The following is a 549,280-nucleotide window of genomic DNA, read 5'->3' as shown; positions in this document are numbered from 1 at the left end:
ACTTGCTCCTGAGTAAGCATACACAGAATAACTATGTAGCCAAGACTATGCATGTCTCCTTGAGAGTAAGCCTCACTTGGTTCAGTTGGATTTACTCCTAAATAATTCGGCATAGGATTATACTCTCCATTCTTGCTTATGCCTTAACAGCCTTTTCTATTATTATGTTAAAATGCTATTTCTTTTAAATCTATCATATTTTTAACCCCCATTTTTCTCTTCATCTTCATCTCTCATCACATTTCTCTAAACCTATTACATAGCATACTGTTCATAATTTGTCTTCCATATGCTGGCCTTCAGTCCTTATCACACTTACCTAATCACATTAACCTAACCCTCATGGATTTTTTCCCACTGTCTCTCCTTACCAATCATCCAATGCTTACCTAATCCAATGCATTAAATTAACTGGGTGGGATTTGCACCTGAGTAGAATGCTTAAAATTGTGCTGCATATTTGGATTGCATTGGACTGAAGAAACTGAACTGTGTGTGTGAGCCAAGAAGAAACTGGTTTGAATCTCACCGCGGTCATGAACTCAATATGTAGCAAACCGCTCTTCCAACAGTTCTCCATGCTGCAGTCCATACATTCTTCTCTCAGTTTTGAAGAAATAATAACACTTGTGTGGCTGTCATAATGATGACAGGAATAATGTATGTGCAGTGCTGGTGCTTTTGAACCGATTCATAAAATATCTGGAATTAGGAGTGAGCAGTGAGGTGGCCCGGTGTGCAGATGACACTATAGTATTCATGAGGGGGGAAACCCAAGTAGATTCTAAAGAATTCCAAAAAGATCTCTCCAGATTGGAAGAACAGGCCACAAAATGTCAAATGTGGTTCATTGAAAGGAAATGTAAATCTGGGAGGGGTAACTGGTGATCCTCCAGGTATCCTTGGACTCTCCAACTCCCGTCAGTCCCAGCTAGCATGGCCAATGGTTAGGGATGATGAGAACTGTAGTCCAAAATGTTTGGAGCGCCACCAATTCCCCATACTCCATACAGTTATGTACATAAGGACATTAAAAAAAAAAAACAATCCTAAACTTAATATACACTGATGGGTCTGAACTTGCAGTGACTAATCAGGAAAGGGATCTTGAAGATGCAGTGGGTAACTCATTTAAGACATTGACACAGTGTGCAGCTTTTGCCCACTGCTTGAGCTCTGCCAGTAAGTGAAATAAAGACCGAGCATGCATAGAATAAAGAAAGCAAATTCAGAGTATGATGTCTCTCCATCTTCAGCTGTGCCGTTCTTGGCTTCCAGGCTACTTCTGCCTCCTGGTACAATGGTCCATGTTCCTGTGTCAAATCAAGCACTGTCCCATCCAAACCCCAACATTTTTAAAGCCCTGTTCAAATTCTGTGGGTTGCAGGCATGTGAGGAGACAGCACCCTTCCATCATTTCTTGTCAATGCACAAAAACACAAACTGGCTTTTTCCTTCAGCAGTTCTTCTAAAACAGAGAAATGCCGCACACTCACAGAGAGATTTGTTTGCAAACGTGAGCTGTAGCCATGTGGAGCTTGTGGAGTTTATGGGTTCATTTACTAAATACCTCCCTCAGGCTGCAGATGGAGACATCTGTGGTGATAAACCAGGCTGGCAAAACACAGGGCACAATCCAGAGGAAATTATTAGCTGGATCAGGCCAGGCCTCCAAGCGCTGCTGTTTGCAGGGCTGGCCTCCATAACTGGCCACCTGATGCCTCTGAGCCAGAAAGTGTATTCCATTTCCCAGGGGAACAGTCATGTGACTAGACCTTATGGCTGTAACTGGATGCTTGCCAGGGTCATCATCAACTAGAAACAAAACAAACATCTCTCATGAATTATTAGTAAGCAACACCTGCAGTTTGTAAGGTTCACAGGCAGCAAAGGGGGAGGGGCGCAACAAGATCCAGGCAGCCTTATTTTCCTCACTTCCAGATTAATTCTGCAGCTAGTGCAAGTCCAGTTTAAGCGTTTTCCAGACAGGATCAAGTGGGGTGGTTTGCATAGGCAAAAAAACTCACATACCAAAAACTCACAAAGGACTTGGTAGCATAGAGTCTCTAAACGTAAACGGTGCTCTTTGCCTGCTCATATCAAAGGAAGAGACAGACAGGGAAGAGTAGATATCATCCTTCACTGCAGATGGAGCAGCAGTGGTGTCTCTGTTACAGTACTTTTGAGTCACAGGGCATGATTCTGGTTATATTACACATGAGGATACCTTGGGCAAGAAATTGTGCACAGAGTCCTTCAAAGCTTCATAGGCAGCTTCATGCATTTTTTGGCTTTTTCAGTAGGTGTTAATGGTTAATGATGGAGGGTGAAAGCTCTTATCTCTGCACTCCTGTGTGCTGGCCTGGCCTGGCCCTCCTCCCATCCCTGACACAACCTTTCTCTCATGTCAGAGGGAGGAATGTATTGGCTGAACTTTTATCACTGGAGATGGTATACTGTATAGCCACAGTGAGTAATGGGAAGTGCTAGCCAGGAGAAATAACAAGCATTTTCCTTTTTGCCATTCCCTCACCCCATTTTTATTTTCTTTTTTCCCTCTTCCTTTTTACAAGACCATTTGAATGACAGCTGAGCAGCTGGGACACAAAAATATGTGAGGCTGTGTGCTCATTGCAACAGCCTGGTGAGATGTCTAGGCTTGCAGCCATTTAGTGGCTGTGCTCTTGTGCCTTTAACAGCCTCGTGTGCAAAAAATAAAAACTCAGGGACTAAAGCTTTTCCAGTTGTTTTCTCTTCACTTCAGGAAAAGTTCCACCAGCTATTCTGCATGTCAGACTGTTGTTAAAGGCACACATGTAGGGCCAGTGCAAAGCAACAACCTTACCACCAAATTCCACCTTTGTGAAATATTACTGTTCTTATCTTGTGTAGCTTTCTCTAGAAACATCATAGGCCTGCTGATCTTCATAATTATCATGGCCTTTGGCTATGGGCTGGCTCCAGAGGGAGGCAATTGAGCATATGCCAGGGTCCCAAGACCAGTAGAGGGCCCATTACCCTAACAGTGTTACTATTTGCACAGAGTATTCAAGATCAAATGCAGCCTAAGAGAATTCTTAGTTTACATGTCCTGCATCTCCCAGATTAGGAGGGGACACACTGAGGGTTCTATGTCTGAGGGCCCCCAAATTCTTAGAGCCAGCACTCCTTTGGCTCCACTGTTTGTAATATATTTTCCATTGTACCTGCCCCAATAACACTTCATGCCTCTGACAAGCAGACTCTGGGCCACAAAAGTTTATGCTCAGAAGAAATACTAGATTAATTTGGGTGCCGCAGACTGTTGTTTTTGCTGGACCAAATTAAGGCAACAACTACCCCTTTACAGTTTAGATAAAAGTCCTAATTGTAGGGGGCAAAGTTGGTGCCAAGAGATTATTGTCAACTTGGCAACAAGCCCACTGGGCAGGAAATGCCTGATTTTAAGTCATTCTTCCTCTGAACACACAGTGAAATCTGAGCCCCTGAACGGATGGCTTCCTTCTGATCAGTTTCAGCTTCACTGGCAATTCAAGTAAATGTTGCAACTGCTGAGTTTGCTAGGTCATAGGAAAGTACTTTGCCAGACAATCTCTGCAAGCTGATTCTGCACATCTTGCAAAACCTACACTGTACAGGTCCTTTTTTTTTTTTTTTGCATACTTAAGGGAACCTGTCTTTATCTAAAAAATGTTCTTGCTTCATTACACACCAAAAGTAGGTTGCCATGTTAACCCATAAGAAAAAGTCCAAAATCCATATCAGGGTAATACCTTTATTAGGTATAATAGTGACAAAATAGTGTAAAAGCTTTCAGATTCTCCAGAACACTTAAAGAGGGGAAACTTTTTCAGCCTGAGGCCAGCATTCCCATATGGACAATCCAGACGTAGGGGAGGCCAGAGGCAAAAGTGGGTGGAGCCATGAATGCAGCTTTTACCTTCATACAGGAGGCTCCATGCCAGCTATGCAAAATGTCAGAGGTTTCTACATTCAACCCCCAGTTGGCCCCACATCTCTCCACCCAGACAAGCTCAGTTGAAGGAGACATTCCAGCCCGACAAAAGCACTCCGAAGGTGCAGAGCAGGAATGGGGAGGATCATAGCATGGGGAAGGGCTTAGCTTGGGAAGAATCCCAAAGTCTGGATAGAGAGGCCCAGAAGTTTACCATGAAGCCTGATAAAAGAGACCTCAAAAAGATTGCACGCTGTTTGTGACAGTTTTGTTGCCCTCGTGTAGATTTTGGGATTTGACTTCATTTCATGGCTAACAGATGGTTTTACAGGATCATTCGTGTGCTGTGGGAAGAGATCAAGAATGCACATAGGCTGCTTAGGGTCCAGGTACTTCAGTGGGATTCAAGAAGCCTCACTCTGCAGGGTTGCAGCCCAAGAACACTCACTGTTCTGCTGGATCCAGTGCATCTCCACCTCTCTCTTCTGGAAATGGGGGCACACAAAACTAATCAAACCCTACCCCTTTTTACCTGGTGGGAGCACCTTGAGTGCATTTTTTAAAAAATTCAGCTTCAAAGAGATTTTGCAGCTGATCGGCAGATCAACCCTTTCCCCCTCCAGGTGTGGCTAATGGAAACACTTTGATCAGGCGACTAGTGTGTTTACAGCCCAAGACTGTGCATCTATGCAGGGGCATGCATATGCGCACCCAGTGAAAGAATGCATTGCTCCGGGTGGGATGGATCCTATCTGACTATAGAACTAGCCCTGTGACCATTTTGATATGTGGTTTACATAATAAAAAACATTTAAAATATTCAATTTTTCCATGGAAAAATGACAGTATTGCCTTTTCATTTCTCCTGTGCTGGGTGAATTCCAGCTCTTATCTGGAGGAGAGATTCAAGCAAAGTGTCTTGCTGGAACTAAAAGGCTGCTGGAACAAATTCCATGATCTTGGATGCCTGCCAGTTGAGGGCCTCTGAACCTTTGGCTGGAGATAGGCTGCCTGCAGAGGGGCGTTTCCTTGTGTATTCGATGAGAGGACTGGTGATCTATAGGATTATGGAAGGGGAACAGACGTCCAAAGGGATTGCCAAAGGGTGGAGTCACTCTAGAAAAGAATTGTGCTGACCCATCCGGCTTAGCATAAAACGGAAAGCAAGAATTTGCAATCACAAGGAATTTTGAGTCAGGAAGGGAGTGGTAGCATAGGGCTGCAATCCTAACCCCACTTACTTGGGAGTAATCCCTATTGAATTCAAAAGGACTTACTTCTGAGTAGACATGGTTAGACTTGCACTGTAAGTAAGCCACAAAATAGGCAGTGCATAACTTCAACAACAAATAAGAGGTGCTGGGGCTCAAGACTACTTAAAAACACTACCATCTAACCTGAAAGCCCTTCCTTCTAACCCCAGTCCTGTGATGAAGCTGTAGTTATTCTGTGGCAACACAAGTGAACTCTGCATGTGGCCATAGGAACTCTCAGTAGTATAGTGTTCTACACACCAGGATAAACCTCTAGCACGGCAAACAAATTCCAGGGCTGAGCTGTTGTTTAAACTTTCAATCAGTAATTCTCGGACTGTTCCAGTAAACTCTTCTTTGATCTTTCTCAATTAAAGATCAAACATGTGATCTTCAGAACTTTCCTTAAAGACAGCCTGCCCACCTTTATTGATCTTCTCTTGCAGCCTGCAGGAGAGTTTGAAGTGTCTTTGAGGGCACACTCTCCAATCACAGCACCCCATGTGAACTGAGAAGGTGAAGAGAGAACAGGGAGAATAGCTCAAGAGCAGAGCACATGTCTGCCATGCAGAAGGGCCCAGATTCAGTCCCTAGCACTTTCGATTAAAAGAGTCAGATAGCAAATTTTGCAAAGATCTCTGCCTGAGACCTGGAGAGACAATACTAGGCTAGAGGAACAAATAATCTGATATAAAGCAGCTCCTATGCTATCAATTGGTGCTGGAAAGGTTCCTTGAAGATAGAAAGTGAGAAATCATTCTAGTTAAGCCCTAAAAGTGGGTACCTGAGGGTACATTAGCTGAGACACAATCATTACATATGTGCCAGCTCCATTGTTAACAATCAACCTGAACCACACATGATGGAGGCTGGGGGGTGAGAGTGGGTGGGGAGAAAGTTTGCAATCTGACCTACTGGAGGGAAATATTCCTGTCTAAGCTAATTCCAAATATGGCAAAGCCAAGGGAAACACCTTAACGTGGTGAGGGGGTTTGAGTGTGTTGAAGAAGCTGAGAGCAATGCCGTCAGGAGTCTAGACCTAGAGGCTAGACTCCTAGCAGGGGCACCCAAGGCGGAATGGTCAAAGCTGAAACACCAGACTAAGATGCATCCAAACTCAGAGGAAGGCAATGGCAAACCACCTCTGAATATCTCTTACCATGAAAACCCTATGAACAGAGTATCCAAAATGCAACAAGAGACAGTGCTGGAAAATGAGACCCCCAGGTCAGAAGGCACTCAGCGAGCTACTGGGGAAGAACAAAGGACAAGTACGAGTAGCGCTGTGACTAATGACGCAGCTGGGTCAAAGCTGAAAGGAAGCCCAGAGACTGATGCACACAGATGTGAAAGGAGAGTCCGGAGTTGTATGACACACACAATAGGAACATGGAATGTGAGAAGCATGAACCAGGGAAAGTTAGAAATTGTCAAGCAAGAAATGGAACGCATCAACATTACAGTACTTTGTGTGAGCAAACTAAAATGGACGGGAATGGGACATTTCCAATCAGGCAACTACAAAATATTTTATGCAGGAAATGAGAAAATAAGAAATTGGGTTGTTTTAATAGTGAGAAGTGATGTAGCAAGAGCAATTAGGAGCTACAACGCAAGGTCTGAGCGAGTGATATCAATGAGATTAAATGGGAAACCTATCAACATAACCACCATCCAAGTCTATGCTCCGACGGCAAATGCAGAAGAAGAGGAATTGGAGAGATTTTATGCAGAAGTACAGGAAGAAATTGTTCACACACCAAAACAAGATGTGCTGATAATCATGGGGGATTCGAATGCAAAAGCAGGGAACAGAGAAGAATTAGGAATTGTGGGGAAATGGGGCCTAGGAGACAGAAACGAAGCAGAAGAAAGACTTCTTGAATTCTGTGAAGCCAATAATTTGTTTCTTGTGAACACATTTTTTGAACAACCGAAAAGACGACTATACACGTGGACATCACCAAATGGTCAATATAGGAATCAAATTGATTATATAAGCAGAAGGTGGAGAAGTTCCATACTTTCTGCAAAAACAAGACCAGCAGCAGACTGCGGTATAGATCATGAACTGGTCGTATCAAAAATCAGAGTAAAGCTGAAGAAGACCAACAAAGCAATCATAACACCAAAATACAATTTAAATAACATCCCAGAAGCATATAAAGATCAAATAAGGAACAGGTTTGAGGCTTTAAACTTAGTTGACAGAGAACCAGAAGAACTATGGAATGAAGTCAGAGACGTTATCAGAGAAGAATGCAAAAAGACAATACCTCTAGTTAAAAAGAGAGAAAGACCCCAATAGATGACTGAAGAAACTCTTCAAATGGTTAAAGAGAGAAGGAAAGCAAAAGCAAGAGATAGAAACACAGTCAGAACCCTAAATGCAACAATACAGCGACTAGTACGTAGGGACAAAGAGGACTATTACAATAGTTACTGTATAGAAATAGAAGAGGACAACAAAAAGGGTAGAACAAGAGCCCTATTCCAAAAGATTAGAGAAATGAAAGGGAAATTTAAACCAAGAGTAGGGAAGTTGAATAATCAACAGGGGAACAGACTGAATGACCGAGATGAAATAAAAGGAAGATGGAAGCAATACACTAAAGAACTCTATAAAAGAGATGACAGGATGACAGATTCATTCACGGAGGAACCATATGATGAAGAACCAGAAATTTTAGAATGTGAGGTGAAAGCTGCTCTTAAAATACTTGGAAGAAACAAATCACCAGGAATAGATGGCATACCAATAGAGTTGCTACAAGCTACTGAGACTGAATCAGTCCAAATTTTGACTAAAATCTGTCAAGAAATATGGAAAACTAAACAATGGCCCACAGACTGGAAGCGTTCCATATACATCCCAATTCCAAAGAAAGGGGATCCCAGGGAATGCAGTAATTATAGAACTATTGCCTTAATAACCCAGGCAAGTAAAGTAATGCTCAAGATTCTACAACAAAGGCTCTTGCCATATATGGAGCGAGAAATGCCAGACGTCCAAGCTGGATTTAGAAAGGGAAGAGGTACCAGAGATCATATCGCAAATATACGTTGGATAATGGAACAGACCAAGGAATTTCAGAAGAAAATCACTATGTGATTTATAGATTACAGCAAAGCCTTTGACTGTGTAGATCATGAAAAACTATGGAATGCTTTAAAAGAAATGGGGGTGTCACAGCATCTGATTGTCCTGATGCGCAGCCTATACTCTGCACAAGAGGCTACTGTAAGGACAGAATATGGAGAAACTGATTGGTTCCCCATTGGAAAGGGTGCGAGACAGGGGTGTATTTTATCACTCTGTTTATTTAATCTATACGCAGAACATATCATACGGAAAGCAGGATTGGACCAAGAAGAAGGAGGTGTGAAAATTGGAGGGAGAAATATAAATAATTTAAGATATGCAGACGATACCATACTACTAGCAGAAACCAGTAATGATTTGAAACAAATGCTGATGAAAGTTAAAGAGGAAAGCACAAAAGCAGGACTACCGCTGAACGTCAAGAAGACTAAAGTAATGACAACAGAAGATTTATGCAACTTTACAGTTGACAATGAGGACACTGAACTTCTCAAGGATTATCAATATCTTGGGACAATCATTAACCAAAATGGAGACAATAGTCAAGAAATCGGAAGGCTAGGACTGGGGAGGGCAGCTGTGAGAGAACTCAAATGTAAAGATATATCCCTGAACACTAAAGTCAGGATCATTCAGACCATGGTATTTCCGATCTCTATGTATGGATGTGAAAGTTGGACAGTGAAAAAAGCGGATAAGAGAAAAATCAACTCATTTGAAATGTGGTGTTGGAGAAGAGCTTTGTGGATACCATGGACTGCGAAAAAGACAAATAATTGGGTGTTAGAACAAATTAAACCAGAACTATCACTAGACGCTAAAATGATGAAACTGAGGTTATCATACTTTGGACACATAATGAGAAGACAGGATTCATTAGAAAAGATAATTATGCTTGGAAAAACAGAAGGAAGTAGAAAAAGAGGAAGGCCAAGCAAGAGATGGATTGATTCCATAAAGAAAGCCATAGACCTGAACTTACGAGATCTGAACAGGGTGGTTCATGACAGATGCTCTTGGAGGTCACTGATTCATAGGGTCGCCATAAGTCATAGTCGACTTGGAGGCACATAACAACAACAAAGGGAATGCTGGAAGCTCCCATTCCCTGCAGGGTATGTGGCTTGGCTCACTTGTTTGAGTCACCCGGAGCCATTTGCTCTGCAGGCAACTTTTTGCAGTGTACCTGCTCTCTGCCGTGGTCAAAACTACATAGGCTGATATTGGGGGAAAGAGCAGCCTGCTCTCTAGACGAGGGGTGGGAAACCTCTGGACCATGGGCCAAATTTAGATCACCAGGATGTTATACCCCAAACCAACTGCCCCACACTAGACCTCACATGTGACATCAGGTATGGAACAGACAGAGATGCGCCAAAAGCAGGAATGAACTCCTTGCCCATCAGTTGATTGGTGGGGAGTTCAATTCTGCTCACTTCAGGCACACAAGTGAGTTCCCAACAGGGAATTTGCTGGTGCACCCACCCACCCCCTACAGAAAGCAGGATTGAACTCTTCACACATCAGCTGATCCACAGGGAGTTCAATCCTGCTAAATATGAGTGCCTAGAATATCCTGTGTTTGGGCAAGTATTTTAAATGTCACTAAGTGGCCTTTTGGTTCCTTATAGATCTGTCATGCTACATGAATACACGAGTGCTCAGACTTGCCTGCCAATCAGAGCCGTCTTCCTCATTGCTACTGTGATTGTACAGACAACAGAGACAAATGTGCTGGCATATGTTAATTCAATCTTTCTCAGATTAAAACTTTCCCCCACTTTTGCACACATGCTTCATTAAGGCAGAACTGATAATTGCACCAGTTTCTTTCCACTACTAGACAGGATGCTGTAATATTTTCTACACAAAATACTGAGTTGGTTTAATCCTAAAAATAAAATAAATTGGTTGCAAGATTGGCATAAAGAGATTTGGACTACAGCCTCGGCAAGCAACTGACTAAACAAATGGGTACATGCAGAAACTCAGTGCTCACAAATGATTTTTATACATCATGGGATTATTTGATAACATATGTAAACAGCAGCTCAGACACCGACTCTGCCAGCAACTCATAGTTTTCTATAGGTGGGCCTAATTAAAATAATCTGTATCATCACGTATAAACCTGACAAACTGTGGTGATGACATGGTGATCAGAGCTTGGAAGATTACTTTTAAAAAGTAATAAATTACAGTTACAATTACTTGGCCCAAAAAAGTAGTAATTACCGTTACGATTACAATTGCTCTGAAAGTAACTGATTACTTTACTTTTTCTCAAAAGTAATCACTACAATTACATTTCAGTTACTTTTTTAAAAAAACTCCTACAAGGTGCTGGCCTTGGCTGCTGCACATCTAAGAAGCCTAAAACAATATTAAAAATAAACACACACACAGAGGGGGTAGTAGAATAAAAAAATTTATCCATAAGATTAACATAATGGCATAACAGAATCTCACATCCCCCCAAGCAATGAAGATACCCCAACTCTTGAAATCAAATTTTACACTTGAAATGCTTTTAGATCCTATTAGAACCTTTTTGTTTGGCTATTTGAAGGCTCCTCCCGATAACCTGTTTATTAAGCATTCATTCTGATTTGCTTGAGTGGTGGTTATATATCTTTCCTGCATTTGATACTATTGTATTTTATCCCATTTTAATGTACGTCGCCTAGAGTGGCTATCTGCCAGATAGGCGACACACAAATTAAATATTATTATTATTATTATTATTATTATTATTATTATTATTATTTTATAATATGTTTCTGTTATGTCTCAAAAGAACAAGATGCTCAAAGAGCATGTCAGACAAGGAATGTCTTTTTACAGTCATTACATTGCCACCAGTACTGAACAGGCGTTCTACTGCGGCGCTTGAAGGCATGCCTGTGTTGTGCTGCAAAAAACACCGCAGCACACGTGGAAAGCCATGGAGTGATGACACTTCCCTGCTGGGAGACCTCAGGTACCTCACCAGTTTCTCCTCAGCAGTGTCCACTGCTGACTTCTTGCCCTGGGGCAGAAAGTTAAAGAAGTCATCTTCTAAGTCATCTCCTTCCTGGTCTTTATCTGAAGACTGATCACTGTCCTCATTAAGTACACCCATCTTTATTTCAGCTTTCAACAAGGCTTCCATTGTGTATCTAAGAAAGAGAGAGGATATGTTAACACATATATGTTAGGAAACCATCATCTGCTCTTCATTTCCTGATGCTTGTCATGTCCCCTGGTTCAGGGTCCAGCCTGAGCCTGTGGATGATGACATGGAAGGTAGGAAGGTGACCAAGTCACCACACTCATGGGGCAGCACAGCAGACCCTTAAGGATTACCTGCAGCAACCCAAGGTTGTGATGAGGAGCCCCAGGAAGAAAAGGCCCAGCCCCTGCCTACCACCTTAAGCCCTCTGATGCCTCCCTTGAGACAACATTTCCCTTGGAGTAATCCACCCAAAGGGCTTCCCTAATGTTCTTACTTGTTGGTATGGGTGGTGGCCTGACACGATTCCAACCAATCTAGTTTGAAGCGAGGGTGTAGGCAGGCTGCCAGAAGAAGCCTCTTGTCCTCCCAGATAGCTGCAAACCGCTTTCTTAGGGCTTTGCGCACACCTCTCAGCAGCTGAAAACAGTATGTGTACCTCTCAGGTTTGTTTTCCAGTCCTTCTAACTTGCGGTCCAGATTGCAGAGCGTTGGTAGCAAATACCCCATGAACATGCCGTTCTCCTGTTGCAGGATATCTAGGGACTGGGCTAGTGGCTCCATAATCTCTGTGTATTCCTGTACCACTTCAATCTCAGCAGCTGTGATCCTGGACAAGGAGCAGCGGTCCATTATGGCATGCATTTTTAGTGGCACAGTTGACAGGAGCTCATGTAGTTGCTTCAACGTATCAAAGGTGGAATTCCACCTGGTCTTATTCGGTACCTTCAGATACACACCACATTGCGCATGGATATACTCAGCAATCTGGGCTGACTGGTTCTGCTTGGACCACAACTTGCTGCACTTTCCCATCAAGGAACAAAACTGTTTCTTGAAAGGACCAAGAAGACTACTTTTGGAGGAGTCAGAAAGCATGGCCTCTATGTCTTGTGTTGCCACAAGGTTGAGGGTGTGGCTAGCACATCTCTGGTGTGGTGGTAAAACAAAATCCTCTCCTGAGTCTGCAGCTTATTCCTCTGCCTCAGGTCCTGTGTCCAGGATCTCACAGATAGGCACAAACTCCACCTCAGCCTCCTCCTCCTCCTGGTTATCACCATCATCGTCACTGGTGCCTGCAGCTTCCACTGGTTCTTTGGCCATGAAAACTCTGAACGCTTTCACAAAGTTGGAGCCATTGTCTGTAGTAGTGCACATAACTTTGTTGTGGATCCTGTACTGCACATGTACATCATGCAGTGCTTTTGAAAGGACATCGTATGTATGGCGCCCCTTCAGACGCTTACAAGCCAAGGCCCCGACCTCACGTTTCAGGGTAGTTGGGTTGATCCAGTGGGCTGTTACCCCAAAGTAACTCTTCTTGCCATTGGTCCAACAATCTGCAGTGGTTGCTATATATGCCACAGCACCCATTCGGTTTGCAAGAGTTTCTCTCATGTGGCATGCTCTCTTCTCAATTCTGTCTCTCAGAGTCTTGGCACATATGATGGTGAGATCTTTGGGGAGTCCAATGCGAACCAGATTAATGAATGATGGTTTGTCCACAGTCTGAAGTGGTAATGTCTTCTCTACAATGAAATCAATGATTCTCTTGTCGAGATTGCTCTGGGTGACAGGCTCCCTGCCAGATCCCCACCTCTCAAGGGTTGTCTGCTGCTGCTTCAGCATTTTGGGAGGAGGGGTATCATGCCTTGGTTCAGGAAGGCCACGTCTCCTTGCCTTTATTGCTTCTTCAATTGCTCTCAGCTTTTCAGGGTGTGCCCTCTGAGGAAGAAGAACAAAGCATGAATCCAAGAAAAAATGGAAGAGGAACTTCACAATTTAAACATAAATAGACAATGGACACTCTTTGAGGACCAGCATGACAAAGGCTTACCTCAAAATGTTTCTTCACATTGGATGAGGAGGAAACAGCTGATCTCAGATTTTTGATCCTTGGAAGGCAGTAATTGCATCGTACAACAACATTTTTCCCACTCTGGCTCACAAATGTACAAGCTTTCTCAAAGCCAAACCATGGTACTTGCTGTTCTGCAGATGTGGCTGTGGGCAACTGGCACTGCTTCATGCCCTCCTCCTCCTCGTGCACAGGGCCTCTTTTCTGAACCTCACTTTCTAGTTTTGCCTCCTCAGGATCAACAAGCTGTGACTCAAGTGGCCGCACTAACTGACTGCTGCTCTCAGCAGCAAAACCTGCAACAGGCGTCTCTGTAATAAACAAGAGATAATGCTCCTATATGGGTGAACTTCAGCTGTGATGTGCCCCCATCTCTTCCCCATGCTGCAAGATCCCCCAGTCAGAGTGGAAGTAAGCAGGTCGATAGCACAATTAAAAGAGATCCTATTTGCATCATTTTTGCTCACTGAATAACCCTGCCTGGGCCAGTCTAACCTACTATCTCACAGGGTTGTTGTGAGAACAAAATGAGACTAGGGTTCAAATCCCCACATAGCCATGAAGCTCACTGGGTGACCTTGGGCCAGTCACTGCCTCTCAGCCTCATGAAAACCCTATTCATAGGGTCACCATAAGTTGGAATCAACTTGAAGGCGGTACACATATTTTTTATTTTGAATATGATGATTATGATAATAAATATGCAGCATTTCAAATTAATTCTGTATGAGAAGCATTCCATGCCAAGCTTGGAAAACCAAGGATGAGGTATAAAATGTAGACAAAAATACTTTTGACAAAATGCCGTTTATCTTTTATATCTATATCTATAATTAGCAATACAGCTGAATGATGTATGTAAAGTATTTTTTCTTTCCCTTTTCTTTTTTATTAATATTTTAGTACTACTGCTAAAGTTCTGATGAAAGAATAAAGCATTCATTAGCCAAATTCAAATGATTAGAACACATCACATAAATTCCACTGAAGCTGGAGTTTTTGCCATAGAAAATAAAAAAACATATAACCTATGATAGCCCAATAGACAATCAGAACTAATATAAAACCCTATTGCTTCTCATTTGCAAATCTTGCAAGATCTAAGGTAACTCTAGATCATGTGAGTTCAGGTGATGTATGTTATGTACATTTGTATAGATATTAGCAGAGATTGTCAACAGTCTATGATGCTTGTGTGTGCCAATGTGTGTGTTTGTGGCAGGCTTTTACCCTGCACTGAGATCACTGAGACGTAAGACTTAGTAAAATAAGAAAAGCTATTTCATTTATAGAAATACATCGTAGATAGGAAAGGCATACCTAGTTCTAAGTAACTAACTTGGAGGCGTAACACCCAGGTTTGGGAGTTGCCCTCACTGCCCCTTCTTCATGTGTACTGGAGAGTGACAGAATAGGGCTAGAAGCAAATAGAAAGCAAAAATGGAAAGTAGGGTAACATCTAAAGAAATACTCCCCTTTACATCTCTCCTTTCTTTCTTTCTGTATATATATATATTTATATATATTTATATATATATAAAGTATTTTTTAAAATTGTTCTTTTCAATTCACTCTTGAATGAACATCATACCTAGGGCAGATCCACACCATTCCTTTAAAGCACATTCAACACCCATTTGAAGCACATGAATCCCACCACAGAATCATGGGAACTGCAGTTTGTTAAGAGTGGTGAGAACTATAACTGTGAGGGGGAAATGACACTTCCCAGAATTCTTTAGGGGAAGTCATGCGCTTTAAATGCGAGTTGGATGTGCTTTACACATATTGTGTGAATCCGCTTAATAAATTTTGCCTGCATGTAAATTGTTTTAATTAATTTTTCAAAATGGAAATAAGCTATAAAGTGTAGTGGGTGACCATTGGCTACTCACCATTTCTCAGCCTATCTTCCCCTCAGGATGAAAACAATGGAGAACCATGACTACCCCAAGGCATGCTTAAAATGTAAAGGAAGTATTGTACAACCATAGTATGCAATTGGATACTTATAGGGACACAGCATGACAAAACTGGGTGGAAGTAATGAGTGGGGTACCACAGGGCTCGGTCCTGGGCCCAGTGCTCTTCAACATTTTTATTAACTACTTGGATGAGGAGGTACAGAGCATGCTTATCAAATTTGCAGATGATACAAAATTGGGGGGCATAGCTAATACCGTGGAAGACAGAAAGAAAATTCGAAGGGACCTTGATAGGCTGGAGCATTGGGCTGAAAACAACAGAATGAAATTCAACAGGGATAAATGCAAAGTTCTACACTTAGGAAAAAGAAACCAAATGCACAGTTATAAGATGGGAGATACTTGGCTCAGCAGTACGACATGCAAGAAGGATCTTGGAATTGTTGTTGATCACAAGCTGAATATGAGCCAACAGTGTGATGTGACTGCAAAAAAGGCAAATGCTATATCAGCTGCATTAACAGAAGTATAGTTTCCAAATCATGTGAAGTATTAGTTCCCCTCTATTCAGCACTGGTTAGGCCTCATCTTGAGTGCTGTGTCCAGTTCTGGTCTCTGCACTTCAAGAAGGATGCAGACAAACTGGAACAGGTTCAAAAGAGGGCAACAAGGATGATCAGGGGACTGGAAACAACGCCCTATGAGGAGAGACTGAAGGAACTGGGCATATTTAACCTGGAGAAGAGAAGACTGAGGGGAGATATGATAGCACTCTTCAAGTACTTGAAAGGTTGCCACACAGAGGAGGGCCGGGATCTCTTCTCGATGATCCCAGAGTGCAGGACACAGAATAATGGGCTCAAGTTGCAAGAAGCCAGATTTCAACTGGACATCAGGAAAAGCGTCCTAACTGTTAGAGCCATACAACAATGGAACTAATTACTAGAGAGGTAGTGGGATCTCTGACACTGGAGGCATTCAAGAGGCAGCTGGACAGCCATCTGTCGGGAATGCTTTGATTTGGATTCCTGCATTGAGCAGGGGGTTGGACTTGATGGCCTTATAGGCCCCTTCCAACTCTACTATTCTATGATTCTATGAAAATATTTATATAAGCATGACTATCAAATATGTTTATTTATATAACCTGTAAAGATATTTATAGTGCAATCCTATGCTTGTTTACTCAGAGGCAAGTCCCAATGTATTCAATGGGGCTTACTCAACCAGGGAAAACTGCAGCCTCAAGTGATAAGGAACTTGTTCTTTTAACAAGTCCTTTAAGTTGAGACCTTATCCCAGTCTGCGTCTGTGTTGAAATTGCTTTTTAATATGTTTTTAAACTTTTTCTTAAAAAAATGTTTTTAAAGCTTTTAAAAATGTTTTTAAAGATGTTTTGTTTTAATATATTTTAAAGTCTGTTTTTATGATTTTTAAAGTGTTTTTAGTGCTTTTGTCTGCCGCCCTGGACTCCTACTGGGAGGAAGGGCAGGATATAAATCAAATAATAAATAAATAAAAATAAATAAATAAACTTCATTCATTTTTTTAAAAAAACACAAGTCTGCGCTATGTTTACTCACAAGTCCCATTAATTTACAGCACAATCCTAACCATGTCTACTCAAAAGCAAGTCCTAATGGAGTTCAATGGGGTTTACTCCAGGTACATGCTTTACTCCCAGAAATGGCTTTACTCCCAGAAAAGCAGATATTGGATTAAATACTTTCATATTTCATAGCCCAGGGTCTGACTCCTGGACAGAAGAGGAAAAAAAACATTAAGCCATATTACTTACGCAAACTGCAAAAAACTCAAAGCCACCATATTCTGACATTCAGCCTAGGCATGCCTGGATCAACAAGTCACAACTCTGGCGTCATTGGCTACAATCATGAAAGGGCGGGGTTACAGCCAGAGCTTTGAAAAGTTACTTTTTTAAACTACAACTCCCATCAGCCCCAGCCAGCATGGCCACTGGATTGGGCTGATGGGAGTTGTAGCTAGAGCATGGATCTGTTTAAAAAAAAGTTGTGTGGGGGGCAGTTGACGTTTTGGTGTATATCTCGGGAATTAGACCACCTAGAAACTTACTTTTTTAAAAAAATTGAAGCTGAGAGTCCGGAGAGTAAGGGGTGGTAGCCAGAGAGCCAGAGCCCCCCCCAAAACCAGAGACTCCAGCTGAAAACACACACACCGGGGCACGCACACACACACACACACACACAAATCATCGTCACTCACCTCCACAGCTCTTCGCCATTCTGCTGCTGTCTTCTTCTGCTTGTCCTTGCCCTGGCTTTGTCCTCCGGCGTCCATTTTTTCCTCTCAGAGTCAGACGCTAGCAGGCCCCCCCTGCCTATTCACCTCTTCCCTCGTGCCTCCTAATACAGATCACGAGGGAAGAGAGAGTCTGCGCAGAGGTCCAATCAGTGTGAGGCACATGTCTTGTGTTAACCAATCACAGCCACGAGCTGACTTCCCCTTGTTCCCGCCCCCAAGTAATGTCCAACCTAATGTGGAAACGTTAAAGTTGCAGCTGAAAAGTAGGGAAATTACTAGTCGTTCCATTACTTGCCAAATGTAATGGAATTACCCACTCGTTATCTAAAATTGTAACTAATTACAAGTAACTCGTTGAAAATAACGAGTTACTTCCAAGCTCTGATGGTGATGTTGCAATCACAGTGTGGCATCACCCCTCTGGCAACGAGACAGGAAGGAGCCAATTAACTTCTGGTGACAGGGACAGACTGCAAAGCCAGCACCACACCACACCCTGCACCATACCCCACCCCACTGCAACTGCACTTTTCCCTGAATGAGCTACCATGGCATAGGCAGCAAAGATCTGGCAGCTGAGCATCCCCAGGAATCCCTGCAGGGAGCCCTTTTTACCACGCTTTCACACACGCTCCTTACAATAATTATTTGACTGCATGGCACAACGAGGGAAGGAAGCAGGCAGCGTAAACACCCTTAGCTCCCTATGGTGGAAGCCTCCAGAAAGAGTGTAGAGGCCTCCTTGGGGTGACACTCAAGAAAGACCCACTGCAGGAGGACATTTATTTTTTTATTAGATTTATTAGTTGCCCATCTGGCAGTTGTTCAGCCACTCTGGGTGACGTACAGAATAAAAACATATAATTATATTAGAACACTAAAAATCTCAACAATAATAAAACCTAACTCACCCCAAAAGCCTGTCCGAAGAGCCAGGTCTTGTCAAGCAGAGAAAGGGAGAAGCAGGAGTGATCACACACACAACAACTGCACACTTAGAGGAGCAGCCTCCAATAACTTGCAGCACAGAGCAAGGGGTTGGGAAGCAGGAGATGTGAATTCAAGCCCAACCATGAGGAATGTCACCTTTTGCATGCCTGGCCAGCAACATTAATGTCAGGGGGGAAAGAGGCTGTGTGCATACCCACGTATTAATGCATAAGTGGGTCACAGAGATCCAGTGTTTCTGTGTGCAATTTTGTGCACATTCATCCACACTGGAGTGCTTTCAGTTGAACTCTATCTCAGCATTTCCCATTCATACACACACTTGTGGGTGGTGCTTGATGGGATGTATTTGGACTGTGGGTTGTTGACCCCTCCTTCAGTTAGTACTCTCCCTGAGTTCCGGAAACCAGAGGTCCATTGTGGGCATGCAAGCTGGTACAGGTATTTGTTTGCCTGTATACAGCCAACTTTTTTTAGGTGGTCTGATATACCAGATTTGCCTAAAAGAGCAGGTTTTTTAAAAGTGGGTGTCATGCCCAGCACCAACAACAACCCGCCAAGGAGCACTGTGCCAAGAGAAGCAGGGAATGTGGTGAGTGATAGATGGCACCCAGCAAAACATCACCATGCATATTAAAAAAAAACAACCCTATACTTCAGTATATCTACACAATAGGGCAAGGGTGGGGACCCTTTGATCCTCCAGATGTTGCTTAACTACAAATCCCACCTTCCCTGGTCATTGTTCATGGTTGCTGGGGCTGATGGGAGCTGTAGTTCAGTGACATCTGGAGGACCAAAGGTCCCCCACCCCTGCAGTAGGGTAATATGGGCTTTTTTGTTGGATTTTGTCCCCTTACCATATTATCTGCAAATCAGGAAAATCCAAATTAAGGGGGTGGGGAGAATGCAGGCTGCTACTGAGATGTGAGGACAACATAAAAAACATGCACAAATCATGGGATGCAGCAAATCCACTTTAAACTGCTATGTGGACACAGCCAGAGCAATTATGTCAATGTCAGCCACAGCAGCAGAGAGAAAACAGAGTGGTCATTACATGGGGCATTTGTCACCCTCCTGCCACAAGCCTCAGGGCCACACTGGTTGCAGAAGAAGCCCTTGCCCTGTGGAATAGCATTCCAGTTTCACATGAAGAAGGTCTGAGTTCAGGATATTATGGGCTCTTAAGAGAGGCTCACACACCCAGACACACACACCTGAAAGACTGTGATGCACAGGCCAGTCAAGGAGACTTTCATGGGCTTATCGCCTGGGTCCTGCTAACCCTTTTTGGATCACTCCTCCCACTGTTAACCCATGTGACAAATTCCCTCTCTCACACATACCCAATTTTTCCTGAGAGGCCAGGCCTCCCAATCTGATTGCCTCATTTACCATAGCAAGGATTCCCATCCTACTCCTGCTCCCTGAGAGACATGCCCTCTTTAAGCCTGATTGTTCAAAGAGTAGACTCATTGGACTTGAGCTCTGGCAGCAACTAACTATTCCTCTCAATAAAAGAGTTTCATCCTGAGGCCAGAATGAATGAGGGAGGGTGGGAAAGGGGATCCCTACCTAGCAACGACGAGACACGTGTGGCAAAGTAAGAGCTTTTATTGAATGGCATCAGAATTCTGAAAGTAAAAAAAAGGCATTGTGCCAGCTAGTCACCCCAGCAAGGCTCCTGGACCCTTGACAGTTGCTTCACAGACAGCAGAATAAACACATGGGCACCTTGCCATCACCTATTGCATAACAGTAGAAGAAACCCAAAATGACTTTTCAGAAGAATTTAATGAATTTGAACTTAATCAGAAATTTGAAACAGCAAGAGAGGAAATGGCCTTTTTTTAATTAAAAAAATCACTAAAACAGAGAAAAGATTACAAGGCTCAGGGGAGAAATATTAATTCTATAAGGTATAAATTAATGTAAGGATTTGAAAAATCATCAGAAATAGAAGAAAATATGAACCTATGTTGAAATATGGTCTCCTTTTACCATAAGTTTTCTTTTTCTTAATTGTATTAATTTTGTATTATAATATTTATATATATAGCATTATCTTATGGATTGCAGTCATTTACCAGCTGATCGTTAAAAACACACACAATACAGTTTGCACGAAAGAGCCTTGGCTTGAAGCTCAGATCTGGCCAAAACCACAGCTGGCGCTCTTGTGGCTGTAGTTGGTAACTGTTTTATTCCAGGCTCTGGAATTGCCTGCCCTCCTCTGGTTAAGCAGGGGAGTACAAGAAGCCTTTTGAAACGGCTACAGTTAGACAGTATTTAATACAGCCCCATAAATAAGCCCACAGAAGTTACTTGCCTGCAAATATATAGCAGTTGGGAGCTGACAGAAAGCTCCAGCTCTCCTGCAGCTGCTTACTGAATTTCTCTGTGTTGCTGGACATGGAGGAGGGCTTTTACCTCTTACTCCGGTAGCCTACTTGGTTTCAACAGCTCACTCACTCCTGTGTGCAATTCCTTTCCACCAGTGGCTCAAAGACAAGTGCTCAAATACAAGGCAGGATTGAAGAGCCTTCAGCCTGCCTGGAAGCCACACTATCTCATCAGAAAATCTTGGTCCCAGGCCCAGTTGAGGGGAACAATCAGGGACCACTTCATGTTGAGCGATATACAATTTGTCTCTGAACGGAGGTGCTTCAGCCAAAGTTACAAAAATATTGTTATGAGCATGGGGGTTGGGATGGATGATTCCTGTGGGTCCCCTTTCCAGCCTCTGATTTGGAATCCCATGCCTTGGGGCTCACTCTGCTGGTCAGATGAGTCTCTCCTTTGTTAAGCAAGTAGAGTGGCCAGGTAAGATAATGGGCCTATCAGTTGCCCAGCAACGGTGAATGGGCCAGGAAGACCCTTTTGTCATTGAAACTCTCCAGGAGAGCATCCCCCCCCTTCCTGGAGCCCAGCAGAGGCTTGTAGTTTTTAGTTGTGTCTAGAGAAAGGCTGGTAACTGCAGGCAGGCAGAGAGGCTGGCTCTCTGCACCATGGCATTTGGGGTGCCTCCTGCAACCCAGATGGAAAAGCTGGATATTGGACTGCTAATGCCTTGAACCCCCTCCATCTTAAGCTCAGGTTGGAATGTGTGTAAATAAACAAACCATATTTCATAGAGACACAGCAGTCTCTGCTGACCTTCTTCCCAAAGGAAACCAAACCCTGGAGGAGCACAGGGACCCCTGAAATCTCACCGCTTGGAGATTGGGGAGGCACGCAACAATATAAAAACATTGATATGGTTTCACTAAGCTTCCCAAGTTTGTCAAACAGCAGTCCCGTGCACCCACCCACACTGCCTCAAGGTTCTGCATCTCAAAGGAGGGTCACTGAAAAGCACCAACCCTGGCATAAAGCCTCTTCCTTATGTGTCCTAAGTTAACGCATGGAGTGCTTTGCTGGTGTAGAGAAGTGAAGGCATCTTTCAGTCACTGCACAGGCAGGAGGCTTTCACAGCACAATCCTACTCAGAAGTAAGTCCCACTGGGGTGGAGACCAAGCAACCTTGCAGAGCTTGGAAAAGTTACTTTTTTGAACTACAACTCCCATCAGCCCCAGTCAGCATGGCCACTGGATTGGGCTGATGGGAGTTGTAGTTCAAAAAAAGTAACTTTTCCAAGCTCTGCAACCTTGAGAGAAATGGGGGGGGGGATTGCTTGGAGGTTGGCCTTAAAGCCACACCCCTTTAAAATATGAAGCGGCTCATAATAAACCCGAGTGTGTGTCTTTCCCTCACTACAGAACAACTGCAGCTTGCCCTTATATAATTAAGAACTAGACCTTCCTTTTTGAGGTTCCTGGAAAGCTCTTGCCATTTTAAACACTGAGCACCACCGACTTTCCCCTTGATTTTAGTCTTGAGTACAAATCCTCCAATTTGTTCTGAAAGTTTATTTATTTCATTTATGGATCATGTCCTATGAAACATCTTGAAGTGATTTCACAATACCATTAAAACATATATATATAAAATGCATATACAGTAAATAAATATGCCGATTATGTACATTTTTTTGGAACTGCAGTAAAATCAAACCCTTTGGGAATCATGTCTTAAGAGTGGACAATAGCAAACAAATAGCCAGGTATGAAATCCCAAAGGACCAATTAAATGTACTTTTAAATTATTTAGAGGGGTGTGTTAAATATGTGGGCACTGAAATAGTTACTACTCTGCTAAAAAGCAGCAAAAATGTCAATTTCATCTTACTGGGGGGTAAAAAGAATTCCTTCTCCCTTGTCAGGATGGTTGGGATTTTTTTTTAGGATTTGGGACTTACCAACAATGTGGAAAACTATTGCGTTAGATCAGAGAAAATGGATATGAATATACTAATATAGGTTTATTGAAATATGGGTGCTGTTACATTTTGGAATGAGAAAGTTGGTGAGAATGTAAGACCATACTCCTGATTTAAAGGGGAAAAATAGGTGTGTGTGTGTTTTCTATACTAGCCACACAGCCCACACTTACTAACTTTATTGCATTTTTCCCTTTTCTCTCTTCATTTCTCATTCAACTAAATAAAAATTAAAAATAAAAACAATTACATATATGAAAAATGGAAATGGACTGCTTTCAAGTCAATTCTGACTTATGGCGACCCTATGAATAGGGTTTTCATGGTAAGCGGTATTCAGAGGGGATTTACCATTGCCTCCCTCTGAGGCTGAGAGGCAGTGACTGGCCCAAGGTCACCCAGTGAGCTTCATGGCTGTGTGGGGATTTGAGCCCTGGTCTCCCAGGTCGTAATCCAACACTCTAACCACTATGCCACACTGGGTCTCTAATTACATATATAAATCCAGTTAAAACAATTTTATATATATATAAACAATTTCAAATCCAGTACAGATTATCAACTGGGATAAAAACTCCACTTAGAAGGCTGGTTGAAAGAGGAAAGTCTCCTGCAAGTGATATGTAATGGGAGTTCCAAATAATAGGTGCCACCACACTACCGGCCCAGTTCCAACATTGTGCTAAATGCAACTCTTGATGAGAGGGTATCTGTTAGGTATGTAAGGGACAAAATGATATTTTAGGTATCCTGCTCCCAAGCTGTATAGGGTTTTGTACACCAGTTCCAGTACCTTGAACTTAGTCTCGTACCTAGTTGGCAGCCAGTGCATTTCTTTCAGCAGTGATGTAACATGATGGTGATATTCTGCCCAAGGGAGCAGTTGAACTGCCACATTTTGCACTAGCTGCAGCTTCTGGGTCAACCTCAAGGCAGCCTCATATATAGTGCACTGCACTAATCCAATCTGGAGGTTGTCAGAGCACCGGTCATTCTGTCCCGGTACAGCAACAGCCATAGCTGTCTTACCATCCAAAGCTGGTAAAAGGCACTCTTAGCCACTGAGGTCACCTGGGCCTCTAGCAGCAAAGATGGGTCCAAGAGCACCCCAGACTACAAACCTGCTCCTTCAGGGGGAGAATGTTGTTTGGTATTTTAAAAATATAAAATGAATTAGGAACTAAGTTTCGTGGTCCTATTTCTTAGCAGAGATATAAATGCAAGCAGCAGAGTGAGATAATCCAGTCTACACCTTTCCCTAGGCACAAATAACAACAGACACAACCTTCTTAGGTAAAAGATAAAGAATATTTACTCATGACCTTCCATATGTTCAGAAACATAGGCTCTAGTTTAGATGAAAGAAAAAGTAGAAGTCTTAGTCCATCTTAGTCTTTGGAAGTGATGCTCTGAGGAGAGCATCTGCCATGTGGGCTCCCTCAGAGGTAAAAAGATCAGAGATTATTCAAGAATCTCCAGGACAAAGGAGGAGGAAGCCAGGTAACTAATCCACCCATTAGGAAGTTACATCATGGTAAACAGGTACATGGGATATTTCCCCAAATATCCCTTAAAAGGAACATCTCCCTTTTTACAAGGGAACATGCAAGTTGGTCTAGTCTAACAAATGTTCTCATCCAAAGCAGGTGATTGACCAATTATAAAGACTCAGGAACCACCCACTCACATCACCTCCATCTTGCCTGGATTCAGTCAGTTTGCTGGCCCGCATCCAGCCCGCTGCTGAGTCTAGGCACCAGTCCAGGACTTGCACAGTCTCTCCTGATTCAGATGGCAGAGAGAAATAGAGCTGGATATCATCAGCGTACTAATGACACATTGCCCCAAATTCCTAATGACCTCTCCCAATGGCTTCAAGTAGTGTTAAATAGCATTGGGGACAGGATAGTACCCTACGGCACCCTACAGCACAACTACTAGGGGGCTGATATAATCACCCAATTATTTTCCCTGAAACTGATTCCAGGGATAGGACCAGAACCACTATAAAACAGCACTCCCATGCCCATCTCACAGAGCCATTTCAGGAGGATACTATGGTCAATAGTATCAAAAGTCACTGAGAGATCAATAACAGGGTCATGCTCCCCATCCTCATAAAGGTCATCCATCAGGGTGATTACATCATTAACATCAGTTCAGTCTTATAACTAGACCTGAACCCAGACTGGATTTAAGGGCTATACTTATGGTAGTACTCCAAACCAGGAGTGAGGAGTCTGTGGCCCTCTTGATGTTGTTGGACTTCAACTTCCATAATCTATGCTGGATATGCTGGCTGGGGCTGATCGAAGTTGGAGGGCCACAGTTTCCCCACACTTATCCTGAACTATCGCTAAATCCTATGCTGGTACACTGTGTTTGGATGCTACAATAAACAATAGTTTATTGGGACAGAAATAAGCCTACCCTTCTCCCAGGTCTTCCACACTCCTAATTCCACTCTCCTCATCCAGCTCAGTCCTGAGAAGGAGATTGGGAGTTTTTGCTTTCAGTTTTGATTAACCAGAGTTTAGCATTATGCCCAAACCTGTCCTGCCCAGAGCATGAGACACGAGACAGAGGAGAGGCTGGAATTAATTCTTGCTTTATTAGAGTAACGGTTACATCAGAAGCAGTGCGCTTCATAGACCTGTCTATTCTAACTCCCTACTGACTCTACCTGAGCTACCTAGGCATGCTCTGCAGTGTGTGGAGTAAGTTGACTCAGCACCCCAATCGGGGGCGTCGCCTTAAATAGGAAAGGTCTTTGCTCGTAATCTCTGACTCCTCCAAAGTACCACCTTCTGGCCATCCCGCTTCTCACGTCATCTCAAGCAGGGCGAGGGGGGATGATCCTCCAGCTGTACATCTGACAGCACATGCTAGCTAGGTGCCGACTCGACCTCAGGTGGTGGGGAGCAGGTTGGCGAGGAAGTGTTTGAAGTGCCAGGTGGGGAATCCCGGGGGGTGGAGATGGAGCACGCGAGGTCGCTTCCCAATGGCTCTGTTGGAGTGCTTGCAGATGGAGCGGGATCCGCATCGATGGGCAGGCTGTCCGTGGGAACTTGCGGACTGTTGGCATCTCCCCCTCCCTCAACGCCCTTGAAAGCCTTGTCCTCTTCCGACACCTCTCCCTGGTCTACCTGGGGGAGCTGGGACTCAATATCATCCCCCCCTCCATGCACTATTCCCCCCCACCCCCTGGGCTTGGGCTTGTTTGGGTAGGCATCGTGGAATTTTCTCACCAAGTATGGCGCATGGATGTCTTCGGCTGTTTCCCAGGAACGCTCCGACGGATCATACCCCTTCCAGTTAATTAAATATTGAAGCTATTCCCTGTGCTTCTGCGAGTCCAATACCTGCTCCTCGTCATATTCTTCCTGCGTATCCACCATGAGGGGAGGCAGCAGCTCTACTGGCTCTATGTGGGGATCAAGGGGGTGTTCTAATGTCAGCAGGGAGTGATGAAACACAGGATGTATCTTGAAGGTGGGAGGTAGTCTCAGGCAGAAGGCCACTGGGTTGATTTCAGCCTCCACTTCAAAGGGTCCCACCCTTCGATCCTCTAACTTATGACAGCGTCCCTGCATCACCAAGTAATGTGTAGACAGCCACACTCTTTCCCCCACTCGGATCGGAGGGCCTTCCTGCAGATGCTGATCCGCAGCCCTCTTATAATCCTCCTTGGCCCGCTCTAACTGTTCTCTCAATAGATAATGCAAAGCCCAAGGGTGATATCCCAGGTTAGCAAAAAATGGGGTCTGTTGTGTAGTCACATGTACAGCACTGTTTTAAGCAAACTCAGCTAGGGGCAAGAAGGATACCCAGTTATCCTGCTGATAGTTGACATAGCAACACAGGTACTGTTCTAGTGTGGCATTAACCCTTTCCATTTGCCCGTCCGTCTGTGGGTGATGGGATGATGAAAGTCTCAGCTCACTCTGCAGGATTTGCCACATTGCTCGCCAGAAACATGCCGTGAACTGTGTCCCTTGATCAGAGACCAAAACATCCAGGAGACCGTACAACCGGTACACATGTTGCACATACAAATGGGCTGTATCCTGAGCACTGGGGAGTCCCGCGCACAGAATTAAGTGTGCCATTTTCATGAATGTATCCACTACTACCAGCACTATAATTTTCCCTTGCGAGGAAGGGAGGTCAGTGACAAAGTCCATGGTGACCATCTGCCAGGGTCCTTGGGGGGTCAGGAATGGTTCTAAAAGCCCTGCAGGCCACCCAGTGGTGTGTTTGGCCTGAGCACAGGTGGGACCAGATGGGACGTAATGTTCCACTTCTCGCTTCATCCGAGGCCACCAGAACTCCCTGACAACAGCTTGTAGTTTTGTAGACTGCAAAATGTCCCACAGTGGGGGAGTCGTGACACTGACGCGGCACCTTGGCTCTCATCTCTCCAGGAGGCACATACATGGTGTTGTGGTGATACAGCGCCCCTTCCTTCAGTGCAAAATCCTCATTATCTCCGAATGGGGGTGTTGCCAACTCAGAGCACTTCTCTTTGGCGAAGGGGTCCCGATCTTGCATCGCCTGCAGATCCGTCACCCAGGATTCTTGGCAGGCTCCTGGTATTATCTTCTCAGGGGGTATAATCAGTTGTGGCAGTCTCGGAATTGGATCTTCTAGGTATTCCAGCTTGTGGGACAATACGTCTGCTCGCTTGTTCTGCACTTGAGGGATGTAGTGAATTGTGAAATGAAAATGAGCAAAGAACTGGGCCCAGCACCCCTGTCTTTGATTCAGTTTGTGGGCGGTGTGAAGGCTCTCCAGATTCCAGTGATCGGTGTGCACCTCAATCTCATGCTGCGCTCCTTCCAGGTGATGTCACCAAGTCTCAAAGGTATCCCGGATGGCCAGCAACTCCTTTTCCCACACAGTGTAGTTTTGCTCTGAACTTGTCAACTTTCACGAGAAGTAGGTGCAGGGTCTTAGACACTCCCCCTTCAGCGCTGGTTGTAAAAGCACCATTCCAATGGCTAAGTCCGACACATCTGTCTCAACCACAAAGGGGTGTGTGGGATCTGCGTGTTGTAGTATGGGTTCCGAGGTGAACCACCCCTTCAACTCTTCAAAGGCTTTTTGTGTGGCTTCCGTCCAACGAAAGGGCCCCGGCTCCTTCAAACAATCCATGAGGGGTGCCATTTTGTTGGAGTAGTTTGCGATGAACCGGTGGTAGTAGTTGGCGAACCCCAGGAAACATCGTAGATCCTTCTTGGTTCTGGGAGGTTGCCACATGAGAATGCAGTGGACCTTGCCTGGATCCATTTCTACTCCAGCTGGCGAAATGCGATATCCCCAAAACCCCAGTGTGGTTAAGTTGAACCCGCACTTTTCCAACTTGGCATAGAGGCAATGTTCCTGGAGGTGCCACAATACTGCCTGCGCATGTTCTTCGTGATCTTCTGGGGAGTCCGAATATTTCAGAATATTGTCCAAATACACAATCATGAATCAGTCCAAATAGTCCCTAAAGATATTGTTCATGAAGTTTTGGAAGACCCCCGAGAATTGGATAACCCAAAAGGCATCACCAAGTATTTGAACTGTCCATAGCATGTCTTGAATGCGGTCTTCCACTTGTCCCCCTCCTTCATTTGCACCAAGTTGTAAGCCCCCCTCAAATCCAGCTTGGTATAGATCTTGGCTGACTGCAATCGCTCCAGCATTTCCGTGATGAGCGGCAGGGGGTAACTGTTGGGGATGGTGATTTGATTCAGCACCCGGTAGTTGTTACACAGATGTAATTCCCCATTTTTCTTCTTAACAAACAGCAAGGGTGCCCCTGCCAGGGACTGAGATGGTCAAATGAACCATCTCTTCAGGTTCACATCTAGAAACTCCCTCAGGGCCACCAGCTCTGGCTCCAACAGGGAACAGATCCTCTCGGATGGGATGCATGCCCCTGGCATCAGGTTGATGGTGCAATCGTATGGGCGGTGGGAGGGGAACATCTGGTCAGCCTCCTTTTTGTCAAACACATCCCATTACTCCTCATATTTCTCGGGCAAAGGAGCCTCCACCTTCAGAACTGCTCCCATAACTACATCAGGGTCGGGCTTCTTCCTAGGCTGGCAGTGCTGATGACAATATTTTGAGGTGAACACCACCATCACTTTGTTCCAGAAAATTGTTGGGTTGTGCTGGACCAGCCATGGCATCCCCAACACCATGGGGAAACGGGGCAAAGACGCCACATAGAATGACAATTCCTCCACATGCCACGGAATCTTCATCATAGCGCCTCCATCACCCTGGCCACAGTTCCTGTCTTTAGGGGCTGCCCATCGATGGACAAGGTTTGTACAAGCGTCTCAAGGGGTATGCCACGATTGCGGGCAAAGTCACAGTCCATGAAACTTGAGAAAGCTCTGCTGTCAATAATGGCATTGGCTTGGAAACTATGTCCCGGTGGCAGAGTCAGTCGAATTGGCATGAGTAGGGCTGCTTGCAATGGAAGGGGCTGCTGATGAGGCCGCTTTGTTGACTTGGCTCCCAACTCTTTGGCCTCTACAAGAGCTGGGATCTGGAGTTTTCTGGCACCGGGGCGTTTTCGGTTTTGGAAGGGCATCCTTGGGTCAGATGCCCCCCTTTTCCACAGTATAGACATAGCCCCTGCTGCCTGCGCTTCTCCTCCTCCTCCTCCGACAAACGTGGTTGGGCTCTGCCAATTTGCATGGGCTCCACCCCTGATGAGGCTGAGGTTCCCACACTAGGAGGGTAGCAGACACGGGGGAGAGGTAGAGGTGCCGTGCCTCCCTGGGCGATTAGTGCTCAAAGGGTTTTGGTTCTTGAGTTGTAAGTTCTGGGTCATGGCTTGGAGGTTCTGGAGCTTGGCGTGCAAGGCTTTGATGGTCACTGGGAGTCCCCCTTCAGCGGCGGCGCTACTCTCCATGTTGTCAGTCATGGGAGCGTCGGGGAAGAGAGATGGTGGCTGAATCAAGCTATCCTGCCCAGAGCACGAGACATGAGATGGAGGCGAGGCTGGAATTAATTCTTGCTTTATTAGAGTAACGGTTACATCAAAAGCAGTGTGCTTCATAGACCTGTCTATGCTAACTCCCTACTAACTCTGCCTGAGCTACCTAGGCATGCTCTGCAGTGTGTGGAGTAAGTTGACTCAGCACCCCGATCAGGGGCGTGCTGCCTTAAATAGGAAAGGTCTTCGCTCGTAATCTCTGACTCCTCCAAAGTACCACCTTCTGGCTGTCCTGCTTCTCGCATCATCTCACGCGGGGCGAGGGGGGACGATCATCCGGCTGTACATCTGGCAGCATGTGCTAGCTAGATGCCGACTCGAACTCAGGTAGTGGGGAGCAGGTTGGTGGGGAAGCGTTTGAAGTGCCAGGTGGGGAATCCCGGGGGGTGGAGATGGAGCACGCGAGGTCGCTTCCCAACGGCTCTGTTGGAGCACTTGCAGATGGAGTTGGATTCGCATTGATGGGCGGGCTGTCTGTGGGAACTTGCAGGCTGTTGGCATCTCACCCTCCCTCAACGCCCTTGAAAGCCTCCTCCTCCTCCAACATCTCTCCCTGGTCTACCTGGGGGAGCTGGGGCTCAGCAAAACCCTAACCAGTAGTTAATCTTAATTATGGTTTGTTGAAAGAAGCCAGCTTGATGAACCATGGTTTGAACATGGCTTGTTCCAAACAAAGATTTGGACAACATGACAAGCTACAGTTTGTTAAAAACACAAGTGGAAGCTTCCAAACTCCTCCTTGCTGGAGGAGGAGGGCACAAACCCGGGAGAGGCAAGGCTCATCATGATGTCCAAATGTTTGATCATACCATCTCCTTTTAGTCACTGTTCCCAGGCACTTCTCTTCAATCAAATGCAGTCTTATAAGGCAAGATGTGGTAGCTATCGCAGGTTTCCCACTTCAGACCCTGCTCCTGTGCCTTTAATAACAGCTTAGTATGCCAATATTATTTTTATCCATTTATTTGTATGCTGCCCCATAACATAGCATTCTCTGGAGGGCATACAACTATTTAAATACAAAAAAAAAAAAAATCAAAAGCAACATAAACACAAACAAGAAAACAAAGCTCACTGCAACCCCCAAGTTAAACCACTGATTAACACTGATTATGGGTTGTATCTGACTTACTCAGAGTAGACACATTTAAATAAATATACTTAGTCATAACTAAGTCCATTGATTTCAGTGGGGCTACTTTGAGTGTAACCTAGGCTGCAGTCTAACACATGTCTACTCAGACTTAAGCTCCATTAGGTTCAATGGGATTTACTCCCAGGTAAGTGTGTTTTGGATTGCAGCCTTAGTCAGATATAACCCAGTGCTTATACAAAAACATTTGAAAAGCATAGGAGCAAGTTCAGCAGTTCCTTTCCTTATGAACTGGCAACCCTTCTTAAGTGGTGGACTGTAGCCACCATTGAAGGTGGTAGATACGGGGTTCTAACACATAATAGAGCACAATCCCCTGGAAAGTTCTATTGCACAAGCAAATGCATGGGAAATGTGCAAGGTCACAATTGTATGTCCTCACGTATTTATGTGTGATGACCTACTATTTGGATTTTCTACCTGGGGGCACCAAAATGTCTAGGCACATCCCTGATTTCAGTGTACTAATCTCCTGAACATTCTTATCTCATTTACCACTGGTGATAAATTTTGCAAGGGCTGTGTTTGCAAGGGGACTGATCCCTGCTAGCTATGTCTCCTTCCCGCTGGAAAAGCACTAACATTTATTCATGAAAGATGAACCTGCTTTGAGAAATAAGGAACTAGATCTGACTGTTAATCCATTAATAAACGTCCCAATGATGCTGCCAAAAACATTTTAATCTCCACTCCATCACTTTCTCTCTCTCTCTCTGTCTCCCTCTTTATATTTTGTTCCAACCTTGACAAATTAAAATTTCCCATTACAGTAAATCTTTGGAGTTCTCTGTCTTGAGCTCCGTGACTCAGCCTGCCAGATATTAATTCAGAGTTAACCTTCCTATCTCTCTTTCAATAAATAAATAAACTCTATTAATTGAAATGGCGAGATGTCATTGATAGACATTTTGGGTACATTTGAGCTGCAAGGCTGGCATTTCCGTGAAGTGACATGAAGCATACCACTTGGGGTGGAGTGGCAAATTCTAGAGATGGTACTATGCCAGAGAGAGAGAGAGACAGAGAGACAGAGAGACAGAGAGAGACCAAGATTGGGTTTTGGCTGTCAAAGTGTCTAAGGCTGATGTGGCATGCTGGGAGTTCTATGCAAGTTATGAGAAGCCTCTGAGCTTAAGCAGAGCAGTGATGTCTGACCCTACCCTCATAAACTAAGATTACAAGGCATGCCACTGCCTTCTGGGCAATGTTTACAACACAGCCATGAACTCAGCACTTCCCATTTGGAAAACTGGTGGTGCCTTCTTCAGAGCAGATGGCCTTTCTTTCTAGTCCCAGAGCTTAAGGGTGGCTGGTGGTGATTACTTAGTGTAGTGTGGAAGACATTCTGGAAATACTCGAAGTCATATTTGAGTGTAATTGTCATCTTCCAGGGGCAAAGCCTCAGAATATAAAGCAGGTCCTGTGGCTGAAATCTGGCTTGAAAGAACAGCGGTCCAAAGTAGATGAGACACCATATATGTAATTAGCAATTCTGTAAATTGCTTTTTAGTAGAAGGTAGGTGAAGGCAGGCCCAGTCTGGTTTGGAAGGGGAAGTGAAGAAGGGCTTTAACTCTTTGCCCCATATCTGCTATTTGCCTGGGAATAAAAACTCCCACTCACAGCAATGGAACCTTTCTTCCAATACAATAAGCAGGTGTGGGACCTTGATATTCCTGCATGGCTATGAATTGGGGGCCCCCACATACTCATTATTAAGTTTTCAAAAGCATTGCATGTGGTTGCTAATGGTGCGAATGATAGATGTCTCCTGTAGTTTGCCCCTTAGCCGAGCAGTGTGTGGTGAGAAATGGCTCTCCTTTTGAGTGGAGGAAGGAACAGAGATGTCCTGGTGGTCTCTGGCTGGTATTAAAAAGATAAAGGTGTCCCTGCACTTATAGTGCGAGTTGTTTCCGACTCTTAGGGTGACATCTTGCGACGTTTACTAGGCAGACCGTATATATGGGGTGGGATTGCCAGTTCCTTCCCTGGCCTTTCTTTACCCCCCAGCATATGCTGGGTACTCATTTTACCGACCACGGATTGATGGAAGGCTGAGTGGATCTCGACCCCTTTTACCGGAGATTCGACTTCCTCCTTCTGTTGGAATGGAACTCCGGCCGTGAGCAGAGCTTCGGCTGCGTTACCGCCGCTTACCACTCTGCGCCACAAACCATTTACTCCATGCAGAAAAAGGGGTTGGGACTAATAGGGAACTTTGCATGTTGAAAGAAATAAGGAACAGCTAAGTCCCAAAGCTGCTCTCTAAACCTCATTCTAAGGATTTTAATCATTATTAATAAGTTTTCTGCACATGTTCAGAGGTGCTTTTTATTCTCTTTCTTTATTGGCAGCCAAAACAGGGTGGTGGTGTTTGTATGTATATAGCTGAATTCTGAGGATCTCTTCCAGTGAAGCCCTGGCCTGTTTTCCATTCTGTTACATGGGAATAAGAGCATCGTCCCAGCACAAGGCTGTTGGAAGGGTGGAAACAACAGAGCATGCAGTGCACTGCAAATCAAAAGTGTTGTATAAATAAAACTATATGAATGGTGACAGAGACACCCCCACCTCCTCCTCCACATATTCCAATGGGATTTGTTCTTTGGCACAGGATAAAAAAGCAATACTTTGCAACCATAATGGATCCAGGCTGCACTTAGAGTGCTTTTAAAGAGCGTGATTAGCAGTAAATACTGCACTTCCTTAGTAAACATCATTACAAGGCACTGAAATAAGACCAATTCTGGCCGACATCTGGGCTTGATTGTGCTGGTGTATAGCCCCTTTTGACCTCTGTGAGGTGGGTTAAGTTGGGAATGAGGGGCTTGAACATCTGTGAATGATGGAGAGTTGCTGAGGCATTCAGAGAACCGCCTTTAGGGTCTTGAGGCTGAGGGAGGCACCTTGGCAGAAGAGTATGGGGCAAGACTCTGCTTGCCATCTGCAGCTTGGAGATAAGTGCCCACCTGTTGACAATTTGAAATCTGGGAAGATTTCACTGGAAGTGCTTTAGGTAGGTGGTAGAGTATCTGCTTTGAAGGCAAAGCCCATGATTCAAATCCTGGCATCTCCAAGTAGGCCTGTGAGAGACCCCTGCTTGAAATGCTGGAGACCCACTGCCATTTATAGGGAGAGGGGGTTAGCATGAGTACAGAAGCAAAGCTCAGCCTATGAACTTATTTTTTTAAGCCAAAGCTGAGTAACGTGAACAAAAATGAGAGTGCTTCTGATCATGTGCAAGACAGATGGGGGGTATTCAATGCTAGTCCTACTCAGAGTAGACCCACTAAAGTTAATAAACATGGCTAATTTAGGGTCATTAATTGTAATGGGTCTACTTTGAGTAGGGAGAGCCAGTGTGGTCTAGTGGTTAACATATTGGACTACGACCTAGGAGACCAGGGTTCAAATCCCCACACAGCCATGAGGCTCACTGTGCGACCTTGGGCCAGTCACTGCCTCTCAGCCTCAGAGGGAGGCAATGGTAAACCCCCTCTGAATACCGCTTACCATGAAAACCCTATTCATAGGGTCGCCATAGGTCGGGATTGACTTGAAGGCAGTCCATTTCCATTTTCCATTTTGAGTAGGACTTAGTTGACTACAACCCAGGGTGTGTGTGTGTTTATACAGTGCATCTTATACATTTATATTCAGAAATTCAAGGGGTTTTACTCCCAGGTAAGTAGGTATACAAATGTAGCCTTACTGAAGCAAAGCCTTTCCTCTAGAACTGTTTGAATATTCCAAGGGTTAGTCCTGGAATATGCCTAATTTCTGAGACCCAACTGGTCTCTTGCCTTTTGTGAATATTCCTGGAATGCAAAGGAACATGGCTGAGAGCTGACTATCAAGCAGACAGATACTGTAGACACTACTGAGGTAAGCTCTCTTTTGGCCTGAGGATCAAGTGAATAGCTTTGGAGGCAGAGGTACTGGCACTGTAAATCTGAGGATATTAAATATTCTAGCTGGAAAAAGACCCCTAATAATTCATCACAATAACGGCTAAAAACTTATTTGCATGAAAAGAATTTCAGGGCAGTCACTTGGGCTGGTTCAAAAATTGGCAGTCCTAATCTTATCATATCGCAGTTCAGCCAGTAACTAGAGCGGGCACAAATGCAACATTTTGTATCAAGCATTTGGCAACTAGAATGTAACTCTGCTGTTTCAGGAACCTGAGCATTGCCAGGATATCAGCAGACATCTTTGAAGAGCTCTGCTCCTGTAATCTTTAGCTGTGCTCCCCACCTACTTGATAGCTAAGGCATACTCCCCCCAACCCTAGAACAGTTACTCCTGTAGAGAAGCAGTGGGCAGCCTCTTCTGAGAGCAGATAATTCTGTTGCATTGGGAGTGATTGTATGCTTTGATCAAGTCCAGTGTAGTGAGTGATGCAGCAAAATTACCCACATCCACCAGCAGCTGACCGGAACGAGGGGGCGGCAAAACCAGAGCAGTGAATCATGCTGACACACAGCGAGCAGCCTCCTTTCTGATCTGACGCACTCAGCAGCCTATAATTATTTAATGTTTTTCAAGCAGCACAATTTAGGAATTTCTGTATCATAATGCTTCCAATATGATATATTATTTGTCTTGCCATCAGCCGCTTTGAGTGCTAGGACTGAAAAGTGGGTTGTAAATTTTCAAGTAACGTGCTAAATTAATCATCATCACATACTCTTGCAGAAAAAGGAAAGCTTTTTGTGGGGGGGGGACTTTGGAACTCCCATAATATATGGCATAATTAATTATTTTTAGGCTTGCCTACCTGCCATGATTAGTTATATTAATTACGACTATTTTCTTCCCATCTTCCTTTGCCAAAAACTTGACAGAACAGCTGTGCTCCCCCAGGTGGTGAAAGGAGAAAACAGCCTAAGAGTCACACAAACACAGAAGTGATGATAACGAGGAACAAATACTGTGCTCTTTTCTTTCTGCAAATGTTTTGAAAATTTGCCTTTCAGATCACTACGGCATCTATGTCTTGGGAGTGCATTTCTCCCCCTCCCTTAAAAAAAATCCACACCAGATTTGGTGCCAGAGAAAAGAAAAAAGCTGTCTATCAAGCTACGTGTGAATTTCTCATTTCAGGGAAGTATTTTGAGAGAACTTATTCCAGGGGTAAAAATACGGGATTTTAAACAGTGGAATGTGAAGAAAAGCGAGGTTTTTAGCAAGAAATCTCGCAATGTTGATGGAGGGAAAACTAATTTTGTGCTTACCTGTCAAAACAGGCGAACTTGTCATATGTAATAAAACATGGTGCCATCAATTGGGAAATTTTTTGGGGGGGGGGGACAGAGAATTAGGGAGGCGTAAAGAAAGTCGCAGGAAAAGGATGTCGCAAGTTTGAGTCCCGTTCTCTCCCTATAGTTTAAACGGGACAATGGCGAGTTTAGGTATGGGGAGACTCTTTCATACATGGGACGGAAGTCTCCGCGGGTTATTCTCTATTCAGAGGTGCTGGTGCCGTCGAAGCCTGCCCAGAACCCCAAATGCGAAATGTACCGCGGGGGGAACCAATTCTGCTTCGCCTGTTGCAGGGCCGAAGCCCCCTGAAGGGCCCACGGGGATAGGCGGAGGACGTCCACTCAGCACTGCCCCCCCTGGCGACGGAGGACCACAGGCGCAGGGGCTCCGAAGGGCGGAGCGGGGGGGTGCGGCATGAGGAGCCGGGAAGCAGCGGCAGGAGCCGGTGTCTGAGTGTGGGAAGGCCGGCCGGCAGGCAAAGGGTTGCGATGCTGCTGATGCTGCTCCTCTCCTCGCGTCGGGACCAGTAGGCGGCGGCGGCAGCGACAGCACCAGCAGCAGCGCGTCGTCTGTCGGCCGCTCAGTCAGTCGTGAGGGCGTCATGGAGAACCAGCTGGCGCGCTGCAAGATCGTGGTGGTGGGCGACAGCCAGTGCGGCAAGACGGCGCTGCTGCACGTCTTCGCCAAGGACGCTTACCCCGAGGTAGGGGAGACTGGGGCAGGCGGAGGAAACGGCGCAGGATAGCGCGGGGTTGGCGGCGGGGGAGTCCGGGGTGGGGGCAGCTAGCCTCGAAGGAGCAACGAGATAACCTGAAGGAGGATCGTGGGGCAGCCGCAGGCGGGAGAGAAGCGGGAGCGCAGCCGGCTAGGGCTAGATCCGGCGAGGGAGCCAGAACCGACGGGGCTGGCGAAGGTCATCCTGCAGACCGGGGAGGGACCTTCGGGGGAAGCTGGAGGAGAGGCCTTTTCGGTGGGGAGTATATTTAGTAGGAGACCCAGGTCTAGGCAAGCTGTGGGGAGAGAGCAGAGAAGGGCGATGTGTGAAGCAGGCAAGTCTGGGTCCGGATTCCGAGGGTTGTTCTATTTTAAGGATACAGCCCGAGACTGCGGAGGAGTTGGCTGTTTAGGAAGGGGTCCTACTCGCTTGACCTGTTGGAGACCCAGAGACAAGGTGGGGATGGGGGGGGCAGGCTGTGCTGAAATACTTTGGAACTGGAGAGTCAAAAGGGAAAGAGGGAAGAGACAGCGCGGGGGGGCGAGAAATAGGGGGGCTGAAGGAACTTGGAGGGGGCCCTATTACTGATATGAGGTTCAAAGGCGCTTTTCTAGTTCTGCCATAATACATTTTGTAGTCTTTAAGGTGCCAACAAGGCTCTTCTTATTTTGTTCTGTTTATGGTAGCTAACATGGGGGGGGGGGAGAGAATGACAGGAAGCCTTAGGAGTCAATTTGAGAGAGCTGAGGAAGGATGAGGAGGGTCAGAAGAGGGGAAAGCTGGAATTTTAAGTGCACTGGTCAACCATGGAACTGCTGGAATATAAGGAAGATGCCAGAAACAGGAACAGTCTGTTTGGTCCTGTGGGGTAGCTGGTGCTGAACTGAAAACCACAATAAAAAAAAAATCCAATGGGCTCTTCAGGGAGCCTGCGAGCCTGTTGTCAGTGCCTTGGATCAGCCCTTGGACAGAAGTTCCTCTAAGCACACACAGAGTGCCTGAGCCCTTTATTGGGTAAGGGCTGGAATTCAGTAGTAGCACATCTGCTTTGTATGCAGAAGGTCCCAGGCTCAATCCCTGGCATATCCAGGTAGGACTGGGAGAGTCCCTAGTCTGAAATCATGGAGAGCTGCTGCCAGTCAGTGTAGACAATACTGAGCTAGAGAGACCAACGGTCTGACTTGATATAAGGCATATGGACATATAAGGACATGTTCCTAAATAAGCACAGCCAGGGCCCACACATTACAAATTAGAATGAAAGGGCTTCCAGACAGATATGAGCATCAGAAATGTTTGTTTTCAGAAACTGAGAATTGATGGGGAAGGGAGTTTCCAGCTGCAAGAGTGGCAGGAGGCAGGGCATATGATGTGGGGTAGTGGTAGTATGTGTGTGTGTGTGTGTGTGTGTGTGTAATAAGGGAGACCGTTTTCTTCCCAATCACTGCCTCTGATTCTGGTTTTGTGCATTCTGTTGTCTCTCCCGATGGCTCCCTTCCCTTGCAGAGCTATGTTCCCACTGTGTTCGAGAACTACACTGCCAGTTTTGAGATTGACAAGCAGCGCATTGAACTTAACATGTGGGACACATCAGGTAAGTAAGGAGGAAGAAAGGATTTGCATTTGGGAAGGTCTGGAGCGGGGGCTGGAACTTGTAATTTGTGTGAATTCTGGGGAACAGCTGAGTGACTCTAGGAGCCTTGGCATCACTGCCACCCCATGCAATAGTTGATCTCTTTTTCTTTTAACAACCATACTTAACCCTGTTTGGAAGCCATATACTCTGTCCTAAAAGGTTTTCTCTGTGGCTGGGGTTTCCTGGTTTGGAAGAGATGTATTTGGCATGTGTTCAGAATGATAGTTGCCTTCCTCATAGTTATACCTTGGAGCGTTAGTTAAACAATTGTCAGACTTCTAATTTCTCCCACTTGCTTCCATAAAGGATCAGATTCATTCCCCCCCTGTGTTTGCCCCAGAAATTGCAATCAACATTTACGCTATGTTGTCCAGCATTCCCCTTGCATCAGTTCTTGAATTTTTATTTTTATCTTTACCCCAAGGCACAAGCCTGTCTAGAAATCATGCGCTGTACTCTGGAAAATCTTTCTCAGTCTCAAATGCAGTAAGGGAAAGGCACTTTATGATTTCATGCGTTTCATTTAAGTCCTGGGACTTTGATTCTGGGGTTGAGATACTGTAAAGCCTAGTACAAATCAAACCCTGTTTTAGGGGCCAGTTGTAATTGGTGGTGAGAGGGAGAGAGAGTCTTTCTGCAAATTCTCAGAGTTCACTTCTTCCAGAGCTGGGCATCGGCATTACAAAGAGGTTCTGGTGCAGAGCCCTGCTTCAGATCCCTTCTTGGAATACCCTTATATAATAAAATTGTCTTATAGCACTGCTCACAAATCTCTGTGATACAGTGTTTGAATGACTGGGGAGGGGAGTGGCCCTCTTTAGCTATTGTTTTTCTGAGGTTAGCAAGGGAGCATGATTTGGTTGAAATGGGTGGGGACACGGTGCTGAAGCTTGCAAATTTAATTTGGCCCCCTCATGTTTTCTCTCCCCTGCCCCCAATAATTAAAGCGCTGCCCTAATATCCAGCTGGTGCCTTTGTGTTTGGGTGCCTGAGAGCGCCTGCTTAGGAGTACCTTTTAAGAAGGTACAGGATGAATTCTGAGATTCAAGGTGAGGCCAGGAGAGAATGAAGCACGAAAAGCCACAGATCCATGTGCAGGCCTCGCCCCTGGAAAGAATGTAAGGGAAGAAGGCCCATTTTCTTACTTTCTTTGCCTGTAAAAAGGGAATGTTTCGGTTTTGCCAGTGTTTTGGAGGCAGCTCTCTGAAGGCAACTGTTGGATTCTGTGGCTCAGCCTGGTTGCCTGTTCACATTTTGCCTTTTATTTATAAACCTCCCCTCCAAAAAAACCCACATTTCTTTGTGATTTTCCATATATCCGGTGGGGGGACATGCTGTACTTCAGCCTTGATGCTACAGAGGAGGAGCAGCAACAGATGCAATGCTTCAACCATGATGATGCGTGGGGGAAATGTTCCTGATTTTTTTTGGGGGGGGAGAGGGAGAGAAGGATCATCTGAACTACCGGTGCTTCTTTGCTCTGTCTCAGCTTCAGCTTTGCATATATTAACTTTACAGCATTGTAATTGGCACGGTCAGACCCTTCTCTTGGCACAACATCTCTCATCTGCTTTGTTGGGTTGTGTAAAGGGCTCTGTTGTGTGCAGTGCAGCTGTGGCAAAATTGCTGGTGGCTTCTTGGGAGGCTGCAGAAAGACTCTTCTGTCTGGGTAGAGAAAAGAGTGTCTTTTCCTTTGGCTGTGGGAGGAGGAAGCAAGCAAACAATTCTCCTGCTGTGGGAGGCCAGAGCATGGCGCATAAAATGATAACAAAGCTTCAGCGTCTTCTAGCGCTGAACAGATACACAAGCATTGTCTAAAGCTGGGAAACAGTCAGTGGCTAGCAGTTAGCTGCAGCCAAAGACTTGGCACTCTGGCCAAGTAAAAAGAGCTATAGAAATGCTTAGTAATGATAGTGGATTCAGCTAGACTTGCGACAGATTCATGGAGGATGGATCTTTCAGTGTCTATTAGCCATATCTGCTAATGACTGAAAACTACACTTGAAGATGAGAGGCTGTCTCTGATTACCAGCTGTTAGGAATGATGAGTTTCTGTGGAGGCATCTGTCCGACCACCATTACATAGAACAGAGGTGGGGAATCTTTCGCCCTCCAGACATTGTTCTAGCCAACATGGCCAGTAGTCTGGGATGATGGGAGTCGTAGTTCAACAACATGTGGAGGGCCACAGGTACCCCATCCCTGAGATACAGGCTGGGATCAAAAGAGCAGCTTAAGGTCTTGAAAGGGCCTTGTGCTGGTCTAGTGGGATTTTTGACTTTTGGACACTGGCACACATGTGCCACACCACAAAGTGCTTTTGAAATGAGCCTGTGTTTCAAATGCAGTTTGCCATGCAGCATGGAGGGGGCTGCTAGTGGGAAAAACTATGCTAAAGCCTCCCATTCCACCCAGCCCTGTGCATTCATTTCACAGTCCCTGCAGCCCTGATCAGAGCGTTGGTCTGGATGGATTTTCAGTCTGATCCAGCAAGGCAGTCTGAATGCTCTTGGAATGATGTATGCCCCTGGCTCACTTGAGTAGAAGAAACCTGCTGCTATTTGAACACTTTTGGGGGCAGGTAATGTGCCCAAAGTAATTGATTAGGAGCATTTCTGACCACAGAAACTATGAGGAAGAATAGGAGTTACTACTGCGTGATTGATTGCCTTGTAGGTGCTGGCAGCCTGGAGGGAGGGGGGAATGTTCAGAAACGTTAAGTCTTCCTGCTTGTGAACATGCAGTAGCTGTTCTAATCCTCTGCTTCTGACTTTCTTTTTCTTGTTAGTTTTTTTAAAAGGATTCTCAGTTACGTCACTGCTTTTATCTTGCAAGTTTTTCAAAGCTCATAGCAAGGATGAAACAAGTGTAACCATGTAAATCCAGTGCATCTTGCAGCTAGCTTTTCTACCCTTCAACACAAGCGTTGTTTTTTCCCAGGAATGTTCTGTGTTTTCGTTTCTAAGTGAAAAGGTCTGAGTTTCTGATCTGTCTCGAAGTTGCAGTGAATCTGTAATCCCAGATAATGCAGGGATCAGTTGCTGTTGCTAGTGAGGGGAAAGGCCTCTGCCCACACTCACACTATTGTTAATGCTTCACATATTTCTGGATTGAGTCTTGACAGTTGCAGTCAAGTGGCTCACCTCAAGCACTGTACTCTTTACATGCTTAACACATTTGCTTCCTAATGTCTTGTTCCAGAGACAGAACTAAGCACTGAGAAATGATTCCAGAGCTCAGCCCATGGATGAGCCTCAAATGAAGCCCCCCCCCCATTATTATTTTTTTTAGCACAACTCTTCCACTATTTCCATAAGGAAACTCTGATTACCTCCTCCCTTCCCCGGCAATGTGCAACCTGATGTCATATAAACAATGTGTATTCTTTTATATCACCATATTACAGACAGGGATGAAGAAGAATTTTGTTTGGTCTGTATTTTTAAGCAAACCAACCTAATTTGCATCTCCCATACGAATGCACTGATTGGAACATAATTGTTTTTCAAATTTTGCACTTTTTTGCGGTACACTTCTCGGCTCAGAAAGATGAATAAAAAGAGGATATTTTAAGATAAAATACTTTTAGAAATGTGTACATTCAAATAAAATATGTATTTAAATTTGATTTTTGGCATAAATTTCAAAATATTAACATTAATTTCTCTCCATAACATCTGAATGAGGAGAGGCTGTGAATGCTCTGTAGTGGTGTCTGAATGCTGTAGTGGACTGGATGAGGGCCAGTAAACTGTGCTTGAATCCTGGGAAGACATAGGCTCTTTGGGTTGGTGGTTCCCATGTCCAGGAGATAGGCAGGTTACCTGTTCTGGATGGGGTCGTGCTCCCTCTGAAGGACCAGGTCCATAGCCTTGGGGTACTCCTGGATTCATCTTTGTCACTAGAGGCCGAAGCTGGTTCATCAGCTACGGCTGTTCTTGGACAGGGATAGCCTGATCTCTGTAGTCCATGTGTTGGTAACCTCGAGGCTGGATTACTGCAGTGGACTCTATGTGGGTCTGCCCTCGGCCCTGATTCAGAAGCTCCAGCTGGTGCAAAATGTGGCAGCCAGATTGCTGATAGGAGCATATGGCGGAAAACATGTGACACCACTTTTAAAACATCTGTACTGGCTGCCCATCTGATGCTGAGCCAGGTTCAAGGTCCATGTATTAATTTACAAAGCCCTAAACAACTTAGTTCCAGGGTATCTTTGGGATTGCCTGAACCCTTATGTCCCAGCTCAGTCTCTGAGATCTTCTGCAGGAGTGGCTTTGGCTGTCTCCCGAGTTGGTGAGGTTCATTTAACATCGACACAAAATTGAGCCTTCAGTGTCATTGGCCCAGTTCTCTGGAGTGCTCTGCCAACAGAGGTTCAGCAGGCACCTTCTGTTTTTAACTTTAAAGTGCCTGCTGAAAACATTTCTGTTTCGCCAGGCTTATGCAGGCAATTAAGAACATGGTTGTTTTTTTTTGCAACGATTGACCCTTGTTTTTATTGTGTTTTTAATGTTTTTTTAAATTCTGTGGTTGTTGTTGTTTTAAACGTGTTGTAAACCGTTTTGATGTTTTTAATGAAATAATGGTATACAAATGCTTTTTAAAAATAAATAAATAAATAATAAATTAATGTGAAAACAGGATGGAAAAGAATTATAAATGAACACATGCAAAGCAGACTGATCTGTCCATCCATAGTTCAGGTTGAGGAAGCAATCAGTCACTCTCTGACTAAACTTCTCCTACCTTCTTGTGGTGTGTTAACTCGTAAAGCTGGCTCTTCTGTGAAGAGGCATACAGAGGTTCTCCCCCACCCTCGTATAAAGTACTGATGAGTACCTCTGAGTATGTATCAGCTTTCTTTCTTTACAAATGAGGAATGCCATCTGTAAGATAGTGCTGTTCGTTTGCTTTTCTCTCTCTCTTCCTGATAGTGCCTTTACAGCGTCCTTCTCTAGAGACACTTATAAACAGAAGTTCTTTGGGAATCAGGGGTTTCACAATAGCAGCTGACTGCACTGGTGGAGCTACAAAGGGTTTCAGTGTCTTAAGTGGTCTTCTTGTGCCAGTGCAGTCTCTCTTACATTTCCAGCTGCCTCTTTCTGACTCCAAGCTGTTCAGCTTGGGTTGCATGTGCTGCGTGTGAGGCTGAGGTTGGTTCCTAGTTCCTTATTCAGCACGGCAACTGAATAAGGAACTAAGCTCACATGTTCCTGTACCTTCCCAAATGAGCCCTGGACTACCCCATATCATACACCTTCATGGCTGGGAGACAGTCCCCTTTATACACAAGCATATCAAACCTAAAAGGCTGTGTTAAACCATGTTGCTCAGAAATGTGATTTCCTGGGCCTCACTTGGGACTAAGGGAATATTTGACCTTGAAATAAAGTCTTCGGCCATTCAAAGTTGTACACCCCTCCTACCAGAGGACTGCTTCCTACAAGACTCCCTAGCATCATATCCAGCCCAGTGCTTTGGCTTTGCACAAATCACTGTCCAGCATGTGGTGGTAATATCCAGTATATGTAGAAATGAATAAAAAATGGGTGTGTACCCCTAAATAGACTCTGGGCCATCTTGAATTATGGCATCTTCTAGGAGATGCCTTGGCATCATGTTTGGCCCACAGCTTCATTTTGTGCAAGTCAGTTAAAATGTCCCCAGCCAATTATTTCTTTTCCTTGCAAGCAAACTTGCAAATGCATCCTTCCTGGACTGATGCTCTGTTCCAGCTGCTGCTGCCACCGGCCACAGTCTCAGTGTAAGCAGTGGAAGGGAGAGTTGCTGCTATCACAGCAGGCAGCAGTTTTAAAGTCTAAAAGAAAAGGAGAGAAAAGAGAAAGCCATCAAGGCAAGCACCCCGTCCCCAAGACTAGCCAAATCATTTTTTGTACTCCATGCTAAAAAAGCAGTGAGATACCCACCTAATTCGCCACCTGCAAATGGGGTAGAGATTTGAGGTGTAGGCCTAGAACATGAAACCTATTTTATTGGCTGCTTTTTTAAAAAAAAACCTAACCCAACCCAGGTATTCTTAAACAACGCACATAAAAACAGTTGAGTCGTTACAGCTGCGTGTGCAGGTTTTCAATTTCTTAAACATTTCCATTCCATAGGGGGATTTCATAGCAACAATTGGAAAGTTTTTCTTCAGTACATAAAGGCCATTATGGCAATTTGTGCCCATTTTTCCTATATTAAAGTTGCCGTGTTCTCTTTGACTGCCACGTGAGGCTGTCCACAGAGTTTTCCTGCCATCAGAGCTCAGGCAGATGGTTACAAGATCCTGTGTATTTTCAGTGATGGTGCCAATTTTGTGAAATCCTCCCCCCAAAGAGATCTGCCTCCCTCCCTCATCCAGCTTCCAGGCGTTATAACCCATTTTATTTTAAAAGTGTTAGATGGGTCCAGTTGAGAAAGTTGTTATGCCTGGTTTCAACTGCTGCTTTCTCACCTGCTTTCATTGACCGTTCCAAAGATTTGTAAGGTTTGGAATGGCTGTAGTTTTATTATATCATATGCAAGCTGCTTGGAATCCTTGGACCAAAAATTGAAGAAAACATTTAAATAATAGAAAACACATACCTGATGTTACTAATAAAGTGTGCTGGAAAGTGTCAAGATTAAATTGTTCCTTGTTAGCTGGTTGATTCTTGAGTGCAGGTTTGATAGGCAGGACCCATGGTCAAGCATGGAGGAAAAAACATCTGCTCAACTTAATGTGTCCCATTGCACTATTTCACATTCACTCTGTAGGTGAAAAAATGAAGATGGCTGGGAGCTTCGCATAAAACAAATCTCCCCCCATCTTGAGACTGTATTCTGTAGTTTACTTCTCTGTTGCTTTTAAAGCTTCATCACAATACATGATGCTTTACTGCAGGGGTGGGGAACCTGTGTAGTCCTCCAGATGTTGTTGGATTCCGACTCATCATCCCAGCCAGCAGGGCCAATGGTTGGGGATGTTGGCAGTTCTAGTCCATTAACATCTGCAGGGCGCCAAGCTCTCCATCCCTGCTTTATGGAGTAAAGTCAGCAACAACAATAAAAAGGAACTTGCAGTCTAAAACCAGGGCTGTGGAGTTGGTATGCCAGACCTTCGACTCCGACTCCTCTATTTTTCTGCTGTCCGACTCCGACTCCTTCATAAATGGCAAATGTATATTAACTAGTAATAACAAATTTATTGTAGTAAAATGGTAGTACAAGGCATTTCATCACCACCACGTGAATCCAGAGCTTGGAAAAGTTACTTTTTTGAACTACAACTCCCATCAGCCCCAGGGATTGGGCTCATGGGAGTTGTAGTTTAAAAAAGTAACTTTTCCAAGCTCTGGATTCACGTGGTGATGAAATGCCTTGTACTACCATTTTACTACAATAAATTTGTTATTACTAGTTAATATACATTTGCCATTTATGAAGGAGTCAAAGTCGGAGTTGGCACATTTCTACCAACTCCGACTCCCCCCAAAATTGCTCCCGACTCCGACTCCACAGCCCTGTCTAAAACCCGACAGTGGGGAAGAGAGCGGAGGAGGAGAGAGAAAGGCGAAGTTGAGAAGTAACAGAAGTGAGCAAATGCAATTAGAGGTACTTAGAATTTGTTGTGACTGGAGATCTGTTAGGGACCAAGGGGTTAAGCTGAAGGCATAAAGAGGGCCAAACTAGATGAGATGTTGAAGGCATTGTTGTCTTCCTGTCTCTAGTTCTTTTCTTCTAAATAACTGTCATGGGGGGGTGCAATTGGAAATTTGGTGTGAGAGGAGGTTTTTAATTCTGCCTTGCTAGCTGCTGTTAGCCTAGGGAAGAGAGCTTCAGAGGGATGGTTAACGCCCCCCCCCCATGCACTATGATATCAGTCATTATTCCCTTATCTTCTCTCTCTTCTCCTCCCCATTCATATTTAGAAGATATAAACTGGACACATTAAATGTCCATACCTTTAGCGTGCCTAGTTTGGGCCAGAGAGGTGGCACCATTGAGGTGTGTGTGTTATTGTCATTTGTCCCAGAGGACTGAATGTACGAAGAAGGTAAAATATGTCTTTTATTGGCCAACATAGTTTGGCAATGGAGACTGGTGGCTCCGATGTCAGTGGGGCAATCCATTCCGGGTTCTAGTCCAGACTTTCAAGGAGCTGTCCAAGGTGCAACAGCTCCTTGAAAGTTCAGACTGAAACCTGAAGTGGATTCACTGCCCTGCTGCCGTTGGAGCCACCAGTCTTCCCAGTCACTTGGTACATGATTATGCAAGCTTTTCAAGTATCGCAAAACACTTCCTCGGGCATGAATTGATAATGCTGCTTCCACTCTTCTGATTTCTCTGCTAGTTTGAGGAGGGCTCAAGGGAAAAGTGGAGTCCACCTTTGCCTCTTTTACCAGGCTAGTCTCTTTGTGTTCTGTTTTGTAGAGCATTTTGCAACAGTAAAAAAGCGCCCATATTCCTGCACCAGCTCGTTGGCCTCAGAATTATTGTACCCAGTTTTATTTTGTTTCATTTTTTAAAAGCACAAGCTGCTGGCTTGGTAAAAGATAAACATTTGCTGGGCTCTGTTTTTTCTTGGTGCCCTTCAGAGATTGGTGAAGAAACTTAGGCAGGGGAAGCAGTTTATTGATTCTTCTCTTCCTCTCCCCCCAGATAATGTATACGGCTGCTGAAATTGCTTGGATAAGGTCTGTGCTGATGGATGGGTGGAAATCATGGAGTGCTGAGTGCAGAGGGGAGGGAGGCCATTTCTCTTGGATAGAGCAGTGATCCTGAAAAGGACTTTATTGGGATAGGGCTACTCAAGTGGCACAAAAAGATAGCAGACATTTAGTGTAATTTCTCAGCCAAAAGGCTCAGTGCAGGGCTTAATTTTGACCCTTGCACACCTTGCTTTGAATCTGAAGTTGTGAATATATGAAGTGATAACAGAGGAGAATGGGTCTGAGGATATGTAGTTGCCATCTTCTTGCTACCAGAAACCCAGAACTAGCCCCCCAAGGTGCCTGGTGTTAGAAAAGCAGCCTTTCAGGTTGGAAATGTTACTTTCAGGTATTGCTGAGCTTCAACGCTTCATATTTTAGAAATCAACTCCTTGCCCAATGGGATGATAAAATTGCCTATGGGGGGAAAATTGCCTAGTGCCCTTTGGAGGATTTTGAGTTGAATGAAATGAGAACGTGCAGGAGCTAAGTGATGGATAAAGGTGTCAGGGCTACTTAGTGGTGAGGGGAAAACACTTGGCAAATGGTCAGAAGTGCTTGATTGTTACTTCATTATTTTATTTGTTACATTTTTAAAATCCCATTCTTCCTCCCTTAATGCTCATGTCAGGTAGGTTAGGATCAGAGAGTCTGAAGGCCACCAGGCGAGCTACAGGGCACAGCAATGCCTTGAACCTGAGATTCCCTGGCCATAGTGCAATGCATTAGCCAGCACACCACACTGGCTCTCTGGGGCTGAGTGATGGCACTGAGGACATGATCGGGGTTGAGTTCAGACTGAGGATGCTAAAGAGCTGGCTTTGTCTTAGAACTGGTACAAACTGGGAGGTGTGATGGGTCTACCTACTAGACAGACAGAGGACAATGGGTGACTTTCAGTTTTGGGGAACTTCTTTGGAGCATAATAGTGCTTGTTTCAGTTGGACTCTCTGCCCCAGACTCCATTGTGTGTGTGATATGTGACACTTTGAACCTGGAGCATGTGAAGTAGCAAATGAAGACTTCTGCAGGGAACATGCAGAGTGTTTTTCTCACTTACACAATATCTACAGTCAACTCATACATGTAGGATTAGGTGAAGGCCGATCAGAAGCATGATTTCCAGGCAGGCTTGAACTCCAGGACTCTCCCCCCCCCCAATCAGTGTATATCAAGAAATTAAGCACTAGCTAAAGCATCTTTATTTAGAAAGGCATCTTGTATCCTTTTTAAAAATTCCAAACATGGAAAAAGGCTTTGACTCTAGAATTCTCCCATGCACTCCAGCCTTCCCACCATCCAGCAAGCATTTAGCTTGGAGAGGAGTGTGGGAACCTGCAGCTTCTGATAAAAATCCCCGGCTTTTGGGAAGGGGGGCATAAAGAATGTTGAGGAATGTTGATGAGATTAAGGAGACAAATAGGCAGCTGGGGGGGGGAGGGTGTATTCGGTGTTGTTGCTCACTCCCCCCAGTCTTCAGAGGTAGGGCGTAGGTGGTGGTAGTACCACCTTGCCAGCGTTGTGGAAGAAGAATAGAAAGAGAGGTGTGTTGTGTTGCATGCCTGGTGTTGTAGAGGAAACAAATGTGATAGGATCCTGCTCGGAGAGTGTTCAGTCTCCTTGCCCTGCCTGAGGTTTTGGGTCTCCAGTAACTACCATTTGCATAAATAACAGGGTGATGGAGGGAACCAAACGCACACATGCCCTGTCCATTCCTTGATTGTTATTTTTTTGTCCTACCTTTTTTTCTTTTCTTCAGAGTGGAAACTGGGATTCCAAATTGACTCTTGGTTTGCATTGCCTATAACATGCCTTGGTGGTTGATGTGAAATAAGGAGATGCTCTTAGCCAACAATATCGAGGCGTACACTAAAAACAAAACAAGTGTGTGAAGACATACAAAATGTTGCAGCAAGGTGTGATTCTGGGCAGGAGGCCATCTAATCTAGAGGACCCATTTTTGCAGTGTTTGGTAGCCCTGTCCTCCATGAATTTGTCTATGGTGTGTAGTTGACATTGCAGAGTTTATCCATATCTCGGCAGGGGCTCTTCTTGGCTGCCTGGTCAGAAGATAAATGGAAGTCCCCAGCTATTCGAAATTTGCATGTGGCGTTGCCATGACATCACTAGGGGAATCCTGGGATGGCTGCTGGAGCACAACCAACTGAATTGTAGCCTGTGGGAAAGTGATAGACTCTGTCACAATGCATCCTCTGTGGAGCCTAAGCAGCCCTAAGTATATCCCCAGTTTCTATTCTGTTGGTTTGCAGGGTGGGGGAGTCTGGTAGGGTTGCCAACTGTTTTGCCAGACTGGAACTTTGTGCCTTTAACAGCTGTATTACTGGCAAAACCAACAGGTGAAGGCCTGCCCCCACCCCCAATACACTTCCATGCTAGGGAAATCATGCTTGTTGGTTTCTGCTGTGTTATGCAGCTGTCAAAGGCTCCAAATCTGTTTTTGTATGTGTTTTTTAATACTAGCCATTTTTAGGAAGACTCAGCTTAAGGCTCTCTATTCTTCTTCACTCCCCTTTTGAGGGCAGCTGGCAGAGTAGTGTCTAAGTAGCTGCTCAATAACAGCCTGATTCTATTAAAGTCTTTCTCTCCCCCCCCCAACCCTGCCTCTTGCTGACTGCCAGTTCTCCAGGAGCTGCCAACTAAGGCTGTGTGTATACTTTGCTTCCAGAGCTGCACTTTATAAAGCATCCTAGGAATCTTTTATTTTGCGGTTTTGAAATGTTAAGTTTCTAGCCCATATGGCTGCAGCGTTCAAAACATATGGCCACAGAGAGAGTTCAGAGTGTATAGACAATGCCCACACAGTGCGGCAGTGTGGGCTAATTGTTCCATGGTGTGTGTGTGTTACTGCATAGTTCCTAGCCATGGCAAGCAGAAGAAGAATAAATGGTGGAAGGTAAATGCTTGATCTGATTAACTTACCCAGGTTGTACAACTTAGTGTTTCATAGTGCAGAATTTAGATATATTTATCCTTTTAAGTTCAACAGCAAGCATGGTACTAATTACTAGGGTGCTTGTTGCCTGATAAAGTAAAACTTCCAGTTGATGGTGAGGTGAGAAATTATTCTAAACACAATATCTTAAGAGCCCAAGATAATATCCCTGCAAGAGTGTCTTATAGAAGGCAGCCTACCATTAATGTGGTTGTGTGATTTGGGGTAGCCAACATTTTGTTTTGGGGGGCACATCCCCAGTTGCTTATGGGGACAGTGCACCTGACAATGACTTTTGCAAAAATTGCGTATTGGACCAGGCATGAAAAGGCATATTGTAGGGAGCAGTCTAATGTTGCAAGTGTGTCATTTAGGATGGTCCAAAAATTTCATTTGGAATGCACAGAACCCTTATTCAATTGTTATGTATACTGGCAAAGATAGCGTGTGGGCCATACACTTGAGAGTGATTTGCACCAAAGGAAAGAGTTGGAAACCAATTGCAGCCTCGTGAAAGGAATTAGGAATTAATTGTTGGAGTTGATGAGCTGTTCATTTCATACCTATATTCTCTCTGGAGGATGTGTCTGGCTAGCTGGCTTTGTACTTCCTGTGTACAAAAGATACTCTGCCAGGGGACTTGGTGAGAATGGAGGAGATCAAGTGGTACAGTGGGGGAAAGCTGTCTGAATGGTAGCTCTGATACATTTTCAGAGTACTTTGCTTCTCTTGAAATGATGCACAAAACTGGATCCTTAAAAGTTTTGTGAACAGTTTGAGGATGGAGCAGTCCAGAATTTTCTCTGAGTTTTGTGCCTGGCTTGTGATGGAGCAGCTCCAAAAGCTTGTGTGGAAACTAGATCTGTCAAGAGGGAGGACTGAGAATGATTGATTTTGGAGGGGTGGGGGGAAGGCCAAAGCACAGTGGCAGAGCACATGCTTTGCATGCAACAGTAGTCAGGCTCAATCCCTGGCATCACAAGGCAGGGCTGGGAGAGACCTCTGTCTGAAACACGGGAGAGCTGCTGCCAGTCAGTGTATGTAATACTAAGCTAGGTGGACCAGTGGACCTATGTTCTCCTTGGGTGGTGAGTGAATGGGGCTGTGCGTGTAGAAAACCAAAATTAGAAAATTCTGGTATTCGCTTTATTTTTAAAAAAATGGAATTGGTGTGAAATTCCATTTTAATGTCCACTCTCTTCCTCTGCTTCCAGAGCCTTTGCATGTACAGTCTGATATAATTTCTGCACATTCCTCACTTCTTACTGTTCCAATTTGTGATGAAGGGCCTTGAAAGTGTTTTGTAGCTTGTGAACTAGGAAGAGACATCTGGCACTGACATCGTTGTAAACTCCCAAGCAGACTCCAGTGGAGTGATCATAGAATAGTAGAGTTGGAAGGGGCCTATGAGGCCATCAAGTCCAACCCCCTGTTCAGTGCAGGAATCCAATTTAAAGTATACCCGACAGGTGGCTGCCCACTGTCTCTTGAATACCTCCAATGATGGAGAGCCCACCACCTCCTCAGGTAATTGGTTCCATTGTCCTACTGCTCTAACAGTTAGAAAGTTTTTCCTGATGTTCAGGTGAAATTTGGCTTCCTGCAACTTGAGCCCATTATTCCATGTCCTGAACTCTGGGATGAGGAAACTTCACAAAAGAGGAAACTTCACAAAAATGAGGGGACTGGTAAAAAGAAAGCTGAAAAGCAAAGTCCAGAGGGTCACATCACTCGAAAATGCTTGGAAGTTGTTTAAAAACACTATATTAGAAGCTCAACTGGAGTGCATACCGCAGATCAGAAAAGGTACCACCAGGGCCAAGTAGATGCCAGCATGGTTAACAAACAAAGTCAAGGAAGCTCTTAGAGGCAAAAAGTCTTCCTTCAGAAAATGGAAGTCTTGTCCAAATGAAGAAAATAAAAAGGAACACAAACTCTGGCAAAAGAAATGCAAGAAGACAATAAGGGATGCTAAAAAAGAATTTGAGGAGCACATTGCTAAGAACATAAGAACCAACAACAAAAAAATCTATAAATACATTCAAAGCAGGAGACCATCTAGGGAGGCAAGTGGACCCTTGGATGATAAGGGAGTCAAAGGTGTACTAAAGAACGATAAGGAGATTGCAGAGAAGCTAAATGAATTTTTTGCATCTGTCTTCACAGTGAAAGATATAGGGCAAATCCCTGAACCTGAACTAACATTTGCAGGAAGGGATTCTGAGGAACTGAGACAAATAGTGGTATCGAGAGAGGAAGTTCTAGGCTTAATAGACAATATAAAAACGGACAAATCACCGGGCCCGGATGGCATCCACCTGAGAGTTCTCAAAGAACTCAAATGTGAAATTGCTGATCTGCTAAGTAAAATATGTAACTTGTCCCTCAGGTCCTCTTCCATGCCTGAGGACTGGAAAGTGGCAAATGTAACGCCAATCTTCAAAAATGGATCCAGGGGGGGATCCCGGAAATTACAGGCCAGTTAGCTTAACTTCTGTCCCTGGAAAACTGATAGAAAGTATTATTAAAGCTAGATTAACTAAGCACATAGAAGAACAAGCCTTGCTGAAGCAGAGCCAGCATGGCTTCTGCAAGGGAAAGTCCTGTCTCAGTAACCTATTAGAATTCTTTGAGAGTGTCAACAAGCATATAGATAGAGGTGATCCAGTGGACATAGTGTACTTAGACTTTCAAAAAGCTTTTGATAAGGTACCTCACCAAAGACTTCTGAGGAAGCTTAGCAATCATGGAATAAGAGGAGAGGTCCTCTTGTGGATAAGGAATTGGTTAAGAAGCAGAAAGCAGAGAGTAGGAATAAATGGACAGTTCTCCCAATGGAGGGCTTTAGAAAGTGGAGTCCCTCAAGGATCAGTATTGGGACCTGCACTTTTCAACTTGTTCATTAATGACCTAGAATTAGGAGTGAGCAGTGAAGTGACCAAGTTTGCTGATGATACGAAATTGTTCAGGGTTGTTAAAACAAAAAGGGATTGTGAAGAGCTCCAAAAAGACCTCTCCAAACTGAGTGAATGGGCGGAAAAATGGCAAATGCAATTCAATATAAACAAGTGTAAAATTATGCATATTGGAGCAAAAAATCTGAATTTCACATATACGCTCATGGGGTCTGAACTGGCGGTGACCGACCAGGAGAGAGACCTCGGGGTTGTAGTGGACAGCACGATGAAAATGTCGACCCAGTGTGCGGCAGCTGTGAAAAAGGCAAATTCCATGCTAGGGATAATTAGGAAAGGTATTGAAAATAAAACAGCCGATATCATAATGCCGTTGTATAAATCTATGGTGCGGCCGCATTTGGAATACTGTGTACAGTTCTGGTCGCCTCATCTCAAAAAGGATATTATAGAGTTGGAAAAGGTTCAGAAGAGGGCAACCAGAATGATGAAGGGGATGGAGCGACTCCCTTACGAGGAAAGGTTGCAGCATTTGGGGCTTTTTAGTTTAGAGAAAAGGCGGGTCAGAGGAGACATGATAGAAGTGTATAAAATTATGCATGGCATTGAGAAAGTGGATAGAGAAAAGTTCTTCTCCCTCTCTCATAATACTAGAACTCGTGGACATTCAAAGAAGCTGAATGTTGGAAGATTCAGGACAGACACAAGGAAGTACTTCTTTACTCAGCGCATAGTTAAACTATGGAATTTGCTCCCACAAGATGTAGTAATGGCCACCAGCTTGGATGGCTTTAAAAGAAGATTAGACAAATTCATGGAGGACAGGGCTATCAATGGCTACTAGCCGTGATGGCTGTGCTCTGCCACCCTAGTCAGGGGCAGCATGCTTCTGAAAACCAGTTGCCGGAAGCCTCAGGAGGGGAGAGTGTTCTTGCACTCAGGTCCTGCTTGTGGGCTTCCCCCAGGCACCTGGTTGGCCACTGTGAGAACAGGATGCTGGACTAGATGGACCACTGGCCTGATCCAGCAGGCTCTTCTTATGTTCTTACATTCTTATGATTGTGAAGAGATCCTGGCTCTGAGTAAAAACCGTTCAAGTGCTTGAAGAGTACTATCATATCTCTCCTCAGTCTTCTCTTCTCAAGGCTAAACATGCCCAGTTCTTTCAGTCTCTCCTCATAGGGCTTTGTTTCCTGTCCCCTGATGATCGTTGTTGCCCTCCTCTGAACCTGTTCCAGTTTATCTGCATCCTTCCTAAAGTGTGGTGTCCAGAACTGGATGCAGTACTCAAGATGAGGCCTAACCAGTAATGAATAGAGGGGAACTGGTAGTTCATGTGATTTGGAAACTATATTTCTGTTAATGCAGCCTAAGATAGTATTTGCCTTTTTTACAGCCACATCACACTGTTGGCTCATATTCAGCTTGTGATCAACAACAATCCCAAGATCCTTCTCACTTGTAGTATTGCTGAGTCAAGTTTTCCCCATCTTACAACTGTGCATTTGGTTTCTTTTCCTAGGTGTAGAACTTTGCACTTATCCCTGTTATATTCAGCTCAATGCTTCAGCCTATCAAGATCACTTTGAATTTTGTTTCTGTCCTCCAGGATATTAGCTATCCCTCCCAATTTTGTATCATCTGCAAATTTGATAAGCATTCCCTGCACCTCCTCATCCAAGTCATCAATAAAAATGTTGAAGAGCACTGGGCTCAGTACCTTGCTTGTTACCTCCCCCCAATTTGAGAAGAAACCATTGATAAGCACTCTTTGAGTACGATTCTGGAGCCAACTGTGGATCCACCTGATAGTTGTTCCATCCAGCCCACATTTAGCTAGCTTGCTAATCAGGATATCATGGGTACTTTGTTAAAGCTTTGCTTAAGTTGAAATATATTATGTCCACAGCATTCTCACAGTTTACCAGGGAGGTTACTCAATAAAAAAATGAGATAAGTCTGGCAGGATTTGTTCTTGACAAATCCATGTTGGTTTCTAGTAATCACTGCATTGTTTTCAAGGTGCTTACAGACGGACTGTTTTATACTCTGCTCCAGAATTTTCCCAGGGATTGATGTCAGGCTGACTGGTCTGTAGTTCTCAGGTTCCTCTTTTTTGCCCTTTTTGAAGACAGGGACATTAGGCCTCCTCCAGTCATCCGGCACTTCACCCATCCTCCACAAGTTCGCAAAGATAATAGACAGTAGTTCCTAGAGTTCTTCAGCCAGTTCCTTCAATACTCTAGAATGTAGTTCATTAGACCTTGCAGATTTGAACTCGTTCAAAGTGATTAGGTATTCCTTGGCCATTTGTCTGTTGATCTTACTTACATTTACTTATTTGTTCTCCTGTTTGGATGTTTTTGGCTTGGTTGTACACTGATTCATAGCCCACTGGCAGATGTGCAGCTTTTGCAGACAAGTCCTAATCCAGAACTTCTTGCATTTGACTACAGGGTAATGGTCTGGCCTATTTACTTCTATGGGATGTACTACAGCCTCACCTTCAGCCACCACAAGCTAAAGACAAATTTGAATAGTGCTGCTCTAGTGACTAAGTTCAGATCTCAGTGACTGCAAACAATGTGTGAAAATCTCACTCTGTATGCTTGATAACTCACTCCTAGCTTGCTCCTTCCCTGTGAGCTATAGGCAGACGATGGTGATGGGACACGTGACATGTGTATGTCTCTGTACCAGTTAGAAGTAGCGATTGCTATCTGGTAGCTGCTCGTTTTGTGTTTCCATGGTCTTCTTTTTTATTTTTGAAACACTCCTCTTTTTTCTCCCCAAAAAGCAATTGTGCATTTTTCCTATTTTAAGGTAGATCACAAGGGTATGGGGGGGGGCTGAAATTAGTGCCTAACCTCATGTTGCTTATTAGTATACAGAGTGAGTAATCCAGGCTAAGAGGGAATGATTTGAGAGAGATACCTTTGTACCCTATCTGTGACATAAGCTGTCTCTGGCGAGGTCTTAGCCGCTGCTCCTTGGTGAACTGGCCATACCTTTGCAGCAATTTTAATTGGATTTGGGAGGGCCTCTCTCTTGGCATCACTGACCCCAGACCACTTCTGGTAAATCCAGACTGATTCTATTTCTTAGATAATGGGGGGGGTCATTTCTCAGGTTTATGCTGGGGGGCCATTCTAGAGTCTGTTGACCAAAAGTCTTTGGGAAACCTTCCATATCCATCATTTTCATTTGTGGGCAGCTTTTCATGCATCGTTGGGGTGATGCCACCCCAATTTCAGTGACCATGGATAGGAGGTATAGCCATGGGGAGGTGGTGAACTACCATAGAAGATGAGGGCAAGGCTATCTATGCCTTGTTCCTCGCTTCCACTCCTCTCATGGATGGGTTCCTCGTTGCTCATTTGCTGTGCCCACTGGCCTGTGTGTGCTGTTGTTTAATGCCAGATCGGTACACAATAAGACCACACTCATCCATGATTTAATCATGGATGAAAGTGCTGATTTGGTGTGCATTACCGAGATCTGGGTGGGTGAGCTGGGAAGAGTTGATCTGACCCAGCTTTGCCCATCTGGATACTCAGTGCAACACCAAGCACAGGCTGTAGGGAAAGAGGGAAGGGGTTGCTATGGTCTACAGAACTTCCATCTCTGTCACCAGGAAACCACTCTGTCTTGGAGCTGGCTGTGAGGGCCTGCACCTGGTGTGGGGCCAAGGAGACAGTAAACTAGGGTTGCTGCTGGTGTATCGTCCACCCTGCTGCCCGGCAGCTTCTCTGACCGAGCTGGCGGAGGCCATCTCAGCTGTGGTACTGGAGGAGCCCAGAACGATAGTCCTGGGTGATTTCAGTGTCCATGCTGAGGCTGCGCCTAGTGTTCCAGCTCAGGACTCATGGCCTCCATGATGACCCTGAGGCTGTCTCAAGTTGTCACCGGCCTGATGCATAGGGCAGGGCATTCCCTCGACTTGATTTTTGCTCCAGATAGAGGAAGGGATGATCTGGAGATAGTGGGGTGGATGCCACTTCCTGGTGAAGTTTAGACTTAAGGCTCCGATCCTCCCCTGCAGGGGGGATGGACAGATTAAGATGATCTACCCCCAGAGACTAATGGAACCCACAGGATTCCTGAATGCCCTGGGGGAGTTCCCAGTAGATAGACCAAGTGACCCTCTTGAAGCCCTTGTCGCTCTGTGGAACGAGTCGTGTCGGGCTCTTGATACGGTTGCCCCCGAGTGCCCTCTCCGGTATTGTGGAGCCCAGTTTGCAACTTGGGACACTGGTGAGCTAAGGGAAATGAAACAGGCTGGATGACGGCTAGGGCTCGTGCAAGTGGTGAAAGATGTCTCACTCATCACCTGCTCCCTGATTTAATTAACCGGAGATGCTAGGAATCAGTCTAGTAACTTCTGCATGCAACTCAGGTTCTGGCCCCTCCCCAAGTTAGGACCAGACAACACAAGGCAGAGGAAGCTGTTCACAAAACCGAACAACAGAAAGGTGCTACAAACAACAAAAAGGGGCACAAGGCAAATAAAAGCCATGTGCAGCATTTAAAAAGTTACAGCACCTGAGACTCCACAGAGACGTATATAAGAATTTCTACCATTTTGCATCCTACTGGAGATGGGACCAAAAAGCCATGTGATAGACAGTTTAATTTTTCTAGCACGGCCTCCACTTGGATAACCCAGAGGCAAATAAGAGCAATCCTAGTAGCTTATGCACTGAGATAGAAAAAGGTGGCCTTAAGGCTGGGGAAAGCTACCAACTCCTGGAACAAACATCCACAAGAGAATACAGGTCAGAGTCTACCTTCACAATCTTTGCAGGGTGAACATGAATAATGCATTGGGGCACATGTTCCAAAATGCACACACGGAGTATTGATTGATCAGCTTCAAATTTCTTCTGGGAGCAGACATGCTCCCAATAAAAGCTGATTTGCCAATCTGCAGAGCTAAAAATACTTTTATATCTCTATAAGCAACAAACATTTAAAAACCAGCATTAAGATGTTAGTCTACATCTCTCCACAGAACTAATCTTTTAAAAAACAATTCTTAGGAACCACCATAACATTTGTATGTGATCTGTGCCACCTGGCATCTGGGATTCCTCCAATACTAAACCAGTGTAAAAAGAGAAAGAATGGGAATTGTGTCACAAATTTCTGATTTCAAAGTAGCAGGTCAATCTAAGACAGTGGGTCACTACTCTGTTTGAAGCTCACAAGGTTCCATTCACAACACACGAGGTGCCATCTCACGTTGCTCAAAAGGATATATGAATGAAACAACCAAATATGCAGGCCAGTTTGGTGGATCTTTCTGACATGGCTGTCAGGCCATGAAGGAAGGCTACTTCATCATCCACACACACTCTCAAGCAGCATGGGACTGCATCGTACAGAAATGGTTCTCCTAATGCTACATGGGTGTGAGTGAACGAGGACATTGCTTGCCTTGGAACATGACCAGAAGCAACAAAGGACAGCAGCCGACTCCTTATGGACAGAAGGGAGAACATGCACTTGGGTTAGCTACTTATCTTCATCAGGAGAATTTCTGTTTCAGCTAAGATGCACAAATATGCAAGAGATGTATTTGGGTCTGATTCCAGCTAAATATATACCCATCTTCCTCCAACAAAAACCTATTATTATTATTAAGCTCCAACATAAAACTCTGCTCTAAAGAGATATGCACATTTTCTCCTTGGAGGTTTGTATTTCCCAAAATGCCCCTACATAAATTTTGTAGAAGATCGCACGCACGCATGCACGCACACATACATACATACATACATACACCCAAGGAGTAAGGTAACAAAACAACATCCTCGTGGGCATCTCTCTCTCTCTCTCTCTCTTGTGACTCTTAACCAAATCCAGCACCATCTGAGAGACTCAGAGGGAGGAAAGAAACAGAGATGGGGCTTCCCAGCTGACGCTTGTCCCCAGCAGAAGGGAAGCAGCCAAGGGCCGCAGCAACGGCCTAGCGTTCCTCTTCCTCAGAGTCACCCACTGCTCTGAGTGTCGCCCATCAAAGAAGACGAAGTCCCAGCCACGGACACATTTGGTGCAGGTCAGGCAGCACGTGTGGTGTTGCAGAGCGGGCATCGCTCCATGGCCCTGTCCGGCCCTCAGCCCCGGACTCTGCCTCAGGGGGCTCCGCTCTTTCAGCAGCAGCAGCAGCCATAACACCAGGCCCTCCTTGCTGCTGCTGGTGCTGCCACCATGCCGGACCAACTGCCACCCCTGGGAGATGCCATGTTGCCATTGGGCTCGCAGCGCCCAGCAGGCATGTGGGATTTTGTTTTCAGTCCAGAGTATGATGGGTAATGAAAAGGAAGGAGGGTGGGGCAGAAAGAATGGTGATGATGCACTAGGGGATGTGGCTGAGAGGAATTTAGTCTTACCCATGTGTGTTCGGCTGTTTTCTCTATTGACTTGGGAGCAAGGGTTCCCTCTCAGACGTGCCAGAAAACTGGAGATCAAGGCAGAGAGGGGCGCTGTGCCCGGAGGTCCAGAGAGGACCCCCAAAAGCCAGAGACTCTGGCTGAAAGCTGGAGATCTGGTAACCCTAGTGGGGAGGGGAGGACCAGATCAAGGTGAGTATATTTATTTCCCTTAGCCTAATAACAAGCAGCCGCCACTTCGAAAGCAGAGAGCACAATTCTGAAGCAGGCGTGAGCCATGAAACTCCTCTTTTCCCCCAGGAAGTAAAGTGCTGCATGGGCTCAAATCCCAAGTCAATTGCGTCGTTCATATTGAGTGGCTGTGGGCGAGTCATTCTCCATAAGCCTGACTATCTCACAGTGGAGGTAAAAAATATGAGTTGTTCAGTACCCTGTAAGCTAAAAAGTGCAGTCCAAATGAGGATTGTTGGTGGTAGTAGGGATGGACTGGGAATGATTAGCGCTAGTAGACGTAAAGACTGGAAGAAAAGAATCCAGTTCTTTGGAGCCAGCAATATATTATAGAAGCTGAGGTGCCTGAGGTTTGATCAGCACAATGTAGCCTTCATTTTGACAGATTAATGCTCTCATTTGAGGGAATCAAATCCTCACATTGTAGCAGATTTTTCCTACCTTCCAAATACTTTTTGTTTTGTTTTGCAAATATTTCCATACCATCAAATATTTTAAAAATACCAAGGTGTTAGTTAATCAAATTATAAACTTAACTGGATCACCCCTCAGGGAAAATCTGGGTGAACAAATCTGTTCTAAGCAGGTGCCTAAATGCCAGTACTGGTAGCGTCTGCCTGATATTTACTGGGAGCACATTTCAAAGGGCAGGTGCTGCAGTACTAACAGCCCTGTGTTTGTATACATAAGGTGAGCCTCAGGATCATGTGGCACTACTAAAAGCATCTCTTCAGAGGAACACAGAAACTGGGTAGAGGTATATAAGGTATGGTGGTCTCAAAGAAAATCTGGTCCCAAATTGTTCAGGGCTTTATATGCTAAAAGCAAGACCTTAAACTTATTCAGTAGCATATCAGCAGCCACTGCTATTTTTTAAGTAATGGTGTTACAAGTTGTCAAAAAGACCGCCCACCCCTCTTCAGCAACCTTGCTAAAGCATGCTGCACCAGCTGCAACTTCCAGACCAGCCTTAAGGGAAGCCCTACACAGTGCATTTTGTTTGCACTAGGAAACTCAGGAAAGCCAATATATAGGGAGAAAATATGATCTTGGCTATTCCATTCTGAAGGGACTAATACTTTAGAAATCCTGTTGGAGCCAGAGAGCAACAGCACTTTCACTGCTCTGGTAATTGGGCTTCTATGCCAACATTCTCTGCAGCTTGCCGTGGGTGTCTTTTTGAGTTCATCCCTTCACCAGGAGACGTTGCAAGGCTATCCTGTTGGCAGTGAGTGGCCTTTTGGGTCTGGTACCACAGGCAGATTTCCTTAAGAGGAGGAAGACATATGGTGCCATATAAATAATATTGCTTGTTGTTAATACTTCTGTTGTGTGCTATGCTTCAGAGGTGACTCATTCCAAAAGCAATTAGGGTTCTCTTTTTGTGTATGTCAGACTTGCACTGTGCATCTGTAAGTGGGTGTTGGATCTGTTCTCACCAGAGTTGCACTGTTTGCTTTGAAACTACTATTCCCAGACCATTCCCAGACCTCGAAGCCTCTGCCAGGACTCAGATTTGAACACTAAACATGGGGGGAAAGCAGCAACAGTGAACATCTGTGGAGTACCCATCCCTCTTGCTAGTGGCATAGTGAGATCTGGATTGATATGTGTGGGACTAGTTCTGTCATGCAGCAGGGGAGTCGGAATAGATGGCTTCTTGCGTCCCACCCACTCTGTAATTCTTGGATTTTGGAACTTGGCTGAGCATGCAGAGTGGCTCGCAGTTTCAGTCAGTAGTCAGTCAGTCTCTCTCTCTCTGTCTGTCTCAGATTTTCTGGTACTTTGGCTGCTGTGATCAGGTCTTGGCATTGTGAATAGCTACAAGATGCCAAGAGGGTATGTGGGCATCCAGGTTTCCTCTTTCTGAATTGGAGAGAGCCGTTGTCCCAGTGTAAGGAACTGCACTATCTTCCAGAACAGATGACAAATTAGCTCCATTCTGGGTGCAAAGTACAGCTGTTGTTGCAGTCCTTGGCCTTGGAGGAGGGTGATAACTTGGCTGAATTGGAACAAGTGTAACTGCCAGCTTTAGGGGAGCACTGCCTAATATTTGTAACTAGTACTCTGACTGAGGGCAAAACTAGACATCATGATAGACACATAGCTGCTCCGGAAAACAGCAACTGCATTTTGACTTCTCCGTCTGTAAGATCAAGTACAATTGTCCGATTTCCTAGAGCAGCCTTTCCCAACTAGTGGGCCACCAGGTGTTGCTGGACCACAACTCCCATCAGCCTCAGCCAGCATTGCCAAATGTCAGGAAAGATGGGAATTGTAGTCCAACAACATCTGGTGGCCCACTAGTTGGGAAAGGCTTTTCTAGAGTCACAACGTTCCATGTGAACCTCACTCCTTGTCAGTGGCAGCCAGTGAGGAGGAGTTGGGGTGGCAAAATGCAAAAACAGTGATGTCAGGACATGGGCCAGCTGTACTAGATGTTACAGAAGGGGAGACAGGAACCAAATATATGGCTGCTGTTTTTTTGGTGGCAGCCATGCATTTATCATAACACCTAGTTTACATCCCCCTGCACACTAGTTCTGGCTCAGCCCTTTCACACAGGAAATAGTAATAGAGTCGCTCTGAACATTGGTTGTGTGTCTTTTCCTCACCAGCATATCTCTTTAGAAATGAAGGACTGATCATTGCTTCTAGTAGTAACTAGAACTAGTAACAGCTTCTAGTAGTTGGCGAGAAGGTGTTTTGCCACCAGCAACGGGGAGCAGTAAGGATTTATCCAGAAAAGGGTATGTCCTGCTAATGTAAGGGAAGGTTTACTATGGTTCTAGTCTGCACAATAAGATATTTACTGTTTGCTTTTCCCTCCTTCCATCCATCATAAACAAGCATCTGCTCCTTCATCCCTCCAAGAAGCTGAACTCTGTTCATGCAGCTGAACCTTTTCGCCCAGGCTTTTTAAATTTTGTAAATTTTTAAATATTTTAATTTAACATTCTAAACTTAATATGATCTTAATTTATAAATCTCAATGGCAATTTTATTAATGTTTTATAATTGTACTATATATATATATATTTTTCCACACTTGCTCATATTTTAATTGTGATTTTATTTGTTGTACACCGCCCTGAGAGCTTTCTGCTATAGGGCGGTCTAGAAATGTAATAAAATAAAATAAAATAAAATAAAAACTAAAACCCGCATCAATATTGTGTCATAGCTCCATTGCTGTTTAGTGAGGCATTTCCAATTTGTCCACAGAATGTGCCTCAAATCAAAACGTTTACAGGTCAAAATGCTTAATACTCCGATTTGCGTTTTAGAGGGCTGTGTACTGTTGTGGATTTTGCCTCAGCAGAATATGCAATTGCAGCCTTTTAATTTATAGCCTCTGCTGTGCGCATACTGGCACCTATGTACTGAAAAGAAGGTGGGTGAATCTGCTTTAGGCTGCCTGCCATCCATCCATTCTGAACGCAAGGGCTGTTATTCTATGGCCTCTATGAATTCCTTGCACAGCACTTTGAACATGCAAAGCATTTTTACAATCTTTGTTTAGAATTGCCCTCACAATCTTGCAAGACCAATTGTTTCTTTTTTACAGATGGGAATTGGGAGGTGATAACTTGCCTATGGTCACCCAATATAACCATGATAGAAGATTAGACAGAGGTGCAAACTACTTGGCAAAATTTATGAATTGAGACCTCCATGTCCTCATTCCCAGTTGTGGGCTGCTGGCTGTGGTTGCTCAGTGCCCTCACACACAAAAACGCAATCTGCACGTGCTCACAATTCTAGTTGATCTTTCTTCATATCTGTCAGGGCTTTGAAGAATCTAGACAGGAAAGGAAATAATGGCACTGTGTGGTGATTCTTGCCTTATTATTCTTGGACTGTTCTGATGGTCAGAAGTCAGTTGCTATACCCAAACTTGTGTTGGGATAGCTGTGCTTCTGTATTCCTGAACAAGGGGTCTCCAGATCCTCAGCCAACTATCTGTCAACTGGATCACATTTCCTTCAGTCCTTGCTGCTTAGGAGCAAACTCTCTCTCTCTCCCTTGGTGCCATAATCACTTTGTAAGAGTAGGAAATACAGCCATGTTCTCTAAGCCAACCACTCTCCCAATTTGCAGCTGTGTTGCATGTCAGTGAATTGATACCTTATCCTATTATCTGAGAATGAAGTGGCCACGTGATAGAGGAGCTGGAGAGTTGGGTCTGGATGAGAAAAAACATATATTGACATTCCATACTCTACTGTGAATATCAGTGGGCATCCTTCAGCAAATTTTTCCCTAGCCTGACTCTTCCTTTTATGTATCAGGGCTGCCACGTAGAGATACTTTCTTATTGCCTTACATGGCAAGCTATTGATGTGCCATTGGTGGCTGACCATGAGACCTGGACAACTTTTTCCATAGCATGACAAACCTTTTGGGGTAGGTCACTGTTGCAGCGCTGTGGTGAACACATCTGTTCACTTACCATGGGGAGCGAAGTAAAGCTATGTCCATTTATTTATTTATTTATTACATTTATACTCCTCCTTTCTTTTCATGATAGCAACCCAAGGCAGTTTACATATGGTTCCCCAGCGGTCTCCCATCCAGGCACTGACCAGACCTGACCCTGCTGAGCTGGCCTCATGTGCCTTTAGACCATAGCCATTTGACAACATTGTATAAACTGGCCTTTAGGGGTGGTTGTGAGGACATGCCCTGAAAGGCACTGTAAAGTGCTGTAGCTTAATTTGAAAATAATAAAGGCTTCCCTACTCCCATCCCAACACAATATTCAGATGAGCTTGGGTAGCCTGGCATGCTAGCCAGGATAGAGCAGAACTAGTTTTAACTTATTCAGTCCCTCCTCATCTCCTCACAACGTCTTCATGCATACTTTAAGCGTCCTGTGACCTGACTCTGGGACTGACCCAACCAAAATGAAGGGCAGTCTGGTTTAGAATTGGCCAGAGCCCCATGTTCCCATTTGGGGATGCTGGCACTGTTGGGGCCTTGGATAGCATGAAAGTACATTTCGCCCTGGTGCAGCTACTATTCTCCAGATTGGGAGCAGAAGTGAAAATGGCATGGCTGCCTTCAGAAGCTGGTAAAAGTGCAGGAGACTCACAACACGAAGAAAACCCTGTGTTTTCCTCAGAAAACAAATGTGGAGGATGGGGGGTGCTTTTAGGGGAGAGAAGGTGGGGTGCAGAGTGCTGCTTTCCTCTTCTTTTGCCAAGCAAATAGGTACACACAAACCATGGGCCATTTTAGCCCATTTTCCATCTCAGCTGGGCCTGAAACTAGAAGTAAACCTGGATGGGGGGAAACACCACCTTTGGAAACTACTTTGGTAGAAAGGGGTTAAGCCTCCTGCATTTTCAGTACCTCAGTAAATGTGGGTTTGGGAACCCATCTGCGTGTAGTTCTGTCCTCAGGATACATTTTTTTAAAATGCATTCCGTCATGTTATAGGCTGAAAAGAGATGACAGAGCAGTTGCTGATAACTACACAAAGCAGTGAAAGTAACGATGGTGTAAACCATCTGGGATTCCTAACTGGAGAGAATTAGGACTGCTTTCAGTAGTCCCACCTAGAAGAGTTGAAATGAATTGGAAGGGGAAATGTTCAAGGAACCTTGCATGCAAAAGAACTAAATGTACATGTGTTTTCCAAGTTTGATATTTATTTATTATTTGATTTATATCCCGCCCTTCCTCGCAGCAGGAGCCCTGGGTGGCAAACAAAAGTGCTAAAAACGCTTTAAAACATCATAAAAACAGATATACACTTAAATGGTTTTCTCAGTTATGGATTAAGAAGCATTAAGACAACCTAACCAGAAACAGGGTTAGGAATTCTAAATGTGTCACATTCATACAGATCATTTACTGGTAAACATTTATCAACAAGATTTTAAACATTTAGTCTTGGAAATTCAAAATGTCCAAATTTAATTTAAAAAATGTGTCAACTTTCTGTGAAATTCTATTTGAGCTGTTAAGGTGCAAGTCTGTTTGGAACAACATCTTTATTATTTAGATGCTATTCAGGTAATTCTGAGTTAAAAGTTAAATACCATGTTTAGTCACAATGCTATTGAGCTAATGTGTATATACTTCTTATGTAGGCTCAACATACTATGACAACGTACGTCCCCTAGCCTATCCTGATTCGGATGCGGTTCTCATCTGTTTTGACATTAGCCGTCCTGAAACCTTGGACAGTGTCCTTAAAAAGGTGAGCTAGCTAAAATGTGTTGGTGAGGTTGGGATGGGACAGGAGGAGAACGTGCAGTTTTGGGGGGCTGACAGCGAAACATTTTTGTAGTTCACATCTTGAAGACGGAGCAGGACTCTAGCTTATTCAAGAATCACAATTGTGCTGCAGACTGTAGTAGTTGGTTTCTGATATAAAAACCACTGCAGAACTTGTGTTCTGGGAATTTTGGCTTGTGAGTGTTAAAAGGGGTAAGACTCCAGTCCTCATGCTTGTGAATATGTTTGACAACTTTTAGGCAAGTGCTATTTTCCATAGAATGCAGTTCATGTACAACAACAGGCAACTCAAATGGAGCAGTGATACCATGTGCAAGTCTGCTGCATGGCACAATGATAAGATACACAGTTCTAGCTTACTGTTCCTTACACATCTATTTGTGGAATATTCTGTGCCAACGATGGATCATGGCCAGCATAGTCAAAGCCCCAATGTGTCATGCAAGACCACATATTTACCTTCATATTTCTTAGAGCAGAAAATCTTTCTCTTATGTGACTGTGAGTGGTGCTTCAACTTTTTTTATTAATTAAAGTGATGGTGGGGCTCAAACTTGCCTAGACATTTATGCCTTTGGGCCTGGAACCCACCTAGTCTCAACTGTATGTTCAGTGACCTTGGGCAGACTGCTGGAATCCTAGAAAAACCTATGAGTATTCTAAAATCTGCCATCCCTATGTGTTCCAGCAAATGGTTAGTGTAATCATTTTTACTCTGTACTGTTCACCTCCAGTTTGTCTCTGCAACATCCCTCCCAGAGGCTTTTAGAGAAATGTTTTTTTTAATGCTTAAAACAAATGAGTGTCCCCTGGGACTTCTTTTCTGAACAGCTTTCAGCTTCCCTCCCGTGCATATTTCACAGGCTTGCATGGCAGGGAGAGTTCCTCAGGTGCTATGAAGCAGAAATCGGGGTTTTGCTTTTTGATACTGATATAAATACAGGAGGTTTTGAAAGCTGTGTGTTGTGCCCCCAGGCTGAGATGTGAATACATCAAGGTGGGGTGGGGAAACCTCATAATTGCTGGCTGTTGGATGCAAAATAGGAACCAGCTTTTGATTTCCACAGAGCTTTGGCTTCACACAGCTTGTCAGGCTAAAGGGAAGGGAAGCCATTTGAGATTCTTTGAATAAACAACTTTGTACAGACTTGATTTCTATTGAGCTAGGGCTTGCTGGAGCCACCAAGGTGACCCAAATTCTGGGCCGAGAAAGTAGAATTCTGAAATCTGTATAAACAATGTAAATAAGCATGCTTTCCTGAATGTTCCCATTTTTCACGATTTATTCTACTTCTATTAATCATTAGTAGGAGAAGCAAATATTTATTCAAAGCTCCGGAGCTGTCCCCTGACTAGTGGGATCCTGCTCAGCCCCACACACACCCCAACACCGGAGAATTTCTCACACACTTCCAAGTCTTTGCAGCCTTAAGGGCTAGAAACTTGCTTTTTATATCTGACAACAATTGAATCAGAGATTCTTGGAATACAGAACTGTGTTGGCCAGTACCAATTTTTGTTCTTGGGTGGTGTGGTGATGAAGTCATGGAATATGCACAGTGTTAATAAGAAAAGAAAGCTTTGGAGAATACATAGAGAGCTGAGCCACCATCACTGAGCAAAGTAAACCAACATCCACCAATGTATTATTCAGATGCGTGAGCAGCTAGGTGCTATACAAAATTTTTAAAGAGAACATGCTGGTACCTCAAAGCTTTACCATAGAAATTTTCACTTGTAGTCTAAATTTTGTAAAGTGTAATACCTCATTTTTATGTGCCACATACTGCCTTACCCTATCTGGAATGCTGCTTTTCTGTATTGTGCCTGATTTATAGAATCTGGCATCCCATAAAAAAATTACCAGTGGTATTTTGTTGCTTTTGTAAAAGCAACTACTGTTGCAGGAGAAAGCAGCTTTTAAAATAGGGAAGGCAAGAGTTGGGATGGGAAATGTATGGTGGTGAGAGGTTGAGCTAAGCAACTCTTTTTAACCTCATCTTTCTCTCTTTCCCAATTCCTTTTCCTTACAGTGGCAGGGAGAGACACAGGAGTTCTGCCCCGGTGCCAAGGTGGTTCTAGTGGGCTGTAAACTGGACATGCGCACTGACCTGAACACTTTACGGGAACTGTCCAAACAGCGCCTTATCCCCGTCACACATGAGCAGGTGTGTGTTGTTGTTTTTTAGTCAGAGCCTGGGCTTGCCAGGGACAAGGCCCAGCTGTCAGTGGCAGGAGTTGGTTCCAATATATGTAAATAATAACGAAGAGTGGCTCTGAGCAGGTGCAGGGTGCATTTTCCTTTTCCAGTAAGTAAACATAGCTAGCCCAAATAGATTTTGGGTTAGGGAGAAGGCCCTTGGGGTTGGACGACATAAATAAGAGGCAGGTTTGAGCCCCAGCACTTCTGTTTTTTAAAACTGACCATTGGCCTTGGAAGTAAAAAGGATTAGGGTTCAAAGGTTTGAAGGGTATATAGATCGTTGCACAGATACCTGTGCATATACGTGCCACAATTGACTACAAGCGCCCAGTGCACGTAAATCTGTTTTACATGTTGTGGAAAGATTATCTACACTGGTGTCTGCGATTGTGTGTGTTAACTCCCTACCCCTAGAAGTGCTTTCTGGCAGAAAATTAAGTGGAAGGCAGCAGAAAGGACTGGAAGGCAGGTAATTACAGGTGATGCAAGCAAGTAAGCCAACCCATGTGCTCAAGGCTTATTAATCTGAAAATGGGAAAATTCCTTCCCAACCCATATACGGTCACGTTTTTAGAATTCCTGTTTATGTCTTTTGTGCTGCAGTCCACCCTGTGGCCAATGAAATGAGCAGGACAGAAACCAAGGTGAAGACAGACAGCCATTCAAAAGCAAATACTCCCTAAGTACCAGAGAGGAAGGCACAAAGGACAAGAGATGACACGCTGTCGTGCTCCTCTTGTGCTTTTTTTTTTGAGTCAGGGTGGGGGGGCAGGACAGCTGAGCGTGTTAGGCTTGATGCACGTTGGGTGCCAATCCAGCAAGGCAGTTCTGAAGTTGCTTTGCATTTTGGCATCCACATAGACACCAGCCCCCTCCGACTCATTTTTTTTAAAGAGGCACTTCTACTTCCACCTTCTAGTAAAAACTAAAATTAACTGCTAGCTGTGATGTGAAAGAGACACATGGAGTAGCAGTGTCTGAGGAAGGTGGTAAGCGGGGAGCATCTCACAGGGAATGATGGCTCATCAGTAGTGATATGAGAGCAGCACAGTGGTTTCAGAGGGTGGAGGGAGAGGGGCTTGATAGAGGTTTGGCAGAATTGAGGGGGAGGCAGGAGACAAATGGTTACAAAAACAAGGGACGAAAGCAAAAAAATGGAATGGGTGAGTTCTGACATAACCTTTTGGTGCATTTCTCCCCGCCGACACAGGGCAGCATGCTGGCCAGGCAATTGGGTGCCGTGGCATATGTGGAGTGTTCTTCCAAGGTGTCGGAGAACAGTGTGCGGGATGTTTTCCATGTGACCACATTGGCGTCTGTCAACCGTGTTCACAAACACCTCAAGCGCAGCAACTCAAAGCGAGGGCTGAAACGGGTTGCACAGGTGCCTGGGCGGACGGACTTGTTGACCGACTCTGAGATCCGCAAAGACCGGGCCAAGAGCTGCTCCGTGATGTGAGAGGAGGAGGAGACCCCAGAGGGGCTGAAGTCTAGCACTACCTGTCTTGTTCATATCTCTTTGTACAGTAATTGGTCATGGGGAGGTCTCTGCACTGAGGGCCACATTCCCCAGGATGTAGGCCAGAGGAAAACAAAGCCTTCTCTGGAAATTAGTGGGGGGGGCAGTGATGGATCTGCCTGAAGTCGCAAATGCTATGCACATAGTGAAAATGTCTGGATGGGCTAGGGTTGCACAGGACACAGAAATGCTCAGGTAGCAGATGACCTTCGAAGAAAGGAGCACATCCCTGTGTGTGGCACAGATGGAAAAAAATCTTCTAATTCTCTTAAGAGTAATTATTTTGGAGCTAGCATCAAATATGTAGGCGCCCAGGCGACTGGCGTTTGTACAGCCATGACGCGTGGCAGTCAAGCCATGCCTGTAGCATGTGTATACACGTGTGTGTGTGTGTTTGTGAATTGTACACACAGGTTAAGTGTGGGGCTGGTGCTTATGCATGGGTCTGGTCATGGAATAAAGAGCTGTGGAAGGGTTAGAAGAAAAGGGTGATCATTTGAGAAGACCAAATGGGGGTCAGTCGGGGGGGGGGGACGATGATGGAAGTGGACAGCTAGGAAGAAGTGCTTTGTACAGTTATGGTAAGCAAAAATGCACTTAAGACCCTGAAGTGACTGGACAGGACGTTTTTGCTACATTGTAGACACTATCAACACATCCAGGTAGATAGGTGCCATGAGAGCTGGAGGACTCAGAAGCTGGGTCATCTGGAGCCATTATTCCTTCCCACCTCACAGCAGTCCTCCCAGTCCCACACTCTAGTGCCTTACACTGCATTGCACCTCCCTCTCCTTTGCTTCCTGTGAAGCAAAGGAGGGGTACAAATAACCTGTAAGAGCCATTGCAACATCATGGGAAGAGGCCAGTTTTCCCTGTTCCCCATTGCTGTGCCTTCATTCCTCTCATTGCCTTAAATGCTTTTTACAACTGCAGCGGGGATGATGCCAAAGTACGGGCCGGTGTTTGGTTTTTGTTCCCTGGAAAGAGAGAGAGAAAAGGTTAACTCCAGTGCTGCGCTACCTCTAGTGTCACAGGTAGTAAATTAGCCATGACATTGCAAACTAAGAAGGTTTTGGCAATTTATTGCTGTTTTGTCTTTCAGTTCCACAGTGCTGCTTTGGGCTGTGTGTAGTTATTTGGATTTGTACCAAAGAGAAATATTTTGAGAGGTAGAGAGGGGATCATGTTTTGCATCTGAAGTCTCCACTAATAATCTGGGCATGCATCTCTGGGACATCAGGAACTGGAGCACAGTGATTTGAAGGTATGGAAATGCAGCAATGCAAATTTCTGTTGAGATGATTTGGAGAAATGGGTTTAATAGACAGTTGCGCAGTATGCATGTGTGCCAGAGGCCAGGGAGTGATGTTGCATTAGCATTCATGAAGGACCCTGGCAAACAGTGAGGTCAAGCTGCTGACAAATCTGCAATGGGTGGAGGAAGAGGGGAAAGAGAAATCTGTTGGCTATTGGCACAGTACCAGAGAAGTGGCACATGGAGCCTGTTTGCAGCTGGAAAAAATTATTCCAGGGGACTCATTCAACGCTACATAATGCATCTGGGAAGGCAGCATTGGGGATAGGCTACCTTTTAGGCTTTTGATGGGTATAATTCTTCCTAGAACAGAACAAAGTTTAACTTTCACCACTACTGTTAACTTTCTTTGGTGCTATCTAAGGACTTTTCTGTGGAGCAAACGTATGTAAAATTCTAAGAGGAGGTAGTTCTGGGGCCCAAGCCTGCCTGGAAAGTGTGGTTTCTGGCCTGGAATCCTCCATCTCTGAGTCTTCTTTGGCTCTGTGGTAGCGTGGGAAATGAACTCTGCCTAAGCTCACAACTTCTTTGGCTGTTCCAGGACTGAGGGTTACATTAAAAAGAAATTCTGGAGCAGTAAGGTGTTACCAACTTGGAGGAGCAAGGAAGTTTTGGTGACAGTGGCCCTCAACTAATAGAGAATATGCTTTGTATGCTGATCTACAGCAACAGCACCCAGTAAAATCAGGGTGACTAACCTATAGCTCTCCATATGTTGTTGAACATCAACTCCCATCAGCTCTAGCCAGCACTGCCAATGATCAGGGATGATGAGAGTTGTAGTCAGACAACGTCTGGAGGGCCATTGACTAGGCACCCCTATTGTAGATATTTATTTGAGCCAGGACTTGGGTGCAGCCCAGAATGTTGATGAATAAGAAAGTCAGTATTCTGCCTCACCTCTGAGCAACCAAAGTTTGCCCACACACACCATGATTGTAGGACTTAGAGACTGGGGCTCCTGGCTTCACTCCTTAGAAATCAAGCATTGTAGATGACCTCTTTCTTTCAGGCTGGCAAGCTTAGTGCCCCAGTTCCTCTGGTACTAGGGGAGCTATTCACATGCAGGATCAGCAGAGGCTGCCTGTTTGTCCTGTCTGCAAAAAAAAAAAAGGGCACAGTTGTTCATGGGCTGGGTTTGAGCACAGCAGCTCCATTGTCCTTGCTGGTAACCCAGAGCTGAGCAGCCGCTTGAGTTCCAGCATCCCCCTTTCAGCTTCAGCTTGAGCTGGGATTTTGATGCAGGTTGTCTCAGGCCATGGTTGACCATGATCTAGCTTGGCAATGTTCAAGTCCCATACCTAGGCCTCCATTTCTAAAAATTGTGTGTGCGAGAGAGGGGAAGGGAACATATCTGAAAGCCATGCTTTCTGCTATGGAACCCTTTATTCTCCACCCTTCTGAAAGAACAAAGAAGTTACTGAGGGAAGGAAACGTCAAGGATCACCTACAGATTTTTGAGCTTGATTGTAAAAAAAATTAAAATCTTAGAGTGAGATATTTAATTCTCCTTCCTCCCCCCCTCCCCATCCCCAAATGCAAAACGTTAATGCTAACTTGGCTGTGTGTTGGCAGTTACAAAGTTTTGTTTTGTTTGAGGGAGAAAAGCAGGTCAATCACTTGGCATGACTTTCCTGCTAAGCCAAATAATTCCTTTTGAGCTTAGGTATTTTATCATCAGCCTTGTATTATTATTATTATTAGGCTTAATACATAAATTGCCTACCCTGGTGAGATGAAAAACCTTATTAAGAGAACAATTCTTCCTCACAGAGTTGTTTTTCCTCTTCTCTCTCCTCAATAGCTCCTTACTCTGTTCTGTATTCACTCTGCAATGTGAAGTTGGATGATGTTGATACTGAAGGAGCTGTAAGTTTGCCACAACTGTTTTTGTTTTTGGTCACCAGATTACTGGATGCATTCCTTTGTCCGATCTGTTCAGCTGTGTTTTGTAATGCCAGGCTCCAGTACTGGCAAATGTATCTGTGATCATGTGCCAAGAGTTCTGAAGTCAGAAGGTGCCTCTCCTGGAGAAAATAATAATTCCTGCCTCTTTTCTCTTGCCCTGGGCTGATAGGGTCGTTCCTTCCCCCTCCCCTCAAAATTATGAATGAACTATTAAGTGATGGGCACCTTGCGAGTTACAGTAACACATTGCTGCAGTGATTTTTCCCTGTCAGGAAGGGAGCCTTCATAATTTATTAATCCTATTTTTAGCATAATAGTTCTGACCATAAATGAACCTCACTAAAGCAAATTTTGAGGTCTTTATTAATCATTAAAAAGCATCCTCTCAATGTGCTGCTTTAATAAAAGCTTCATAAACTCCAAAAATTAATTAGCAGTGGGGCCCTGGGCACGGGATACAAATAAAGTTTCCTTTTTGCCAAACAATGTCATTCAAGTTTATGAAGGCTAGAAGGACAGGAAAGGCATTTATAGCTGGCAAAACTAGATTCATCTATCTTTAATGGTTACCTGAAGGTGATGGGACACAGCAATTTACCTCAGGAATTATCCTGAACTGCTTGTGAATATCCCTTTGGTCTAGGGCCCTCTTGCTCAAAAGTTCTACCCTGGGCTCTGCTTCTATGCTTACCACATTTCTACTGGGTTTGAAAATCTAGCAAGAGTCATTGGAAGATTCTGGGTGGGAAGAGCTTGTTTTCACCTTTGAAGTAAATGCATTTTAATTCCTGAAGATGAAGTGATGGACTTGAAGCCTGCCTGCCATGAAGCTATGTCTGTCGCCTTGGTGGCAGCCCTGAAGGGATCTTCATCCTCAGATATGTGAGGGTTGGGAGTTGCAATTACTGATGGGGTAGGGAAGGAACTCTGCGCAGGTTCAGTGGTATTCTGTTCAAGCAACATCGCAAGGTCAAGGCAGGAGCCCTGCCTCAAATAAAGTGCCAGAGCTGAAGAGTGAATAGATCTTGTTTATGAGCCTTTGCTTTCTCAAGGTTTGTTGCTACTTGAATGATACATAATGCCCTGATCATAGGTTTATCTGCCTGTTGTTGCTAGGCATTGCCCCAGGGTGTAAAAGAAGTTGGCTGTGGATCAGATGGCACACTTCAGTCCTGTTCTATAATCCGTAAGTGCTTTGGGATGGGCTCAGGTTTATAGAATTGAAGCTGGAAAGGAGACTACTGTCCACGTAGGCTAGTCCATGGAAGCCGGGCAGAGTACTACAAGTGGAGAGTAGGGATCACTTTAAAAAATGCTGGTAGCTCAAGAGCTTTTGTTAATCATATGGCTTATCTGCTTATCTAGACAAAAACAAGTTGTTGACATAATTCCCAGGTGGAATTTCTACCTTTGCAGCTGCAGTGAAATCTGAGCAGGATTTTTGCAGAATGGGCCAAAGCATATAAAGGATGGGTACATTCCTTGCTTGCATATTGGTGCAGATAGGGCCACACCAACCAAAAGTTGCTTCTCCCTTTGCAATAGTTTCTTACATAGATGTTTTACGTCAACATAGTCATCACAACACCACAAGCTCACCAAACACAGTAACTTGTAGTTTACAGCTATGGCTGCCGTCTTCTTCTAAGAACCAAAGAAACCAAAATGAAAAACCTGCCCCCCAAGGTCGGATAGCTTAGTTCAAATCAGTCTGGGAAATTCAGCATGCCATTAGCAAAGGGAAGTTTTGGCAATATTCTGTTCTCTTAGCCAGACCAGACACAGCAAAAGCAATACCTCTCCCCCAGCCACCAATTTCTAATGAACATGACTTAAGGTGGAACAGATGCCATACTTTTTTTTAAAAAAAGTTCTGAACAAATTGAGCTAACCAGAAGCTGGACAGCAATCCCTATCTACCCCACATGTAAAGAAGGGCAGAAGACAGAAGAAATTGATCATGGTTTGCTGGAGTGCTGAGAAAAATCCTCCCCCACCCTGGGAGTTACAGCGAATGGGAATTCATGGCAAGACACGTCCTTTTCTCCTGTGGCTCCTGCAGAGCATTCCAGAACCTTGATGTAGAAGAGACGTACCATTCCCAACCAGGCCTCTTAAACAGACCACAATTCATTGATATGATGATCTCTTTGCAGACCCTTCAAAGCCTGTGTCTGTAGACAAGACTTCAGTGTTATACTGTAATTATTTGTAATAATACAAATGATAATTATTTGTATTCTTTGCAGAGGGTACCTAAGATGGTGTCCTCCAGATGCTTCTGGACTCCACCTCCCATCATCCCTCACCATTGGCCATGCTGGATGTGACTGACGGAAGTTGGCAACATATGGAGGGCATCACTTTAGCTACTTTCTGTTTATCATATTTATGTAGAGAGGCTTATGGGGCTGCTCCACTAATTTTGTCTACTACAGGCAGCCGTATCCCAGGGACAGGATGCAGCGATGTCCAAAGAGAAGCATCATTCTTAAGGGCCTGGTGTGCCAGAACTATGCATTGTCACAGCCAGTGTGAAATAGTGAATGCAGAAACTTCTTTCCCCTACCACTACGGCAATGATATGGCATGAAAGAAAACAAATAGGATTTGGGTGTTCCTGGCTAAAGTGTTCTGTCTAAATAAAAACAGAAAGTCCTGCATGCATGTCAGGCTTGTGCTACTCTCTGGCAGATGCACTGGGCTCAAGTGGAACAATGGAGGAGTGATCTCCTATGCCCCTTGAAAGACTTGAGTTCATTTTAGGGATAGAGGTTGGGTTGGCCCAAAGGTACCACATGGTGACAAAAACATCACTGTGTGAATTAGGTGGTAGCACCTTTAGCCTGGAGCCGCCTGGTCAATATAACGGCAACCAAAAATATCATTTTAAGAATAAAAAGTTTAAGGGAACATTTGGTCAACAGCTCAAATGGGGCACCTTCTTTAAGTCTCTTGTGGGAAGCCTTAGGGGAGTAGCTTAAAGAGAGCTGTCCCCTTCTTAAGGAGCCCATGCATTTTCCTGCTTCATGAACTTCAACACTTACAAAATATGGTATTAGGATAAAAGGACTTCTAGGTCAAGGGCCAGGCAATCTCTTTTTAAGAAAGGGGAGTCATATAAACAGGAGACCTTGAAAGTTGGGAGGGGGAAGGGAGGGGTAGCAACCAAAACTGACAGCTGTGGAAGCCATCTGTATGTTTTATAAACTGCCTTTGGAACTTTCCCAGGCAGTTATTCTTTGGTAGCATTTACTGTTGGCTCACTTGGTGGAGAACAGCCTTGCTTTTGCTTGTGAAAAGGCACCTCACTGCACAAGCCTGGTGCAGCTTTGCACAGTTCTTCTTCTGTCTCTGATTGTGATCTCTGCAGCACTTAACATTTGCACCCTATCCCATCCCCTGGATTATTTTAGACAAAACAACTGAATCCTCATTTCTGTGCTTACTGTTTCTAATACAGAATTAAAAAACAGAAGTAGTGAGAAGAGACCTTTGTGGGTCCAATTAGTGCTCAAAATGCAGGTTGCCAATTTTTGAGTTGCATGTGGACACTTTCACATCAAAAGGGAGAAAGGTTTCCTCATGGGTTGTGCTGTTTTTTATGTTTGAAGACTTCTTCAATCTTAGGCTGGAGGAGAAAAGTTTGGAGCTGATGTTTCAAAGATTTGTCACTCCACAGACAAATATTCATTTAAAGAATAATGGACTGAAATGCATGCCACACTTCCCAGGTCTCTGCAGCCAATGTGGGGTTCATTTCAGCTGCTACTTTTTAAAAGGAAGCAAAGTGTAAAATGTCAGGTGGGGCAACTGAGGTTGGTCTTCTCTGGCCAAGAACCAAGTGAAAGATGGAAGCAATGTCATGGGTAGTGCAAAATATTTGCAGCAGCTCACACGTGTTTAAACAAATGAAAATGTTGCAGATTCTAAAAAACCAGATTTACCAATACGTAAGGACACTGTCTCTGTATACTCTGTCATTCTTTTATTACTTGACTAGTCCCTGGTGAGCCCTGGTTCCAGTTAAGTGGCTGCTGCACCTCTGATAGGTTCTTTGATCACTCACACTGCATAGGAATGCAGCTGCTTTTTCCTGACTTCTCCATCCCTTCTCCATCCCACATGCCTCATATTCACAAGATCCCTCATTATCAATAGTATCAATAATAACTTCTGTCCCACCTTTCCTCTCAGAGCTGACCCTTCAGATGATGTTGGACTCCAACTCCCATCAGCTCCAGTTAACATTGCCAATTGTCAGGGCTGATTTTGATTTGACTTAATATTTGTATGCCATTTTTCTAATAGTCGGGTTGGGCTCTTGCTCATAACAATGAACTATACAATTAATGAATCAAAACACAAAATGACAAAATCAGAATCAATCATACTCTATATGTTAGAGGAATGACAACCCTGTGGCAAGAAAGAGAAGAACAATCAATCAAGCCATCCCTGTCTCTCACATTCTCCTTGTGCCTCTCACCTGGGGTGGGGAGAGATAAAGGTTCCACCAACAGGCTGTCACCCTGGGGTAGAATCCAGTTTTCTCTCCCACTGAAGTCAGCCAGCCAGTAGTTAAAATATTGATTAACCATAGCCTGGAGGGGAAAAAATCTTACAAACCTGGCATTCAGCACCCACTCCCCACCTGGGGGAGGGGGAATGATCCATTACAGCAGCCTCACCCCCTGGAGTGTGAAACAACTTCACATGGTTACATAAGAGCTTTCCTTCAAAAAACAAAACACAGGTCAACAAAATAAAACTCAGCAAGGAGGTGCCATTGCCCTTCAGGCGACTTGGGACCCACTGAGGCTGACCTACCAGTGATGGTCTGCCATGCTGTGTCCGCTGGATCTTTTGTTTTCTTTTTTAGTCAGTGGGCCCAGTCCTGAAGAGAATCACAACTGCCAAGAGCTTCCTTGTCACTTTCCAATGAGCTGGTCTTTGCAGGTGTTTCTTAGGTAAGCGAGCAAGGTTACTGTGGGAACTGGGAGGGCAAGTGTTCTTAAAACGACCACCACCACCAGATAATAGTGGGAGCTGTATTTCAGCAACATCTGGAGAACCACAGGTTCCCTGCTACTGCTTTAAAGAGATGCTCTACTGCAGAGGTGGAAAAGACTATGGAGTTTGGCTTCCAGCTGCAGGTGACAAAACTGGAAAAGAGGGCCCAACAGTCCGACTGAGTACAAGACAGCTTAATGGGTTCACCTTACTGAATGACCTGAATTTAGCTTCCTCCCACAACCCTTAGCGGACATCTAGTCCAATCACAAGAGCTAAAATGAAGACTTTTAAAGGTTCTGTCTCTGGTTTGTGAAGCAATTTTAGTGTGCTGTCTGGCTGATGGTGAGGAGCACCCTTGTACTGAAAGTGCTGGCTATTTAATGTAGCTGACCACCACGTCCTCCTTTCCCCTGCCCCCCTCCCTGGGCAGGGTTCCTGTGCTTTCAACAACTGCAAGACAGAACAAAATTCAGTCGGCCCAGCTATCCCCCATCACAGCACTTCCATGGCTATGTCGTGAGTAAAAGTCATTGATTGAAGGTGAAGTCACACACAAAAGAGCAGGAACACAAGAAAAGTGCATTATGGATTTGTTTGTCGTGGGTGAACACAATTTGGTGAAGTCCACCTCATCTCTTCAGTTGTTAGGGCCCCCAACCCCCCCCACAGCCCTGCCACCCAAACATTCAACTGACTCCAGCTGCTGTGTAAGCGGTGATGTAGAAGAAGTGCAGCTAACCAGGCCCTGAGTATGACGGCTGCCTGCATTGCGCCGTTTTCCTAACCTTCAGTGCTGCAAGTCTAACATTTCCCAGGGAGGGAGGGCACAAGAGCATTTATTTAGTGCACGGAGTTCATTAGCAGCTGTGGCTGAGAGGGCAGGAACAGCACGGCGGTGGCAGCTGCTTAGACACACTGAGATGTTTTCCTGCTATCTGCTGCTGGTGTTTCCATGGCTTACTGCAGAACACCCTGCTGAGCCATTTCTGAGTGCAGTGTGCTTGCAAGGAGCCTGTTCCAAGATGTTCATCTAACCTATTTACTATAATGACAATTGCCTCAATGTTTATTTAACAGAACAAGACATCCTGGGGCTCAAGCTTTCTTGAATTCCCTGCCTGGTCCAGTGGTTGAACAGGTGGCATTACACATTCACAGGTTAGGCACGCAAAGGGCAAGACCTAAACACAAAATCTGCATGCATCCCCGTCATGGGTGAAGATGGCACTCTTTCCAATTGTCAGACACCAGGCTGGGAAAGGGATTGGGGGGGGGGGCAAACTGCCATGCTGAGCATTGGCACAAAACCGTGGGGAAGCGATAACTGTGATAAATCATATAGTAACTGCCAAACAATTCGAATTCAGCAAGCCTATGGCTTTATTCACCTGCTTGCTTGCTGTATTTTTATCCTGCTTTTCAGGTAATTATGGTCTCCCAAAGCAGTTCACATCAATTAAGAGAGAGAGAGAGAGATCCTGCCATGTAGCTTACAAATTAAATGAGAAGTCGCACAAGAAAAGGGAAGTGGAGGGGAAAGGTAGACGTTATTCAGGGCCAGAATGATGTTGGGAACCAGAAGGATGTATATCCAGTTCAGGCCAGGTTGATTTTCTTCCCTTGCTGATGTTTTTGATCGATTAGCAATCAGTGGCTCTTGTTCAACTGATGGATGGGGCAAGAGTGTCCTTTCCCCCTTGCTCCTTCAATCCCAGAAGGACAGGCAGGTGGAAGAGAGTGTTCTTTCTGGCAGGGAAGTTGTTTTGCTGGCAGATGGACAAGGCCAGGTTTGTCGTCTCCTGGTGGTGATGATCTTCCTGGCAGGCAAAGGGTGCAGCCTCCCAGTGGCCCTTGGTTCTCGGGCTTGATGTTAGCTTTTGTGTCATCCTCCACATAGAGCAATTGTAAGGAACTTTTTTCAATCCAAGGGCCACATTCCCTTCTGGGCGATCTTCCAGGGGCCAGATGCCAGTTTTTGGTGGGGCTAGAGGCAAAAGTGGGCAGAGCAATGGATGCAAAATTTACCCTTGTACAGTAGGCTAGCTACTCACACACTCCTTTCTCTCCTCTTCCATCTGTGCAAGCAAGCAAGGACTGACAGCCAAAGTTGCTGCAAAGTTATCAGTCTGGTCACCGTATTTTAAATGCAACTTTTGCAGCAGTCTTCAAAGGCAGCCCCATGTAAAACACATTGTAGTCCAAGTGAGATGTTATCAGACTATCTGTCCAGGAGGGGCTGCACTTAATACACCAGCCTCACCAGCCGGTGAAAGGTACGTGCTATAGAGGCCATGCGCTCCCAAAGACAAGACCACATGTAAGAATAACCCACTTCCCAGAGTGCAAACGTGATCTTCAGATGGAGTTGGACACTACCTCTCATGCCAGATGAACCACCCATCAACTGTCGTGTCTGCATTGAGCTTCAAACTTGTGGCCCTCACCTCCTGATCACAGACAAGGGTTCAACACTTCCACAGCTTCATGTCATCAGCATTACTGATTACACATCATCTCATCTCCTTGGATGACCTCGCCCAGTGGTTTCATGCAGATGTTGAATAGCACGGGGAACAAAATAGAGTCTGCAGCTCACCAAGCTGAAGCCCACCATGAACCCCAGCACCATATTCTGAAAACAGTCACCTAGCCAATCCAGATACCTGGGTTGATGGTATCAAAAACTGTTGAGAAGTTCATGAGAATTAACAGGGTCACACACTTCCAGCTCTCCTCTGTCACATAGATAATCTATCTGGCCGGCCAAACCTGTTTCATTACCAGACTCTCACCTAAAACTGGATTAAAGTGTGTCCAGATTATTGGTCTCATTCAAGAGTGGCTGGAGTTGACAGGGCACAGCTTGCTCAAGCACACTACCTAAGAAAGGTAAAGTTATGGCATATAGTACATGACTTACACGCAGAATGTGCCAGGCTCAATCCTTCACATCTCTGGTTAGAAGGGTAAGCAGTCACAGACTTTGGAAATCTGAGGCCCTGGACAGCCACTGTTCGTTGGGCTAGAGCAGGGATGGAGAAGCTGCAGCTCTCCAGGGGCTGCATTGATGAACGACACCTTCTGTTATCCCTGACTACACTGACCATGCAGGCTGGTGCTGCTGGAATCCAGCAACATCTGGAGGGCCATGGGTCTCCCATCCCTCGCCTAGATGGACCCATGCAAAACACCTTTATGTGTCCGGCCAGTCATAGCCTAGGGTTACTTGCCTCTTTTTATTTGCTGCAGCTCTGTGCTTTGAACAGTGATCCAACAGGCAAGAATCATCAGGCAACTCTCACTCCTCCTTGCCACCAGACATGGAGATGCAGTAATGGGAAAGGCTTCAGCTATTGTTTTCTTCCTGTTATGCAAAGGAGCTCTTCCATGAAAAAGTGAGCAACTGAGTTGCTAGGAAGCATATTCTTTGAACATGCCCAAAAGAGCTGACAGCATGCCACTGAGGCTCTTTCACCTTTGCTAATACACAGATTGCTCACTACCCCACCCAGGGCCACCTGCTCAATACAACACTGTGATGTGTTCCTTTGCCAAATGCCAGAGGCTCAAAGTGGAGACGGTTTTAATGGGCAGGATCATGCCAGGAGGTAAAATATGCTGATTCTGTGGCACAACCACCACCCATCAGAAATTATATGTTTCTGACATATGCTGGTTCTCTGGAGTGAAAAACCAAAGGCTGTGAAAACATTGGCCAACTTGGCTACATGGTAGGGTGTGGCCCTGGGCCCTAGGGCAGGGCTGTGATCTCTGCTCTAAAGAGGAAAAAAATAGTGTTACCTTTGAATTCTGCTCCAAAGTATACATAATTTCACAGAGTTTGCATGGATAGGTCACTGATAACTCCTTGTGTATGTAGCAAAGCCCAGCAGCAGTCCCAGGTCCATTTTGGTGTTCAGAACAGCCATTCTGGAATCTTGCGACAGCATCTGCCCAGACATCTGGATCTGAGCTTGATAGTTCCGCTGCCTATACAATTTGCTATATATTTTGGAAAGTTGTTTGTTTGCTAAGCTTTTGGACACCTCTTAAGATATTGTAACCAAAGTCTGTGTGATGGCTCCTGAAATCAAGAAGCTGGATTTTGTCTATGTTTGAACACAGTTGGACGCCATTTGGAATCAAGATGGTGAATTGAACCTTTTCAAAACTGCACTGATTTTAGACACTGATTTCAAAACCACATTGATTTTTTTGGTCTCATCATCAACAACATCATCATCATCTTGTGGCACCTTAAAGAATAACTAACCTTATGGCTTAAGCTTTTGTGAACTACATTCTACCATCGGTTGCATCCTGAGTATATATACAAATAGTTGCGGGATGGGGAAGAAGATTGTAAACAGTGAGGTCAAAGGGCAATGAAATGCCAGAAGTGCAGAAAGTGATAACTACATTACTTGTGGTGACTGCTTATAAAACAGTTGTTGGTGATAATTAGCTTACCAGTGCTAGGATGTCTGTGTGAAACACACACAGTGTGATAAAAATCTCTCTCCTGGTTCAAGTTGCAGGTGACAGAACTGAACCTCTAGATAAGTTGCAATTCAGTGGGTTTATGTTGCAGACTCCTGTTTAAATGCCTTTTTAAAAGAATGTCCACTTTAAGATCAGTTACCGAGTATCAAACTTGAAATGTTCCCCTTCTGGTTTTTGAACACTGCCATTTCTGGTGTCAGATTTATTGCTATTTGTTTTGCCCAGAGTCTCCATTTCTCAGCTGTGACTGGATGCTCCTTGCACAAATGATGCTCCAGAAGACTTCATCATTATATATACCTTTTAAAAATCCTTTCTTGGCTGGGATGACTAGGGACTGGACAACCAAACCCTGCAAGTAGTCAGCAGCTATGGCTGTATGGGGAAGAGTTTTTTTATGGGACAGGTAGGAGGAATGTGGAAACAAATATCAGGGAAGATAGCTGCTTGATCCAAACAAGGCAGACCAGCCAAGAGAAGAAACCAGTTGGCAATGGGAATCAAAAAGCTGGCACCAATATAGATAAACGTAGGCAGCTAGTTGGTGGTGGCAGCATTTGCAAGGCAATCTTATAGTGGGGCTTGCCTCTTCTACCATAGCAAAGGGCCACATTCAACCCTACCAAATTTCTGGCAAGGATTCCACAGTTAGAATGTGACTTCTAGGGATCTGTGGTAGCCACATTGGATGGCATTGGGCATGCCAGTTTTGATGCACAATGGAGAATGATCTACCTGCCAGGGTTCATGTGTGGGACAATAGAAGAGATCACAAAGTCCAAATGTATAGGTGCTAAGGAGCAGGAGCACTCTTACTTACTAATCTCCAAACGTTAAATTATAGCACCCATTTTGCAAATGGGAGAACTAAGGCTCAGATGATGAGTGGCCAAGACCAGGCCTCAAACCAATACCAAAATGACATTTGAACTCAAATCCATAAATAAATTCTATGTCCCCTGTGCTTAGCAGACTCCCAGCCAGAGTCCTTAACCAACCTCTGCTGCACTGTTTAAATAAAGCTCTATTTTTTTAACTGAACCGCTTGCCCCTGCATTGTTTCTGTGTTAGATGTGTAACATGGTCACCTTGGAATTTTATCTTATGAGCTGAATCCTTGACTCACCTTATCATCAGGGCAGGGTTCTGAAGGGCAGCTGCTTATCATGACAGCCTCCATAGTCACACCTCCAAGGAGAGGCCAAAAATGGAGGCTATTGTGTTGATCCATTCTCTCTATATTATATGACACCCTGCCCAAGAAAGAGCAGCGCTACGGAGCATAATCCCCAATTTATTAGGATCAGCTGACAGTCATAAGTGAGTTGGCAAAGGGTGGCATAGCATAGTGGTTGCATGCTGGAATTTGACTGGGGAGACCTGAGCTCTTATCTATGATCAGTTATGTTGCATGGCTGCAATCTTATGTATAGTAAGAAGTAAGCTCCTTATTTCTGGAAGAAAGCTCCATGGACTCCATTAGACTCAACTTGTAAAACACACTGGGTTTAACAAAGAAATCTTCAGCCAACTGAAATGCAACCTTTAAACTTTTAATTAGAATTGCAAACACCTAAGCTGCCAGAATGAAGTAGGAATCCCATTGGGAGGGGGGTTGAGAGTGTCCAGACTCGGCTTATTTTCCTCAATTCTGATTTTCTCTATGCTAATCAGTCACAGCCAACCATAAAACCTGGAAGCCTCACTGTCACTTCATTCACTTGCCAGAGTAGGGAGGGTCTATTCTATCAGTTACCCTAACACTCTGCCAGATGATGTCATCACACCTGCTCTGAAAAATGTCCCAGAGCTATGCTCCCCACACTCAAATCCCGCTGCCCTACTACATCACTGCTTGTCACCCTGCACCACTGCTGTGTTTTGTATAGCGCCTATCACATCATGTGAAATTAACTTTTATTACTAGCAGTAATCAATCCTGATGCCACGGTTATCTACCAGTCCACTACCTGATCTTTAACGCCTTAGAAATGTACCCTCACAGACTGCTGTGAACACAAAGCCAAGAAAACTTTTGATATTGCTAACACGTTAATAGGTGGTTCAAGTAGCTGTGGTTGCCATCTTGGACCCAAGGGACAGGAAATACACAGTAGGTGGAATATTTAGTAACAAACCAACTTAAGGAGAATAATGTCAAGTTTCATCACAGAACTCTGCATGGTAGGTCTTCTAAATGCAAAAGCTTTCACACTTACATAAACTTAAGTGTGTCCAACAACACATGCATGTCCACAAAAGTTATTTCAGTTATTTCTCTGGGATGACAGGTTAGCAAAAAGGAGCTATCAATTAATTTAAAGGAAGCTGCCAGTGTAGGCAAATTTCAAAGTTGTTCAAGGGCAGATACATACCGCCCCAATTCCTTGAGACTTTCTGCCCCACCTCTGCTGGCTAGAAGCCTGGGACATCTACAGCCCCCTGAGCACTTATTCCCCCCCCCTCCATTCATGGCACATGCTGCCGAGGCAGGATTGCTCATGTAGCTGTCACTCATAAGAGAGATGGGACTGTCGGTCTGGTGCATGTACATGAGTCACATGCTGGCTGGGACTGAGAGCCCAGAGGCTAGGTGGGTTACAATCCAGCCCCAAAGTGACATAATGCAACTTACATATCCAAGTGATGGAGATGGTGGCGGCAGTAATGGGGCAGATAGGAAATCTAGAAGCCCTGTTGTCTACAGCTATTTCATACTATCCCGCCATTCATGGCAAATTACTTTTGAGGATAAGGCTGGATCTGGTTACTAGTTCCTTATCTTAAATTGTTTGCTGTATGAGCCACCTGAATTAGGCACTGCATATGCCCTGCCCCAGACCCCCATAAGCTAGTTTGGGATAACCTGTAGCCACTGGCAGCTGGTGCAGATTTTACTGCCCCATTGACATGGAGCCACTGGCTACTGCTGCTGCCTGAAGCCTCCATCTCCCTGACCAGGAGATTCTCACGTTCAAAGAGGACAACAATTCTCTTTGGTCAAAAGTATTCTTTTGTGCAATGCCATTAAAGGCATGAAGGCCCATCACTGGGCTGGAGCAGATTCAGCGAGGGATTATCTCGCTGGTGGTGTGAATGTTTCATTTGGGGTGTTTCAATTTTTTTTTTAGGTTGAAGAAACCCCAGCTCCTTCTTTGTAAATGTACCCTGGGGTCACTGCACATTCAAACGCTTTGTGCGAAAACAACACTTTTGACCAGAGAGGACTTGTGTGCTCCCTGAAGGGGAATGTCTGCTGGTCCTGGAGATGTAGGACAAAGGGCCCTGGTGTGGAACTCCAAGGACCACTTTTGACAGGTGGGTGGGGCCATCCACCTGTCCATCATCTGGCACCATAGGATATCAGATGTTTCAACTTGAAAGGCAAAAATGGAGCTCTGGATTCTTTCCTTGTTCCTTTGCAGCCATGGCTTGAATTCAGACTGTGGCCACTGTCAAGATCCCTGCTGAAAGTGGGGCTTGTGGGGCAGATGATCATGATTGGGGGTGGGGGAGAGGAATGGCCTTCCAGGCCAAATGAGGGCCCCTGGTGGGCCTAATTTGACCTGTGAGCCAGAGGCTCCCCATCCCTGATGGAGGGTATCCTATGTCTTGGGGGGGAGAGGCAGGAGCATATCTCCTCCAACACCTTGCCATTGCTCTGCATCCCTCAGCATCTGCTGCCTGAGGAGAATGTCTCACTCTGCCTAATGGTAGGGCTGGCCCTGGCTAAGAATACAGAACTGGGAACTAATAACCAGCTTGATCCTTTAAAAGAACTTAGAAATACATCACACACACACACACATTTTTCTGGCAGAATAAACCCTGCCTAAGATCACAAGATTTGCCCCACTGAAACAGAGCATAGTCTGTCTAGTTCAATATTCTGTTTCCAAAAATGATCAAGCAAGATGCTTCTGGAACTTTGCAAGCAGACAGGGCTGCCAACAGATGGGAAGAAAGAGTTCATTTCTAACAGGGCCAGACCAACATGGCCCCCAGACTCTAAGTTTTCACTGAAAAAACACACACTAGATTTCTAAGTGCTTTGGATCAAAACATATACACCAAAATGTGAGCTCCCCACCCCATTGAATTCAATAGGATTTACATTGAGTAGATATGGTTAGCATTGTGCTGTAAGTCAGTGGGACTTTTCAGTAGACAAAACATAGGATTGTAGTATTAATCTTTCTGTCTCTATCTCTCCCACCCCCATCCTATTTTTTAAGCAATGAGGCAGGGCTTACTTAGGTGTCATTGCTGTTATTTGGCAAGAAACTAACACTGATTTTTTTTTTAAGTTCTGCATGGCAAACTAGTTTTGACAATAAACTATTATATGAGGTATATGGATTTTTACATCTCCAGTGTGTGTGTATAGGGTCTTTCCAACAACCCTGACAGATAGGTTAGGCTGAATGTTGGTTCAGTCAAGTTGCACATGCTTGGAGTATTTTTTGTTTGTGTGTGTGTAAGCTTTTGTTCTTGGTGGTATTTTGCTGTAAAATATCAGAACTGAATACTGAATGTTGCTGTTATAGCAAGGGGCGCTGGTTTGTGCATGTTTTCCCCCTCAGATAGGGTACATCTATTACCAACATGAACAGTTATTTTGAATCCCTGACAACAACAACAGCAACAACAAACAGTCAAAAAATACTCAAAGTACTATATGTGCAATTTGACAACATTGGTGACAGAACCCACTCTCAGCCTAACCTACTTCACAGGGTTGTTGCAAAGATAAAAGGGGGAGGGAGGGCCCAGGAAGAAAAGTGGGGTAAAAATATATCATCTCATATTCAGAGACTGTGCTTACTGATTTAACTTCATGATCACTTTCCCTTCTACTTTACTGTCACATTTATGGGTCCTCTTTAATGCAGGCTTTCAAGCATTCCAGTGTAAACAAATACCATTTTATGTTTTTAGCTTTTAATTAGCAGACTGTTTTAAATTATATTTTAATTGATGTGTTTGTTCTGTGAGCCGCCCAAAGAACTTATGTTATGGGGTGGCTATATAAATCCAGTTAAATGAATGCATGAATGCTTTCTTCCTGGGAGAATGAATGGCTCCATTTGGGAATTCTATTTTCCTTAGAACATGCTCCTGGTTAGTGAGATAATTCAGACATTCAGTAGTGACAATCCCTGCCTCCAAGGGCTTCATGTCTAAGAAGAAATGTGCTGGGGTTCAAGTGTGCCTGTCAGGCATACTGCCTGGGGCTGAAATCTTTGCCCTTCAGCTCAAACATGTTGGCTAGGGTTCCCAAGCAGAAAGTGGGGCTGGGGGGCAGGCACAGTGCATAGTTCGAAGCCCGTGTTATTGCTTCAAATATGTCAGAAATGGTGCTAGCACTAAAAATACATTTGGGAGCCTGAGTCATGGCCCAGATTACTCTTCCCCCCAGTATTTACCTTTGGCAAGAGAGATCTACAAACCATTTGTTCTTTTTCAGACCACAGCTACATTTCTTTTCTGGGTACAGAAAGGACCTTACCAAACAGCTAGCCTAGTCTGTGCTCTGCACCAAGATACTCCATCCCTAAAGACATCCTTGCTTTTCTGTTCCTTCCAAGGCAGGTGATTCTACAACTTGCCCAGCCCAGAACACTGTAAGGCTGAGTGTTCTCCAAAGCAAAGTAACCGAGACTGTGCTGTTTAGCACCTCTTCCATTCTGTCAGTAAGCCTCTCTTACTTACATTGTGTAACATCGTACATTACTCAAAGTACCATAACAATTACTATCCTGCTGTTATCCCAACTCTAATATTCTAAAACCGGGCTGAGGAACCTTTTTCATTCTAATTCCCTTCTGGGCAACTTTCCAAGGGCCATGTGTCAGTGGTGGGTGGAGCCAAAGGAAAAAGTGGGTGGAGCAACGAATGTAAATTTTACCTTTGTATAGAGGGCTACTTTCTACAGACACTCACGCACAGGCAAAAATACTCGGGGTTTGAACAACCAGGGCTAGTGAGGGATGTGTGGAGGGGACAAGGGATGTAGCCGAGGGTGAGTTTCAAGGGCCAGACAGAGAGGCCTTCTAAAGCAGGGATGGGGAACCTGTTGAATTCCAACTTCCATCAGCCCCCACCAGCATGGCTAATGGCCATGGATGATAGGAACTGAAGTCCAGCTGCCTCTGGAGCGCCAGAGGCTTCTCACCCTTGTTCTAGGCTTTACAGCTGTGGTGTCCAACAGTTTTTTTCATTCTTGCCCAAACTGTGGCAAATGTGTTAACATTTTTCCCACATGACAAAAAAAAATAGCTGTGTTTTTGAGGGTAGAAGAATACACAATAATGTTTTGAATTATTTGTTGATAGAATTAGTGAGAAGTATTACATATTTTTTCGTTAAGTAGTGCAGGGAAATCAGGCATAACAGCAGTTAAACTCCACTTCCAAATTTTCACCCAGTATCTGCAACCTGTATTTTGATTTCACCATTTTTTTACCACAGAAAACTTTGATTGGCAGAGCCATATTGAACCAAAAATTGAAAGCCCTTTCGGAATGGCTGTATTTAGAACCGTGAACTCTGTGATTGTTAAAGGTGAAGGGTGGAGACTTGTTTGAACTGGTGCATGTATAACATTATTTTATTTTAAAAATTGTTTTAAAAAATATGTGGCAGAAGTAAAGCACTAATTGATCACAGGTCAATAGTCACTTTGCCGTATGTGGTGACTGATGACCGTGTTGGACACCAAGGCTTTAGAGAGAAGACTTCAGCTTGAAGAGCCTCTCTCCATCGGACAGCTTATCCTTTTTCTGCTTCTGAGGGAGGAAGAGTCTCTTACTGTTATGAAGTACTGTTGTCACTTGTTCTTGAATGGGTGGCAGGTAGGGTTTGAGGGGAGTTGCCCACAACTTCACAAGATGTGTGGGAACACTGTTGGGGTTCACAGAGGCACAGCGCACTCCACAAAAGGATCTGTGCCTTCTGCCCCTCTGTGGCATTTATGCATTCACATACACAAAACTGAATGGCTCCTTAAGCCTCAGGGCAGGATGAAAAGGAGGAAAGACAAGTATTCATTCACACCTGTGGTGGAGCGTAGTGTTAAGACTCACTCCTGGGCTAATAAAGTCTGCTTCCAATCCTAACTGGCACCCATTTTATCTAGATGTCAAACTCTTGACAGAAGGGACTCACTACCAATTAAAAGGGGTAGAAAGGGAAAGCAGGCTTGGTTTGTGTGGGAGAGGATTCCCCACTTAACATGGGCTTGGTTCTGCCTGCCATTTTGAGCCTTAGTCCCGTGGTCAAGTAAAACTGCTTCTCAATAGCCACTTTGTTGGCTAAACTGAGCTTTGGCACCCTGAGGAGATTCTTCCTAAGCGTCAGAGCCCACTGCCAGCAGAAATGAGGATGCTGTGTGCCTGGAATGCTTGCCCTCTTTGCCAAGAGAGCTCTGCCCATCTTTGCAGCCAGTTCTTGCTTTTTCTGCCATGGGGCATATGGCTAAATGATAAATGATCAGGAAGAAAACACTGCTGAACATGGCTGTTAGCATAACAAAAAAGTTCACAAAGCTGGAATAGAGCTCTTGTTGAAGGCCTGCAGCTTTGAAACAGGTGAGACTGGCATTGAAACTGGATGAGGCTCCTACCATTGAAGTAGACCATACCCCTGCCTCTGAAGGGACAAGTAATCCGTTCCTAGAGAGCCTCAGACACTGAAGGAGAAATTGGCTGCTTTGGGCTCCTTTCCTAAACCTGCATTTCCAATCTCCTCTGGGCATCCCTTATTCCACTGAAAAAATCCGGGATGCTGCAAAACTGAAGAACAGGGTGGGAAATCTGTGGCCATCTAGATGTTGTTGGGCTAACGTTTCCATCATCCCTGGCCACTGGTCAGGCTGGCTGGGGATAATAGGAGCTGGAGTCCAACATCTAGAGAGCCACAGTTTTCCCATCCCTACTAAAGAAGTGACAGAACTGCACTCAGCAGCAGTCATAGGCTACTCTGGAGACTGTGAAGTGCTGCAGTGACCATTTGGACAAGCATGTCAGAGGGCTTAATTGTGAGCCTTGTCTGAAATATGGAAAGTGGTCACTGTGGGTGTGCAAAGATTATTTTCATCTTCATCTTACCAGCAAGTATCCCCCAACACCATTCCCATTGCTTTGCAATTAGGAGGAAGGACTTTGTGATGAGAGGAAGAAACTTCCAAGAGACTTGAGTAAGCACCTCTAAGGAGGGTAGTGGGCAGAATAAAGGTTCTGGCCCAAAATTAAGGAATGCAGGCACACAATTGCCATCCAGGAAGCACTTGACACTTGGTGCCTAAAGGTGTGTGTGTGTGTGCCCCCCTCCCCAGTTATTCTTAGGCTTCCAATTCCCATCAGCAGGACCAATGGTCAGGAATGATGACAGCTGGAGTCCAACATCTGGAAAGTACCAATCTCTCCACCCCTGGTCTAAAGTGAGGGATGAGTACATAAAGGCTATCCTAGGCTGCTAGCCATGATGGCTATGCTCTGCCTCCATAGGTGGAGGCAGTATGCTTCTGAATACCAGTTGCTGGAAACTGCAGGAGGGGAGAGAGCTCTTGTGCTCAGGTCCTGCTTGTGGGTTTCCCATGTGCAACTGGTTGGCCACCGTGAGAAAGGGATGCTGGATTAGATGGCCCATTGGCCTGATCCAGCAAGTTCTTCTTATGTTCTTAAACCCTTGGCAAGGGACTCACAGCAGTGTTGTGTTTAAACTTCAGGATCATTTGCGTCTTCACCTGTTTTCTCTATGAAATTAACAGATCTGGCACCCAAATTGCCCTCTCCTCATATCAGTCAGGGGCAGTGGAGGCTGTTCTGCGAAGACAAATGGGACACTGCCCTACCAATCTCAGTCTGCTGTCAACCAGCCCTCACCTCTCCACCTTCGTGCTTACAACCTGTCCAGAAGGTGCCTGTCAGCTTCCTCCTCCTTAGTCTCAGTGTTGCTCTTGTAGAACTCAACAAGGAAGAGGAAGGGAACAGAACTAAAATTAGTTGGGCCAGCCTGACATTGGGTCAGCTCTGGCTCTGCCTGTTATTGGTGTCCCTGCCTTCCGCTCCACCAGTTCCAATGGGCACCAGCCACCACTAGTCAGGAAGGCTCCAATGGGCCTTAATCTGATCATAGCGTTGCCAAGACTCTACACCTGAACATTTTAATAGCCCTGATGGTGGGCAGGAGTTTATGCAGGGTGCACTTCTTTCCTTACTGCATTACTACTAGCAGTCCTCCTTCACCTTGATCTACAGGAGGGGGTTGCCTAAGAGAAGAGGCAATTTCAAAGCATGCTCAAATCATAACAAAACCTGAAACAACAAATGTCGTAGCTTATTCCCAGCGTATGCGTGTGATCGTAGCCTGTGTGTGCTCATACGAGCGCTATTGGAGCCTCCAACCATTCTCATTACTCTTTGTTGGCAGCAGCTTCCGGTCCACTTGTTCCTTCTAAAGCCCAGTGCAGGCAATGGTGTTACCGAATGGAGGGATGGTAGTTGCTGCTGCCCTCTGCACTATCTGCTGCTGGCCCCTCTGAAGCAGACTGAATTGAGGGGCTGCTACAGGAGAGGAAAGGGATGATAGCACCCATGCTAGAAAAATGAAAGGGGGGCATCCTTCTCTCACAGTGTAGATGAGCTTACCCAACCTGCTCTCTTACAAAACCTAACCAAGAGGTGCACAGCTTGTACCAACCCCCACCTCAGACCCCTTAGTGGCAGGATCAGAGCACCTGTCACAGGTGGAAGAGAGAAGGGGGAAGCAGTTGTTCTTGTAGCAGCAGCAGTATTGGTTTGATTCCCCATCTCCTAGTTATGCAGGGCTGGGAATCTGGAAGACAGAGCCGATTGGTCAAATGCACTGTGTTGTAGGAATGGGTGGCTAAATGATCATAGGAAAAAGAGGAGATCGGGTGTCATATGTGCAGGCATGCAAAGAGCAAGGGTGAAATGTGGAGGAAGGTCTGGGTGGAAAGGGAGGAGAAACTTATAAAGGTATGCACTCCTGTTTAACTCACCCTCCTTTATTCAAGTTCATATTGGCACAGCTGGCAATTGATATTGGGCTCTGTCCCTGAGTTTAGGGAGTGCTGCATGTGTATGTGTAAAAGTATGCAAGCGCATTGGTTGGTTCCTCCATTGTAAGAAGCTGCTAAAAGCCAACCTAATCTGCCACACAAGGTCATTTCTTTTTGTGGGTTTTGCCCCCTACTTTTTGTGGGGGAAGTAAGTTTTATATGCAATGTACTTTTACATACCTTGAGGTTTCCCTAAGTAGGCTAAACACTTCTTGGTTGTGGATGGCCCCATTTTGTTTCCAAAGCAATCAGCACAGAGCCAAATGAGTTAAGTGTTAGATATCAACCACTGTATACCCAAACAATGCAAACTCAGAAATAGAATCGTGTTGCAGAACTCCTGGATATTTCAAGTCTGATCCCCTGCTGGCAGCAAGAATCCTGCCACAAGCCACCTTTGTCAGAGAACTGTCACTCATTTTCAGTGAGAGACAGCCTTGCGCAGGCTAGAGGTGACAGTCAGCTACTCTTCCTCCCTCCTGGAGGAACTTATCTAAACTCTGATCTTACCAACAGTTAGTTAAAGAGACCCCAGTGAAAAGATTATGCTTCTTCCGACCTAACTCTATCTGACTGCAGGGTAACCACCATTTGTTCTTGTACTGCAGACATGAAGACCAGACACCCTTCCATTTTAAAGCCAGCCTCTGATATTTTTGATGGCTCTTATCTCTTCTCCAAACACACCCCACAGTCTTTTTGATATGTCAGATTTCCAGACCTTCATATTTGTTGCTCTTCAGGTTCCTTTGCTTCGACTGAAGTGACTAGATTAATTCTAGAACTTAGCTTAGGATTCACTGGTAGAATTGGGGGGGGGCAGAGGCAGGAAGAGAACTGCTGATCAAGTTCTCACTTCAGAACCTATTTTTAAAAACGCAGCCTTCTGCTCAAGGATCGGTGACCAACAAAAGCAACAAGACCTCTTCAAACTGAAAGCAAGGCTTTTGCCAAGGTTTGCCTCACATTTATCCACAGTAGTAAGCAACAATTTCAGAACTGTGGAGTAAGTACATAAAACAATCAAAGCCCCATTCTGCTACTGGATGACAGACCAGTTGAGCTGGAGTTCAATGAATACTCTGAAGCCAGCATCTATATTACAAATAAACTGGTTTAGCCCTTGTCAATGAACCCTGGGCATTTGAGAAGTCTTTGTGCTCATGTCCTGTTTGTGGATTTTCCATAGGCATCTGGTTGGGAAACAGGATCATGGACTAGGTAGGCCTTTGGGTTCTTTTTATGTTCTAAGTATTGAAATGCCATGAAGATTTTGTACTGAGGACAAATACTATTTAAGTCTTCTAGAGAAGGTTCTCCAGAATGCAGCTTAACTCTTTCTTCATCAGGAGCCAATATTCAATCAAGTAAATTAAGGCCAATTTCACCCTCTCACACCACTTTCCTGAAGTAGCTGAAGACGCAGCCTTAGAGTTTAGGGTTCCAGGCACAACTCCATCTCTCTCCCTCATACATAAACATACACTTCACTCCCCCCCCCTTTCTAGGTTGCTGATACTATCTTTTAAAAATGCTGGTGGATCTACCAAGCAAAGGAGGAAAGCTGGCTTGGCTATTTAAAGGAGTGACATCTCAACAGAGGAGAAAATTAGAAAAATAATAGTTATAAGATTCATGGGACAATGTGACTGGCAGAGAGAGAGAGGAGGAGATGCTCACAATGGGAAAAGCTAGAGTGAACCATTTGTTTTTAGCAGAGAAGGAAACTGAGATGGAGGGAGAGATGAAAGCTGTTGTGAACAGTGAAGTGATATTAGAGGAGAATCATCAGGGAAGTGTGGGAGAAAAGAGACCAAATGCACCCCAGGGGCCTTCGGTAAAGCCAACAGAAATGAAAATGAAAATGAAAAGTGCTTCCCCCACCCTTTTACAATACAGCCATTTCTAGGGGAGCTCTGGGTTGGGAAGCAGCCTATTCAATAACTTGCACTATGAGCAGGGAACATAGGACTGGAGTATCAATAGTTACCAAAAAGCTTTATAGAACAATGATTTGGAGGCACCCTGAATGAAGGAACAGAGATCTAGAGCAGGGGTAGGGAACCTGTGGACCTCTAGATATTGCTGGATTACAACTCCTATTAGCCCTGATTGCTGGCTGGTCTGATGGCAACAACAGCTGAAGGGCAACAGGTTCCCCACCCCTTAACACAGGAGCATAGAAAGTTGCCTTATACTGAGACACACCACTGGTCCCTTTAGCTCAGTATAGTCTCCCCTGACAGGCAGTGGCTCTCCAAGGTTTCAGGCAAGAGTCTGGCCCAGCTTTACTTGGAGATGCCAGGGATTGAACTTGAGACTTTCTGCATTGTTTTCATTCACTCGTCTAAGCAGTAGGAGGGAAAAGGTGTATGTTTCTCTTAAAGCTTGTGGAAACGGATATTAATATGACTATACTACAGAAAAACCAAAGCCTAAATTCCAAGTTCCATACAATGATCTTATATGGCTTTGTTCCCCTCACAGCCTTGGCTGCAGCTATCTTTCCAAAGGCACAGCCTCTCTGCTCACTTCTCAAACTGAGAAATAATTTCATAGTAGCTCCTACGAGGGCATGTTGGCAATTTCCTCATGTTACCTGGGTAACATCTTCCAGATAGCTATAATCTTCCGGAAGACAGATAACAGAAGCCAAGGTGGACTTGGAAGATAAGGACGCTGTCAGTCACAGGTGAGGTTGATTTGACAGTTAAAAATGTTGTTGCTGCTCTTGGCAGTGGATGGGGACAATCTTGATGCAATCAGGCCACAGATTCTGCAGCCTGCTAATGAGTTCATGTTAGGTAGTATCTGCTTTCACTATGCAGGCACAGAACATGCAGTGATGCATCTGCTTGATTCCAAGCAGCCAAATTCATCATCGCAAGTGACCCATTCCAATCTGGGTTCAAGCCTGGTTATGGGACTGAATCGGCTTTGGTTGCCCTGATGGATGACCTATATTGGGAGGATAGTTGGAATGTGACTCTTATTCTTACTTGATATCTCAGCAGCTTTTGATACAATTGATAGTATCCTTCTGAACCAGCTTGAAGAGATGGGTATCGGAGGCACTATTTTACAGGGTTGTTTTCAGAGAATAGAATTGGGTGATTGTCTTTTGCCCCCCTGGCAGTTGTGCTGTGGGGTGCCGCAGGGTACCATCTTGCCCTCCAAGCTGTTTAACATCTATATGAAGCCCTTGGAAGTGGTCAACAGATTTGGGGCAGGATGTATGCTGATGATACCCAGCTCTATTTCTCTGTAACATCTGGATTGGGAGAGGCTGTAAAAGCCCTGAACCATTACCTGGACTTGGTGGTGGACTGGATGAGGGCCAACAAAACTGAGTTTGAATCCTAGCAAGACGGAGGGGATGTGGGTTAGTGGTTCCTAAGATTGGGTAATTGGTCAATTGCCTGCTTTGGATGGGGTCATCCTCTGAAAGAGCAGGTTCATAGTCTGGGGGTGCTCCTGGATCCATCTTTGTCACTAGGGGCACAGGTGACCTCTGTGGCTAGGAGTGTCTTTTACTAGCTTGCTAAGACAGCTGTAGCAGATTCTGGACTGTGATAGCCTGACCACTGTTGTCCATGCATTGGTAACCTCCAAGATTGGATTACTGTAATGCGCTGTACGTGGAGCTGCCCTTGAGATTGGTCCTGAAGCTGCAGTTGGTACAAAATGTGGTGGCACAATTGCTTACTGGGGCAGGGTATTGCCAATACGTTACCCTACTGCTGAAAGAATTGCACTGGCTACCCATTAGCTACTGGGCCAAGTTCAAGGTTCTAGTTTTGGTGTACAAGCTCCTACGCAACTTGGGACCAGGACACCTGAAAGATCGCCTTATCCCTTATATACACGGGTCATCACTGCACTCTGCAGGCAAGGGCCTCCTGCAGATACCATCTTATCAGGAGGTCCATTCTGCACAACATAGGAAGCAAACCTTTAGTGTTGCACCACTGGCACTTTGGAATTCCCTACCCTTTTAAAGTCTCATTTTTGATATGTTGTAGTGTTTTTGTTTGCTGCCCTGGGTTTCTTCTGGGAGGAAGTTGTTGTTGCTATGTGCCTTCAAGTCGACCATGACCCATGGCGATCCTATGAATCAGCAACCTCCAAAAGCATCTGTCATTAACCACCCTGTTTAGATCTTGTAAGTTCAGGTCTATGGCTTTCTTTATGGAATCAATCCATCTCTTGGTTGGCCTTCCTCTTTTTCTACTTCCTTCTGTTTTTCCAAGCATAATTATCTTTTCTAATGAATCCTGTCTTCTCATTATGTGTCCAAAGTATGATAACCTCAGTTTCATCATTTTAGCGTCTAGTGATAGTTCTGGTTTAATTTGTTCTAACACCCAATTATTTGTCTTTTTCGCAGTCCATGGTATCCACAAAGCTCTTCTCCAACACCACATTTCAAATGAGTTGATTTTTCTCTTATCCGCTTTTTTCACTGTCCAACTTTCACATCCATACATAGAGATCGGAAATACCATGGTCTGAATGATCCTGACTTTAGTGTTCAGGGATATATCTTTACATTTGAGTTCTCTCACAGCTGCCCTCCCCAGTCCTAGCCTTCTGATTTCTTGACTATTGTCTCCATTTTGGTTAATGATTGTCCCAAGATATTGATAATCCTTGAGAAGTTCAGTGTCCTCATTGTCAACTGTAAAGTTGCATAAATCTTCTGTTGTCATTACTTTAGTCTTCTTGACGTTCAGCGGTAGTCCTGCTTTTGTGCTTTCCTCTTTAACTTTCATCAGCATTTGTTTCAAATCATTACTGGTTTCTGCTAGTAGTATGGTATCGTCTGCATATCTTAAATTATATTTCTCCCTCCAATTTTCACACCTCCTTCTTCTTGGTCCAATCCTGCTTTCCGTATGATATGTTCTGCGTATAGATTAAATAAACAGGGTGATAAAATACACCCCTGTCTCACACCCTTTCCGATGGGGAACCAATCGGTTTCTCCATATTCTGTCCTTACAGTAGCCTCTTGTCCAGACTATAGGTTGTGCATCAGGACAATCAGATGCTGTGGCACCCCCATTTCTTTTAAAGCATTCCATAGCCTTTCATGATCTACACAGTCAAAGGCTTTGCTGTAATCTATAAAACACAGGGTGATTTTCTTTTGATATTCCTTACTCCGTTCCATTATCCAACGTATGTTTGCAATATGATCTCTGGTGCCTCTTCCCTTTCTAAATCCAGCTTGGACGTCTGGCATTTCTCGCTCCATATATGGTAAGAGCCTTTGTTGTAGAATCTTGAGCATTTACTTGCATGGGATATTAAGGCAATAGTTCGATAATTACTGCATTCCCTGGGGTCCCCTTTCTTTGGAATTGGGATGTATATTGAAAGCTTCCAGTCTGTGGGCCATTGTTTAGTTTTCCATATTTCTTGACAGATTTTTGTCAAACTTTGGACAGATTCAGTCTCAGTAGCTTGTAGCAGCTGTATTGGCATGCCATCTGTTCCTGGTGATTTGTTTCTTCCAAGTATTTTAAGAGCAGCTTTCACCTCACATTCCAAAATTTCTGGTTCTTCATCATACGGTTCCTCCATGAATGAATCTGTCATCCTGGCATCTCTTTTATAGAGATCTTCAGTGTATTGCTTCCATCTTCCTTTTATTTCATCTGAGTCAGTCAGTGCGTTCCCCTGTTCTTTTTAACTAGAGGTATTGTCTTTTTGCATTCTTCCCTGATAATGCCTCTAACTTCACTCCATAGTTCCTCTGGTTCTCTGTCAACTGAGTTTAAAGCCTCAAACCTGTTTCTTATTTGATCTTTATATTCTTCTGGGATGTTATTTAAATTGTATTTTGGCATTATGATTGCTTTGTTGTTCTTTAGCTTTATTCTGATTTTCTATACGACCAGTTCATGATCTGTACCCACAGTCTGCTCCTGGTCTTGTTTTTGCAGAAAGTATGGAACTTCTCCATTTTCTGTTACCAATTATATAATCAATTTGACTCCTATATTGACCATTTGGTGATGTCCACATGTACAGTCATCTTTTTGGTTGCTCAAAATATGTGTTTGCAAGAAACAAATCATTGGCTTCACAGAATTCAATAAGTCTTTCTCCTGCTTCATTTCTATCTCCTAAGCCCCATTTCCCCACAATTTCTAGTTCTTCTCTGTTCCCTACTTTTGCATTCCAGTCCGCCATGATGATCAGCACACCTTGTTTTGGTGTGTGATCAATTTCTTCCTGTACTTCTGTGTAAAATCTCTCCAATTCCTCTCCTTCTGCATTTGCCATTGCAGCATAAACTTGGATGATGATTATGTTAATAGGTTTCCCGTTTAATCTCATTGATATCACTCGCTCAGCCTTGCGTGTGGCTCCTAATTGCTTTTGCTACATCACGTCTATTAAAGCAACCCATTTCTTAATTTTTCATTTCCTGCATAAAATATTTTGTAGTTGCTTGATTGAAAATGTCCGATTCCTGTCCATTTTAATTCACTCACACAAAGTACTATAATGTTGATGCGTTCCATTTCTTGCTTGACAATTTCTAACTTTCCCTGGTTCGTGCTTCTCACATTCCATGTTCCTATTGTGTGCGTCGTACAACTCCGGACTCTCCTTTCGCATCTGTGTGCGTCAGCCTCTGGGTTTCCTTTCAGCTTTGACCCAGCTGCATCATTAGTCACAGCACTACTCGTACTTGCTCTTTGTTCTTCCCCAGTAGCTCGCTGAGGGCCTTCTGACCTGGGGGTCTCATCTTCTAGCACTATCTCGTGTTGCATTTTGGATACTGTATTCATACGGTTTTCGTGGTAAGAGATATTCAGAGGTGGTTTACCACTGCCTTCCCCTGAGTTTGGATGCATCTTAGTCTGGTGTCTCAGCCTTGACCATTCCGCCATGGGTGCCCCTGCTAGGAGTCTAGCCTCTTGGTCTAGACTCCTGATGGCATTGCTCTCAGCTTCTTCAACACTCTCAAACCCCCTCACCACGTTAAGGTGTGCATCCTAGAGGGGGCTGGGAGGAAGAGCGGGATATTTTTAATAAACAAATAAATTCCACATTTATAGAGTGGCTACTTCACAACCTCTGCTTCCATAGGAAACTTTTGAGAACAATTCTGCTTGCACGCTGAAGCCTAACACAGAATAGTCTCTAGGGGACAGGCTACATAGTCACATCTTTGAGGAGGAGGTGACTTTCACTTCCTTTAAAGGAACTGGGGCTCTCTAGTGTTGTTGTACAACAATTCTTATCATCCCTGACTGCTGGTCATGCTGGCTGGAGTTTATGGGAGATGGGAATCCAACAACACCTGGAGGACCGCAGGCTCCTCACCCTTGCTTTAATTTTTGTGGTTTAAACCGAAGGAGTTTCTATGGTACAATGGTTAAACGAAGGAAAATGAGAAACAAATTCTATGTATATAAAAGAGGTTTTGCACAGTAATTGCTTAGTTTTCCAATCATTTTTCATGCACTCTAAGCCCTACTTACTGAATATTAAGGTTGTCAACCAATTAAAGAAATCTGTTGTGCTGAATGGCATCTAACTCCCAGGAAAGTGTGTATAGGGTTGCAGCCTTGGTCAGTCAATTAATTCTGCATAAATTTGCATATGGATAAACAATACTTCTGAAGCAAACAGTATACTTTCTTCATTTTTAGATGATGCTTACATATGCAGTAGAAAGCATCACCTTGAACCATGAACCTGGGGCTCTCCAGATATTGTTGGACTCCAACTCTCATCAGCCCCAATGAGCATGGCCAATGATCAAGGATGGGAGGTGCAGTCCAACAGTATCTAAAGTGCCACAGGTTCCCCTTCCCTCTTTAGTAGACATTCCTCCAGCTCCCAAATGACTGCCTACCAGTACAGAGAAAGCACCACGCAGGATGCGGGAGAAAAGGCAACAAAGTGCTAGGCTCCAGGTTCACCCCTTTTAAGGACTGCCACTTCTCATCCATTGGGAGGGGGAGCCTGGGAAGGATAGTCAGGGCCAATGTAGATGGATATATGGAGTCACTTGGAACCAAGACTCCGCCTGAGGAAGTTTATTTACAGTACAGTGATCCGTTCATGGTCCTGCAAACCTTGTGTTTGACCACCTTGTTTCTCCTGAATTCAGGGCCTGTATCAGTTGCTAGTCTCTGCTTTCAGATACTACACTGGGCTGTTCTCCTCACTGATTTCAGACTACTGGTTGGACCTTCTACCTCCCAGGCTGTTGGTGGGCTCTGCTGCCTCAGAAGACAGTGCCCACCCTGTGATTTTTTTATAAATGAAAAAGGAATGGACTGCCTTCAAGTCAATCCCAACTTATGGGAGACCCTATGAATAGGGTTTTCATGGTAAGCGGTATTCAGAGGTTTACCATTCCCTTCCTCCGAGGCTGAGAGGCAGTGACTGGCCCAAGGTCACCCAGTGAGCTTCATGGCTGTGTGGAGATTGGAACCCTGGTCTCCCAGGTCATAGTCCAGCACCTTAACCACTACACCACACTGGCTGAAAATATCTGCTGCCTAATTAATCATGGACACTTTTTTAGACAATTTTAATCAATTAATCGAATGCATTTATCTCTGCCTCTCACACACACGGATCTAAAAAAATGCTTGGGCCTCACTGACTGGTATCAAAATTGTAAGGTTGTTACCTGCCCCAATGCTCTTTAGCTATAGCAGGTTTAAAAGTTGCATTGGTTTTTCAAGCTTGGATATGGAGTATTCCCAAGTATGCATCCATGCTTGCAGAATGCAAGCTTCATCTGCTCACATTATTTGAAAACTTATAAAAACTGCTGGGTCTATAGAGCCTCAGGGTACATAGAACGCTTATAAAAACAGAATACCAATAAAAAGCTACCATAAAATATTAAAAATATTAAACACACAGACAGTAAACTATGCTTCTAAGAGAGCCCATTCTTATCCTTGGGAGCAAAGAAACAAGAGCTAGCTAGCAAGCCCTTCCTGAGGACTTTAATGCCATCCTTCTTCCACTGTTGCTTCTCGGAAGGGGGAGGGTGGGCAGAGTTCTCATTCTACTTGGGACCTGGCAGGTGGGACATCTTTCTCTTTGGGCCATTTTCCCCTACTGCACAGGGTGGGGAACTGGAGCTATTACTGCAGAACATTCGTCTTATGGGCGTACCTTTCTCTGTAAGAATCCCATCCTCCCAACCCATTAAGATGGATGGGGAACCTCCAGCCTGCAGGCCAAGTTTGGCCTACCAAGCCGTTTGGGGGAAGCCATGCCCACCTACCCTATGTCATACATAACATCAGAAGTGGGACAGGGAAGGGGAGTGCTTCAAAGGAACAATCAGAAGCTCAACATGGGCCTGGATTGTTCCTTTGCTGGAGCAAGGCATGCTCCCACCCACCTGCTAATAGACAGTAGGAGCCCACCTTGCTCAAGGAAGGGAAGTGGTTTTCATTTAATGGAAATAGCTTTTCTGTCCCAGCCCTGCTCTTTGAAGCCTCCTCGCACTTCTCCTTTCCACCATTGGACATGGAAAGAAGCAGCACAAGGATGCTTGCAAAGATTACGGCTGGCAATGCCCCTTCTGCTGTGTTTCCCAAGCTTGGGGAACCCGTGCAAGGGATTTTGACAGGTGGGTGCCAGTCATTTGATGTCATAATTATGTCATGTGGTGAGCATGGCAACCCTCATGTCAACCTGTCAAAGTCGTCTTGCAGGTAGGACCCAATAAAGACCGGCTGTTGCAGCTAAAGAGGATCTCAGGAAGGGGGAACCTCGCTCTAAATTAATTTTACCTACCCATGCTACTTCCTTCCATTGGATAGTGGAACTTTTTTTTCCTGCAGTCTGTTTTCTGTTTTGGATAGTCTTGGGTTTATGGCACTCTGTACAATGCATTGTTTAACATCTTAGTAGGTAAGGGTGGAATGTAAATTCCAGAATCAAAAAGGGAAATTCCAGCTGTGTCAGAACTGATTCTCATAGACAGACATATTGCTGTGCAAGTAAGAAAACCTGTTCCTGTCTTATTTGCTTTTAGAATTACAGCACAATGAATAATAAGTTGGGAGCGATCTTTCAATGTATGCAATGTAATACTCTTTGAAAGCTACAGTATGACAAGTTTTGGGAGGTTGGATGTGTGTGTTCTAGAAAAAGAAAAGAATCTAGGAACCTGATTTTCCCCCTTTTGGCTCTAAGCATGGAAAATTTATTTATGAAGCTCAATTGGTTGACCGAAACGAATGGTAAATATTCTGCTGTTTCAAAGGCACTTTCCCATACTTGCAGTATCTGAGCCAGCAAGTTTTTTAAAGGGATGCTTTATCCTATGATACATGGAAGAGATAGGCTGATCATATATTCTTCCTAATCCAAAAATGGCTGGGTCCTTAGCGCAAGTGCGTAATGATCAAAACCAGTTTGCCAACTTGCTAGAGAGATGCTAAATTTATTTATAGTGCCCACATTTGGACAAAACACAAATATCTGACTTGGCACATACTTCCTTATGATGCAAGGGTTTGTTGCAGGGGCTTCTTGTGCAATCACCAGTCTGGCAATGCTTCTTATTAGAAAATGTTGCTTTGCCAGTTATCCAGCATAAGTGAATCTTTGTATGTGAACACCCTGCCCCATTAAACAAGCAGATAAAATACTGCTATCCTCCGGAGTTAATTGAAGCTCTCAGATCCATATAACTCTTGCAATCGATTACATCTCCAAGACGTGAAAAGTCTCCCAAACAATGCAGAAATTGAATAGGAAATAATGCATCTGCATCAGCCCAGAACACCACATTATTGCTTGGCTCGCTATGGTGAAAATAGAAGTTTCACAGTTTTAAGTTCTGCCTTTGGCGAGCGACAGGGCATTTATGCCCTCTGAAATATTTATCTTGCAAGTGAAACCATATTCTCTCTGAGGAAGTCTTTCACAAAAGCTCCACAGAAATCCTTTCCTGAAGATTCCGCACTCATAAGTAATTTCAAAAGGCCATCCTGTCACAGCTGTTGCATGATGTATTCATCAAATGCCTGGCGTTGGTAGCATGCAACACTGTCCAGCACCCACTCACGTGAAACTACAGTAGCACTGTACTGCAGTGGGATATCTGTAACATAAGATCAACTATGAGAATTTTAATGTCCATGCTCTTATATTCCCATTCTCCCCACCCAGAGGGCTCAAGAATGTACTCTCTTTAAAAACATTATTTGATGAATGACCTTTCAAAATGCCAGACACACAAAAACTGCAGATGACAAGGGGCAGATCCTATAAGCATATAAGTTTGAACTGTTGCTGTAACAACAGAAAAGGAAACTTTGCTATCGCCCCAGCAAGTACTTACAGATCTACTTGTCAGTCCACCAGCACCAAATGACCTTGGTTCTCTAGGGAACAGGATACCAGCAATAATATCTTCACCTCTCCCCCAAGCCTTCGGTACATGCCAGAGGGCTCAGGGAAGGTGAGGGTTTGGTGGTGAAGACACACAACACCTGATTAGTAAACCCAAGCTAAAATCTATGGGCTCCTGGCTCACAGCATTGCCCAGAAAATTCTGTTTCCTCTAGACAGTTATTCTGCCATGGCTGGTATTTATCATTCCAAGCCAGCAGACAATTGGACACTGTGTAACATATATTATCTTGGGAGACATGGCAGCACTATAATCTCACCTTGGCAGGCAGTGTCTTCCCCCCAAGCTTCGGGCTGAATGACCACCACAGCAGTAGAGTTCTAAGGGGTTGCAAGATAAAAGAGAAGAACGAAAAGGAGGTGGCGTTAGCTGAGCTGTACTGGATCAATTTTTCCCCACCTGTCTGCAGCCAGAGATACTGTCAGGACAGGCTGTTCTTCACTTTGCTGCAGCGCTCTAACCAGACGGAGTTGAGAACTCTCCCTCCCCATAAGGGTACAAAATTTAATCTAGGTGACAAAGCAAAAAGTAGGGAGCAGTAAACAGTGCAGGAATAGCCAGGCCTGAAGCTAAAGGTAGTGCAGGGGTAGTCTAAGGGCACACTGAAAATTGGGCGCTCTCCAGTACATGGCCATGAATACACATTTTCTCAGCCTCATACTGTTCATGGGTCTTTTCTCAGACAGCAAGTGAGATGTCGTAAGTCCATATAGTGTCAGGTATCCGTGTGTTACTTGTGGAAAAGCAAACATCAGGGGAAGGGCATATTCTGCCACTGAACTACATGTGCTCTGTATACACAACATCTCAGATGAAAGCATCTCTGGCAGCAGTGCTAGGAAAGGCCTTGAAAAGCTGCCACTAGTCAGGGTAGACCAAGGATGGGGAGCCTTGTTCATGCAGAGCTGCATTCCCTTGTAACCAGCTCTTCAGAGACTCATGAATGTTGCCAAAATGAGCATGACCAAAGCTGGCAGCAGACATGGCCACCCAACTGTTTCACACACACATATGTTCCACATACACCACACACAGTACCAAGAGCCAGATGAACCACTGGTCTGATTCTGTATGCAGCAGTTAGAACCACACACACCCTTGCTCAGCACAGCCAATGGAAATGAGGCTGCATCAAAGACAAGGAAGCCAAATTCATCAGTGTTTTAGAGGAATTAAAGGGGAACAAATGGAAATGCTCTTGCTCTCTTGCACACACACGCACATACTCACAGAGGAGCACAGGAAGCTGCCTTATAGTGAGCCAGACCATTGGTCCATCTATCTCAGTATTTTCTGTATCCACTGGCAGTGGCTCTCCAGGATTTCAGCCAAGAAGTCTCTCCTAGCCTGACCTAGAGATGCCATGGATTGAACCTGGGACCTTCTACATGCAAGGCAGTTACTCTACCACTGAGCTACACCCCTTCCCCATGCCCCCCTCTCTGTTTGGCCCACTTGTCTGTAACCACAGTATTAAATGCACACTTACTGTTGCATGTGTGAATAAGTGAGGTTCTTTCACAAGGGAGGCGCCGCACAGCTCTACCATCCACTCCAGTTGTTCTGAGCAATTTCCACACAGAGGAAGACAGAGACACAACATTAAACTAGCATGGTAAAAGAGTTTCCCTCTCCCCCAACTCCACACATACAATCCAAGCCCAAAATAGCTCTTCACATCTGTAAGGAGACATACAGACATTTCCTTTATCACAGAACCCTGAGTTTCAGCAATTTTTTCCTGAAGACAGGGCTGTCTAGCCCACATGGCTGCAAAGATAAACCTGGAAAGGTATAGACTGTGATACTTTATGACAGTGGTGAGGAACATCCAGCCAGTGGGCCACATTAGGCCATCAGGTGACCTAATTTGGCCTGGGTGGCCATTTTCCACAAACAGCCATGGCCACCTGCCACAGATGGCTGCAAAGTAACTATTAGGAGCCTTAAAGTGCACTTCCAATTGTTCTTTAGCAAGCACAGTTTATTGTAAATGCCAGATAGCTGATTGGTGCTGACAGCAAACCCCACTGGGATTGGCCATACCAGAGAGTTCCCAGTCAGAAACTATGTAGTGCAGTCGATTCCTGCCCAAAGTGAGGCCAACTGTAATGGTGTTTTCAGCAAGCCCCACAAGGAAGTGTTTCCTTTGGCCATACAGTTTAATTTCAAACCATGTGGACAAAGGAACATTTTTCATTTGGATCCTGGCTTGAATTCAAGTTGGTCGGCAAAGAAAAACACTTTGGTGATGTCAGGATGATTGACAGGTGGATGGCCATGCCCACCTATCAAAGTGGCCTGCTGGGGTTGGGAGATATCGGGATCAGTCGCCATGATCGAATCCAGTTCCCCACTCCCAGCTTAAAGCAATCAGAAGCAGAATAAATTAAAACAGAGAAGATTAATCTGCAAAACCTAACCAGGTCACATAATAGTTTTCCTGGGCAGGATATGAACAGAGCATACATCTCATCCTTGTCTAGAGTTCAATACCACTGATTATGTAAAGAATTTCAGAGTGTTATGGTCAATCCTCCCTTTTGAGAATACTGGATTATTACATTGTTGACTGAACATGATCAAATTTAATAATATTGCTGCAGTTTACAAGATTCCTAGTCTCTGGATAAAGAAAGGGGAATCAAGAATATGGATTGACAGATCAATCTATTTCTCACCCATGTCAGTTTTGCATGTGTTTATTCATGTTTGCTCCATTCCATTTCTGGATTAATCTGCAGATTTTTTAAAAAAATCCATACCAAAATTAGCATTTAAATATGTACTAAAATATGTATTTATCTCAATTTATATATTTCTAAGTGTATTTATCTTAAAATACACTTTTTAAATGCCTTTGGTTCTTTTCTTGAGTTGAGAACTATATCACAAAATGTGAAGGGTGAAATTGGAAGGATAATTACTTTCCAATCTATATTCGTCCAGGATGTGTGAATTAGGTCTGTTTGCTTAAATGCAGACCAAACTAAATGCTCTTCCTTCCCTAGTCAAGAGTCCCTGAGGCCTCATCTGGATTGCTTTCAGCTCATGCCAAGTTCTCTCAATGGTCCCAATCTTCTCACCTGGGAGCATGTCAGTGAATGGCCCATGGCAGCATATTTCCAAGCCTTGGAAAAGCTGGAAAGTAAAGTAAAATGTTAGTAGGGCTGTGCAATGAACTCCTGAATTCAGGAGTTCAAACATTTCTATGGATGTGAACTAAGTTATAGAGGTCTGACGAGACCTGAATTTGTGCAGCTAATTTGATTTGAGCAAAATGAAAACACATATTTAGACACAAAGCTGAAATTAATATTTTGAGCACTTTATTAAACCCTGACTCCATCCAAAAGTGCAGTGTCCCTCTCCCCACCCCAACCGGCATCAATCTTTATGGTGCCAACAACATAATGCAAAAGAGCAAATAATGCAGACCCAATCAGCAGGCTGCTACATCTTCACACTGCTTGGGGCAGGGAGACAAAATACATCAATCAGATCAATACAGCCAAATCAAAGCTTTGCAGCATCCTCCTGAACACCATTTGCATTGACTCCCAATTATAACCCCCCTTTCCTCTTTGAACAACTAGAGGTTAACGTTCTCTCTCTCTTGATAGCAACAGGGCAACATGACATCTTGCATTCTGCCAGCACTTTTCTTATTAGTTTTTAATAGTTAAAAGGTCCGAGTGCTCAGAAATTTACTATTTTTAAAAAGGAAAAAGAGCCAGCATATACCTGTACATGCTTCCTTGGCAATGGCCTTTCACTTTCAGAAATTATGAAGTTTCAGTTACACAAGCAGGCCAGCAGCGTTATTTCTGTAGGGGTCATTCAGGAGGGTGTGTGGCACCCCCCAAAGGAGCAGATTGAGGCATAGTCTGGGGACCTTCCCATGAACAAATAATGTAGAAGCAATACATATTTCCTCCTAATTTAAACTAGTTTTACAACGATAATGGTTAACGCATCCACACCTTTCCAGAAGGAGATTCCCTTGCTCTTCTGGGTCCTTGATGGCTTCTCCCATTGATTACATCTCCTCTAACTTCAAAGTCGTCCTGGGAAGTAACACACATGAAATCAAATAGCAATCAAACTCTGATTGGTTGGGCCAGCTATATGTGGCTGCAGCAGGAAAGGACAGCTTGCATTTTAGAAGGTGGGACCCTCTCAGTCAAAACTGAGGCAGAAGGAGAGGTGGGGTGGGGGCTCTTTTAAAAAAGGAAACACTTATTACCTTGAAGAAACTATTATTTAACTATGCAATCACAGTTAGAATATTCATGAAACTTCAGTAATGACACAGCGGCTCAGCCAATGGCAGGGTAGGATGGAGCTTCCACACAAACAAAAAGCAATGTTATGCTCATGAACAACTTACAAGCCATAGCACAAAAACATCAATTTACAGAGATTAAATCCATCAACTGTCTAATTTGCAGATCTTCTTTTAACATTATTTCCTTGGAGGGGGCATGTAACATTGGGAAATGCTCTGCTTTATCCTCAATCTCCAGACAGTTCTTTGCTTTAATTGCAGAGACACTCTTGCAGAGTCTGCCAAAAGCCTCTCATTGAACCTATGCAGAGACAGGAGCGTCAGAGGAGTAGTGAGAGCCAAGGAGGACAGAGGAATCATCCATGGTCACTCCAGCTGAAATTCAGAGACAGAAACAGGTAGAGGAGTTACTGCGAACACCTCTCCTTCTGCACTTGAGATGGGCACCAGTGCAAGGGCCCCAAATAGCTGGATATACAAAGGGATCCCTGGCATCCACAGTGTTTCAGGAACAGGAAACCTATGGTGCACATAAATGATACAACCCACCCTCAGAAGTGGAATCCCAAGAGCCCTTGCAAAATATTTTCTGAGGTTGGTACCTTGGATGCCAGTCCTAGGAGAATTAGAATTCCCAGAAGGGGCACTTCTGAAGGAGGAGCTGCAGACGGAGAGGTACTGCTGCAGGGGTGCAATTGTGCTGGGACCATCAAGGGGCAAGTTTTTCCACCTGCCTTGTCCCCTTACCCCTGCTCTTAGTGACATTTTTCTGGGGACTGTCCTTTACCAGGAAGATGAATGCTTTTGGTTTTTAACTGTTGTTGCTTTTTAGAAATGCTAGGATTTTGTTGGCTTGAATTTTTGTAAATTGTATTGTTTTTATTTGTATTTTGTATTTGTGTTTTTCTATTTGTGTGTAAGCCGCCTTGGGGGCTTTTTGGCCAAAAGGCAGCCTAGAAATAAACCATAACATAACATAACATCTTATTTAGCTTCCATTCCTAAGGACTGCTCCAGATGTCTGTCCTGTTGCAGGTCAAAGGCCTCCTCAGACAGGAATGGAAAGTTGGACTTACTGTAAACTGGTATTTAGGTGAGCATGCAGTAAAGGGCTCACTCCTCTTGTAGTAGAAGGCAGGGCTACAAAGTTAAAATGTGCCCTTCCAGTTGCAACACTCAACTTCACTTTGGAACATCACACTAGAAAAAAATTTGTTCTAACAACATCCCAATGGGAATAGAACAAGAACAATTAATTAAAGAGGAAAACATGCCTGATGAGGGATAGGAAAGGGGGATTCTGTTAATTTCCCCAGGTGAGGAAGGCTGGAGCTTGGATGAGAGCTGTTGCTTCAGCAAAGCAGCAGCTCAGACTGGGAACTTATATAGGATCTGGTGGCTCCACATCTTCTTGGCTCTCTGTCAGGCCTTGATTCATTTCCATGTGCTTCCCCAGTCTCCTGAATAGTCTCAAGGACAGCTAGCCTGGCATTTGGTAGTGGTTCTAAAGTTCCTGCCTGGCTCATAATCTCTTCTCCTTCTGAGGCCTTGACGAAGATGGAAGGTGTGCCAGGCAGCTGGTCTGTGGACCAGCTTCAATCACCAGGCAGGGATGTCCAGATCCAATTGCTCCTCAGTATCACTTGCAGTATGGAGATCTGCTAGAATGTTCTCCTCCTCATCTGAGGAGACCTCAGGTTCAAAGCTTGGGCAGGACTGAACCTCAACAGATTTCAACAGATTCCCTAATGGACACTAGCATGGAGAACTGCACAAAATGAATTCAATGCAACCGGCCCTCACTGAGTTATTTAATGCAAATCCAAGGCCGAATCCAAGGATTGCTAGTTAAGGAGAATTTGCCCCCAAAGGGGCACTACTTTTTTACATCACAGTGCTAGCTTCCCTCCTCCCCCTTCAAGGGAAGAAACAGAAATGCTGGATTTCTGTGAATGTATCTTCTTAGGGCAGCTAAGGCTGCCCAGCGTTAACGTTCTGTCGTCTTTTTTAATATCTGCTCCACAGGGAGGTGCCTTCAGCACCTTAAGTTAGTGGATGGTTGCCCCTTTGTGCTTGTCTTTGCCCTCTCTGTTTTGTGTTTCTTTGTTCCTGCATTTTTGTTTCCATTGCTTGCTGCTGCCCCTGCATATTTCTGTTGCCGTTTTAGTAAGCCATAAGCAGAAATATTCTTCTCAGCTTTAATGTCCAGAGAGTGAAGGAAGAAGCCCCTTTGCATCCAGCTGAAGTTCAGAGACTGCCTTCCCAAGAGTGACCTTTCCCAGTATTAGCCGCCCTCCTTCCCTCAAGATAGAAATTCACAGTAAGTCCAGAACTTCCCCCTTTTTAGCATCTATTTGTCATTCACAAGTATTCACTTAGCATTTAACTCAACAGCAAATAAGAGGCCACAGCAGGTAAGCAGTAGCTCTGCCTCAGTCTCTTCCTCCCCCACTTCCATTCTGACTCCATAAAATGCCCACATATAAATAAAAAAGCAGACAGCAGATATACCTCATTAAGAACTCTTCTTTCCTTAAGTGATTGTACAATCCCTAGGACAAACCAGACAGGAAATGATTATTATTAAAAAGAAGCAGTCCCTGTTAGCACTTGCAACATGATTTTACCTCTGGATACAAAAGGAAACTGCATTAATGTGGTGCAAAAGAGCAAGCCCATATTTAAATAATACTGCCTGCTGGCACTATTACCGCACACTGCTGGAAACATCACCCTCCCTGTTCCTTTCAGATTTCAAATGTTTCCTTCAAGAATACAAATGCTGAACTAGCTGAAACAGTTTATGGCTTATTTCCAGAGAGAAAGAGCTGGTTCTTCCAAGGGAAACTCTAGGTAGGATGTTGCTTTTAAAAAAAATCTAATGGGGGAGGGAATTCAATTATCTGTATAAATAAGGCAAAATTAAATCAAATTCACATCTATTTGCTTGTTTTCCACATTTCATCCTGAAAGAGTTATGCAGAGCACCAAATCCCTAACCTCACAATAGCAAGCCTTGCTTTGTTTCTCCTTCTGGTACCCATGATTTCATCAGACACTGTCCATATTTTCCAGCCACATGTGCTGAAGTGGAATTTCTCAGGATGCTGAATTATTTGCCCAGTATCAAACTCCACACTTGGATGGTGTGATTGTAGGGTGGGAATCACTGAGCATACGCTGCATGTTACATGGAGTGAAAGACTAAAAATACTTAAGGGTATGCCTGTGTTGGGCCCGAGCTAGATGAAATGTTGGGAAATTCAAGATCAGATTCCCTGCAGTTTATTTTTATTAGTTCAGTGGTAGGAAACATGTGCTTCTCAAGATGTTGCTGCAATCTCAGTTCCCATCAGTCTCAGCCAGTATGGCCAATGGTTGGGGAGACTGGGAGTTGGAAGTCCAACAATTTCTGGAGGGCTACAAGTTCCCTCTCCCTGGTGTTTAGTTCAAAGCAGCCATGGTGTGTGTGTATGGGACTGGATTGGGCCTCTCCATCTACAATTGTTCCACTGAAATTGCTTTTTGCTCCACATAAAAAAGCATACTCTGACCTGTTTGGCACTTGTATATTTTCCCCGCCCCAACATGCAAACAACAGCTTTGGCAGCGGGGGTGGTGGTGGTGGAAAATGCAATTTAGATTAGGAAAACAGCATGTCAGGAGAGAAGGGTTCCCTCTCTCTCCTGCTGCTTCCCCAATTGTTCGGCTTCCCCATAACTGCTGTGAACTTTGGGGAAAAAAGAGAGAGATTGCCAAATGCCTCATCTCGTTTGCCTCTTTGTCTACACAGCAGCATCCTAAACATTAACTTTTCTGTGGCAGTGCCCAGCCTGCGGAACACCCTGCCCTGGGAGCTTTCATAGCCAAGAGCCTATATTTTGTGCCTGATTGTTCAGCTAAACTTTGTCAAGCACAGGATGAGAGTGCAAGGGGAAAGATTTTAATGAATGTTCACACTTACACTGGTAGCTCACCACCCATTTCTGTCCAGCAATACCTAAGAAGTATTTCAGGGTCCGCTCGCAGACCAGATCCTCATCTGAAGTTGAAGCAGAGATATCTCAATTAATACTTGGTGCTAATACTAAAATGAAGGAATAGGATCCAAAGAGCTATTTAGGCATACCCAAGGGTTTGGGCATGTTCAATGAGAGTTTAAAAAATTGATTTTCTTTTAACACCAGACCCTCATACTGTATCATGAACTGCTTTTAGAAGTATATTCACAAGCAGTTTGCTAGGTGATGGGGAAGGAGCTTTAGGGGGACAAGAGATGACACATACCACTTGGGCACACGGAATCAGGCACACAGTTCTTTGGGTCATGCCCAACAGATCTGCCAGGTAAGCAACTCCTAGGAAGATCTGCCAGGTACTTTTCAGAATATTGTGTAGATTCACAGGATGCCTCAAGCAGGCCAGAGACCCTTACAAGATCTAAACTGAGTTTTGGAAAGGGGGGGAGGGACAACAGTCTATTTTTTTAAAAAATAATAATTTTTATTCATTTTCATTAACTAATACAGTCGCTCTCATTTTTGTCTTCCAGGAGTTACCTGGTTGATCCATTACTATCACCTTCTCAGTGGTGATACAACACAGTTCTGGGCAAAGGAAAGCTAGCATTGACAATCTGAAAAAATTATCAAATAAAACAGCATGCATATGTTTCTTTATGAGACATAGTTTATTTTGCTAGCTGTGGGATGGGACAAGAATCTATACTACTGAAAAGCCTGCTCAGCTTGTCTTCCCTCCATAAATTTCCTATATCTTTGCAGTTTTTCCACTTTGCAGCCATATGGGCTAGAAACTTGGATTTAATAAAAAGAAAAAACTCAAAAGCTTGATTACAAAAAACAAAGAGCACACTCAGTTATCTGTATCAACAGGGAGCAGGAAATGGAATCACAGCAGGATAGGGCAAGTTTGGATTTCAACTTAGAACTCTCAAAGCCCCATTCAAAACTTCCTAAGAATTGTCATGCTAGTTCAGATCCTGTGTTGATAATATTTAGCATTTGGTAATCAGGAAAAACCAACCTCTGAACATAGAGGTTTCAATTAACAATTGCTGATCAACTTCCATGAGATTATTAAATTGAAATCCCACAGTCTTGCAAGCCACACCTACCTATCTTCCTACACATCCGCCCTGTGGCAATGCAGGTGACAAGTTCTCCGCTGTGCTCTCAACTCACCTGTTTTCATTACTACATGGGATGTTCCTTTAGAAATGTTATTAGACCAAGTGCTCTCACTTTTCCTGGCAAACTTCTGTACCAGTCTCTAGAAACAAAGTAAATATTGAGTTTAAAATGATTGATTTTATCAGCACATTAGGTATTGCTGGCTTCTCAGTGGAGCATTTAAACAATTTTATTTGTTAGAGGAATGTATATCTTCTTTTTCCATATAAATGCCCAAGGCGGTTTACAATATTAAAATGATCAGCTACAATAAAACAACTGACCCCCCCCAAATAGAGACAGCAGATTAAAAACTCTAAGATTAACAATCTATGAAGAAAAATTAAGACATGAACAATTTATAACACCAGATGTCTGTCAAAAAAGGAAATGTCTTCACACACTGAGATGGGGCAGCCCTCCCTAGGTGGGAAGTTCCACCGAGAAGCCTCTCTTCAGTATTCCAGCCAAATACATCTCAGATGTTGGCAGGACATGTAGGAGAACCTCCAAATATCTTTTTTTTTTTTTTTTTTCAATAATTTTTATTCAAATTTTCATAAAACATACAAGACGAAATCATAAAACATTCAAAGACAAAAAACAAAATCAAAAATAGTTAAACAAAAACAAACAAAAATAAAAATAAAAATAAAAATAAAAATAAAAAATAAAGAGTAAAATATTGACTTCCCATTTGTCAAAGATCAGATCAGTTATAAGTCTATAATATATAACAATCCTGTCTCTTAAGTCATATTATAAAATCACTTTCCTCCAATAGTTATCTTACTTAATCATCAAATCTCATAAACATTACTTTATTCTTTCCACAAAAAGTCAAAGAGAGGTTTCAATTCTTTAAGAAATATATCTATCAATTTTTTTTTTCCAGATAAGCATATCGATTAATCCATCTCATTACTAATTATGATAATCTTATTGTCATAACCATAGTCAAAATAAACATTTCAATTAATCCATCACATCAGAATCTGTTAGGTTCAGTAATTTCAGTAGCCATTGTTCTATTATCCCTATTAGTTCCATTTTCCATCTTCCATCTTCAGTAGTCTTGTTAAGTCCAGTAATTTCAATATCCAATCTTCCATTATCAGTATTCCATAATAATCTTGCTGTCAAAGCCATAGTCATATAGTAAGAGTCTGATGGGAATTACCTCTATCCCAAATATTTTCTTGCCATCCATTCTGAATAGGTTGCTGAAATACTGCTGTAAAATCATATCTCTGTTCTTTTTTTTAAAATACACTGGGTCATCTCTTGAAAGTTTTTCCATTGTCACATGGCTGCAGTTAATTCCATAGATTTTCTCTATATTGGGCTCCATCACGTCATTCCAGTCCAGAAGATTATCCATGCCATTGATAACTTTATCTCTAGAATCTTCATAAATTTCTTCAGAGATAACATTGAGTTCCAAACAATAGATTTTATTTCTAAAGTCCATAGACTCCAAATCTTTTTCCTGTTCCACGTTTGTTCCAATCTCCGGGGTCTCCTCTCTCACAGGGACCCCTGTTCCAGTCTCCAGGGTCTCCTCTCTCACAGGGACCCCTGTTCCAGTCTCCAGGGTCTCCTCTCTCACAAGGACCCCTATGTCTTTAATCTCCTGTGTCTCCAAACAATAGATTTTATTTCTAAAGTCCATAGACTCCAAATCTTTTTCCTGTTCCACGTTTGTTCCAATCTCCGGGGTCTCCTCTCTCACAGGGACCCCTTCCAGGGTCACCTCTCTCACAGGGACCCCTATATCTTTAATCTCCTGCGTCATTTTACTCAATTCAATTTTCAACTCCTTACAACCCTGTCGCAGGTTTTGTTTCGTTATCTCAATCTCATCCATTATTTTCTGAAACATAGTTATTTCCAGATTCTCAGCCACTTTCTTAATTGCCATTTTAAAAGAAAAATATAGGAAAACCACTTCTTATTTCAGCAACAATTGGGTTAATACTCCAAACTTGGTGACATCACAGTATAAGCAGAGCAGACAGCCTTATCTCTCCATAGTTAAGTAAACAAAATGCAGTTCCCAGGATCGAAACAATTAATGGCAGTCGTCAGAAAACAGATTCGTCAAAATAAAATAGACCAAAAAGAGAGTAGTCTCAGACAATATAATATTCTTCAAAATAAAAATCTGGAATAGAAATCCCTCTTCTGTGTATATCTTTAGAATGCAAATCCAGGACAGCTTTTTGCAACAAAAACAGAGATAAGCTATTAATTAGTGCGTAGCAGAGAGAAGTTATGGCTCCCCAGTGAGATGTCAAAAACCGATCAATCTGGCAAATCTCTTTTAAACAGCAACAATTTAAGTCAAGTAAAAGAAAAATATAGAAAGAAGGGTGCTTGCCTGTTAGTGCGTTCTCTCTTAAAAGATAGGATGAACGTTCGCTTTATCAGATAGAGCTTGCTGTTGAAAATCCGTCCCACCTTCGTCGGCTGGACCTCGTCCCATAAATTAATGAGATCTGGTCGTCCCAACAAAAATAGGCTTTGAGGTTAATCTCTTCGTTTCTCCCTACCCGGGAGAAGTTTAATCAGTCAAAAAAAAAGAAAAAACTGACTGATATATCTGAATAAGCTTCTTTTGAGGCAGGAGCCCGTCTCAAAAGCAGGCACAGGCTAAGTCACCCTTCCCGGAAGTGAGAACCTCCAAATATCTTAATGAATGGGCAGGTTCATCCAGGGAAGTCTGTCCTTTCAGTATCCCAGTCCCAAGCTGTATAGCAAACATGGGGAACCTGTGGCCAGATGCTGATAGACAACATCTCCCACTATCTCTGACCTCTGGCCATTCTAGCAAAGGCTGATGGAAGTTGGAGTCTAACAACATCTGGAGGGTCACAGGACCCCTGCCCTGGTATACGGCTTTAAAGTTTATAACCAACACTTTGAACTGGGCCTAGAAACGAAGTCTTTGTAACAAAAGTGTCACCTGCGCTGATAAATGGCCCTGGTCAACACTTTAGCTGCAACATTCTGGACTAGCTGTAGCGTTATGCAGATACTTTTCAAAGGTAGTCACTTGTAGAGCACATAACAGTGATACAAATGTGATGTAACTAAGGGATGTGTTAACATGGCCATAGCTCCATTTTCTGGGAATAGGCACAGCTAGAACTTGAGCCTAAATTGGCCAAAAACACTCCAAGTCATGGTTGCTACCTGGGCATCAAGGTTCAAGGCCAAGGTCAGAAGCACCCCTGCATTGCAAACCTGAGTGCTATCCAGTCCAAGTCAGAAGGTGCTGCTACCCAGTTTAACTCCTGTTCTCAGATCAGCAGTCCTCGGATTAAAGTTCTGTTTGGTCCGCCCCCCATCCACTCCATTACTGACTTCAGGCAATGGCTTAGAATAAAGTTGAAGTACCTGTGGCCCACCAGAAGATGTTGGACTACAGCTCCTATCATCCCTGACCACTGATCATGTTGATGGGAGTTGAAGTCCAACAACATCTGAAGGGCCACAGTTTCCCACCCATGTTTTAGAACCTCGACAGTCCCCCTGGAATATAATGGAAAGGAGGGGGAAAGAGAGAATTCATATTGGTAACATCGCAAGCAAAACCCTGGAGAAGCTCCCTTAACAGTTTTATGGGGAACAAGATGGAACCCTAAAGTCAGAATAAAATGGATCTAGATAATCCATATCATCCAGGAAACCTGGAGTTGAGATGCTGCCATGTGCTTGAGAATCCTGCCAAAGAATATTAGAGCCTGGCCAGAAATAATCTAACAAAGTGAGATTAATGGAGTGCTTTCTACAGTAAAGGTCTCACTACTGACGCTTTCAGGCTTCACGGAACCACACTCTCCCATTTGAAGGTATTGACCACTCCTATTACCCAGACAGTCCACTTCTGGCACCTTTATCAACCAGGAAGAGCAAGAACTGAGCACACAAGCACCAGGTCTCACCTCATCTGCTCCAAGAATCACGTCCACATCCTGGGGCTGTGCACATTAAAAAGTATCCCATACAAAAGGACAAGCAGGTGCTGAAGATACATCACTCAACTTTGAATTCACTATAGCGTCCAAGTAGGAACAGATCCAAGTAACAGATCTGCAAAGCATATTGCAAACCAGCCACAGTGGGCTATTGAGTGGTCCTATTAAAATCATGGACCAAGAGGTCCATTTGGCCATTTGGAAAAGCTTTGCTAGGTGACTCTGAACAGGCAAAACAGTAGAAAAGTTAAGATTTCTTTCATGCCATCACTGGGCACAAAAGATAAACCAGAACCACAAACACAGGCCACTAGAGTAGCTAGATGTCCAACAGAACATAATGAAACACAGCAAGGTTGCTTTGAGGCTTATGTTTTTCACCCCACCATTTCTCCCTGGCAAAGCAGCGACAAATGCCTAGAAAGCTACATGGCTCACACACTGTGTGTACTCTGAATTCATGTAGGCCTCTAAAGATAAGTCCCTGACCCCTGGAAGTAGGCTGGATCTACAACTGTAGGTCCAAAGATGTGCAGTTTATACAGGTGACAGAGTTCTGCTTTGTCCAGCGCAGGATTCAGGTTACTGACAGTGTAAAATACTCTTTTTTCTAAGCATGCTTCCCCAATAATCTACCCCGCTGATATTGACTAATTGTGTGGCCTTGGGTACCTCATGCTCAACTAGCCCTACTTTATCTTCAGTAAGCATTATTAGCGCTCTTCTTCAACAAGGCTGCTGTGAGTAGCTGCAGTTAAGCTACTAAAGCACTCTACAAAATAAAAGAGCAATTATTAAGCTTGCAAAATGCCTCTTTTATTCCATCTTAAAATTGTTACAAACTGCAGCGAGGGCTTTTCTATCACACCTACCAACATACTCTTCTTGCTCCTTCCTCCCACCCCTTCCCTTTTTTTTGGTTTTGTACTTAATGGTACTTTTTGGCAAATGGAATAAGGGTTCTGGTGACCCCAGAAGTTCACTCACTACTTTGTGATGTTTCAGTTTGGTCCTAAGAAAAGGTATTATGCTACTGCTGCATAAGAGAAGTACCGTATATTCCGGTGTATAAGACGACTTTTTAACCCAGGAAAATCTTCTCAAAAGTCGGGGGTCGTCTTATACGCCGGGTGCTGAAAAAGAGCGGGAAAATTAAGTCAAAAAATGACGGAGAAGAAGGGACAATGGCGGCCGTATGCTGTTGAACTGGGGAGAAACTGCCCAGCACAGGCTCGCAGGAGCAGCCGCGGGGCCGATAGCCGCACTAGCGGCTCTGAAAAAGAAAAACCCCAGGAAGGGACGGCCAGGAGAATACTGTGAAGTGTAAGGCAGCAGGGACAAGCAGCCGACGGCGCCGACTGCAGAGCTCTCCACGGCGGAATTTAAAGCAGTGGAGTGCGGCTAAGGAAAAAGAATCTCTCTAATGAGAGAGCTGCAGCCGCAGGCTCCCGTGGAGCGCAGCAATACCCGGGCAAGCTAAAAAGAGGTGGCGGGGAAAGGCAGGGAGCCGCAGCCACAAGCTCCCGCCTGAGAGAGAACCGCAGCCACGGTCTCTCCAACGACGCCACAGAACGCGGCTCGAGGCAGCCCAGCCCAGAAAAGCCGCTACGGGAAAGTCACAGCTGCAAGCTCGCAAGGGCTGTGACAGAACTCAGGGGAAAAAGCTCAGAAATGGCCAAAGCCGTAGAGACCCGCAGCCGCGGTCGCTCTAGGGGCCGTCAGACAATCAACAGGGAAAATAAACTGCCCGGGTAAATGAAATAAGCTGAAATAAGCAGTGAAAAGCAAGACAGGGGAAGGGAAGGACTAGGGAGACACACAAGAAACACTACCTCCGCACCCTGTCAAACAAACACACAAACAAATACTTAGTTAAATGCTACGCTATAGGATCTCAATCTTGTTCGTAGGAAGGCAAGAATGAACTGGAGAGTGGGAGGGGCCTGACGCCCCTAGTCTTGACTTCAAAGACATTCTTGCCTTCGCACGATAGGCTTTGTATACAACAACCAGCCAATCACCGGTAAGGTACATCGCTTGCATGTCATAAGCAGGGGTAGTCTTATACGGTGAGTATATCCCAAACTCTATATTTTAACTGGAAAAGTTGGGGGTCGTCTTATATGCCGAGTCGTCTTATACGCCGGAATATACGGTAGTGGCAATTCACTCCCGCAAAACAAGGAAAGAAAACCCTGAAGCTGTGGTGACTAGAAGTTTCATATCAGCATCTAAAATTTTTATATAAAACTTTGAAGTCCTGGCAAGGCTGGCTAAAATTTTTTTATTCTGTCTCCTACAATTTTCAAATATTTTTCCAGACCTGGTTAAAAAAAAGGAAGGGATTGAGAGTTGACCAACAATATTTCTCAAAGCAAGTTGCATGCTTCCTCAGCACCAGTTCCTTAGAATTCAAATATGAGGCCAAATTAATAAGTACCATGTTTTGACAGTTACTTAGAAACTGACAAAAGGGCCTGATCTGAATTGCAGTCTCTGAGTTTTGCCCTATAATATGGACTATACTGGTTTTACCACTGATTATGTGCTTACCAATTCGCCTTGGTTCAGACCCGATGCCACCAGAGACATATTCCTCTTGCTGGTCAGAAGTGGACTCTCTGAATTCCTTTTCCTGGCGCTACAGTGTGTGGTGGGTAACAAGGGGCAGACTGGACTTCTTTGTCCTTTGTGTCTTGGTGTGCTGAGTCTTCCTGTATCACATGTGTCAGCAAGAGGCCCTCTTGCTGTCTCTGTTGCCAAACAGCGGGAAATCTGCTCTTTAGACCTTGAGGAAGAGATGGCGTGACTGACTGAAGTTGCATGCATGCTCACATGGGGGGAGAAGGCATCTTGGAAGCTTTGATTAGATCTCAAATTTGCTTTACTTCCTAGAAGGAAAAAAATCTCCATCACTAAAGCATTTAGTATGCCTTCCATATTTAAAACAAATAAAAGATCCATCACTTAGTCACTATTAGCCTAACCTATCTCAAAGGGTTGTTGTGAGGTCCTGTGGGTGCCAGACTATACTTCCTTTCTCATGAAATCCAAACTTATATTTCATATTCTGAAAGCAATACAGTATCATGCAGTAGAGAATCATAGAATCGTAGTGTTGGAAGGGGCCTATAAGGCCATCATGTCCAACCCCCTGCTCAATGCAGGAATCCATATGAAAGCATACCCAACAGGTGCCTGTCCAGCTGCCTCTTGAACGCCTCCAAGCATTGGAGTGCCCAATACCTCCCTAGGTCATTGGTTCCATTGTTGTACTGCTCTAACAGTTAGGAAGTTTTTCCTGATGTTCAGTCAAAATCTGGCTTCCTGCAGAATAAGTTAACAGTCTGTACTACCTAGGTATTTATGAAACATTAAACTATAAATGCATACATTTTATTCCAGCACAAACATACCTAGTGTTATAAGCTGAGCTACATGATGCTGCCCTTCAAGGAAAAGCAATAAAACAAAAGGTGAGGACTACACTCACATTACAAAGCTTTATTATACAGTTATCAGAAAAAAGTAATGTAGACTTCAACAATATCCTGCAGAAGCACAAGACACTTCAGAGAGAAAGCTCAGAAAATAAATGTTCTTATAACGTAATTTAAGGAGGAGCAATATATGCTCTACATTCTATTTCTGATAGCTTTATCCATGAGCAGTTAAAATGTCTGAGAGGGTGGAGCCTGAAAGTGTCATCCATTGATGAATGTTAGACACATTTTTAAACCTGTTATATACTTTGGTGCTTATTTTGGGTGAGGAGTCTAGATTCTAGCTCAGGAGTCACCAAAGTCTTTAGCGGCACCACCACAGGTAACCCAGAATCCAAGCTTTCCTTTTTAAAAAGTGAGACTCTAGCCCTCCTGGAAATAGTTATGGAGTAAAATGTGCAGGCACCCTTCTAGGCGATTTCTGTGAAATGAGCCAGCCTGGCTGCTCCTGCCTGTCAGTGTTATTAGTAAATGAGTGAAGTCAAAGCTGTGACTGATGAGTGAGTTGTTTGGACAGCAGGCAGTAGGAATCCACAGGGTCCTAAAGAGCTACTGTTTTGCCCTCCCTTTTAGTGCACTTTTCCTGCTTTTTTCTAGTCCTTGGAATCTTCCTAGTTTATCTTTCCTTTTCCCCTGGGAACCAGGATGCATCTCTTCTGTGATGGATTAGCCTGAGATCAGGTCCAGAGCAGCCTTTCCCAACCAGTGTGCCTCCAGATGTTGTTGGACCACAACTCCCATCAGCCTCAGCCAGCATTGCCAATGGTTAGGAAAGATGGGAATTGTGGCCCAACAACATCTGAAGGCACACTGGTTGGGAAAGGCTGGTCTAGAGGTTATTTTCTGAATATACTACTTCACAATAAATGTGGATGAATGTTAAAGAATCCCCCTCCCCCCAAAAGCCAGATATGAAAAATTTGCAAAGAAGCTTAGGCATGTCTCCTGCTTTGCAGAGCTAAAGACCAGGAACTTATGTCTCTTTGTGTTTAATGGAACTTATTTCCAGATAAGTGGATACAGGATGGCAGCCTAGGCTTTGGTTTAGGGTTGGCATTGGAGAAAAACAGGGCTCTTGTACCTTTAATAGTTGTATAGCAGGCAGAAATTCAACAGGTCAAGCCCTTTCTAGTATGAAAATATAATTATGAGAAAAGCTTCACCATGACTACGATCTAATTTTGTGTCACGCCACTCCCTGTGGCAGCCATTTCGTGACTGGTATCCCCAGGACTCAAAATTTGAAATGTGCTCTCTGGTCCAAAAAGATTGGCAACCCCTGTTCTAGACCAATGCCTAACCTAAAACACAGTATGCTAGTTTACCCTGAACCCTACACAGCCCTCCAGCTTTGAAAGGCTATTTAGTCTTGCATGAATGCTGTTTACATAATTCTTTGCCAGTAACTTGGAGTGACATCAGTCTTTAAAGCAGTTTTAGTATTTTGCTATTTTATTATAAAACATTAATCATAAAATGTAGAACTATATTAGTTCCCCTGAAGAGTAGCTGCATCTTTAACGGTCTATGAAACAGCCACAGTCCTACACCAGTGTATAATATACTACCCACTCAATACTCAAATTGTACTTTAAATATTCAATCACATTTAAAAAAGGTGTCAACTGATGCATTTGGTGGAACTTACGATAAAGCAGCCGAAGAAACATAGAAAGAGCAGAACAGGCCTGAGGCAACAATCTCTTTGCTACTTTTTAATGCTTATTTGCAGCACCTCAAAAGAACTTTAATATATCTCTTCTCCCCAGAAAGTGATTAGAAAGAAGCAAAATGCTTTTTAAAATAGCCAAGAGAGATGCTGTAATTTGTAATCAAGCCATCAATAAATGTAATCAGGTTGAAGCTTTTATGAGGAGCCCCAAAATACTTCATTCTGGCCTGAAAGCCCAAACAAGGGCCATGTTAATTAAGTTGTCTTCAGTCTGTTTCCGGGCCCGGAGGAAGCTAATTAATCGATTTCACCAACTTAATACTCAAACATGCTATTTATAGTTATCTAAGGAATTGGCTTTGATTGGATTTGGAAATGCTGCAAAAACAATAGTCTGCAAGCCAGTTCCATCAGGAACAGCGTATTTTTCTACTACCAAATAAGGTTCTGCTTATGTCTGAATACAATGGGCTTCAAAACCCAGAAGGACTGGCTCCAGAAACACACTACTGGGGGGGGGGTAGATTGGGATTAGAAGCAATTATATATACACGATGGACCAAAACACAGCAGACTCGTAACAGCCATTCTAGAAGTTGCTAATCACGTTTGCAATTTGTGTGAAAGATACCGTATCAAAGATTGAAAGGCAAATCCAATGAATTGCTCCTTCAAACAGCTGTGGGAACAAAGACCTTGAATTGTTCAAGACAGAGCTAGATAGCCTTGCAAATGAATCTACAAAATCTACTAGCCCACAAAAAACTTTTAATAGCATGCCTGGTCACCCATAACAAAGGCAGTCATCTCTTGCACGTCAGCAGCATGAATGGGACGAAGCAACAGCTCTTCCAGTTTATAGAAACACGGGTGCGTGGTCACCCAGAAGATATTCTTTTGTGAGAAGACAAATGTATGTTTATAAGCCTGAGCTAATTATACGTCTTTTAAAAAATCTTTGCAGATTAGGGAAAGCACTCCCCCATCCCACCTTCCCGAAATAAAATCACAGGATTCTCTGCTCTTCCTCCAGAGCATTAGGAACGACCTTAACTAGAGATAAGACAAGTGAGACTTGCAACAGAATGTTCTAGCGCAGACTCCAGCCAGTATGAAACAGGAGTCTTGCGGTGTGCAGTATCTCTACATACCTGGGGCAAGGTTGAGACCGAGTTTCAGGAGGTGGTGGGGAGGACACACAAACCCTGGGGCTTTCCTCTGCTATCCTTAAAACACTGAAGGTCTCAGATCTGGGAATGACTGGCAGTCCCAAACCTCATTATTTTGTAGCTATTCCCTATAGTCAGAAAGGGAAAATGCACCCCATTTTCTTGCCTTATTTCTGAAAAATCCAAGTATAGTGTGGAGTGAAAAGTTTTTAACCCTCCCAGCATTCAAGCACTCATCCTCCCAACTGTAATTTCCCCCAGGATACAGCTATTAGGAGCTTCAGCAGTCAGGTTAAGTTCTCTTCTCTTTCTCTGTCAACGCCCCCCTTTCTTCTCTTTCCCCTCAACTGCCACCTCAACATTCCAAACAACCTAGAAGCTCACAGGTCCTCGTTAGACTGTAAGTTTCTAAAACAATATTATTCTTTTAATACGGAATCTTACATACTTCTGCATATCCTCAGGGAATGTAGAAAGTGCTAGCCTATTTTTGGGTGGCCCGATTTCACTTCCAAACTGTTAGCCACATAACCACTCATGCTATTAAGAGGGATGAGATAAGGGGACACTGAGTTGCACCCAATAAAATCTTCTTGGGAGGAGTGGGAGAAGAGTTAGGAAACGGGCCTTTAGTGTGGCGGCACCTACCCTGTGGAACTCCCTCCCCTTGAATATTAGGCAGGCGCCATCTCTGCTATCTTTTCGGCGCCTGTTGAAGACTTTCCTCTTTCAACAAGCCTTTTAAGTTGAGACCTATCCCAGTCTGTGTCTGTGTTAGAAAAGCTGTTAATATGTGTTTTTCTAAATAATATGTTTTTAACCCTTTAAAAAAAGATGTTTTTAAAGCTTTTTAAAAAAATGTTTTTAACGTTGTTTTAATGTATTTTAAGGTCTGTTTTTATGATGTTTTAAAGTGTTTTTAGCGTTTCTGTTCGCTGCCCTAGGCTCCTGCTGGGAGGAAGGGCGGGATATAAATCAAATAATAAGTAAGTAAGTAAGAGTTTGGCTTGGCCACCCAACACCCTGTCCTGCTTGTGGCAGCTCCTTTCTCCAAATGACTACTTTCATGGATCATACTTAAGACAGGGATCTTTATCAAATACAGCTATATGGAGGTGGTCTTTGGAAGAACTGGGAGTTTAAAATTTGACCAACTATTACATGCTGATTGTGGGACAGGCTTCCATAACGTCTGACCCACCAAACTGAACACAGCTGGCCTAGCCACATATATTAGCCCTCCAGAGCTCAATAAGCCTTTTGTTTTTGCCGTTTACCTATCACTGGGAAAACAGGGGATGCTGTCAATCATATGCCAGGCCACACTATACAATGGTGGGCTGCCTTCAGTTTGGGGAATTACAACAGAGGCTGGGATAAAGGCAATTCAAAAGAACAAGGGCACTTGGTAAGGAAATTAAGAAGCAGTTTAAAATGAAAGATGCAATTGCTCTCTGAAGGTATACAATTCATTGTTCATAAACTATCTGGAAAAAAGTGAGGATCTCCCAAGGCACACTTTCTTGCCATCTACTGCTGCTCTGCATTTCTCTGCATTGCTGCTGCTTTCTCTGTAAGGAAAAGAGTGCAGTCAGGGACTTTGAGAACAAGACTCTTGGGTAAGGGAGGATAAATTTCCAGGCTGCGTCTTCAACTTCCAGCAGCGACAGGAGAGGTGCAGCAGCCAAAACAACTAAAGATGAAAGCGATTGCTTTGTAGTCACTGCTGCCCTCTCTACAAGAAGAGAGCCACCAGATCAGATTTGCTGCAGCTGGGTTTGAGACCAAGACTTCTTGGTAGAGAGGGCAGAAAATTCCCTGGACTGGGGGGAGTTGTTTCTGTTTTATTTATTTTTATCTGCTGGAGGGTGGGCGAGGAATTGTTTTGCTGAGGAAGCCAGGAGTTGCTAATACAGCCTATCACATGCCAGCGAGAGAAAACTTTGGACCGCTGTGGGGTAGGAGGGGGGAGGCCAGTTCCAGTGGTCTTGGGTAAGGAGAAATATGGCATTGGATCAAGGGTGAGCCAGTTGAGGGGAACTCAATCTAGATGGCTGAAATCTGGACCGTAGCACAGACAGTTGCAGTCTATATTGTGTTCCAGGCCTTTTTCCAGGCAAAGGTTTGGCGAGGACTGCGCCAGCGTGTCCTCAGGTCTCTGGATACTGCTTGTCAGTGCTATGTCAGTCCATCCATAATAAAATCTCATCCACGATTTAATTGAGAATGAGAATGCTGATTAGCCTCTCCCAGTTGTGCCCACCCAGGTACTTGGTTCAACACCAGGGTAGGCTTGAGGGCCAGGGAGATGGGTTGTTGTGGTCTATAGGAATACCATCTTGTTCTCCAAGCTCACTGTATGTCTGAGTACTAATCTGGAGTGTTAGCACCTTGTGTTAAGCCAGTGGGACAGACTGGGGAATCTGTTCATGTACCATTCACTCCGCTGCCCAACTGTTTTCCTCCCTGAGCTGATGGAAATAGTGTTAAGGTCCCAATATTGTTAGTCTCTGGAGATATTGACATCCATGTCGACTCCACTCTGTCTGGAGCAGCTCAAGTCTTCATGATCTCCATGAGAACCATAGGGCTGTCCCACAATGTCATCGAGCCAATGTGTGTAGCAGGGCACACACTGCATTTGGCTCACTCAGGCAGAGAGAGGGTGATCTGAAGGTGGGGGACATAAAAACAGTCCCTGCGTCACAACCAGATCATCTCCTGGTGAGTTTTAGATTTACAGTAGCCTTTTTCCTCTGCAGGGTTGGGGCACCTATAAAGTTTGTCTGCCCCCAGAGACCAATGAATTCTATTGGTTTTCAGAGGTTGGGTTTTGTCGAAGCCCTGGTTGATCTGTGGAATACAGAGGTGACCTTAGCAGTTGACACAATTGCACCTGAGCATCCTCTCCCAACTGGTAGAGATCAGAGAGCTCCATGGTATAGCCAGGAGCTAGGAGCGATTAAGTGAGAAGGGAGACGGCTTGAGAGCAGGTGAAGAAAACTGATGAGTTTCAGTTGCTGTGGCTTAAAGATGTAGACAAGCTACTTAGTCAGCTTCATGCAACCATTTGTGTCTTGGGCCCTGGTCCTTCATGGCTGATAAAATCTGGCAGGGAAGGGACAGCTGGATGGGCCATAGAGGTAATTAATGCTTCTGTACAAGAAGGAGTGGTCCCAGGCTGTCTGAAGGAGACAGTAATAAGGCCAATCCTGAAAAAGTCTTCCTTGGACCTGGAAAATCCTAATAATTTTAGACTATTTGTAAATGTTTCAGTTCTGGACAAGGTTCTTGAAAGGTGGTTGCCAACCACATCTAGGTGTGGCGAGTCCTGCTGGAAGGGGGTAGATAGACAAGAACAAATTGGAGGAGGAGGACTTAGAGTGGGATGTTTGAGCCGGGGAGGGGCCAAGCAGGAAGTGGGACTCAGAAGGCTCTGGACTTTGACAGTTCAGCACCAGCAGCTCCAGATACTCCTGTGGAGAGAGAACCTGACTAGCTGTGTTTCCCAGCTTGACACTTCCCCTCTCACTGCATCCGCGTCACCAGCAGACAGCCCTCCTCCCTCGGAGGAGGAAGACGGTGACTGAGTCTCTTCCTTTGCCTTGCGCCAGGAGGTGAATGCGGCAGGAGATTCAACAGATATAGTTGAAGTCTTTGCTTGTGTGTGCTCCCAACAGTGAGTTGGCACACGCAAGCAGGGTACCCACCCATCTTTACTTAAGCCAAGTGGGGGGTGAGTAGTTGCTGAGTCAACGTCTTAGTGCCGCGAAGTTGTGCCTAGTTAGTCCTAGAGAGATGCTGAGTTCTGAGTAAGCTGTAGGTAGATTCACGAAGCACACTGAATTGAAACTGTCTCTTACTACAATAAAAAAGCCACAGCCTTCTGAGTCTGAGTTCTTCAAATTCAGGCAGGACAGTTTGACTCAGCCATCACCTCCTCCACCCAACAAGCCCATGAGTGAGATGGAAGCAAGCAGTGGGACAAGGGAGGACTATCAGAGAGCCTTCAAGACTGTGCTAGCCAAACTCCAAAAACAATGAGCTGAGACCCAGGCCCTCCGAACAGAGAATCAGACCCTGTACCTGCAAGTGATTCAGCTTGGGAATCAAGTGTCAGTCTTGCAGCAGAGGGCTGCCCCAGCCACACCAGTGCCTGCGCCTCATATTAAGATGGCCGTGGAGCTGCCCCTCCATTACAGTGGGAAGAAAGAGCAGTTCGCCACTTTTATAGCTCAGTGTGAGCTTTATATCCACATGCGGCAGTCGGATTTTCCCAATGACTCCCTGAAAGTGGCCTCTGTCATCAGCCTCCTGGAAGGGGAGGTTGCCCAGTGGGCAACACTTCTGTTGCTTCGAAACAACCCTGTGATAGCTCAGTATGACAACTTTGTTGAGGTCATGGCAGAAATCTTTCAGGACCCCCAGCAGAAGGCCACAGTGGCCCGCCAGTTGGACCGAAGCTGCCCAACAGGCTTTTGAGCAACTAAAGTTGTTGTTCTCCTCAGAACCAATACTATAACATGCTGACCCTCACCGACCGTTTGTGGTGGAAATGGATGCCTCAAATGTGGCCATCGGAGCGGCACTGTTACAACCGGCCAGAAAAGGGGGAGGGGCTGCTTCCATGCTCCTATTTCTCCCGAAAGCTGTCTAGTTCGGAGCAGAACTATACTGTCTGAGAGAAGGAGCTACTAGCCATCTGTTTGAGACCAGGCAACACCTCTTGGAAGGAGCCCAGCATGAGGTGGAGGTCCACACCAACCATCAGAACCTCGAGAGCCTACAAACAGACCATAAACTGAAACAACAGCAAGTGCGCTGGGGCCCAGTTCTTCACAAGATTTCATTTCCACATCAACTATGTTCCCCAGGCTCAAAACCACAGGGCCAATGCACTTTCACACAAGTACCATGAAACCTGGCCTGAGTCCCCATTACACCACAGTGTATGGATTAAGGCGTATGGATTAAGTCCATGGATTAAGGAGCTGTGCACTGCTCAGGAACATGATCTTTCACTCAGGAGCAGGTGCGACAACTAAAGCAGCCCCCTCAAGACCACACTCTGGGCTTCTCCAGGGGTGGGTGTGTTGCTCTACCATTATGAGGCCCTGTACATGCCTCCTGGGAAGATCCGAGCCAAAGTCCTATGGCAATGCCATGATGCTACAACTGCAGGGCATTTTGGGGTGTTCAAAACGCTGCAGGCCATCACACACAATTTCTGGTGGCCAAGAATAAAGCGTGATGTCAAGAGATATGTTCAATCCTGCTCCACGTGCATGAGAGTCAAACATGGCCCTGGACGACTGGCCGGTCTACTGGAGCCATCCCCCACGCCTGTTGGATCGTGGGGGATGGTAACCCTGGACTTTGTCACAGACTTTCCTGCCTCTCAGGGAAAAACTACCGTTCTGGTGGTCATGGACGCCTTCAGCATGATGGCCTATTTCATTCCATGTGCCGGCATACCAACAGCCCAAGAGACTCTACAGTTGTTTATTTAGCACATTTTCTTGTTGCACGGTCTCCCAACCAGCCTGGCCTCAGATCGGTGCCCCCGGTTCTGGCGCACCCTGTTACAGCTGCTACAGATCGAACTATGACTGTCTTGGTCACACCACCCCCAGACAGATGGGCAAACAGAACGCCATCCTGGAGCAGTATCTCTGCTGTTACATTAATTATCGGCAGAACAATTGGGTGTCTTTATTGCCCCTGGCTGAGTTTGCCTACAATAATTCTGTGCATGCCTCTACCCAGCAGACTCCCTTTTTCGCCAGTTTTGGTGACCACCTCACACTTTCCCCACTCCTAACTCCACCCTGGCAGTACCTGCGGTGGTAGAGTTTGTGCAAGAGTTGCAGGTGATGCAGCAGCTTTTACAAGACCAATTGGCAAGAGCTAAGTCCGCCTATAAGAGAGTTGCCAACCAGCACTGTCAACTCAGCCCTGAGATACAGGTGGGAGATAGAGTATGGCTATCTGGATGTTATTTGCCAATGAATGCACATTGTCACAAACTAGAGGCTAGGAGGGTGGGGCCCTTTGAAGTAGAGGCAGATTAACCAGTAGCATTCCACCTATGCTTGCCTGCCTCTATGAAGGTTCACCCAGTGTTCCACCGTTTGTTGCTAACCCCAGAAGAGCCACTGAATCCGTACTGGGCACCTGATGCCCTACTGCTACCAGTAATTGTCAACAGGCAAGAGGAATATGAGGTGGAGTAGATCCTTGACTTCTGCTGGCACCGAGGAAAGTTGTAGTATTTGATCCACTGGAGGAGTTTTGGACAGGAAGAAAGATCTTTGCTTGTGTGTGTGCTCCCAACACTGACAGCTGGCACACGCAAGCAGGGTGCCTGTCCAGTCTTACTTAAGCTGAGTGATGGGGGGAGTAGCTGCTCAGTCAACATCTTAGCGCAGAGACGTTGTGCCTAGTTAGTCCTAGAGATGCTGAGTTCTGAGTAAACTGTAGGTAGATTCATGAAGCACAGTGAATTAAAACTGTCTCTTACTACAATAAAAGAAAAAATATATCTGTGTCTGAGTTCTTAGAGTTCAGGCAGGACACTATGTACTCTGGAGGAGATAGATTTTCATTTCAAACAGGATTTAAGCCTGGTTTTGGTACAGAAACTGCTTTGGTCGGACAGGAGGAGAGTGTGACTCTGTAGATTCTCCTTGATCTTTCAGTGGCTTTCGATACCATTGACCATGGTATCCTTCTGGGGTGAATGTCTGAGTTGGATACTGGGGGCACCACATTGCAGTGGTTCCATTTTTACTTGGATGGTTGGCTCCAGAAGGTGGTTCTTGGGAAGCATTGCTTGGCTCCGTGGACTCTTTAGTATGGGGTCCCACAGGGTCGGTTCTGTCCCCCATGTTGTTTACCATCTATATAAAACTACGTATAGGGGTCTCACAGAGTTTTGGAGTGTGTTGACATCAGTATCCTTGGTTGCGATAATGGACTGGATGACGGCCAATAAACTGAAGCTAAATCCAGACAAGACTGAGAAGCTGTTGGTGGGTGGGTCTTCTGACTGGCCGAGTGGTGTGCAGCCTGCTGTAGATGAGGTCACACTCCCTCTGAAAGAGCAGAATTGCAGTTTGGCGCTCTCCTGGATCCATTGCTGTCGCTTAAGGCACAGGTGGCCTTAGTGGTGTGGAGTGCCTTCATCAGCTTAGGCTGGTGGCCCAATTGTAACTTTATCTGGACAAGGATAACCTGGCTACAATAATCTATGCTCTAGTAACATCAAGGTTGGATTATTGTAATGTACTTTATCTGGGGCTGCCTTTGAAAACTGTTTGAAACCTTCAATTAGTGCAGAATATAGCTGCCCGACTGTTGACAGGTTCAAAGTGAACAGATCATATACCACCAATTCTGTTCTAATTACACTGGCTGCCTGAACACTTCTGAGCCCAATTCAAAGTGATGGTCTTGACGTATAAAGTTTTTTATGGCTCAGCACCCCAGTACCTTCTGGAATGCCTCTCCTGATATGAAGCTACCCGTAGCCTTAGATCATCTTCGAGACACTTCTCCAGGTCCCCCCTCTGAAGAAGGCTCAGAGGGTGGTGACAAAGGAGAGGACCTTTTCAGTTGTCGCTCCCCATCTGTGGAATGTGCTTTCTAGTAAGGTCTACTTGGCACCTTCATTGACATATTTTTGGTACCAGGTAAACTTATCTTTTGTTCCAGGCATTTGATAGACAGAGATGTTGTTCTCTGTATTAGTGTGCTGCCAAAGCTTTCTGTAGCTGTATGGGGGTGGTTATCGTTTTATTATTTTGTTTTTATGGTATGGTATATGTACCTTTGTTTTCAACAATGTCCTAAGTCAATTGGAGACTAAATAATAGATTACAAATGATTATTTTAGTTGGAGGTATTGATCTTCAGCTCAAGATATTGCATTGAATCTTGAATTACTGGGAATTCAGGTATTATTTTTGTGCTATGACATCTCAGATGATGAGCTTTGTGATATCACACTTTTTCTACAAAGGTATGAAAATTATCATCATCATAAGAAGCACCAGCAGAATTCCACTCAGAGACTTTTGAGAAGCCAGGTGAAAACTCAACAATCACTGTTCCCTGCCCTCCTCCCCACCCCCCTACAGTTATAGCCAAATAACCAGATTTATTTACAAAATAACCATGGGCTCCTTTTTTGAGGAAGGGCAGGATATAATTTAATAAGTAAAATAATGAATAATCATAAATTTGAAAGACGCTATATTTGCAAGCAGTGGCTTGCAACTTTGTCCTTTGTGCTAATAGGTCAGAGACCCAAAGATGAGCATATTCTTCACAATCACTGGTGCTGAATTTCTATGGGGATCCCAATACCCTTTGGCAGACAGCTCATAAGGTGACAGCAACTTGAAATTTTAAAAAGGTTTCAGCTGCCTAAAAATTCTGGGCTATCTTCCTAATTTGGCACAGTTCCTATTCTTCCTTTCAGAGGTAGCTGTACTGTTTTCTATTGCTCGTGTTTTACAATTGGCTCCTCCATAGGCATCTCAGGAGAACTTTTGACCTGAAGCCTGGAGAAGATTAACACTGCTCTGTTCCCCTTGCCCACTATTCTGTAGAAGGTTCCAATGATGCCTACTAGCCACAGTCTTTGTCTGCCTTATAGGATGTCAAAAGATTTAAGCACCTTGGATGCTGCAACAGCTAAAGTAAAAGGTTACGATGTTATTCCAAGAGAGGGACTTGGCTTTGTTGTTGATATGGCAATTAAAACTGGCCTTCCTTGCCCAGAGGCACAATTTGAGTGAGTTGCAAACAGTCCTGAATGAATGAGACAGGCTTTCTTGGGGAAGCATTTACATCACAAATGTTATCAGCACACCTGGCCACAATTCCAAAAGAAGGGCATCCCCTGCAAAGCCAAAGTAGCTTCTAGGCATTATCTAGCTTAAGAAAACAAGCTAATATGATACACTGTCACAACACTACGGTGATGGGAATGCATTTTAAAACCACTGCCATAGCAACAGATCTCTGCTCATGCATAAACTCCTCTGTAACGATGCAAAATTAACTCTAATTCAGCAGCAGCAGAAACTATAGCATGGTGCTGTAGCATACAGAAGAAATGTTTGTTTTTAAAATGAAATAGTGAGGATACACAGATCAGAAGAGGACAAAAGAACTTCAGACTTACGGGGAGGTTTCTTCTGGTCAGTGAATGGAGGGTACCCAGAAAGGGCTACTCCTCCCACTTACTCCAAAGGCAGAACTAAAAAAGTCTTTCAAGTGCTGTCCTTTCTGGAGTGAAGGAACCCACCACCACCATTCCCCTAGTTTCAGGACAAAGCACAGCCAAGACAGTAAAAGAAAAACCCTACTAACACTGTAAAAACACTGCTATAATTAAAGAAGGGAAGGAAGAAGAGGAGTGGATAAAACAGAGGGGTACCCCAGGACTCAAACCAAGCCTAAGTAAATTCCTTGGGAGCCAAACCAGCCATTCCTAATCTAGCAGCAAGGAAACTTGAAGGTGAGCCTAGGAGGATCTGGATATCCTTCTGTGCGATGTGAAGAAATGTCCATGGTAAGTGCAATGTTCCTTTCTCTATTAGTACAGGAGGATATCTAAACTGGAACACTCAACAGCCTTACCAACATCCTGGGCAGTCCTTTCACTACTCAGGTCTAAGGGCAAAGAACCTGCCAGGACACCATTCTTCCAAAGACCACACCAGCAGAAGCAAAGATGTCCAGTCGGTAATACTTAATTCACAGACTGAGGCCTTAGTGGCTCTGCTATAGATCTCTTCCAGTGGAGGACTTTGGCTGAAGTTGAAGCACCCTTGTGGAATGAATTCTGACCATTGAGGGGACAAATAAGTGCTGTAGATCATAGGCTAGAAATACAGGATTTGTACCTACAGATGTGGAAACTTTCACACCTGTTGTGACTGCATGGAAAGCTAACAGGTTGTTAGGTTGTTAAGCTGTTAGCTTAACATAAATTCTTAATGCTGTCTGTACACCAGGCTTGTGCCATTCCTTTTCTTTTGGATGTCTGAGCTTAGGGTAGGAGACAAGAAGCACTGACTCTTTAAATACGTGAAAAATTGAGTTAATTTTGTTAAAATGGAATAACTCTAGGCCTTACTGCAAATTCAAACTGTGAAGTACCAATGACCAGGTGGCTGCCCAGGATATCTCCTCCAGCAGTGTACACACACTCACACTCCCTCTCTCACACTCCCTCTCACACTCCCTCTCTCTCTAAGCAGTAGGGGTGATAGCGTTCCTGACAAGAGTGAGCTAGGATACTCTCTGGGACTGGGGTAAACTAGGACTGCACATTCCTAGAGCAATTTGACTAAGGAAGTGATGGACCTCTTCCTCCCCAGGCCCAATTTCTTGATGGCTGACAAAGAGGGATCTGTGATGATGTAGGAACTTGGTTATGTCAATACAAATCCTTAAAGCCCAGCAGTGTCCGGTACATGCCAGCCCAGTTTAAGAGGCGAGGCTGGATGAGGAAGGGAAGGAAGGAAGGCAGTATGAGTTCCTGAACCTTGTGAAAACAGAAGTGATTTTTGAACTGAATGTTGGGTCTGTATGAAAGACCAATTTGCCTCAGTGGAAGACGCACAATTCACTTTCCCACTAAAAGAACGTCCCATACCATTACTCTTTTTAGAGGTAACCACCATGAGGAATAATGTCTTTAAAGGTAGAACTTAAAGTGAGGAAGCTCCTATGGGCTCAAAGAGAGGGCATTTTCGGTTGTGGCCCCCACCCTCTGGAACTCTCTGCCATATGAACTTCGCCATGCCCCCTCCCTGGTAAGCTTCCGCCAAGGACTAAAAACTTGGTTGTTTCAGCGGGCATACAAGATTTCTCAATAGTCTTAGTTTACATTGTACAGTTGGGGGTTGGGTGACTAATTGAAAATTGTTATTAATATTGTATTTATATGTGTTTTAATTTAATTATGTACGCCGCCTAGAGTGGCCGTTCATACGGCCAGATAGGCGGCCTAAAAATAAAATTTTATTATTATATTATTATGGTCTGGTCAGAACTGTCAGAACCTTCAAAACCTTGTTAAGTTTTCATGTGGGTACATGGTGCATTTAAGGACTGACAAAAGAGGCAGCCCTCAGGAATCTGCAATGTTGCAATGAGTGCCTAGCGAGCAGTAACCTGGACCACCAAGGTCCTCCTCTTGTGCATCTCTCAGCAGCACTTAATAACATAGTGTGTGTGTGCGTGTGGCAATGATGGAGACTGATAGTTCAGTGTGCCAAGAGGTCTTCTCCCATTTAAAGTAGCTTGCTAGCAAAGCTAGCAGCTGACAAGGATAATAAATGGAGATTTCAGCATCTCTCTGTGCTTCAGCAGCTCACAAACGTAATACAAAATAAGACACAGGTCTACTTCAAGTTGTTTGATAACAAGTACGAAAGGATACTAGATTCGCAGCCAACCTTCTTGGAAAAGACTGAAGGCACTGCGCTGCTCACCATTTGCTGATCTTGTCTCTCCAGTGAAATCATCGTCCTCATCAGAGAGTGGTGACCCTTCATGGACAGCATTCTGGCTTCCCTGCTTGAGAACTGCTTCAAGAATAGCCATCTTCTGCTGAAGTTTCTTTAAGCTGTTTTGCATGGCACCTCTTTGCTGCAAGTGAGAAAGAATGGAACAGAGGATTTGCCCATGAAAAGTTCTCTCTTTTCAGTGAACGGAGAGTATCTTCGCATACCATCTCAGGCAAAACCTTTTCAGCTGTGCTGCCTCGTTTGTGGAGCTCTCCTCCTAAGGATTCTGTTACTGTGTGTTTTATTAGTTATTATAACCCACCCTGGTATTTTTAAATTAAAGGGGAAATTATTTAAATAAGCATGAGTTAAACCTCCCACTCAGTCCAGTAGGAAGGCTCATTCTGCTTAAGCTTGCTTGGTCCTCTCAAGTGGAAGGTGCTTCAGATAGAGGAGAAAGGTCAGAATACAATAAAGCTTTGTAACTTTAATTCATAACGTTAACTGTGACTGACAATACAAGACTGCTCTAAAGAAGAACTTAAGAGAAATAAGGATAGAAAGGTCATCCTCAGCAGTGAAACAGCTATGCTTGAGTGGGCAGAATACCTCTGTTCACTACAGAGAATTAACGTATCATGGTAAGTTCAACATTCCTTTCTCCTTTAGTGAAGGAGATCCTAGAATGGGATGCTCTAAATCGGGGGCAGCCAATATAGTGCCCTCCAGGAGTTGCTGGACTCCAACTCCTATAATCCCCAACCACTGCCCGTTCTGGCTGGGGCTGATGGGAGTTGGGAGTCCAACAACATAGGCAGGGCATCATGTTGGCGACCTAAACGTTCTTGCACTCCTCCCTTCCATGCCCTTAGCCAAAGCTAGTATGATGCCAGCCAAAACAGTTGTCCTGTATGTCAGGACTATTATACCAAATACTTCCTCTCCACAGTGGACTTTCTTTTTGGGGTTGTGGTGCCTAACAGAGGCACTCTTCTTTGTGGTGACTCAAACCATTATTCCAGGTCAATCAAAAGATCCATGAAGGGCAGAATGGAGCGCACTAGGGATAAAATCATGGCCAGTTTTGTGAAGTTTTGCAGTGCTCTGACTCCCTTTCCTACCATGACAATTCAAGAAGTGGAGGTGTGGAGAAGAGAAGAACCTTTCAGAAGCTTGAGGTAAAAAACAGATTAGGAACTGAGCTCTAAGAAAGTCCTGTTGTCTCAGAGGAGGTAGGTCCAGGAGGAGGAGGAGATCCTTCTACCTGAAAAGACCAAGCATCTTAATAAGAATGATGGCCTTGTCTACTAGCCCAATGCGAGGAGTAAGCCACATAAGGATATCCTACTCCACTGAAGGATGGTCAGCTTGCAACAGTAGGAGACAGACAAAAAACAGCTTGTTAATACATGCCAAGAGTTATGTTGGGAGAGTTGCAAGAGAGCCAATGGCAGAAATCTTGCCTATATCTTGATGTAAAAACTTCCTACTCTCAAGGGACAAATGGCATAACACAGGGCCCAACAGACTGAATTACAAATAAAAAAGGTCCAGCTCATCACTTACCTCTGTGATGAACTCATTAGCACTGGCAAGTCATTCTAAACCACATCCCCCACATCTGCAATATGGGGATAATAATACTGACCTACCTTACAGGGTTGGTAAGTATTTACTCATGGACATCTTTGGATAGAGCACTAAAAATGACTTTACCTAGCTGCTCCTCATGGATTCAATATAGCTTATTAAATCCAGTCTGGACCAATCAGCTCTCAAAGGCCTCCAGTGACAAAGGTTCAACTATTGTCCCAGTAAGACATCTGGTTTCGGTATGCTACAAGCTTTCAAAAAACTCTCCTCTCACCAGATCCTCTTCCCTTGCTGCAGTTTGTCTGTGTCAAGTCCTTCACAACCATGTCTGAAAGTGCATTATTTCATACCTGTGTGGTGAGAATCTCATTCTGGGAGGACAGGCCCAATGAATCCCCCAAGCAGCTAGCTTCACTGTCATACTCCATGGTTTCACCTTCAAAAGACATACAAAAAGTAGAACACAGAGAGAGTTCCTAAGCAGGGTTCAACATACTACCCCAGAAAGAAAGAGGGAAACTATGGCAGAAAGAGCAACGAGAAGCGATGAGAAAGTTTTCCTGCAGAATAAAAACTTGGGCTGACAGCACACAGATAAGATGCAGCAGTGGGGTAAAGATATATTTTGAATCCCTAGGTGCCAGGGACAAATGCTTACACATCTAGAGTTATTCAGTGTTAGGAATGACAGCACTGTCAAGCTAAGTATAAAAATTTGTTATGTGCCTTCAAGTCGACTTCAACTTATGGCGACCCTATGAATCAGAGACCTCCAAAAGCATCTGTCGTGAACCACCCTGTTCAGATCTTGTAAGTTCAGGTCTGTGACTTCCTTTATAGAATCAATCCATCTCTTGTTTGGCCTTCCTCTTTTTCTACTCACTTCTGTTTTTCCCAGCATTATTGTCTTTTCTAGTGAATCATGTCTTCTCATTTTGTGTCCAAACTATGATAACCTCAGTTTCATCATTTTAGCTTCTAATGATAGTTCTGGTTTAATTTGTTCTAACATCCAGTTATTTGGTTTCTTTTGCGGTCCATGGTATCCGCAAAGCTCTCCTCCAACATCACATTTCAAATGAGTTGATTTTTCTCTTACCTACTTTTTTCACTGTCCAACTTTCACATCCATACATAGAGATCGGGAATACCATGCTCTGAATGATTCTGACTTTTGTGTTCAGTGATACATCTTTGCATTTGAGGGCCTTTTCTAGTTCTCTCACAGCTGCCCTCCCCAGTCCTAGCCTTCTTCTGATTTCTTGACTATTGTCTCTATTTTGATTAATGACTATGCCAAGGTACTGATAATCCTTGACAAGTTCAATGTCCTCATTGTCAACTTTAAAGTTACACAAATCTTCTGTTGTTGTTACTTTAGTCTTCTTGACGTTCAGCTATATTTCCTGCTTTTGTGCTTTCCTCTAACTTTTATCAGCATTCGACTCAAATCATTACTGGTTTCTGCTAAGAGTATGGAATCATCTGCATATCTTAAATTATTGATATTTCTCCCTCCAATTTTCACACCTCCTTCATCTTGGTCCAGTCCCACTTTCGGATTAAACAAATAGGGTGATAAAATACACCTATCTCACACCCTTTCCGATTGGGAACCAGTCGGTTTCTCCATATTCTGTCCTTACAGTAGCCTCTTGTCCAAAGTATAGGTTGTGCATCAGGACAATCAGATGCTGTGGCACTCCCATTTCTTTTAAAGCATTCCATAGTTTTTCATAATCTACACAATCAAAGGCTTTGCTGTAACCTATAAAGCACAGGGTGATTTTCTTCTGAAATTCCTTGGTCAGTTCCATTTTCCAACATATCTTTGAGATATGATCTCTGGTGCCTCTTCCCTTTCTAAATCCAGCTTGGACATCTGGCATTTCTCGCTCCATATATAGTAAGAGCCTTTGCTATAGAATCTTGAGCATTACTTGCATGGGATATTAAGGCAATAGTTCAATAATTATTGGATTCCCTAGGGTCCCCCTTTCTTTGGAATTGGGATGTATTATTGAACACTTCCAGTCTGTGGACCATTGTTTTAATTTCCGTATTTGTTGACAAATTTGTCAAAATTTCGACAGAATCAGTCTCAGTAGCTTGTAGAAACTCTATTGGTATGGCATTTGTTCCTGGTGATTTGTTTCTTCCAAGTATTTTAACAGCAGCTTTCACCTCACATTCTAAAATTTCTAGTTCTTCATCATACGGTTCCTCCGTGAATGCATCTGTTATCCTTGCATCTCTTTTATAGAGTTCTTCAGTGTATTGTGTCCATCTTCCTTTTATCTCAGTCAGTCAGCGTGTTCCCCTGTTGATTATTCAACATCCCTACTCTTGGTTTAAATTTCCCTTTAATTTCTCTAATCTTTTGGAATAGGGTTCTTGTTCTACCCTTTTTGTTGTCCTCTATTTCTTTACAATAACTATTGTAGTCATTCTTTTTGTCCCTACGTACTAGTTGCTGTATTATTGCATTTAGGGTTCTAACAGTGTTTGTCTTCTTTTGCTTTCCTTCTATCTTTAACCATTTTAAAAGTTTCATCAGTCATCCACTGAGGTCTTTCTCTCTTTTTAACTAGAGGTATTTTTTGCATTCTTCCCTGATAATGTCTCTAACTTCAATCCATAGTTCTTCTGGTTCAATATCAACTAAGTTTAAAGCCTCAAATCTGTTCCTTATTTGATTTTTATATGCTTCTGGAATGTTATATAAATTGCATTTTGGCATTATGATTGCTTTGTTGTTCTTCTTTAGCTTTACTCTGATTTTCGATATTACCAGTTCATGATCTGTACTGCAATGTGCTCCTGGTCTTGTTTTTGCAGAAAGTATGGAACTTCTCCATCTTCTGCTATCGATTATATAATCAATTTGATTCCTATATTGACCATTTGGTGATGGCCATGTGTACAGTCATCTTTTTGGTTGCTCAAAAATGTGTTTTCAAGAAACAAATTATTGGCTTCACAGAATTCAGTAAGTCTTTCTCCTGCTTCATTTCTATCTCCTAAGCCCCATTTCCCCACAATTTCTAGTTCTTCTTTGTTCCCTATTCTTTTGCATTCCAGTCCCCCATGATTATCAGAACATCTTGTTTTGGTGTGTGATGAATTTCTTCCTATAGTTCTGTGTAAAATCTCTCCAACTCCTCTTCTTCTGTGTTGGCCGTTGGAGCATAGACTTGGATGATGGTTATGTTAATAGGTTTCCTGTTAAATCTCATTGATATCACTCGCTCAGACCTTGCATTATAGCTCCTAATTGCCTTTGCTACATCACTGCTCACTATTAAAGCAACCCCGTTTCTTCTTAATTTCTCATTTCCTGTATAAAATATTTTGTGGTTCCCTGACTTGAAGTGTCCTATTCCCGTCCATTTTAATTCACTCACGCAAAGTATTGTAATGTTGATGCGTTCCATTTCTTGCTTGACAATTTCTAACTTTCCTTGGTTCATGCTTCTCACATTCCATGTTCCTATTGTGTGCATTGTACAACTCTGGACTCTCCTTTCACATCTGTGCTTTATTAGTCACAGTGGTGTCATTAGTCACAGTGCTACTCACACTTGTCCATTGTTCTTCCCCAGTAGCTTGTTGAGTGCCATCTGACCTGAGGATCTCATCTTCCAGCACTATCTCGTGTTGTATCTTGGATACTCTGTTCATAGGGTTTTCATGGTAAGAGGTATTCAGAGGTGGTTTACCATTGCCTTCCTCTGATGCATCTAGCCTGGTGTCTCAGCTTTGACCATTCCGCCTTGAGTGTGACTCCTGACGGCACATGTATCTATAACTGCCACTTGGTAACAGCATTTGTATATATATACATATGAGCAGTAAAGTCTCAGAAGGAATGGTTCTTCAGAGCACTTTGAGAGTAAAAGAATTAAACTTGTTTATTTACTCCTCTGAATTTGCTTTCAGAAGAAAATAATGCTTCTTTATGTGGTTTGACCATCTGAAGGATTTTAATAAACAGCTCTTGAGAAACTAAAGTCTGTCTTAGAAAGACTGTCTGAGAATCGTTCCAGACAACCAGTATTTCTGACACTTTAGATTGAGGGATTAAAAACAACAACACCTCAATCTGTAAACAATGCAGCAATAGGTCTAAATCCTTTTTAAAGCCATTGATCAAAATTGTATCTGAAGGCCATGAATTCCACAGGTTCAATTATGCGTGATGAAACCAGTTATCGAAATCCATCTATATTCCTCTTGAAATTACAGGGATATATTTGCACATTTCAGTAATGTTTTATTTTTAAAAGGAGATGGTGCACTCTTGCTATAGGTTATTGGAAAAAGAGGGGTAGGGAACTTTTTTTTTCAGACCAAGGATGATATTCCCTCATGGCTAAACTTTTGGGGGCTACATGCCATTGATGGATGGGGCCATCTCACATGCTCTCTCTTAGACGCACACACACGCTGCAGCACAGGAACAGCTTATTTTCAGCTGAGCTGGTAATAAGAGGCAAAAGGGAGAGGATTCAAGGTGAAGTTAGGCATTTTAAAATTAAATTAAATAATAATCACAGATTTGTACCTAAATTGGATTCTGAATTCACATATTCTTGCTGTCCATCCTTCAGTTGCTCAGCATATCTGGAGACTTTATCCCTGGGTTGAATGGCTTTTTTATTCCCGCTGACAGTTGCCAGATTTTCGTTAGAAGTGGGAGCTGGAGTCAAATGTCTTGAATCATGAGGCCTGCTGCTGAAGTCCTCAGATACATGTGACTGGAAAGAAAACAAATTAACAGAGCATTCCGACTCCTGACTTGGAGAGACATCATCGTCTTTGGTTTTCAGGTTACTTTTGCTGCTACTCTGCAATGCTAGCATCCCTTCTGATGTCTCCTTTTTCACTGGTTCCAATGTTCTTGCCGATTTACCAAATATCAGAGCCTGAAAGCATGGCAATTCTTCATCTTCACTGGAATGTTCCTCTTCTGAGGATGGTAGCTTCTGCACTCGTCTCTGGCGTGCCCAAGCAAGGCTTTTACAGTTCAACTTGGAACTGCTTTTGTTGCTGTTGTCCAGGTCGCTCTCAAGGGTGGGTTGCTTGTTGGTTTTAAGAGACACAGCCAAATTATCTTTCCTGTCTATTTCCCTAAGGTTAGGTGAGCCTTTAGGCGAGCCTTCGTTTCTGATGACAAGGCCTAATAAGCCCTCTGGTGTCTCTGACAACAGCTCAAAGCCATGGGACTCCTCCTCAGTACATTGTTCCAAATTCTTTCTGGGAACCAAACACTTAGGAACACCTGTGCTGGAATTATCGGTTGCTTCTTCTGTGTCACTGTTCAGTTGCTTTTGTTCCACATTGTTTTCACCATGAATGCAGCTGAATTCAGGATGTGGTAGCTGACATGGCTGTATGGATTCTGGCTGGGAGCTTAATGCCAGGCCTTTGTTTTCAGTGCTTTCAGATCCTGCTCCTTGAGAGTGGCCTATACTAGTGCTTGTCTCATTAATGGCACCTAAACTGGTGCTTTGGAAGATATCATTTCTCCAGACACTTTGGCTGCCACTGCTGCTGCTGCCATTTGAGTTTGCAATTTCTCCCCCCATTTTGGGGAAGGCTCTCTTTTTAGTTGCTAGTTTTTGACTTTGCAGATGCCTTTCACCCTTGGCATTCCTGGTGGCTAATAGCTCTGGTGTAGATGGATGATCTGGGAATGGATCTTGTGAGGCAAGCTGGGGGTGCTCAGTTCTATCTGGGAAACTGGAGGTGCAAGATGCCAATCTTTGGACAGAGCTGTTCACCTCACAGGCAAAAGCTTCTCTTCTCTCCTCACAACACCTATTGATGAGAGTTGATTTCTTCAAACAGTCAACGTTTCCATCTTCCACCCATCCATTGCTTGGTTCTTTTTGAATTTCTGTAACAGATTCCTTTACTGGTCTTGGATGCAGCAAGAATGACCGGCGTTTGCAGCCACTGAACATCTTCCGCATGAAGTTTGTATCCAGTTCACTGTCATCAGTTTCTGGGTTCAGCTCCAAAGTTCCTGTAGCTTTATCATATGTTTCAGGGGGCTTAAAGCTTCCCATCACATTCCCTGTGCATAACCCACCCCCCTCTGGTGTCTGGGGACACAACACACTTTTCCCAGTTTGGTGTCCTACCATGAACTGTTTGTCCTCAGAAGTAGTCTGCTCCACCTCTGGAGAAGCAAACTGAAGAAGTGAGCAGCTATCTTGGGAATTTGCACTGGGAACATTGCAACAAGGACCATGGCTGTCTGTGGTTTGCTCAACATTCATCTGAGGAGAGGTTGCAGGGTTAGCACAAGCTCCATTTGCATTATCTTCCATGTTTATCAAGCTGGCATCTGACCAAGATATGTCCTTCTGTGGCCTGCCATGGAACACACTGGGGTCGCTTTCTGCTGTGGAAGGAGTTGGCATGTTTCCTGCGTGAGACCACCTACATTTCTTCTCTTTCTCATTCATCTGTTTTATTCCTCTCTTTACTGGCTCACTTCTCCTCCAGGCTCCTTCTGGCTGCAACTGAAGTCTCCTGCTTCTCCTGACTTGTACCTGGCCTACGCCTACTACCTTTAACTCATCATCAGTCTGTACGTTTGCCTTCTTGGATGACCTGGCACTTCTGTCCACAATCAATTGCAATGCACTAATTGGCTTGATTATTTGTCTACTTCTCTTGCTCAAAGTGTTACTTTTTTCCTTTAGATTTTTAAGGTTTGATTCTGGCAATTTGTGGCATACACTCAGAGATGTTTCACTACCATCAGCTTCCAAAACTGACACCCCTTCCTTGACAGGAAGTTCAACTGGCAACTTAATTTCCTTTTGATCTCCCACAAGGCTCTCATCTCCAAGAGCTTTGCCATCCTCTTCCAAAACATTGTCTTCATCTCCACCAGGCTTATTTCTATTGACTTGCATATCTTGCCTCCTGGTGAAGTCAACTGGGGTCAGTTCTGATGAAGCCTTCCTTTTTTGCATTAAGATTCGTTTTATGGGTATATCACAGGATTTTGAATTCACAGCAATGCCTTCCTTTGCTTGGATCTGATTTGTTTCCCTCTCATTCCAAAGGAGGTTTGACTTGCGTTCCCTCTTGTATGTTCTCCCAAATATTTTATCTTCTATTTTAGAGGCAGCTGGTTTGGACAGAGACCTGTCACCTTCACATTCTACTGTGAACACCCCCTGGTCTTCCATCAGCAGTTCAGTCTTCTGGGAGACAAGAGAGTCTGCATCTGACAAGTTTGGGTCCTGATCTACTTCCTCTGTGTGGATATCCTGCAGAGAGCTAGGAGAAAGGACCTCCTTGCTTTTAGAAAGCCACTCGTTGACTTTCTGGATGCTCCGTATCAGTTTCTTCCCAGATACTTGACTCAAAGAACTATCAGGTGAAGTATGTGACTGTGGCAGCTGTTCCTCATTTTCATGTAGGATGTAACTTATTTGTGCACTTCTAGAAGGCAGCTCCATGCTAGCCTTTTCTGCATCATTATCAACCTGTTTATCTGCAGTGGGCTTTGCAGCTTCACCAACCAATTGTGCCATACTGAGTAAACAGCAAGAACCATCCTCCTGTATAGAACTGGCGTTCCTCTCAGGTTGCCCCAAGCAAGGATCAGGAAAAGACAAATCCTGACTCTTTCCCACAGCAGCATTCTTCTCAAGAATTTCTAAGTTTTCAGTGTTGGCTAGAGTTCCTTTCGTGCTTCCAAGCCCTTCTTCCAAGAAACCATGCACTCCTGAAAATGGAAGAGCTTAGAAATGAGATTGGTTTACCTCTGACACTATCTACCTTTCTTCACTGCTACCCTTTCCCAGCACCAATTATGTTAGCCCAGGCCCTGTTGCCCCTGTCCTAGAAACTCCATTCTTGGTTGAGCTATCCTGCCCCTACTTTTAGCTTCCCAGAATAGAAGCTGTTTCTTTCATGAATAAGCTGGAATCAGGTGCTGGTGCTGGGACTCCCTGTGACCATGCACAGAGGTGTCTACAATACTTTTCCTGGCTAAGAATATATGTACTGATAGCTCCAATGTAGCCAGTATACCAATACTAGCCCTTCGTTGTTCTTTTCTTTTCCTGCTAAACAAGTTTACCTTTCCTTGCTTTACTCAAGTCATTTACTATAGCTGTAGGTATCCCAACAGCTTGTTAATATCCTTATTACTAAACAGGTATTGACATTTACAGACCACTTTTCCATATGCATGCTTTAGAACTGATAAAACCAGTATCTGCCATCATGAGCAAACTATGGAAAAATAGACCCAGCACAGAGCTTTCTTTCTTTCTAAAAAAACAGTTTTCATGGATATAGGAAAAGACACATGGGATCCTTTCTGCTAAAAGCATAAAAAGCAGCTTCTATAAAGGCAGAATACATATTTTCAGGTGTCCCCCCCTCCCTTCCCACAAATGCTGAGTTATGGAAAGGACAGAAGAGAAATTATAATATTACATGTATTTTCATTTGAACTACTGGAACTAAGTGCCAAACTACTGTCACATGCAATACATCTTTTTTAAAAAGTGGGCTTAAGCTGGTCACTTCTTTTCTTTTGCAGGAAAAGAAGCCACATGGGGTCCCAATGTAGGCCTCATGCTAAAAATCCCCGCTTCCCAGCTGCTAACACCATCTTCAGACACACACAGCAACCAAAGGGGGGTATTTAGTGAGAAACTCATGAAAGGCCCCCATCTGTATCAAAATTGTGGCTTGGATCAGGACTTCACACAGCTGTTTTTCCTTCAAAATAAAGAGAGTCAGCTTAAGCACATTTAAAAAAACCTGAACGTGTAGTTTGGCCCTAGAATCTGAACATCACAAAACAAAAACAAAACAGCTTTTGAAGCTCATTTTATGATAGAGATTAGAGCTACAAGCTTTAATAAGTGTGATAAATCAACTAAAGCATTAATAATTTTTTTTTAAGCAGACTAGTTTATTCTAAAGAAGTGGTAGCATTTTTTGGTTTGTCTTCAAAATACTCTTATCTCAAAGGGCAAACTGCCACCTTTATTCAAGATACTAAAAAAAAAAGGCACCTCTGCATAGGCTTGCAATATAGCTGATCGGCTAAAGGATTATTTATCTAGAATATAAAGAACCACACAACTAATTCCTTTAGTCCAAATAAGCTTTGGGTTAGTATTCTTGTTAGCAGCCACTTCCCCCAGTCACTCCACACTGCATGGCAACCACTTTGGAAACACAAGGTATTCTGGTTACAACTTGATTCATCTGGGGGAAGAGTTTGATGTTCAAAACAGAAAATTCCCCTGGATATTGTCAAAGTCCTTAGGAATTTCTAAAGAGCTTTTTGGATCTCACTGCTCTTCAGCTAGCAACAGTATAAGTCAGTAAATGTACAGCTAAGAAGAGAACTGGCTAGTCAAGTTTGCTCTGCAACATCAGGAGGAAACTTGCCCACCTGTCCAAGACTGTAACACTCACTGCTTCAGCAGGTCATAAAAATCAGACCCAGAAAAAGTGTATTAGCCAAACTTCACAAGACACAAGTAAACCACCCAGAGTGGTGAACAGAGCCTGACTGATGGCAGGGCATTTGGATTCTTGTTCTAAATGTTCCATCTGTATATGAGTGCAATCTGGAGAGAAATCTTCATACCTAGGATATTGAACGCTTCATCTTCAACACTTGGTTCGGGAAGCTCCACATCACAAGGGCTTTGACTTTGATTCTTGGCACACCCTTTACCAACTTGAGAAAGAGAACTACTTCTGAAACCCACACTGTGAAGAACAGTAAAACAAGAATATCCAGGTGACCAAATGATTAACTGTTGACAGCCTCTTAAAATCAGGCTCAAGCCATTAGGACTTTACAACACTGGTATCAAGAATCCTAACTCAGAAGGTTGAAGGAACCCAGAGCAGTTACTGCAGCATTGGTATAGCACTTCCATCTATTGCCTTGGGGGGGGGGGCAGGAAGAGAGCTAAGGAAAAAATCTCTCTAGGGTCTTGGTTGGCAATCTGTTTTGCCAGACAACCACTGAGAATGCCCTCTTGTTTCCAGGTCTGTCAGTTCAGAGAGATAAGGAGAGGAAAGGGGGGGATCTTTCAAGATGCTCACATTACTGTTTTAAACCCTAAACAATGTAGGCCTCAAATATCTGAAAGACTGCCTCCTTCCCTACAGTCCCTCTCAGGTGTTAACATCAACAGATGGGGCCCTCTTGATAGTTTCATTACCCTCAGAGGTTCGGTGGGATGGTGGCCCAGGAGAGGGCTTTCTCTGTGGCAGACCCCAAGTTATTGAATTCCCTCTCCACAGAGGTATGTCTGGCACCTTCATGACAGTTTCCATCATATGCTGAAGATGCACCTGTTTACCTGGCTTTTGACACTCAAGATATATATTTTTAGGATTCACCCTATTCTTTTTATTGTATTCACTTTAAGCTGATTTTAATGTTGTAGTTTAAATTTCTGTAACCCACCCTGGGGCTTGTGGTGAAGGGCAGGTAAGCAAATGAATAAATAATTAATTAATTAATACAGTTTCTCCTTCTCCCATTCTTCCAATCCGTTTCAAAAAAAATTCAGAAGTGAGAAAAGACCAACAATAGAAGGGGGAAATAGCAGATGGCATTTCCCAAGTGACTAGAGCTGTTTCAGTGGCTTTTGTTGTTATGTGCCTTCAAGTTGATTTCGACTTATGACAACCCTATGAATCAGCGACCTCCAATAGCATCTGTTATAAACCACACTGTTCAGAACTTGTAAGTTCAGGTCTATGGCTGCCTTTATGGAATCAATCCATCTCTTGTCTGGCCTTCCTCTTATCAGTTGGCAAATTCCATCCTAAGGACTTCTGTGGCCAATTAGGATATAACAAGGGACAGCCTCCTTGGCCCATCCTTTTTAAACTTCCATTAACAGAGACTTTAGCAGCTATGGGCTGAAGCAGCGTTCATGCCTCAATTCAACATGTGTCATAAGCGCTCCAGGCTAGGCTCTAGAATCATAGCCACCACTGGAGTCAGTTGCTTCTGGAAGGTTACCCCTTTGAGTTGCCACAGAGAAGTAGTGAGGGATGCCCCTCCTTTTGTCTAACTCTGTTTCTAAACTGTAGTCAGAGGGCAGGGCTTTTTTTGGTGGTGGTGGGGTATCATGGCTCTCCTGTACTGTAAACTATAATGGGTGTGTGCCTGGTTAAGAATCCTATAGCCTGCTGGTCCTTCTCTTTTAGCTTAGTTGGTTTTAGGGTGGATAAGGTATATTGGCTTCTAGAGTAGGGAGCATTTATTTGTGAGAAAAGCTGGGGTGGCCAACTTATGGCCCTCCTGAAGTTGTTAGACTACGCCTCCCACCAGCTCCAGCCAGCATGACCAATAGCAACATCTGTAGGGCCACAAGCTAGCCACTCCTGGACTAAAGTATGTGATACGCTTTGTCATCCCAAACTATTACTGAAATGTTTATAGCGTAGGAATTTATTGTTTTAATGTTTATGAATTTTATACAGCTTTAAAACTACCCCCACACAGCATCACAGAGATGTTAAAGATTCATGCACAGCACCAAAGACGGCGGCAAAGAAAGAAAAAAAACCTACTAAAAATTCTCCAGCAGGGAGAGAGAGTAGCAAAGGTCTCAGTGACTCATCATAGAGCTGCAACTGCCTTTTCTGACCTTGCTACAATGGAATAAGCTATTGCAGTATACATGCGCTTTGCAAAACTGGATTTGTGTGGCTCTGTTCTCTGTTGCCTTGTCATGGGAGCAAGAGAGTCAAATTTTAATTCGCAAGAGGAGCAAGGGGCAGACAGCCATAAGAGAATATAGTTCTATTATGTTTCACCTAAAGAATACCAAATGACCCAGTGAAAGCAAATCAACGTGGCACATTCAGTCCTCACAATGACTCTCTAACCTTCCCTCCCGTTTTCAGTGATCAACCCTTGGCCCTGGCATGAGGCTCTGTCATCTCCACTTCCTGCTTCATTCCCTCCTTTCTTCAGTTCTCAGTCTTTTCCGCATCTTTCCCTTGCCTCTGCCTCCTCTACCCAATCTTCCTTCATGAGCCGGTTTCTGAACCCACACCCCCTTTTTCAAGCTGTTTTGCCACTGCATCCTTTCCCTATGCATCTTCCTAGCCAGAATCCCTGCAGAACCGGAGGCAATGGTGGGGAGATAGTATTCTGAAAGGCAAAAGCTCCACATTTCTTTCTTCGTACAAGGAATTATGGCAAGGATAGCCAATGTGGCACCCTCCAGATGTTTTGTACTACAACTCCCATGACACCAGGCCATTGACTATGCTGACTCATGCTGATGGGAGTTATAGTCTAAAACATCTGGATGGCACCATGTTGAGTAACATTAGATTAAGAGATTGCTACTACATTTCTACTTAGCATGTGAGGGGAAAAACGTCAAAGAGAAATTTCTGGAAGAGTCTATCTGTTTAGATGAACAGTCCAGGAAGAGGGATTTAATGAAGTTAGTTGCAACTTTAAACGCCTCAGGTCAATCTAGTTCAATTGCCTCCTTAGAACCACTTCTAAACCAAATCCGGTGTTAGGCTGCATGCAGAAGCCTCATGCTTCATTGACTTGCATGCAGATATGTTGCATTTTAAAATATCAAACAACTCAATTAAAATGCATTTTTACATTAAATCATAACATTTATATAACTAGCAAAAAACCATAATTTGCAAATTAGGGTTTTCAGATTTGTGGAACTGGACATAGCAACCCTATTCTGCCTCAATTTAAAGCAAGGCAGGCATACAAAATTTAAACTGCACTAAATGGAAGAAGCAGTAACAAAACCATTTTACATTCAGGGAAGAACAGTCAGATGTATAAAGCTGTTTTTTAATGTAGCCTTTAAAAGGTTACTCCCCCCATCCCCGCAATATTGTGGGTAGAACTTATGGCTCAAAGAAGGTGGTCATGTATTTCCTTCACGTTCTGCCCTCCCCTTCTCACAATGCCTGCAAAGAGCTCAGTGAGGAACAAGCAGCTAATGGGCAGCAAAGCAAGCAACTCTGCACGTTCGGCCTTACTTTTTTACTGGATTAGCAGCCCTAGATGTATGCCCAGTGGTGGCCTTTGTTTTGTTCCATGGAACTGAGCATAATACAGCCACCAAACATGTTCAGGACTGCCTGTATATCAAGGGATTACAGTACTCTGACTTTTTGCTGCATCAGCACAGGAATAAAATGGAGAGTACTGTAATCTCTTGTCTTACACCACTCTTAGTTTACAGAAAATCCAAGCAAAACCACTGATTATGTCATGAGCTTTCATATGCAATAGATTTATTCACCAGAAGCTTGGACAAATAACACATTTTCATCCCCAAAGGGCTCTAACCTGGATTGAAAACTAAACAAATATATTGATGCATAATTCATATAAGTCACAGATGTCTGCTTTGCATAGCACAGAATACTGAAGGGTTTTTCCCCATTCACAGAGTACACACAGTCCTAATTATGTTCTATTATGACTGTCACAATTGACCAAGAGAGCCCTGCTGAGGACACTATGTATGTACTAACTTAATTTTTAAAAAAATTCTCAAGGACATATGGACCAAATTCAAATGTAACAAACCATGGCTTGTTACATGCACAAGTCACAAGATGCTACATGCCCACTCCCTTTTGTGTGCTAAAGGAGACTTAAAGCTTCTACTCCTGGTTAAGTACAAACCATGGTTGTTGCTGGCTCTGAACGGCAAATGGTGGTTTGTTCAAAATTTGTTAACAAGGCAAGTTGTCAAACAAAGATAACATCCTGCCTTGTTAACAAATTGTGGTTTGGACAGTCAACACTTACTGAGTTCAACCGTAGCAATAACCATGATTTGTTCTTAACCAAGAATGGAGGTTTTAAACCTCCTCTCCTTGTGTGTGAGCCCAAACTTCATGGATATAACAAACCATGTTTTCTTATGTCTAAATTGGGCCATACAGAGACACTTCCAGTAGCTGCTCCACTGCACTGTGAATTCAGCAGAGGCAGTTTAAAATCTGTCGCAAGTAGTTGGGATGGAACAGTTTGTTCTTTCCGTAAATGGTATTTCTTCATGGATGACAGAGGTCTCCACATGGGTACTGTAGCTTCCCCTACAGCTCAGAGACAGAAAACGCTTCAGCAAATGTTTTTTGCTCCTCCCTTATTGCTGAGGCTCAGTTTCATTCTTGTGAAGCTCCTATAACAGCCTCAGTTGAACGGAAAGAATATAATGGGGGGGGGAAACGCAACAGTTGTTAAGAAACAGAACAACAGTTAACGACTAGAGAACATGCCCAGGCAAATGAGGAGTCGTGGCACTCAGTGACACCGTCCCATACTGCCAGCCAGATATTAGGGAGGGCCGTGGAGACCTCGTCATCCATGAAGAAATACCATTTACGGTAAGAACAAACTGTTCCTTCTCTCATGGATGACAGAGGTCTCCACATGGGACGTACCAAAGCTACGACCTAGGGCGGGTCAGATGGAGGCAGGACCTGTTGCAGGACTCTGCGACCAAAGGAAGCCTCGGCCGAGAGGTCAATTTTATAATGTCGTGTAAATGTAGAAGGGGACGACCAGGTAGCTGCCTTGCATATTTCCTCTATGGAGGCATTAGTGGAGAAAGCCGCAGAAGTAGCAGCTGATCTAGTGGAATGAGCGGTAAGATTTAACCGAGAAGGTAGGTGTAGGGCTTCGTATGCCAGAGATATGCAAGCTCGAATCCACCTTGCCAAAGTATTACGTGACACCTTCTTTCCCAAGGTAGGGGGATGGAAGGATACAAACAGGGCATCACATGTACGAAAAGACTCAGTTCTATTAATATAGACTTTAGAGCACGCCTAACGTCTAATGAGTGCCACGCCTTCTCTCTGGGATGAGAGGGGTTAGGACAGAAGGAAGGTAGGATGATTTCCTGCTGCCTATGGAAGGCAGAGTTAACTTTGGGGACAAAGGCTGGGTCAGTCCTCAGCACTACTTTGTCTTTGTGGAACATACACAGATGTTTTTGGATTGAGAGGGCTTGCAACTCGGACACCCTGCGTGCCGTTGTGACAGCCACCAGGAATATCAATTTGAAAGATAGGACTCTTAGAGGAACAGATCCCAGCAGCTCGAACAGAGGTTTTTGGAGAGCGCTAAGGATGGTATGCAGGTTTCATGACGGAAAGCGATGTAGTACTGGAGGAGCTAAGGCAGTGGCTCCCCAGAGGAATCTTTTGACAAGAGGATGTGCCGCCAGGGACGTAGCGCTGTTGGGAAGTAATATAGATGACAGACCAGACGCTTGCCATTTTAAAGTGTTGGGCCGCATGCGCATTTGTAAACCTTCCTGCACCTGTGTAACCACTGCCGACTCTGGAGGGATGTTGTGCTTGGCGCACCAGGAGGAAAAAGCCTTCCATGTCGACTGGTAGCTTCGAATGGTGGAAGGGCGCCTTGCTGACAAGATGGTATTCACTACTGCAGGGGAAATACCTAGTGTTAACAGTGACTTGTGCTCAATTTCCATGAGGCTAGCCTGAGCCATTGTGGGTCTGGATGTAGCAGAGGAACTTGGTGGAGTAAGTCTTGACGCTCCGGAAGGTGAAACGGTGGGCTCTGTGCCAGTTGAACGATGCCTGAGAACCAGGGACATCTCTGCCAATAGGGGGCTACAAGGACCACCTGAGCTGCTTCTGCTCTGATTTTCTTTAGGACTCTGGACAACAGAGGAGTTGGTGGAAAGGCGTAGAGTAGGCCTTGTGGCCAGCTTACCACCAATGCGTCCTGTTTCTCTGCTCCGCAACTTTGGAACCGGGAGAAGAATCTCTTTGTCTGATGGTTGTCATCCGACGCAAACAGGTCTATTTTGAATGTGCCAAAATGTGCTTGGAGGGACTGAAATACTTCCATATTGAGGGACCACTCACCCGGAAAGAGCTGCTGTCGGCTCAGCCAATCTGCTGTTATGTTTAAGCGACCCTGAATATACTCCAATGAGACTGATGACAGGTGTTGCTCTGCCCATAGGAGCATTGAGGTCAACTCGAGGTTCAGGGACTTCGAGCGAGTACCTCCTTGTTTGATCAGGTGAGCGCAGGTTGACGTGTTGTCTGTGCGTATGAGGATGTCTGGGAATACAAATATGGCTGCAAAGTGACGAAGGGCCAGGTGTGCTGCCCGTAACTCTAGCCAGTTGATGTTCTTGGTCGCTTCTACTGACGACCAGCAGCCTTGAACTTATTGGCCTTGGCAATGCGCTCCCCAGCCCTGGAGGCTTGCATCGGTGGTGATGACTGATCGAGGAGGATCCTTCTTTAGGTTCTTTGTCTCCATCCACCAGGTAAGCGAATGCTTGACTGGGCTTGGAAGGAGAACTTGACGGTGGGTGCGAAGTGCAATGTCGGATTGAAAACGTAGGAGGAAGGTCTGGAGTGGGCGGGAGTGCAAGCGTGCCCATGGAATAATCCCTATAGCTGAGGCCATCATACCTAGTAGTTTGGCAAGCAACATCTCGTCTCCTGACTGACGTTGCAACAGAATGGATGCTAGGGTGGCAATCTTCTGGATCCTCTCTGGTGACAGGGAGATGAACTGTCGTGCCGTGTCTAGTGTCGCCCCCAGGTGGAGCAGCTGTTGAGAGGGGTTTAGATGACTTTTTTGGGAATTTACTAAGAAGCCGTGATTCCTCAGGAACATTAGTGCCACCTGCACATCATGTTGAGCCTGAAGGAAGGAACTGGAGCAGATGAGGAGGTCGTCCAAATACGGGTAGATGTGCAGCCCTTGTATCCTTAAACCCACCACCAATGTCACCATGACTTTGGTGAATACTCGTGGAGCCAACGCTAGTCCGAATGGTAAAGCCTTGTATTGAAAATGGCTTCCGTTGTAGCAGAAGCAGAGTAATCGTCGGTGTGGCAGGGAGATAGGGATGTACAGGTAGACTTCTTTTAAGTCCACTGACGCAAGGAAGTCTTGTGGAAGCAGAGCCTCTCGTATGGACGTGAGGGTCTCCATCCTGAACTTTCTCTGGATTACAAACTGATTTAAGAATTTGAGGTCGAGTACCGCATGCCAGGATCCGTCCCTCTTCCCGACCAGGAAGAAGATGGAGTAAAGCCCTGAGAAGAGCTCTCCTGAGGGCACTGCCTCTATGGCAGAAATAGCCAACAGGTGGTGAATTTCGTTTAAGATTGCTTGGTGCTTTTCCCTGGATTTGGCTATGGGGGAAGGAAGGAACCTGGTGGGCGGGTACTCCATCAGTTCTATCCGGTACCCTTCCATGACAATGCTTAACACCCACTTGTCCTGGGTAGTGACTTGCCATTGGGAGGCATATTGGCTTAGACGACCTCCTGCCGGCAGTATCAGCACTGAGTCAGAAGTACTGTTGGTTCTGATGACCTTGCCTTGTTTGATTGGAGGATCTGGAGGCGGAGCCCTGAGGCTTCTGTGGAAATCTCTGCCTATTCCAGTAGGAACGGCCACTCTTAAAGTCACGACTTCTGGTTGTGAACCTGAAGCCCCGAAAGGACTGGAAGGGCTGAAAAGAAGAGCCAGGGCGCTTGTACATACGTTTATCATCTCGCTTCTGTGTCGGCATCACTTTCTTTTTATCCCTGGTTTCCACCAGAACCTCATTTAATGTGTCATTGCCAAAGAGCTTGGTGCCTGAAAAAGGAACTGAAGCGAGATTGGCCCATGAAGCTGCGTCCACATCCCAGTGGTTAAGCCATAGATGTCTTCTAGCTACCACTGCAGCTGCCATTGCTCTGCAAGAAAATTGGGAAGAGTCCATTGTAGCATCGGCTATAAATGCGAGTGACCTAGATACCTTTAGTAGAGTCTTCTTGAGTCTAGCAGGGTCTCTGTTGGGATCATCCATGAGGTCCTCTACCCATAGCAATGCTGCTCTGGCAAAAACAGAGGCCGAAGTGGAAGCACGTATTGATAGAGCATTAGCCTCATGAGAGCACTTGAGAGCCACATCTGACTTACGCTCAGAAGGATCTTTGAGCTGCGCATCTCCATCCCGTGGCAAGAGCGCATGGGAAAGTAGAGCAGATATAGGCCCATCCACAGCTGGAATGCAAAGCTGGTCCATGACCTCAGCATCTAGGAGATAAAACTTATTGGCGTAGTTAATACCTTTCCTGCATTGAAGAGGTCAGTCCCACTCTAACCTCATAATGTTTTTAAATGAGACTGGCAATGGCATACACCTAGTGGAGGGTTTTGGTACAGGGAGCACCAGCGCACTCTTAGACAAGGGTCCCTGCTGTTTTTGCGCGACATATAAATCCAGAGCTGCCACTACCTTATGAAATAGAGGGGCAAAATGAACATCTACAAACAGCCTAAGTGACTCAGTGTCATCCGTATCTAACCCTTCACTCCATTCCCCCTCTTCAAGGTCTGGTTGTCTGTCCTCATCAGACTGAATGCCCTCTAGAGTGAGCCCCTGCTGTGTGATATGGCCTCTAGCAAAAGAATGCAGGGAGGGGGAAGATGCCCTATCGTTGCGCACTTGAAAGCCTTTTAGGGGCTGGAGGGAATACATCCACATTTTCCCGTAGTGAGGGGGAAGGCCTTTTGGATGCCCCGCTGCTTGCTAATTCCGCAGCCAGATCCCCAATCATAGCTTCCTTAAGCTGTTGTAAAACAGCAGGGGAGAGCAGGTCAAAAAGCAAAATCTGCTGCTGATGGTGCATTGTGTTTAGACCAGATGGCAGGGTGGGGTTAATACACATGCTTTGAACTGGGGAATCATACCGCCTTAGTTCGTCTTCTTCTGATGACAGTCAATCCAGCTTCCTAGACGTGTAAGCAACAAGGCTCTGGAGAGCGCGGGAGCCATGTTCGAGACAGGGCATTAGCACTAACAATAGGCGGGGGAAAAGGGGGAACATCCCCGGTTCTTCCTGTAGGAACCGCCTGTGCCACTCCAGCTTCCAAAATGGCAGGCGCTCCGCAATCCAAAATGGCGGCCGCCACATGGTCATCCGTGAAAATGGTGGGCGCCGCACCGCAACAGGCTGACATCGGCTCCACTATAGGCCCCGCTAACAGGGGAGAAGGATCAGTCGACTCACTATCACAAGTAGGCCTGTGGGGTTCTCGGGAGTCCATCCACGAAGAGGTCCCTTCTAGAGGATCATCTCCGCCAATAAGCAGCCCTTGCTGAGCATTGGCAGGAATCTGGACCGGGCGGGAACTGACCACAGCCTTAGCCGAGTACTGCCTGGTCTTTTTAGAGTATTTCTTCTTCTTTAAAATGCCACTCCCCGTTTTATCCATGTCTTGCATGGAGTAGAATGGCAGAGGGAGAGACAAGTCGAATGGACCCACAAAAGAGTAGGAATGACTAAGAGGTAAGTAGGATTTTTTTTAAAAAAACACTGAACAGGTAAAGAGAGAAGTGATCAAATACAAATAGATAGGGAAAAGGTGGGATTAGACACCACAGGGAGGAAAGAAGCTAGTCTAGAGAGGAAGACAGCCAAGTAGGATGTGCTCCGAGCTGAGACAGGAAACGAAACTGAGCCTCAGCAATAAGGGAGGAGCAAAAAACATTTGCTGAAGCATTTCCTGTCTCTGAGCTGTAGGGGGAGCTACAGTACCCACGTGGAGACCTCTGTCATCCATGAGAGAATAAGCAGGTGCATACTATTTATTTTTTGCCATTTATAATTAACATAGTGACATCTTCTGAGACTTATATATGAGGGCAGATTAGGATAATGAATGAATTAATAATCCACTTCACAGGGTCTTGGTCTTCAAAGTAAACTAGAAGTCAACAACTGGTGATCCCAGGGCTGAATCAAGCTTTCTCAGCAATACCACCCCACACCCTGTCACTTCTCCTTCCCATCCACATTTTCATAAATAGCCCAGGGAAAAGAAGGTGGAGAAACAATAAACTTTCCACACAGAAAACATAGGCAGCAAGGAGAAGACCTACAAGCAGCCATTGCTTCTTCAGACAACTTCTCTTCATAAGATCCTGTGCCCATCCTTCTTCTCACCCACATTTATTGATTTATGTATTGCCTATTGTAAATTGTATTGTTTTTATTGATGTATTTTTATATTTGTGTTTTTTTGTAAGCCGCCTTAAGGGCCTTTTGGCCAAAAGGCGGGGTAGAAATAAACAACAGTAATAATATGCTACAGGTAAACTAGGTATGATCATTTTTTCCTCTTACCTGTACAGCACAGCTGCAATTCACTGATCCAGAGGGCCAGTAACACTACGTATTAAAGTATCTGATATCCCCCAAGATGCAGCAGGGGAAATGATAAATGCTGCAAACACAGAGGATACTAACAAATTGAAATGGCTGTACTCACCACCTGATTGCATCTGCCTTCTTAAACACATCTTCAGGTGAGTCTGATCCTTAAATGAACAAGGTTTGCTGTTAGGACCCCTGACAGACAGGGGATTCAAAAGCCACAATCAGCATTGCTAGCTAGAGTACAGCAAGGTCACTGTTCAGAGACTAGGGCTTTTCCTCAAATATTTATTTATTTATTTATTTATTTATTAAGCTTATATCCCGCCCAACTAGCAATAGCTCTCTGGGCGGTAAACAGCAGAAAAATACAATAAATACAATAAGAAAAACAATACAATGCAAAAATCCAATTAAGTTATATTAAGTTAAAAAATACAGTTAAAATGCTTTGGGAAAGAGGAAGGTTTTAACTTGGCGCTGAAAAGATGACAATGTTGGCGCCAAGCAGACCTCCTCGGGGAGACTATTCCACAATTCGGGGGCCACCACTGAGAAGGCCCTAGATCTTGTCACAACCCTCCGGGCTTCAGTATGAGTTGGAACCTGGAGGAGGGCCTTCGTAGCAGAACGTAGTGTACGGGCCGGTTCATAGCGGGAGAGGCGTTCCGACAAGTATTGTGGTCCCGCGCCGTACAGGGCTTTATAAGTCAATACCAGCACTTTGAATCTGGCCCGGAAGCATATTGGTAGCCAGTGCAAGCGGGCCAGAACAGGTGTTATATGCTCGGACCGTTTGGTCCTTGTCAACAGTCTGGCTGCCGCATTTTGCACTAGCTGTAGCTTCCGGACTGTCTTCAGAGGCAGCCCAACGTAGAGCGCATTGCAGTAATCCAAACGTGAGGTTACCAGAGCATGTACAACTGATGTAATATTTTGTAATATTTTACAAATATTTGTAAAATCCAGGTTGACTGAATAAGCAAGAGTGCTCAGAAAAATATTTCAATCGAAGATATCTGCTGGCAAGGAGCCCATTGCAATGTGAACAGTGTACTACTTGGATCAGGGCACCTGGATCAGGGCCCAGAAAAGGAAAGTATGGACAGGATCTGGTCTAGGATACCAAGGCAGAGAGCTGGTATCTGTAAGCCACTGTAAGCAATAAACCATGGCTTACCATGAACAAACATTACTCCTGCTTTGGTCTATCCTGCTTGGAACTGGGAGAAACACCAGAGCTTGTGGTCTGATTTCTCTAAAACAAAACCACAAGTAGAAGCCAAGGGTCGTTCTTGGCTTTCCACTCCAGATGTTTGGGAGAAAAATCATGAATGCTGGTTCACACATATTATGCTAAGCCTTGTGGTTTGCTTTTCCCAGCTCCAGACAGGGTGGAGCAAAGTGCAAGTAATTAAGCAGCATGCACTAACACACCCCTCATTCACAGTAAGCCATAGTTTATTGCTTACTGTGATGCACAAACCAGGCCATTGAAACCTGAGGTGAGGGGCAAGGTAAGAGGTGCGACTGGATGGTAATTAAGAATAGATAACAGGCTCAGGAAACAGCTCGTTGAAGTGTTGGAGAAGGCAAGCAGAGCCAATGCGGTCTAAGTGTACACTGACCCTAAGATTTGTCTCTTGTCTGTGTTTTTAAAATTCCAATCTGTTTCTGAGTAGCTTTGGGATCCAACCCTTAGTGTGTAAAATGAAGTTCAGTGTTCTTCATTTACTCTTATAGCGAATCTGAAAACATCTGTAACTTTTTTCTCTTTTGGCAGAAGCCAATGAAATATGCAGGCACAGAAGCCTCTCCATAATTAATTATGCCTGTCAAATTACAGGCAGGAACCTCCAGGAGTTTTTGTGCAAGCAACTTTAAAGTTTTGCTTTTTTAAAACGAAGGTAAAGTCCATAACTTTTTCATTTGCTGCCACAATTGGCCTAACACACCAAAATCCGTATTAGTTTCATATTTTCAAGGGAGGGTCTTTTGCTCTTTTTCATTTAAAAAAATTAAGAGGTGACTGAGCGGTGTGTATTTTTGTTTGAACATTTTTAAAAAAACTTTAGTAACTTCACACTGGCCAGCTTAGCTTTCTGGTGCTCATTTGTGTTCTCCAGTAGGTATTACAAGGTAAGACTTTCCAAAATGTTGTCTGTGGAGTGCCAAAGAGCTCTGGAGTGTTTCCCTCCCTCCCCCAAGCACAGCACTGGATGATTTTTTAAAATAAGTTAAATGAAGCTTTTGATTTTTGAAAACATTTCCTGCTGCGATGCTTAAACAAAAAAATTATCCAGAGCTCTTCAGTGCTTCACCAGCTCTCCCCATTTGGCTTGCAAGGCTGTTTTGTCCAAGCCATGCCTGCCTGTCCATCCTCTGACATCAGGCACAGGATAGGTAAAGTCATGGCTGAAAACAGCACCAAATTCAAGCCACTGGATTTGTTCAACTGCTGAATTTGGCAGTTTGGATTTGGAACTGACTGAATTTGGTGTCTTTCCCTGTCACACTGGTTTCAGCAGGGATTGGATACACTCAGGAGCTCCTGAATGCTCCCAAGTGCATATAATCCCTCCTGCAATCAGTGCAACAGGACAAGGCACCAAATTCAAACAGTGCCAGTGGCAGAAGATCTGCTTTGCATGCAGAAGGTTCCAGATTAAATCACTGGGGGGATGAGGTTTCAGACCCTTGACCTCTTAATTGTGGAGTGCCACAGGGTTCTATCCTCTCCCCATGCTATTCAACAACTATATAAAGCCACTGGGAGCTATCATCAGGAGTTTTGGGCTGCAGTGTCACCAATATGTGGATGACACTCAGCTCTATCTCTCATTTAAGTCCTCACCAGAGTTGGCTGTGGATACCATGTCCAAGTGCCTGGAATCCATAAGTGGATGGATGGGAAGGAACAGGCTGAAACTAAACCCCGACAAGACCGAAGTGTTGCTAGTGGGAGACAGGAGAAGGTTGGGCAATATAGAACTGGTGCTTAATGGGGTTAGATTACCACTGAAAGACCAGGTCCGCAGCCTTGGGGTCAATCTTGACTCCCAGCTGTCCATGGAGGCTCAGGTTTCGGCACTGAGCCGGGCAGCGTGGTATCAATTATATCTGATACGGAGGCTACAGCCCTACCTTCCTGTCCATCTGCTCCCAGGGGTGATACATGCCCTGGTCTCCTCCCGCTTAGACTACTGTAATGCGCTCTATGTGGGGTTGCCCTTGAAAACAGTCCGGAAATTACAGCTGATACAGAATGCGGCGGCACGTTTGATTAAGAACAGCCGTCGCCGTGATCATATCACCCCTGTGTTAGTAGATCTACACTGGTTACCAGTTGTTTACCGGGCCCAATTCAAGGTGCTGGTGTTGACCTTTAAAGCCCTATACGGTTTTGGCCCAGTTTATCTGAAGGAGCGCCTCCAGCATCACCAATTATGCCGCCTGACAAGATCAGCCACACAAGACCTTCTCTCAGTCCCACCAGTTAAAACAGCTAGACTGGTTCGGACTAGAGAGAGGGCATTTTCGATTGTGGCCCCCACCCTCTGGAATTCCCTTCCTTTCGACCTTCGTCATGCCCCCTCCCTGATAAGTTTCCGCTGAGCCCTGAAGACCTGGCTGTTTAGACAGGCCTACGGGATCTCTGGGGTGGGTTAGTTTTAATGCTGTTGATTGACTGATTGATTAACTGGTAGAGTGGTGTTTGGTTAATTATTGATTGTGGTTTTACTGGTTTTATATTGTATTTTATTGTATCAATGTACGTCGCCTAGAGTGGCCGTTAATTCGGCCAGATAGGCGACTCATAAATAAAATTTTATTATTATTATTATTATGGTTAGAACATTAGATTTGAACGTGGCAAGGGTTCAGACCCCTGTTCAATTATATCCAGTAAGTAGTCTTGTACAAGTTGGAGCAGTAAGGAACGGAACCTGCCGTATAAACGGGGCCCGCCTGTACAGAGATGCAACTGCCAGGATTGATCTTTTTCAACAGAAGACACAGGATAAGTATTACTGTATTACTATTGCTGCTGTTCTCAGTGACCCAATTCATTGAAATACTTACCTATTTCAAAGATGACAGCTTTGCTGGAATTGCTTTTCTTTCTCAGGGAGTGCCTTGTGACAGTTCTGCTAACTAATGGCAAGTCGGAGGTCTCACCCTGCTAAGGGAAGCACAGATGATGTGATTTATTTATTATTTCTACCCGCCTTTCTCTTCATGATAGAAACCCAAGGCGGCTTACATATGGATCCCAGGCAGTCTCCCATCCAGGCACTGACCAGACCTGACCCTGCTTAGCTTCAGCAGGGTGCTGGCCTCATGTGCCTTCAGACCATGGGGGCCTACAGATGTTAGCATGCAATTGTGAAGCAGTCCTCCCTTTAGGACCCTGTAGTAACAAAGCTCTTCCTTTAGCCAAGGAGCTCATGATCTTTGATTATGCAGAAACTCTAGCCCTCTTCAGGCATTCACTGCTCTATATCCAAAGTGGCTAGGGACATTCCCGTGTTGGAAATCCTTCACGCAATGAAAGAGGTCCCCTTTAGACTGAGCTAATCATGCACTGACTCAGGAGCACTGCCAGCACACGGGGCATCACCGAGGGGCAGAGTCAGCTCCACATCTACCCACACACCCCTTTTCATGTTTGATAATGAACACCTAAAGAGGGTTTCTCTCTTGCATACAATCTATACCTGACACAAGATCAACAGGTAGATCTTGCCTGAGAGATTTTCATTTGGAACATCAATGTTGGTGTCCTTGGGGTTGGGAGAAAGTTCTTCACTTATCAAAAAGAAAAAAAGGAAAAACATTCCAAACCATACTAAGGCCATTAACTACATGTGAATTACCAAACCCGATTGGATGAGACCTCTGGAATAGTGCTTGCCTAGGGGATTCCAGCTAGCAAATCAAATACAATGTTGGTCTAAGGCTGGGGATGGCAAGGCAAGGCAGTTGTAGGAATCCAAAGAGGCATTTTAGTCTATATCGAAGGTACCTTAGCATGGGAAACAGTCTAACCTGAATAATGTGGGTGGGAGAATATCTGAGTATAGCAGATTGTGCTAAATTTCTTTCCTTCCTATCAAATGTTGCTGGCCCACAAAGGGCCAAAACAGAATTAGTACTAAGCCAACCTTTACTAGCAAAGCTGGAAAGTGGAAGAACCCACCACACCCTTCACAACTCCTCTTTTCATTCCTCAGCAGCCCTCCAAAGTTCACATACAAGCTTCCACTGGATATTCACATGGTGACCAGCTGCTCACCTAAGGGCTCTTCCTTTGATCTGCCAGACTTTGCTTCCCTTACTGTCAACATCAGTGGTCCTTTGCCCTGTGTTATGGACTATTCAGCCTATTCCATCATTGCTATTTTCTTCTCTCTCGGAAGTCAGCTGCCTCTGACCATGCTGATTCAGTTCTCCCCCTTTAACATACATGCCTAGCCTTGAAGCAATGGCAGACAAGTGGCCCATGATTATCCACCAGCAAGATCTACCATTTCACAGAAAAAGTCTTGCAAGTCAGGAGCCAGAGGAAGGCAGAGGGGAAAAACAGAAAGGAAAATGTAACTGTGTGACCAGAGAATTTTTATTTCCCAGTTTCTTGAAGGTTACTGCAGTGCCAAAGCCATTCGGTTTTAACAGACCAGTGCTTTATCCTGCAGTGTCCCTTTTTAACAGTTACTCACTGAAGCTTCGTGGCTACACATTACTAGGGGAAAATATCCCTCACAGCAGTAATTTCAATGACAATTAAAATGCATTATAGCTTCAATACTCCAAACCAATAAAAACAGCTTTCATTCAGATGCTTTTAAAAAATAAATAATTACTCTAAGGGGAATAATTATGAACTAGTGCTTTTCCACAGCCTAGGGGTCCAACTCAAGTGCTGTTTATAAAATTATAATCCAGTGAATCTATTTGAAGCCATCTTGCTTCAGCTAAGCAAGTCTGGATCTGATCAATGTCTACATGCTGGAGGGGGCACCTCTCTCACCAAATCTTCTTCAACACAATGGTTTTGGGGTGTGTGTGGGGATTTCTCTGTAAATATACTTAGGATAGGAAACAAAAGGGTAGAAAATGCTGTTACCAAGTTAGTATTTCTATTTTTTGCTTCTTTCACTCTTCTCAGTCTGTCTCTATAGCCTTTACAATCAATGACTTCCTTTTCTTTCCATGGAACTGACGCACAAGCAGCTTCTATAGCTTTCTTAGGGAAGCACTGATCATCTGAAACTGAGAAAAAAAATATAAGCAAACCTTCATCTCATTCAGGACATATGTAAAAAAATCTGGGGCATGAAGTTTACCTTAAAGTAAGAGGTGAGCTTTCCAGCACAAAGCAAACTAAGCTGCACATGAGAAAACCTTGGGGTGGTTGGTTGCCTTTGGACTTAGATGTGGGGAAGGGGGGCACTTCCATTGGCAGCAAGCAATATGTACAAACATTTGCAGAATTTATCATAATTTTATATGGACTCTTATTTCTAAAATACTGCAAAACCAAAATGCTAACTCATTCCTAGTTATCAACCTCTTGTCCAAATAGGAGGGTCTTACATTGTCTCTGGAATGTACCCTGGTTTGGGCTTTGTTAACATGAGCAAGATCAATATGCTATCAATAGCTAACAATAGCAAAGGCTTTCAAGCAAGAGTTATTATTATTATTATCCTCTTTATTTTTACCCCGCCCTTTTTCCAAAGCTGGAACTCAGGGCAGCTTACAAATAAAAACGAATACATATAATAAAAACATACAAAAACCTGCATTTAAAATTGAGTTAAACTATATACGACATTAAAACATTTAAATATACACTTAAAATGGTTTAAAAAACAGTTTAAAAATAGTGCAATTAAGGCAGTAAAACAATGCCGCACACCTCTTAAATGCTATCCTTAAACATCTTCTATTCCAAAAGCCTGTCGGAATAAAAAGAGTTCTAGGGTTGTAGAGTAGTATCCATCTTTGAACCCAACATATGCATTTCAAAAGGCACTGTTGGACATCTTAAAGCATGGAGTGGCCCTCCATATATTGCTAGGACTACAACTTCCATTAACTCTGACTATCTCCCACCTGGAGCTGATGGGAATTCAGGTTTTCCCCTCCCTGTCTTACAGGCTGAGATAGGATGCAGGATATAGCAGAATGGTATAGACCAAGTTATCTAGAACTTTATAAGACAAAAGCATCATCCTGGAATCAAGTTTAGAAGGTATCACAAGAAGAGGACCAGAAACGAAATTCTAACTCATCCAGCTTTCAAATCATCTACACAAACAAGTCTTGGTGAAAGAAGTTCATGGAGGAACATAATACCTACACTTGAACCCTGTATCACATTCAAAAGCATGGATGGTTTCCAGCACAACTTTGATTACTTCCTTAAATCGAGTATCTTTCCATAGACTTCTGAAACAATCAAGGCAACAAAGATGTGTGGTCAAGAAGATGAAATGCATAATTTTCTCAACAATTCCCTGAGACACCAAGCTTAGGGGACAGACCTGGGGAAATATGGCTATGAATAAGAATGGCTTCCCAGTAGAGGCTTGAATTTCTGAGATGATGCAGTCTTCTGCTCATTAAAGAATTACTCACTTTAGAATAACCAAGAGACAGTAGATATTACTCTTGCTGTTTCATGGCCATTTACTCCAATGGTTCTTTAGTGTCAAAACCACAAGCATTAAAAGCAATGGTGCTCTGATGATAAGTTTAGCTACAAACGTGGAACTGTTTCCAGCCTTACACACTTCCTCATGGCTAACTTTCCAGGGACTGCATGTCAGTGGTGGACAGGGCCATCCTTCCATCCCCAGCTACAATCTTGAAGATCCTCCTCCTGCAGCATTTATGCTTGGAAACAGCCTTCCACTGCACTTTTTTCAAACTTAATTGCTGGGGAAGAGGGGGAAAGTTAACCTTTCCCTCACCAGCTGTGACCCCTACTGAATCCTCCCTTCCATAGTAATTAGACTTTAAAAAAGCTTTATTAAATTTACATTGGTACCAGTTAAAAGAATAACTGCTGTGCGGGAGAGCACACAGGAGGAGAGGCCATGGGCTGGGAGGGGAGGTCGTGTGGACTGCATCTGCTACCACCACCCCGCTTTATGGGATACCAGTTTCACAAAGGACCAGCACAATGGATTAGCTGATGGACATAACATTGATCTTGCCACTTCACTGCCCCCTCCCTGTTACTCTTACAGGACACTGACTGGAATATGGGGAGAAGATTCTTCATATGCCTCTTTGCTGTCTATAAGCTGCTGTAGCTCCTTCTACAACCCATTCTCTTAGGATGCCTCACTTAAGGCATTAGAGTCATTTAGCCAGAGCTTGGAAAAGTTACTTTTTTGAACTACAACTCCCATCAGCCCCAGCCAGCATGCTGGCTGGGGCTGATGGGAGTTGTAGTTCAAAAAAGTAACTTTTCCAAGCTCTGCATTTAGCATGTAAGTCCCCGTTGCAGAAGATTCTAACTTCCCATCCACCAGTGCCATTGTCATCCTGGATCTGCAGTATTGCACTGTGCAAAGCTGCATCATCCTGTTGGAATTAAATTTTGCTATAGTTATTTACCTTTTGGTGACTTTGGCTTTGCAAAGTGGACACTGTGCTACACCTTTCTTCTGTCCGAGGAGCTTAAACATGCAGAAACTAGGGAAGAAAAACAACAATTAGTTTAACTGTGAAGTACCCTGACTGGAAATACTGGTTCTTATCTGAAGAGAGTGGGGAGATACTACCAAACCCCTTATTGACTTAATATCACATATGTGCACATGAACCTCTGTTAGGCTCAAATTGCCACGTTTTGCCAAAATAAACTGCTTATTCCACAACTAGTTTCAAAGTCATGAGGCGTGTGTTCCTCCAGCCTTTGTCTCAACCGGACCTCAAGGAAGTAAAAGTATCCATACACCCCCTCCCCATTTTTACCAGTGCAGTAAAATGTTGCTTTCTCCACAGAATTTCTTACCTTTTGCTTCTTTCAAGTCCCTCCCTCAGAAAGCAGAAACAAGACTATAACCTTTTAAGTCCCTTCTTCATCCTATTTTTTAAATTATTATTCTTCAAAGTTTTTATAGTAATTACAGGCATAGCATAAACGTGACAAGAACTCAAAAAGTCACTATGGCAAATATATGGTAATGAATCAGAAATAACAGAATTTTTCCAATGCAGTATTTGAACTTCAGGCAAAATAAGCTTATGAATAAAGAAGGCTGTTCCACAATTATTTTTGGAGTGGAGGCAATACTGAAGGAGAAGAATCTCTGTTGACCTAAGAGATGGCAGTGTCCCACAGAGTAAAAGGAATCTGGCCTGACCAAACTCTTAGATAGGCATGCTTGATGAGTTAAACTTTTCTAGCAGGAAAACAAGTTGCCAGCTCTATTCGTATTAATATGGCTCTGGTGATTTCTCACCAATAGGCGATTTCCTGACACTGAGACCTTCTACATGCCAAGGGGATTCTTGATGGTCATGCATCCAATGCCACAGAAAAAGAAGAGGAGGCTTACCTGCAGAAGATGTGGGCACAATTTGTTGAGATTGGATTTTTCATCACCTCCAGGCTAGGAAAAAATATATAAAGCATCAAAGCTGGAAAATAAATGTACAAAAACAAAGGGCTAATAGGCAAATTTGATGGAATAGCAGCAGGTTTGGAATATAAACCTGGGGCATTTATAAGGAAACGAAGAAGGGATATAGGCCAAGATCTAGATATAAGTGAATGGTGATTGCTATGGACTAAAATTCCATCTAAACTAATATTAGCAGTACCAAAATAAAACATTTTTAAGATCCAATATCAATGGTACCCAAAATGATTTCTGAAGATGCATAACCTCAAAAGCAAATTTAATACATATGTTTTGGGAATGTCCAAAATATGTTCATTCTTAAATATAATCTGCGACACAATGAATAAAATTACTAATTATCCTTAGACCCCAAAACTCTGCTTTTATAGGGCCAAGAAATAGCACTGAATTTGTTGACAGCTACTAGAATTTGCGTAGCAAAAAAATGGAAGAAAAGCAATCTGGTCAACTATAATTATGATTAAAATGAAACATTTTAAACGAGCTTGTAATCAACAGCCAAACAAGGTTTTTGGTCATTATATATAATGTTTTGGAATGATAAGCATAAAGATAATATACAAACCGTATAATACTATTTCTTTATTGTAATTGTATTATTTTGCATAAGACAAATGTAAAATTACCATATTCATATTTTAATAAAAAATAAAGTAAAACTCTATTTTTAATTTGCATTTGATTAGCTTAACACAAGTTGTGAAGCACAGTAAAAAAATAAAGCATCAAAGCTATTAATTCCAAATATGGCATCCTCAATATAATGCCTGTGCAGGAGCTGATTCCAGAGATGTAGCCATTTTATTAGGTAACAGCTAACACAAAAGAAGAATCTTGCGCACGTTCAAGTCTGACAAGTTTCATCGTGGCATAAATCTTCATGGACTGAAGTGCACTTCATTGGATGCATGAATTGTATCCTTAGTTGGCATAACATACCTAAATTGGTCGCATTCATTAACTTCAATGGTTCTACTCTAAGTAGGATTAGCACTGGCTACAACCCCAAGATTAGTACCTGCTACAAATCTAGATGCCAACTCTGTCCCCATACCAACTCAAGCAACAGACATACCAACATAAGGAACTCATAAATTCTATAAACAAATAACACTGTACAAATAAACTCAACACATGCCATTGCCTGCCAACAATACTTTTCTGCTGTCTGCATAGGACAGTCTCCATACCATAAAATAAATAGATACAAATCGAAAATGGCAACATTCAGAAACCAGTGGGAGAACATTTTGATCTCGCAGGACAATTTGCTATTGTCTTGAAAGCCACAATTCTTACACAAAAACCAGCATGAAACTAGGATTTATCAGCAAGTTTGATTCTATTCATTTATAACTCAACTGAGGCTAAGGTTCTCTCTCTCATTATATGTGGAAATGATGATAGCAATCTATGTATGCGAAATATTGCTGTTGCAGTCATTGTGCTTATCTTGTATACGTTTGAGCTTGACATAGAAATGTTACAGACTATACCTTTTGCATTTTATGGGCTTTTAGGCCCACTGTTTCCCTTCCCCCACCATGTAGGCATATATTTCTGCTACCCAAGCACTGGATGAAATAGACTAAAGTCCAAAAAAGTTTAAATCTGTTAGTATCTAAAGTGCCACAAGATTATTATTTTTAAGGGAGCTGATAACTGTAATGCATTTGGGGGCAAGAACCACCATCACCTACCCACCCCAGTTGGTTCTGAATTAACTACTGCCTCTGCTCTTATGCAAAATATTGGAAACGCTGCCCATGATGAATTTTTCTTCCCAAAACAATCTCGCTTTGAGAGTAAATATCCACTTCAGGAGCCATCTGCTCCTTTCACAATATGCTTATGACACACATCCCACACACTTCCAGGTCATACTTGCAAATTTCCAATCTGGTACCACTACTGTATTTTAAATGTTTGGATTGAAATATCTCGTTTAGTTGTCTGATAAATGATAATGGGATGTCTTCATAGTCTGACATAAAAATCAAGGGCACAGAATGGCTCAATTCTAACATATATAGGATCCTTCCAACTCTACTGTTCTAAGATTCTCTAACAGCCAAATCATAGTTTGGCCATTAAGAATGTGCTATTATGTGCTTTCTCCTCCCCTTGCACATACCAATTTCCTCTTCCATTTCATGGTTTGTGGTAACCGTCATTTGCTATGATATAACTGCAGTAAGCAGAGTTTGACATATTCACTTCAAGCCAGTTTTTTATTCTGATTTGGAGTCAACTATGGCTATCAATAACCAGTTTGCCTGATTTGAACATCATGGCAAAATATGGTTATTGTAAGCAAGGAAGTGGAGGACATTTTTTGCACATCAGAGGAAAAAGGGATGTACCAGCGCATTTCCTGATGATCAGTCTATGGTATGTCCACAACATCTGAATTGAACATCTTTGGCAAGATGCAGCAAGTTCCAAAATCAGTTGACACAGTATTTGTTTGGCGCTATAAAACATTCTGGACCAAAATGACAGAGGAGGCTGTCTGTTACAGTTTAAAGATTCATTCAGTTGAATACAATTAGACATAAGTAAGACCACCTCACCTGGAATAGACTTGACTGATCTTTAAGGTCTCTAAGGAGATCCTGCTGTTCATTCCACAACAAACTGATTGCCACTTGGCAACAATGTGAAAGTGAACTTCTTAGTGATAGCACCCACACTTTGGAATGCCCTCCTTTAGGTAATCAAGCAGATGGGGCCAATGATGACCTTTAACTCCTTATGTTTACCCAACCTTTGCTGAGCTGACTCTTAATTTTTATTTTGTGCACAGCTGTTTTATTTGTGAGAGTCAGTTGTGTTTTGTTTTTGTCTTGTTTTTAAGATGTTTTAAAAATATTGCTGGATTTTTAGTTTTTATGTAAACTACTTTGATTTTTATTATATTAAGTAGTATAATTTTATTATAAACATTTACATTGTTTAAAAAGGCTAAGAAGTGGCTAGTGGCTGTTGACTATTCTCTTAGACACACACCATGCATCCTGCCCCTCTACTGCCTGAACTCCTGTGCAGTCACAGATTTTCCACTATTATTTTAACTGCTCATGAGTAAAGATGGCTTCAGCAGCATGCTGACAATCTACTGCTTTTGTGAGAAAGTGGCTACAGGAAGGGGAAGTAGATGATAGATTGAAAAGCTGCAATTTGAAGGAAGATGAATTTATGAGGCAGACCTCATGAATTTAAATTGTTGTGGAATGAACAGCAGGATCTCCTTAGAGACCTCAGAAAGAGACGGAGCACCAAGTAAACAAGAGGCCAAAATAAAGGGGCTGGGAAAAACCTCATATGGGGCCTAAGGGTGTGTATTTGTGGAAATAGGGTGATGCAGTTCAGACTGGTAAGGAAACATTGAAGCTTGCTGCACTTTTAGACTACAGAGCCAAGGGAGGAACAAATCAGAGTTAATGTATGTGTTCTGGGGTTGGAAGAAACCTAACATACTGATCTGAATACACCAACCATCGACCATATATACAAGATGTTCACGGCATCACCGTGAAATCACAGCTGATCTAATTGAACCAGAATATTTCATTTGGAACATGCTGCCTGTAATGTACAGTAGAAAAAGGAGTAAATTTTAGTGACAGTTACCTTCCAATCCATGTTCAGTCAAAAGGACAAAGGTTGGCCTTGAATCAATCATGTTCTAGTATTGTTGGAAGGATAGAAGATACAACTTGTAGGGCATTTTCTGCACTGAAATTTGCTCAAGTTAAGAGTCCAACCTCCTAGCAAATTGGCTCTTGCTATTACAATAGTTCTAGTTCAAAATCAGCTGGACCTGATTAAAAAAACATTTCTGCAGCAGAAACTATTTTGAGTATAGTTGCTTGAATCATTTTCTGTAGACCGTTTTTCTTCTTTGTTTCAGTAAGAATCTAGCTTTCCCACCTCTTCAATCATTCTTTTCTCCTGCTTTTAACTAGCTTCTCTGCTTGGCTAACTTAATAGGAATAGAAAAGGAGAATTAATGTTCCATAGTTTTGCTTTGGGAGAAGATATAAACTTAGTGGAACCCAAATGTCACCCTGGGGTTGATCTGTGATACCACTCCCACTATGATCATTCAAAACCAAAAAAATTTTTAAGATTAAAAAAGTTACCACCGACTGATTCTCTGCCTTGACAAAGTTTTGATTGCAGCTTCATCACATGATTAGGGAGCTTTAAAAGTTGCTTTAGAGAGGTAGGCTGTCCTCGGAGACTGGCCTTCCCTTCTGGGAGGTCTTTGCACATGAAGGAAACAAGGTTGCAGCTTTAAGCACCATAGTAGTGGTCTGATGCTGGGACTGCATTTTCTATCTAGTCTGAACCCTGACATATGTTCTGGATTTTGGTGCCACCAAGTGTTTGCTGCCATGACAACACATATTTAGCAGCAGCATCAGAATGGGGAGAAGGGGGCAGCACCCAGGGAGTATTCCACAATCCAAACACGGTAAACCCAAGACTCTCAGCCACAAACATCACCAAGAAGCTATATAATTTTTATTACGTTTTACCATGGTTTTATATTCTACCAGCCCTAAGGTAGGGCACACCTATACTAGAACTTTAAATAATTTTCACGTCTATTTAACTGCTGCAGTTCTCCAGCAAGGAATCCTAGTAATTCTTTGAAGGAGCTAAAGATCTCTAATAAAGAATTCCTAGCATCTTCATTTATATTCACAGCAATCTTTAGAGGAATTCAACTGGTTCAAAGCACAGATGTGCCATAAGGAGACACAGTAGGTCAGAGACTGAAATAAACCAAGGGAGGGAAGACATTGTGTATTAATATAGGGGCAATTTTGAACAATATAGCAGAAATAGAGCACAATGGCAGGAATATTATGTGAAAATGCATTTCACACATATTATAAACATTCAGATCAAGAGCTAGATTGGGCACTGGTGAAGTTCCTTCCCTGCTTCTTACTCAAGTGCGACTAGCAGCAGGCTTACAATTGGCTGAAGCTGAAAGACAAAGGCTCAGTTCAGACATAACAGAAAATCATGGTCACCCACAGAAAATCCCTGTTCTCTTTCACATCAAAAGCTTATGCTTTTCCTGTGACATCCACACTCAGGGAACTGTAGCTTGTTTAAACTATGGTTAGCGAAAAGTCTACATCAAATTGTGGTTTCAGATCCATAGTTCTAACAAACCACAATTCCTCAAGTCTGGATGTCACAGAGCACTGTAGCAAGTTTAAAACAAGAAAGCTTCTCCTCCTCATGGATAAGATAATGATTTTCCATTATGTTTGAACAGAACCCCAAATTTACGTATTACCTTTCTTTGGCAGAACAGGAAAGTGGCAAGAAATGTGGGTAAGAAACAGCCTGTGATATTATTAAAATTTCCTTGCCATTCCAATATGAATTATAGGGAGGACGACTGGCTTCTACCTGCCACTCATCACTTAAGAGATGAGTAACAAGACCAGGTCCAGTCCTAGACAAAATGATGCCTAAAACAGGGAGTGTTCCTTGGAAATCCCCTCCAACTTTGGAATAACTTGCATTTTTATTGCATTTACAGCCCATTTCACGACTCTGCACAATTTGCATGCATGGTTGATGCCATCATGTAAAAGAAATTTGCACATGTGAATCCATAAATTTGTTTTTATTCAAGTTTTATGGACTGTTTGTAGTATTTTGTAGTTTTAGCTATTGAGTAGTTGACAGACACACCCTGAATTCAGCAGTGCACTCTGACCCATCACTTGCCCCTAACACCAGCTCTGAGGCAAACACTGTAGGTGCCATGGCCATTGTCAGGCCATATTTGGATCTCAGGCCTCAAATGAACCATCACTATTGTGAGGTTGCCTATAATTCAGAGGAAAGATTCTGGTTCTTGAAAGTTGCTGTGATGAGTTAATAATTTCATTGGAAAAAAGCAATAAAACCTCCCAAAAAGTAATGGGAAACAACAGGAGCCAATAGAACAAGTTAGATCCTCAGCATTGCGGATTTAGTAGGTTCTTTGTAAGTTCTTCAGTAGTCAGGACCTGTTGGAGGTGGTAGAAATGTATCTGCAAGTCTCTCTCCTTCAGGAAAACTCTGGGCATTACCAGGAACCTCCTGAAGAAAATGCTTAACTAATTTGTACGTATTAGGGAGGGCTGTAGCTCAGCGGTAGAGCATATGCTTTGCATGCAAAAAGTCCCACATTCAATCCCCAGCATTTCCAAGTAGGGCTGGGAAAGACTCCTATCTAAAATTCCACAGAACCACTGCTAGGCAGTGTTGACGATACTGAGCTAGATAATAGCAATAGTCTGAACAATATAAGGCAGCTTCTAATGTTTCTTTCTTTTCACACTTCTAGTGTAATATATGAAGTCAATAGCAAGTGGCTTTGACTGACTAGGAAAGGGATCGGGAACCTTTTTAGACTTGGAGTGCCACATTTAACCCACCCACCAAGGCTTGAGGTTCCTCATCCCTGTAGTAGGCATCTCAGATGCCATCTAGCTTGTGCATCTTTCCATAAGAGAGATGCACAAGTTGCTGCTTTGGGCATTATAAAAAGAAGCATGATGAGAAGATGTTAAGGATTACTTTTGAGGAACTGCCTTGCCACATCCAATACTGCACGGATTAAACTAACCTGGCAAGGAGAAAGGAAAGAAAGCTCTGGGATCTGTAAGTAAGGCTGGAAAGACCACAGCAATATGAATGTAAAATTATATAAAGTAAGTTGCCCAATCAAGGGGTTTTTTGGGGGGAGAGGGGATCCCATACTCATACCACAAAGAATTCTACCTTGCAAATAATGCAGAAAGTGCCTGTATTTAGATTTTCATGTGCACACCCAATTTTAGAGTCAAATTCTTTTCAAAGGGGGATTGGCACTGTAGGTCATAGTGTGGCACTTTAACCACTACACCCCACTTTTCCATACCATATTGGGCATTCTAAATTCTTCTGCATAGCCAGCAGCGTGCCATGAACCTCAGCAATGCTTGGAATGGAGGAATCCATAGTGTCTTCTACACCTTCAAAAATAAAAAGGCTTCATGTCAGACTAGTCTAACACTCTGAACGTAAACCACACTCAAAAACACAGGATTCTACTAAATGTGTAGCCCAGGCTGACTTGGATATAAGCCCCATTCCGTTCACTGAAATTTTACACCCAAGTAAACATGCACACAGATCAGCTGAACTTCAGAAAACTTATTTGTGACGCAGTAAAATGACATTTACTTAAAAATCAGCAAACTCATAGAAACATTACAAAATAAAGCAACAACAAACAACAAAATATGAAATGAACAAAAGTAATAATAGGTAATTAAGTTTAACTTCTTACCCCTTCATATTTAAGTGTAATAATATAATACAACAGTATACAATTGCAGCCATACATCCCAATCATATGCACGTTTACCCACAGCATAATTATTTGCTATGAAAATACAGAATGGGCTAACAAGGAACAGCAGCATCAGCCAATTTTTTCCTTATGAAAACATGTACTGATGCATACCAAGAAACCCTGAATATTTCCAATAAAGTTGAACATCATTTTAAAATGTATCCTTATATCAGAAATCATGTACTAGCAATACATTCCTCTTCTATAAGAATTCGTCAGACCACACTTTCTTTTGAATCCCTCTTCTCTCCTATAAACAGGCAAAGGGGAGGGGCAATGACATCTTCAGGGAGGGACCAAAGGAGGGACCAGGAAAGCCTGGCGCAGCCCACAGCATCGCTGAAGGTCACAGCCTGGGTGACCGCCGAGGCACGAAAGCTACCCAGAAACTTAAGGGCACATTTCACCTACTGGGCAAAGAAGAGAATCGAAACTAGGATACCCCACAAATACAAATAAAACAAATGCCCATTGTTTCGGCAATATAATTTTGTTACCGATTGATTGATATTGCCGGATGATGGTCCCCAGTTTTACTGTTTGGAAACAACAATATGCCTAAAGTTTTTTTTAAAAACCAGATGAAAAACTAAGCTGTAAACCGCCAACTCCCCACCAGCACCTCAGGCTTTCCCTCTCCTTTTTTATCAAGCCCGGCTCACTATGCCCTTTATGTAATTTCCTCGCCAGCACCCAGACATCGCTTACCCTTCACTCCGGTCCAAGCCCTTTCCAATATCTCACTACTTTTACTCTCTTTCCTCAAGCTTATATCGCGCCCTCTACATCAACCCACCCATAACCGTTTCTCGCAGCTGTTTCGCGCCCTCTTCAGAACCGTCCCCAGGGTAACCGTTTGCCAACCAATCATCTCACCGCTTTCGCATCTATCATGATCACGTGACCGAAAACGAGGGTTTCCAACTGGCAAGAGGAATGACGTTAGAGTGGGAGGGGAAATTATACCGTGCTCTGCAATTAGCCCGCACGTGACCCTTGAGAAGTTTTTGGGGGGGATTATTTTTTTCATAGTCCACCTAAGACTACAGCCTACTGGCTCTGCACACAAAACAATAAAAGGGCCGAGCGGGCAAAGAATAACAAGAAGTGATGGTGTAGGAAGCAACCAGATCCCTTCAATAGTAAAAGAAATGCATCCTGGGAGTTGTGGTCTCGCCCATGAAACCGGAAGTGTCTCCCCGAGCTGCGTATGGATAGTTGTTTCTCTGAAAGTTTGGAAAACAACCTACAGAGACAAAGAATTTCGCAAAAAACAACAAACACTCCACTCCATTTACGCTCGAAATAAGACCAGAGTAAGAAATAGCAAGAATTCCTGTCTCTCCTGCTAGCTTTTTTTGGGGGGGAGGGGGAAGGAGTTTACATTAACATCATAGATTTATTTGGGCCACTCCCGGGAAAACACTTCAAAATGGCTTCTCTTATAAGAACCCGGAAATTCCTTCCAGGACAATGAGTTGAATCCTTCCCACTTTTATTACTGTTGTGGTTCCTAGGACCTTCCCTTTATAATCCGCCCCGTGGCGCTTAGTGTCCAATGGAATGAAACAGTGTCTTGAATGGCACTCGGAAAGGTCCAATCATCTTTCAGCAGCCGCTGTTGCCAGAATAGTCCGGGTGGACTCGCCATGTTTACACGTCACAGCGCAGGGGGAGACGGACGGAACCTTCTTTCCCGAGACACCTGCGGCGGCGACGGCGGCGGGCGCAATCCGCCCTCCTCAGGTCCAGGATCGACTGCGTGACGGTAAGCACCGCCCCGTTTATCCGCTGTCGTTACACTGTATTATTCAAAGCAGCTCCTCTTGAACGGGCTCGACACCCAGGGAGGAGGGGGGGTGAATTTCTCTCCCTACCGCCACCCCTGACCCGTCCGTGTCTGTTTCGCTCCGGCATATTGTTCAATATTGTTGTTGTTGTTATTGTTATTGAATTGGTTTCTCTCCCATACCGTGACGAGTGGAATTATCCCTTTCGAGGAAAAGCAAATTGTTTCCTTGGCTTTATTTTGCAGTTGGGCAAAAGTTCCTGATATTTCACTGCCTACTTTTTGCCAGGTTCTTTCAAATGCAGCGATTCAGCTCGAACACACAGAAATTAAAGGGATTGTAGAAGCAGAAAATATTTGGTTGTATGCGTCATACTGCCCGATCCTATGCAGGTTTACTCCCAAGTAGTCTAGAGTGTTTTCGAGGAGACTTGCTCCCTTACAAGTATGTATCTTATTACAGCCTCGGAATGACCTGGGAGTCCCTGTAGATGTTTTAATATTGTTTTTGGCCTTGAGGGCCAGTTAATATTGTAAGTTTTTGCTCCCACAGCAGATAGGTCAGATGCGTGATGAGTGTTTGGTATGCATCCTGTAAAATTTCCTGTGCTCAGGGATTTGCAATATGGTGTTTCTCTGAAATGTTTGTAGGGTTCTACTCAAAATATAGTTGTATCTAGATACTATCAATATTATTGTACCAATATGCAAGGTTACACATGTTATAGAATCCTCCCCCCAGTCGCTTTGTTGCTTAACATGTTTGGCTTAAGTCCATGGGTCATGACCTACAATTGGCCTGCATGTGACTAAATGACACAATTGGTACACAGTGGTGTGGAGAACAAGAGTTCCAGACAGATACCAAGCAACAAAATTAGTAGAGTGGAGAGAAAAATAACAGCAAGCATCTTAACATAGGTAGATGTGCTTAAAACCTGTTAAAATCAGATGCTAGAAAAAGTTTAAGTGGCTTGTAGAGTAAAACATGATTCTGGTCTTGGAAACAAGACTGGATGAGCAAGATTACAGGCATAAGAAATGTTAGTGAGTGGGGTTTGGGTAAATATAAGTCCTAGTTTATAAAGTTAGGAAAATTAGAGTCAGGTGACTTGAAGCACTAAATCTCCATGCAAACAGCTGTCCAAGTAGAGATTATCCAAAATAAATCTGGAAACAGTCTGTTTAAAAAAAAGTGTGGCAGTTGCTAAATCCTGGGCTGTTTAAAAAAAAAGCTAGGTGTTAAAGTAGCTTTTTTTCTTGATATCTGTGCTTGCGACACAACGTGTGTTCCTTTATTATTTACGCTATTTATATACAGGTTTTCAAGGTTTATTTACAAGTAAACTGGCCATAGAACAGTCAAAGTTCACTGATGTAATATTAGAAGAGAACATGTGAGCAGGTAACAGGTTTTACTTCCTAAGTACCAGGGAATTGCAGTTCTCGGCTTGGAGGGAAAGGGACTTTTGGAGCAGCAAGGAAAATACTTAGGTAGTCCTGAGCCCCAGCACCCTTTTTTTTTCTAGAGGTGGTTCCAAAATACTGCCAGCGTTCAATCTCCAGCTGCAGTTCTGTGCTGTCAAATGAGAATTCACTTGAAAGTATCCAAACAGTTTAGTTTTTAATCCAGCACTTTCATTTTCTTTCCATAGTCTGGCAGCATGGATCCACAGGTAAATCTCAGTGTGACCTTCCAAGGTGACACACAGAGCTTCCTTGTGTCAGATTCATCTAATACCACTTGGGCTGATGTGGAAGCTATGGTGAGTTGGATCTTTGATCGTTGAGATTCTCTAGGCAACACAGAGAAAAGTAGATGAAGAAGAATTTTCAAAATTGGTATGTGGTACAAAAGTTAACTATGATGATCAGGCTTCCACATTTTTGTTCGCCATGGTAAGTGCATCACTGCCTTCTGGCAAGAGTGATGAGCTCCAGCCTTCCTCCTAATCTTGAATCTGTGGAGGTAGTTTATTTATTTATTTATTATTTGATTTCTGTCCTGTCCTTTCTCCAAGCAGGAGCCCAGGGCAGCAAGCAAAAGCACTAAAAACACTTTAAAACAGCATAAAATACATTAAAACAAAACAGCTTTTTAAAAAAAAATTTTTTTAAAGCTTTGAAGACTTTTTCCTTTAAAAAAGTTTAAAAACATACTGTTTAAAAAAAAGGTTTAACAGCATATTAAAAACCAGTTCCAACACAGAAGCAGACTTGGATAAGATCTCAACTTAAAAGACTTGTTGAAAGAGGAAGGTCTTCAATAAGTGCTGAAAAGATAACACATGGCGCCTGTCTAATATTGAAGGGTAGGGAGTTCCACAGGGTTGGTGCCGCCACACTAAAGGTCCGTTTCCTATGTTGTGCAGAACGGACCTCCTGATAAGATGGTATCTGCAGGAGCCCCTCACCTGTAGACCACAGTGATCAGCTGGGTATATAAGGGATAAGATGGTCTTTCAGGTGTCCTGGTCCCAAGCTGTATAGGGCTTTGTACACCAAAACTAGAACCTTGAACTTGGCCCAGTAGCAAATGGGCAGCCAATGCAGTTCTTTCAGCAGCAGGATGACATGTTGGCGATACCCTGCCCCAGTGAGCAGTCTCACCGATGCATTTTGCACCAGCTGCAGCTTCCGGACCAACCTCAAGGGCAGCCCCATATAGAGCACATTACAGTAATCCAACCTGGAGGTTATCAGTGCATGGACAACAGTGGTCAGGCCATTCTGGTCCAGAAACGGCTGAAGCTGGTAAAAGGCACTCCTAGCCACTGAGGTCTCCTGGGCCTCTAGCAACAAAGATGGATCCAGGAGCACCCCCAGACTACGGACTTGCTCTTTCAGAGGGAGTACAACCCCATCCAAAGCAGGCAACTGACCAATTATCTGAACTTGGGAACCACCAACCCACAGCGCCTCCGTCTTGCTAGGATTCAGACTCAGTTTGTTGGCCCTCATCCAGCCTACCACCGAGTCCAGGCAGCGGTCCAGGACTTGCACGGCCTCTCCCGATTCAGATGTTACAGAGAAATAGAGCTGGGTAGTTGAGGTAGGTGGTTGAGAATTGTCCTGCTATTGCAGTTATCTCCACCCCCTCACCAGCTCCAAGGTAGGGAGGAAATCTAAAGGCTGTTTAACTGCTGCATTGCCAGCATGGCTGTAGAGCCTCAGCCACACATTGGCAAAACCAGCAAACTCTCATCAAATTTTCCAGTTCCAAACCTGAAGTAGGGGATTGTCCCCAGCCTTGTGTGGAGACACTGTGCAAGCGAGGGGCAACCACCATTTTTTGGCGTGTTTACCAATGCCAGCCAAAAGCGGTGAGCCCTTGGAGATAAGCACCACAAGTATAAGTTGAGTTCACATTTAACTTCCTGGATTTTTTTTTGTGGGCTGCAAGCCCCCATGGGACTGATACCAAATGGATGATTTCTGGTCAGATGATCTTGGTAGGAACTACATCACCACCCTGCTTCCTTTGCTCGTATCAGGAGATAGACGGGGACTGAGCTACTATCCTTTGAGGACCCAACAGGATGGGCTTTTCCACCCTTCAGTTTCCTATTATGGGAGACTGTCAGGCGGTGGTGGTGGAGTTGTTCAGATTTGCTTCAGATACCTCAGCACCTAGTATTAGAAGTGCCAGGAAGTCAACAAACCTCTATGATTCCAATAATGGTGCTGAAAGCAAAGCTTGCTTGAACATAAATCCAGTGTGGATGTCTGCCACAAAGTAAAAGAAGTGGCACTGACTGTATCTCTGCCGAATGATAGTTTGGCTAAACTTTATTGTGAACTTGCTTTGCCCTTTGTACACAAGTGTTTACCTTGCTTGTACACACACAATTTGTGATTGTAATGGGTGGTACATTACATCATTGGTGCAGTTCTCATTTTCTCTAGATGGTCTGGTAAATATTTTTGGACTCTTACCTACAGTCCCCCAGATTCCCTGGCATTTGGTAGTGGGTACAGAATTTAGCACACTTGAAAATCTGTGTTTGCTTTTCTTTCTTTTGGTTTGCTTCTAGCCCTAATTGCTACAAAGATAGCCTTAAAGCTGTGCAAGTGCCATCAGATGAAATTTTGGGCACTGGGGGTGGGAATGAAAGGCTGCTAAGCAAGCTGTCTAGTGATCAGACTCAGTGTTTTGCTTAGCTCTTTGCTCCTCTTAATAACAACAGTTGAAAGTATATTAATATACTTAGTAAAAAATATTCACGTGCACTTAATTTACATGATGTAAACAGGTTGTAGAATTCCATATTCTTGGTAAGAGTCTTTAAGCACTGAGTATACATAGCCCAGGTTGTGTGAGGGAGGGGGAGTCCTTCCTGGCCCCGTTGGGCACATTTGAAGCATCAAAAAAAGAGAGCTGTGGGTCTGACCCAAGATATGAGCCCTGCCTGTTTCTTTTGCTGTGATGGAGATCATGGCAGTACAGTTCAGTGCACATCTATTCTCTTATAGGTGAAAGTCTCATTTGAACTGAATGATATCCAGATCAAGTACCTAGATGAGGATCACGATGAGGTACTACCAAAATTCCTGAAAAGAGTCTGTTTTAAGAGTGAAAGTTTAGGGGAAACATTTGGAATCTATATCCCTATAAAGAAACTTGCATCTCCTACAAAATACCCTCCCTTCTTAGTCAGCAAACGCTTGTCCTGTATTGGGTAATATTTTTGGTTTTGGGTTATTTCAGTCTAGAATCCTGTTTACACAATCAGAATTCAAAGGATGTTATCTCAGGATAATTATCCTGAATGTCTGTCTGCAACAGGGATGGGAGGAACACGTGGCTCTCCAGATGTTGTTAGACTACAACTCCCATCAGCCCTAGCTAGAATAGCCAATAGTTGGGGGTGACGGAAAGTGTAATCCAAAAAAACATTTGGAGGGATGCAGGTTCCCTATCCCTGGTGTACAAGGAATACTGGCTTGTTTCAGCCATATGACGTTTACTGGTTACATTGTATCAGATATTTGTCACACTCTGTGAACATCATGCTCTGATGGCAACAGGCCTGGTCTTGCACATCCCAGAATAAGGGAGATAAACTCTTAATGTTTACCAGGAGTTGCTTTTTCTCTTTTCTGCCTCTTCAAATACCAAATTCCCCCTGGAATGACAGGTTGAGTGTTCAGGAGTTATTACCTAAGGATTACTGATTGTTTAAACCAGGCTTTAATTTAGAGGATTAAATAAGAAGATGCAGACATTCTCTTCTTGCATCGCTTTCTTGCTGCAGGTGTGAAATCCTAGCATTGTCAGAACATTGAACAAGTGAGGCAATACTTTTATTTGGATACATATTGTGTAGGATGCAGACTTTTGAGTCACACTACTTTTCTTTGAGTTACATCTATGCTAGGGCATGATGTGCTATTCTGTGTCTACACAGAGTGTTGTCACACTCCAATTGGTGCTCTTAGGGGTTAGGGTACCACTCCCATGAGGCTTAAGACCATTACTAAAATAGCAACAAGGACAGTATTGTAGGTGCAGCACAATCCAAACAAACCAAAATCATGGACAGAGAATCATTCTAGGTCCAAAATATGATCTAGAAGTACAGTTAGGCAACAGTCCAAGGTCAGTATCACAGAGAATTCTGCAAGGTACAACACATCCAGGAAGGAAACTAGAATAAGGAACCAGAGAACTGTGTTGCTTCCAGCAGCTATAAGGCTCAAGAGGGAGGCCTTATGTAATCTTGCCTCCTAGACCACACCTTAACCACAGCTGCTGGCAGTGTAGAAATTTCAGGAATTATTCATGAAGAGGACCCTTACTAATGAGCCAAGTGACAACTTTGGGTTCATAGATGCATGTTGTGCCTTTGCTTTTTAGCCTGTACCCAGACCTTTTGGCATCTGGGCTTTTGAGTACAATGGACTGGCTCTTTCTCTGACAGCTCCAAGGATTCTTGAGCAGTCACTGGAGAACCTGGAGGAGAATCTGCTCCATAGATTCCTTGACCTATGGGGTGTGTGGTTTATCCTCTGAGGATTCAGTGTCTGGTCCCAGGTCAGGCTAAGCAAGACAGGTGTACACCTGATTGGTTCACTGATTCAGTACAGAGCAGTGCTTTTAAAGTTCTGTTTTCCCCTTGAAACCATTAAAAAAAATAGTAAAATGTGGCTATGTCCATTCAGGCCCCACAGATAGAGGGCATGCTCCGTACAGAGTTGGTTGAAAACAAATTGGAAGAAGGGTATTTATTGTCTGACATTTTCACTGACAGTGTGCAAACAATTACTTTCTTCATGCCTCTCTCTCTGCATTTGCTCGTTATTGGGAGTTGGCACACTAGAATAGAAAATGACAGTCTTGCTGACTGAGGAGGGGCTGCTGTCCTATTGTAACTTCTCAGGCCAATCCATTTCATTGCCATTGGTGCTGCTTCAGAACTGAAGCCTGCACCAATGTCACCCTAGAAGAGAGTCCCTCTTGATGAGAAGTCCATATATGTAGTGAATAGGAATCTGAAGGCTACCCAGAGGATCAGACTTTGATAACGTTTGTCCACATAGATTTCTTTAAGGGGCCCTTGGTGCAATCTTCTGAAAACACTAGGTGTCTAGATGGAACTACTGGGCTGGGCAGTTCTTTGCTGCATAGATCTGCAGGGTTATGGGAAGAATCAAAGCAAGCTAATGATGTGATGGAGAGAGGCTAGAAACAACAAGAATGGTGGCAAGAATCAGGCAGCAGCAGCTCTGAAATCCTGGATGAGAAATCCCCTTTTAGTTTTAGAGGAGTGACTGTGACTAGCAGCAGGAAAAAGGCCATAATTTATTCCTGGTTTCTTTTCACAGGTGTCCGTCAATACTGCAGGTGAGTTTCCTTTGCTTGCTTTAACATCTGATGAGGAACCTCAGGTGCATTTCTCTGCAGAGAGGACACAGCTTTAAGTACTCCTGTAGGGGGGAAATTCAAGAACAAATAGTCTTGCCATTGTTATACACAGGAGAGCATGCCTCACTTTCTTGTAAAGGAGACTGCGTTTAGTGAAGATGTGTGGTTGTCTCAGTGTTTCTCATTTACAGATAGGAAGTAGGTTTTCTGCCTGTAGAGTTTCTGGGTTCCATTTATGTAACTACACTTAAAACTTGCAGCCAAATATTTAACAGGTTCACTCAAATCAATATCCACCTCCTGGCCTCTGTGCTCTGTATATAGCCTTTTTTCCCTTCCTGTCTTTCCTGCACCCTTCCTGGTCTGCTTTGCACCTCTGTCTCCTTCATCCTTCTAACCATGAACAATAGCGCCTCCTGTCCCTGAACCCTATATGTGGTCTTTCCAAGCCAAAGTAACATTTCACACCACTCACAGAAAATTATTAGTTCCTTTTAAAACATTATTTATTTGTTCCATGACATCACAGAAGCACAGCCAATAGCAAATGAAAGTAGGGCTTACAGACGATAGGCAAGTACCAGCTTCTGTTGTCTTTTTTTAGCCTCTCAACATCCTATTGATTTTTTTTTTGCCATTGTGAGTAAGTAAAACTCAAGTGTTTATACATACTTGGGCCTCATTAACTCATTCATGAGTATAAAATCTGAATGCTTTCAAAATGGAAGGAAAGCTGAAATGTGATGCACTTGCACTGCAATTATTATTATTAAAGTCTTCAAGATGAAGTTTTTTACATTTGAAGCTCAGGACATGGATTGCGCTTCATAATAGTAGCTAGTCTGAAATAAGTCAGCCCATGCAGAGCAGAATGAAAGTAGGGGTTTTCCACTCACATGCTTGAACGGTCCTTGAGTTGGGGAAGGGGCTTTTCACACAGCAGCCAGAAAGAAAGCAATTGTTAGTAGTATACAGTATATTTACCAAGCATAGGATGAATTTAGCTAGCTGTGAATGCAGATTTATAAAATGTGCTTATGTGTGTTTCACTGTAATCTGGATGTGACGATGCTCACTGTGTTCCCCCCCCTCTCTTTTCAGAAGAATATGAAGAAGCTCTTAAGGTAACATGTGGCCAGCATTTCTGGCTATTTTTGCAACAGTACAGCTACAAAATATTGGACATTATTTGGTGTGGGAAGAATCTGTGGAAATCTCTTCCATTTTTCTCAGGATTGTCAGGTTTTACCGATGTTGCTCCTTAGACTTGTGCCTTAAGCTCATTGGGGAGTGATGTATCTCTTGGCTGTAGAGGCACTGATTTCATGTAAATTTCACATCTGAAACACAATGGGAGTGGGGGCAAATTTGAAATGTCCCCTTCACTGGTATATCTGCTTGTGACACACTGTTGCTGTTGGTCTGCCCTGTCAAAATAATTTTTAGATTTTTCTACCCAGCATTCAGTAAAATGTTAACAGGCTACCTTACATGAAATCTGTAATGTGGGTGGCAACAAAAGGCTTTCACCATATGTTCTAAAGACCCAGGGCAGTATCCAGTGCACTCATTCTGTTAGCACAAGGATTTCCACTTGCACAATGGTACTTCCCCCCCCTCCCTCCTCGCACTTTCCTCAAGTCCGGTCTGGAGGGCTGGGGGAAAACCCAGAACAGGTTTAAGGGGTATACAAGGAGAGGGAGTAGAACTTCCATTGCACATCCAAAAATCCTACGAAAACTACTCCATTGAATACTGCCTCCACATTTTCTAAATCAAGTATTTGCTTCATGTCTGTCACGTTAAGCCTGACAGGGCTGTTCTTGTAACATAAAGCATACTTGAGGAGATGGTTCTTGAGTCACTGTGTTAATTGTACTTCAGCGTAGTTGAAAACAGCCACACTAACACACACTGATGCATTCCAGAGTGGTGTATAGTTCTTGTGAATCAGCACAACACTTTTGTGAACATTTGCCTGTGCACTAATCTCATCTTAGGTGGACTGCCATAGCTCTACTCCTGCCTTAACTTCTCCCCAGTTGGTTCCGGACACATCTGCTAAGCTGTTTTTCCTCTTATAACTCTGATCACATTACTTTTCTCCACATTCTTATGTTGGCTCCCTGTCATGCTTCAAGGTTCTAGTCCTCTGTCTTACATATACTTTGCAAATCAAAGTCCATTTAAATCATTTTTGTGGGTGGGTGTTTGTCCTGCAAACCACCCTGTGTGAGAGCTCCTTATTATTAATTCCCATTTTGTAAGTTGATGGAATTAAATCAGAGAAAAGTTACTTGACCAAGGCCACACATCAAGGGAGAATCATTAACTTGTCAAATCGCCCTGTAGCTGTCTTGTGGATGATGTCTGATTCTTGCCTTCTAGAAGTTTTTCTTTTGATTTGTTATTTCCTAACTCTGCTTCTGGGGTTCATTTATTCCTGGTTGTGTTGCCAGGTACTTACAGAAATGAAACAGACACCGTTCCATAGCCTCGGATTCAGGACCTCTACTTTGCTCTATTCCTGTGTTGTGTGTGTGTGTGTTCTAACTCCCAATGGCTGTGTTTGCTTTGAAGAATAAAATCAGCTGATTCGAGGTTGGCATGTGACTTGCATTTTTGGCTTTGTCTCCATAAAAAAGCCATGCATGTGATTCATTAGAGAGTGTGCATGCTTGTAAAAGTATATTTATTGCAAGATTTTTCATTAGATTGCAGTGAAGCAAGGCAATCGGCTACAGATGAATGTTTATGAAACAAGTGCTCCTTCAGGTATGCCTTCCCAGCAAGCCCCTGAGAAGACTGAGAAAATCCATAATCCCAAGGATGGGAGGAAGCCCCTTGCCCACTATTCCATGCTCCCTCAGACCTTGGCACAGGATAAAGACACTGAAAGAGAGAATGGGAAGAAACAGGTAGGACCAAAATATGTGTCCTTTGGGCACCTGGAGCTACCATGTTGACCAGACGCTTTCTACTTAATGTCATTCTATGCTTCTAGTATATGTGCTTCCAATAGACAGGTATAATACAGCACCCTATTACTCTCTTACCAATACTGGCAAACTGATAGTTCTGTTTTCTGCAAACTCCAGCCATGTTTCTACTCATTGGGAAGTAGTAAGAGATGCTTGTCTGCATTGGGCTTTTCCAAAACTAAGGTAACTGAATACATGGGACAAATCTTCAGGCAACCTCTCTGCAAACACAGAGATGCCACTTATATGCTGCTTTGTATTATTATTTGGAGGAAAAACAGCATTTACCACGTTGAAGAGTTGTGTATTTGTTTGATCTGTCTCTCAAGTTGATTTTGAATGGGTACGAGGAAGTTCTGTGTTAAAGAGTGTGGCAGCATTTTTATTTATTTTTTTTAGTCTCCCCAGAATGGGCACCATCCCACCGAGGCTCCTCCGGAGTGGTTCACAAGCTACTTGGAAAGGGTGAGTACCTCTTCCCCTGGATTTCTATTTGTCTTTTGAGCAAGAAGCTTTGGAAAGGGGACAATGGAGGGACGTCAAGCAGGCCATGAGAACTACAAGCTTTTTCCCCACTTGTGCTTCCTTGACGTAGATGGAGCTTGGCACTGAAGTTGAAATTTGATATGACACCACATCAAATTCCAGTCTGCATCAATGCACACTATATTTGGCTGGTATCGCTAAGAGAGCACTTAGTCTTAGAGTTTGCAGTGGGATCAAGGGGAGGGCAGAATGTTTTTGGGAATGCTAGCAGATCCATCCCCCGTTGATAGTGTATGTGGTAACCAAAAGCATATAACTATGGCTATTGTTGTGTCCTGGATTCTCTAGCAATGTATGTCCTGCATGCAATACTAACTTTTTTTTGGTCATCAATGTACGTACCATCTGTCAGTTCTAGCGTATGACTGCATGTACTAATTCTGGGATCGGGGAGTAGAGTAGGGAGTACCTTTTGAAGAGGAACTGGGTGACCTTGCTCAGGGTACACCTTTTCCCCCTTTCCAGTTCCGGGAGCAAGTGGTTCAAGAGACTGTTGAAACGCTTGAACAGAAGCTGAGTGAGAAGCTCCTCCTTTCCAGCCAGCTCCCCAGCTCCTTGAGCAGCTCTACACACCAAGCTCCTGTGAGCCCCTTGGTGCAAGGGAACCCCTTTGACTGGCTTCTTTCCTGCAGTAACTGTCAGACTCCCATTGTGGGCATTCGCTATCAATGCAGGTATGATGTGGGCAGAAGGATGAAAGTGCAAAATTGTGTGGCTCTGTTTGTCCTTTATGCCCAGGATGTCAGAATTTGGCATCCTAAGACTCTTGGTGGGTATTTGTGGGTGTATATGGTTAATGCAAAAGATCGGGTTTCTAGTCCTTACGTCCAACCAAAATGAAGCCTGAGAACATGGGAGAAACCATGGAAGCCAAGGCAAACTGGACAACACCTCCAAGGTGGATTGGGAGAGGAACTCCAGTGGTATTTACATCCCTCTTCTCACTGGCACCTTTGCCTTTTTGTTTTGTAATCTGTTGTCTTGACCTGTCTTCCTTCCGTTTGCCATCCTCAGTTAAAAAAAAAAAACATAAAGAAAGTTGGACAAACCAGTGGAGGAATTCTCACAGATGTCTGTCCCTTCCTGATGCTTCTCTATTTTGGCAACCATGAAACATGACAGCAGAGCTTACCTATAGTATTTTTTAAAAGATGAGACCACCATCTAAACCCTGCTAGGAAAGTAGTTGTCATCCAGGAGTCTATTGTCCCTTGTCCTTCAACTTTTAGGTCTTCTGTCCAGTTTCCCAGCCGTCAACCTCCTATCCAAATTTATCTTTCAGTTTTCTTACAAAAGCTGCACTGTTTTCAGAATTATTTTGCTGGCACCTTCACCTGAGCAGGTAGAATATTTGTGAACATTTCATGGCATCTCAGTAGCTCAGCTGATGCTCACAAGCAGACAACAGTTTATGAAAAGTAATACCTTTTAGCCTGCATGCTAAGAAAAGCAATATTACTTTTATTTTATTCCTGTCTTTTCTCAAGTCTGCCATTGCATCTTAACAAGAATTAGTTGGTAAAGATTAAAAAGCTGTTCAGTAACCCACAACCTTACCTCTCCTTGCAGTGTGTGCCCATCCTATAGCATTTGTGAATTGTGTGAAGCAGGGATGTATGCCCATGACCCTAACCATGTGCTTTTGAAGCTACGGAGACCTGTACTATGTATCTCGGAGACTTATAATCTTGGGCAGTTTTCACCTCGCTTTGCCGCTCTGGAACAAGTCAGGTAAGCAATCAACCTCCTTAGTTTTACTCTAAATTCATGAGCCTGCTTGCATCTTTGTGATGTGTATCAGTAGTGAATAAACACACAATTATGAAAACCAGTAGAGGACTATCCAGAGGTCTGCAGTAAAGGATCTGGCTAAGTTCAAAATATTATGTGAAGTTCAGTTTCCACCATACTTCCTTTGTTCTTTGTCCTTCTGTTTCTGAACCATTTGTGCCTACCTGTGTGCTGTGTGTCTCTTACCCCCCCTCCCCTTGCTCAAACTGGCTGAGGTTTTACCTCAGTAATGTTGATGGTGAGAAAGGGAAGCATTTGCTATGGCTGCCTCTACTGCTTATTTATTTATTCAGGTTTTTTTATCCCATTATTTAGTCAAAAAAGACTCCCAGAGCAGCTTACAAATGTCCATGTTAAAGAGAGTCCTCAGGCTTACAGTATAAAAGACACAATACAAGAGGAAAAACAAGTGGGAGGCAGGAGGGAAAAAACAAACTCAGGCGCTACTTTAGTGAGAGGAAAAAGCAAGTGTTGTTGGTCTTTCAGTGGTCATGCAGTCCTATCTCTGTCCTCTCCAGTAGCCTGATGGAATAGCTGCTAATAGATGATAGTTGAAGGAGAAGCCTGATGGAGCTAGTATTTCAACTGAGTGGAGAGGCCCTATTTCTCCCTCTCTCCAGTAGACATCCAGCAGTCTACTATACAGAGCAGGGACAGGAAACCTGTGGCCTACCAGATGTTGACGGGCTACAACTCCCATCATCGCTGACCATGCCGACTGGGGCTGATAGGAGTTGAAGTCCAACAAACAGCTGGCCTGACATAGGTTGCCCATCCCTCATGTAGAATGTCCATGTCCCTATTTGCAGTCAGCCAGTGAGGTGCTCCGCTGGTACCCAAGAGACCTTTTGAGGTGATGCTAAGCCCAGCTGAAAGAAATGGCATCAGCAGCCTCCACCTGTTCTTTCTAGTTCTCTTGAATGAAAGGCACATCAATGATTTCATCACTACAACCCTTCTGATGCTGAAGATGAAACTTAATTGCTAATAATGGCCTAGGTCTGGCTTTGGGTATGCAGAGAGTGCCCCTTTTAAGGGTCTTTCAATCTGTCCAGGCTTCAGAAACAGATGGACAAGCGTTTCCTGAAGGCAGAGAAGCAGCACTTGCGAGCAGAGAAGAAGCAGCGCAAAGCTGAGGTGCGGGAACTCAAGAAGCAGATGAAGCTGCATCGAAAGATTCACCTGTGGAACTCTGTCCATACGCTAGACAACGCCGGCCTGACAACTGCCAAATCTGAGAGCCTGCAACCCAATACACTTCTGTGAGCAACCTATGGGACTGGGGCATGTGGGGAGGGGGCTCAGTTTCCTTCTCATGTTTGGATTTTGGCGGACCCCGAGTCCTTCTGGGGCATGCTATCCCCTAGCCAAGGTATGGGCTGTGTATGAAGTTTTGCAGCTTTTCCAGCCTTTGTAACTTATTTATGAGTTCCGTCTGAACCATAGGATTTATGCATTTGGCTGCTGAGGATTCTTTGTTCAAGATCCCTGGTCCCTTCTTAGACTTAATGCTCCAGAGTACTTTGGTTTGGAGAGTCATTGTAGTGTAGATCTGCTCTTAAATTCAGGTTCTTTAAACGTCAGACCTGCCTTCCATAAGGAGAGGGGGTGGCTTTTCCTACACTAAGCTTGAGATGAGTAACATCGGACTGCTTCCTCTATTTGCAGTCCTCTCCAAGGCTGCTCAGTCGTTGTCCCTACATTGAGTGCTGCCTTTGTGGATGAGAATCTGCCAGATGGAACGCTCCTCCAGCCAAGGACAACCTTCATCAAGCATTGGCGCATGAGGAATACTGGCAACATGGAGTGGAGCTCCGACACCAAGGTGTGTTTCAATGTTTCGATTGTAAAGATGTGTGCTGGAGCTCATATGTCCCTACAGGTCAGGCCCTCTTCCTCCACACTCTTCAGCCCAGACATGATGTTACTCAGTGGTAACAGAAAGGCACGCTGCGCAAGACAAACTTCCTTATTTCATGTGTTTCAGGACAGAGCCCTCATGCTATCTCTTTCCTATCCCTATAAATTATTTGGGTGACAGCTTGGTTTTGATTCTCAGCCAGCCAACAACAGATCAGGGGCATTGGCCAGACTCTTTATGGCACAAGGCAAAAAGTTTCCTTTTGTTCAGATCTGGGGAAGCTGTGGCCCTCCAGATATTATTGGACTACAGCTTCCATCATTCCTGACCGTTGGCCATGATTGCTGCAGTCAGAGGGAGTTGTAGCCACATCTGGAGAACCCCCGTTTCCCCATCCCTGCCTTATTTGCTCACTTTTGCTGCTGAGCAAATGCAAAATTGAAGAATTAATTTCAGAATACCGTATGAAAGCATTGATGAGCAAAACAGTGTGGGAGCATGGTCTGTCAGGTAAAATTACTGTTTTTTTCCCTAACTGCTCCACACAACACACTGACATTGTTTCTGAATGTATCTGCCCTAGATTAAAACACCATTATTTTAAAAGATACCTCCAGCCAAATATATAGGGAATTAATCCAGAACAGTGTGTGAACTGCCTCTCAGTCGTTTTGCCCGCTTGGTTTGCTGGCCTTTAGTTCTTTGTCTCCAAAGCTATCTAGTTAATTCCTTACAATAGACTTGGGGGACATTGGGTGAAAAAACTGAGGGTTGAGTGGGTAATTGGCCCAAATTCTGTAGGATTCTGGTATTTTCTTATCCCGTTAACCCCCCCCCGATCATATGTCTGTCTGAATGACCCACTCAGTGCATTTGAACCCAGGTCTCCCAATCTGACACACTATACTGGCTTGCTTGTTGCAAAAATAGACTAGAAACTATCCCACTGGTAACAGATACCTGCAGGGCATGAGGCTCATTTTAAATGCTTGATGGGAATTGAGGAGGAAGTAATCGCCTTTTGTGTGTGTTTTCTCTGTCTCCATCTTTCAGCTGAAATTCATGTGGGGCAACTTAACTCTGGTGTCCTCTGACAAGAAGAATGTAACTGTGCCCTCCCTGCTACCTGGGCAAGAGGGCGTTGTCTCTGTGGAGTTTGTAGCCCCCCCAGTGGAAGGAACCTACACATCTCATTGGCGGTTATCACACAGGGGGGAGCAGTTTGGGCCCAGGATCTGGTGCAGCATTGTGGTAGATCCCTCCTCCTCCAACACTGACTGCCCAGAGAATGACAAACTGATGTCTGGTTTCTGTAAGAAAGGCCGATCCCATTGTAAGAAAGAGGTGAGCCCCTTGTGTCCCTGAGCCTATGTAAGTTTTTTACCCCCAGTTCTGCTTTCTCCATACCACTTCACTTCCCTCAGATTTGTCTCTTCCACCCGTCCTTCCCCTCAGGCCCCTGATCCTCTGCTTCCCACATATTCTTGTCTCCCAGGCTTATTCAGGTTCCTTAGCTCAGTTAGCCAGCTGTCCTCTACTTACGACTTTCTGAATTATTGGGAACAAATCAATGTTCAGCAGATTCTTTGTATTTGCAATAATAATTGTATATGGTTCAATAAGACCTAGCTGTCGCTGTACCACAAATTTTCATACAGCTACCTACCTTCAGCCACCATGCCTCTGGGCACCCCTAATCCTGGGCCCTTTTCCCACTTGTTCCCCAGCCTTTAACCTAATCGTAGCCCAAGCATTTTGTGTCAACAACAAACAGTCCAGCATGAATTTTATCCCAGGCAAACTATCCCCTATCGGAAAGCTGTGCTGTTGGGTAGCATTCTGTCACAGACACCTTGCTCTTCCCTTTCCCAGTAGTTAGAATGTTTTTGAGCAGCCCAAAAAATCGGACCCATTCAGCCAGTGGCTGGCAAGGCCTCCCAGGCAACAGAGAGCACCCAGTTAGTAACTGTCTCATGCATGCCTCCGTTGGTTTATCTCAGTCTCCCTTCTTCATTGACTTAAAAAAAAACAGTTGGCGCAAAGAGTATGTAATTTAGTCTGTGTCCTCTCCAGGGAGGACTGGGGAAGACTTTTCTCTGAAACCCTAGAGAGCTGCTGCCAGTTGGTGTAGACGGTACTGAGCTAGGTACAGCAGTGGTCTGACTGTTGCCACATTCACACCCTATATTTATTACATTACTATTCCACTTTAAACACTCATGGCTTCCCCCAAAGAATCCTGCGAAACATAGTTTGTGAAGGGTGCTGAGAGTTATTAGATGACTCCTATTCTCCTCACAGAGCTACAATTCTCAGAATGGTTTAATAATCAGTTCCTCTTCCCGGGGAAATCCAGGATTGTAGCTCTATGAGATGTGGGTCTCCTAACAACTCTCAGCACTTTTCACAAACCACACTTCCCAGGATTCTTTGGAGGAAGTCACGACTGTAAAGTGGAATAATAGTGGGGGAAATGTATGGTGTGAATGTGGCCTTAGTATAAAGCAGCTTCCTATCTTCCTAAGTGGAGCATGCATGCACTTGAACTAATTTGGAAGTTGCATGTGTTTCTGCAAAAAAAACCCAAAAATGGTAGCTTGCTTTCAATATGTCATTCTGTGTTTTTGCAGGATTCTGAAAACTTTCTATGCAGTCTGCCATATACCATCAAGTCCAAGATAGCTAGGGCCTATTATTAGGACAGTGGAAAAAAAGCAGATAAGAGAAAAATAACTCATTCGAAATGTGGTGTTGGAGGAGAGCTTTGTGCATACCATAGACTGCAAAAAAGACAAATAATTGGGTGTTAGAACAAATTAAACCAGAACTATCACTAGAAGTTAAAATGATGAAATTAGAACAAATTAAACCAGAACTATCACTAGAAGTTAAAATGATGAAACCAAGGTTATCATACTTTGGACACATAATGAGAAGACATGCTTCACTAGAAAAGACAATAATGCTGGGAAAAACAGAAGGGAGTAGTAAAAGAGGAAGACCAAACAAGAGATGGGTTAGTTCCATAAAGGAAGTCACAGTCCTGAATTTACAAGATATGAACAGGGTGGTTCACGACAGATGCTCTTGGAGGTCTCTGGTTCATAGAGTCACCATAAATCGTGATCGACTTGAAGGCACGTAACAACAACAACAACATTATTCATTCAGTCTCCTGACACAACACAGGCTCTCCATAATCCTGTGTTTTCTATGTTTTCACTATGCTGTTTTTGACAGGAAGCCTGAACAACAAAATAGAACTCTAATGACCCAAGACAGTGCGATGTATGTTGATGGCACTGCATAAATCATAACATTGAGTGCTTGCTTGTGTTAAATTAGGATGAGGCTATTTACCTCGGGGGTCATCTCTGTGCTGCTTCCAATATTGCTTTTGTTCCTTGCAGGAAATACCCTCAAAGTTCAAGGTGCAAACTGCTGATAGTGCCATGAAGGGAGGTTTGGCCAGCCGTGCTGCTGCACCAAAGCTGAAGAGCATCCTCAGTGCTAGAGAGTTTTACATCCCATCAGTTGACCTTCTCACAGCTCAGGTGAAATTTCAGACAGAAGCTGCACTTGGAGACCGGGAGTGAGATTCACAGAAAATCAATTTATTCATTTCATTTTTATTCTGCCCTTCAACACCAAAGATTTTAAGGGAAAACAGTCTAGCCATGCTGCAGACGTAACAAACATTTGTGTCGAGCTGACTAGGTGGGGGCAGTGAGGGAGAAGATAGCTTGTCGATCTCTTTTCATCCTCTAACTTGAATTCTTGGGTTTCCTTCCTTCCTTTTTAGGACTTGCTATCCTTTGAATTGCTGGATATTAACATAGTGCAAGAACTGGAGCAGGTTCCACACAACACTCCAGTTGGTAAGTATTATCTCCACCCTAGAAGGCTTATGAATGGTAGTTGTGTTGGGTATGTCCTTGCCCTGTTTCCCCACAAGATGCCTGTCTAGCACTCCATCCAGGGCCAGAGTCAGGAGTTGGCATCACTGGGCACCTGTCAGGACCCAAACTCCAGTTGGGGCCTCACTGTCAATCCCTGGAGGCTTTTGGTCTTCCTGCTTCTTGCAGTTGCTGCTTGTTACTTGCCCCTTTCAATACTAGAGAAGTAAAGAAGGCAGGCTCACTGAGAGCATTTTGTCCATGGTCCCCCCCGCCGCTGCTGCCACCTCCCAAACCTAGAACCAGCACTGACTCATCAGAACAGCAGGGCAGATGCTCTGGCAATTCACCTTTGCATACCTTGGTTGATTCCATGCTGGGCTGGGCTATTTTTCTGTGGCATGGAGTTGTTACTGGGACTGTCAGTTGGGAGGGATATGCTTGTCTTGTCTGTAGTGCCATGTAGCTAGGCCAGCATTTCCTTGTCTTGGGCTTCCTGATCGCTTTGCCTGTGTTGATGCCATACAGGGCTTAAGAATAATTTATACAGTTCTTTAGCTGTGTCCAAGAGTGCAAACGTTTCAAATGATGGACAGGACCCATCAAATGATGGGCAGAAGATGATGACTTTGTAACTCCTTCAGGCTTAAATCTGAGCTGTGCTGCCCTATTGAGCATGTGCAGAGTGCATTTCATTCACCACTAAGTAATTGCAGGAAATCACTGCCTAATTGGAACCATTCCAGGCAGATTTGGATGCCTACACCCATACAAATTAAGCCCTTGAGCGGGTTCACAAAAATAGTTTTGAGAATCTCAAGAGCAGGTTGCTATTCTTTCTGTTGGCATCTTCCCTTGCTTTCCTCTTCTAGACATGACTCCATACATGTCACCCCTGCCCCATGACAGTTTCCTGCTGGGAGAGGCTGGCTTGGACAAGATACAAGAGGAGAGTGAGGGGAGCACATGTAAACCACTGCCTGGTACGCTGTGAGGAGTATTGAAATGCTTCCAAGTGATACCCCGTTGCTTTGAGCTTGCTGTCAACCAAAACCTTCAGCCTCTCTCCCATCAACTGCATCACTGGCCACCTGAAGTTTTTTTTTTAATTACTGGAAACTAGCTTTGCGCCAAAGCTGCTGCCTCTGGAACCTGGGAGGTCTTGCCTGATAGCTTTTGCAATGCTGACATAAGATTGTAAGGCTGCGTATACTCTGGGAAAGTAAACTGCAGTGTGTGCCAGTGAAGGCAGACTGAGCAACCTGAATAAACTAAGCAAAGTTGTTTGCATTTAGCTTAGCTTTTCAAATGCTCTACACCAGGGGTTGGGAACCTTTTTCAGCCCAAGGGCCGCATTTCTTCATGGGCAACCTTACAGGGACCCCACATACCAGGGATGGGCAGGACCAGCGGAACAACTAGGTGGGCAGTTGATGTGGCTCTTACCTTTGCACATTCCAGCCATGCAAAAGTCACTGTTTTATATGCATGCGCATGTGCACACATTCTAGCCAAGTGGAGCAGTGAAGGATGTAGCCTATGTAGGGGACATGGCCCTGGGAGAGAGCCAGGTATGTTTGGTATTATAAAAATACCAGAGAGAAATAGGAACTAATTTGGTTGGTCCTATTTCTTAGAAGAGATATAAAAATACAAGCAGCGGAATGAGAATAAATCAGCCCCACCTTTCTCTATATAAACAACAACAAACACAATCTTTTAGGTAATAGAAAAGAATGTTTACTTACGCCCTCGTATGTTAGGAACATAGGCTCTAGCTTAGAAGAAAGAAAATAGGAGTCTCAGTTCATTTTAGTGGTTTAGTATTGATGCTCTCAGAGGGAGCATCTGTGCCGCGCGGCCTCTCTCAATGATGGATAGATCAGCAATGGAGAATATTCAAAAATCCCCCAAGACAAAGGAGGAGGAAGTCAGGTAAGTAACCCCACCCATTAGGAAGTTACATCATGGTAAAACAGGTACATGGGATATTCCCCAAATATCCCTTAAAGGGGACATGCAACATTTGCTTATTCCAACAAGGTATAGCCTGGGTAGGGGCATTCAGCCCCCAGGCCTGAGTTTCCTCACCCCGTCCTACACCTTAGGAAGTATCTCTTCCACCTTCTCCCCCTGAGCCACTACAGTGGGAGAGATACTGACTGATAAACTGCATTTGAGAAACGTGCAGCCTTTTGCCTGGGGGAGAGTGCCCCAATCACCCTTTCATCCTCATAGTTGATTCAGAAAATGGCCTTAGAGATATATCAATGTGTTCATGATATCAGCAGCCATTACAATCTTCATCCTCTCAGATCTATCTTCAGGCAATCATCCTATCCACCTTGCACCAAGAAAGGGTACAAAGGCTTTCATGTTTAACAGGCTTGGTAGCAAAGGATAAATATGGGTATACTTAAGTGAAGAAAAATCAGCAAAGCTGTCCATCCCTGGGGAGGTGGGGTTCACATCCTCCTGGTTTGTGGACAACCCGCAATACAGAAAGGCTCACAGCAGCCTTGTATTCGATGCATATTCTCATCATTTGGTAGGCATCTCAGCAATTCAGTATATTAAATGTTTCTGCTAGTTATGGGAAAGGACAAGGAACTACGTTTCATCCCCTGACAACTGGAAGGTCTTGCCCAGCCTGCCCTGTCTCTGAGACTTCACCAAATCATTGTCCAAACCATTTGAAGCCTATTTTAGTACTTTAATAAAGCCTAAAAGTACATGCTTTTTCTTCTTTTTTAATGAAAGCTGAGATGTTTAGGATGCTGAAATCTGCACCCAGGAATAAATTGTGCTCTTGCTTATCCTGATGATCTGGTGGCCTGAAGTATCAGACTGGAGGTATCCCATTGTATCAAGTCTCTGTGTGATATTTAGGTTGGCTGAAAGTGGTTACAGAGGATGAAAACCAAGCTCCCAGCTCCTAGGATGCTGCTGTGTTTCTCCTCTGCCTAAGTTCTGAAACTTGTGGCAAGTGCTAATGAGAGCATCTCATCCTACAGATGCTCAGGTAGGGAAAGGGAAAGCTGAGAATCCAGCTAACCAAGAGGAAGGAGAGGAAGACATGAGTGGGACTCAGTTTGTGTGTGAAACGGTCATTCGCTCTCTCACCTTGGATGCTGCACCTGACCACAGGCCCCCACAGAAGCAAGAGTCTTCACAGGGTGAGTGATCTGTCGTCCTGCTGAGCACATAGCAGGTGCGGAAGGTCTGCCTGGCGTTTTGATGTGCTCCTCTGTGCTTTTGTTGATTTAGGTTCTGTGCGAGTGCTGCAGAATACTGCCCACTACAGCTCAAACAACATGGACCCCATTAGGGTAGAAAACGGTCCTGTTCCCACACCACAGGAACAAGAGTCCAAGAATCAAGGCACGGAGGTGGCCAAAGAGCCTGAGTTTGGTAAGGAGAAGTGGCTAGAGATTCTCTCTTTGAAGAGAAAGCAGGGTGGCAAAGCCTCCCTGCCCCATGGGTGAGAGCATTTATAATAGATCCCCATGTGCAAGAAGGATGAATTCAAACTATAGCCAGTGCAGAGAAGAGCATGCTAGTGGAAATGGTGAAACTTTTCTTTGGAGCAGAGATTAAGAGATCTTCTGTTTTATTGCTCCTAGTTTCTGTTTGTGGCTCTGGGTTAGATGCGGCGTCTCTTTTATCCGTTTCAGCCCTATGAAAAGGCTTGGGGGAGAAGGTCATCGTCTTACAATACCTCTGGACTGGACAAGCTTGTGAAAGGGAGACTGACAGAGGCCCAGTGAAAAGGACTGCAGTAGTCTTTGTAGTGAAACACTATTTCTTCATTCTTCCAGAGAACCTCCTGCTGCAAGATGGGGAGGAACTGAGTGATGGGGAGGCTGAGGATGATGCTAAGGATGAAGTCTGCAGCCAGGTATCCTGTACCTCCTCTGAGGATTACATCATCATCCTCCCAGAATGCTTTGACACCAGTCGTCCTCTGGGAGAGTCTATGTACAGTTCTGCGCTCTCTCAGCCAAGCTTGGAAAAAGTAGCTGAGGCCTCAGCAAGTCCTGGAGAAGAGAGCCACCCCCCAGCTCATAGTATCAATGACATCCTGACCACCTCACAGACCCTGGACGATGTGCCACTGAACCCTCAGATCCTGGAACCGCAGCCTGCAAGGTACCAAGTAGATCAAGAGCAAAGCAATCGATGTTAAGACTTCTTTGACACTAGTAGTCATAGCAGTCTCCAGAGGAGATTGGACCCAGTGTGCAAATCTAGCCAACTAAAATCCAAGCTAAGCAAGATATTTTACAAGGAACTGGCTTGAATGTCTAGTGTAGACATATTCTCAGGTTTAGTGAATGTGCTTTCCCAGTTCTGTTCTGAAGTTTGTGCCGACGGAAGAACAAATATTATGCTCTTTCTCCTGTGGCTACTTTATCTTCAAAAATGCCTGGTGTTTGTTTTTTTAAAATAATAGATCTGTGACCCCTTCTGAAAATAACGGTTCCAAAGAAGCAAGTTTTCCCAGTGAAGAAGAAGCCCCTTGGTGGGTTCCTGACCAAACAAGAGAAGGTACTGTACTATAATTTCATGAGCGATAATTGGTTAGCGATTGCTTCTAACCTAGGCTCCCATCTACACTATACACTTAAAGCACTGGCATGCCATTTAAATAGCCGTGGCTTCCCCAAAGAATCCTGGGAACGGTAATGAGAAATTAACATGCATGGCTCTGCTTTCATTAAATAGATTCAATGCTATTCCCCATGAAATCTTTCTGATTATCACTATTTGGTTCTTCTGGTCCTACTCATGGCTTTCAATATTTCTCTTGCAGTGTTCCAAGGAGCAGAAGTTTCTGAACTTCTACCTGCAGGGAATGTAAATAACACACCAACATGTCCAGAATTCACCAGGTAATCATTTTGATCTGTGTGTCAATGGTATCTATCCTGCTTCTCATGGAAAAAGGCCTTTTGCTCATAAACTGACTTGTACATATTGCAAATATGTTGCAGTTAGTTGTATCTGATTATTTTCATTGGTTTTACTTGCCTTGTTTCTTTGCATTCTATTGCTGTTTTTATTACATTTGTATTATTTCTATTAGCCTCCCTTGAGCACCCTTTGGTGGAAAAGTGGGATAGAAATTTAACAAATAAATCGCAATTTGGTACTTAGCAGGAATCCAGCATCTTGAACACATCAGTTTAAAAAATAACAAGAAATTTCTATCCAATTGGGTCACAATGAGATAGGCATGAAAATGTGTGGGAAATGCCTTGTGAAATCTTAAGAGTGGACTATTGCTCATTTTCATTCATACCCAACCCTTTTTCTGTAGAACTCAAAGGAGCATGCACTGGGTTCCTGAGCAGTCTTTCATCCAGCCACAGACCCCACTTAGCTTCAACAAGGTTTCTGTATCACAGTCAATCCCTGGCATCTCCATGTAAGCCTCGCAGGTAGCAGGGTTGGCGATCCGCTGCTGTCCTAAGTAGATTATACTGACCTAAACAGACCAATGGTCTCACTTGGTATCAGGCACTTTCATATGTTGATCAAGTCGCAGGATCTTGGTTTTTTTTGATGCAGAAATTCTTTTTAAGCATAGAGAATACACAGGCATGGAAGACACAAACCCACCTTTTAGCATTCTCTTTCTGAAGGATCTGTCCAAGTTGTTCATCCTCACTTTTGGTGTATTTGTTTCAAGAATTGTAAGCTAAACCCCAGTATGTGCCCTGTTAAGGTAAGATTCTGCTTGGTTCTTTTTTATTTATGTCTTTTAAAATTGTAACTTTCTCTGCAGACACACCCACAGCAACAGCCTTGCTGGTGACCTAGTGAAAGGGGCCTTGTCAGTGGCTGCCTCCGCTTACAAGGCACTGTTTGCTGGACTACCCTCCATGGAGCAGGTAGGTAACTCATGTGTTAATAATGCTGCCTCTGGAATGGGCATGAAGGGGCTTGGAGCAATGTTTGGATGTATTGTTTCTCCATGGATACACTGCAAGTACAAATTTGGTACTGTGCGCACTTGAAAACAAGCTTCTAAGCTTTCATAGCTGCAAATATGAACTTGAAAGAATGTGGCATCAAGGATTATTACTACCAGGAACAGGATGTACGGCATCAGAGAAGAGTTTTTCATTTAAATTCTGCTGGGGATGACAGCCATCTTTGGAACCAGAAGGAATCTGTCCTCATCAAATTAGCCTTCCACTGCAGTTTTTGGTTTGGCTGGCTGGCTGGCTTGAGTACAGATTTCTTCTGTAGGCATCTTTCTGCAGCTAATCTGCTCTCTGCTTTGTGACACGTTAGACTGGCTAGTATAAAGTAATCTGTGGTGGGGAGGAGCATGCCTGGTGGATTTTCAGGCCTTTTGTGTCTGGTGGCTGGGTCTACATGGCTTTACTTTTATTTATTTTTAATGATATTGCAACCCCCATCCTATCAGATTTCAGGGTTTTAGTCATTCTGACTCTAATTCCAAAACTTAAATATACTTGTTTTGTATAATTTATTCCAGTTTCAGAAATAGGAACATTGGATTTACCACGAAGGCTTCTTCTCATTGTGCTGGGTGTATCATGTTATAGGCTACTCCCAGTTATTCCCACTCACTCCACAGACCCACACACCACATTCATCATCAAAGGTTTTTATCCTTCTTGCAGATAATAAAATAATAAAGTAGGGACTGAAAAAGACAATTTTATTTATTTCAACAATATACCCCTTAGTATCATAGTCTCAGGTAACAAAAGACACAGTAAAAATCAAATCAGTTAAGATTAACCATAAAATCAGAAAAACTTAAAATACCTGCTGAAATACAAGGATCTTCACCAAGCACCTGATGTTCAACCGGGGGCGGGAGCATGTATAATCTCAGCCAGGAGGTAGTTCCACAGAATTAGGCCCACAGTATTGAACACCCAGCTCCTGGTTGATTCGGGGTGTGCATCCAAGTCATTAGAGGATCACTGACAGTGACTGCCCTTGAAGGCCTCAGTGATTAGGCAGTCTTTAAGGTATCCTGGACCCACATTGTTAAAGGCCTTAAAAGAACTTTGAACTTGGCTCAGTAGCATATTGGCAGCCCAAGCTTTTAAGCACCCGAGTTACATGCTGGCAGTAGTCTGTCCCCACCAAGTCTAGCTGCAGCATTATGCACCACCTGGAGTTTCTGGACCAGGCCCCACATAGAGCCCATTGCAATAATGCAGTGTTGAAGTTACCAATACATGAATCACATTGAACAAGGGGCCGGGGGGGGCACATTTGTCAACAGAGAGAGAAGACAGAACATGACGTCATCCCCAGGACTCTTAATTATCTTGAACTGAAAATCCTTGGAGGTCACAACCAAACTCTCTGACCTCTGAAGCAACAAGAACCCCTAACATCACAGTCCCAGACAGGCCAGAATACTTTCTGTCCATTGAGGAGAAGAATCCTTCATGGTAAATCCATTTTCTTCCTCAGTGAAGAAAGGTATTTTGATATGGGATGCTAGAACCACAAAATTCATCTTACTGCTTGATCGCTCAGGCTGTAAAACACACTTGAGAACCTGTCTCCCAAAGGCTGTTTCCACACAGACATAGGTAATCAAGCGTGTAGTGCTTAACAAAGGAAAATATACCAGATAGGAGCACTGGTAATGAAAGTTTCTCCTGCTGCTGTGCCCGTGGTGGCGTGGGTGGTAATTAGCATATGTTGGTGGATGTTGTGCTTTGTAAGTAGGGGACATACATGCCTAGCAACTGTGGATTTAGAAAGCTTTTGTCCCTACGGTGGCTGAATTGAAAGAGTGAAAAAGACTGGAATTTTCTGGATGTTGGAACTGCTCGCCCTCAGAGCTTTCATCTTGCTAGGATTCAGTTTTAGCTCTCATCCAGCTCACCACTGTATCCAAGGCACCGATTCAGAACTTACATAGCCTCTGCTGATTCAGATGTTACAGAGAAACAAAATTGTATATTATCAGTATACTGATGGCAGTTCATTCCAAGTCTCCTAATGACAGCTCCCAATGGCTCCATATACAAATTAGATAGAATGGGGGAATTGCTGACTTAGAAAGCTTGTGCTCATCTCTTCTGGACTCAGATAATATGGCTTTTTGCTTCTCTTTTCTGTCCACCATAATATCTTGAATCACTGCATCCCTAAAGCTTGCCCTTTGAAAGGCAACAGACTGTTAGGTGTGGAAGCAGCATTTGTGTTCCATTGCTTCAAGCCACAGACTGCACATAACTGTGACATCCACTGCAATTACACAAGCCAGAAACTGGAATGTGTCAATGACAGCATTTGCCATGAAGGTCTTTGATAATCTTAAGAGGGGTCTTGTGCAGCTTAGACTGATTCAAACTGGACTCCTGCAGCAGTTCGTTAATCCACAAAATGCATGCTGTGGCAAAACAGATGTGGCAGGTGCCACTAGATACCAGGTCTAACATCTCGTAGGCCTTGCACAAAGCACGGTCATTCTTCTTATCTTCCTGGTTGGCCTCTCAAGGAATTATCACCATCCAAATGCTAGAGAACCAATAGCTGCATCTGCTAACAGTAGCATTGGGAAGGGCCATAGCTCTGTGATAGAGCATCTCCTTTGCATACAATCCCCAGCATCTTTATTTGTTGATTAAAACCCTGGAGAGACACTGCCTGTCAGTGTAAACAATACTGAGCTAGATGGTGGACCAAAGGCCGAGTTCTGTATAAGGCAGCTTCCTATGTGACTGATTTGGAATATGAGGCAGTAAATGTTTTTGACAATGGTGATAATAAAACTCTTTATCTTTGAGAAGTTTAGCCCACTCAGTGTGCATTACCTCTTCAGACGATTCCAGGAAAGAGAGAGAGTATGTTTGGGCACGTGTAGGCTTTGGGGAAAATGTCTTTAACCACTGTACCTGACTTTCCTGCAACTGGAAGGATTCAGATTCATGTTCTAAATGGAGGACATCCAAGGTCTTGGAAGAAAGCAGGAAAAGTCCTTGGGGTGCAACAGCTGAGATGAGGAGGGCTCTTCTCTAGACCATTCCCTCTCATATTCTCTGCTTCATCAGGAGTCAGGATCCTTCTGAGCATCTTTATCTCCCACAAGTTCGCTCCTCCCACACCCTGAACATACCTTAAGGGATTTCTTTCATGCCCTCTTCAGAGCATGCTGGATGTTGGAGAGGGCAGATGGAGCAAAAGAGAAAATCTACAGAGGATGCCTGGTGTTTGCCTCGTCCTCCCCAAATGAATGAAGCTCTAATGTCTCTAACAACTGATTTGTTTTTCCATTGACAGTTGTCAGGATTAAGAGACTGCTACTGATTTGGGGAGGGGGGAGAATAAACATTCCTCAGCTTACAGAACAGCTCAGCCCTAGTTGAGATGAGTGGCTCAGATTTGGGTAGTAAAAAAGCCATGAATCTGCAGTTATTACTACCCCCACGGAGGTATGTGGCTTGTTACTTAAAATGGCCACCGGGTTTTCTTGTAGTGGTGAGGCGATCCCATGAAACCCTCAGCCTGAGCCATCAGCAATACCAGTGGCAGAGCTTGTATTTGATGCAGAAGGATCCAAATCCTCCAGATCTAAAGGATCCGTTTGCTGGGGCAGCAAGAGTCTGGGGAAGTTTCCCCAATTTGCATCTGCTTTGTTCTTCGGCGTAGTTGCCACTAGCCTCCTGCTTCTCTTTAGATCTTTTCTATGCTCCAGACCCAGAGTGGACAATTTTAATTGCTCCCATTGCAGTGCAAGCAGCTGACATGCTGATTGATGCCCTCTCTTCTCTTTGACAATGGCTGGACAGAGGAAGAAACAAGCACTCAGCACTCTCTCCTGTTAAAAATTAATAGATAGTGATAGGGCAAGCAGCTGTACTGCATGAGTGGTGAAGCTCCCCTCCCATGTGCTGTGCAGCCAGGGGAGAGGAGGAGGAAGGGAGGGTAGATGTCAAGGTGTCACCTTCACAAAAAAGTACTTGGCAGCAGGTGCTCCAGGCAGGACTGAAACTGGGTGGGTGGCTTCTCCCACCAGAATGATGTGAAAGCCTTATGTTACTGAAATGCCCCTATCTGTTGGAGTGGGAAGAGTGAGCCATATCTCAGGGCTGTTGTGAGAATAAAGTATGGGGCAAAGGGGTTCAAACCATGTGTGCCACCTTGCGTTCTTTCAAGGAAAGGTGGGATACAAGTGTAATAAAATAACAAGATACCATCCTCCCCTGAGGGAGCTGGGGATTTATTTCCTGGGTACGGATTTTGAAGAAGTATTTCCAAAGAATTCCAGATGTACACATATGCTTGCATGCACATTTCCTTGTTTTGATAGTTCTCTCTTTTACCCTTTGAGGTACTTCCTGTGGCCACCGAAGACCAGATGGCCCCCTTTCTAGCCAATCTGAGCGAGATGGGCTTCTGTGACCGGCTCCTTAACCTCAGGCTGCTGCGAAAGCACAATTGTGACATGGCCCAAGTTGTCACTGAGTTGCTACAACTGAGTCACAGTGACTGGTATGGGAACTAATACTGAACCTTTTTTCATCTTGCTCATTAAAACCTGAGCAGCAAACGGCACCAGCAGCTTCCAGCTCCCTTCTGTTCCACAAAGCAGAGCTTGGCTTGGCTTCTGTCTTTCATCACGTCACATTTCACCACCACCAATATTCAATGACTCGGACACTAGGATTTCTTTAAAATTTATTAGAGTTTTTTTTCCAAACCGGCATAATACTAATTTTGTGCAGTAGAAAGGAGGCGAATGTGCACAAGAAATGTAAGTGACCTATGTCCCTAAGAACTTTATGGCTGTCATTCACATGCTACAAACAAGCCAGAGACTTGGGGGACTATCCTGTATTTTCCTGCCCATCCGGTCTTCTCTTGCAGATGGAGGCAAGGGGATGTTGGAGCTAAACTAAAGACCCTCCTTCAGATTCTGTCCTCCCATGATGGGGGTGACTGAGCTCTTTGCCCTTTTTGTTTGCTTTAGAACCTTTCTGCATCTTGTTGAAGCAATAATTCTACCAGCTTTTCATGTTGTGTTTGCAGGGCACTGACACTACATAAAAATTTTTTGTCATAGTCTAGTTATTGCCACTCTTAGCCAATCCCATCAAAACCTAAATGCTGCTGTTTGTGATTAATTATAGGAAATGAAATACTGTGAAAGGAGCAAAGTTGGTAGCAAGACTGAATAGGTGGTTTGCCATAAAAATACCAAAACAAAGAGCAGTTGCTCTTACTATGTACATCTTTAGAGGTATATTTAATAGTTGTTATCACTTAAGTATTTGAAGGACAGATGATCAAGAAACACTTGGGGGGGTGGAAGCAAAACTATTTTTGTAGACAAATTCCTATATCTTAAGAGTTTGTTTCAAATGAATAGACTCTTATGTCCAGTATTCTGTGATCCTCCCAGCCCACCTGTTGGACCAATTTGTAGAAAAGATTGCACAATTTTTAACAAATGTTGATGCAATTTGAACATGTTAATAATGCCTGTCAGATATTCTTGCATAGAACAGAGCATTAAAGACATTGGGGAAAATGCTGGATGAGAGATGGCATTAAAGGAGGCAATTTCCCCTGCCTCTATCAGTCAAAGACAGAAGATTCAAATCCAAGAAGAAATCGTGCCCAAACTCTACTTAAATAAACAGGATGTGTGTCCATTCCAACTGGATTACTTAACTCTCAGGTGTTCCTTTGGCTTTTCAAATAACATAAAAAGAATGATGATAATTGTTTTTAAAAAAGCATGGTGATGCATTGAACCCAAATCTGGCACTTTCTGTGATGGGGTAAATTCTGTTTTTTGTGTGACTTTTGGCAGGGAGGTGGAGATGGCTAATATGATTGGGAAAAGGAATTCAGAAAGGGGGGAAGTTAGAATGCCCTCTTTTTGCTTAAGAAGAGGGAATACTCTTAAATGTTGAGGGAAAATCCACTTGTGCCATGCGCTGCTTTTTTTCCTCTAACTTGTGCATGGAAAGCTGGGTATCTCTGATCAGAAATCTTCAGATTGGGACTTCTCTTGCTTTGGGTTGATGGGGAACAACCTTGATATTCCTAGACAGGTCATCTTGTTTCTCTTTAATTAGTTTTATTGCTATCAATCCATTCAGCCAACTTCCTGTTAGCCTTGGTAGAAAGATCTTTATTTTTAGGTTTCATAAAAGATGAAATTTTCTTTTGTTGGCTTTGTATTTTATGAGAGGATGCATGGATGATAATTTAAAGAGTGCAAATATTAGGATCTTTGTATATTGTGTAGAATAAACACTTTAAACAGTCTTTGGGTGTGACAAAATAAAGTATAAATAAAATAAAGTATAAATTAAGTAGCCTTGAACTAGTCAAGTGTTTCTGGAAACTCACAAGCATGGCAAGAAAGTGTTGGCCATCCCCTCTTTGTGTCCAGTATATTACTTAGTGGCATACAACTTTAAAATGAACTGGAACTTAATTCACAATTGCTCTGAAAGAGAAGATTTGCAGCTTAACTGGATGAGTGGGTGGTGAATGTGGCCAAGAGTGCCTTTTTCTAGCTCCCAACAAGATGTGGCGTCAGGATATATGCCATTCAGCCTTTATACTCGCTCTCTGGAGGATGTTTTGAAACTACAGCTGCTCCAGAATGCAGTGTTCAAGCTGTTGATGGGGAGCAACTTTATTTCACCCTTCAAGCATGTGCACCAGTTTGTTTGCAGGCTCCCATTTTCCAAATCAAAGTGCCTTTTTGCCCTTTTAAAGCCCTCAATAGCCTGGACACCGGCCTGGACACTGGCAATTGTCAAAACATGTCAGCCGAGATGATCCTGCACAAGATCCCTGTATTAGAGCAGGGGTGGCCAGGTTTGGGGACTTCTCTGCCATAGCTTTCTCTGGAACCTCTTGCCCCACCTAGCTGGGTCTGGCTGAATTTTATGGAGTTAATGAGAGACACCAAGCCCTTCTTTGCAGAGCTTTCAAATTTCTAGGCTCGATTGCATTTTCATACAGCTTTTGCCTCTTTCTGGGAAGCATGTATGGAATAATAAAAACAATTCTTGGCCCACTTTAACTGGAAATAAATTTCCTTGAACACCATAAGACTTCTCAAACATTTTCTCTAATATTGCGGTGAAGAGGTTCTGGTACAAAGAGAATTGGGCTGCCTTAAAGCTAGATGTCAAACTCCTACACTTAGAGCTGTGAGGGCAGGAAAGAAAAAGGGAGCTTTCAAAGAAGCTATACTTAAGCGGTGCGTTCATGGGGAACGGCTATTCTTTTTAATTAAGGCCTGTGACCTTATAGCTAGGTCAGTGAGGTTCCTGGTTTGTTGAAGAGGTGCAGCTATAAAGAGTCCACGCAGTGAAGGATATTGGCCAAGTTCAGTCTCTATCTTATAAGAGTGTTGGAGAGACGGCAGCGAGAGCAACAGGACAGACGGCTTTGGTCAGCTGATCTCATGACTGCTGCTGACCTTTTCACTCCCAAGATGGAAAGAGTTAGTTGGAAGAGAGGGAGCAGAAACTGCAAATCCTGAACTGAAAAATGCAGCGTGAGGAAAGGGGTTTGTGGACCACCGCCCAGGGCAGGGGGTTAGGGGCTCTCCCACACATTTTTCTCCCCACTTTTTTTTACAAATAATTGTTTATTAGATGTTTCTTTCCCCCCCCTACTTTTTTGGTCCCTCCCCTGAACCTCTGGACTGGCAACAGACTTGTTTACCGCACGCGTGCACGCCCACACACATAGCAGCAAAAGAAGGGGGGGGCAGAAAGTGAGTGAATACTAAACGAACCCGGAACGCTTCAGGATATGACCTCGGCAAACGTTTAGAAGTGAATTTAAGCATTAAAAAATACGGTTTTAAAATTTCCAAGATTTCCCCTTATAGGAATGTTCAAAATGACCCAATCTTCAGTTCACACACATCCTGGGACTAACAGTACTGGCCAATCATAACGTGAGAAATGAAAACACCGCGTTTTGAACACGACGCTGAAGTTGGTTCCCAGTTCCCAGTTCCTTATTTGTGTGAAATTTGTCACTAACAAAGAAGAAAAGTTGACAGCTACAGCAACGTCAAGCCAAATTTAAAATGCCCCTGAACCCCAAAATAAATAATGGGGTACCCTGTATGATATATTGCTGTAATCAGGAGACTCTCCCCGTCAAGACTGACAATAAATTTATACAATCAAAATCATCAGGATTCTGATATCATAAATACATAATGATGTCATAAAATCATAAATCATAAGTAACTGGGGGTACACACCCCAAAATCTGGTCTAGGCCAGGACAAATCATATACCCCAGGAAAGGGGAGGGTGTCCCCTATGAGATGCCACTGCGTCCCGCCTGGCCCAGAGATTCTGCTGGGCGCAGGCACGTGGGAGGGCATCTATCCAAAACCAAAGCAGACAAAAACATACAGGAAAAAATAAGTAACTGGGGGTACATGCCCCAAAATCTGCTCTGGGCCAGGACAAATCATATACCCCAGGAAAGGGGAGGATGTCCCCTACGAGATACCACTGTGTCCCATCCGGCCCAGAGCTTTTGCTGGGCACCAGGCACTCACGAAGGCATCTATGCAAAATCAAACTGGACAAAAACATGGAGAAAAAAATAAGTAACGGGGGGTACATGCCCCAAAATCTGCTCTGGGCCAGGACAAATCACATGCCCCAGGAAAGGGGAGGGTGTCCCCTACGAGATGCCACTGTGTCCCGCCTGGCCCAGAGCTTCTGCTGGGCGCAGGGCACGTGGGAGGGCATCTATCCAAAACCAAAGCAGACAAAAACATACAGGAAAAAATAAGTAACTGGGGGTACACGCCCCAAAATCTGCTCTAGGCCAGGACAAATCATACACTCCAGGAAAGGGGAGGGTGTCCTCTATAACATTCCAGTGCGTCCTGCTTAGCCTAGAGGTTGTGGAGGCCGCAGGGCGCATATGATGGCATGTACTCACAACTAAAATGGACAAAAACATGAATTTCAGCATCGATGTTAGCTTTTACAGAGAGATGGCTGCCAAGATAAGAAAAGTGATCGACATTCTCCAGCGTTGCACCATTAAGCTGGATTGACGGTGCTACAGAGGAATTGGTTCACACTTGCTGATGAAACACTTTGGTTTTTTTGATGTTAAGTGAGAGGCCAAGCTTTTCATATGCTTCTGCAAAGACATTTAGGATAGTTTGAAGATCTTCCTCTGAATGTGTGGAGACTACATTATCATTGGCATATTGAAGTTCTATGACAGAGTTGGTAATTACCTTACTTTTTGCTTTCAGCCTACTGAGATTAAAAAGCTTTCCATCTGTTCGATATGTGATTTCCACGACAGTGGGAAGTTTCCCCTCAACAAGGTGTAGAATCATGGCGATAAAAATAGCAAATAAGGTCCGAGCAATGACACATCCCTGTTTGACGCCTGATCCCACTTTGAATGGATCACTTTGAGAGCCACTGTTATCCAAAATTGTTGCCCTCGTGTCATCATGGAGGAGTCGCAAAACATTTACAAATTTATCAGGGCATCCAATTTTCAGAAGGATGGTCCAGAGGGCAGTTCGATTTACAGTATCAAAGGCCTTAGTCAGATCAATAAATGCCATATACAGAGGTCGATTTTGCTCCCTGCATTTTTCTTGAAGCTGTCGTGCAGTGAAGATCATGTCCACTGTCCGCCTGGAAGGGCGGAAACCATTTTGGGATTCAGGGAGAATGTCTTCTGAAATAGGTAGGAGGCAATTTGCAAGGATCCTTGCAAGGATTTTACCTGTGGTAGCAAGAAGAGAGATACCTCGGTAGTTCCCACAATCTGTTCTATCACCCTTCTTTTTTTTTTTTTACAATAATTTTTATTCAAATTTTCATAAAACATACAAAACAAAATCATAAAACATTCAAAGACAAAAAACAAAAAAAACAAAAATGATTAAACAAAAAAATAAAATGTTGACTTCATTTGTCGCAGATCAAATCAGTTATAGGTCTACAATATATAACAATCCTGTCTCTTAAATTATATTATAAAATCACTTTCCTCCAGTAGTTATCTTAATTAATCATCAAATCTCATAAACATTACTTTATTCTTTCCACAAAAAGTCAAAGAGAGGTTTCAATTCTTTAAAAAATATATCTATCAATTTTCCTCCTAATAAACATGTTGATTAATCCATCTCGTTAATAATAATAATAATCTTATTGTCATAACCATAGTCCAAATAAACATATCGATTAATCCATCTCATCAAAATCTGTTAGGTCCAATAATTTCAATAGCCATTATTCCATTATCCATATTAATTCCATCTTCCATCTTCAATAGTCCTGTTAAGTCCAGTAATTTCAGTGTCCAATCTTCCATTATCAGTATTCCATAATAATCTTGCTGTCATAACCATAGTCATATAATAAGAGTCTGATGGGAATTTCCTCTATCCCAAATATTTTCTTGCCATCAATTCTGAATAAGTTGCTGAAATATTGTTGTAAAGTCATATCTCTGTTCTTCTTTTTTACAAAATGCACTGGCTCATCTCTTGAGAGTTTTTCCATTGTCACATGGCTGCAGTTAATTCCATAGATTTTCTCTATATCAAGCTCCATCACGTCATTCTAGTCCAGAAGATTATCCAAGCCTTCGATAACTTTATCTCTAATATCTTCATTAATTTCTTCAGAGATAACGTTAAATTCCAAACAGTAGATTTTATTTCTAATATCCATAAACTCCAGATCTTTTTCCAATTCCACATTTGTTCCAATCTCCAGGGCTTGTATCTTCCCTTTATTTTTTCTTTTCTCATCTCTGATCTCATTCTCCTCTCTCACAGGATCCTCTATTTCTTTAAGCTCCTGCGTCATTTTGCTCAGTTCAATTTTCAGCTCCTTACTGCCCTGTCGCAGGGTTTGTTTCATTATCTCAATCTCATCCATTATTTTCTGAAACATAATTACTTCCAGATTCTCAGCCACTTTCTTGATTGCCATTTTTAAAACCACCAAAACAAAACAAAACAAAAATAAAGAAGAACCACTTCTTATTTCAGCAACAATTGGGTTAATATTCCAGGCTTGATGACATCACAGTATAAACAGAGCAGCCTGCCTTATCTCTCTATGTTCAAGAATACAAAACAAATTTAGTTCCCAGCATCAAAACAGTTAGTGGCGTCGTGAAGAAGCAGATTCGTCAAAATAAAATAGACCAAAAAGAGAATAGTCCCAGACAATATAATGTTCCTCGGAATAGAAATCCCTCTTCTGTTTATATCTTTAGAATGCACTTCCAGGACAGCTTTTTGCAATAGAAACAGAGATAAGCTGTTAATTTCGTGAATAACAGAGAAGAGTTATAGCTCACCCAGAAGTTCTTTAAAGCTGATTCATTTGACAAATCTCTTTTTGCTGCAACAATTTAAACCAAGTAAAAAAAATAATAGAAAGAAGGGTGCTTGCCTGTTAGTCCGTTTTCTCTTTGAAGAAAAGATAAACGTATCGCATTAATCAGATAGAGCTTGTTCGGAAGTCCGTCCGGCATTGCTGGCTGGACCTTTTCTCATAAATTAATGAAATCCAGTCCTCCCAACAAAAACAGGCTTTTGAGGTTGATCTCTACGTTTCTCCCTGCCCGGGAGAAATTTCATCAGTCAAAAAAAAAATGTTCTGACTGATTTATATCTGAATAAGCTTCTTTTGAGGCGGGAGCCCGTCTCAAAAGCAGGCACAAGCGAAGTCACCCTTCCCGGAAGTCTGTTCTATCACCCTTCTTGAAAAGAGTGATAATTATGGCATCCCTAAAGTCTTCCGGGACCTCCTCCCTCATCCAGATTTTTTCGATGAGCTTATTAAATTGTTGTGTAAATTCAGGCCCACCTTCTTTAAAGACTTCAGCATGAATCCCATCAGGTCCACTAGCTTTGTTATTTTTCATTTGATTAATGGCTTTACTGACTTCATCCAAATTAAGGGATACTGCAAGCTCATCTCTAATTTGTTGTTGCGGGATTTGCGAAAAGACCTCATCAGCCACAATAGAGTTACGATTAAGGAGATCGTGGTAATGCTCTTTCCAATGCAGTGCAATAGACTCTTTGTCCTTTAGAAGTTTGGTACCACCTATTGAACGTAAGGGATTTGTACCATAATTTGTTGGTCAGTAGATGGCCTTTGTGGCATTAAAAAAGCCCCGTGCATCATGAGCATCTGCAAAATGTTGGATTTCTTGAGCTTTCTTTATCCACTGGGCGTTCTTCTCTAGTTCTTCTTTGGACCTCAGCCTTTGCACTAGCATAGATGTTTTTCTTAGCAGCACAGTTAATGTCTTTTTGCCATATCTGGAAGGCTTTCCTTTTCTTGTCAATTATATGTTCAATCTCACTATCATTCTCATCAAACCAGTCCTGATGTTTCTTAGTTTGGTATCCAATAGTTTGTTCACATGCTGCAGTAATGGATGTCTTCAGTTTAATCCAGTGTTCCTGAACATTTTCAGGGAGTTCCGTAGGCAGATGTTCTTGAGAGTTGTTTGAAAGCAAGCTCACTTAATAGGATCTTGAAGGGCGTGGATGTTCATTTTATGCCTTGGTTTTCTTCCTTGGAGCCTATGTTGAGGAACAATATTAATGGCCATAGTGGATTGAATTAATCGGTGATCTGTCCAGCAGTCATCGGCACTCGTCATGGCCCTGGTAAGGAGTACATCATGACAATCTCTGGCACGGATAATTACGTAATCCAGGAGATGCCAGTGCTTCGACCGAGGGTGCTTCCATGATGCTTTAAATTTATCTTTCTGGTGAAAGAGTGTGTTTGTAATAATAAGATTATGCTCTGAACATTAAGTCAGAAGTAGAGTTCCATTCAGGTTGCTATTGCCAACTCCTTCTTTCCCAAAGATTTCTGGCCATAAATCAAAATCACGCCCAACTCTTGCATTGAAATCGCCCAGGAGGATAATTTTGTCCTCCTTAGGTATCTCTGATAAGATGGTGTCCAGCTGGGTATAAAAATTTTCCTTGATGTCTTCATCAGCATCTAATGTTGGTGCATAAGCACTTACAATAGTTGCCTGCTGGTTTTTGGCAAGTTTTAATTGGAGAGTTGAGAGTTGTTCATTAATGCCAGTAGGAACTTCTGACAAGAGCTTCACAAGATCATTTTGAATAGCAAAGCCTACTCCATGTATTCGTCGTTCTTGTTCAGGCAGTCCTTTCCAGAAGAAGGTGTAACCACCTTTTTCTTCCTTCAATTGTCCCTCTCCTGCTCTTCGAGTTTCTTGGAGTGCTGCTATGTCAATACCAAAACATCTCAACTCCCTCACAATGATGGCAGTCCTGCGTTCACTATCTGTATTGTCCAGCAATGTCCGTATATTCCACGTTCCAAAGTTCATTTGTCTTTTGCGACTGCTAAGTGGTGACCCCACTGGACGCGGTAATCCAGTCAGGGAGAGAGATGAGGCAGACTATATTTAGGGCACCTTTTCTAGTACCTTCCCCATAAGGGGTGAGCAGAGTGGATCCTGAATAGGAATGCTCAGTCATGGATACAGCTGCCCAACAACTCAACTGCCTCGGTCCTTGAGCCAGGACTACTGAGTCTGTATCCACTGCCCATGTGCCGGTCCATGACTAGCGGCTTCCAGATTTCACAGTCCTGCCCCCATTGCCATCCGCCGATCGCCATGGGACTTTTGGTTTGGTTTGGTTGGAAGACGCCTGTGCGTGAATTTGCTTTATGTGGGGAGATTGGTGCACGACGATCAACACACAATCTTGATAGAAAAAGGCTTTGATCCAATGGCATGGATACCACGTTGATTGGAAGTCTTTTATCTGCTGCAGCCTTCATCCGCCTTCACAGCCGTTGTAACATACACATTGTTATCCTCTGCTTGTTCTGCCGTTGAGGACTTTCTTTGATCGTTCTTTGTCTGGTTCCTCTCCCTTGACCTTACCACCATGGATGACACCACTGGGAGTACATGACTCCCGACGGCATCGCTCACAGGGTTCATTGGAACACGCAAGCCCACTCACCACTGCAAGGTGACGATCCATACACATATTCATACAGGACAGGGTCCTCTACAAGATGGCATTGGTTCCAACCCAGGTCAGAGCTTTTTGTTCAGTTATAGCTCAGACAAGTTCATTTATCATTTCTGATTTTAGAGTGATTTGAACTGTATTTAATTATGCATTTTATAACTTTTGTGATCCACCCAAAACGTTTTAGTTAACTGCAGGGAATAAATCTAAACAACACCAACAACATTAATTTATGTATCAGAAGAATAGCCAAAATCTATAGGAAACATTATAAGAAACTTGGATGCCCATTCCAAATTATGCCCATTCCAAATTATGCCCATTCCAAATTATGATTTGGGGCACCACGAATCATAGTTCCACACATCAGGGATACTGTCTTCTATTAGATGCCATCCATGCATAGTTTAGAGTCTCATCTATGAAATTACATCTTTATGCTTCTTGAGTGAATCGTTGTCTGGTGTACCGCCCACCTTGCTGCCCAATGGCTTCCTTAACTGAGCTGACGGAAGTGGTCTCGGAGGTATTGTTGAGATCCCCCAGACTATTAGTACTGGGGGATGTCAACATTCATGCCGAGGCTACTTTGTCTGGGGCGGCTCAGGACTTCATGGACTCCATGACAACCATGGGGCTGTCTCAATATGTTAATGGCCCAACACATATATCGGGGCATACACTCGACCTTATTTTTGTTACTGGACATAGGGATAGTGATCTGGATGTGGGGAGTTTTACATCTCTCCCTTTGTCATGGACAGATCACTGCTTGCTGAAGTTTAGACTTTCAGTGACCTTTTTCCTCCGCAAGGGTGGGGGACCTATTAAATTGGTCCGCCCCCGGAGACTAATGAATCCTGAAGGTTTTCAAAGGGCTCTGGGGGATTTTCCGGCTGATAGGACTGGTGCTCCTGTCGAGGCCCTGGCTAATCTGTGGAATGCGGAGATGGCCCGGGCTGTCGACGCGATCGCTCCTGCATGCCCTCTCCTTTGCAGAGCTCGTTCAGCTCCTTGGTATACTCCAGAGTTGAGAGCGATGAAGCAAGATAGGAGGTGGCTTGAGCGGAGATGGAGACGAACTCCTGATGAATGCAACTATACGCTGGTTTGTGCTTTCACCAAGCGGTATGTAGGAGCGGTGAGGGCAGGGAAAAAGAACACTTTGCCGCCACTATTAAGGCATCTCTCTCCCGTCCAGCGGAGCTGTTTAGAGTCGTCCGAGGGCTACTCCATCTAGGCCTGCAGGACACTGTAGATACTTCGGTGGCCCGCTGCAATGAGTTTGCTGAGCACTTCCAGCATAAGTTCTTACGCATCCGTCGGGACCTAGACTCTCATTTTATAGCAGTTAACCCTAGTGAGGTGTCTGGAGCACAGTCTTATCATGTTTTGTTGAATGAGTTTCAGTCGGTTCAGTTCGAGGACGTGGACAAGGTGCTTGGACAGGTACGTGCAACCACCTCGGTACTAGATCCTTGCCCCTCTTGGCTAATAAAAACTGGCAAGGAGGGAACAGTTGGCTGGGCCAAGGAAGTAATAAATGCCTCCTTGCGAGAGGGAGTGGTCCCCGGTTGTCTGAAAGAGGCAGCAGTGAGACCACTCCTGAAAAAGCCTTCCCTGGGCCCAGAGGATTTCAGCAGCTACAGACCAGTGGCGAACGTTCCTTTCCTGGGCAAGATCTTGGAACGAGTGGTTGCTGTCCAGCTCCAGGCGCTATTGGATGAAACCGATTATCTAGATCCATTTCAATTGGGTTTCAGGCCTGGTTTTGGCACTGAGACGGCCTTGGTCGCCCTGTTTGATGACCTATGCCGGGAGAGAGACAGAGGGAGTGTAACTCTGTTGATTCTCCTTGATCTCTCAGCAGCTTTTGATACCATCGACCATGGTATCCTTCTGGAGAGGCTTGCGGAGTTGGGAGTTGGAGGCACTGCATGGCAGTGGTTCCGCTCCTACTTGGCGGGCCGTCTCCAGAAGCTAGTGCTTGGGGAACATTGCTCGACACCGTGGGTACTCCAATGTGGGGTTCCGCAGGGTTCAGTTTTGTCTCCCATGCTTTTTAACATCTATATGAAGCCGTTGGGTGCGGTCATCAGGAGTTTTGGAGTGCGTTGTCACCAGTACGCTGATGACACGCAGCTCTACTTCTCCTTTTCATCTTCTTCAGGTGAGGCGGTCAATGTGCTGAACCGTTGCCTGGACGCGACAATGGACTGGATGAGAACTAACAAACTGAGACTCAATCCTGATAAGACTGAGATGCTATTGGTGGATGGTTTCTCCAATCAGATGGTGGATACATATCCTGTCCTGGATGGGGTTACACTCCCCCTAAAGGAACAGGTTCGTAGTCTGGGAGTCGTTCTAGACTCTTCCCTGTCACTTGAGGCTCATGTACCCTCGGTGGCATGGAATGCGTTCTACCAACTTCGATTGGTAGCCCAGCTACGTCCCTACCTGAGTAAGGAGGATCTTACATCAGTAGTACATGCTCTGGTCACCTCACGTTTGGATTACTGTAATGCGCTCTACGTAGGGCTACCTCTGAAGACGGTTCGGAAGCTACAGCTGGTGCAAAATGCGGCGGCCAGACTGCTAACAAGAACGAAGCGATCTGACCATATAACACCTGTTTTGGCCCGCTTGCACTGGCTTCCAATACACTTCCGGGCCAAATTCAAAGTGTTGGTATTAACCTATAAAGCCTTATACGGCGCGGGACCTCGATATCTGTCGGAACACCTCTCCCGTTATGAACCGGCTCGTGCACTACGGTCTGCTACGAAGGCCCTCCTCCGGGTCCCGAGTCATAGGGAGGCCCGGAGGGTGGTGACAAGATCAAGGGCCTTCTCAGTGGTGGCCCCCGAACTATGGAATAGTCTCCCCGAGGAGGTCCACTTGGCGCCAACACTATCATCCTTTCGGCGCCAAGTTAAAACCTTTCTCTTCTCCGAGGCATTTTAATTCTTTTTTGTTAATGATTGTAATGTTTGTAATTTGATTTTAGCTTATGCAGTTTTTAGATTGTGAAATTTGATTTTAGATTGTGATGTTTTTGTACTATATTGTATTTTATTGTATTTATGTTCACCGCCCAGAGAGCTATTGCTAGTTGGGCGGTATATAAGTTTTAAAAATAAATAAATAAAAAATCCGGCCAAGTTTCCATCTGCCATGGCACCAGATAACATAGAGTCATACTGTGAGAAGAATTGTTGTGCATTTGATTTATTACATCTCTAAATAAATTACTACACATATATATTATATTTCTCCAACAGGTAAGAACCAAGTATACAAATGAACATATAAACAAGTGCAGACTTAATTTAAAAAACAAATAAGAAAGTCACATTTATCAGAACTGGTAAAATGGTAAAAAAAATTTGCTTAGAAATATATTAGAATATTTTTGTAGTTTACAAAATCAACACCATTTCACATGGGCTGGAATTAAACAATTTCACCCATTCGAAATAATCTCCTGGTTTTCAAACATCTCTGAAATAGTAGTAGATTTAGAAGAGGACCTTCTAAACTGCACATTGCACATCATCGTTATTGTTTGGTCCTTTATAGCCTCATTGCTACAATATGACTTGGAGTACTATTTTTCTTTGTGAAGTCTTGGAACAACTCATTTGTTGCACAAACATCTCCACATTTGCCCAGGGTGGCTAAAAAGTGATACCCCCCCCAAGTCTTTTAAAAACATCTTAAAAACAAAAGATCTTTACAAAATCAAATACAAAACATTGAAAAACACCTTTCGAAAATTACAAAACATTGTTGAAAACATCTTGAATATAATTCCAATACAGATGCACACTGGGACAAGGTCTCTCCTTAAAAGGGTTGTTGAAAGATGGGATTTTCTTATGTTTAATTTTTGTATCGGTCTACCCTCTTACTCACCTTGTTACAGCTCAAATATTATTATTTTAAAAAGCCATTGGTATTGGCGACAGAAGGAAACATGGCAGGTTAAACAACAATGATTTCTTGAAGATGTAATTTCATAATTGACACTCAAAAGCATTCATGGATGGCATCTCAGAGAAGACACTCTTCCAGGTGCAATGTAGTATGTTTTATGGTGCCCCAAACCATCTTTTGTGATGGGCACCTCATTTCCTTATTCTTTTCCTGTACATATTTGCTATATTTTCTAATACATATATGGCCTTGTCTGTGCCATACAGATACAAGAAATTCTGAATTGGGTGGGAACCCTCTCCAGAATGCATGGGTATATGACCTGCAGTGCCCAAAGCATGTTTGATGGTGGAATCCCACAGTTCCTTTTGTATTTTCTACATAGCTTGATTATTGTTGTTGTGCATAGATGCCGATACCTGTTCCGTATGACCACAAACCATGCCAGGCAGGATGCAGTGGCATCTCGTCGAGGACACTATTCACTTTGCTCAAGTGAATGATTTTTCATAGCCCACAGAAGATTTTGTAGTGGTCACCACAATTTATTTATTTATTTATTTATTTATTTATTTATAGAATTTATTAGTTGCCCATCTGGCTGGCTGTCCAGCCACTCTGGGCGACATACAACATAGGCATATAATACCTAGACATTGAAAATCTAAAAACAATGAAGATAAAATCTAGCCCACCCCAAAAGCCTGCCTGAAGAGCCCGGTCTTCAAGGCCCAGCAGAAGCTCATCATAGAAGGGACATGGCGGAGATCATTTGGGAGGGAGTTCCACAGGGTGGGGGCCACAATTGAAAAAGCCCTCTCTCTCGTTCTCACCAGTTTGGCTGTTTTGACTGATGGGATGGAGAGAAGGTCTTTTGAGGCTGATCTTGTTGGGCGGCATAGCTGATGTTGCTGGAGGCGCTCCTTTAGATAGACTGGGCCGAAACCGTATAGGGTTTTAAAGGTCAAAACTAACACCTTGAATTGGGCCTGGTAAGCAACTGGTAACCAGTGCAGCTCTTTTAGCACTGGAGTGATATGATCTCGCCAGCAGCTGCCTTTAATCAGGCGCGCCGCCGCGTTCTGTACCAGTTTTGCCATATTTACTCTTCATTATTTTAGCTGGGAAAGACATGCATGTCATAGAGTACACCATCTTTTTTCCTGGGGTATATGATTTATTTTTTCCTGTATGTTTTTTTCTGCTTTGGTTTTGGATAGATGCCCTCCCATGTGCCCTGCGTCCAGCAGAAGCTCTGGGCCAGGTGGGATGCAATGGCATCTCATAGGGGACACCCTCCCCTTTCCTGGAGCAGTTTTGGGGGCGTGTACCCCCAGTTACTTATTTTTTCCTGTATATTTTTGTCTGCTTTGGTTTTGGATAGATGCCCTCCCATGTGCCCTGTGCCCAGCAGAAGCTCTGGGCCAGGCGGGATGCAGTGGTATCTCGTAGGGGACACCCTCCCCTTCCCTGGGGTATATGATTTGTCCTGGCCCAGAGCAGTTTTGGGGGCGTGTACCCCCAGTTACTTTTTTCCTGTATGTTTTTTTCTGCTTTGGTTTTGGACAGATGCCCTCTCACGTGCCCTGCGCCCAGCAGAAGCTCTGGGCCAGGCGGGACGCAGTGGCGTCTCGTAGGGGACATCCTCCCCTTTCCTGGGGTATATGATTTGTCCTGGCCCAGAGCAGATTTTGGGGTGTGTACCCCCAGTTACTTATTTTTTATGATTTTATGACATCATTATGTATTTATGATAATATCGGAATCCTGATTATTTTGATTGTATAAATTTATTGTCAGTTTTGACGGGGAGAGTCTCTTGATTACAGCGATATATAATACAGGGTACCCCATTATTTATTTTGGGGTTCAGGGGCATTTTAAATTTGGCTTGACGTTGCTGTAGCTGTCAACTTTTCTTCTTTGTTAGTGACTGAAATTTCACACAGATAAGGAACTGGGAACTAGGAACCAACTTCAGCGTCGTGTTTTGAACCCTGAAAAAGACTTGAGAAGGAGCCGGTGAGAGGATCCCTTTTCTCTGCATCAGCTAATCAAAATGCAGCGTGAAAGCTTTCCGGGGTGGCGGGTGCTGCGGCGGCGTCTTTCCCGCCCGTGGATCACTGGCATTTAGAGGGACCCGCCTATTCTGTGCACCCTTTTGGGGAGAGGAGTAAGCCGCTGGATTTAGTGGGATTTACTTTCGAGCAAGTACACAGAGGCTCGGGCTACTGTAAGGCTCCAAGCCCGCGGCCACGCTGACTCGGGAGTAAATCTCAGGGAACTCCTGAACTCCCACTGGCGTGGCTTAATGTTGCTGAGTAAACATGCTTTAGGGGGCGCGGGGCTTCTGGACAGTTTTCAGCACGAGGAGCCCTTTTCTCGCTCTTTCTCGCTCTCACTCAAGCATCGATAAAACAGATTTAAACAGAGGTGTTGTGAGATAAGCCAAAATCTCAACAGAGATAAAACAGTAACATATTACTGAAGCATCGTTGAGAGGAAAGTCCACTTTTATGAAGCGGACTGAAAAACATGCCCGCTCACTTGCAGGAAGGCAAGTGGCCGCTGGGGGCGGAGCTCATTGTTCCCACCTCTAGCTGGAGAGAGGAGGGAGAAGCGCCATCAGCCTTCGGTTTCGGTTCTGCTTCGTGTCGGCCCCCCGGCGGGTGAGTCCTCTAGATGCAGCCTCCTCTCCCTTCAGGTGGGATGCGGTGAGCCGGTTCCCCTTCGGCTTCCTCTCTAAGGAGCTATATAATGTGACACCATCTCCACCACCTCGCTGGAAGCCCCATCAAAGGAGGAACGCCCCTTTCCCCGCCTTGCAGCGGGTGGCTTTATTTCCATGTTCTACTTTCTCCTGGTTTTGATGTAACTGTTCTCTTATTTCCTGTTTCTGACGTATTCGCTACTTCCATTTTCTGTCGCTCCTTTTAGGATGACAAATGAACTCTGAAATTGCCTGCCTGGCCGTTGTGGATCTTCAAAAAGGATCCCTCTCTCATGCCACACCCAACGCCCCTCCCCATCGTTCTGGGGCAACTGGGGTGATAATATTCAACACAGGTAGGCTAACTAGGGGAACGCATGTATCTTGCCCTGGGGTGGTTTGTACCTTGCGCTCTCTTGGAAAGAGAGAGGAAGAATACCTTTTGGTAGCAAAGTATTTATTTTACAAAATGATCAGGTTGAGTACATAAGAAACAAACAGGTAGCTGGTCTTAAAGAATACTTAAACTTTTCTTTAGATTGCAATGTGGTAATCCATCCTTCTGCTGTGAGTGGAGCTTTTGACCCTGGCTACACCACTACAATCCCAAAGACAGTTTTGGCCCCCATTAGGGATGGAGTAGAATATTCCCACTCTTCGTGTGCATTCACAGCTGTTAGCAACACTGGACTTTTTTTTTAATCTGTAGCGAGAATTACACAATTATTTACATAGTGATTTTTGTAATCTGCTGCTGCTGTATATATTATATAAATAAGTAACTAGCAGAACACAATTTATAGCAAATAGGAACTGGCAGCCCATTTAACAAATTGAAAAACAGAATGGAATCAGATAGTAAACCCCATTCCTAGCCCTATACAACAACCCACACACACCAGCTACTTCTGCCTCATTTCCCAGTGCACTTCTAACTTGGTCAACTCAGCTTTTCTGCCCATATTTATCTTTTTTTGGTATACACCTTCCTGAATAGGATTGCCAACTGATCAGACTGGCCTGCTCTTAGACCTTTACAGCAGCATAAATCTAGATTCTAGGGAAATCAGCAGGTAAAGCTTTTAACAACCTGAGGACTAAATGTTATCACCTGCTAATACCTGTATGGTAATCTGATTGTTAAAAGCCAAGCGGTAGAAGCTGGCTGCAAAATGGGCAGCCCTATTCCCAAGCACATACTGCTTTCAGGTCTCATCCTGTCAGGAATGTGTGAGCTGTATTTCTAGGTGACTGACTATCCAGTTTGTATATATGTTGGCCTAAGGGAGCTTTTGAAAAGGACAGCATGGCCAATTAGACCATAACCAAAGGGGAAAGCCTCCTTTGCTTGCCTCTTTTAAAAGAGCTAACCTGTTTCTCTTTTGCTGTGGTCATTTTATAAAAAGAGAGATGTTGGGGCTCATTGTTCACCAGGAACTCCTATTCTAAGCCCAGACACACAGTGCTTGTTCTGGCTGCCAAGGGAGCCCCCAATCCCTGCTCTCAGCTGGGTTGAGATATGAGAAACCATACCGCTTTAAACTAGATTAGGCCAGCAGCACAAGTTTGAAATCAGGCAAAAGACACTCTTCTTAATTATGACATGTTGTGAGTTATAGCTCAAATTTGGGTTTTTTTCAATTCAGTAAAGGAAGAGGTGAAGGAAGGAAGCATAGGTCAGTTAGATTCTCAAGTAGAGCCTTACCTTGTCCTGACTCCAAGGAAGCTCTAACTCGTATTATAATTGACACTAGTGTGTGACCATCCCGTTTGCTTTGAATTATGTTTGATTAGCAGAAGTTAAAATTTGATTAACAATTTAATATCTGAATTTTTAAGAGCTCTGAAAGATAAATCTTGTTAATTTTAAAGTCAAAACAATCTTCTTTCACTTAGCCCAAAGGTCAGTACTTAACTTGAATTTGAATCGATTTATTGCTTAGCCGTAGGCCATCGCATATCAAACATCACATATAAAATTTGAACAATAAAACCAATGCATTTAAAAGTGCAAATATATAACAAAACAATTACAATAAAATTACAGTTAAAAATCTAAAACCTACTAGTTAATCTATTACAATAAACAATACTTAACTTGGTTTCCCCATATTGTAGTTGTTATATGCCTTCAAGTCAATTACGACTTATGGCGATCCTATGAATCGGTGACCTCCAATAGCATCTGTCGTGAACCACCCTGTTCAGATCTTGTAAGTTCAGGTCTGTGGCTTCCTTTATGGAATCAATCCATCTTTTCTTTGGTCTTCCTCTTTTTCTATCCCCTTCTGTTTTCCTATCATTTTTGTCTTTTCTAGTGAATCATGTCTTCTCATGATGTGTCCAAAGTGTGATAACCTCAGTTTCATCATTTTAGCTTCTAATGATAGTTCTGGTTTAATTTGTTCTAACACCCAATTATTTGTCTTTTTTGCAGTCCATGGTATGAGTAAAGCTCTCCTCCAACACCGCATTTCAAATGAGTTTATTTTTGTCTTATCTGCTTTTTTCACTGTCCAACTTTCACATCCATACATAGAGATCGGGAATACCATGGTCTGAATGATCCTGACTTTAGTGTTCAGTGATACATCTTTGTATTTGAGGACCTTTTCTAGTTCTCTCATAGCTGACTCCCCAGTCCCAGCCTTCTTCTGATTTCTTGACTGTTGTCTCCATTTTGGTTAATGACTGTGCCAAAGTATTGATAGGTTCAATGTGCTCATTGTCAACTTTAAAGTTACATAAATCTGTTGTCATTACTTTAGTCTTCTTGAAATTCAGGTGTAGTCCTGCTTTTGTGCTTTCCTATAACTTTCATCCGCATTTGTTTCAAATTATTATTGGTTTCTGCTAGTAGTATGGTATCGTCTACATATCTTAAAATATTGATATTTCTCCCTCCAATTTTCACACCTCCTTCATCTTGGTCCAATCCCACTTTCCGTATGATATATTCTGAGTATAGATTAAACAGGGTGATACACGCCTGTCTCAAAGCCTTTCCGATTGAGAACCAATCAGTTTCTCCATATTCTGTCCTTACAGTAGCCTCTTGTCCAGACTATAGGTTGTGCATCAGGACAATCACATGCTGTGGCACCCCAAGCATTCCACAGTTTTTCATGATCTACACAATCAAAGGTTTTGCTGTAATCTATAAAGCACAGGGTGATTTCCTTCTGAAATTCCTTGGTCCCTTCCATTATCCAACATATGTTTGCGATATGATCTATGGTGCCTCTTCCCTTTCTAAATCCAGCTTGGACGTCTGGCATTTCTCGCTCCATATACGGCAAGAGCCTTTGTTGTAGAATCTTGAGCATTACTTTATTTGCATGGGATATTAAGGCAATAGTTTGATAATCACTGCATTCCCTGGGACCCCCTTTCTTTGGAATTGGGATGTATATTGAACACTTCCAGTTTGTGGGGCATTGTTTAGTTTTCCATATTTGTTGACAAATTTTTGTCAAAATTTGTACAGATTCAGTCTCAGTAGCTTGTAGCAACTGTGTTGGTATGCCATCTGTTCCTGGTGATTTGTTTCTTCCAAATATTTTAAGAGCAGCTTTGATCTCACATTCTAACATTTCTGGTTCTTCATCATACGGTTCCTCCATGAATAAATCAGTTATCCTTGCATCTCTTGTATAGAATTCTTAACTATATTGCTTCCATCTTCCTTTTATTTCATCTCGGTCATTCAGTGTGTTCTCCTGTTGATTATTCAACATCCCTACTCTTGGTTTAAATTTCCCTTTAATCTCTCTAATCTTTTGGAATGGGGCTCTTGTTCTGCCCTTTTTGTTGTCCTCTTCTATTTCTGTACAATAACTATTGTTATTCCCCATATAGTAGCTTCTATAATTGGGGGTGTTTATTAAATATTTGAATCGGTAGGGTAGAAACTGGTTTTTGCAGGTAAATTTGAGTTTGAAGGAGAACTTGCTCTGTTTCCTTTCTCTATCATATACACCTCCTAATTTCCTTGAGCACAGGTGAAAATGCCCAAATTGTTACCCTCCCCAAGCAAAAATTGGTGATTCCTGTCTTAAGTGTAGGTGAGAGTTCAGTAGTATTGTTTGAAATCCACTGATGAGTTCCCCTTTCACTCGTCTTCCCCACTCTCCACCCCATTTTCCTTTCACTCTCCCCCACTCTCAGTCAGTTGCAATCTGCCTCTCCTAAGTATGATGCATGGCATTTAAAAGACTTCCTTAAAGGAAATGTGAACGTCTGGCACCGGTTGGTGCCTATTCTGTGGGAACTTCTGGAAGTCTGCTAGTGTTACCCTTGGATGCTTGACCTGAGTAGGGACTTTGGGGGGTGATCCACTGCTAGCTCCTGGCTTCCCATCTGTCAGGTAAGAATTGTACCCACCTCAAGCTCCTTCCAAGAAGTTACCTTGAGAGTCATTTGCACAACCGCTGAAAGAACCCAGCTTTTTTTTAAAAAAAAAAAACAGTTTTAAAGCCATATATGATAGCCCAATAATCAAAATATAACGTCCTTGTGATGTTCCTATATTAATGTATATATGGTAAGTGTTGTTGTTTTAGAAGATACAACTTCGCTTTCACAGATGAAAGTGAGAGAACAATATCTTATGACTGATTATTTCTAAAATGCCTGAAACAATGAGGCACTGTACAGAACATAAAAGAATAGATGGAGTGAAAGAGGAGGGGGAGTGAATGGGCAGTAGAATGCGAGATGATTGGCTGAGTGTTTAAAATGGCTGAATGTATAAAAGGAAGAGTGAGAGTGGAATCGAGGGGGGAGAAGAGAACTGAGTGGGTTGGTTGATGGGGTTTAGAGAGTTGTTTGCCAGGAGGGAGGTGGAGTTCGGATTAGTATTGAGTAAAACCATATGCTTATGTGCCTTAAGAAGAAATCTTGTTAATCTTGTTAGCTTTGTTATCTGTAATAAATACTTAATTTGGTTTACCAAAGGCCTGATCCTTGGCTGGGGTTTCACAGACCAGAAGGGAGGGTAAGGTAATGACCAAGGCTGAAGGGGAACTGTAACAAATGGTGGCAGCGGTGAAGAGAATAACAATACCAGTATTCAGAGTCTCTGGGAATACTAGTATTGGGATGTTACTGGTGGTTGCCTAGCAGGGGGATCTGTTGAGATCTGTGCTAGAGCGGGGAGAGAAACCATGAGAGAGAGCGGTCCAGACTGGTGGAGTCCCTGGTGGTGCCTAGAGACAGGCAGTAACCACGAGCAGGTAGGAACCTGACAGGGAGAGCCAGGGAAGGATGCATCACAGTCCTCTAATTGCAAACTCAGGTTGCAACTGCTGACAGAACTTGGCCTAAATACTGAGAAACAAGAAGGAATCAACATGCTTTGGAGAACCTCAAGATTTGGGGAGGGGGAACAAGATGGGGAAAAACAGCCTCAGTGAGGACTGAGTGTGCTTAGTAGCCACAAAATGTTAACTGTCAGTAGAAGAAAGACAGAAAATTAGGGTAGTTGGGGAAGAAGTGGAATACTCTGCTTGATCTCCTTATGGTTTATAGTTTTTTAGAGGAAGTTATGGCACCCTGAATAGCAACAATCCTGTTGGGGGATGGTGATACACTGCAACATTTTGTTGCAGGTCTCACTTGTAAAGCAACTTATAGCGAAAAAATCAAAAAACAAAAATGAACTGATTTGAGTTAGGAGACTGAATGGGGGAACAGATTGAGCAGATGATGAAAGTGAGAGAACAATATCTTATGACTGATTATTTCTAAAATGCCTGAAACAATGAGGCACTGTACAGAACATAAAAGAATAGATGCAGGCTCTCTCCTCCTAGGCTTACAGTCTAAATCTGCGGGACAAACAATAGCTTTTGAGAGAGTTGAAGGTGGTTTGAGGGAGGCTTCACTTTGATCCCACTGTCACACCTGGTCAAATAAATTTTGCCAAGTTTTTGAAACAACACAAAAACATGCCTTTGGGACTTTCCTCAGCCACACCCCCTACTAGCCCTGCTTCTCACCCTCCTTAAGTGTTTTTCCATCCTGTGCGTGGGGGAGGGCTGGCTATGAGCCTACTTTACATTGGTAAAATGTACATTCGTTGCTCCATGCACTTTTTCCTTTGGCTCCACCTGACACTGGCATATGACCCCTGTAAGCTTACCTAGAAAGAGTGTGGCACTTGGATTGTAAAAGGTTCCCCATTCCTACTTTATACCATGAGTAGTGGTCTGCTTCAAGCTGCCTTCAGCCCTCTGAAACATCTGGCTTGAACCTACCAGGCTGGGCATATGAGAATAAATGAGCTGAAGGAGATGAGTCTGAATATGACAGAGGGAAGTGTTTAACATCAGTTTAAACATAGTAACCAAAAGAGCCAAACATGTCTGAAATTGGGGATAGAGTACATGTGGTTCTCCTGATGTTGCTGGACCACAACCCCCATCATCCATGACCATGGACCATGCTGGCTGGGGCTTATGAAAGCTGGAATCTAACAACACTTGAAAGACTACGGGTTCCTCATCCCTGATGTAAATCATTCCAATGGTAGGGAATCACAAGAGTAAAGGGTGTTGCTGGAGAATGTAACCCTGTGGTACCTGTGTCTTCCAAGTATACCTGCGCCCTGGAATCTCTTTTAAGAAATTAACTCCTGCTTTTTTGGATCCAGGAGGCCCTTCTGGTTTGTTTCAGTTTCTTTGTTTCTCTCACCAGTGAGACAGCATCTGTGAGCAATGGAAAAAGTCCTCAAATGGTTGAGAAACCTTTGCTCCAAGAAAGAGAGAGAAGGCCAATCAGTGTTGCAGAAAAGTTCAAGTGGTGAGGATGAAGCATCCTACTATGGCAGTATCAATGGAGGAGATGCTGCGGAGGTGTCCTGTGCTCCTTGTGCTGGTGTTGCCAACCGGGGCTCTGTCACTTGTCCGACTTGCCAGGGTACTGGGAGGATCCCCCGAGGTAAGTTTCACCTCCAGCCCTTGTGTTGCCCAGGCTCTTCTCTCTGTCTGAAGCTCATGTAAGAAGTGCTCTGCTGGATCAGACCAAGAGTCCATCTAGTTCAGTATCCTGTTTCCCTGAGAGACCAACCAGATCTGAGAAGCCCACAAGTAGGTCTTGAAGGCACCTTCTTATATAACTAGCTGATCCAGACATAATTATAAAATAGCTGCTTTAAAAAACAAACAGATAAATGTGCTTAGAAGCTCGGCTATGTCCTCTTTAAGATGGGAGTAGCCAGAGCTACACATCATGTTCTGCATAGAGATGTACTATATTATTAATTGGGCTGTGTCTCTGCTCCCCTGCTCTGAGCTAATACATTCCTGTGGGTTGTCCAGGTCTTTCCTTAATATAACCAATCTCCCTCCCTCCCTCTCCCCCCTCCCCCACATTCCAGAGCAAGAACAGCAGCTAGTGGCCCTCATTCCATATGGAGACCAGCGGCTGAAGCCCAGGCGAACGTAAGTTCTGTGTTGGTTATGTTCCCTCCTGTTCTTCCTGCTAACTTGTTCCTAACTCTGCTGCCAACTCAGCTATTTGACACTGATGCTATGTGGAGGTTCTGCTATTGCTAATCTGCCTGCAATCTCTCTTTGCAGGAAGCTGTATGTATCTCTCACAGTGGCCATTTGCCTGCTGATGACAAGCCTCATGATGTATTTCCTGTTTCCACGCTCCATTGCGGTACTCCCCTCTGGACTCAATGCCTCCTCCATCTCCTTTAACAATTCTACTTACAGCATCACTCTTAATATGACTGTGAGTTCCTCGGTGATGGGGAGACAGGGACTGGATCACATTCATGTCATGAATCTCTCTTAATTTTCTTCTTGAGATTGTAAATGATTGCTATAATGTATTATTGCTATTGCTTTTTTAAAAGGCTAAATATAATTACTGGACTCCAAGCTGCCTCGAAGATGCATATTCATGAATTAGAGGGGTTTCCAGATCAGAAACAGCAACTTAGCTATAACTGCTCAGTGTCCAGGGGAAAGCTTTATGACTATGAAAAGAGGCATCCTTTATCATAGCACATGTCCAGAGGCTGAGCTTTGACATTCAAAATAGGCTGTGGGACTGAACTTTGGCTCAAATGTAAGGCTTTATCTGTGGCAGCAGGTCATTAAAGGATCTCAGTGTAAACAAGATTAGGAAGAATTATGACTGCTTTTTGTCTTGCCTCTATTCTCAGGTTGCCATGTGCAAATGCGCAGAGGAGCACACCATATAAACATGGGCAGAACCAAGCAATAGGTCACAAGTAAACACATGTAACAGCATGCCATAGGCAAACACATTTTCATCTTTGTTTATACCAGCCTTCACCAACCTTTGCTGGCTGGGGCTGATGGGAGTTATAGTCCAAAACAACTGGAGGGCATCAGGTTGGTGAAGGCTGGCTTATACAAAGAGAGTGAAGTTAATTAGACCAGAAGCTATTTCTGATCTAGTCTTGTCAGTCCCCTCATTGACTTGTGGTGGACCTAAAGAAAGCACTAGAGTAGGTAAAAACTTCCTACCACCCATTAAACTGTCAGTCAATCATCCCTCAGAGTTGTGCAGATGCCAAAGCTACCCAAGCTGGATGAGGGCCACAGTAACACTTAGCAGAAATTGTCCATTGGTTTACATAGCCCAATATCAAAGACCTGTGCCAGTTCCATATTCTGTACGGAGCCTTGCACTTTGGTAGAGCTGGCTCCTATGGGTTGGCCTCAATGAGCTGGGGAGATCATATTAGCTGGGTCAACTGATCTTCAGCGTCTTCCTTTTCAATATGCCCAAGATCCTTTATGCAACCACTATGAAAACCTTCATCCATACCTTAATCATATTTCATCCAGTCTCTCTCTCTCTTCTTGGGCCTTTATTCCTGCAGTATTCTCCCCCTGCTCCTGTCTTGTTTAGATTGCTGTCTAATGTACAGATTGTAAGCTCTTCTGGACAGGACCCACGTATTTCCCATCCCATGTTTTGTATGGCATCTTACACTCAATTAGGACAGCAGCAGCATGGAGGGGAGGGCTATTATGGGTAAGTGTTCAGTAGCTGACACACATGCACCATGGTGCCAGTTTATTATCTCATCTCACGTCATGCTTACTGCTTGTCTTTCTAGAATACACTGAATGTGACAAACAACAACTTTTACACTGTGCATGTGGCTCAACTTGCTATTGAAGTCTTGCACAAGGCACTGGTAATTGGGAAAAACACTGTGATGACACAGCTGGACATCAGACCCTTGAATGGTGCTCAGGTGAGGACATGTAAGAGTATGGTAAAGTGTTTGCAACACAGAAGCTGTGGCTGAATACTGCGCATTAATTCACTCTTTCTGATTGATTTGTAGATATTTTACAGCGTCTCCAGCACAATCTTGGATAATAACACTTAGTAAGTATGTATGTGAGAGCTATTCCTGCACTTCGAAGATGCTAATTCTTTCTAAAGTAATGCTGTCAAATGAATGGAGGTTTTATGTGTGGGGGGGTTGTAATTACTGTGTCTGGCTTTTAATCAAGTGTGGCTGACTAATTTACATGATGCCTTTTTGTTGTTGTTGTACTGCCTTCGAGTCGATTCCAACTTATGGCGACCCTATGAATAGGGTTTTCATGAGGCTCAGAGGCAGTGACTGGCCCAAGGTCACCCAGTGAGCTTCATGGCTATGTGGGGATTTGAACCCTGGTCTCCCAGGTCAAAGTCCAACACCTTAACCATTACACCACACTGGCCTTTTAAAATAATCCTTAAATGAAAGGCATACGTTTTAAAGTATACAACAACTTCCAATGTAATAAAAGTCTCAATCCTAGAAGGAAAGATCATGGTATTTTTTTCTTGACTGAATTTTGTCATATGAAGTATCCCCATTACAGTAATACAGCACAGCCAAAATGACTTCAAATATAAATCAGTTCAAGGCCCATTAGTATTTTATTTATTTATTTATGCGATTTATCGCCCATCTGACTGGAGACCCAGCCACTCTGAGCGATGTACAAAGTAAAGGTATATAAACATCACAACATCAAAAAAACAAGCAATAAAACTAAAACAACCAGGTAAAAGCTACTACAGTAAGGTTCAATAAGGCTTCTAGCCTGTATAGTCCAAAAGGTGCATCATTTGCGAAACTGAAAGCGGCAACTGCTTCAAGATCCAGGTGGATTAAAGTTGTTTGAGTTAAACTGAATAGTGTCTGCTTTGGTTGCATGGGGGGCTAAGTTTGTTTTTACTGTTAGAAGTAAAACCATTATGTGTTCACCTTGAATTGCAAATTATCTGTTAGATTTGCATACAAAACTGGAAGGCAGTCATCTTTTAAGGGGTGTATTGTTCATCAGAGAGCCGTGCTTAAGAGGATGCCAGCCCACAAGTCCCAAACCCTGAGATTTTGCTTATCAGACTTGCTGATTGATATTAAAGCTGGACAGGGCAATCCAGTGATCTTGACATGCCAGATGGCTACATCATCAGGCCTACTATAGCCATGATTCTATGCTCAGCCAGAAGCAGAGTCAACTGCACAATAGCCGCCCTTGGTTGTTGATCAGATTTCAGATTAATTAAGCTGCAGTAGATACCACCACCCCAATGTGGTGGTGAATGTAACAGAAGTCCAAGGAGGAGGTTGCGTGACAGTGGGGGAAATGGAATGCTGGGGAAAATTAGTTGGTTAGCAGTGAGGACAGAGGCACAATGAGGTAAGGGGAGACCTTGTATATTTATAAGAGAGTTAGGATACTTGTTAGAGAAGCTAGGTCAGATTCACTAAGACAGGACTACTGGGTGTATTCCTTAATTAAAACAAATATTCATGCTTCAGAGCCAGAGTTGTGAAGTGGATGGAGTGGCCGAGGGACTGACTTTTAGTGACAGCCCAGAGACAGGCCCTTGTGAGGGACCTGGAGAACCTTACAATTAAGTTACCTTATACCAAATCCATCTAGTCTAGTACTGATTGGCAGCAGGTCTCCTGTCTCAGGTAGAGGTCTTTCCACTACTGCTTCCTAAGATCAGTTTAACTGGAGATGCTGAGGACTGAATCTGTAAATTTCTGCATGCAGAACGGGTGCTCTGTCACTGAGCTATAGGCCTGCTGAACTTGTGACTGCTGATGTGGAGTATACCAGCTTCATACACAAAAGATGGAAATGCTCATCGCCATTCAATTCAAAATATAAAGAGGTGGCATGATGCTTAAAAATAGCCTTCTTCCCTTCTCTTTCAGCAACATTTGCACATGGTCCAGAATCAAAGTTCACAATGTTCTCCTGCACATACAGTAAGTGTCATTTTCTTGGCAATACATTTGATTTGTTTGTGCTGTCCCTGTCCCAGCCAGCTTCTCTGCTCCATCCCCAGCATGTTCATCCAGTGAAGAACATAAGTTTGCCCATGACAGTCCCCTCTAGTTTTGCCCCCCTCCCCTTTGTTTGGCCTTTTCTTCCTGCCACCACTCCAATCATGAAATTCTGTTAAGCTCCCCTTTCTCCCTCTCAGTCCCAAGACCATGTCACCCCTCTCCAGAACTCCCTGCTTCCAGTCACTCTTCTGCTCCTTGGCACCTTCTGTCCCTCTCCCACACACACACTTCAGTATCACCTTGTGTAAACCTATTTGCTCCACTCCAGCTCTTTGCTCATTTTAAAATATTTATACCATGCCTCTCAACGCCAAAGTGAAACAAAATAGCTCTTAACAAATGTGCCAAAATGCCAAACGAGAGGGGACCAAGCAGGCCTGCCAGATTATTTCTTTGTTCTTCTGTTTACTCCTGGTGCCTGGAGCTACCCCAGCTTTCCTTCCTCAAAGCTGACTACTTTGGCAAATACTTCTTTCCAGGACAAACCTTGTTTGCTCCTCAGTTGCCACTTGGCTCTCCCCTTTAACATCCTTACTGCGCATTGTCTGTCTCTTGCATCTGACTCTCCATCTCTTCCTTGCTCATCCAGTGTAGAGCAAGGGCTGAAACCACTTCTGTATTCTGTACACAGTGCTGAGCCTGATCCCTCAACTCAAACGAAGCTGTGGTTGGAAGGAAGGAGAGATTGTGATGGTGGGGTGAGGAGGGAGGGCCTTGTGTGACTTTGCTGGGCTGTGCCAGGTTGGGAACTAGACATAGGGAAGGCATGATGGCTATAGTTGTGGGGTCACAAATGCAAGCATTTTAAGGTCTTCTTTTTCTCCCTCTCCAGGGGTACCCTGACTTGCTCTTATCTGGCTCACACAGAGCAGTTGTCCTTTGAAAACTACCAATATGTGGACTGCAGAGATAATGTCATGCTCCCTGGGATGTCATGATTCCACTTTTCCCCATAGCTGCCATGAACTGCTGGAGGAGGTCCTGTTTGCTTCATCTTCTGCTCTCTTCAATGGAATCGCAGCAGCAGCATTTTCATCCCGCCTGTGGACTGTAGGGTCAGCAAGGGAGGGGCATTTTCAGCTTTGATTTAGTATTACCAGTTGTGCACAAAAACAAGAAAGGCAGCTGTGGCAGAACATTCCTCTCATTAAGGAAAAGATCTGGAGATGTTTGACAACTTGTGTCTTGAGAGACCAGTAGACAACTATGGAAGAGAGACTACCATGTTGAAGCTTTGGGATTCTGTAATGGAATTTGCATAATCTTGGGCTGTGTGGATCCAACTCTGTCTGCTCAGATTGCATTTATCTTCTATAAATATTTTCTGGAAGTCGCTGGCCTAGAAGAATGAACCTTGTCAAGTGTGGGTTTTATTGGAGGACTGGAGTTGTCCTTTGAGATCTCCTTACTTGTTCAAAATGATCCTCCCCTGCTTGAGCAGCAGGGAAGAACTTTGGACTTTGCACTCTTTACTTGCACAGGCAAACACTGTTTCTAAATGAGGTTGTGTATTTACTCCTCTCTTTGCACTAGTCTCCTCTCCGACCATGAGATCAGCCCTTTGCAATTGAGGCAACAGGGAGGAAGGAGAAGAATGCACAGTACTGAAGAGGTTTTCGAAGTCACAAATCTCCACGTTTAAATGCCGTCTTTCCAAATGTACTCCTTTCTTTTGGGGCGGAATTGGAAAAAGAATAAAGTCATGTTTCTCTTTCTTCATCAGTCTAGGCAATTCTCAAAAACTGTTCTCCAAAATAAATAGTTTCATAAAGAAAGAAATAAGTTTCATGCATTGTTATCGGAGATGATGTGTGTGTGGGCTTACACACTGTAACAGAAATTTTTTTAGCTACATGTGTGCTGTGCTGCCTGGTAGCCCAATGGGAACTATTGCACAAAAGAACTTTGTAGATGAGGAAGATGCTTGGTAACTGGGGGGGGAGACAGATTTTCTACTCTGAGGCTGTGTACATAGCAGGATGTTAATGTACACGTGGGTTGAGATCTGATTTTTCTATGTGCATTTTTGTCCACGAGTACTTTCCATTTAAATTTACATGTTTCCTGTCCATGCTAGTTGGCGATGCATAATGGGATGTATTCGTGTTGTGTGGTGTTATCCCCTCCCCCTTAGTACTTCCATACCCTCCATAAGTTCTGGAAACTTGAGGTCTTTTGTAGGCATCTGTACAGGTAATTGTTTACCTGTGCATGCACACTTTTTAAAAAATGTTTTGTCTGTGCAATTGCTCAATAACGTTTCTACCAAAGCCAAAGTTTCAACCATGTTTCACAGTGAGCAAAATGGCCAATCTTTTATTATTTTTGAAATACAAGTTTTTCAATCTACTAGATTTGTACAAAACAGCCGTTTTTTAAAAAAATGTCCATCACACCCAGCCCCATCAGGTAGAGAACCAGGCCAAAGAATGGCCGGATAGGTGGAGGTATGTGTGCCTCCAGTTTGCAGAGCCTCCCTCCCATCACAGAAAGGTGCAGTGTGCCTCAAAACATAACTACATGTCACACACAAGACAATACAGGGAGAGAGATTTGAAGAGTGAGCCAGTGTTTTTTTTTCTTTTTCTTTCCCACCTTCTGTACCTGCAAGAGCAATTTTTATATACGTTTTTATTTTTAATACAGCTCTTTTCAAAAGAGCAGTTCTATCCAAAAGATTTAAAAAAAAAAAAAAAGATTACTGCAAATGTGTCTTCAGCAACAGATGAAAATTGGCACTCTGCATCCTTTCCATTAGGCTGTTGGAAACAAAATGTCTAGGGATGGCTCAAGCGGTGAGCAAATGGAAGTACAGAGGTGGTGATAGAACATACTCAGTGAAAATGTCACCACACATGCAAAAAACACTGGCCCACATAATGTGTTGCTGTATGTTCACACTTGGGTAGCATGTGATATGTTGGATTTTTTCTGTTATGGAGTTATCCACAGATTGGTAAAATCCAGATGGGGGGAAAGTGCAGGCTACTACTTGAATGAGGACAATGTCATGTGGACAATGTGAAAAAATCCACACATGGGATGCAATGAATCCACTTAAAACTGCTGTGTGTACACACCCTAAAGTGTCTTCCACACTAACCATTTTCGGTGGCACTGCTTTTATTTGTTTACTTTCTTTTTACAGAGAATCCGGTGTTGCTTTAAAATGGCGACAATGCAGTATTGTCCTCCCATGAATTTTCAGCCGTGATTTGTGACAAATTCTGTTTATTTGATTGCAACACTATCCTATGTCAACTGGCAAAGATATATTGAAACTTTTTTGGGTACCTACAGCTTTAAAAGAACATTTCCCATTTGCAGGTCCTATTTGTTTTATTGCTTCTGGTTGATTAAGGCTGCAGGATCCGTGATTAATAGTGTCTTCATACCTTCAGTGTCAGTTTCTGTTCTCGGGGTGGGGGGTGGCTTTAATTTCCAACTTTTAATTTTAATACCAAAATAATGCTATTTTATATAAAAAAAATAGAAATAGTGGGAATTAATCGAAGCCCCCCAGTCTCTTGGTACTGAAATGAACATTATGGGAATGAAGGTACTATTCAACATAATCCACCACCCAGTCTGTCAACCAGAACCAATTAAACAGGCAGGACTTGCCAACAAGAAACTTTTCATTAATGCTGCAGGGAACTCCTTGTGAGTGGACGTTATAGAAGAATCTTTGCCATGGGAAACGGGCATTGCTGGATAATTAGCATTACATTAAGGGCCACGTGGAGCCTCCATTTCAATTTCACTTCCAGCTAATTAGGGAGAAGCAATGCCTCAGCAGTGGTAAAGGTCTCTAGTATGGATGGAAGCAACCTAAGTTAGGACATCCATCCTCTGCCAGAAGTATCTCTGCCAGAACCCTGTCTAATCCTTTATTCAAACATCCCAAGGATGAAGATCCCTGGGCAAGTTAGTTGTACTGTTTTCCCTATTTAAATCTACAATTTCCTTTTAGATAGGACTGGGCAACTCTGGCCACACCTCACTATGATGATATGTACCCATCTTGAAGTGGGGGTGGGGGTGTTCAACTTAATGTTGTGTAATAGCTCTTGGTGGCTTGGTGTTTCAGGAACCAAAGGTTTTTGGTTTTTTTGAGAAAGCCATAACTTAGTTATGCTCAGATTCACACAAAGGAGTGTGGTTTGGATCTGCGACTATGGAGAGCTTTTATTTTATGGGGGGGAGGGTGGGGAGCCCATGCGCAGAGCCATTAACTCTACATGGTTCCCTCTCGCAGTTGCTTTTACAGCACAGGCATTAGCAAAGTTTGTCCTCCAGCTCAGTTACAGAAGAGGCCTTCTTCCGGCTGCTGTCAACTGTTCAGTTCTTACCACTGCTGTATGTACTCTGTGGTCTAAAAGAGAAGGAAGAGGCCATTGGGTATCAGATCCAATCTACCAAAAAGGTCACACATTTTCCTGTTTTTTCTTTCTTCCCCCATTCCAACGATCTGGTACTGACTAGTGCAGATTGTCAGTTGAGGACTGCATTGCTTATATATTGGTGTTAAAACTATTTCTAAGGAGAAATCTGAAGGGGGGAGGAGGGGCAGAGATGAGCAGAATGGGGGCAGTTATTCAAGGCATAGGGGGGACCACAAAGCTCAGAGAGACAGAGAGACAGAGAGAACAAGGTGGGTAAGAGAGGACTTCACAGCTGGCTGCACAAGGACAGGGTGTCCTGCCCAAATGACACAGCCAAGAAGTCATCCATCTGTCCTCCCCCTTTTTCCCTTGCTGACTTACCGAGTATCTTTTCAACAGTTTACCACTGTGATTCTGCACATGGTCAGTGTTGCATGGGCAAGGGTCAGGCTTGATCTCTGCAAGAAATTAAATGGTGAAAGCCAAGCTATATACAGTACATTTGGAAAAACTTAATGATTCGGGGTGGGTGGGGCCTGACTATGATGGCTCTATGCAGACTGCCAGTCTCTCAGGACTGACAAAGCCCACCAAGCCTGATGGTGTTAGTGGGAGAAGGTCTTCCAGCTCAGGAGGATTTGACTACAGGCAAATTTGAGCATTTCTTAGGCTGCAATCCAATACATGTCTACTCAGAAGTAAGCTCCATTGGGTTCAATGGGACTAACTCTCAGGTGTGTATTGGATTGTAGCCTTAGAAAGTAAGACCTAGCAATTGCTTTAGGTAGCAGAAGTAATCTCCAAGCCAGAAGCATACCTCTCTCTTAGCTCAGCTTCCCACCTGCCATATGATGATGATATCTACCTTACAGGACTGTTGTAAAGATGACTAAAATAATGCCTGTGTGAAGCACTTCGGGCATGTGAAATCTATAAATAAGTACAAAAAACACCATGGACCAGACCCATCTTTTAACAGTGCAAGATTTAAGGCAGTGATGGGAAACCTGTGGCCCTCCAGGTGTTGTTGGACTCCCATCAGCCTCAGCCAGCAGGACCAATGGTCAGGGACAATAGGAACTGATTTAAGGATTGACTTAACTATGATACCTGTGCCTGATGAGTTTGGTATGATTCACACATTCTTAATCTCAGTCTCATATACAACATATTGTGCCAATATAAGGTATAACCTAATCAATTTTTGTTTTAGCTCTGATAGACAGCATGGTAAATGTTTGCAGGATGAGCTCATTTTGCAAGGAGACTTTTCAGTTTCACTTTGCAATTTATCAAGTTGCAGAAGAGACTGCCATTATTAAACTACAAGTAGAGCATTCAAGTGTTTCCACTTTTAATGGGATTTGATTAAGTTTCTGAATCCCCTGCAATGTGTTGAAATTGTAGCCTGACCTGTAGTCCCAAAGCTTTGGCTGAGGCTGCAGAAAACCTGTACGCACTCAATTGTGCAAGTTGCACTGAACGCCTGTTTATAGTAGATAAACCCTTGTAATTTGACCTCTTTTTGGGGAGGGCTGCCCAGCCAAGACAACCTAAACCCAATTTTTAAATACCTTCAGTGCATGAATATTACATACACCAAGTGCAAATGGAGATTGATATACAGAGGAGGATTTGTTAACAGTTCATTTTCTATGTGGAAGCCAGGTTAGCTTCAAAGTCAGAGGCATACTGTGTGTCCCTGGGATATATGTTTTAATTTAACAGCATTCTGTGCTGAAGGGCTAACAAACAAAATTAACAAATTAATTCTCTTCTGAATAGAACAGCACCCAAGTTAAGGAGTTAATACACATCCCTCAAACAAATTTGAAGCGTGCTGCTATACAGCATGTAAGTAGCTTTCTAACTTTCTCACTTTTTGTATGTTATAAGAATCATGTTTTTCCCCTAATTGTCTTATAATTAGGGACAGAAGGATGTCAGTTTTGGTTCTCTGTTTCTCATTTTTCCAATATTAAATTTGAGTCTCCACATTTCTTCAGCAATTTGTGATTTTTTTAAAGAACTCATGAACATTCTCCAGCGTCATTGTGAATTTCTCTTAATAAACACATTTTCATATGCAGTTTGGACTAATATGCACACATTTTTGCAAGCAATTGATCCTAATAGACTGCATTTTTGTATGTTATTTTCACTAATGTATTCATTTTTATGCACACTTTCCTCAAATATATGCATTTTTCTAAGCGTTGCTTGGTCGGAGAATGGCATTGCATAATTTGGAGAAGTGCATATTTCGAAGTGTGGCTATGTTTTGGTTCTCATGTTTTTGAAAGTGTGAATTTGATAAATTCAGCTTTAAATATGAACTGAATTGAATTTCTTCTCCATCCCTACTTATAACATACTGACAATTGATATAATTACAATGTGAAGCAGGCATAGCTTACTTCATCCCACGGTAATCTGAAATACTCTTTACATTCACATGTGGGTTGGATTTTGGAGTTGTGTGGATCAGTCCAAAGCACTTCACACTTCTAGTAGTTAATTACACTGTAGTGATTAAGGTGTTGGACTACGACCTGGGAGACCAGGGTTCGAATCCCCACATACCCACGAAGCTCACTGGGTGACCTTGGGCCAGTCACTGCCTCTCAGCCTCATGAAAACCCTATTCATAGGGTCACCATAAGTCGGAATCGACTTGAAGACAGTACTATAACGAGAGGTGCTGAGGCTCAAGTCTGCCTAGAATCACAGAAGCATGATGGTTGAATTGGTTGTAGATACTCAGTGGTGAGTTGCAAGATGTCCTTGGTATAGGGTTGCCAGGCTCAGGGCCTGAGAATGATTCTGTAATCTTTAAGAGAAGAGAAAATTCAGCCAAGTGCAGGTTTTCTTGCAACACTGTAATGAGAAAAACCACAAAGTGAAATTCTCCCTTCCCCCTGCACAACTTTCAAAGATACAGAAGACCTCTTGGAAGCTGGGCCTGGCAATCAAGAGGTCTTCTGTATCTTTAAAAGTTGTGCAGGGGAAAGGGAGAATTTCACCTCGTGGTTCTTCCCATTACAATGTTGCAAGAAACCTGCACTTGGCTGAATTTTCTCTTAAAGATACAGAATCATTCTCAGGCCCTGAGCCTGGCAACCCTACCTCAGTATATGCCCAGGTCTTGGCTTCTTTACTGAGAATCTACTCCAAAGCTGCATTGTTTGCAAAACCAGGCTACAACTCAGTAACACTCACTTGTACACATATATGAGTAATCTACACAAGTTCCCTATAAATGCAGTGTCCCCGTGATAATTTGATCTGTCCGGTAGTTGCAAACCATGCAAACAAATCTGAGCAGTCAGGTGGGAGTTGGAGAAATTGCCTGTTGGATTCCTTAGATATTCCTTTCCAAAGGGGCCTATGTGGTGCTCACATACTGAAGCAATGTACAGAAGGTACAAGGCAGCCAGCATCTTCTCTTCACACCTCTGAATACCCCCTTTTCTTTTGTAACAGCCTTCCTAGCTCAGCCCCTCTTACCTTGTGATGCTGCATTCTGGGACATTATGTTGGGGGGCAGCGGGATAGATGTTTTTTCTTTGAACTCCCTCAAAATTTGCTGACACTGCCGTCCTTCACAGGCTCCTCTATCCTGCATATACCACACACACACACACAGACAGAGGGCTGGTGAGAAGTCCCAAGCTACCTTTTACTGGCTAATGCCTATTCACCCTGGCCTAGATATTGCTCTATCGGATCCTTCCTGGCCTGCCCTTTGGATTCCTCCCTTTCCATCCCGTGTAAGTATCATATTCTCCTATTCCCCAATGGGTAGCTCATCATGCTTCTCCTTTTTATTTTTCCTTTATTTTGATGGAGAGGAGGCTTTACCATTTATGAAGAAATGATTAATATATGGATAAACTCTCCTTTCTGAAATTCTTCCCTTTCCCTCTAACTTCTGCACCCCGCACATTTGGTTCCTTCTTCCAGCCTCTGGTTCCGGTTCCTGTTCTTTTCTTTTGTTATCTGGCATCCCCCTTTTCCCTTAGCCTCTTTTGACCTTAGGGATAAACAACTGAGGCAGCCTCCTACCAGAGTCAGTGCATTGTCTCTACACACTATTCCCACACTGCTAAGCCGAACAGGGAGTACAATAATAATAATAATAATAATAATAATAATAATAATAATAAACTTTAATTTATAGGCCGCCTATCTAGCCAATGGCCACTCTAGGCGGCTTACAATAAAACATAATAAAATACAATAAACAATATAGCCAGTACAGTATAATACAAAAATTACAGTATTTAGTAGATTGTTTTTACAGTTCTAGGACTAGTTCACCTTGGAAGTCTCAAAGGTCATAAAGGCCTGATGGAAAAGCCAAGTTTTCAGGCCCCGGCAAAATATATCTAGGGAAGGGGCATGTCGAAGATCCATTGGGAGGGAGTTCCAAAGCGTGGGGGCTGCCACAGAAAAAGCCCTCTCTTGAGTCCTCACCAACCTAGCCACTTTAGTCAGCGGAACCGAGAGAAGGCCCTGAGTGGCAGATCTTGTAGGGCGGCACACTTTATGACGGTGGAGGCGCTCCTTCAGGTATACTGGGCCGAAACCGTATAGGGATTTAAAGGTTAATACCAACACCTTGAATTGAGCCCGGAAAATAACTGGAAGCCAGTGGAGATTGTGTAACACTGGGGTAATATGATCATAACGGCGGCTATTCGTAAGTAAACGAGCCGCCGTGTTTTGTACCAGTTGTAATTTCCGGACTGTTTTCAAGGGTAACCCCACGTAGAGCGCACTGCAGTAGTCTAAACGAGAGGTGACCAGAGCATGTACTACGAGTGGGAGCTGGTGGACAGGAAGATAGGGTTGCAGCCTTCGGATGAGATGCAATTGACCCCAAGCTGCCCGGCACACCAATGAAACCTGGGCCTCCATGGACAGCCCGGAATCAAGGATCACCCCGAGGCTGCGCACCTGGTCCTTCAGGGGCAGTTTTACCCCATTAAACACCAGGTCAGTATTTCCCAACCCTCGTCTCCCACGAGCAGTACTTCCGTTTTATCAGGATTCAGCTTTAGCCTGTTTCTTCCCATCCATCCACTCACGGATTCCAGGCACTTGGACATGGTCTCCACAGCCAACTCTGGTGAGGACTTGAATGAGAGGTAGAGGTAGAGGTACTTCATACTGGAGGAGAGGGAGGCTTTAAATTCCCCTTCAGTGTTTCCTGATCCAGCCAAGATCACTGGCCTGTGAACTTGTGTATGTTGGGAATGGGGGGGAGGGGCTTCCCAATGCTTCAGATCTGTTTTTCTGTGTGTCTTATAGCCTCTTCTGCTCCCACAGCAAATGGGGGGGGTGAGAGAGGGGGGAAAGATGTGTGTGTTTTGTGCATATGCATGCTTGTGTGTCCCTCTTGATGTTTGCCTTCAGGGCCAAAAAGGAGCCTGAAGTTCTTAACCTACACTGACAGGTAGCAGCTCTCCCGGGTTTCAAGCAGGAGACTTGCCCAATCCTATCTGAAGCCTAGGGATTGAACTGGGACCTTCAGCATGCAAAGCAAGGTGCTCTAGCAACAGCTATGACCCTTCCCATTTTTTCCTAGCACCACAAGATTAGCCATTACTAAAGTCTCCTATTCAGTCCCCGGCATCTCCAGTTAAAAGGATCAGGTAACTGGCGAGGTGAAAGACGCGTAGAACTTGGCGAGCTGCTGCCAGTCAGAGAAGACAACACTGAGCTAGATGAACCAGAGGTCTAACTCAAGATAACACAACAGCACTTTATAGGCCCCTCATATTCTCTTTTCTCTCCTGTTGGTTTGGTTTGGTGTTCCGTGCCTTCCCCCCATTTTATCTGACCCTTGTCGATCTTCCGTGCCCCCTTTTGCTCCTCCTCCCCCTGGGTTCTGAGCTATCCCCTCATCCTCCCTGGACTTCCCTTCCCCAACCACCTGCATCAGCCGGCGTTCCAGCAGTATCTGCCTGCGACGCGCTTCCCAGTGGTAGGCGGCCATTGTGCCGCCCGCCACCCACCAGGTAGGCTGCAAGGAGCCGCGGCTGTGCCGTCGACGAGGCCCGTCGGGACGGGTCTCACAATGCTGCGATGCTGGGCAACTAAAAAGACGCCAGAGTCCCTCCAGCACGTAGCGTTCCTAGCCGCCAGGGGGCAGCAAAAACCAAAGTCTTTTAACAACAAGCCTCGTTAAGAGGCGGAACACTGAAACAAACACATCTTGAAACCCGCCGTCGCCGCCATCCGACAAGCCGTGATTGATGTCGTCCAATGTGCGCGCGAGTGCGTGCCCAGAACCTAAGCGTGTGTTTAACACCAAGGGTGTGCCAGGAGGTGTACAGATCAGAAAAGTTTTACTGACCTTGCTCAGAGAGCAGGCAATCTACATTACACGAGGACGAGCGACATCGGCAAATGAATGCTAGAGAGGGTTCAGGAATGACCGACATGAAAAGCTGAAATCAGGAGGTGGCTTCTTTCTTAAGAGAGAGGTTTCGGGGCTCCAGCCTGCCTGGGAGCCACACTCTCTTATTTTAAAGGGAGCCTCAGACTGTTAATGTCAGATGCGTTAGGCTGGTTGCAGTTATTCTACGGATAAGTGAATAATAAAAAGGAAACTGCACATGCTCCACGGCATGCTCTTTTTTATTACTTCACAAGTCCCAGGTCTGTATGAAGCCGGCGACTGAAAACAGATTCTAGGGCTGAAACATTAAACCATGTGCTCTGCACATTCACTGAGGGGCAGAGCAATCCAACTCAAGGGAAGCGGGCATAAATGGTGCCCACAGAAGAGCAGCTGGCCTAACCTTCCGCCACATCCAACTGCTGTTCAGGAGCCTTCTGGGTTGGCTGAATACTGACTCAGCCAGGAGCTGCACCTAGGGACCAGAAAGTAAAAGCCTGCTCTCCCAAATACCTGTACCGGGGAGTAAGCCTTCTCCATTGATTTCTATTGTGTTGATTTTCTTAGACACATCTTTTTTCCGGCATAACTTTTGCCTGAATTAGGACTTGCAGGAACGTTCCAAACATGAGTTGGATGTGGCCTAAATCCCCACACCTCGGCCCCTCCCCTAACATGCTTCTTTTTCAGGACTCACATTGCCAAACACCAGCTTCCCTTACACTGGTCTGGGCTCAGCTGGGCTGGGCAGGATGAGCTGAAACCCAACCGGCTCAGCTGGCCACATTCAACTCCCCTCAGCCTGGAGTAAATGCAAGTTGGATTGCTCCGTTAGTATCTTTTCATATATCCCCAGAGCCTTTCCATTGCAAGCAAGTCCTGGAGTTTACACGTAACCCCACAGCGTGGGAGTATGAACTCCATGTTTAGAACGCACCGGCCAGAAACGAGACCAGCCGAGCAGGCGAACGAGAGAATCCACTGAACTTGTGATTCGCCCGTCTCGGGAAGCTGCTTAGACAGCCACGCCTCCGGTACTGCAGCCCAATCGCAGGCAGCTCCAGGCCAGCGCTGATTGGCTTTGGGAGCGGTGACGCCACAGAGGAGACCTCGCCTTCCCGCTTCCTCGCTGCAGCTTCTGGCTACTAGCTCAGTGGGTGGTAGGCGAGGGCGTGTGGTGTTTGTGCTGTGGATTTCTGGGGTAAAGATCTTGCGGGTGCGTGGTTGCTAGCTTGGAATCCCGATGGAAGGTAAAATCCCTGGTGTTTGTAACTCCCTAGGCCTTTCTGGTTTTGTAGGCACGAATTAATTAGTTCGGTATCTGTTTTCGGAGCTAAAGTTTATCCCTAGAAATATGAAGGCGGAGTGGATGAGATGGTGCCTGACCAAGTGCATAGTTGTTTCTCACAACTATAGTTGTTATTGGACAAACTGTATTGAATGCGAACACGTATACTTGAAGAAAGGTTTTCTGAATTAGAGAATAGTGTTTCTAGGCAGACTCGGACCCTGGTATCTTTTTTCTGAAGACTAAGCATTGTTTGTAGAGGAAGTTGGTGGGATGTAGGGAAAGAGTCCTGCACCATGTGTGCTTCCCTCGGTTGCCTGGCAATCAGTATACAGCCCCTGATATTTTTAGTGGTGTGGCTGAAGTATGGGGAGCTTCATAGCTTGCTGTTCTGAGCACATATACTCCCGACCTTGTCACTGATCGACTATTTGGCCTCATGTTTTGCTGTATTACTGTTTTATTAATTGTATTGTTTTTAAGAGTTGTTCTTTCTTTTTTTTGCTTAATGTATTTTTATGTACTGTTGGAAGTAACTCTGGGATCACGCTCACATGAAGGGCAGTCTGCAAACTTGGAGAAATAAATAATAAATATATCCTTGAGGGACACCCGTCTCCAGTATCAATTGATTTAATCTGAATCCTGGGGCATCAGGACTAAGGCTGCAATCCAGTATACAATGTAAATCCCATTGAACTGAGTGGAGGTTACTTCTGAGTATACATGTATTGGTTTGCAGCCTAAAACCCAAAATCTGATTACACTGTCCAGGCTAGGTTGGAAGGGAGAAAATACTAGATTCCTCTGTCTGTGTGCAAAACCTCTTCTCCCTCCCCCCAAACTATAAGCAGTGTTTGCACAGCTGTGATTAATAGCTCTCACAGCAGAAGGGATAACCAGCAGATGGGCATAAGCACTAGTACCTCTCATCTTTAGAAAGTGAGTTCTGGCCAGCACCTTTTATGCATGTGTTTCAAAAAAACAATTCAGTTGATAGTAATTCTTTAGAGGGTTGTCTGTCAGAAGAATTGTTCTTTTTCAGATGGATACCTATCTTCAGGGTGTCTTTGGCAACAGACCCTGGCCACACCACCCCTTTTGGGCGCTGTCATCAGCCTGCTTATCTTAACACTATTTCTATCCTTGGTTAGAGATCTGAAAATATTGAGGGGGGAGAAAGGAATATTTTAGCCCTCCCAAACATCTTTAAGGTCTTCTAATGAATCTCAGCTTCAAATTCTGTCTTATGAGAAGGATACATTAGTACCAACTAGAAACAGAGATTTCTTTGTAGTGACCCCACAATTGCTGAACTGCTTTTTTTTTTTTAACCAAGACACATCTGTCAGCTTCCTCTGTACTAACTTTGCAAAACTGTTCAAAAACTGGGGGTGGTGCTGGTGTTAGCCTTTGCAAATTAGCCACTTGCTTTTGTCCTTTATGAAAAATGGAAATGTAGATACTATTTTGCTGTTGCTTATTAGATGTGTGTTTTTATTGTTATGTTATTTTATAGATGTTTTATTTTGTTTTTTAGTTGAGGAATCATTTCTGAAAAGAATAGGAAGAAGTAGTATATAAATGTTTTTAAAATAAATAAATGGAATGGAAAATTACCCATTAATGGAGATCTGGATATTTGTTTATTTATAAATATATTTGTATACTGCTATTTCATTTAAAAACATCAAAACTGTTTACAGCAAGTAAAAGAAAAGTACAGTAAAAACAAAGGTCAACTATAGTCACCATCCATCTTCATTTAAATCATTGGGATTTCAGCATCCTTTTTTCTGGTTTGTGCCCCATATGAATTCCCCAACAGCTTTTCTCTGAATGGAGTTTCTTTGGGGTTTTGTGCAAGTACGGTCTAAATTGAGGGATTTGAGAAGTCAAGCTTAGGAATTACTTTGGGGTCTGAAGAATAAACTCAAAAGCAGTATGAGTAATTGAGGAAAATATCAAATATTTCCATTTCCCGTTTATGTAATTAGCTTGTCTTAAAAATATCTAAAAATGTTGCATCTTTAAGCATAGCCCATTACCCTTAGTGACATAATGTGTGTGCATAGATTTGTCTTGTGTGTTAACTATATCCCTGTGTCGTATTGCTACAGTTTTACAACTGCTGTGAGCAGTAATAATCCAACCACCAGCGCACTTCAAGTTTTGGCACCGATCCAGCAGACTATGGGGAACCAGTTGGCACCAGTACCACCTTTCCTGCCCCACTTGCAGGCATTGCATGTGGTAGTGGTTGGGTTGGATGCAGCTGGCAAAACATCTCTACTGTACCGCCTGAAGTTCCAGGAGTTTGTCAAGAGTGCACCCACCAAAGGCTTCAACATGGAGAAGATCCGGGTGCCACTGGGGGGCTCTCGCACCATCACTTTCCAAGTGTGGGATGTCGGTGGCCAGGAAAAGTTGCGCCCACTCTGGAAATCCTACATGCGCCGTACAGATGGGGTTGTTTTTGTGGTGGACTCGGTAGAGGCTGAGCGGCTGGAGGAGGCTCGTGTGGAGTTGCACAGGATTGTCCGCTCCTCAGATAACCAGGGGGTCCCTGTGTTGGTGCTGGCCAACAAACAGGATGTGGCCCAGGCAATCTCAGTTGCTGAGGTGGAGAAATTTCTCAGTTTGCATGAACTATGTGGCTCCACTCTGAGCCACATCCAGGGCTGTAGTGCTGTCAGTGGACTGGGCCTTCAGCAAGGCCTGGAGAAACTCTATGAAATGATTCTTAAACGCAAAAAACTCCTTCGCAACAGCAAGAAGAAGCACTGAGAGGAGACTGGAGAAATCAAGGGTGTAAGCCTCTCTCAGCAATTTGGGCATTTTGCACCTGGACAAAAGTTTACTATCACCCCCAGGCATTGATTCAGAGCAATATATGGTCCAAAACCAGACAGTTTCCTATTTGATAGACGTTAATTTTTGGAGTTGTGGATTGTTGAACATCTACATGTCATGGACTTAGAGCATCCTGGTAGCCTCCTCGGACATTGAAGAGTGTGGGGTTCCCCAAGAGGCTAGCAATCTGGGGAAGAAGGGGGAATCTTCCAAAGAGCTGCAGGCTGGGATTTGGAAACTGTTCCGTACCACCTTCACTTCAACCACATAATTTGTTTATATCTTTTTTTTAAAAAAAATGTTGTTATGGGCCCTTTTCTAGGCTCTTGGGTTTTTTTTGTAGAAAACAGACATTAAATTATTAAACATATTGTCTGCAGAGTTGGGCAAGGTATTCATGTAATCTTTTGTGTGCAAGGGTGGGGGAGTGGGAGGATTCCAGCATGCTTTGGGATGAACCAGGAGATAAACAAGGGAAGAAGTATGAAAAGACAGAGTTCCTTGCATGATGCTTATAAATATTACCTTTCTTTCCAGGAAAGAGTATGCTTTGATCTTCAAACAAAGAGGGGCTGGAACTCAAGGCTCTTCATGTATCATGCCTTGGATGCTCTTCCTGCAAACCTGATACATGCCCATGAGTTGTGATACATGCCCATGAGTTGTAGCTGCTTAGCAGTGAATGGAAAGCATAATCTTTATGAGCTTTTCCCTTCCATGATAGGTATCCACAGCCAGCTGCCCCAAATCTGGGATGGGTGAATTTTCAGTGTCAAGATTTGGCCTTCTATGATAAAGGATGACTCTGAACATGCAGATCTTTTATTTGATGACAACCAGAGGAAATTGTTCCAGACATGCAGCTGAACATAACCAGTACACTGTCAATGCAATATCATAATAGATTATTATAAAACAAGAGATCATTCACTAATCATTTCTGTACTTTTCTTAGTTTCTATAGCTACGGTATCCTTTGAACATGTCCACGCATATTGTGTTTTTCTCACCATCTGGTCATCTTAACCAGACCCCGCATATCTACACTTAGGGACATAGAGCATAGAGCTTCCAGTAGTTCTAACGTTCATCAGCCACATCAAATGGGTGCATGTTTTGGCAACAGCTATTGTGTCTTGGGGGTGGGAGGTGGGAGCCAGCTCAGCTGTGCTACTGAAAGGAGTGCAACTGTTTTTGGCCTGGCAAATATACTAAGCAAAATCACCAGCTTTCCAGATGGTCCAGTACCCTAAGGTCTGTGTATGTACAGTGAATATTTGTTCAACTATTATTTTACATGTGAGCTCCTGCGTGTGCCAACTGTGGAAACTGTTGCTTTGTTGGTGGATGAGGAGGAGTTAAATGTGGGCTTCCTTCCTTCAATACTACGTTACATAGGTTATACGTGGATAATTCCAGAGTTTGTTAGATGAATTTTCCAGATGGAATTTGGGAAGTAAGTCCACATTTGCTGACATAATGAGAATTAGCGGGGGGGGGAGGATTGTTCTTCAGGAGAGTCAGTAGCTGGGAAGGAGGAAGTACCTAACTCTCCCATGCCTGCTAATCCTCTCCTACAATGTTTTCCCCTTCAGCTGGAATTACTTCAGGTTTTGGAAGGGGGGGATAATCACCTATGGGTATTGGCAATGGGAGACACCTAATTCGCCTGCTTTTGATGTTTGCGTTTCAACACATGCAATCAGGTACACAGAGTTTATGAAGAGATTTCTTGGACCAATGAATGTTCAGAATGCCAGATCTGACTTTTTGAGGCAACAGAATTTTTAAACAGCGCTTCTAAAGTGAAATAGAGGAGTTCATGTGTACTTGACCTGTGACTAAAAATCCTACAAATTCCAGAAATTTTTTAAAAACCCTACAAATTTTATATGGGTGATGGATTACATCAACAGCATCTCCTGATTCTTTTTTTATTGCAAATGCAGTGATGGGGGAAAGCAACCTTCACTCACAGGCGGTGTGTGTGTGTTTTCTCACTCTGTTTAATCCTTCCCTACCTCAGATGATTTCTTGCTCAAAATCACTCCCAAGGTTGCGGTTTGCCCTGCGAGGAAAAGAAAATACAGAAACCTGTACATATGTGTATTTGCTATGGGACGCCTTGGGATGCTTTTGCAGCAATCCCCTCCTAGAGACCCTCTGTCTCTACAGCCATTCAAGTTGTGTAATTCCCAAGTGCATGCATTTGAAAGCTACCCTGTTTCCTGGTTGCCTTGGGAGAGATGGGCCTTGAATCCAGTGAAGTGAACAACAGTCACTACAGCCAATAAGCAGTCAGCCTGGATCCCCCTTGCACACTGATTGGCTCCCACTGTGAGTTACAAGTTTACAGAGAGGAGGGTGGATAGTCAAGTCCAGGTACAGTACTTACTTCCTTACATTTGCTGCAAGCTCAGGCTGACAGCCAGCACCAAGCTTTGGGGGAAAGATTGGGGTTTGCTTTTTTTTAAAAAAGGCATGTAGAGAAGTATAGAGCAGGATATGGGTCCCTGCATGCTGAAGATGCTGTTGTCTGCCAGCAAGTGCTTCCTTTCCTTTGCCCCAGGGAGGTCTTCTGAAGGGGGGGGGCATTCAAGTAGTGAGGGGGGAGCTTTTGTTCAATGGGGACTTACTCTTAAGTAAATATGCCTTGGATTGCAGCCTTACAGCCCATTCCTGTACATGCTTACTCAGAAGTAAGTCCAACTCTGTTCAGTGGGGCTTACTACCAGGTAAGTGTGTATCTCAATAACATCTGTAGGAAGATTGTCAGAAAACTCTGACAACGCAAATGAAATCCCATGCAACTGATCTTTTTTTGTGTGGGGAGCAGGGGGAGAGCTTCACTCTGAAGCAGTAACTAGAAACCTTGGATTGATACCTTACTCTTTTGGAGCAGAGAGAGAAAACGTATTGCTAACTCTTGTTTTTTTTAAAAAAAAGGGGGGTATGGTTTTGTTCCAGCCCAAAGCCAGGACAAAGGGAAAGAGAAAAAAGTAAGTTGGGAAAGGGTGTATGTATGTGTGGTTCCATACAGCTGGGTGTGAGTCCGGATGTTTCTGTTGTGGGGAGCGGAGTTACATTACTGTAGGTCTTTAACCTGCTGATCTTAGGCTGCCAGTGCTACATTCAGTGCATGATCAGGCATTGTATTTCAGATGGGGGGGGGGGTTGAAAGTCATTTAAGATTTATAGCAATTCTGTTCCAATGCTCATGCTGAGATAAATTCAAGATTCAAATAGTTAAAAATCAAGCACTGATTCATTTGTTGTGGTTATTTAATAATACTTCATAATAAGTACAGCATTTTATTTTTCATTTTTGAGCAAAAACAATTTGAAATCCCCACTCAGCTATGGAGCTCATTTGGTGCCCTTGGGCCCAACCTACCTCAAGACTTGTGAAGATGTAATAGGAGATGTAAAATGGCTGCAAAGAGGGACTTAGTGCTTGCATCACAGGCATCAAATTTTGCTTTCTTTATCTAAAATGATGCATCTTTATAAAGGAAGGGACATGTTTTTTCTCTCCACCCTCTACTCCCCTTACTACATATCCGGGCTTCAACCAGTCCGGCATGATTATTGTGTGTTTATATGCCTGCCTAAGTCCCAACTGTATTGAAATGTGCTTACTCTCAGGCTGGTGTGTTCAGGGGGCCGTCTCACCATGAACTCTTTTCCTCAGAAGAAGGCCTAGGCTGTACCCACTAACCCGAAAGTAAGTCTCATTAAATACAAAGAGACTTGCTTCTTTGAGTTGATATGTATGCCATGGGATCTTTTAACATCTACCCACACTTAATGTGTAGTAGAATCTGCAAAAATAACTTATGAAAAGTACTGGATCTCAAATGGCGATTACCAGGAGACAGAAGCTACTAGCTAAGTGCAGGGGAATGTGAAACAGCAGCTCTTTAGGATCCCAGAAACTCCTGGTGTTCAAACACTTACTAATCGCAGAGACTGAAAGCTTATTGTTACTGAATTTTATTGTATTGCTGCCTTGGGCTCCTTCAGGAGTAAGGGCAGGATCTAAATTCAAGAAAAGAAAATCTTAGAAAGTTGCATAATCTTAGAAGGGGACATGATTGTGAGTGGGTGTGGTGTGACTGTTATGAAGGGACTCTGCACTTCTAAATTTGCCACTACAATACTGTACCGGTATTGTGCCACCCCTCTGGGTCAACCCTGCTGGGTCAAGCAGTTATCAGGGGGGAATTTTTAACAGGGAAAATAGTAGTAGTAGGAAGGAAGGTTAAACATCCTGTCTTCCACCAGCACCACAGCTCCAATCAAATGCAGATTTCCCTGCCCCTCACCCCAAAAAAGCTGTGTTAAAGAAACAAATGAAGAAATCAAGGGAGCTGCTTTGTAGATCTGCCATGTAATATGTGGTTTGGCCTGAGTTCCACTTGGGGTGGGGGAAGGAGGAGCAGCTATGATTACTCAGCAGTGAAGAGAAAGTCACTTAGCTGGTGCTCTGGTTTGTTCTGTGCTTTCACATGTATTGAATTCTCTCACTGGAAACAGGTCCTGTGGGGGGGATGCCTAGCTGAAGCCCTGGCTTGAATAAGGCCCTTGGGTACAGGTGACTTCCTGGCCTACTAAATGCGGAATTTAGCTTGGCATGATTCTATATCTCTGCAATTCCTCTGTTGTCTTCTGGAAAAACCCCACAGCAGTTAAACTGGCTGGGGACTGGTTTTAGGTTTGCAATTTAAACATAGCTCAAAGCAATTATTGTAAGAGCAGCCAGTGCTTGACTTCTAAACCGAGAGGTACTGGAGTTCATGGTTTGCCTGGAAATCACATCCTCTCACTTGGACGTTTTTCCTTGTTCTAATGAGAATGTACTTGTCTCCCAAGAATATATTTTATGAAGCAACTAATACATCAGTGGGGATGAGTTTATGAAGAATATTCCCTGGGGGGAGGAGAGAGGCCTCTGTTAATACAGTTTTTTTCTTCACATGTTGAAAGGCTGAGCCCAGTGAAGTCTGTCTCGGGTTAATACTGTACATGGTCTTGTGTCTGATTTTCAGCATTGGGAGCACTCCTCCACACCACATGTACTCTGTAGTTTAGTTAACAGGTATTTGGGAGAAAAAGTTAGTTTCAGACGGTAAGAGTATTCATAGTGTAGCTGCTTGCATACCTCCAAAAAAAGAGGAAATGCATCATGAAAAACGGATGCACGTGCATACCATTTGTCTATGCTGATTCACATTTAGAAATAATTAACTATAATTTAAACAAATACAATGCATCTCACCCTCATAGTGGGGTAGGACCAGGTAGATGACTTGTTGTTCAGGTAATGTTAATAAGCAACTTCAAAGTATCTCTCTCTGGTTCTTTATGTTTAAACTGGATTTGACCAGATAGCTGTTCAAATAGAGATTACCAGCCCCCACAAGTGTGACCCATCAGGGGTTTGTGTGGCCATGCAAGTCAGCTATGCCAGACTGTGATTCTGGAGGATCAGCAATAAGGTTGTCCTAGCTGGGAGTATGCCTGGGCACTAATGCCGCCTTTTATGTAACAGAATTGAGGGCAACAGGTTTAAATCATCTTTGGAACTGTTATATAAGGGCTTTCCAAATCTGGTGACCTCTCTTGCTCCTGCACCACTCCCAGGATTAGTTGTGCTGACTCATTATCTTTTTTCAGATGCTCAATCCCCTGCAGGCAATCTGTTCAGAGGCATTGTCTTCACTTGCAACAAACCCTGTCTTTGAAAACAGACTTTGGAGCTGAGGTTGGCCATGTGGGAAGACGGGTTTTGGTATTTTAAGTCCATGTTTATTGACTAATCTGATCAAGCCCAAATCTTGAAGCTGGAAGTGCTGCGGCTCAAAAGCATCCGGAAGTAGTTTAAGCAGGTCCTCTCATCTCTTGAGTGCAGGAAGTGAGTTGAAAGGGAGATTGTTACGGTTATTCAGCAGTAAAAAGAACATTCTGCACATGTTCCAGTGAGTTTGCTTGTTCACTTATTTCACATAGACCAGGCCAATGCTTTGGGAGGAAAAACAGACAGCTGAGCCCTGGCTCAAAGTGAGGCCCTAGGTGTCTGTATCTCTGCAAGGCAGAAATGTTGACTCCAGCTGTGAGGAGAGAGGACTGACTCTGCAAAGCAGTTTCTTTTTAATTAAGCTCTTGGGCTGGGATGTTCTTGAAGCAGGTGTCTCATCCACCCACATCCTTGCTTTCCTGGGGCCCCTTTCGGTTTCCACTATGATGGGGAAGGGCAGTTTCATCGACACCACTGCTTTGTTAACAAAGGCTAAGTCTACCCCACAGGTGAAGCAGCTTCTAGAAGACATTTTTTGTTAGCAGTTTAGTTCTCATCAATTATATAGTATATGAAATTGTAAGCCTGAATCTGGATTGTGCCACTTCAGATTGCCCATGGAGGCTCAAACGACTCAATGCTCCAGACAAAATGAAAACTAAAACCCTATAACATTCTAGTAGTGATGCATAGAAAATAAGTGTATCAGAAAGGATTCATTAGAACCCTTCTCCCTGATCTGGTAGTCTTCTGTGTAGGAGAGGAGGAACATTAAATCATGTGAGCACCTACCTGCAGTTTGAGATAGTACAATCCACACAAGTTTACCACCTTATCTATTGTGGGCAACAACTAAGTGTAAGTTGTGATAAAATTCTAGGCCTCAGGTGCAGGAAAATAAAAAATTAACTTCAATAATCCAATATGTACAACTAATGAACCAAGCTCTTCAATCATGGTTTGAATAAATATGCATTTAAAACTAAATCCCTCCTCTTCGGATGCACACCTTCACATGGTGAGGGGGTTTGAGTGTGTTGAAGAAGCTGAGAGCAATGCCGTCAGGAGTCTAGACCAAGAGGCTAGACTCCTAGCAGGGGCACCCAAGGTGGAATGGTCAAAGCTGAAACACCAGACTAAGATGCATCCAAACAGAGGAAGGCAATGGTAAACCACCTCTGAATATCTCTTACCATGAAAACCCTATGAACAGAGTATCCAAAATGCTACACGAGATAGTGCTGGAAGATGAGACCCCCAAGTCAGAAGGCATTCACCAAGCTACTGGGGAAGAACAAAGGACAAGTACGAGTAGCACTGTGACTAATGATGCAGCTGGGTCAAAGCTGAAAGGAAGCCCAGAGGCTGATGTGCACAGATGCGAAAGGAGAGTCCGGAGTTGTACGACGCACACAATAGGAACATGGAATGTGAGAAGCATGAACCAGGGAAAGTTAGAAATTTTCAAGCAAGAAATGGAATGCATCAACATTACAATACTTAGTGTGAGCAAACTAAAATGGACGGGAATGGGACATTTCCAATCAGGCAACTACAAAATATTTTATGCAGGAAATGAGAAATTAAGAAGAAATGGGGTTGCTTTAATAGTGAGAAGTGATGCAGCAAGAGCAATTAGGAGCTACAAGCAAGGTCTGAGCGAATGATATCAATGAGATTAAAAGGGAAACCTATGAACATAACCATCATCCAAGTCTATGCTCCGACGGCAAATGCAGAAGGAGAAGAATTGGAGAGATTTTATGCAGACGTACAGGAAGAAATTAATCACACCCCAAAACAAGATGTGCTGATAATCATGGGGGATTGGAATGCAAAAGTAGGGAACAGAGAAGAATTAGGAATTGTGAGGAAATGGGGGCTAGGAGACAGAAACAAACCAGGAGAAAGGCTTATTGAACTCTGTGTAGCCAATAATTTGTTTCTTGTGAACACATTTTTTGAACAACCGAAAAGATGACTGTACACGTGGACATCACCAAATGGTCAATATAGGAATCAAATTGATTATATAATTGGTATTAGAAGGTGGAGAAGTTCCATACTTTCTGCAAAAACAAGACCAGCAGCAGACTGCGGTACAGATCATGAACTGGTCGTATCGAAAATCAGAGTAAAGCTAAAGAATACCAACAAAGCAATCATAACGCCAAAATACAATTTAAATAACATCCCAGAATCATATAAAGAACAAATAATAAGAAACAGGTTTGAGGCTTTAAACTTAGTTGACAGAGAACCAGAAGAACTATGGAATGAAGTCAGAGACGTTATCAGAGAAGAATGCAAAAAGACAATACCTTTAGTTAAAAAGAGAGGTACCCCAATGGATGACTGAAGAAACTCTTCAAAAGGTTAAAGAGAGAAGGAAAGCAAAAGCAAAAGGAGAAAGAAACACAGAACCCTAAATGCAACAAATACAGCGACTAGTACATAGGGGCAAAGAGAACTATTACAATAGTTACTGTATAGAAATAGAAGAGAACAACAAAAAGGGAAGAACAAGAGCCCTATTCCAAAAGATTAGAGAAACGAAAGGGAAATTTAAACCAAGAGTAGGGGTGTTGAATAATCAACAGGGGAACACACTGAATGACTGAGATGAAATAAAAGATGGAAGCAATACACTAAAGAACTCTATAAAAGATGTCAGGATGACAGATTCATTCACGGAGGAACCATATGATGAAGAACCAGAAATTTTAGAATGTGAGGTGAAAGCTGCTCTTAAAATACTTGGAGGAAACAAATCACCAGGAATAGATGGCATACCAATAGAGTTGCTACAAGCTACTGAGACTGAATCAGTCCAAATTTTGACAAAAATCTGACAAGAAATATGGAAAACTAAACAATGGCCCACAGACTGGAAGCGTTCCATATACATCCCAATTCCAAAGAAAGGGGATCCCAGGGAATGCAGTAATTATCGAACTATTGCCTTAATATCCCATGCAAGTAAAGTAATGCTCAAGATTCTACAACAAAGGCTCTTGCCATATATGGAGCGAGAAATGCCAGACGTCCAAGCTAGATTTAGAAAGGGAAGAGGTACCAGAGATCGTATCGCAAACATACGTTGGATAATGGAACGGACCAAGGAATTTCAGAAGAAAATCACCCTGTGCTTTATAGATTACAGCAAAGCCTTTGATTGTGTAGATCATGAAAAACTATGGAATGCTTTAAAAGAAATGGGGGTGTCACAGCATCTGATTGTCCTGATGCGCAACCTATACTCTGCACAAGAGGCTACTGTAAGGACAGAATATGGAGAAACTGATTGGTTCCTCATCAGAAAGGGTGTGAGATGGGTGTATTTTATCACCCTATTTATTTAATCTATACGCAGAACATATCATACGGAAAGCAGGAATGGACCAAGAAGAAGGAGGTGTGAAAATTGGAGGGAGAAATATTAAGATATGCAGACAATACCATACTACTAGCAGAAACCAGTAATGATTTGAAACGAATGCTGATGAAAGTTAAAGAGGAAAGCCCAAAAGCAGGACTACAGCTGAACGTCAAAAAGACTAAAGTAATGACAACAGAAGATTTATGCAACTTTACAGTTGACAATGAGGACATTGAATTTGTCAAGGATTATCAATATCTTGGCACAATCATTAACCAAAATGGAGACAATAGTCAAGAAATCAGAAGAAAGCTAGGACTGGGGAGGGCAGCTCTGAGAGATTTAGAAAAGGTCCCCAAATGTAGAGATGTATCACTGAACACTAAAGTCAGGATGATTCATACCATGGTATTTCCTTTTTTTTATCATTAATTTTTATTCAAAGTTTCAAAAAACAAAACAGAAAAAAACAAAAAACACAAATTAATAACTAATACAATAAAATAAAATGTTGACTTCCAATTTGTCGCAGATCAGTTATAGATCTATAATATATAACAAACCTGTCTCTTAATATATTACAAAATCACTTTCCTCCAGTAGTTATCTTAATTAATCATCAAATCTCATTAACATTACTTTATTCTTTCCGCAAAAAGTCAAAGAGAGGCTTCCACTCCTTGAGAAATATATCCATCGATTTTTCTCCAAATAAACATGTCAATTAATCCATCTCATCAAGTCTGCTAGGTCCAGTAGTTTCAATAGCCATTCTCATTGTTAATTCCATCTTCCATCTCCATCCTTGCACCCATAATAATCTTGCTGTCATAGTCATAGTCATATAATAAAAGTCTGATAGGAATTTCTTTCATCGCAAATATTTCCTTGCCATCAATTCCGAATGTACCACTGAAATGTTGTTGTAAAGCTGCATCTCTGCCCCTCCTTTCCACAGAATGCACCATCACATCTCCCGAGAGTTTTTCCATTGTCACACATCTGGAATTAATTCTGTAAACTTTCTCCATTTCAAGTTCCATCAAATCCTTCCAATCCAGGAATTTTTTTGAACCGTTGATATCTTTATCTCTAATCTCTTCACCAATTCCTTCAAAGACAGCGCTGAATTCCAAACAGTGATATTTGTCTCCAGGATCCATCACAGCCATAAAATCCAAATCTTTTTCCAAGTCCATATTTGATATATCTATTCCAATCTCCAGGGCTTGAACCTTTCCTTTAATTTTTCTTTCATCTTCTATTTGTCCAGCCATATCTTTGGTCTCATCCACCTCCCCTCTCACAGAATCCTGAATTTCCTTCAGCTCCTGTCTCATTTTGCCAAATTCACTTTTCATCTCTTGTCTGCTCTGTCTCAGCTCCTGTCTCACCAGCTTAATCTCATTCATTATTTTCTGAAACATATCTAGATAGAGAACCCCTTCCTGTACATCCAGGGTCTCAGCCACCTTCTTGATTGTCATTCTTAACTATTCCCAAGCAAAGAACAGTTTATTTCTTTTTCCAGTCACAAAGGAGTTAATCCTCCAAGCCTGCTGGCATCACCCTCTAGACAGCACAAACCGCCTTATCTCTTATGTGTCCAAAAGTGCAAAACAAATTTAGTTCACAGCATCCAAAAAATTAGTGGCATAAAAAGTAAGCAGATTCATCAAAAAAAAAAAGTAGACCAGAAAAAATAGTCTCAAATGTCATAAAATCAGATTTCCTCTTTAGATTAGTTGCCCCTCATCCGTTTATATCTTTAAAATGCTCAATTCCATGCCAGCTTTTTGCAATAAAAAACAAAGATAGGCTATTTCGATTTTCTTCCTCCTTAATTCCGTGTATATGAGAGAAAGTTATAACTCACCCAGGGATTCTTTGTTGCTGATCCTTTAACAAATCTCTTTTACTATAACGATAACAAAATAAGAGTAGATAGAAGAATGCTTGCCTGTTAGAATACGTTTTTCTGACTTCCGGGAAGGATTGCTTAGCTTGTGCCTGCCTCTGAGACGAGCTCTCGTCTCAGAGGAAGCTTTTTCAGTTTTAAAACCAGCCAAAAGGTTTTTTTTTGACTGGTAAAAACTTTCTCCCAGGCAAGGGAGAAACGAAGAGATTATCCACAAGCTTCGTTGTGTTTGTTGGGAGACTTGAATTCATTAGGAACGAAGGACCTGCCAGCAACGTCGGACGGAGCCAGGGAATTTCAAGCAAGCTCAAACTGATTAAGCATACCATGGTATTTCCGATCTCTATGTATGGATGTGAAAGTTGGACAGTGAAAAAAGATAAGAGAAAAATCATATTTGAAATGTAGTGTTGGAGAGTGGTAAGCGGCGGTAATGCAGCCGAAGCTCTGCTCATGGCCGGTGTTCGATTCCAACGGAAGGAGGAAGTCGAACCTCCGGTAAAAGGGGTAAAAGGGGTCGAGGTCCACTCAACCTTCCATCCATCCGTGGTTGGTAAAATGAGTACCCGGCATATGCTGGGGGGTCAAGAAAGGCCGGGGAAGGAACTGGCAATCCCACCCCATATATACAGTCTGTCCAGTAAACGTCACAAGACGTCACCCTAAGCGTCGGAAATGACTCGCACTATAAGTGCGGGGATACCTTTACCTTTAGAACAAATTAAACCAGAACTATCACTAGAAGCTAAAATGATGAAACTGAGGTTATCATACTTTGGACACATAATGAGAAGACATGATTCATTAGAAAAGATAATAAAGCTTGGAAAAACAGAAGGAAGTAGAAAAAGAGGAAGGCCAAACAAGAGATGGATTGATTACATAAAGGAAGCCACAGACCTGAACTTACAAGATCTGAACAGGGTGGTTCATGACAGATGCTCTTGGAGGTCACTGATTCATAGGGTCGCCATAAGACATAGTTGACTTGGAGGCACATAACAACAACAAAACTAAATCAGTTAAAACATATTGATATCACAAATACTGATTTATTACTATCTTCACTGACAAGATTTAAAAGAACATATTCTAAACATGTTGATTACAATGCATTTAAAATGTTGCTATTACGCAAATTGTTTCACAGGGGAAAACATTGATTTATCAAAGGGTTTTCTGAAGGTTTCCTGAACAAAAATGGTCAAGTGCTTTGTCTGGTGTACGTTAGATTCTTCCAGCTGAATCTGTCAGTCCCATTGGCTGTGGCTATTTGGAACAATTCAACCCCTCACGACCAAAAAAAAAAAGAGGGGGTGGGAGTTCTAGGATATTCAAGGATTTTCTTTCCCATCTGCTCGCATAAAGACAGATTTCCTTCTCTCTCATCCAGCTTGAATAAACTATTAAGTCCAGTTTTGCAACACAGGGATAATTTATTTTTGACCCAATTGGAGAGCCAAGACAGATGAAATGTGGGCCAAAGGTCTGCATAGGAATTCACAGCGGAAGGAACTGATGCTTTCCATTTTCTGAGGCCAATGTGTGGCTGGGGAAATGATAGAGGTTGGTATGTACTTTTTCTTGGTCACAGACTCTTACAGTTTGCCTCTTCCAACTCTGAAGATCCCAATTTCATCTCAGTGAGTGATTCTTAACCTTTTTAGGGTCATGGACCCCTTCCATAATCTGATGAAAGCTATGAATGCCTTTCCCAGAAAAAATGCACATAAATGCATACACACACAAGTTTGCCTACAATTTATTTTATTGTATTGGGGGGAAATTGTGCCTGGTTCATGGACCAGCTGAAGCCCCTGCTCTAAACGGACCATGTCACACTAATGTGCCTTTTTTTTAAATAGACCTTCCTTTCCTGCTTTTGCATACATATGCACTTGAATGCATAAAGCAAGTGGATTAAAAAATAAAACAAAATGGCATTTTCTAGGGGAGGGATGCTGTTTCAAGAACAGGAAATGGTGGCAGAAGGGAACAGCATTGTGGAATAGGCAGTGGCAGAGGGGTGTACAGGTAACAGAGCAATGCAAGGGTTCATGCACAGTCAATAACTACATCACAAGCCACACTGAGGCAACACAACACAGGCCACTCAAGGCAACAGTACTACATCACCTCAAATGATTGCATTGCAATTTTGATAGAAGCTTTGAAAATAGCTAGAGAAGTGGGAAGAGGTCTAGGGGGAAACTGAGCATGCTAGCCATGGAACTGGCTTGGGATCTTCTCAGGTAGAAAATTTATAGTTATTAGGGACTTGGTGGGGGAAGACTGGGGGTTAGGGTCTCTAGGCAAAATTTGTGGTGCCATGGTGTTATATACAGCAACTAACCCAGCAATTTAAAGATTGTCCATATAATCTGTGTGAAGCAGGTTAAAAGGGAAGAGAGTGCCTCTGAGCACCTTACTAGGTAATTGCAATCAGCCCACACAGACAATCTTGAATTAGACAGCAGAGAAGAGCTTCCTGTTGAGAGGGTAGTAATTTTCAGGAAAACTTTTAGCTCTTCTTACATCAGACTTGCATCTACTCTCAGGGTGTGTGTGTGGTTGAAACTCATATAGAATCCTGATATGAGCAGTGGGTGCTGCGATCGCAGCATGCAGAACACTCCTCTAAGGGCAGCTTTGGGTGCGTGTGGCAAAGAACTTCTATCTATTGTCAACCTAGAAGGACTTGCACAGGAAATGGCTGCATTGCAGGCATGTAAAGGACTGGGAAGGGGTGGTGACAGAAGGGTTTGATCTCCTCTACCTGATCTGTTTTCAGAAGTGCAGATGCACAGCAGTCCACTGTCATTCCTTGCTGATTCATCAAGCCAGCAGAGCTGTATCCAGTATAGGGCCCAGCATTAGAAGACAGTTGATGTTATTCCAAGAGAAAGAATCAACAGCAGTCATAGAATATTTTGCTGCTGGCGAGCCAGGGCTCCACCAAATAACTACCAAGAGAGCAGCAGATGATGAAGGCAGCAGAAGATAGTACAGTCAGTAGCACTTAGTTCATCACAGTTGATGCTGGCCACTGCAGCATCTCTTAGTTCTTATTCATTTATTTTAGATATATCTATAGTTAGGAGGTGAGCAGCCAAGCTAATACATGGTTATAGATATTAATTTTATTTTATACTTATTTCTAAGTGTGTTTAGCATTACAGCAGCAGAAGCGAACTGCGTCTTATTCATGTAGTCATGGTGATGCTATGATTTGAGTGAGTCTGAAATGGGAAATTGCACGTGCTTGGAGTACTTATTTTTGTTTAATCAGGGTTGGCAAACAGATTTTTGTTTGGTGCTCTAACATGCCAGATATGTAGAAGCTGTTGTAAACCATGGAATGGCTGGGCGGGGAAGAGAAGACAAATGTTAATTGTGTGCTTCAAAACTGAAGTAATGCACATGGTCTCTGTAAAATTACCTAGCTGCACCACTACCTACCCACCCTGTTCCCCAGACTCTGTTCCAGGATTGAACATGAAACAACTATGGAAAAGCTCATATTTTGAATCTGAGTACTGAAAACCAACAGACTTGTGATAACTTTCAGTTTGGTCCTTGTCCTCACAGTGGCCCTACCACATTCACAAAAAGGTCTTTTTGCCTTCATAGCAGCAGTGGAATTCTAACTGAGTAAGAAGATGGGTCCTCACAGATGTGATGGGGTCACCCCATACATTCCTCTAAATTGTGGCTCCTCACAGGCCATCCTTCAGCATTAAGCACCCGGGCAATGAGGTGACCCAAATCAGTATATATGAGCAAAAGATCTGAGGTGTTCTGGAGCCTGCTATAGTAATGGTGTTGGCAGGTATAAAATACAATAAAACAAGATAATTTTATAAATATTATATTGTTTTCTCTTAACCTAACACAAGTAAAAGTTTAAATATGGAGACCCCCACTGTTTACCTATGTTAATGGTAATAGTTGCTTCAGTGGGTCCCCAGACTACCAGCTCCATGGCTGATGTTTGACTTAATTCAGCTGATTTGGTGTCTAGCTGTACCCTTTTGTTTACTTAACAGTTCATCATCGTTTTGTGCTATGAGTGGTGTTACCAGTGTTGCGTTTTATGTATGCTTTTGCAAAATTAAATAAAAAATACATTGGGAAAAAATTATAGAGACTCCGAGATAATAATCGCTAGGTAGGCTGGGCCCACCTAGGCCTCCCGCACCCCCAAAAATTCTACCCCTGAGGTGGAGGCTTCATTAATGAAAACTCTCAGTTACAAAAATGCTGAGATTGGCTACAGAGGAGAGGGAGACACGCTCCCATTTGTCAAGAAATGGCAGAATGGAGAGTGAAGATGTAAGAAGATGCAGGAATGCGGCAGCAAGTGGTTATTACTGGGTGGGGAGGCTGGTAGCAGTTTCGCGTGCTGCTGTTCCTGCCGCTTGCAGATGCCTTCCTACTTGTGCTGAGGAAAATCCACCCCACACCCGCAGAGCCACCTCAGAAGCTCCAGAAAGGGAGGTTCTTCTGCTGTACACTAGGCTCAGCTATGAAACTCAGTATCTGTGCCAAGGTTCTGGCCAGGGATATGTGAAGTAATAACATAGAAGGCAGTATCTATGAACGTTTGGGGAGTGGCATTCTCTTAACCACCAGCAGCCCAAACAAATCTGGGATGATTATGAAGGCCTTCCTGGTCAGAATACTAGATTTCCAGGAATGGGCTTCAGTTGGTATAACTCTCCTTTCAAAAATTAAACACTATCTTTATTCCTCCTTCCATCAATTATTTTCTAGCCCTCAATGTACAAAGCTCAGGATGTGCTAGATAGGGCTGCAAACGTCTCAGCTTGTCCCTGCTACTGTGGCTTTGACTGAAACATGATGTGTGGACTATAATTTTAAGGTCCCTGTGGCAAAAAGCTTCACCTCCTTATTTCTCCACAGCAACAGCAGGCCACAAGCTGTTGGGTAGAGCCACTGACTGCTCAGAGCAGTGGTTCTTAACCTTTGTTGGGTTACACGCCCCTTTGAGAATCTGATGAAAGCCATGGACCCCCTCCCCAGAAAATGCACATAAACGCATACACACAAAATTATTTTTTTTGCAAATACATTTTTTCAAAGTAACAGAAAGGAAATCAAATAAAAACATCATGGGGGGTTGTTCATGGAAGTCTATCCATGTACTCCAGGTTAAGAACCCTGCCTTAGAGCAACTGTGGAACAATTAAAGTTTCTTTCTCAAAGAAACAGCAGCTTTGTGTGTGTGAGAGAGATTTTCATCAGGACCACAGCATGGAAGAAAAGAGTTTTTAAAAACCTTCTTACGCACCTTGGTCCCAATCCTCCTTCGGTTCCTTCACCTGCTCAGCTGCTGTTTGTAAAAACATAAAGTGACACATTTTGTATCATACAGAAGGCTCCTTCAGAAGACATCATTTTTGTTGAGCATTCATCATGGTTTGTACTCATGATGTTATTGGGGCAGTTGTATCCAATAATCCTTTTAATATCATTTGTGCCTGCAAAAGTTTTGGGGTACTCATATTGCTTCATTTGCAATAAATAGGTTATGTCCCATAGTTTCCAGCCAAAATCCTGTAATTTTTCATACCATAAATATTCTGCAACTTGTGTTGTTCCACATTTGTTACACTATAGTGTAAGAGTGCCCCTCCTGATAGCAATAATGCAGTACCACTGGGGAAGCATCACAGAACAACTAACAAAGCAGAGTGATGTGTGAACGGTATAAATCCACCACTAATGCACCATTATTGTATCAATATCATGTTGCAGAATACAATGGCCAAAACCAAAACAGTACTGGAGGGCCAGAGGGAATATCAGAGGGGACTATTACTCTATGAGGAGGAACGGCTTGCATGAATGGCATGCAAAGAGCTGTAGCTCAGCAGCACTGGCAGAGCATATACTTTGCACACAAAACGTCTCAGGTAGGGCTGGGAGGTAATCTTAAAAGAACATAGGAAGCTGCCTTCTAATGACCCAGACCAATGGTCCATCTAACTCTGTATTGTCTACATGGACTGGCAGCAGGTCTCCTGGGTTTTAGGCAGGGGACACTCCCAGCCCTACCTGGAGATGCTAGGGATTGAATCTGGGGCCTTAGCCATGCTCTACGAAACTGAGCAGGATGGATGAATAGCCTGACTCAGCAGAAGGCTGTTTGTTCTATTCCTCACGAGCCTCAAGTGTTCTGGGATAGCAAATATTTAATGCACTGCAAAAAGTTTCTTGAGTTCAATGGATGCAAGCTGTAATATACCCAGGGTTCAAAACCCAAAACATAGACAGATGTGCACACACTAATTCTTGCAATGTTATTGCAATGCCCAAGGCCTTTCTACTCTATAGTACAACAGAAACCAGTTTCTCGCTGAAGCAGTTGCCCATAATTAATCCTTTCTTAATAGGGAAAACTGGATCCCCTTCTTCCTGGGGGAGTTTCAGGGGAATAATCATAACACCAGTCTTGTACCTTGTACGATGGGGCCGACTCAAAGTTCATTTCTGGAAACGTGGAAGAGCCACTGGAGCCCACAGATGCCCTTTCTGTTTCCAGAAAGTTTTTGTTTTTACTCCAGCTGCCATGGGTTTCCCCTGACACAGTAGGAGTGTTCTCTAAGCCCCCTGGTACTGTGAAGCCTGCACTGATGCCAAGTTAACTCAGAGTGCAACAAGAAATATGCATCAAATATCTCCCTTCTTGAAGCCTGGGCCTGCCCTGGCTGGTTCAAGACAACTTGCCAGGCTGCTGCCAGGTGCTGTTGTTGTGAAACAAGCCCTGGTGCCCTCACTTAGCCTGTGTGAACTAAAATGGGCATGCTAGTCAGATGCAGGGAAGGCCTGACAAGGCAAATTAAATGTCTTGCTGGAAGCAAACAAGCAGCACTAGTCTGGCATGGAATGTGGACTTGACAGGTTGCTCTTTGAAGTGTTCCTTGGCATAGCTTTCTAGGTCCCATGGGTTGTACTGGAAACCTGAAAATAAGACCTCAAAGAAAGGCTACGGAAGTCTGGGCAAGTGCATGCAGCCTTCTTCAGGGAAGTGATGTGTGTGGTCAATACAGTTCCTCACAAATTCAACATTTGCTATCAGGAGCAGGATTCAGCATCCTGGAAATGTCAGTGTTCATTTTAAAAGCTATGCAAATACTTGTGGCCTGGGAGATAGGTGTGAAACTCTGTGGGACAAACAAGGTGGGGCCTTGCAAATTCCCAGATTCCAAAGGGAAATCCCCTTTCCACTGGGAGTTGGATTTCATTGTTCTGCATATTTCCTTACACCTCTTCTCAACCTTGAGATGGTAGAAGAATAAATTATGCAGAATCAGGAGAGACATATTTGCATAATTTATTCTGGTCATAAAATATGCCTTTTTTTGATATACAGAAAAATTGTCAATCGTTTGGGGATTCACTGAGGAACATGTCATTCCAGTCATGATGCCATTAGGATGGGACTTGAGGACAGAAGTCCAGAGCCCCTTTCTGCAGAATGAGCAGGAGGGGCCCCAAACACTGCAATGCAGCACCTTTTGAAATAAGTGAGGTAATACATATTACCATATAAAGAGAGTGTCCCCATCAGACCATTTGTTGTCGTTGTTGTTAGGGTTAGCATTTATTGCCCGGTCTTCACCCAGAGGTCCCGGGGCAGGTTACAACAATTTGAAAATACATCATTAAACCAATTAAAACAACCTAAAATAACATCACAAAAATAGGGTGGACCCTAAAAACATACATCTCAGGAGTCAAAGACTAGCGTGTCTTCAGTTTTCACCTTTGTCCAGAGTCTAAAAGTGCCTACCCGCACCACTGACTTCAGCTTCAGTTTTCCCTTTCCATAAAGTCTCAAAATTAATGAGCTTTCTAAAAGAGTTGTCAGTCAGAGCTCAAATGTTCCTAGCAGCACAACCAAAAAGCATTTCACAGATTAAAACAACGGCACTCTTCAATGCCTGTTACAACCATCCTATACTCAAACCAAGAATTGTTGCCTGAGTGCCCATCCCCATTATACAATGCTGGAAGTAGTTTGGAAGTTCAGCGCATCTTATAAAAATTGTATGGAAAGACTTTTCCTGCTCAGTCCTGCCAGGACTGGCCTGGCCTGAACAAACCTTTTTCTCCAAACACCACATGACTTTCTCCTGGAGAATCAAACAGTTGGGGGAGTCAGTGAAGAAATGGCAGGGAAATAAATGTACAGACCCTAACATTAGGCAGAGTGAGGCAACCACATCAGGCACCAAGTGCGGGGCGGGGGAACAGTATCCCAAGTCTGTTCCCCCATTCTCCTCTGTTGCCGCATGGCCTCTCCTTGGCCCCCAAATCTGGGCTGCTGCCTCAGGTGCTGTCCCATCACCTATGTTGAAGTAGATTCAACTATCCAGCTTCTGTACATGGAATGGGGGCACGATCTTGTCATTCACCTCAGGGGTTTGTTTTGTTTTTTGGATGTTTGCTGGGTACAGTATATGTTTTGCCTGCTTTTTCTTCTGCTAGGTTGGGTGTTTTTACCTGTGGTGTTTGTGTTTTTTTGGTGTATTTTGGTGTTGATCGGAGTGTTTTGTCTGATTTTTTTGGTCTGTGTTTTATTTGTTTTTCAAGTATGTGCAGGTGTTCTGCCTGTTTTGGGGGGATGGGGGTTGGAGTGAGCTGGGGGAGAGATGTTCTGATCACTGTCTGTTTTTCTCCTGTGAAATGGGTATTTTGTGATGCCCATAACAGTTTCTTAGATTTCCAAATGTGCCTCTGGGCCCAGAAAGCTTGAGGGACTCCTGGTCTACAGGACTGCCAGCATTTATCACCTCTGTAGCTGTACCTTTTACACCAATTAACACCAATTTGATCAACAAATATTATATGGGGAGGGAAGCTCTGATTAAAGCAAAGTAATTAAAAAACAGCAAACAAAATAGCACACACACACACATATTTGGCTTTGCACAGACTATACTGTATAGTTTTATTTTACTTTGTTTATATTTTCTGGTTTTGGTGTTTGTATTTTTTAAAATTTAGATAAAATACAAAAAATAACAAACCGGTTCAGCAAAATAGCATGACATTCTCCCATGAAGGCTGCAAGTGCAATTTTGGTTGAGGGGCACACAGCTCTTACTTGGGGGGATTTAATTAGAAGTGTCAGTTGCATCAGGCTTCTTTCAGCCCAGGAATCAGCCATAGCCATTTCCCTCCCCTCCAGCCTGCCTTGCCTTGTCCCCCTTCCCATCCCCCTTCCCCACCCCACACTGACTTCTTATGCCTTCCCAGCTGTCTGTCTGGAGAGGTTGCCTATAATAGCTAATCTGTTACAGGGCAGAAACAAAAGTCTCTGCCCCTTCTGTGCTTCTGCCTGGGTCATGGAGGGTCCTGTGGGGAAGGAATGGGACAAGCCGCTCTTGACAGCTGCTGTGGTGTGTCTGGGGGCAACCCTCATTGAAACCTGCCCACACTATTTCCTTGTAGCTTGATCTCCTCCAGCCCTCTCTCTCTCTCTCTCTCACACACACACACACACAAATGCTTGGTGAGAAATAACTGCATTATTGGCAGACATGATTTCTTTATATAAGAAAAAAAAGCAGTTTACTGCCTGCTTTAGGATGTCATCCACTAGCTCACTTTTACTGAAGCACAGTTTGCTTTTGTGGACTGGGAGCTCAACCACATTGACAAAACCCTGCTAGACCTGCCTTCACAGCTGTAGACTTGTAAGAACGTTAGGCCACTTCAGAGCAGTCCAGACTGGCGGGTTTTTTTGAAGATATATTCTGCAGCATGTTATTGATGCAATAATAGTGTATTAGTGGTGGATCTATACCGCTTATACACATTATTCTGCTTTATCAGTTCTGTGATACTTCCCAATGTTATTGTATTAAAAGCAGGACAAGAAAAAACCTGGAGGATTTGTGGTGTGAAAAATTACAGGATTTCAGTTACAGAACACGCACTGATTAGAAGTGAAGCAGTATGTCTGCCCCAAAGCTTTTGCAGGTGCAACAGTATTGAAAGTGACATTGTATATAACCAGCCCACTACCATCATGAGCACAAATCATCAGGGATGCACAATGAAATGGAAGGTGTCTCTAAAACAGAAGGTGTTGGGACTAAAAAATGCCTTGAGGAGTAACATTTTCTGACCTGGAAGCTTTCTGCCATAATCCAAGATGTGTGTATGTGGTTGTAGTTACTTAGTAGTAAAGAAGCCACTCTAGTCTTCATTATAATTTCGTAAAAAACGATAAAGCAAAAACTGAGCCCTGCCTGAGATTAGGCTCTGCAGGCATACACACTCACAGAGGCACTGTTCTTCATTATTACTTAATCCAGTTTACTATTTACTTATGTATTTGTTGCACTTATACAGCACCTTTTCATTAAAAAAAATCCCAAGGGAGCTAACATTAAAATCTAACACATAATAAATACACAATATCACAATAAATATAACAATAACATCATCTAACCACGAGTCCCTTCTTCAGGGAATAAGCAGAGCTGCTGGCACTTTATGTAGATTCTGGGACTAAACCCTGCCTTAAATTATGCTGGAGCAGAAAGAGTATTATTTTAATATACTAATTTCCTCTCCGCCCCTCACTCCCCAACCCCAAGTCTAATTATTGCTAAATGGCTGCCATTTGATCATAACTCACTTTGCTTCTGCATCCCTCACCCCTCTTTTAATTGCTGCAATTTGTTGATGAATGCAATTTGCAGCAGGGTCCCTGCTGTGTGGCAAGGATCAATTAAAGCTGCATCAAACTGGGACACTGGCGGAGGGGGAGTCTTTTCAGGGGGTGGGCCGCCAGCTGTCATCTCTGCTGCTGCTCCTCTGGATGCTCTGTCTGTTGAAAGTGTCCTCATAGTATAGGTCAAGTATGATGGATGCTTCTTTGGGCCTGCTTTTGTGCTGGCTAGTTGTTGTAAAGCACATCTAAGCTACGAGGAAGGATGGAGTTGTACTTTTTCCTACCACTTGACCATGTGAGAGCCAGTAGTTACTTGCACCACAGTGTCCAATGCCTTCATCCTCGTTTCTCTTCATTGCCCTCAGCTTCCTCCCTTGTTCCTCATTCCCAGTCTCAGTACAATACAAATTACACCCCACACCACAAGTATGCACTTAATAAAATGTAGCACTCATATAACATTTTTATTAGTGTTCAACGAATTTCATCTCAGTCATCCTTGAAATAATCCTGTAATATAGGGCAACATTATTTCTCTCATGAGTGGGAATATGTAGGCTGGATAGCCCTTTGGTAACTGAAAAATCCCCCACCTTATTCGTTTTATTGTCTCAGTCTGCCTTTTCTTATATTCATTTTTATTCTCCTTTTGGGGGTTTCCCCTCCTCTTTGCTATGGGTATTTTGCAGAGGATTATGTGCTGCTATTGCTGTTTTGAGGTGAGGGCCTATGTATTTTGAGGGTATGCCATGGGGAGAGGGGTTGTTGAAGAGGGGGTGGCCACTGTCCTTTTACATGTGGTTGACAGGGGAAGAGATGGTGGTGGACTTGGAATAGGACACCAGCACAGAGAATTAAGATCAGTCTTGTGTTCCTTCTAATTTACTTCCAGCCAACAATTTCTTAGTTGTTTTAGCAACAGCCCTCCTAAGTCTTAAAATGCTGCTAAACTCCAGATCAAAGAACGGTAGAGAACCTGAGAAATTCTTATTGTAGGCTGGCCTACAAATAATGTAAATAAATAAATAATAAAAAGTGGTGAAACCTCTGCCATCCAGGATTTGATCTTGCATGAGCACCTTGGCTTGATGCATGTCACAAATATCTGGTTGGATGAGGAGGGCAGCCCATCTCTGTCCACCAAATACATTCAAAGCACATTCAAATAACATTATTTCCCCCAAAGAACCCTGGGAACTGTAGTTTGTTAAGGGTGCTGAGAACTGTAGCTTTGTGAGGGGTAAACTACAGTTCCCAGGATCCTGGGGTGGTAAATTGCTTTAATGAGTGTGCGCAGCCTAAATCCAGACAAGGCAGAGATACTGTTTATCAGAAGTAGAGCCAATCCAAGGACTAAAACAACAAAGAATCTTGTGGCATCTGAAAGACTAACAAATGTTATTATGGTATAACCTTTGGCAGACTTCAGACCATTTCACCAGATGCATCAGTTAGTCTTAATAGTCTTTAAGACGTCACAAAACTATCTGGTGTTCTTGCTGCAACAGAATAACATGGCTAACTGAGGCCCTCTGGAAATCCAGGTATATGTGTCAAGCCTTCTCTGAATGGGGTGGCATTACCCTTGGAGGGCCAGTTTCATTGTCTGGGAATGTTCCTTGACCCAGCTTTGCTCCTGGGTAATTAGGCAGTAAAAATGGCCATGAGTGCTGTCACACAGTTTTGGCTGGTGTGTCAGGTGTGCTCTTGCCTGGAGAAGCCAAATCTAACCACTATCAGGCAGCAGACACGCTAGCTACTTCAAAAGCAGCTATACAATTTTCTCTGGTTTTGGTTTAAAATGTATTTTAAAACACATTTGCAAATGACTGGGCTCCTCTCCCTTCCCTGCTGCTGATCCCAGACTTTTTAGGACCAACCAACCTACAGTACAGTGTTTTAATTGGACACACCATGGAGTGGCAACTAGTTTATCTACCAAACAGTTTTAATTTCAACTTCAAGCTGATTTCATGGAGAAATGCACTGTAGCTGCGTATCCCCAGGTTTCGCAGTAAAAAGGGGCAGCGTTGGACTGGCGTTGTGTGTCTCCAACTTTAGAAAACAGAGCTGAAGATGCACTGAATCCAGATTTGATTATGGGTCTGCCTCTGAAAAGTGTTTGGAAATTCCACCTAGTGCAAAATGTAGCAGCCAGGGTTGTGTATGGGGCTTACCTACTTCTCAGAGCATGTAATTCCAATATTGTTCCATCTGCATTAGCTTCCAGTCCATTTCTGAACACGCTTCAAAGTGCTGGTTATTACCCAGGCAGCCCTAAATGTTTTGCAGCCAGGACTGCTTTCTCCCAGGTGATATGAGCTACTGTCATCAGAAGCTGTGCTTTGTATCCCATTGCCATGGGACTCCAGTTGGCTAGGACAACTTTTCAGTCATAGCATCCAGATTCTGGAACTCCCAGCTATGTATGAGAAGGTTGATTGTCCCCCTTTTTATTTATATTATAGCCTTTCTGTCATACTTAACACTTGGTTTAGCTTCCCTGTCGTTTCAATATCTGGCCTATTGTTTTACTTTGGTTTCTTTGCTTTCTTTAAGGGTTTTATTGATAGTATCTTTGAATCTAGCTGTTTTAATTGAGAGGACCTGTGAGAAGCTGAAAGGTAGGACGTAAATACGTTAGTTAATAAATAAAATAAATACAGCAGGTAGGAATCTGAAGCTGAGAGAGGGTGTGCACACACGTAGCCTTTGAAATGCACATGGGTCATTTTTCCCTAGTGTTTTTGTACACTTGTACACACTTTCCTGCCATAATGTTTGTTAAAGTGGCCACTGCTATCTGTGCTGTCTGTACACACTGGTGGGCCAGTTTACCAACTAGAGCACATTGGTCTTCTCTACTCCTCTCCCTTCAATTAGTGCTTCCACACACCCCGAGTACTGCTGGAAACAACATAAAGCCCTGCCACAGCTGTACATGCGCAGTTCCACCAATCTCTCCCCTCCCCACCCGCATGGGTCTTTCAAAATATAGGATATTAGAAAGAGAGGGGCTGGAAACTGGTGTATTGATATACTGATACACAATCTGTCCCCTACTTTTCCATCTCTCTAGTGAACATACCATAATTGCGGTGGCTGCTTCTAAGCTGTTCTTTCATCTTTTCCTCCCCCCAAATATCAAGATCAAGGACTTTTTTGAGTTTTCCATGAAAAGCCTCTTTCCTTCCCATTTACCAATATACCATTATCCTGCATTGCACAAGCAGCAGCCCTCAGCTTTACCAGAAAAGGAAGTTAAAAAATAACTCCCAGCTGAATAGGCATAGAAATGAGGGGGAGTGGCACAGCCCTGAGACATCAGAAGGTCCAGCCCAATAGGTCCTAGTCACCTGAGGAAGTGCTCTCTGTGTACATATTCAGGCAACAAGCGCTTGAGAAGTGCATTCTTTGGACAAAATGGATTATAACCATTCCAGCAAAATGCACTTTAGATCAGTAAATAGTGTGGGAGAGGAACAAAATGGGGATAATGTCATTTGCAGGCACCCCAAAAATGTGCCTGCAACCTGCACTGAATGCACATTAACACACAGTGTATATACAGCCAGAGAGTGGCTGGCCTAAGGTCACCTACTGACTTAATGACTGAGGTTAGATTTGAACCCAGGACTTTCAGTCTTACACATTTAGCGACACCACTATATTAGCCTTCACAAAGGAATAGTGCAAAATTGTAGACTTATGAGGGTGGTCCCTGATTTCCACAATTGGACACGATTCCAAGTTCTTCCAGGCACACTTCCAGCACATGACATTGATTTGGTACTACTGATGGGCCCCAAATAATAGAACAGATGGTGAAATTGCACAGTTGTTTCCTTCTCCTACATAGTGCTTGTCGGGAGGGAATTAAATCATAATCTCTGTTGATGGGGTACCAACACTGTGCTAAGACTATTCAGGTGGTGGGGCAAAATTAGCATGAATGTAGTGGGTGCTCATTTCCCTTTGTGTTTCTTTTTATCCTTTTTTTATATTTTTAATGTCTTATGTGTAACAAAATCTTCTGTCTCTTTATGGTGGGTGCAATTATAAAGACGCCCCATGTGCCAAAAGCTGAAAGAAGGATTTAAAGTACTGTACATCCCCAAAACATTATTCTTTTGTGAGGGCAGTAGAAAGAGAGTTGTGTTTGTCCCACTGTTTAACACAAATGCAGTTTATGCTGAAATGTATGTTAAATATTATACAGGCACCACCTCTGTTATCTTTTTGGCACCTGCTGAAGACCTTTCTCTTTCAAAAAGCCTTTTAAGCAGAGACCTTCTCCCAGTCTGCATCTGTTTTGCAATTGCTTTTTAATATGTTTTTGAAGATTTGTTAAAATATATTTTTAAGATGTTTTATTTTTTTAAATGTTTTAAAGATTTGTTTGGAGATGTTTTAAGATGTTTTTAGTGTTTTGTCCTTTGTTTGCCACTCTGGGCTCCTGGGAGCAAGGGAGGGATAGAAGCTTAATAAATAAATAAACAAATAAATAAATAATAGGCTTTCTACAACAGTCCAAGAGTTAACATATTTACTGTGTAGTAGAAAAACATATTTACAGCGCAATCCTAACCAAGTCTACTCAGAAGACAGTTCTATTTGAATTCAGTGGGGCTCACTCCCAGGAAAGTGGGGTTAGTTAGGATTGCCTAGCTTGAATTGGTGACTAATTTGGGGAGATACTTCCTTTTTATGGGAGAAAAAATATATATGAAATATTATTTTCTTTTTTTATGTACATTGCATTTTATATTAATATTTTATTTATTGCTGTTTTTATTTTTGGGTTTGTTTTACAGAATGTGACTTACTCCAACAGAACATCTACATTTATTAATTTAATTAAAGCATGTTTACAAAACTTTCAGTTATACAACACCCAAAGCAGTTATTCAAGTTTAAAAAGAAAACAATATAGGATCAATAGAGATTGATACAGTACAACAGAAGAAGACTACAACAAAGGAGCTTCTAACAAGACCGATAAGCCTGTCTGTCAGACTAAGCCTGTGTGGATAAAAAGTTCTTCAGCTGGTGCCAAAAAGATAAGAGTCTGTCACTGTTTTTGAGTGAGATTCAATCACATACCAGCAAATTCAGGTTGCACAATTATAGCTGATTTGGAGTTGTTGTGCAACAAACCCACTTCCCCAAAAGATCAGACTTTTTGTAGTAATAAAAGTGAAGGGGAAATTCACTAGAAAGTGTGAGATAACACTTGCTCTGATGTAATAATCTAACATTCCACTGCAAACAAATCAGAATAAATGCTCATTAAATAGCCAGTGTTGTCTAATCCTTCTGCAAACAAATCAGGATGAATGCTCAATAAACAAGTTGTCTGGAAGCAACCAGAAAGAGGTGAGCCTTCCTAGCGAGTGGGTTCTAAAGGTGGGGTCCGACAACAGAGAATGTCACTACCCTGCCTCAGTTCAGACAGCACAGGAACCGGCAGAAGGGACTGTCATGATCTGAATACATGGGCAGATTCATGTATGAAGACACAATCTGTGAGATATCCTAAACATCTGAAATTAAAACCAGCACTTCTAATTTGGCCTGGAAATGGACAAGGAGCCAATGAAACTGTTTGAAGACTGTTAAGATGTGCTCCATACAATTGGTCCTAGTTAGTAACCTAGCTGCTGTATTCTGTATTAACCATAGTATCCAGATTGTCTTCGAGAGCAGCCCCCCCCACAATTGCAAGAGTCCAAAGGAAATATTACCAGAACATGAATAACTGTAACAGCTGGTATAGCACAGTAGGGAGGAGAGCCTGGCTGGGAGTCCAGAGTCTGTGAGTTCAAATCCCTGCTCGTGTCTCCTGGGTGTCAAGGGCCAGCTAAAGATCACCCCCACAGTGAGTGGCTCAGGGGTTACATGCCCTGCCACCTGTGCAGCCGTGGGCAAGCTGCATAGTCCCAAGAAGCCCAGTTGCCCCTCAGCTGGCAGTTGCGGATAAGGAAGCTGAGCAGGCCCTAGCCAGCTGGGGAGGATTAGCCTCAGAGGGAGGCAATGGTAAACCCCCTCTGAATACCGCTTACCATGAAATCCCTATTCATAGGGTCGCCATAAGTCAGGATCCACTTGAAGGCAGTCCATTTCCATTTCTATGAATAACTGTGGCCAGGCTACTTCTAGGAGAAGTTGCTACTGATACAGTGCCTAAGCCAGTGGATGATGGTTTGGGCCTCCAGATGTAAGGCTTAAATGTGTGTGTGTGTGCCTGCCTGCCTGCCTGCGTATGTGTGTGAGACAGAGTGGAGTGAGTGAGAGAGATGGTTATTATGCGCCTGGGCAAATGCAGAGGAGATGGTGCCCAGTATACCCATATGCATACAGGAGGAGATATGACACTGCGGCTGGCCAGGTAAGGAAAAAATCATCCATGAGTGGACCAACTTATATTGCAGAAATCTGAATGGGCAACCTATATGGATTAGTCAGTACATCACCAGCTCAATGCATAGAGTATGCCCTTCATTTGGTTTTGGCACCATGGCATGGCATGGATGGTCTGAAGTGGAAGAAAGGAGTTTGATTATCCTGTTGTAAGAGTCAGACCATTTCCTGGTGAAGTTTGGTCTTGTGGCAACACCTGTTAACATGTTCCACCCCCAGAGACTTATGAAATCTGAGGAATTCCTGAATGCTCTGGGAGATTTTTCAGCTAACAAATCTGATGATCCTGTTGAGGCCCTGGTCTTACTGTGAAATGGTGAGATGGATCATCAACACAATTGTTCCCAAGTGCTCTCTCCAATGCTGCAGAGCCCATGTTGCCACCTCATTTTCATGGGAGTGGTAGACGATGAAACAGGTTGGGTGATGGCTGAAGCACAAGTAGAACAAATATTGTCATGAACACGAGCAAACATTGTAGGGCAAACATCTTATCTTCCATGCTGTTTAACATCTATATGAAACCACTGTCATCCAGTGATGAGCTGGATGAAGGTCATGAAGTTGAAACTGAATCCTAACAAGACAGAGGCCCTGTGGATTGTAGTTCGCAAGTCTGGGAATTATGCCTTCCTGATAGAAACAAAAATCACAAGTCACTGCCCACAAGGAATTTAAATTTCAGCAGGGGGAGCAGACAAGAGAAGGAAGGTAGAGACAACAACAAGGGGAACAAAATAATAGGGAAAGGAGGAATGAAAGGGAGCAAATTCAGTCAGTTACATGGATTTAAATTGTTTTCCTTAGGGATAAGGACTCAAAATGAAAGGGAAGGTCTGGTCATGGAAGTGATATTCACTGGGTGTTTATTTTAACAATCCTTTATAGTGATGGTGTATTATTATTTATTTTATTTATTTAGTAAATTTGTATGCCGCTTTTCATCACTAGGTGACCTCAGAGCAGCTTCCGTAGCAAGAACAAAACAATATAATAAAAACAATTCAGAACATAATAATTAAAAACGACAACAGTATCAATAAATAACACCACAAAGGCACTGAGGGAAGCTTTTGCAGTTCAGTTGAGGGCAGCTTTTGCAGTTTTCCTTCCTTTGGAAGAAAAAAAAGCAACAGATACGTAGCATTTATTTGTAAACACATACACACACAAACACTCAAATATTAGAAATGAAGAGGAAAAGAGAAAGGTATAGCAGCAGCTGGAAGGGAGTCCTTGGAGGAAGGCTATTTTATTTATTATTTTATTTCTTATCATATTATTATCCCACTTTTTTTCCAAGGAGCTCATGGTGACATACATGTCTCTTCACCCATTCCATATTATCCTCAAAACAACCCTGTGAGGTATGTTAGGCTGAGAGACAGTGACTGGCCCAAGATCACCCCAGAGAGCTTCATGGTTGTGCAGGGATTTGAACCCTAGTCTCCCAGGTCTAAGTCTGACACTATGACCACATTGATGTCAACAGACTTTCTCAAGAGAGAGTATATTTGGGTTGGGATTTTCTTTTCCTTCCCTCTGTGGAGCGGTTCACTCAAGTATGTACATTACTTTATATCTTTTCATTTGATTACTGTCACTTTATACAGTAATTTTATAATTAGCAGCCGAATGTGTGACCTGACTCGGCAGAAGTGCATTGAGTTTAAGGTCATGTGAGAAGGTTTTAAAGTTCTATCTCTGATGGCCCATTCACACATGATACTGTTGTCATGCAGGGACTAATAGTGTAACTGGCAGTTTCATATGTGGGGTAGGTTTGGCAGATGGCTACACTCTGCAGTAGCGACTGTGACCCGTTGGGTCTGGCAGGGTGGAAGCTAGGGAGACCAACAATTGGAGAAGCAGAGCCAACTAATTCCCATTTTATCCCCATCCCCTTCCCTGCTGAGTTCTACAAAGGCAAGAAGAAGCTGACAGGCTGCTTGTAAGAGGGCAAGCAGGTGGGGGCTGGCTGCGGGCAGACAGAGACTGGTAGGGCAGTGCCCCATTTGTCCTAATGGAGCAGCCTCCACTGACACACTGCCTATTAGTGAAATAGTTTCAAGGTTCAGTGCTGGTTCCATAGGGCGCCTTTGTGCCATTCAACATGGTCTGGAGATTCTCATTCTCCCTTAATGCTAATTTTTTTTTAGAATCTATTGACGCACTAGAGCAGAATTACATTCCCAAAAGATAAAAACAAATAAATAAAAATAAATAAATGTTTATTTCCTTCTTTAGTTTTAAATAGTAGACATTCTCCACTCCTCCAATATGGATCAGTATTATGGGTTTTGGTGGGGGGAAATTGCTAAATTAAGTGTTGTTTCTCTTCCAGATGTTCGTGGAACAGCAATGCCTCACTCTCAGCAGTGCTTACTAATGAAAACAGCCACCCAGCTGTAAGAGGCGATATTTTATGCCTGCTTTGTAACCAGTGAGTCTGATGACAGCAGCATATTGTGGTCTAGTGGATATGATGGCAGCTTTCATCCCCCAATGGAGATCTCCAATATATGGAAAGTAAGTGTGAGTAAAATGCAGTAAGAAGAAGCTGTTTTGACCCATGGTGGTGCTTAAATCCCTCCCCCCTACACACACACACACACACACACACATTCAACATCTGTAAACTGAATGAAAACAATTGCATGGATCAGAACATGTATTCACCTTTAAATTATTCTTTTCCATTTTCTGTCATGATAACATAAGAGACTTAAGTGTTACTGTTGTCTCTAAAATAGAGTCCTGGAAATGTGTAAATATTGATGTTCATACTTTTTTTTGTCATGGAGATATAACTGTATTGTCTGTATCGCATGAAATAGAAGATCATCTCCCAAGACTTTGCTGTAGCTTGTTTGCTTGCTTAATGATCTCAGATTACATGTCCAGACACTAGGCTAATGTAATTTGCAGGTTACCAACCAGGATGGAGGTGGAGACTCATGTTTTGCACATGTGCAAGCTTTGCAGGAGGGGTGGGGTGGGGTGGGGGATGGAAGGAAATGCTCTGTGAATACAGCCAAGAAAAATAAACAAATATTTTTGCAACTGGCTGGGAAAGAAGCAGCCTTGGGAGAAGGTGCAAAAATCTGCTCTTGACTTTGTGGTGTGGGGTAGGGAGGGCTGATGCTGCTTTAAAGACCATTACTCTCAACTTGAGACCATTACTCTCAACTTGTATGTATGAAAATAAACATAATACAAACACACCATAAATCTTATTACAAAAAAAAATCTGACCCTGTAAAAAGGCATCCCCTCCTCTTTTCCTGGAACCTTCTGGGTTAAAAAAAATAAAGCAAATTATTTTAACTTTATGAATATCATCAGGTTGAAGACATTTTAGATGATCAGTCACATGATTTGTTAATTTAATCTTCATACATTTGTATATTACTATACCAATAATTATGGAATGCTTTAAAAGAAATGGGGGTGCCACAACATCTGATTGTCCTGATGCGCAACCTATACTCTGCACAAGAGGCTACAGTAAGGACAGAATATGGAGAAACTGATTGGTTCCCCATCGGAAAGGGTGTGAGACAGGGGTGTATCTTATCACCCTATCTGTTTAATCTGTACACAGAACATATGATACGGAAAGCGGGATTGGACCAAGATGAAGGAGGTGTGAAAATTGGAGGGAGAAATATCAATAATTTAAGATATGCAGACGATACCATACTACTAGCAGAAACCAGTAATGATTTGAAACAAATGCTGATGAAAGTTAAAGAGGAAAGCACAAAAGCAGGACTACAGCTGAACGTCAAAAAGACTAAAGTAATGACAACAGAAGATTTATGCAACTTTACAGTTGACAATGAGGACATTGAACTTGTCATGGATTATCAATACCTTGCCACAGTCATTAACCAAAATGGAGACAATAGTCAAGAAATCAGAAGAAGGCTAGGACTGGGGAGGGCAGCTGTGAGAGAACTAGAAAAGGTCCTCAAATGTAAAGATGTATCACTGAACACTAAAGTCAGGATGATTCAGACCATGGTATTTCCGATCTCTATGTATGGATGTGAAAGTTGGACAGTGAAAAAAGCGGATAAGAGAAAAATCAACTCATTTGAAATGTGGTGTTGGAGGAGAGCTTTACTCATACCATGGACTGCAAAAAAGACAAATAATTGGGTGTTAGAACAAATTAAACCAGAATTATCATTAGAAGCTAAAATGGTGAAACTGAGGTTATCATACTTTGGGCACATCATGAGAAGACATGATTCATTAGAAAATATAATAATGCTTGGAAAAACAGAAGGAAGTAGAAAAAGAGGAAGGCCAAAGAAGAGATGGATTGATTCCATAAAGGAAGCCACAGAGCTGAACTTACAAGATCTGAACAGGGTGGTTCATGACAGATGCTCTTGGAGGTCACCGATTCATAGTGTTGCCATAAGTCATAGTCGACTTGAAGGCACATAACAACAATACCAATAATACTGAAGGAGAAAAAAAGCCTCCCTTCTTTAGGTTTCTTTTTGGTATTTTTTGATATTTGACTCTAAAACATTGAAGCTAAAGAATAATAAGCAAAAGAGAGCACAGATATATATCAACCAACCATGCCAAACAAACCTACGACAGAAGGAAAGAGTTACTAATTGTAGCAGCTGTCCCCAGTCTGATATCTTGGAGATGTTTTGGACTACAAAACTGCACATGTGCACACAACAGATTAAAGCAGATTTGATCCATCCCATGGGTGCATGTTTTTCATGTTGTCCATCCACACAATGTTGTCCTCATCTAAGTAGCAGTCAGCACTCTCTCCCCGCCCCCCACATTTAATGTGGATTTTCCTGATCTGGGGATAACACAGTGAAGGGGGGGTGGGGTCCAACATAAAATTGCATGTTACCAAACTCTGGACCAGAACTTGGAAAAGGTTTTTTTTTTTTGGAACTACAACTCCCATCAGCCCCAGCCAGCATGGCCACTGGATTAGGCTGATGGGAATTGTAGTTCAAAAAAGTAACTTTTCCAAGCTCTGTTCTGGACATACTGAACAGTGCATTGTGTGCATTTTTTTACATGTGTCCTAACTTCTATCCTTTTCCCACAAAGAGAAGCCAAACATGGGTGACACACCAGTGGGAAAGTTCAGCTTTAACCGTAACACCTATGATTCACTTCCGACACTGCCTTAGCCTACAGCAAGGTGCAGAGCATAAGATGTATCATTTGCCCTCTCTAAACTGTCAGAAAGGTACTGTACAAGTGCTGACATAGAAACAGACACAGTGTGAAGCCAGCGGTAATGGAAACAGAGAATCACCTCCAAGTAGCAGTTCTCAGGCTGAAAGAGCAGTCTTTGTTCAAATAGGACAAGGTTTATGGCAGGAATAGCATTCCCCTATGCTCACTTCTCTCTGAGGATGCTTTCAGACAGGAGTGTATTGTGAAGTCAGTGTTTCTCATGTATACAAGTTTTTTGCATTGTCCACACATCATCAATGATACAAAACAGCTGTAGCTGGTTCACCAGCTTCAGCCCTTTGGACAGAGATGACTTGACCACAGTACTCTGTGCTTTGATAACTTCAGATTGGATTATTACAATGCACTCTGTGTGGGGCTGCCCTTGAAGATGACTCAGAAACTTCAACTAGTCCAAAATGCAGCAGCTGGGGTTCTGTTTAAATCTCACATAATCCCTGTCTTAAAACAGCTGCATTGGTTGCCAGTTCACTTCTAGGCCCAATTCAAGGTGCTCGTGTTAGTGTTTAAAGCCCCTAAACAATAGGTTCCAAATATCTGAAAGGACACCTCCTTTCCTACAGACCCTCTCAAGGTGTTGAGATCAACAGAGAGGGCCCTTTTGGTAGTTCCAACACCCTCAGAAGCTTGGATGGTAATGACCCAGGAGAGGGCATTCTCTGTGGTGGCCCCCAAATTGTGGAACTTCCTCCCTGCCAAGATGTGTCTGGCAACTTCGTTATACAACTTTCACCACATGCTGAAGATGTACCTCTTTACCCTGGCCTTTGTTTTTAATTGTTTTTAAGCTGTATTTTAAAATGGTTGTAACCTGCCCTGGGACCTTTGGGTTAAGGGAGGATAAATGTTTAATAACAACAACAACAACAACAATCAACTCAAATACTTAAAAAAAATAGTGTGCATACATACTATACATTTAAATCACATCAAAAGCATGCCCCTTGCCAAAAATCCTGGAAACTAAAATGTTTTAATGGTACTGGGAACCATAGCTCTGTGAGGGATAAACTACAGTTCCCATAATTCTTGGGCAGGGGGAATGTGCTTTTGATGTGCTTTAAACGTATGGTGTGTAAGCAGCTTTAACCTGAATTTCCCATTACTTAGGAAAATCTGATGTAAAAATAACCAGTTACACATCTGCAGCCATTGTATTATGTATTGTCTGAGGCTCAGGATACAGTCCTTTTCACAGTTATTGGTATGTAAATATCACAGAATGCAGTGGGATTTCTGAGTAAACATGCATAGGATCAGATTGCACCAGTTAACTATAAACATGAAAATAAAAAAGCAAGGAAACTTGTACAGTAATTAAAGCCCCCCTCCCCAGCAGTAACTGAAATTGACATTAGCAGTTAAATAAGAGTTAAGAGGCTATTCATTACTAATCATCCCCCAGCCATCATCAAGGAGAATTGAGGTAGCAGGCAGAAGCTCCATGCAGGAAGCTTTTAATAAACATTGGGAAGGATCTTGGCTGAATGGGATGTACTTGTGAATAATAAATAATAAATAAATTTTATTTAGTTAGTTGCCTATCTGTCCGAGTTAACGGACACTCTAGGCGACTTACAACAACCAGGATAAAATACAATATACAATCAAAAAGTACAAAAATAATCCAAACATCAATTAATACTGAGCAATCAAATGTGTGCTTAGGGATGAAGATGATATGGCTGAGTGCTGACATGCAAAGAAGGTAACTAGGAAGTTTTGCTTCATTCCCACACTGGTGATGCTGAGATCCTTTTGGAGGAAATCTATTGTCTTCTTTATTTTTGTGCTTAGGACACCATTGCCAGAGTCCCCATATGACCTGACTGAGTCTCTGAGCCAGTACACTATAATGAATTCAAAGTGTCAGCCATATTCTTAGTGGTCCTCTACAGTATAAGGTTCTTTTGTAAATTTATCACTGTCAAATGAGTTTATTTAAAATATTTGTTACTTGCTCTTCATTGCACTGCAGTATCAGTGCAATATACATCAAGAGCAGAGTATATCAAAGATTACGACTGTACAGATAGAAAATAACATGTAGATATATCTCTGTTTACAACTAGGAAGATGACATATAAATAACATATTTTATTTTATTTATTTATTTAATTACATTTCTAGACCGCCCTATAGCAGAAAGCTCTCAGGGCGGTGTACAACAAATAAAATCACAATTAAAATATGAGCAAGTGTGGAAAAAAATATATATATAGTACAATTATAAAACATTAATAAAATTGCCATTGAGATTTAAATTAAGATCATATTAAGTTTAAAATGTTAAATTAAAATATTTAAAAATTTACAAAATTTAAAAAGCCTGGGCGAAAAGGTAAGTTTTTACCTGGCGCCGAAAAGATAACAGAGAAGGCGCCAGGCGTATCTCATCTGGGAGGGCATTCCATAGTTCGGGGGCCACCACCGAGAAGGCCCTAGATCTAGTTGTTGATCTCCGGGCCTCTTTATGGGTTGGGACCCGGAGAAGGGCCTTCGACGTCGAGCGTAGTGAACGGGTAGGTACATAGCGAGAGAGGCGCTCCATCAGGTATTGCGGTCCGATGCCGTTTAGGGCTTTATAGGTAAGAACCAACACTTTGAATCTGGCCCGGAAACATATCGGTAGCCAGTGCAGCTGCGCCAGGACAGGTGTTATATGGTCAAATTTCTTTGTCCCAGTGAGAACTCTGGCCGCAGCATTTTGCACTAGCTGAAGTTTCCGAACCGTCTTCATAGGTAGCCCCACGTAGAGTGCATTACAGTAGTCCAATCTAGAGGTTACCATAGCATGGATAACTGAGGCAAGATGCTCCTTGCTCAAATAGGGTCGTAGTTGGGCTACCAGCCGGAGCCATATAAATGTGAATAAACATTGTAAAAGGATATTGGCTCCAGGAAAGTCACTGCTAGATAACATCTGCTAGATAACATCTCACCATATTAAAGCTATGAACACACTAGTCACCAGAGGAATGCATTTCCATTAGACACACCTGGAGGGGGAACAGGATGATCTGCGATCATTTTCAAAATCTATTTGAAGTGAATTTTTTTTTAAATGCTCTCAAGCTGCTCACACCAGGTTTTATGATGAAAAGAGGTGAGGTTTGACTAGCATCATGTGCCTGCCTTTTCAGAAGAGAAAGGTGGAGACACACTGGAACCAGCAGAACAGTGAGTGTGTTTCTACCCTTAGTGTTGTATATAGGGCTCTAATGTACAACCACTCCAGTGGTAGATCCCACTATTTTTTCTGCACCATTTTGTTGGGGCTCACATTTTTTTTTACTAATTTACTAATTACTTCAGCCTTTGAAAAACATGTGTAGACAGACCCAGTGTAACTGCCTACATCCCTTTTGTCCTTCTGAGGATGCCCACCCGGCAAGTCCGCATTCATTGCATTCATTGACAGTGATGGATGGGCGGCAGCTTTGTTTGCTGAGTAAAATGTTGAATAGTTTATGATAAGCCTCTGTATTAGTGTTTATTCTGCGCCTCCCTTGCATCTCACTTGTGTTGTCTATGAAGACTGGCAGTTTAAGTTGCTATGAAGACCCTACCACAGAGGCATTAGCAAAGGACTGAAAGAGCTGTGAAACAAGTTTGGTGAGACCAAGGCAGGCTTTACGTTTGTGTTTCTTGAATAACAGTTCTTCTAGTTTAAAAATCTCTAGCTCCCCAGAAAAGCAAGGAGCTAGATAAGCTCTGCAATGCAAGAGAAGGTGCTAATGAACAATTGTGACAACTAGCAGCACCCCTTTCGTATTCCAGAGGTTGGCCAAGGTTTCAGCAGAATGCTGTTATAACAGCAGGAAAATTCTTCAGAGCCATCAGGATGTACAGTATAAGTCTCATGGGGTGAGCCATTCAAATAGGCCCCATGCCCCAGCAGAAGCTTAGAAATCTAAGCCCTATCAAGTAGTGATCTGTCTGAACAAGGGAACTACATCTGTCTTCCTGATTTCCAGATTACCATAATCTTGTCCAGTACAAAGGATGTAATCAAATATGTAATCTACCAGATGAGTGGAGCCAGATATCATTTAAGATTGTCATGGAGGTCTTGAAGTCCTGTGCAGAACCAGAGAAAAGGGAATCAACATCCCCCAGAACTGCCACCAAACTGGGAATGCTGACTCTTTTTTTAAATACCAGAACTTAGAGCCATTATCCCCTAAAACTGATAGGCATAAGATAAAGACAATAGTTCTCAACACAATACATAACTATCCTACTGAACATTGCTGCAAGATGCTTGTCCCGAAGCTAGATTTTTTTTAATTTAAAGCCATTATTACCCCACTCTTCAGCTGAAAAGGCTCCCAGAGTGACTCACAAAATATTAATAAAAACAACAAATAAGACACTCCCTGCCTGCGGGCATACAGTCTAAAGGACACAATGGGGGAAAAACGGTATTGGTAGCTTTTAAATGGACTGGTTGAATGTATGGAGGACAGCTTTATTGGTGCTTGCTGCCTTTGGTACCCAGATCCAGAAATGCAGCTTCCTCATTTACAGACAATATCATATATATATGTTTGTGTTTGTTGTTTGAATGATATAATATTTTCATTCAAACAACAAACACAAAATGAATGAACAAATAAATGAACAACTCCTCCTACTCGCCCTCCCAGCCATCCCTCTTTGAATCCACCTCCCCCAAAGTCAAGATAATTTCTAATTGCCAGATGCTTGGGCCTGATGATGATGGAGGGATATCCCCATCTTGCCGTGCCTGGCATTCTCTTTGGTCACCACTGTCAGTAGATAAGACGCTGTGCAAGGAGAACACTACTAAATCCATCAAAGCCATTTTTAAGAGCGTGTGATAGTTCTGACACCACTGTGCCAATGTTAGGGCAATTTGTGGTGTTCTGATGTTACTGCCATATTCCAGAAAAAAAAAATACAGGATGAATTTCAGCCTGAAAGGGAGAAAAGGGGAGAAAACAGAGTGGGAAAAGCTGTTTTAAACTGCCTTCTACATAAGGAGTCAGCAGGACAGGAAGGAAGAATGTAGAGGAAAAGGAGGTGCTGCCAACAACAATGAAATGTGTGGTTGCCTCAGGAAATGACAGGCCTCTGTTACCTTCTCCACACCTCCCAAATGACAGGGCTGCTGTGATCTCACACCCAGAATTACAGTCCTAGAGTGCTCCTTGAGATAGAACCCTTCTAATTAGCAGTCCAATCATATTGGAGTCAGAGGGCAAAAGACATGCCAAACTGGCCTTCAGTGGAATGGCATGGTGGTAATGCGAGGGGGTGGGGGGAGACCATTTTGAGGGCAAAAGAAGATAATGAAATGCAGAAAAGAATTAGGACTGAAAATAATTAAAAGAAAGAGAGAATCTCCAGCAAACTCTCCTTGTTATGGGATAGGTGCTCCTCAAGTATACAAGATATTTGCAGCGTCCACACAATATCTTGGCATCAAAATGTCATCCTGTATTCCTCCCCTGCTCCACTGAATCTGGATTCACCCTTTGCAGGGAAAATCTGATTTTTTAAAAAAAATAATGTTTTTTGTCTTTACTACTTGTGAACACTATACTGATCTGTATTGATGTGATATATGTCTTTACATACTGGAAGAGACATGTTTGTTTATGTTGTTGTGTATCTGTATTTACCTTTGGTCTTAATAAAAACTTTATATTACAAAAACTCCATTACCATGACCCATTTGTGATATCTCAATGACCTCTTTTCAGTATTAAACCCCTGTCTGGAAGCACCCATTTTCTTCATCTTCCTCTTTCACAGCACTCTCATATGTGGACGTGGAACTGGATTTTAGGGTTTTAAGAATGCAAGAAAAAGAACGTTTAAAGAAAACAAGCCATTTTGTGTCTGACATTTAATTTTCATTTCTCTGGGATTTAGTGGTGGAGGAGTGGGTGTGTTAAGGAAACAAATGGCATAATTTGAAAGCACTCATTATGTGGAATAATTCTGAAGGGCCCTTATAATTAGAGAATGAGTGAGCCCTTCTCCCTAAAGATAAGACAATTTGCTGGCACGGGGAGACTTCTGGTAATAAAAAAAAAAGTGTGTTTTGTATTTTATAAAACCGTGGTCTTGAAAATATACTTAAATATACTTATTTTGTAAAAAGGTTCCCTCCGAATTAAAATTTAGATGTCAACATTTCCATATTTGACATTTTGGATTCAAACATAAAAACGTTCCTGAATTTGAAAAGTTTATTTAGATTCCGTTAGAAAAACAAAACAGGGAAATTATGGGAGTGTTGCTGTTCCTGGTTTGATGAAAAACTATTAAATATTAACAAAGTCCTGAATTTAGTCAATGTGTTGACACTGTCAAAAAATCCATTTTGCTTTGACTTATATTCTTCCATTTTTTACATTATAAATTTTAGAACATACACAAATTGCCCTGTATCTCGGCCCCTTTGTATCTGATTTTATTATAAGATGGTACCAGAATAATTTATTTTGCAATTTATTCAATGTCACCCTGTATAATGATTGTAATAATTAAAAACATATATACAATTTCCGGTAAAAGTTCAACACAAATTATTGTGGAATGCAGAGGTCTAGAATTCCTTAATCCAAAATACCCCTGTTTAGACATCTTAAAAACAGTTTAAAATGTTCAATCAGTGACCTCAGAGTTGCCAGAAACAGGGCTTTTTAGCCGTCAAATGCCTGGTTAAACAGGAATGTTCTTAAATTCCTTCTGAAAGTCAACAATGAGGCATGCCTCACCACCAGGAAGGGCATTCCACAGGTGGGGAACTGCCCCTGATGTTGGAGAAGAGAGCCCTGTCTGCCACATGGCCTACCCAGTGCACCCCCTTAGCTAGCCTCCTTGCCCTCAGCTGCGGTGAGGACCCCGTCAGTGTTCAAGTGCTCAGTTTCTATGCGTATAAGGGGGCAGCAAAATGTCTTGCGCTGGCTTGCCCAGTTTGTTCCTATAAAGTGCCTTTCATAGAATCCTATTATTTTGCTCTTTCCCACTTTTAGTGACCTGTTACTTGTTTTGGTGTCCTCTTTGGAGGGGCCAGAAGAGCTATTAAATAAATACACAGGCTGGCTTTATTTAACAGACCTGCGGGATAAGCTGGCAGGATAAAAATAATTGATTTTGCTAAATCTGGAAACTGGGCTGTCCTGATGGTGACATGGCATAGCTGTTGGAGGAGGGCAGTGATGCACAGTCTCCACCCACCCCACCCCAGCCCTTCCTGATAACCCATACATGAATTGCATTTTAAAAAGAAACAAGCAAAACAGCATTCAGTAACAGAATCTCTGCCTAGGACCTCTTTTTAAATTCTGGCACCTCTGAGCATATCCAGAGTGTCTTCCCCTGGCTGTTGGGTAAAGACTTGATCAGTTGAGTTTGGAAAGGAAACATTTTATGAGCAGAGGAATGCGAGTTCCAGTCAGGTTGGAGCACCAACATAATACATTTTAGAAATTAGGCTCTGGATGTTATAGTTATTCCAGCAGATTGTTTATTATTGTTGTTGTTGTCATTGTTATTATATCCTGCACTTCCTCAGAAGGAGCCCAGGGCAACAAACAACAAAACACTAAAAAATCTATAAAACATAAGAACAAAAATCTTTTTAAAAAATCATAAAAACAAAACATCTTTTAAAATAATAATAGTAACATCTTTTTTAAAACCTTAAAAACAATTCCAGCACAGGTGCAGATTGGGATAAAGTAAAAATGTAAATGTACTGCCTTCAAGTCGATTCTGACTTATGGCAACCCTATGAATAGGGTTTTCATGAGGCTGAGAGGCAGTGACTGGCCCAAGGTCACCCAGTGAGCTTCATGGCTATGTGGGGATTTGAACCCGTCATAGTCCAACACCTTAACCACTACACCACACTGGCTCTCACTGGGATAAAGTATCTACTGAAAAACCTTACTGAAAGAGGAAGGTCTTCAGCAGGCACTGAAAAGACAACAGAGATGGTGCCTGTTTAATATTTAAGGAGAGAGAATTCCAAAGGATAGGTGCCACAACACTAAAGCAGAGCTTGGAAAAGTTACTTTTTTGAACTACAACTCCCATCAGCCCAATTCAGTGGCCATGCTGGCTGGGGCTGATGGGAGTTGTAGTTCAAAAAAGTAACTTTTCCAAGTTCTGCAAGGTCGAATTCTTATGTTGTGTCAAACAGACCTCCTGATGAGATGGTATCTGCAGGATGCCATCACCTGCAGAGCACAGCCATCTACTGTGTATGTAAAAGATTAGACAATCTTTCAAGTATCCTGGTCCCAGGCTCTATAGGGCTTTATACACCTTGAACTTAGCCCAGTCACTAATGGGCAGCCAGTCCATATCATAAGAATTAGCTTGCTGTCATGCTCAGGCCTAATGGTTTGACCTTTGACACATCAGATACATATTTTAGGACCCACCCTGTCCTCTTGATCGTAATTTGTTTTAACTGTTTTAATGTTGAAATTTTAAATTGTTGTAAGGTGCCCTGGGACTTCATGGCGAGGGGCAGGTACAAAATCTAAACAACATCGACTCCAGACTCAGACTCCATGATGTTGTAACTGAGAAAATAATTAAGATATTTTCTTCTTGAACTCGCTAGTGCTTTGTGTAAAATGGGGGTGGACTAAGGCCCAGGGGTTGAACGTGGTCTTTCAAGCCTTTTTAACTGGCCACTGGGTCTGAATGAATAGTTTATTACGGTCGATGACCAGAAAGATATATCATACAAGCATAGGGAGTACAAAACAGGGTTAACAATTCAGTATCCCCTAAAAGTATGTATATACAAACTATTTAGACAGATGTTGCAAAGTGCAGCGGTCCCTGGGTTATAAGCACTTTACGTAAATCAATCGCTGCAGCAAAAAAGTTTGCAACCTTATGTGTAATACGGGGGTCTGTGTCTGCAAAGAAGTAATGGACATAAAAAGTTACATCCCTGCCCGGCAAATTCTGGAGAAAAGGGGTGATAAACCATCTGCGGAGATCATTATAAAATATACATTCTAATAGGACATGATTTGCAGTCTCAATAGCACCAATATCACATGGGCAATATCGTTCAGCAAAGGGAATTTTGCGGAACCATCCCTCTAAAAGAGCAGATGGCAGAATGTTATATTTGGCCAATGTGAATGCCTTTCTGAGCCTAGAAGTGTGGAGGGAGATTAAATACTGCGCCGGGGAGAAAGGCCTTGAAAGTGGATTAAAAACAAAGTTATAACCGATAAGGGATAAAAGAGATTGAAAATCCACATCCAAAATCCTCTGCGTAATATCCGCCAGAGCCTTAGATGGTCCAGAGGCTAAAATATTTGGAGGGGAGAAACCTAAAAGGGCAAGTTTAGAGAATAGAGATTTCTTCCATTTAGATTGATAAGAATCCAACAACACAAGTGGGGCCAATTCAACTGGGGCAAAGATCAATTTGAACCAATACCTAAATTTAAGTATCTGTATGTGAGCCTTGATGGTTGGGAGGCCAGCTTCGAGGCGCAATTTCGCGTTAGATACACAGGAAGGGGTGCCAAATATGCTCCTAAGAAACTTAGATTGAACAGTTTCTAAAGGGGTACAGGTACCATAGATACTTATCTGGGCACCATATAGCAATTGCGAAATCACTTTAGTGGAGAACACTTGTAGCGCGGATGGCACATATTGGCCACCATTCGAAAAGAACAAAGATAGAAGAGCCTTGGAAGTCCTCTTAGCAAACGCTCTAGCATTCGCCGCCTGCAGGTGCCAAAGTCCAGAAGAGTGAAGAGTAATTCCCAAATACCTGTATGATGAAACTTGTTTGATGGGAATGTCATTTACATGCCAGCGATGTTGCAACCTCTTCCTAGTGAAGACTACAACCTTGGATTTGCTGTGATTTATCACCAGCAGATCCTTAGTACAATAGGTAGAAAGAGCTCTTAATAAGCGGCGAAGACCAATGCTTGACAGCGATAGAAGGACTGCATCATCAGCATACAGTAATATCGATAGAGGTCTATTTGCTACGGTAGGGTGATGTGCAGGGCTTTGCATCAGGCTTTTAATTAGGGAATTAATATAAAGGTTGAAAAGGGTTGGGGCCAAGATGCAGCCCTGTTTGACTCCCTTAAGAGTGGCAATAGGTTTAGTAAGATTACCCGCACGATTGCATCTGATCCAAATTTGGGTATTTTGGTAAAGGCCACGGATCAGAGTTAGTAGGCGTCTGTCCATGGAGGTAGATTCAAGTGTGGCCCAGAGTTTGTCTCTCAGGATGGAGTCAAATGCTGCCTTAAAATCGATAAAGGCAGCATAAAGGGATCCCCCTGGCTTGGCAGAATATTTTTCTATGAGGTGTTGTAGCACAAAGACATGATCCAGGGGGGAGTGACCTGCCCGGCCACTGAGTCTCTCCCTGGGCCACACCCCTTTCCCTAGGCCACACCCCTCACTGGCCTTGCTCTGCATCTTCCTCAAATGCCTTGACCTGTGATAATGCCTCTTGCTTGCTTGCTTCAGTGGAGGAGGAAGAGATGTGTCTGTAGGAGAAACCTCTGAGGCTTGTGTGACCAGCATGTAGCCCACCATAGAAAGGCAAGAGTGCATCTGTGACCCACCTGCTTTTTGCCTCTGGCTCTGTCTGCACCTGACATGCAGTCTCCAGAGGGCTGCCCACAAGGTAATGTGGCCCTCAGATTCCCCACCACTGGTGTAAATATAGACGTGATAGATGGGTACCACTAAACTTCCTCAGAAGATGGTGCTTCTTGTGAATGAGGATCTTGCTTTTAGTATCAAAAAATGCGTTGGGGTAGGGGTTCCTTCATACAATAATACGGGCACAGGGAGAATGTGGGCAAAGGGAATCCATGCAGAGGTTGGTTCTTCCTGAAGCTGCCATGTGATTGCTTACCCAAGGTGCTCCTCATCTTACTTATTTATTTCTTACATTTATATCCCACCTTTCCACCAAGGAGCTCACAATGGCATACATGGTTCTACCCCTCCCCATATTATCCTCTCAACGACCCTGTGAGGTAGGTCAGGCTGAGAGACAGTGACTGACCCAAGGTTACCCAGTAAGCCGCATGGCTGAGCAGGTATTTCAACCAGGGTCTTCCAGGTCCCAGTCTGAGGCTGTGAACACACTAGTCACCAGAGCAAAGCGTTTCCATTAGCCACGCCTGGAGGGGAACGGGTTGATTGCCAATGAGTTGCAAAATCCCTTTGAAGTGGAATTTAAAAAACACAAAAACACTCAAGCTGATCCCACCAGTTTTACAGTAAAAAAGGGTGGGGTTTGACTAGAGTCATGTGCCCCCATTTTCAGAAAAGAGAGGTGGAGATGCTCTGGAACTGGCAGAACAGTGTGTCTCTACCCAGACATTTGTAACCACTACACACCACACTCGCTCTAATTACTACAAAGCCCAGTGTTGCCTTTTTTTAAAGGAAAAGATCCCAGAGCTTGGAGTTAGGCAATAATTTATTCCACTTATTCCAGGTAAGGAAAACAGGCTCCCGGGTCAAACTGAGCCCCAGCAAAGTCACTAAATGTCTGTGTGGCTCAGCGTTACCAAGAGAATAAGCCATAACATAATCCTCATCTGTGACTGACAGAGAGAGAGCCAAGTACTGATTGGGGGAGCCTCGGTTTTGAGCCTGCAGAGGCTTTGGCAAAGTCACAAACTGCCAAGGAAGTTGCAGCACCAGCACAACCTGTGTTGGCACTTGAGGAATTCGGCACACCTTGGTTGCAAGAAGCACCATCGCCCAGAGGTAGCAGAAACAGCCCTTTACATTCCATTCGACAGGCATCATTATCCATGTGATGTTCCTTCTGATATTTTTGACTCAAGCACACGTGTGTGCTCTGTGTGTGTGTTCAAAGAATTGTCTGAGAAAGTCAACTGCCAAAAATTCCAATTAGATTGTAATTTGAATGCTCACTTTGTTTTATAAAGCCCTGTGAAATTAGGACCTTCCAGTCCTATCTGGAAGGTTTATTTGAAATCCAGTTCAGCTTCCAGTTAAAAGACTTAAAAGGCTGGAGTCCTGCGGCCACTATGCACACGCATACCTGCCATCAACCAATATGGCAGCAGGGGCACCAGCCCCTTAAGGAAACCTTGGCCACCATCTTGGTTGATGGCAGGCATGCTCCTGCAGCGTGGCCAGCATTTACTTCAAGGGAAAAGTAGGTGGGGCATTCAGGCGGGCATCACGGGCCTGCATGGTAGTAGGGGGGTGTCTTGGAACTCCCTCTCTGCAATCCATGGCAGAGTTGGGAGCTGAGGCAGCTGCGGATTGTGGAAGGTGGGTGCTAGTCACCCACTCTAAGGAGGGGCCCTTCAGGGGCCCTCAGCCAGGGCCCAACCTGGCTGCCCTCTGGCGCTGGCCCTGCTGCTGGACTACAACTGCCATCAGCACTGGCCAACATGGTCAATGATCTGGGATAATGGAAGTTGCAGTCCAGCAATACATGGAGGGCCACAAGTTCCCCACTCCTCATTTATAACAATTACATTGTAAGGAACTAGAGAGGTGGCCTGAGATTATGTGCTTCTGAGAAGTGGTCTCAAATGTAGTTGAAAAACAGGAGGGTTGCTGAGTTCCATTTTGCCCTCTTCACATGAAGGTACATGTGCTAAAGTTTCTCTCGACTACATGTCCTTTGTGCTTGCAGCTCTTTCCTCTCATCCCAGAGATTTATGGGCATGGTTACATGTATTTACCCAGTAAGGATGAAAATGGAACTCTGTGCATGTCCAGGTAAATCAACTTTTTATTATTACTTAATATAATCCAAGTCTGGTATTGATAAACCTGGTATTCACAACAGTTCAAGAGTTTATCCCCAATACAAATTAAGACCTGCTTCTCCCCACAAAAGACAGTCCTTCTGTAGCCTTTCAAATTACAGTATTTTTGTTTGTTTACAAGTCACTGTAGAATGTAATTCACTAATAGGCAAAATAAACTTTGCGGTTCAAGAACGTACCTATAGCCAACAGAAAATATGACATTGACCAATAAAAATGCTTTGAATTGAATGAAAATAAATTTGACACCGATTTCTAGGATGACTAATGAGAGAAATATAATTTTCTAGGTTAGATTTTCCGTAGAAACAGTAGTAACATAAGAAAGAAGCAAAGTAAGATGAACTCCAACAAAATACAAAAAATGTAATTCTCCATCTTTAGAAATGTAGTCCTAATTGCAGGTGTTGCCACCACTCACCAGATGCTCAGACATACGTTACCAAATTTTTCCAAGCTACACAGGAAGTGGATTGGACTGTGAAAAACCAACCCAAATTGTGTTTGCATTTTGACAAATTTGCAGGGCAGTACAATATCTCAGAGAGGAGGTCAGGTCTTGCTCCCCTGGTGCATTAATTATAGCTGCCCAATTTACCTGCTTTTAAAAGTTTGATAGAAATATCTGTTGGCTATAGGTATTCTTAAACCGCAAGGTTTTTTTGCCTATTAGTGAATTTCTCTGCTTTTTAATCTGGGAGGTAAGAAATGGGATCCTGTGCAAGTTTGCTGAGAATGGATTGAATATTTGCATGCTTATTGAGTTCAATGGGATTTACTCCTGTACAATCATGCTTAGGATAGGTGAAACTAGACCATGGGGGAGGAGAAGAGGGAGAGAGGTCTGGAGTGGGTAGGGGAGAAGGAAGAGGGGAGGGGAGGAAGAAGGAAAAGTGGAGGGAAGGAAGAAGGGAGGAGGAGGGGAAAGGAGAGGGGAAGGAGAGGTGGAGAGGGGAGGAGAGAGGAGGATGGGGAGTGGAAAGGGAAGTCTTAATGAGTTAAGTGGGATTTATTCCCATGCAATCATGCTTAGAATAGGTAAAACTGACCATGGGGGAGGAGGAGAAAAGGAGGGAAGAGGAGAGGGGAGGGGAGGGGAGGGGAGGGGGAAGTAGGGGCAAAAGGGAGGGGATAGAAGGGAGGAGGAGGGCAGGGGAGGCTTGATCATTTGCATGCTTTTTGAGTTCAATGGGATTTACTCCTGTATAATTATGCTTAGGATAGGTGAAACTGACCTAGGGGAGAGGCAGGGTGGGGGAAAGAGGGGGAAGGGTAGAGATAGGGAGAAAGGTGGAGGGGAGAGGGAGGGGAGAAGAGTGGGTGGGTGGGCACTGGGCAGAAGGGAAGCCCCTTTCCTTTCCAAAAGAAAAACATTGTGAACAGTATCATTCTTTTTCAGGGTTTCCCCCACCTTTTCATTCTACAGCAGGCACATGTAGCCTCCCACCCATATTTAAACCAAAGATGTCCCTGGCCACACCCACACAAGGCCTTTATTTCACTTTAGACAGTCATGGCTTCCCCCAAAGAATCCTGGGAAGTGTAGTTAGTGAAGGTTGCTGAGAGTTGCTAGGAGATACCCTGTTCCCTTCACAGAGCTTCAATCAGAGTGGCTGACCGTTAATCCACACTGGTCACTGGAGCTCTGTCAGGGGAATAGAAGTCTCCTATAAACTCTCAGCACCTACACAAACTACACTTCCCAGGATTATTTGGGGGAAGCCATGACTGTTTAAAATGAAATAAATGGCATAGGTGTGGCCCCGTTTAACTAATCCGAACAGCTGTGAGTCTGGCTTTTAGAACACTGACAGTTGGTTCTTACTGAGCATGCCCGGACTTATCAATAACTCCAATGGTAAACTTCTTAAATTAGTTATGAAATCAGCCAGGCATTTTTAAACTTTTAAACTGCAGAAGATGAAGGTCAGGGTATGGGGGAAGGTGAGTAATAAGATTACAGGTACTCTGTGAACATGGCTGATTGTTAATTAATTTCAACAAACTATGAGACCACTGACAGAAAAAAGTCCAATGGCTCAGGATTTTTTTCCTCGTTTTACACTTTGAACTGTCGATTCTCTCTGAGTATTTTGTGTATCGCCATGAAAACTTAGAGGATTGTTAAGCAAGCGTTTCTGAGTTCAGGGCTATAAGTTTTGTAAGTTTTTGTTTTGAAATGAGCTTATGGGAAGCAGCAGAATGGCATGAGGGCATATTTTCAGTTTTAACATTGGGGAATGCGAAAAATCCATGCTGGCTATAGTGTATAATTTAGAAGATGCTTGGAAAAGTGGTGTTTTGCTGCCACCATGTGGCTAGAACTACTTTCTGCAATTGTGTCTCTTATGTGCCTTCAAATCGATTCGACTTATGGCGATCCTATGAATCAGCGACCTCCAATAGCATCTGTTATAAACAACCCTGTTCAGATCTTGTAAGTTCAGATCGGTGACTTCCTTTATGGAATCAATCCATCTCTTGTTTGGCCTTCCTCTTTTTCTACTCCCTTTTGTTTTTCCCAGCATTACTGTCTTTTCTAGTGAATCATGACTTCCCATTATGTGTCCAAAGTATGTAACCTCAGTTTCATCATTTTAGCTTCTAGTGATAGTTCTGGTTTAATTTGTTCTAACACCCAATTATTTGTCTTTTTGTGGTCCATGGTATCCACAAAGCTCTCCTCCAACACCACATTTCAAATGAGTTAATTTTTCTCTTACCCACTTTTTTCGCTTGTCCAACTTTCACATCCCAGACTCTTCAGGTATGAGATCTTGGCTCCCTGATCCTAAATACTATGCTAATCACCTCAGTGATATTTTAGAAGCAGTTCTGGGTTGAGCAGTAAATGCTACAAGAACATAGCCTGATAACAGCATGTCAGACCAGGAGTGTTCAATCAGATAACAAAAGCCAAAGCAGAAACCATGGGTGAAGGTGAGGTGGACACTGAACAAATCCTCTTCTGTCTCTAGTTTGATAACCTGTGTGTCCTGTTTTAAACAGGGCCTTGTTGTATAATAAATTCCACTTCATTGAGATAAATGCATTTGAAGCTGTCCTATTTACATACACACATATACAGCAGTTCCAGAGTATTAGATCATACCGGATCATTTGTGGATAACACCAGATTCTGAATAATGCAAATTCCAAACAGTTCTGCCTCTACTTGCCAGTGCTGAGATTACACAGTGTTATCCAAGGGCAGACAGAAAGCTGCCAAAGTGAAATCCCAAGACTATGAAAAGCTTTTCAAAAAAGGTGAGTGAGCAACAGAACAGTAGATAGGGGTTCAATGCAAATGCAGCATGTTGCGCACTGGATTTTCTTTAAAAGCACCTTGTTCTTTATATATGTAATTATATAATATATATACAGGACTGTGTTAATATTACGACTGGAAAACCACAGAAAGTAAAATAGGGTTTCCAAATTGTGATGCATGAGCTTCATTCAGCTGGTCCATGCCACGTCTGCAGATTTGGGGTTGAAGATGGGGAATTGCATATACCTATCACATTAAATATTCATATTTATTTTTAATTGCATGTTTATTGCTTCTTTTGTTTCTTATATTGTATTTTAGTGTATTACAATGTGAATTCACATAGTAATAAAATATATAAGAAACAAAAGAAGCAATAAACAGAGAATTAAAAATCAGACAGCACAGCATTTGCCACAGCACTTTACAATTGCTGCAACAGGCAGAAAAATCATTAAATAGTTCATGACTCTAAGCAATTTTCAACTGGTCTTTGGGGGAAAAAAGTTTGGGAACCACTGGACTAGGGTACAAAATACAGCATCCTGCCCATCTCAGTCTTTTTCATAAAAATAAAAAAGACAACTTTCTAGCCCTCATGGTTGTGAAGACAAGACTTGAAACTGTGTGGACAATGCTTGGTAAAATCTCGGAAGCCAGAGTTTTTCAGTGGTTGTGGGTGAGGTTTTAATATTCTTGGCACTCCCAGACTGAACAAAACCACAAATTTCTGAACAAAATTAGAATGTGATGCAAAAGGAGAAATGATCAAATGTACACAATTAGATCACAATTCAGCTTTTCCTGGCACAGAATTTTAATTGTTTTAAGGGTTGAGTACTCACTGCCCGGAATAGTCACTGATAGAACTGCACTTGAAAGAGATTGCTGGAGATTGAGAAATTGTTGGAGGGAGGGAGTGCTTACAGAAAACATTCAGGGACAAACTAAACATGATATTAAATGTAATGGGTAGTTTTTTTAAAATGCAAGGAGCAGCCATTGGAAGGAGATGATAATTACCAGGACTGCAGCAGATAGGAAGGGTGCCTTCCCTGGTGCAGTCACAAGGAAAATCCCTCCTTTGAAACTACTGTTTGCATTGGGATTAGAAAGCTACCATCAAGGCCCATGAAAACTTCCCTTTCACTGAAAGGGTTATGCCACCGCCCCTGCCCCCCACAGCTGCTACTGGCATTTTTTAAAAGCTGTGCATGTTAAAATGCAAATATGTATTTAACGTTGCCCTCATTGACAACATCCAACACCGTATGAGTCCTGTGGTATCAAAAAAGATAATTCCCAAGGGTTAGCAAATATTAGGAAAGGGGTAGAAAATGATGCAGTGAGCAAGGAACATGATTGTTGGGTAAGTCTCATATGCTAGCTGCTGCCAGAGATACTTCATACGCTGCCAACACCAAGCCCAGAACAACAACCATCACCAGGTTGTCTCTAACCCAGGAAGGAAGTTTACCTTTTCTTTGAGCATACCCGTTTGGTTCCCTTGTTGTACAAATTGGCATTTGCTGGGGGGGGGGGGAAGGCTGCGAAGGAAGAGCACTTGCAAACACAACAAGCGCATCTGCAGACAAGAGGTGAAGGACAAAGTCGTAGCATTTATTACCATTTACAAACTGTATTATTGATACAAATGTTTTAACCAATAACAATATATGAATATCAGAATATATTACAGCACATTAAAACATCATACAGGTTTGCAAACATACACAGCGATTTGGCTTGTACCATATTAAAAAAATGTACAAAAGGGCGGGGGGGGTAGAAGAGAAAAACGTGAGGCCCTTAATCGCCTCGGTCAGTTTACTCCGTATGTACAAAGATAACGAGTAGATGGGAAACCTTTTTTGATTTTCAGAGTCCAGCAAATCTTAAAAACATGGCACAATGCTATTAGCAAAGTCAAAGCTAAGCCTCAGCCGACAGGAAAAGAAGAGAAAAATGACTGGCCAATAAAATGAGCGTGTGTTTCTGTAAAGCCTTCCTGCTGCCCCTGCAGACCTCCTGCGCCTCCTTGTGAGAGAGCCCTAGTTATCCTCTGGGTCATTAACTGGAGGCAACAGAGACAAATCCCACTCAGCCCTCTGAGAGGTGCCACTTAAGCCTCCCCTCTCCCACCCCCAGTTCCCAGCCTAGAGGCAAGAGATGCAGACAAACTGGCATCTCCAGCAACAATAGGCTAACAGGCTGTTTTATGGTAACAGAAGTTCCTCACGTAGGAACATAGGAAGGTGCCTTATACTGACCATTGGTCCACCTGGCTCAGTACTGGCCACACTGCCTGGCACTGGCTCTCCAGGCTTTCAGGGAGGGGTCTCTCCCAGCACTGCCTGGAGAAGCGGGGGCTGAAACTGTATACATAGCGGATCCTCCACAAAAGCGCTATGGCTTTTCCCCTCCTTTGTTAAAGGAGGACTAGAGTTGCTAAGAAGTGGTGGTGGTGGAGTAAGACATGTCGTTTCCCCCACTAGATTCACTTTCCCCAAATATTATGTAGGAACTGCAACCTCCACAACCATCCAGTTATGTCAAATTGGGTGAATGTGTGTGGTTGATACGAGGCTTCCACCTACATACAATCACACCCTTGATGTTACGGCACTACTGGAAATCCTGCTTCAAGCACAGTATGATAAAATGGCAAGGTTCTTATTTTTAAAAAGAGGAGTTAAAAGAATGTCAAGAAAACTAACATCCTGTATGCTGTGGACAGGACAAGCAGCTTGGAGAGGAAAATGGAGTGGGTTATGAAAAAAGAGCCTTCCTAAGAGGAGTTCTGCAGTAGAACAAGGTACCTTTGGAAAGTTAGAGGTTTGAAGGAAAGGTTGGACATGCTTTGGGTGCAGAAGAAGTGGATATGCCTTCATTGATAGCAAACGTGGAACCTCCAGAGGCATCATCTATCTTGCTGCCAGACACTGTGGGCAACAAGGTACAGCTAACCCAAGAACCATGCACTAGGGTTTTTTTCCCCTTCCAACAGCAGCCTTCCTCACTGGTTGGTAAGTTGCTTTTGAAACCGAGGGGAACTGACAAAGTGATTTGTGACATGACACAGGAAGAAGGAAATAAGAGGTGCCAGCTGTTTAGAGAAAGAAAAGTAAAATATTCCACTGGGCTAGCACAAGCCCAAGCTGCTCTTTGAATCTCAGCCAGAGTGCTGGGACAGCTGGGCCTTTGCTTGCTGGAAAGGGGGCTGGAAGAGAGGGTTTTTGAGATCATTCCCAATGCTATGGTTCTTGCTCCTCACTCTAAATGCAATACTGTATGTAAATGGTAGGTGGGAAATTATTATTCAAATGTCATCTAGTGTAAAGTCCGACATACCCCTAGAACAGCTTCCTATTCCTATAAACTCCATCTGGTGCACAACAGTCCTGATGCAGAGGAGCAGGATAGCAAGAACAGGCTTGCACATCCTGTTGTGCTAGCAGATGACCTCAGGTTGTATCCAGCTGTGTCCCTCCCTCTGACGGAAGGCTCTACCACCCAGTGTGAACGGAAATAGAAGTCCTCCTTCCCTCCGAAGCCCCCTGCCCCCCCAAAAAATCTGCTCAAGAAAGATGGGAGACCCCTTAGAACAGCATGAGAGGTAATGTAGGGGGCAGAGATAATGAAAGGGTGAATTTGCAAAAAAACCAAAAAACATTATTTTCTCTCTTTGCACATGCTGGATCAAAGAGCCTTCCTATCAGTGGAGAGACACAATTGGAACCCCTAGTTTACAAGTTTGGGTCACAAGGGGTAAGGCTTGGGAGTCCAGATGCGTTGCCAGGTTGCTAAACATGCATTCCCTTCCCAGCCTCCATGCGCATCTGGCACAGCAGATCCACCTATGAGAACTGCAAGCATGGATTGCCTTTGTGGAGTTAGCTGCTCTTGAGAGCCAGCCAGCTAAAAAGATTGGGGACTGACATTCAGGGATACAAAATGTGCTTGTGTCAAGTTAGCCCTTTCTATCCTACCAAAAAAAGAGAGAAAAAGAGAGAGGGGGAAAATCACTCTAGCAGTTCTTGTCAACCTGGTACCCTCCAGACGTTTTCAACTTCAACTTTCATCAGCCCTAGCCAGCACAGCTGATGGAAATTGTACTTCAAAACATCTGGAGGGCACCAGGTTGGCGAAGGCTGCACTCTGGACTGATTTTCCTCGGTTAAGAAAAAGGTGAGAGGATTCAAGCCAATGGAAGAATGAAACTCTTTCCACTGGAAATTGTGCATTTCCACCTGGCGGTCTTGAAAACACAAGTTAGCAAATGAAAAGACACCCTCTTCCCCCTCCCCCCACTTAAAACCATAAACCCTTGTCTGTCACCTCAGCGGATCAATCAATCAATACGTTTCCTTTTCAAAGGCACTGCATTTATTTCTTTGAAACTCATTTTACAAGAGAGGTAAATAAGAAAAGGGAGGTTTATATATATATGTATAAAAAGATGCAGAACAGGCTCCCAAGGATTCTGGCCTTTCCCAAGCAGCTGGACAAACAGCTGGACACACGTGGATTTTGGCTGCAACGATTCCATGAACTCGAGGTGTTTATGTTCCCAACCTTCAAGATAGGTAGAAATAACCATGGCCAAGATTTATAGGCTCCTGATTTATATATTACAATTACTCTCAGAAGCACAGGCGTGGGGCAGATCTGCACTACAAATTTAAACCATTTTCAGTTATCATAGATCCCAGCCAATGAACCATAGAAGTGTGTATGCTGCTTTTCTGGAGAAGACCAAAAGGTCCACCTCACCTAACAGTCTGTCTCTTTACGAGCGGTGGTGAGCCTGTGGTCCTCCAGATGTCCCATCATCCCTGACCACTGACCATGCTGGCTGGGGCTGATGGGAGTTGGAGTCTATTACTATGTCACTGTATGTTGTCCCCTAGCCCTGCTCTTGACAATGGCCAGCTAAATGTTCCTGGGGGGGTTCACATGGGGGATGTGAAGGATTGCCCTTCTCTGCTCATTTGTCTCCAGCACCTGGTAGGGGGATCCTGCCTCTGAATATGGAGGATTTCACTTCTACTTTTATGACTAAGCCCTGGAATCTTTAGGCAAGTAAATGGCCAATAGATACCGCTAAGAAGAACTCTCAGCATTCCTACAATTCATTGGTTTATAGGCAGGAAGTAGGACAGCTGAAAACAGAAGTGAAGATGGTTCCTGAGAGACAGGCAGAGACATCTGGCACAAAGGGACAGAATTTGTGCGGGCTGGAGGTGACGGAGGACACACCAGGCTGGGGGAAGCCAAGCTAAGCACAAGGCCCTGCATCCACCATAACAGCATTAACTGTGCTGCTGCACCTGTATAGGTTCGGTGACGTTATGCCAGGAGCAGCTGTCCATCACAGACATTGCCCTTTTGTGGACATAGAAATAGACAGAAGAGGGGAATGCCGGTAACTCACTGCCCCAGGAACATTTCAGCCCATATTGAGAGTCTGATACACAGATGGAAGCAGCAGCCAGTATTGCTGTTGAAGCAGCAAGACATCTTAGCAGGACAGACCCATTCCTACTTGCACTGCTCAGAGTGTGAGACGCGTGGCCACTGTGTTTGGGAGAATACACATTGCATGAGAAGACTCTGTCCCTCAACCAGTGGCCCGCGGACCACATTCAGACCGTGAACCCCTGAGCCTCATGAGCCTCTGCTTCTTTCCCTCAGCCCTCTCTCTCTGCTACCCCTCCATTCCCAGGTGCTATATCTTGTCATGGCAGTGTGCACACCTATGGTGGCCCTTGGTCTTCACATCATGAAGAGAAGGGGCATGGTGTCACCAACCCTTGCCACACACGTGGATGCCCAGACCTCCTTTCAGGCTTTATTAGTGGCATCTTGGCTTGACAGGAGGCTGAAACTAAGGCCATGAGAGATAGATGCAGGTATGTGGAACTGAGGGGGCAGAAGAGCGACATAGGTGGGAGAGGGGAAGTGTGCAACCTAGTGCCCTCTAGATGCTTGGACTACAACTCCCACCATCCCTTACCACTGGCCTTCCTGGTTGGGCCTGATAGGAGTCCAACACCACCTGGAGGGCACCGGATTGGTTAAGGCTGGCATAAGGGGAGGGGCTTCAGTCAAAAGATGAAGACAGCGTGAGAAAACTATGTGTGCTTCTAAGAAGAAAGCCTGTCTGATTCGGGACTGTGCGTTTTTCTCTCTGGGACAGTGCACTGAGTCTGACTACAAAAAGAGGGCACACGTAAAAAACCATCATTATTAACAGGAAAGGGCTGCAGCTTTCACACAGAGGCCATCATGCAGTTACATGAGCACATTTTTGCTTTTTAAAAATTAAAAAAAGAGGGGAGGACATACTGTATTTTTTTGTCTGTTTTTGCAACTTTTTTCCTTAAATTAAATCAGGTCAATTGATAGAAAATAAGTATGTATAATTTCCCCACCCCACCCTCCACTGGCCTTATCTACACATAATATACTTATTTATAAAACTCAAGATCGGGCCAAGGGGAAAAAAGGCATTCCTTTTAAGTCAAAGCCGACATTGCTGGACCACCGTTTACCATTGCCTTGCGCCCCCTGCTGGCCAAGGGTTGCATCTGGTGGCAGTTCGAAGTGCCGTTGAGCATGGTACTGGAGGGAGGGTTGGTGGGGATGCTCACAGTGGTGGTGTTGGAACTCGGGGAGCCGTGGGAAGGCGTGGCAGGGCTTGGCAATGAGGAAGAGGTGGTGGCTGGCAAGGTGGCAGGACTGTTGGCCTTGTCGCTGACAGATTCACACTCTGAAGCGCCGCTGGTGTTGGTGCATTCCGAGTTTGGCAACTGGGAGGAGAGTTTTAGCCTCTTGCAGGCCGGCTGGACGCGATACTTCAAAGGGAGAGGGCCATTCTGCAGAGAGAGAACAATAATTTAGCTAGCAGGCATCTGACAAGCTGCTTCCAATCTTTGTGTTCATTTTACAGTTTATAAACTTTACACAAATCTTTTAAGTTTCTTCACTACTTAGTTAGAAGGATTTTATGCCTTTTAAAACTATTTCCTTTCTTCGCTTCCCCCACTCCAGGGTCTTCCTCTGGATGTGGGGCCATATCCAAGCTCATATCCAATTCTTCAGCCACGTATTAAAGCAGAGGTGGGGAGCATTTGGCCCTCCAGACATTCCTGGACTCCATCTCGCATATCCCTGACCACAGGCCATGCTGCCTGAGGCTGAGGCTGATAGGATCTGGAAATCCCAACAACATCTAGAGGGCCACAGGTTCCTCATTACCATATTAAAGGCACCACAACAGAACTACTCAACTCCTTTCCTCTCCAGTCATAAAACAACATTTTCTTTTCTTTCAGCCTCCTAAATCCCTGATGCTGGCTTCCTATATGAAATGTTCCTTATTTTCAAATAAGTTCTATCTCAAACCTTGAGTCATAAGTCAAATTTCCTCTGCTTTGATGTTTCTCTTATGAACACAGGAAGCTGTCTTACAGTGAATCAGACTATTGGTCCACCTTTTTCTGCATTGTCTACACCTGGGGCTCCCAATCTGTGGTCTGTGGACCACCAGTGGTCCACGAAGCTTCATTCAGGTAGTCTGTGGCATGTCCACATTAAAAATTCATATTGGTTTTAACTCTTTTATTTCTTATATTTTATTGTATTGTATTATAATTTGAATTCTATAGAATTACAATATAAATAATAAAAGAAACAATAAAAGTACTGTTAAAATCATACAGCATCTAGCACAGTGCATAACAATTGCTACAATAGGCAGAAAAAAATCATTAAGTGGTCCACAAGACCACCAACAATTCTCAAGTGGTCCGTGGGGAAAACAAGTTTGGGAACCGGTGGCCTACACTCACTGACAGCAACTCTCCAGGCTTTCATGCAAGAGTCTTTCACTGTCTGGAACAGCTGCTGGTGCTGGTCATTGCTGAACTAGAAACTGACCAATGGTCTTACTCAGTATACGGAAGCTCCTATGTGAAAAGAGAAGCATGTGGCTCCAGTTAAACATTCCAACAAAAGCTGGGGCAGGAGGGTTTTTTCCCATTTGTATTTTTTCAGGCTCCAGCTTCAGGTACTTTAGTTTTCCCTTCTGGCCAAAGACGGGAGCCACACAGAGAATGGGCTGCCTTGTCTGTTTGTTTAAACTGTGGGCCATGTTCCCCACATGGGAACATTTCTCCAAAAAAAATGATTCATGAAATACTATCACTAAAAAAATTACCATTTTAAGTACAAAATCCTACATGCTCACAAAACGTTTTGTAAGCCCGCCCACACTTGTACATATCGATCGACTGATAGATCGATAGAGCAATGGGTATGGCTAGTGGGATCACAAGCTACATCACACTTGTCAGTCCTCTTCAACAGAATCACCACTGCTTTACTTCCTTCTCCTCCTGCCACTGCCTCACCCTTTTCTCTGCTTCATGCACATATTTTAATAAAATCTTAGACGTCATTAAATAAAAAGTTTTAAAGTTTCTAGTCCTCATGTTCAAAGTTTGGAAGTGTAAAATAATGTCCACTGATTGGCTTAGGGGAAACTGAATGTCATTAGGGTGATAAAATGTACATGAGGCATTCAGTAGTGTAGTGGCAAATTCAGAAGTGCAGTGTCCCTTCGTGATAGTCACAGCCATCACCACACCTTTTTTTCTTTTGAGCCTGGGTTGAGAATGAGTTGCTTGTTAGTGCCTTCTCCTACAATAACAGACATCCCTAGCAACCAGTAAGCATCAAATGGGAGAGTGTTAGCGACTGAGAAGAGTCTTCTCAGTGGCTCTCACCTCCTTTCACTCCGACTGGCTCCAAACAGCAGGAAAGGACAAAGAAGCATGTTAGAAGACTCTTCTTAGTGACTAGCACAATCCCCTTTCATACTGATTGGCTTATAGGATGCTGGAGACATAGGGACCCTGCTTCTAAAAAAGTAAGCGGTCTAAGACCCCCTGAGACCCTGGATAACTACACCCCTGAAGGCCTTTCCACAAGATAGACTTCTTCCAAGATAGATTTCCCTACTCACTTACCCTTCGCCAAGGATAAATATAAGTTATGTCCATGAGGGTATAATATTCCTTCAGAGGTTCATCTTCATAGAGAACTTCCACCTAACAGATAAAGTGATACAGTTAAAGACATTCTGAATTACATAGCATAAGCACAGATATAAGTACTGAACACATAATTCAGTCTCCTGAGTGTCTTAATGTTCATATTTTTTAAAAGGCAAGTTTCTATTCCATAAGGAGGTACAGAAAGATTTGAAAGTATTTGTCCCTTCTCCTGACAAACAGAAGTAAAATCAATTATGCAAAGCAAGTAGACACACATTTTCTCAATCTGCATAATTTTCTTAGTACAGAATTCGGGCTGTCTTGATGCAGAACATTTATACTTTTAACACATACACAAGACTTAGCTTAATTTTCAGGCTAATCCCTTGTGAGCTTTTTCTCAAAATTTGAGGTAAAGCTCCCAAGGGATTAGCCCAAAACTCCATCACCATCACCATCACCACCCCTGAATCTGGGCTCAGGGATGTGAGTTGCAAAAACAAAGCAGAGCACCTCTATGAGAGAGAAACCAAGCAGTATTCAGGGTTATGGGCTTTCAGGTGCCTCCCATTTCAGGATGCTTAAAACTGAATAACAGAGCTCCTCATCAGTAAGAAAGTATGTTCTGTGTAATCAGAAGTGTTATTAGACCAACCTCTGTTGGTAAAAGAATATATAAGCCTTTGGCAGTCAGAAAACAAGAAAACTTAAAACATAGATAGATTTGTACATTTTGCTGTTTGCATATTTTATATCGAGCACTGAACTGAAGCTTCCCTGAAGCAGGAATCATTCTGAACATGCCCAAGGCCAGCATCAACCTTCACCCAGGAAAGTGTGGTGCACTTGATAGCAACTCACTTTGTATTTGCTGGGAACATCCATCTTGTTGCGGAGGAACTTAGCCAGGTGCATGATAGTCATGGCGGCAGGACAACGGAGGAATCTCATGCTGTTCTTCTAGGGAGGAATGAGAGAAAGAGAGAGGGTTGTATTGGGAGGCAGGCGGGCAGGCTACTGCTAGAGCAGGTGGAGAAGTAGAAATATGTATTGAAGCAGCTGTAAATCTGCCAAAAGGGGCAGGAGGAGGAGTCCGGGAAGGTCCAGAGGTTACAGGCAAAGGGCACCCTTGCAATCTATATACCATTGCAGTGGGCAGGCAGGGGGAGGGAAAGCATAACATTTGGGGGAGTGGAGAAGGCAGAATCTGAAGCTACAGAGAGAAAAGGAGAAAGCTGGAGTATCTGTGACCCCAGCCATGGAAACAGAGAAAGAGACACAACAAAAGGAAGAAAGGAAGGAGAGGGCTAAATAAAAAAGAAAAATGAAAGCAACACTGGAGGGGAAACTGAGGGGGTGGGAAGCAAGAGTAGACAGTGTAGGGAGCTAATTTAAGCTAGTGCCCAAAGCCTGGAATCCATTTTTAATGCCATGACTTAGGTCCAGAGCACAAAAAGTGCCAATGAAGATTGGAGCGCCTCTGGGCATGTACAACAAGTGATCACAACTCGCTCCTAAATATGAAATATTAATGGAAAGGGTCTTCCAGTCAGAGGATGGCTGGCTTATGTCCCATCACCTCCCACTTTAGACAGCCCCACCACCATCTGTGACACTGATCTGGGATGCCAGTTCAGAGGGCACAGCTTTCAGAGAGCCCCCAACCCTCTTGTTTTACAAATTAAACAGGTGGGGATACCGGAGATATAAAATTATCCTGTATTTCTAAAGCGTTCAAGGGCATATAGTTGTTCAACCGCTATTCAGAAACTAGACTCACCTTGTCTTTCTCCACATTCCCATTTTCAGCTGTCCCTTTGTTTTCCTCTCTGAGAGAGAAGAAATGAGGGGAAATGAATGAAATATTCACACACAGTACAAGGAAGCCAGCCCATTCTGCTTTTTGAAAAGGATAGCTTGTGGGTGACCTCTCCAGGGGAAACAAGACTTTGTGAGTCTAGAAGTTTGGCTATTTCTCCACACATTAGCCATATGCGGTAGATTATAATCAAAACTGTGAACCGCCCACAGAGCTTCAGCTATGGGGGTTATATAAATACAATAAATAAATAAATAAACTGCTGTGTCACCTCAGGAAATAAAGCCGGGGCTGGGAGGGAAATTTGTAAGCCCAGGAGCAGGTGGTGTGGTGGGTCAGGGCTGCAGAGCCATCCTCCTGACAGCAGCGTTGTTGCCGCTTACCTGCACTGGGTAGGGCAGTGACAAGGTCAGGGCTGTGCACCTGCGCAGCCCCAACCTCAGTGCTGCGTCTGGGCCATTCAGATAAGCGGCAGCAACGCTGCTGCCAGCAGAGCGATTCTGCAGCTCTGCACCAGCCACTCCAGCATGGTCCTCCAGATATGGCTGGATTACGATTATCTCCCAGCCATAGAACCTTCTAACTGGCAAAATGGAGAATAATCTGCACTTGCTTTGAAATGTGCATTAGTGGTATCTTTTTTAAAATGTGGTTTCACACTAAACAATAACCGAGATAGAAAATCAAGAGTTCTATTTCTGTAAATGGGGGGGGAGGGGAAGAGAGAGAGGACAACACACTGGTGCCAACTACATAAAAATCTTAAGATTTCTCCATTGACTTCTAGGGGTAGGTCTCACTTCTGTCTCCAGGGACATTTGAAAATAACTTCTCAGAATGAAGCAGAAAAGGCCCTCTCCAGACAATGAACAGGGTCTCTCCATCCCTTTTTTTTTACCTGTGTCTTTCATCCCCCTTTTCTACCGACTCCAGCCCATTCCCAAACCTACTGGCTTTTCAGGGGTTTTTCCCTCTCAGTCAGTCAGCTTTCCGTCAAACTGAGTCTTTAAAAAATGTTTTAGTGTTCCTTATACCTTTGACACTGCTGTTATTCTCTGTTGCTGTTTTTATTCTGTTTTTGTATTGTTCTTTTCTTATTCTGTGACAGATCTTAGGTATTGGCCTGTTTTATGGTTTTAACCTTCATTGTAAACTGCCCATAGAACTTTGGTTATTGGGTGATCTAGAAGTGTAGTAAATATGTCAATACTGTACATAAATACATTTGCAGCATGTGCTCTCTAAGCCTAACCTTGTACAGCAAGACCCTGTAAATGGCAAGGGGCATTCCCTCTCACTGTGGGGGGAAATCAGAGGCTTGTCCCCATGGAGAAGTACATTTGGATTTTATCTCAACTGTGCATTCTATCAAAAACATGTTTAATCACCAGCAATATGGTGCAGATAGATGGCATCTACCCTGGTGTATGTGCGTGTGCATGTGGACGCACACAGACATTGTTATACTGTCTTTGAAGATTTTCTCCTGTTTGCCCTGAACCTGCTTTTTATTCTTTGTATGATGTAACAAACAAGCAAAAAAGTAAGAGCACATTATACAAACTGTGGGGTTTTTTCCACAGCTCTAGACTTCTTTATTATTAAATTGTACGTATCCATCACATGCTCATTAAGAATGCTCGAGATGACACCAAAAAATGATTTTGCACCATAAATACAATTAATATGCACAATTAATTATGTATACATAATTATTATGCATAAAATCTGTTTTAAAATATGTAACAAGTATAACATGTACATCTACTGCCTTCAAGTCGACCCCGACTTATGGGCGACCCTATGAACAGGGTTTTCATGGTAAGCGGTAGTCAGAGGGGGTTTACCCTTGCCTTCCTCTGAGGCTGAGAGGCAGTGACTGGCCCAAGGTCACCCAGTGAGCTTCATGGCTGTGTGGGGAATCGATCCCTGGTCTCCCAGGTTGTAGTCCAGCACCTTAATCACTACACCACACTGGGTCTCATAACAAGCATAAACAAAAAAGTGGGGAAAAAAGTGAAAGTAAAAGAAATCGTATCATGGTCAAAAGCCAGATCAAATTAAGAAACAGCGACTGAAATTGTTTTTATATTTTTTTCTGTATTACCTGATTCCCTCATAGAACTCTATGGATAAGCTGACAATTTCATCATCTGTTAGGTTTCCTCTCTCTTGTTCCAAAACCTCTCCCCGGTCTTCATTGGATCCGTTAGGAACTAGACAAGCAAGGGGGGGGGGAGGAGACAGAGTGAAAAATGAAATTAATACCTTAAAAAAATGCAATCCTGTTAACACAAAGGGGGAAAACCCCCAACATGAGATAAAGACCCTACCATCTGCCAGTGGGTATGCTGCGTAGAAATCACGTCGCCTCTTCATTTCATCTGCAAGCAAACGCAAACAGCTGATTCATTTATTAGCATTTTTTTCTTTCACTTATTCTCCAGGTGGGGTTACTTACACATCACAATGAATAAATAAATACATTAATGTTTAGCAACAAACTATCATATAATAAGAGCACATAATAATTATTCATACATTTTAAATTACTAAGCACAAAACAAATAAAAAACCTGGGATTAACTCTGCATTAGGTTCAAATGTATAAAGTCAAAGACAGTTTCTATTACTTGATAATTAGGGAATGCTAGATTTGGAAACTTGGCCATCTCCACTCTGTTATTTATTATTCATAGCCCTATATTAGAATCAAATGGCTTCCTTTCCTAACTACATTAAAGTCAACAGAAGCAAATCTTGTCCCAATTCTAAACAAACAAACAAAAAAGTCCAACCATGGAATTGTCCTTGTCCCCAGTCACACATTCATACCTTTGAAAAGTCCGGGTACCAGCTTGTACACAATGTCCTGTAGGGTTTTATCTGATCTGAAATAAGAGAGAAAAAATGGGTTCGCAAAGGTCAAGGGGTGGGGGAGAGACAGGCCTGCAGCCAGCTTCAAAGTGCAGGATGGGGAGACCAAAAAAAGTAGCCTCTACAATTTAGCCTCAGGTTTTTTTCTTCATGGTAATGGCACTGCAGCCCAGCCCACACCCTTTACCCAGTTTTGGCCATTGTGTCAGTGTCCACTCCCCCCCCCACCCGGTGAATAGTCGAAAACAATTATGCAAAATAAGCACATAACTGCAAGTTTGTTTAAGATGCATAATTGACAAGAGGAGGCAGAGTTCAGATGTTCTTGGCACAAAGGTTTGATTTCTTTTTATGCACAATGTTGCAACATTATTACTGCAGCTTTGATCTATTGACAAAACATACAAATGTGGCAAACCGCCTCTGAATCTGGATTTATTGAGGGAAGGGAAGCAAACACACAAATATTTCTACGTTGAACAGCATTCAGAGTTTGATTTAAAAGGCTCCATTGTAAAAATTATGTGGACCAGCTGTGTTCCTTTTAACCTATACTGCCATGATATTAGCACCACTTGGCCATTCAAACCCCCTCCCCCATTCAATTTGGTAATGTTATTTATTACACACACATATTGACTTTGTTATAATTTATGGCAAGCTAATGAAAACAAGCTTTCTCCATGGGCTGCATGACTGGCAGCCAGGTTACAAGAAAAGCCATTACATTTGCTTAAGTCAATAACACACCGTGCACTTTACAGCAGAGTGTCCAGGACACCCAATTATTCCTGAGCTGTTGCAAACTGCAGCAAGTCACCTCTCCACAACAGAGGCCACGTGTTGCAGCTAAGAAGCCCGGCAAAATATAAACAAAGCCCTCCCAAAATTGGCAGGCATGCTAAGAAATCACTGGAGTGAGTAGAGGAGAGCAACAACTTAGGAGTGGATTTCAGGAGTCAGCCCCAAACCACTGAGTCAATGCCATACTGCTGATTATACCTGGGCTGGCTCCTGCAAACCCACCCCATTCATAAAAAAAACAAACTACCCTCCATTCAATTTCTCCAAACCAACTTGTCCACCAAAACCATCTTAGCCTCTCCTTTTCTGCTCCTTTGCTACTTCTAATTCTCCCTTATCTTTATCCACACACTGGATTTTGACAGTGGCCACATCCAGATGATTCTTCAAATCATGGTTTGGAGGATTAGGAATGAAGAGTGCCAAGACTCACATACTCCCTCTTATCTTCCCTGCATGTTCAAGGGGAGAAGATTAGAAGCTTCTTTTTCTAGTCAGCAGCAAACCATAGTTTGTCCTCCAACCAGGACCCCAAATTGTGGTATGATCTTAGTTTAAGGGCAAAGTGTGGTTTGTGCAAACCATAGCTTGCCACATTCAGGCAAAATGGTAAATGATGGTTTGCTGCAACTAGGAGTGAAAGCTTCTAATTTCCTCCTTTTGGGTAAAGGGAATGAATGAGCCTAAGACTCACTTTGGCCCAGTGAGCCAATGTCTGATCTCTTCCGCTTGTCTATAACTTGGTTATCTGATATGGACTGTAATCCTTGTAGGGAGGAATAATGTCACTGCCAGGCTCTGAACAGCAGAATGTCGTACACTTTCAACATGAAGACTTTAATCCTAAACATACTGACTAGTAAGTGACTCATGGATCTCAATAAAACTTAATTCTGAGTAGGGCTGCAACATTTAATTGCATCCTCACAGATTAGCCAATTAAAGAAACATTCAATCCACTAACAAGGTACCTGGATTAATTAGGTAGCTGATTTTAAAATAAATGAATATTATATTATATTATATTATATTATATTATATTATATTATATTATATTATATTATATTATGACTATAAACCTATCCTCTTTTAAGATGATGCCTGCAAGACCACATGTGCACATAATCTAAAAGAAGCCAGTATACTTCTTGCTTCAAAAACATTGTTTTACCCATATCCAAGTGTAAATCAATAGATGATTATCAACTAAAACTCATATGAATAATTGATTAACATTTCTTTTAATCAGACTGCAGCCATACTTCTAGACTTAAAGAGCAGAAGTGGGGCCCTTCCACTTTCTGACCCAGTAAGACACATTGCATTTTTCTTTCCCACATTCAGCCACGCAGAAAAAAGAGAGGGGCTTGTCACAACACAACTGGCATTTTGCATATATATTTGGTTCTAAATTCCAAACACACAGTTTGAATGCATCTGGCATTGAACACATGAGATCATACCCTCTTTTGTACTCTGGATCAGTTAATCCAGGATAGCTACCAGCCCTGGCTTGTTTCCATACTCACAGTCCGATTAGAATTCCCATCTTTTCCCCAACTGCACTGAAGGGTGGAAAAGCCGCCCACCTTTTTACTCCTCTTTGACCAGTCCAACTATATATAGCAGAGCAATCAGAAAATATGAAATGGTGATTACATTGTGTTTTGTGACACAAAGCATGCACCCTAAAATGATGGTCTCATTGGAAGTGGGCATGGGTGTGAAGAGAGAAATGTGCCCTCATGAACAGCCCTTGTGCAGTACCACACTGGGGCCTGCAGCGACAATATAAGAGATGCAGGGCCTGCCCCTAGTTAATTTATTTACAAAGAGGTGTTAGGGCTCAACTGTGCCTAGATGTCAGACACCCAAAGCAAACTGCAAGGACTCAACAATATTGAAGGAAAGATCCCCCCTGGGCCTTGGCCATGTTCATAGTTGCTTTTTTTGATGATCGCTCCACATGTTCAAGAAGAACTAAGCCAGGGATCTGTGGCTCTCCAGATATCACTGGACTACAATGCCCATCATTACTGACCACTGGCCATGCTGGCTAGGGTTTATGGCAGTTGCAGTCTGACAAATATCTGGAGTGCTAGAGGTTCCCCATCCCTGAATTAAGCCCTGGCATTTAAAACAGCTTGCAAGGCCAAGCTCTGCTAGATAAAACAGGCATAAAGAAAGAAGACAAGAGTTTGCAAGTGATCAGGATAGACGGAGTATCTCTCTCCTTTCTACTACGACAGTTAATAGCAGTACCATTCACAGATTATGCCTGTCCCAGTTTGAATCTCATCATATATCCCTCCAGATAGGGTAGGAGAAGGCACTGTTCCATTGCCTACCCTGGATGCTGGCTCATGATAGTGTCCTGTGAGTGACTGAAGCTGCATACACACAACATTTTATTCTAGAATCAATGGAGTCTGAGTACTTGTATTTTCTATGCGGTCCACACTCAGTCTATATCTATTGCATATTTTTGCCATTTAAAAGTGCTTCTTGAGAAACTGGCTTCATTCAAAAAATAAAAGCTCATTGCAGATTGATTCTGCACTATCCCACAGAAAACAGATGAGATTTAGGCAGTCCCAGCAACGGGGGAGAAGGGGTTATCCATTCCACACCTACCCAATGATGTTGTGGGTGGGCGTATACCAAGATCGCAATTGCCACTACCTTCTTCATTCACCCAGGGAATATGTAGGAAGGAAAAGGCATGGATAACATAATCAAGGGAAGGTCTTTCAAATGTGTGTCAAGTAACCACACCCACCCTTGCAGACAGCAGGATCTAGAATCAATCTAGATTGAAAGCAGCATGTTGAGGACAACATGAACGATTCCGGATTGAGAAAAAAAATATTTTTGTGCAACAGACAGGTTAGTATACACACCCATAATGCAATATACATCCCCACCTTCCTGCATTCTCTCCCTATCCACTCTTCTACCCCTAGCAGCACAGCAAAGCAACTGGCTTGTATATACAGAGTGAACAGACATTCTTCTCAGATCAGTGCTTTGCCAGTTTCCTTATAATAAAATAAAATATCACTGTGTACTCCAGCACTGAGGCACACACATGGCCTTTTATACAACATTCTCTGCAAAATTGTAAACATGCTTGGAGATTGGGGGCATTGAGGGAGGCTGGAAGGGAAATTATTTATTTATTTTTATTTAAAATATTTCTATCCCGCCCTTCTACCCTATCATAGGGCACTCAGGGCAGCTTACAAAAATAAAATCAAACGCGTACATAGTAAAATTGTAAACAGTAAAATCACAAAAACATTAAATAAATTAAAATACATAAAATACTATATATATATATATGAAAAAAATGAAATGTACTGCCTTCAAGTCGATTCCGACTTATGACGACCCTATGAATAGGGTTTTCATGGTAAGCGGTATTCAGAGGGGGTTTACCATTCCCTTCCTCTGAGGCTGAGAGGCAGTGACTGGCCCAAGGTCACCCCATGAGCTTCATGGCTGTGTGGGGATTCGAACCCTGGTCTCCCAGGTCATAGTCCAACACCTTAACCACTACACCACACTGGCTCTCTCATATATATATATATATATATACATATATATATATACATATATATATATACACACATACACACACACACACTAAAGGGACTACAAAGATAAATTTTTACGTGGAAGGCATAAAATCAGTGTCAGGCTCTACCTTCAGTCCCTCCCAAAGCCTCTCCGGAACAAGATCGTTTTCAGAAGTCTCTGGAAAACCAACAGGGAGGGAGCAGAGTGGACTTCTTGGAGTAGGGTATTCCAAAGCTTGGGGGCCACAGCTGAAAAAGCTCTCTCCTGTGTGCCTGTCAGTCTAACATCTTTTTTTCCAGGCACACAGAGGAGACCAGAGGCAGATGATCTTAAATCCCGGGCAGGTACATATGGGCGTAAGCAGTCCCTCAGGTATATTGGTCCAAGGCCATTTAGGGCTTTAAAGATCAGAACCAGCACTCTGAATTGGGCCTGAAAGCAAATTGGGAGCCAGTGGAGTCGATAAAGCACAGGGGTGATATGCTCTCTGCACCGTGCTCCAGTTAACATTCTGGCTGCTGCATTTTGAACCAACTGCAATTTCAGAAGCTAAGTGAAATGCTTCCAGCAACATGATCACAGGCAACCATGAAAACAAGGTGCCTGTTCCTCCCTTCCTCCTGCCCACCACTTCCTCATGGTGGCTCAATTTTCTAATGTTTAAAATATGATGGCCAAAGAAACTCTTCTATAGAGGGAAAGGAGGAGGTGTTTTTTTTAAGGCATTCCTAAATGTGTGCAACTCTATAAGAAAATAGTGGATGGACAACTAAAAATGTGATTGAGATAGAGAGCATTTTTCTGTTCACAAGTGACACACACAAAATGCAACAGAAAGGTTGAAATGTGAGTGTCAGTTTTCTTTAGTGTATGGCCACTAACAGCTTTATAAAACTGCTACAAGCAGATTTTAAAACTTTCATACGTGAACACTGATGGTGTGTGTGTGTGAGATAGAGAGAGGGGGGCTCAAAAATTCTCTAACTGGCACATGTGAAATCAATCAGAGTCTGCGGTTTTGCCTTGATCGCTAAGCCTCAGTGACATTTTGCTGTACTTTTAACCTGCTTGGTGGTGTGTTCCCTCCACCCTTGCATGCCTTTGTGTTGGTAGCTTGTCTCTGTCTTGTGAGTGGGTGCGTCTGGGCATGCAGATGTTTGGGGGCCTGAAGAAGGAGAGACTGGTGGAGCGAGGCTTGTAAATATTTTGCAGAGAGCCTAAAGTGTTACTAGAGGAATTAATGTACACAGCACATGAGCTAAAAATACACCCAGAGACATGCGTCTATGGGAAGTCGCCTTCTTGGTTTCTATGCCAACCATCTGTAGAGTTCAGTAAGGTACGTCTGGCTTCCTCCAAAATCCAGACTAATAGGGAAGCAGTCGGATTACCACTTCAAAGCCAAAACGGGAAAGCATTTCTTGGTTGGTTTACATTTGGGGGGAAAATTCCACCAACATAAAAAAGCAGACCCACAGAAACAGGAGAGTTGTTGCCACCATCTAAAACAAGTGTTGTTGCAAAGAGTCAAGAGCTCTGTTATTATCTGCATTTACCATCCTGGAGAATCCCAGTTTTTGTTTAATCTCTACCCCACAAGTTTCTAGCCCTTATGGCTGAAGGAAGAAATTTTAATACACTTGAGGAGTGTCTGATAAAGTGTTAGAAGCTGCAGACTGGGCAGATCTTCCAGTGATAGGGGTGGGTCTCAGTGCCCTCTATAGCCTTGGCTTTCCTTAAGATTGACAAAAGCAGAATAAATTATACAAAATTAGTAAATGTATTCAAGCATTCTCTGGATTTTAAGCACGTAGTCAGACTTTAGAGCTAGGGTTTTCTTGCTGCACAATGGGTTTAAACTGATGCAGAACTGTAAAAGCCCTAAGCAAACATGCCTCTGGCAGGTGGTTAATGCAAAAGCTCTAAGACAAATGGATCAATACATCATAAACCACAATCATACTCAAATTAAATCGTTCTTATAGCTTCTTCAATGGCTTGCTGGTCTGTGGTCCAAAGACTGGTTTAAGGAGTCTGCCTGGGCTATCATTCTCAGAGCACTTTAATTAGCATTGCAGCTTTACCATACGGAGAGGCAGCCATCTGCCCCCTGTTAAGAGAAACATGGCCATGTTACGTTGCCCAGGTTTTTGGAATGGTGTCTGAAAGTAGTGATGGGCTGGATGGGGGCCAACAAAGAGAGGCTGAATCCTGATAAGACGGAGGTGCTGTGAATGGGCAGTTCTTGCGTCTGGAAATTAAGTGGACAACCTCTTCTGGGAGGAGTTGCATTCCCCCAGACAGAACAGGTTTGTAATGTGTGTGTAATCCTGGATTCCAACCTATCACTGGAGTCTCAAGTGGCTTCTGTGGCTAGGAGTGCTTATGCCCAGTTTAGGCTGCTTTGCGAGCTACAGCTATACCTGGACCAGGATAGCCTGGCCTCAATTGTCTATGCTCTGGTGACCTCCTGCTTGGGTGACTGTAATGTGCTGTGTGGGGCTGCCCTTGAAGACAGCCCGGAGGCTGCTCCTAGGGCGGAATGTGGCTGCTGGGTTGATAAGTGGGACAGCCTGATGGAACCATGTGTCACCAGTCCTGAAAGCACTACACTGGGCTGCCAGTAAGCTACCAGACCCACCTCAAGGTGTTAGTGCTAACATACGAAGCTTGGGCCCCGAGTACCTAAAAGAGCACCTCCACTAATCGCAATAGTCTTGGGACCTATGATCGACAAGGGAGGCCCTGTTAGTGGCACAGCCGCTGGGGGTTGCCCAACTGGCAGTTACCTGTGACGGGGCCTTCTCAGTGGCAGCTCTCCTTTGGTAGAATACCCTCCCTGGTGAGAGGTGTTTATCTCCCTTATTTATAACATTCAGGAAGGACTTAAAAAAAATTCCTATTCACCCAGGCATTTGATGTCTAAAAGATACTGCTCCTGGCAACCTTGAAATTATTAATTGTAAGGCCGTGCAACTATTTTACATGTTTTTAGATGTTTTAAATAGGTTATTTTATTTTTTATCATTTTGGTCTTTGCCGCCCTGGGCTCCTCTGGGAAGGTAGAATAGAATTGTTGTTGTTGTTATTAATGCATGCAGACAAGGTTGCAGATCTGAAGAATTGTCCCCTGCCTAGATATGACATTTTATGGTGCTGCAACTAGTTAAGAGGATTTGGAGAAGGCATTAGTCCACAACAACATGGCAATCTCCTGACTGCATTTGGTGGTTAGATTAACAGAGGAAGGGGCCCCTGGTTTCATCTGAACCAGAGCTCACTAGGGCTTGGGCTTGGGAAGCGGGATCTGGCCAGCATCTCCCACAGGTCACAATGACATCAGGTGATCTGTTTTTGCCTGCACCAATGATCTGCTGATGGTCAGGACTTGCATAGCACCGTATCTGGTGCTATTCATGACCCGACAATCAGCTAATCGTTGCGGCTTGCACAGGGTCTTTTGCCCAGCTGCATCTTTACCTGCCACACATCTGACATAATATATGGGCATGGCTTGGCCAAAAGGGGAGACCTAGCCAGTGTAATTAGGTCTGTGGGCCAGAGATTCCCCACCCCTAGCCTTAAACCCTTGATAGAATGGCTCATTCCAGGACCTAAGAAGGTGAGACTGTCCTTGAACCAGGTGCAGCTGTGTCATGCAGCAGGGTGACATGACCTGCTTCAGGTGGCACCATGGGGGAAAATAGGAGAAGGCAGGAACTGGTGTCTGAATGGTGCAGCAAGGCTTGTTAAAGTGGTGGCCCTGGAATGAGTGGGGGAAGGGGGCAAAGCACCATTTGGGGTCCAGTTCAGGCAGCAAAATGTCTGAGTCTGATACTGCCTTGAACCCGTTAAAAGGTTCACTTGCCTTCACCTCTGAGAGACCTCAGCCAGCTCCCACTTGCCCATTGGGGTTTGGGGATTTCAGATCATGAGCCATGATTTCTACAGAGCCTTAAGAGCCTTTTAGGAACTGGGCAGTTGGGGGAAAACCAGAAAATTTGGGTTGTAGTAATACCGACCTCCCCTCTTCAAGTGTTTCTGAGTAGAAAAGATATTATGCAGCCACACATGGAACAGAAACTTTGCAGGGTTGGGCAGACCTCAGGCTTGTGAGTTCTGCTTTGGTGTTCATAGCCTTTCCACACTAAAATCCACTCCTGGTTACTTCCTGTTGCCTACATAATCACAGCTGCGTAATTTGGGGGAGGGGGGAGAGAAAGTAATTTTGCTTTTGCTACTGTTAAACAATTGAAAGTCAGAAATCCTTGTACAATCTACTGCAAATTACAGAGAGATCTACCAGTATATCTCAATCTGCCTTCCACCCACTCCCTGGAGCAGAGGCAACATCTATCATTGGCTATCAGTAATAAGGGCTAAATAGGACCTCCATGTTCAGAGGCAGTATACCACTCAATAACAACAAGGTGTGGATGAAAAATGAATTGCCTTCAAGTCAATTCTGATTTATGGCGACCCTATGAATAGGGTTTTCATGGTAAGCAGTATTCAGAGGTGGTTTACCATTGCCTTCCTCTGAGGCTGAGAGGCAGTGACTGGCCCGAGGTCACCCAGTGAGCTTCATATCTGTGTGGGGATTCGAACCCTGGTCTCCCAGGTCATAGTCCAACACTCTAACCACTACGCCACACTGGCTCTCAAGGTATGGATGTATCACCTTGATTCCCTGTTTGAGAGCATCTGTCTGGAAACTGAAGGCAGAGCAAAAAGGACCTCTGAAGGAGGGTGGGAAGATGGTGGCCTATACACTCTGACCGTGCAGAGGAGCCCTGTCTTACTGTTCCCAACCCATATAAGCTGCTCAGGAATCCAGGGAAACTGAGAACTGGCAACACTGGGCAGCCTGATATGCCTGTGTGACAGCCTCTCCCCAGAATTACAGACACCACAGGGTAAGTTTATAAGTGGCTACCATGCAGCTCCCATCCATATGAATTCATCCTTAGCTGATACAGATAGCCCCATGTTGTTATATAAATGAGTATTACATACCGGATACTGAGGAGTGGCCTCGTTTTATGCACTTGAACATCACACATCGGGCAGTATTTGTTGGTCTCCAGGTAACGGACAATGCAGGTTTTACAGACTAGAAGGAAAGAAGGAAACAGGGGTGGGAGGAGAAAGTCATTACAGGCGGAAGATACTTGGAATTTATCATGTAGTGGACAATGGTCAGGGCCGGCTCTACCATGAGGCAAAGCCTCATGAGACCGACACAACCAAACTAGGCAGCCATCTGGAATGTCGGAATCCCAGGGCTGCCAGCCTCAGACACTGTCAGTGTCTTGCTACTGCCTGCAATTTTGGAGAAAATGCATGGTGGCAAATTAGGTACTCAGCTGGAGGCTATTCCCTTTCATTCTAGGGGCCAGGGCTGAGAGCCTTTCGATCTGCATCAAATGCTCACGGCATAAATATAGTTGTAGAGAGAGAAGTAAAGAAGCAACAGATGCTAAAAATAAAAATGGAGAAAACAATATCCTGGCACTCTCTTGATCACTGAAACATGCCAGGGTTATGCTGTTTTGCGTTATATGACAAGCATGATAGACAGCAGCAAAAACACTTGGGCTGGCCCAGTTGGCAGATTTTGGTATGCCTTGCAAAGAAACAAACTGTCAGTTATTTAATTGACGTATATATAATTATATTAGGAAATTGGATTTTCCATTGGAAATGCCATAATTTTGTGGGCCAGCCCTAAGCTTCACTGCCTTGCTGCTAATGGCTGGGACATCCCTTCCTTTGCAGCCCCTATCCAGCCTACTCTCACAGGCTCCTCTTTCCACTAAAATCACAAGGCATAAGATGGAAATGTTTGCTGAAGATCTGAATGAGAAAACTGTGTTGCAGTGGGTATGGATGTGGTAGTCAACCCTGCACCTCAAGAATGTTCACTAGTTTTCTTAGCGTGGAAAATTCCTCCCACCTCTGCGCACAGATGTTGGGGGGGAGGGAATTGAGGAGGTCTCCATACCTCTATACAAGGAAGCTGGTGGCTCCGATGTGAGTAGGGCAGTGAAACCGCTCTGGGTTTTAGTCCAAGCTCAACACCTTGGACAGCTCCTTGAAATGTCAAACTACAACCTAGACTGGATTCATTGTCCCACTGACATGGAGCCACCAGCGCCACTCTACACTCCATACCTCTCTACTTAACTGTACTTAGACTCGCTGTACCTATTACTAACTCCTGGACTCTGTGCCAAATACGTTAAGTAACAATAAAGAAGTGAGTGCCTCTGAGAACATGCATACTGTTCAAGGAGCCTATATCTCAACACCATAGACCAGCAATTAAGGTGCAAGCAGTTCTAACCTGCTAAGATGAAAGCCATCAGGGCTTAAGTGTGCCTGGAAGTGCTGCCTCTTAATTTTGTGTGTGTTTGTTTGTCTATGTATCTTTAAGGGTAGCATGGGAAGTTACCTACTCAATAGTGAGGGAAATGCACTCTTCATATACGCAAAAGGGTTTATGATTATTCTGCACATTCAACAGCCGACCCCAGCACTGAAAACAGAGCCCAGGGATGACACAGGTCTCACATTAATCCCCAGGAGCTTCCAGTTTTGGTTTAAAACTTACAAGAGTGTAAGCATTCAACAATGGTTGTGGCATCAATAAAGTAGCCTCCACATAAGGCACACATCAAGTGGGGGTTCAGCTCTGTGATTTTTATCCTGGTGGTCCTGTGCATCTTGGATCCCGAGAAGCTCAGCAGATCCTCTCTGGAAATAAAAAGAACAACAAAGACCCAGAGTAAATAAAACCACTCCAGTCATCCTGAAAAGGTGGTGGCAGTACCCAAATTTTCAAACCACAGTACCACATCAGGCTGCAATACAGAGGAGGTAACTGTGTGCCTTGGAAAGGAGGCCTTCCATGAGCAGCAATAAGTATAATCTGTGCTTTTCTTCATGCTAAGAAAAGCTGAATTCTGTATCGACAGGTTATACAAGGTGCATTGGTTACTCAGCAACTTCTGAAGAGGAATAAAGAGTTTTGCATGTCACTGGAACTCTGGCCATGGAAAAATCTTGTTTAGTGCTCTCCCTCTGGTTTTGGGGACCTCACCAGGTATCACTCAAAGCAATCCTACACCTCTAAGTGAAAGGCGCTTCCTTCTGTCTTAAACTCTTGGGATGCTATATTCTGTTTACACAGTGCCTTCACAGAATACACTCAGATCTTTGGATACTTGCCAGTCAAATGCAGATTGCAAGCCCCCTGGAGAATGAATACACCCATTCCATGATGTGCCTTGTCTAGCGCCACTAGATAACAACAGGGAAGCGGATATAGTTGCTCCCTGGGTCTAGGGCATGCAAGCACCACACATTACTCCTTGAGGGCATTCAGTCCCCAGAGAACAAGTGTAGAAGTTATGTATGTGTATACATATATACCCTATGATGTCACCACAAATGTACAATTTCCTTTTTTTATGTCACCTTTCCTTCCAACGAAAGGAAACCCACGACGTAAAACAAAACGCACAGAATACTATCGTTACAGAATTTGATAGAATTTTGACCTTTCAGACATTATTCTAGACACACAGCATACCAAAAAACATACCCCAATTGTGAGCCACCCACTTGCTCAGGCTGAGTAATAATTCCTTCCAGGAAAGTATCTTGTCAGACACACTGGAATGGGTAGAGGTAGTTCAGGTGGCAACAGCAAGTAAAATTAATTTTTGTGTGCGTTTGCAAGACTAGGGGAGAGTTCCTTCCTGGCTCCAATGCATAACTGAGGTGTCAGATTAAAGCATCATAAAACATTGCTTCTAATATTGATCCAGCAGAGCTTTGAAAACAAGGAGATGCTTTTCTAGAGAGCATGTTGATCACTAGCCAAACTGAATGGGGTGAAAATTCCATCCATGACACCAAATTTGGTAGACTGTTAGCATGAAAAATTGGGGGGCAATTCTTACCTCCATTCTCCTGAGCCCTCCCTCCCTCTCCAGTCAACCATCACACTCCTAGTAAAGAGCCAGGAAAGGCATCCACCCCAGCAGATGTGTGCTAAGAGTTGCACAGCCTCTAGAAAACAGCCTTGCACTAACCAGGCCTGCATATAACCTTAAGGAGCCTCTCTAGCTCTTTAAGGCCAGAAAATGTAATAGAGACTTACCCAACTTGTTATAAATGTAAATGTACTGCCTTCAAGTCAATTCTGACTTATGGCATCCCTATGAATAGGGTTTTCATGAGGGTGAGAGGCAGTGACTGGCCCAAGGTCACCCAGTGAGCTTCATGGCTATGTGGGGATTTGAACCCTGGTCTCCCAGGTCATAGTCCAACACCTTAACCACTACACCACACTGGTTATAGCAACTTAAAAATGGACTCCAGGTAACTGGCTAGTTTCTGGCACTACAATAGCAACACTCAAGAAGGGCTCCTTACTTTCTTATTGCATGGTCCCATTTCCTTCCAGTCACCAGTGACTATTCTACTTTTGCCTCCAGAATTGCAAGTACGTATGGGGGTTGGGGATACACCTAAGGTTTGTCAGTAGAGGTGACGGGCTCTTTCCTGGTGGGAAAACATAGTCCAGTAATCCACCAGAAATGTCTGATTAGAGGCCCTAGAGCAGTGGAGGCTGGCCCATTAGGGCAAATGGGGCATTGCCCCACCAACCTTATCCTGCCCTCAGCCATTCACCACCTGCCTGGCTTCTTACTTCCAACCAGTCAAGAAAGTGGCTCTGGCCATCAGTTTCCTCCTCCTGAGTCTCCCTACAGCCCCTTGTGGAACTCAGCAGGGAGGAGGATGGGGGGAAATTTAGGATTACAGTAATTGGCTCTGGCTCTGCCCCTCCAGACCCTACTGGTACCAGACACCACCACTGCCCTGGAGCAAAATCCAACTTCTCAACAACCCACTTGACTAGAACCCTCTACATAAGATCCAGAGGGGATTGCACTTAGGTAACAAGCTCCATTTATTACGACTACTGTTATTTTGGCTCTCATACCTTTCCTAATGCTCCAGGTCTTCTCTGGTTGTTTCCTTCCTCATTTGTCTCTCTTCAACCGCCCTGTTTCTGCAATCACCCCAGAACATTCTAACTTCAGTCCCTTAGCCAGCCTTTGGTTGCCTCATTCAGCCACTTGGCATAATGTTTCCTTTTAGGCTTGACCCTGCAGGTTCTGGCCCATGGAAATTTTTTAACTAATCCTGCATAATTACAGGAAAAGAAAAAAAGTCAAAGGAAATCATTGGTCAATATCCTGTTAAGGACAAAACTGGAAAAGATCAGGACCAGTCCAAGGCATTTTGTTGCCTGAGGCAAAGGACAAAATGGTGCATTCCCACATATAGAAGCGGAGTAGTTCAGGGTGCAGGACAGACAGCTATGTCCTCAAATAGAGGGGAATGCTGCCCCCCAGAAACTGCCACCTGAGGTGGTTGACTCTCTGTGCCTGATGATAGGGCCAGCCGTGGAGACATTTTTAGGGTTACTGATATCACCACCACAACCACCAGTAGCTTAGGTAGTTGAATGCCTATCAGTTGGGAATCAAAGCAGGGGCGATTATTAAACATTAAACGCTTGTTGAAGTAAAATGGTCTTCAATAAACAGCTAAAAACAGAAGAGATGGAGCCCAACAGATCTTCACAGGATAAATTATTCCATAATTTTGGTGTCACCACGCAAAAGGCCTTGTCATTTATCTGATATCTCATAATGACAAGATATAGAACAGGGCCTCTGACATTGATCTAAATGCTCTGGCAGGTTTGTATGGGAGTCAATAGTATCTTGATCTTGAGTAGGTGGTAAGAAAAGGCTACCCAAAGATTTTCCACAGAACTTAGCTTCCATGTAAAAAATTTAGAGACATTGTTCCCTAGAATTCTCTGCTTTCGAATTAACCAAATAAAGCATTATTAAGTAGTGGCCAGATACACAAGCTGACCCAACTCAGACCTATTTCTGATTTTCCCAGTGTGTACAGCTTACCATGAGGCCTTTTCAGGGTTTCTGGGCAGAAAGATCAACCCGCATCCAGTAAAAAAAAATCCAATTACTTCCAACAATTAGCTTCCAAGTGCTTAGTTAGTCCTCTGCATAGCAACCAGTTAAAAAGTTTTCCTTTGACTGTCCAACAGGAAGAAAAATCTAAAGGTCAGGAAGACTAGAATGGAGGACCTTCAAGGAGGGCACAACAAACACATCCTAAAATATGTATTTTCTCTCTGCCCTTCTCTAAAACTTGTAGCATGGACAAGTTTGTTTTCTGGGTGGAATGAAAAACTGAGATAACTAATCAGAATCAAAGTCAAGCTCAGGAGCACACTGTTGAAGTGGAATTTTCCACTCTCAGCGGTGGTCGCTGGTACTAGTATGTAAATAAGGTGGAAGAGGACGGATGTTGTGACAGGATGGGGCAGACAAAAGATGAGTATGTGCGTTCATATTTCCTCTTAATGGAGAATTACCTGACGAATCACGGAGCCAGGTGGGAGCGGGAAACAGGTAAAGCCCCTTATTGGGTACCTTGGGACACATGACTGTACATTGTAAAATCTTATAAAAGACCCTCAATTTGGGGAAGAAGGCAGTCTTCCGCCATAGCACATGCTAGCAGGGACTCCTTACAATTGTAAATATAATAAACAGCTGTAAGCTTCAACCTGCCTCAGTGTCGTTTCCTGGACAAGGACTCCATTAAGGAGAAAATTCCACAACACGTGGCGCTGTGAGTAGGATTCCAGGCTCTCCGCTGGGAAGCAGCTCTCGCTTCAGTGGTCAGACAGCATGCTACATCAGTAGAGACCATTTGGTCCCCTGGTCGTCTCAAGCGCGAGCCTCTTCCTGGTGGCGGTAAGTAAAAAACAACCGGGCAGTGCTCGAAGCTTTAATTCGGCCTCTGATCTAAATTTCTGTACCTGACTGAACTCGATTTCCTGTAATTGGATGAAATTGAATTCCTGGCTGAAGCTGGTTTCCTGCAAATTCTCTGATTGAAACCAGCTTCCTGTATCTGACTGAAACCGATTTCCTGACTGAATCCGATTTCCTGTAATTGGACAAAATTGGATTCCTGACTGAAGCCGGCTCCCCGCAAATTCTCTGACTGGAACTGGCTTCCTGCTGCTGGCCTAGGCGTGGGTTATTCCCTTACGGAAAAGGTCTGGGGGACTGTCTGTTGCTTTCCTGTTCCGGGGACGGTTTCTACCTCTTTTTTCCCCTCTCCTTCCTTTGCCCACCAGACCGCCCACCTGAAAATGGGTTCAGGACAGTCCTGTCCCAATTCTGGAACACCCTTGGGTTATATGTGTAAGAATTATGGATTCAGGTTAGGTCCAAAGATCGGACAAAAGTTAGTTATGCTAGTGCACCGCTAGAATGGGTATGCCTATAGATAATAATAATAATTTTAAAAATATTCTGAACTGCAGTTTTGTGATACCAGTACCTTTGATTTGGACAGATTGAAGTAATCTCAGGGGTTTTCTAGAGACTCCACACCCCCACCAGATAAACTACTGGTCCTTTTGAAAAGAAGATGGGGAGAAGCAAAAAATCAAAATCCCTTAAAATCTGGCTCTAAAGTAACGGCCAAGAAATAAAGGATTGAAAGCTTCTAAGAGCACCCTTGCAGGCTTTGTATCCTGTTTTGTCTGGGGGGGCACCCTATCGCCCTGCCGTCCCACTTGGTGACCCCTCTGACTCTTGGGCACCGCTGCCTCCCACCTTGGGAGTCTCAAATAACGAACCCTGGAACTCCCACCCCACTGCCCTGCCTGACTCACTCTCTCTTGCCCCTGGCGCTCCCACTCCTCCTTTTGCTGTTCCCTTTTAAGTTGCCAGACCAAAGATGTATTTTTTTACCAGAAATGTGTGTGAGAGAGTATGTTGAGACTAGAGATCTGTTGTTGTTGGAGGTTTTGTCCCTCCCCCCTCTTCATTTTTACTCTTTTGTCTGGGGACGGAGGCGGCTCTCTCCCCTGGCAACAGCCTTTTCCCCCCTTTCCCCCCTGAGAACTTTCTGGGAGGGGGGGAAATTAGGACAACTTTTTGATGTGTACAACCCCACGTGGGCTGATGTGAATCAAATTTTGGCGGGACTTTTACCCTCCCCCGAGCAACGCCTAGCCCTATTTATTCAAACTGGCACCGCGGTTGGGAACGCTGCTCTTAAGTGACTCGATAAAGACCCTGCTCTTAAGTGACTCGATAAAGACCCAGGTCACAATAATACAAAAAAATCTGGCTCCCCTGCGCTCACGTATTTTAACTGCTTTCACTGAGCTGCAGCCGCCTAAAATCAACTGGCAAGAGATGTGTGTTTTTTGCTTGATCATAAATGAACTTGGGTAAGAAAAGGTGCATATCACAGTGCACTTAAGAAGGAAAAATATGGAAGCGAACAACAGAAATTCTTGAAAGTTTTTTCTTTCATAAGGGGAATAAAACCTTTTCTGAAAATGCTCCTTCCCAGAGAAATTGTTTTAAATTTGTCTGGAAAACATATGATTTGCCCATTTTCTAGATAGGCAAAACTGAGGCCACCTTGTTGTTTAAATCTAATGTTATGCCCTCTTGTGACTGGGTAAAGTCATTACAGATAGGATTTTGTCCTGTAAACAAAAGAGCTGGCGGGATTTCAAAATTTATATTATTGAGTTGAAAGCTTGATTTAATTGGGGTTTTTTGGATCCACCAAGGTGTAGTTTTCTACTAATGAATATTCCCCCCCCAAAAAAAGTTTTTGCCTGCAAACCATTTTTTTGACTGAAATGGGGACCAACATACACAGCTTCCAGCCACAGCAATTGTCTACCTTACATTAGTATTCACATTGAGAATTAATGTTACTTTGCTTCCAAAGCAGAAACTCATCCCCAGAGGCTCTCTGAATGGAAATGGACCAGGACTTTCAACTGTAAACCCTGAATTAAACAGGGAAATGCTTTCCTCATTGTCATACCTTGTGCATGTAAACCACACTGTTATTCATGAAGGTTTTTTTCCTTTCAAAATGCTGTTCATAATTCTAACACGCCGGTGCATTTGTTCCTTGTCAGACATTTAAGGCAACTGCCTTGCATACAGGATGCACACCAGTGGAACTCCCTGCCGATTTGGAACAAAACCTAATCTATTTGTGCCACTAACATTTCTTTGTTTTGCATTACTAGCCAAAGATATTCCTGTTCACTTGGTACCATGATTTCCTGTACTCCTGATTCAACTCCCTGTTGATTATAAGTTTCACAGCTTTAAAAGATGAAGCTTGCAGTGCTTCTTTGTCACACGGGGGTTGCTTTTTGTTCTTGTTGCATTTCCAACATTGATCTGCAGACTTCACTTAACAGAAGCATTCAATTTTCTGAGGATGAACTTTGTGCTAAAAGGCAACTTAATTCCAAACTTGAAAGGACTGCTCTTGTCATAATTAATGTATGATATTGTAGATACTGTATTGAAAAAGATCAGATTTGTATATGTTGTGTTGTGTTTCGCATAATGTCAGTGGTCTGACTATTCAATGTTTACTTTCCTATTAATTGTTAATGCTATGATGAAGGATATTCTACTACTTTCTCTAAAATATCAAGGAATGGTTTTGCTCTGCTCTGTGTGAGGAATGAGTGTGTGTGTGTGTGTGTGTGTGTGTGTGTGTGTGTGTGTGTGTGTGTGTGTGTGTGTGTGTGAGAGAGAGAGAGAGAGAGAGAGAGAGAGAGAGAGAGAGAGAGAGAGAAAGAGAGAGAGAGAGAGAGAGAGAGAGAACCAGTAGCCCAGTCAATGTTTGTATGACGATGTGTGTAATAATGAGTAATGGTATTTGTACATCTTCACCAATTTTTCTTTAATGGATACATTTGTAATATTTTAATTAGGAAGTGACTTTTCTTTCCAAGCACCCTGACCGTGTTTGGCGCTCTGCGGACGGATGTCTTGCATTCTCTCTTGCACAGGCGACCCACTCTGTGGGTCACCTGTCCAAAGGAGGGATGCAGCAGCGGATTGAAAAAATGGATTGGAAAAATATTGGGGAGGAAAATTGGGTTGCAGCTGCTCGTGTGCTTCAACCAGGAGATTCCGCCGCCACAGCCACTCGGGTTGCTGAACGAAAGATTTAGATCCACGCATCCCTTGGCCGCTGAGTGAGTGAGACAGCTATAAGGAGCTACCCTGGGAAAGAGGTCCCCCCCCCCCATCGACCGGCTCCGACTGAGGAGGAACAGAGAAACAGACCAGTGGGAGAAGGTAGACAACAAGACTGAAGAGTGCTCCTAAGGGAGAACAAGCGAAATAAATCCCAAAAGGTGACTGTAGGACCAACAAGGTATAACCCCCACAGAAGGGGTGACTGGGTGGTCTGATATTAGTGACAGATACTGTTTTTACATTATAGACTCGATGGGAACCTACAAGAACTGGGTAAGAATAATAATTGCCTCAGCCTTACGCACAACCCTTGTGGCCACTGACTGGAGTCAAAACACTCATTTACAACCGCTAGTAGAAACCACTACTGCACTGAACCAAACCACTTGCTGGGTGTGCATCCACACTCCCACACACCATAAGGGAGGTACGCCCTTCACAGGGGTGCCTCTAAATGCCATCGGTCTAGCAGGAGATGTAGGTCTCACTGCTGACAGACCTTAACACACCCAAGTGCATCTCCCTTTCTGAAACTTCAAGGGCCTCCTGTGCCTCAACCTCACAGGAAATAGTACCCTAGTGGGAGACAGTATGCACCAACAATCTCTGCAACTAATGGCAGACAGCTGGATACTTTTTTGGAAGAAAAAAGTTCTGTGACATGGTTATACCAGGTGTGGTGTGGAAGCTGGGCACAGAAATAGCAGAAAGTGCATAACAGCCCCTGAAAAGGAAATACATCAAGCAATCTGGCCATGTTGCAGTATGAGGAACCCCAAAACCCTGAGAGACTGCAGTGCATGGTGGTGAATCTGTGGGCATAAGGCCTAAAAGCACCTACCCCCAGGGGCACAGGGCTCTGGCTACTTGGGTCTGGTATTCACAGGCATCAGAATTCTGAATACTCCTCCTAAAGAGAGCAGAATTACTGAGCTATTGATTCCCAATCAATAGAAGATATAGTAGTCACCACTGGGGAAACTTGGCTGAGGGTGCTTTTTTCCCTCTTATGGAGCGGGGGCAAACCACCTACAAATATTACGCCTCAGTGCCATGCTCGAAAGTTCCCTGAATGAAACTGCTTCTGCCTTATCCCTTGTAAATATCGAACTATAACAACCCAGGCAGGTTGCCCTCCAAACTCACTTGATTTGAGATTATTTACTCAGTTCCCAAGGAAGTTGTGTATGGACTAGTTGGGCAAGAGTGTTGCACTCACATTGCCACTGGCAAAATCCACATCACAGGTGCCATACACAATATCTACTGGCCCAACAAGCAAACCAGGTTCAAAACAAAGGAGCCAACTGGGACGTTTGGAGCTGGCTACCTGATGTAGGAGCTGGCTAAGCACTCTACTAAAAGGAATGGTAGTCCTGGGAATAATCATTGTATGTATAGGACTGTTGTTTTGCTGTGTGATGAACTGTATCCCCTTTATATGTGGTACGTGTACAGATCTTGTGAAGCCCAGAACGCAAAACACGACTAGGGCTGAGATAAGACAGATGTACGTAGAAATGGAATTGGCTAGAAAGGACACGGAAAGTGCAATTATGGAACTGATGAATGTGGATGTCTTTGATACATCCAAAGGAGGGACTGAAGTGGAATTTTCCACTCTCAGGGGTCGCTGGTACTAGTATGTAAATAAGGTGGAAGGGGACGGATGTTGTGACAGGATGGGGCAGACAAAAGATGAGTATGTGCATTCATACTTCCTCTTAAAGGAGAATTACCTGACGAATCACGTAGCCAGGTGGGAGCGGGAAACAGGTAAAGCCCCTTATTGGGTACCTTGGGACACATGACTGTACATTGTAAAATCTTATAAAAGATTCAGTGGGGCTTACTACCAAGTAAGTGTGTATTTCAATAACAAAGGTAGGAAGACAATCAGAAATCTCTGACAATGCAAATGAAATCCCATGTGATTGATTGGGGGTGTGTGTGTGGAAGCTCCACTCTAAAGCTGTAACTAAAAACCTGCTTGGATTGGTACCTTACTCTTCTGGAGCAGAGAGAGAGAGAAAGTGCATTGCTCTTGCTCTCTCATTTAAAACAAAAAAGAGAGGGTGTGTGGTTTTGTTCTAGCCCAAAGCCTGGAGTTAGAGAAGGAAAGAGAGAGAAAAATACATTTGGGGAGGGGGAAGTGTGTGTGTGTGTGTGTGTGCAGATCCATATAGTTTGTTTCTGTTGGGGAGGAAGAGTTATGTTACTGTATGACATTCACTTGCTGATCTTAGGCTGGTAATGTAACAACATTACAATACTTGGCGTGAATGAATTAAAATGGACAGGAATGGGACACTTTCAATCAGGCAACTACAAAATACTTTATGCAGGAAATGAGAAATTAAGAAGAAATGGTTGCTTTAATAGTGAGAAGTGATGTAGCAAAAGCAATTAGGAGCTATAATGCAAGGTCTGAGCAAGTGATATCAATGAGATTTAACAGGAAACCTATTAACATAACCATCATCCAAGTCTATGCTCCAACGACAAACACAGAAGAAGAGGAATTGAAGAGATTTTACGCAGAAGTACAGGAAGAAATTGATCACACACCAAAATAAAATGTTCTGATAGTCATGGGGGACTAGAATGCAAAAGCAAGGAACAGAGAAGAACTAGGAATTGTGGGGAAATGGGGCTTAGGAGATAGAAATGAAGCAGAAGAGAGGCTTGTTGAATTCTGTGAAGCCAATAATTTGTTTCTTGCAAACACATTATTGAGCAATCAAAAAGATGACTGTACACATGGACATCACTCAGTGGTCAATATAGGAATCAAATTGATTATATAATTGGTAGCAGAAGATGGAGAAGTTCCATACTTTCTGTGAAAACAAGACCAGGAGCAGACTGCGAGACAGATAATGAACTAGTAATAAAGAAGAACAAAAAAGCAATCATAATAATACCAAAATACAATTTAAATAACATCCCAGAAGAATATAAAGATCAAATAAGGAACAGATTTGAGGCTTTAAACTTAGTTGATATTGAACCAGAAGAACTATGGATTGGAGTCAGAGAAGAATGCAAAAAGACAATACCTCTAGTGAAAAAGAAAGACCTAAATGGATGACTGATGAAACTCTTAAAATGGCTAAAGATAGAAGGAAAGCAAAAGCAAAAGGAGATAGAAACACGGTTAGAACCCTAAATGCAATAATACAGCAACTAATACCTAGGGACAAAGAGAACTATTACAATAGTTATTGTACAGAAATAAAACAGGACAACAAAAAGGGTAGAACAAGAGCCCCATTCCAAAAGATTAGAGAAATTAAAGGGAAATTTAAACCAAGAGTAGGGATGTTGAATAGTCAACAGGGGAACACACTGAATGACCGAGATGAAATAAAAGGAAGATGGAAGCAATGCACTGAAGAACTCTATAAAAGAGATGCAAGGATAACAGATTCATTCATGGAGGAACCGTATGATGAAGAACCAGAAATTTTAGAATGTGAGGTGAAAGCTGCTCTTAAAATACTTGGAAAAAACAAATCACCAGGAACAGATGACATACCAATATAGTTGCTACAAGCTACTGAGACTGAACCTGCCCAAATTTTGAGGAAAATTTGTCAAGAAATATGGAAAACTAAACAATGGCCCACAGACTGGAAGTGTTCAATATACATCCCAATTCCAAAGAAAGGGGATCCCAGGGAATGCAGTAATTATCGAACTGTTGCCTTAATATCCCATGCAAATAAAGTAATGCTCAAGATTCTACAACAAAGGCTCTTACCATATATGGAGCAAGAAATGCCAGATATCCAACCTGGATTGAGAAAGGGAAGAGGTACCAGAGATCATATTGCAAACATACGTTGGATAATGGAACGGACCAAGGAATTTCAGAAGAAAATCACCCAGTGGTTTACGGATTACAGCAAAGCCTTTGATTGTGTAGATCACGAAAAATTATGGAATGCTTTAAAAGAAATGGGGGTGCCACAGCATCTGATTGCCCTGATGCGCAACCTATACTCTGCACAAGAGGCTACTGTAAGGACAAAATATGGAGAAACCGATTGGTTCCCCGTTGGAAAGAGTGTGAGACAAGAGGTGTATTTTATCACACTATTTGTTTAATCTATATGCAAAACATATACAGAAAGGTGGATTGGACCAAGATGAAGGAGGTGTGAAAATTGGAGTGAGAAATATCAATAATTTAAGATATGCAGACGATACCATACTACTAGCAGAAACCAATAATGATTTGAAACAAATGCTGATGAAAGTTAAAGAGGAAAGCACAAAAGCAGGACTACAGCTGAACGTCAAAAAGACTAAAGTAATGACAACAGAAGAGTTATGCAACTTTACAGTTGACAATGAGGACATTGAACTTCTCAAGGATTATCAATACCTCAGCACAGTCATTAACCAAAATGGAGACAATAGCCAAGAAATCAGAAGGCAGCTAGGACTGGGGAGGGCAGCTGTGAGAGAACTAGAAAAGGTCCTCAAATGCAAAGATGTATCACTGAACACCAAAGTCAGGATCATTCAGACCATGGTATTTCCGATCTCTATGTATGGATATGAAAGTTGGATAGTGAAAAAAGTTGATAAGAGAAAAATTAACTTGTTTGAAATGAGGTGTTGGAGGAGAGCTTTGTGTTAGAACAAATTAAACCAAAACGATCACTAGAAGCTAAAATGATGAAACTGAGGTTATCATACTTTGGACACATAATGAGAAGATATGATTCACTAGAAAAGACAATAATGTTGGGAAAACAGAAAGGAGTAAAAAAAGAGGAAGATCAAACAAGAGATGGATTGATATCATAAAGGAAGCCACAGACCTGAACTTACAAGATCTGAACAGGGTGGTTTATAACAAATGCTCTTGGAGGTCACTGATTCATAGCGTCATCATAAGTCGTAATCGACTTGAAGGCACATAACACACACAATGCTACATGCAGTACATGATCAGGCATTATGTTTCAGATGGAGGAGGTTGAAAGTCATTTATGATTTATAGGAATTCTGTTCCGATGTTCATGCTAGATAAATTCAATATTTAAATAGTTAAAAATCAAGCACTGATTCATTTGTTGTGGTTATTTATTAATACTTCAGAATAACTACCACATTTTAAAATTATTATTTTTGAGCAAAAAGGATTTGAAATCCCCACTTAGCTATGAAGCTCATTTGGTGCCTTTGAGTCCAAACAACCTCACAGACTTCTTGTGAAGATTTGGAAGATGTAAAATGGCTGCAAAGGGGGACTCAGTGCTTGCATCATAGGCATTAAATTTTGCTTCCTTTAACCAAAATGATGCATTTTTATAAAGGAAGGGCCATTTTTTCTCTCCACCCTCTATTCCCCTTAGTACATATCTAGGCTTCAACCAGTCTGGCATGATTATTGTGTGTTTAGATACATGCATAAATCCCAATTGTATTCAAGTGTGCTTATTCCCTGGTTGGTGTGTACAGGGAGCCATATTACCACGACCTTTCCTCTGCCTCTTCCTCACAAGAAATCCTAGACTATAAACCTGTACCCACTTACCTGGGAATAAGTCCCATTAAACATAAAGAGAACTGCTTCTCTGAGCAGACATGTATACCATGGGATTTTTTAACATCCACCCACACTTACTGTGTAGTGGAATGTGCAAAAAATAACTTATAAGGAGTATCTGATCTCAAGTGGAGATTACAAGACAGAAGCCACTAACTAAGTGCAGGGAAGGAGGAAACAGCAGCTCTTTAGGACCACAGGGATTCCGGGTATCCAAACAACTCATCAATCGCAGAGAATGAAAAGTTATTTTTATTGAATAAAATACAGTTTTATTGTATTGCCACCCTAGGCTCCTTTGGGAGGAAGGGCAGGATATAAATTCAATAAATAAAATAACCTTAGAAGATTGTATAATCTTAGAAGGGGACGTGGCTGGGAGGGGTTGTGGCGTGACTATCATGAAGGGACCCTGCAATTCAAAATTTGCCATTACGCTACTGACTGTCACTACCACAGTAGTTCAGTTCATGAAGAATCAGAACACAGGGAAAGACCAGAGGGGAAAGAGTGCTGTATCTCTAGGCAAAGTCAAGCTTTTGCGTCTGTTATTCCTAGGAAACTGTCAAAAAAGGGTGAGACAGTGTAAGAGATTAAACTTCATTCACACCTGAACAATGAATGGAGGGCTGTGATTTCCAGCAATTAATGTTTCCAGAAGTATTAATGGTTAGAGTATTCTCCATCAGCTGATTATTTTTCGGTGCTATGCATTTTCTCTCTCTCTCTTTCTCTCTACTTCAAAAGGTGTATTGTGAACCTACCATTCAGAAAGCTTTCTTGCATGTTTATCAAGCATTTGTATCCATTTACAAAAAGAAGTCTATTATGCAGTAAATATTTTATAAAGTTAAGGATTCAATCTCACTGACTTCAACAAAAAAATTATGCACATTATTACCAGCATTTAGGGAGAGTAGAGCTGCTAATAATTATGCATATTATTACCAGCTCTACTCTCCCTAAATGCTTGACTATGGTGGCATTGTAATGTGCTCTTACTCTATTTCTAAACCTTTTTTTTTTGTATTGGTGTTGTCATGCTACAAGACTAGAACTGGAATTTTGAGAAAACAAGCTCCATGCTAGTTGTTAACTACTTAGTTTTAGCATAAACTCTTTTGTTTGTTGTATACCTTTTGCAGAGCTTGGAAAAGTTACTTTTTTGAACTAGAACTCCCATCAGCCCCAGCCAGCATGGCGCTAGCTGGGGCTGATGGGAGTTGTAGTTCAAAAAAGTAACTTTTCCAAGCTCTGACCTTTTGGTATCCCCTTATTCACTGTATCCTTAACATCCTTTTTTTTATGAACCAAAAAAATATGCCAGTCATTTAATTCCTGGTGTTGTTCATACTAAATTTTCTGTTACATAATGGACTATATAAAGCTTAAGTTAAGTTAACACTCTCTCTGAATGGAGGAGGAGTTAGCGGGAAGGTCACTGCCTTTTCCTTCCCCTGGCCTGGCCCTCACATCCTCTCCACCAGTGAGGAGGGAGGGAATGGCTGGTGCTATGTGCCTTCCCCCATCATGCCCCACCTAGAAATGTGGCTGCCCCACCCAACAAGGAAGGCTGGCTACAGGGCTGCCTGCCCTGATCCACTCACTCCATGTTCAGAAACAAATTTCTGTTCATAGATGTTGCACTCAAGGCGCACAGAAGACCATCCCCTCCAGTATTCCACAACTGAAAACTGGGACACTTGTGCAGATACACCATAGATCCACAGGGTTTGAGGACTTATAGACCATCTACCCCTGTGGTGGTAAACCTTTGGCCCTCCATATGTTTTTTTTTTTTTGGACCACAGTTCCCATCATCCCTGATCATGAGCCATGCTGGCTGGGGCTGATGGGAGTTATAGTCCAGTAACATCTGGAGAGCCAATGACAGTAGTGTACTGGCAAATTTAGAAGTACAGGGTCCCTTCATGATTATCACAGCCCTACATTCTCACAGCCACACCCACTTCTTATATTATACATCTTTCTAAGATTATAGAATAATCTGGCCAGGCTTGAATATTGCTTTCTGCTTCTCTGTGACTGTCTCCATTTGACTGTTCTTTCTTACTGTCAGAGATATTGCTTGAATTACTTAATTCAGTGTATACACGTTTATCTGCTGTTGCTGCCAAACCACTTGACGGTGTCGATGGGATGCTATCATCAGGATTCACGGTTTCTTCTTCTGCAATTACAAAATTCTTACTCTCCACATCTTGGCTTTTTGAAGTAGGAACTAATAAAAAAGACTTGCTTGTAGTTGACATTCACTGGGACTCTTCTCATAGAATCATAAAATAGTAGAGTTGGAAGGGGCCTATAAGGCCATCAAGTCCAACCCCCCACTCAATGCAGGAATCCAAATCAAAGCATTCTCAGTGGGTAACACACTCTCATGCTGATTGGCTCACAGGACGCTAGAGACATAAGGATCCTGCTGGGACTTGACCCTGGATGGCTACACCCCTGGAAAGGTTATCTGCTGCTGATCTAATTTAACCTCTGCTTGATGCAAAATATCCAGAACTAGATTTATCTCTAACAGACAACTGTCCAGCTGCCTCTGCTGGAAGACTTCCAGTGATTGCACGATTGCCGCCTCAATGGATTCCTTAGTCAAACGTGTCTAACCATCAAGATGTTTCTCCCAATGCTCAACTGAAATGAACCCTCCTGTGATTTAAGACTTAGTTCTAGTCCTGCCCCCTTGGGCAGTAAAGAACACATCATAGTCTCTTTCTGTATGACAGTCTTTCAGGTATTTGAAAGGTGTTATGCTGTCTCTCCCTTAATCTTATTTTCTCCAAGTTTGGCATACACAGTTCGTTCATTCTTTCCTCACAGGGCTTGTTGTCCATATCCCTGACCATCTTTATTCCCCTCCTCAGAGGCTGTTCCAGTGTGGGGCCAGCCCTACCATTAGGCAGAATGAGATGACCTGAGAAAAGTGTAGGGGGGCAGTTCTGTTGGAAGATATGTGTGAGCCATGTGGCCTACCCTATGCCCCCTAAGCTAACCTGCTGCCCTCAGGTTGGTGGTGGAGACTCTCCCATCACCATTATTGGTGTTAAGATTCAACTACCAGTCCAGTCAGCTTCTATATGTGAAATGGGGATGGGTGGGGCACCATCTTGCCCTTCACTACAAGTGGCAAAATGTCTCAGGGCAGACCTGTCTAAGTCCTCCTTAAAGTACAGGACCCAGAACTGGACACATTACTGGCTAGTGCAGAGTAAAGTAAAATTATTGGTTCTTACAACCTGTAAACACTCTAGATATACTTCTCACAATCTTGAAGGGCACCCTCAGAAGCAATGTCGCTGGACACTGTGGGTGCATCATCTCCGGATTGTGTGCTACATCAGTTCCCTCAACCACATATAGATGATGACCGAGTGTCATCCTTAAAATTATGCTGCCTCAAGCAGCCAATTGTAATGTTTCTCTGTCAAGCACAGCAACATTCATACAGCCTTCCATTATTCCCAAGACTCTCTGGATTCAGACCAGTTAATTGATCTCTCTCACACACACATGTTGTGTTCATTTTTCTGTCCGAGTCCTCTCTGTATTTTTTTCTTTCCACCTACTTTTAATGTATTTTGTGGGGGAAAGACTCTCTTTTTTCACATTACCTTAAAAAAAACACCCTACAGTATGTCTCCAAGTAATTATAACAAGCCCAAGGGCCAGCCCTATCATTTGTCAGAGTGAGTAACTGCCTCAGGTGGCAGATGCTGAGGTGGGGGGTGTTCCCCTGTGTTGGAGGACAGAACTGTGTGTGCCCCACAGCCTGCATCTCCTAAACTAGGCCCTTGCCCTCTGGTGCAGTGAAGGACACAGCCCCATTTCCAATTCTGAGGTAAGGTTTAACTGCTAATCCAGTTGGCTTCTGTATGTGAAATGGGGAGAGGAGCATTGTATTGTCCTGTGCTTCAGGCAGCAAAATGGCTTGGGCCATCCCTGAGCCCAGCCAATGCTGTATGGACGGAAACAAATCAATGCTTGCAGATCCACTGCACCAGAAGTACAAAGCCTGCTGGGAGGGAAGGTGAGGGAAAGGCCGCTTAAGACACATGTAGCCCTAGATTAAAATGAAAGCCTCAGGGTAGGATCTGACTTTCTTCCCCCTTGTAACCTTTCCATGGCACCTTATAATTGCAGTGCCTTAATGATAACGTCACAGGTGACCCCACACTGGGACACCGTGTCCCCCATGGGGCATAATAAGGCACCGTTTCTGCACAGGCACAGAGCAAAGGGGAGCAGCAGCTTCTCCTACCTTTGCAGCTCCTTGGATCAAGGCCATTGGCTTAAAATGAGGGTGAGGAGAGAGACAAAGAGCACATGAGTGGAAACATTTTCAAAAGCGTCTCCTCTCAATATTATGCAAAGAAGAAGAAGAAGTCATTTTCTTCTCCACGGTTAATGGAGAAATGTATCAGATGTTGGGTGTTTGCAAGGAGGGGCAATAGGGGAGAAGTGTTTCCTCCCTCTACCCCCCCCCCAGCTCCTTCTGTGAAATGCAGCCTCATGTAGTAGGGTGCAAAGGAGCTAGGTGGAGGGAAATCCTGTAATTGTAGCTCTCCCTCTCTTTCTCTCCCACACTATATATGTGTGAATATATACAATAGGAGACATTAAAAGCCACAACCCATCCTGGCTCGCTCAGACAGCTTTACTGTTGCCATAGTAACCCTTATACTTGGCAAGAAGCCAGATTATTATTGCAACTATCCAAGGTGGAGGTGAAAAAGCAAAAAAGGAAGAAGAGGGGGAGACGGGGAAAGCAGACAAAAATAAGAATAATAAGGCAATTTGGTTTGAGACTCGCATCGCTTCTGAATCTGGGAGATTCCTAGCACCACTGAAGGCCAGCCCAAGACACCATCCAGGGAAAGCCTGAAGCAAAGGACAAGATGGCACACATACCCCATTCTATGTTCAGAGGTCAGCTGGATTGCTAGGTGAATCTTACGATGGAACAGCATCCTCCACCACACCTGAGGCCAACAGGTTAGCTGGGGGGGGGCAGATGCAGGACAGGGCATGTGGCATACACACACCTCACTCTGCTTAATGATAGGGCCAGTCATGTCACTTACATATACAACAATAAACCCTTATTTCATTTCAGAAGTGGGACGCTTTTGACTCGCCAGATTGTTGTTGGAAACCAACATCCATCGGGCCTAGCCATCATGGGCCATGTCAGGGATTTTGGAGTCCAGGAACATCTGAAGGGTCACAGATTCTCCATCCCAACTCTTTGCAAAAGGGGGATAGGGGCATGCCATGGTTGTATTTCTTTTTTTAAAATCCTTTGAGGTTGATGTATGATTCATTGATAAAATGCCACACATAACACAGCACAGGACACAAGTGAAGCTGAGGACCTGGTTTTCTCTCTCTGTAGGAGAGGGAACAAATCCGGAAGGCATATTAGAAAGGAAACCTGATTCAGAGGTAAGCATCCCTATGGAGGGGTGTGTGAAATTATTTTGGTTGCTTTGTTTTAACAGCAAAATGTCTGGGATATTAAATTTAATGGAGGCAGTCTCATGTTTCATCAAGGAAACCAGCCTGTTAAAGACACCCCACCCCCCAGTTTTCTTGTCTCTCCTATAAGGCCATTTTTGGATTCTTTAAACTACCAACAAACTAGCATTGCTACAAACATGCATGAACATGTTAATTTGGGGAGAGAGGGGTTGGAGAAAGAAAAGGGAAAGGATCTTTTGAATATTTCACACACAGATTTTGCTTTGTTTCTTTATGGTATACATCTCATTGCCATTTTTATTTACTAATCTCCTCCAGCCTCATCTCCCCCTTCAGTTTCCTTGGTGCACCTATAGGCCCATATCCCCAAACACCATTGAGGTACACTCTTTATGGATCTTTTGCTTGTAATTTTCTTACTTGCTACTGAAAACTATGTAATTGTCCCTTCTAGGACTGGTTCCAGAAGGTGAAGCTGAATATTTGACAGGGCCTCTGCCCAACAGCATCATTTTCACTTTGGAATCTGACCAGACTGACAACTGAATCTACCAAAACCAGCAGCAAGCTCATGGGTGAAACTAAATCCAGAGCCTGAATTATGAGGGGAAAGGTAGGGAGCCCTCATGCCGTTCCACAAGCCCCACTCTCTGACTCAGCCCCTAATTCAGCCAAACCAGAGTTCCTCTGTAACCTTCCAAAGTTAAAGGGTCTCTCATAAAAGGCAGAGAGGCCCCCTCAGTACTCTTCTTGTAATATCTGCACTGGCCAATTCCCTTGTATAAGTCTGGGAAAGGGGGAGTTTATGTGTCAAGTTTGCAAAACAAGATATAGGCATACTTCCCTCCACCACTACCACATGCTTTCAGAGATTTAAAAGAAGTTTCCATGCGGGTGTACTGCTTCTTGAACACATGTTTTCACCCTCTTTCCCCTCCAATGTCTGGCAAAATTATATTTTAAAACCAATGAACAAGCCAAGTATGAAAAAAGCTTAACTTGAAAGGGGGGGGGGGAGTCACATAGGAAATAAAGTTTTTTTAAACAAATTACAAAACCATTTTCCTCACAGCTTTTCAATGGAACATATCAACCACACACACACCTCTCTCTTTTCTTTGAAATGGTATTTGCCACACACACCCTTTCCATTCTACAATTTCCTTGGGGAAAGAGATATCCTGCTACCCACCTGAGCTCTTCCCTTCCCCACCTTCCCCTAATTTTACTTAACAGGCACAAAGAGAGTAGAGGGAATGGGGGGCTGGTTTCCTTTCCCCTGTACAGCATCAACAAAGTAGCTCTCTCCATTGCACTCTCAGGTGATGTTACATTTCCTGATTGGTGTAAGCCAGAGAGCCAGTTTCTATAGTTACATGCCTGCTCCAGGTGGCAAGATGCCAACACCAAGGAAAAATCAGCCTATTACATCTCATCTTTGTGGCCCTGAAACTCAATTCCCCTACCTGGTACCTTTGTGAGCTCCCTTACTCTCCAGATTATGTGTCCCTCCCTACCTTTATTTCTAGGAAAGGTCTGCTTTTGCAATTTATTCCTGCCCCCCTTTCCTCCTTCACAGCAATACTTTTTCTTCTTCCATCTGCAAATATTGTCAGAGGTAGCAGACAAGGAAATTGGGGAGAAAGCGGGAGTTATTGCAAAACGTTTAATTTAAGTAAAAGCTCATTAGTTCTTGACATCTTTAATACACTAGGGCTAAGAAGCAGAATATGTTAATACACTTGGCATATTAAAAAATGTCTCTGAACATGTGCAAAATGTGTCTCTCCATTGAGTAACTATAACTAAAAGGTAAAGGTGTTCCTGCACTTGTAGTGCGAGTCGTTTCCGACTCTTAGGGTGACGTCTTGCGACATTTACTAGGCAGACCATATATATGGGGTGGGATTGCCAGTTCCTTCCCTGGCCTTTCTTTATCCCCCAGCATATGCTGGGTACTCATTTTACTGACCACGGATGGATGGAAGGCTGAGTGGACCTCGACCCCTTTTACCGGAGATTCAACTTCCTCCTTCCGTTGGAATTGAACTCCGGCCATGAGCAGAGCTTCGGCTGCGTTAAATATGAGCCAATCCTCAGTTCTGATAAATATTACTACTATCAAGGTGTATATGATCCGTACTGGGGCTGGACAATACCTCCTGATCCACAGCAGCTGCTTGCTATACCATGGGAGGGAAAGTTTGCATGTGCAGATTACTTTGTATCAGCCTCTTCCACACTTCTAAAATTATGGGGCAGGGTTTAGGGCACATTGCTTGAGCACCACTCTGTTCTTTCTTAAATATAAATTAAACACTGGAAACAGGCCAACCAACCAATCTCCCAGTGCAAGCTGGTTTTAATGAACTCGTGATGCTAGAAATCAGGACCTCATTCATGGCACATAGAAGGATTAGTTTCTCCCTCTAGGGACCTCCAACAAGTAACATTAATTGCCTTAGTCTCCCCCCTCACCATATAGATATGTACGTTTGTATGTATTGCTCCCATATAATACATACATGATATAATTTTATAAGTCTTTCCCAAAATGTATTAATTCCCTTAACTAGCTTTCCCCCCAGTAAAAATTAAATCACTTTCTGCCCACAGAAAAATAAACTTATTTCAAACAACTTTTCCTTTTAATTTGAAGCCAGCTGCCTCCTTTATGATGTACATACACTTTGTTTAATCAGAATCCTACATCAGTCTGAGCTGAGCTCACACCTAGCATTTGTTGTCAGTGCCCTTGAACGTTTCACACTCAGTTTAATAGACAAGAGCCTCTATTGACAGAAGCAGAATGAATTCCCTACAATATTAGTCAGGCTCTGTGCTGCAATAGGGATATTTCATACTCCAAATGGATTAAAATGAAAATATTAAAGATGGACATTCCATCTAGCAGTGAGTGGTAGCTTTTATTTAAAATGTTATAAAACCTTTTCACACTTCAGGAAACACTGCAAGTTTCCTCAGATAGGCACCTATCAAGATGTTGGTAATATGCTTATTTATTAAAATGAATTAATGGGAAGTCAGATGGTAAGCCAACTGAAAATCTTTTAATAAATCAACAGCAAATTAATTTATGTAAAAGCCTCTTTGTAAGACAATTAGTTAGCAGATACCGGGAAGGATTTTTTGGACAGAAGCCTTTCAACTCTGAGATCCATATGGTCTTTCCATTGCACAAACATCTCTTTTTGTCTCTTTCATTTTGGTTGTGCTTTTCATTTGGAAAAATGATTTGTCACCACGGGCATCTGTGGGGAGGCAAGGCCCCCATGAACCTTGGTTCTCAGATTCCCAGCTTTCATTTAAAAAACAAGAGAGAAGAGAAAGAAAGTTTCTAGCATTTATAGAACCTGCGATACGAGACACAATACCCAGGCACTATTCTTCTCATTTGTTCGTGATAGTAGCTTTTGTTTGTTTGTTTATTTATTTATTTTATTATTTAATTTATATCCCGCCCTTCCTCGCAGCAGGAGCCCAGGGTGGCAAACAAAAGCAGTAAAAACACTTTAAAATATCATAAAAACAGACCTTAAAATACATTAAAAAACAACTTTAAAAACATTCTTTAAAAAAGCTTTAAAAACATGTTAAATAAAAAGAGTTCAAAAAACCATATTGTTTAAGGGAAAAAAGGTTTAAAAAACATATTAAAAGCAGTTCCAACAAAGATGCAGACTGGGATAGGTCTTAGCTTAGAAGGCTTGTTGAAAGAGGAAAGTCTTCAATAGGCACTGAAAAGATAACAGAGATGGTGCTTGCCTAATATTTAAGGGGAGGGAATTCCACAGGGTAGGTGCCTCCTATTTATTTGGAGAATTTACTCCCTGCCACTCCAGGATAGTTCAATGTTTGTCACCCTGTGATTCCCATTTTCCAGTTGAGGAATAGAGTTAGAATGGCTGCCCAAGACCATTACATCCACAAATAGGTAAAAAAAGCCTTGTGGTTTAAGAACGTACAAATAGTCAATAGATATATCTATCAAATTTTTAAAAGTGGGGAAATTGGGCAGCGTGAATACACCGGGGGAGAAGGAGACCTAACCTCCTCTCTGAGATACTGTACTGCCCTACAAATTTATAAAAATACAAACATAGTTTAGTTGGCCTTTCATAGTCGAATCCACTTACTATGTAGCTTGGAAGAATTCGGTAACATGTGCCTCTGAGCATATTTATTTATTAGATTTATATCCTGCCTTTCCTCCCAGTAGAAGCCTATACAGTGAATGAGGAAATTTCACTAAAACTGCAAAGTAAATCCAACATATTCAAAGAAACTACTTGAACTATATCAACTGTCCTAATATTGTTGCTTCCTCCCTGCTGAAACCAGATCAGGACAGCACATGTCTTGTTTCTATTATTTGGGCTGATTGCAGGTGTTGCCACTACTCACCATATACTCAGAGGCACATTTTACCAAATTATTCCAAGCTACACAGGAAGTGAGTTGGACTGTGAAAGACCAACCCAAATGATGTTTGCATTTTACAAATTTGTACAATATCTCAGAGAGGAGATCAGGTCTCCTACTCCCCTGATGCATTCACTATAGCTGTCCAATTTCCCCGCTTTTTAAGTATCTGTTTGCTATAGGTACATTCTTAAACTGCAAGGTTTTTTGGCTATTAGTGAATTTCTTGGCTTTTAAATCCGGGAGGTAAGAAACAGCAGCATCACTAGCGGGAGTGCGGGGGGGTGCAGACCTCCGGCACGTGCCCTCCCAGGACATGGATGGGGGTGGCTGGTCTTGCACACGCACGCACGCACGCACGCACTCACCACTCGCTCCAGGCTGGTGGTGGAAGGCCCGTTCCAGCTTCACCGCCAGCGAGCGGGCGCCTGCTGTCGGTCTCACCCACCCGCCTCCGAGGAGGAGTTGGCTGTGTCGACCCAGAGTGCTTCTCGGCTCCCTTGCCGGCCAACGGTGTGGGGTGGGGCAGCTTTGGGTGTCACCCCCCTCAGGGTGTCACCCGGGTGCGGTCCGCACCCTCCGCACCCCGATTGTGACGCCCCTGGTAAGAAATGGGATCCTGTGCAAGTTTCCTAAGAACGGATTGATCATTTGCATGCTTATTGAGTTCATTGGGATTTACTCCCCTGCAATCATGCTTACAATAGGTGAAACTGACCATGAGGGAGGGAGGGAGGGCTGGAGTGGGCAGGGGAGGAGGAAGAGGACAGGAAGGGAGGAGGAGGGGAGGGAGGAGGAGGGGGAGGGGAAAGAGAGAGGAAAGGGAGGGAGGAAAGGCAGGTCTGATTATTTGCATGTTTATTGAGTTCAGTGGGATTTATTTCTGTGCAATCATGGTTGGGATAGGTGAAACTAACCACGGGGGAGGAGGAGAAGGGGGAGGGAGGAAAAAGAAGGGGAGAGGGGAAGGGAGGAGAGAGGGGGAGGGGAGGGGGAGAGATTAAAAGGGAAGGGGGTTAGAGGGCAGGAGGAGGGAAGGAAGAAGGAGGGGGAGGTTTGATCATTTGCATGCGTATTGAGTTCAATATGATTTACTTCTCTGAAATCATACTTACAATAGATTAAACTGACCTGGAGGAGGGACGGGGAAGGGGAGGAAAGGTAGGAGTAGGGAGGAAGGGGGAGGGGAGAGAAGGGAGGAAATTGGGTGCTAGGTACTGGGCAGAGGGAAAGCCTCTTTCCTTTCCAAAAGTAAAACATTGTTAATGGTATAATTCATTTTCAGAATTTCCCCCACCTTTTTATTCTACAGCAGACACGTATAGTCTCCCACCCAAATCTAAACTAAAGCTGTCCCTGGCCACATCTCCACCAGACATTTATGCCACTTTAAACAGTCATGGCTTCCGTCAAAGAATCCTGGGAAGTGTAGTTTCTGAAGGGTGCTGAGAGTTGTTAGGAGATGCCCTATTCCCCTCACAGAGCTACAATCCCCAGAATTCTCTGGGAACAGGGGATGACTGTTAAACCCCTATGGCCACTGGAGTTCTGTCAGGGGAATAGGAGTCTCCTAACAACTCTCAACACCTTCACAAACAACATTTCCCAGGACTCTTTGGGGGAAGCCATGATTGTTTAAAGCGGAAAAAATGTCTGGCATGGGTGTGGCCCTCTGATTAGCCAAGCCAAACAGCTGTTAGTCTGGCTTTTAGAACACTGACAGTTGGTTCTTACTGAGCATGCCCACACTTATCATTGACTCCATTATTAAAATTTAAAATTAATTAATGAAACTTTTAAACTGCAGAAGATGAAAGTCAGAGTATGGGGAAAGGTCAGTAATAGGATTATAGGTACTGTGTAAACATGGCTGATTTTTAATTAATTTCAACAAATTATGAGACCACTAAAAGAAAAGTCCAACAGGGTCTGGATGTTCTCTTGATTTATACTTTGAACTCTGGACTCTCTCTGAGTGTTTTATATATCACCAGGAAAACTTAGAGTGTTGTTAAGCAAGTATTTATGAGTTCAGGACTATAGGTTTTGTAAGATTTTGTTTTGAAATGAGCTTACGGGAAGCAGCAGAATGGCATTAGGGGCATTTTTGATTTAACATGGTGGAATGTGAAAAATCCATGCTGGCTATGGTACACAACCAAATTCAGTCCCTACCCCATCCCCAAGTGTCACCACCTGCACCTCACTATGCCCTTCTGATTACAAGTTCTGGAGAACTCAAAACACTTGCCACAATTTTGTGACACTTTGATTCTTCCTAATAAAGGTATTGCTGTAGATTTTGACTTTTTTTTCTCTTTATGGACCAACATGGCTACTTTTGTTTTTTAAATTTTCCCACTTAACCAAAGTAGAGATGTCTCTGTAGTACAGATATTGTAGGAGTCCATCCTTGGTTCTTTTGCAGAGCATTTAAAGGTGGAAAATGCATGAATGGAGTCCTCATCTTCCAAGAAATTTAATAAAATAAAAAATAAGACAGTGGCTTAAGTAAAGATCATAGATTTCTTGGTCACTGTCTGTTGTCTGTAGAAACAATTTTTGCGAATACAGAAGGATGTGTAATAATCCCTTTAACTAACTCTCTCCCATTTGATGGTAGCTCTTCAAATAACCCCTTGCCAACAACATGATTTCTACCCCCCCCAGTCTTTTATAATCCAGCTAGATTTATGTCCTTTATTTAGTTTATTTAATGGTTTAATTTATTTAATAAATGTATAACCTACCTACCTTACCTCTAATGAGCTCAGGACAGTGTACATGATCCTCTATTATCCCCACAACAACCTTGTGGACTGGTTAGAGAGAAAGTAACTGGCCCAAGATCACCCAGTGATCATCATGATTGAACAGGAATCTGAATCTCACCACTCCTAGACCAAGACTCTAACCACTACATCTGCTCTCCTAATGATTTACTACCATTCAACAACCGTACCATTAAAAACTGCTTAAGGAGTTCCAAGAAACCAGAAAGCTTGCATGCAACACCATCCTAACCTGGTCCAGTTAAATGTTTTGATTGGAGCTCCTTAGTATCACTTGACTTGGGTTCAGTAGTGTCTTTAGGGCAGACGTTCAGGGCCCCACCCAGCAGAACAAGAAGCAGGACTCCCACACACAGCAGGGCTGGCTTATCACATTTTGAAGGAAGTGAAAGAACAGCAATTATCATCTAAAGGGGAGGGGCCCATAAGACCTTTAAATCCAGAGTCTAATATTAACTGTGCAGTTGGTTGGGCTTGGAAATATTGAAGTAGGGAAGGAAGGAAACCTTTGCAGTCCCCCCCCCAAGTTCTAGGCTAAGTGAAAATGGCTTTATTAACTGAGCACAACCATGAAATCTATCTACTACTACCAGACACAAAAATCCAATGTATCATTTGCCCTCCTCTCTACAACCAACCAACAGCTCATGTTTTCAGGTGATTACAGTACTTACATCTCAGCTGTTGCTTCATCTCTAGGTCATGGGAGAATCTCTGGCCCTCCATATGTAACTGGACTACAGTTCCCATAATCCCTGACCATTGGCCATGCTGGCTGGAGATGATGGGAGTTGAGAGTCCAACAACATCTGGAAGGTTGCAGGTTGCACTCCCTTGATCTAGGACAAGAAAAGTCAGGCAATCATTAAGGAAGGGCTAATCTCATTCCAGACAAAGAGAGGAGGGAAAAGCAGGAGCCTGGCTGGTAAACTCCTCTCCCAACTCTCTGTTGGGTTGGCGAGTTAAATTTATTTCCCCAGACACACACATAAGGAAGTACCACAAAGGCATTGGGTTATAAACTACAAGGGATCCTCGCATGTTCAAGTAACAGAACAGATTATTTGCAAAAATAAAAATCTGTGGAAGTGGGGCTGTGAAAAAGGGACAGAGGGGCATAAAGAAATACATGTAACCGAATGAGGGATGGGTGGAGACTTTCAGAGAATGGACTGGACTGCACAGACAATTACACAGATTAGGGTAGGCAGATGTTTTACAAAAGCATAGCTGACAAGTATAGGGTTTCCTCCCCCTCCTGCAGTGCACAAATTACAAACGAAAAAGACCACCTTCCCCACTTCCTTAGCCTTCCAATTTTGTATAGTTTTCAGATGTGTTTCAGCCAAGGCGGCCTTCCAGCTCTGAGATGGATAGATCAAACAGCCAGTCCCTAGACATATCAATGACCCGTGAATTGACAGGCCAACGTTGGGGGCATTCCCTGGTCCTCCAATGTGACTCTTTCTCCTGCCACCGCCCCCTCCTGCGCAACCTGCGTTTTACTCTTAGGTCATTTAGAGCATCAGCTTCCCCTCCCCTTGCCCAACTTGCTTAGAAACCAGGAAAAATATTTGTACAGATGGGTAACCAAAACCTCCCAAACCATTACTCAAGTTTTTGCACAACTCCCAGGGGTGATTTCGCTTCAAGGCTGAAATCCTATATACATACTTACGTGGAAGTAAACCCCACTGAAGAGAACGAGGTTTACTCCTGAGTAGACCTGCATAAGATTGTAAATCTGCCTCCAAAAGAACCTTGAAATTTACACTCTAATTGCCCTTCGGTATTTGGGTACAATTGATGAGAATGGATCTTAAAGCGCCTTTTCTTTGACATTAAATAAAAGAAATCAAAGTGACAAACCTATTTTACAGTTCTAACTGAAGCAGGGGGAGGCCGGAGCTGGAGAGGCAGAAAGAGTCAGGCATAAGGTGGAAAGCAGAGGATGGTACTTTTGCTTGAGATCTGTGCTAACGTTTTGAAACTAGACCAAGAAGAACTACCAAGCTGACTTTCCGGCTAAACTCCTGCCCTTTTACGTGCAAACCTAAGAGTGCTTTCATTTGTTTTGCTGGGAAGATTTTTTTGTTGAATGACTGTGGAGCCTCGCTCCAATAGCAGAGCTTAAAACCAATCGCTTTGCTTGAAACCAGCCAGTGATCAGTGAACGAGGCCTTTTCTTCTCCCTTTTGGCTAGGGAGAATAAAGCGATCTCAGTCTCCGAGTCAGCCTACGCTGCCCCGCCGGGGAGGAAAAGTCCCCTTGGGCAGAGTGGGACTGGCTTCCGAAGAAACAGACAGAGTAGTTCTCAACTGCTGCTCCTCAAAAGGATGGATTTCAGCAGGCGCTCTCTCTGACACACACACACACCCTCAGCAAAATGGATCACAATCGGCTGAAATTCAAATCTCTCCATCGCTCCCCTTACCTGCAGCACAATTTTTTGCACGCTTACCTGTAAATAAGACCCACTGGACTTACTTCTGAGTAAATATGTAGGATCACGCTACTGACTGGGATTTCCTTGGAAGTGGTTACTCTTACACCCTGGATTTTTTGGAGGGTATACCCCTGCGTCTCCCTGCTTGGGAGTAAAGCCATACAGATCCATAGCGTGGGGTGGGGTGGGGTGAGATGAGGTGAGGGCCGCTCCCAATTCTTATGCCCCCTATTGTTTTTTAAATAAAGTTACGTTTATTGCAGGGGGTTTTTTTTGCTCCCTTACTTTTTTGGTAATGTTTAGGCCGGCTGCGGCCCTGAAACTCTAGGTATGCACCCTGGTTTGATTGACTTCCTCTCCCTAATTGGAGTTCCGGTGCTTTCAAAGAAAGACATTCTGGCAAGAAGAGGCAGAGATGAGGAAAGCTTCCCCCGATGTGTTTCTGTCGTTTATGAAACTGTTGAAAGCACAGGAGCCCTGTCAACGGAGAGAAACCCCCGGCTGCCGGAAGAAGAGCTCTGCAGAGACTCGAAAGCCTACATACTTTCCCACCACACCCAGTTGGCCCAAGACTTCCCGGAAAACCCAGCCAGAGTGAAGCACTGTTAAGGCTGCCGTCCTGAACGCGATTACCTGCGAATAAGAAGCCAATTTGAATCAAATGTCTTAACTTTTACAACAGACACGCACAGGATCTCTCTGGACACTGGACTGCAATGGAGAAAGTGCGTACTTGTTTTATTTATTAATACAGTTATATCCCGCTTTTCCTCCAAGGAGCTGAAGGTGGCATACATGGTTCTCTTCATCCACATAACAGCCCTGAAAGGTAGGTTAGGTCCAAGATCACCCAGTGAACTTCTTGGGCGAGTGGATATTTGAATCCGAGCATCCCAAGTCCTCGTCCTACACGCTAACCGCTACATCACCCGGGATCCCACACCACAGTGGAGGCGTCTGCGGCAGGGTGGTGTTTTTTTTAAATTATTTTTATCCCGGAGGAAGGCTGTAACTAACCCTCAACAGCCTAAAGGAGTGACTCCTATTGGACTCAGTAAGACTTACTTCTGAGTATACGTTGTCAGAGTTCCTTCGGAGGAAACTATAAAAGTGCTTAACTGGTGGTCTGGATTTTGCCGCCTTTTGACCTACTTTATAGCCACATTGTTTAGCTTTTGAAACACGCAAACGCTTCACGATTAGAAACCAAGAAGTGAACCAAATCCTGTACGGGAGAGGAAAAAAAAAAGGGGGGGGGAGAAAACTAGTGCGTGCAGACAGAATCACAGAAGAATTTATGCTCTCCAGAGGATGGGATCTTCGGAGAGGAGGGGATGGGGAAATGAGGTCAACCCCTCCACTTGGTGATTTTAATAGCGCACGGAAAGCAGACATACAGGTCTGGGAGAGAAACGAAGGATCACGCAGTGATCAATTTTCGTTTTAAAAACTACCCCCTCCCCCCAAAAAGAAAGAAAGGCTGTTCAGTCTTGTTGCATCGCACGACTTAGGATGGACTCTAAAGCCTGATGTGTTGTGGTCAAGGTTTGGTTACTCGGCAGTGAAGAAAAACCCTTCTGCACGCGCTCAGGTGCGCTCTCCGCTTTATTGCTACTTCGGATGCCCAGTCCTGAAAACAGAGTTAAGCCCTCGTGCTGCACTTCGAGAGAATATCCAGTGGCGGCGCCAGACGACGTAGGAGGCGGGCGCGCGAGCGGGGCCGAAGGGCAAAGTACACCGGGGGGGGGGGTTGTTCTGCACGTTAGACTTCTGAAAGACATGGATGCTCCCAGCCTAAACATATTTTGGCTGAGGACAGTCCTATTTATTACGATGGGTTTATTCGGACTGGAGTTTTATTTTCATTGCCAGTTTATGACTCAGTAATAACTAGGGTGAGGTCTTTCCTTCAAGCAGCTAGAGTGGTCCAGCAAAGGAAGGGCTGGGGGAGAGAGCCCTTGTTCCCCTCGCCTCCCCCCCCCACCTAGGAAAACACGAGGTTGTCAAAAGCTTATTTGATAAAGGGGGGAATTATCCTAACGATTACCCCATCGCTTGAGCCTGGAACCCCGGCCCTCCAGGTATTGGACTCCAACTCCCAGCAGACCCCAGCAGCATGGCCAATGGCCGGGAAGATGGGAGTTTTAGTCCGACAGCATCTAGAGGGCACCACATTTCCCATCCTTATAAACGGAGGATTGTCCTCTTTCTGCAGAAGGTGAGGCGATCTGGGTCTGGTCGGCACAGAGATAGGAGACTGTCTGGGAAGGGACGGAACGCTACATGCGCAGCCTCGGGCTCGCCGGAGGAAAGGCGGGATATAACGTCAACGAATAAATTATTAGAACGTAGCAGGAAGACAATGACCCGCTGTAGACTGATCGTGCAGTGATAAGGAAGGTGCAGCTGTTGCCTTCCTACAGTTATTAAAGGCGCAGGACCCTTAAAGGGGCTGCATTTGGGGATATTATTTTAAAAAAGGAAGCCCACTGACAGGATTTATTATGGGGGGGGGGAAATTCAGGCCATACATTTGCGGCGCAACTCTATCTTTACATGCCGACTTCGAAGTCAGTCCCATTAATGGAAGGGTTTTGCCCTGAGAGGCGGTCTCTAAATCTTTGAAATAAATAACCAACAGGACTATTTCTCCCAGGTAAGTGGGGAAAGGGTTATAGCCTTAAATAAGGTTACCTTTGGAAAATCTATTTTGCACGATCCTATACAAGCTTACTCTGGAGAAAGACTGGCTGAACTTATTAGGGCTTCCTTCCGAATAGAGATGCATAGGATTGCTCTCAGCATCAATGGTTCGAAGCCCTTCTAACTAGGTACCATACTGTGCCCTGAATAAGTTGGTTCTTCTTTGGTATAAAGCTTATAATTCACGATTCTTTAACCTTATTTTTTTTAAAAAAGCTGCCAGGGCCTCAACTTCTCCAGACTGATGAACTCCTCTCGGTAATCCCCGACACGGTCATGATTTCGTAAAAGGGATAGAAAGGCGTTCTGTGCGTGCTCAAGTGATCACTTTATATGGCCTATGGCTAAACCCGGACATTATAAAAAGAGGACTGGGAAAATGAGCCGTACAGAGATTAGATGCAGTTTAGTAAATAACCCACACTCCATCACGCGGCCTCAGGGCGGATAACACCTCCTTTAACTCCCATCCGCAGCTCCAAAAGCTCAACAAGCCTTCAGAAGTGTGAGGATCATCATCTTGCACACCAAGCAGTTTGCGAATTATGGAACAGTTTGGGCCCTGAGCCCAAAGAGGTTACACCCGAGAGATAAACGGAAAAACAAATGGGCCAGGGAAAGAGATCTTTCAGATGATTTATATAGTCCCTCATGATCGCTGCCTAGTTGTTTTGTTGCGATTTTTTTATTTTCAAAAATTTGGCCAGGATTCTAGCCTGCCTGATGTTCTTATCTGCGATGGATAGGGATAGTGCTTATTCATTAGTGAAGATGCTCTGAATGTGCTCAGGGATACTCTTTACTGGTATTACTTCTTATGCTCAGACGAACCATTTGAAACAAGTAGTCAAGGCTACCTGGAAGAACATATTTCACCAGACAAGTGTGGTAAACAGTCCCCCGGCCCGGGAATGTTTCTCTAGAATACAGAAATCCAACTTGGAATTGCAGAAATATAGCCTGGAAGTCGCCTATTCAACATTTCTTGAGCTCTCCACGACTCAGGTTCTATCCTTGCCCACAGACAGATCTTTCTCTAGATTTTCTGCTAGAATTCAGGGCTTGGATGAGGCCAGTTTTTTATGTGCCCCCTAGAATTCTAAGAAGGTCATTTCATGTTATTTGCTTCTAGAATTCGACGAAGTAAATAGATCCAGGAGGTCATTACATCTAGATCCATTGCTAAGCTTGCACACTCCAGTCAACCCCTCTAGGTTTTCTGGAGCACTGGAATTTGTTTTCCAAGCTGAAGGAACAGGCGAAGGGATAGTTTAGAACAGAATGTCTCTCCGCAAAATTAATGCCCTTCAGCACTTAATCGCAAGGTATGGGGAAAGGGCGCTTTGATCCACAGATATCTAAGGTATTAAGCACAGGCTGTGTGATATCATCACCATCCTGACCACCTCCAGCCGCACTACCACTAATGTAAGTGTGAGTTTGGGCTTTGTTGGCTTGTATTACAATATTTTGAAAGCCGCCTTAAGAATCATTCCATTGAAAGGCGGGCTATACTTCTTCAAAACAAAAGAAACTAAGAGGCTCCCGCTGAAGTTAATGAGATATTTTAAAACGCCTAATCTTTTATCTCGAGCAACGTGTTTAAGGTTGAAAGGGGCACCTCGAAAAACAACTCGAGTCAAAGTGGAATAATGGTTCGAACAGGAAAATAGAAGACTCCAAGGCTGTAATCTGGGAAGGTATTTACTTGGAATTAAGCCTCATTTGAGTCAATGGAATTGACCTTTGGGACGGGGGCAAATGCATGCATGGTATGTTTCCCTACCGGAGGCAAGAGAGAACACCTAACAATCCAGTTATCGTGCAGAATGGGATCCCTGGAGCGCGTTATCAGAAGCAATCTCCCTCGAGTTCAATGGGGTTCCCTCTCGCCATCATCACCTCTCTCAGCTCCACGTGAGTGCAAACAACGAGCTCTCCAAGGCTGGCAGACTCAACAAACGCCCAGCAAGACTCAACAAAACCTCACCGAAACTGGGTCCCGGCGCCGAAATAGACACTGATCCCAGAAGCGAGAAAGGAAGCCCCCTCCCCCATGCCAAGACAACATCTATTTCTGACTCTCGCCTCTCCTGAGCGGGAGATGGTTTCCTACAGAGCGATCCGAGGCGGCGTTTACGCAGGAGTAAGTCTTCCCGCGCACAGCACAACTTACATCCAGGTAAATGTGCACAGGATTACCTGGAAGGTAAATCCTGTTGTACTCAGTGGGTTTTAGGATGCACAGAATTGCGCCGTCAGAGACCCTGCAGCAAGAACCGCCTAACAGACGCCGGGGGCACAATCCTGCGGGAAATTATCTTGCATTAAAAGGGGAAGAGCAAGAAAGCGCCAACCCGGTCTCTGTGCAGGGAAAAAGGCGTCCCCTTTCCCCTCACTTTAGCCAACGGAGCGAAATCTTCAGTCTGATCAGAACTTGCCTACCGTTGCGCTTCAGTCTGAATACCTTCCCTGGTATCAGGGAACTTGAGAAGAGCTCTGCTGGATCAGACCAAAAGGTCGTCATCTAGCCCAGGGATTTGTTTTCACTCAGCCAGATGCCTCGAGAGAGAGCCACGAGCAGGACATGAGCGCCATCAGCCTCCTCTCCCTCGGGCTACCACCATCCTTCTCCACTGGGCAACTTCCCTGGGCTTCTTAACAGGGGGGGGACTCCTCTCTGGCAGTAAAACCCACATTGCAAACGGGCATCTGAAGAAGCTCAGCTGCTAACCACCACCCTCCCAATTCCCCTTGAAGAACTTAAACAAGCCAATGCTTTTAGGGCCAAGGCGATGGTGCGGCCACACTCCCCGGGGCTTGCTTGATCCGTATCCTCTCCAGCCACAGAACTGACGACTGGCCCCTAAGGATCTGTACTCCAGAGGGCTTTCCAGCGGCGTCATATTAACACAACGGCAAAAATTAAAAAGCTTTGCCCGTCTCCACCTAAACCGACGGAAGGCCACCCAACTCTCTGCTGGCCTGGCCTACAACAACGTTGCGGCAAGCAGAACTGCAAGACATCAACGGACGATCTGAGACTGACCTTTTTCCAGAGGCAGAGTAGATGAGAAAGCCCCCCTTCTTTAAAAAAAAAAAAACAGCCTTTCCTTCTGCTCCCTACAATTTTTATAAAGGACTTTAAAACAACCAGAAGGTGGGGATTTTAAAAAAATCCGACTACATTTAAAGGCTGTAAAAGAGAGACAAGACAGACAACGAGAGGAAGGTGTTCATATATAAGTTCAGCACGATAAATTAAGCACGGTTTACAGACATTAAGGAGTGCTTAGTTTTGTCTGGACTGAGCCCTCACATCCATGTCCAGATGCGGGCACCTATAGCAACACCGAACTCTCCCTCGTCTTGGAGTTCTCTAGAAACTGCCCTTTGAATTCTAGAGGGCAATTCTGCAGAAAGGCTTGGGACAGAATCTTCTCCTGGAAACCTACAGTAGAAATCAGCCATGACTTCCTCTGACATTTCTATAAGCAATCTGACCCGTTCCTTCCTTGCATTCTAGAACCTGGGCAAAGAACTTCCCGTTTTTAATTCATAGAATTCAGAGGCAAATAATTGGAGGGCGAGATAATGCCTTCCTTAGAAAACGGTCTCGTTTACCTCCCTAAATACTAGAGGAAAATATAGAGAGGATAGCAATCCTTTTCTTCCTTGGATTCTAGAATTTTGTATGGAATGTGAAGTCAAGAAGAGTATTTCTTCTCCGAACTCCAGAAGATACTGCCAGTGTGTTTATTGGTACTACACACTAGAGGAGAAAAAAATTGTGTTCCTCCCTTCCTTGAATTCTGGAGATCTATATACAGAACTTTGCTTCAGAAGTTACTTGTCATAAAGAAGAAACTAGTATTTTGGAGGGGAATAAACCGATTTTTGATCAGGGGACAAAGCAGCGGTGTTTTTTTGGGGGGGGCTCGGGAAATTAAAGAATTAACGATCATCACAAATTGAGAGTAGGAGAGAAAATATTTTGATGTAAGCCCATCTTCATGTCTGTTTTGATGTTACGTCTATCATTTATTAGGGGAGGAAGAGCAGAGGAAGATTAAATGATTACAGAGTGTCCTTTATCAAAAGAATGAGAAAAACAGTATTAAAGAACTAGAGGCTTTGGATGCGATTCTAAACACACTCACTGGGCAGTAAGGCCCCACTGAACACTGTGAGGCTTACATCCTAGTGAAAAGTGTGTAGTGATATGGCTTTCCCACTACATCTGTTCTCTCATTCATATATTTATATATATTCCCCACATTCCCCATCACCTACTTTCATTTGCCAAACATCGCGACAATAAAACCCAAATATTGCTCTTGCTTCTCCAACCTCTTTTTCAAGCCTACCCCTCCCTGCATATAATTCCCTGAACTCCCCCCCCCACCAGTTTCCCTTCCTTGAGGATTTGGAAACAACAATGTTGTTGGACACCCCCCCTTTTTAAAGCATATTCCCATGTGATTCGGGGAATGACAGAACACACCCCTTTCTGGCTCTAGAGTATCCAGATCAGACTTTTAACCCCCTCCAGTCTGAGGCGAAAGAAAACATAATAATCATTCTGGTTCAACATGAGACATAAGAAATATACTCGCTCTCTCCCCCCCGCTCCAATTTTCTCCACATCCAGTGCGCCATGTTGTGATTATTCCCCCCTCCTTCTAGCCCTTTGAAGTAGATTATTAAAATGTCCCACCCCCACCCTCCACACCCCAGGCCTGTGGGTCTTAGGAGAAATAGCGTGCACATTTTTTGCCTAAGGATCGCTGCCATTTGAACCTCTCAAGGCCCCCACGGGAGATGGGGTGGGGGGAGAGGAATCACCGAGCCTTTTATTCTCCGCACAGCCGACAAGATGCTGGCTGTCAAAACTGAGTCTCGCTTCCAATGGTCTTTCCGTTTACACACACACAGGACACACAGACCGACAGACAGACAGTCTAGGAGCCCCTCGGAGCGAGGCGAAAGGGCCTCTCGAGTTAAACGGAGCTGGAAGCTGCAGCAGCCGAGGAAAGGCACCAGGGAGGGGAAGCGGCCACCCTCGCCACCGGTCTCCCCAGTTGCAAGAGGGTGGGAGGCTAAGATTTCAAGATCGGGAAACCCGAGGAGGCCTCTCTGGAAATTCTCCAGAGACTCCCTTCCACAGCAACAAAAACGAAAACAAAAACAAAGGAAGACGAGGAGCCGTGCAAGGCTAACATTTCGAGAGAGAGAGAGAGAGAGAGAGAAAAGATCGGCCATCTTGAAAGCAATACCGAGTGAGGAAGGGGAAAATAGAAAGAAATAGGAGCAAGAGAGAGGGAGTGACAAAGGAAGAGGAAAAGGGACAGAGAAAAAGGGCGCCAGAGAAAGAAAAAGAAAAAGCTCTCCGAAGCAAAAGAGACATTGGTTTTGGAGGGGAAAGTGAACAAGCCCTACCTGATCCCGGATCCTTTCTAGGGGCGCACCGAGGCAGCAAAATACCCGACGGAAAGAAAAAAAAGACACACCCCCTTGCACTGATCAAACTAGAATTTAAATATATACATATGTGTGTGTATATAATATATATACACACACACACACAGGCAGAGATCCTCAGAGCAGCAGTCTCTCCTCTTGCTGCCGGGCTACAGAAGGGGAGAGAGGGCAGGGAGATCTACAAAATGGCCCTTCCCCCCCTTTTCCTCCGGACAAAAAGCCCCGCCCCCTTTTGGGCCCCCACGTGATTTCATTCCTTTAGGGTGTTTGCAAAAGAGCGAAGTCCCTTAAATAAATAAATAAATAAACAAATAGGCGGCGGCGGCGGCGGCAAGGGAGTGGAAGAAGGGAATCAGGAGCCAGGGGAGACGAGAAATGTGTGGGTTTCTTCCGTCGCTCTCTCTAGACAGGCACGCTTCGCATCCAGACAATACAAAAACAACCCACACCCTTCCATCCCCCCAAAAAAGCTACAACCGGGCTGCAAACACGTCAAGACCCTCTCCCCAGTCGAAACCGACCGAAGGTTGAAAGAGAAAGCGACCTCATACAGCTGTGATGACGCCAGGAACAAAAGCGGCGGCGTGGTGCCCGCTTCCCCCTCCCCCACACCTCCCTCCATCACCCCAGTACTCCCCCAGACAGCCCCTGTTCTTTTTCTGGGGAAGAGAGGTGTACAAGGAGGTAGTGGAGGAAGGAAAGGATAAGACGAAACCCGGATCACGCAGAAGGAAAAAAAGTTTAAACAAAAAACTATTATTGAATATTTGGATTATGCAAAAGGAATCCAATGCAGTTATACGAATTCGGTTCTTAAATGAGTTACGAGCGTGTGTGTTGTTGCTGCTCCGGATCCTCAGTTCATTTACTTGCAAGTAAGCCCCTGCTGGCTGCACGTGCACTAACTTCCAAGAAAGCATACATTGGGTGAGAGTCGAAGAATTGTCACGTGTATAAAGGAATTAGAATTCTAAACAGAATTTAACTACAATTCCACGATACTGTTCGTTGAGGCCATTAAAATGTACAGGTTGGAAAAGGCGCACGCGAGAACATTGACAAATTAAAAGCAATCATTATCATTCCTTTTCCAGGTGTCTGCATTTGTTTGTGTGTCTCTTACTTTATACATACGACTTGTAAAAGGAATTTTTGGACACCAAGAAGGGGCTGTACACTCCCTCCCCCCAATAAAGAGTTTGCTAGAGGTCGGCACCCATAAAACGCGATCTGTCTAAGTCCATCATAAATCCATCTGTTAACAAATCCACAATCATAAAAAGAACCAGTTGCGAAAGCAGAATGGAAATAGAGCAGGAGATTTTTTAAGATTACGGGGTGGGGTTACAGTGAGAAGTTACCCACTTTTCCACAAAGAGGTGAAACACAAGCTGAGGGGGGAAATGCCTAACACACAACGGGGCACCGTTCCAGACAGTGTGTTGTAATACCAACCGCTTAGTGCCTGCCAAACGACGCAACGCGGACTCCCATATAAACGTCAGATACTTCCCCCCTGTGTTTTCAAGTCCTCGACACGAGAATAGGCTTCCCTCTGAAATAATGCCAACGATGGGGTTTGCTCCCAAATAAATATTTTCGGGGTGGGGTGTAGGATGACTTAAAAATGCATTAACTGTTAATATGGAGGAAAAGATAAAGGAGTCGAAGACCTAATATTTTATTTGCTTCGCAGTGTTAGACCTTTCTGAGAGATGACATTAACTTCTCTTTTTGGATCGTTTCCCAGGGGAGACTGGGGTTGTGCTGGCGTAGGGCGAGTTCCTCAAGTTTAAAGTCCTTTGCTCTTTACTTGTCCCAAAGTGCTCCAGTTCCAAAAGGTCCAGAGCGGAGAGGTAGCAGTGATCTGTAGTCTGCGCAGCAGCAGCAACGAAGAGTTTTCTGCCACCTTATAGGCTAACCGATTTGTTGCTGCATAGGAGTCTGTGGACTGACGGAGTGAACTCCAGCCCACGAAAGCGTGTGCCATCATGCCTCCACTCACCGTGCTATTCGGAAATGTTTTGGCGCACTGATCTGTGACATGGAGATCAAAGCCACCTGTGTTGGCAAAAACTGGAGAAATAGCCTCTTCTGTGCGTCCAGTGCCTGACTCTTAAGGACTAGTCATTCAAAAGGCTCAGCTCTTTTCTTCCTGTTTTTTGCATGCACGTTTATTTGTAGACAGACTATCAGAGTCCCCATGAACTAGGATTGCCTGGTGGCTGTCACGTGTGCACCTTCCCGGTTGCGCTAGTGATTATGATGCCAGAACCAGGTGGTAGTAGTGATTACGGAGTTAATTAATTCAGAATAAAGGGGGTTAACAATTAGTGTGGGCACGTGAATCTGGGTAATTTATCAATGCGGAGGAAAGAACGATTAATTAATTAATCTAGATTTTTAAAAGCCACAACCCACTGATTGGGAAGCGCATTTCCGTCTTCAGTTTCCCATCCACAGAGGGTTTAAGAGCGTGCCATCAGCATCTTTGGGGCAGGGATTGAGCTCCGAGGTCACAAGGTCGTCTCAAACGCAGTCGGATCCTGAGGCGACCCTTAGTAAAGCCTAAAACTACTGAAGCCAATGAAATAAATGCGCGCCTAAACATGAATCGGATCGAGCTGCTAGTGAATTACTTAATCGCCACGTCAGCCTGACGTCATGTCCTCACAGAGTCATTTAGCTGGTGACTGAAGAAAGGCTGGCATTTTGCGGGGTGTGACAGCAGCACGGGGCGGAAGGAAGAGGTGAGAAAAAAAGGTTTTGGGGACAAAGTTTTTGCAGGGAGGGGGAGAAATTGAAAACTGTCTTTATTTTTCGGGAGCACAGCCGTCCAGCAATAGGAGATGAGATACCTCGGGGAGGTTTTGGGAGGAAGGGTGTCTGCGTCGCGGAACAGCCTTCCTCCCCGCGACAACTCGAGAGCCATATCTCTCGGTCCTGGATCCGAAGGAGACTGGGCCCAGTCATTCCTCCCTGAGTAATTCTTTGGAAGGGGAGGGGGCCGCTGGCCTTAGGCATCCCACTTCACGTGTCCTGTTAAATGAGAGGAAAGGGATATATATATATCCCATATATATATATGAATGGAACTCGAACTCAGGAAATAGGAACCGAGGAAATTGGCCGGGACAGAGTCCGACCTTTGGGGCATCTTGGTCATTACTGTAGCAGAAGGTGAAAGAGATCAAGACGATCCGAGGAAGTAAGAAAATAAAGAGACCGTGGGCTGCACAACTCAGGTGTTTCTGTAGGGTGGAGGACAGGAGGGCCTGTTTCCAAAGACCCAGAGCAGAGGAACAATGGGGAAACTGGCGCGAGGGGGGGGCAGTGTGCCGAAGATCAGAGGGAGGGGTGAGCAGTCAAGAGAAGCGGGGGCCGGCCTGTATGTTAACAGAATAGTCCCCACTAGAGAATGGACCGGGAAGAGGTGAAAGGTGCCGCCGTAGTAAGGTTGAGCCTAAGCAGATTCAAAGACTCTGGACTTATTTCTGTCTCCAGTTCACCTCCAAGCCCTGCCTCTGGCTTTCAAAACATTGCTTCCATCGCTCTTGTGTCTTTTCGAGTTATCAAAGTGTGTGCGTGTGTGTTCGTGTGCGTGTTGGGGAAAGGGGGTGCCGCGTGTGCGCGCCAGCTGTGTGTTGCGCAGAGCCTTCACACGCGGGAGGTTGAGCTCCTTTTCCTTGTGACTCTGCCCTTCTTACATCGTACTAGGTGCGCAATCATGCTGTTAAAAGGCACATGAGCCCTACGTGGGGCTATGGGGAGGGGGAGGAATGTGGCAGCTGTAAAGATCTGCCTCTCGGGAGTGAAAACAGAAGATCGGGATTCAAAGAAAGCCCTATGGAGCCTGGAGTATGGAGTCAACTGACAGCAATAAAATCCTAGCCGGTCGTACATCAATTCAGTTCAAGAAGTGCCTCCAGTTGATTTAACATGGATCTTGGGGGTAACTTGAGTTGTAGAATTGCTCATTCAGACATCAGACTACATCCAAGTCAGACCAGCTGGTTTGAGAACTTTCTCCCAAGTCCAGCTTGTGGTACTTACCTTTGAGGACGTGCCTGGTCGATTGCAGCCTTCAAGGATGGTTTATAATCCAATATAGCGCCCACAAACCCTTTGCATTTTATGCCCACCACAGTCTCTAGAATAGGGTTAACTTTTCAGATAACCTCCGCCTTTTTTGTCTCTTCAGTGGGGCAAGGAGTAGAAAAGGTGGGTGGAGTCAGATAGGAGCAGCAAGCGATATTACTAAATACACATTTAAAGGACGAGTTACCTAGAGGCATCAGGGATGATTTCAGGTCGCATAGTTAAATGCCTTAATACCGTGCTGAGTAGAATGAATTTTTTTTAAAAACCAGCATACGGGTGCTCTAACAGAAGTGAGCACGCTCTGTTCACCACCCAATGAAAAATGCTGTGTAACTCCAAAGCTTGCTTGCCCGCAATCGAACCTGCAGCGTAAGCCTATTCAGAAGTAAATTCCTTTGAACTGGCTTACTCCCAAGTAAGTGGAGCATAAAATTGTAACCTTTGCCCAATACAGTCCCCTGCCTCCCCCGCCCTTGTTTCTTTATACATTTCGCAGACCAAACACGTGTAAATGGAAACCACAAGTGTGGTCTGGCGCTCGACAAATGTTCAAACGGCCAAAATTCCCTGCACATAGAAAACCAGCACCACGTAGGGGAAAGTTTCAGCCTAGCCTTCTCCCTGATGCGTTCCTGTTCTCTGTGAAGAAGTTGAGCTCTTTTCCCACCCAAAGACAACACAGTGGCGAATTGATGGGAACACAAAGATGAAGGTAGACCCCAGGCATGGGTGTCTGGATCAAATTTTCTAAGCTTTGTACCATCAGTACCACTCCCCTCCTCAGTTACTTGGTAGACCAGATGATCCCCTCCCTCCTCTCTTTTGAATATACAATCAGCTACACACACACACACACAAAGTTGGTCTGGGCGTTCTTTCGGGTTTTGATACTGATCAAACGCCAATGGGGGCGTTGCTCGATCATGCTTCATTAAAAGTTTGAGGATACGGGCCGTATTAATGAGAAACAAAAATACACGTGCCTTTTGATTTTAAAGGCGACCGATGGCAATATCTCATCCTTACAGTCACATCCTTGATATTTTCTTGTTCGAAGACACGTCGCTTTTTAAAGAGGAACAATGTTTTGATACCATCCCAGCAGCCCTCAAAACGTCGAAGAAAGGGAAGATTCATGCAAGACATTTTAATTAAGAGCTGCCATAAATCCTTATTTCCCCTCTGAGGAAAACCGACAGAGAGTATTGTGGCATCTTAAAGGCAAACAAATTTATTATCGCACAAAGTTTCGTGGGATGCTTGAAGTATTATTCTGAGTTACAGAATACACACGGGGGGCTGTAAACAGTAAGGTCAGAGGAAAATGAAATGTAGAAAGAACAGAGACAGTGATAATTACGTAATGTACAATTATCCTCCACAAAACAGTTGTTGATAATACTGGCATCTTGGCATTGGGAAGCCGATTAACACATCCTTTGTCCCGATGAAGCCCACAAGTGGTAGTACTGAACTTCAAGTACGGCTGCTCTAATATAAGTTTCATAGCTTTTTGGAGAACTGGAGTGTTCTACTATTCTGGATTCTGTTCATGCCACCGCCACCCCTCTCCCCATATAGTCCTTCTCGAGTCCATCTTTATATTAGCCATTAGGTAAAACTTTTTATTTAGCGGATCAGGGAAACTTCCGCTTTGGGAATACTCTGTAAAGCCCGGTCTGGCCGTATGCACATAGGAACAGGTCCCGACTAGTCATTTAAAAATATCTGTACCTTGTCTTCTCACTAGCCCCATCTTTCCAATAAGCTACATTCATATTATCTCAACTCTTCTCGCTCATTTTATATACGCTTTTCAACCTAATTCCTCAAATGAAACCTGGCTGCCTTACATGTTCAGAAGAATCACGTGGTGATCCCTCCCCCCAGTGTACCACTTCGAGCTACACGTGAGAGTATCGCTTTTTTAAAAGGCTTCCTCGCAAAACCAGCTCCCTGAACCAGTAGTGTAGTAGTAAAGGACTGTAAAGTAAAGGAGTAAAGGACTGTAGGGTCCTTTCATAACAGTTACAGGCACACCTCCTTCTAAGATTATACAACCTTCTAAAATTATAAAATGATCTGGCCAGGCTTGAATACTGCTTTCTGCGTCTCTGTGACTGTCTCAATCTGACTGTTCTTTCTTGCTGTCAGAGATATTGCTTGAATTACTGAATTCAGTGTCTACACGTTTATCTGCTGCCGCTGCCAAACTGCTTGATGAGGTATATGGGATGCTAGCATCAGGATTCACTGTCTCTTCTGCAGTTACAGAATTCTCACTCTCCACATCTTGGCTTTTTGAACTAGGAACTAATAAAATACTTGCTTGCACACTCCCCTTTCATGCGGATTGGCTCCTAGGACGCTGGAGACAGAAGGACCCTGCCGGGACCTGACTCTCCAAAAAGTAAGGGGTCTAAGACTCCCCGGGACCCTGGGTGACTACACCCCACCCTGAAGCAGTACGGCCAGAAGAAGGGATCGTCCCAGCCTTCTCTCTGAAATGATATTTTCAGAGAGTCGTCGTCCTATGGAGCATCCTTAAAATAGGCGATCCTTCTACCCACCGGCAGCACGGGGTGGTACAGTCCAGTCGAAGTTTTAGTCCTTCTGTCGAGCCCCGCAACGAGCTTTTGGCTGCTTCTCCCCTTGCCGTCGGTCTTGTCAACAACAACGGCAGTGATTTTTGAGAGCACCTGGGTGATCGATGAAAGGAAGGTAGGAAGGCAAGTTTCTAATGAAACTGGTCTTTTGACTATGAATGCTAGGCGCTGTACTACTCTGGAGTGGAGGACTCGCTGTCCAAAGAAGGAGAAATCTTTTGAAGTTTGAAAAAGAGAGATGGAAGTCTGGATAAAGCACGCTGCATATGTCCTAGGCGATTAGGGGAAACGATCGTATCATCATGGGTGAAATGGGTGGCTATTATGAGGCATTTTTCTCTGCAAGATGGCAGGACCCAAACAATTCATAGATCTTTGCAAGAACTGGCAGGACAAGAACAGTTCAGAATCCAGCTCAAGGTTCGAGAGGAGCTAAAATGAATTCAAGGCAAGACATGGTAGGTCAGGTTTCCATTTGAAAAAACCCTGGGGTTTTTTTGTTTTTAAAATAAATTTCTTGCTAGAGGCTTTGTTCCTCTGGTTGACAGGCACCTATTTACCAGGTGGAGCCTTTTGCAAGCTTGCATATCTTGCTGAGGAAAATTGCACCGGTTGAATTTTTGCCTGTCGCCCAGCTATTAAAAGCAAAGGGTCGTCAGTAACCTTATACCCACATCTCTCAATCAACTCCAACAGTCTGAAGAATTTGGTGCACATCAAGGTCACCTCCAAAGGCTGGGCGCTATTCTTCACTCATTGAGATCATTGTCAAAATTTCCCTTGGCTAGACACGTCAGTTTCAAGAGTGATACAGCGAATCTTGTAATCCAGGTCAGTGACACTCCGCTCAGAACGACGTTCATCACCCTAATTTTGCGTTCTCAACTGATAGTGGTGGGGATTGTGGGAGATTCGCAGTTTATCTTCACCATCTCTCCTTCTACCTGACCAAGAGTTCTGTGTAACACAAAAGCTTGTATACAGGACTGGGGAACCTGTGGCCTTCCCATCACCCCTGACTATTTGCTATGCTTGCTGGGGCTGATGGGAGTTCGAGTCCAACAACATCTGGAGCCCATCGCTACACGTTCGACATCCCTTTAACGAAACAAAATTTAGTTCCAAAAAAGTTATGGCAGTCTGAAACAAAAAGTTAATAGACGTCACAGAGGATTTTTTAAAAAAACAAACTTTTTCGAGGGGGCGGAGGATGGTTTCGATGGGGAAGGGGCACAAAACAATAAGTAATATTAAAAACAAATCTCCAAAGGAACAGCAATCAGTCAGGTCCATAACCCGTCAGCCGAAAATGGATTTTGTCTTCCCAAAAATTGGTTTTGTTAAATGAATTTGAATGCCCGCCTCGTCCCAGAGTGAGTAGTAGAGACTGCGACTTTGAGAATCAGGATGGGACTTATCAAAGGACAATAAAGGCTGTTGGGAATAAAGAGAAAGGAAGAAGAGGCGAGGGAGGGGGAGAAAGAGCAAAGGAAGAGAGTTTTGTTTTTTCGACTGTTTATTCTCGTTGAATTATGCGGTATGGCACGGATCTTCACCTACTTTTGAGCCGTATAAAGAAAGGAAAGAACGAGCGCCCTCTACTGGCCCACACGCGTGGAGCAAAATCTTCCGAAGAGAAAACAGTGGGGTGCTGCTCTTTCTTTTCCTCGGGATGATGTGTGACTCCCCCCACGCCCTAGAATCTGAGAGGAGGAGAAGGTAGATTGTTCATCCTCATGTAATCTGCAGCTGCGAGGTACAGCCCAGCCTTTCAGAAGGTATTAAGGAAGGACATCTGAGTGATCCGTGGTATTTGCATCTGTGGTAGGTACCACGGAGTCATCTCTTGGATGGTAGGAGTTGCTAAAACCACTATGTCAACAAAGCTCGGGAATCCAGAAAAGGATATTCAGGGGGAAACTTGTAAACCAAACTCTTGTTTGCAATATTCTTCTGCCGTTCTTTGCAGTCAATCTAGCATCAATGTACTAGCCTCAGCCTGAAGTCTGTTTTGTTCGCTGAGCTGTTTCAAGTTTCTTCGTCTCCTTTCTCCGCTCCGCCTCCAGCGGTCAAGTTTAGAACAATTTTTCAAGGTTGAGTTAGCTATCTATGGCAAGAACTTCAAAGCTTCCAGTCAGTCTCTGTGGCGCAATCGGTTAGCGCGTTCGGCTGTTAACCGAAAGGTTGGTGGTTCGAGCCCACCCAGGGACGGTTCTTTTTAGGTCATACAAGTACAACGTAAAAGCAAGAGAGAATAACGCAAGTCTCGAACGGATTCTGGAGTCCGCTCTACTCATCTAGGATTCGTATATTTTTACTTGTAAAATTCCAGTGCAGTTTGGAATAAAGATGGTAGAGGTGACAAAGAAAAATCTGGAAAAAATTACACTCATTGCTGCAGGTTTATAGACATGGGGGAATGAAAGGAGCAAAGGAGTTTTCAATCGGCTTTTTATTCAAAACCTTGAGGTTCAGGGTTCAGGATTACACACTCTGCTAATGTATTCCAATGGCCATTCTCTGGCATTTGTTTTCGTATGTTTCCTGATAAACTCCACATTCCTGAATGTGGTAGGTAGAATCATTCTTTTGCTGGACAAGAGGGTGAAAACCAGCGGGATTCATTTAATTTAAAATGCTCATTCAGGTGTTTTGCAATAAACAAGTAGCCTACCAAAGCGAAACGAAAACCTAACCCTAGACAATCTGGCAGGATCCCTGTACTATAAGATACCTCATATCCACCACAGACATGCAATGATGAGAGGCTTTGCTTGCTGAATTCCGACCTGACATTTAGGGCAAAGGTGGGTAGACTTCAGCACTGCAGGATCTACTTTAGTTTTGGTTTCACTAAACCTTGAGGTCCATTGGCCAGAGCCAGGTGCACAATAGTGGCTGAATGGGACAGACAGATGCAAAGAATTAAGGAAGAGGGTGCCTCTGAGGATATGTCCGGCCCAGCAATTTGTGGTCAATACCAGAACCAAGGCCTACACTATATTCACTCCCCACCCACAAGCATTCTTTTTACAGCATCCTACTTTCTTTTTTTGAGGGGGGTGTTTTTTAGTTGTTGCTAATGTTAGCCCACTGAGAGTCAGAAACACTTGTTGATCGACTGCAGTTCTGTCAATAGATCCAGATCAATCTTCTACTCACCCTTGGTCTACTGTTAAAAGTCAATGAGTGTAACTTACCTGCTCCCTTTTGATGCAATGCTTTGAATATGTGCAAGCTGTTTTTCTCTCCCCTTCTGCTGCATGCAAGGGTGCACATGCAAGTGTGTGTGTGAGCATGTGCATGTTCTGGCATGTGGCCCTCAGAGGGGTGGTGAAACTTCAGTGTAGCCCTCAAGCCAAAAATGTTAGCCACCCCTGGTTTAGAGGAAAATTAAATGCAAACAGGATAGTGGAGTTTACCTGAAATCAGAAGAATTACCGTGACCAATCAACAAGGCAGTACAGAACACAGTGGTGTTATATGGATGGGACTTTGAGGCAAAAAGCAAGGGCTCTACACAGATTAATGAACTGGAGGGTCCCAAATTCGGCATGGTTGGCTTACCCCATTTGGTTCAAAGTGAAGTAATACACATTATCACCAGGATAGCCCTACGGATATTTTGAACTACAGCTCTCATCAGCCCCAGCCAGCATAGCCAATGGCCAGGGATGATGGGAGCTGTAGCTGACAACATCTGGAGGGCACCAATTTGACTATATCTGCATTGCCATCTAAAACAGGAGTGGGGAACCTGTGGTCCTCCAAATGATACAACTCTTATCATTTCTGAACATTGGCCATACTGGCTGGGACTGATGGGAGTTGGAGTCCACCAACAACATATAGAGGGCCACAGGTTCCCCACCCCAATCTAAACCTTAGATTTTAAAGAGTATTTTAAATACCATTAAGTCAAAAGTCTAACATTACTTAGCTGCATCACTGAATAAACAAAGCAGTGTTGGTGATATAATGGAAGGAACTTACCCTGTGAAATACCCTCCCCTTAAATGTTAGATAGATTCCGTCTTTGTTTTATTTTCAGCACCTATTTGAAGAACTTCCCCTTTCAACAAGCCTGTTAAGCAGATACCAGGCTACATCTGGTCGGGAATTTTATTTTTTTCCCTTTAAGATGTTTTAAAGATGTTTTATCATAGAATCATAGAATAGTAGATTTGGAAGGGGCCTATAAGGCCATCAAGTCCAACCTCCTGCTCAATGCAGGAATCCAGCTTAAAGCATATCTGACAGGTGGCTGTCCAGCTGCCTCTTGAATGCTTCCAGTGTTGGACAGCCCACCACCTCCCTAGGTAATGGGTTCCATTGTCCTATTGCTCTAGCAGTTAAGAAGTTTTTACTGATGTATTTGGTTTATTATTCTAGGTGTAGAACTTTGCATTTATCCCTTTAAATTTCTTTCTGTTGTTTTCAGTCCAGTGCTCCAGACTATCAAGGTCACTGTGAATTTTGTTTCTGTCTTCCAGGGTGTTAGTTGTCCTTCCCAATTTTGTGTCATCTACAAATTGGATAAGCGTTCCCTGCACCTCCTTATCCAAGTTATTAATAAAAATGTTGAAGAGCACTGGGCCCAGGACTGAGCCCTGAGGTACCCCGCTTGTTACCTCTCTCCAGTTTGAGAAGGAACCATTGATAAGCACTCTTTGAGTACGATTCTGTAGCCAACTGTGGATCCACCTGATAGTTGTTCCATCCAGCCCACATTTGGATAGCTTGCTAATTGGAATATCATAGGTACTTTATCAAAAACTTTGCTGACGTCAATATATATTATGTCCACGGCATGTTCTATCACTTCTTGTATGCTGGCCTGGACTCCTTTTGGGAGGAAGGGCAGGATATAAAAAGTAATAATAATAATAACTAATGCAACTACTATTAATACTTAATAGTGGGGTCCCCCATGGACTTGTTTTGGGACTGGTGCTATATATAGATTACCTAATAGATATATATGCTATATATAGATTATCTGTAAACCGCCCAGAGAGCTTCAGCTATGGGGCGGTATATAAATGTAATAAATAAATAAATAAATATCTAGAATTTGAATGAGCAGTCAGATGGCTAAATTGGCCAATGACACCAAATTATTCAAGATAACGAAAATCCAGCAGATGGTGAAGTGCTCCAAAACAATATCTCCAAAATGGGTGAATAGAGAACAATATGAGAAATGAGATTCAATATAATGAGCATAAAGTGATGCACAATGAGGCAAAAAGAGTGTTTAACTTCATATATATACTAATGGCCTAATTAGAGAGATTTTGTGGTCATGTGGGATAGCTCAATTCAACTATCAAAATGTGTGGTTACAGTGAAAAAGGAAAATTCCATGCTAGGGTTATTAGGATGGCGTGGAGAAAATGGATAGAAAGTTAAAATAATCAAGGAACTACAGCTGCCTCTCTGTGAGGAAAGGTTAAAGGCTGCCATTACTTTTTAATTTAGGGGGAAAAGAAATAATCAAGGCCACTTCCATGTTATCACTATTTTCCTATGAGATTCAATCACATACTGGCAAATTCAGGTCATACTCAAAGCTGATTTGGAGTCTTGCGCAACAAACCCACTTCCCTAACAAGTCAAACTTTTTGCAATAAGGAAAGTGATGGGAAAATGCACTGGGAAGAGTGGGAACACATGCTTTGACATAATGTCATCTAACATCTCCACAACAAATCAGAATGAATGCTCATTAAACACCTCTAATCTCCTTGCAAACAAAACAGGATGAATGCTCAATAAGCAGGTCATATGGAAGGGCCCTAAGAGGAGCCATGAGAGCGGTTTATAAAAGTCTGTATGGTGTGGAGAAAGTAGATAGAGAGCTATGCCTCCTCTTGCTCTTATAATGCTAGAAATCAGGGTCATCCAATAAAACTGATTGGCAAAGATTCAGGACAGATAATAGAAACATACTTCTTCATATAGCACATTATTAACGTATGGGATCTGCTAACAAAATATGTGGTTATGGCCATTATCTTAGGTGGTTTTCAAACAGGATTACACAAATTAGACAGCAATTCTATGATCACTTACCAAGGAGCAAGCCCCATAGCACAAAGTGGGACTACTTGTGAGTAATTATACATAGGATTGCGCTGTTCATGGTGGTAAATAGATCTATCAATGGCTGTTAACTGTGAAGGCTCTATGGATGCCCTATGTTCAGTAGTACTGTAGTGTGCATCTGAATACTAGTTGTTGGGGAATAGCACAAGGAAAGGGCTATCAATCTCCTTCTTGAGGTCAGGACCAGGATGCTAAACTACTTAGATCTTTGGTCTGATCCAACAGGGCTCTTCTGATGTTATGTCATGATTTACATTTTTCATTAATATGCGTTTCCACCACTCTTGCCCCACACACAGAGAATTGTAATCAGAACTGGCGATGAACGCTCTGTGGAACAGCTGTCATTTTACAATTTGACTCATACACCATATAGACATAATAGCTGGACTAATATAACCACAGATGCATCCCAGTTTCAACAAAAATTTAAACTTCTGAAATGAGAGTGGTCCATAGCAACTTATGGAGAAAGCCAAACATTAATGCAGCTGGGATTGAACAGCTGTGTCTACTCAGAAACAGAGACAGGAGTTGCTGTCCTTTCTAATTTGAGTCTTTTTTTCATGTGAAAATTCTTCTTTGGGGGAAGCGTCTGAGTAAAACTGATCACAGGGACCAATTTATGCAGATCTCTCTCAAAGGGAACTTTATATGGGAGAATTGTGGCTAGAAATCCAAAACAGATCCACCTCTATCTTGCAATATTAACACTGAATTATGTTTCATGGTTATGGTAGCCTGACTCCCAACCTGCAATAAGGATATATTCAGTTGGGGGGTGGGGGGAAGACGCGATGGTACTCACTGGTACAGATTACCAGCAGAACATCTTTTTTTGCTGCACATGGCAACCATTTTGTGCTGGTGGCACCAATTGCACCTTTATCAAGGTATGAGTACTGACATTTCATTTTTTTTTACAAAAAAAAGCACTGGGTATCCTAATCCCAGGACTACACTACAGGGTTGTAGTAAACAGCAGTCTCTTATTCCCCCTCAACTACATTGCAGAGCTGTTGTGAACCATGCTCCCTCAGGATCAGTGCCCCCATCCTGCAATACAAGGATAATGGACTGTACAAGCATTGGAATATGCGTATGTAGGGCTATTTATTAAAATGTTAAGAAATGTTAAAAAACACGTTTCCCACAAAATAAGGTCCTAGTTAGAAAACACTGCTGCCCAATCACAACTACATTAAATCAATGATTTGCTTCATTGATTTCTACGGGCAGCTCTTACTTCTTAGCGAGGGGACCCTTACAATAAACACAACAGAAATATTTCTCCAATGAGAAACTCAGAACCGTCAATATAGAGACCATGAGATAACTTTTCCTATTTTCTTATCTCTGTGGCTCCTCATCTCAGGAATTGTCTTCAGAAAGCCTTGCATCACGTCATTTCCGGTTGTTGCTTATAAAGAAAGGAGCAAAAGACAATTTTAAGACTCATGCATCTTCCCGAATTCTTATGCCTTTGTTTAAAATATAAGTGTGCCACCTTTCTGCCACTCAGTGGTATTTTTTAAAGTGAGAGCTGCCTATAAATATAAAGGAGCAATCCAGGATTTTAGTGTAGGTGTAATTGGGCGGTCCACGTGTTTTCTCCTCCCCCCAAACGTAACAAGAGAGAAGTTTCTTCTCTTTCAAACTCAGGCCTTAGTTGTTTTAGAAAATTAATTCATTCAGAGTTTTTAAGCACGTAAAAGCACACTGTGTATGCGTATAAGTCAGGGGAGCACAAAGCTCCTGGAAAAACACAAGGGTTCGTGGCACCTTAAAAGGATTGCAGAGAAACTTTCGTGGGCTACAGTCAACTACAGTCAACAGTCAACTACAGTCAGTAGAAAGCATATCAATCGAATCTGTTTGTCTTTGAAGTGCCACAACACTGTTCCTTGTTTTTGATCTATGGACTACCCTTCTGAAAAGTTTACAATGAAAGGTTTCTGCAGGCAACTGTGCTGGATTTGGCCTGAGAGATTAGGGAGAGGATCGATTGTAGATTAACCTTTTCTGCAATCCGAGGTGTATTTTGTGTGAGGTTTTTTTGGCTGGAAATTCAAACCAGCCTCAGGTCGATGCTTGGAAAGTGCATTTTAAAAAGGAATTAGTTCCCGTTTAAATACACCCCCTTAAAAGAAAGAAAGAAAGAAAGCCATTATTAGTTCCAGCTCAGGAACGCCCCTCCAAAAAGGAACTAATTCCATTCCAGTTCAATGCACAATTCGTTCACGTGGCCCTTGGAGCCCCCCCCCCGCAGCTTTCAGAATTTTACAAACTTCTCAGCTAAAATACTTAGGAAGACAAAGAAAACATCAACACACACACACAGTATAATGTGAACTATTGTTTATTTCCCCCAACAATTGTGATCTTTAATCTTAAACAGCAGCATCACTTTACAGATAGGTGAAAATGCAATGGCCTCAATCCCCAAAAGTTGTGAGGATGCCTTTTTTGCTCTCTAAATTGAATTAAAAACCATTCAAATTCACGTTCAGTTCACCTGGAAATTATTGGAAGTACTTTCAGGTGTAATTCAGAGAATTTTGAACTAATTCAGCGAATTAGTTGATCTGAATTAGTTCATTCCAAGCAGTGCTTCAGCCAAAACCTGTAATATTAACAGTGGAATATATTGTAGGGTTGCTGGAAGCCAGTTTCTCCTAACCGTGTCCCAAACAACTGCAATATAGGTATAATGGACAACAGTGACATAGGCAAGGTGATTTTTAAAATGTTTTTTTTTTTTGCAGACGAAATACAATCCAGTCCTGGATTTCACCATTAATTTCTACAGGCAACGTTTACATCCGGAAGGAGGACGGGTAAAAATTGCGTCCAATGCGAACCCGGAATTTATCTCTTCCAGAAATAAATTGAGTTGTTCTACTTTTATCTCTATGGGGAGAAACCATGACTCTTCACTTCTTCTGCCGGCAACCCCTAGGATAGGCTGAACCTTGATTGGCAGTGGCAGGCTATCCAATTGCAGCAGCACAAGTTACGACGCAAGCCGCTACCCGAGAGGCAGAGGCGGAGCTTATTGGCGGCGCGGAAGAAAGCTGTTCGGAAGGTTGAAGATCTGCGTGGGAAAGGGTTTTTTCCCCGAGTCCATCATGGTGGGTCCTAAATGGGGGGCTTGAATTGGGGGTCCAAAAATGACCCGAGAAAGGGGAGTTGCTAAGATGGAGGGGAAGAGATTATTGGCCGTTAATGGCTACTAGTCATGATGGCTGTGTACTACCTCCAAGATCGGAGGCAGCAAGCCTCTGAGGAACAACCGGGAGCGGTGCTATTGCTTTCGTGTCCAAGGACGTAGCTGTTTGGCCACTGTGGGAAACAGGATGCTGGACTTGATAGGCCTCTGGTCTAATCCGGCAGGGCTCTTCCTAGGTTCTTATGGAAGCAATAGTGAAAGTGGCCCTAGTGAGAGTAGTGATAATTGGTCAGTGTTTCCATAATGCTTTTGAGTGTTAGTGGTTCACATATATTATCCGAGGAGGCAGAAGGAAGTCAGAAAATTGCCAAGTGTTGCATTCTGGTTAGAATTTGTTTGCTCCAAAGTACTTTTTATACTCATTGGGGAGACTTGTAGCCCTCTTAACAACAGCTGGAAAAAGTGGGAGCTATAATAGAGTTCGTTCCCACTTACCTTACTTGTGTATAGTTGGCCTTCATGCTAATTAGGCCCATATAGAGTCCTAGTTTGAAGATTCTCCATCCCAGTGAGAAAGTGTTGCCAGATTGGTTGTCTAACAATGTTGACTAAGTAGCCTTTCTTCTCTTTTGCAGTCTATTATGTCCTATAATGGTGGGGCCGTAATGGCCATGAAAGGAAAAAACTGTGTTGCCATTGCTGCTGATCGGAGGTTTGGCATTCAAGCTCAGATGGTGACTACAGACTTCCAGAAAATTTTCCCAATGGGAGACAGACTATTTATTGGCTTGGCTGGACTTGCCACAGATGTACAGACAGTGTAAGTGTTTTTACTGGAGCTGGCTGAAGCAAAAAACTGGTGTGGTTCAGTGATAAAGACCTAAGGAACGGCTATTAGCATGCTGCTACTGCCTTGTGGCTAGTCTTCCACCAGCTGCTGTTTTTCAGCCTCGGATCCCAATTCTGTAAAACGGAAAGAATTGTATTCTTGGCGAAGTTTATTTATTTATTATTTGATTTATATCCACCCTTCCTCCCAGCAGGAGCCCAGGGCGGCAAACAGAAATGCCAAAAACACTTTAAAACATTATAAAAACACAGCTTAAAATACATTAAAACAAAACAAAGTTAAAAAACATTTTTTTAAAAAAAGCTTTAAAAACATCTTTTAAAAAGGGTTAAAATATTTTGAAAAACACATACTAACAAGCAATTCTAACACAGACACAGATTGGGATAGGTCTCCACTTAAAAGGCTTGTTGAAAGAGGAAAGTTTTCAAAAGGCGCTGAAAAGATAGCAGAGTTGGCGCCTGCCTAATATTCAAAGGGAGGGAATTCCACAGGGTAGGTGCTGTGCAGAACGAACCTCCTGATAAGATGGTATCTGCAGAAGGCCCTCACCTGCAGAACACAGTGATCGACTTGGTATAGGTTGCATGCAAGCTGTAAAGATAAGAAGATAGCAGGGTCAACTCCTTTTTTCTCATCAGCTGTGTTGATGGACAGGGAGGGCATTGCCAGGGGCTAAAATTTCCTGTAGCTGTGAAATCACAGTATAAGCTGAAGATTAAAATATCCAGAATCTTGAGGGATTTCTTAAAAAAGAAAATAGAAGCTTAAGTTCCAATAAGAATTGAGTTACGTTTGTTGTGTCTTTAAATAGAGTGGGGGAACCAGTTGCCTTCCAGTTGTTGTTGGCTCCCAACTCCCATCAGCCCAAGCCAGCATGACCAATGGTCAGGGATTATGGGAGTTATAGTCCAACAATATTTGGAGGGTCACAGGTTCCCTATGCCTGTCTTAGAACAATGGATCAGATTGGATCAAACAGAAGCATGTTTTAAGAATAGTGTATTGAACCTTTTGTGTTTTAAGAGGGCTTAAAGAGCCATAACAGATACACTTGCATTAAATAATAGTTTTCTAATTATGGAGACACTAGGTAGGAAGTTCTAAATTTTGAGCTGGTTATAAGTAGTAGAGAAGCCTGGGCTTCTAGCCAGGTGCAAGTTGTGCACAGGACCATTCATAATTTCTCTGATACTATTTGCATATTTTTGTGATCTTTCTGCAACAACTAGAACTACTAACTTGGAAAAAAAGCATGAAGCAAGCAACTGAACATTGTTCTCATTAGTCCCAGGTTCTACAATAAACAGCTTTGTGTACCATGCCATGGGGCACAGTTGCAGTACATTTTGACATATGAAAATTGGATATGTTCTATCTCCTCTGTCGGAGAAGTATGCTTCCAAATACCAGTTGCTGGAAGCTGCAGGAGGGGAGAGTGCTGTTGTTTGCGGGCTTTCCATAAGCATCTGGTTGGCCCTGTAAGAAGCTGGACTAGATGGGCCACTAGCCTAATACAGCAGGCTCTTGTGTTTTTATGCACATGTACTTCTTCAGTACAAATATTAACTGAAGGAATATGAAAACAAGGCTTTAAAATGCCTTTTAAACTGATTTTTGTCTCTTCTTACAGCGCTCAGAGACTCAAGTTCCGGCTGAATCTTTACGAACTGAAAGAAGGCAGGCAAATCAAACCTCAGACTCTGATGAGTATGGTGTCTAACCTCCTGTATGAGAGAAGGTAAAGGGTCAAGCATCTGGGATGTCAGAGTGTAGTCAGCCTATATCTAAAAGAATTAAGTTTCAGCTAAGTATTTTAACACGATAGGGGTTTATTTGTGTCCTCCCTCCCCAGCTGTATCTCCTGAATTTTTGTTTTGCTCCTGAATGTGTGATGAGTTGGGGTTGAAGATAAAAAACCCTGCTACACTTGAGGCTGGTTGCTGGAATCTCTGCTTGGTGGCTGGCTCTGTTCAGGCACCACCTGCCATTTGGGGATTGTAAAATCCTTGATTTGGAAAGGATCAAGAGGCCATATAGCTCACTGTCCCTCCCAAAGGCAGGACCATCCATCTGCCAACCCCCATAGATCAGCGCATGCAGTCCAGACTGTGGATTGCCACAAGCCAAAAGCAGATGTATCACAGAAGATGTTCCACGTAGTTCTAGATGGCTCTAGCAAGCTCCATCTGAACGAGGTGGGGGCAGATTCTGCCCTCCCCAAATATCTGGAGATCAGACCAATTCTAAACATAAACCAAACTTGTATACTTTGGCATCCCGAGGAAAATTTGACTGTATATATTTTCTTGATACCTAGCATATTACTGTCATTTCAAAGCTGGGTTTATAATTCATTTTTAATACAGCTTTATATCATTTTGGAAATTATGTACTAAATTGATAAATAACATGACTAATTAGCCTTTTCTTGCTGTTGTCAGGTTTGGACCGTACTACACAGAACCAGTGATAGCTGGGTTGGACCCATACACATTCCAGCCCTTCATTTGCTCCTTAGACTTGATTGGCTGTCCAATGACAACAGATGACTTTGTAGTCAGTGGGACTTGTGCAGAGCAGATGTATGGCATGTGCGAGTCCCTGTGGGAACCAGACATGGTAAGAAGGATGCAGCCTTGGCCAGGAGCACACAAGAAGTGAGCTCTTGTATGTTTAATTTGTGCTTTCGTAACCTCAAGGCTAGATTTTGTGGGTCTGCCTCTGAATAACGGCAGCCTTAGCTGATGTACAATGTTCCTTAACAGAGCATGTTCTTTTCTCCTCCTGGTTATCAAATTGCAAACCATAAGGGCCTTTAAAAGATGCAACATGATCTAATTCCTCTTGTTTAAGGCTCATTCTAGACACAATACATGTAAAGTGGAATTCAGCTATAAAACAAGGGTTGCTTTTTCCCTTGAATGCAGGAACCAGATCACCTCTTTGAAACCATAGGCCAAGCCATGCTCAATGCAGTGGACAGAGATGCAGTCTCGGGCATGGGTGTGGTAGTCCATGTAATGTGAGTACACTTTTAGTGGTTGTGGGTGGGCCTTTTTTATTATGTTTACTGAAAACCTCTCTAATAGGTTGAACTTCATAGCTGCTGGGAGAGTAGCTCTCCACTTGCCAGCAGCAAGGTTGACCCAGCAAAATGAGTCCCATTGAAGAGGTGAAATTAATTTCATTTTCCTTCCTGGATGGGTGTAGGTTTAAAGAGAAGTGGGCATCATTTTTTTTGCACCTGGCAGCTATGATGTGGAAAGGAGAGCTGGGCTAACCTAGCTAGGCTCCCCATTTTTCTTGAGAATGCCTGGTGCTTGATTGAACATCCCAAGGGGTAAAAAGATATTACACTTGTTGGGCAATAGTGTGCAAGTTGTACACAGGACCATTCATAGTTTCTCTACTGCTATTTCATCCACACTTCCCCTCTCGTTTTCTCTTTTCCTCAGTGAAAAAGACAAGATAACTACCCGAATGCTGAAAGCTCGCATGGACTGAGGGCACGGTTGTTTTGGGATGCCTAATGTGTTACTTTACATTGTTTTAATGGCTGCAACACTCTCCTGTTAAGGAAACCATAAATAATTTTGTAATCCAAGAGAGCTCCTCAAATGATGGAAATAAGATGTATTGTTGCTAGAATAAATGTTTTCACTAAGAGTTCTACCAGGTTTTTCATTTATAATATACAGTCAAACTTTGGATAATGGTAAAGCTATAGGGTGGAGGACCATTATGAAAAAGCTAATCTCCAAATAGCAGTGCTTAAGTTTCAGAACAAAGCAGCAGTTTTAAGGGGAGATTCTGTGTGACTTACTGGGTTTGCAACATTAAAGAATCTGGTCTTCCATTAGCCTGGCCGTTAACCTTTTAATATATTTTATTTCAGTATGTTTACATATTTCAAGACTGCAATAAAATATGTCATTTGGAAAACTCCCCAAAGCCTCTTGTAAGAGAGTCTACATTTTTAAACATAAGCTAAGGGTGGCTTTTATTAAACATATATTTTGTTAACTGGAAAGTCTCACATACAGAATATTCCTTATTACAGTATTATGCTAGAGCCAGAAATGGCTTTTTAAAAAGTTCAAATGTCATTGGTGCTACAGAAGAGCTGTAGTTAAATTATGCCCTTGCACAGCTTTGTTCATCTCAGTGGGCCTTGTACAGAATTTCCTGCTTACTTGGTCCATTTATTTTAACCAAGGATGGTGTCCGTGTCATTTGTCTGTAATTCTTATAGCCAGAAGGAAAATCTATAGATAGTTCCCTTGGAAGTGCAAAATAGCTGCTAGCTTCTGATAAAAGCCACTGTTAACATGCTTTTTTCCATCAGCTTACTTTGAAGGAGTATTGGGAGACAGCTAACTATAAGTTGCAACACAGACAGACTTTGCTTAGAATTCCTCTAGAACCAAAGTGGTGAAATAAGTTCAATTTTGAAGTGAGAAGAAAAGGAGAACTTTTCTACACCTCTGGCACATTTTGGGCCTTACAGAATGGCCATATTCATATGTCATGCTTTACTGAGCACAAAGAATCATACCTGCTTTGCTCCTCCCTCCCAGCATGCACTGAGAGGAGCCAGGGATCATGTTTTGTTTCAGTTCAGACAAGCCACAATGATAGGCCAAGAACAAATCTTGCAAACGCAGCCACCATGTGGAAGGAGAAGATGGATGTGACAAAATCCAGTTAGCAGTTGGTTAGGTACACAGGCTGGAAGTTCTCCATTGCTGGCCTACAGCCAAAGTCAACGCAAAAGGTAATTCTTCACACCCCACTTTCCTTTTCAGTCCCACCTCCCAGATGTTTCCGTCTTGGAAAGACAACTTTAAAAAAATCATACACAAAGTTTTGATTTTATTTTGTTCGCCCCAGCTGGGAGACTTCACCTTGTTAACATGCATGCATTTCAAAACACTTAAGTGTCTCATACTTCTAGCAAACAGATAAGCACATTGGACTTTTAATTCCTTTTTTCTTTTAAAAAAAAAAGTTGTGGAAATTGAACCAGGTGCTTTTTTCTTAAGTTTTTTGTTTACATTTTTTTGTCAACAGCTACATCCCTACTTGAAACTTTTGTGATACACATTTAAAACACCTTTGAACCCATTGCATATCCTGCAGAGGCATAAAAGTAGGAGGTGATTGGTGAAAACAGAAGGTACTAATTTTTTGAAAATGTAGCTCAACAGAACTGGATCAGAATTCCTTCACCCTGGCTAAGTAACATAGGAACTTTTACAATTCATATTAACTTTTAAATTACCTGTGATAACATTGCACCGACTCACATCATGATTCTCATTCTTAGGCCCAAGTGAAACTGGATAGCAGCTTGTTGGTTTAATCACATGTATGGCCCACTCACATAGAGTGTGTGTGTGGGTGATTTTAACAACAGGAGCATGAGAATAAGGGGTCCCAAAAAGAACTTTCTTCAGGCTGGCTCTGATATCATTAAATTGATGGGCTGCACAAAAAGTGTCTGAAACAATTGAGCAGAGAGTGGTAAGGTGGTGGAGGGTTCAGCTCTCCCACCCATGACCTTCTCTATTATCAAATTAGGTTCTCACCCCCCCCCCAGCTTCTGCTTTACACATGAACAAGGCAGATATGATTAAACATACATGCCTAGTTTGGCCCTTAGAAAGCCCTCACCTGTATCTTTTTCTAGTGCAGGGAATTCCATGCTAAGTGCCTGGATATAGTCAGCTCTACAAAACTTCTAAAAAGTAGCAATACAGGGTGTAGGATGCATGTTTATAATGGCTACCAAAAAACACTCTGCACAGAAACATGCTCTTGTCAAGACTTTCTTTTCCCAAGCATATTGTGATGGGCAAAGCATGCAGGTTTAAACTGTGAGGACCATTTAGCTAGCAGTAACTGAGATTCCTTAACAGATTTGTCTAATCCTTTAGGATCGAGGTTTTGGCGTCACCATAAAGGACATAGCCAGGAAGCAAGGGAGAAAGCTGACACCATAAAGAAATGGCATGTACTCGTTGGCTAGACGTGAGAATGTACATCTGAGAGCACGTTTGTTCACTGGAACAGAACTAACACAGATGCACAAAGATAGTTCAAACTAGCACAATTAAGCTTTCACATGTCACATGGTTTTTTAAGACAGAACTACGAGGTGCTTTCAACAGCAGGAAAATACTTTGCTTCTGTGGTGCTTGCGTGTGTGTGATTAAAAGGGTGGCTCTTACATGAGCTCCCGCACCCAGAAGAGACATGGTGGCTTTTTACATTCCCTTGCATGGATTTATTATGGAGGATGCTGCTTTATGAAAAGGGGGTATGGATGTTGTTGCTGTCCACATCACACTTACCCGCACTTCTTTCTCTTAAGCAATTTCGGGTGAGGGGGAAATGGCTATAAACTAGTACTAATTCTTCCCGTGGTAATCTAATGCTCAACTGCAACAGCCATGTCTAGCAGCAAAGTCCAAGAAAAAGCCAGCAGTAAACTGCTTGTGCAGACAAGCTATGCCCTTCACAGAAATGGCGAGGGAATAATTTACACTTAGAAAAGGACAGCAAGGCAAATGCAAGAGTTTCAAAATAGACTCTGGATAAAATCTAACTGCCATTGAGATGGAAGCAAAATTGCATTGCCAGTGCTATCACCTTAGGTCACACACCAAAACTTTAATACCCAACTGCACCAGCTCTCTTACAGCTAAATGGTTGCAGACAATTTTAATTATTGCACTAGGGGAAAAATTCTGGGATCACCCAAAACCAGGGGAAGGGCAAAAGATTCTTGATGGTGGCAAAAGAGAGAAACTTTAGGGGAAAAATAAAGACTAATCAGTAGCTGCAATTCTATCTGTAGTGGTCATTGCTGCCAATAATACTCTGATGGGAGGGTCACTTGCTCCCCCATTTCCATAGCACCACTGGCAAACAACTGCCTCAATTAGAATACTGTTAGCACATAAGTCATTCTTACTGAATTGCCAGGTTCATCTAATACTCCATAGGAGGGGAAAAATCCTAAATCTTTACCATGGAACTCAAATTCTGCCATTAACAATAAATATTCTGCAATTTTAAAACCAAATGTTCAGATTTCTGCTCATTTCACATAATATATCTCAGAGAATTTGGAAAGGTTTGATAGGAACAAGAGGGATAAAAGAAGATTGGCAGTGGGCAAATTTCTAGGGCCAGAGTTGGGGGAGAAACAGCACAGGATCTTGAAGCTCTCAAGCTTCCTAACCTGGCTTCACTCATATGTTTTCAAGATCTCTGTCTCACAATGGCTCTCCTAAATAACAGGCACCCAACCCAGGTTTGTGGGGAGACAATTCTAAGGAAATGGAAAGAGCGGTAAATGAACCTTCAGCATGCTTCCTTTCTTGGGGAACAGAAAAGTAAGCTGTCAATCAAAGCCAACATGAGGAGGACAGAGGGAAGAGACGATAGACCAGCCACACAACTGTCCTCTTAAGTCCAATAACTATCCAGAAAAGTTCTGTATTAACCCCATTACAACCTGGAGTGATACACAGGTGTGTTGCAGACCCTAAGCAGATTGTCCTCTGCATTCAGTGGTTTGGGCAGAGTTCAGAGACTGTATGCTTGAGGCAGGGTAGGGGGACAATGAGATAAAATGGAGCAAGAGTTACTCGGGAGCAGCTTTGCTGAATGGGACTTGCAGAGGAGACAGAGGGGAGTGAAATGGACCAAAAGAGCAGCATAGCAGAAGGCACAGCTATGAGAGTGGGAGGAAACAGGATGTACTGATGGAAAGGAGGGCAAGTGTATCATCCAGGCAACATTTTCACAATAAGGACTTGAACCCTGATGGCAGGAAACAGTAGGAAACCAAAATCAACTAGGGGGGGCCTCATAGCTGTGGGAGCAGTACATGAATTTAGGAGAAGTGTTCTGAATCATCCTGAGATGTGGTAAAGCAAGAGGCAAAAGAGGTCTGCAGAGCATGAACAAGGGGATTAGCAAGAGGTACAGAGTGGAGGAACTTGAAAAAACACCTAGCACCTTTTCATGCCTCCTCATGGAAAGCTCTGGGCTTAGGACATCTCATACTTAGGTGGGTCAGCTTTCACTCAGATGTGTTGCTGGGCCCCAGTCCTTGTGGGTTGGGTCCAATAAACAGCTCACAATGCCTTGCCTGTAGCTGAGCGGTGCATATGGGCTGCCACAGTAAGGACCCCAATGGAGTACCTTGTACAGTTAAGAGTGCTTTACGGGGTAACTGGCTGCCTCCCCACCCCCAATTGCAGCAGCACACTCATTTTAAACAGCAACATGACTGTTCATGGACTTTACAGGAAAAAGAAATACTAACCTCTGCTCTCCCCCCGGGGGGGGGTGGCTTATAGTCAAACGTTTGACCAGAAGGAGAGGGAAAATCCAGGCTAATGAGGAATTGAAGTGGCTACGAATTACTTGGATTTTAGTTTGGCTGCGGATGAGGATGAAGGGGATGAGGATGAAGGGGGTAAGCCAAAAGCATCCTGGAAGAGCTGGGTTTTGAAGAGCAACTGGAAGGGAGGCAGAGAGAGGTGGTGTCAGAGAAGTACTGGAGGGAGCTGCATACAAAAGGGCAGTAAATGGGACCAGAATGAATGGCGATGTTTAAGGGAGCACGAGATTTTCAGGTGGGTGAGGATGGAAAAGTGAAGGGCGGGGGGCAGGAGGAAAGGGCAGAACGACAGGGTGGGCCAAAGCCACAGAACCATTGAAGGCAAGAGCTTGATGCTAGTGCTTTGAATGCCTGGTATGGCAGTTCCATGCACATGGGAACCTGTTTCGATACACTGGTTGAGTTTGTTGGACTACACTAGTCACAATGGCAATATACTACCTCCAGTATCAGAGGCAGCCTGCCTCTGAATACCAGTTGCTAGGCATACCAGGAGGGGAGGGCTATTGTGCTCAGATTCTGCTTCTGGGCTTCCCAGAGGCAATTGGTTGGCCACTGTGAGAAACATGAAGCTGAACTAGATGGGCTTTTTGATCTTATCCAGCAGGACTCTTCTTATATGCGGGAAATTGATTTTTTTCCCAGGGTCTTTTCAGCTGTGCGGTGCCACACTTTGAAAAGGATAAACTTTGGCGGGTATTTGTCGTCAGTGTTAGAAAGGTCTGATGCGAATGCTTGCCTCGAAAGAAAGTTCTGATGTGGATGTTTGCCCATTTCTAGTTATGACTTAAAAATTAATAACCAAAGACAAAAGAAATGGAGGCAAGAGTGGAAAAAAAATCTTACCAGGCCAAAGGCCGTCTGTAGGTTCTATTTCGCAATGGGCTTCAAGTGCATGTTTTTAGAGAAAAGTAAAGCTCTAGCTTTCAGAACATTTACAACCTGTCAACATACCCATTCTCACTTTTAAAATATGTTCACATATTCACACAGTTTATGGTATAGTCAGCTGGACACTTAAACATAGCAGACAGCGGCTTCTGACAAGAAATTAAAGTCCTGAAGTCAAGGTGACTAGAGAAGGGACTCTTATCCTATTCCTAATGAATGGTTTCCATTCAGGCTTTTAAGAAACCTTAAATTATTTACAACATATTCCATTATTTTTCAAGTTTTACAAACATTTGTGTGTCACTGAAGTTGTAGAATCACCTTTTTCCTCCTCAAGTAAGTGTGTGTGTGCCCCATCTGAGGACAAGGGGCATATACTACAGGGAAACAGGGAGAGAAAAAACATTCACCACACTCTCAACAAGACAGAATCCACAAAGCAAAAAGTATACTATACAGCACAGGACACAATCATCCTAACAATCACATTCAGGAAAGGAAAGGCATATGTGAGAAACCGTTTCAAGGCAGAGTAAGCAAAGTGTCTTGATTGCAAGGTGATGGTTCAAAAACTGCTAAATCCATCTTTAAAAAACAAAACCAACCCACAAACAATCCCCCACACATAATATTGAAAACATGGAATCAATGCGTAGCATTCAAAATCTTAGGCAGTTTCAACAAGCGTTGCTGTGAAATCCAAGGTTAAAGTCTGCAGATGTAAGAAAAAAATTGTCATTCAAATGGGGCAAGAGCAGTTTGAATTCTTGAACCTAGCACAAGTCATTCCAATGGTCTGTCCTATCTAGCAGACACTCTGTCTTAGTGGTTATAGTCAGTTTTCATCAATGTATAACATACTTCCAAAGTTCTGGGATTGGATTCTTCCCAATGTGAAACTACCAAAAACTCCAGGGAGACAGATTTCTAACACACTGATTCACAACACAATACGTCGTTTTAAAAAAGTGGTAGCCTTTTTATGGCAAACATCATCTTATGGGCTCTGCAACCAGATCAAGTTAAAAAAGGCTGGCTGAAGCATGATTAACACTGGTAGAACCTCAGTTATGTTACAGAGGCAATATAGCCCAGGTGTTCCAAGACAAATGTATTTGTGACTCATCCAGAGAATGATTTCATGTTGCCACACCCTCTTCTAGTAGTTATCTTGGTCAAGGGCCTTCATTGTATTCTGACTGATAGGTGTAAAGTTTCTTCTGTAACTGCTTTCCCCCCCTTGATTTGCATCACATATTAAGCAGCCAAATTGTCATCATATTCCCCTCCTCATCTCTTTTGAAATGACAATCAGTGTAAAAAATAAAAAAGAAATGTAGCCCAAAGCAAGGTAAGGAAAATGTTTTTGCTTCAATCTACTAAAAATGGCTTTTGCACATCACTGTAACAGTTTTGCCCTCAAATGGCTTGCTGTTCCCATCCAGTTCTTAAAGCAAGAAGCAACAAAGGGAGAGGGGGTTGCTCTGAGTGAAGACCGCTGGTTCAGTTGCAGGGAGAACTGTTTCTGGAGTTATCTTCTGCTATATATTCACATTAGCATCTGACCATCAGGAGACTATGATACTCTTCAAAGATAAAGATGTGTAGATCTTAACAGTACTTAATTCTTCAGGTTTATGTTTGAATATTTTAGCAACCAAAATAAGAGGGGGAGGGGGAAAATCCCATTTTCCCATCAGGTCAAGGAGAATATTTGAAGGCCTACAGCTAGAAGTTAGTGTTCTGCTAGGTCACACTGTTATTACACATTTACTGAACATCACACTCCAGCAGAGTGGAGTGCATTCCTGTTGCTTTGGAAGCAGCACCCCCGTCCCATTTGTCTTCTCACTCCACCTTTTCGCCAAGGATGGGAAGACAACTATGTCAGAATATTGGACATAAATTCATTGAAGCGTTTTGAATACTGCTCTGGATTGACTGTGGAAATCTCTGCTCCAGCCTGGAAAACAAAAGAAAGAGCTTCAAGCAGTGTGATTTCATTCAAGTACAAGGGCTGGTGTTAGCAAATCCTTGTACATCGTGTTGGGAGTTTAGAAGACTAGCTAATGGTTCTTCTACGCTCTGCCCACCTCTATCTCCTCATGAAGCTCCCCATGGAGTTTCGCTTCATCTTGCAGGTATCCCACGAGGACAAAATCTCAGCACCGCTTCCTGCTCAGGTCTCCCATCCAAAAAAAGAAATAGACAAGTTGCTCACCTGAAACTGAAGTTCTTTGAGTAGTTGCCATCTGTGCAGCCACACAGGTCCTCTCACTTTGCCACTGCAGGTGGATACTGCTTTTTGTCTGTGACCTTTAGGCATGCACGCTGGACCTGGGTGTGGGAGAGTGTACCTTGCGGCCCCAAGAAAGTCTAGGTTCTAGCTCTGGAATGTTCAGGGTGTTCCAAAGATGCTCAGTGCAGGCCTTCCCACCTGTGTGGCTGCACAGATGGCGACTCAAAGAACTTCAGTTACAGGCAAGCCACCGGGAGATTAGCAAGCACACTCAGCTGGGAAGGTAGGCCCCAGGATGGGGGTTGCCAACACGGTGCTTGAGGGTGCACCTGCAGGTGCTTTCCCCAGCATCCGCAGAGTTCCATCTGCACCAACCCCTCCCCCTACTGAAATCAGCCTTGAAAGAAACCTATTGTAGCCAACAGAACACTTTTTTCAACCCTAATGACAGCCCTGGGAGATTTCAGAAGGCAGGTATAACTGGGGAGGAGAGAAGTAATACTTCCCATCCTAGCTATGACCCCCCCCCACCAAAAACACCCCCCTGCTTTGAAGCCTAATTACAATAGAGGAGGAACACCTGGGTGGGGGTTGCAGCTATGATCTCTCCCCCTCAATCCTGGAAACGTCCCTCAGAGCAATTGGGCTTGAAAGAAGTCTTCTGCTGTGGCCACTAGAAGGCATTTTTCAAGCCTAATTGCAATGAAGAGAGTCAGTTTTGGAGGTTGTAGTTTGGGAGGCAGAATTAACCCTTTCCCAGCGACCCCCAAAACTGCCCCTCCCTGCTGCAATTCGGCTTGGGAAAATCTATTATTTATTTATATAACAAAATGTATATACTGCTTGTTAAAAAACCCCTCTAAGCTATTTATAAGAAACATTAAACTTATCAATAAAAACAGTTACAAACAAGCAATTTAAAATATTTTATAAACGATTAAAACAGCAGTAAACTAAAATGAGATTAAAACACATCAACATCTATGTGTCTGAACAGGCTTGCCTAAACAGAATTTTTTTAAGCTGGTGCTGACAAGAATACAACGAAGGTACCTGCCTGATGTCAATAGGCAGGGTTTCCCAAAGTGTAGGTGCTGCCACACTAAAAGAACAATTTCTTACAAGTGTGGAAGAGGTATTATGCAGCACCTGTAACAGTGCCTGTTCCACAGATCAAAGTGCTCAAGTGGGCACACACAGGGCAAGGCAGTCCCACAAGTGAACTGGTCCCAAGCTGTTAAGAGCTTTATATACCAGTAGAAACACCTTGAACTTAGCCCAGAAACGAGTCAGCAACCAGTGGAGATCTCTGAGCAGAGATGTTATGTACGGACAGGGTCTCACTCCTGCTGCAGCATTCTAAACTAACTACAGTTTCCAGGTCAATTGCAAGGGATGCTCCACATAGAGTGCATTGCAGTAGTTCAGTATCAAAGTCACCAATGCCTGAACTATTGTGGTCAAGCTCTCCCAGTCCAGAAATGGTCATAGATGTTGTACCAGACACAGCTGATAAAAGGTGTTTCTAGCCACTGAGGCTACCTGGGCCTCCAGTGACAAAGTTGGGTCCAGAAGAACCCCCAGATCACATACCTGCTCCTTCAGAGGGAGTACAACTCCACCCAAGGCAAGCAGTTGATGACTTTCTTGGACATGGGAACCACTCACCCACACTGTCTCAGTCTTGCCAGGATACAAGCTCACCTTATTTTCCCTCATCCATCCTACCACTGCATCCAGGCACTGGTCCAGGGCCTACAGGCCTCTCCTGATTCAGATGTTAAGAAGAAACAGAGCAGAGTGTCATCAGTGTACTGATGGCACCTTGCCCCAGAACTCCTAATGACCACTCCCAGCAGCTTCATATAGACATTAAATAGCACTGGAAATAAAATAGTGCTCTGCTGCACCCCATAGCATAACTGCCAGGGGTTGAAAAGTACTCTCCCAATACTACTCTCTGGACTCAATCCCGTACATAGGACTGAAACCACTGTAACATGGTGCCCCCAATTCCCATTCCATGGAGCTGATCTAGGAGAACACCATGGTCAAAAACAGCAGACAGATTGAGAAGGAGGACCAAGGTTGCATTCCCCCCCGTCGTGCTCTCTGTAAAGGTCATCTGTCAGGATGACCGAGGGTGACTCAGTCCCATGGCCAGGCCTGAACCCAGATTAGGATGGATCTAAATAATCTGTGACATCCAAGAATGCTTGCAGCTGCCCCACCACTACTCTCTCCACCACCTTCCCCAAGAAGGGGCTATTTGCGTTAGTTGGAATAACTGTCGGCCAGTCGCCAAAGGCACAGGGCTGGTTTCTTTAAGAGTGGCCGTACCACTGCCTCCCTCACACAACAAACTGTTAACCACACTCTGGACCCAACCAAACCACCTCTGCTAGATTTGATTAGCCAAGGGATACAGGGGTCAAGAGGTCATATGGTCGGACATGGAGTCAACAGCACCTTGTTCACTTCAGCTGACTGCATAAGCTAAAACTGATCCCACAACAATCCATTAGTTGCAACAGATGGCTTTTTTTCAAGCCTAACTGTCATATGTCTGTGGGGTGATCATCCTGGAGATTGCAACTGAGAAGAGAAGGTTAACTCTTGTGTCCCCAGTTGTACTGTCCAGGAGGATCATCCCCATAAGGATTGAGGGAAAACCAAAACACACTTTGTTCAAGTCTAACTGCTGGAGGAAAGGCGAATGTGTGCGCATGTGCATGAGTGGGGCTCACAACAGTTTCTCCAGATTGCACACATGGCCTCAGACCCAAAACGATTGGCGACCTCCACCTTAGGAGAATAAAGACTGCAGGACTGCCTCCCCCAATATGGCATTGGCACAAACTCAGATACCCTAGGTATGGTGTCTGATGAAGGTCAAGGGCTGAGATCAGACAGCAGCCTGTCAGAGGTCTGGGACCAACAGCCTCTTTCAGGAGATGCAACAGAAAAAACCACTATAGAGGTCAAAGAGGAACAGAGTGGAAAGGCATGGCATCTGCCCCTTTGGACATGCACACTGGACCTGGGGGCATACCCCCTGCCAAAGAAGTCTAGGTTCTCACTCTAGAGTGGCCCAAGGATACTCTGTGCAGATGCAGGCTCTCTCATATGAGTGCTTGCCCAGAGACTATGAAGAAGCCTTGGGGGGAATCCCAGCAACTGGGCTGGAGTCGTCTCCCTCCCACTCCTGCCTCTGACCATGGGAAAAGGCAGGACCAGAAGACAGGAAGGAAAAATGAACCTGGCAGATTCTCAAAAGGATACATGAGTCCAATGGACAGCAAAAATAACACTAACTGAGTTGCCCCTGAAGAAAAGGCTTTCAACTCAACATGCTAAAGGCCTCTCCTCTTCTCTTCCAAGATGGATCAGTCCCAATTCTGCCCCATCACCTCCTGCAGGTGATGATAAAAGGGTCATGGGATAGCACCACAGTGGCCTGACGGATCTGCTGCAGCTCTAATTCGTTTTCTTAAAGTGCCACCCATAAATGGGCGGGGCTCAGAACACCCCTGCATTACAAGTGAGAATGGCGGTAGAGCTCACTGACATTTCTTGAACATGTCATCAGTTTAATCTTGATATTTCAGAGACTCCTGTGGTTTGAAAAATCCAAACTTCACATATACCAATTCATAGGGTGTAAACTGGCCAATTCCAGTCAAGGAAGACCTCCTGGAGTCCAAACTGAGAAGTTCACTAGTGTGAAAAAGGGCAAATTCAGTTGTAGGAATTACTAGGGCAAGCATGTAACAATTGCAAAAACTATCACAATGCCATCCCCCGTTCCGCGCCCGGAACTTACCGGGCGAAGGGACGTGTTTTGCGGCCGCAGCCGAGCCGCCATCTTGGTGAGGGGGCGTGCACGCAGCGCGCTGGCGCACTGATGTAGCACGCAGCCAGGGGGCGGGGCGGCAGACAGCCATTTAAGGCTGTACCGCCAGCCGCCCACCCTCACTGTGAATTTTGGCGGCAATTTTAAACGGTTGTTTTCGAGCGGCTCCTGCATCGGCGGCGCGACGCGGCTCGCCCTCACTGTGATTTCGGCGGCAATTTTAAACGGGCGATTTTCGAACGGCTCCAGCATCGGCGGCGCGGCGCGACGCGGCTCGGGTCGCCCGCCGACACGCGCGGCTTCTCTGGACTCCTGCGGCCCGGGCTTTGGGGCGGTGGGGCCGGCGGCGAGGGGCGGTCGCCGAGCGGCGCGGCTGTGGTGTGGCGGAGCTCCGTGCTGGGGCAGTGGTGAGTCGGGAGGCCCTCCAGCTGCGGAGGTGCGGCCTGCAGGAGGCCATCCAGCGGCAGAGGGTGGCGGCAGCGGCCGCCCAGCGCCCATCCGGCTACGGAAGTGCGGCCTGCAGCAGGCATCGGCAGACCCGATGGGGCACCGGAGCCCTAGCCATCCAGCAGCAGCGGAGGTGTGACGGCAGCGGCCATCCAGCGACGGAGAGAGCCCTAGGCCTCGGGAAACCCTCCAGCGCAGCAGTGGCGGAACTCAGGCGAGGCGGCCTTGTGGCCGCGTTCTTTTTCCTTTAACACTACCCAGGGGACCCCAGTGGGAAGTTTCTCAGCCCCTCACCCACACTGGTCGCTTAGCGGCCCAGGTAGCAAGGATTGTGGGGGTGAGAAAAAGGGACCCATAGGCAGGGGACTGGAGAGGACGGTGAGGGTGCTGGGCCCCCTCTGGTTGCCACCTCTCATTGCTGCAGGAGGCATCATCCCTCTTGCGGCCACAACGGGCATAGGCCTTGGGGGTCGTTAGTGGGATTAGACCCAGCTACACTCTAGCTCAGGATGCCACCCAAAAAAGGTCAGGGTGGGCCAAAAGGGAAGGGAAGGGCCCCCAGGGCAGAGGGTAGACGCCCACCCCCAGCTGCGGAGGATGGGGGACAAGGGGCAGGCATACCATGGACCACTATACTGGCTAGGTTAGAAGCCCTGGAGAGGGGCCATGCCCAGCTGGCAACTGGGAGAACTAAGGAACCACCCCCCAAGTGGCCCCGGGAGAAAGTGCAACGTCCAGTTGGCGGGGCTAACGCTGCGGCTATTAATTCTATCTTAGCGCGACTGGACGTGCTGGAGGCAGGGCCTGCAGCCCCAGAACTTCATGCAATAAGGCTGCTCCTCAGATTTATATAATGGCATTGTGATAGTTTTTGCAATTGTTACATGCTTGCCCTAGTAATTCCTACAACTGAATTTGCCCTTTTTCACACTAGTGAACTTCTCAGTTCGGACTGATGCTCTATCACGGAACCAGATGCAGAGATTTCACCAGCTGGCGCCGTGGGCAAGGGCTCAGCCGGACGTGGTACCCCCAGCGCTATGGGAGATTGGAGGACCGAATCGGAACGGGCCATAAGCCTGTCTGTGGCACCCAGTACTTTGGCCAGCTACCAAGGGGCAGGTAGGGACCTGGCAACCTTCAGGGAGTCCAGAGGCTACACCCAGGAGTGGCCCATCCCCGTGGAGCATCTCATGGAGTTCTGCGTGGAAGGGAAGCGGAGGGGGCTTTCAGTCAGGACCATCAGAGGTAAGCTCTCAGGTCTATCCTTCCTAGGGAAAGCACGGGGCTTCCAGGACTACTCCGGTGACTTTAGGGTCCGCCGGATGCTGGAAGGGTGGTCCCATGAGTGACCGCACACACCGGATGCACGCTCCCCCTTTTCCCCAGAGCTACTGTTGGGGCTGCAGGGACAGTGGAGGGTGCTATGTTCGTCCCAATTTGAGGCATTGCTATACCATGCTGCGGCCCTCACCTTGTTCTTCGGGGCCTTCCGAATAGGGGAGTTGGTGGCAGGTTCTAAGACAGATAGCTCCCTCCGGGCCCTCCTGGTTTCTGATCTCAGCTGGGAGGCAGAGGGGGTCCGCCTGCAACTCAGGCAGTCAAAGACGGACCAACACCAGAAGGGTCGCCTGATTGTGTTATTCCCATGCCAACAGGAGGAGCTCTGCCCGGTTAGGGCCCTACGCATTTTTCTGGCAGCCCGGGGGCTGCAGCCAGGGTACCTATTCAGGCACAGGGACCTCCAGCCCCTTACCAAGTATCAGTTTTGGTCGGTGACAAAGGCAGCACTCCAGCGGCTTGGTGTGGATGCCCGCAAGTTCGGGACACACTCCTTCCGAATAGGGGCAGCCTCCACCGCTGCCCACCTGGGTTTTTCCAAGGGGCAGCTAAAGGCAGTGGGCAGGTGGTCCTCGGATGCATATAAGACGTATGTTAGACCACTAACGGAGATGCATGAGGCCAGCGGCTAATGGCAATTGTTGTCGTTTTTGGCAGGCTGCTGGGAAAGAACGGAACAAGTGAGCATCCTCCTCTGTGGCCACAGCATGATTTTCTGGGCAGGCCGCAGGGCAGCGAAGTCCCGTATTGGAACACAGCTGGGGCTCAGTCAGTGGGCCTCAGTGCGGTGGCTGGGACGACGGGGAATGCGTTGGGACGGCCTCCTGCCTTCCTTGTTCCAGTCGGCTGGGGACGGGGCAGTGCCCCAGGTGCTGGTCATCCACCTGGGAGGTAACGATTTGGGTCTGTTGAAGGGCAAGGCCCTAATCGAACAGGCAGGTAGTGACCTCTGGGCCATCGCGCAGCACTGGCCGGGGGTGCACTTGGTATGGTCTGACATCCTGCTGCGCAGGACGTGGAAGTGGGCTGATGACCCACGGGGAATGGACAGGACACGGAAGAAGGTTAATAGACAGATTCAGAGGGCCATCAAGGGCCTGGGGGGTTCTGTCATACACCACCCAGAGATCAAGCAAGATAGGCTGGAGTTGTTTAGGCCAGATGGCGTGCACTTGACTGACGGGGGCAATGACATCTTCTTAATGGACCTGCAGAGGGGTGTGCACCGGATTCTTATCGGGTGTCGGAAGGCAGAGCTGGGGTCCCAATCCCGGGGAGCTGGATCCCGGAGAGTTGGGAGAAGAGTATTCGGATGGATGGCAGAGGGAAGGGGGAGGAACTTCCCCCCTTTGGAGCGAAGACGAAACAGAGGAACCGCCAGTGATAAGGTCGCTTAGCAACGGGGAGCCTGAGCCCTCCCTGGACATTCTCACGCCTCCCCCTCTTTCAGGCTCAGAGCAAGAGGGGAAAGAGGGAGGGCTGCTCACAGCCAAAAAGCGGGGAGGCAGTTTACCATCAGCCCCTCCCCTATCCCCCATCCTGGAATCGGAAACTTCAGAAGAGGAGGGGGTGATGCTTCCCCCCTCACCGCGCACACGCAGACAGCTGAAAAGACAGGAGAGAAGGGGGGGAAGGCGGGCAGTACCTGAGGGGCAGTTAAGGAGGAGCGAAAGATTGCACGTCCGTTTGGCCCCTTCTTAAAGAACAGGCGGGAAGAAGTCCCTTGCTCTGTCAACTTTCTCCCAATGCCGCAGGACCTGTATCCCTGTATTGCTTCATGAGAAAACGCAGTCTTTGTTTGGACATTACCCTAATAAAACACGAATTAACTACAGCCGTTGGTCTGGTTCCTGAGTCACATCCTGGGCCTGACAGCTTGACAGAGCCACCTAAATCACCCTCAATGCTCTCTTCACTTGACTGGGACAAGATGTCAAAGGGAGCAGCGGGGGGGACGAACCCCACTTCTGAGACGGAAGAAGTGGAACTCTTGAGGACTAAGGTAGCTGATTTGCAGACGGATGTTCAAGCCCTGCTAGCAGCAGTCAAGGCGCTGAAGACGGATAATCAAAACTTGAAGGCCACGATAGACCAGATGCGAACAGCCCCTCCAGCTGCCGTAGTAAAGGTTCCCATTGGATTGCCCCCAAAATACGCGGGACAAAGTGATCAGTTGGCAACCTTCGTGGCTCAATGTGAGTTATATCTGGATGTCAGGCACACGGAATTTCCAGACGATGGGGCTAAAGTAGCTTTCGTGATTAGCCTCCTGGAGGGAGAAGCTGCAAAATGGGTGACTCCGTATCTCGTGAGAAAGGATACTGTCTTAGGAAGGTACAGAGGATTTATACAGGAGATGACCGAGATGTTTCAAGACCCGCAAAGGGCTGAAACAGTAGCGCGGCAACTAGGCGCTCTGAAGCAAGCTAAAGGGACTGTGTCCGAGTACACTAACGCTTTTAAAATTCTGTCCCAGGAAACTGGTTACAATGACGCCGCCCTGATGTTTATGTACCGGAGTGGATTAAATGCTGAAATCCTGGATGAGTTGGCCAGGACCTCCCCCCCCGCTGACCTACCAGGGCTCATCCGGCTATGCCTACAGATAGATCACCGGATGGAAGGAAGGCGCCTGGAAAGGAAGCAGGAGGTCCCGAGATACTCAGCCTCGGCATCCCGCAACAAGACCCTTCCCACTGCAGGGATGGCAGGTAATGCAACTGAGGGACAGGGAGGGGCTAGGCCAAGACTGTCAGAAGAAGAAAAGGAAAGACGACGCTGGGAACGTTTATGCTTTTATTGTTCAAAGCTGGGCCATGTGGCCAGAGACTGTGGACTGAAAGGGGGGAAAGCCAAGCCGTCGGGAAACTAGAACACCCAGTCCACGTGCAGGCCGGTGGACTGGGGGCAGCGTTGTATAAAGGCCCCCCAACGATCCAACCTCCCTCAAAGGGGGTGTTGGTCTTGCCTATTCGGATTACAACTTCCAGAGGAGTGGTGTTTAATTCCACTGCCTTAATTGACAGTGGAGCCTCCACAAATTTTATTGATGCAAAGTTAGTCAAGCGTCATGGAATTTCCCGGTGGAAATTGGACGCTCCCCTAGCTGTGGAGACTATCGATGGGAGACCCCTGAAGTCAGGAGGGGTGACACAAGCCACGGAGGAAGTGAAACTTCAAATCCCTGGGCACGAAGAGTTCATTTCGCTATACGTGTCAGATCTCTCGAACTTTGAGGTGATTCTGGGAATGCCCTGGCTAGCAAAGCATGAACCCAAAATAAGTTGGAAGGAGGCGGTGGTGTGGTTCACCTCACAGTATTGCCAGGAGAACTGTCAACCTGAAGGAATCAAGAACACCTTAGCGGGGGCAGTGCAAGAGATCGAGCAAGTGACCCTGCCGCCAAAGTATGAAGAATTCAAAGATGTGTTTGATGAAAAAGAGGCAGAGACTTTACCCCCCCACCGCCCTTACGACTGTGCGATTGATCTAGTGCCAGGAGCCAGCATCCCATCAGGGAGAATCTACTCTCTCACAGAGAATGAGAGGGAGGCCCTGAAGGAATTCCTGGATAAAAACCTGAGGCGAGGATTCATACGCCCCTCACAATCCCCTGCTGGAGCGCCACTATTGTTTGTGAAAAAGAAGGGGGGGGAACTCAGACCCTGTAATGACTATCGCGCATTGAACCAGATCACCATCCCCAACAGCTACCCGCTGCCCCTGATCTCAGAGTTGCTGGACCAACTGCGCTCTGCAAAAATCTTCACGAAGTTGGATTTGAGAGGAGCGTACAATCTGATCAGAATGAAGGAGGGAGATGAATGGAAAACAGGATTCTTGACCGCTTACGGACAGTATGAATACCTGGTCATGCCGTTCGGGCTTTGTGGAAGTCCAGGAATTTTTCAAAAATTCATGAACGACATGTTTAGAGACTTGTTGGACACGTATGTAATCTGTTACTTAGATGATATCCTGGTGTTCTCAAAGAACCAGGAAGACCACGACCAGCATGTGAAGACGGTGTTGAAGAGACTGAGAGAAAATCACCTGTATGCTAAATTAGAGAAATGTGGATTTGACCTCAAGTCTCTAGACTTCCTTGGATATCGAATCTCAGCGGAAGGCGTGGAGATGGACCCAGGGAAAGTAAGCTGCATATTGGACTGGGGCCAACCTGTCACCAAAAAGGATGTACAACGGTTTTTGGGGTTTGCCAATTATTACAGAAAGTTCATTCCAGGGTTTTCCAAATTAACAGCTCCTCTGACTGACTGTTTAAGGGGGAAGAAGAAGTTTCAATGGACAGAGAACGCCACCGAAGCCTTTGAGGAGCTGAAGAGAAGGTTTGCTACTGAGCCCATTCTGCGCTTTGCTGATCCGAACCGCCCTCTCGTAGTGGAAGCAGATGCTTCAGATTTTGCCATCGGGGGGGTCCTGCTACAATTAGACCAAGAAGGGAAGGAGCTGCACCCCTGTGCGTACTTCTCTCGGAAGTTAAAGCCTGCAGAGAAGAACTACACAGTTTGGGAGAAGGAGCTGCTGGCCATCAAGGACTCTTTTGAAAACTGGAGACAATACCTAGAGGGGACCTCTCATCGAATTGAAGTGCGCTCCGACCACAAGAATCTTGAAAGCCTCCAAACAGCCAGAAAGCTGAACCAGAGACAGATAAGATGGTCCCAGTTCTTCACTAGGTTTAACTTCCAGATTACTTACCATGCCCAAGCCAAAAACCAGAGAGCGGATGCCTTATCCAGACAGCCACAATACAAAGAAAGTGAATCCGAGGACCAGCCTCAGTACGTAATCCCGCCAGAGAAATTAACGTTGGGAGTATGCCAGCCTTCATGGGAAGAGGAACTCAAAAAGGCACAACAAGAAGATGCAGACATGCTAAAATATCAGCAGGAGACGGGACAAGGTCAAGACTCAGAAGTAACCTTTCACTGGAGAAATGGACTGTTATGGTTCAAAACCGCCAGATATGTGCCAGAAGGGGAATTAAGGCTCAGAATCCTGCGCCAGTGTCATGATTCCATCACAGCGGGACACTTTGGGATTTACAAGACCATTCAGAACGTGGCCAAGGACTTATGGTGGCCTAAAATGCGTCGGGATATTGAGAGTTATGTAAAGTCCTGCTCTGTCTGTCTGCGGACAAAAACACAAACAGGGACACCAGCAGGACTGTTACAACCGTTGCCTGTCCCACACGAACCCTGGAAGGACCTCTCCATGGATTTTATAACTGATCTACCCAAGTCCCAAGGAATGACAGCCATCTTAGTAGTGGTGGATCTACTTACCAAAATGGCACACTTTCTTCCTTGTGCAGGGGCCTTAGAGGCTAAAGAAACGGCCAAGTTATTCATCAAAGAAGTCTACCGGCTGCATGGATTGCCAAACAGCGTAGTCTCAGACCGAGGAACTCAGTTCACAGCCAAATTTTGGAGAGCAATGTGGAAACAGTTGCAGACGGAATTAAAACTCTCCTCCGCCCATCACCCCCAGACAGATGGGCAGACGGAACGCTTGAACGCCGTTTTGGAAAGATATTTACGAAGTTATGTGTCCTATCAACAGACTGACTGGGTATCATATTTGCATTTTGCAGAGTTCGCCTACAACAATTCTCTGCACTCCAGCACTCAACAAACCCCGTTCTTCGCTAATTATGGATTCCATCCTAAAGTCTTTCCAAGCAGCTCAGAAGGAATGCTGGTACCGGCAGCTGAGAACTTCCTTAAGGAATTGCAAGCGGCGCAACAGACACTGAAACAGCAGTTAAACGAAGCCAAAACGGAGTACAAGCGAGTTGCTGACCTGCACAGGAAGGAGGGCCCCCCCCTTCAACCGGGAGACCAGGTATGGCTGTCCACCCGCTTCCTCCAGATGCCGGGCAAATGTAGAAAATTACAAGACAAGAGGGTGGGTCCTTTCGAAATAGAAACTCAAATCAATCCCGTGGCGTACCGACTGAAGCTGCCTGACACGTTTAAAATACATCCTGTGTTCCATCGATCCCTCTTAACGAAAGCCGCCCCTCCCAGTGAGTTACGGCCGGAGGAACCTCCCGGACCTCCACTCCTGGTAAATGAGCAGCTTGAGTTTGAAGTTGAGGAGATCTTAGATTCCAGGATCAGACGCCACAAGCTGCAGTACTTGATTCACTGGAAAGGCTATGGGGTGGCTGACAGATAATGGGAAGATGCAGCTGATGTGCATGCTCCAGAATTGGTAAAACTTTTCCATCAACGTTTTCCCCACTGTCCCAAGCCAGACAAGGGGAGGGGGGCACAGCCTGGGAGGGGGGATGGTGTCGGAAGGCAGAGCTGGGGTCCCAATCCCGGGGAGCTGGATCCCGGAGAGTTGGGAGAAGAGTATTCGGATGGATGGCAGAGGGAAGGGGGAGGAACTTCCCCCCTTTGGAGCGAAGACGAAACAGAGGAACTGCCAGTGATAAGGTTGCTTAGCAACGGGGAGCCTGAGCCCTCCCTGGACATTCTCACGCCTCCCCCTCTTTCAGGCTCAGAGCAAGAGGGGAAAGAGGGAGGGCTGCTCACAGCCGAAAAGCGGGGAGGCAGTTTACCATCAGCCCCTCCCCTATCCCCCATCCTGGAATCGGAAACTTCAGAAGAGGAGGGGGTGATGCTTCCCCCCTCACCGCGCACACGCAGACAGCTGAAAAGACAGGAGAGAAGGGGGGGAAGGCGGGCAGTACCTGAGGGGCAGTTAAGGAGGAGCGAAAGATTGCACGCCCGTTTGGCCCCTTCTTAAAGAACAGGCGGGAAGAAGTCCCTTGCTCTGTCAACTTTCTCCCAATGCCGCAGGACCTGTATCCCTGTATTGCTTCATGAGAAAACGCAGTCTTTGTTTGGACATTACCCTAATAAAACACGAATTAACTACAGCCGTTGGTCTGGTTCCTGACTCACATCCTGGGCCTGACATCGGGTGTGGGGTAAAGGGAGACTAAGCAGAGGCTTGTCCCCTTTTTGTGGCAAGGAAGTGCTGGGGAAAGGTTAAAAGGGAAAGGGCAGCTAGGTGACACCTTTAGGCACCTTTGGGGGTGATTGGGGGTCCGGGGGCCTGCAGTTCTGGGCTATACGGCCCGGGGGGGCAGAACATGGGCCGCTTTTGGGGCCAACGTGCCTCATCCGCTCGGAGTTTTACGGCTCCGGGGGGCGGTGATGCGGGTTGGACCCCCTACACATCCACAGGGTGTGGCCGGAGCTGGGGCCTGGCACAGGGCAGCCCCAGGCTCAGGCAAGGTTTGGTTGCCCCATAGCAGCAAGCAGGCTTCGCCTGGATCAGCAGAATTCCCCGCACTGGATTGTCCCTCTGCAGGTTCATTGGTCATAATTGACCTGTTTTTAATAAAGTGGCCCATATTTAACCCAATGAATGGTGTCTGTGTTTATTTCGGCAATAGGCCGCAATATATAAATCTGAGGAGCAGCCTTATTGCATGAAGTTCTGATAGCCACATTTCATAAAGAGGTACTACAGAGCTGGAGAATGTGTAGAAAAGGGCCGCTAAAAATGACCAGAGGGATAAAAGACGATGACACAACTTTGATAAATGAGGAACATAATGGAGATGGAGATAAATTATCCCCCTCTCTTTCTAACACTTGAACTTGGTGACATTCCATGAAAGTGTCTGGCAGCAGCTTCTGGACAAACAAAAGGAATTGTTTCTCCTTACCCCGTGTTTCACAGTTTTGGCAGCGTGTGCTGCTTTTTTCTTTGTGTCATATGGCGTGAGGATATCTATAATGGCCATGAAATATACCTCCTTCTTAGGAGCACCTGATTAAAATGACAGAGAGAAAGAGAAATTTGTTAACACGGAGACAAAGAGTCATATTAGGGCAGGCAATATATTTTTTGGATAGCAAGCACAGCTGCGGTGCTCCCAATGCTTTTGAGACTAGATCTTTGAGTTGAGGGCTATGTGTCCAGCCCTGCAGATGCCAAGGGGCAGCAGCCACAGTATTTCAGTGAAAATGTCAGTTTGGTGGAGCATGGCAAGACGTCAGCGGCTTCCATGAGCATCTGCAGAGCTCCTCTCCCATCAGCTATGTTATGCCTGATTGGCAATTGATTTCTTTTGAATCTGTAGCAAAAGAACTTTCCCATTCCCAATGCACCATAGCTCTTTAGCTTTCAACTGGACGGTTAGAGCAAGAGAAAGGACCATGATTAAAATAAAAATATCAACGACTGTTTACACATAAACAGTGGCACAGTGTAGGAGAGAACAATGCTGTTGAAGGGCCACGGCTTCTTGTGGGCAGTGATTTTCCAGCTTTTAGGGAACCCTTACCAAATTGACTTCTCTGTCACTTAACCACTGTGCATTTGCAAAGGATTCTGGGACACGCTCTCGGTTTATGCAGGATACCTGAGGACCTGTTGGGCTCACAACCACTGCAGATAAACTGCGAGTGTGCCCAAGAACAGACTCAATGCTCCCTCGTGGTTGCACATTGATGGGGAAGATCAGGTGTGGTGCAAGCTATTAACTCACTAGGAGGAAAGTGGATAGGCAAAAGAACTTTGGTAGCTGGGTGACTGTGGGTCAGGGAGCCAAGGGTCCTGTGACATCCAAGAGGTCGGGGCTGCTGGGGTGGGCTAAAATGCATGTATTAATTCAAACTAACCAGCCACATTTTTACTAGTAATGCCTGCAATCGGCACAGCCCTCTGCCTTTCATCTAGAGGACTTTACACTTTGTTGTCCATCTCCTCCTCCCTCTCCTTCCCACTTCCCCTGCCCCAAAATCCAAACACTTACTTTCATGGCTTTTCATAGCATAGACGTCCACTGATGGATCAAATTCCCCAGGCCCAAAAAACCGGGGGAAGTTGAGAAGGTTGCCAGGACTGTCAGGTGGGGTCCCGTAAGAACCAATGGGGTTCCCACCGATACCATCATTCTCACATTCTTCTTCTTCTGCCCGGTCCTCAACTTCCATCTCTTCTTGCTCAGCACGGTCCACATCATGAATCCCTACCAGCAAACTGTAATCCATGATCTTCAGCTGAGCCAGAAACTGGAAGCCAACAGAAAGACATGTGCTCACTCTGTGGCTCTGATCTCGCCACCCGCCTGCAACGGATCAGGACTGGCCCCCTCAGGCTCCCTGCATCAGCTTCAAGACTAGTCACCTTTCACTTGCAACCTCCCTCTCGGATTGGCCTTCCTTTCTGCTCTGGCTTCCCTCTCTAGTCCATTCAGAACATCTCCATCAAACTCACCTCTTTTTCTCCACAAGCCCCTCTTCTCCATACCTTCCAATCATGGAAGGCAAATTTTTTTAAAAAAATTAAAATTGGAGGGACACTTCACTCTGACACTCCAAAATAGATTCTTTAGGAGTTGAAATTACTCAGTTTTTCTGTGTGAGCTACCATTCTGGGAACGCGTCTTGTTTGGAAGAAGGAAAACTCAGGGAAGTGACCTGTGCTGAGACGCAACTGGCCACCTCCTCTGAGGACGGTTAATTGTGCTGCGCTTCTGTAGTGGCCCAAGACTGTTGAGAATACAGAGAGAGGGGAGAGTTGTCTGTACCCAGAGGAGGCTGACTGGAAGGAAGGAAAACCAGAACTAATGCCATCTGGGGCTGTGAGGCTCAAACAGTGTATCGAATACTGACTCCCTGGTGCCACCTGATCAGGATGGAACTACAGGCAGTTTCAGCTGGAATAGTCACACAACAGCCTGTAACCCTGTTAAGCCTGGGAAGTCAAGCCACACTAGAGTACCAATCCAGTGCCAGTGGCTGATAGAAAGCTCCCAGAGCTCCTGCCTTCCCCCAGGCTATGCAATTTGTCAGTGAGGGAGGCCAACAGGTCCTCCTTTTATACTCCTGACTACTGGCCTTCAGTCATCCTGCCATCGGTACTTCACCATCCTTGGACATGAACGCCCAGCATGTGGAGTGATAGAGCAAGCAGCGTTCTCTGTGCCAGTGGGCACTTTGAGTTCACCCAAAGCTCTAATTATTTAATGCATTTCTTTCTCATGCCACATAGTTTGGACATTTCTCTTTCTCTCTCACACACACATGACACGCACGCACACACTTTGCATCAATTTCAGGGCTCTTGTCACTTTCCTATCCCTGCTTCCTCCCTTGCTCCCCTTTCCTCTTGTCCCAACTCCCACTCCCATCTCTGCTCGTCTGCCACGCTGCTTCTTATAGCTTCTACAGCTTTCTATACTGTTTCTGATCAACTCACTTTGGGTGAAAGCGTCAGCAGCAGGACAACAATAAGTGTGACCTGTGTTAAAATGTTGCAGTGAATTCCCTGGTGCTAGGTAATTACTTTTCTGGGCTCTCATTCCATGCTCCTTCCTCTCTCCCCTGTTCTGCATGCAAGTGCACACATGCAGGGCATTTTCCTCTTTCTTCCTGTTAACATTTGTTATGTACTTCTGCAAACCTTGGAGTCCCCCTGAGCATGTACAGACCTCCCTCTTATGTGTGGGGATGGTGCCATTTTGGCCGCAAAAGCATTGTCATTCACTCCTGAACATCACTAATCGAGGGAATGATAAGCTGTACAGTTATCAGTGAGAGAAGTAAAAGGCCAGTTTCTCAGGAAGGAAAACCACATCACTAGGACAGAATGGGTTTTGTGCTGCTGCTGCTGTATGAATAAGAATGGACAGACAAGAAAAGGGAGCTTTCGTGGTTGGGAGACTGAGAATAAGATAGGCTGTATGGCAGGCAAGGCGATGTGATGCCTAGGAAGTTGAATGGAGACAGGATCCAGAAAGTAAGGAAAATGAGGGATGGGGAGCCCAAAGGCTAACTAAGAAAAGGGAACAGCAGAAGACGTGTAAAGCTCCCTTTTTTCCTCCCCTTGCTTTTTGATCTTCTTTTGGACTCCATTTAGAGACAGGATACACAGCATCTAGCCATTTCAAAATAAATGTAAATGTACTGCCTTCAAGTCGATTCCAACTTATGGTGACCCTATGAATAGGGTTTTCATGAGGCTGAGAGGCAGTGACTGGCCCAAGGTCACCCAGTGAGCTTCATGGCTATGTGGGGATTCAAACCCTGGTCTCCCAGGTTGTAGTCCAACACCTTAACCACTACACCACACTGGCTCTCATAGCCATTTCAAGTAAATTATTATCATCATCATTATTATTAGGGAAACTGAGACATAAGCAGTGGCAGGAAGGATGTGTGGAGGATTCAGAGGCCTGAGGAACAGAAGGGCTTTTGGAAGGGCAATAGGATTTAGAGCAATAGGATTTAGAGCCATAAGAGGGGGAAAAAATCTGATACATAGCCTAGAAGGAGCTGGAAATTATCAGCAGGAAGGTGTTCCAAAAGCAAGAGGATTCTGCAGTTCAGACGACTGTGAGCTAGGGAGCCCTGGAGGCAGGGCTGATTACGCAGAGAGCCACATGGGGAAGGGAAAAGGTCCCATCTAGGTTGGTGGTTCTATGATCCTCACAAACTTTTGCTCATCCATCTTCCCATTGACCCACCAGCAGCTCAGCACCCTCTACCTCAACGTCTCGCTTCAACTTCTCCAAGAAGTTCTTTTTGCACTCCTCTCCAACATGGAGCTTTTGGCCTTCGTTCAGAAAGTCGTTGTCTTTAAAAGTTGGCAGATCCTTGGCCTAGAGAGAAGATTGAACTGGAATAAGTGCAAAAAATATATTTATTTCACACATACACTGTTGTGGTCCAAAATGGTTGTACATATCCAGGAAAACGTAACAGGATGCTGACAGAAAACACTGGCTCAGCGTGAAGCCTGCTGAGGTTGTAGGAAAGGCAAATGCAATGCTACACATTTTTAGAAAGGGGATGAAAAATACAACAGGAATTATCAGTCAGGAGCTCCTGGGGCTAAAGCTCCAAAATCCAGATCTATGCTCTTCTGACCCATGGTAAAAGTCTTCTGGCTGCAAGCTTAAAGGTACCAAGGGCTATGATGTCTTCTGAGGCTCCAGGGTGACCTGCACTGGAAACACTTTGGTTTCCTCTGAGTTGGTGGGCTATCAAAAAAGCTTCTGAGTCAACCTTCTCCTTATCTGCCAGGCTACTAGACCTGTTTCTTGCTTGCATGGCAGCTTGTTCTCCTGCCTACAGAATTTTCCTCAGGCTCCAACCTCAGGGACATGTGCTGCCTGGATCCCACCATGCTGGCTGTGTCATCTGCCCTATAGCCCAGCATCACAACATTTATCATAACACAACAGCACTGCTGTGTTTAGAATCCTAGGTGCAAGTCTGTTTGCCCCATCTCAAGAATGATATTGGAGAGTTGTAGAAGAGTTGAAGCACTTTCTCTACAAAAAGAAAGGGCTTAAGACAAGGATGGAGAACCTGTGGCCCTCCAGACATTGCTGGACCACAATTCCCATTATACCAGACCATGGGCTTTGCTGGCTGGGGATGATGGGAGTTGACATCCCACAACACCTGCAGGGCCAAATGTTCCCCATCTCTGGCTTCAGGGATTACAACTATTTTGGGGGGAGGGGGGAAAGAGAAAGATGGTCTAAAGTTTGAGGCAGAGTAGAAGTATATGTTCTATGGAGTGAGTGAAGAGAGATAAATTATTTTCCTCACTGAAACTCAGGGTCATCTGGTGAAATTGACTGACAGCAGGTTCAGAACCGAGACACACTTGCTAACTAATCTGTGGATGCTGTGGCAACAGCTACCAGTAGATTTGTAAATCGTTAGGTTAGGAGTGGGCAGAAGATGGATTGGGATCTATTGGTGGATCTTTGGGTGATCTGTAGTAAACCTAACAAACAAAATGCCTCTTTTCCACATAAACTGGTACTGAAACAAAAACTCCTAGATTCAAAATGTGCTCAGAAGACCCTGTTCTTTTATTCTATCTATCTGTCTTTTGCACCTGGCCCTGGGAGATATATTTCGGGATTCTAGTAAGCAGATCTGACAACCCTGAAGTCTGCTCACAGCTGGCTTAGATAAATTCTTGGAGGAAAAGTCTATCAGTGGCTGTTAGCAATGCTAGATAGAAATAGAATGTCCATGTTTTAAGACAAGATCTTGGATCATCAGATTTTGGAGACAAGCAAAAAGGGACCATGCCCTGACTGGGATAATTTATCTAGGCACCCGACAATCAGATATTGGGAACCCCTAACAGGGGTTAGCTGTTCAGAGTTCTTAGGTCAAAATCTGCACACAGAGCAGAAGATCGAAACCTACTTTGGAGCCTTAAGATATGGCACTATGTAGTATCTTAATTGCTCTTAGTACAAATTAAGGAATATGACCAGACTAAATGTGAATATTGTATCTACTGTGGCTCAAGTAACAGAGGTGACAAAGAGGGAGGGCCTCAAAATCAGGGACGGATGCTTAAATCTTCCTCTCCTGTATTTTTCAAAAGTCAGCAGTTAGAACATCACACTAACAATTGCAGCTGAATTGGGCCACTGTAACGTTCTTACTTCTGCAACTTCCTCCTGTATTATATGGAAAACACTTCTGTCTCCCCCTGTGCTGTTCCTCTCTTCAGGAGCAACTGCTGACTCATTCATGATCCTGCTTATCTGACAGAATTAAATACTGTACCATTATGACACCCTGCAATCACAGAAATTTGGTTTTCAAAAGACATCTAAGAATTTAAGTCAAAAAACCTCTCATAAATTCATAGGGGTTCTTTTGGATATAGTTGGAATCCAGGCAGGCTGTCAGTGTTCCCCTACACCAGAAAAGCCTGTCACAAGTACATTTTTGATACAACTGTAAAGGATGTTGATGCACAGTTTGAAAGGTTTATACCAGAGCTTGGAAAAGTTACTTTTTTTGAACTACAACTCCCATCAGCCCAATCCAATGGCTATGCTGGCTGGGACTGATGGGAGTTGTAGTTCAAAAAAAGTAAATTTTCCAAGCTCTGGTTTATACTCCTATTAGGTTAAAAATATTCATTAATCTGAATATCTCAACTGGCAGTTCCTAAAATAGAAGGAAAGTCATCTGCCTTTTCCAGATTAGAATAAAAAACAGGATAGAATGAGGGAGAATTAAAATACTTCTTAAATAACCAAATGGAAAAATAAAAATATTGTAGTTTTTATATATGTATTAAAAAATCATTTCAGGCATTTGATAAGATGTTGGTTTTAAGAGGCAGGAAGCACAAGCAGCTTAAGGATTCCCCCTCCAACGCTCACTGAAGGGGAACACTGGTATCTCTAAGTCTCCATGTAGCACAATTTGGGAGCGGAAGGGGATGGCTGGGAATTATGTTGCTTATAAATACTATGAAGAATAATCGTGGATTAGATACAGAGACAGTTTGAAAGGGCTGAACAGGCAGTAGGTAACCAAACAGCTGCCTATGGACTATATTTGAGCATCAGAGACTTACAGGTCGCCCATTGCTCACAATAACACACACACACAAACACAGACAGACAGAGCCAATCTAATGGCTAAAAGCAGCCCCATAAGTCCAGCCAAACTGGATCAGATCTCCTGGCTTCAAGAAGAACAACTTTCTTGAAATGCACCATCTACACTGCTGCCCACGTGTGTCCAGTAATTGTAATTGCCCCTCCCAGGAAAGCTACACTGAGCAGCTGCAGAAAGCAAAAGAGTGTGACATTTTCTCTGTCGCTAATTAAAATTGATACTCACTGATTAAATTAGCCAAAGTATTAATTAGCTAGTCTACTGATTAGAGCAGGGGTAGGCAACCTTTTTTCTGTAAGGGCTAGATTCCTGTAGGGATGATTTGGCAGGGATCACATGCCAACAGTGGGTGGGGCCATCCCTCTCTCTCTCTCTCTCTCTGTGCTATCCCCCCTTTACCCCCTATTTGCCATCTACATGAAAAAAGGCCAAGGGTCACACATGGCCCTTGGGCTACAGGTTGTTTTTCTGGGGATTAACACTTGCAGTTCTAGTAGAAGTGATATACCAGAGGATGTGCAGCTCACTGTGGTGTGACCTGAAGCTACAAGTGGCTGGAAAGGAAAGCATGCTGCTTCTGCCTAAGTGCAAGTCTGTGTTCCTTTGGGACTAAAGCTCTGCTCCTAAACAAGAGGGTGTTTTACCCATAGACACCCTCAGAAGAATTGAACAAACAAACAGGATTGAATAAAACATCAGGAGAGAGAGGGAACTCCATCACTACTTGCTCTCTCCAATCTTGCCGTGAAGAAATCCCGTTTGTTTAAGCTGTGTTTTAATGGGTATTGTGTAATGCAGTCTGTCATTTGTACTGTACAACACATTGTAATGTGTTTGATAGGGGAAGTCTTCTATCTGGTCAGGTGAAAGTTGGCCACTGGGGAGCTTTAACTGACACTGCGAGATACGAATTCCTAGTACGCAAAAGATGGACAGAAAATATGCATATTCTGATTAGTAGTTGCAGGTTTAGAATTCTTCGGTAGGCAGTGTGATAGGCTGGGACTAGACTAGAGGGGCCAGGAAAAGTACCTATGTATCTGCATGCTGGTCAGCAGAGGGTTAATTAGCTGTGGTTAGTTGGCTGGAGGGTCAGTGCTTGGTGTTCATGGTGGACAGCCAGAAGAAGACAACAGCAGAGGAAGAGGACTGAGAAGGAAGGCAGAGTAGATTTGTGGCCGAAAATATGCTAGGATAACCAAATCACTTGCCTTAGGCTGAACAGATGAGGGGAGAACCTGTCCACAGCACAGAGGGAGAAGGAGCAAGAGGCAGTTTGGGATGCTAAGCTCTGGTGTCTGGTAGAAGAGCCAGAGGAAGATTCCAGGGCAGGACAGCAAAAACAGACCTGCACTTCAGAAGGTCACTAGTGGTTGAAACAGAGGCTTCAACCAAAGTCCTCAGTTATAGTGCTGATGTGGCTTAACTGTGGTGGAGTCAATACAAAGGCAATCTGGCAAGACAATTTTTATAGGGTAACTAACTGCTTCTTTCAAGCTGTCTTGGCTTTAGTATTAGTAGTGTAAAGAAAGCTATAAGTATTTAAAGGGACAGTAATAAATTAGCAAAGTGTATACTCATTAAAGGAGACAGTACTATATTAAAATAACCTCATAACCTTGTAATAAATAAGCATTAATATATTTGTTAAATATAGTAACTATATCTGACTGGCTTTGTACAACACCTGCGTTACTGGTAAGTAAACGGTATATTGGGAAGGGCCTATAAGGCCATCAAGTCCAACCCCCTGCTCAGTGTAGGAATCTACCTTGAAGCATACTAAATGGTGGCAGTGGTACAGTTTTAGGAAAACCACTGGAGTAGAAGTTGAGTTTTGGTAACAGAATAAGTAAAAAAAAGTATCTCCCTTCTTTCCACACTTGCCAATAAATGTATTGAGTTACTGAATATATGTAGCTATGGCAATTCAGCCCTGCTCCCCAAACACACACTTCTACAACTGCAGGGGGCTACTTTCCCTTCCCTTTACGCCCACCATAATTTCACCTGCAGCAGCAACATTTGTAGAATGCCCAGGATCCTTTTAAATAAGGCCTCCCCAACAGTTGCTCTTACCTTTTCCTTGTCACTGGCTTCCCTTGCTACAGTTGAACCCTGGAAAGGAAAGGGGTAGAAAGGAAGAGACCTACTTGAGAACCAAGCAGCTCAGTATTTAAAGAAAAACACACCAGACATTGACCCTTGATTAACTAAGGGCCTTTCTGCAAAGTCAACACATTTTTGTTTCTTTCTTCGTTGTTCTTCCTTCCCTTTTGTTGCAAGGCTACTACATTTCCCAATATATGTTATCTTGGAAAATGTTATATTCCCATGGTGGACAGGGCTGTTAACAGCTTCAATTGACAGAAATGAAACATCCATGTTCATGGGCAATATACTTCAGATTATCAGATACTGGAGATAAAAACTGGAAGATGACTCTCTCCTTCATGCATTGGATGCAAGCTTCCCCAGTGCATCTGTCTGACCTCTGCTGGAGACAGAATGCTGAACTAGACAGACCTTGGTTTGATCCAGAGCAAGGAAAGTCTAATATGCAGAAATCATTGTGAAACTGCAGCATAAAAATTTCCAGCATAGAGACTTAAAATCAAATTCACAATATTAACTAAATTACACAATATACAATCAGTTGGATTAAAATTCAGATTTTAAGATTGCTTAAAATTGTGAATGGTGTGTGAAATATGGTTCCACGGGTGACATAGGCATTTATAATGCAGGAACTTAGTGCAAAAATATTTAACTTCTGGCTACCATCTGCATATTGTATGCAGTAGCTGTATGCATGTTTAAGTTGGCAAATCAGCTGGGAGACTCTATCACACAGCCCAGAGGGGCCCCAGAAGGCTAGCATAGAAGTCCCTAAGAAAGCCAGAATACCTAAACACTTCAATACAGGGCAGAACGCCCAATTCCCTCAAGTGCCCACCCCCTAATCCCTTATAAGCCTAAACTCCATCATGCAGGTTCTGAAAAGCTCTCTGGCACACTAGGTGTAATTATGCAGGAATATCCTAAAGCCAAAACGTCAATAACTGAGATGTTCATGATGCTGCACTCCCATGACAAGAGACAGAATCCACCTGTTCATACTAAACATGTGAAATACATAGCATCATACAGCATCATTTCCCCAGTTTCCCACCATTTCACCTTGCAAACACAAGGCTCCAAGTTATTTATTTATCTGAACATTTCTAAACTGCCAGCTCATTAAGAAATATTGTGGCAGTGTACAATAAAATCATTAAAACATCATAAATGCCCATCTGTTATCCCCAGGAAGAAAACTTTCCACCACAGGAAAAAAAGAACATAAGAACAACCTGCAGGATTAAGTCAGCATCTGTTCCAGTATCCTCTTCTCAGAGTAGGCAACCACATACCTGCGGGAAGTCTGAAAGTGGGGGATCTGTGGTGCAGAACATGGCTCCACAGAGATGGTCCATATTAAAGTCCCTCACCTTGAGATCATATTTCCGATGCACTGTCAGCCGATGACTAAACACATTCCTGGTTACCACCATGTAGGTTTCCACACCATCTACAGTAAGCCTGTACATGCCTAGGAACTGCGGAAGAAGTGTATTCCCATGACATTCCACAATGAACTAAAGGGGTGGGGGAGAGGGAGAGAACATAAACTCTATCAGTGTGAGGCTACAGATCTCCAGCACAGTTTAAGCAAGAAGGACACCTACAAGATGGCTTCAAATTTTGCAAATATATCCAAGACGCTTTAAAAATAAATAAATCAACAGTTCAGAACAAGTGTTTAGAACCCAAAACAATTCTTAATAAGTGAAATCAACAAGACACAAGCTGTCCTAATTTGAAAGGGGTGGTGGTGGAGAAATGTGACATTGGCAAAGGATGATGATGATGAATTAGATTTATATCCTGCCTTTCCTCCCAGTAGGAGCCCAGGGCGGCAAACAGAAGCACTAAAAACAAACTGAAATATCATTTAAATAAACTTTAAAATATAATTGTTTTGCTATCTTATGGCACAAGCCTTAGGGGAAACAACACAGTTCTGTATTGTCTTCAATACATCCTGGATTGTACAGTAGGGCCCCGCTTAACGGCGTTCCGCTTTACGGCGCTTCGTTCATGAGGCAGTTTTCAATTAGGGAAAGGCCCCGCTCTTACAGCGCTTGTTCCGCTAATAAGGCGGGTTTTTTCCGTTGCACGGCATTTTGATGTCATTTTGATGTCATTTTCACACGACGCAGCCCATTATAGTCTATGGGGCCCCGCTTTACGGCGATTTCCGCTTTACGGCGGGGGCCTGGTCCCTAACCCGCCGTATTAGTGGGGCCCTACTGTACTCCAATACATCTGAAGCAGGAAGTACACCTGAACAATTTTTACCAACCTCCTCTATGCTCAGACCACTAAAGAATCATAGAGAGAAGGGTCTAGACTGGTCAACACATGCAGCCTATTTCCATTCACTCCAAGTATAATTCTGAGAGTTCTCCAACTGCATTCTGTGTTATCAGCCTAGAACTCATGGATTGTGAACTGACCCAGTTTTACTTCTGATCACCCTGAATAGAGAAGATAAAGGAAGAGCAGAAGCAGGTATCTCACCTTGCAAAGGAGTACATTTGTACTCTTGGTGAGTAAAAGGGCCCTCGTGTCCCTTTTCTCTGGGATGCCCCAGACAACATCGAGAAAATTGCTTCTTCCTCCTCACACAAAGACATTTTCTATGGCAGCTGCTCCCAGCATATGTGGAGAGTGCAGTGAGCATTGGCTTGCAAGCACTTATGGAAAAAAATCAAGTGTGGGTTCTAGTGCATTTGATTCCCCTTTTGAAAAAAAGAGTGATATTGCATATTTGCCAAGAGCGCTGTGAACATAAGCTACCAATTTTGAAGCGGAAAACTTTCCACTCAGCCATGAATTCACTTTAGGCAAGCAGCCTCAGGATCTGCCCCCTCAATCTGTAACAAAGGGATAAATGTTACTGACCTATCTTACAGAATTGTTATGAAATTTCTGGAATATTGTATGTGAAGTATGTTGAGCACTTAAACTAAGCACTTTATAAATAACCCAGGAGTAGCCAACATGGTGACCTCCAGATGTTGCTGTGCTACAACTCCCATCATCCCTGTATTCAGTGGCGGCTGGTGGCTCCATGTCAGTGGAGCGGTGAAATCTGCTCTGGGTTTTAGTTTGAACTTTCAAGGAACTGTGCTTCATCACCCTAGACTGCTCCTTGCAAGTCCAGATTAAAACCACTGCCTCACTGACACGGAGCCATCAGCTGCCACTGTCTGTATCCCTGACCATTGGCCATGCTGACTAAAGCTGATGGAAGTTGTAGTCCATAACATCTGCAGAGCATTACACTGCCTATCCCTGAAATATCCTATTACTGGACATGTATCCTTATCCCTATAGGACTCTTACGCAAACACCCAAAGCAGTTTGCTTTTTTTTGTGAAAACAGTTGCATGTACAATGCTTTTTTGGGGGGGGAATCAGATGCGGTTTTCTAGATCAGACCTGAAGAGGGCTCTTATTTCTATTTTAATGACTGCAAGGTGGGAAGAAGTTCAACAGATACAATTTTTACCATTGCAGAGTTGATATCACACAGTCAGCAGTGTTAATGAATTTCCTGTTCCATACAGTTCTTAAAGGTACAGGAACCCTGCTTATGCACATCACATTAAACTGTTTCCTGACTGTGCACATCACACTAAACTATGGTTTGGTGCAGCACATGAACACAACCAATGTTAGTGAGGAATATTTGGCCCATGTTTTTAAGAAACTTTTCCCCATATTTCCAGTTTAATGCAGTGATCCAATCCACTCTGTTGCTATTGGGGAGGTGCCTATAGCTTGTTTCCATGAAACTTCCTGACTATGACATCATCCAGTAGATTAAGAAGAAGCAACACAAGGAGTGGACGGGCAGCAGGCAAGCATGGCCTACTTTGGGAGCAGCAAAGGCCACCATGGGAGGTGGAGGGTGGTCAAGGAGGCTGAGCACAGTGTTAGAAAAAACCCTAAGGTAAGCCACACAACTTGAACTTTGGGTTTTAAATTGAAAGTTGTCATTGGCTGGGATTTCCTGTGGTAGAGGTGGCTAACCTGTGGCTCTCTAGATGTTGGATTCCATCTCCCACAGCAAAAGGTGGCAAGTATCCAAATGCAAAAAGAAAGAAAGAAAAAAGGGGGGGGACCCAAAATGCTTGAAAAATATATTTATTATGGTGGTCATTATCAGTGTGAGTAGTTTTGCTGGAGAAGAGTATTTTAGATCCATTTATCCCCTGACGAAGGCCAAACCACAGAGTGGCCAAAGCACGTTGGGCTTTTGTCATAATAAATATATTTTTTCAAGCATTTTGGGTCCCCCCCTTTTTTCTTTCTTTTGACTCCATCTCCCACCAGCCTCACCCAGCATGAGCCAATGGTCATGCAAGACGGGTGTTGTAGTTCAACTTCTGGAGGGCCACAGACTCCCCACTTCTGGGAGATGGGCACAGAATGTTATTGCTCTTAGTCTATGGCATCGCTCTATGGTACAACCATATGTTCTTTGGTGAAAGCCTTGTACACCCTTTACTGGCAATCAGAGTGGAAAACTATTTCCATGCAGTACCAGAAATTCCAATAAGACTGCAGTGGGACTGTACCCCTTGGGGGTGAGGAGGACAACCCAGCTCTACTCCAGGAACCTAGAAAAGCAGACTGGCTGGAAGACTAAAACAAACCCAGGTCAATCTGAAGTGCCTCCCTTTTTGTCCTATGCTGGGTGGGCAGGAAGCTCCTGTACAGAAGTGACCCAGAATACAAGCATCCAGAGAAACAGCCTTCTACTACCATGCTAGCTATTCACAGGGTGTATTAAACGCTATTATTTCTCTCTCCATCTCCCCTACTTGGTGGTACTTCTTTAGTATGTTGTGCATCTCTGCAACGTCTTCACTCGACACCGCCTTGATGACAAACCGCCGGTCATAGGTGGTGAGGAAACGGACCCCGCACCGGCCGTGGCTATCGCTGTACACTGGAGCACTCCGTGTCACAGAATTCTACAAAAAGGCAACAGAAGAACAAGCAGGAGATGCACCAACCGCATCTTCAGACTAGCCCTGTAAGCTGGACCAACATCAACTGATGCAAGAAACATCATGCCATGCCAGTGTCAGGCTCTGACATAACAGAACTCCATTACGTTGGCACGCCTGCACTTTATTATAAAGTATTCTGAAGCAGAGGGGGGAGGGTCTTCACCTTTTTATACAAACATACAAAACATAATTATTCTCATATTTTAATCCTTGATGTTTCAATCATCCCATTTTTAAACTTATTTTTGCAAACCTGAGACCTGGAAACTTCAGTGTTGCTGTTGTTTATTTTTAAAAAGCTAAGCAACAGAAGTATGCTTTTTGAACATCAAAAAGTGGCTGTCCCTTGTGAAACTCCACTAACCTTTGGTTGGAATGTTCATGAACATTCTAACTGCTAAGCCAAGGAAAAATATCAATAATAAAATGCTGAATTAGCTAACTCTTTGGAATCATTTCTCTTGTTTTACCTCAATCTACTTTTACCAATCCTCTTTGCTTTCCGCATTTGAAGCCATTCTGTGCTCAGTAACACAGCTAAGATGGGGTGGGGTGGAGTGGAGTTTGCAAAGGGGGGCTATGTAGACAACACTTGAGAAAGGGAATGGGGACACAGGGAAGTGTAAAGACGGCAAACATTCTGTTCTGTTGTGCACTGAAAGCTCACCCACCACCCACACACATACCTTTCCGTGTATTCAACAGGTTTTCAAAACTGTTTGAAACAGCTACAGGACTAGAAACTTTCTCAGTTTTCAAAAAGCTGACATAACAGCTCATATGCCAGGATTGCACTCATATTTGTGATGATTTCCAGATTAGACCTTTGTCCCTAAAAACACGCTCATACACAGGCCAGTCCTAGGATAGGTAGGCACTCTGGCCAATGCCACTTCTGTGCTGTACATCTACCATAGGTTTGTAATGTGACCCTCCTCACCTTTCTAGCACTTGCACAGCCAGGTATTGCTATCTTCCTCCTCTGAACCTCCCAGCCTCCAATATGCTCTTCTTCCCTATCTCCCACTTTGCATCTGGACCTCAACCAGTGATGTGTTTGCCCCTTGATTCTTCCTTTAACCTCAACCCTGTATCTGTCTTGGGTCACCTTCCACCAAGACCAGAAATAATGATCAACTTCCATATACTGCAATCTTTTGTTTCAACAAAAGAGTGAGGTGTCACCACATTTTCCCCTACCTGATAATCTTGATCGTCAATCCCAAATCTTTCCCGGAGATTTCGGAACACCAGTGGGCAGTACTCCTTAAATTTAAAACGACTTGGCAGGTTCTCCCTGGAAGCAGGTGCAGAGAAGTTGTCTTTCAATATTAAGATGCAACTTGGTTTTAAATACATACTAGATTGAAAGCCACGCATTATGATTTTTGGTGTAATTTAATTTTTTTTAAATGCACATCTAAAAACATGTGACAAAGAAATGTTTGAAAGCATGTATCATACAGGACTGCTGGGACTGGCTGTTGATGCGTGCTGCATGTACGCTAAGTGACAAACCTGGGTTTATTATTATAGTTTGTTTGAAGTTGTATGCCAGGAGTGGGGAACCTTTTTCAGTCAGAGGGCCACATTCCATCCTAGGCAACCTTCCAAGGGCCACATGCCAGTGGTGGGCAGGGCCAGAGGCAAAACTGGGTGGAGCAATTAATTTAATGTAAACTTTACCTTGGTGGAGTAGGCTAGTTGCTATACACGCTCAGGCACCTCCCTCTATCCGTCCAGACCAGCAAGAGGCATGATCAGAGTTCAGGAGCTTATTCCAGCCAGGCAAAAAGACTTATTTTATTTATTTATTATTTGATTTATATCCCACCCTTCCTCCCAGCAGGAGCCCAGGGCGGCAAACAAAAGCACTAAAAACACTTTAAAACATCATAAAAACAGAGTTTAAAATACATTAAAAAAAATCTTTTAACACATTTTTTTAAGAAAGCTTTTAAGACATCTTAAAAAAAGGTTAAAAACATATTAAAAAACAATTCCAGCACAGATACTGGGATAAGGTCTCAACTTAAAAGGCTTGTTGAAAGAGGAAGGTCTTCAACAGGTGCCGCAAAGATAACAGAGATGGTGCCTGCTTAATATTTAAGCATAGGGAATTCCACAGGGTAGGTGCCACCATACTAAAAGACTTGGAGTGTGAAGCAGGGCCAGTGAGGGGTGTGGTCTTGGGAGAAGGGGTGTGTCCTGGGGAGAGTTCCAAGGGCCAGACAGGGAGGCCTGGGGAGGCTGCATTTGGCCCCTGGATCCCCATCCCTGTTGTGTGCAGTGTTGCCTCTCTATGGAACAGGAAGCTCTTTGGCCCAGTGAAGGTTTCTGTCAGCAGAATGGGGAGGAAAGGGAATTTCTGCATATGACCCCCTCACCCTCAACCCCCCAGATCAGCTCTGGAGGGTTGGGGGACCCTTTGGAAGGAAGAGCATGGGAGGTGCAGCATGGGAGGACAAATTTGCAAAAAGAGCCACTCATGCATCACCACTGCATAGCACCCACAGTGGCTAAAACTGCTCATGCTACATAAGAATTACAAACAATACAGAACCTGCCCACAGACTTACAGTCTAAGAATAAAGACAAGACACTTTACAGAGGAAAAAACAGGAAAGGAGGGTGCCTGTCTTGCACCAATGAGCCAGGCAGGTCCAGCAATAGCACATGAAAACAGAAGCTACACCTGTAGAATTTCTACCTTTATGCTCCTTCCCAAACCCCATGTTAAGCTGAAAGACCAAGGTAACATTTGGGTGCATGGAGCCTAATTTGCAAGCAAGCTTAAATATGCAAGATTGCTTACAGAGCATTGAAACTAAGCCAGGTTCCTTAACTTAAAATTTCCATGCCTTTTGGAGCACAAGTGAAAACTGTTCTCTCATGATAAACAGAAGGTTTCTTTAACTACGCTAATATTACATCTGCCTATTTATGAGCAGGCCTGTGATCTCCCATTTGCAAGATGATAAATACCCATATCAGCCTCTTTCAGGACAGGGCTTGAGTCTCTTAATTATTATCATTTTGTGTAGTAATTCCCACTGTTCTTTGGGAATTGCGGTACCTTGATCCAAAGCTGCTCACAAATGAGTTTTATGACCTGAATGTACAACCTTCTGAGGAGGAAGCGTGTTGTGCATAATAAGCAACTCTAACTTAGTGGCATGATATCCTGGGCAGTTTTCCTTGGTGACACTGTTAACATATTTGCATCTATGAAACTCAAGGAGATCTTCACACTCAGCCAGTATCCTAATAATGGTATGCTGTGAATTTGTTGATGTAATCTTGGATCACACTTTGTGATGGTCAAGGGATCATCCAAAGAACAGTGTATCTATTAATGGCAATGACTTGTATATTGGGTAATGTTCAAGTTGAATGTTCAATTGCGAGTTTTTATTTTAATGCCAACATTGCCACTGCAGTTCTCATAACACAATGATGTTAGTATTGGTGCCAGCTCATACATAACAATGGCCCACCTCATGCATCGCCACAACAACACCTAACACTGGAGTAAATCAGATTGGTGTTACAGCATGTAGCAACTCCAGCTTTAATACAGCTCTAAATTGTTTTCATCATTGTGACTTTTTCTCATTACAGCCTCGTTAAAGCCTTTGGGCCAGCTACTTTCATAATCTTGCATTTGTAACCCCCTTTCCCTTCGATGACCTCTGCATCATCTGCATTCTCCTTCTCAGAGATTATGTTTATTATGGCACCAGAGCGATGTTAATTTGGACTGATGGGACCAATAGATAATGTTCAGCCTCTCCCAGATTTTTCTTCTGCTGACCGAGTCCGATGGAATACAAGCGGGCAATCCCTCTTTGTGTGTTGCAACATTCTTGTTAGGACTTGCATTTTCATCCTGTGTGGCAGGAGGAGTTGACTGCGCTTGTGCAGATGCAACCCCCAACTTTTCAGAAGACATTGGTTTAATGTTATATACCCATCAGCCCCATTTATGTCTATACAATGTAAACACCTTTCTTCCCCCTTTTCTCTGTGGAGCCACATTTATGGGCATTGCACTGTGCCAGCTGAAAATCTCTGGGGAGCTTAACATTCTACAGGAGTCATGGTCTCTGCCCACCTGCCAGTACATGTCTGACCAGATACCATTCCCTAAACCTGGAATGGGACGCATTACATGTTCCCCTTGCACGAACTTTGAAAGTATTTCTGAAGATAGTCACTCCACTGTTCTCAAACAGTACAAGTGCATAACCAGAGCTTGGAAAAGTTACTTTTTTGAACTACAACTCCCATCAGCCCAATCCAGTGGCCATGCTGGCTGAGGCTGATGGGAGTTGCAGTTCAAAAAAGTAACTTTTCCAAGCTGTGTGCATAACTAGCATAGTACTAGTGTCTAGCTGCAAAAGAGCAAGGCATAATCCCTTGAAAAGTTATTAAAAGGGGCAATGCAAATTCTCCTTCCCTTTCTTCTCTCACAAAACACATTATCCACATCTATGAAACATTTTTGCAAGGTAAGTGCGACAAGGAGTGGTAGCTTAAAACAAACATTAACACAAGGTACCCATTTGCAGCACAATCCTATGCCTGTTTACTTGGAAGTAAGTCCCACTGTATTCAATAAATCTTACTCCCCAGGAAGTGTGCACAGGATTGCAGCCACAGCTGACATGTTCCTCCACATATATTAACAGCCTGGACAAAGGAGCTCCCTACACCCCAAATCCCTACATTTAGACAAAAATAATGATTGTCCTTAGGAAGTTATTATGTTCTTTGCTTGTGGTGGGTACAGTAGATGCTGTCCTAAATATATGAGTCTCCTGAAGGAGGCTTCAAATCACATTCCAAAGCACTATGTCAAAATATTCAAAAATGGTTGAAAAACACTATGGACCGAAAACTGCAAGGTTAAAGCTAAAAACCTGGTTTTGGTTGCTGGAATAAATGAACAGTGTAGCCAGAAAAGCACAATCAGTTATATATATATAAATGATATATTGCTACTGTTGAAAACAACATGAGCTACAGAAAAGAGTTCCCTGGTTTCATGACAGCTGTCCAGAGGCAGGGAAGGAAAACTGTTGGCAAGCTAATCTCCAGCTAAAGAGAGAAGCGCTCCTTCCATTTGCAACGCAAGATACTTCTGCATACAAATCTGTCTCTCTCATTAAGTGTGACAGGTTTAAACTAGTGAATGATGGAATAAATTTGAAACACACAAAACCGTAACGTTTGGTATAGGGGGTATTCATTTATACGTACTGACCTTCACGCACACAGAGAACACAATGTGTTGTTTAGTAAAATGCTGTTGAAATGTCCATTTATTCCCCACAAATTAAAAATTCTGACTTTTAGGATTTTGCTAGTTGCTTCCTATTTCGAAACTATAACTATGTCAACATTCCTAACCTGTTTGGAAAGTGGTGGTAAGTGAGCTTGAAAAAACTCTGATACAAACTGACGTAGGGGCTTCAAAGGGGGGGATGGTTTTGCAGGAAGAGAAAGGACTCCCTTCAACCCGGCAACTTTGCAAGCAAGTCCAAAAAAGTTACTAGAGAAAAGTGTCCTACCACCTCAAAAAAAAAAAAAAAAAAAGTTCTGCTAGCCTACCTACCTACACGTCATTAGTGGTATACCAACAGTGAAAAGGAAAAAGAACCCACAACCTTCCAATTCATAACAGCTTGCTGACCTGATCAACTGGAGATTTTGACTTGCTACAGGAAACCATGCAAGTGCCTCTTTTACAAGTCCACAGGATACTAGGGATGGGCTTTTACAGAGTTTGCCACTTTCATCCTTCAATGTCTACAGCTGCAATACTAATCCCACTTACCTGGGAGTAAGCCCCACTGAGTTCAATAGGATTTACTACTACAGTAATTAGACATGGTTATGATTGCACTGCAGGCCATTCTCCAAGTTCAGGCCCAGTGTCAGTGGTCAGCATGATTGTGCACCTGCCAAGACCCATGAACTTGCAGACAGCCCACTGCTGACTGGAGGTGCTGGGATGATCTCCACTTTCCCAATAGGATGCTACCACGGAAGGTCTTACTATAAAAGCCTTTCTATAAAACCTGGGACACAGAGCAACACCTCCCCTGCAGATCTAAGAGAGCAAGGAGGCACATATGGATAGAGGTGCTCCTTTACAGTATGTAAGCCCCAAACCATGGGACGTTGAAAAGATAATCAGCACGTTGAATCCGGCTTGAAAGCATACAAGCACCCAGCAGAGCTGAGCCAAAATAGGAGTGTTATTGCTCCTTGTGGCCTGTCCCTTTCAGAAGATGAGCTGCAGCTTCCAAGCCGTATACACACATGGGCAGGGTTTACAGCACACAGATAAGATACATAGAAAATTGTACAGCAGGGCTGCTCCTCCGTAGCCCACACATACTATTTGTTTCACCTCTGTTACATAGTGACTCCTGTTAAATTATGGCCCATATCATTGTGTATCAAGTAAAAAACAGCTAATTGGATGCTGAAGTTCCCACCAAGGGAGAGGTACGCTTTCATCAAAAGTTACATTCATTACTTACTTGTTGAAAAGGTGATTGTCCACTTTAATCTTGCTGTAGGCCTTAAAGTCATCCGGCATTAACATAACTGGAATAGGAACATTACTCAACTCGTTAATCTGAAAAAGAAATGCAAAAGCTAAACAGGGGGCAAGGGGAGGGTAAAAGAAAAGGCATCTGTATTGCTGGCACTTGTGACCACAGAGCCAATAAAGCCCATTAAACTTTCATTGGCCATTTCAGCACGAAGTGGATGACCCGCAGAGTTGTAGAGTCCAGAAAACAAACTGCATGCTTAGTACATTGCCACACAAAATTCCCCACTGTATTTATTACGAGAGTGCAATCCTGAAGCTTGTGCTGGCCATACATCTGTGGGAACTGGAAAAAGTTCAGCTTCTTTACTCAGCGCATAGTCAAACTATGGAATTTGCTCCCACAAGATGCAGTAATGGCCACCAGCTTGGACGGCTTTAAAAGAAGATTAGACAAATTCATGGAGGACAGGGCTATCAATGGCTACTAGCCATGATGGCTGTGCTGTGCCACCCTAGTCAGAGGCAGCATGCTTCTGAAAACCAGTTGCCGGAAGCCTCAGGAGGGGAGAGTGTTCTTGCACTCGGGTCCTGCTTGCGGGCTTCCCCCAGGCACCTGGTAGGCCACTGTGAGAACAGGATGCTGGACTAGATGGGCCACTGGCCTGATCCAGCAGGCTCTTCTTATGTGCTTATGTTCTTTTATCAACTCACTGGCCACATTTGGATGGTGGAAAGCCATGATTAAACCAAGAAGCCTCTAATTAAACATAGTTTTCCACTGTTGTATAAACCAGGAAACCATGGTTCACATATTAAACCAGTCTGGAAAGTCTCACAGTACGATAACTTGGGGAAGCCAAATGATTGTCATGAAGTCACATGTGATAGCTTGAACCTGCTCGCTGTGGTCTTGGGTGACACTCTTCCAGGGACATGAATAGTCCACATTACAAAAAAATATACTTATCTGTAGCTAGTCAATCAGAATTCTTTGTCAAGAAAAGTTGAATTCTACAACCTAAGAGATTAGCATGACTTTCTGCTTGCAGTACAGAGCTAGAACGTTTTGGCCATACTCTTTTTGTGTGTGCATAATCTATTCTCATTTAATAGTCTTTTAAAGGCAAGGCCCCTGATCAGTGGAAGTTTCATTCAGCTCATGATGTTACAGCAGACATTGCCTACACACTTTCAAGGGTATCTTTGCAACCATTAGGGCTAGAAACTTGCTCTTATATTTTAAAAGAAAGCACACTTTATGGTGCAAGAGCTGAGTGCAAAGGTATGGCCAAAACATTCTAGCTCTGTATTGCAAGTAGAAATTGCAGGCATATGGAAATTTGCAAATTACCCAGGACAGACTGTCTCACGTAGCTCAAATGGAGCAGGTAAGATTCACTGAGGTAAGACTTACTCATTTTTGGTTGCAGCACCAACTGATTATTATTATTATTATTTATTACATTTATATCCTGCCCTTCCTCCCGGTAGGAGCCCAGGGTGGCAAACAAAACACTAAAACACTCTAAAACATCATAAAAACAGACTTTAAAATATATTAAAATAAAACATCTTTAAAAACATATTAAAACAAAACATCTTTAAAAACATCTTTTTTAAAAAGCTTTAAAAATATCTTAAAAAGCAATTCCAGCACAGACGCAGCCTGGAATAAGGTTTCTACTTAAAAGGCTTGTTGAAAGAGGAAAGTTTTATTTAGGCACCAAAAAGATAACAGAGATGGTGCCTGTCTAATATTTAAGGCAAGGGAATTCCACAGGGTAGGTGCCACTATGCTAAAAGTCCACTTCCTACATTTTGCGGAATAGGCCTCCTGATGATATCTGCAGGAGGCCCTCACCTGCAGAATGTAGTGATTGACTGGGTATATAAGGGGTAAGACGATCTCTTAGGTATCCTGGTTCCAAGCTGTATACGGCTTTGTGCACCAGAAACAGAACCTTGAACTTAGCCCAGTAGCTAATGGGCACGTGGTGCAATTATTTCAGCAATGGGGTGACATGTTTGCAATACCCTGCCCCAGTGAGCAGTCGTGCAACTGCATTTTGCATCAGCTGCAGCTTCCAGACCAACCTAGTCTTGATGGTCAGAGAGGTGGTGTCGCTTTGCTCTGTCAGAATACCATAATCCATGCCAAGTTTCCAGTCCGAATGGGTTCCCCATTTTGAGTGTTTACATCTGGTGCTGGAGTCACAGGATACATTCGGGATTCTTTCAGTGTACTGGCCACCCCACTACCCAGCAGTCTCCCTAGTTGTCTTGAAAGAGGTAGACTTGATATCAAAAATTCCCAGAATATTACTCCTGGGAGGCTTCAACAGCCATCTCAAGGCCTTCAAGCAGGAGCAGCTCAGGGCTTCATGATAACCATGGGGCTGTTCCAAATTATCTTACACAAGGGAGAAAACACTAATGGTTATGTAAGAAGCTCAAGTTGCTCTATACTGAGTCAGACCATTAGTCCCTCTAGCTCAGTATTCTCTACACCATTGTTCCTGTCCCTAAATGTTGTTGGACTACAACTCCCATCATCCCCAGATAGCATGGTCAAAGACTACAACTCCCATCCTTGACCATCAAAATCTAGGGACGCAAAGTTGAAGAACACTGTTCTGCACTGATCACTAGGAGTTTCTCATCCCCACCTGGAGATATTAGGGCTCGAACCCAGGAACTTCTTCATGCAAAGCATGAGCTCGATCACTGAACTATAGCCCCTCCCCAATACATATGATAGGCCATATACTCTGATTTTTGGGAATGGGCTGGATGCTGATAATCTGTGTTGAGGGGGGCGATTTTCAACTCCCTTGCCATGATCAGGTAATTAACCGATAAAGTTTAGGTAACTGACATTCCCAAACCTCTGCAGATGTGGAGGACCATTCGGATAGTGTGCCTGATGCATCTAGTTGGTTTCCAAATGCCTTTGAGGGATTTTCCTGCTGACACAGCTAGTGCTTGTGTTGATCCTTTCATTTGCTTCTGGAATTCTTAGATGGTATTATTTATTTACTTATATTTATACCCTGCCTTTCTTTCATCATAGAACCCAAGGTAACATACATGCGGTTCTCAGGCATTCTCCCATCCAGGCACTGACCAGACTCAGACTTGCTTAGCTTCAGCAAGGTGGCCTCGTGTGCCTTCAGACCATAGCCTAGGTATGTCTGAAATTCTTACATATCTCAGGCAATCAACACAATTGCTCCTGAGCATCCTCTCCTTCCCATTACAGCCAAATTGCTCTCTGGTATTCTAAAGAGTTTGAGACAATGAAATGGCTGAAATGGTGACTAGAATGCAGATGGAGAAAAAACTTGTGGGGAGTCCATCCGAATCCTGGCAAGAGCCTATTTGAAGGATCAGGACACCTAAAATATCATCTTATCACCTACATACCCAACCAATCACTGTGTTCTGCAGGAGAAGATATTCTGCAGACACCATCCTATCAAGAGGTCCAAACGGTGACTTTAGTGTGGTGGCACCTACCCTTTGGAACTCCCTCCCATTGCAGATCAAACAAGCACCATCTGCATTATCTTTTCAGTGTCTGCTAAATACATTTCTCTTTCAACAAGCCTTCTAAAATCTTTATCCCAGTTGGCATCTGCCTTGGATTTGAATGGATTTTGTCAGTGCTGTTGTTTTAAACTGTTTCTATATGTATAGCTGTTTTTAAAAATTGTTTTATATATTCAATTGTTTTAACTCTTTTTATATGTGTAACTTTTATAGATGATATTAGGTTGTTAACCACTTTGGAATGCCTCCTGGGAAGGGATTCATAAATGAAATTAACAACTAATTGATGGTGATGGCAGCAAGATCATACTTCTCTGCCACCACCATGTCTGTGCAATGTCCAGTGGAGTTCTTCTGAGTAGTTAAGGACCCGTTCCAACTTGCCCCTCAGGTGGATTCTGCTGAGCTCCAAGAAGCCCATTGAAATTCTTCTGCAGGCATTTTGCAGGTAAAATTGCTGATGTCCGGTCCAACTTGGATCTTAGGGTTGTATTCACCTAAGTCCTACTCAAAGTAGACCCCTTAAAATTAATGACCCTAAGGCTAATCATGTCTATTAACTTCAATGGACCTGTTCCTATTTCCAAGTAGGACTAGCAGTGAATACCATCCACAGGGTAAATGCGACCAAAACACAGGACATTCCCTGTGAACAGAGCACATGGTCACAGAGTCCAATACCTTTGGACTGATCTCAGTTACTGCAGCCTGTGAATGTGGACAGGGTGCTTGGAGTGAAGTATGCCCTACTAACTATACCTTGCTGTTCGCAACTGATAAAAGATAGCTGAGATGCAGTGAATGGTTGGGGGTGATCTGGAAGATATCTAATGCTTCACTGAAGGAAGGGGTCATTCTAGCCACCTTCAAAGAAGTGGCCATGAGGTCCCTACTAAAAGAAACTCCCACCAGACCCACACAATTTCACCAACTCTTAGTCTAACTTATCTCACAGGGCTCCTGCGAGGATAACATGGTTTGACTGTTTCATTTTATGTATAGTTTGTTTTTATGTGCACTGCTCAGAAATGAGAATGATGAAGAGGTATTTAAATGTCTTAAACATTTATTTATTTATTTATTGTACTTGTATACTGCCCCATAGCCGAAGCTCTCTGGGCGGTTTACAGTTAATTAATTCATAAAATGAAGAATATATGCCACCTTGAGCTCTTTGAATATAAACATAATAATAATGATATTGCCCAGTAGCAGATGGCTGAGGTGACCATTCACCTTCAGGCATTTCTAGATGACTCTGATTTTTATGGACCCGTTTCAATCTGCCTTTCAGCCCAGTTTTGGGACTGAAATGGCATGGTTGCTCTGGCTGTGTGGAGAGCAACAGGAAGTACGTCCCTGTTAATCCTCCTGGACCTCTCAACAACTTTTGCTGTGCTGACCATCCTTCCTTCTAGAATACATAGCTGGGTTGGGGGCCAAAGGCACCGTTGCAGCGGGTTTACTCTTACCTGGAACACTAGGTTTCAGAGTGTAATAGTGCCAGGGGACTGGAGATCAACACTGCTACAGTGCTCCACTAGATTCTATACCAGGTGTGGGGAACCTTTGGCCTTCCAGATGTTGCCAAAGGCTGCTTGGAGCTGTAGTTCAATCAACATCTAGAGCACCAAAGATTCCCCACACCTGTTCTATACTGATCTCCATGCTATTTAACATCTATATGAAATTGTTGGGAGTGGTCATCAGGGAGTTTAGAGTTGGATATCATTAATATGTACATGAAATTTCTCTTTCATGTACCTTGGACACAGGTAGAGTTGTGGTGACCCTGAACAGTAATGGCCTGGATAAAACCCAAATAGGGGCTTCGTTTATATCTTGGGGATCTTTGTTGATCCAGGAACCACTGGATGCTCAAGTGACACCAGTTTCTTGTAATACTTTGGCAGGGATGCCAGCTGCATCCCCTCTTGAAGAGATGATCGGGCTTTTCATGAATACTCTTAACAATGTCTAAGGGAGGAGCCATAATAGCTCACTGGTTGAACACTTGCTTTGCATGCAGAAGGTCCCAGGTTCAATCTCCAAGCAGAGCTGAGAGAGAACCCGGTCTGAAAACCTGGTGAGACACTGGCAGTCAATGTACACAATACTGAGCTAGATGGACCAATGGTCTGATTCAGTATAAGGCAGCTTCCTATATTCCTAAGCTAAATTACTATAATGTGTTCTGTGTGCAGCTACCCTTGAAAAGCTTCAGAAACTTCATCTGGTTCAGAAAGCAGCATCCTGGCCAGTACAGAGTCACACTAGCTAACCATTTGTTTCCAGGCTCAGTTTAGCCTGGAGTCAGGGCTGAAAAAATCACCTTTCTTCACATGAACCTGTCCAATAGCAAATATCTTCAACAAAGGCTCTTTTTGCTGGGCACCTTCCCTCCCAAGAGATCAGGCAGGCAGCCACTGGAGAGATGACCTTGCCACTGGTGGTAGTCTAATTATAGAATTCACTCCCCCCCCAAAATCATGTGGCTGGCACGTGAGTTACTATATTTAAATCATCATCCTTTATTGCATAGCCAATAGACCGTAGCAGGAACAAACAAAGTACAAATACACAGCACATACAATTAACAGATTATTATACACTGGCTTCCAGAACCGCTTAAATTACTTTAGCTTGTAATACTTGCGTAATAACTAGCTATAAGCTGTAAATCATCCGGTGCATAACGTACAGTCAGACCTTCAGTCCCATCAGGTCCTTTCTAATCACCATTGCTTGGTTTAAGTATTTGGCCACACTTAAAGTGACTAGTTCGTCAGAGCCCTGAATAAGAATCTTTAAAAGTGTACTGGCCGAACGACCATGATAATTTAAAAGAATAGGATTTAAAAGATCTGTTCTGACATCCTCGTAAAATTTGCATTTAAAAAGGACATGCATGACCGTCTCCACCTCATGCACATCACAAGGGCAAAATCTAGTATTTCTTGGGATCTTTTCATATCTGCCCTCCAACAGTTTCGAAGGAAGGGCATCAAATCGAGCCAAAGTAAAGGCCCACCTATATTTAGGGATAAAAAGCCAGTACAGATAACGCATCCCTTCCATACAAGGCAATGCGGGTAATCCCAATGCCCTGGGAGAACATGGCCCCTTGGCCGCTGCCAGCAGTTCTTCATTATCTATGTCAATGAGACGTCTTTTAACCAATGCCTTGGCCGCTTGGAAATCCATCCATAGCAGTTCTTGGGGTAAAAGACCAAGTGACTCAAATGTCAGCCTGACCAATTTAGGCCACGTTGCATTATAAGAATCATTTAAAATCTGTCTAGCATAAGATTTTAAAGAAAGCTTACAGAAGCAGCGTAACCAATAATAAATTGTGTGGAGGCAAGCTAAACATTTTAAGGAATTACTATATTTCAGTTGCCAGTCCAGCAAGTTTTGCTGGGCTTTTCATGGCATCCGACTTTCCTTTTAGGATTGTTTTCCCGTATTCTGTGCTTTGTCTCCTTGCTCTTGGTTTGCTTTATTGATTTTTTTGTCGCCTGTTGCTTTTTAACTATCTTATTTTGTCAACCACCTTGAAACTTATGGGAAAAGGCAGGATACAAATCTTTCAAAATAGATAAATGAACAATAACCCATTGAGTACATTTACACAGTTGTGTTCTCAACTAGCTCATTGAGAACAGACCCTATATACTTTGAAAAGAACAGTTTCTCATATTTGGGGTCGATCAATTTGCATTTTTCACCTATAAAATTCCATCCTGACAGTGTTGCGATATTTTGTTCCTCAGGCAACCAGATCTATAGAGCAGTGGTTCCCAACCTTTATGAGCACGGGACCCCCTTTATAAGCTGGAAAAAAATTGTGACCCCGTCCCCCCAGGTAGGCAGGCTGGCTGCCAGGAAGGAAGGGGGAAAGCAGCCTTTCTTTGCAGGCTTGCTTCTTTTTGCTTCACAAGAAGCCCTCTCCTCTCATTCTAAGTAAGGGTGTTGCCAGTAGCGGCAGTGCAAGGAGACGGGAATCAGTGATAGTAATCCCCTCTTCTTCCTGGTAGCTCCACCCTCAGCCTCCTTTGGCATCTGCCATGTATTTTATAGGCAGATGCCTGCCCTTAGTGTGCCCGAAAGATGCTCTGGAGCTTCAGAAAAGACCTCCCCTCTCGTTTGGAGCAAGGGGGAGGTGTCATCAGCAGCGGCAGTGGGAAGCAGACAGTGTCGAGGGAGTGAAGACTTTTTAAAAAATAATAATAAATAATTCATTTCTTTACTGTTCACGCCCCCCTCTGGATTACTTCATAGCCCCCTTGGGGGTCCTGGTCCCCAGGCTGGGAACCACTGCTATAGAGTATAACTTAGACTGACATTTCTCAGCTTCAAGTGCCACTGCCAGCACATTTATATTTGGACTAAATGCCCTTCCCCCCCACAGAAGTTGGATTTGGAAAAGCCACCATTAATGAAGCCAATCTGAAAGAACTTCTCGCATTCACCCCAGGTCTTTGTGAGGATGAAGTTGGCTGAGAAGTTGTGCTTACATTTGAAAGGCATGTTGACTATATCGTACAACAGGGGTAGCCAACGTGATGCCCTCCATATGCTTGTTGGACTTAACTCCCATCAGCCCCAGCTAGTATAACCAATAATCAGGAAGGATGGGACTTGTAGAGTAACAACAGTTGGAGGACACTACATTGGCTACCCTGCCATACATTATGTGGATGAAAATAATGCTATTAGCATCTGTCCCATGAAGTGAAAAGTTTATTTGGTAAGTTATATTTGAATATCCCAGGTCTGATGTTTCATTCACTACAAAGCAGTAACTATGCACATTTCAGAATCCTCAGAATTTCTGTTTTATTCACTTTTATATGTTTTAATATTGCTATTTTACTGGTTTTAGATTGTGTTTTTGTTTTAATGTTGTAATAATATATTTTTGTTTTTCAGTCTGTAACCTGCTTAGAGATTTTTGAACTATTAAGCGCTATATAAATGCTTCTTTAAAAAAATAGTTCCAGTTACTTCAGTGGAACTCACCTGCTCCTCCCTCTGGGCTGTTTGAGGGGTGGCTCCTGCAAAATTCCATATGTACAGAAATTCCACCTGCCCTATGGAGCTGGTAGATGGAAGTGAAATACTTTTACATAAAGCTTCAGCAGTATCACAGTAAAAATACATTCTTCACCAGCTTCCATAACAACAGGCAGCCACCTTCCTCACACCTGTAGGAAAGGCCAATTAATATTTCCTCCCTTTTTGCCCAGCCACTGCTGATGGACGTAGGACCAGGGCTGTGGAGTCGGTATGTCAAACCTTCGACTCCGACTCCTCTATTTTTCTACTGTCCGACTCAGATTCCTTCATAAATGGCAAATGTATATCAATTTTTCTACTGTCTGACTCTCCTTCATAAATGGCAAATGTATATTAATGTATTAATATTAATAAATTAATATTAATATTAAAATATTAATTTTATTTTGAAGTTGGAGTCAGTACATTTCTACCGACTCCGACTCCACCCAAAATTGCTTCCAACTCCGACTCCGACTCCACCCAAAATTGCTTCCAACTCTGACTCCACAGCCCTGCATAGGACACCACTTTCTAGGCACTGGGGAGGCTTATGGCATTCCTCCTTTGCCTGTCAGCTGCAGTTACACCAAGGAATCCTGGTGAATCTTTACTCCCTCCTTTAGAATGATGTCACTCCTCATGCACTGGCAGAGGAAGGGATCAATGTGACATGGAACCTCTCCAACAGGGACAGAGTAGTGGGTGCATCTAACATGGTGGCTTAGTTTTCCCATGACTTTTCAGCCCCTTTTGCAACATTGATATATGCCCTGCTGCCACTGTTTAGGAATCAATATCATGAGGAATACAATCGATGGCCTTGGGCAAGGAAGTGCTTCAGAGAATGACCAAAGTTTCAAAAGACAATGTAATTCTCATTGGGAGAGTGGGAGCAACCATTCCCCACAGCTTCCCATCATGGGGTGGTCCAGAGTAGACTATTTCAACCTTGGGTTCCCAAATGTTGTTGGACTACAACTCCCATCATTTCTGACCAAGATGGAAGAATTATGGCCTAGAGAAAATGAGCACTGCAGAAAGGAGCCTGCAGAACAAATCACTCCCTGTGACTTGAGTGAGCATGTCAAGGTACGTACTGCAAGGAAAGCAAAAATAAAACTCTACAAATTAATGAAAGGTGGTGTTGGTGGTAGAACAGGATTTCCTTCCAAACTCTAATTGTAGTGGTCAATCAGGTCCTGAGCATGCAAATTAGTAATCCATTTTTCAAAGCAAGTTATCTTTTGGGGTCCACTTTTTGCAATAAGTAACTTACAAATTTTCTGGTTTATCAGCAACAACATACCTTGCCTCAGAACTGCCCCTCAGTATAAGCCTCTAATCTTCTTTCATACCCCTAAGCTAGTCCTTCCTGGATTTCTAATAGCCAGGGCAGATTATTTTTCCCTGAATGAAACTATGCAGCAATTTAACTCTTATACCGGAGAAGTAAGAAGAGGCCCTATAGGTCAGTGACATAGTGGCAATTTTGCATGCAGAAGGACTGTGCTTCACACCCCAGCATTTCCAGTTCAGGTACCAAAGCTGGGAAAGGCCTCTCTGCCTGAGACCTTGGACAGCAGCCTAGTCAGCAGACAATTCTGGTCTAGACAGCAAGCAGTGGTCTGACTCAGCATAAGACAGCATCACATAGTTCTTTTACATGCAAGACTAAGAATCACCCATGGCCCATCCCCTACCTGGGCTTGCTCCCAATTGGAAGGAATCAATACAAGTGCAGTGATTCATACAGAAACACTCCGAGGTCAAGTAATTTTGTTGTATTGAGTGACTGAATGAACCAATCACTCCTGATGCAGCAGAATCAGGAGCGTTTGGTTCATTCAGTCACACCTGATAGAGCTGCTGTAGTTGCATCCTGCACTGAGCAAGAGCTCACCATACAACAGGGATAGCCAATGTGCTGTCCTCCAGATGTTGTTAAACTACAACTCCCATCAGCCCCAGCAAGCACAACCAATGGTCAGGGATGATGGGAGTTCTAGTCCAAAAACATCTGGAGGGCACAATGTTGACTATCCCTGTTGTGTGCCAACCCCCTGCTCAGTGCAGAATGCAGCTACAGCATCTCTGTATCAGGTGTGATTGAATGAACTGGTCACTCCTGATGCAGGAAAGTTACTTGACCTCAGAGGATATCCTCCCACCCTGCCCCCAGCTCTTATGATACAGCAGAATTTCCAGCAGAGGATGACTGGAATGATGCAAGCAGTCAATTGTGCAGTCCCCTCTGTGGGTGGCTACTGTGGGCTCATTGGAGCCTTTCGGTTAGTTAATTCATTTGTTTTTCATAGCACACTAACTGTTTGCTCATGGCAAACAATTAGGGAAGGACTCCCTTCAACTCTTCATGACATACCTAAGAGCAGCCCTGTTGGATCTTATCATGGGTTTTTCAACTGCAGGGGTGGAGAAAACTGGTGCATCCCAGATGCTGCTGGACTACATGTCCCATTAGCCCTGGCCAGCATGGCCAATGGCCAGGAGGTGATGGGAGCTGGAGTCCAAAAACATCTGAAGGGCCACAGGGTCCCTTTCCCTGGTCTAGTTCAACATACTGTACCCACTAGTGGCAGGCAGATGGGAAGCCCACTGCCCTTGTCTGTTTGTTATTAGTATTGTCTGATGACATGGAATATTCTGGACAGGACCTGCCAATCATGATTGTCTCTTTATTCTTTGCAAGTCAGCTCCAGTCACCAGATGGGGCAAATTCTCACTGTATTCTTGGACAGAAGCTGTAAATATTCCAAAGATTGGGGGAGCACCATGGTGTTGGTGTTTTGTTTTTGCAGAGTCATTATTGCATGTTGTGTGTGTGTTGAACTCAATTTCAATGTCAAAAAGCCAACTCTTGATTTTAAATAGCAGTTAGCTCAAATAATCAGGATGGGGAGAAATCCGCACAATTTGTTTACTAAAAAGAGCCAAATGACTAAGAAGCCAAACTCTGCCTCTCTCTAAGAACACACAAATTGCCATCTCTGGGTTGTACTGAAGGGGCATATAGCATAGCACTCCCACCTCCGATAGGGGACAGCCAGGTGCCTCCAAGAAGTACAGAGATACAGCATGAAGGCAACAGCTTTCTACTGCTGTTTGCCCTCAGCATCTGGCAATCATAGGTATCCTGCTCCTGCATGTGGAGGCTGTATTTAGCTGTTGTGACTAATAGCTACTGATAAACCTATTCCCCATAATTAATCTTTTATAAAACACCTTTTATGCTGATGGCAATCATCATCTGTTGTGGCAAGAAATCCCACAGATTAACTACTCCAACCCAAACTCACCCAATCAATTTGGCTGGATTAGTCCAAGCTATTTATGTTATTTACTGTGTTTGCTTGATGCCTTTCCTAATGCTTCAGACAACATAAGCAAATTAAATAACACAGCTTAAAATTAAAACATTATTCCAAAATTACAGGTCAGCTATGGCAAGCAAAAGCATTAGTTTAAAAACCAGAGTGAATAATTTCACTCCACCCGGTTTCTTCACTCAGTTTGTCAATCTCCACATAGAAAGTCCAAGTCTCCTTTGCCCTTCAAAGTCTGCCTACAACTTTAGCAACACGCCTACCGAAACATGTTGCTAAAGTTGGCATTCTCTCTGCTTACTCCTTATTTTGTCTCAGATTTGGGATGGGGGTAGAAAGAAAGAGAGAAAGGAGAATATCCTGTAATTTGAGAATAGAATGCAATATCACAGAGTTTAAGAAACATTCACATAGGACAACATTGCCATATTTTTCACAAAGCATGTGATAATTTAGGGAAAGGGGACACTTTACTCATATACATTATACATGGTGTGAATATTCACTGTCAACCATTGAATAATTCATCCTACTGCAGTTCCAGGTGATATAAACAATATACCTCTCATACACATCCATACACATATCCACACTTGGTTTCTGTCCCCAACCCACAGGAGGATGGGGGCTACTACTACTCAAACAAATGTTCCCTCCATGTTCTCTATGCCCATTGTAGCAGAGATAGCAAACATATTTAGGACACAGACCAGAAACCTGGTACCTGTAGCCCTCCAGAGGTTGTTGAACTACAACTCCCATGATCCCACTAGCCATTCTGGTTTGGCCTGATAGGAGCTGGAGTCCAACAACATTTAGAAAGCCACAGGTACCCTATCCCTGTTTCAGGGGGGTATCATACTGTACTTTTCAGTGCTTTTGACAACTGTGGTCAGAATTCAGAAGTATGTATCTGAGTGTGAGTGTAGAGTCAATTGTAACAAAAGCAATTATTAATTGCAGTAGTTGGTAAAACTATCAACTACAGTATTGTTTTATAGTTTATAGAAGAAGCCACCCTGGGCTCCTTCTAGGAGGAAGGGTGGGATATACATTTAATAAATGAATGAATGAATACTATGTATTTATATAGTACCCTGCGGCGTACTGGAAATTTTACCATCTTCTCTTCCCCTCCTCGCAGGAACTCTGTGAGGTAATCTTCCCATTTTACACAGGTGACTGAAGCTGAGAGGCAATAAATTGCAACTGAGCGAGCCCAGGATGAAGTGGGATTTAAACCTAGATCCAGTGAAACCCCTCTGCCCTCAAAGAGGAAGTTACCACTCATTTCTGTCACTTGGAGTAAAAGGAAGAGTTTGCATAAGGTTCACAAAATTTCATTTGCCTGGCCACCAAAGCACCTATATTTGTAGGACATTTGAAATATTAATCAAATTTCATCAGTTTTCAACTCCATCCAAAAATATGCATGTGTGTATTTTTGTTTTAAACTGTCTTACTAAACTTAAAAAATCAAAATTCATCATAGGAAAAAATGTGCATTTATAGAAACAAGTTTATTGTCTTCAACTTATCCCAACCAATACACAGGAGCTGATCTAAAAGCGGGAATTTGTTTGTAAGGATTTAATTTTGGGTGCAATCCTGTATGTACCACTTGTCAATTGGGCTTACTTCTGAGTAGATTATAGGATAGCACTATTAATCATTCAAGGGGCTGACACCTTTTGACCCTTCCCTCCATAAGAGCAGATGAGAAGCATCAGCAGGGAAAGTAATCCTTGATAAGGTAAACTGGAAAGATGGAATTATCCCTGTATATTAGAATCAGATCCACACCTCTATGTGTCAACGACATCTATGTAGAATGGCCCTCATTCAAGTTCACTTAAGACAGTGCTGTTACCCTTTCACACAACTCTTAATGAGAACATAAAAAGAGCCCTGCTAGATCAGACCAAAGGCTCATTCTCAAAACGGCTAATCAGATGCCTATCAGAAGCCCATAAGCTCGACATGAGTGCAATAGTCCACTCACGGTCCCCAACAACTGGTATTCAGAGGTATACTATCTCCAGTACTAAAGGTAGTAGACATCCATAGCTTTATCCTACATTAACTTGTCTAATCTCATTCTGAAGTCATCAAAGTTGGTTGGCATCACTACAGCTTGTTGTAGTGACTTCTAGAGTTTAACCAGGCGCTATGTGAAGTACATCCTTTTGTCCTGTCCTGAATGCTCCAACATTCAGCTTCATTGGATGACCCCAGGTTCTTTTATTATGAGTATTATAACCCACTCTGCACACTATCTGATTATTTTTAAATGGAGGTGGGGAACTGTGAACCTCCAGATGTTGACAGACGACAACTCCCACCATCCCCGTCTATTGGCCTTGCTGAGTGGCCAGCCTGGTGGAAGCTGCACTGCAACGACATATGAAGAGACACATATTTCAAAAGATGGATTTTTCTATCATTTTTTCAATACGCGTTTTCATGCAGGAGACGGATTCTAATCCACGTTAGTAACAGAACCTGTAAGGACTGGTTATTCCAAGCTTAGTCATCCAAAAAAGTGGTTTAAATATCTGCCGTAAGACTCATTCAATGATAAGGTGTACATCTCCAAATGGAGATGGATGGATGCCATATTCTGTCTTCCACCCTGCGCATGAATAAGGGGAAGTAGGAGTGGGAAGCTGTCTACATTTGCACATCTCTCGCTCACCGTGTGGTTGACTCCCCACATAAGGACGCTGAGGAGCGGCTCGGAGGCTCGAAAGAGCTTCACTTTCTGGCAGACAAAATGCTTCTTCTTCGTCTTGGTCTTGGAAGCACTGAGCGCAGTTCCTAAAGCTGCACCGACGCTCGCTGCTGCCGTGCCCCCAGTACAGTTCGAGGCCATAGCAGTGAGATGATCTTCTGGACTCCTGGCTTCGAAAGAATCTCCGCCGCCTATCAGCAGAGTCTTTGCATGATACCAACTAGACCTCACCAACTTCTGCCTCCTCAAATGCTCATGCCAATGTCCTCCCAAAGAAAAGTCCCAGCCTTCTGTTCTTTTAATACCCACCCACCCCACTTATTAATGCTACTACTTAAAGATTATGCCCCTTGCCACAGCTCAAAATGGCACCACTTGCTCCATGTGTTGGTATTGCCTGGAATTCCTTTGAGTGGCATCAAGAGACCTGCCACTTTCACCTACTCACGGGTGTCACTAAAAGTTTATGCCCCTTAATCCTCCAAAGTGGTACCTCCTGTCTCCCTCTCCTGCTAAATGCACTGGTATCACCCGCAATGGGGCCTCCAGTTGTACCACATGGATTTTTCCTCACCCATTCACAATGGATCCCATATTAAGTCAGTGGCATGTCTTTAACTTCCCTGTTATTTTTCCCCAAGTGGTACTGCCCAGCCCCTCCTTCTTGCACTCAGAGCGACACCCCTCTAATCTCGTCAGTGGTATCCCCCCTCGAAAGCATTCAGTGGTACCATCTACACTCCACCCGTCTCTATTTCGTGCTGCTTCCTATTCCTTCCACCTACTCGGCAGTAGCACCTGAATCAGTATTACACACGCACACTATTCGTAACACTATCACCCACATATACACACCCCTTCCCCTACGTACAGACAGTGGTTCAGCTCAGAAAACTGGGCACCGTATAATCACCCCTCCATCCACAAATGGTTGGGTCCGCGCCCCACCCCCTGTCAACTGCCAAATAGAGCCGTCTGTCTTCCTACCGAACCGAACCTCGCTCCCCCTTCAGTCACTAGAGGTAGTTTCGTCCGCTGCCAATACGTCGCCCCGCCCCACCCCACCTACCCCCCGCGCTTCCTTCTCGGTGGTTTGCTCCACCGCGGAACGAGCTCTGCTCTCGGTTCCTGCGCAGAGACGTCAAGATGGCGGTGATCAGAGGGAGGGGCGGAGCGGGATGTACCATTATTGCTCGAGGGAGAAAGGTATTGAAAGAATCGTTAACATAAGAGACGTAAATATTCCTTTTGTGAGGCAAAAGTCGAATTGAGGTACGTTAAAGAAAGATATATCCAGTGGAGTCAGAATTATTCCTTACACTTCCTTTCTTTTAGTATTAGTACACTCCGAAGGGACAGTGACGTTCCAGAGAACCACGCCTCTCCGTTTTACGAATACAGCAACCAATCAGCGGCGAGGCGCCTGGAGTTATGAATGGAGAATTACGAAGGTAAGTCAGAGTGTCTATTTTTACAGACAGCGCCACCTATGGCTGGAGTAGACCTCGGGCTAGAATAAAGGTGCAAACATGTTATAATTGCGTTTATCTTGGGTAGAGCACTTTTCACTCATAGCTTAACTTATTTATTTAGTAGCCCCTGCACTCCATTTGCTAAGCTAGAGAGAAAAACTACCCAGCAAAAGCGTATGACATTTGCGTAAATTTGAGCCCATGCTATTTTTTAAATTAAACATTACCCCCCCACCCCCCACTCTACTTCCACTTGTACCATACAATGAAGCTGGCAAGGAAGGGGCGACTACTGTCAGGTGTCAATAAGCCCCACACCCAACATACTCAAAGAATCATATTCCAGTGTGGTACCCATCCAGTCGGGTATAGGAAACAGAACAGAAATCTATACAGTATATTAGGATTCCTAACTGCTGTATGATATAGAATCATTAGAAGACCAGATATATCCAGTTATGCACATGTTAAATAGTATATTTAAGCAGTATAATACTGTTCCATACCTGTCACAGACTTGGGAGTAGAGGAATAGCTCAGTTGCAGCAGGACTGCTGACCAACAAGAACAACTGAAGTGTCAATTTGGAATGAATGACTGCAAATAAAGAACTACCAAGTTGTATTTTGTTACGATGTAGTTTACATCATAATGTAAAAAAGTTCAATTTTATTTCCAGTTTCACAAAGTAAAGAGCAGTTGGGATAGGGCAAAGGGCTAGAAATGAATGAGTGGTGGTAGTGGTAGTAGTAGCAGAGGTAGTGGTAATAATTAGTCAGGGAGGGTTTGGTAGCTAAAAGGAAGGAGGCAAAAAAGGGAACGTCTGAACATCAGAGCCAGGAGCTAAGGAAATAAGAGGCACAGAGAAAGCTCATACAGGGCTGTGGGACAAGTGATTTCTGGCAGGTACAAAGTGGACACCTTAACATTGGAGGCAGTTGCCAAAGTATTAACCCTTCACTTCTGTGGCATATACAATCATCAACTGTTGGTTTTGTAACAGGACCCTTTTCACCATTAAAAATGGAATTACATTAAAAAAAATAGTTACATGAAAACAGCCAAGTTGTTTCTGCCATCGCTCTATAATTAAAAATGAATTTTTGAACCATAAACAATGACAAATGGATATTAAAAAGCAGCTCATCTTTAGTAGAAACTTGCTGGAGCATCACAGTTAACACACCTTTACAAAGACAGAACAATCTGAAAGGATAAAAAGAAGGGAGGGGCAGTCTCTCTCCTAAACTGCTATCGCTGTTACTCTCCATCACTTCCTAAAGTGAGGGCTGGGCAGAGGAAGGGAGAGGCAATCACTCAAGAGGTGGTGACCTTTTTCTCCTCTTGCATACCTCTTTCACCTTCCCCAGGATTGTGTTAGAGAGCACTATGGGTGGGGTGGTGGCTGTCCTTGTAAGCAGGGTGTTTTGGGGAGATACTTGATAGCTCCCTTTCTTACTCCAAAAAAGCCCACTTCCAAGCCAATTAAGGGATTTTGATGTTTGTTTGTGTTTACAATTGCCACATATTCAGCTCCGGTTCCACATGAAACACAACAATATTTTAAATGGCCTGTAATACAAATTGCTTATTAAGATAAATCACCACAAAAATGTTAAACAGCTGCTTAAGAGAATTATACATATATTAAATTCAGCCAGACTGTATACAAAGCTCACACATCACCACAAGATACATGAAGGTTGCTGTACTAAAGTTCCATTTGGTCAGGTGCTGCTTTTTGTCTGTTCTTCAGAAAACTAAGCTTGCCCACTCCAGAAGTGTGCCTGTCTCAAATTAAAAGCATGAATAAAATAAAGCCTCATTTTAGGAAAGGCACTCCTGGGCCTATAGTACTAGCTACCAGGCACAAAAACCTTGTTTAAAAGTAACAAAAATGGACTGGAGGGAACACCACAATCGGGGGGGGGGGTTTAAACAAAACAGAAACGTAAGATGAAGAGAAGCTATAAGCCCCAGCATTCTCCACTGGGCCTCATTATTTTGGACATGTCCAAAGTCCAAGCAGAACTTGGAAACTTAAAAACCTGAAAAGGAGCAGAACTGTGATCAGCCAATGAAATTCAAGCATTATTAGTAGCTCTGCTCCTTATAAAGAAGCCATGATATCATCAGAAGTAAAAGAATAGCCTCATTTCTCACTGCTTACCTGTTATACCCACTGCAGATATGAACGTATGAGGAAGCTCCTCCATTGCCTAATGCCCCCTTGCCTATATCTTACAGTCTTACCCCTTCTACACTGCTGTGAAGTATGGACCATCACACAAAGGGCAGGGCTTATTGTCAAAATGGCTCGCAAGGAGTACATGAAGCTCATACACAAGTTGGATCACAGACCTTTATGATACCCTAGTTTGACAGTAAAGACTGTTTACAGCAAAGCATCAAAGTGAACTTCCTCCTCATGATGTCCAGGCACAAGCCCTCTCACACAGTGAAGGGATAGCTGGCCTGGGTTGTGAAGGTTATATTACGAAGGTTTTCCTGTCTGGTCAGTCCTGCTACAGCATCCCCCTTCAAGGGACAAAGCACCCCAAATATGCAAATCCTCAGAAGTGCTGGGTGGTCCAGTGAAGGAAGAAAAAACAAATCTCATCTCTGCATGAAGTTTTTTTCCAGGGCTGCTGCTGTCCTTTGGATAGAGTGAATGTTCCTCTTAACCCTGTCTTCAAGAGAGGAAGTGGACGCACTCTCCAGCTTGATGTGGCTACAGGAGATTTGAGAGAGAAAGAAATGCAGTAAGAGAAATAGAAAAGCACCCTTTTGCCCTACACTATACGTGCGTTTCTCGCCAGAAGGAATCTGGCAGGGAAGGATTAAGGAGAGGTGATGCTAGGGTTGGAAGAAATGGTGGCTAACTGCCAAAATCTCCTCCCCCAATAATATGTGAAGAAGCAGGAGTGGGGGGAAAAGAAATCTTGGGACATCTCAGCCAAAGAAAGGTGAAGCCATTTGCTATCATCCTCTTTCCTCAGATACTCATTTCTGCTCCTTTCCCTTCACCACTCTTTATGCCTGGAACAGCTTCCTATTAATCAAGCCAATTCCCACCACTCCTGGAGTCCCCCCTCCACACCCACATCTTACCTGAATAACCAGAGCGGCACCTTATTCCACTGCCATTTCCTTTTCTCCTACCCATTCCCATGACATCTGGCAATCTCAGTTCATCTAATGCAGACATTATTCCTTTGACCCAGGTCCGGACTACTTTATGATCTGTCCTAAACCTACCACATACCTAATGGCAGAAAGTTCTGAAAGTAGCTAGCATACAAATAGATCAGCTCCCCTCCTCAAACCGCCTCTTCCTTGAGGGAAAAGGTAGGATTGGGGAAGGGGAGGGGAGAGAGAGCTCACTAGGATTCCAGCTCACCCCACCTCTCAATTTGTCTCTCACCAAAGCAAAGATGTTATCAGAGTTCCTGGTATCATCAGATGCTTTGGCCTTCATTCGTGTGCTGAAAGCTCAGCCCATAAATGAGTGCAGAAATGACATCTGGAAAAGTGTAAGACTTAAGTGGAAGCCATTACAGAACTCACTTAACAGTTCTTGGGCACTGTCCGCTTAATCTCTTAATCACAGATTCCAGGGGTATTTGGGTTTCAATAAGTATTTATACGAGGAACAGCAGAAGTAGCAAGTTTAGAAAATTGCTACATCCCTGAACTTCTTAATATTTTCTAATAGTTAGAAGAGGAAGATGGTAGTTCTGAGTAGAGTAGAGCACACCATCCTACCTTTAGTTTTGGAACTGAAATTTTATAGGAGCATATGAAGCTGTTTTATCCCAGCTCAGACCATTGGTCCATGTAGCCCAGTGATACCTACTCTGTCTGGCAGTGGCTCTCTAACGTCTCAGACGAAGGTCTTTCCAATCACTTGATCCTTTTAACTAGAGATGCCAGGAACTGAACTGGAGACCTCCTGCCTGCAAAGCATTTGCCCTGGGGATGGGAGGAAGCGGGAGACTTACTGTATAAACTTCCCATCAGAACGGTCAAGTTTCTCCAGCGCACGCTCTCGTTCCTCTTCCTTTCTATGTTTGTTCACACTGTTCGCCCTTTCCTCTTCCCGCCACTTGGCATTCTCCATCATTTCTCGCCGTTTTCTCTCCAGCTCTTCTGCAGACAGTTTTCTGCTAAGGGAGATAAAAGTCAAGTTTAGTCACCAAGGACTTCAGAGCTAGAACCACAGCAGAATGCTTTCTCTTTAAGCAGTGTATTGTATCTTAATACTGTATGGTACTCTTTGTTTGGTAAGCCAGAGAACATGGGTTGATGGACAGCCAAACGAATACGGTAAATAAAATACATACCTCAGTTCAAATCAAATCCCCACTGAGCAACCAATTCACTGGGCAACTCTGAGCAAATTCCTTTTTCTCAGCTATTGTAAACAGGGACAGCAGGGACCACAACACAGGGTTATTGTCAGTGGGAATCTATTCAAAGGCACTATTGATATTTCAATACGATTTCCTCTAATTCTGAAAAAGTGAGCTTAATTTGAACCAGGACTTACCCTCGAATCTATCTGCAGTACTGGGGACATGTGAAGTTGTAATAAAGAGTGCCTCTGGCCATATGCAATTTGCCAAGCTGTTTTAGGACTTTCTAAATCACATAGTCAACCTTAAATGGGCCCAGAAAGGAACAGGAAGCCAGGGCAAAGCACAGAATACATATATTAATGTATTAATTTTATTGTTTATTAAATTTATAACTCCCCCTTCCTCCCAAACTCTTCATGACCTAGATCACCTATCCAAATCAGGATTTTTCTGATTTTAACTAAGGTCTATCAAGTATATTGGGCCATCCAGATGCCCTTTTTTTTGAAAGTTGAAATCTTATTTGGCAACAGCCTGCTTAACGAAGGAGGAAAAAAACCTGCTTTGGGAGCTTTGAGTAGCAACATTTGTAAGCAGAAATAGAAATGCAAACATTAAATATAACTGCAATATAAACATTAAAAAACTAAGAGCAAGTTTCTAGTTTTCAGCCTCCAGTAAGGTGGCCTTGAGAAAGTGTGAATAGTCTGCAATTAAATACAGAAAGTGGGTACCCACTTAAACATACCTTGAGGTCTGTTGCCTTCTGTAGACTTCTTTCTTAGGGGAAGGACTCCTGCCTCCAATTTTCGCGTTCTGTTCCTTGCTGTTGTAGCTGCAATTCAGGAAGATTTTTTTTTCCAATCACAAAAATAACCATTTAGTCCTGATGAGTCTTGGATCTATTCCATTCTTCTACCCCTCTATAATCTTGCTTTATAACTTTAATATGTGCTGGAGACAGGATAATCTCTCTTCAAGTACACCCAGACCCTACTTGGCTTTACTCAACATTCCACCACAAGTGAATGATACTAAACCAGAAATAGTCTGGATTCTATAGCAATCAAAAGAGGTACCTAATAAGGAAAAAGAGAAGAAGCAGCTGCCCTGTCCCTGCTTACTGTTTATTGTGTCTAGGTGACCTTGACCTCCTATGACTGCTCAACTCCGCCTGATAAGTGCTCTTCTTGCCACAAGTCCTCTCCGGTGACAGGCATCGGCTCTTCGACCCAGAACTCTGTTGGAGCTTGTGGGAAAACGTCCTTTCATGTCCAGCATTTTGAATCTAAAATGAGAGAAAGAGGGTCCTGCTGAAAGTACTAGAGCCTGAGAAGCATGATGCTGGCTAACAGCAAGGGTATAAGAATGAATTTATACAATTCATGTATGCAATTCTCTTCCTTTGTGCAGACTTCTGTGGAAGTAATTGTAGAGACGGTGGCAACCATGCCAGTTACGGTCTTCACCCCTTCATTTCCAGTTACTGTAAATGCTACCCCACAGGGAAAACTAAGTACAGACAGCTGTGCATACCTGCAACCCATAGCCTGGTATTTTGGGATGAAGAGGCTCCAAAGCAGAGTTGTCCATTTTCACCCATGGCCTAAAACAAAAATAAAATAAACGTCAACCCCCTTTTTCAGTCTAATTGGTCCTGAGTCTCTCCAGATGGTCCAATAGTGGTTGAGCCTCCAATTATGACATGGTACCCTAATGCTAAACTCCTACAGATGCCAAGCCCCATCAAGGATCCCAAGCTCACTGACAGACAAGGATTAGAAACAGGGCAAGCCTGGAGGCAGGAAAGTGCAGAAGAGGATTCATCTAGTGAGCCAATGAGTTGCCTGAGGCAGGTCAAAGATGTACGTCTGTTGTTTCACTGATGTTTATAAAGGAGATACTGCTGTCCTGCCAATGGAATTTCTCAAGGGTAGAGGCAACTGCACTGCCTGTCCTCACTTTAACAACTATGAAATATCCAAGAGCCACTGCTGTTTCATGGAGACGGTTTGGTTTGGGCCTAAGTCTAAGTTGTATCTCTGCACAACTTGAGGGCAGGCCACTCTCTCTTTGCCTCCTATGTCTGTCTCTAAAGTAGGAATGACAGAGCCCTACTTCACAAGGCCAATACAATTAAGAGTGTAAAGCACTTTGCAAATTAAAAATATGTTAAGAAATGCTGTGCTGTGCATAAACATACTTGGCTTTTTCATCTTCACTGCTACTAGGACTGTGATGCCTGTGTTTCTTGTGCTTCTTTTTCTTATCCTTTTTCTTCTTTTTCTTCTTCTTCTCTAAACTGCTCTGCAACTGGGGGGGGGGGAGAGAAGTGGGGAAAGAAAGATACCAGCTCCACTTTAAGCTCCAGAGTGATTTATAACCCAGTTCTAACCCAAGAAGTGGTGCAAGGATAAAGGCCTCTTTCTACAATCTCCCATTGTTATAGTGCCTCTTTCTACAATCTCCCATTGTTATAGTCTGCATTAGTTATATTTAAAGTAACTACCTCCCACTCTATAGTCACCACATACTGATTAGCATCTCTGCTCCAACCATGATCAGGCATCGCAAAGGTGGGAAAAATCACCCCTCCCTTTACTAATCCTTAACCACCTTGGTTGTGAGCACACAATTAAAAGATGAAAGCTGTAATTTAATACACTAACGTAACTCTTATATGCTTATTCTTTCTCCTTCTAAACCAGAGGACATCAGCCCAGATAAAATGCCAGACTCGATGATGACTATGCACCCAAACATCTCAAGCTAGTACCTTGGAATTAAAATGTTATTTCCCCCCACCCCAAAGAGAGGGGACATCTGAAATGTTAATCTTTGCTGTAAGGATTTGATATGGATCATAGTACACTCCTAAGTATGTTTACTCAGAAGAAAGTCGCACTGAATATCAGCTAAGACTGCAGCCTTAAAATTCAGTTTCATGCTGTTCTCTTATCCATCAGAATTAACATACCAGCTCTTTGATCTTCTTCATTTTTACAGGGTTGTTCAGAACTTCACGCTTCTTCTCCTCCTCCCTTTTCCTAAACAAAAAAAGGGAGTAGATTTCAATACAGTAGGGCCCCACTCATACAGCAGGTTAGGTTCCAGACCCCTGCCGAAAAGCAAAAAGCACCGAAAAGCAAAAAGCGCCAAAAAGCAGATCAGCTGTAGCACAGGGGTCTGGAATCTGTAGCGCTACAGCTGATCTTTCCCTCCTCCAGTGCAATCAGCTGGCGTGCAAGAGTCTACTCGCCCCGAGGAGAAGATCAGCTGTAGCGCTACAGCTGATCTTTCTTTCCTCCAGTGCAATCTGCTGGTGTGCAAGAGTCTACTCGCCCCGAGGAGAAGATCAGCTGTAGCGCTACAGCTGATCTTTCCCTCCTCCAGTGCAATCTGCTGGTGTGCAAGAGTCTACTCGCCCCGAGAAGATCAGCTGTAGCGCTACAGCTGATCTTTTCCTCCTCCAGTGCAATCAGCTGGCGTGCAAGAGTCTATTCGCCCCGAGGAGGAGAAGATCAGCTGTAGCGCTACAGCTGATCTTTCCCTCCTCCAGTGCAATCAGCTGGCGTGCAAGAGTCTACTCGCCCCGAGGAGAAGATCAGCTGTAGCGCTACAGCTGATCTTTCCCTCCTCCAGTGCAATCAGCTGGCGTGCAAGAGTCTACTCGCCCCGAGGAGAAGATCAGCTGTAGCGCTACAGCTGATCTTTCCCTCCTCCAGTGCAATCAGCTGGCGTGCAAGAGTCTACTCGCCCCGAGGAGGAGAAGATCAGCTGTAGCGCTACAGCTGATCTTTCCTTCCTCCAGTGCAATCAGCTGGCGTGCAAGAGTCTACTCGCCCCGAGGAGGAGAAGATCAGCTGTAGCGCTACAGCTGATCTTTCCTTCCTCCAGTGCAATCAGCTGGCGTGCAAGAGTCTACTCGCCCCGAGGAGAAGATCAGCTGTAGCGCTACAGCTGATCTTTCCTTCCTCCAGTGCAATCAGCTGGCGTGCAAGAGTCTACTCGCCCCGAGGAGGAGAAGATCAGCTGTAGTGCTACAGCTGATCTTTCCTTCCTCCAGTGCAATCAGCTGGCGTGCAAGAGTCTACTCGCCCCGAGGAGGAGAAGATCAGCTGTAGCGCTACAGCTGATCTTCCCCTCATCTGGCATGATCAGCTCGAGCGCGGGAATCTGATCGCGCCAGATGAGGAGATCAGCTGTAGCGCTCTATTTTTTATTTGTATTTTACAAAGCATCATGAGGACCAATTAGTTCTGTACAAAGCTAATAGGTTTTGCTACCTGATCATGAACAGTGGATCTTCTCGGATTTTGCTGGCCATATCCAAGGCAGAGTTGGCACCCGTGGGGGCAAAGATAGACCCTGGCAGAAGGCCGGTCTCAGAAGAGCAGCCTGTTTCCTTGTCCTCCATTGTCTCAAAGACATATTTGTCAACTGGGCGGCCCATAAGGTATTCATCTCTGTTCATCATGCCTCCCGGTCCTTGGTACATCCATTCCAACTTCTCATCTTTTTTCCTAATTCATTTGGGGAAAAAGACATGAAAATAATTTTTCAGATAAAGGCAGGAAACAAAACAAAAATAAAGACACAAGCACAAATATACAAAAGTGTAACTCCAAGCTTTCCCCAATGAACCTGAGAAACTGTCATCTTATGAGGTTAGAGTAACTGTTCCTTAATGACAGTACATGCTCAAGGACTTACATTTAATAATAATAATAATAATAAAATTGTTTTTGTTGTCCACCTCTCAACCTGAATGCAGGTCCTGAGGCAGATTACATACATTTAAAAATACAAAACATACATAAAACCATACACAAACAAATCCATACAATCCTTAAAAACATCTGTACAATGGTATGAAGGGGTAGAAATGTAACCAAATGCTTGCATAAACAGATGGTTCTTCAGCAGCTGTCTAAAACCAGGAAGAGAGATGGCTGATCTTACTTTACAGGGAAGATAAGTGTGTTGGTTTAACTGTATATATAGTATGCTAGCGCTGTGTTACTGGGAGTGGCCAATACTGGCCTGCAAAAACTGCACACAATTAGACGAATACAGGAGTAGAGATGTGAAGGCTCAGAAAAAAATCTGGAAATATTCAGAGGTGAAAATGATGTCTCTCTCTCACCGTGAATTTTTCCAAAAAATGGGGGGGTGGTGGAAAAAAAGCTTGGGTGTGTGTTTTGTTTGTTTCCATTTTTTTCCAGGCCTTGACATCTCTATATAGGAGGGAGAGGGATTTGAATATTACTCCCTGCATGAGAGTCATTAGCAGGGACAAAAGCAGGGACAATTACAGAGAGGCAAATATGTGGAAACTAGTTCTTCTAGCTTAAATAAAACTAGTAAATCAAAGAGAAGGCTTGGCTACAGCACTTTCAGTCCCCCATTAACATCCGGAAAAAGAAGGGCTGTACCATATGATTTTTCTGAAAATGAACTCCAGTCTAAGGGCTGACCTATAAGACCACTTCTACCATGGACTCGCTGTGTGGACTTAAGTTACTTTCCCACAACTTCAGATCCCTTGCCTGTGAATAAAAGGAAGCTCTTTATCAAGGAAAATGTAGTGCTTCTTGATAAAACTGCTTGGGACAAACTCCGTTGGTGAGCTGGAGGTGAAAGGTTGCCCCAAGCAGTTTTATCAAGGAGCATTAAATTTCCCTTCATAAAGAGCTTCCTTGAAACGTGTTGGGAGCCAGTTCTATTCATGCAGCTGTCTTTTTTTGTTCTTGAATAACACTAATCTACCAAACACAGTTGCTACAAGGTTAAACACTATCAAAACTATAAAACACTTTGAAAATCAAAAAGGCTACATAAATGGATAATAGTTGCATACTTTCCTCTAGAAACCCATTTCTCTAAACCCACATATGTTGCGGCTGTTTGTGCTACTCAGTGGAGAGAAAAATGTACTCTGTACATGCTCCTCCTCTTTGATCACTTTGCATATTCCAGGGCTAAGGCAAGGCATTGAATAGGAGATCTGTGCTAAAGGGATCCAGACAGAGAATTTCTTCAGCATCTAACACCCACAAGTCACATGGCAACAGGCTGAGTAGCCATCACTAGAGGTGAGAAGCAGGGATGTAGTCATCTGGGGTCTCGGGAGATCTTAGATCACTTACTTTTATGTGAGCAGGATCCCAGCAGGGTTCCTATATCTCCAGCATCCTATGAGCCAATCAGAATGGAAGGGGAGTGTGCTAATCACTGAGAAGAGTCCTCTAACATCCTTCCTTGTCCTTTCCTGCTGATTGTTGCCAATCAGAGTGAAAGGAGGTGACCCAGCCACTGAGAAGACTCTTCTCAGTAACTAACAAACTCACCTTTTGTGCTGATTAGCTCCCAGGGATGTCTGCTGTTGTGGAAGACGGCATTAACAAGGATCTCATTCTCAACCCAGCAGCACAAAAGGATGTGTGTGTGGCTGTGACTCTCATGAAGGGACCCTGCACTCCTGAATTTGCCATTATACTATTGGTGAGATGTGAATGGCTTCAAGAAGGCCTCAAAGCAATCACATTTGGTACTTCTACCGAGTGGTACTACCAGCCTAGTATTCCCTTTAGAGTTTAATCACCCCTCTAGTTGCTTCAAGAAGTGCTTTTAGGAGTCAGCTCAATTTAAGCCCTAAATAAGGCTGCCCGCCAATAAAATCCTGCCCAACATACTTGACAGCGCCCACATCCTCAGCATAACGCTGCATTTCCTCTCGCGCTCGCTCTTCATGTAACTCCCGCTGCAGCTCTTCAATTTTCTTCCGTTCTGCTTCATGTTTCTGTTCTGCCTTCCAAACTTTTTCCACATTGCGCAGGGTTTGTGGATGCCAGCTTTTCTTCAAGTTCTACGGACAAGAATAAGCACCTTGAATTTAATGTCAGAGACAGGTAATACGTCTTCTTTGCAAATGCTGTACCAGACAGCAAACCCTATCAGAAATAATAGGTAGAAACAAAGTATTGAAGCGCAATTTCTCCTGATCCTCTCCCGATTCCTACTGAGTGGTCTGAAGAATGTAGGAAGCTGCCTTATACTGAGCCAGACCCTTATTCCATCTAGCTCACCACTGTCTACACTAACTGGCAGCAGGTCTCCAGAGAGTTAGACAGGGGGCATTCCCAGCCTTACTAGGAGATGCCAGAGATTGAACATGGATCCTTCTGCGTGCAAGGCAGATGCTCTACCACTGACCTATAACCCTGTTTGGGTATTTGTGTGAATATAGCATCTAGGCGAGGTAAATTCTTAGCATCTTACAAAGCCCCCGTATTTTAGCGCCACTTATCCTAACCTATATGTTGGCCCGCAGGGATTCCATAGGTGTACTCAGAAGCGGCGGAAGCAGCCTAGCTACCCTTCCAACCAACAAGTCACATTCTAGGAGAGCTATCGCCAATGCTTGCCGCCCCCTCCCACGACGTCATGGCCCCCTCCTCACCAAGTCGCCTCCCCCCATGTCGACTACGGAGGTCTGACCGGCCGCGGGTTAGCTTCTTTCCCTTTCCTTTCGCCTCCTCGGCTGTCGCAGAATGATGGCGTCACCGAACTATCTCACCTCCAAGACCCGACCGTAGCAAGGCGGAAGCGGAAGCTGTCACCATCCACAGGGTGTCGCTAAACAGACTCATAAATGTGTGATGATAGGCTGAACTTTCTCACTCGTGGACGTGTGAAGCACTTTTCATTAATCCAGAGACTGAAGGGGTGGGATTAGGAAATTCGTGTAAAGATAGGCATATCAGTGTAGTTGCCCGCATAATTGTATATACTTTTTATCATTTATACAGCCTTTCTTAATAAGTACTTAAAGGTGTTTCGGAGAGGTCCTGCCTTGGGCCCCTTCCCCTAACTACCTCAGCCCAGCCCTGTAGCTTACTAAGAGTAGGGGGAAGGATTTCCTTCCCTCCCCCTTTGCTTACATGTGGCTAGCAATGCTGAAACCTCTTAAGACGGTGAGTGGCTGAAGTCTCTCTGGGACTGTGTTTTGCAACACATCCAGCCACCATGTAAGCAGTTTAATAATTTTTTTAAAGGGAGACAGAAGATAAACCAGACACAATCCAAGGCTCAGGCCTGCTGGGCCACCCCCAAACGACACCCCTACTTACAGGAGAGATTAGATAGCCTCAGCAGGTTTGCTGTGGGCTGCCTATTGAGAAAAAGGGCAGTTTCATACATTCCAGGTAGAGTGAAAGTGGTATGAACACTGCACTGCAAACAAATGGCTCAGAATGTAGTGGTGGTGTATGATCAAACATTTAGAATGTCTGCATCTTCACTATAAGATAACCCCCTGCCATCTTATTCTGCCACAGAGACAACATATTGCTCATATAAGAAAATTAGAACATATTTTATTACTTTGGGGGAAAAAACAATCAACAACAAAAGCAGTAGTCTGGTTAGAGGAAGACACTGAGGAAACAATTTGCTGCAATTCAGTGGAGGGAGAGCCATGTGACTTCACCAAAGCAAGAGGAGCGGGTGCGGAGATCAGGGGTGTTGCGGCGGTAACCGTATCGTCCGTTGTACCCTCTCACAGGTTTTGTGTCCGTCAAGTACAAATGGTGACCGGCTATGTGCTGTGGAGAATGACCTGTATAGGGGGAGGGGAAACTAACTTGAGTTTTTATTACCCCCTTCTTTTATCTGACCTGGTCATTAATAACATTTCTTAGTTACCATCTGTATCCTCAATACAGCCAAATATTTCTACCTAGTTCTTCCAGGAGCATCAAGGCCAGTGAGGTTATAGGCAAGAGCCATTATTCTAATACTTGGGCATTTCCACATGCCACTGTATTCATGGACTTCTCCAGTGCTCTCAGTGTCTACATTGTCTGCAAATGCCATTTTGAAAAAAGACATCAAGCTGCTGACAGGATCAGTCCCAAGTCCCTCATCAGAGACCATCACATCATCTTGCCCTCCTAAGACTAGAGGGCATGACATCCAGTGTGTGTAGTCAAAGGCGAATGCAGCTCTTGGGCCAAAAAGATTAGCTGCACATGGAGTAGCTCAAAGAAGAGCAGCTTTGCCAAATCCTGCTGGGAGGCCATTTGTCAGCTGGCAGAGGTGTGGAGAGAAGGGTGAAGATGTCCAATAATGTCACCTACAGAAAGCCCTTTAGATTTATTCTATAAATGACCCATCTCACCCAGCAGCATTAAAGAGAACTGGTAATGCAGCAGACCTCAAGCTGACTTTACATGTCCTTATGCTGTCACTTCAGGTTTAAGGGAAACTTAATGCAGTAACTAGGCAGTGAGGAAAGGCACTCTGCAGATGCTCATTGGATTACGTTAGGTTGTAGGACTGAGCCATGACATTGAAAACAAGCTCTAGGGCTGGTAATAAGGCAGAGCATGAGGGGTGTGGCTTGTACAGTTTATGAAGAATTGTGGCCCCTTCACCCCTTCTCTTTCCTCTGTCCATGGACTTGAAATTAGAGAGATTAACAGGACAACCCTATACACTTTTGAGTTCAAGGGGACTTACTCCCAGGTGCATGCATATAGGACTACAGACTAAATTTGAACTAGTATTGCTAAGAGGCTGAGCTATGAATCAGGAAGTTCCTGGTACCAATTCCATCTCTATCATCAACTCATTAGGTGCTCTTAAGCAAATCATTGTTCCCTCAGCAGCTGCTTCTTCCTGGTTTCCCTTCCTTATAGGGCTGTTGTGAGAAGCCCTGCAATAACATACATGAAGGAATTTTAAACACCAAACATTAATTTCTTAAACATGTCCAAGGCATGTCCCACCACCACCAAAAAAGTTTAGAGACACTCTAATTTATTTATTACATTACCATTATTTATCCTTTCAGGATACAAATTCTTCCCAGGGGGCTCACCAGGATCATCATAATTCATTAACAAAACGACAAACTGTTATCAAAATGTAACGAGTCATCAGGATCCTTTGCACTGAGCAGCTGGTGATAGATGGCCCTGTGCATTTCACTCTTTCTACCAGAAAAAGTAGTGCGAGGAATTGCAAGAACAATCTCTCCCAGAGGAGCTCACCCTATGTTTCCCTGGCAGTTACTGATGTGGGGACATCTCCCATCTGGAAGGAGGCCAGGGAAGCCTAGTTGCAAGAGGCAGCCTTCTCCAAGGACAGGCAATGCTGCCATGCCTTTGTATCACTAGTGTTTGAACAAGAGAATCACATGGGATACAAACATGTGGCAAAATTATCCACTCCCCCAGCCAGTTATGTGGGGCAGAACATTTTGTGCTGCTGCATTTTTGTATGGAAAATTTTCCATTTTTATTTTTAAAAATCTTTTATTATCATCATTACAAAACTACCTAACATTCTTACAAAAAGGCTGGGAATCATTATGTATTAATAGTTATTATATTAACAAGTGGGACTTGCAACAAAATGTTGCAGCGTGTCCATTCCAACCCTCCCACACACACACACAATTTTCCAATAGACACTCAGCATTCTGTGGCCACTGAGCACACTCAGTTTTCATTGGGTCCCCTTAAATATATTTTCTACTTCTGCAAACTTTTGGGTTCTCCAAGCATACTCGTCTCTCAGTAGTCCTGTTATGGTACGTGTGTTTGCAGTTACCGTAGATGTCATTTCTATGGCATCCAACACAGTTTCATCAACAGCCCCTTAATCACTACAGGGGATTATGGGGCAACTGCTCCAAGGAGAGAAAGATAACTGCAGGTAAAATGAAACAATCAAAGGATTGATACACTTCTCTCACCTGCCCCTGCCCAGTTTCTCCTGTTCAAGTATCTCTGTCCTGGCCCATATATATGGAAATAATCTACTATCCAGCCATCTCTGGAAGTCCCTCCGCGTGTCTGTAACAAGCAAAATAAATAATAAAATCTCACTAACCCAGCTTAACATTTTAATACCACCATACAGAACTCAAGTCTTAAAATTCCCACTCATTACAAAATTTCAAGTGTGGTGAAACTAGAAATGGGGAGAGGGGTTTATTTCAACTTTTCCCATTGCCTAAAATGTTCCTCCTCTTTTCCTAACATAGTTAGGTTGATGCCATGGGTATGGTGTGTACAGTGAGGTCATAGAAACAGCTATGACATCAAACAGTGAAGGCCAGTACATTCCAAGAAAAGAAACTGTCTAAATATTGAAGGGGGCAGAGAGAGAGAAATTTGCCCCCCCCAATCAACCAGCATCCTAGAGTTTGTGTGTATTAGCAAATGGATTATCAGTGAGGACCCAACTCACATATTTAACAAAATTTATGCACTGCTTGATAGAAGGCTTCTAAGCAGTTTACAACACCTAAAATACCCACTTTTTAAAAAATCACTAAAAGCAAACACTAAGAACAACATATATATATAAATCTGCAATTTTTAAACAATTTTGCATAATAAAATTACATCTTAAAATTACACAAGAGACAGACTCCATCTAAATCTTTCATCAGAAAAGCCAAGATTTTGCACACCTCTTCTGAGCATACATGAACCGTGTTCAGACAGCAAAGGTACACAAAGAGGGGCTCCTTGTGGCAGCTCCACAGCTATGGAAGACTTGGTGCCTAGACACCTTTTGGAAGCATTCCAAGGCCTTTCAAATTGGGTGCGATTTTGGTATCTGATGGTCATTGGGCCTTCATTGTATTTTCCCCACTTACTTTGAATTCTGTATGTTCTGAATGGAATGAACCCTAGCTGGGCAATTATGAGGTTGATAGGGACATAATGTATACTTTTTACTAACCTAAATCTATTTTAAATGCCTCCCTAAACACCCTAGATTTAGAATCATAACTGAATTTGGCTTTACTACCCTAATCCTCAATACAGGAACCTCTGCAGCTAAGTACTTCAGATGCTGATTCAGGCTTTTATTAAAAACCTTCAAGGCAGCCAAACCCACCACACAGAGCAATGTGTCCTATTATTGAAGAGGGGAGATACATTCTGCACATACTTAAAAGGCACACTATGCTTTGCATGCTCTAGGCGGAGCTCAAATATACTAACATAGCCTTGAACTGTGCCTTGGTCACAACTCTGAAAAAAGCAATTCTGTTAAGATGATTAAACAGCAGGGCAAGCCAACCCACCCCATACCTGCAGTATCAAACATACTATGCAGCCAATAAAGGTGTGGTAGCAATTATTTGTGACGGGAAGAAATTGGCCTGACTAGAAAGGCTCAGTGGGCAGTTTGTGGACCCCAAACTAGATCAAAATGTGATGGATTATTGTCTTGCAGAAGCACAAATCCACAGATTCCACTTTACCCATGTGATTATCTGCTCCCTTACCTGTTCCGTCTTTTTCAGCACTGACTTGACCACAGGGGATGTGAAGTAGCTGGCAGCATGCATGTCCAACTGAGCATTGTAAGGAGGCAAAGCAGACCACAACTTGGGTAGGATGTGGGTATAACTGCTAGCTATAGTGTCCACTGCCACACCATCAAGGATGAATTCCTTTTGCCTTTGTAGGTACCCCCGTGTAACACAAGCCATGTTTGACAGAGGGCAAGAGAGCCACTGACCACCGTGTCCAATTGTACCAGTTTTCCTTTGCCACTACCTCCCTAGCAACTTTCATGATTTCCTTACCACACAATCAGCCACTGTGATGATGTCAGCAGACAATTGCTCCATAACAACCAACATGTTGCCATATAGATCATCTTTATTCAGACTTCAGCTCACTGATCTTGGGGGACAGGGGAATAATCCTTCCCAATGGAAGGGAAAAAACACTTCTTGTTATAAATCCTCAGTATAATTAATGCACCTAGAAAAAAAAAAGGGGGGGAGACACAAGATTTTCCTCTACCATTAACTAAAACACTCAAATCAGAGAATTTTTATGCTTTCAAAAATATTAACTTTCTACATCTTCCTCCATTTCAGTCCCTTATCTTTCTTTAGTTGGGAGCTCCTCATAATTCCTTATGCACGTACAGCAATGCAGGAGTATTTTTTAAATGACAACACATGCTTGGGAGCCCTCAAAAGTAAACTAGGTGCTGCATTCTGAACTCAGCTGTTCCCTTTGCCATTTTTGTCCTGGAGCCCTCACAGCTGTGGTCCGCTATGTGGCACCTGTGGACATGTCTCAGACACCCACCTTGGTGACTGCCAGAGCCCCATGTCCCTTCAATTTTATACAAAACTTTAAGGCTTTTGTTGTTTGGAGGGTATTGTCTGTTTGCCTGTTGTTTTGGGGGAAATGAGGGCTTTTTCTGTGAAATGGGTGCTTTGTGGTGCCCATGACAGTTTGTTAAATTTCCAAATGTGCTCCTGTGCCCAAAAAGATTAGGGATCCCTGCCACATAGAAATTGAAGTAAAGAACTCCAGTATTTTCCCATTGCTGTTCTGAACAAGTCTTCATGAGAAGAGAATACTCCGACAGGGTGCAAGCAGTTCATAAAAAAGTACATCCTGCTGAGTAATTGCTATAGGGTTATCCAGCAGTTTATCATTTATTGTGAATGTAAAAAATGTAAATGTACTGCCTTCAAGTCGATTCTGACTTATGGCCACCTGTGAATAGGGTTTTCATGAGGTTGAGAGGCAATGACTGGCCCAAGATCACCCAGTGAGCTTCATGGCTATGTGGAGATTCAAACCCTGGTCTCCCAGGTCGTACTCCAACACTTTAACCACTATACCACACTAGCTCTCTTATTGTGAATGCAGCTCATTATTTATTTTAGGGGCTAAATCTATTTAAACTCTTGTTTACCTAGAGTTGGAATAAGCAGGATCATACAAGCATGGGCATTTAAAAAGTATTTCTATCCCTTATGGATTCAAAGTTAAGCTTGAAATCATTTTGGCAGCTCCTGTTGAACTCACACAGGCTAGTGGCCAAATATTAGAATTTTACTATTCTGCATTTGCTATCCCTTTGTTAGGAAATGATATAGGTATAGCCAACATACCAGTTTCCTTGTATGTTATAGTTGCATGGATTTTTAGGTTCCTGAATACTTCAATGCAGAGTATACAGTTCAGAAAGATATTCCAAAAGAAAACTACACTCCTTCACAGACAGACGCAAGGAGAGTACTTGGCACATCTTAGAATGGTGTAATGGCTAAGGCCAACCAATACTGATGCTTGCACAAGCTGGAAATGTGCCCTAGAACATGTATCTTCAAGTGGTTGGTCAGGACCCATAACTGGATCACAGCCTGAATTGCGGTTGGGTCCAAAAAGTGCATTTGTCACTAAAAGCAGGTCCTGGGTCTGAAAAAGCTGAAGATTAGGGCTCCCTAGAGTCTAGAACACAAGCCAAAATCCAACAGTGTTATTTGGCAGACAGATGAATTGCAAAAATGTTGCCTGAAAGCGGAACTCCACCGAACTAGAGACAGACTGCACAGAGGGCAAGTTAAAACAAAATCTCCAAAATGGATTACCTCTTACTGGGCAATTACAAGGCAACTGTCAAAAAACTATCCATGTGAAGCTTTTGGATTATTTATTAAATTTACATCCCGCCAGAAGCCAGTGTGGTGTAGTGATTAAGGTGCTGGACTACAACCTGGGAGACCAGGGTTCGATTCCCCACACAGCCATGAAGCTCACTGGGCGACCTTGGGCCAGTCACTGCCTCTCAGCCTCAGAGGGAGGCAATGGTAAACCCCCTCTGACTACCGCTTACCATGAAAACCCTATTCATAGGGTCCACCATAAGTCGGAATAGACTTGAAGGCAGTACATTTACATACATTTAGAAGCATACATAGGGTCATCCAGAGCTTGGAAGCAATTCGTTACTTGTAATTCATTACTTTTTTGAGGAACGAGTGAGTAATTGCCTTACATTTTGATTGTAATAGAACTAGGAGTAATTTTATTACTTTTGTGGAGTAATTGTAATGTTGCCAGCATTACTTTTGGGCTTTAATTTGGGGGGGGGAGCAGGGGAAGTATTCTGCTCCTCTGACTTGTGGATCATAGTTGGAAGGGGCCTACAAGGCCATCGAGTCCAACCCCCTGTTCAATGCAGGAATCCAAATCAAAGCATTCTTGACAGATGGCTGTCCAGCTGCCTCCTGAATGCCTCCAGTGTCGGAGAGCCCACTACCTTTCTAGGTAATTGGTTCCATTGTCGTATGGCTCTAACAGTTAGGAAGTTTTTCCTGATGTCCAGTCGAAATCTGGCTTCCTGCAACTTGAGCCCATTATTCCATGTCCTGCACTCTGGGATGAAAATCATGTGCCTCAAACTGGGCTTCTGTGCAGCGTCGTTCCCTCATGCTCTGTGGGTGGGTAGGAGGCGACGAGGGAGGAGGTGGAGAGCAAGACGGGTGGAGTGGAGAAAACAATTGTTTAAAAAAATGGATGGTGGTGGTGAAGAATGGCGTGGAGGGGAAAAGGAGCCGGAAGGCAAGAACATGGATAAAGGAGGAGGCAGCAGCAGAATGGAGATAAAGAACTGTGCAGGTGAAAGATGAGAGCATGTGTGTGTGAATACTGTGTTTGCACTTGGCACACAAAGTAGCCTCCACCACCCTCTCTGGCTACTGAGCTGCATTTGCAGTATTTTAACTGTTTTGCATCTCAGGGGAAAATGTTTGCTTGGGCAAGTGTCCCTTAGTTGGTGGCAGGGCAGGGTCCGGGAGGCGGTTGAGAGAGATTATGCTTGCTGGCTGGGTGTGTGTGTGTTGCACTTGGTTTGACGTGCAAAGATCTGAGTAGTGGCCTCTGCCTCCCTCTCCACCTCCCTTACCAGCGGAGAGACCATCATTGCTATCTTATGGATAAAAAGAATTCTTCTACTACCTCTGTATGTGTGTGTTTATTTTTAATGTTGTTTTAGGCTACTTAGATGTGCAGCAGCCAAGGCCAGCACCTTGTAGGTGTTTTTTTAAAAAAAGTAACTGAGGAAAAGTAATCAGTTACTTTCAGAGCAATTGTAATTGTAGTGGTAATTACTACTTTTTGGGGCCATGTAGTTGTAACTGTAATTTATTACTTTTTAAAAGTAATCTTCCAAGCTCAGGGGTCATCCCATGTTATCCTCACAACCACCCTAGGAGTTACGTTGGATGGGATAGTGACTGTCCCAAGGTTACCCAGTTAACACCCTGGCTCGCTGACAAGCTTTTCTGTCCAGCACTTGTTGCCTTCAGGAGCCAAGAAGTCAACTCACACACACGCATCCCTACGCAAATTGTGAATTTGCTACAAGCAAGCAGGTTTGCTACAACCATTTTTATTGATTTTTACAAAGAGCACAAGACAGGTTTATGCAATGCTGCCAGCGTTGGAGGCGATCCTGGGCCACAGATCTGCACATTCTTTGGCTACAGGGCCTGTGATAGCAGAGCCTGGGGGGCAAATAGGAAAGACAACGATTAAGGACTGGTAAAGAATTGCCACATGCAAGTTTTATCTGTTTACTGAATTTGTACTTAGTAAATTTCTTAAGTCTTTGGAAGAAGTCATTAACATATTTGCATGTAGACTACAAGCTCTCTTTATTTACTACCCCATCTCAGCACTCATACCTTTCATTTCTCCTTTGTTGTTTACTATCACCCCTGCGTTGTCTTCAAAGTATAAGAACACCCCATCTTTTCTCCTGTATGATTTCCGTTGACGAATCACTACTGCTGGATGCACTACAGGAAGGAATAGAAATTCAGAATTAGCTGCCAAATGAAGAGTAAGCAGCACAGGTACACAACCCTTCAGCCTGAAATCAAAGGTAAAATGCACCCTGCTAAACATCAACTTCCTTAGGGCTCTATGGTTGATAGTATATATGTATATCTGTATTATGCAGGCTTAATACTACCATTTAATTCAAGGGGGGGGAAGGGTGTACGCTTGGATAGATCATACCCCAAGTATCTAACCTTTGTTCTAAAGCGGGATTTCTGGTGGACAGGACATCGTGCCTGGCACATTATTAGCTTTATAATACAGGACATAATTCACCTTTTCTTGGTACAAAATTCTTTTTGACTGCAGAATACATTCAGCTCTGGGCACAGCATCTGACAAAAAACCATGAGGATTATCTGGGAGTCTAGCTCATAAGAAGAACAATACCTTTAAGCTAACAGCGCAAAAATCCTAGTGTCCAGGCACCACTGCCCACCTACAAACTGGTCTGGGTGCCTGGGTTGCTGAAAAGATGGTCTCCTTAGCCCCTGTATGCAACATCTAGTTGTCACCACCGCCACTTGCATCCTTAGGTCCTAACCAACAACAGCAAATTGTCACTCAAGGAAGATCTCCCAAGTTGTGGGCCATTATTTCCTGATAGCCTTCAGCCTGTCACCTCTCAAGCCAAACACTGCAAGGGAGACGGGAAAAGACCAAGATGCACCGACAAGAACAGGATCACTCTTCTCGTGGCACACTCATGACTCCCTCCTTCCAAACAGCTCAGTTTTTTAAAAATGTGCCTCTGCTTTAACCAGTACTCTATCACTACCATATACATTCTCATCTTATTTATTTCCACTTGCAGAAATCAGCAAAGTCTAATTCACCTGCCCCAGATTCCATCAGGGGATACTAGGCTCAGTTCTACCAAAGCAGAGTTTTCTCACCAGCAAGCCTAATGCTCTGAAATCTCTCTACAATCCTTTGAAAGGTTAATAAAAATGTTTTGAAAGCATTAGGAAGTGACAGATGACCGATCGCTGGGGTTTGCATCTGAAATGTTCTGAGCATACCAGATCTTTTAAATTGGTTCAGAGGAAACACCAAATCATAGTTTGTTGTAAAGATTGAACCAAAGCTTTTGATCACGCGAGTGGCCAGCAAACCAGAATCTGAAACCATTGCTTGAAGGTAGTTTGCAAGCCTCAGTTTGGTGTTCCATCCAAACTTACAAACCATAGTTTGGGACACTGCCTTTGTCCACTGTTTGATAGGCAGAGGGAAGTGAAACCACACAAATAGTTTGCCTATTTGTCTGTAACATAATTCATGTTTTGGAGTTTTAACAATAGTTAGTACAAACCATAATTCAGCACTGTTTCTGATGCAACCCTATGTAATCTGCTTAGGGTTTTAACCTGCATGTACAACAAGCCACACAGAAATCCTTAATTTCACAATTGTTCCCCTATGCAGACAAAAACTTGCAGACTAATACATTTTGGATTATGTCCCTAGATTGTATAAAGACTCTACTTAGTTGCAAATAGATTTGCTTAATTATTAACAGCCATGTGATTTATGTGCATCCTTGTTCAGGACACATATGAATAATTAAGTATTTTCCTTGATTTAAAATTCATTCATCCCATTTCTAAACACACAGTCGCAAAGGAATCAACACAAGGGTTTAAGATCCATGAATCCAGTTTCCTCCATCACTCACCCTTCTTCCTGAGCTCTGGCTTGCCTTTCTTGACAGTAGCCATTACCATGTCCCCCACACCAGCAGCTGGCAGCCTGTTCAGGCGTCCCTTAATACCTTTCACAGAGATGATGTACAGATTTTTGGCCCCTGTGAAGAAAAGAAATCATCATTCTACTCACCCCCATACCAGAATTAAAGAGATTTCCTCTTGAAATATCTGTAGCACCACTGATTGAGGCAAAACAGCACAAGCTGTCACCACACCCAAAAGCTGTGCAATTACTGTGCCCTTCTACGACAACTCCCTGGGCCACAGGAGAACAGACCCAACAAGTGCTTTTCAGAAGGGACAACTCATTGTACTACCCAGTTACTTCTTCCTTTCGCATTCTTGGTGAGACTCAAAATTGAATCAAGCTTTTTTAAAAATAAACTCAGAATGGAATTCATTCTCACCCCACCCTCCCTGGCTGTGAACAACAAACTATAGATCATTCTTTGCAGAATCCCAGACTACGGATTGCCACCATTCTGGTTAACTAACAGTACAATCCAGTACATGTCTACTTAGAAGTAAGGTTCAATGGGACCAGAGCGTGTACTGGACTGCAGCTTAAAAACCCTGCAAACTGCTACACCAATCTACCAAACCGTAAGTTGCATGTTGGACCAAACGACTCAACGAAAAACAGACAGTGTCATTAACCAATGCAACTTGGGGAGTCTCTTCTAACTCCACCCCACCCATCCCCACAGCCATAGCTGTTGTTGATAACTCAAAATCTGTAATACCTACCAAGTTTTATCTTAGATTGGTGTAGGGTTGGCACTTTTCTTTCCTTGGAGGAACAAAAAGAAGCTAACTCATAATGGTGGCCCATCTAACTAAGTGTGTCTCCACTGACTGGCAGCAATTCTTCAAGATTTCATACAGGAGTCTTTCCCAGTCCCACCTGGAGATGCTAGTGATTGAAGCCCTTTACTACAAAGCACGGGCTCTACCACGGGATAAAGGTCTGCACCTTTTCACAGTTGCACACAGATTGAAAAATGGCATCTCCACACCTGGAAGAGCTACAGCATCTTAACTTTTCTTATAATGCAGCTGATAAAAAGACACAATCCCTATTAGACACAAAAAGATTGCAGTCATACCAACTCTAGGGATTCCGAGTGCAATGTAAAATATTTGAAAGTTCTTTTTTCTAATAATACATACCTGTGTTATCTGCACAGTTGATAACAGCTCCCACAGGGAGACCAAGTGAGATGCGGAATTTCGCACCAGATGAGCCACCACGTCCTGTTATAGAAGTCAAGGATGAAAAATATACAGTTAGCTAAGGCAAGTCTGGCATGCAGCATCTACCACTTTTAAGGTTTGTTTCACGTCTTTCAAAACGAGGAATGATTTCCTCCACCCACAAGCCACTATTCTAAATGTAACTTATCTTTAATCACCACTTTTACTGATAGTTGTTTTGTTGATTTTAAGACTGTATTGGTTTATTAAAATGAAATAAGTAAATGAGTTTAAAAACAGTGGTGCATGGAACCTAAGTAGTGAGGCTCACTGCTTAAACTTGCTATTTACTTCATTTTAATAGACCAAAACTTTCATTCTTCAAAAATAAAATAAAAAGCTATTCTGGCCAATGCATATGTCACACAACCCAGGCAGGCATGACAGAGAAATCCACCGTCTACATCAGGGATAGGGAACTCATGTGGCCACCACTCCTGGCCATTTGCCATGCTGGCTAGCACTGATGGGAGTTGGGAGTCCAACAACGTCCAGAGCCCCACAGGTTCCTATCCCTGATCTAACTACTCTTTGAGGCCTAACAACTAAATGCATAGCACAATAAACAACATTCAGGCTTGCAGTTCTTGGGTGGTAAACACAAAGATACTGCATATATGCTCTTTTATTTTTTTAGTAGCACCATTAGTACACCAATGACAGAATATAGGTCCCTGCCCTCAGGGGCTTACTATCAGAAACTCAACACAAGGGAAAGAAAGGATAGTGAAGGCAAGTGTAAAAGGGAAGAATTGGCAAATTTCAGTTATGCATACTTGGGCTTAGTTACAGGCTAAATCAGAATAGGCCGCAAAACAAGAAAACATTATTCAGAGACCAGCATACAGCATTCTACAGACTAAGTGCTCCAGGAATTATGGATCCTCTACAGATCTTCCTCTTAATTTTCATCCTCTTCTACTGAACCTAAGCCCAAGTACGCGTATTGAGTACATACTCTGTTATCCCAACACCCATGTTCCTCTTCGTCCTCTCTTCTCCCGCAGCGACTCATATTTTTGCTCGTTACTGCGTAAAGCCCCACACACGTTGATCGTTTCCATGTCCTATTATTAAGAACACGGCAGGATTCAACTGAAGCGCCTCAAAAGAGGTTGCTGGAGTTCACTTTGTGAGCTTCTCTCCTTCCTATAAATGTTTCCCTTAAACTTCCAGCTTCCACCCCCAGCAAAATTCCTTTTCCCCCACGCCATTCCACACGGAAATATGCAATCCCTTTGACAGCTACGCTCCCCACACGAGCAATCCGTGATGAGACGCCTCCGGATCCTCGCCAAGGTGCCCAGATGGAAACAGATTCCCTCTCACCCCAGTAGGCCTCACCTCGCTTAGACATCTTGGGCAGCTGGCAAAAATAAAAAGAAGGCGCAAAGGTTGCCGGGACAGTTAATACCTTCCCGAGGCACCCGTGTCACGTGAGACGGCTCTCTCATGTGACGACAGACACTGAATTCGAAGTGTTGACCACAGCGGCACCTATGGATCCATACGTTTAATTGCAACCGTTCTCTCCCGCAACCTGATTCTTATGTCTTTGCACGTTTTACTCAGAAGACGCAATTGGTTAAATGGGGGTTATTCCCATGTAACTGAACATAGCTTTGCAGCTTTTTAAAAAGTGGCTTTATATTAAAAATAGGTCAAAACCAGTTTTCTGAATTTTTTAAAATCAGTGACGGGGCTCAGTTTATGGGGCCAGTCGTAGTAAAGTGTCCCGTAAGCATGTGCAGAGTGAATTTCCATAGTCATTGAGGCACTATAGTTAACCCCCGTATACCCTAGAGCTGCCAAAGTAAATCCACACAATGGGAAACGTTTGGACTGCAGGCTTTTCCCATTACGGTGCTATGGGAGTTCGTCCTTTTACACGAGTCCGTTGCCGCAGAACCTACTCTCAGTTCTTGGGTTCGACGTTGGGAGGGATGCTTTAAATGGTTACCGTCCGCAAGACCTCGGATAAAAAACAAACCCTTAAGAAATCTGATGACCCTGAGCTAAGCATATGAATCTTTTCCATCATCACTCCCCACTCACCCATACATTTGAGGTTAGGGACAAGCGGTCCTCAGGCAGAAGGTGTAACTGCAAAGTTGAATGCTCTTGTACCTCTAATTGTCCAAATGGATCTTACATTAGTTTAAGCTAATATGAAATTGAAAATGAATTGCTCCCAAAGAACTAATTATCCGGTTACGAGAAAGTAACCAATAAAGCAAATGTGCAATGTTTTAGGACTTTTGTTGTAAGTGAATTAATATTTAATTACTTTCTTTGACACTAGTGCAAACGAAAAAGATTGTTTTACATGTATCGCTAGAAGACTTAGTGAAACATCTCTCTCTGATCCATTTTATAAATACGCGTTGCAGACCATGGTTGCTGTTTCCTTGCCTTGAAAGGACTGTATGGCACCCCTTTTACCGCGAGAGGGGGTATAGCTCAGTGGTAGAGCATTTGACTGCAGATCAAGAGGTCCCTGGTTCAAATCCGGGTGCCCCCTGGAAAACTTTTTTTTTTAATTATTAAAAAACTACAACGAACTAAAATGTTCGGATGGGTGATATTAAGTCAAAGTCATGTTGAAAATCTAGAAAATAATAAGCTTTGTATGTGCACCACCGTTCACTTTTGCACAGGAGGAACATTACAGGTTTGCAAAGTAATACAATGCTCCATGGCATATACTCCAGTTTTGTACTCTTAACTTGGAATTACTCTCAGCTCCAGATTCAGTAGTGACAACCATAACAGAATTCTTGCTTCATCTATCAATAGTTGAAATAATTAATCCTTAAGCACTGTGCTTGCTATCTTTGTTTTCTTACAAGGCTCACTTAGATTTCTTCTCCCAGCCATTGAAAGACAACAGGTGAAGTTTTGTCATACCTGCATTTCCATAGAGGGAAAGGCTTATAACAACTGCTAAAAGTACCACAATTCTGGCCTGCACTACTGGCAGAGTGGGGAATACACTTTTTTCAGACCAAATTGATGAGTACAACCCAGTGTATGGATGAGGGTGCCATCTAACAAGGGTGTGTGCAATGTTTAATTTCTTAACACCACTATTCTATGTATCTCTACTCAGAAAAGGGTCCATCGTTCAGTGGGATTTACTTCCAGCCAGGAGTGTTTATGGGATTGCAGCAGCCAAACAACACAATCTAGCCATGTCTACTCAGAAATCCTATTAAATTCAGTGGAGCTCACTCCCAGGTGATTGGGGTTAGGACTGCAGCCTAAGCTATTACATGTCTTTTGGGGATTCACAATAGCCTGGATGCTTTCTCCCTAATAACTTATACATACACATGGGATAATGTTTTAACTGGGTGGAACATGTCCAGAATGTCTTTCTCTCATCGCTTGATAATTGCATTCTCCTGACACCCCACAGATTTAGAATTCAGAAGTAGGACTCAGATTAGACAGGCAACAATCCTTTTTCTCCACCACCCTATCCTTGGTTTCCTCTCCTCTCTTCTCCCTCCTGAAATCTCATTCCAGCAGCCAAAGAACGGAGCCTTCTTAATTTGCTAGCACAGTGGAGAACAGTTTCTTTCTCTTTCTCTCATGTCATCTTGATGTTTTATCAGTACATTACAGTATGTGCATGTCAGATTGAAGCAACAACCCAAATTTATCACCTCCTCCTTCAAAATTTCATGCAGCTCCAGCAGTACAGCTGGGAAGAAGCAGAGCAAGTTGCATCTAATTTGCATGCAACTCTAAAGAGAAATGGGGGGGGGAGTTCAGGGGGAGAAATACAGCAAATGCATTTACAATAAATGTTTATCATCCTGATTTTATTTACCACAAATCACAGAACTCTAAGATATGTGACAATTATAGGTTTGTCACCACACTTGGAGAATTCAACATACAGACTACTTATAGTACCTTGGTAAGACTTGATTTGTGCTGCCTAGGCTGGGCTTCGGTCTTAGCCGTCATGGGCAGGATAATGTAAAATTAGAAAAAGAAAAGAGAGGAAGGGTAGGGTAATAATGATGACAGAATTGTGGTTGTTGACATTGCGTGAAAACAGATGTATCTAAATTAATTCAAGACAAGTTAGTAAGTGATCACATTATGTTATTACATCCAGGTGTCATGTCCAGTACAATATTTGATTTAGTTTTAGATAAGGGTAAGAATGTTTTAGGACAATAACAATATTTTTCACAATACTATAGAGATCTGTTGCGTATATTATTGTCATAAAACAGCTCTTAACAAATTACATAGTATTACCAACTTCTATGAGTGGCGTTGATAACAATTTTCCTTGGCTGCATTGTCCAATTGTGAACTTTCCTAACAATTTGATACGTTATTGGATTCAACACACAAGAATTTGGGGAAAGAGGATTTAAGTAGTATTCTAGTGGCTTTTTTTTTAGGTTTGAGCATACTGCTTAATACACAACCAAAATAATCAGCACCCCAAAAATCCTTTCAGAAAAAAACCTTATTTGCCTACTTTTAATTTAAAAAATGCCTGAGCATGTTAGATTCTGAGAATACCAGTAGTCTATTGTCAAAATGAGATAATTATATACATTGTATACTATTTTCTTGTTTTTAAAATTGTGGGTTTTTTTTACTATGTTATAGGTTCTTTTAATTATAACCAATTATTTGAGGGACATGTCCAACACACACACACACACACACACAAAATTGAGGGGTGCTTCCAGATGGGTGTTTATGTATTTATTTATTGAATTTCTTAGTCGCCCATCTGGCTGGCTATCCAGCCACTCTGGGCGACGTACAAAATAGGCATACAAATATAATAGACATTAGAAATCCAAAAACAATGACGATAAAATCTAGCCCACCCCAAAAGCCTGCCTGTTTGCTATGGGATTGGTGCTGCTCATGCATACAAATTTTTCAGACCATCCACATGCTGTCAAGGGCACCCAAATGCCAGCCTGTATTCCACCCCACCCCAATTTAATAGAGATTTACCTTTACCACATAAAATCCAGTAAGTTAAAAAAAAACTGTTGCCAAAGACCTCTTTGCAATATCTGAATGACCTGCTTGCAGTTTTAAGCCCCTGGCTGGAAGCACTCTCAAGTGTAGGTGATGAGAACTCCCATCTTGATTTCAGGAAATGGTTTGAATTAGGAGTGTCAACAGATGAAAATATGTGCACATCTCAAGCTAGGAACGAGTATAGTTTTGGGAGCAGTTGTGTGAGCAACGAATCAGCTGACTAAGATTCAGACACATGAGGGCTTGGAAAAGTTACTTTTTTGAACTACAACTCCCATCAGCCCCAGCCAGCAAGGCCACTGGATTGGACTGATGGGAGTTGTAGTTCAAAAAAGTAACTTTTCCAAGCTCATCTTCCTTAAGAAGAGGGAATATTGGATGTTTTTAAAAATTAGCATTAGTAACAAACAAGTATCTGAACATGTGTAGAGTCCACTGAGCCACAGGCAGCCCACGCACATGTAGAAGTTGGTATTGGTATGGACCTACCATAAGGCAGAGTCAGCTGATTTTGAGTGTCATGAAAGAGCTGCAGATTGTTAGTTATTTCATTTATTGTATTTTGCAATAGAGATTTTATGCCTTGTGTGCTTTGCACCCTGGACTGCAAAAGGAGCATTTGGTGCTCCATCTCAGGCAGTTAAATGTGTTGGGCTGGCCCTGGTGAAAAGGCATCCACATCAGACACTATAGTATGGAATTGGGGTGAGACTCTACACCTTTCATTTTAGAATCAAGCACGGGCTTGATGCTGGTGCAGGGTTAACTCAATATTTTTTATTTTATGCGTGAGAATATCTGTTACAAATAAGCACAAGTGACATAAATAGATATGAATGGGGAAAGCATGATCTGAAGACCTGCCCTAAATTTTGTCAAGAAACTTATGTGCATACAATCCCAAAGGAATAAAAATGCTTACAGGATTATCCCAAAGGAATAAAAATGCTTATTTCTGCATAGGAGGAATCAATTTGCATAAAACCAGTTTAGACTAAGGGTGCTTCTGAGTGGCTATTTATTGAGCATTCATCCTGATTTGTATGGACAACATTTTTGCAAAGTTATACAATGTTGCCATCTAGTGGGTGTTACTCATTTGAACTGTGGTATTGGAGGAGAGTTTTGTGCATACCATGGACTGCGAAAAAGACAAATAATTTCGTGTCAGAACAAATTAAACCAGAACTGTCACTAGAAGCTAAAACGATGAAACTGAGGTTATCATACTTTGGACACATAATGAGAAGACATGATTCACTACAAAAGACAATAATGCTGGGAAAAACAGAAGGGAGTAGAAAAAGAGGAAGACCAAGCAAGAGATGGATTGATTCCATATAGGAAGCCACAGGTAACCTCCCTTGTAGACTGTGGGAATGCTGTGGACATAATATATCTCGACTTCAGCAAAGCTTTTGGCAAAGTGCCCCCTGATACTCTGATTAGCAAGCTAGCTAAATGTGGGCTGGATGGAACAACTATCAGGTGGATCCACAGTTTGTTCCAAAAGCATACTCAAAGAGTACTTATCAATGGTTCCTTCTCAAACTGGGCGGAAGTAACGAGTGGGGTATCACAGGGCTCAGTCCTGGGCCCAGTGCTCTTCAACATTTTTATTAACGACTTAGATAAGGAGGTACAGAGCATGCTTATCAAATTTGCAGATGATACAAAATTGGGGGGCACAGCTAATACCATGGAAAACAGAAACAAAATTCAAAGGGACCTTGATAGGCTGGAGCATTGGGCTGAAAACAACAGAATGAAATTCAACAGGAATAAATGCAAAGTTCTACACTTAGGAAAAAGAAACCAAATGCACAGTTATAAGATGGGTGATACTTGGCTCAGCAATACGACATGCAAAATGGATCTCGGAATTGTCGTTGATCACAAGCTGAATATGGGCCAACAGTGCGATGTGGCTGCAAAAAAAGCAAACGCTATTAGGCTGCATTAACAGAATTATAGTTTCCAAATCGTGTGAAGTATTAGTTCCCCTCTATTCAGCACTTGTTAGGCCTCATCCTGAATACTGTGTCCAGTTCTAGTCTCCGCACTTCAAGGATGCAGACAAACTGGAACAGGTTCAGAGGTGGGCAACAAGGATGATCAGGGGACTGGAAACAAAGCCCTATGAGGAGAGACTGAAAGAACTGGGCATGTTTAGCCTGGAGAAGAGAAGACTGAGGGGAGATACGATAGCACTCTTCAAGTACATGAAAGGTTGTCACACATAGGAGGGCCGGGATCTCTTCTCGATCATCCCAGAGTGCAGGACACGGAATAATGGGCTCAAGTTGCAGGAAGCCAGATTTCAACTGGACATCAGGAAAAACTTCGTAACTGTTAGAGCCATAGGAACCAATTACCTAGAGAGGTAGTGGGCTCTCCGACACTAGAGGCATTCAAGAGGCAGCTGGACAGCCATCTGTTGGGAATGCTTTGATTTGGATTCCTGCATTGAGCAGGGGGTTGGACTTGATGGCCTTATAGGCCCCTTCCAATTCTACTATTCTATGATCTATGACCTGAACTTACAAGATCTGAACAGGGTGGTTCATGACAAATGCTACTGGAGGTCACCGATTCATAGGGTCACTATAAGTCATAATCAACTTGAAGGCACATAACAATAACAACAGTGGTTGTTACTCCACACTTTACAGTACAGTTTTCTATCACTTATCAAACTTTCTGCAGTACGAAAATTGCACAGAATAACAGCCACTAGACAGTGATGTTCTATAACCTCTGTATAAATTTTGTGGGAACAAATCAGGATGCTCAACGCTCAATAAACAGCCTTTATTGAGTGCCCTAAATGGGATTCGGCAAGAAGCTGCCTACATTTAAATGTTGAACAACCTGGACAATCTCAATTTAATTGGTACTGTGCACAAGAAATTTACAAGAAAATTAACATTCCAGCTCTTTAGAGTCTTCAGTTTAGACTGTAGGTGGCACAAAGGATGTAAAAATAAAACATTAGGAACACAGGCCAGAGTCCAGAATCTAAAGAACTACACAGACTAGTTCTACATTTCCAGAAATTGAGGGAACTTTCAAAAGTAGCTTGTGATATTGGCATGGGGGATTTTATACTTAAAGTCAACAATTCCACTAGTTGTGTCTTTAAACCCGTAGGAATGCCTAAAGTAGCTTTTTGCAATCCATAGAGTTTTCAGAATTCAACACAATCCCTTTATCTGGCCTCATTTATACTACAACCATTTCCACAATGAAATCATTGCAAACAAACAGCCAACAGCAGCCCGCCTCCAATCCAGGATTTAAGATGTCTCGGGGTCACCATCTCCCACATGCGGGAGTGTTATAACAAAACAGCAAGAGAGTGGAGTTTCAGTTCTGTATCTCTGGGATGCTAACCATTCCACAGAACTATGCTATGCAGAGGGTAGCATAAGCTTTGACAGTGATGCTTGGTGAGGGTATAGAGGAGGTGGTAAAGGGCAGTTCATTAGAAGAGCCTTCAGGCTTCCAGGCTTTCTCTCTCAGATTGCAGACTGCTCCTGTAGGAAGCCTTCACTGCCGGGTGCAGCATGCTCTGGTTCAGAGGCAAGGGCTGCCTCGCGCAGCACAGCCATGTGCTCCTCTGCTGCAGAGAGCGATTGGTCAATCCAGTCCATGCGGCTGGGAGAGTGGCAGGCGTTCCGGGTAATCAAGACCAGATGGCTCACTGAAAGCAGCAGTGCTGTTGTCCTTCAAAAGGATGGGGACTGGTCAAAATAAGCATGAAGCTGGACCCCAGCCAACCAACCAAATGCCCCATTCTTATCTCACATTTTCCCCCCACAGAACAGGAATTACTATTCCTTTATTTTTAATGAGATGCCTTTCAGTATACATTCCAAAAGAATATACTATATAAAACTGCAACAATCGACTCATAAAACAATTTTAAAAATACAGTAAAAGCAAAACCCTACAAGTAACCAAACAGCAAAGTACAACATTATTTCAAGCTCTTAACTTGCTTCTGGAAGGAGGCCACCATTTCTTAATCGGTGGGGCAGGTTCACAGGATATATTTATAGAGAACAGTCAAATCTCAGTTTCAAATGTTAACCAAGTTCCCCAATGCTTGAGGCCCAAGATAGATGTTTCAGATTATGCACCTGATACTTTCTGATTTAGGTGTGCTATATTCGGATCCCTAATCATACAAGGAGAATACTAACCCTTTTGATTACTGTAGGCAACCAGATTTTTAAAAAACGATACCTTCTGACTAGTTTTCCTAACCTCAGGTGGCTGGGCATAGGATGCATTTTGGAGAACATTAATATCCAGCCTAATTGCTATTAATATTGCTGTTCTTCTGTCCAGCTGTGCTGGCCTTCTGCCAGTCACCGATTGTGGACCTATTCAGCAGACAGGTGTGGAGCTCCCTGTCTGCTGAATATGCAGGTAGGCTGAAGTGCCCTCAGTAGAATCCACACCACCAGCAGCCACCACAAAGCCACAAAATGGATTTCTCCCTCAGTGTGTTCACGTTTTCTAAACTCAAGTAACTTTTGATATGAATATGGCTCAAGAGGGCTTTGATGTACAACCAAGTTGCACAATTCCCATTATCCTCCAGAGCAGTGCATGGACAACTCACATACCCAACACAGCCTACTCACCTGGCATCCAAAAGTTTGGGGTCCAGTGGTGGGTACATGGATCGCACCACATCATCAACCCTTGGGGAAAAAAACATAATAGGCTACGGTGAAGAGATGGCTCTTCCAAAGCCCTGTGTGACTCAAGTGTTGTGTGATTGGGGATGGAAGGATCTGCCAGCTTTGCTTCTCTCACTTTCTCATTTTTCTGATCTTAAATTTGGGTCTCCACTTTTCTGCGGCAATTTGAGGTTTGTTTGTTTTTTGGAAAAAAATCCTCATGAAAATTCTTCAGCATTTTAGTGTGAATTTCTCCTAATAAATGCATTTTTGTATGCAGTTTTGACTAATGTACACATTTTTGCAAGCAGTTTATCCTAATCTAATGCATTTTTGTATGTTGTTATCACCAACGTATTCTTTTTTTTTTGCACGCTTTCTCCTAACATCTGCATTTTTGTAAACATCGTTTGGCTGGAGAACTACATCGCAAGATTTGGATAAATCTGAATTTCGAATAATGCATGTATTTCAGTTCTCATATTGTTTTGGAAAGTGCAAATATGATAAATTTGGCTTTAAATGCCAACTGAATCAAATTTCCCCCCCATCCCTATGTGTGATTTAAGGACTATGGACATTTTTAGAAAGAGAGGAAGCATGTCTGAGTGAGAGACCGTATGTATGTGCTACATAATATGTACTAGCCAAAAGAACTTAGGTTGTTGAGGGAGGATTAGACTGGACACCTGGCAACCTGCCACCTGCCCCTTAGGATGTTTCTACACTAGCTGCTCTCTGAACCTGTCATGCTTTGTTCACTCACTTTTTATGGGCCACCTAATAACACCTACATCAAATTGTGGTTCCCTTGTGGGGGTCTTTAATATATATATTTATTAGTCGCTTTTTTCCAAAATGGAACTCAAAGCAACTTACAAAAAAAAGGAAGAGAAAAAAATTGTGCTCAAAGTAGCTTACAACAAAAGCAAACAACAATTACAAAAACAATTTCATAATAAAATAATACAACAGTAATAAAACAATAAAAAATGTCACAGCAGACTCAAAACCCTTTTCAATACTATAGGTATAACATTACATTCTTAACAGGCCACATTACACCTCTTGGCAATATGCCAAAAATAAAAGGAAATTAAGGGAGTTTCAGCTTTGCTCCTAGAAACACCCCACCCACGATGTTACTCGAAGTCTCACTCCTGCAGCCACTTCTTGCAAGCCCTCCAAAGGCCGGAGGTAGTGGGGTAGCTGGAAACACCATATTCATGATTTTATGCACGGTAGCTCAGTGTTTTCCATGGGGGATTTTTTTACTGCACAAAATATGTCTTTTAAAACTTTTGATGGAAGAGCCATTAACCATCCCACTTTATAATCCAGAGACAGAGAACTTGTTGCCCTTCAGATGTAGCTGTACTCAAACTCCCATGAGCCCCAGCCAGCATGGCCAATGGTCAGGGATGATGACAAGTTGGGGAACCTCAGGTCTAGAGGCCAAATGCACCCCCTCCTCCAGCTCTCACTATCTGAACCTCAGGACTCTCCCCAGCCCTGCTTTGCACCCTCCGGGAGTGTTTTTGCCAGGCTATAAGGTGTCCTTGAACTCTGATCATGCTTCTTGTTTGCCTGGAGGGAGGATAGAGAGGGGTGTGTGACTGTGAAGAAACTAGTCTACTGTACAAAAGAAAAATTCACACTCATTGCTCTGCCCATTTTTGCCTCTGGCCCCTCCCACCAATAGCATGGCCCCCTCAGAAGGTTGCCTAGAAGAGAATGGGACCCTCAAGCTGACAAAAGTTTCCCCACCCTTGTGGTATTCAACAACATCAGGAAGGCCACACAGGTTCCCCTTGCCCACTCTCATCAAATGCTTCTGTCATTTTTGCATCTGCCCCTGACAGCTCTCACCTGGGGCTGATCCGCTTGGCAACCACAATGATGTCACTGAGGCTTGCTGGAGACTTCATTTGGGCCCCTGAACCCATTGTCATGGCAACAAGCTTCTCTGTGAGAGTGTGGCAGATCTGTCCAAAGAGTGATGATGTAAGTCAGTGCTGCTTGCTGTGCAACCTTACATGCCCCTCCCTGCACACCTCTGGAAGCATGCTCTCTCTTCAGGGCACCGCATGTTCACATTGCAGTTTCCAAAAAATAGGGATTTACCTTTAAGATAGCAATGCAATGGGAGACCAGGCCCCTGAAGGAAGGAAGAGAAAAAGACAACAGCATTAGGGAAGCAACAGAACATTTTAGCAGATACTACTGAAAATCTCATCCATGATTTCCCATTGCACCACTCATCCTCCTTCACTTTTGCAGTAAACTTATACAAATATGATTATATGGTCAGAGAACTGGATTGCAAAATTCAGAATTTTTAAAGGGTAGCTGTGTTTCAGTTTGCATATTGTTTTGAGAATTACAGATTAGTTAGGCTCATGCTAAAATGCAAACTGAACTGAATTTCTCCCCCCACACTTACCTGTATAACATTTTGTTCCCAAACATTTTTTCCTTCCCTCATAGAAGTCGCATTGGTTTGCAGCATCCCATTGCTGACACTTTCCCGCTGAGCAGCCAGAATGTAAATGAACATTCCATAACATCACAACAGCTTAGCCAATGGTTTGAAAGCAGAGGGAGCATTCATAAGACAGAGAAGTGGTAGGCAAGGGCAACATTCGTCATCTTAAAAGTACACACTGAAGAATCAATGATCATGATTATACATAAGGCCCTGGAGCCTTATCAGCCCATGGGACCCCACTACCACACTGCAAGAATGATCGAACTAACCTCAGAACTAGGCAGCATTACCCCCTCTTAGAGCCAAGGGATTGATTTTCCAATGGCTAACATCAGCTTCTCTGCCATTCAGTTTGAATTAATAGTGCCGGCGACATGGAGTGTAGAAAGTAGGGAGTTTGCCAGCATTTGCAGCCAAGGAGGGAAGAGGACATAATGGGTGGCTGCAGGATATTTATGTGAGTAGGGTAGGGGAGCAGCTGCTTTGGCATGCAAGAGGATTTCAGAGAGCAAGGAGATGTGGGATATGACCATAGGAATGAGCCAATGTGTCCATTTCAAATTCTCCTTTTTCCAATCCAGTTCTCCAGATTTCCACATCTGTTTGCAATTCTTTTTGAAAAATGTCCTCATGAAAATTCATCGGCATTTTTGAGGGAATTTTTCCTACAATACACATTTTATATGCAATTTTGCCTTGTTGTTGTTATGTGCCTCCAAGTCGACTACAACTTATGGCGACCCTATGAATCAGCGACCTCCAAGTGCCTCTGTCATGACCCACCCTGTTCAGATCCTGTAAGTTCAGGTCTGTGGCTTCCTTTATGGAATCAATCCAACTCTTGTTTGGCCTTCCTCTTTTTCTACTCTCTTCTGTTTTTCCCAATATATGCATTTTTACAAAGCAATTTTTCCTAGTATTTTTGTATTATTATTATTATTTATTTATACCCCACCATCCTTCCAAAACTATATGCACTTATACGCACACTTTACCCTAGTATATGCATTTTTGCAAAATGGAAATAAGTGCAAATTTTGAAAGATAGCTGTGTTTTGGTTTGCAGATTGTTTCAAAAATGGGAATTTGGCATATTTGCCCTTAAATGCAAACTGAGTTGACTCCCACCCACCCCATCCCTAGAAATGGGCTTCAAAACAATGGGATGTTAGGAAAGTGCCCTGGCCCAAAGTGGAAGGAGCTAGCTATTAGAGAGCCAATGTGGCCTAGTGGTTAGAGTGTCAGACTGGGACCTGGAAGACCAAGGTTCAAATCCCCACTTCACCATGAAGCAAACTCAGCCTAACCTACCTCACAGGGTGTTGTGAGGATAAAATGGAGATGGGGAGAAACATGTACACCACCTGGAGCTCCATGGAGGGAAGGCAGGATATAAAGACAAGGATAAATTAATAATAAATAAATTAAGGGCAGTGGTATCAATTATGAGGTAAAAAAGGGAGTTTGGAATTCTAAGAGTAGACAGGTGGCACACAGGAGCTGGATGGCACTGGCAAGGTGTATTTTGAGAAGCTAGTTCCTCATTTTATTAATGGCTCCCTCTCCCATCAAAACCAGCAAAAAAGGAAAAAGTCTGGCTCGGCAGCTTCAGATCCCCACACTCGGGGGGTATTCAGATAGATCTTAGACTATAATCTCTAGCATTATATTAATACTAGCAGGCTTCTGCAGTGGCTCTTGTCACCTTTTGAAAGCTGTTCCCCCTTTTTATGCCGCCGGGAGGCATCACTGCACAACTTACGAAGCATCTTCGATCCAGTCTTCATTCTCCAGGATTGCTTCAATATGTGGGTTTGTTATCACCACATCATCCAACTCCAGTTCTGACGGTTCTGACTGCGTCTCCATGGTGCCAGTTTGATCAACGATGGGCCTGAGGGGGAAGTTCAAAGGGATTTGGGGTCGGGGTCAGCATTTTCTGACACAACAGTCCTACTTAAGCCTATTTTATTTCAACAGGCCTGGTCAGCTTCAGCAACCAAAATTAAATACAGTTGCCAGCTGACCAAGAAAAAAAAAGGCCAAGCCTACTCTTGTGTCCTTAACAACAATGTGGTCAGCAGAAATCAGCAATGTGAAGCTTCATTGGGACATTAATAAATAATAAGCATCATCACCAGCTGCTGTTTGCTGTAGATCAAATAGCTATTAAAAGGCACCGGAGCAGATACCAGCCAAAAAAATGGCAACCCTGGAAAAAAATTAAAAAGTACAAAATTACAATGGTTTTACTTAATTGGTTATAACTTTTTTCCATTAGAGTTTGTTTCCTGATTTGCAAGGTTTTTTTAAAAAGCCAATATTCCACTTCTTATTCTCTTTCCCAGTGAAAAGATCAGCGATTTACTGTCCTGTGTGTTCCCCCAAAATGACGGATTTCACAGTAATTAATCTTGGCCATAGCTCCACAACTTGTTATGTATGCTCCGGAATGCCTAAGAAGAACATAAAAAATATAACCAATAATTTCTAAATCCATTTACAGAGAACTGTCCCACGACATGTTGCTACCTGAGGTGCACGACAAAGAACCCTCCCACACACAGAATTCCATGTACAGAAGCTAACAGGACTGGCAGTTGTCACTTACTTCAACACAAATAACAGTACTGCCATTAATACCCTACCACTAGCCACCTCCCATGAGGAGACAACTGAAAAGCCCAGAGCTCTGTGGAAATTGTATCTTACTTCAACACTGGTAACAGAACAGCATCTTCCACCCCATCTGAGGCCAGCAAGCTAGCTTAGGAGGTGTAGGGCTGGCTGCGTGGTGCACACACACAACTCCAGCACCTTTCTGTCACTTCTTGCCTCTCAGCACCTGAGATGGCTGCTTCACTCTGCCTAATGGCTGGGCCAGCACTACCTAAGTATACACCTAGTGCTGTGTATTTCTTCTCTGAAGACAGAAGGAGAGCATGCCTCTCAGAATGTTCAGGGTTCCTTTTCAGTCACCAGCTGGGCTCAGAACTATTTGAACTATTTTGAAGCCCAGACTTAGTTGTACAAGTTTTGATTAACTGCTATTTATTTATTTATTTATTTATTTATTTTATTAATTTTATTAACAACATTGGTTCCTTAGAGCAGCCTTTCCCAACCTTTGGGTCCCCAGATGTTGCTCAACTACAACTCTCATCAGCCCCAGCCAATATGGCAAAAGGTCAGGAATTATGGGAACTGCAGTCCAGAAGCATCTGTGGACCTACCGGTTGGAAAATACTGCCCTAGAGCTTTAATATGCAAACAATGTTACAGTCCTTCTCTGAGGAGCCTCAGTCATGGGCAGGATCCATTGTTTCACCACCAAGGTTGGTTCCTAGAACCTCTTTTCCATCCCATGACTCAACTCTTGACATGTGAATAATGGGTACCTGCAAGAGTGCACAGAGCTCCTCTGTATCACCCAGTGAAACATATTGTGAATTGGAGCTTCCCATGTAGGAGAGAGTTATTTGCATCTTAACAATTTCTTTTGCAAAAATGAGCAGGCTCACCTGGTATCATAATGGTTTAAGAAGTCCTTGGGCCGGCAGTAACGTTGCCTGCACACCGCAACTAGGGCCACAAAAGAAGCCAGGAAGATGGTTGCCAACACCCCAATGGCCACGATCACAACAGTCTCCATTGCTGCCCCTGTTGTGCTCTCAGGTAAGTTAGAAAGCAAAACACTTTGGGTTACATCAGCAGAAGCACTTCCGCCTAGAATGAAAGTGAGCAAAATAAGGTCCAGGAGATGCCTTACACCAGGAATGAACTGGCCAGTCCCAAATGGTCTCTCCCTAGGCTGCACACCTCTGCAGAATCCTTGCCGATCACCAATATGTGATATGTTTACAAAGGAAAAGCTTTGTGTTTTAGTTCTCTTAATAGTTAAGGCATAGTGATTAACTCCATATTCAGTGATCCACTCCCAATTATGGATGCTTACTTAAAGAATGTAAGTGCAAGACCAGATTAAGGTCCACCTTGTCCAACATCCTTTGGAAAAATCCCTTTCCAAAAAGTGCCAGGTGGTTCACCAGAAATTGGCTAAGGGTCTACTGGTGGATTGTAGTCTACTTTCTCCCCACTGCACTGACATAACATCAGATAGCCTTGGCTGTAAATGATGGCAAACTCCCTACTTTCTACACTCCATGTCACCTGCACTATTAATTCAAACTGAATGGCAGAGAAGCTGATGTTAGCCATTGGGAAATCAATCCCTTGCCTCTAAGAGGGGGTAATGCTGCCTAGTTCTGAGGTTAGTTCGATCATTCTTGCAGTGTGGTAGTGGGGTCCCATGGGCTGATAAGGCCCCAGGGCTTTGGGGGGGTGAAAGTATGGGCAACAGATAATGATTTTGTCCCCCCAACTATACAACTGTTCTACCCTTCAAACTGTATCCATCATCTTCACCCCGTAAGGAGTAGTAGCTCTGAGCTGAGAAGAACTCCTTGCAAGGTATGTATCAGGAGATGGAAGGTGGAAGGGCGAGGGGCTGCAGAGCTGGCGTTGGGGGCATAGTCAGGCAACTGCTGATGCCTGTTCCCCACCTAGGGGTCCTCTGCTAAGCATCAGAGCCCACAGCCCCTATCGCTGCTCCTTTTGCCATTGTAGCCATCTCACCCACTCTGTCTGCCCAGCCCAGAGAAAAGAGCAGAAGCTGCCATTGCTTGCTAACTCATCTGCTGTTTCTTTCTGGGCAGCCATGGGAATTGGTCCCAGGAGCAGAGAGAGAGCAAGTGGGAGATTGCAGGGAAGAAAGATGGGCCCACTGAGAGCTTTCTGCCCAAGGGGCCCTGCAAAACAGGAAGCTGGCACTATCTGGATGTCCCACCACGTGCAGTGCACCTGTTATGTGAGAAGAGGGGGTTGTGGTGTGTAAGCATAAGAAAGTCTCTCTTCTCAGAGTTAAACACCCTTCTTGCATGCAATTTTAAGTGGGCCCAGGACTCAAGCCTACGTACCCTCCCTGGGGCTTGCTATGCCAATAGGTGTCTACTTACTCCTCTACCATCATCAACCCTGCCTGGAAACGACTCTCCAGTCCAAGGTTTCTGTGCCACTGTGACCTTTTATACAGTTTCAGCTCCCTGGTAAGCTAATTCCTTTTCATCTTAAAGCATTGCCCCATGTTTTTGCAATTAGCATGCAAAGTTGACCAGGCAACCTTCGTTGCCACAGCTTTCATTTAGCGAACTAGGTACTGGTTGAGACAACTTTCACAATGAAGCTTTGCAGAACTTGAGTTTCCAGGTTAAATATTTGAGCAAAGCAATGAAAGACCGCAGCTACTTTGCAAATTAACTAAAAAAATAGCCCTAAGATCCTGTGAGCCGGCCTTGCACAATAGGCTTAGCTCTGAGTTTACAAGCAGCATGGAATATTAAAGACTTTTTTCATCCTTGGTACAGGACAATATGAAAAATATCAAAAATTTTAGCACATATTTTAGGGAATAGGGATAATCCTTGAGATAGGGGCTGCCAACTTTTGAAATGGCCCATGTAGCTATGCTTTTAGTAGCAGCTTGATGTTTGGCTATTGAGTTCTATGCTGTGAAAAAGCAGACCGGTGCTACAGATACAAAAGCAGGCCAGTTTTTGTTTAGTCAGCCAGCTCAAGCCCTACCATTAGGTTGAGTGAGGCAACTACCTCAGGTGGCAGATGCTTGGGGGGGGGCAGCAGCAGCAGCCCCCAGCTGTTCTTTTTGCACCCTCCTCCCATTTTGCTCTGTTGTCACATGGCCTGTCCTGGGCTTCCTAATCTACTAGCTGCCTGGGAGGATGCCATCCCATCACCAGCACCGAACTAAGAGTCAACTGGCAGTCCAGTCGGCTTCTGAACATGGGAGGGGGAGAGGGGGCATCTTGCCCTTCATCTCAGGGAGCAAAATGTTTTGGGCCAGCCCTGGATCTGGTCAATTTTTATTACCACTATTATCTTATTTCTTCAGTAACTAGGCACTGCACAAAAATAAAAACAAAAATAAATAATCATCTAAATAAAGACCAGACATCAAGAATGGAGGGGAAAGGTTGGCAACCTTAATTTGAAAGAAATCAGATAATTATTCTCCCTTAATTTTTAGATTTAATGCAGATGGACTACTAAATGTTGGCTGGATTTAACTATGTGCCTCACCTGCTTAAATTCCCTCTTCTACCAAATGATTAAAAAGTACCTAAATCTTTCCCCTCTTTTTCACCTGGCCGCCCTTTGGTCAATGCTACACATGAACCCAAACAATGGCAGTCAATCCCAAACCCAAACAATGCCGCCAAAGGGCTCAGTTTCTAACCTGGAAGAGGCAACCAGCCTTGGCTCATTTATGCGATGCACAGGAAGCAGGACCAGGCAGGAATCACCATGTTAATCAAGCCAATCCAATTGGGAAACTCAATTTGTTAATATCAGAATGAAAAAAAAAGGCTCACCTGGCCTGTGCGGGAACACAGCAGCTGCTGCCACCGGAACTTCCGTGCAAGGAAGGCACAGAGCAAATGGTGCTGGTGACCTTTACCCCTCTATCATCCCAGCCCAAAGCAAACAACCCAAGGAACACAACATAGGAGAAAATATTCCTTGGAAGCACTTCTGGTCTCACAGATACTTAGCCGGCCCAGATGTCTTCTTGAAGCCAGCCAGGATGGGTTTTGCTTTCTAGTGGGTAAGGCGAGCCCTATTATCAGTCAAAGTTAGGGAGCTGCCTCAGGTGGCAGATCAGATGCTGGGGGCGGCAGATGCTGAGCCCCCCCTTTCACCATTTCCATGCTCCTGAGCCAGTGCCTCAGCAGCAGTGAAGCTTGCTTGTTGCTGGCCTTGATGCTCGCCCTGCATGCTGCACTGCCCACAGGTGCAGCAGAGGACACTGTCCCATTGCCAGTTTTGAATGCTGCAAACTCACCATACATTTAAAGCGCATTCTCCTCCTCCCCAAGAATCTCTGAAACTGTAATTTACCCCTCACAGAGCTACAAGTCCCAGCACCCTTAACAAACTAAGTTCCCAGGCTTCTTGGCAGGGGGGATGTGCTTTAAATGTGTGGCATGTACACAGCCAGGGTTTAAGAAAAATTCAGTTGCCAGTCTGGTTGGCTTCTGTACATGGAAACAGGGAGGGACAACATCTTCTCTGTCTCAGGTTACAAAGCATCTTGGGCCCGCCCTGTGCATAATTTATTATGAAGATCATGGAAACGGGATCAAGAACCCCTCTGTTTGACCACAGGAAATCCTACTCACCAGCTTGTTTGTCTTCATGGCTTTAAGAGCTCAAAAATTACTTTGTCCCCAAATGAGAAAAAAAGGGGAAGTTTGCATGACCCTCTGTTCTCTAGGATGACATATGGAGTGTGTGACTCAGGAATCTTTTGCTATTTCATTTTTTCCTTATTCTCTTTGCTTTGCTGTCAGAATGGCCCTTTTGGTTCTTTTTGTTTGTGGGTACAGCCTCACTCTCTCAACAGAAGTAGAAAAGAAATCCGGGGAGGTACCAAAACAATTAACAAACCCCCGTATACCAAAGGCCTAACGAAAAAAGTGATGTAAAGAGCTAGGAAAGGAGGAGACCTCCACAGCTCCTGCGGCTGCCACCTCCTCCTCCTCGCTTAGGAATTTTGCCTTAGCTGGAGCTCCCTCGTAGCAAACAGTGGCCTCTTCAGACCTGCCTGTGGAATGTCTGGTTCTTTTTTCTTTTAAAGAAGATTAATCCCTAAACTCTGGTTGTTGCTCCTTTCCAAAACGAAAACAGTCACCGCTTTTCAGCAGAGCTTCAACAACAATGGAACAGGGGGGGGAAGTAATAACGCACATGCAGAACTACCCCAGCGAACCAAAAATGCTTAAACTAAGAGGCAGCATTTGTTAGCGTACTAAAAGAATTCTTCTCTTCGCATTTACCTGGGAAGACTTGGGTGAGGTCTGAAGAGTCCCCCTGTGCCAAAAGTCCACCAAACAAGTTTCTTTCGTAAGACGCGCCTCTGATCTGCGAGCACCAACCTTCTCTTAGCCTTCTTGTGAGCTAGGTCCTGCCTGCATTCCAGAGCAAGGATAAAACTGAACAGATGCCAGTTGGACAGGGGAGAGATTAGAAAGGGGGCCGGCCAAGGACGGGGGGGGATTTCGGGGTGGGGGCATGTCCAGCAGGAGGAAATTGAGCTCACCCTTCCTTCCAGGAGAAAGCGTCTGAAGTGTATCACAGACAGAAGTAGCTCACCTCTGCCTGCAACCCAGTTAACACCAAAAATGGATCCCATCCCAATAGGAATTTTTCAGTTCCAACAGGATCTCTACAGAACGGGTGAATGGGCATGAAAATGGCATATGCAGCTCAAAGTTATGTGTAAAGTAATGTGCATTAGAGTCAAAAAAATCCTAGCTCTGCACTGATGAGGTCTGAAATGGGCAGTGACTGACCAGGAAAGAGACCTTGGAGTTGTAAGCAGAGAGCTCAATAAAACAAAAGTACACTTAGGATTAGTATTCAGTTGTCCTACTCAAAATAGACCCATTGAAATTAATGAACCTAATTTAGTTGTGTCCATTAACTTCAGTGGGTCTACTCTGACTAGCACTGAACGCTACATTCAATGTGCAACAGTTGTGAAAAAGGCAAATTCCACATTTAGGGTTCATTAAGGAAAGGACTGAAAATAAATCTGCCTATATAATAATGCCTTTATAAAAACCTGTGGTGTGACAACACTTCAGATACAGCCAATGAAGCTGAACGTTGGAAGATTTCAGAAGAGACACAAAAAGTACTTCGTCACACAGCGCATATTTAAACTATAGAACAGTGGTTCCCAACCTGGGATCCATGACCCCCAGAGGGGCTGGGAAGTCATCCTGGGGCGGCCGCAAAGGGCCAAGAGAGGAATTATTTATTAATGTTTTTAAAAAGTTTTCAGGACAGCTGAAACAAACTGAGTAACTGCGAATGACTGTCATTCCCGGCTCCTCACCCCGCCCCCCCAAGGGGACCAGCTGCTGATTGCTCTTCCTGGGCTCCCAGCTCCTTCACCCCTTATGGAGAAGGGTAGGCCCAGCCTTTGCACACCGCTCAGACTGGTGGCTGCAGCAACAGTAGCAGGAGGAGGAGAGTGCAGACATGGTGGCCAACATATACTGAGTGGGAGGGGTGTGTGTGTGTGTATGTAAAGGAGGGAGGTTCTCTGGCCACCTTACAACCCCTTCCCACAACCCACCAGACTCCTGCAATGTGAACAACACAGAAAGGGGCATTGCGCAGCAGTGGCACTCTCTCCTCTCCTTGCCTTGTGCATTTTCCTGTAGTCCCACACAGGCTGTTACCAGGCTAAGGGGAAGGTGGTGGTGATGGGGGGGTGTTAGGGAGAGAAAAGAAGAGGTCACTCCTCACCCTTTTGCCCCAGAAAGGGAGGGAAAGGAGGCTGTTGAGGAAGATTCCCATGTCACACTCACCATCTACTTCCCTCTTCTCCCTCCTGCGGGACACCCTCCCTTTGATGGAAGGGGACAGGAGGGGTGAGTGAGGAAAAGGAGAGAAGTAGGACCATGTGTGTTTGTTTTGAGGTTTCACTCCCACCACAGGTCACTCCAAAAAAGGACGCACCTAGAATGGGCACACAGCCCACTTTATTGCAACCCTCCCCCTCCCTGCCTTCATGTCCCAAGTGCCCTCCCACCCACGTGGCTTTTCCTCTTCACTCTTCCACTGAACCTCTTAAATTGCTGCCTTCTTCTGACCCACCAGACCTCTCCCCCACCCACAACTTGACACGCACTCCCCCTCTATCCCTGCCCTCTCCTTTCACATTCCTTTTCATTTTCTTCGCTCTGCCCACTCGCACTCACCTACCCCCACTCCTGGCACCCAACCTTGCTCTTATTTTGTTTTTGCCAATAAGCTTGCATGATCCATGTATTTAAAGTTATTATATATTAATTGGGTTTTAATTTTCTGCCAGGCAGATTTCTCTCTCTTCTGCCTCTGTTTCCCCGTTTCTCTGTCTGCATACAAATTATGCCAATAGCCAGCGTGGCAGCACGAGGAGGAGCAACAATTAACATGTGTGGGGGGGTCACAAAATATTTTGAGGTTACAGAGGGGGTCCTGTACTCATAGAGGTTGGGAACCACTGCTATAGAATAGTGGGTCCCAACCTAGGGGCCATGGCCCCCAAGGGGGGCATGAAGTCTTAATTCCCTGCATGCCATTTTAAAGCTCAGAGGCATGTTACCAAATTCTTCCAAGCTACACAGGAAGTGGATTGAACTGTGAAAGACCAACCCAGATGGTGTTTGCATTTTGACAAATTTGTAGGGCAGTACAATATCTCAGAGAGGAGGTCAGGTCTCCTGCTCCCCTGGTGCATTCACTATAGCTGCCCAATTTCCCTGCTTTTTAAAGTTAGATAGAAATATCTCTTGGCTATAGGTACATTCTTAAACCACAAGGTTTTTTTTTTTTGCCTATTAGTGAATGATATACTACTTCTAGAACCAGAGGCATATGGTTCTGAATACCAGTCAAAAGTGGGAAACTAACAGCGGCAGAGGGTTATTGTGATGATGTCCTGCTTGAAGGCTGCTTTCCCACAGACATCTGGTTGGCCACAGTGGGAAACAGGATGCTGCATTATGTAGTGATTCAACAAGGCTCTTAAGTCAACTGCAGAGTTGATTGTACAGTGCAATTCTACCTCTCCATGCATGCTTATTTTAGAAGCAAGTCCCACTTTGTTCAGTGCACTGGATTGGATGAGTTGAATTCAGTCTCAGTTTCTCATTTTCCACTCTTCAGCTCTCCACATTCCCACAACAGTCTGCAGTGTTTTTTGCTTTTGTTTTTTTAAAAGCCGTCATTAAAATCCATCAGTATTTTAGTGCCAATTTCTCTTAATATACTCATTTTTCAATGCAGTTTGCCCTAATAGTCACATTTTTGCAAAGCAATTTTCCTTAATGTAGACATTCTTGTATGTTATTTTCACTAATATATTATTTTTTCTGCACAGTTCACACTAGTATGTGTATTTTTGTACACAGTTCTTGGCAGGAGAACTGCACAAAATTTGGAATAGGGCCAACTTGAAAGGATGACTGAGTCAATTCGTGTATTGTTTTGGAAAGTGCAAATTAGGTAGGTTCACCGTTAAATGCAAAGAAACAAATTTCCACCCTATCACTAATTGGTTTGCAGCCTTAACTGGAAGGAAGATTCTGTAACATAGAAAGCAAATCTAAAGACAAATGTCTATACAAGAGTGCTTAATTTCTCAAATTATGCTGCATCTCCCACCCCAAACAAACACATAACGATCTTAAATAAACACACAATTATTTTATTGAAGGGTTGTTGTTTATTTTAAAATCAGTTGTCATAAATTGGCTTTCAGGAAAAAATAAAAATTAAAAAATCCTTCAGGCCCAGCCACAGTTGGCTAAGAAGCTTCCTAAAATGATCATTAATTTTGAAATCAACACCTGTTTAATGTGGGAGGTAAGACTCTGTGGCAAGAATTGGATCATTCTGTATGCCCTCAAAACCCATATCATAATGGTTATGTGCTAATTTTCAGTTACCAAACAAAAATATTCTGAGTATCACATTTTTGTTGTGGCAACAAACAATATCTAGACCCTCCCCTCAAATCTTTTGCAAGAACAGAAAATATTTTGGGGTGAAGCAGTATATGTAACTTTTTCAAACAATGTTTATCAAAGGCATAGTTGTCTGCACTGTAAGTTACATTAGATTTTTTAAAAACATATCCCCCTCGCAAGGATTCATAACAGCATAATTCCTCTGCTAGTCCAGAGCAATGTGAACACAGAACAGTAAATAGCAAAACAGGGCTAAATAAGAAGAGCAGAATCCAGCACTCCCCCAATGATATATTATTATTGGAAATATATCGCTGATTCCGCATGGGAGGCAGATATCGACCGGGTACTTAACAGTAGCAATACTGATTTCTCATCTTCTGTGGATTGTGGATGGTTGTTGGGCAACAATGGCTGCCTGCCTGGTATGGATCTTGAAGGTCAGGTACCAAGCACAGCGCACAGAAAGCAGGCAACTTATATTGCATTAGACTGGAAGGAAAGGCATGGAGAAAGTATCCGGTCCTTGGCCAGGTAAGGGAGTGTGATGGGGTTTCCTCCTCCATTGCTCATTAAAGCCCTAAATTCATCTGCTCTCCCCCTCCCCTTGAGGTAGGTTGGAAAAGTCACTTTTAAAACAAAGTGCCCAACTGCACCTGCTTATGGCTTTGTGTGAGGGAGAAGAAGCGCTCATTGCACAAACTTTATCCATGCACATTTAATGGCTCCAACCAAGCCACATGTGCTTGCACAGGCAAGCAGGGATCTAGCATAAGCAAGAGAGGTCAAATAGTGAGTTCATGTACACCAGCCCTCACCAACCTGGTGCCCTCCAGATGTTTTGGGCTATAATACCCATCAATCTCACTCACTCATGAGAGTTTTAGTCCAACACATCTGGAGGGCACCAGGTTGGCAAAGTCTGATGTACGTAGTACAGTAAATGACATTTTTGGACAGTGTTCCTCTATACCTGGCATGGGACACCTGTGGCTCTGCAGATCTCAACTCCCATCAGCCCCAGTCAGCATGGCTAATGGTCAGGGATGATGGGAGTTGTAGTCCAGCAACATCTGGAGGGCCACAGATTTCCCATTCCTGCCTTTATGAATTCCTGAACGCTGGAATAAGACAAGCAATAAGACAAAACTGGATGAGTGGGGTATTTCTGTACTCCCTCCACCCTGAGTCCTTCCATAGAATGTTGATTGGTTCTAGCTCAGCCAGCCACTCACTGTGCCATACATAGCAGTTTTAACATCATATCTTCTCCATGTGGGAACTACTTCCCTGTAGAATGAGGCCATGAAATACAATACAATCATTTCCCATGACAACGCAACCTTAAAACCCCACGCCTCAGAGCACCTGGCTCTTGCAGGGTTTTTCTGTTGATTCAGACATACAGTGTTGAGTTATTTGTGTACCAGGTGCAGTGCCAAAACCAGGAGAGCAGGATGGAAAAGGCAACAAGTCTATGTGCACCAACAGTGCTGTATAGCTTTCAATCCATGGTGGGTTTCATTGGAAATATGATCAGTTTAGACCACATTGTTACCAACAGTTAGGTCATGCAAGACTGAGTCATTTACTTGTCTTGTTGAGCAGTTAATACAGATGAGTGGTGCAACACAGCAGCAAGAAGCTTACAAATCTGAGCCATGGTATTTTACAGAATCTTCCAAATGGCAAAAATTAGCCTTCTAGATCACAAAAATTGTTGGGGCTAAAACCACAAGCTCTTTGCTGTCAACATTGGCACTAGACATGTGAACTGAATCCTCTTGACTGAATCAATAAGAGTTTACACAATGCACATCTTCCTGCATACATCTCCCATTCCTTGCCATCGTTATACACACAGAGCAAAATTCTCACATAGGTATCATTTGTTACACAATGTAGAAAGTTGTGTGAACCCTGCATGCACATTATCATATGTCAGAAACACATGGAAGCACATACCTCTTCCATCATGTGGACATACACTAAGAAGCTTCAACTAGTGGCAGATCCCAGGGCCAATTTCCTTTGTGGAGGTGGAACACATATAGGAATCTCATTATGGGTGAAGTAGACAAAGAGTTAATTTCAAAAAAAATGATCTTGGCTTTGAGTGCAACCATCTCTTCCTTTTCCATTGCGAGGAGGAAAATTAAGCACAAGCCTACCAATCTCAAGAGGAGTGTTAAGTTAACCTTATCTCAGCTAAATCACACACACCGGAATGAGCAGCCAATGCATTGGTGTCAATGTCACAAATTTGATTCTGCTGTTATTCCTATAAACAATTGTGACCTGTGGGTTCTGTGCTGGCATCTTGCCATTTTCTGTGTTGCGTACAGGCAGAGACAAGTGACATGTGGTACATGGTCTAGAGTCCGGGTGACTAATGCCCACTGAATGTTTTTTCTTGCTGTGTTCAAACCCAGCATCTAGACGTATCTTTAGACAATGCTTGGTTCACTCAAAACAACTGAAGATTCACAGTACCATCGCAACTGTACAATTCCTTAGCAAGAAGCCATGACAGTTAAAAATAATAATGGTGTACACTAAGCCACAAAAGCCTTTGTGTTCCCAAAATGTTCTCCACACCAGGTCACATCATCCTTCAGCGAAAGATACTCCACATAAGAGTTGAAAATCACTAACCTGAACAATTAGCCCTTTTCATGTCCAACAGAGTTTCATATCCCAAGTCCCCAATATTGAAGATAGGCAACCACAAGCATTCTGAATCCTACTGACAGTTTTATTGCGAGACCTTTCTCTCTCCCCGCCCTGCACATCTTCACTGTCTAGTCTTGGCACTGCCCAGCAACACCGTCTTCCCACAGCGATGGGACCTGCCCTGGCGTCGAAGCCGTTTCTTCATTCAACCAGGCTCCTTGCTCCAATGGGAGGCTCTAGCTCTCTGGGAATATGTAGCTGTATTGACTAAGGATCTGCTCCACAATCTGGTTCTGGAAAACCATGTGCATAGTCATATTCCCTTCTTCTGCCTCTGGCTTCAGCAACGTTGGCCCAAACACAATTGCAATACTCTGCACTGACATGCGGTTCTCCTCACGCAACTCTATAACCCTGGCGGAGGAAAAGAGGAAAAGTTCTATGCAGGGGGAAGGGAGACACTGAGGTGCTGCAGCGGTGATGTCTCTAGCCTGGGCATGGAAAAAACCTAGAGACCCACCCACCATTTGGTCTCTTGTGATATCAGCAAATATTAATGCTTTCCAGTAGGGTAGAACAGAGAGAATCATCCACAGCATGCTGAAGATCAAAGCAGTGGCAGTGCAGGAAGAAGGTTCTTTTATAGACAGCCCAGGAAATATGTTCAAAGGGCAGTATAAAAATATAATGGGAACATAGGAAGCTGCCTTATGCCGAGTCAGGCCACTGGTCCATCTAGGTCAGTATTGTCCAAACTGACTGGCAGTGGCTCTCCAGGGTTCCAGGCTGGGGACATTCCCAAACCTAACTGGAGAGGCCAGGGATTGAACCTTGGCAAAGCAGATGCTCTATCACTGAGCTACGGCCCTCCCACAAAAGATGGTTTGACTGTGTGGGGACAGGGGTGAGAGTCTGCTTGCAGGACAGCCTGCATGCAAAACAAATAAATAATCGCTAGTGATAGGGGCATGCAAAAGGCAGAGTAATAGCAAGCGACGATTGAGCATGGCTTGGGTGGGGGGAATACATAAGGGGCAGTGCTGCAGACTTAGCGCTCCACACCCCATTCCAGCTCAGAACCCTGGGAGATGCAGCTCCTCACCTGCAGAGATGCTGGAAAAGTACCCTCATGGTATTGTGGTTAGCAGGAGGTAGAGAATTCACCAGCTCCCGTAAGCGGTGGCTTCGCCTTGAGGGCTCTGTAATTTCTGCAATCCCAAAAAGAGGAAGAGATCCCAGTCATCGCATTTATTTTCTAAAGATATAAATCATGTAGAAGCCTGTGCTGCTGATGCTCTACTGCTCCCTCCTACTTCAACAGCTGGGGCCACCGCAAGGAATACAGGAAAGGTAACTTCAACCTTTCAGAGAAAGGGAAAGTGGTTGCAGGATAGGAGGCAAAGCACAAGTGATCACTGGACCTGAGTAACAAGACGGCAGCAGACGTGTACACATGTGAAAACTTCATTGTCCCAGTTGCTGTAGGATACACACATCCCAGGTTTTGGTGTGTGTGCCTCTCAAGCTCAGTCTAGATATTACTTTTTGCTGCTCAAAGCAAACAAAACCCGAAGCAAAACAGAAATAGCAGTGTGTCTAGTTCCCCCTCCTTTCATTACCATGTCTAGTATGGGAAATGCCTGACAACATACTGCCATGTCATGCATTTCCTCGCCACCCTGCAGCAATCAAAATGTGGAGCAGGAGTATGTGTGCACATGTGATGCCGTGCCAGATGTTACAAAGGGCCAGCAGCGGGGGAGACGGGGACAAAGCACACAGCTGCTGTTTTTCAGCAACAAGCATGAATTTACCATAGTAGTTAGATAAGCACCAGATGTGCTGTCTTCTCTGATTTCTAGGAAAGGCAGTAACAATTCATGTTTTAAGTCTAGGCCGTTAAGTTTGGGGAGCAGGGGTTGGGGCATCAGGTGATGCTGTGGGGTCCAAAGCAGGATTCCAAGGTCCAAACTAATGATACATTACTATGTCTGTTTTTTAAACACACATTTCCATGGGGTGTATGTGGAATCAAGACCCTAGCATGGAGGGTAGGGTGGCTTTAACCCTTTATCTCCAATTGTCATCCCAATCCAGATCAGTCCCCCCAGCCTACAGACTGCAATGAAAAGAATACATTCACTTCAGTGAGAACTTTTTTCATATGTGAATTGCAGATATAGGCTCCCCAGTCTGGGACCATAGCAGGAAGTAAAGAGATAAAGCCCCTGCTCTCCACACTGGGGTCCTGATCTGGATCAGGCCCTCTTGCACCGTCAATTTCTGTAAAAACATGCTGCACTTAAGGGCACAGATTCTTAGCTAATGTATCACATTGCTTGGCTTTGAATATGACCCTCCATCAAAACTCTGATAAAAACAGACCTTTAAAAAGAAGCACAAGTCATAAATTTGAGTTCTCTTCCTGCAGTATTTCTTCCTCTGTCATTCTGAAAGCACTGAGTATGCACACAGCCCACAGATATACCTTTAAGGATACTCCAGCCCAAAATGCCAAGTGTTTGATGCTTGCACTCCATTCAACTCTAAAACCTTTCCCCACCCTCCAGACAGAAGCAATGTCTCTTACTAATGGCTGCAATGAATTTGTCAAAATGGCTGAAGGGGAACAGTGGCTCAGGCAACTCGCGGAAGAAGAGCTTGAGTGCCCCAGTGATGACATGAACATCATCCCAACGGCCGTCATCAAGGTCCAAGCGCTCATCTGCAAAAGTGATGAGACATCAGATGAAACAACTCTACCCAATGTCCTAGGGCACTGAATAATAAGCCTATACAACTGCGGTAAGGGAAGCCCCACCTGATCTCTCTTCACAATCTTTGGACCTGACTGCAGTACCATAATGGACTTTGACATCAACATAAAATATGAGAATGCAGCTCCTGTTCAAACAGTGTGAAGCTATCGAATTCACAATTCCTGAAACAATAAGTGAACCTACAGAGCTATCCATTGAAATTCACACTTTTCTGAATTTTGCAATGTAGGTCTCCAACAAAAAAAGTACAAAACTGAAAAAAAGTACAAAACTGTGTATATTAGAAGAAAGTGTGCATAAAAATGCATATATTTGTAAAAAACATACAACGTATATATATAGGCAAAAATTCATACAAAAATGTATATATTGGAGAAAAGTGCACTAAAATGCCGATGAGTTTCCATGAGGACCTTTTAAAAATAATAATCACAAACTGATACAGAAATGTAGCAAACTGAATTTAGATTTTCAGAAGCTGCAAGAAAAAAAGTTGACAGAGTCACTCATCCCTACCAAGTAAGAAACTAATTTAACTGGGTTTTCACATCACAGTCTGGGAAATGGGTGCAGGAAGCTCCCTTATACTGAGTCAGACCATTGGTCCATCTAGCTCAGTGTTGTCTACACTGACCGGCAGCAGCTTTCCAGGGTTTCAGGCAGAGGTCTCAAACAGCCCTACCTGGAGATGATGGTTATTAAAATTACCTTCTTCATGCAAAGCAGGTGCTCTACCACTGAGCCATGACCCCTCCCCTCCAGATTTTCCCTTAATGCAGAAAATTTGCTAAGTAAAAAATATCCATTATACACCTACAGTCAGAAGAAGTTCATTAGCACATTTGGGGGAGCATCATGTATGTGGTGACATTTCAGTGGGTGGTCTCTATCACCACACCTCTACTTCTGTTTGCTCCTCACCTGAACACAACCTAGCTATTTGGTTTCTGGAGGCCCAAAAAATTCCAGCATGCCTATTTCCACCAGTTGCCACATGCTGAAGGAATGTCCAAATGTCAACAACCCAGTTAGAAGAAGCGTTCCCTCAAGATCTCAGCACAGTACACGTGAGGGATAGCCACAGGATAGTAACTGGAATACATACATCAGGCAATCTCTTACCACGATCGACCTTGTAGCGCAGTTTCTGTATCGTAGCCAGATTCCCACTTATCCGGTAGAGTCCATCAATATCCAAGCCTGGGGGAGAAGAAATGACAGCTCTTTATCTATAAGCTCACAAGAGCAAAGGTATTGCCACAAACACTATATGCTAAACAAATTCGGAGCCTGAAAATACATCATACAAACTTAAAGATATTTGCACAGATATCTATCTATATTTCTTTGTGTAATATATTTTGCTTCAGTAGGAAGTGGCAAGGAGTTAACAAAGATTAAAGCACCTCTGGAAATCCTGCTCAGCAACTTTCTGAGATCTCACCAGGCCCACATGGTTTGAAACTTATCTGGACAGCCACAAAGTTAGAGAAGAACTCAAAACTTCCCAAAACCAGACTTGCAAAACCAGAGGATTATTGACACAATATAGAAGAAATCATGCAAGTCTTGCTTAAGTTGCATAAAGGCGTACAAGCCACAAAATTGGGAATGCAAATTGCCTGGGCGGAAGAATTTCAGTGTATCTGAGGGAAAGAGTTAATGTACCTCTCTTCTCCACAGTGGAGATGCACTGCCTCACAAACTGAGGTACAGTGCTCTTCTCACGGTCGCACAGAACTTGGAGATGGCATCCAAACACCTGATCTGGATTAAACAAGCAAACAAATCCACATGAAATCAGGCTAGATCCATACTCTAAAATATCCTCCTATTTATACCTCATTGCCATCCTGGAAACTTGTGGCAAGTAAGAAAGCTATAAACACATTAAAGTCTTAAACTAGATACAATTACACAGCTAACACAAAGGGTAAAACCTCCAAGAAATGAACCAGGCTGCTGGAAGGTCAGCTCTCCCAGTCCCAATACAATTTTTCAAAAGAGCTTGGGCCCATTATCTTCCAGCAACATACCTTTGATATAGCCTCGCTCCCGCAGGGACTGGAGAGTTGGCCGCCTCTGCAGAAGCTTCCGGAGTTTGTTGCGGACTTTGCTGGAATCGCTGTCTGAGTTGAGAGAGCTGGAGGAGTGCCAGGAGGCTGCAGGGGGAGGGGGGATGGAATGTGGCATTTTAGTATAGAGGAGAGGGGGCACCGCTGTAAAGTTCTGCTGAAGGCTGAACCTGCCTACATGTTTCAAAGAAGAAATGGCCCTCCCCTGTTTTAAATAACATTCAGACATCTATGCAAATAGCACACAAGCGACGCAGGAAGTGCTTCTATGGGTGAAAAGGTCTTTAAAGATAAACAGTGCTTTGAGATGTGGGTGCTGTTTCACAAACGGATCAATCACATCTGATTTTTCCATGTACGTGGCTGATACGCGAGGTTAAGTCTTATGCTTGTCATAGATATGCAGTTTTCTGTCTCCACTAGTGGGAAATCCTTGATGGAACATTTCCATGCTGTGTGTTCTGGTCCCTCTACTCAATAACTAGCCTCCTGCCCTCTGCTACCATTTTCCCATTCTGGGTATGCGGACAGGTATTTATGTTCTTGTGTGCTCACACCTTGAAATCACCCCCACCCCCGAAATCATGTCTGTGCAAACAATGGAGGCTTGGGGGGGGTTGGGGGAGCAAGGCACAACATCTACTTCCAACTGTTTTTTTCTTAAAAAAAGAAAAGAGTACAGAGGTCTTGCACAAGACTGATGTTTAGCTACATTAAAATTTAGAAAAAGATGTTTGTGGAAGGCCTCATAATAATAATAATAACAATAATAATGGACTGTGATTATAGTCCCCAAGGTAATCCCCACACATGTATTGAGAGAATAGCAACTTGGAATTGGGTTCTTGACATTCCAAAGTGTCTTCAGCATGCAGTAGTGAGTGGAAATAGGCACATTTGTATCCTTTGGATTGCTAGAAACAAAATGGCTAGGTCGTGCTCTGGTGAAGAGCAAATAACAGTAATGTGGTGTGACCGAGACCACAAACCAAATCGTCATCATACACGACAAAACTGTCCCCTAAAAGAAATGCAAAAGCAAGCTTCCACGCAGCAGTGACTGTGTGGATGGAAAATGGGTTATTTTTACTTGTTGTGAGGATAAATAGAGGAGAGGGAGGAAGCAGCCTTGAACTGCTTGGAGGAAAGGTATGATATAAATGAATAATAAATAAGCTTATATTTGTCCACAAATGATCAGAATAAGTCTGAACTTTTTGCCAAGCAAAATGCAATTTAAAAATACATTTTTGAGTTCAACTTCAAACCAATCATTCAATGTCACATTTACCCTGGATATTAACACTGACCTGGACTCTTCTTCTCACCCTCTTTCTCTCGGCTGCTTCCTAGCTGCTCCTTGGATTTCAAATCTGCTGAATTTTCCTCACGGTCTTCCAGAGGGAAGTCTATAGGCTGAGACAAATACAAAAGACACCTTTGTCACACCAGCCATGGTGCTTCCGAGAAGAACAGGCTACATGTGACTGGCCATTTCCTCTCATTTGTCTGGTTAGCAAAATAAAAACTCTCCCAATTGTAAATCGTGGGCTCCCTCAGTAAACTTTTGTGAAAACCGAAACAAGAAAGAGATTGTAAAGATCTTTGAATACACACATATACCCAAACAAATACCCAAAGTAGGGATCTTAAAAGATTTAGTTTGGTACACATTTCTAAGTGAACCAACCCGATTTGCAGCTCCAAGACTAATATGCAATTAGGAACAGTTATCCACCAGTTTTCACTCTTCTCTGAATGCTCAGCTCAAAATAAAATTCAAAATCATACAAAAATGAATATTTTAAGATAAAACATGCACAAAAATGCATGTTTTATGTTTAAAATGTGTACCAAAAATGCATTTAAAAAAAAAAAAAGCAACTGCAGAACGATGCAGAAAGATGAAGGAAAAGAGTTGCTGCCCTGGACTCCTGCTGGGAGGAAGGGTGGGATATAAACAAAATAATAAATAAAATAATGAATAAATCAGAAATAGACTAATCTGTCCATCCCCAACCCACACACTAATAAAAATAATAATTACACAAAACTCAAAGGGCAAGATTTGTGATAACACAGAAGCTGTTTAAAGGTATGAACAGTAAGAAATTTGTCCCTGTCTTGCATAATTCATGTTCTGGATTAGTCCATGACATTTTGGCACCCTGAAAACATCAATAGCAAAAAATAAAATAAAATGGTAAACTAATTAATTAATACCCTTTAATTAGCAATGTGGGTAGGAAATGTTTCTGCAATGGAAAGTTTTCCACTGCTATACAGTTTCATTTTCTAAAAATGTGTTTCACAAAATTAATTAGTAACACAACAAATGGATAAAATGCAAGACAAACTGAGCAGTTTCAAATTTGTAATTCATTTTTTTCAGATGACTATGTGGAAAGCATATCACAAAAAACATACAAGACAGCATTTTATGGTGCCCGTGATTGGGCTGCCTTAGGCAATGCACCTCAGCATCATGCTAGGGCCTGTGCTGTTTACATTTGATGCACAAACCCCAGGCAGGGTACAACATTTGTTTTTCCCCTTTGACACATATTGCCCCACCTGCCCTGCAAAGCCCATGCTTCTCTTCTACCAGAAGTCCTTGTTTTCTCCTTAAGCTACGTCTGCCCTCAAATCAGCTGACAGGAGACCCAACTGGGGTCTCCTCTTAATAAAAACATGAGACCAGCCCCACTCTCACCAGTTTACTGATGCTGTCTGCAATTGCCTTCTGCCATGTGCTGATAATGCTCTCTGAATCATGCTGGATCAGGTACTCAGATCCTTCCCATGTCTTCAGCTAGAAGAGAACAACCGTATGATTCCGACATCCAGATAGAAGGTCCTTCTCACAAACCCAAGAACTCCAAAAAATGCCCCAGATTCAGTACAATTCTCAAAAAATTCTAATGAAGCCCAGACCAATCCTGTACTTAAAAATTCCTAATAGTGCCAAGTGGCGGATCTCAAAGGCAAACTGCAAAGCTTACACTCTAGCCCAGCAATCCTACCATAAAATGGACAAACGGGGTTGGGGGGGGTTGGGGAACCACAATAACCCTTTTGGCATTGCAGTGGGAGATCCACGGGAGCAATCAGTAATTAATTTTAATAATAATAATAATAATAATAATAATGAACAAATCTGAGGGGCTTGTGAGATATCATGGCATCACATCACTCAGCCTATAGGACAGTCACTTTTTAAAAACTATTTAAAATGTTAATTTTTGTTTTAAATAAATTTGGGGGAGTCTCAGGGACCACATAAAAACCTTTGCAGGGCTGGGTACAGCCCACGTGCTGCAGGGTAACCATTCCTCCAACACTAGATGCAGCTGGACAGTCACCTGTCGGGTATGCTTTAATGTGGATTCCTGCGTTGAGCAGGGCGTTGGACTCGATGACCTTCTATGCCTCTTCCAACCCTGCTATTCTATAATTCCTATTATAGAAGATACTGGCTGTGGGAAAGGATACTGCTGGAGCGCATTGTGCCATATTAGGTGCTCAAATGGAACCTCCACTTTAATTCAATTTCCCAGCTGATCATGAAAAAACAGTGCTCTAGTGCTTAGCGTGTAGTGGAGCCACTGAAACTTAATACAGTGTGAGATTTGTTTTCTTTATGTAGGGTTTGTCTTCAATGCTTCAATAGGCCTGCTGGAAACATACAGGCAGGGAAAAGACTGCACAGGTTCCTTCGCCATCCATCACCTGGAATTAGGTTGCAAAATACAAATGCAGACTTCTGATACAAATTTGTATACTTTTGTGACTGACATAGTGGAAGTTACATTGCACTCCAACTTTCATTTTTAAAAAGTCATCCATGTTTAGGAAATGACAGGATTCACTTTTAAAAAGAAGTCTACAAGGAGGATGCTTGTAAGGGGGACCATTGTGGCTTTGCAGCCAAGAATTACATACAAACATATTTGTACCATTCAGCATTAGGCTGCCTATGAAGTCTCTGTTTAAAAAACACATCCCCTTTTCTCCAAGACAGTGAAGATAAGCTTCCTGAACTGATGTTTGCAGAAAGAGCAATCCTTTCTAATCCAGGTACATGTAACTGAGATGGCCTAGTGAACAGCACATATCTGTGTTGCTTTCTTCTCAATGCACTTTGGCATCACCAGTTGCTATGGATACAGAAGCATGCCTTCACTAGAGATGGTGACCATCCTTTACCTCCAAGACATTCTTCTTGCTTGACTTGTCTTTGGTGGCCCAAGAAAGTGTTGCTCCACGAAGATCCACAGTGTACTCTGGGCTATTCAACACAGACGGATGTTTCTGAGGGTGAAGGGGAGGAAGGAAACAGAAGCAACATGGAAATCCACATTTTATGACTGCTCTCAACTGCAGAGCAACAAGAAACCCTCCCACTTACCCGTCAAATTACATCCTGTAGCAATGGCGGCTGGTGGCTTAGTCTGAACTTTCAAGGAGCTGTCCAAGGTCCTTACCTTGGACAGCTCCTTGAAGGTTCAGACTAAAGCCCCGAGTGGATTCCACTGCCCCACTGACATGAAGCCACCAGCTGCCACTGTACTGCAGAGAAATTAAGGTAAAAATTACCATCTGTTCCATTCCCATGGCTGGTTACATTTGACATTCCTACATGTTCAAATTCTGTGCTAATATCAACATTAAGACTTAGACATGCACAAGTTTCCCCAGTGATCAGCTATTTTTATATATGAGAACGAACCAAAACTTAGTATCATGAAAACTGTGAACTTTTCTGATTCTAAAAGGCAGATGTTGCCTTAAAGACCATACAGAATAGATTTTATAAAAGAGTCCACAGCACAGGCACCCATGGGGGGGGGGAGAATATATTAAAAATCTGTTTAGCCCAACTTCCTGTCAAAAATGCCCAAGGCAGTACAGTTAAAAACAACACAACCAAAACAGACAATACAAGAGACACAAGAGGGCAGGATCAATATCAGAAGCCGATCAGTCAAGGATTTGACATTACTAATCACTTGGCAGGCCAAATGCTTGGAAGATAATTTTTTTGTTTTCATATGATGATAAAGGCCAAAAACAGGGTGAAATTAGCTTCCCTAGGGAGGCAATTCCAAAGTCTGGGTGTGGCCACCAAGAATGTCCTCTCCCACATCCCAGCTGATGATAGTGGGATGTGAAAGACAGCATATCAAGGAGCAGGCAGCCTTACAAGGGAGAAGATGCTTCTTTAGGTTATCCTGGGCCCTTGTGAATTTGGATTTTATCCACCACCCTTTGCACCCTTAGAATATCACCTGGTCTGCCCTTCAGCTCAGGCAGCAAGCCAAGGCTGAGGACTTACCACACTGCCAGAAGCTGAATGCTTTGAGTCCTTGAAAAATGTCAAGACACCACCTTCCAAGACTGTCCATGAAGAGCTCCAATTCTTCCTAACAGGAGACAAAGGAAGAAGAAAAGGGACACCTCATTTAGAGAGCAGTGCTAACCAAGTGGTATGAAATTGGGAGGGGGATGCTGCCTGACTCAAGGAAAAGTATCTTGCTGCCCCCAGCCCAACTTTAGTTATCCCAATTTCCTTTCCCCCTCATCACCGTTTCTCAGCCACAAATTTGGTGTTAGGGAGAGTTCACACATGCATTTCTCTCCCACAATTATTTCAATATCAAGGTCTCATGTGATGCGCCGCTCTGCAGGATCAGGGCCTCTGATGATGAGGAAGCAAGGCACAAAAGTACTACCTGGTGGAACTTCTCAACGGAGGGAGCCAGGCCATGGGATTTAGTTGAGGGATGAGACGGAGACATAACCAGGAAGCCAAAATGAGGTCAGTTCCAAGGAAGCAGTCCAAGCAAGGCAGAAAGGAGGAGGCAGAAGGGCTCAGGAGGAGGAGCAGGAGACAGAGAGCACAAGCAAGGCCAGGGAGAGATGTGGGAAGATGACAAAATGCTGAGCTTCAAGGGCACACAGAAAAAAGTCCTTTCCACACTAGGGCCTTTCTGCAATCAGCTGGAGACAGAATGAAAACACCACTTTTGTGCAGCATTAAATACAGTGCTATTTATTCATCCAAGAACAATTCTGCAATAAAATCCCAACTCTGTTTACTCAGAAGTCACATCCATCCAGTTCTTTAAAAAAAATATTCTAAGGATGGCAATTTTAAATCAGCAAAGAACTCTCTCTTTGGATGGGTTTAAAGCAGCTCCTGCTTTTCCTGGCTACTAACATTGTGGAAATTAGCTCTTATTTGCTTTGGGGGGGGGTTATCTGCACTTTCCCCCCCTTCCTAAAACTGCTTCTTTCTCAACTCTTCTTGCTCTGCCACCACCACAAATGAAGACAAAGCTCTAATGATTGTTGATCAGTAGTGGTCATCATCTTTCTGCCCCACCCCAATGCCTCTAGAATGTCATTACAACATGATTCGTATGTAATGCTAAGCCAAATCATGGCTTAATGAATGTGCAGGCTCCTGGAGAAGAGACTGTAGACACTTTGTTCCTCTTCAGGTCCTACTACTGCTTGTGCTGCTGTTGGTTTGGCTTGGTATGTCATCTAAACCCAGACTCATGGTTTGTCTCACTCCAGACAAACCATGAGTGGTAAGCCAAGAACAAACCTTGGTTACAGCTAATGGTTTATCTGGAGCTAGACAAACCACGAGCCCAAGTTCAGATGACTCACCAAGCCAAGCCTAGGCTTATTTCACAGAAGTGGAGCTGCAGCAGAACTGGGCCAATATAACATGCCATGTTTCAGCAAAGTGTAAATTGAAGAAAGAAGCTTTAATAAAAAAAAAAGTGGGACATCACCATCTTTTCCCGCTAAGCTTCTTACTTCCTTAACATTTCTAAAATTTCTCCCATGCCTTGAGAAAATGACTGAAATCTTCTCCATGCACATTTGTGGCTCAAGAATGGGGCAGCCGAAACCGAGGAGGCATTTTAGAATCAGCCTTAATTCAATAATGTTATGATGTGGGAATCATCTTATTTTATGGTTAGTTACTGCAAATGTTAATTGTTATTTAATTTTGAGAATGTATTATTTTATTGATGTATTATGTTTTATTAATGTATTATGTTCGTGTTTTTTTGTAAGCCACCTTGAGGGCCTTTTGGCCATAAGGCAGGGTATAAATTTAATAAATAAATAAACAGTGCTTTGCAGAAAAGAAAGGAAGGCACCAATCCCAAAACAAAAAGGGGAGGAAATCTCAATGCACACAAAATACTGTTTATTTGGCCCCATCTGTTGTTCTTTTAAGTTCCTCAGTGGCGCCGTAACATAGCTGGTAACACACAATATTGTGCTCTTTGCACACCAAACGCTCCTCTGAAAATGAGCACAAGAGTATTGCATTTTACAGGGAAGGTTTTCTTCAAACGGCATGGGGCCATATAAATAGTATTATGGGCACCTGGTGATTTCCTCTCCTTTTGTCTCACATCAGTCCTCACTAGACAGGCTGGCACTTCAACTGCAATTAAAATCAGGAAAATGGCCACAGGACAGGCTTTAAAGGAGAGACAGGGAACTTTTTCAGACTGAGGACCACATTCCACCTGGGGAACCTTCCAGGAGCCACACGATAGAGATGGCTAGGGCCAGAGGCAAAAGTGGACAAAGAAACAAATGTAAATTTTACTTTGGTACAGTAGGCTAGTTTCTACACATACTCATACACTCCTCTCTATACTCCATCCAGGTAAGCATCAAGAGGCATAATCAGAATTCAAGGACACATTCCATCCAGGCCAAAATACTCAATGCGATATAAAGTAGCACTGGTGAGGCCTGGAGAGAGGGGTGGTAGCTTGGGCAGTGGAGGAGAGTTCTGAGGGCCAACTAGAGAGGTCTTGAGAACTGCAGTTGGCCCCTTGGCTGGGGGTTCCACGACAACATGGAAAATACAGGAAACTAATAGTGAAGTCATCTGGATTCCCTGTAATACCTGAATATACCTGAAAATAGCTAGCATGGAGGAGAGTTTATGGCAGGCTGGGAGAGAAGCTTATAAGTAAGAAAGTGCAGTGACCAATCATGTAAGAAAGTGAGGAAGCAACAACTGGTGAAGCTGCTTGGGGTCCAGGAGATTTGTTTTTCCCCGAAAGGAAGAGCAGTGACTCTGGGGACAAGACTCCCAGAAGGTCCCCAGTTCAAGAATGCTCATAACCAATGCTCCTGACACAAAGGATGAAAGTAAAAAACGTAGAAAACCACATTAAGTCCACATTAGGTTTTTTAACCAATATTCTAGCTCGCTGCCTCCCTCATGATGCGCACCACCCACCAATGCAAAACAAGAAGGGCTACAAGGATGTTGAAGCCACATTAAGAGTTACATGTGTTTTGATAGCGATTCCCATTTTTTTAAAGGCATGTAGTTTGATCCTTTGAAGAAGCACTCCATGCTGTGAAAGAGACAAGGCTGCCTCTTTCAAGATGGCACCTACAAGCCTCCATTTTTTAAGCACTTGCATTAAAATCTTTTTTTAAAAAAAACTTCTCAATTAATGGGGGACATCTTTGCTTTAGAAGAGATGATTTTTAAATGGCTTGGATCCAGCCAGGATACCCAAGATATTACCTCATCCCATACCATCCTGCCAGACCCCCAAGATTAGAAGGAGACACACAAACAAGTCATTCTTACCTCAGGCGTTTCCCTTTATCAGCAGTCTTTGTCCGAAAGAGCATCCCAGCCTTTTCAAGAGTTTTTAACTGAGTGGGGGAGGAAAAGGCTGTAGTTTAAACTTGTCCTGGGGGTTGGAGGAGACCCAACAACAGTATCTGTCCAAACTTTCCCATTCCTAATACAAGCTTCCTGCTAGAGGAAGTCTCTGAAGAGCGTCTCTTATCATGTTACTTAAGTGAATGACTCTTAGGTGAAAGGGAAAACACAGGAAGGGTATTTGTACTGAAAATGAGCATCCTAGCCAATGCAGGCTTTACATCTGCATCACAAAGCCAGTTGTAAAAAGAGTCCCCTTAAGCTTCACCAGCCCACTTTTAGATTATTACTCTGAAATGTTAGTTTCCCAACTTTTCCTTTGCTCTGGAATCTTTAGTGTTGTCCGAGTCTGATGGGAGTTGTAATCCAAAAGATCTAGAGGGCATCAGGTTGGGGAAAGCTGCGTAACATTTTAGCCCTCACCCACTGCAGAAATGAAACCCACATCTAAGTAACCGTATTTGTGTATATTCTTCTGGTTTAACTGTTGGCTCCATCTTCCTTCACTATCTTGTCTCCTCCCCTGCCCCACCCCAATGCATTTATAACCCGCTCTATTTCCGAAGACTCAGAGCGGCAAACAAAGAACAATCATACACAAAGGTTAAAATGAACAATAAAAACAATTTAAAAATAAACATAATCACAGCAGGACCTGTCAATAATTAAAAGACATCCTAAACATCATTTAAATTAAATGCTTGGCGAAATAGGAACGTCTTAACCTGGCGACGGAATGCAACAAGAGAAGGAGATAACCGCACTTCTAACAGTAAGGAATTCCACAGCCTGGGGGCAATAACAGAAAAGGCCCTAGATCTAGTTCCCATCAGATGAGCTTGGGAAGTTGGGGGGATCATACGAGGAGGATCAACAGAAGACCTCAAGGGTCGGGAGGGTTCATAAAAAGACATACGACCAGATAAATAGAGAGGGCCCAAGCCGTGTAAGGCTTTAAAGGTTAAGACCAGCACTTTGAATTGGGCTCGGAAGCAGATCGGCAGCTTACGTTTAGGGGTCATACTAAAATGAAACTCCTTGTGTCAGGGGCATGCCTTCTGCTTCTATTACTCTGTGAATTGCTTCTGTTACTCATGTACATTGATCGGGGCTACAGAAATAATAAAAGTAGGGGTCAGCCACTAGACTGAATCCCACGCTCCTTAGGGCCCCTCCCAATGTCTTTTTTTATTGCACATTTATGATTATTTGTGCTTGAGATGCTATGGGGCAGTCATACACAATCTTGCTTTCAATGCTGTTTGTATTTGCAAAGGTTTTGGGGCGGACAACCTTCATTTACTAGACCAGTTGGTCATGGAACCGACCAGAGGGACGGCAACCCTGGACTTAATCCTCAGTGGGGACCGGGACCTGGTGCAAGATGTAAGTGTTGTTGAACCGATTGGGAGCAGTGACCACAGTGCTATTAAATTAAACATACATGTAACTGGCCAATTGCCAAGAAAATCCAACACGGTCACATTTGACTTCAAAAGAGGAAACTTCACAAAAATGAGGGGATTGGTAAAAAGAAAGCTGAAAAACAAAGTCCAGAGGGTCACATCACTCGAAAATGCTTGGAAGTTGTTTAAAAACACTATATTAGAAGCTCAACTGGAGTGCATACCGCAGATCAGAAAAGGTACCACCAGGGCCAAGAAGATGCCAGCATGGTTAACGAGCAAAGTCAAGGAAGCTCTTAGAGGCAAAAAGTCTTCCTTCAAAAAATGGAAGTCTTGTCCGAATGAAGAAAATAAAAAAGAACACAAACTCTGGCAAAAGAAATGCAAGAAGACAATAAGGGATGCTAAAAAAGAATTTGAGGAGCACATTGCTAAGAACAAAAAAACCAACAACAAAAAATTCTATAAATACATTCAAAGCAGGAGACCATCTAGGGAGACAATTGGACCCTTGGATGATAAGGGAGTCAAAGGTGTACTAAAGAACGATAAGGAGATTGCAGAGAAGCTAAATGAATTCTTTGCATCTGTCTTCACAGTGGAAGATATAGGGCAGATCCCTGAACCTGAACTAACATTTTCAGGAAGGGATTCTGAGGAACTGAGACAAATAGTGGTAACGAGAGAGGAAGTTCTAAGCTTAATGGACAATATAAAAACTGACAAATCACCGGGCCCGGATGGCATCCACCCGAGAGTTCTCAAAGAACTCAAAGGCGAAATTGCTGATCTGCTAACTAAAATATGTAACTTGTCCCTCAGGTCCTCCTCCGTGCCTGAGGACTGGAAAGTGGCAAATGTAACGCCAATCTTCAAAAAGGGATCCAGAGGGGATCCTGGAAATTACAGGCCAGTTAGCTTAACTTCTGTCCCTGGAAAACTGGTAGAAAGTATGATTAAAGCTAGATTAACTAAGCACATAGAAGAACAAGCCTTGCTGAAGCACAGCCAGCATGGCTTCTGCAAGAGAAAGTCCTGTCTCAGTAACCTATTAGAATTCTTTGAGAGTGTCAACAAGCATATAGATAGAGGTGATCCAGTGGACATAGTGTACTTAGACTTTCAAAAAGCGTTTGACAAGGTACCTCACCAAAGGCTTCTGAGGAAGCTTAGCAGTCATGGAATAAGAGGAGAGGTCCTCTTGTGGATAAGAAATTGGTTAAGAAGCAGAAAGCAGAGAGTAGGAATAAACGGACAGTTCTCCCAATGGAGGGCTGTAGAAAGTGGAGTCCCTCAAGGATCGGTATTGGGACCTGTACTTTTCAACTTGTTCATTAATGACCTAGAATTAGGAGTGAGCAGTGAAGTGGCCAAGTTTGCTGATGACACTAAATTGTTCAGGGTTGTTAAAACAAAAAGGGATTGCGAAGAGCTCCAAAAAGACCTCTCCAAACTGAGTGAATGGGCAGAAAAATGGCAAATGCAATTCAATATAAACAAGTGTAAAATTATGCATATTGGAGCAAAAAATCTGAATTTCACATATACGCTCATGGGGTCTGAACTGGCGGTGACCGACCAGGAGAGAGACCTCGGGGTTGTAGTGGACAGCACGATGAAAATGTCGACCCAGTGTGCGGCAGCTGTGAAAAAGGCAAATTCCATGCTAGCGATAATTAGGAAAGGTATTGAAAATAAAACAGCCGATATCATAATGCCGTTGTATAAATCTATGGTGCGGCCGCATTTGGAATACTGTGTACAGTTCTGGTCGCCTCATCTCAAAAAGGATATTATAGAGTTGGAAAAGGTTCAGAAGAGGGCAACCAGAATGATCAAGGGGATGGAGCGACTCCCTTACAAGGAAAGGTTGCAGCATTTGGGGCTTTTTAGTTTAGAGAAAAGGCGGGTCAGAGGAGACATGATAGAAGTGTATAAAATTATGCATGGCATTGAGAAAGTGGATAGAGAAAAGTTCTTCTCCCTCTCTCATAATACTAGAACTCGTGGACATTCAAAGAAGCTGAATGTTGGAAGATTCAGGACAGACACAAGGAAGTACTTCTTTACTCAGCGCACAGTTAAACTATGGAATTTGCTCCCACAAGATGCAGTAATGGCCACCAGCTTGGGTGGCTTTAAAAGAAGATTAGACAAATTCATGGAGGACAGGCTATCAATGGCTACTAGCCGTGATGGCTGTGCTCTGCCACCCTAGTCAGAGGCAGCATGCTTCTGAAAACCAGTTGCCGGAAGCCTCAGGAGGGGAGAGTGTTCTTGCACTCGGGTCCTGCTTGCGGGCTTCCCCCAGGCACCTGGTTGGCCACTGTGAGAACAGGATGCTGGACTAGATGGGCCACTGGCCTGATCCAGCAGGCTCTTCTTATGTTCTTATGTTCTTATTTCTAATCAGTGCATATCCTTTGACTTCCTGCTGAAATCCTGTAACTTTTTATACCGAAAGTGTTCTGGTTTATTTTTGTCACACTTCTGTCTTGCTATAGCTCCTCTGGACAACAATAAGGTGGTTTCATTGGGGAAGAATCACACAACAAATAAAGCAGAATAAATCCCCTACTAGTGCACTATTGTGTCAAGAACATGTTGCAGAATTCACCTGTAATAAAACAACAGTCTGGAAGAGCCCTTAGGCCACATCTGCACCATACATTTAAAGCACTACCGCTTTAACAGTTATGGCTTCCCCCTTCCCCCAGAGCATTCTGGGAACTGTTGTTTGTTAAGGGTACTGAGAGCTGTTAGGAAACCCCAGTTCCCCTCTCAGACCTACAATTCCCACAGTTCCCTTGGAAGAGGGAAATAGCAGTCTCCTAACAGCTCTCAGTACCCTTAATAGTTCCCAGGATTCTTTGGGAAAAGCCATGACTCTTAAAGTGGTATAATAGTATTTTGAATGTATGAGGAAGTCGCCTTAGATGGGATGCCTAGCTTCCCAGTTACCAATTAAGTGAAGAAAGGAGGGAAACGGAAGGAGTGGGGGCTGTGGTTGTGGAAGATCAGCTGGCTCCTTATGGAAAATGCGGGGATTGGTTTTCTGGCTCACCATTTTCTTTACCTTCTATCTTTCCAGCAGTGGTCCCTGTGGCCCCAAATTCAGGAAGGACCAGAATACCTGCATTATCTCCCTGTCTCAATGGGATATGATGTCCCATTTCAGATTTGCTTCCACCAATTCAAGACAACTCACGTTTTTCCTTACCTGTTCCTCCTTTGAACTGGAGACGGCAAACAGATTGGGTGACCAGTTCCCGAAAGGGCTGCTGTCAAGACTGGACCCACTGCTAGTACTGTGGTGATAGCCGGACATGGTCACCTGGAAGATATAACTTCATTAGCAGGGTCAACATGGAACAACAGTGAAGCATGCCACAAGCTGCTAATTGGTCCACAATGATCACCTGAGCTCCTGCCCCATTTCTATCGATTTGTGTTGATTCTACTTTAGCCCCAAAGAAGTGTCTTACACCAAATTGTCTGTGCCACTTTACAAGGGCTCCCAAATACAACAAACAAGAGAAAGACAGAATTTTTACTTATTAAACTACGGTTTTCCTCAAAGCCTAATCCCAAGATCAGCAGCAAGAAGAATTTACCTTGAATTTCTGATCCCTAGGCAGCTCTTAAAACAGGTGCAGATAAAGAAAAAAATTATATTTGCAATTGTATTTTTACAGGGCTGCTGGTTTTATTTACCCCTTTTAATAATCTTTTGTATAACTTTATCACTTGCTATATAATGCTCAGTGAAGATCATCTGATGTTTCCTGAATGGGCATGAATGGCCTGAAGATGTTTTTTTCAATGACCCATGATAATTAGGGCCTATAATAACAAGCCAGCCAGGGCACACTTTCCAGCCACAATGGGGCTCTGACCAGCCTTCTTCAGCTTGTATCTGTGTGGCAGTGGCAGAGGGGAGGGGGGCAGGGGAGAAGAGTTTGGGGAGTTGAAACATAACCAGCAAGCAGGAAACAAGTCTGCGTTTTGCAACTAGGTGGCAGAAGTAGCTTTGGTGATGACAGGTGGATGCTGCTTGCACTGGAGGGAATAGATTACGCTGTACAGATTAGCACCACCTCCAAGTGCCTGTCTCCTCCTCTGTGCTCAGTGAGTTATATCTGTTAACAGATCTCATTAAGCAGGGCTGGCTCAAAATGTTTTGGTGGCTGAAGCAAAGGACTTGATGGCATTCCCCAACCCCCACCCTGAATTTCCATGTATAAAAACCGAGTGGGCTGGTGGCTGAATCTTACTTCAACACTGGCGAAGGGACAGCAGTGAGCTAGTTTACAGGGAACAGGGCAAGAGGCATGGACAAGTACAGACACAGCCCCCAGCATTGGCTGCCTCAGGTGGCCACCTCACTCTACCTAATGGTAAGGCTCACTAGGAGCCAAACTAGATGCAACAATATTCATCCAATTGGCAGCTGTGTGACTGGGTTTTGTTTAGGAAATAGCAGGGAGGGGGGACAATTGGATCAGGAATACTGTGGGAGCAATGGATTAAATCCAGTTGTCCCTTCTCCCCCCCCCCCACCATCCCGGCTGCAGGACCACCTGGACATGCCTATACCTGCTCTTTACTAAACAAAAAGCAAATCACCCAACTGCCAGTTGTGTGAATATTGCCCCATCTAGTTTTGGATTAAGCACACTGCAAGTCTGGTGATTTCTCATCCAGAAGAAGAGAGAAACCAAGCCACGTAGCGCTGCCTCTTCTGACTGCTTATGGAAGCAAGGTATTCCATATTGGCATCTGAGGATTCCTTGCTCTGCTTGGTTAAATGCTTTAAGTAACTAGCATTTTGCTATAACGTATCTGCCAGCAGAGTGTCTCACTCTGCTTCACAGTAAATGTGGCATCATTATCTCTGCACACTGACAGCCTTTCCAAACGCTCCTTACCGTGTCAGAGGCATACTGGTCACCATCAAACACCAGTCCTTCCTGACTGCCATAAGAGGGCCAACCTTGGTATGCTGAGGGAACAGAGAGATAATCCGGCTGCTTGTAAGAGCCAACTGGAGAATAATCTTCTTCAGGGTAGTGTTCAAGTTCATCAGGAGAAAGGTTGGGGTAGTCAGTTTCTGGAGTTGGTGGCTAAAGATTTCAGACAGACAGAGGTCAGCTCTACATACACAACATGTCCCTCAATAATCCAGGGTTTTTTAATCTCCTTACAGACTCTTCCTTTAAGTACAGGGAGCAAAGAGCTACAAATTGAAAGTTCAATGGACATTTCCAACTGTACTTTCAAGACATATAAAAGTGAGGCCTTCTTGGCTTAGAATATGGATAGGATGGCATTCACCATCCAATCCCCTATTGCCAGGGGTGGGAAACTTCCAGCCTGTAGGCCTAAGCGGGCTTGGCATGGGTCCCAATTTGGGCCACAAGGCCACTTCCCCCAAACCACACCCATCTGAGAGGCAGGTGGAGATCTGGTTGCCAACTCACAATCTGGAGTGTTGAAGTCTGCTCCCAGTGGGGCATTGGCAAAGGAGGCTTGCTGTCTACCAATCAGCTGACAGAACTGACTTCAAGTTTGCTAGGATTGTTTGCACTACTGAGTTCCCCAGGAGGAACTCTGCTACCAGCTGACCCATGCCGAAAAGCAGAGCTTGAAGTCAGTGCTGATCAGCTGATAGGTGGTTAGGATTTTCCTTTCTAGCATGGCTTGCTGTCCTACAAAGGAAAAAATGGACCTACTGATTGCTGGATGGGTGGAGTTGGGGCCTGCTCAGGGTGGGGGAACCCAGGATCTGGTCTGCAGCTGGGTCCCCTTCCCCACTGCTGCCCTATACAAAGCAGATCCCATCTGTCATGGCCCTGTCAGAGGACTCATCAGACGAGGATGACTCGGGAGTAACAGCAGCAGACCCAGAAGCAGCAGACCCAGAAGGAGAAATGGAGGAAACTCCTGAGAACCCAGCTCCTTCTCCCCCTCAGCTGCAGAGCACCCCAGACACAGCTGAAGCCCTTCAGCCAGACGCAGACAGTGAACAGGATACTCCCCCCTCACCTGCAGAATGTAGACAACAGAAGGTCAGGCAGAAGAGGGGCAGGCCTGTCCACTTAAGGCCAAAACGCTGATGGCTCACACCTGCTGACAAACCTGCTCCTTAAAAGTCAAACCTTGGTTTCAGCTTGTTGTTGACTACAACGTCAGGTGGGACCACTGTGTGTCTTCCTATCCCCTGAACCTTGACTTGGACTGATCTCTCGGCAAACTAGATCCGGACCTTCACTGACGTCTCTTCTGGATTTCTGGCTTGGCACGTAAGCTTTGAACGGCCTCTGCCCTTATCTTGCTTCCTCCTTGTTAGCCTGGCAGATTTATAGCCAAGCTGCCGGCTGAGGACTTACGGCCTGGCAATTACCAAGGAATCTCCAGCCCTGCCTGCACCCCCACCGACACTGCTGTCTCAGTGAAGAGCTGACACCATCTATCTACCAGCTCCTACACAGATCAAATTATACAACCTGCACCTAAATATGACACAAACCAGTGCACCAAGGGCATGTTTCCTAGAACAGGAATGACCCCACTGGCAGCCTACATGCTCAATCCACACACAAGGAAAAAAGTTAACCACAGCTTAACTTATATGGGACAGGAAAATGATGCTAAGTTGGAAGAAAAAGAGTTAACTACACTTGAAATCTTGCTTTTGGATTTTGTATGCAATATATAAACTTATGCCATATGTATTTATTTATATGTAGTGCTATGTCCAAGCACACACACACTGCAGCTGTGAAGTCTTTACTGTTAGATGGTGCCAACAACATGATTATGGAGCATGAGCAACCACAACAAAGAAGGGGTTAGTTTGTGCAATTGAGTGGGTCACCCAAATAATAATAAAGCAGGCATCTGGGGGTTGAAAGTTATGCCCCCTGACACTGGAACTTCTTCCTCTCCAAACAGAACATAAGAAGGAGAGCCTCACTGGACCAGAACAAAGGCCCATGAAGTCCAACATTTTGTTCCTCCAGCAGCCAACCAGATGCCTATGGGAAGCCCACAACCAGGACGTAAGTGCAATAGCACTTCCTTGTTTAAAATCCTACTTACCATCTAGACATCCCAAATGTCCAAAAGCAGATAGTTGTTTACTCAGTGATGAAGTCTCCTGTCTTTTTACTACTGTTTTACTTTTACACGTCCTGGCACAGAGAACAGGCTACAGCTTTTACATTCTGAGTGTGTCTTGCAATGGCATTTGCAAAGCAAGGCACCAGGAGAGGGCTCAAACAACTGAGTCACATGAAACACAAATCTGAAGTTGCATCACACCAAGCCAGAGCACTGGTCCATCCAGCTCAGTATTTGTAACATTGGCTCTCCAGGGTTTCAGACAGGAGTCTTCTCCAGCCCTATCTGGTGATGTCGGGGATAGAACCTGGGATCTTTTGCACATAAAGCATATGCTCTACCACTGAGCTGCAGCCATTCCCCACATGCTACAGCACTGCCGCCTGTCTCCATCACATTGTCCTGGTGGGAAATTCTTACTGACCCCTAATATGGCAAGTCAGGCCCCTAATGTGTTCAATACTCATCAACCAGAGTCTTTCCACAGGACCTTTCCTGGGCCACAAATCTGTATCACCTAACATCTAGTCTCTAGACACAAGTTGTCCTCAGTCCCCACTCACTGAATGGACTAATCCACCACTGACCATCCATTCCATCAAAATTTACCCCCTCACCCCAATACTCAGTAGACCCCTGCCCTTCATTTACCCTCTGATCCATAGGGCTGTAGGGAGCAAACGCAGGCTGCATCTCCGGGCAATTGAGCATTTCATTCCCTTGGGGTGCATCCCACGACGTCTCGCCTGTCGTCGTATTATAGAAAAACACCTGCCCGCTGGCCTGGTCTACATATTGGTCCCACTCTGCAGGTGTGGCAGGGCTGAGGGGAAGCAAGGGAGAGCAAGGATGGGCGGGACTTCCAGTATTGTCAGAAGCATCAAAGGGAGACTCCCACGTCGTTTGACCCGTCTCTGGATTGTAATAGAACAAGCGGCCACTTTCCGCGTCCGTGTGGGTCTCCCAGCTGGTCAGGGGGCTGCTGCGGTGTGGCTGGGGTGTGGATTCAGCATTGCTGGCAGTGGCAATACTCCGTTCCAACTGGAGGTCCTGAATATTCACATACACGGGATCTGCGGCTGCCTCTTTGCACAGCTGAGGGACCAATAAAAAAAAAATCAGCCAACTGCATATCGTACAATTAAGTGACACAAAGATGCAGAACCACGTAAGCCTCCTGCAACAGAAGCTGGCTAGATTTCTGAAGTTTGGTCAGATTCACTTGACCAGCTCCATCTTTAATACATCCCAGAACTTCCCTCTTTCCACTGTTGGCAATTCATTAGCTTCTGTACGTTGTATTTCCTATATTCCTCACCTTTCTGCTAACTCAGGGTACTTCCAGACAACTTGTTTATTGAGCATTCATCCCAATTTTTTTTCAGGGAGACCGGATACTGTTGACTATTTGAAAACCATTCATTCCAATTTGTTAGCAGGGAGGCTAAACAACATTGCGTCAAAGGAAGTGTTATTCCACACTTTCCACTGCATTTTCCCATCCCTTTTTTGCAAAAAGTCTGCTCTTTTGGTGAAGCAGGTCTACTGTACAAGACCTCCCAATCAACTATAACTGTACAACCTTAATTTGCTGGTATGTAATTTAATCCCACCCCAAAATAGTGAGAGTCTGGAAGCACCCTCAGTATGTTAATCTCCTGAGAGTGTTCCACATTGAGGTTTGAAATGACCTATGGCTTTAGTTGGTTTTTAATTTACAAATTCTAAACAGCTCTCAGTTAAAATTCCCCTGTTTTGCTTGAACAGCGGAGCTTCTCTGGTTGGCTGCTACAAGCCTGTCCTGTCTGTTTAACATTCATCAACCCAATTCCAGAAGTGGATTTGGCAATTCCTTGTCCCTACCAAACCACTTTTGTCTATTAAAGGGTGTACCTGGGAAATTCAAAGAGGGTTCATGGGGAGGGCAGTCCATTGGTTTCCTGAAATCTACCTGAATGCAGCACTTAGCTACTCAAGGCTCCTAAAGGGTAAGGCAACATGAGTCAATGATTTTGAAATGGAACAAAAGACTTTTGAAACAAAGCACTTTTTGAAATTGTACAAGCATACAACCATATTATTGGCCATATCCATTACATCAAGAAAATTCTAAAGGCAGGACACAACTTTTTTAAAAATGATAAAAATAGAGTTAGGGCCATGCAGTACATAAAAGCCTTTTTTGTCTAAGGTATTTGTTTACGTTGTGCCAGTTTGATGTATTTTCTCCCCTGTAAGTCCTATCAAATTTAATTTCCTTTAAAATAAGCTCTGTTTTACTTTTTATTCACATACCATGGCTTGGGGTTTCCATTACTGATTAAACCACATCACAGCTATGATCCATTTTCATATTTCATGGTTTTAACTTTTTTTTGTGAACCATCCAGAGAGTGTTTATTAATGGCACCATAAATAAGTTGTAAATAAACGTAATCAATCACTGAAAATCTTAAGCTAATAAGCTTTGTGTTTTGAGCTGTGGGAGTTTGCAGGGTCAGTTTGCTCTTGGGAGAGACTGCAAAAAGAGGTTGTAGTATGTTCTAAAGTAAGCTTCTTGTTTATTAATTAATATGCAAGGTGAGCATCTTCCAAGCAAGCAGCACCTTATCCATAGTAAGATCAACCCAGCACCTTGAAACACTAGTTTTTTCTTGCCAGTCAGCCCCCAAACACAAGACTCCATCTTTTCCTAGTCTTGTACTGCCCCCCGCCCTCCACCTCTCTTGGCCCACACATAGGGTTGCTACCTTTTTTGTGCTGGCATTAGCCCAACCCAGAAAAGTGATGCTTTCCATATAATATTAGCTACATGTCTGGGAAGCTTCATCTGCTAAGTTTCTGTGCATCTGAACAAGAGAAGATGATAGATCAAACATTGTGGGCAAGGCTGGCTCCAGGTTTGAGGAAGCCCCTGGTCAGTGTCCTCTGGTAGCCTTCTCCTCTTTCAGTGGGACCTGGGGGGCTTATCTGGTGGTGGTGGCATCCTTCCAAGCAACATTGGTTGGGTCTAGCCAATACTCACATTTCCCACAATGCATCAGAGCAACACTAGGTTGAGGCACTGAGGGAATTAAAAGGGTTGCTAGATCCACGCATCTAACACTGCACAGAGTACTGGCCAGGAACAGCAAAACAAAGAAAGTGGGCTCTGGGGAGGCATTGACAGTGAGCCTCCCAGGCCCCTGGGAGTTGCCCAAGGATGTCTGGTGCTGATGCCATCTCTGATTGATTGTGGGACTGGAACCCAGATGCCCCTGACTTGGGAGTTTAATCTGACTGATGCTCCAGCCTCAGAACTAGGGATGTGCTTAAATGTCACAAAATTCAAATTTGACACCAGATTTCCTATTAATTTGAGCTTTTTTCATCATTGCAGACTGGTTTTTTTCCTAGTGATTTTCTGCAGCTGAAGCGGATTTTTTTTTAAAATTCACCTCAAAAATATCAATATCAATATTTTCCTCAAAACAGAGATTAATATTGATATTACATTTAATATATCAATTTTTTAAAAAAATCTATGAAAACATCAATATTATAAAAAATATTGAGTTTTTGCAAAAAATCCAAATTGGTATTTATAGCAAATAGCAAACATTGATGCCTGACAAAGCAGTACCGGAAAGAAGTTTGACAGAGTGAAAATTGAACCGGTTCCGAAATGCATCTCTCATCCCTGCTCAGAACCTGTTTTCTAGTATTAAGCCTGAAACCTGGAATGTAGCTTTCATGTTTCCTCGTCCAAAGGAAAAGCTGTAATGTTTCTCCTTGAACTTCTCACCACTAGGGATGGGAAAATCTGTCTGTTTTGGTTTTTCTTAAGTTCAACTCTCCACATTTCCACAACACTTTGTGTGGTTTGTTTTTTTAAGTCTTCATGAAAATTTGCATTTTAGTGCAAGTTTCTCCTAACACATTTTAATGCAATTTTGCCTGATATACATGTTTTTGCAGAACAATTTCCCCTAATATGCATTTTTGTATGTTATTTTCAAAAACATGCATTTTTATGCTCACTTTACCTAGTATATGCATTTTTGTACGTGTTATAGGGCTGGACAATTACCAAATTTGGCAAAATGTAAATTTAAAAAAATGGCTGTGGTTCAGTTCGTGTATTGTTTCGGAAAGTGTGAATTACGTTAAATGCAAACTAAATTGAATTTCTCCCCCATACCTGCATCTGACCAGCATGGTTTTTTTTTTGTCTTCCATTCTAATCCCAAATTGCTAGCCAGAGGCCTGAATAACAAAAACAACCTTCCCCATTTCCTATTTCTGAGTGGTGAGAAAAACCAAAACAGAGAGATTTTCCCAACCCTAGTCAGATACAAGGTCCTGAAATTTTGTTTCGTGGCAGCTGGTCACCACTACAGTTATTTCCTTTGTTGTTGTTATGTGCCTCCAAGTCGACTACGACTTCTGGCGACCCTATGAATCAGTGACCTCCAAGAGCATCTGTCATGAACCACCCTGTTCAGATCTTGTAAATTCAGGCCTGTGGCTTCCTATATGGAATCCATCCATCTCTTGTTTGGCCTTCCTCTTTATCTACTCCCTTCTGTTTTTCCAAGCATTATTATCTTTTCTAATGAATCATGTCTTCTCATTATGTGTCCAAAGTATGATAACCTCAGTTTCATCATTTTAGCTTCTAGTGATAGTTCTGGTTTAATTTGTTCTAACACCCAATTATTTGTCTTTTTTGCGGTCCATGGTATCCGCAAAGCTCTTCTCCAACACCACATTTCAAATGAGTTGATTTTTCTCTTATCCGCTTTTTTCACTGTCCAACTTTCACAGCCATACGTAGAGATCAGAAATACCATGGTCTGAATGATCCTGACTTTAGTGACAGTTATTTCCTAAGTGCCCAAAATTGTTAAGTGCTGTAGAAAAATAAAAAATACATAAAGAAGACCCTACCCAGAGTGTTTACCAATCTACATTTAAAGATAAGACACATTAAGAAGAGAAAGACACAACTAGGGGTGTGTGTGAGAGAGAGAATGTGGGGAGGAATCAAGGGTAATAAGGGGCATGACGGCTTCCAAAATTAAAGTAAAATCCAGGACACTAGAGAAGTATGGATTAAGGGAGTGGCCCCCTGACTTTTTCCCCCCATGAGCCACTTGAAAATTGCTGAATGCTGTGGCAAGCCACTACATAATTTTTTCTGCCTGTTGTAGCAATTGTAATGTGCTGTGTTAGTTGCTGTATGATTTTTAATTGTATTTTACAGTCATACTGCAGGCCACCTAGATGAAGCTCAGTGGTCTGAGGCCTGGGTTAAGGGAAGGGCCATAGCTCAGCAGCAGAGCATCTGCTTTGCATGGAGGGATGCATGGCAAAGCTCACGGTATATTAATGGAGGAATCCAATCGGGACAAAAGAGACTTCTGCTGTCTATATACCAACGCGCGGAGCTTGGGAAACAAGCAAGGGGAGCTTGAAGTCTTAGTGCATCAAGGCAAATATGACTTCATAAGGATAACAGAAACTTGGTGGGATGACTCCCATGATTGGAATATAGCCATTCAAGGATATAAACTCTACAGAAAGAATAGAAGCAACAGAAAAGGAGGGGGAGTAGCATACGTCAAAGACAAATACACCTCTATGGAAATCCAAGAGAGCGGACAAAGGGGTCCGGTAGAGACCATTTGGGTAAAAATAAATGGAGAAACAAATAAAACCGACATGGTAGTAGGTGTCTACTACAGACCCCCTGGCCAGGAAGAGGTGGTAGACGAGGCCTTTCTCAAACAAATCTCCGAAATCTCAAGGAGGCAAGAAGTAGTAGTGATGGGGGACTTCAACTACCCGGATATCTGCTGGGAGACAAACTCTGCGAAGCACAAAGCCTCCAACAAATTCCTGATGGGCCTTGCTGATAATTTCCTCTTTCAAAAAGTAGAAGAAGGAACAAGGGGATCGGCAATCCTGGACCTGATCTTAACTAACACGGACGAATTGGTCACGGGAATTAAAGCGGTCGGTACCTTGGGGGAAAGTGACCACGTAATGCTGGAATTCGTGATTCTGGGGAAAGCCAAAGAAGAATATAGTCAAACATGGACCTTGGATTTCAGGAAAGCCGATTTTAGCAAGCTCAGGGAAATGATGGGTAGGATCCCGTGGCTAGATAGACTAAAGAAAAAAGGAGCCCAAGACACGTGGGAGTTCATGAAGAACGTATTACAAAAAGCGCAATCGCAAACAATTCCAAAGAGGAAGAAAAATGGAAGACATCGGAAAAAGCCAATGTGGCTACACGGAAGACTGGTGGAGGAGGTAAAAGTAAAAAAGAGCATGTATAAAGAATGGAAGGAAGGACGCATCACCAAGGAAGAGTACCGACGAGCGGCTCGGGCTTGCAGGAATAGCATAAGGAAAGCTAAAACCCAGAATGAGCTGAGGCTGGCAAGGGAAGCGAAGAACAACAAAAAGGGTTTTTCAGATATGTTCGAAGCAAGAGAAAGACCAAGGAAACAGTGGGACTGCTGCTCAATGAGGATGGCAAAATGTTGACAGATAACGAGGAAAAGGCAGAACTGCTCAACACCTATTTTGCCTCCATTTTCTCCCAAAAAGGGAACAGTGTGCAACCTTGCATTGGTAGCAATCTCAGTAAGGGGTCGGGACTGCACTTCGAGATTGATAAGGAGATAGTCAGGAAATACCTAGTTAACCTAAATGAGTTCAAATCTCCAGGGCCTGATGAACTGCATCCCAGAGTATTGAAGGAACTAGCGGATGTACTCTCGGAACCTCTTGCCATCATCTTTGAGAAATCCTGGAGAACGGGAGAGGTGCTGGAGGATTGGAGATGGGCAAACGTCGTCCCGCTCTTTAAAAAGGGTAAAAAAGAAGATCCGGGGAATTACAGGCCGGTCAGTCTGACTTCAATACCGGGAAAGATATTAGAATGGATAATAAAAGAGTCCATTGGCAACTATCTAGATGACAATGCTGTGATTAGAAGGAGCCAGCATGGGTTTGTCAAGAAAAAATCCTGTCAAACTAATCTCATCTCTTTTTTTGATCGGGTCACTAGCTTAGTAGATGGTGGAAATGCTGTAGATGTCATCTATCTAGATTTCAGCAAAGCGTTTGACAAAGTCCCCCACGACCTTTTGATTAGCAAACTAGTCAAATGCGGACTACATGGAAATACTGTCAGGTGGATTCACAACTGGTTGGAAAACCGTACTCAAAGAGTGGTCGTCGGTGGCTCTGCTTCGGACTGGAAGGAGGTCTCGAGTGGAGTGCCACAGGGTTCTGTCCTGGGGCCGATACTTTTCAACATTTTTATCAATGACTTAGATGATGGGGTGGAGGGAAGCCTTATGAAGTTTGCGGATGATACGAAACTGGGAGGGATAGCTAACACAATGGAAGACAGGAATAAAATCCAAAGGGACCTGGATAGACTAGAAAATTGGGCTGAAATTAATAAAATGACATTCAATAAAGACAAATGCAGGATTCTGCATTTAGGCCACAAAAACAAAATGCACAGGTACAGGATGGGAAATACCCGGCTTAGCAGTAGTGCGTGTGAGAAGGACCTTGGAATTGTAGTGGATCGCAAGTTGAACATGACCCAGCAGTGTGATGCTGCGGCAAAAAAGGCAAACGCGGTTTTGGGCTGCATAAACAGAGCTATAGTTTCCAGATCAAGGAAAGTAATAGTCCCACTATATTCTGCATTGGTCAGGCCTCATCTGGAATACTGCGTTCAGTTCTGGGTGCCTCATTTTAAGAAAGATATAGACAAGTTAGAGCGGGTCCAGAAGACGGCGACGAGGATGATAGCCGGTATGGAGAACAAGTCTTATGAGGAAAGGTGGAAGGAACTTGGCATGTTCAGTCTGGTGAAGGGAAGGCTGAGGGGTGACATGATTGCACTCTTTAAGTACCTGAAGGGCTGTCACATAGAGGAGGGTACAGATTTGTTCTCTGCTGCCCCAGAGGGTAGGACTAGGTCTAATGGTTTTAAGTTGCAGGAGCGTAGATTCAGATTGGACATTAGAAGGAACTTCTTGACAGTAAGGGCGGTTCGGCAATGGAACCGACTGCCTAGGGAGGTGGTGGGATCCCCTTCGCTGGATGTCTTCAAGCAGAGGCTGGACAGCTATCTGCGGGAGATGCTCTAGCTGTGGATTTCCTGCTGTGAGCAGGGGGTTGGACTCGATGGCCTACAAGGCCCCTTCCAACTCTATGATTCTATGAGAAGGTCCCAGGTTCAATCCAGCATCTCCAGGTAGGCCTAAGAGGGCCGCCTGCCTGAAACCCTAAGGCTGCTTCCTATGTTCCTAGAAAATGGGTAATATGGAAGGAAGAGTTGAGAGGTCACCAAAGCATGGATAAAGTTCACCAGTTCAGATGCAGATTCTCTTGAGCAGAATCCAGCTGGTCAGACATGCTGCGCACTAAGTGCTTCAGTGGGTGTTGGCTCACAGAGTAAGATATGAAGAGCTTCCGACAGAGACAGGCGCACAGACAAGAGACATTGGGTCGACTCCGATTGGGGAAGTGACTGCTTTATTCTTGGGCATGCAACTGCCAGCAGCTGAGGACACAAATAGATCCCAGGTTGCATAACTCAGTCCAGTCAAGAGGCGCCACCAAGGCAGAGAGGAACAGGTCAGAGCAGAGCAGGATGGTGAACCATGTGGCTCTTGGGGCCTTTGTAGTTCCCTGACTCACTTTACACAAGTGTATACAGAGGCTCAACTGTCCCCGAGTGAAAAGAGATTTGATGGCTGAAGCCATGAACTTTGTAGTTATCCTTAGGCAAGTGACTATTCTCAGGGTGCTTCCATACAACCTGTTTACTGAGCATACATCCCGATTCATTTTAGGGAGATTGGACAAGGCTGGTTCTTTCATGAACATTCATTCCAATTTATTTGTGGAGAGCCTAGACAATGTTGCATCAAAGCAAGTGTTATCCCGCACTTCCCATTGCACTTTCTTATCACTTTCCTTATCACAAAAAAATCCAGTCTTTGGGGGGAGTGGATTTGTTGCACAAGACCTCCCAATCAGCTATAATTGTGCAATCTGAGGACTCATCTACATGGGAGCATTTCTTAGCAGCAAACACACTGCTTTTATTTTCGTTATTCACTTGCACCGTCCACAGTTGGTGCTCAATGGTAGCTGCAAATTCTTTTTTTGCATTCACACAATAAATGTTCCTTTATCATGGACCAATCATGCTGTTTCTTAGTGGCTCCTCCCTCTGATTTTTTGTTTACACTTCCTCCAATTACTAGGGAACTGGGCATGCACAGATTATACCTTGACCCCTCCTCTAAAAGCCACAATGCAACCTGGGAGAGAAAGTACAATTCATGCTGAAGGTAAATGGACATTATTGCTGCTGCTTTGTGTTTATGATTCAGAGCCATCAGCCTCACAGTATCTTCAGTTTGTTTAGCCTGCAGAGAGTGAACCCTGTTGTGAAGTTGATGGCTCTTCGGATTTGAGTTCAATCATGAAATACAAAGAAGGCAGACATCATCTGCCTGCTTGGTCAGTTACACACTAGCAAAGCAAGCAATCAGACACCTCTTGTCTGCTGATGAAGGCACTGGCTTCAGTTGTCAGTTTCCCCCTCTTTTTTTTTCTCTCTCTCTCTCTCTCTACCACCCCTCCAACAGCTGGTATAGCACAACGGGGAGGACAGCCTGGCTGGGAGTCCAGAGTCTGCGTGTTCAAATCCCCGCTCGTGTCTCCTGGGTGTCAAGGGCCAGCTAAAGGTCACCCCCACAGGGAGTGGCTCAGGGGTTATGTGCCCTGCCACCTGTGCAGCCGTGGGCAAGCTGCATAGTCCCAAGGAGCCCAGTTACCCCCCAGCTGGCAGTTGCTTACAAGGAAGGGGCTGGCTTGTGCAGCTGTGGCAAGGTGAGCAGGCCCTAGCCAGCTGGGGAGGACTAGCCTCAGAGGGAGGCAATGGTCAACCCCCTCCGAATACCGCTTACCATGAACACCCTAAAGCCATAAATTGGGATCGACTTGAAGGCAGTCCATTTCCATTTCCACCACCCCTCTCCTGTTAGCTACTATTTTATCCCCCCCCTCCAAACAAAGAGCGCTGTAGTCACTTTCTCAGTCACATTAGTACAGCAAATGTACAGGAAATTAGTACAGGAAAGGGGAGTAGCAGAGAGCGCCATTCACACGCCCACCACAAAGAATCGGAGCAAAGTGTCTGCAGGCGCTACGGAAATGGAGTGGAGATTTTTTCTCTTCACTTTTCGTATTATCAGCGGATTGGGTTAGTACAGACTTACAGGGGGAAAACTATGTGATAGCTTCTGTTTGCCGGTAATGTCATGTGAACAATGTGAATTAAAAGGAGATGTGAGTAGCACCAAACGTACAGTAAACCACAGTGTAGATGAGCCCATTTCCCAGTATGTGACTGAATCCCACCTGAGAATAACAACAGTCTGGAAGTGGCCTCAGTCTCAGCCTTCACCTCAACCAATCTGTAGCTGAAATATAGGCAAGCGATGCAATTTTGTTTCCCCCCCCTCCCCACAAAGGTTCTGAGTCAACTTGGGAGGAGCAAGAGATAGCTAGAAGAGACACTGCAATCATCTCCCCATCCCTCCTTTCCTCTGCATATGCTCACATTTATTCCTTCATATCCACTCGAGCGGAGTTCTGCCATTAAATGCAATTTGGTCCTAGAAAGCCCTGGCTCATATTAAGGAAGGAAGTGGAGGCAGCAGATTTCACACCCACGAGAGGAGGAGAAAACCTGCTTTGTGCTGTCTTCACCCAGCACCAATCACCACTAGGCCCACTTTTAAGTCGCTTGTGGCAGTTGGAATTTTGTAACCCTGAACACAGAAAGCATAAAAAGCAGCGCTGCTGGGATCAGGCCAGTCGCCCACCTAAGCCGGCTTCCTGTCTCCAACAGGGCTCAGCAAGATGCGTCTGGGAAGCCCACAAGCAGGGCTCCCATTTGTTTATCCTTAGAATCTAGTGTTCAAAGGCAGACTCTTTGAGGATATAAAAAGCTCACTTAGCAATCACGGCTAACAATACTGACCTACATTACTGGTCTGTTTTAAGGAGCACTAAGAAACTCGATGAAGCACTTATAACACAGAAAATACATTGATTAAAATATTTTAAAATATTTTTACTAGCTAGCAACAGAGTAAACTTGGTCAGTGCTATAAATTGCCAGACTTCAGTCCAATCCATACAATACAATCTTGTGCACATATATTCAGAAGCAAGTCCTAGGTAATTGTGTTTTGCACACAAATAGACCAGTTCTTGAAACCATGGATGGGGAAGCTGCTGCTCTCCAGATGTTGTTGGACTACATCTCTCATCATCCTTAACTATTGGCCAGGCTGGCTGAGGCTGATGGGAGCTGGGAGTCCGACATATCTGAAAGGCCAAAGGCTCCCCACCACTGCTTTAAACTACAGTTGAAAGTCACACTGTGGAATTACTTTCCTTCCTCTCACATGCAGCAGAAATTCCAATTCTCTAGGCTAAACCATTATTTGTGGTATTGCACCGGCACATAAATAAATCAGTCTATGGTGTCCTCCCCCACCATTATGGAACTCAATTCCAGAAGATATCGGACAGTCCCATCTCAGGTCTCTTTTAAACGGGCCTTAAAAGACTAGTTTCTTTACCGAGTCTTTTGAAGGTCAGGTAGTCTTTAGTGGACTATCTTGTCTCATGCTCGTTTTATGTTTTGGATGCAATTGGATATTTTAAATGCTTTACAATTCTATGTTTATTTGATTGCAAACTGCTTTGAGGGGCGGTCTTGCCTTAAAAGCGGCACAGAACCCTTTTAAATAAATAAATAAAATAAACAGAGCAGGACAAAAACGCCCTCCTGAAATTCTCCACTTTTATTTGCAGGCAGTGAAGTAGGGGATAACAGCAACTCTATTGGCAGCCTGGCAGCCATCTTGCATCCTCTACAAAGACCAAGACCCATTATTCTTCCAGGACAGGGGCAGGGAGGGGGAGTATGGGGCAACCACAAAAACATGGCAGAGAATGTTCAGAGAACAATTTTTTTAGGGGAGGGGGAAATTCTTAGAAAACTCTCTTATGAGGATATTTGGCTCAGGTCTCTCCCTCCCCCCACCTCAATAATAGTTTCCACCTTTGTGTCTCTGACTAAATTTAGACCTTTGCTAAATTTTCCTTTCTTGTCTCAGTCATGGCAAGGTGGGAAAGAGGAGAAAGAGGATCAACCAAGCAAAACCAACTCTAAATTGTATGAGCAAGAGTCAGGTCCTGAAAGGGCTCTTCTACATTCAAGAGTGTAACCCTTTACAAGTCTACTCGGAAGCAAGTTCAATTGTATAAGATTGTAGCCTAAATGTAGCATAGAAGGATGAATTCCAGAAGGTGGACCTTGTTCACCTCAGTGCTCCAGTGATGGGGGGGGGGGAGAACCATATATGGCGAAACTCTTTACGATCCAGCACTTAAAACAGAGGAACTCTTACAGTGTCTAGGCCTGGCATGGGTGAGATATGCCAGGATCTCTCACCCCCAAACATTTTCGGAAGCACCCTCCCATATATACAGCACTCCACTGTTGAGTACAGTAGCTGGACACCTCAACCCTCCAAGTCTCTCCATCTGGCCCTCTGGACTCTTTCTAGGCCACACCCCCTCTTCCCAGGCCACACCCCTCCGTGGCCCTGCTCCACACTATCCTCCTCCTTTGCTTTTGCCTGGCTGGAATGCGTCCTCGAACTGTGATAATGTCTATTGCTTGCTTGGAAAGGGAGACGTCTGTATATGTAAAATCTCCTGACGTTTGCATAGCGGAAATATAGCCTAATGTACAAATGGAAGGGCCACACCCATTGCTCCACCCACTTTTGCCTCTTCCCCACTCATCATCGGCACACAGCCTCCAGAAGGTTGCCCGTGAGGACATGCAACCCTCGGGCTAAAAAAGGTGTGTCCCCCTTTTAGAAGCACACAACTGTCTAAAAGCTATTGGGGGGAGCACAGTAAGAGTACCTTTGTTTCACACAGTCCACACGTCTTTCATCTCAGCAGAGAGCTTCTCTTCCAGAGATGGTGCACTGCTAAACCCTCAAGAAGACAAACAAAAGAAACTGCCCCCCACAGCACATAATTAATTTAATACAATATGCAGGGGAGGGCTCACCTCGCGTTTGTGGGCTTTGCAGAACCTGTGGGTGGCAGCGCGATGGCCTTTTTGATCAAAGCATAATAGTTTGTTCTTGAGCACCTGCTAATAATATGTTCACTGGCATTGCAATTGTTGCATGGAACACTGGATGCAGTTAAAGACTTTTTTGTTGCAACTGCTGCTCTAACTATAGGCCTCCTGTGCTTTCTACAGTTACGTGAGATGCAGAAATCTGACAAACACATCTGCTGAAATGTGTGGTGTTGTTTTATTGTAACTGCATTGTGATTTTAACGTTTTATAGCAGGGACAGGAAACCTGTGGATCTCCAGATGCTGCTGGATTCCAACTCCCATCGGCCCCAGACGAATGGCCAATAGTCAGCCACGGTAGGAGCTGTAGTCTGGAGGGCCACAGGTTCCCCATCTCTATCTTACAGGGACTGAGTGCTGTTTCAATCTATTAGTTGACTAGATTCATCAGAATTTGTTCATTTTAATGTAATTGATAACTTTAGTTTTAAATTATACATTTTGTACATTAATGTTGTATATTTGTTTGGCTCATGTACCTTGTGCACCATCTCACGAGCAATGTTTGTTTTTAAAAGAATATAAATCTATACAAATAAATAAAATTATTTCCCAGCCACAGAGGTGCTGTGAAGGGGAACTGCACGTTCCCCATCTTCCACCTATCATGGCATAGAAGAGTGCAGCTCTGTGGGGGGATTTTAAATGATGGCAATCCTTATGAATTTTCTGCTAGCTTCTGCTTTGCTGTGCCTTTCTAAATGCAGAGTAATGCCTTTTAGCCAGATTAATGCCTTTTAGCCAGATTAATGCCTTTTAGCCAGATTAATGCCTTTTAGCCAACAAAACCCTCTCTTTTGTTCAGTGATTTCTAAAAGAATTGCATGAGCTTCCCTAGAAGTCGCATACCCCTAGTCCCAGATATGCAACTGACCAATTGTAATTATTCTGCAAAGAGAGAGACAGAACACTCTGTGCATGTCCAAAGGCCCTAACCTATCCACATATTTCTGACCCAAATCCTTGGAATGCAAGCACCAAGCAGCACTCTGACATAGTAAGCAACGTTCTACCTTTTCAACAAGCATACCTTGGAAAAGCCAGACGGACGAGATGATTTATGCCAGGAAAATGATTTGGGAACCCAGTCACTCATTGCCAACACGACCCAAGAAGGTCAGTCACAGAACCCAGATGCGGTGTCTTAAATGGGAGAAAAATGGCTGAGCCAGAAGGTGGAGGAAGAAGAGAATTGTTGCTTTCTCAACCACAGACCAACCATGAGACAGGAACACAACACAGTGCGCAAAACAAGAAGCCGACCGTTCGCCTTTCACACGTTTCCTGTTGGGGTTTGTGGGATAGAACAGTTGCTGTGGCAACAAGGGTGTACCTAATGCTCTCTTGTTGACAGTGTCATACTAACTCATTAAGACCTCCTCCTCTACCCTAGTGGAATGTGCTGGGATCCTAAAAATGGAAATGGACTGCCTTCAAGTGAATCCTGACTTATGGCGACCCTATGAATAAAGAAGAGAGAAATGCCAGGGCTTAAGGCATCCTACCCTGTTGACCTGGAAGCCCTTTGCCTAAATTCCAGCTGTTACTCAGTGTTGTGAGAAATGACTTCCACACATGCTCAGAGATGCTCTCTCACACTTCAAAAACAAGAGAGGGTGATGATACTCTGGGGAGGCATCCAATTGGCAAGGCAGAAGGACCAGAGACAGAAGAGATGGGTCTAAAGATGCAAGTCTGTGTCAATTTGCCAGGTTCAGACCCGGAAGAGCTCATCATCCTTTAAGGGCTCCTGCCGATGGCCTGTTCACTCAGCATCCATCCTGATTTGCTTGCACAAAGCTTACACAGAGGTTAGACTATGCCAGGTCTTTACTGAGCCTTTATTCTGATTTGTTTAGGGATGGTTATAAGACAATGAACATTCATCCCAATTTTCTTGTGGGGTGTTTACACATCTTCCTATTAGTCATTCATTCATTCATGCCACACTTTTCAGTGCATTTCCTTGTCAATTTTCTAATAGTAAAAAGTCATTTATTTTTTTTAAAGTGGATTTGTTACTCCTATTTTTGGCCACATTCATCCTTGGCCAACCATCTGAGAACCACATCTCAACAGTGGGTGTGGCCACCCCTTACACAGCAGAACAGTTACACACAGGCACACAGCACAGTGGATAGACAGATCAGACTCCCAGATTGAGTGTTAGCCCTGCTTACTTTGAGAGATGTATAGAAGGGAGACTTTTGCCAGATTTATTTACCTAGTTATTATTTATTATTGCATTTATATCCCGTCTTTCCTCCAAGGACCTCAAGGTGGTGTACATGGTTCCTCCCCTCTACACTGTATCCTCACAACAATCTTGTGAGGTAGGTTAGGCTGAGAAGCAGTGACTAGCAGAGAAAAAGTCAAACCTGGTATATTTCTCTTCTCCTTTCTGTACAGATCTTTGTCCCCCTCCCTTACTAGTGCGGGGGCTGGCAACCCCAGAACTGGGACGCTGTTTGTATGCCAATGACCTTTCACAATGACATCTGTGTAAACCAATAACAAAATGACAGCTAAAATACATTCCAACACTGAAAGGAGGGGTGGGGGAGAATACATAATCTTTTGAAGTGAGGACCATACGCTACAACTCAAGGTACAGCAAAAGAGAGACACTTTACTGAGCAGCGCTGCAGTTAGAGGACTGAACACACCCTCCTTGCAGTTACTCTGACCTTGACTGGGGTGCAGATGGCCCACAAAGGATTAGATCACTGGGTGTGTTTTGCAAAGCTGTTATGTACAATAAATTAAATTATGCAAAGAAAGAAAAAGCTTAGTGGAATTTTAACAGTCCTAGAAGCAGTTTGTTGGGGGCTCAACAGCAGCTACTGAATGGGCAAACAAACCAGTAAACCCCAAAATCCCCATAAAAGCAGCGCATCAGGCATTGTCTTGAGAGGGACATCAGAACAGTCAAGTATCCCATCTCGTCCACCACCACCCTTGCCAAAATCCTCTGTACTTCAAGTGTCTGTGGGCGATGCCATCCATATTAACAACGTCCTTCACTCTAGCATCAAACTTCCAGCTAAATCTGACGCGTTCATAGGCCACATCACACATTAGGCTCTTGCCTAGAAAAGCTCAAACTAAAATAAGTGATTCATAGAGCAGCCCTCTGCATGTTTACTGAGAAGAACATCCCATGGTATTCAGTGGGGACTACTTCCAGCTGGTTAAGTGTGCGTAGGATTGCACTGTCAGTCTTGAACATACCACAGAAGGCTTTGTACTTGAGTCGGGTTTCTTTATATCACTTTGTAATGCAGATGTAAACTGCACAGACAAGAAGGTTAGTAAAATTTCTCATCCTTGTTCTATCCCAAATTAACGGCATTTAGATGCATCCCAAACAGCACAAGAGAAGGTCAAAAGATTCTTTTCAGCTACTTGGGCAAAAACAATTATTTCATTTGATGCCACCAAACTTACACGTTAGGACTGCAGCTCTCGAATCTTCAGCTAGGATCTACCAGGCAGCACCACTCACCACCTTACTGAGACAACAAACAACTGTGAAACACAATCTCTGCTACACACTACAGAAAAGGACCTATTTAACATGCAGTACTTATCTGATGGTGAACCAACCAGATTACCCAAGGCCCCCCTCTTCATTATTAGGGAAATATAATTGCTGAGTTGGTGTGGGAAAACCTCTGACAAGTATTGAAATTCATGCTGTGCGATGATACAAACTGTTACTTACCCCAGGAGAAAAGAACTAGCTACCTGAAGCCCTCCCCACTGGCCATCTCGCCTAGCTGGATTTTTCAACAAATAGCCGCACCCCGCCCTTGAGTTTCCCCCACCTCCTGGGACAGGTAGAGCAAACTGGTTATATGCATAAGGGAAAAGGGGCGAGGTCTCAATGGTTTTAACCCTCTCATCGTCTCAAACAAATCACGGACTCCTCCTCCGCCATTGAATCGCCTTTAGAGAACCTGTGGCTGGATTATGGAAGGCAGAACTACCACAGGAAAGGGCATAGTTTCCAAACAGGTACAAGTAGTTTTTGTAACTCTTTCCTGGAGGCCAAGGTTCACCACAGCTAAACCCCAGGACATTGCTTTCAATACTAGGGTGCAACAGGAGGCTGCATATGCAAGGTTTTTTTCTTCACCACTGAGTAAGCATCACCCAGCCACACGCCTGGAAAGGGGAAAAGGTATTCCCCAATCCGAGGCTGCCATTTTCAGGTAGGCCTGAAAAAAAATAGTGTGAAAGAAAAGCAGTCTACCTGATCAGCCTTTTCCCAGTATTGCACGCATTCACTCATAAGTCTGTTATCTCCTGTTTCTGCATCAATCTTCTTGGGAATACGTTTATAATGAAAAGCAGTAAGAAATGGTTTTAAATAGATAATTTTTTAAAAAAAACACCACAAAGTTCATAAAATGCACATTTTAAAATACATTTATCCTAATATACACATTTTAATGTATTTTGGGACTTTTGTGAGCTGAGAACTGTACTGCAAAAGTCAGAAAAGTGAAAAGACGCAAGGATAACTGCATTCCGATTGGTGTGGTGCACATCTGGGAAGTGTGAATCAGATTGGTTCACTTAAAAATACAGTCCAAATGAAATCACCAAACATCCTTTGGCCCCAGTTCCACAAGAATTGTGTGACAACCACTGGACTGGGACGCAGGAATTCTGGTAGCAGTCTTCCCTTCCACCCTGTACTTTTCAACTTCTCCAGAAGTTTAAAAATTAATGAGAACAAAAAATTGTCATCTTGGGTCAGACTAATTATTGTGCCAGGTGTATAAGCGAAGCTCACAAGTTTCATTCATCAAGGCAACATTCAGCCATTATTGGAAATGGATAGAGCTCCATTGATCTGGATGCAGAGTCTGCCTCTCTGGCTAATCAAAGCATCTCCATAAATCTAGGGTCCCCTTTTACACAAGTAACTTTTCATAACATGGCAATCCTTTTCAGAAGATGATAAAATTATCCACTACAAATTGCCATCATTGCCATCACCAGTACGCATATCCCCATGCATTTGCTTTTTAAACAGCCCAGTCCTATATGCCAAGGCAGAAGTGTAAATGCCCATTGAAATCAATTAGATGCACCTGACCTTGCATAAGACCAGGCTACAAGGCTGCAATCCAATGCATATCAATTTGGGAGTAAATCCAATTTAAATCAGTGAGACTGACTGTGATCATGCATAGGACCTTTCTGTCAATTATACCAATAGCTATTTTCACTTCCTGTGGTTATATGTTCCATACCAGGACAGTGCATCTTAGAGCAACAAGATCCCTAGATCTTGTTTTTCTGAAATCTGCTGTCAGTTTCAATTCATAACCCCAAGTTTTTGCATTTTGACAATGGAAAGACTACTAATTACCTTTTATATCTTTATTACATCCTTCCCATGCAGTATTTTTGTTTGTTTAGGAAACCCATGAGTTTAAGATATTCTTTACAAGGAAGTCAATCCTGATCATTTTAGTTCTTTGCATCATTTCTTTCTTCCTTCTGGGAAGATGACCTAATTTTAATGGCTTAGTAAAAAGGTAAAGGTGTCCCCGCACTTGTAGTGCAAGTCATTTCCGACTCTTAGGGTGACATCTTACGACGTTTACTAGGCAGACCATATATATGGGGTGGGATTGCCAGTTCCGTCCCCAGCCTTTCTTTACCCCCCAGCATATGCCGGGTACTCATTTTACCGACCACGGATGGATGGAAGGCTGAGTGGACCTTGACCCCTTTTACCAGAGATTCGACTTCCTCCTTTCGTTGGAATTGAACTCCGGCCATGAGCAGAGCTTCGGCTGCGTTACCACCGCTTACCACTCTGCACCACGGAGGATCTTAATGGCTTGGTAGATATTATTAATTTCAAACACATACATACACATATTACACACACATCAATTTGCCAGCTTTTGATTTCAAAAATTCAGGTCCCTGGACAGAGCCTTATATAGGTCAGCAGAGTTGCCAACTTTTATGATTGGCCCTTGCTCTTTGCCTTTAAAAGCAGCTGTCACTAAGATGTTTCTCTCCATACTGTGAAAAGCTTCACCTCCTGATCCCTGTGGATCAAGCTGCTGTTAAAGGCACAGGAGAAACCTAGAGTTCCTTTTTCTCCCCTGGCCCTATAAATCAGAGACAGAGCCTGGCTGACATAGGCAGAAGCAGAATACTCAGTAAAATCTTTCGTTTCGCTTCCGGGGCTTGTGCTGGGAGATATAGTGTATTGTGTCTATACTTGGGTTCTAGTGCAGGCTCAATGGTAAGAGCACATACTTTGCATGGAAATGTCCCAGTTTTGATGTTTGGCATCTTCAGGTGGGGCTGGGAGAGACCCCTGTCCGAAACCCTGAAGAGCAGCTGCAAGTCAGTGTAGACAATACCGAGCGCTCGGGGAAGTGGGTATAAAGACAGTTTTCACAGCTGCTGCCAGTGCTGAGTTGCCACATTGCTCTGTCACCACCCTAGCTCAAGAGAACTTGTGGTGGAGTGTCTTTGGAGGAAGCACAAGCATGCACCCTGCAGTCTCTCACACAGCAACAGATAAAGTCATATGCTGGAAAGAACGGAGCTCTGCAACATGGCTTCTTAGTGCACATGTGCAGGATACAGAGTTCAAGCATACGCACTACATGACAATGTTGCTGCTGACTTTACCTGGGAGATTCCAGCTTTTCTTAAAAAAAATAAAAAACATTAAAATATGCCACCTGGCCCAAATCCTGGCTTTGAAATACACATAGAGCCTGGTTAGGCAAGAATCCTTACATAAGCTCCCTCCCTACATTTTTCTGGAAGTGCTCTACCCACCGTTAACCTTTCTATACTTTTAGAACTGCTGTGCAGAGATGATGTCCTCATCCATTTCTAGTTTGGAAATGAGGCTTTTGCTGAATAGGATATAGACTCTCATGCTTAGGGGTTGAGCTTTTTTTCCGTCCTGCTTCACGAACAGGTTTTCTATCACCAGGAGGTAATGCCAGCATTCCCCTGCCCAACTTTTAGAGCTAATGCTACATCATAAGTTGTGACAGTTGATTTTTAATTTGTATTTTGTTTATTTAGTTTTGTTTGCAAACTGTCCAGAATCTTTGGACTGGGGCAGGTTACAAATTAAACAAATAAATATAATTTGCATCTGTTTATCAGCTGAGATGATCCAGCTGAAAATAACCTCCCCGAATGAATGTTTATCATTCAGCTACTAAATGGTTTCAATCTCAGTAGAAAAAGTTGTGGAAGCCTCCCATGTTGTTCTGGCTGCCCTGTTGGAGAGGTCCCATGTACATCCTTCCAGAGCACTCACAGGGCCAGACACCCATGAGGAGTGTAGTTTGGCATTTGCAAATTGCTGTCAATTAGTTCAGCTCCAGCCAGCACCTCAGGGTGTGGTCTCTGGCATGCACCCTGCTATTTATAGTAGAACAAAGTAGATAACATGCAGAGTTATATAAGCTAGTGTGTCAGTGCAGACCAACGGCTAAAGTAATCAATTATTAGAGAAGTGTGATAGCTTAAGTCTCCCTAAAAGCTTGCACCCAAATATCTGGGGCATATTTCTGGGGACTCCTGTGCCTCGGAAAAGCCATATGATTCCAATTCAACATTTCTCCATGCCAGGAAAAGCTAAAAAAGAAGCATTAGGCCTTAAAACTGCCTGAAAATGATACCCTTTACCCTGGAAATCACCATATCTAGACTAGGGATGGACGATTCTTTCTATTTCAGTTTCTCTCTGTTTCTCATTTTTCCATCCTTGTTCAGTTCTTCACATTTCCACATCAATTTGCAACTTTTTTTTTAAAGTCCTCATGAAAATTTGTCATCATTTTAGTGCAAAGTTCTTCTAATATACACGTTTTTGCAAGCCATTTCCCCTAACATGAAACATTTTTATGAATAATTTTACTAATATATGCATTTTTATGCACACTTTCCCCTAATAGTCACATATTCATACACATGATTTCATAGAATTGTAGAGTTGGAAGGGGCCTATAAGGCCATCAAGTCCAACTCCCTGCTCAATACAGGAATCCAAATTAAAGCATTGGTTGAGAACTACATCACAAAATTTAGACAAGTGCAAATTTTGAAGGATAGCTATGTTTCAGTTTATGTATTGTCTTGGAAAGGGAAATTAGGTAGATTCACATTACTGTCTGAACCAAATTTCTCCTAGTGGGAACCTAATGCCCACAGGTCAGATCTGGCTACTCAGTGGGTATGAGATCCATATGCTCCGAGGTAGACCCCCCTCCAGTGTATGCCACATTCCAAGCTGAACTCTTAACATGACCAGGTTCAGATTAATTAAATTACGCGTTGCTAGGCGGTTGTCTAACCTACTGCACTGAAAGGTTACCAGGCAGCTGGGTGGCCTGTCATTCCGGCTGTGCATTTGTACCTTGCACTGCCTTAGTCACTAGTTAAATTAGAACTTGTTTGTCCTGTCTGCAGACAAACAGTCAGCTGAGTCATCAACAAGGTATATGGGACCCACCAAAGAACAAGTCATCCGCGAAGACTGGATTGTTCTCCAAAGGAAACACGCGGAAAAGCAACTGAGAAGGGGCTGCCTTTTCTGAGGTCTGGTCTATACTTGACACAGAATGGGGTGGTAAAGTTGACTACACCACTTGACAGGGCAGATGGGGGAATCACATTTTTAAATACTTTCCTAGGGTGTTCTTTGAAAAAGAAAAGAAAAAACTTCAAAAGAAAACTGGCACAGCAGACAGAGGACTAGGTTATAACCTTTTTATTTGCTGGGAGTTTTTTTTTTTAATGCGAAGGAGCATTCAAAAATGGTATATCCCACCTGGCAGTCTTCTTAAGTGGTTCCTACTACCTCCTTCTGTAGCAGTAATAGACCATGCTCTAGGGAAGTGCTGCCACCTGCTGGAGCTTGTGAGTTTTCAAGAGGAAAACATTTCCAGCATTTTATCATGTTGCTTCCTGTTTTTCTAGAGTTGTCATCTCCCCCCCCCCAATGTAGCTGTTTGATAGACACCACTTAAAAAGTGGCCTAGGATATATAATGAGATACACCTGTTGCATTTCTGCCTGCTATGGATGTTGAAAAGCACAGAGCTTCCATGATTAATGAGCAAGAAGGAATACTAGACCAAGAAGGCAGTCTAGTTAAAGCCCAAACAGTGAATTTGATCGGTCAGATCAGAGCTGGGATATGGAGAGTTCAGCAGGGATGGGGAAGGAATCTGATTCAGGTCACGCTTAGTGAACTGACCTAATTCACACTTTCTGAAACAATACACACACCTAAACACAGCTACCCCTTGGAATCTGCACTTTTCTAAATTTTGCAATACAGTTCTCCAGCTAAGTAATATGTACAAAAATGCATATACTAGGGTAGAATTATGCATAAGAATGCATGTATTAGTGAAAATAATATTAAAGTGCATTACTGTATATTAAACAAAATTGCATAGAGAAATGTGAGAAGAAATTTGCACTACAATGCTGATGAATTTTCACAATAATTTTTGTTTTTGAATCAAACATTTATGTTATGTGGAGAACTGAATATAAGATTGGGAAAATGAGAAACTGAAAATGACAAATTCGCCCATCCCTCATTCTTGGAGGGTAGGATCACTTCATTTTCTTTTATGAAGACTACAGAAGTTCTATTTGGATACATTCAATTAAGGAAATTTGTAATTTTTTCTAATCTGTTGCTTTACATTTTGTACTGGAGTATGGATAACCTAACACCAAATGTGTGCAGCTCTCATCAGAGGCATCAGATTCTGGTGCTATTAGAGGTGACAGGTTGAGAGACAGCGATATCAGGATCCATACAGGAGACAATCTAGGAGGGAAATTCTTCTGTTCAAGCCACATTGAAATGGCTGGGAGCTGTGCAAGAAGGTGGCAGGTAGTCAAAATTTAAAATGAATTAAGTGTAAAAAACATTCATGTGTAAAATTCAGCAGGCTTCTCTTTAAAATCTTGTGAAGCGGGTTCTCAATCGTTTCTCAATATGTAGGTATTTCCATGTATGTTAAAGGGCTGCAAGCCAAACTTTATATGCATACGTGATGGGAAGTGCATATACGTTTTGACCTCCGGTTCTGATGTAAAGTATATTGAAAATCAGCCCTTGACGATGAACCATGAAGGCCTTCCTTCCTTCTGGGGCATCAGTGATTGAATGGCTTGCCCAAAACATTTTGCTTCCTGAGATGAAGAACAAAACGATACCCCTTTTTCCAGGGACACCACACCTGAGGGCAGCAGGCAAGCTTAGGGGGCATATTGCGTGGCACATACAGCTCTGTCCACCTTACCACAACTCTCCACCCCAAAGCATCTATTGCCCGAGGTGGTTGCTTCTTTTGCCTAATGGTCAGGCTGGCCCTGAGTAATTGCCACAGTGGAAAAGAGTTGGATCCTAATAAAATTCACCTGTAGGAGAACGCAGTGGAAGGGAAATGTGAAAGTTCAGGATCTGACTGATAAACCTTATCTGTATGGCTCCGCCAGATTGGCAGTTATTTCTAGTGTTTGTGTATTTTCTTGGCTTTCTTTAGTAGTGTGCAGCTTGGCTAACTCAATATTGGAGCCATCCTAATGGGAGGGATTCCCCGCCTCATCCGCAGCCTTGCTGGCTCCAGCTGAGCAGGGTGGAAGGTGGAAGGAACAGCTTACTTTTCTTTTTTGCTGTACCAGCTTGAGAGCTGGTGCAGCAGAGGGACCCATCTGAGCCTCTCACCAAGAAATAGGTTGATTCTGGACCCAGAAGATCCATCACTGGCCCTTCTCCACTCCACCTTGAAATGCTCTCTTTTTCTGAGTCTTATGCCAGTCATAGCATGTGCACCCTGTTGTCCTTTCAGTGGGTGCCATGGGGGAAGCTCCCCACACTAACAGATCATGGTGAAGGGACACTTTGTCACATGCTAACCACCTCCAGCAGCACTGACCCATGATTAGGATTCCTCTAGAAGGAGATCTGGAACTATACGCTCTTTTCTCTATGCACTATCCACTATCTCTGTAACTGTACACTGGGCCCCTCCACACTAGGGGTGAAAGAAGGCATTGATTTCCCTTCCTTCCAACTCATGTTTGCCACAATGCAGTGTTGTCTCCATTCTGATGCAGATCAACTTCTGACAAAAAGTTCATGATTTGTCTCACTGTTTGCCATGGCGGAATTTTACATGATTAATGACCTTATTGTTAACGTTATTCCACACCGTTCATTTCAATGCAAAGGCTGTTCACTGCAGTGCAAAGGAAATGCAACGCAAAGGTGGGTGGGGGAGTCATCAATTACATATCATTTGTGGATTGAAAACAACAGCAAATGCAAACGTATTAACTGGACCGATTTCCATTCGAGATATGGGACAAATACAAACATCAGCAATTTCCACTCCTGTTTCAGTTTCTCTCTGAATTCTCCAGTATCATCCCTACTCCAGATTGGTGTTTTATTGCAGATGTATTCTGCAACATTTTCTTGACACAATAATAATGCATTAGTGATGGATTTATTCTGCTCTATTAGTTCTGTGATGCTTCCCCAATGCTATCACATTATTGCTATCCAGAAGGGCTACAGCAGAACAAAAACAGGACAATTGTAAACCAGAACATTTCAGCAGGAAGTTACAGGGCATTCACTGATTGGAAATGAAGCAGTATGACCCCTCCAAAACATTTGGAGGCATACATGGTATTGAAAGTAGGATTGTGTGTGATTGCCCCAATATCATCAGCAGCGCAATTCATCATAAATGTGCGTTAACTACAAAGGACATCTGGAGGGGTTCACTATCAAAGAGAAGGTGTCACAGATAGGACTGAAAAAAGATGTAAGATTTTTAGGGATCTCATTCAAATTTTTATGCTAGTTTGGGAAGAAGCTGCAGTTACATTTCTAATACAGTTATGCCCTACAGGTTCAACCCAGTTTCCTCCACAACCATGGCTTTTCCCAAAGAATTCTGGGAGTTCTAGTGGTATCAGGTGCTGAACATTCTCTAGAAGAGATCCTTTGCAGAAATAAAATTCCAAGGGCTACCACTGAAGCCAGAGTTTTAGGACAAGTTTCAGGAGAGTGGTTCCCCATCCCCCCCCCATTTTCAACCACTTGAAAATTGCTGAGGGTCTTGGTGGACAATTTAATTATTTTTTGTAGCAATTAGATGATATTATTTGTGATTGTATTATATTGTATTTCTCTTTCATTTCTTATATTGTATTTTATTGTATCATGTGGAATTCAAATTATAACACAATAAAATACAACATAAGAAATGAAAGAAACAACAAAACCACCATTAAAATCAATATAAATATTTAATGTGATGGATGTGCTTGGCTCCCATCTCCAATCCCAAATCGCAGCCACCTCACAGACCACCTGAATGAAGCTTGTGGACCACTGGTGGTGCATAGGCCACAGTTTGGGAACTCCCGTTGCAGGATGTATGTAGCCTAAGGAACTGGGGATTGCAACACTAGGATCGCCAACTAAACAAAAAGAAACAAATCCAACCTAGTCTGCACTTGTGCCTCTAAAAATGAGATCGATCTGCAGAAATCAACAGATTAAGCTTTTTCACAGCATGTAGACCAACAGCATTATGATCAAGGCTACTCCAGTGCCACATTCAGAAGCCGACTGGACTAGCAGCTGAATTTTACTTCAACACTGCTGATGGGACAATATCTTCTGCCACCCTTGACGGCAGTAGGCTAGATTGGGGGGGGGGGGCAGGGCAGATCACGTGGCACACATAACATTGTCCTCCATCATTTTACAGTTGTTCTCTGCCTTCCATTATCTGCCATCTGAGGCAGCCACCACTCTCTGTCTAAACCAGCCCTGATCATCTCCAAATGTCTGTAGACCAAGCTAGAAGCTGGTACTCTTTGCAGCCTGCAAGGATTTAAAGTTATCTTTTGTTATCTCTTACATACATGAACCTCAACTGCCTTGCTCGCTTCTGTCTTATGTGACAGCAAACCTAAAGTAGGTCTGCCTCCCCCCCCTTCCCTTGTTTGTCTGTATCTTCATAAAAAATGGGAACTGAAAGGAGGCCACTGTCAACCATGAGAACAAGTAGCTTTGCTTCTTCACCAGGTTCTTGCTCTACCTTATTGCATTTACTCCAAATTTGCTGGAATATGGAGAAATCGTTGACTTCTGCCTGGAGAGTTTTTACAGGCTCTCAAAGCAGCACACTCATTTGTTATTACTGAAATTATCTCCCAAATTGCCAAAGCCTTTCCTCCCTTTTGATGCTACATAAAAAGGGAGCGATTCAATAAAACACCTTTTCCACATCATGGAGCTGCAGAGATAGGGAAAACGGCACTTGTTCTAGTTGAGCTTTTAAAACGCGCAGTAAGTTATCTCTGGGAAGAAGTTGGCAACTCTACTCACCCCTGTATATTCTACTACCAAAATTTATCTATATAGGCAGAGAAATCACATGGTGCTGCCTTTCTGTGGCTGTGCCCCTTCAGATGACACGTGGGCAGATCTTGGAATGTTTTCTATTATTTATTTTTTTAAAAAACCATCAATCCCTGAACACAGAAAAGTCACATGTCAGAGAGGATTCTAGCCACCTTCCCTTTGTTACTTTCTAATGTTCAGGCAGTTTGTTCCATTCCAACACAAGTTCTCCCATCTACAATCTGAAATGGTACAATCCAATGAGGGTTACACTATAATATTTTTCTATACCTTTAATGTTATCAACCATATGTTTCTGCTGGAAGTAACCTGCATCAGAGGGAGCATGCAGGTGGCAGGGTTGACTGGTGTTAGGGCTCGGCCCCAGAGCCTCTTTGAATACCATATCTTGGCATCAAAGAACTGTCTCTGAGCATGCACAGAGTGACAGTCCCCCATCAATAAGGAACTCAGGTCAGCTTCTTCACACCTGAAGGCAGGCCTCCAGGTTAGAATGTGTGGCTTTTACAGAAAAGGCTGCCTCATCTTGACTGAGAGAGTCAGAGAAACAGGGAGGAGACAGTGTTAGCCCAACACAAGGTCAGAAACAAGGACCTCTCCACGTGGTTAGAGCTACCCGAGGACTTTTTTTCAAGCAAATCCCATACCTGTCTGGCACAGTGCTCCTGCGTTTCCCGCTTCACCCTGTCCTCCACTGGCTTGTGGAAGGTTTCAGAGCTGCTCTTCAGCAGCAGGCGAGGAGGACCCCATGAGGCAGTTTTGTACAATCCTGAGTTCCGGCCACCTGCCTGGTTGTGAGGCTTGAACCTTGCCAAGTCATCCAGGGACACTGTAGCCCTCATGTGTTCAGAGGAATGGCCCATTATTCCCATTGGGGAATAATCAGAACCTGTGGTGCAGTGTGGCTTCAGGGAACCATGGGAGGCACTGAGGGCAGAAAGAGTGGCTCTCGTTGCTTCAGAAACGGGGGACAGAGCATTCCCACCAACGTCAAAGGGGATCATAGTCCCTGCCCTTGAGGAGTTAGAGCACCGCAGGGAAGAAAAATCAGCTTCTTCTGCATCTGTCTCATGCTCTTGAACAGTGTTCACAAACCGATATTCATACTCTGGTGGCTGCTCCTGGCCCACCCCGATGCAGGCCCCTAAGCTGGCATTTCCCAGCACAGTTGTGGGGGGCAGCTCCTCAGAAGAAGGCACAGCGTGGGTCACTGGACCCAGCTCTTTGACATATTTCGCTGGGATGTAGAAAGGCCGGGCTTGTTTGCTCTTTCTCACATGCCACCAGTGGTCATTCGTCCGCCTCAAAAGCATGTATCTCTCATTGGGTTTGATAGAAATAAGATGTCCATCCTTAGCGGTGTACTCAAAGGCGTATTCCACCAAGACGTATGTCTCCTCTTCTCCACCCAGTGACTCCATCCTAATGTCCTACAGTGGCTTCCTCTGAGTAATTTCTTCTCCCTGAAAAGCAAGAAGAAAAAGAAATCTATGGCACGGGTGGACTTAGGTAGGCCTATATACACTTAGTCATGTTTTTAAAAAGGCAAAAGAGCATGTTCTGTACCAAGCAGAATCCTACCACTCATGTAAGAGGCAAATATAGGATACATCAACTTATTTTGGGGTCAGGAGAGGCCCTTCCATTAGGCAGAGTGAAGTGGCCACCCCAGGCAGGAGGTTCTGGGTACTGTAAAAGGGCACCAAATTGTTTGCTCTTTAAGATATTACTATTATTGCATTTTACTGCCAGGGTTGGGGAGAGGTGCTTGTGTGTTTTTCTGTCTCAGATACCAAAACATGACGGGGTTGTGTGCGTGTGCATTTGCTGCTGTGCCCTCAGGCCGCAAAACGCCTTGGGCCAGGCCTTGTCTTGCATAGTTAGTCTGTTTTTGTAGCCAAAGGGAGGGAGAGGCAAAGGTCTATGCTGAGTTCCTTTTCTAATTTCATTCCTAATTACCACCTTTCAGCGGCAAGCTAAACAGAGTATGTATTGAAAGTAAAAACCTTTGCTTTTCAACCTTAAAGTAAGTCCAACATTACAGAGTGAACAGACATTGGGTTCACATCCACACCATACATTTAAATTGCTTTTATTCTACCTTAACAGTTCTGGCTTCCCTTAAAGAATCCTGGGAACTGTAGTTTGTTAAGGGTGCTGGGGACAGTTAGGAGACCCCTCATAGAGTTACAGTTCCCAGCACCCCTTAACAAACCACAGTTCCCAGGATTCTTTGGAGGGAGCCGTGACTGTGAAAGTGGTATACGAATGCTTTAAATGCACAATGTGGATTTGACCTTGGTGAATGTTGGGAAGGTAGGGGCAGGCTTGGATTAGGGATGTAAGAAGGCATCGTTTTCCATTCTGCCCCATGTTCGTTGTACAACACACTGTTTCCGTTCCACTGCAGTTCTTCCTTGGCCAAACACAGCATTATTTGTCTCACTGCTGTGGCAAAATTACGTAAGTTACATTGTCATTACATTGCTGCACCCCATTCATTTCAATGCAAGGGAAACACAATGGAAATGGGGTGGGTGGGGATTAATCAATTGTGTATAGTTTGCAAACCGAAAGCAACAACGGGGAATACCAATTGTATTCACTGGATTGATTTCTGTTCTGGAGATGGGACAAATAAGCAAACGTTGGCCATTTCCCCACCCTGTTTTCCTTAGAATTCCCCTACCAGAGTGTTTGCATCCTGATGTGGAGCATATGAAGCTTGTTTATACTGGTCTGGTTCATACATAACATGAGGCCAATTGGCAAAACATGGTTTGGTGCTGGTGAGTGGCGAGTGTTCTTGTACCATTCCCCTCTTCATTCCTTGGCTAACCTTGACTATGAAAGTGACAGAACTCAGTTCCTTCTGAGATCTGGCAGGCCTCAGCCCTTGCAATTGAAAAAGGAGCCTTAAATCCCTATTTCTTCTCCATGTCGATTGGAGTCAATTAATATCAGGCTATAAAGCGGGGTCTCTATGTTGGGGGTTTTGTAGATAGTTGCATCTCTTGTTCATTTTTGCTGGTTGTAGCTACTGGCATAACCTTGAAATGAATATATGGTATTTGTTGTGTTGGATTTTATTTTTAGAGCCGCTTTCTAGAGATTCATCTCAAAAAGTTGGTTATAAATCTATCAAACAAACAAACAAACAAAATGACATCGTATTATGTCTGAATAGTCATAATCATAATTGCCCCTAATCATAAAAACTGAGATTGCAGTTTAAACTTGTCTTCATTCTCTGGTTTAAAAAATAATGATACTTTTGCAGACTAGGCATTTAAGCCTTTGGGTATTGCCAACCAGTGAAGGCAGGGAAGAATTTGCTCAGGTGTTGGGGAGCCTGCAAATGCTCCCGACTAACAGAATAATGATTAGCCAGCAGTAACATCTGAACCAGGCCACCGAGCCAGAGCACTGGTCCATTTAGTTCAGCAGGGTCTCTGCTCTGAGTGACACCAGCTGCCCAAGGTCTGAGACAGAGAAATCTTTCCCAGCCTGGATGCCCGGTTGGAGATCCTGGGGAAGTTGGGAGCTTCTACATTCCAAGCATATTCTCCACCACCGAGTTACAATTCCCTTCTCATCGTTCCACAGCAGTTCCTGCTCCCTCAGCCTCCCGTCACCCAAAACGGCCTTTGCATCTCAGTGTGCTGAGAAGAGATGCTGCCTTACCAGAAAAATCCCACCAATTAGCCCCGTTCAGATATTCTCCTTGTGTGAGGGGGAAATCGGGGATGAGCATGCTACATTCTCCCACCCCACCCCTATCGCTCTCTACAGATTGGAAGATGAAGTGCTAAAGCAGGGAGTTTCCACGTGCATATGAGGCTCCCTGTTTCAGAAGTTCACTCTCCAACCTGTGGAGGGTGATGGGGGGGCGACAGAGCCAACATGCTCATTCGTGTTCTTCCTGCTTGCATGATAAATATATACACAAGGTAGAATGCCAGAGTAGAGCTATTAAATACTTGCAACTCCTAAGGAAAGTTTCCATTGAAATTCATTCATTCATTCTTTCTTTCTTTCTTTCTTTCTTTCTTTCTTTCTTTCTTTCTTTCTTTCTTTCTTTCTTTCTTTCTTTCTTTCCTTCTGGGCTTTCACTGTATCAGGGCCTCTAGAAATGTAAAGGCCAGCTTTCCAGCTGTCCTTGCCTGTAGTGTTTGGAGAAATGTGTTTGGTTCACATTTAATGTGAAGCTACTGTACCTAACTTGGACTTCCCAAAACAGTACATGAACTGAAACGTAGCTGTCCTTTGATATTCACAATGCAGTTCTCCAACTGAAAAATGTGTATATAAAAACATGTATATTAGGACAAAGTGCTTACACTAGAGAAAATAATGAACAAAAATGCATTCTATTGAGAGAGAAACTGTTTGCCAAAAAAAGTGTATTGAAGCAAAATTGTATTAAAATTATTAGTTGAAATGTGCACAAAAATATGTATACATTGTCATGTGGCCTTATACAGCTCAGGACCTGTACAGCTCAGGACCAGGTTACTTGAGAGACCACCTTATCCTTTATATACCCAGTAGGTCACTGGGTTCTGCTGAAGAATCTCTTCTTGAAGTCCCTAAAATATCAGAAACCCACTCCACATCAACTCAGGTTTCAGTGTGGCTGCCCCTGTTTTGTGGAACAGTATGTTCATTTTGAACTGTTTTAAAAATATTTTTAGCTGTTTTTAGGGCATGTTTGTAAATCGCCTTAAGAAGCATGTATAAGGCAATCATACATTAGTAATCCTACTATTACCAATGATGATGATAATTATAATGGTCTCTCTAGTCATCACGTGTTCTGCACATATTTCTATCACCTACCAGAAATTGTTGCTTCTGGAACTCGCAAGCAGAGGTATCCGGTTGGCCATTGTCAGAAACAAACTGTTGAGCTAAAAAATGTAAATGTACTGCATTCAAGCTGATTCCTACTTATGGCGACCCTATGAATAGGGTTTTCATGAGGCTGAGAGGCAGTGACTGGCCCAAGGTCACCCAGTGAGCTTCATGGCTATGTGGGGATTTGAAGTCCAACACCACTACACCACACTGGCTCTCACACTGTTGAACTAGATGGAGCTTTATTCTACTGTATTCTTACCCATAAGCCCACAGAGGCAACAGCTTCTGGTGAGTGATAGAAATATGTGCAGAATAGTCTATGCTCAATAAATTAGTTTCAAGGAAGGATTAAAGAAGGAGATGAAATTGAGGGTGCTTCCAGACTATCACTGTTTTGTGGGATGGATTCAAACACATATTGGAAATCTAGATTTGGATAAATGAAGTAGATTGAAGTGCTTTGTTGCAAGAGTGCAACAAATCCACTTAAAAATATACAAACTTTTTATAGTTAGGAAAATGATAGGGAAATGCATTGAAAAGTGTGGGATAAATGAATGATGTATAAATACCCTGCAAGCAAATCAGGACAAATAGAGCTTGGAAAAGTAACTTTTCCAAGCTCTAGGCTTGCAAAGTAATCAGAATGAATGCTCAGTAAAGACTGGCCATAGTCTAATCTCCACACACAAGCAAGTCAGGATGAATGCCCAATAAATAGGTCATCTGGAGGAGTTCTGAGGCTGTGCTGGGCATAGGAAGTGGCATGGCACAAATACAGGGCAAGAAAAGGAGACATCAAAGGCAGAGAGAACCAAGTTTAACTTAGTCTCGGTGCAACCCAATGTGTAAAGATTCTAAGAGCAAAATAATATTTGGATTCTTTCCTGGACACTTGAGCATAATCAGAAAACGCCAGGTGGGCCCCTCCAGTCTCCTAGTGCAACTGCTCTCTTCTTAGGCCAGATTCAGCTTCTAGGATATTCTGAGTGCAGCCCCTATAGAAAATACTACACAAACTGAGCATGCTGCTAGCAAAGAGCTGTAGAAATGAGAGGGTTAACCACGTCCTCTGCTGGGAATTGCAGGTATGCCTGTATCCATCTTAGTGATTCAGTTGATAATTCTGTTTATACAGAGTTTTTAGTACAACGGAAACAATACCGCCCCCCCAATACAGAGGTGAGGAGTCTGTCGCCCTCCAACTGTTGTTGGACTACAACTCCCATCATCCCTGACCATTGGTTATGCTGGCTGGGCTGATATGAGTTGGAGTCCACCAACATCTGGAGGGCCATAGCTCCCCACCTCTGCCGTAGTGGATGAAATTCAGTGTTATTATTAAAAGTAGAAAATGCAGCAGCTAACTACCAGCAGAAGTCACTTCCCGCAAACGTTGTCACTTTCAGGAAGAAGAGAAGTAAAATTGACTAAGAAACAGATGGGAAACACATGGCTTTCAAACACTGAAATTAAAAAAAAGAGGAACAGATCCCTAAAAATGGTGGATGCATTGCTGGGTGTGAGGGAGAAATTAGCTTGACCAGGGTACCCATCTCTTTTTCTCTTCCTTTTTGGTCCAAAGGGCTAAATTAGCATTTGTTTTCTTGAATGGTACACATTTATTTTATTTATTTAAAAAACTTATATCCTGCCTCATTTTCAAAAGAAATTCAAAGTAAAATCATAGCAATAATAATATATAAAATAGTTCACAATTCCAAACCAAACCATGAGATTGAAAAAAATAACATAAAAGCCCCAGACTATTCCAAAACAACCACCAGAATTTAAATATCAAAATACCAAAGCACCAATGCTCATTCCCAAAAAATCTGTTTAAACAGTTCTTCCTGAAATCTAACTTTAGAAAGATACACACAAAATTTGGGCCCAGGGATGGGTTTAATTGCTTGCCCCTAGAGACCGTACAGACATGATCCCCACCAACATCGGCCTTTGGCACTCAGGTAATCCCAGTCTCACACATTCTCCCAATGGGAGTACCCACAGGGAGAAACACTGCATTTTTCCAGCAAAAAACATTACAGCTTGAGTGCTTGAAAATGCAATGGAATCAGTATCTGGAAAGAAAGGTACTCCTGAATCCCTCCATGAATAACAGACACACATTTTTAGTGCAAACCCATTACTGTCTGGAAAGACGCACCCAAAGGCATACCCATGTGCTGGCTCGGTTTACTCATTGATGAGGAGGAAGATTTCTACACATGTTCAGAGGCACTCCCCTTTGTTATTTCCTTCCTTGTTTCCTGGACTGTGCCTTGATCTTGAAAGCACATTCTGTAGCTTAGTGCTGGTGGAAACTCAAGCACAATGCCCAGCCACGACATGAAGCCTATTCCAAAGAATCAAAGCTGAAATTAACCAAAGCCCACCCTTGTCCAGCTAGTAAAAATAGAGGCCCATCCATGCACCAGCTCCCCACTGATCAATTCATGCAAGGTAGATATCAGCATCCCACAAACACCCTGTAACTGCAGGTGTCTGCAGAGCAATTGACTGTACACGTCTCAAGCAAGTGACCCAAGCCACAGGCCAAAAGGAAAGGCAAAATAGCACTCATGGTAGGAAGGTCCATGTCTGTGCACCCTGAAGTGCAGAGGTAAATAGGCAATGTTTTCCGTTCTGTCCTGTACTTATGCATGCAGCACTGCTTCCATTCTGCTGCGGTGCTTCTTCCGTCAAAAGCTACACTATTTGTCTTGCTTTCTGTGGTGAAATTACATAATGTAACAAAATTCAGGCAAGGGTGTAATCTGGGACCAGCAAATTAGGTCTGTTTAATAACTTCAAAATGTGGATTGAACACATTTCTATCCCATTTCTAGCAGTGTGGAGCTAGATGGACTTTGATCTGATCCAAGAAGGAACCTTAGTTTTATTTATTGTTTATGACATTGTTTATGATTCTAAAAAGCTTAAATGCTTGCACACTATTTTGTGATATTTTGGTAGGCTTAATAAAAGTTTTGACCTAACATGGATCCTAGATTTTTTTTCTTACAGGCCAATTTGGCTACTTTTACTTTTTATTATTTATCATATGTTAATTGCGCGCCAGGGCACCATTACTCCTGTTGTACAAATGAGGAAAACTGACATTGCTCCCAAGGCCATTAAGCAAGGTCATGGCTAGCTGGGATTTGAACCATGGTTTGACTTTTGTCTTTCTACTGAATAACTGCCAGCTAGTCTGCATCTTGAGGATTAATTATCAGGGTTTGTGGACCAAAGGAGAGGCAGGCTTGAGCCCACTGCCTCCATCCACCATAGCTCGCCAACTGAATGGGTTGGAAGGTGTTTCAAGAGTCCTTTTGTGTCAGCAGAAACTCTCAGGAACAGTTGTCCTCATCTGCGCCTTTAACTCTGTGCAAGGGGTGCCAGCAAGATTCTGTTTTTCTAACCCCCTCAGCAAGCAGCGCCTGCCCAGACAAGCACGCAAGCCCTATTGGAGCTGATTGCTCAGTGGCCTGATCAAGAAATTCAGCTCACACCCAGCTGCAACAACATTTGGGAAATGGAGACCATTTAGACCAGTTTTCTGTGCTGTCCCATCAGAGACTAGCCAGCCTCCTGGGACCTGCCCCCTTGACCCCACCTGTTTCCGTGGTTTTACCTGTCAGCTCACATCTTGTTCATTTTCTTTCCTGTCTTGGGTCCCTCTTTTGCCCGTCTTTCGGTCTTGCGCCTTGAAGCACGTCCCGGCTCTTCCTCTCTGATTGTGTCAGGAGCTTCATGGACCTGCCCAGGCCTGTGTGCCTGGTCTGAATTTGCCTGAGGTCCTCCCGTACCTAAACTATGTCAAAAAAGGAGGGGGGGTGGAATATCACAGAACTGATCTTTCCATTGCCTTCCTCATGTGAAGATTTGTAAGCGAAGAAAACAGTAGCAGGAAAAAGGCTTTGATCCGGAAGCTCTCCCCAAACATCGGCATCATCACAAAGAACTCGTTTGGTGGTAGTATCACCCAGAGGATCAAAATTAGCTCTTCTTTGTGGGCAGCAGTCACACATCCGATCCCAAGTGCAAATGTGACTTGAACACCACATGAGAAACAAAAACAAGAGAGACACCTCTGGGAAAAACAGTCAGCCACACCCCTGGCAGTTTCTGGCTGCCTGTTTCATCCAGGTCACATCCCTGCAGAACACAGGTGCTTGCATTCACATTAGTCAAGTAAAGCTCGCAGTCACCCCAAACCCATTTCAATGACCTCCCCTCCGGTTCCTCCTCAGCTATGCCTGTTCCTGCCCAAGCCTCCTGCACTCATGCAGCGTCTGAATGCATGCACGGGGCAGGCAGAACAATTTGGCCGTTCCCATCAGTTTGCACTGGATGGAGGAAGGAAGCTTCCTCAGTCAGAGGAAGTCTCTCCAAGTCCAGGGAGGTGGGGGAAGGGCACTGTTTAATGGGTGGTGACTCACATAACTGCCGAGTGTTGTGCCTGTGCAGGATTTCCACCGGCCTCAATGCTTCACCTTCTGTCCCACCCTCTTTGAGTCATGGGATCATTGAATGAAATGGATTGTATTTGGGCTGTGCTTAGCACTTCCAGTCCCAGAATGTGTGCATTTATTATTCAGCCAGCAGCGAAGAAAAGCAACTGGAGGCCAGACACATCTGTTATCACAAGGGACAGCCCTACCTGGGCCTTTTCAAATCAAGGGCACGTGCAGGGCTAATCTTCACACAAATGGCTAGAAAGCAGCTCCATTGAGGCGGTCAATCCCAGAGAGGTCGCCATTTTCCAGCGACCATTTTCTGTTATGACTTAGCATAATGGCTCAGGCTGAGCGGCAACATTTCTCGTTCACATACCGCTTCAGCCACAAGCTCAGCTTGGTGGTTTTAGGCAAGATACTATCAGAGCTTGGAAAAGTTACTTTTTTGAACTACAACTCCCATCAGCCCCAGCCAGCATGTCCACTGCATTGGGCTGATGGGAGTTGTAGTTCAAAAAAGCAACTTTTCCAAGCTCTGGATACTATCATCTCATCATTCCCACCCCCACCCCACCCCCGATCTAGGGATAAAAATAACCACACCAGTTCCCGATATTCAATCTCTGTCAGGTTCAGAGTGAATCAGAAGCAGAAAGCAGGGAGTCACTTTGGGGGGAGAATTTTTTTGGGGGGAGAGGCAATCTGTCAAATAGCTGAAGGAAGTAAATAGTGAGGGGCTTGGGCAAAAAAAAAAAAAGGTCAGTGCAGGGGCAGGGAGTCTTCTTCCTTTTAAGGGCCATGTTCCCTTCTGGTCATTCTTCTGGAAGCTGCATGCCAGTGGGGGATGGGGCCAGAGGCAAAAATGGGGGTGGAGCAATGAATGTAAATTTTCTATACACAGACACACACATGCACCACCGCATCCTCCATCCAGAAAGCATAAGACATGATCAAAGTTCAAGGACTGAGTCCAGCCAGGCAAAAACACTTGGGTGTGAAGCAGGGCATGGCTTGGGGAGAGTTCTGAGGGCCAGACAGAGAGGCATGGAGGGCCACATTTGACCTCCGGGCCTGAGGTTTCCCACCCCTAGGTTAATGGGACAGCAAAGGGTTAGGGTCCTCTTTCCCAAACTTCCAAAATACCTTCCCTGCACCAGAGAAATTCTATAGGCCGGTTTAAATATTAGTAGTATTAAAATAGTAATACTGGCCTACTTGAAAAGACTGTCATTCGTGGGATAACATATATGAAACACTCAGAACATGCAAAAATGCCCTTTGAGAAATACATAGTTATATCTGAGTGACACTGTCATTTCACTTTAAATTAGTTTAAATGTTTTGTCTCAGATGCCGAAACGTTTCCAGGCTAGCAACCTATACAGGTAGACACTACCACAGGTGAGGAGGGCACACTGCTAGTGAAGGCCTCTGGAGTTGTGCCGCACATACAGAACCCTTTCTTCTTGGGAAGGCCCATGTATGTAACCCAGTTTCTTGAAGCATTTGGAGAATGGCCATGGTATCTGTGCTTCAGCAGGTTTAAAGCTTGACTTTTGTTGCTGTTTAGATTATCTGGTTGCTGTGAGATTGACTGAATTGTTTGATCACAGATATCTTTTTCTCTGCTTCAAATTAAAATTGAATGCAACCTGCTCTTTATCTTGTGTTATTTTTATCCCACCCTTCCTAGTTAAAAAGAAAATAAAATTCCAGCATCAAGAATGAATGCAAACATACAACAAAAAGCAGCAGGATAAAAGCAGTACTTAAACCAGCTCAATCACATAATAAAAATGATTATGGCCCTGCTCTGCCTCAACTGTTGGAGGCACTATGCCTCTGAATACCAGTTGTTGACTGAAACAATACCAGTTGTCAGGAATCGCAGGTGAGGAGAGTGCTGATGCCCTCAGGTTCTGCTTGCAGGCTTTCCATGGACATCTGGTCTGCCACTGTAAGAACAGGATACTGGGACTAGATGGGCCTTTGCTCTGATCCCCTAGTGCTCTTCTTATGTCAAAAACGAGAGGAAAATAAAAAGAGATGTGCCGTCTGGCAGGAAGATATACTAAAGTTGGTACCTAATGAGCCTCCTAGGGAGATCATCCTATCAGTGAGGTGCTACTACTACAGAGAAGACCCTTCAGCCAGTTGCCACCTGCCACACCTCAGCGGCAGGACCTCTCAGAGGACTTCCAAAGGAAGATGGCTTGATAGGCTTCTGTTAGGAATAGATGATTCTTTAGCTACCCAGGTCCCAAGCTGTGCAGGGGAACTGGGAGCCAGTGCAATTGCTTTGGCACTAGTAAGATGTGTTCCAATTGCCCAGTCCCAGTCAGCAGCCAAGCAGGACAAAGGGCTGTTGAACCTTTATAATCTGTCCTTGCAATAGATCAGTGGCTTGCTGGATGCCCGATTTGAGTGGGTGGATGGCAGCCGCTGGCTGCAGGCCTTGTTCATCAGGTTAAAAACTGTACCTCCCTGTCTGTGGCCTTGATTCCCTGATTGCAAACCTCTTCTTTCTTGGGTGGAGTGCTGTGCAACCTCATCTAGAACAAGTTTAAGCAACCCTCACAGCAGATAAACCATCCACCAGTTTTATCCAGAGCTTGGAAGATTACTTTTAAAAAGTAATACAGTTACAATTACATGGCCCAAAAAAGTAGCAATTACCGTTTCAATTACAATTGCTCTGAAAGTAACTGATTACTTTTTCTCAAAAGCAATCACCACAATTACATTTCAGTTACTTTAAAAAAAAAAACACCTACTGGCCTTGGCTGCTGCACATCTAAGCAGCCTAAAACAACATTAAAAATAAACACACACATACAGAGGTAGTAGAAGAATTATTTTTATCCATAAGATAGCAATGGTGGTCTCTCCGCTGGTAAGGGAGGAGGAGAGGGAGGCAGAGGCCACTACTCAGATCTTTGCACGTCAAACCAAGTGCAACACACAAACACCCAGCCAGCAAGCATAATCTCTCTCAACCACCTCCCGGACCCTGCCCTGCCACCAACTAAGGGACACTCACCCAAGCAAACATTTCCCCCTGAGATGCAAAAAAGTTAAAATACTGCAAATACAGCATGGTAGCCAGAGAGGTTGGTGGAAGTTGTGTGCCAAGTGCAAACACAGTATGTATATATCTATATCTATATACACATACGCATACATACACACACACAGAGTCATCTTTCACCTGCACAGTTCTTTATCTCCATTCTGCTGCCGCCTCCTTCTCCTTTATCCATGTTCTTGCCCTCCAGCTCCTTTTCCCCTCCACTCCATTCTTCATCACCACCATCCATTTTTTAAACGATTGTTTCCTTCACTCCACTCCATCTCACTCTCCACCTCCTCCCTCGTCGCCTCCTACCCACCCAAAGAGCACGAGGGAAGAGCGATGCTGCCCAGAAGCCCAGTTTGAGGCACAAGATTTTCATCCACAAACCAGAGAAGCAGAAGACTTCCCCTGCTTCCCCCCTCCAAGTAACGCCCAAAAGTAATGCTGGAAACATTACAATTACTCCACAAAAGTAATAAAATTACTCCTAGTTCTATTACAATAAAAATGTAAAGTAATTACCCAGTCGTTCCTCAAAAAAGTAATGAATTACAAGTAATTCGTTACTTGTAACAAATTACTTCCAAGCTCTGGTCTTATCTGTGTTGAGCTTCAGTATTTATTAGTCCTTATGCAGTCCATTAGTTATGCCAGGAACCAATCTAGCATATGCACTGCCTCACCTGCAATCAGATATAAGAGAGGAGTGCCATCAACATACTGATGGCCCCACACTTCAAATCACCAGAAGGCCTCACTCTGTGGCTTCAGGTAGATCAACTCTGAGGAACCTTTTTTCTTTTGAGGACTGCATTTCTTTTATGCTAACTTGTCAGGGGCCACCTTTTTCTTGTCACCTCCTTCCCTCCCCCCTTGCCATGCAAGCTGCTTGGGGCAATGGTGGTGGTGGGGAGATCACTCTTGCCAAAGGTCAGAACTGATCACTTGCTTGAAGAGAGCTTCTGAAATTAGACCACAGGGTGCCCATCCTTGAAAGAGACGTTGGAAACCATGGGGGCAAGATGGAATCCTGCAAGACCCCATAGCATAACAGGGGTCATAGCATAGCACATCACAGTATAGAGACTCAAGACGAGCACTAACCCCCAGCTTCTGAAATCAGCCAGATTTCTTTCTCGGCATGCTAGAATTAAATGTAGCATTAGTTTGGATGGAGAACTAGCCTCCTTTGTCACAGATCATCTAGGTAAGCATGGAACCACTGAAGCAGAGTGCCCCAAGCTCCAACTCAGACAGCTAATTCAGGATCACGTGGCACAATGGAACAGAAAGTCACTAAGAAGTTCAAGAGAATTAGCAGAGCCATTACTCCCCTCATACTCCCGACACAGATAATCCATCAGGCAGTTCTGGTGCCAAAACCAGGCCCCAAACCACACAGAAATGGATACAGAAAATTAGTCTTATCCCAAAGTACCTAGAGTTA

The 549,280-nt window shown here is 43.7% G+C and overlaps 15 protein-coding genes and 2 non-coding genes across 43 annotated transcripts; 7 read left to right on the top strand and 10 right to left on the bottom strand.

The window, feature by feature from the left end:
* Positions 1-10,766: 10,766 nt before the first annotated feature.
* LOC133366559 (uncharacterized) lies at positions 10,767-12,657 on the bottom strand. Its single transcript, XM_061589790.1, has 2 exons — positions 11,800-12,657; positions 10,767-11,469 (listed from the first exon to the last, which is right to left on the bottom strand). Exons 1-2 carry the CDS (start codon positions 12,399-12,401, stop codon positions 11,079-11,081), a joined length of 993 nt encoding a protein of 330 aa, XP_061445774.1. The 5' UTR covers positions 12,402-12,657; the 3' UTR covers positions 10,767-11,078.
* Positions 12,658-27,787: 15,130 nt separating this feature from the next.
* Positions 27,788-28,330, bottom strand: LOC133368041 (uncharacterized). The gene has a single exon (XM_061592123.1). It carries the CDS (start codon positions 28,328-28,330, stop codon positions 27,788-27,790), a length of 543 nt encoding a protein of 180 aa, XP_061448107.1.
* An 8,368-nt stretch (positions 28,331-36,698) lies between these two features.
* On the top strand, positions 36,699-76,126 carry RND2 (Rho family GTPase 2). Of its 2 annotated transcripts, XR_009758417.1 has the most exons (6): positions 36,782-36,977; positions 38,496-38,583; positions 65,908-66,017; positions 68,089-68,223; positions 69,469-74,186; positions 75,250-76,126. XR_009758417.1 is itself a non-coding variant. In XM_061589682.1 (5 exons), the coding sequence occupies exons 1-5, from the start codon at positions 36,876-36,878 to the stop codon at positions 69,715-69,717; spliced, it is 684 nt and encodes a 227-aa protein (XP_061445666.1). In that variant the 5' UTR covers positions 36,699-36,875; the 3' UTR covers positions 69,718-76,126. The 2 variants fall into 2 exon arrangements, 1 of the variants encoding a protein (XP_061445666.1); XM_061589682.1 differs by having other exon boundaries at positions 36,699-36,977; positions 69,469-76,126.
* A 26,902-nt stretch (positions 76,127-103,028) lies between these two features.
* BRCA1 (BRCA1 DNA repair associated) lies at positions 103,029-175,370 on the bottom strand. 6 transcript variants are annotated; one of them, XM_061590179.1, is made up of 22 exons: positions 175,138-175,370; positions 173,785-173,878; positions 166,758-166,811; positions 165,811-165,888; positions 164,546-164,634; positions 163,307-163,452; positions 161,263-161,359; positions 157,295-157,343; positions 146,582-146,706; positions 141,506-144,691; positions 137,292-137,377; positions 135,334-135,490; positions 120,896-120,928; positions 120,033-120,370; positions 113,512-113,599; positions 112,272-112,349; positions 110,819-110,859; positions 108,003-108,086; positions 107,106-107,160; positions 105,509-105,582; positions 104,279-104,339; positions 103,029-103,707 (listed from the first exon to the last, which is right to left on the bottom strand). In XM_061590179.1, exons 1-22 carry the CDS (start codon positions 175,289-175,291, stop codon positions 103,598-103,600), a joined length of 5,277 nt encoding a protein of 1,758 aa, XP_061446163.1. In that variant the 5' UTR covers positions 175,292-175,370; the 3' UTR covers positions 103,029-103,597. The 6 variants fall into 6 exon arrangements, with proteins under 6 accessions (XP_061446163.1, XP_061446162.1, XP_061446165.1 ...); XM_061590178.1 differs by having other exon boundaries at positions 161,263-161,362; positions 175,138-175,369; XM_061590181.1 differs by lacking the exon at positions 175,138-175,370 and adding an exon at positions 174,970-175,104 and having other exon boundaries at positions 161,263-161,362.
* A 498-nt stretch (positions 175,371-175,868) lies between these two features.
* NBR1 (NBR1 autophagy cargo receptor) lies at positions 175,869-206,322 on the top strand. 5 transcript variants are annotated; one of them, XM_061590184.1, is made up of 22 exons: positions 175,869-176,029; positions 177,706-177,816; positions 180,524-180,586; positions 182,876-182,894; positions 184,017-184,039; positions 185,630-185,833; positions 186,296-186,361; positions 186,908-187,116; positions 188,012-188,173; positions 189,289-189,495; positions 189,902-190,058; positions 191,148-191,438; positions 193,505-193,648; positions 193,897-193,972; positions 194,863-194,973; positions 197,005-197,166; positions 197,258-197,401; positions 197,809-198,139; positions 198,444-198,538; positions 198,804-198,882; positions 199,779-199,884; positions 204,330-206,322. In XM_061590184.1, exons 2-22 carry the CDS (start codon positions 177,715-177,717, stop codon positions 204,501-204,503), a joined length of 2,925 nt encoding a protein of 974 aa, XP_061446168.1. In that variant the 5' UTR covers positions 175,869-176,029; positions 177,706-177,714; the 3' UTR covers positions 204,504-206,322. The 5 variants fall into 5 exon arrangements, with proteins under 5 accessions (XP_061446168.1, XP_061446172.1, XP_061446171.1 ...); XM_061590186.1 differs by lacking the exon at positions 175,869-176,029 and adding an exon at positions 176,076-176,495; XM_061590187.1 differs by lacking the exon at positions 194,863-194,973 and having other exon boundaries at positions 175,870-176,029.
* Positions 206,323-220,343: 14,021 nt separating this feature from the next.
* On the top strand, positions 220,344-233,827 carry TMEM106A (transmembrane protein 106A). 4 transcript variants are annotated; one of them, XM_061588420.1, is made up of 9 exons: positions 220,422-220,648; positions 220,917-221,045; positions 227,386-227,628; positions 228,068-228,131; positions 228,270-228,429; positions 229,793-229,933; positions 230,027-230,070; positions 231,911-231,964; positions 232,878-233,827. In XM_061588420.1, exons 3-9 carry the CDS (start codon positions 227,406-227,408, stop codon positions 232,981-232,983), a joined length of 792 nt encoding a protein of 263 aa, XP_061444404.1. In that variant the 5' UTR covers positions 220,422-220,648; positions 220,917-221,045; positions 227,386-227,405; the 3' UTR covers positions 232,984-233,827. The 4 variants fall into 4 exon arrangements, with proteins under 4 accessions (XP_061444405.1, XP_061444404.1, XP_061444406.1 ...); XM_061588421.1 differs by lacking the exon at positions 220,917-221,045 and having other exon boundaries at positions 220,344-220,648; XM_061588422.1 differs by lacking the exons at positions 220,422-220,648; positions 220,917-221,045 and adding an exon at positions 221,890-221,936.
* Positions 233,828-243,912: 10,085 nt separating this feature from the next.
* On the top strand, positions 243,913-247,361 carry ARL4D (ADP ribosylation factor like GTPase 4D). The gene is made up of 2 exons (XM_061588424.1): positions 243,913-244,086; positions 246,245-247,361. The coding sequence occupies exon 2, from the start codon at positions 246,318-246,320 to the stop codon at positions 246,909-246,911; it is 594 nt and encodes a 197-aa protein (XP_061444408.1). The 5' UTR covers positions 243,913-244,086; positions 246,245-246,317; the 3' UTR covers positions 246,912-247,361.
* Positions 247,362-298,151: 50,790 nt separating this feature from the next.
* Positions 298,152-361,993, bottom strand: PCGF2 (polycomb group ring finger 2). Of its 5 annotated transcripts, none has more exons than XM_061588220.1 (10): positions 361,831-361,993; positions 321,293-321,435; positions 319,696-319,792; positions 310,255-310,310; positions 309,753-309,803; positions 309,527-309,635; positions 307,381-307,429; positions 306,462-306,560; positions 305,574-305,654; positions 298,152-303,419 (listed from the first exon to the last, which is right to left on the bottom strand). In XM_061588220.1, the coding sequence occupies exons 2-10, from the start codon at positions 321,402-321,404 to the stop codon at positions 303,060-303,062; spliced, it is 1,014 nt and encodes a 337-aa protein (XP_061444204.1). In that variant the 5' UTR covers positions 321,405-321,435; positions 361,831-361,993; the 3' UTR covers positions 298,152-303,059. The 5 variants fall into 5 exon arrangements, with proteins under 5 accessions (XP_061444204.1, XP_061444203.1, XP_061444202.1 ...); XM_061588219.1 differs by lacking the exon at positions 361,831-361,993 and adding an exon at positions 357,736-357,976; XM_061588218.1 differs by lacking the exon at positions 361,831-361,993 and adding an exon at positions 351,641-351,927 and having other exon boundaries at positions 306,462-306,557.
* A 4,628-nt stretch (positions 361,994-366,621) lies between these two features.
* Positions 366,622-366,695, top strand: TRNAN-GUU (transfer RNA asparagine (anticodon GUU)). Its single transcript has one exon. It is a non-coding gene; the product is annotated as a tRNA-Asn (tRNA).
* Positions 366,696-373,462: 6,767 nt separating this feature from the next.
* Positions 373,463-378,280, top strand: PSMB3 (proteasome 20S subunit beta 3). The gene is made up of 6 exons (XM_061588224.1): positions 373,463-373,723; positions 374,397-374,581; positions 376,245-376,352; positions 377,056-377,233; positions 377,542-377,636; positions 378,070-378,280. The coding sequence occupies exons 1-6, from the start codon at positions 373,721-373,723 to the stop codon at positions 378,116-378,118; spliced, it is 618 nt and encodes a 205-aa protein (XP_061444208.1). The 5' UTR covers positions 373,463-373,720; the 3' UTR covers positions 378,119-378,280.
* A 1,189-nt stretch (positions 378,281-379,469) lies between these two features.
* On the bottom strand, positions 379,470-435,782 carry PIP4K2B (phosphatidylinositol-5-phosphate 4-kinase type 2 beta). 3 transcript variants are annotated; one of them, XM_061588923.1, is made up of 10 exons: positions 435,695-435,782; positions 419,927-420,024; positions 414,576-414,672; positions 413,184-413,336; positions 409,740-409,886; positions 408,328-408,366; positions 403,323-403,457; positions 400,608-400,866; positions 399,516-399,619; positions 379,470-385,884 (listed from the first exon to the last, which is right to left on the bottom strand). In XM_061588923.1, the coding sequence occupies exons 2-10, from the start codon at positions 419,989-419,991 to the stop codon at positions 385,804-385,806; spliced, it is 1,080 nt and encodes a 359-aa protein (XP_061444907.1). In that variant the 5' UTR covers positions 419,992-420,024; positions 435,695-435,782; the 3' UTR covers positions 379,470-385,803. The 3 variants fall into 3 exon arrangements, with proteins under 3 accessions (XP_061444907.1, XP_061444904.1, XP_061444905.1); XM_061588920.1 differs by lacking the exon at positions 435,695-435,782 and adding an exon at positions 434,590-435,665; XM_061588921.1 differs by lacking the exon at positions 435,695-435,782 and adding an exon at positions 434,590-435,665 and having other exon boundaries at positions 403,344-403,457.
* A 1,381-nt stretch (positions 435,783-437,163) lies between these two features.
* On the bottom strand, positions 437,164-448,098 carry CWC25 (CWC25 spliceosome associated protein homolog). 2 transcript variants are annotated; one of them, XM_061592178.1, is made up of 10 exons: positions 447,918-448,098; positions 447,151-447,323; positions 444,742-444,978; positions 443,433-443,502; positions 442,659-442,768; positions 441,992-442,061; positions 441,580-441,743; positions 441,204-441,290; positions 440,099-440,260; positions 437,164-438,828 (listed from the first exon to the last, which is right to left on the bottom strand). In XM_061592178.1, exons 1-10 carry the CDS (start codon positions 447,933-447,935, stop codon positions 438,714-438,716), a joined length of 1,206 nt encoding a protein of 401 aa, XP_061448162.1. In that variant the 5' UTR covers positions 447,936-448,098; the 3' UTR covers positions 437,164-438,713. The 2 variants fall into 2 exon arrangements, with proteins under 2 accessions (XP_061448162.1, XP_061448161.1); XM_061592177.1 differs by having other exon boundaries at positions 440,099-440,263; positions 447,918-448,097.
* Positions 448,099-448,848: 750 nt separating this feature from the next.
* SPMAP1 (sperm microtubule associated protein 1) lies at positions 448,849-456,578 on the bottom strand. The gene is made up of 3 exons (XM_061592182.1): positions 452,769-456,578; positions 451,218-451,317; positions 448,849-449,075 (listed from the first exon to the last, which is right to left on the bottom strand). The coding sequence occupies exons 1-3, from the start codon at positions 452,973-452,975 to the stop codon at positions 448,918-448,920; spliced, it is 465 nt and encodes a 154-aa protein (XP_061448166.1). The 5' UTR covers positions 452,976-456,578; the 3' UTR covers positions 448,849-448,917.
* A 94-nt stretch (positions 456,579-456,672) lies between these two features.
* Positions 456,673-461,553, bottom strand: RPL23 (ribosomal protein L23). 2 transcript variants are annotated; one of them, XM_061592180.1, is made up of 5 exons: positions 461,445-461,552; positions 460,017-460,100; positions 458,816-458,944; positions 456,984-457,097; positions 456,673-456,803 (listed from the first exon to the last, which is right to left on the bottom strand). In XM_061592180.1, the coding sequence occupies exons 1-5, from the start codon at positions 461,455-461,457 to the stop codon at positions 456,721-456,723; spliced, it is 423 nt and encodes a 140-aa protein (XP_061448164.1). In that variant the 5' UTR covers positions 461,458-461,552; the 3' UTR covers positions 456,673-456,720. The 2 variants fall into 2 exon arrangements, with proteins under 2 accessions (XP_061448164.1, XP_061448165.1); XM_061592181.1 differs by lacking the exons at positions 456,673-456,803; positions 456,984-457,097 and adding an exon at positions 457,327-457,475 and having other exon boundaries at positions 461,445-461,553.
* Positions 461,554-462,549: 996 nt separating this feature from the next.
* Positions 462,550-462,621, top strand: TRNAC-GCA (transfer RNA cysteine (anticodon GCA)). The gene has a single exon. It is a non-coding gene; the product is annotated as a tRNA-Cys (tRNA).
* Positions 462,622-464,631: 2,010 nt separating this feature from the next.
* On the bottom strand, positions 464,632-480,392 carry TMEM98 (transmembrane protein 98). 4 transcript variants are annotated; one of them, XM_061590295.1, is made up of 7 exons: positions 480,218-480,392; positions 475,829-476,033; positions 474,070-474,201; positions 471,944-471,977; positions 471,689-471,804; positions 469,781-469,840; positions 464,632-468,854 (listed from the first exon to the last, which is right to left on the bottom strand). In XM_061590295.1, exons 2-7 carry the CDS (start codon positions 475,957-475,959, stop codon positions 468,647-468,649), a joined length of 681 nt encoding a protein of 226 aa, XP_061446279.1. In that variant the 5' UTR covers positions 475,960-476,033; positions 480,218-480,392; the 3' UTR covers positions 464,632-468,646. The 4 variants fall into 4 exon arrangements, with proteins under 4 accessions (XP_061446279.1, XP_061446281.1, XP_061446280.1 ...); XM_061590297.1 differs by lacking the exon at positions 480,218-480,392 and adding an exon at positions 479,561-479,970; XM_061590296.1 differs by lacking the exon at positions 480,218-480,392 and adding an exon at positions 478,754-479,115.
* A 6,246-nt stretch (positions 480,393-486,638) lies between these two features.
* On the bottom strand, positions 486,639-544,618 carry ARHGAP27 (Rho GTPase activating protein 27). Of its 3 annotated transcripts, none has more exons than XM_061588877.1 (16): positions 543,935-544,615; positions 536,082-536,897; positions 509,340-509,783; positions 506,495-506,689; positions 504,787-504,900; positions 500,083-500,150; positions 496,768-496,855; positions 495,639-495,743; positions 494,146-494,244; positions 492,743-492,848; positions 491,394-491,519; positions 491,026-491,124; positions 490,480-490,557; positions 489,168-489,302; positions 487,680-487,785; positions 486,639-486,991 (listed from the first exon to the last, which is right to left on the bottom strand). In XM_061588877.1, exons 2-16 carry the CDS (start codon positions 536,853-536,855, stop codon positions 486,814-486,816), a joined length of 2,715 nt encoding a protein of 904 aa, XP_061444861.1. In that variant the 5' UTR covers positions 536,856-536,897; positions 543,935-544,615; the 3' UTR covers positions 486,639-486,813. The 3 variants fall into 3 exon arrangements, 2 of the variants coding, with proteins under 2 accessions (XP_061444861.1, XP_061444863.1); XR_009758355.1 differs by having other exon boundaries at positions 486,905-486,991; positions 490,463-490,557; positions 543,935-544,618; XM_061588879.1 differs by lacking the exons at positions 536,082-536,897; positions 543,935-544,615 and adding an exon at positions 530,476-530,568.
* Positions 544,619-549,280: the final 4,662 nt, after the last annotated feature.

The sequence above is a fragment of the Rhineura floridana genome, chromosome 11 (assembly GCF_030035675.1).
Source record: "Rhineura floridana isolate rRhiFlo1 chromosome 11, rRhiFlo1.hap2, whole genome shotgun sequence".
In the NCBI taxonomy this organism is placed as follows: Eukaryota; Metazoa; Chordata; class Lepidosauria; order Squamata; family Rhineuridae; genus Rhineura; species Rhineura floridana.
This window is presented reverse-complemented; position numbering and strand designations above follow the sequence as displayed.

Bases quoted from the DNA above. Each gene is read 5' to 3' on its own strand.
- PSMB3 (XM_061588224.1), top strand. The intron at 374,582-376,244 runs GTAAGTGTTTTT...CTCTTCTTACAG, and splicing joins GCCACAGATGTACAGACAGT to CGCTCAGAGACTCAAGTTCC. The intron at 377,637-378,069 runs GTGAGTACACTT...TCTTTTCCTCAG, and splicing joins GGTGTGGTAGTCCATGTAAT to TGAAAAAGACAAGATAACTA.
- TMEM106A (XM_061588421.1), top strand. From the start codon at position 227,406: ATGGAAAAAGTCCTCAAATGGTTGAGAAACCTTTGCTCCAAGAAAGAG. The intron at 227,629-228,067 runs GTAAGTTTCACC...CCCACATTCCAG, and splicing joins TACTGGGAGGATCCCCCGAG to AGCAAGAACAGCAGCTAGTG. The intron at 228,430-229,792 runs GTGAGTTCCTCG...TTGTCTTTCTAG, and splicing joins GCATCACTCTTAATATGACT to AATACACTGAATGTGACAAA.
- ARHGAP27 (XM_061588877.1), bottom strand. From the start codon at position 536,855: ATGGAGTCACTGGGTGGAGAAGAGGAGACATACGTCTTGGTGGAATAC. The intron at 496,856-500,082 runs GTAAGAATGACT...GTCTCCTGTTAG, and splicing joins GATAAAGGGAAACGCCTGAG to GAAGAATTGGAGCTCTTCAT. The intron at 494,245-495,638 runs GTAAAGGATGGT...GTTCTCTTCTAG, and splicing joins GCAAGAAGAATGTCTTGGAG to CTGAAGACATGGGAAGGATC.
- TMEM98 (XM_061590294.1), bottom strand. From the start codon at position 478,645: ATGAGCCAAGGCTGGTTGCCTCTTCCAG. The intron at 476,034-478,617 runs GTTAGAAACTGA...CTTTCATTCTAG, and splicing joins AGGCTGGTTGCCTCTTCCAG to GCGGAAGTGCTTCTGCTGAT. The intron at 468,855-469,780 runs GTGAGTAGGCTG...ATCCTTTTGAAG, and splicing joins CCCAAACTTTTGGATGCCAG to GACAACAGCACTGCTGCTTT.
- NBR1 (XM_061590184.1), top strand. From the start codon at position 177,715: ATGGATCCACAGGTAAATCTCAGTGTGACCTTCCAAGGTGACACACAG. The intron at 193,649-193,896 runs GTGAAATTTCAG...CTTCCTTTTTAG, and splicing joins TTGACCTTCTCACAGCTCAG to GACTTGCTATCCTTTGAATT. The intron at 197,167-197,257 runs GTGAGTGATCTG...TTGTTGATTTAG, and splicing joins GAAGCAAGAGTCTTCACAGG to GTTCTGTGCGAGTGCTGCAG.
- PCGF2 (XM_061588218.1), bottom strand. From the start codon at position 351,768: ATGTGGTGCCCTCTAGATGCTGTCGGACTAAAACTCCCATCTTCCCGG. The intron at 319,793-321,292 runs GTAAGTTTTAAA...CTTTCCTTCTAG, and splicing joins TGTTGAATGCTTACACTCTT to TCTGTAAAACCTGCATTGTC. The intron at 307,430-309,526 runs GTAATACAGAAA...CTTCTCTCTCAG, and splicing joins GAGTTCTATGAGGGAATCAG to AGAGGAAAACAAAGGGACAG.
- BRCA1 (XM_061590178.1), bottom strand. From the start codon at position 175,291: ATGAAAAAAATAATCCCCCCCAAAAACTTCTCAAGGGTCACGTGCGGG. The intron at 166,812-173,784 runs GTATGGAAAAGT...ATTTTTTCCTAG, and splicing joins AATTTAGAATGCCCAATATG to CCTGGAGGTGATGAAAAATC. The intron at 135,491-137,291 runs GTATGAAATAAT...TCTCACTTGCAG, and splicing joins ATGAGATTCTCACCACACAG to CAAAGAGGTGCCATGCAAAA.
- SPMAP1 (XM_061592182.1), bottom strand. From the start codon at position 452,975: ATGGCTTGTGTTACACGGGGGTACCTACAAAGGCAAAAGGAATTCATC. The intron at 451,318-452,768 runs GTAAGGGAGCAG...TGCTTGTTACAG, and splicing joins TGCTGAAAAAGACGGAACAG to ACACGCGGAGGGACTTCCAG. The intron at 449,076-451,217 runs GTGAGAGAAGTG...CCCCCTATACAG, and splicing joins GAGAAACTGGGCAGGGGCAG to GTCATTCTCCACAGCACATA.
- RPL23 (XM_061592180.1), bottom strand. The intron at 458,945-460,016 runs GTATGTATTATT...TTTTCTTCACAG, and splicing joins CAACTGTGCAGATAACACAG to GGGCCAAAAATCTGTACATC. The intron at 456,804-456,983 runs GTATGAGTGCTG...TTTGCCCCCCAG, and splicing joins CAACAAAGGAGAAATGAAAG to GCTCTGCTATCACAGGCCCT.
- CWC25 (XM_061592177.1), bottom strand. The intron at 441,744-441,991 runs GTATGCACAGCT...CTCTCATTTTAG, and splicing joins TACCAGGCTATGGGTTGCAG to ATTCAAAATGCTGGACATGA. The intron at 438,829-440,098 runs GTAAGTCTCCCG...AATCTCCTGTAG, and splicing joins TCTGATGGGAAGTTTATACA to CCACATCAAGCTGGAGAGTG.
- LOC133366559 (XM_061589790.1), bottom strand. From the start codon at position 12,401: ATGCTTTCTGACTCCTCCAAAAGTAGTCTTCTTGGTCCTTTCAAGAAA. The intron at 11,470-11,799 runs GTAAGAACATTA...TCTCTTTCTTAG, and splicing joins GCCACCACCCATACCAACAA to ATACACAATGGAAGCCTTGT.
- LOC133368041 (XM_061592123.1), bottom strand. From the start codon at position 28,330: ATGATTGTGTATTTGGACAATATTCTGAAATATTCGGACTCCCCAGAA.
- RND2 (XM_061589682.1), top strand. From the start codon at position 36,876: ATGGAGAACCAGCTGGCGCGCTGCAAGATCGTGGTGGTGGGCGACAGC. The intron at 36,978-38,495 runs GTAGGGGAGACT...CTTCCCTTGCAG, and splicing joins CCAAGGACGCTTACCCCGAG to AGCTATGTTCCCACTGTGTT. The intron at 66,018-68,088 runs GTGAGCTAGCTA...TTTTCCTTACAG, and splicing joins TGGACAGTGTCCTTAAAAAG to TGGCAGGGAGAGACACAGGA.
- ARL4D (XM_061588424.1), top strand. From the start codon at position 246,318: ATGGGGAACCAGTTGGCACCAGTACCACCTTTCCTGCCCCACTTGCAG.
- PIP4K2B (XM_061588920.1), bottom strand. From the start codon at position 434,766: ATGGCCTCGAACTGTACTGGGGGCACGGCAGCAGCGAGCGTCGGTGCA. The intron at 408,367-409,739 runs GTGAGGGACTTT...TTTCCTTTCCAG, and splicing joins ATCGGAAATATGATCTCAAG to GGTTCAACTGTAGCAAGGGA. The intron at 403,458-408,327 runs GTAAGAGCAACT...TCTTCTCTCTAG, and splicing joins AAGCCAGTGACAAGGAAAAG to GCCAAGGATCTGCCAACTTT.